Source organism: Ambystoma mexicanum, chromosome 8 (assembly GCF_040938575.1).
Source record: "Ambystoma mexicanum isolate Mex_15411 chromosome 8, UKY_AmexF1_1, whole genome shotgun sequence".
In the NCBI taxonomy this organism is placed as follows: domain Eukaryota; kingdom Metazoa; phylum Chordata; class Amphibia; order Caudata; family Ambystomatidae; genus Ambystoma; species Ambystoma mexicanum.
In genome coordinates, this window is record NC_090929.1 from 136,302,703 (window position 1) to 136,879,418 (window position 576,716).

Consider the following 576,716-nt stretch of genomic DNA (forward strand, 5'->3'; position numbering starts at 1 on the left):
CATTCGCGGACGACCGCGGACAGCGTGATGAAACTTGGATTAAAAATTGTATTTAGTGGAGTGTGTTGGTGTGTAAGAGTGTTTGGGGAGGGTGGGGGGAGTATGAGATAGGTTCAATGTTCTGTTTTTTTTATATGCTAGACACTTTTGTTGTGTTTGATTGGTCTGCGGAACACGGCTGTTCTGAAATGTTCCGTATAAACTAAATTGTGGGGTGTTCTGAGGACGGAGTATGTGTCCGTTTTGTTCGCAAGCAAGCTAAAATTGAGCTAAGAACTCACGGGGTCCTTAAATGTTCGTACATAAACAAAATAGGGGTGTCCTGAGGACGCTGTCCGTATTGTACTCTGGCAAGTTGAATGTGTTCTAAGAACACTCGCAGTGTCCTCAAATGCTCTGATTACTTACCGGTAATCTTCATTACTCCTCGTCCTACTCTTCCTCGTCACAGTACTGACGACCCTCCTCACCCTCCCTGCGGGGAAGGTCCCATGCTCCGGCTTGGTAATCTGAAACTGAGTGATGTGGATGTGGGGGATGAGTTATAGGAATTTAAAGAAATAGAAGAGGATCCTGTGTCAGAGGCAGGGGCCTCATGAAGTAAGTACTGGGACGAGGAAGAGTGGACGTGGAGGTAATGTTTGCAATTAAACAAAATGGGGGTGTTCTGAGAACGCTGTTCGTATTGTTCGTTGTCAGGTTGAAAGTGTTCTAAGAACCCTCCTTATGACCGTTGACATTTCAATTTCCAATGGCCCTTACCCGACTTTTTGTCCACTAAACAAACGATAAATCAGGCTGCTGTGCGTCGACATTATACGATAATCCTATCACTTACCCCATCGACCTGGCTGACCTGCTTTTCCGACACTAAATCATATCTCCCGCCCCTAAGCCTGACATTATCAAAGCATTCATATTCCCCGTCTCTCTCCGTGACGGTAAAGGGTGCGTAGCCAAATGCGCCCAGTCGTCTCCAGTCCTACGCGACTTTACACAGAACCCGGAAAACAACACAGATCATCTCAACACAGCGCGCAACAATTCGGAATATGAAACTATGATTTAAAAGCAAACAGCAAGATTGTACATTTCGTAAAAGTACTTTTATTTGACATCAAATGTTTGTTTAGAGAATATTCCGCGATTTGCATTTGGCTTTGCTGTCGATCCGCAAAAGTTAATCTTGAGTCACGCGCTGTTCCTTTGCAGTACACATGGTGTTGGTTTATGATAAAAGAAGCACTATGGTGGAACTGATAATCGGAAGGCTGTTCCAACAACGAGGCATTAGACCACCATAATGTTTGGTATGTTGCTTCTAGCCGCTAGTACCGCGTAAAGGCATATTGGTCCTTGGCGATTGTCCCATAAAATGGTGAGGGTCATGACGTTGTTTAGAAGTAGCTGCACCTGGCAGTTAAAAAGTCCGTCGCCCGGGGTGTGAAAATCGTGGCATTCACAGTACGGGAGGACATACCCGTTTTAAAAAACATAAATTAGTCTCACCAGCTGATCTTCATTAAAAATATTAATTCTATTTATTAGGGCGTGAAACTATTTGCTAGTGAGGATAGTGCAACGGAGTATGTTAACTTATTCCCATTAACCCACCCTCTGTCCTCTGCCTTTTTCAGAGCCCTCTATGAGACAGGGGACCAATTCGGCAGTGATAGTGCGCGGTAGAAAACACTATGCCACATTGAAGGAACAAGTACAACTTAACCGGGCTTTAACGCCACGCTATTGTTATTATATTCCAGTATAAAATAATCTAAAGGGTTACTTACATTATATTGGCCTTTTCCATTATAAGCGTAGTGCAGTCCCAAAATAAGACTCTGTCTGTGCCAACGATCTTTCTCATAGTGATATATTATATAAAAGTGGTTTCGTTTCAGAAATTTCATCCTTATCCTGTCTTACGTTTTTGCAACACTCCTTCAAAAGAAGTCTTTTAGCACGATCCCGGTCTGTCAAGGTGAAAAAGCAATAGAACCTTATATATAGTGCGAGTCATGGGAAGCAGCTGACCTTCACTGTAAACAACCATAATTTCTTAGTTTGCAACATTCTGTGTACAGCCATCTCTGAGAAATTCCTTTTTACACTCCATCTTTGTATATTGTTTGCATGCTAATAAAAACACTTTGTTAAAGGGACGTTATGGTTCGAAGTAAAACCGAAAAACCCCTTAAATTCGTCAGTTATGGTAAGCTAAGCAACCATAACTCGCGCCACCACCGTGCACTGCTAAGACTAACACCCAGGACATCAAAAATGACATCACAAATGTCATTGATGACATCACTGGTGACATCACATCTGTATGTACTTTTCATGAAATATGTGTACAAGGTATTCTTATTATAATGTTGCGAAAAAAGTGTCAAGGATCATTGCAATAAATATCATACCCTAATTAGTGCTTTGAATGATGCATTGATATAAATAGCATTCTATTATGGGGTTCTATCTAGTATACTAAGCTACTAATGCAGAAACATAACATTGTGTGCAGCGTACAAGATAAAGGTATAATATTCGTAATGTTAATATGTTGAATAATGAAATGATAATTGTTTTAATAGATTTTTGTGTACTGTGAAATATGTAATCAGTAGCTAATAAAACCCATGTATTACATAATTGCATTACTATAGAGAAAACAGAAAGAGACAAGAACACATACCAATATACATAGAGTAAATAGCAGCTTTGAAACAGAGAAATCATCATTTATTTGCTTGAAAATAATGATGTCTTTAAAGCTTGTGTCTTCCCCTATGTATATGTTTCATATGATGTGAATGGACTCTAAGGGAATTAATATAAGAACCTACTTGTAGGATACGTCTACAAATAAAATACAATTTTTAGTTTCTGACTGTTACTGAAGAAAACCATGTGGCCTAGATATGTCAGCAAAAGAAAAAAGAGTGAGCCAGAAGAACACTCGCGGTGTCCAGAAATGTTCGAAAATAAACAAAATGGGGGTGTTCTGAGGACGTTCTCCGTATTGTGTGACTGCTTATCTGTATGCAATGAGGGAATGGCACAGAGAGTGAAGTGGAAATGGTAGAAGGGCTGTCCAAGAGTTACGCAGTCCGCGGACACCAGCAAATCCAGCATGGAAAGAAGACTGTAGGGATCAGCCAATCAGATGTTGAGGTTGTAGATTTGTGTTGAAAGAGACTGTGTGTAGTGAAGATGGCAGAAGTGGAGAAAGTCAGGGTGTTGGTGCTCGGATATATGTTTGTGCATGGTTTACAACAGTATGCTGAATGCAGGCATCTTGCAAAGAATTTTGATGTTAAATGAGTGGAGGTTGTGTGGAGCACTGTGCCCGATTGCAATGTACAGGGAATTGTACAAGTTTGTGAAGATATGGGCAGGATCAACAGTCCCCATGTGGTAGTTTTGCACTATGGTGCTTTCCGTTTGAGCTATGTCAGTGCCCCTACTTTGTTGGCAGATTTGGAACACTTGGTTCTAGCAGTAATGGACATCCTTCCAAATGCCAAAGTAATTTTTTCTGGATTACTACCTAGGGCAATATGGGACAATAGTTCAGTATTTTGTCCTCAGCAAAACAATGCTAGGTGTGTAATCAACCGAGGCATGTGTGCCTTCATGCTTAGAGCTGGTATGTTCTTCTGTAATAATGAGAATATTGATTCCAGTAATGCTGTTTATTTTAAAGAAGATGGCATTTCCTTATCTTTTATGGAAAATGCCATGCTGTTTTGGAATGTAAGGGTTGCTTTGGAGAAGGTTATGTGAAGATTTTAGTAGTAAAGTAAGAAAAAAAGAAGAAAAAAAATACAAAACAGGTGTCTGTCAAGCATCTGCAAAAAAAACAAAAAACGGCTCTTTTCAGAGCCAACCTCAAAGGGGAAATGGGGCACACTATTTAAATTTACATTCACCACGCTCAGATTTTTGATATGTCCGCGGACATCGAAATCACTAGCTAGGGGTTCAGTATGTTCTATGTTACATGTATTTAAAGTCAGGGATATTATGGTTAAGTTGTGCTACTAAAAACCTATGAAATTCAGTGAAAAAAACTTTGTTAAAGGGACGTTATGGTTCAAAGTAAAACCGAAAACCCCCTGAAATTCAGCAGTTATGGTAAGATAAGCAACCATAACTCGCGCCACCATGCACTGCTAACACTAACACCCAGGGCATCAAAGATGACATCACAAATGTCATTGATGACATCACTGATGACATCCCATGTCTGGCTCCCCCTTTTTTCCTTTACCGACATATCTAGGCCACATGGTTTTCTTCATTAATCAGGAATTAAGAATATTCCAGGTACATTTGCGATCTCCTAGCAACCCGAACTCTCCCCACTCTAATTTACAAAGCCACGCCTTTGTTATTGCAGGGATTCCATATGATTGCTTAGCGTCCACCATAACAGGAAAGAGGAATTCCCTGCTCGTCATAATAGGTACAGAGATCAGCCCTTACTGATATATACTACACTGCATCTCTAGACGTTTCCCTCAGCACACGGAAATAAATGCTAACATCCAATCACTCGCTCTCACATATCTTTCCTTCATGCCTTTTTTCCTTTTCTGTACTTAGCAACCTCTCTTTGGCACTCTCGCTTCAAGACTGCTGACAAATCAACTTTAAAACCTTAACCTCATTCCTATGGGTAAAACTCTTTTTTAGCCATATTCTGACAAGTACCTTCCCTTGTCTTAGTCTAATCTAGTCATTCTTGTGATCCACTGCAGTGAGGTGCTAGAGACCTAGTCCATTTCAGGACCACCCTGTCAGGACGATACGTGATTCAAGACCAGTAACCAAAGATCAGTTTCCAGAGAAGACATCCAGGGTCAACCCCCCGCCCCAATAGGGTTTCTCTGGAAATCCTACCCCTATGTCTCATTTACTGGGCCTGGGGAATAGGGTGAACCGGGGAACACTCATCACTTCACACCATTGCATGGAAACAAGGTAAGTGATATCTTAAATGGTAATTACTCCATGTTGTATAGTTAGCCCATGATTGGCGCATGACAACACTTGCAATAAATGGCTGCCTACCCTCCCATTCACCCGCTGACGCACATTGTACAAATACACATGTGAAAATGTGCACACCCACACTTCACTTTCTTCGCCAACAGCTACTACACAATGCCAACCAAACGGCAATTCTGTAGAAAGCAACGCAGAAAGAGAGCCATACAACCTACAGACACACAAAGTACCGATCCACTGCAATCTCAACGTGAACACAAAGGGGAAGGAGAAGTAGTAATTCAGTCATTAATGAAAACAAATGCATCTACCAGTAAAGACAGTGTAGGTGATCTGGCAAAATGTCAGAATGTAAACAAAACCACTGAATACAGTGCAACGCACACTACTCTTAACAGAGTGCATACAAATTGAAATGTAATCACAAGCAGTCTAAAAAAGTTATTTTACAAAAAATGTTCCACCACAGAGTCCTTCAGAACCTTACAAGTAGAGAGTAGAAATCACGGTCCACTCTCAAAACATACCGCAGAAAAGTCATCATAGAAGCTCTTGTAGACAGTGCTATAAGTGTTAAGCGTACATTGTAGTAATTTTGAAGAGAATTAAACCACCATCAATATGAATTGGTAAATTGCAAACACTACTTCGAAGCAAACGCAATGTCACTATGGATATCTTTGGCCACATCTGTACAGGTGAGTGGAGTCACACCAGCAACACAGAGCCATACTTCAATGAAGAATCATATAAACAACAAACTAACCAAATTGTCTTACATCAGAGTGGATGAGGGTATGAGAAGATACACAATACCATAATGGAAGAAGAAACACTGCTTTCAGAAATATCCCCATCAAACTTCGATGTCACTCTCCAATCCACCAAACCAACAAGCCTCACCTACAAATGGCCTTGCACATCAATGTGCAACGTTCGCCAATGCCTAATCAAAAATATGTAGCAATTCCTCAATCAGTATGTCAAAGGCAAAAGAAAAATGAAAAAAATACTACAAACTATGGACTCCTGTCCAGTGCGTAACTACAATGGAATAGGAGGACATTTCGTAGCAGGTGTTTCTGGACCAGCATGCAAAAGCACCTTCCACTGTATTAAAATGTTAGCAACCCACCATTCAACAGTCAGAAATTTAGTGTACAAATTGTACTATGCAAAACCTCCAGCGTTAGCACTCCAACATTGAAATGATATTCTCCTACACGATACAGCCAAACAAGTGCTCGATGAAATGGAGCACATTCAAAGGAAATACTGTGGAAATGAAGAGCACTTACCCACTCAACATTTTCAGACAACAGTACTGTCAACAGTGCAGCTGTCAACTTTTTATATCACACATACAAAAAGAAATACAAAGGTTGAAAAGCACTTCTGCTGAAATGCCAAACCAAGTATGTGTGTGTTGTCAGAGAACTTTCTATAAAAAGAGCACCAAAACTGTAGACCAACTACAGAACATATATGGCAATGAGGAATCCCAATGGTTTCAATTTGCTCTGGTACCTTCTAGCAGCAAACATGTATGACATTACCAACACCTTCATACTGTGCACATACTGCACTGCAAAACTTGACAATAACCAAACGCCTTCACGGGCAATTAGTCATAATTTGGAACTATTTCCACTGCCAAACGCACTACAGCAGCTTCATTTGTACAAGAGCATTATAATACAAACAGGGCACCCATTTCAAACAATAATACGTCTTCAACCAAAAACTGCAAAATTACTTCCCACCGAATTACTGAAAGCCATTTGTGGTAAAGTAGTTATTTACCATTAGAACTCAGAGAAAATGTAGACACTATGAGGGCAAAAACCAATACACAAATCTTTGATTATCCTGCTAAATGGTGTACCAACAAAAGACAAAATTATTTGGCAACACCTAGTAGACTTAACCAAAGTGAGAGAAGCGTACCTCAAAGAAAATAATGAATACTACAAGGAAATAAATGTTCAAGAAAACCTGAGAGAAACAACCGAAATAATTCAGGACTCCTCAACAAGTGGCCAATTTGAACGTCTAGATCCTAGTGCAGCCTCCAGTATACAATTCACGCACTGCACTGCAAAGACAATAGACAATGCACTAGAAACATATCAAATGTGCCAAGCCAAAGGAGCACCAATCAGTATATGGGAAGAAAGTGTGGAAGCACAAGCCTTTCCTCTACTCTCCCCCACTGGAAAAGGTGGAAGATATGATGAAAGAAGCACACAAATAACAGCATCAGAATACCACCATTTACACATGTATTTTGAAGACCCTAGATTTAGACTGAACGTGGAGCACATATTCCACCTGCTCTTTTAAAGTGAACTAGCAACACTGTTATGGAGTTGCCCACACATTAAAAACAGGATCCCATTTTCAAAACATGTCTGCTACACAACTACTTCAAAAGGGGCAAGAGAAGAACAAAGTTTTACAGTCAAGTGTTACAAATCTCTTGGCAAACATGCGTGGTACGAAAGAGTACTGGTTCCGATAGCACGCAGATGTACGGTGTATGCTATGCAACCTTGGCCCTCCCACATGGTTTGTCACTTTAAGTTGTGCTGTGTATGCATGGGAAGACTTGCACACTTTCCTGTGCATAGCAAACAAAAACAAAACAGGTGTAGACATGAAAACACCAGGAGAGCTGTGCTCTCTCGATCCAGTAAATGTTTCATGCTACTTTCATCATCTGTTCCTTGCCATGCTACACTTCATTTGCAATAACACACTTCCTCCCCTCTGAGAAGTGGAACATTTCTTATGAAGAAAAGAATATCAAGCCAGAGGAGCACCACACATCCACATTCTTTTGTGGATTAAACATGCTCCTAAATTTGGTGAGTAAAGTGATGACACTGTTTTGCAGTTCATTCACAAATATGTCACTTGCGAAATCCCTTCAGAAAGTACCCATAGTGACCTACGAGCACACATTTTGCAATTCAAATTACAAGTGTGGCAAGTATTGTCGACACAAATATAAGAACAGAGGCAAATACTACACCAAATGCTGCATTGGTTTCTCTGGACCAGTTTCAACAACAGGCCAAGTAAACCGCTTCATTTCTTCGGTTCGACACAGTGTGAAAGTAAAATCTCCTAAAAACACATACTGCATAAAAAGGAGCAAAGCATCAAAGTACATCAATGATTACAATACAATTATTGCCCTCTTATGGAATGCCAATGTTGATGTACAGTACATTGCAGACAATTCCACTACTGTTGCACGATATGTCACTGCCTACTTAACAAAAGCAGAGAAAACAGAGCTCTGAGATCTCTGGGATGACATAACCTCTGAAAAAACACTGGCACAAAAATTGTACAGCTTTGGCATTAAAATGCTGTCCCATAGAGAATGTGGCAGCTACGAAGTTGTTGACCGCTTAACCGGCAAAGCCTTATTTGAGAAATCTGACAATGTAGCGTGGCTAAGCCTTGGTCCTGCTGCATCCAGAAGAAGAGTACTCAAATCATACGAAGACATACAAACAATAGCCAACAGCGATCCCAACAGCCAGGACATTTTGATGAACAACTTATTGGACACATACTACCCAAACAGAAGTAGTACTTAAGAAGACTTGTGCTTGTACCAGGTAGCCCAACACTTCTCACACAAAAACAACATTACACCAAATGAGGAAAAAGGTAGGTACAGAGTGGAAAGTTGTGAAGGCAGCCTGGTGAGACTTACCAAATGCATCCTAATTAATCATGACGTTGTCCTTAAAAACTCCTCAACACAAAGAACTGTACTGCATGGCTCTATTGCAGCTTTTCAAACCAAGGCGAAAAGAACAAAATTTATTAGCCACCTACACCTCCTATGAAGAAGCTTTCAAAGCCACTGGAAGTACAATTAAAGATGAAAACTTTACATGGTACGAAACCATATTGGACAATGAACGCCAACAAGAAGAAGAACTTCAAGTACAACTTACTGTAGACACGTCTGAGAGCAGTGAACCTTCACAAATAGGAAGCCAAGAACCACTTGGAGAGCCACCCTTAGCAAATGAGGCAGAATTAGCCATGACGGGGTAACCATCACTATGCTTCCGTATGAGCACTCTACAGAAGAGTTGGCAGTACTTAAATCCCAACTAAACGAACAGCATACCATTTTTGTAGAAGTGAAACCATTGAACATGGTATAAAGCATGAAAGTAAAACTTGCACCTGTGACAACTACAAACCTTTACTGCTGTATGTAAGTGGTGAAGCTGGGTCAGGTAAAACATTCATAACAATTAGTAAATACCCCCAACAAGTAACAACAACCTTTCTGCGGTTCTAACCGCCCCTACAGGTTGGCCGCCTACAACATAAGTGGAATCAGTCTACACTGATTGCTACTCCTCCCAGTAGAACAGCAAAACAAATTAGAGTACTATAAACTTTCAGCAGAATCTGCTATGGAGCTACACAGAGTTTTTAAACAAATACAAATGCTCCTAATAAATGAGGAGCATGGTCTCCAAACTAATGTTGGCTTTAGTTCACCTCAGATTGCAAGAAGTACTCAAAGCAGACTATGAAGAACTCCTTGAAGGTAAACATTTAGTTGTTTTCGGAGATCTCCTTCAATTGACGCCAATCAAAGGTGAACCTATCTTCAAATCCTTAGGACACAAGCAGTGCCGTAAAAGTCTTGGAAGCATCAGGAATGTAAATCTTTGCCAACATTTTCAATACACAGAACTAACTCAAAACATGCCTCAGTCTGCAGACCTCACCTATGTCAACATTTAACAAAAACAAATGGATTGGTGTACCATCAAATAAGGTGCAGTCTACCCTCAATAGTAGATGCATCCATGAGCTGTACGGGCGTAACATGTGCTACAGATGTCATGGAACAATTAACTCAGAAAAATGTCAGCTCTATGGCCTTAATGCCAACTCCAGCAAGCTGTGCAAACATTAATGCTACAAAAAGAAAAACGACCACTAGTGCAAGTTCATGCCACAGACAAACTTGACATACACGTTATGGCAATGCCTATGTGTCAACAAGGCATAGCACGACTACAAGCCTTGGAGATCTCCATCTCCAACACAGCTGGTTTGGAGAAAATGTTAACTTTATGTGTGAACTGTAGAGTTATGCTAAAGCGTAACATTGACATAGAGCAAGGTTTAGTTAATGGAGCACTTGGTACAGTTGCTGGCTTCCAGACATACCCACAGGACAAAAGCATTCAGTTTGTAAACATCAATTTTGATAAACTTTCAGAAATAAAAAAATATAGGATGCACAACTGCAAGATTCCTTCTTTTCAAAGACATGTATGTACACAGACAACAGTTTTCTCTGTCGCTAGCTTTTGCAGTAACCATTCATAAATCCCAAGGTCTAACCTTAGATCAAGCATTGATTGATATTGGCAACACAGTCTTCAAAGAAGGCAGGAGTTACGTAGCACTGTCACGGCTGCCTACACTGGAAGGACTGCATCTAGTTAATTTTGATGCTACTGCAGTCAGTGGAATACAATAGACTACGTGCACTGTACACACCCCATCTAAATGTACCCCATTCCTCAAAAACCAAAAGGTTTGAAAAGAAGGCTCATTCCAGCAGAAGTACGAAATGATTGTGGCATACTACCAACAAACAATATTAAAGAAACTCATACTACAGCAAATACCAAAAGCAAATACAAAAGGAGTAAAATAGACCAATCATTCCCAACTCCACCCACAAAATAAAATGCCTCTGCAAAGAAACCACGTACCCTTGCATCAAACAGCTCCGACACAGAAGTACCTGGACCATTCAGATTTAACAATACAACAGGTGATAATGGTTATGCAAATGTAACAATCCATGTTCTATTCCAAATACCATCAGTTATTGAAAACATTTATTTAAACAGCGCAGACCAGTTGTGTTTGCAAATGCTTGTCCTTCACAGAAATGCAGTAAGTAATCCCGACACCATTTACAATGTCTCAGGAAAAAGGCAAGAATTGGACTACAGAGCAGGAATGGTAAAATTCACTTTAAACCGACAAGAAGATCCACAAGAATTTCTAATGTACTTACTACAAATACTGAAAAGAAAAAACACTTATGAATGAAATCCTTCACATTTCTTCATGTGGAAACATACATGCACTCTTTGCAACCATGTCGTTGAGATGCAAGTCCCTAACGAATGTTTCGTATATGTATCAATACCTAAGTGTGACTCCATTCCATTTCATCAACTCGTGCAAAATGCAAACCATAGCATGTGGTGTACGTTGTGCAATTCTGACATTCGTTCAATGCTACATATACACTCACATAGTCAATATGTGATATTAATGCTCTTATGATCCAATGCCAACAGTAACAAAAACAACTGAAAACGTACTGCTTTCACACACGGACAGGTGTCACTTGGCATAAAAACCTTCACAACTGTAGCCATAATCTACCACACAGGGGACTCCACCAATGGAGGCCACTATACTGCATACATTAGAAAGCAATCGTTATGGTGAGAATGCTATGATACTTCCATTAGTCCAAAGCAAAGACTACCTGCAAATCTTGCAAATGCCTACTTAATATTCTTGAAGCCAAAATGTACTCATTGATGTACAAACCTACTATACCTTACTCCCCAGCATCAACCAGTACCTTCATAAGTGGACAAAAAAGGTTTTTCCTTCCAGACTATCGACCTTAACCAACGTACCATACTGGAAGCATTGAGGAAAAGCACTACAGTGTGTGTTGGACAATGTTATCCCCAATAAACCCAAGGAGAACAGTCACACAAACAGTATGTGTACACAAAGCACACTACCAGCATTTCCCACTGGATATGTGGAAGTGCTAAGTGTGAGGGTTCAAAACTATCCCAAGTAACCTCTACAATAACCACTTATGCAAATCACTCACCAGCTCTCCTAAAATAGTCACACAACTCCAACACATATGGATGCATCACCACCTAAATCCGCAAATGGACAGTACCACTTCCAAATGTACAAAGATGTCCAAACAACCACAAGAATGCACAAGCTTCTCTACATACCCTTTATGAAGTGGACACTGTAAACAGTTAGAATACGACACTTGGTATCTAAGTGCAACCTCATTACAACAATGTTATTTGCAGCATCGCAACTACCCAACTCAACCTTCAACTACTGCGGTACAAACATAGCGTCAAACACTTCCAAAGTATGAGCGGTTACAGTACGCCATCAGGTATGTAACTACCATCAGAATTCTGCACTAGCATGGACTCCTCCATCCGAGGGCACTATACTGCTTACATGACAATAGTCATGGAGGGAATGCAATAATACTTCCATCAGTCCAAACCACAGACTACCTACAAATCTTCAAAATGCCTACTTAATATTCTTGAAGTCACAATTTACTCATTCATGTACAAACGTACTATACCTTGGTCCCCAGCACCAACCACTACCTTCGTATATGGACAATGTTTTTCCTTCCACACTATCAACCTAAAGCAACGTACCATACTGGAAGCATTAACGAAATGCACTACAGGGTGTGTTGGACCATTTTATCCGCAATGAACCCAAAGAGTAAAGTCACACAAACAGTATGTGTACACAAGTACACAAAGCGCAGTACCAGTATTATCTACGGGTTACGTGGATGGCAAAGTGCCAAATATGAGGGTTCAAAGCTATCCTCAGTAACCTCTAAACTCACCACTTACGCAAATGAGTCACCAGCTCTTCGAGAGTAGTCATACAACTCCAACACATATGAATATATGACCAGGTAAATACGTAAATGGACAGTAACACTTCAAAATGTACACAGATTTCCAAGTAACCAAAGGAATGCACAAGCTTCTCTACATACCCTTTACAAATGGGACACTGCAAACAGTTAGAATATGCCACCTGGTATCTAACTGCAACCTAAATACGACAATGTTATTTGCAGCATTGCAACTATCCAACTCAAACTTCAACAACCACTGTGCTAAAACATAGCGTCAAACACTTCCAAACTATGAGCAGTTACAGTATGCTAACAGGTACATAACTACGGTCTGAATTCTGCATTAGCACAGAACAATGACATAATACTTGCAAACCACCAGCAGCAACCAAACACATGAACAAACAGTGGTACAAAAAGGAAGCAGGAAAACATTTACAAAATCACCACCTGCGAAACAACGCCACACATCCTACCAACTTGTATAGTCCAGATATCGTACACCCTTACATTTCCTCCTACTTCAAGAGTACACCTTAAAAAGTGATGTAACCACTCCAAACATTGCTATAATTAATTGTTCACCATAGTAGCAACAAAATCTTGAATTTTTTTATCCAACATGGATTGTTTTTCCCCACAGACCCAATTATTATGCAAAGAACCACAGGAACTGCGCTGATTGCACAGTACGCTGGTTCAAAGCATAGTACTTACGAAGTACTAGTTATGAGGGTCCACAAAATAAAGAAATGTATGCTATGTTGTAGACTGCAAAGTAACTTTGTTTCTCTTTTCCCACAGATATCACAGCAACCAGTACCACAACATTTCACCCTCCTTACACAAAACACAGTGCAGGCCTTCCTCAATCCAAACAGTAAGTCTGCAACAATTGCCATTATACTTCTGTACAATGTCCCCAGTGCAGTATGTGCACTTATTTCTGGTATACACATACCAATACCACGAGGTACAATGCACACCTTTATTAGAGTATGCAGCTTTTGGTTACGACCTACACGCTTCACTACACCCTGTACATTTTAGGGCCTCCAGTCCTACAGTAAACATTGTACACCCTGCCCACTATTGGCGCTGCACTGCAGAAGTATACAAACATCTATCCACATACCACTAACCCCACACATAACACATCCACTACCCCTTAGCCACTACAGTTCACATTTTCGGGTATTTCTTTCACAAAATACATAACCATTTTCCTACACACACTGGTCACCTAAGCCTATCATAAGTGCACACACTGAATTAACTACCCTACAGTAACCTACCCTACAATCTGCACAATCACACCATTACAACTTCATGCATGCCTCAATACACGTTACGTTACTTTCCTAACTGCTACACATTTGGCTCCTTCCTTTCCACCGGCACGCCATTCTATGCCATTAGGTCCTTTTCATTATTATGTACACCATTTCCAAGACACACATCCAACCCACATTTCCTTGCAGCGCATACATCATAGCTCCACAGCCATATTGCAATCACTGCCTTACTGCTTAACTTTTTAAACTTCTGTTTCCTTTTTTTTGTGTAAAGGAAACAGCATTTAAAGCCCATAACCGCCTTGCAATGTTACACAAACGTTCACACTAAATGCTTTCCTTTCCTGAACTGTAGCCCCAAACAAGATCATGCAGTACAACACCAAACTGTGTACTATGGACCACCCACCCACATCTTCTGAAACAGCGAACACAGTCTCACATTACCCACCATTGCCTCACATATTTTATGTATTTTGCCATCTGTTCATTCACGGGGCCATTTATACAGCACCACCATACCAACTTGTTACGTTGCACTACCTTCCGCGTAATGACACTACCAACATTCGTAACACATGCTACAATCGAAACACAGTGCTGGCTAATTCTTTCCTTTCCCTCCTGAATCATCTCCGGAAATCAAAACCTAACATACCTCTCCTTCAACAGGACACACGGTCATTATAAAACAGCCTTGCGGGTGAAGCATGTGTAGCTCCAAGGTCAGATATTGTGTAGAAGTCTAGGAAAAAAAAGATACATAACTTACACTGCAATCCCTCTGTCCATGTGCCCCAAAGGTAGTCTGCAACGATCCCATACAGCGTGCACTGCAATTTCACGCCTACCGAGTAGAAGCATGGAATTTGCCGAAATTATCTAAGTACACCTTTACATCACGTGTATTACGATTAACATTTATTAACATGCTCCTCACTATGCATATTTAAAAATGTACTGTACTTCCGGGCGGGGAGTTGGGAGGGTAAGGGGAAGTTGGGAGAGGCTCATGCTCTCAGAGTTGTATTTTGAAAACAATGAAAAAATATGTAAAAAAAAATAAAAAAATAAAAAAAAAATGTACTGTACTGCTCACTTTCTCTCTGTACATTACACCGACCTTTGTGAGGGCATTAAAAAAAACGCTGTTACACTGCCATATATCCACAATTCCCAGTAAATTGCAACTGTGGTACTTTTCTTCCCTTCCCCCTCCAAATGCAGACAACAAGGCAAGACGAACATAGCACGAAAGTCGTACACTAAAGCACCACACCTTCTGCGCACTCATACACCGCTACATTCTCTGTTCTGCCCTTCGTATGCCCTTCTACACAATTACTATGCCTACACACCCTCAGTGTACTGTACGTTATAACGGCCACAGGTGCATGCTGCGGTCAACCGGAACACAAACATGCATAGCTCACGTTGCATTGACTCACTTCTTACCAAAGGCGTTCCTCCATTCTCCAGCAATCCGAGGTGACCCCCATTACATTTCTTCTTGTATTACTTTCTTTGCAGACACACACACACATTGTGCCGTGCGTCCAACTACACTTGCTACCACTGTCACCTTCTCTAAGAATGAAACGCATGAAAACAGCATCTAGTCCCAAAGGTTTTAAGACAGTTTCTTGTGTGCTGCCGTACAATCACAGCATTACCTACAAACCACAAACCAAGGCAGTGGGGTAACATATGACGCTACATACTAACACACAGTTCATGGTCCATCAAGCATACAGCTATTAATTATCCTTTTCGCAAAGTTTTGTCCTGTACGCTGCAACTAATACCTGCTACTTACATCGACTCTTATTCCTCTTTCTACTCCGATATCTTGCACCTTACTGCACGTGCCACACCTTCCACATTCCAAAAGATGGCTGGTGGGTCAACCATTGGAAAATAACCATAAGCAATTTCTTTTCCATCGGCATGATCTATCCGACCGATATGGGCCGGTGTGTCCACTTGTGGTTCCTGCTATATGAACCAACCTGCAAACCTTCATTCTGTAAGCCATCTCAGAGGCACCAGCTGTTACTTTCTCTACCTTTCAAAGATAATTTATTCTTCCACACAAGCCACCAAGCACCACTACGTACTCCTTTCCCCACTTTCCTTGAAGAGAACAGAAGTACATAATTGCACAGACGGCATTGGTCATTGGATTTTGTTTGCAAAATAAAACAGTGATGAATGCACCAACTGTGACGTTGTCGTTTACATTCTGTGGCAAAATAAAGCACTTTCAACCACTCAATGTATTGTTAGTAAAGTATGGAATGTTCTGGAACCGTTCACTCTGTGTGCACATGTCCACTTTTGCTTTCGTTTACGTTGTTCCTTTTCCCAGCAAGGTGCTCACATGATGCGTGCGCTACGCTTGGCACGCACACAAAATAAATACCTGCAGAGCTCGCCATGAGGAACGACTGTCCACAAGTGAAGTCACTGACGCCAGTGATTGCTGCAATGGTGTATGTGGCACGCAAGCATAGCCAACGGAAGCGATGCACACATTAAAATTGTGCACACTAAAAGCTCCACCCGCTTCCGTTAGCCATCTCTACAAGAACGCCAATCAAAAATAACAGTCAGATGGCCTACCATCCTGTATATAGCTGGACTTAACGGCGTTAATTATGTTGTCGGCTGCAAATGTATGTTTGTTGGACTGTACATTATCCATACTTTACATGTGTAATGCTCATTAACGAGTGTCATGTTGCACTGCCTTCCTTCATTCAAAAAGTACATGGTATTATGAGAGGTATACCATACTGTACATTAATTGTGGCATCTCAGTATGTGAATTGAAACAAGGCTAATGATGTTCACCACATTCAAGTGCAGTCACTTCATGTCGCCTCCACTAGTGTGCCAACTGCAAACTTTACTCCACTACCATACTGTGACAGTGAGCACCCACAGGAGACTTATGTAACTCCAGCCTACAGGGTTGGAAATATGCATCAGTACAAGAACTGACCCACAGAAGACAACATTCTGAAACCTACTTCCGAACAATGTCCATATTGTTAAGTCAAACTCCCAAAGTCATCCATACATGGCAGTAGGCGCTTGGCACTCCCAACACAACATGGTACACCAATTACATAAATCCCTACATCTGCAATACGCTCCCCATTCCCAATAGCCTCTGAAGGTTGTCCCCTGCGCACGTACCCCACAACACTTTGTATGTTACTATCTGCGTACATGCATCATGCCGCAAACATTGCGCAGTAAAACAATCCTTTCATATCCCACTTTCTTACTGCACTCCCTGAAGTAAAGCTCTGCTCACGTCCACACCACTCCGAACGCAAATTGTGTCTTATCTCACTAATGCCCCTTTACGAAGTGCACCATGTCCTCCACAGTGATTCCGCATAGGCGGGGACCTTACCACACACATATTTACAAGTGTATTGTATGGCACAAGGTATGCCTATAATAACCGATGCAAATGACCTATGGCAAAGTGAAAGTACTGTTTGTACATAGGTCTGCAATCCACATACCAAGATCACAGTACTCCCATAAATAGCAGCATTGAGTTGCGGGTTTCTTCACAACAGCCTACTCCTTTGCCACACCCACTGCAAAGCAATAGACACATGCATCGAAACATGTCACCACTTACCTTTTCTGTCCACAGGTACATATCAGTTTAGTAATAACCACAATAAAGGCAACTTTCTGTTACCTACTTCCAACCAGTGCCCACCCTGTTATGTCCAAGGGCCCAAGCCATGCACACAACGCAGTATGGGTTTTGCAAGCACAATACAACATAGCACTCCGCCTGCAAATATCCTCATATTGTCTCCAATGCACTCCCCATCCCCAAAAAAAGTCTTCATGCACTCATCATAAAATGATAGTCACCCCTACAACTACCCACCGATAAAGTACATGTGAGTACCTGCATACAAATTCCTTCCATGTGCCAATTTGTGACTGCCCCTAAAACAAGGCTGGGCCCAATGCCTAGGCTCTTGAGTACATAGGTGGAGACCGCCGGTTTCCACCTATGCACCCAATAGTCTACTCCTTAAACACACCCAGTAAAATGCAACATAGGCATCCATGGTACCCTGTGGCCACTTACCTTTCCTGACTTCTGGTACGTATGGGTACACTAACGAACTCGCACAAAGCTACATTATCCAACCTTCCTCCAACCACTGGCCAGCATGCAAACATGTGACCACTTAATCGGTATAGTTATGAATCCAATCAAGGCCACTATCTGTTACCTACTTCCAACCAGTGCCCACCCTGTTATGTCCAAGGGCAGCAGCCATGCACACAAGCCAGTGCAGGCTTTGCAGGCACAATACAACATAGCACTCTGACTGCAAATAGCCTCATATTGTCTCCAATGCACTCCCCAACCCCAATGGAGTCTTGCTGCTGTCACCAAAAAATGATAGTCTCCTCCACAACTGGCCACCAAGAAAGTATGCAAGTACCTGTGTGCAAATTCCTTCCATTTACCAATGTATAATTGCCCTCCCTAAAGCAAGCCTGTGCCCAAGCCCTAGGCTCATTGGTACATAGGCAGAGGTCGTAGACCTCCGCCTATGCACCCAATCACCTACTCCTACTACACACCCACTGGAAGGCAATAGAGGCTACACTAACGGACCCAAACAAGGCAACATTGTCGCACCTACTTCCAATCAGTGGCCACACTGCTATGTCCAAGGGCCGTAGCCATGCACACCGAAAAAAGATACTCACCTCTACAACTGCCCACCGATACAGTATATGTCAGTAGCTCCGTACAAATTCCTTCCATCAGCCAATTTGTGACTGCACTCCCTACAGCAAGGCTGTGCCCAAGGACTAGGCTGTTGGGTACATAGGCAGAGGCCTACGGCCTTCACACATGCACCCAATAGCCCACTCCAACACACCCAGTAAAATGCTACAGAGGCATCCATGGTACCATGTGGGCATGTACCTTTCCTGACTACCGCTATGTATGGGTACACTAACAAACTCACACAAAGCTACATTCTCCAACCTACTTCCATCCACCGGGCAGCATGGAAACATGTTACCACTTACCTTTTCTGCCCACAAGTACATATCGGTACTCTAAAGGAACCTAATCAATGCAACTACACAAACAAACAACCTTTTCACAACTACTTCCAACCAGTATCCACACGTTCACAGCCAAGGGCCGTAGCCATGCACACAAGGCAGAATGGGCTTTGAACACACAACACAACATAGTACACCGACTGCAAATATCCTCATTTTATCTCCAATGCACTCACCATTCCCTATACAATTTGCCTACACTGACCAACACATGTTAGTCCCGTGTGCACCCAACCACCAATGCAGTGTATGTCAGTAGCTGTGGGAATGGTTCATATTGCAACAGTGCACTGCAAAACAATCCTTCCATTTCTCCATGTCGTTATGGCCTCCCTTGCAGCAACATTGTGTCCAGACTCAGCCGCATACCTAGCCACCAAGTGCCTCACTGCTCTACCATTCATGGAGGCATTATATTGCTGGGGTGGTACCTTTCTAGATACCATGCCATGCAGTAAAAAGGCTACGCCTTACTCACAAGCACTACAAGCCAAGTCAGACAAGCATGGGGACATTTCGCCACAAACCCACTGCTGCAAAACACAAACATTAACAACCATCGGCAGCCGTCTTCGCTTCGCCCCCTTTCACCCAGCCGATCCTGCAAACCATGTTTTCCAACTCCTTTCCAACACTTTGACGCAACACTATCCTCCGATACACCATGATGGCGTTTCCCAAAAACGTTCATGCACAGCACGCTTCCCTCCAGCCAACCACCGGCCGCGTCCAATGTTTGCTGACAGCATGGCGTACCACAGGCCAATAACACTTCGGTCCGCGGAGCGAACTGGGAAATGGATCAGCGGAGCTGACCCAGATAGCACTAATTTTTTAGGACGTACATTTCAGTGTTTTGCAAGAAAAATACAGCACACACACAAAAGCACGCTTTCTGACCCAAGCCCCCACTCCTGCCGCATATTTGGTAAAAATCCATCCAGCCGTTCGGCCTTTAGCCGTGCGCAGTTTTCCCCATTCAGCCTATGGAAACAAAAGATTTTTGGGACCACCCTATAACGTTGCCCCCCCTGCACGAAACCTCTCCCAACTTGGCGATAAAATTCAGAGCGGGCCATATACCTTTTTTGCAAAGTTGGTTTGGTGAGGATTCCTCCAGGGGAGCAAAGTTATAAGCCGCCGAAAAAGTGCTCTTCCTATGGGTTTAGCGACGGCCACTACCACGTGTTCAGGAGGTCCCAGGACTGCCCCCCCTCCCGCTGCCCCCCCCCTGTTTTCTCCTCTGCACCTCTGCTGGGCTCTGCAAGGCTCTGCTGGGCTCTCGACACTCAGAAAAATAATCAAACAGCATACCATGAGACGGAGACAGACTTGTTCAAGGACATCAGGTTTATTCACGCCAGACTGACACACCCTGCATTGTTGTCAAGTGCAAGAACTCAGCTCCCGTGCTGAATACGGAGCTGTTTAAATACGAATTCTGAGAGTGAAACCCAGCCCCAACCTTTTTTTTAATACACTTTAAGCAAAACTTTCCATATGACATTAATTTCACACCTGGCGATTAGTCATTCTATGCTTTAACCTTCAATTTGAGATACATTTGGCACTGCCACTGGATTTCCCAGTCAGGCGACCCTTATTTGGTCATGCAGCTGCATCCTTTGCTAAAAAAAAAAAAAAAAACCCGACACAGCATCGTTGGCTGTCTGGTCCCAGGCTGCTTATCTGATACCGCAGGGAAAATTGGCAGGATTCGGGCTCTGTGACCTTGAAACCTTTCGCATAAGAGGTTGACTTATTTCAACACTGTCTGCTCTGATGAGCTTCATTAAATACCTATTTGCCATTAAAGGCAAGGTTTTCAAATTAAAAGGGTGGTTAGTATAAAAAATAATTATTTGTTTTAAGTCTGGCCATATTTACACACTGGGTCATTTTCTACCTGATTTTTTTTAATAGTATATTTCTATATCCTGCCCTTCTCAATACATCAGTCATGATTTAAAGCATTTAACACATTTAGGATTTTATAAACACAACAAAATTTAAAGCACTCACGTGTGTTAATCACTATTTGAAGGCCTAGATCACCCCACATGGATTTCTATGCCTAGTTTAAGTGGAGGGGGGCTGCCCCCACTGCATTCAGGTGTCGGTACCTCCTCGCCATACACGTCTTTTCAGACTTAATTGTCTTGCAGTAGCTCCAGTCTGGTTTGTGAACAACAAAGCTGGTTAGTTACACACAGTCAGCAGTGCAGCGATGAATGAAACGGCCATGAATCTGAACGTCAGAGGACGCAGGGAACACAGTCTCAGTAAGTGGAAAGCCCCCACTTTTGCCATCTGCTAGGGAAAGCTTTCCCCCATATGACTTTGAGTGATTATCCAGCACGTTTTTGAAACATTTCATCCAGGATCAAATTTTGCTCCAGGGGGTTCAGTGTGTCAATGTGTGGTTTTGTGAATATAACGTGGTTCTAGCCCCATATATTAAGTACACATGTTGGTCCAGGGAGATATTGAGGCAAGTCAGAAAGAACAAGCCTCCACTTTGTTTGATGAATCACAAACATTTGTTAAAAATAAAAAACACAACCTCCAACAGTGATAAACACAAAGAAACCAATGTACTTAATTTGCTAAGAGAACTTGAGAAATTCCAAAGAAAGTGAGCAAGTGGTGGAAGGAACACTCCCTGCAAAATGATATAGATGTTGGGCGCATACCCAGAGAGTTGAGTATTCTAGTCTCCCCATCATTTCATGATCAGGATCCCATGATGCTGGAAGAATGGGGAGGAGCCACAAATTGTTGTTCAATTCCATTTTTGACTGTTCTGTGAAGTATGCCAAACAAGATCATGAACAGGTTTAGACAAAATCAGCCCCATTATGGCTAAACTGGAGGGGTTGCCTCAGAGCGATAAAGGTTTCAAGTTACTTAACAACATGGAGACCAACCTCAAGGCTTATGAGGGAGAAATTAAACAATGCAAGCTAATCAAATTCCTGAGAGATAAGGGAGACTATGCTATGGGAAGTATCTATACCTTTGTACATTGCTTTGATCAACTATACAAACTGCCATTAAACAAGTTTGGTGCAAGTGATGAAGGTAATCCACCAGTAAGAGTTGCTATCGACATCTAAATCAGATGCCTCAATAAGTGAAATGGATGAGTCTGGGGCAAAGCTAAATTTTTTAGATGAGATGGAAATGTTGTGCGAGGACAGTCCCACAAAACAAAACTATACGAGGAAAGGGCAAGTCACAAGGAGTTGAAGGGAAAAACAAGGAGAAGCCAGGGAGGGCAGAAATGAAACAAGCAACAGTTAGGAGCGTGCAACAAAAAAGGCAAATGAATGAATAAATAGTAAGGAATGACACGAGAATGAAAATCATTAATTTGTCAGAGCACATCCTCACAATAGATCAAAACAGAGTGCTTCATCTGTGTATGCATTTCCACCCTTCCTCTCATTTTGACTATGTCCAGGCTCACATGGACTTTTCCCCATTTCATGCACAAAATATGTCTAAAGAGCTTCTTAAGATGACCACCCCCATTCAAACAGGTCGAACAAGTGTGGCAATTGAAGATGTTGACACCCTAACTAGCTTGATAAATCTCAAACAGCACTTAGATCCTGGCAAACCCACCTGTACAGTCAGTTGAGACGAATTGGGGATCAGTATCAATTGGTGGTAAAAATCCAAACTAAAATGTAAGTCCAAATGTATCCCGCCGGCACCATCTGGGGGACTCATTGAGGCCTTTCAAACTTTTGTCATTAATGATTTGAAAAAACTCTGAAGAAAAAGATAATCTAACCGCCAAAGCAAGAAAAGCGGTTTAGGAACTGCAGAGTCTGGCCTCGTGCATCATCAAGCCCTCTGATAAAGGGAGGAATGTGGCACTTATGAATAGAATGGACTACATGAACAAGGCCAAAAGACAATTGAAGGATCCTGCATGTTATGGTGTGGTAGTAACTAATCCCATTGCTGAAATGGAAATCACATTAAAAATATTCCTAGATCATTGGAAAATGGAAGGGCTTTGGTGTGATATGTGCAGTTTTCTTTTCAGCAAAAACTTCACAATACCGACCATATACTTTCCCCTCAAGGTTCACAAAAGTCTCAAGAAGCCACCGGGGAGAAGGATTGGGACTTTGGTGGGTTTCCTGTTCGGGAAAGTTTCCAAGCTGGTTGATGAAATACTTTAACCTTTTGTGTCCACTTTACCCTCATTCCTGCAGGATACCAAAGACTTTTGGGGGGAAATTAATGAAATCCCATGGGAACAAGACTATTTACCACCATGGATGTAGTATCCTTATATAAGGATATCCATCATGCGACCGGTTTGAAAGCTCGTCACTGAATACTATATCCCTCAATGTCCTAAAACACACTAAAATGACACCGGGGATGATCAACTGTGTTTAACAAGCAATGTTTTTGTGTTTGTTAGAAAATGTTATAGACAACTGCAGGGTACTGCAATGGGGTACACATTTGCCTCATTGTCTGCCAATTTGACAATGGGGTGGTTTGAGAAGTTTATAGTGTGGACTGATGGTAACATTGAATACATTGATAAGAATTCTATGCTTACGGTTCATTGATGACCTTTTTATAATTTGGAAGGGAACAGAGCAGGAATGGCTTAATTTTGTTAGCATCTTGAACAGTAACCCATTCAATTTCAGGTTCACTGAATCTCATACCCGAAACAGTGTCATCTTTTTGGACGTGGTAGTCATGGAAAATGTAGGCAAGATTCAGACCAACCTTCACAGGAAACCCACAGGGTACAATGCCCTGTTGCATACTTCCAGTAATCATCCGAAGATTCCTATCTGGAGTACTCCATATGGCAAGTTCCTAAGGTTATGTCGTAATTGCTTCACGTTGGATTTCTTTGATCAGAGACACATCACAGCGAGGGGATTCAGAATTCAGGCGTGTCCCCAACATAGTCATTGAGAGGGCATATTGGAAAGTGTGGAATATGCAGAGGGATGCACTACTGTTGTCCACTAAACAGGTTGATGGAATGAACATTAAAGACAATGAGACAAGACTCATCACCTATGACGAATATTCCAAAAGCATCTGAGATATTATGAACAGACATTGGAATGTGCTATGGCTTGACAAACATTTAGCAAAGGTCTTATCTAAACATCAAAGACCCACATACAGAGGATCCACTCCAGTGAAGGACCTTCTTGTATCAAGTTTTATACATAACGATCCAATACTCCCTGGTGCAGGTTGGATACTGACATCTGGTTTAGGATTTCACAAATGTCTGAACTGTAAAGCATGCCAGTATGCTCACAATTGTGCCACTTGCATACATCCGGTGTTAAAACACACAGTTAAAATCAAGGACAAGATGTCATACAACACCCAATTTGTGGTCTACATTTTGATGTGCACATGTGCAAAATGGTATGTAGGGAGCACGGTGTGTAGACTCAAATTGCGGCTGCAACAACACATTTGTGCTATTAAAAACAATGAGACATATCCCACGGCAAAACACTTTCAAGAGGTTCAGAATAGTGATCTAGCAGAGGTTTTTTGGTTTGATGAATATATCGCATCCAGTAAGAGGGGGGGAATAGAGAATTGATGTTAAAACAGCTAGATACTTGGACTATATTAGATTTCAAAACCCAATTTGCCCAGGGACATAACATAGATGAGAAGTTAAGTACTTTCCTATGACTCCAGCCTGGAGAGATAGAGATCCTCAACTGTAGAATACATGTTGATAGTCTTTCCCGAGATGGCTTTGTTTTCTTTTCAATTTTCTCTTTTTGGCTTGGCTTTTTCCTATCTGTCTCTATGTTCTCTCAATTTCAGAAATGTTATTTAAAACAAAACTTTGGTTTTTGATATTGCCCTGTCTTGACAAGATGTTTCACTGATTTACCTTTTGAGGACTCTGGACGTTAATTATATCATACATGGTCATCAATATTAGTTGGAGTTTTTAAACTGTGGTCTCTGTAGGTTAAACTTGGTTGCTCTCTATGTGTATTTTTTAGTAGGCTTACAGCTGATCACCATTGGTGACAAGTACTGTTTCTTTAATGGGAGTGTTTGGATTAGGAGTTATTGCTCCCGTCAGGTGAGAGTTTAGCCTGGCAGTTGAGGAATACATATTGGTGTAGCTTCAGAATACGATGCACTTTAGGGATTTGTGGGATTGTGGCAGTTCCCCTTAAGCACAAGGCACTTTGCAATCTAATGACTGCTCCCTACATCACTAGGCACCTTATTTCGCACCTGTTCACCTAGTTTGGTGTTGGTGCGACATTTGGGCAGCTCTCCAAAGCACTTATCACTGTACAATGTAATGGCAGCCTCTGCTTGCACTGGGCACTTTACAATGCCCCTGTATACCCAGTTAGTGGTGGGGTCAGCATCTTGGTGGTTTTCAAGAGCACCTGACACTTTGCAATGCCTTGGCAGCTTCCATCAGCACTAGTCACTTTAGAACATGTGCGCTAGACACTTTGGCTCCAATGTGGGCTGTGGCATCATAGGGTCTGGACACATCTTTTGCTGTTTACATTCTTAGGGTCACTGTTTACAGATGGGCCTGTCATAGATATATAGTTGTGATGAATGAGACATTTTATATTTAAGCACTGTGCACTTTACATGTTTTAATGGGTAACCTGAATCTTTTATTATCAAAGATTTATTTCAGAAAGATTAATCATGTTCGGGAAACATATTAAGATGTCTCAATGGCACATTTTATTATGTCATAATGAAATGTTATTTTACATTGTCACTCTAGAATGTTGATATAATTGAAATGTAGGGACCAGATGACTATTTTGTGTAGTTTGTCACTGAATCTTTACTGCCCCAACATCAGTGTCCATCCTTCTACATGATGAAAGTGATGACTATAGACCTTATTGTGCAGTGCAATGTGTATTCATACTCTAACTGGGAACTCGTTCTAATTGAGGTCATGTGACTTGTTTGAAAGGTTATGAGCTTTTCTTGATAAAATGCAAGCAGCCATCTTGCATCAATGTGCTAATTCTAGTCCGTAATAGGCAGAAAATTCGAAAGAGCTAATAGCTTTATCTGTTAATACAGAACGTTCCCATTCTAAGCTCCCATATGAGTAGTGTTACTTGTACTAAATAGTACTACATTTTGTTCGCTTTGGCAAATATGCCATAAATTCTAAATTACAATCACTCAGTCTCGCACTGCGTGTACTCAGTGTGTGACCCACTTGAGCCTTAAATGCTAAGCTTAAATGAGATGGCACAGTAATCCCGGAAACAAACCACGATGCATTCACCTTTGTTAATGCACAGCTGAACGCTGCACCATGTTAACATTTAAAGTACATCCGCCAGAGTGGGCAAAACAGTTTAAAGTGACACGTGCTGCATGGTTACATTTCAATGTGCTTTTTCATTTATAGTTCAGCGCTAAACATTAATAGCGATTAACTTGCATCTTGCCCAAGTGGGCAAGAATATTGATTAAAAGGGAACAGTGCTACAGAGCTGAATTCTAAAGTGCATTTCTTGCAGTACTCATTATTACTTACAACTTGAACCTTAAAAACGTTTTACCTCGGCACAAGTTGTGTACTAATTCTATTCATTGCATGGTTACTTATTGTTAAACATTAACCCAACAACTGACGCAGTCAATTAATACAAACTTTTTCATCTAATCATAAACTGATGATCTGTATTGTCCTTTAACGTGATTATGTGAAATAGAGTAATACAATGTTTCTATTCACCATTTCAAACATAGCATCAAAAGATTCTCCCAAATGGGCTGCATGACAAATATGTTTAAAAATACAGTACATTCCATCCAATTGTTACCATAGGCCATCCCTGTCAAAATCAAGACTCTTATAAACCATTATATGAAATGTTTACCAATCATGGACTTTCCAGTCATCAGCCAGATGTATATAGCCAATTCCTCTCCAGTATTGTGAGCCGCTGGCTTTTTAGGGTTGAACATGAGTTTTGATTCAAGTTCGCGCAGCTTGCGTTCTCTATTATCTTTCCTCTAATGGATTGGTATATGCGCTAAAGCAAAGAATCTCATTGATGACACATCATGTCATGCCTTTCTGCATAATGCACAGCTAAGGGATAATTGCCATCCCCATTCAGTATTACTCTATAATGTTGCAGAATATGTATCTTCAATTGGCAGATAGTAGACCCGATATACATTGAGTCGCCAGGCCACAAAATGCCATAGATCACAAATTTAGTCAAACAGGTGATCTTTTGCAATTAAAAACGAAAAAACCAAGTAGTTTGACAGTTATGGTAAGCTAGGCAACCACAACTCGCACCATCACCATGCACTAAGACTAACACCCAGGACATCAAAGATGACATCACAAATAAACCAAGTAAATATTCACTTTCTTTTCATTGTAAACGTTTCCATAGGAACTAAATACATTTTTAATAAGGGTTTAATAACTAAAATGACTCATTACATATTTCTACAGAAATGGCAAACACTTGAATGTTTGAGGAGTAGTTTCCTAAAGTGGACATGACCGGCGAAGAATGTATTAATGGTAAATACACACACGTTAAAATGCATTCAAATAATGCATGTTAATAATCAAGTTATTAAATTACATCTTTTTCAGATATTTTATGTTCCACAAAGTCAAATAAGAAAAATGAAGACAGTAATCATGAGGAAGCAATTCTAAATAGCAATCATGGGCAAATGGAAACTGTTGAAACTAAAATTAATAAATTATGCACTTAGTGGTCTCAATCACAAAATCAAGTTGCAGTATTGTCTAATTATATAAAGAATCATGTGATATGCAATATTTATTTTCATTGGCCCACATGTACCTGTGATTCCCCTTTCCCTCAACAATCACCCCGAATCCTTGCCAGACCAGTCTTATAATACACGTTTTGATGTAATTCCCCATCCCTTTCTTAATATGAATATGTATAAATGGCATATGTATAGATTAGACTTACAAATGTTGTTCTTTGTAAGTATAGGTTTGTGAAAATGTTTTAAACGCCATTTTGATGTCTGCATACTATTATGTCTATGTCTGCATATTTACATACCAGTGACAGAACAGACGTTTCGGTGTCCGCAAATTTACAACTACGCACTTTTAATTTGTCCTTGAACGTCATTGTCTGGGTGCGGATGCCACACTGTGCATGCGATATTTCATAGCTCATGAGGTAGTTAGCGGACATTGTGCGTGCCCACGGATGTCATCATGTGACTGACCATGTGGTTCAATGATGTGTGCGTAATCGAGGTCTGCACTTTGCGGACATCATTAAATTCAATCTTCTGCCACTTGAGGGACATTAAAGTTTAAACTCTGACCTTCCACAGCTCCTAGTAGCAGTCCCACTTCATTCCTAACCTTTTGACAACTTTTCAAGGTCTTATTTGGCTGTCAAAGTTTGTGGACAGTTGGTCTCGGAAAGAAAATCCAGAGGCTACAATTTCCAAAAATACTGTATCAAGAATTTTATTATACTTGATACCTTTTTTTATTTTGTGAATTAAATCACGATTTAATCAGCACTCGGGCAATAATTTTACATAGCAGGAAAACATTTTTTTTAAAATCACAATAATTTCATACAATTCATAATATAACATCTTTCAAACACTCATCCACATACATTCTTCATACAACAGTCCACTCATACCAAACATCAAGTACAAGATAAAAATCCAAGATAAAAAAACGTATTACAAATCTAAATTATTCCGAACAATTCAACCACAATTATTGTTATACAAAAATTGTGTAAGACAATATACATCGCCACAGAAAGTTCTATAAGTGGTCAACAGTTAGGGTGGGCCCCAGAGATCTTCAAAAGTGGCCTCATCCCTAGTTTTCTCTCTAACGGTTTTGACGTCTTAACGTTGTTTTTGTTACGTCTTCATCAGGAGAGAACACAATAACTTTCTAAAAAAGGGGGGGAGGGAGACAACAAATCAATGATAGTCTATTAGGACGGTGTGGATACCTTAAAAAGTATATATAATAGCATCATTTCACAATAATCACAATATTAACCAGAACAAAACCTGCTCTCACCCCAAATCTGTGCAACTGGGATGGACCATGGGTGTCAGATGGGAACTGCCACCATTAATGGATTGGTGTCTCAAGGCAAAATGGCAATGGATCATGGCTCGCAGAATTGACAGAGATGCAAGTCCCAAGTATCATGAATTGGCCGTGTGGCAGGCATAATGGTAAACTGACAATCTTTACCTTGCAAGCTACAATATACCCCAGGGCAATCATAAGTAAGGAAGGCATGTGCAATGTAAAGTATGGAAACTACCCTTAGCACCAACAATAAGAGACATGTTATATCTCATAGTAGACTGGAACCACCGTCACAAACATTGCCAGCATCCAGAAAAGAATTTCCTGCGTGGGGAGTTGCTAAACTTGAAATTTCAATCTGAAATGCAATATCATACTCTTAAAAGACTCTTCCCTGCAAGCATCTAAATTGTCACACACTGGGCTATGAATAATCTTACCCAAGTGATCCAAATGTAGGTGAGGTACGGGGATGGAGTAATCACTCTCCTCTGAAAGAAGCTTGTCGGTCCCAATGAGTCAATCACGATGGCCCCTGGGCATATCACGTCTCTAAGTAAAAGGAAGGATAGTGATAAGCTCTTCTATCACATCACGAAGTGACTGCTAATATTTATGCGACATTGGTAATGTAAATAGATTTGAACCAATATGGTTAATGTAGCAAAAGCTATACTAATCCTACGGTCATGGGGTATATTAAACTCCTACAGTAATTCTATCAAGGAAACACTGGTTTTATCGTTCCGGATAACACTACGAGCAATAATTTACCTGAGGCCAAAGACCGTGAAGAGTCAACCAGTGGTCCGGGCAGGACGAACGCACCGAACTCGCTTAGCGATGCCACATAACGGTCCTGCTTACTCATTCAGCGTGGGCGCACAACAGCGCTGCAACACTGTACGCGCAAGTTTAAAACAGATTTGGGCCTCTCGCGTGATCGTACTCAAGAGTCACGTGAAGTCGCGGGTGGAGCCTCGCCAGTGACGTGTGTTAATCACGGAACTTGCAGTGGTCATTAAGAGCGTGCTGTCATGGTAACCACAGGTACCTAATGTAAGCCGAATGTTTTGGAAAGAACCAATTAAGGTAGCCATTCAGAACGTGGTGAACATAAGAATTACGGAATTGATTAAGCACGTGCTGTCAAGGCCAATATATCTTTCCAAATTATAATTGGCAAATATCAAGAATTTATAGATGGTACATCAGAGTGAGATGTTTAATTGCTCAAATACCACGGCTCTAAGGTATTCAAACACTATATCAGTGTTTGATATGCATAAGAACTGGTAGAAATATACTAGTTGGAGTAAAAGTTAAGCACGTGTTATCAGGACCAATATAACTACAATTTGGCCAGATATCAAGAGTCAGAATGAGATGTTCAAGTGCTCAAATGCCCCGGCTCTAAAGGTATTCAGACCTTGCGTCAGTGTTTTGAAATGAAAAATCCAAAGTTCCTCTTTATAGGCCAGGTTTTTGAGAAGTTGCGTCTGATTAAAACTAGTAACTTTTTCCACACAAAACCACCATTCCATTTGTTCAGGTTTATGCCCCATTTCTACATAGTGAATAACCATGGGGGCATTTAGGCTACAGGTTTTTATTTTGAGCGATGCTCATTAATGCGGATACTCACTTCCCTTGTGTTACCAATATACATCTTCTGGCAGGGACAACGGATGGCATAGATTAGATTTTTACTCTTACAAGTCGTGAAAGTGCGGAGTTCCCAATTTTTATTTTGCGTGAAAAAATAGGTCATTTTCTTTGAGAACCTGCATGCCACACAGGTGGTACACGGGAAATGACCAATGATTGGGTTTTGATGGATATCTTACACTGTGGGAGTTTTTGCATATGATCTACTGGTACAAGTGATTTTTTGTTTCAAATTCTTGCTTTTTTTAATGCAAAAAGTGGTTTAGGTAGCATAGTGCCCGAAGCATTAAGGATACTCCAATTTTTCAGTACAATTCCTTTTTTTGCTTCGCTTTGTCGAGACACACACTAATTCTTCTTTTTTCTCTGTCTTAGATTTAGTTAACAGCAATGTCTCCCGATTTGCATAACAGGCTCTTTTCCTAGAGTGTTTTATGAGCTTTCTAGGATAACCTTGTTCTAAGAGTCTTTGTTCCAAAACTGTGGCATGTTTTGTGAAATTATTAATGTCCGTAGAATTGCGGCGAAGCCGCAGAAACATACCATATGGTAAATTGCGGAGAAGACTAGCCAGATGTTGGCTTTCACATTTTAATGTGGTGTTCCTTTCGGTTGTTTTTCTGTGTGCTCAGTATGTAGGCAACCCTCTTCACAGAAAATCGATAGATCCAAAAAGGCAAGTCTGAAAGTACAATGCTCAAAGGTAAAATGAATGTCTAGATCTACTTTATTCAGCCATTCCACAAATGACAGCAAGGATTCAAGTGTACCTTCCCAAATCATAAATAGGTCGTCGATATATCGGCGATATACCTTGATCTTTTCTCTGAACGGGTTAGTGGTATGCAAGATCTTTTCTTCCTCAAGGAGGGCCATAAAAATGATGGCCAATTGGGTGCAAAAGTGCATCCCATGGCGGTGCCCTTACACTGTAGGAAAATATCTTCCTTGAATTTAAAGAAGCTATTGGTTAGTACCAATTGAGCTGCTTTGCAAAGAAATTCCATGGGGACAGCATGTGGTTGTTGTTGCCTATCTAACATTGTTCGTAGGCTAAGAATTGCTCTGTCTTGAGGGATGTTAGTATATAAAGCCTCAATATCAACGGAAACCAGTATTTGTGTGGTTGGATCAAATATCTTCAATTCCACAAGATTGATTACTTCACGTGAGTCCAAGAGAAAAGTGGGGGTTGCCATTGCTAAAGGTTTTATAACAAAAATCAATATACTTGGAGATGGGCTCAAGTAAGGAACCACAACCTGAAACTATTGGACGGCCAGTAGGGTTCTCTGCATTTTTGTATATTTTGGGCATAATAAAAAAGAGGCATGCGTTCCTGAATGGCTTACTTCTTCCGTGAGTTCCTGAATTTTACTTTTAATCGATTTTGATGGGTCATTGGCAATTTGGGGTAGTGGCCGGGGATGCTCAGAAGTCGAACTACTTCTTGGTCGTATTTAGCAGCATCCCAGACCACTATTCCCCCTCCCTTATCCGCAGCTTTTATCACTATGGAGCAGTCTGCAGCCAATGTCTGAATAGCCTGAAACTCCGATAGCCTCAAATTAGGTCCTGCTTGTTTCCTAAGGTAGTGAATAGTTTGTTCTATTTCTTTCAAGACCAGTTTCTCAAAAATAATAACCTCTGGTGGAAGATCATTCAAATTGGGAGTGAAAGTAGACAGCCTTGATAGGCCTGAAATATTCGTCTCTCTAGGTATCTCATTATTCAGAAAAGAAAAACAATCTCAGTTTTCGTAAGAAGCCTTTGATTTCACTTACTGTAGACATAGCACTAGGGTTCTGGGTCGGAACAAAAGACAAGCCTTGCTTCAGAATGGATGTTTCTACCGGTGTCAAAATCCGAGACGATAGGTTAAAGATAGGTAATATCTGATTAGAGATGTTTTGTGGATCATTTACCACCTGTAGGCCCGATTGTGAGTTTGAAAATCGCATGCATCATACCCTGACCTGGAGTGTTCTGCATGGGCATGTTGTGAATCATCCGCCCTTGGGGGGTGTTTCTGCGGCCTTTCCGGCCGCCCCTTCCTCGAATAGGGTTATTGCCCATGGATTGGTTATTCAAATCGTCATTGCCCGAATTGCTAGACGATGTATCGGAGAATGTCACTCATCTTTTTTTGCTGTTGACATTAGCTGCCCCCGCATTCCAATTACCATTATTTTTCCAGGCCGTTTGGGGATTAAAATCGGCCACCAAATAGGGATATACATGTTCCTTCTTGAAGAGGGAAATGTCTTTTTTCAGTGTAGTAGTCTTTCTTTTCAATTGTTAGGGTCTTAAATTCTTGAAAAGATTTTTCAATTTGCTCCAATTTCTGTTTCGCTTCTGTGGTTATAGTATTCGTCAAGAAAGCCTTTTGTTGTTCAGATAGTGTTTCCAGAATCTTGCAACTCACCCTCTGAGGACAGGACAGTAATTTGTGGACATTTCCTCCAAAGGGACCCACCCATTTCTGTTACCATTTCTCAATTCGGAACACCAGCAAAGAGGACTTATTTTTGTGATAGAAGAGCAGAATTACTTTTCATTGGCAACTGCAGCAGATGACATGCAGGAGAAAGAGAATGAAGAAGATGTAGTGGAGGAAGTGCCTACTACGTCAAGTGGGCAGAAGGAGTCTGTGTGAAGGATTTTCACCATCAATGGAGGAGGACCAAAGGCTCCGGTGCCCCACCTGTGCTGCACTGTGTGCAAAATTGTATTTAGTCATGGCCAAAAGGGGTACTACTGTTTTGGTACTACCTCCAAGCAACACCACACCTGCGCCTTCCACATGGTCACCCTGAGAAAGGAGATTCCCTTCTCAGGAAGTAGGATTACTTTGGCCACTACACCCTCCTTGACCACTCCTGTCACCACTCGGACACCGCTGCGGGACACAGGAGGCTGTTGACCTGTACCATGCGCAGTCAACAGTTCTTTATATCCATTGTGACACAATCATCTGCAGGGTGGAGGGAATCCGAAGCGCCTTTGAGGCGGCTATGAAGGCACATGAAAAGGATCACCCCCTACCTTATTTTATTTTCAGCATTACATCTTCCTTTGTCCAACTGTCCCTCCCTTAGGGTGGTTGGTACCTCTCCCTCCCCCACTCTCTGCTTTGCTCCCTTTCCCTCTGCAAAAAAACAAAATCAACCCCCCAAAAAAGAATAAAAAAAAAACATACTTATAGAATCCATCTACTTTATAGTTCTATTTTAGTAGTTAAGCCTCTATACGAACATCTAACGTTTTCATTAGCATTACATTTTATGCTAATGAAAATTGTAGACAATTTGTATAGCAAAGAAAAGATGACAATAATACATTTCTGTCCTGATCCCTTTTCTCGGTCATACAAAATGTTAACAAAGTGTAATATGCGTAGGAAGTGTTTAGCCATTATTTATGTCTTTCACACTTCCCACTCATATTACACTACCATCAAAAAATAAGTCACCCCCATTTCCACAGTAATAGTCCATTGACAGTGTTACTGTTACTGTCCACAGACTATTTAGAGAATTTAAGGGTCATTTACTTTTTTCTTTCTACAATGATTTTATTTTTATTTATCAAACATTTGTATGTTGCCACAAGGCAATGGGGGAGACAGGAGATAATGACAGTAACGGTCCTACTAGGCCTTGTGGCACTCGGATCGTGCAAATGCAGCATCAGGAAGTGCAGGGAGTGGGGAGGAGGGAGAAGTGCAGCGGGGGCAGCTTGGGGTTGGGCAAGTGTCAAGGGAGGCCTAGAAGGACAAGTGCTCAGGGGAGAAGGTGGTGGGGTCAGCCAGGTTGAAGGAGGGGGTGGGCCAGACTGTGGGCTAGTCAGGGAGGGGTGCCCTGGGTCAAGTGCATTTTTCACATGTTCCCATTTCATTTTCTTCACAAAAACTGACAAGTCATTCTGAAAATTTGAAAGATAAATCTAAATTTCCAACATCTGTTAAATGTACTCAATTTCTATGAAAAAATGTTCACGCTGTGAGAAATCCGAGGGTGCTCTCACATTTAACCCGCTTAAGACCCCCCTCAGGTAATAAAGAGAAGGGCAAGACTGCTAGATTCTGACCAACTGGGTGAGTCTGAGAAGGGGTAATACTGGGATGAAGGGTCCTTGAAGATTGGAAATTAGATGCCCAAGGGTAAGACATGTTATCCCCTTTCCTAATCCTGATCTATTCTATCTCCCCTCTACTGTCATAGGATATTTTCACGCATGTCCTGCCCTACCCTACCCCAAGACCTTCCTTCAAAGCCTCACACTGAGAGGAATGTAAGGGAATGTAAACCACCAGGGCAGTGAACCCCTTTAACTACAACACCGACTTACCCTCACGTCCCTTTAATCTTATAAACTACTGTGAGGCCCAATCATTTCCTTCTCTGTTAACCGCATTTATTGATGATACCAGAGTGAAAGAACTACAACCACCTTCCTGTTATAAGGCACACCATCTTCATTTCCCTAAATACTATTCAAGTACTGTGAGGAAGAAGACGAAGTCAAGAGGAGTACAAAGTTCCTATGAGAAAGACCATTGCTAAGAAGAAGATGCAGATCAAGGCACATCAGCCTAAGATCAAGACGCATCAACATATTCCTTTTCTATGTCCCACTAACGAGGCCAGGCAAGGTCAGGCAATCGACATTAAACATACACACCTGCTGCCCATCAGGTATTCAGGGCAGTAAAGCATCCACGCACTTAATGTTTAGAAGGAGAGCTGTGGAGCAGTGGCTGCCCAGGACCAAATGGGGAAATCCAGGATGCTGAAACGCTGAGGGATTACACGAGAAAGCGCCCTATAACAGTGTGGCCAGAAGCCTGCCCCTCCAGTTATGAGAAAAGGTCTGGATAAGGGAGTCGGGGGCGTGCTATTCCCTTTTTATGTGAATGCCAAGAGCTGACCCTGGGCCGAGTCAAAGACCCAGGAGTGTCTGATGGGCAGGTGGGAAGACCTTGACCTAGACTACAAGGACGCGGTTAGAAAAAGGCAAGGAAACACAACCGGAGAAGTGAGCAATGCTAAAACCTGGTGTGATTGAGCAAGACAATCATATTGCTCGACTGCATATAGTGAAAGACAAGTCAAATGAAACTGACAAAAAGGATTCCACCCAACTCAGTGGCCCAGTGCAGGAGTACACGTTGTCAAAAGACTAGTTCAATAGGAAGCTCTTGTGAATAAAGGGGAGCTGTGCAAAAACCGAAGTGGAAGAAAAGTTCCCAAAAGTAAAGGATAAGATACTTTCCACTAAGCCAAGAATGTTGAGAAGCATTGGGGTGGCCCCTAGGCAGGAGGTTGATCCAGGAGGGCCGCAGAGAACAGGAAAACTCAAAGTAAGGCATCTTGTTGTGCAGCCTTTAGTGGGTGGACTGTACGATGCGACAACTGCGCCACGACCAGGGGAGCCTTAGCCTTGAAAGAGCTGCATGAAGTGCAAAGGTTACAAACCAAAATAATTTGGTTTAGAGTGGGGAAGGGAGTCCTACTAGGAACCAAGGGAAGAGTAACACATTTCTAGTAGGACTTTTTGAATTGAACTTTGGTACTTAACAGGTTGCAACATTTAACCAGTTGGGCATTTGTGAGTTGGAGAATAAAGAGGGTCTGGCTCGGGGCAAGGGAAGCCTGAGAGGCCCATTGCAGAGCTACATCCAGACAAGAAAAAGGTACTGTGAACTTTTGTCAAGCCAATCTGAGTTGGCAACTAAATCCTGAGAACCTGTGGAACTTTCTAAACCAGACTGTCCTGAACTTTGGGAAGGGTGTTACGGAAGAGCTCCATTGTCACATTAACTTTACTTTGAACACTATTGAGTTGACCAAATCCCATACACCCTGTTTTCCTACAGAAATGGGGACAAGCATAGGTTGCAACAGTTTTGTTTTTTTTGGACTGACAGACTTGGACTTCCCTTAGCTTGCTTTCCTTTAGGCAACATTCCAATCTTAGAGTTAGGTCAAGTTAGGCATTATACCACCCTGACCATTGAGAATAAAGGTTTCCGCTTGTCTGTGTCGTCTCCCGATACCATGTCTGTCTCGCAAACGCCATCAAACTTTACACTCTCATTGTGGAAAGATGGCATTTCTACATCCAATATAAAAGCACATACAGCTTTATTCACATTCTGCCTGGCTTTTTCAATTTGTGGAGAAAACAAGTTCCACACTTTCCTTGGAGTTATTCGTGAAAAAATAATATTCAAAGATGGAAACAGTTCCATTAGTCTTTTAGACATGTCCTTCATGGCAAACTGCAAAGATACTCCAGTTACATAGCCCAAACTGTTGCCTCCACAATGCATTATAATGTCACTATGTTTAAACCAAACCGTATTTGAGCACAATGGAAACCATGCCGCCCATTTTAATCTGTATAGTCCATACCAGGGGACTTCCACTTCTAATCCAAGATTAGCAGTGATGCCACAGTGCTTGGTGTAAACCTTTAACCAGTGTAACCATTAATCTCCTAGAATCCAAACACTATGCTTCTTCATGGTTTATAGTGAAAAGACAGAAAAAATAAAAAACGGAAAAAAAAAAAAAAGAAATCGCATTTTTTCTTCAATACGTTTTTTTTTCGAAATGAGTGGGTTCCCCCCAACCCCCCTTTTTTCAATTTTTTTTATTTTACCCCTTTTTTTTTTTACTTACCTGACCCCAAAAATACATATAAATTACAACAAAAAAAAAGAAATTCGAATTTTTTATTTCCATATTTTTTTTTCCAAGATTTTTGTCATTCGATATTTTTTTTCAGCCTTTTGACTGACCCTTCTTCATAGCCATCTTTCCATCAATTCAACAAAAAAAAACAAAAAAAAGAACAAAAAAAAAACACACACTTGCTGTGTTCGTGTACACTTGAACTCATCCTCCACAAACATGAAACATTGGCTAATCCCCCGATGTCCATGGAGTTCACGACTGTCTGCAGTCTCCACAGTCCTCTTTCCGTGCAGGGCATCCTTAAAAGAACCTGCAGGTCCGCGGACACGGTCACACAGGGCAGCCCTTCTACCCTATTTAATTTTACAACACTCCTTCATTGGCTACTTTCAAATCATCACACGTGTTCACCAATCACATCCAAAAACTGTACATGTAACCCTGCCACCTCACTACAACACTTTAGATGTACATTTCAACTCAGAGTACATATCTCCTGTCATTCAGAGCCTCCTGCATAAAATAAACTAACTACTGTGAAACTCACAGATTTCCATTTGCAGATTCAACAATATCTACATCAAACGAGACATACTACAAGTATGCTTCTATTTTTAAAAGTATTTTTTTTCACCACCATTAAAAATATATATACAGGGTTGCTACCACTTATCCTGCAATAAACATCAATAGGCATATGGCGTTTTAACCACTTATCAAATTCCAAATTGCAACATCTGCATCTGCTCACATTAAGTGACAGTTACCTACATATACTGGCAATATATTGGACTTCCCCACATCAGCTAGCACTTAACAGCGTTTAACAAATCTTTTGCAAATGCATGTCCCTTACTCAAGTTACTCAAGTTACTAATGCTCCTAAAAATAAACATTTTTAAAAGAACAGCATTTTTCCTTACATATAAATGTCCTTTTCCAACCTTTGCTATCATATCCCTTATAGTACCACCCTTCTGCACCTGCTCACGTGTGTGTATAGTGTCAATGTATGTTTACACTTTTCCCCCTTTCAATAAATTCCTACTACAAACACGCAAACCTAAATACAACACTTTTCCTTACATAGAAAACACTAGTCTGTTGCAACCACTACTACAAAACACCATATACTAACCTACACTGGTGCAACTGCAATGTTTCACAGTATTACCAATAGGCCACAGCTTGCCCTACTTTTTAAAAACAATGCAACACATTATAAATCCATTGTACCATGATGAGTGCACTTTCCATAATAAACGCACCAGGACAAAAATTGCCCCATTGGAAAAAGATACATTTTTGTATCAAGGCAAACTTTGTAGTACAGCCAATACCATTCTATATTGGACCTAGTTTTGGCAGAAACTGACAATTTTGGGAAATGGCACCCTGACAATTAATATGTGCGATAGGCTGCAGATTGAGGCAAGGGTGTGGGAAACCTGCCAAAGTTTCCAACGGTACATAAATTGTGTCAAGGGGTGTTTAGACACGCAGAGCTCCATCTCCAGTCCATACAGGCGGAGACGATGGTGGGTTTGGGTCTTTCGTGCAAGCCCCTGGACTTCATAATTAGTCTGAGGGGCTGGGCATGTGACCATTTAACTTTACTAATTAATTTGTGATTTCCTTTTCTGCCCTTTCCATCTGCTTCTGTGTAATTTGTTTGTTTATCTGGATTGCAGGCATCTCAACGCATTGAACGCGTTATATATAGGTATGTCTCCTAAGTCATTGCACACATTTTTTCAAGTGCTCAATTTAATTAGTACATGAATTTACTAGCTCGCTATTCGGAGTTGGAATGGTTTGCTCGTCTTTCTCCCATAGTGGAGCTCACGACAATTACTGGTTCTGGAATTGAACTAACATATTGGTAAGCAATGATATTAATTACAACTTTTTCTCTAATACATGGATTTTTCACATGTATTCTTTATCGAACAACACCCTATTTTCCAATTAAATTCTTCTAGTCAGGTTGACTCACCTTACAAGAAATACAAGATAATTTATTCTCCCTAACGGTTGATTTGGGATGTCCACTGAGTTGGAGAGAAAACTATGCTATAGTCTAAAATTCCTTGGCCTTTAATTGATGCCATTGTGGTTATCCTTGGTCTGCCCTCTGAATTTATATAATCCGCTACGATTCTGGCAATGGTGGATGCATCACATAATATCCTTTTAAAAAATGTGTACGTTGATGAGCTCTTTACACTTAATTTTTTCATGCACATGTTTGATTGTTATTTGTTACTTATATGATTTATGACTCTGTGACAATCTATTATGTCGAATTTTGTTGTATTTGAATTTTTGGACGTTTTGTATAATGATGTATTGAATGATGTACTGAATTACCAGCCTCTGATGACAAGCTTCTCAGCTCGAAACACGTGTCAGGCTGTTCAAGACTGTCCAATTTAACAGTGGTTCTAATTGTGTTTTGTGCGCAGATAACAGGCAAAACACCCCTTGACATGATTCTATATTGGTCCTACTGCAAACTTTCCTGTGCTGCAACAATACACTAAATATGCATCCTTTTTACACTATGCCAGTTTTTACCCTGTTTCTCATAATATGCCAAACTACACTTGGCATAGTGCAATCATTCCAACAACATAATTAACATAGTTTAGCACGCCACACAACACATATGTATTCACTCTTTTTTCCAATAACTCCTCCTACCTTAATAAATAACCTTTGCTAAACTCCTTCACCATTACCACCTATATCAACCAACTTTATTTCACAATTACAGGAAAAAGAAGATTGACAAAGATGTAGAGGAACAGCTGTATACCTCTGCAAGAGAACCCACCCTCCTCCCTCCTATATGTTGGAGACATGAGACTGTTCCAGGTTTGATACCTTCTGTTGTGTCAATACCGCAGCATGTGTTAGAAAGAAGATACCGCTGAGACAACCCTACCGAATGTACCCCAAAGTGATGACAACCTAAGGGAGGATCTCCCTGAAGGACTATGAGAAGGCAAAGAAAATAAGCTAGTGACATCACAAAAAGTATGTACAATATCTCGAGATACTGACTGTAGAGAATGTGTAGATCCTAAAGAAAGTAATGATGAGGTAAAGAATCAAGTGAGCTTTAAAATACAAAGATGATCACTCGTGCACAAGGTGCTGCAGAAAAATCAACCGTTCAATAGGTAACACAAGGTAGGCCAAGTCATCATAAAAGCTTGCTATACCTAGTGAATAGACGCAGGCAAAGCCACCATTACATAGAAGTTGAACATTGGTATTGTGAATTTAGTAAGCCAGGACCCATAAAGCAGGAAAGGAAAACTGTCGCAGCAGGAATAAGCAGAATCGCGGAGCTGCAAGACAAGGCTAGCTGGCCTGGAGTCAAGACTGAAATCACCAAGGTCAGCTATCTATTCTGGAAATGAGCAAACGTGGAGGATGAATCATTCCTTGTTAAGGTGGAATGAAAGAACACAAAGAGTGCCAAGTTTATTTCATGTAGAGCATTTAAAACCTGCAAAATGGACCAAATGTTGGTCTCCTGTCATGTGAGCCAAGGATGAAATAGATTCTGAACTTGGAGTCCTAGACAATATAGCGAGTGCCCTCACTCCCAGGCACTCGCAAAGACAAGGATACTTTTGCAAGGCCAAGTTCAAAGACAATCTCCATGGCAGAAGGCATGGGTGATGCTGGGCTAATTGGGTGGGGAGGTAGTGTCATGCCCCATCTCCTTGCACCTGGGTCTGGTGAACCGAATGTTCCAGACATGGCACAAGCATGCCAACCAATTGTAGTAGTCCATATAATGAAGGACCTTATAGTTTGAAGACCAATGAGAGGTAGGCATAAATTGTCCACCTGATATACGATAGCCAATAAGAATCCTAGCTTCTATAGAAAGTATGCTTAGATGTTCCTCTTAGCCAATCACAAGCCTTAATAGGTTTTTCATTATTGCCAGGAGGACGTCACCTCTGACGTATTTTTGATATGAAAGCTATTGTTTGTGTAAAGATTGCGGAGAGAAAAACTGAGCGTACGTCTGTTGATGTTCGTTGTAAACTCCGTTTTAGATAATCATTAATAAAACAGTACTTTGCCATATTCCTGAGTTGGTTTGGTTATTTGAACCCAGAGTTATTCTGTGTGATCCCATCCATTACATGCATGTTCCTAAAGGGCCTTAAACTCAAAGACCGCTACCAAACAAAACAAGAAAAACTCATGCACTACAAAGTATGCATATTAATATAGCATGTATATCTCTCCTTACGGAAATAACATGCTTTCACTATGTATTAGCCTAAACTATACTTTGCTACTCAATATTGTATTTCACTCTTACTCATTCTATTGCAGCATTCTCACTCTAATCGTATGTCAACATTGCTCTTTATTCAATACACCAATTCCTTATTGCCCAACACAACCATCTCTCATGAACTTCTATACCACAATTTCATTTCTTTATTCTTCCATACCCCTATCCACCTCAAGCCCTCAATCCCAACGCAAAAACGTTCACTCATTGCATTCCAAATTCCTAACACACATTACCACTCTTGCGCACTCCTTTCCAATTACACCCACACAACCCACATACATCTACGCTAAATCACACCATTACAGCAACCACTGATTTCCTCAACACAGCATAATATTCCTACCTATTTAAATCACACCACCACAACCTTACTCACTAACACCAGTACTGCTCAACACATTCTACCATCAATAGTTTATTCCCCATTCCATCAAACTAATATACTATTTTCTATACTACCCAATTTCAATGTCATTTATCCAAACCCATCACACCTAGTCTTACTCTTATAACCTTCCTAACCACACCCATCATCCCACTACACAATCCCACAGCACTTTCATCTTTCTACAATCACACCCACACACCCATCTTTGTTATGCAACACATGCATACACATTCCACAACTTTGAAACTCTTTTTCCCCCCAACAGACAACAGAATGCCTACTAAAAAACTCCTCCAAAGAAATCAAACTATACAGCAGATTAAAAATAAGCCATATAGTCCTCCGCTACTATAACAATTTATAGGAAACATTCAAATAGAACAGCTAGAAACCTCACTCAACGAATCTAAACCAGTCAGCACTAAAACATAGTAAGCCCCTCTTTAAAAAAAGTAAAAAGATATAGAAATTAAGCTAGATCTAAAAATGAACCTAACACCATCACTGTGAACGTAGCCACAGTAAAACATTCCAGAAAGTCAATTTTACAAAAATGTTCCACTGTAGAGTTTTTAATTACATTAAACAAATCTAAAACGTCACATTATACGTTTAAAAACTACAGCACAAAACTTATCCTCAAAGCTCTGATTGAAGTCTTATCCTGTGCAGATTTGGCCTTCTTGGGCAGTTCGTCCTTCTTCTCCACCGTTTGCTGCTTCTCCGACTTCTTCCGCAGTTTAGCCGGGTTGAATGATTTCCTTTTCGAGGAGGAGCTCGATTGCCGGCTGGCAATGGAGGTGGAGGGTGAGGTTGATCATGCCCGATTCACCCTACGACCCGCTTCTGCAGTGAACTCTGACATGCGGTTCTTGGCCTGGTCTTGGGCCCCCCATGGATGAGGCGCCCTCAAAAAGACTTAGAAGACCGCTCCTCGGACTTGGTGAGGCATGACCCTACTTGGAGCATGGTGCCGAGGCCTTACTGCTCAGCCACACTGCCAGTCTACTGTGCCCATCCATTGTCGTCTTCTTGGAGAACCAAAGGCATATCTCGCACTCCACTTCCTTGTGGTCCGGATGCAGGCAGTAGAGGCATTACAGGTTCTTGTCCTCCACAAACACATTCCATAGCCCACACTTGGTGCAGGGCTTGAAGAGGGTCTTTCCCTCCTTCTCCTCGTCACTGTTGGTGGGTGCGAAGTAGGCCAAACGGCACGATCTTTGCCCTTGAGGGGCCTTGAAATTCACTGACAATGGATCCACGTTGTCAGCAGATGGAGAAGAGACCACACAGGCTCTTTCGAAACAAAAATAGAACCTATTTCCGTCGAAAACGTAGAAGTAGCTCACAGAGCAAACGCTAGGACTCCCAACACTGAAACGTGTGCTAAAAAAACTGAAGATGGCTGCCAGAGGAGGGGCTAAGGGAAAGGACTGTCATTGGATGGGAGCAGCATGACCCAGAGGACAGTGATTAGCTTAAGGGAGAAATCCAGTTTGTAACTGAAAGTGAAACTCTTTTTTCTTTTACTGATAATTTCCGGTCTGACGATGGGGAATATTCATGAGCATGTGAATCCATGCCAGACCCCATGCTGGAGAAGACATTTCAATTTTAAACACAAACAAATGTTGGACAATGAACGCCAACAAGAGGAAGAAAATGAAACTCTACTAGAGAAAGACACTCATGAAGGCAGTCCACCTTTTCTTACAGGAAGCCAAGAACCGCTTGGAGAACAACTCATTCGAAATGAAGCAGAAATAGCCATGACTGAGGTAGAAAACACCATCTACCAATCTGAAGACTTGTCAGTGCTCAAATCACAGCTAAATGATAAACAAATCATCTTTTACCTAGAAGTCACTGAAGAAAATGAACGTGGACTTAAACATGAAACTGTAGAGCAGCAGACATGCATATCCACAGGAGACACTGCTCCCCTACTTCCCCTGTATTGGAGCCATGAGAGCATGCCCAGTCTAACCTCAGCTACTCTACCAATAATACAGCAAGCATATGAAGATGGTATCCATTTAGACGGCCATATCAAATGTACCCTCAAGTTGATGACAGCCTGCAGGAGGAACTCCCTGAAGGAATATGAGAAAGAACTAAGAAAATGAACTGATGACATAAGCGTGCACGACGTCCTGAGATACTGAGTTAAGACGATCTATGGATTCTAGAGGAGAAATGACGAAGTTAAATAATGAAGTGAAACTAAAAAAATAAGATTACAAAGTAAAAAGTGCTGTAGGAAACCGAAGAATAAATAATTTATATACGATGAAACACAAGATAGATCAAGTCATCGTATAGGCTAGCTACAACTAGGGAATACTACATAAAACTACAGAAACTACAGCCATACTACAGAAATTGGACATTGGTATCATAAAATAATAAGCCAAAGAATCATTAAGAAAGAATGAAAGGCTGTGTTGCAGTAGAATAGCAGGTTAGTGGGGCTGCTTTGGGAGGCTGTCTGGCCTGAAGTCATGGACCGAGAATTCAAATTCAGCCATCTACTTGAAGAAGAATGTGTGTTCAGAGGATGAATCCTCTCACGTTAAGGAGCAAGAAAGAACACAAAGGATGCCAAGTCTTAATTCATTTAAAGCATTTAAAATCTTGCAGAATTAACAGAATCGTGGTCTCTGGTCACCTGAGTCAAGGATGGAAATAGGGTTTGAACTTGTGGTTCCAGACACAATAGCGAGGGCCCTCACTCCCGTTGGATTCCCAGGATGAGAATACAAAGGCCTGCAAGGCCAAGTACAAAGAGAATTTCATGGCAGAAGGCATGGGTGATGAGATGCTGGGATAATTGGGTGGTAGGGCAGCCCCATCTACTTGCAACTTGTTTTTTATTTGTTTACATTTGTAGAGCGCACTACAGCCCGTTACCATCGAGACGCTATAAACTGAGTGTAAGAAGGCTTAGTGAAGGGTTACAGAAAGCCGCCCATCAGAAGTAGTCTTAAGAGATCCAGGGTTACATATACATCCAATTAGCACAGAATACTTACAGGTTACTTGAGTTACAGAAACAAAGCATGCAGGTTTACATGAAAAGCATGGTTTTGATGGCCTTGCGAAAGGTTGCGTGAAATTCAACTAGCCTAAGATGGGGTGGGAAGGCGTTCCAGTGGGTGGCAGCCATGGTGGGGAAGCTGGTACCACCAGCACAAACTTTGTGTATTTTAGGAACAGTTATGTTTGAGTATGCCATTCTGGCTGGCCTGAAGGCAAGGGGTTTAGAGATCCTTTGGACAAGGTTGTGAAAACACTTGTGCGTCAAGGCAAGAGTTTTAAAAATAATTCTTTCCTTGATTGGCAGCAGTGGACCGGTCTCCCGAGACCAGACATATGGTCCCTCCGTGACAGGCCAGTGGCAGCCCTAAGGGCATTATTTTGAACTAGTTGCAGTTTAGCAGGGTTTTTGCCTGAGGTTCCAATGAGTAGGACATTGCAGTAGTGAAGTCTCGAGCCAATTATTGCCCTAGTAATGGTGAGCCAATTGTGTTGGGGGAGGTATGGTCTCACTGCATTAAGAAGATTAGAGTGATAGGCTGAGGAGGATGCTATGGCATGGACCTGCCTACTCATGGTCAGGTTGGGATTCAAGTAGACACCCAGGGTCTTGACTGTTTGGGATACCGTAATGGGGATGTTGGCAATGGTGGAGGAGCTATATTGCTTGTCCAGCTTACCCAGGGTGGATGGGGAGCCAATCAGCAGAAGTTCGGTTTTCTCACAGAATGGATCGTGGAGGAGATGGAGTTGAGGGTGTTCAGGTCAGAAAGGTAATACCCCGAGAGGGGGATGAGCACCTGGGTGTCATCAGCTTATTTTATGTATGAGATGCCCAGGGATCTAGGATTTTGAACAGAGGCCTTGTGAACAGATTGTAGAGGGTGGGGCCAATGCAAGACCCCTGTGGCACCCCGCATTGGATGATGCTTGGGTCGGCAGAGGCGGAATCGGAGCAGACCTTCATTGCTCTCTCCTGCAGGAATGAAGTTATCCATTTACAGGCACTAGGGGAGAAGTTAGCTGTGGTGGCGAGATGGTGGCAGAGGGTCTTATGGTCCACCAAATCAAAGGCAGCACATAGGTCAAGAAGGAGAAGGAGTGCAGGTTTGCCTGCATCTCTATGGTCATCCATCTGGTTTTTGAGGTCAAGGAGGGCAGTTTCGGTACCATGTCGAGGTTCGGAAGCCTGATTGCCAAAGACCAAGAAGGGGATTGTCCTCAAGGAATTTTTGTACTTGCAGGTCGGTCAGTGGTGATGGGCCTGTAATTCCCTGGGACCGATGGGTGTAGGGAGGTTTTTTTTTTAAAGGAGCGGACGAACCCACGCTTCCTTGAGTCCAGGTGGGACATGGCCAGACTGGAACGAGGCGTTAATGAAGGCAGTGATAAAAAGGCATGGGAGGGGGCACAATCCGCGATGACCTGTGCTAGGCAGGCGTCCCCTTTGCAATTGGAGGGTTTAATGGATCTAAGGAGGGAAGAGACTTCAGATTCAGTCATATCCCTAAATTCAAACATGGGGGGTTGGCTTGTGTCAATTGCTGGTGAATGGGAGCTGTGGCTCTTGGCTATGATGTTGGTAAGAGCCTTTTGGTGGGCAAGTATCTTGGTATGCAAGGTGTCCAACTTATCGAGTATGGCCGATTGAATTTTGTTGCACCAAGCCCCATCTTTAATGAGAGTGGGAGGAGGGGAGGCAGGGGTCTCCAGCTCTCTGAAAATGGTGAAGATTTCTCTGGTACCTGATTTGGCGTTGGCTATCCTGATGTTAAAGGAAGAGGCTTTGGCCTTAATGATGGCGGTTTTGGCTTGGTCTTTGTTTACGTGCTGCTAATTGAACCGAATGTTCCAGACATGGCACAAGTGTGCCAAACCAATTGTGTTAGTCCCTATAACGAAGGACCTTATAGCTTAAGAAACCAATGAAACACCAACTGATTTTTCTTAAATTACATGTATGAAGAGGTAGGCATGAGTTGTCCACCTATTATCGGATTGCCAATAACAAACTTAGCTCCTATATTATTGTATATCTAGATGTGCCCCTTCACCAATCCCACCCCTTGATGGGATGTTCACCATTGCCATGCAGTAGGACATCACTGACGTATAAAGAAGTACGTATCATTTTATTTTTTGTGGAAATTGCTGAGAGAGAGCGTATGTCAGTGGATGTTCATTTTAACCTCCCCGTTTCAGATAATTGATAATAAAAACAGCAACTTGCCATCTTCTTGAGTTTGTCCGGTTATTTGGACAGAGTTATTCTGCTGTAATCCCATCCAGCCATAGATGCACGTTCCAAGGGCCATTAGCTCATGTGGTAGCGGTGCAGATGGTTTCAGATCTAAACTAGTTTGACTTCAGAGTTTCGGACGATCGGGCATTAGCTGGAAGATCGTGGAGTTTCTGTGGAGGGCGGCCAATAGAAATAAACTTGCAATAGGCAACACCCTGGTTTCCCGGATCCTCTACGCGGAAGATATGATCTTACTTGATCAGACGCCTATAGGCCTCCAACGGCAGTTAGATAATTTGGCAAAATACATGACAACTAACAATCTTGTGATAAACACCACCAAGACTAAAATCATGATTTTCAGCAAACATAACCAGAAACGTTAAACCAACGCAAACTGGTTTTTAAACAGTCAAAATTGAAGTGGTCCCAAACTTCAAATACCTTGGAGTCATAATCGATGGTTCTTCAAATGAACAAAAAATGCAGCAAAACCTGTGGGAGAAAACTAAAAACCTGGTATCCCAAATGAGAATCATTGACAGGAAATAAGGAAAGTTTTCCCTATTACCAGCAATGAACTTTTAGAAGGGAAAAGTTGTGCCATCCTTTATGTATGGAATGGACGCCACAATCACCATGCCAGCCTTGATTTGGTCGAAACTGGAAGATTACCTGTGGAGGACAGTGCTTGGCCCCCCCCGAACTCTGTCTCGATAGCAGCCCTCAGAAGAGAACTGGGATTACTGTCAGTAGAGGCAACTGTTGAACTCTGTTCAATCCAACTCTACAGGAAAACCTTGCTCCAAGATTGCCTACCCATATACATGCTTATTGACGAGGAAATCAAATTGAACAAATGTGAAACACTGAACAAGTGGGTCGAAGTCCAAAAATCTAAACTGACCGACCTGGCGTGCACCTTAGATGACCTTACGTGTAATCCGCAAAGAGTGATTTTTAAACTGGAACATCAAGACTGGATCAATACAGGAGACAAAGCCGTTGCCAACAAATTGCTAAGACATCTCCCCCCGACTTTTAACAAAATTAAAATTCCCCCTGTCCTACTGTTTTAAATTCCCAGACAAAAAATTGCAAAAAACTTTTCTAAGAGCTCGCCTAAATCTCTTGCACAGTTGGGAAATTTTAGTAATAAGAATGCTGACAAACATTACGACCTGCAGACTGTGCGAAGAGCCTGACAAACAGGAAACTGTGCGACATCTGGTCCTTAACTGCTCAAACCTGAGTCAAGAACGAACTGCGTTTCTTGGTCCATTATGGGCTCACTCAGAGATGGCGGAAGAAAAAAAAACGTGGTAGCGTCTGATTGCGGGGGAAAAGTCTAAATGGTCAGTTGCAACAGCCAAGCTACTTGAAGTAGCTTTCAAAAAGATGAATTCCCTACAACCTCAAGCAACTAGAGACTTGTCCTAATCGGCTCTGAACATACATCTTGGAAAAGCATCAGCTCGTCGTCCGGCCGGCGACCTTCTGACCACCCTCTCGTCTAGTCACTTTCTATTAAGAAGCACGAACTAAGGATTCTTGACTTTCCATCTAGCCTGGCAGCGTGTGCATGTCCTTGTAAAAGTCAATTCTCTTGTTGACTATACACAAGTAATAAAAAAAAAAAAAAAACTTCCAAGAAGAATCGAGACAGTGGGCAGGCCCCTCTTTGAAGAAATCCCTGCTCTGTTTCCATGGGCACTCTGGGTACTGAAGGAAAAGTGGTCGGATTGGAGGAGCCGTCAATACCGAAGGCCTCGAGTTAAACAGATGTAAGTAGACTGAGGGTAATGACAATAGATAGAGGCGGGATTGAGATATTTTTGGGTAATGGGAAATTTTGTCTGGATAAAGAAATGCCCAAGTAATCCTATTTCAAGGGAGATAGAATATGTCTCAAATTCCAATCAGAAAATTAAGAGAACACACACATCAGGACCTTGGAAGCTGGCATTTTAAATTCTGTACGGGGTAATAAAAATAGGGCGTGAAAAAGTATACCTCTTAGTGTAAACATTATAGGATCTGTAATGCTTACCTGGACTCCACGGGAGCGTAATGATCCCAAGGCCTGCTGATCTGCTAAACTGATGCTTTAAGGGTTTTTCCCGGTCATGAAAGAGAAATAAAAATAAAGGAGGTGCTATAATTGAAAAGAATGGTGAAAACTTCTTGGACTCTATGCCTGTCTTTCACCCAGAAATAACTCCCCTTATTCTCTAAGACCCACACTCTCCCCATCTGTGTTTTGTGTTTAGGGAGCTCTCCGTCCTGCTATCACACATGGGTGCGTTGATGTAGAGGTTCTGAAGTCTAAGTTGCTGTTGAACTCTGGAAGCCTCTGAAGGCAAGTGTCTTAAAATGTAAATTAATCTCTTGACAGAACCAAGAAAAAAACTCTGGTGTCTGAGGGTTAAACATTTTCTAAGGTGGAGAGATCTCTCTTACTGACTAATTAATTAATTCTTCCTTTTGCAAATTCTCGGAGGAAAAACCTTTACAGAAGAGTTCGGAGTTTCAAAGAAAAGAATATGAAGACCTTTTCTTGAATGTAGGGGTCTTTGGTAATGTGTCAAGGTATTTTGACTGAGGTACGTATGCTCGCTTAATCAGGAACAAAAAACGATGCACAGCGTAAATTCATTTTGTCAGGAAAAACTACAACCTCCTACTGTGAAGCGCAGTTTTCAACTGTGAGGAATAACTATGGAGCTTCAGGGAAGTATGCACGTAGGAGTGCATCTTCACTCTTAATTCTGTAATGTTCATTCTTTGACTAAGGTACCTTTGTTTTGCATGCCTTCGGAAAACCGAGAAATACCTCGGAACAGTCCTGCGGCTGTGAACAGAGACGGATCACTGAAGAGGAACTGTGACGAAAGAAATTTCTTCTACTGGAAGACTGCGGCAGTGGAAATTCGGTCAGGTCATTCTTGTCTGTGGGCTTGTCAAAATATGAATATTACTTTTCTTTGATTTTGCAGGTTCTGTGAGCAGAAGCGCCGGTTGCGTTACACCGATGTCAGCAGACCTAATGTCCAATGTCTAGATCTCTGCTGAAACGTGTTCATGATCCACAGGACGGCCATTTTAGGGGTATTGGCATGCTATTGAATCCCTATGGAAGTTTATGGTTGGTTAATGCTGTGAATTGTGAGAATGTCATGTGTGCCAAGCCAACATCCACCTTAAGCCTACGGATCTATACAAAGAATCCTGCCTGCTCTGAACGCCTGAAACTAGGCTAGGAACCCTGGATGTGATCATGACAGAAACAGAGAAGGTGATTACAAGGGTTGTTAATGTGTATTGTGTTATTATTTTGAGTGTTATTTGATCTACAACGTTTTTAAGAAGTGATAAATTGTGAAGGTTGGAAGTAAAGTTGGCTTGAGTTAAGTGTAGTAAATGATTTGCACCAGTCAAAAGAAAGATAGGTTGAGACAAAAGAGGATTGAGCGGCGATTGATGGTGCTAGAGGAGAAATGACAAAGTAAAAGAATCAAGTGATCCTTAAAGTGTAAAAAAAAAAAAAGATTACATGGTAAAATGCGCTGTAGAAGTATAAAGAATGTATATATGCTGAAACGCAAGATATATCAAGTCATCATATATGCTAGCTACAAGTAGTGAATTGGATGCAGGTGAAGCCACCATTGTACAGAAGCTGGACATTGGTATCATGAAATAATAATCCAAAAAGTCATTAAGAAAAAATTAAAGGCTGTGTTGCAGTAGAATAGCAGGTTAGTAGAGCTGCGTTGGGAGGCTGTCTGGCCTGAAGTCAAGAACAGAGAGGTCGAAGTCAGCTATCTACTCTGAAGAAAATGTGTGCAGAGGATGTATCCTCTCACGTTAAGGTGCAAGAAAGAACACAAAGAACGCCAAGTCTTCATTCTGCAAGCTTTTAAGTGCTTTAGATGTATTAACAGAATTGCAGTCTCGTGTCACGCGAGTCAAGGATCGAAATAGGGTTTGAATTTAGAGTTACAGACACGATAGCGAGTGTCCTCACTCCCTTTGCATTCCCAGGACGAGAATACTTTGCAAGGCCAAGTACAAAGAATTTCATGCAGAAGGCATGTGTGATGGGAGATGCTGGGCTAATTGGGTGGTAGGGCAGCCTCATGTCCCATCTACTTGCACCTGGGTCTTGGTTGACGTGCGGCTTATTGAACCGAATGTTCCAGACATGTCACAAGCATGCCAAACCAATTTTCTTAGTCCATATAATGAAGGGCCTTATATCTTAAGAAACCAATGAAACCCTGTGCAACTGATTTTTCTTAAAAGACACGTATGAAGAGGTAGGCATACGTTGTCCACCTGATATCAGACGGCCATAACAAACTTAGCTCCGATATGATTGTATATCTAGATGTGTCCCTTAGCCAATCCCAACCCTTGATAGGTTTTTCACTATTGCCACATATTATATCACATCATTGATGCATAAAGAAGTAGATCATTGTATTTTTTGTGGAAATCGCTGAGACACCGAGCGTACGTCTGTGGATGTTCGTTGTAACCTCCCGGTATCAGATAATTGTTGATAAAACAGCAACTTGTTATCTTTTTGAGTTTGTCTGGTTATTTGGACTCCGAATTATTCTGGTGTAATCCAATCCAGCCATAGATGTACGTTCCAAGGACCATGAGTCAAAACTAAAACTTGTAGCTGTAAAAATGATAAACCTCTCCTCTTGTATATAAGTGGAGAAGCTGGTTCTCGCAAAACCTCAATTAAACTAATTGCCAAATTTCTACAAGACTTAAACAACTTTACAGCAGTTGTAACTGCCTCCACAGGTCTAGCTATTTACAACATTGGAAGTGTAACTTCACACCAACTACCTCTGGTACGACGACCTTTCATCGCCAGGCATTTCTATGTCTGCATTTTAAATCTGTAAAAAAATAACAAAAATGTTAATCACTTTTTTTTGGGGGTGGGAAAGGGCAGATAAGGGGTTGGGTATAGTTAAAACTAGGTGGTGGAGGAGGAGTTTGGGAGACATAAATGGTTGCTTGATACAACCATACAATAATTTAGTTAAGAAAATGGGGTGCAGCACCAGTGCTCTCAGAGACGGTCGGATCCAGAATTGCACACACAAGGATCAGTGGTGAATGGAAGTGCATCAAGCAACAGGTTAGCTGGCCCTCTAACCGCTGCCCCAGCCTGGCTGGTAGGACACATTCAGCTGGATACATCGCTGAACAACTCAGTAAGAGATTGAAGGTGTACGCCTGAATTTATGTTTATCCTAACAAGGAAAAGATTGGAAAATTAAGCTTCAAAGCCCTGAGGATGGATTTGTAATCCGAAACGCGTTGACAATTGTTTTTACATTTGACCTTTTTGGTTAATTTGCCTTATGTTCATTTGGCTTTTGTAAATTTAACTTGTGTTGAAGTACAGTTTATATGATTTGTTACATGCTGTCTGACTTTACCAAAACAATACATAATCCTGTTGAGATTGTTTAATATCGAGGTGAATTGTTAGATGTCACTTCTGGATTTGTATAAAATATTTTGTTTTCAAATATGAGCTATTGCTGCAAATTTAAGTTTTCTGATTGATTTTTATTTGGTCATGTTGACTGATGATGTCTAGGTGAGAAACCCACCATTACATTTTGAACTTTAACCCAAGTGAACTTATTCAACTATATTACTGTTGTCTCTGTTGCGTGCATAAATCTAATGGTGTGTATAGTGGAGTTCAAATTGTGGTCACCACTCACCTACGACGACAAACCTCATTGGACTTCGGTCCCTTTAGAGCGCATACAGGGTTACCGGTTGGAAACAACGGGCTTAGTATGATTGTATGAACAGTTTGTAAACATCCAAACTTGCAGGAGTTAAAATAATAGGCAGCACAATCGCACATTTCCTCCTTTTCAAAGGCATGTATGTACAGCAGAGAACAATTCTCTCCATCGCTTGCATGTAGGGTCACAAGTCGCAAGTTCTAACTGTAGACCATGCACTGATCGACATTGGGAGTACAGTCTTCAAAGAAGGTACGAGTTACGTAGCACTATCACATCTCTGTACACTCAAATGTCTATTCCTAGTTAATGTTGATACAACGTCAACGCTGACATACCTTGCATCCTAGAATACAAGAGGCTCTGTGCACTCTACACCCCATCATCTCGATATTTACCATGTGCCTCAACAAAAAAAAAAAACTTTAAAAAAGGGAATAGAAACAGAAGCAATACCACTAACAAAAACAAAGAGCAACTGCTACTCCATTAAATAATACAACAAAACTCTTGTCCAAAAACAAATGCACATCCATTAAAACACACAGAAAAATGTCTCTTGGTGGGGGGAAAAAACTGCAGGCCCATCAAAGGATACAGTGGCACACTGTCTGGTCCATTTGAATTCAGCAACACAACTGGAGTAAATTGCTATGCAAATGTAGCAATCAATCTCTTCCAATTGCCACTAATGTTTCACAACATTTACTTAAATGGCACAGACCAGCTGTGTTTGCAAATGCTTTTCCTTCGTACAAATACTACAAATAATCGTGACAGCACCTACAGTGTCTCAGGTATAAGTAAAAGGTTGGGCTACTCAGCAGGAATGGTAAAATCCACCATAAACACAAAGGGATATCCACAAGAATTCCTAATGTACTTCTTACAAATACCAGAAACCATCTCTAAAAATGAAAATCTTTCAGACTTCATACACATGGAAACATAATACACTCTCTGCAACCATATTTCACAAAAGCACATCTCTAATGAACAATTTGTGTATGTACCCATTCCAAATTCTGAAGACATTCCATTTCGCCAGCTTCTGCAAAATGCAAATCATGATTTGCATATCATGAAATGTAAATCATGGCATATTATGCTCTTCTTGCAATTCAATCGGTCCAGTTTACAAATAACCTTGCATTTCCAATATGACATACTAATGCTTCCAAGTTACAATGCAGATGGTACCAAAAATAACTAAGCTCACTAGCTTTATACATAGCCAATTATCTCTTGGCAAGAAAACCTTCACAACAGTAGGCATAATCTAACAACTGCAGGGCACTATACTGCATCTGTCAAAACAATAAATGGTTGGTGTGAATCTAAAAGCACTTCTGTTACTCCAAAACATAGGCATTTGTTAGATTTGCTGGTAGCCTATCTAATATTCTTGCAACATAAATGTGCTCACTAAAGTATAGTACAATACACAATTAGAAAACACCAACGGGTATCTAACTACTTTAAACCTAGCCTTCATTATAATACACTTCAAACATGCCATCGCAGTTATACTTAAATAATATATCCATAGTACCGCACATGTATTCTGTAACAAGTATATAGTTCAAATCCTGTAGCCAAAATCACCAAGGACAAACTAGTGTAACCATACGTAGTGTCCACATTTGTGATAGGATTATAAATACCATATACACTTCAATAATATCCTTCCACCATATTACAAATACTGTCTACTCCCCCTAGAGTAGCTATTACAATACACATTACTGTAACCGTGGCCAGATTGATAGCCCCCCAGACCATCTAGAATTACTATACACATATCACTATGTCTGTGGCCACAACAATAGAATTGAACCATATCATAAATGTGCACAATACACCTACTAATAACCGGACTCACCCAGGACCCCTCCCAATCCCAATAGCATCCACAGACAAATGTCCGTGTACACGGACAAATGTTCATGTCCGTGGCTCGGAATATAGACGCAGACAGAAAAATGGACTACACCCTTTGAAGGAACTGCACAGCCTTTTTCACCTATGAAAACAGCTTCAGCTTAACTTTTTCCACTCCACCACTCTTCCCAGACACTCTTTCAGCCACAAAATAACCCCAAATGTAGTTTCCAGAGCCTTTTCTCACTGCGATGTCTGCGGACTAAGGCCTTGGTCCGCAGATTCAACATGGCGACAGTTTTAAAAAATATGACAGCTCTTTTTCAACAACCAAACAGCATGCGTGTATGATGTCTGAACACCACACCACCCTCTGATTAATGGTCCAGAGGCGTCTGCGGACACTGAATTGGGAAAATGAGTCTGCACACCCGAAGCAGGATTTTCTTTTAACCTACTTTTTGGCCATCTTTAAAAAACTACTGGACTGATTTACACTAAATTTGAAAAAAGCATGCTGGGTGCAAAATCCGTCCAGCAGTTTAGGCTGAAGGCGTGATGAAAACATTTTTTTTCCAGTATGTCTTAGGTTTTCAAAGGTTTTGGACCCCACCCCTATAACTTTGCCCCTCATTTGATGAAACTGCACCACTTTGCAAAATCATACCGAGGTGGCCATATACTTTTTTTGCATAGTTTGGCGAGGATTCCTCAAACGGCACCAAAGTTATAAACCAGCAAAAACTACCCATCCTATGGGTTGAGCAACATAACCATAACTTCAAGGCTGCTACCGCAGGCCATGTAAAACATATTTCCCCATCTAAGCAATAACCTGCATAACTAAAATAAGGGGCATATGCCAAGAGTACACTTCATGCATAATTCATACATCTTTCATTGCTGTAATGTGCCATTCCTCTGTAAATGGGGTTAATCTGCACAAGGTTTGATTGAGCTCTCAGATCAGAAAGAGCGATATGTCATGCTTGTCCAAATATGGTGCATGTAGCCACCTGCACTGCACTAGCCAGACATTCAGAATCTTACGATCCACTGCTTCACTCTGTTTACTAGGTTTTTTCAATATTCCAGACACCATAAGAAGTGGAACCACAAAACAGATAGGGGCTGTGTAAAGTAAAAATGTAGATCTGACTTTTTATTGTTGATCAGATTATGCCATCCAAAAAGAGGGTCTCGTTTGAGGAGGCAGCTATTAAGTGTAGGTTGACGAGGAGAGCATCCATAGTTTCACAGTGTTCCCAGACCATAAAGTTGGACACAGCTTAATTTTTCTTGAACAAATATTGCGCTAAATAGCTGCCAAAGCTATGGAGATTTAGAATTAATAGAACACTGAAAAAACACACTGAAAAAACACAGAAAATTGACATTAAAATGGAGTGTTGCGTACACTTACCAGAAAGGTATGCTTCCAAACACACAGATGTTTCGGTGTACGTGGATATCTGGATCAAATGGACATATTTTGATACATCGATTTGTGAAACCATTCCCGGGGTTGCTCGAAGCAACCATACAATAATTATTTTAGTTTTAAAAAAATGGGGAGTAGCACCACTGCGACAACAGTGCCATTTTTAAAGCAAAGTGTTAAAGGGATATGTACTGTTGAAGGGGACAACATTACAGTTCCCAAATTGACAAATGATAACAAGTACACCCTAACCGGCGATTAATTTTATTCCCTGCAACAACAACCACAGAAGCATTTCAAGCACCACCCAAAGACCAACATTAAACAAGGACGACTCATTAAGAATTTAGACAAATATAAATAGACCCTGGTAATGACCACAGAACAAATAATACAGACAAAGACCAATGTATACCGTCGATTATCTGCTATCAACAGGAAGCACTAGGATAGATGCACCCAGCAGACTGGCTGCGCACTAATGGCTCCAAATCAAGGTCTGAAACCAAAAGGAAATTTGATCAAACACTGATGCCCTCTTTCAATCAGTCATGACCCAAAAGATGGACTTCTTTTAAAACATGATTTACATTCTTAATTAACATGGATTCATACTTTAACAATATGAAGTCTTCTATGAGCGACTCCTCTGGCAGATTCGGCTGCTTTGGCTCTCTGTAATGGCACAGTTTAGCATCCTCGCTCGGCACCCAATATTGTTCCCCAGAAACCTCCAGTGGGGTATGAACTGAGGTTTTTATCACACTCCTAGGGTTTACAATCATTTTTGTGGGATTGAGCACATCAGGCACGTTGGGCTCACGATGGACATATTGCAACATATCTACACCAGGAACGTAGTTCCAATCGTGGAGGGTCACAGACCGAGACATATATTTTCTGGTGGATGGGAAAACGTGGTTTTGAAAGATGAAGGAGCTAAATATCCAGCTCTCTTTGCCCAAGTACTCCATAAGGTCATGCCAGTTATTGTGATTAACAGGCAGAATTATCTCATCAATATCATTCAGTGCAATATATTTACTTCTGTACATGTTTCGATAGATGCAGTCATTTAAGGTCGCTGTTTGCCCATAGTAGTGCAGTTCTCCGGGATGCTCAGGAAAGTGCCAGCCTGACGAGACGTTGAGATACAAGGTAATCGGCCATGGGACAACATCTAGAAACCCCACCTTTTCATAGTAGTCTAGAACCCTCTCGAGCAGCTTGCTGCAGTGGGTCTTGTAGAGTACAACCTTCTGCGCTCCGAGGATCTTGTACATTTCCATGGCTTGTACGAACTGCAGCACATTATTATAATCTCCGAACATGGTTGAAATACAGACAACAAATTCATATTCAAAAGTGGTGACTGGCAAACCTTGCAGTTGCGCTTCAATATTTTTGACTTTTAGATACTGAGGAAAGGGGGGGACTTCAGATGCCAGAGAAATGGATACATACATCGGGACATGGTCACCTTCTAGATAACACATTAAATCCATTGTGCCATAGGGAAAGTTGAAGTGGTCAGCATGGATCTGGATTTCAGCATGAACCACATACGTGATGTTGACGGAACAAAAGTGGCAATAGAGCCTCGGATACTCCTCACGATTACCAATTCCAAGCACTCTGACGCTTTGAAAGCCTCTAAAGTCCAAATATGCAGCAATAACATAGGTCTTGGTGCCCAGAACTGGAGTGATTGTGCTGTTCACCAAGTTACTTTTGCAAATGCTTCTTTGCTGCTCTGTGAGCTTTGAAGACTTCTCCGAAGAGGTTTTTTTCTTCATATAGGCGTAGGGCATTTCCAACATCAGCGGCTTCCAATATATGGAGCCCATCAGTACCATGGAGAAGAAAATGAAGAACACCACAAAGCACTTGCAGAGGCTTTTGATGGATGTGTAGGGATTCATTGGAAAACCAAGTGCCATTCAACGGATTCCACCTAAATCAAGAACAAACAGATAGACAGTTAGAATTTAGAAATACCTCATGCGCGTTTCATTTCAGATCGGCCAAAGGTCAATTTATTGCAGAATGATTGAGTAACACTAATGGGACAGATCTCACAAACTGAAGGGAATTCACATTTCCCTTTTTCCATAATCACATTGCTTTTAAAGTGCCATTTTGACTTGTGAAAAACGATAGATAGATAAGGATCAGTTCAATTGAAATCCTTCAAACCCCTAGAGAGGATTTACGGCCCAGGCAGGAGATGGGGAGAAATGTGTTTATCAGAAGACAAATACTTTTGCATAGTTGCCGAATCCTTGGCAGCTTTGTCAAATTTTAGTATGCTTGATGTGAAGGAGCAAAAGTTACCAAGACCATCACAATTCCCATAGTCCACTGAACAGCAGCCAAATGGTAACTGCCTTCAGAAAATGTAAGGTTAAAAGGATCTTGAGTGTGCCATTCGGCACGGAGTACGCTACAGCCGATATATCCCATTTCTCGTTAACTATTTATGGTTCTCACAGGAGTGTAATCAACTAGTCAATGATACTGTAGCAAGATTACAGTGGTTTCATGCTTAATTGTAATTCTAGGTACTTGATTTTCATGCTATAAGGCAAGTTGAACTCTTACTACAAATGTATTAAAAATGTACTATGTTTTGGCATTGCCGCATGTAACCTCGTGGTTATTTTACCAGTGTGGTCACTTACACTACCCAACAGCTGGAGAACACACGTCCTCTAACAAATATGAGGATGCTATTTTTACAAATGTATAAACATATTTTATACATAGTGCTAAAATACAATTCCAATTTTAGTTCATCCCAATCTAAAGTGCAATAATTCACGAGGATTCACAACATAAATAAACTGTGAACTCTCCAGCCCCATCAGATAAAAGAAGAATCTGAACTTTCCAGCCCCATCAGATAGCAAAAGAAGATGTTGTATTGAACATCTACCATTTACATAGAATGGGAAGGGTAATCATAACGGATAGCTTTGGCTCCCATAGATAATACTGAGACAGTTGTGTGTGTGTGTGTGCTACTAACTAAAGAGTAGTGTTGGGGACAATTCACCTACGTCAGAAAAGAGGAAAGGATTTGCATCCTATGTCTAATGCCAGAGATCTTGAAAGGGAAAAACATTGAGGCTGTACATCATGAGTGGAAAACCAACATGGATTGCGGTTTTCTCCCATTTTCTATCTATCCGATCATTAAGGCTGCTTCTGTATTGAGGATCTCTCAATCGTCGTTCCAGTCAAAGCACGGCTCCACATCACACAGACCAGCCCTCCCAAAAGGTTAGTGCATCCGTATTTGAAAGCTGTGCATATTGACAAAGATATTGAGTGAGGTCTTTAGGAGATTACATTGTGAGGAGTTGCTTACAAGCTCTACTGAACCAAACTCCAAGCACACATCTGTCAGTGCATGCAAACTGGGGGAGATCTCTTTGAAAAATAGCCTCGTAGGAGTCAGAGATGTTGAGTTAAAAGAAGAAATGCATTGACCGTCCCCCACCCCCAAGACCCCTACATATAAAAGCACTAATTTTAAAATATGTAGTTGCAAAAAACATCTAGGGGCATAAAGCCTCCGAATAGCTGCAGGGAAATGCGCAATGACGATTTTAGGGGCAGACATTCTTGTGATTGCTCGATTAAAAGCTCGTTCTTGTTGCTCAACTCAAAAGTTGAAACTCTTGTATAACACTATCATCGGGGCTAACAGATATTGTGAAAGATGTTGGTTTTGGCATCAAACTATGGCTATGATGCCCAGTCAGCATCCATTGCAATTCGGGGTAGTGGCTGTCCACCAAAGATCCTTTGAGCCTTCCCAACAATTACATTTTCCTGTCTGGGAAAGGGAGCAATCTAATGGGGTCATGGGAGCCTTACATATGGAAGCAAAGGGGATTGCTTTGAACTCTATAGAATCCTCTGTTTTTTTTTTTTTTAAATTGTTATCCATTTTATGTTGTATATACAAAGCTTAATTGCTATAAGTATATTAACTCAAATAAATAAATAGAAGCCTTCCAAATCCCCACTCATCCTCTTACCTACTGTGGTGGGCCAAAATTATGATTCGAAGGATTTAAATTATGGTTGCCCAAATGGTTTGGGACAAACATTTAGGAGAACTTGGGGCTTATCTACAAATGAAAGTGTGGGGGGATGCTTTCATTGCACAGTCTAAACAAAAAGGATTTGGCAAGTTAGGATGCATTCTGGTGTCCTTTCTAATAGCGATACTGACCTCCCACTGAATCTCTGTTCCAAGCACAGTCTCTTAAGTTGGCAAGACATCGTTTGCTGTCCATATGCAACTATGTTTCTCCCACCAAATGCATGTTCTTGCTTTACTCAGAGCGATCAACAGGTCACTTCAATCAAACCCACCCCGAGAGGTATTCACTGGGCACATAAACACGTTTGGATAACCTGCGATTTCCTACCTTGTGTTTAAGCCTTCTTAAAATTACAGGTTTAACGATTGCATTCCTCCGAATCACTCCCTCACATCCTGTGAATACAGAAAATGTATCTTCAAACAGCAATCAATTTAAACCAATATCCACCACGTTAAAATGAGTGTTAAAATGCTTACTATCAATTAAGCAGAACAAGAACTTTGCTAACAGTGATTACTCCTTCAGCTTGTCCTCAACCATCGGGCATGATATGACATTTTATTTCTATCGCGCTCGTACACAAGTATACAAGTGTTTCAGAGCGCGGCAAGGGAGGGGAGAGGAACAGGGGAGAACAAAACAGTGATCTTACTAGGCACTGTGACATTGAGAACGCGTAAGTGCATGGGAGAGGGGGAGGGGAAAAGTGCATGGAAGGGGGAAAAGTGGAAAGTGCAAAGCAGAGGAGAAACAGATAATAAATAAATAATTAAGGCAACAAACAGTTTTAGTGCAGCCAGCAATTTGCAAATGCTAGGTTTAAGGCAGCAGACAGGGTAGATCTGATAAGTGCAGGAAGAAAAAGGGGGGGCTGTATGGGTACAGATACAGACCCCAGTGCAAGTGGTGGCCCGGAGGCAGTGCGGGAGGGTGGCAGGGTGAGCAGGTACCTGGGCCCGGAGGACAGGGGGTGGCCAGGTGCACGGTGCCAAGAGAGAACAGATCAGCAGGGGAGAAGGGAAGTGAAGGCAGAAGAAAAGAGGAAGGTCTTGAGGTGCTTCCGGAACCGGAGATGGTTCTCCTCAAGTTATAGAGTGGCAGGGAGGCTGTTCCAGAGGGAGGCCCCAGCCGAAGACAGATCTACCCCCAGCTCATTTCTTTGAAAAACGACCGACCTTGAGGGAGTTGGAGGTAGAGGAGCAAAGAGCTCGAGAGGGGAGGTATTTGCAGAGGGATAGCTGAAGGTATTTTGGACCCAGGCCCCAGAAAGCCTTGTGGACAATGCAGAGGGTTTTGAATTTAATCATTGCATCCACTGGGAGCCAATGGAGAGATTTCAGGCTGTAGAGATACGATCCCTGGGCTTGAGGCCAAGGACAAGTCTTGCAGTCCTGTTCTGGATTAGTTGGGGCGGAGAGTAGAGGCAGGTAGATTTAGAAAGAGGATGTTACAATAGTCCAAGCTTGAGAGAACCAGAGCTTGGGATACCATGAGCTTCTGGGGGAAGGAGAGGAAAGGCAGAGTACCTCTGAGGACGTGCAGTCGGAAATTGGACTTTAGAGACCTCAGAGATGTGGGGGGAGAAGGAAAGGGTGGAGTCAAAGATGACCCTGAGGTTCTTAGCCTTGCAGGTGGGGGATATGAGGAGGCTCAAGGGAGGCTGGCCAGAGAGTGAGGGGAAAAGGATGGTGAAGGTGTGCCGATGAGGAGTATCTCTGTCTTGCTGGCGTTCAGACAACCTGGAAACAGGCCTGGAAACACTTGTGTACAGGAGCGTTATAAATGACTTGCATCAACCCTACCATGTATGCAGTGGAAACCGATTTTACCTACAATTATCCTACGTACATCATAAGATGAAGTAACAATGATGCTTCAGGGCTGAAGTTGATGAAAAGTAATGAAGCAAGAAAGAGCCCCAAAAATAACAGTGTTAACCAGCTAAGAGCAAAGGCAATAACCCTTTCATGTACAATGTAATTAACCTTTGATCCACAAAAATAATCTTAGTTCATAAAGCATATATGAAGTTTTCTAGAAAATACTTCCTAAAAATACAAAAATCGATGAGGTAGTAAATTTACGCAAGGTTACAAACTCTTTCACACTTAGGAGACGGTCTCAAAAGGAAAGCCACGAAAACTTGGAGAAAAGAGCTTTACTTTTTCCAATGTGTAAAGAATTCCAACTTGATGCCGAACTTAATTTAGATAACGATTCATCCAAACCCAGGCAATAATTACCGGAAATTGCTGGCCTCTTACGTTGACCCATTTGGTCTTGAAAATCACAAACCTGCCTCTTATGACATGACAGGTTATTTATAACACGCTGAATACTGGGTTTCTAAGCGCGGAGACAGGGATCGAACCTGTGTTGCTCCATGTAGTCTTGCTTCCAAAGCAAGTAGGTTGCCCCTGAGCTATCCTCCCATCAAAACACAGATGCCCCGCCCTCCCCCGTGTTCTAGCCATTTGGTGTGCAATAATATGGGGGCTCCTCCTATGGCACTTTAAAATTAAGCTGCTTTTAAAAAAAAAAAAAAAGAAATCTTGTTGGGCCACCAACCAGAAGCCAGTGGAATATTCTCATTGTGATGAAACAAGAGGTGGCACCATAAAAAGCACTGAAATACTTCAAGCTGTTGTAAACCAAGTCTTGCCAAAGCCCATTCTCCTTTGGGGCATTCTTCCACTTTTAAAAGTGTCTGGTCCTGGTGGTCAGAAGCTTCTCAATGCTACTAAATTTGTGTCACGTTGATCGCTTGAACATCTCCGATTACAAGCCATGAAGTCCCAATTAAAAACTGGTGTGTGATCATTTTAAAAAACACACGCAAACAATTCAAACCGTCAAGGAATGCACAAAAACCGAATCACTACAGTGAAATATTTTCCTCAAAAAGGACACGTCAAATGAGGGGCACATCATACTCTAGTCTCGACTCAACAACGAGCCCTCTACAGGGTTGTTTGCTTTCAAAATTTCTACAGGGTCCTTGAGTTTATCCTAAATACAACTGTGCACTCTATAGTTAACATTCCTGTAGCACTTATCGTGGATAACTATGAACAGTAAACGACAAAGACAATGTGGGTCATCCAGAGCTTGCCGGTGTCCTGGCTGTAAATCAGCCAGGATACTGGCAAACGGACCTAGCCATTACCGGTGCCCGATATCCTGGTATTACCAGGATATTTCAAGTGCCGGCAACAAGGGCCCTTCCCCATTCCATGGAATCTCTTAGGACTCCATACAGGGGATTGCTGGTATTACTGGCCGCAGTAATACCCGTGACAGTAATACCGGCTGGCAAACGTATACTCTGCTGTCAGGAAAAGTGCAGGTATGTGGAAATACCAGCATTTTTATTTCCAGGCCAGCTGGGTCGGAATTAGCCCCAATGTCATTGCATTTGTTAGATAGCAACGAAAATGGATGCAAAGTTTTCATCTTTCCTAACACCATCTCTTGAAGTAGGGCTGCAATTGATTTTTGAATCCAGTGAAATGATCATTAATTTAGGAAACAAGACTTTGTTTTGCCTGCTGCAACCTTCCCTGCATGCTCAAATTCTTTACGGAAATGGAAGAAAATAGTAAAAGAAATTGAAATCTCAGCTACTACACTGTACCAAGGTTTCTGATAACAAACGAAACAGATCTCGCAGGAATAAAAAAATGGAAGAGGATTGACAAGGTTACATCACTTCAGTAATACAAGCTACAGCGGCATCTGGCATACCCATGCTGATTAATATCAAGAAATATATGTGCGTGCGTATGTAATTTGATTAATAAACTGAACATAGCTAAAAAGAAAAGGAGTTTAGGCTACAATGTGTTTTGAGCAGTGCCTCGATCACCAAAATTGGTCCCTAGATAGAGCCTGTCTGGAGATAAAAGGATCCACGTACATTTCGAAAATAATCAGAAATAAATGGAAAGGTATAAAACAATTTGAAATAAAAGCACAAAAAAAAAAACTCACTAAAAATACTAATTTAATACGTGCATGTGGTTTTCAGCATCCCTGAGAGCGGTCCATCTTGGGTCGATATAGCTATGCATAAAATAGTGCTTCCATGTAAGACAACATTTTCTGAAGCAAATGAGCATGCTCGATTGCGTGTACGTAAATTGGCTAAGCATTGATCAGTGGCTCTGAACTGCAGGTGAACTTTCTAGAGATGGTTTCCAGGTGGTGCTGTAACATGCATGGCTTATCAGCTGAAATTGTCAATTCTACTATATGAGCCTATAGGTAAATAAGCAAAACCTTTACAAAACACACAATAAGCAGCCCAATATTTTGCTTTACATTTTTAATTGTGTGTGCCACAAACAATTGCTCCTACTGTTATAATATGGCCAAGAATGTCAAAGGATCACCTCTGTTTAACAGCTAGTCTATGCAGGGGAGAGACTCTCTCCTGTTCCAGAACATGTAAAGGGTTGGCAGATGGCACCAGCAGACCACTACACAGGACAAGCCACATCAGCCCTCTGACAAAGCCACGCATTGACAGCCTAAAGCCTTAAGGGAAATCAGTACCAATTTGAGGCAATACAATGTGACCGGGACCTGTTTATTGATAGTACATTCGAGGCCATCACTGAATGGGACTAGATGTTTTACATGCAAAATAGGTGCAAAACTGAATCCCAACATACAGAGCCATAGCACCAATGCAACTATTTGGCGAAATAAGTGGGATGAGACTGTGGCAGTGGGCAGCATTGATGGGTACTAAACGTTCTGAAAACATACTGAAAGGTTGAAACAGATTTTCTGATCACAAAAGCTGGGGATGAAAGGACATGTTCTTGGAACTAAAGCAAGGAAAGGTTTATCGAAGGATTAATTTCATTCAGATGCAAAACCAATTAAAAAGCCCCTAGAGTCTGGAAATATCAGAGTCAAACAAATTTGATATGATAGGTCATTTATAACGTGCTTCATACCCAGAGGTTTCTAAGCACGTTTGGTGGTTTTAAAGGTCCCAAAGCGTCCCAAAACAAAAGAACTCCTAAAAAAAAGAAACTAAAGAAAGTACTACTGTTCTGCAACAGCATAGATTAAGGATCAAGTTGGATTTGAAAAGGAATCAAGATAGAACCAGTAATCATAACAGCTGCTGCTTCTCCTCCTCCTCTGGTCTCCCTAACCACCATACGCCCTAAAGACTTGCAGCTTTCAGATGTGCTTTCACTCCCCACCAAGTCTCTGGACTGTCTAACATCCATAGGAAAGGAGATGTGGGTGCGCGGATGAGCACGCTACCTTCAGCAGGAGGGAACAGATGGCAGGGTAAGCCGTGATAGAGTAAATGATGTGTAAAGATAAATGCAGCAAAGGATAGTGGCATATAATAAACTGATGACTGGAAACTTGCTTAAGGAGTGAGGCATTGCCTGAAAGAGTTGTTCTGTGTTGATGGTGTACTTTGCTTGCCACTATGTTAAGGGTGCCCCATAAGCACAAAATAACGAACACAAACATATGCTCTGTGGTGGATCGCAATTGGAAGTCTGACTCTTTAAGGACATTTCTAAATTACTTTTATTAAATGATAAGAAAATGACTTAGCTTTCCCTTGTCTAATGGGGTTATCCTACCTATCTAATGGAACTAAAAAAAGGTGCTTGTCTGACGGCTGGAAGACCCAAAGAAAAAGTCCTCTGCCCAAACCTAGCTCTATCCTGACCCTACCACTAAGAACCTAACCATAAATGATTTCAGGAGATTGACTTGATCCTCCTGATGCACCAGTCTTTCTGACAGCCTCTTTGAATCAATGTCTTCATCTGTTTAGTAGTTACCCTGTAGGACCTTCATTTATAGTCTCTTGTTAGTGCTTTCATTAGTAATTGTAATTCCTTCACAACACTCGAGTTTAATATTCTCTTTGGTAAAGTATTTATGGCAACCTTCCTCGAGATACTTCCTCAATTATTGATTGGGAGTTAGGATTTACACAGTTTTAAAGGAACTCATGGTGGCAACAGAAAAGACAGACACAAGTGATCACAGTTCAAGGGTGTTTATTAAATTGAAAATGCAGGGTGGAAAAAACGCCTAACCTGAGTCTAAGATGGGAGCAAGCTTCAACCATCAAATGAAAATAAGCCAGTCCTTGTGGCGTCTTTGTCAAAGTAAAAAGGCCTATTCTAAAAACAATGATTGCCAATTCCTTACAACTTATTACAGAAAGAGTGTGGGTTAAGGTTTTCAATAAAGATAGAAGGGTTCACAAATACGTCATGATGCGACTGTCGGGGGTTTCCCTTCTCCATGTTTTGAGCACGGGACAAGGTGGACCTCCTGAACAGAGCACACACACAGGCTTTCCCAGCACAAGGCAACAGCTCCGTTCCAGCTATCAGGTTCTTCGATGGTTGTTAACAAATCTCTTGCCTTAGCAGGCCTGATGTTTCAACAAACAAAAAGTCTGTTACACATCTACTTTTGGTGATGGCTTCACCACTGGGTCACCCTCTTCCGGGCGCAAACCCCTTTCATGTCGAATTCAACAACATCATTTAAACAGTTCTTTGCTCAATTAACTTTTGGGTGATTTCTTTTGATCTCCCTCCTTCGGCTTGGACCGCTTTCAGACGTTAGCCTTACTGCGCTGGGTTCCCTATGGCTTTTCTTACTTTCACAAGTTTTCATGTCTTTTCAAACAATTCACTGTGGACATCCCTCCCCCGGGTTCACTCCTGTCAACAAAATGCTCATGGGACTTCAGACTTCGCCCTTTTCCTTTAGCATCCCTCTGCCGAGTTCATTCTTGCCAACCTTTACAAAACAGTTCACTGTTCATCACATTCATTTCACCAAGCAGGATTCATTTCCCAATCATCTGTCGGTCAAAGACTTTCGACGGTACAGAGGATTTTACAAGACCCCTGTATGACCACTGACCTCCTCGACTTTTCTCAAGGCTTTCTGGGTCCCCCCCCCTTTCATCAATAGTCTCTTTAAACCTTTCAACATTCAAATTAGCCATTTGCTACTTTTCCTTCAACACTGTCCGGCGTATCGGCTCTCCCCTCGACTCACCAGCTGTGATGAACTGCTTGGCTTTCTTCATCTCCGGACTCAAGGTTGGTACCACGGAGAGCAGCGTCTCTCCCCGGCTTGGTTATCATCGATGGAGGGTCTTGTGTACTGTAGACATCTGCTGCAACACGCTGGCTATTGTTTGCGGTCTTACGATTCCTTCTCTTGAGGCTTCATGGGTCTCTGTCAGAAGGGCAAGGTCACTTCTCTCCTTGGTACTCTCTCGACTTGCACCGTCTTTCGCCTCCTCTTGAACTACCATGCTGAGTTAGCTCTCACGTTTTGCGGTCTGCCTTACTCGTTGTGTGCTCTCATGCTCCACCTTTTATCCCTGCATGGAAGGGAAAGGGGCATCCGGTGGGTGAGATTCTGGTCAATTGTCTGACTTTGCCGGACCGTTGTGTTGGGGCAGGTCAGGTAAACGGCTCTGGTGTTAGTCCATTGTCTTTCATGTTGTGCGAAAGTGTTTGTGTCGGAAAAGGTGGGGGCAGTGTTTCAGAATATCCTACGTTGTAGGATAGGGAAAAGGTGTTGAAGGGGGATACCCAGTCTCACCCGTCGGTGTCCCACTCCCCAAGGAGCCCCCAAACCAGGTGATCCTGCCCCACTGGTCCACCCCAGGAACTGTATCAAATAGCGATGGCCGTGTCCTGGCCAACTGGATGACAGATCCCCGGGGATTAGCTAGGGAGACATCTTCAGGTTTCTCACACAGTCCATCAATACAGGCTCTCTGCTTGGCTGGGGTTTCGTTCCCCTTTTTATTTCCCCACTTATGGATCTTCTCTTGCTTTCCACTTTCTGCACTTGTCTTTTCAGCTTCTTGCTCATCTAATATGTTCCCTTTGTTATTAGGTTGCAATTTGGAATCTTCATTTGCTTTTAAGCAAGGGTTACTCAGTTCCCTCTTTCCCAGCTTTACACAGTCCCAATTACATGGGTTTATGTTAAGACAATCTTTGAGTACTGGGATGAGTTCCTTGTCTCTTCTTCCATTACCAAGGCAACCTCCTGCTTCACCCATTTACCTCTCCACTGGTTGGAGAATGTTGCAGGGTTTTGAGTTTGCTTGGGTGATTTTCGCTGGTACGTGGTCTCTCTGTTTTGCATCATCGTGCCCTTGTTCTCAGATATCCCTCTGCTGTACACACTGTGTTGCTGGGATGCTGCTCACATTTCCAAGGCCTCTCTCCATCTGTGTTCACTGGTCTCCCATTCTCTGCTTCCCTTACACTCTTATACAGGCTTCACTGTTTGAAAGCTTCTCAGGCTTCCAGTGGTCTTCCTGGATGGTCCCGGAATGTTCTGTTGGGCGCCCTGCCCACCACGGTTGGGACTTGGTCTCACCACCACCGACAGGACTCTGCTTTCCTGCCTTAAAACAGTTCTCATGTGGTACGACATGCTGAGCTTCCAGCTTCTCACTTTGGCCTTCAGCCGATCTTCAAATGTCACGGGCTCCGCAACGACTTTCTGGTCTGCCTCTTCCAGATGTGCTCACGTCACAGGGCTTCCCCGGCATAGGCTACTCTGTCTCTCCAGCTTCCTCCACTCATCCCAGTTAAGTTTCTATGTTCGCTTAAAAAGATATTCTCATTTCCTTCTTAAGGCATTACCGTTAGCCAAACAGTTATATTGTACATTAGTCTTTGTAGTAATTAGTCCCATGTATGCTATTAGACTGGGTGGCTTAAGGAGTTCCTCACTGTAACGGGAGTCATTGTCCCCTAAAGGGGAGTGTCTCCCAGTGCTGTCCCACTTGACCAGGCCACTAGGGAGGGTCTTGTGGAGCGGGCTAATCCTTGGGGAGAAGGGACGTATACCCACAGTGCCCAACAATTTGCAAAGCTCAATTTCATCTGTAAAGCCAATAGTGTAGATTACATATTTTGTTTCAGCCACTGTGTGAAAATTCAATAGGAGAAGACGAGAACTATGCCTTACTAAAAGATGGGGCCTGAGCTTTTGAAAGCATTTTCTTCTCCAAAGAATTTAGCAGGCTTATAATGGTTGTGGAATAACACAGATAAAGGAAAGTCTGGGATATCATAACCAGTGCAAGGTTCCTGGAAGGTTCCTAGATTCCTCGTACACAAAAAATGTGTCTAATTTAAATGTGATTTATATTCAGGGACCATCTTTAGTATGTGTTTTAGAGTACACATAGATGTAAATTGTAAACCATATGGGATTTCCTAGGGCTAAGTACAGAATCCTTGCATTTGACATTTAAATTGACCTGCATGAGTTTTGTGTTTTGTTGAGGGGGTGGAGGGTGGGGGTGGGGGAGTGAAAACTTCTTAAAGGAGGGAACTAGAAACTCTTTAAATATGCTACTTAAAAGGCTTACCCAGGTCAGGAATTCACAATAACAAGATATTTAAAGTTGCGACTAATCTGGAGATTTCGGGTCATCTTCCCTAGGGGTCGAGGGGCCCTCCCCCTTTGAGGGTAGGGAGGGGAGTCTGCTAAGCAAAACCCTCCCTAGGTGTTTGGGAAAGCGTGACCTTCACCTCCAGGGGACACAGACTCCCCTCCCCATGCTGAACTCCCTAAAGGTCAAATATTGTCTGCCTACATGGGAGTCAATAATACTGATAACGCATCTATTTGTGTGGCTCAAGAGACAGACAAGGCCTCTGTTTGAGTCAAGGCAATGATGAACTTTACACCTGTTTGACAAACTGTGGTAAACATTACACCCTCTCTCATTAGAGGCATTGGATTAAAAGGCCAACAACCCTTGAGTGGAGGGGGAGAACCCACAGACACACACAGGCAATGCTCAGACGTGAGTACACAGGCAAGGGGCAAAGCCACGCTGCACAGCATAGCCGGATGTGCAGCCGATTGAGGCGGATGCCGAAGGGAGAAGCTACGGTCCTGATACAGAAACATACTGCGGCTGATAAGCCCAGGACAACCAAAGCGGAACCTACCTGGAGGCGTGACCACGCTGAGGATGTGGTGGGCCCAGTGCCTGCGAAGAGCAACAAAATCAGAAACTGAGTGAGTGCTGAATTCTCCACTCCCAACAAGAGCAGAAGGGCAAAAGAACGCAACAACGAGCAGGGTCCGAAGATGGCTCATATCCAGTATGGAAGACCGGCAACTGGTGAGGAGCGCTGCCGAAGGCGAGCCCCCCCCCCCTCACTGGAGCAGACCCTGCGAAGCAGAAGGTACAAAGGTTTCCCAGGTCGAAGGTGAACAGAGAGCCAAGGGAAATACAGAGTCACAGAAGCCCCAAGAGAAAGACTGAACAAGACGAAAAGAAGGGTTACGAGAACATAAGAAACTCGAGGGGGATAATCCTCCATGAGGGTCACAAAAACTCAAAAACTGAGAGAACTACAAACAGAGAGGTGTTACCGATACCCAGAGAGTCAAGTGAAGTAGTGAGACTAAGAAAATCAATAGAGCCAGAGAGGCCCATTAAAGAAAGCAAATATCAGACACTGGGGGAGCCCAGAGGCACCCAAACTGAATCTCGTGGAGAATCTCGTGGAGAGAAAGCAACACAAGTGGTGGAGTGGGATCAGGGAAATATCCCTCCAGCCAAGAAACTTTGGACATTTTGTTTTATCTGGAACTAAAGACTTTGATAACCTGACAGGAACTGTGAAACCATCTAAATGTCTTTTATTGCCTGTAAGTGTTAGTGCCAGTTAAGTGGATAGGTTTGGACAGAAGACTATTTTTCTTTTGACCATTGATGAGAACCTTAGTTTGGTTTGATAGGAGGGGAACCCCTTTTAGCAATGGGGTTAGTGAGGAGTTTTCCTTTTAAGTCGAAGAATAAATGGTCATCATTGGTAAAAGAAACCACTATTAATAAAATGCCTGGAGACAAATCTGCATGTGGTGTGTATTATTAACATAGTGAATAATTAACATGGCAGACAACCATATATTTTATCCATCATGCAGGCTTTTGCAACTTATCCCTGATGATCAAACAGGATGGAGTAGGAATCCAATGTGAACGCCCTGCCGTTATGTACTCCCTGTGGCCGCATTGATCTGTGAGCCTGTTCACACACACTTCAATACTTTGAAGGCATTCAAAAATAAATAAACAAATAAATAAATTACAATATGAAATGCAAAGGTCCATGTGTAACTCAGATACACGCGTTATGCACCTTTCCTTAGTAAAAACTGTAGAGCTCGTGCCATGCGGCTGGAAGGCCAGCACTGAACACCAAATTCGTTAATTTGCCAACATCCAGGGCTCACGTTGAGGGTACACCCACTTTGTCTCTTTTTTCAGAGGGTGGACGCCATCCCCCTGGGTATTTTAGAGGCCGTGTGCATGATAAGAAACATTGCCTATTTTTAACTTAAGCCATCTTCGAGACTCGTAAAAAAAAAATAAAAACAGCAAACAAGTAAAGGTGAAATGTCACATTTCGCAACGTTTTCCAGGGAGAACACCGTTAATGATTCTTGATTTTTAAAACATGCACACCTTTTAACGTTTTCAAAATACTATTAAAGAAAATAATCTCTCCTGGTTTTGTGTGCGTGTTGATTTCATGAAAGGCAAATGCCATTTGTCCTGTGCCATTTCTATGGTCGTGCAAAGCCAACTGAATGAAATATGCATATTTCAACTTGATATGATAATTTCTTGTGACACCACACTGCATTGCGTATGTTAATGAGCGCCCCCCACTTTTTTTTTATTTAGGACTTGAACCCTGCCAACATCATAGGAGGTCTGCTTTCCCTTTTCCGATCAATGCCCCCTCAACCTCGCTTTACACACACCCAGAAGTGGCGACATAATGCTGACACTGGTTGGTCTCCACTACACCAAATTATGGAACCTGTTGTGTCGAGGTGGTGCCGGCCCCTGCCCACACAGGTCGTTCATCTCAACTGGTAACATTCACACATCCAGCAATCATGGCCTTTGCACTATCTACTCCTCTGACCATCTCTTGGCGGTCCAATACAGAGCAAAAGCGTAAAGGGCTCAGCAGTCTACTTTCGCATGACTTTTCACTCAGTCCCTGGTTTACCAAAATCAAAGGTGAAGAGAAAGTCACACCTCATATCCTTTGACTCCTCTGAAGACCCCACCGGAAGTGACGTCGCATGGCCATGACAATTTCCCAGATGGCAACCAAGCATTTGACCATGATAAAATGACGAGAAGTGAGTGGCCAAGACAAATTGCTCCATTAAGAGCCAAATTAATAAGGCATTTTCGATAACTTAGAGGAGCAGATACTTGGTTGGCATATCTGCCACAAGGAATGCAGTGCCTCCTAACCACACTAAATAATACCCTTTGAAACTGAGCCACAAAGTGCGGCCACCACTCGCTTCCAGAATGGGAATAAGGGGCATGTGGACCCATGCCTTCAACATTCTCGCTGCACTAGGAACTCAAGCTGCAGCTCACTGATGAGGACCAAGACAACCGAAACATGTCTGCGGGTGCATGCATTTCCAGGCAGCGGTGACGCCAGGGGTGGACTGGGAACCAAAAGAGGCCCTGGAAGTCATTTTCCACGTGGCCCCATATTACACAACCACACAAAAGTGGCCCAGTGAGCAGAGGCCTACCTGGAAATCTCCAGAGTTCCCTTATAGGCAAGTCCACCCCTGGGTGACGACGCCAAGCAGCTCAGGCTGTACTGCCCCCATTTGTGGCAGGATTTAAAGTGATTTTCCGATGGTTGAACCCCATCTGCATGGCACAGAAGGGCATAAAACAGTGCAAAGGAAGCTGCCAGGAACAAATTCCCGTAGTTATGATTAATTTAAGGTTTTCCTCACATCGCTTTGATTAGCAGAGTCCAAAAATGTGCTCTTTTCCTCCATTTACTTTGATGCTAAGAGCTAGGGGGATGGGCCGCATAAAACACAAGGGTGCCAGAGGCAGTGCGTTTGCCTGAAATAGCAGTAGCACTTTATTTTATTTATTGTATGCTTGGTAGGCGCTTATACAGCAAGTAAAATACAGTTTCAAAGCACCGGGCGACAGGAGGTTGGGTGGTGGGGGACAAGGGAATTAAATTACAAAAACACAATATTTAATTAGACCTGTGGAGGGAAAAGGGACGAAGGAACAAACTATGCCTTGTGAGCATTCATAACGTGCAAGTGCAGCAATGAAGAAGGCAGAGGGGTCAAGTGCTGGGGAATCCGAGCTCAAGGGTGAGCCACGGATGAAGTGCTTGGGTTGATGAGTGCTACACACCTGGAGCCTCCTCTAGGGTGGAGGGTGTGCCAAGGGAAATGCTGAGGGTAGATGGGAGCTGGGCAGATTGGGTGTGGGAGGTCAGGGTCCCCGTAGACGCATAAGAGCCCCGGACACTAATAACAGCAACTGTGGGGTTAGCAGAGGAGAGAAGAAGGGAAGGAAGAGCTAAAAAGGAAAGTCTTGAGGAGCTTCCGGAATTTAAGAAGTCCTGCTCAAGGCGCAGAGGCAGGAGGAGGCTGTTCCATAGGAGGGAGCCTGCTGAGGAGAGTGAGCGACCCCCCTGCCCCTCTGTTTAGCAAAACGCTTTACACACTAAGAGTTGGTGCCACTTTCACACCCAGATGAATCCGAAATGATTTCAATTATATAGAATACTGTTACTCTTCAGTGTATCATACAAAAGTAACCTTTCACATTTAAATAAGCACTCACCTACACCAGCACAATTCACGGATTAGATCAATAGCAGGATCTCAATTGTGACATAGGTCGCCTAAAACTCTCCCCACAACCAGGACAGCCAAGAGGAGGTGACCATTAAATGCAAAGGCGCAAGAGGCTAGAAGTTCCGTGTTAACAGTGAGTAAAACAACCGAGACCGATTCCATGCATGACTTGGGGAGAATCACCCCAGCAATACCCCCATATCCCCCGCGGGATGACGCCCACACACCACACAAAATCTGATGACATACATGTAAAGACTGGAGGGGGTGTCTGTACTTCTGCTCTCTATATGGTAGAGGAGAGGCACAGAGGACCCCAGCCAAGATTCTCTATTATTGGTACGTGGTCGAGCAATCAAGGCCTAGCTTCTCAGGAGGGGATGCAGGCTGGTTCTTAAGTACAGTATAGTCCCCAAGCCCCCACAAAGGAATGTCCACACACTATTAGTTAAAACAGTCTTTATATAATTAATATTCAAGGTTATGTACACTATCACAATAACTCACTTTGTGCTCAGAAAGTCAATAATGGTAATATATACAGTTCTACAGTGGTACCACACATATTATCAGATCTCATTAAATTGCATCAACTATACTGTCAAAATGTCACATAGATCAATAAAGAGAACACCAGCAGTAGAGAGAGGAAGGAAAGCAAGATGGTTGAACAATTGGCAGGATACTGGTCGCTACCGTTAAACACAGATCTGTGCGGAGATGCCCCCACCTGGGCAACCTGTAGAATAAAGATACAAGCCCAGTCCATATATTGTTCACAATAGACTTCCCAATAGTTCTGCAACCCCAAAGTACCTGGTGTTGTAGCGTTCCTCGGCAGGGAATCAACGCCCTTTTTGAGTGCCCTCCCTTTAAGGCAGGAGTCATAGGTCGAACGTCCGACGAAGAACAGGGTGAGCTATGACGGTGAAGTGGCAGCTTCGTTCCTAGCGGTGCTAGTTGACGGGGAAGCGTAAACGTCCTGCAAGGAAGAGCCGTGCGGGGCACCTCGGTGTCGATAGTTCTGGACCGCAAAGAGTTTGAAGAACTGTGGCCCAGCAAGGGCGTCAAGTCATCAGCGTCTCTTTGGTCTTTGGGTGGCGGTAAACCCACCGGCGGATGCTCCTCGGCGCGCCGACGGTCAGACCTTCTCCAGCAGGATACAGCGGCGACGATGCAGACGTGAGCGTCCTTGGATTTGAAGGTTCTTAGGCAAACGGGAGCACAGTGACTCCGGTCGGCGACGTCGACAGTGGCAGACAACAGTCCCGCCTCTTCTCCTTGTGATTCTGCGGCGGTGCCCGTCTCGGGTTGGCAGCCTTTCGAAGGTCTGTCTACCAGGGAGCTTTGGCAAAGATCAGCTGGTGCACGATGGTCCCTCGTAGCTCGGGAAGAGGGCGCCTTACCAGGTCCTCTCTGGGTCAGTCCTTGGAGACAAATCAGCTTTCAGATTGTGAAGGAGAGCAACAGCAATTCTTCTCTTCCAGCAGGGCTTCAAGGTCAAGTTTCAGTTACTCCAGTTACTCGTCATAGTGGACTTTAGCTTTTGAACACGAATTCTAGCAGTGAGAGGCCCCCAGACATACTAGTTGATATCCCATTCATTCTGCTGGGTCACACTCGGGCAACCAATCGGTCAGAAGGGCATTCATGCAAGCATGCATCCAATCGGGTGCATAGTGCATTCAGGCCATTCACTCCTCTCCAGACACTCGCAACAAGTTATGTGTATTGGGACAAGTACCCAGCCATTCAACACTCCACACTGCATTTATACCAGTTTCGGGCAGGGCTGTCTCAGTCATTGTTTCAAACACCAGATACTAGACACCCACAACACAGAATGTGTATTCGTCACACACTCCATTCACCCAGGTCCCACCCCCATGGTGTACCCACAACATACAGTCACTGGGAAGGCTCCAGCCAGTCTGGCCTGGACTTCACAACACCACCATATATGGAACTTCCTCCCAACAGCCGGTCAGGGGGAAGGGACAGAGTCAGGGCTTCCCAGGACTTTGGGAAAACAAGGTAGCAGGCAATAGAAAGCAAGAGGTCACGGGGGCCATCTTGTTTCCTATCAGGAATAAACTGATTCCAATTGCAGGGCCTGGGTATCCCAAAATGGAGGATACTCAGAGCACCTGTCAAATTCAGCATGGAGCTGCCACCAGCCCATACCCTGCTCTGTGGGCCACACACAGGTGCCCAAAAACATTCACAAGGGGCACAGGGTTGTACTCCCACCCATGGGTGGCATGGGTCTGTACACCAAACCAAAAGAGAGCTGCACCGCCAGGAGTCTCACATGAACTCCTGCGCGGAAAACACGACGGAACACACAATAAAAAGCAGTAAAGGATACGGAGGCCCTGTCCCTCCGATGCATTTCCAGCATCAGAATACAATGGCACCATTCTACTACTAGGGCAAGCTCCTGCCTAGAAATGAAAGGTGCCTAAAGGCCAGAAAGACAGCTCAGTGAGCAAAGCGCTCACGCACATCTGTGTGCAACCAGCAGTCAAGCGTCCAAGTGTCAGCTGGCAGACTCACCCCAGCATTATTCCAGGGCTGAAGCATTTAGTACAATTACATTTCTATACTATTAACAGTTATTATGGGCACTAGGAAGTACTTTCCTCACAGCTAGCGCCTTCTAAAAATCAACCACCACCACAATGATGACAGCACTTAGAAACATGAGGAATGCGGCAGAAAGTCCAAAATAATGATCTAGTATTAGCACAATTATTTTACTGTGCAAAAGTACTGTCTGGTCTCCTGCCACCGACACATGCTTGGTTAAAAAACATGCATGAAGATAAAGGAACAAAAATGTAAAACAGCCTTTCAACAGTGAAAGTTGGTTGTTTGAGAGCTTCCCGTAGCGCCACTTCTAAACAATGAATTTTCAGGCACTGCTACAGGTCATATTTCACAGTCGGTTTCAAATGAAATCCCACAGTAGCAAACGGATCGCCTGCGAGCTAGCAACACACGCTTTCGTGGTCAAGAGCCTTGAAAAAACAACTTCCCTGTCAGTTATTTATAGCAGTCTGTTTTTAGAAAACGGCTCCTGGTTTCCCAAGAGTTTACAGACGCTGATGTTTTCCAGGCCACCTTCCCTTTCTCCCCTCCCGCGCCCACTGCAGCAACACGATGAACTTTAATAAATATAAAACAACCCCACCCAACCATTACAAGACCTGACACACCAGGACGCGTCCCCCTCCATACAGCGCCTAGAAATGTGCGTGGAAGGAGTCCAAAAGCACATAGTGCTGCATACATGAAAAAGGGAGAACGCGAATAAAGTACCTCTCTGGGTCCAGAACAGCGCAGCTCGCACCACGGCGCATGTGCACTGGCGATTTATCAGTCAATAATGCCTTCCTAATGCTTCCAGCAAATCGAATCTTGAATCGCGTCTAATTTCCTGGCAGATGGGCATTGTGCACTCAAGAAATGACACGGCGGGAGGGAGCCTAATGGCGGCACTCGCAGCGCAAATAGGGCGGGCTGGTGTGCAGCCTGTTGGGGGTCGCCTGCCATGTCCATCCGGCAGGCGCCCCCGGGGTGCTGCTTCCTCACAGCACCAAATAGGCCCAGCGCCTGTGGGAGTTTGGGGCCTGCCATGTCCATCCGGCAGGCCCCGTGGCACTAGGGGACATCAGTGCCATCGGGGTGGGGGCACAGCCTGCCAGGGTCCTGACCATGCGGACCTCGGCCACCGTCCTGGCACGAGGGTCCCATGGCAACAGGGCCTGCAGGCCTGTACCTGTACCTGCGGCCTACATCATCAATGAGACACGGACTCAGACCAACCTTCCACGGAGTCTGCAGCCGTCCTGTCTCACGTGCCTGCAGGGGCTCCTTTTATTAGCTTGGGCCATGACACAGTTATGGCACATCTTAAAGGGGCAATACACGCAGGAGGGTCACCCATCACACTCCTCGTTTTTCATAACAATAAACAAACGTTGCTGAGGCATACATGCATCCCCCTGTTACAGAACGACAAACTACTAACCAATTCTACACACACTCAATGGGTGACAGTCGAGCTCAGTGAGCTGCCGGGAAAATGCCGGCAGTTCTCCCAGTTTACAGAACCCTTTATTAACCTGGGGTTCGGAACAGCAAATGCCGGAACAATACCATGATTGGCGGCTGGCACCACATGCACACCCTGCAACTGCGGGACCACAGCTTCACATCATAGTTCTTTCCTGCGAGCACTTGAAACATGTAGTTACTATGCAGGTTCACAACATCAAAGCACACAAGATTACTGATTCCTCCTTGTGCAATTGCAGGACCACAGACCAGTTCGCCCTTCATCAGCGTCGGTTCAGGAGTCACTTCCAGAGTCCAGGTCCATTGATGGCATAATTCACGGCCGGCAAGACCGCACCTGGCAGGTGGTACCAGGGGCCACATCGGCATAGGTCCTTGATGTTGTGGGCAACTCGTGCATGAGCCACTTCCCCCAGATCCAAGTCCCTTGAGGGTACAGAGCACAGCCGGCAAAGCCGCACCTGGTGGATCCCAGGGGCCACATCAGCCTAGTCCCCTGTTGTTCAGAGCAGGGTAGTGAAACGCCGGTCGCGGGGCGTCCATGCTGCTCCTGAAGTTGTTGATGGGAGGCGTTGCGGGACGGTGCTGTAGGTCAGGACAAGAGGTGACAGGATATAACTTACCCCCCCTTGCCCGCAGAGCTCCCTCAGGCCGGAGTGTCCCCTTCCTCCCGGGGTGCCAGAGGGCGACAAGCACTCCTGATGAGCTGCAACCCATGCCCTCCCCGCTGCACGACTTCATGGTGTGGGTTCGGTCAGACACTAGTTGTTGGCCGAACTCGGGGAGAGGGCCGGAGGCACCGCCCCCAAACCCACGTTGGCCTGGTCTAACAATGGTATGGCAGGGAGGGCGACACCAGTGGCCGGCAGTCCAGGAACCTTGGTGGCTAGATGTCGAGGCCACCTGTGGGATAGGCAGGGTGGCTGTAAATTCCAAAGAGCATGAGGGTGGAAGTCCCACATTGGCCACGGGGTGGCCACAGTTGGTGTTGGGTCCGTGCCACACTCCGTTAGCATAGGGCTGCCTTTTATCTTCTCTGCTCCTCAGGTTGGTCCGGGCTGCAAACGAAACGCTGAGACGTTTCCATTCCAAACAGCGGATGCTGCGGGGTTTGGGCCAGCTCCCTCTTCGCAGCCCCGGCAATGCCGCCAGGGTTTGCAGGCTGGCTACCTCCCTGGCTTTCCCCGCCGGGCCCAGGATTGTGCTGGGGCGGCTGCCGGTGTTCACTTCGCTCCTACCAGAGTACGGCAGTAGCACTTCGAATCGGGTCACCTTCATGACACCGCTGCAGGGCCCGGGATCAGGCTGGGCCTCATTTCACTTCCTGTCTGCTCTGATGACAGGAGCACGCAGTCTTTACCGCCGGTAGCCCAGGATCACATAAGGGGGGCCACGAGCACCCATGGCGAGAGCAAACGCGGGGCCTCTATCCTTTGCCTCAGTCTGGAGCCTGCATCACTCACACCGCCAAGTGGGCCGGGATTTCACACGGCTGCTCTCATTCCATCTCTGTTGCGGTGGGCACCGTGTAGGTGTGCAGGTCCACTCCCTTCCTGGTCGCACCAGCACCCTCATTGCAGAGGGCCGCGGCCAGGTAGGATCGCAGACAGGGCTCCTCTGCCCCCTCTTGTTTCAGGGCACCTCCACTGCTCGCTTGGTTGCGGCATCAGCCGTTTCATTTCTTTGCGGCTTAGGGAGCGGGACCAGCACAGCTTCTCCTTGTTTCGCTTGTGGAATGCCGCCGGGGCACGATGAGGGTTCCTGGAACGCCGCCGGGGCACGATGAGGGTTTCTGTTGGCACAACTTTTGCTACTGGAGCACCTCCCTCCTTTCCAGCAGATAGCCCCAGATTGCGGTATGGGAGGGGCAAGTCTTTCCCTCTGCTCTGGTGGAGGTGCTTGAGCAGGAGGCGCACACCCGAGGTGTAATCCAGGTGTTTTTTCATTCGGCGGGGTTTGCCGCATTAGGCAGGTTGCCTCCTGCCTCCACAACATGGAGAGGCACGCTGGTGCAGGCCGTCTCACGCCCCTTCCCACGGCGAGTCCACCCCCTCTAGTCTTCTTGTTCGCCATGGCCGACCTGCCGGCCTCCTCCATGCATGCAGCGGGTGCTGCAGGGAGCTGCTCGTTGGGCCCCACACGCACTGCGGGGCCTCCAGGCGGATCCCCACTCCGGCCGCACGAGCGCCCTCTTTTCCGAGGACCGCGGCCAGGGATCTTGATGCGGCCGACGTCGCCCTCTTCATTGTAGCGGCCGAAGCTGCGGGCATTTCTCCCTTTCCTTGCGGATTGTGGGTGGGGGAGGGGCAGCGCCCCCACGTCGTGGCTACCGCCGCAGATACTTTCGGGGAGACAGCATTCCCCCCCCCTTCATGGGGGGGCAGACCCTCCTCCGAATGCGGCCGACGCCGCTCGCGGTTCGGGGCCACCTCAGCTGTACGGCGGCCCCCTTCCAGCTGACACCTTCACGGCTCGCGCCGCCTCTTCTTTCCTCGGGACAATGAGGTGGGGCAGCTCATGCGGCCACCGCCGCACATTCCCCTCCACACGGGGTGGAGGCAGCAGCTCCTCCTCCCGGGGCCACGTCTCATTGTTATGGGACTGCCTTGCGTCTCCCTCGGGAGACGGGCCGGTAGCTCACCATCCTTATTTCCCTTTAAGCGGGAGGGGTCGCCAGCTCCTCTGCGGCCGACGCCGCTTCTCCTTGCGTGCGGCTATTACCGCACTGCGAACCGGGGCACCAGGCGTTTTGGCCCTGGGCCACCCCAGCTCCTCCATACCTCAGGCGGCCGACGCCGCTATGGGCTCCAGCCCTCGTCGCCATTGTTGGGGGTCGCCTGACATGTCCATCCGGCAGGCGCCCCCCGGGTGCTGCTTCCTCACAGCACCAAAAAGGCCCAGCGCCTGTGGGAGTTTGGGGCCTGCCATGTCCATCCGGCAGGCCCCGTGGCACTAGGGGACATCAGCGCCATCGGGGTGGGGGCACAGCCTTCCAGGGTCCTGACCATGCGGACCTCGGCCACCGTCCTGGCACGAGGGTCCCATGGCAACAGGGCCTGCAGGCCTGTACCTCCCACATGTAGGCCTGCGGCCTACATCATCAATGAGACATGGACTCAGACCAACCTTCCACAGAGTCTGCAGCCGTCCTGTCTCACGTGCCTGCAGGGGCTCCTTTTATTAGCTTGGGCCACGACACAGTCATGGCCCATCTTAAAGGGGCAATACACGGGGGGGACACATCCCCTTAAAGGGGCAATACACGCAGGAGGGTCACCCATCACACAGCCCACCTGACCCCAGAGCAGGTTCATAACTGGAGATGAAATCCCTCCAGCAGACAGACAGCGAGTGCCATTGCTGCCGTTATGATCGATGCCAAACATCGGTCGGCCCCAGTTCTACTTACAAAGGTTGGTACATGTGCAACGGTCTTAAATGTTAAAACAAATGCTAATAAATAAACGGTTAAGACTACTCTATGCTCCCTCTATTGATGGCTACATAAAGGATGGGTGCAAACCTCTATACCCCGCGTACAAAAATGTCTTAAAGAAAGAGTGAGAATGAAAAAGAAAAAGCGAGAGAAAAAAGACAAAGCAAGAGAAAGGGACAAAAACAGTGAGAAAGAATGAGAGAGTGAAAGAAAGGTTGGAAGGGAAATAGTGAGGGAGTGAAAAAGAGGGGAGAGAGAGAAAATGGATCCATCGAAACAGTGCTGTGATGATCAGGGTGCTCCCGGCACACGTCTTTGAAAAATTGGCACACTTGACTCATAGGCTAGCAATTTGCTAGCAAATAAAATATTTGGTATAACGCCAGTTTCCAAACTCATGTGCAGAACATAGTCCACCATTACAAAAATAATAAAAATGGCTACCAGGTCAGATCCACAATTTTTGTTGCCAGATGACAAATTGAAAAAAAGCAAAACGTGATGGCCAAGATAGCGAGTGAAGTGCTCACCCCAGATATCTGTGTTCCTCCTCGAGGACACTGAGAAAAGCGGTGGTCCCAGAACAGATTTGAAACCAATCTACACCATCGCCCTTACTGCACTCATTCAGTCTTTCAATCTTACATGTCATTTCTAAGCCGATGGTTCAGATCTCTTTCACCTCGCTTTTCATTCCTATTATACATATATATACACACACACACATATATATATATATATATATTATTTTTTTTTAATTGTTTGATTTAATTGTATTACAAAATGAATCCAACCAGAAGCCTAGGTAAAAACAAGTTTTTCCCATTTAGGTTACATTTGTCCTTTGTAAGTTGGAAAGGAGTGTCTCTCGTCAGAAAATCGAGGTTCACAGATTCAGCACCCTCAAAAACAGAGCTGTTCCGATAACACATCGCTTGTTGTTACTGCTGGTCAACAAAGCCCAAACGTTTTTCTGAGTCTAACGTGCGATAGTTCTTCAGTGGCTCGACCAGGAAACGGGGCCTGATCATGACCAGGCCAGTACATTCAAGAACCAAATGTTTAGTGGTTTCTATAGTATCTGGTAGTCCACAGTAGCGGCAATTGTTTGATTGGGATTGATTACGAATTGCCGAAATTTTGTTTGTTTTTTGCTGGTTCAGTCTGAACCATAAAAAGGTAATGCTTAAGCTCTTATCCGGGAATTTAAGAAGATAGCTGCGCACCTCGTCGAGTTTCATCGGGGTGCTTGGAAGGTCGCTGTCAGTGAGTAGTTGCTAGCGACTTCCAGGGTGTTTATCCAGTCCGCTTGAAAGAGTTCCTTTGATACGTAGTTAGGGTTTTGGATCAATGTTTCCATAGTGATGTCAAGTTCTTGCAAGATGGAAAGATTGAGTTGTTCCCATCTGGAAAGTATTGTGTTGTTACCACCCTCGATTTCCCTCCGGATAAGGTCCAGAACTTTGTTTTCCGGCGCATAGATGACTTTACGGTACAACATAAGAGTAGCTCTCATTTTTATAGCCAGAAGAGAAGATAAACACAGTTCTCTTCTTATCAGAGGGATCAGTGTAGAATTTGCCAGGCCCAGGACACCTCGCCAAAAGAAGCTTTCGTATTTTGCCCAGATTGAATTTGGGATCAGAGGCATTGCATCAGTACCGTAAATCAAGGCAGTAACAACCTTGGATTTATATAATCTTATGATTAGGGATAGTGGAGAATCTTCCGTATTTCCTGTCCACTGCTTCAGCTTGAGCCGTGAGATTTTTCAGTTTCGACCAAAGGGACTCTTGCATGACCTTTTCCTCCTTGTCGTTGCTGATCATGATGCCTAAGTAAAGGCACTGACTGTTTCGAGATTCTTCCCTTCACAATGCCAGGAAAATTTGATTCCCTTTAGTCTCATTTCCCAATATTAGGATTTTGGTTTTGTCGTTATTCTATCTCAGATTGTTTGTCAGATAGCGTACTAAGATGTCGAGTTGACGTTGGAGGCCGATGGGGGTCCAAGATGATGTCATCAGCACAAAGTAATCACTCGATCTTAGAGCCTCCTAACGACGATGGAAAACACCTGACCAGTTCCGTTGATTTCCCGTAGTCTGCAATGTAGGTGTTGTACAGGGCAGGCGCAAGGGGACATCCCTGCTTTACTCCTCTTGAAGTCTATTTCCTCAGACAATCGACCTTCTGCACTAAGGCGCACTCGAATCGAGGTACCCTGATGTAAGGCTTTTATGGGTTCTAAGATGAGGCGAGGACAGTCTATGCTTTCCAATCTTCCCCATAGGCGTTGCCTGTTGACCTGGTCGAAGGCTTGGACAAGGTCAATGAAAGCCATATACATAGTTGGGCCGCCCTGCACCACTTTGGCTTTCAAGGAGCTTAGGAGCAGAATGTTGGTGGTTGTTCATGAGTTTTTATCGAAACCGTTCGGAAGGGGTCCGCGTGATGGGCACCGCAGATCCATGTTTGAAAGGCATCCAAGGCCAAAGATGCGAACACCTTGCCCATAACGTCCTAGAGGGTGAGTGGTCTGTAGTGACTGGGATCGTCTGAATATGGGTACGATGATGGCTTTTTTCCAGGAGGAAGGAATGTCCTGGAAATGATTGCAGTTGTCGAATATTTTACTCATTATGGTTGCCCACAGTTCCAGGTGTTTGAGCTCTGTGTTGCAAATCCTGTCAGGCCCAGGGGCCCTCGAGTTGTTCTGTTTTTTTTTCATTTGAGTAAGATCATTTCGTCGTCAGCAGGAATGTTCCAGGGTTCATGATCGTTCGCTGATGTTCTGTTGGCTAGAGCAGTCTGAGGGTTGTTGTCTGCTATCGGGGCGAACAGGACAGAGAAATGGGATATCCATCTGGCCTCTCCTACATTATTCTGAATTTCTCCATTCGTCTTGTTTGAAGTCCCCTTGATCAGGTTCCAAAATTCCTAACGGTTTGTTTCCACAAATGGCTGACAGCATTCATTCGGCGTCGCTCTGATACAGTTTGTGGCGGTAGTGTCTAAGCCAGCTCTTGTAGGTGTGGACAGTCGATACCCATGTGTCAAAGTTTTCTGGAGAGGGTGATTTTTTATAAATTTTCTTTAAGCATCGATGAATCTTTTTTTCGACGAGGTCTCCGTTGTATGAGTGAGACTGACCTGCCACAGGTTTGGAAAACTTTGCGGTTGGCATCAGGAACCTTGTCAGCAATGAAGTGTAGTCCAGGTCCCCTCTGCTTTTCCCAAGGGTCGCTGCATCATGTCGAGGACAGGAGTATTGGAGGTCGATATGACGCAGGCCTTTGTCTGAAATATTTACCCGATTCCCTGTTGTTGACAGCTCCAAAAGGCAGCGGGTTCGAGAGGGATTGTGGTCTCAGCGTTAAGCCTTCTCTGATAAGAAGATTGTGATCGCTGAACATCGTCCGCTCGACCCTGAAGGTGTAAATCGCGCAGGGGAGGTCCTTAGAGACAAATACGTGATTGATCATAGCTTGTTGGTTTCCTCTTTGCCACGATGGGATCGATAGGTTTGGTTCAAAGCCAGTGAAGGTTATGCAAGTCCCTGGTTATCATAAGTTGTTCGAGAAGTTTCCCTCTTCACCTCACCGGCAGGTTTTGGTGTTGGTGTTTCGGTTCAAGGCCGATGCCTTCGCATGCTGCGCTGAAATCGCCATTTATGATAGTGTTGCAACTCTGGGCTTTTCCGTCGGCTTTGTCCAAGAGAGCTAGACGCACAGTTTCAAATTCCTCGGTCGATGTGTCTGGATTCCAGTATATGTTGAGTAAATGGATTTTTCCCTCTTTTGAAGGCGAGAGATCATCCAACATGATCTTACAATTTAAGATCATCGCCTGGATCCAGTTTGGGGAAGTCAGAACTTCGATCACATCAATTCCGGATCCTGATCTGAACATAGTTATAAGCCCGGCAGATGGTCGTCCCATGGCCCCTTTTTTTGCAGCAGAAAAGATAATTTCGTAACCATCCAGTTGAGGTTTGGTGGTTAACCATGTCTCCTGTAGACATAGGATGTCAAAATGGCCCAAGTTCACGTCAGTTACTTTGGTTAAGTGATCAAAGCCTCGCGTGTTCCAACATCCTACTTTTAGCCATTTACTTGGTTAATTTGGGTCCATTTTTTATTTTTCCAAGCTTCTAGTAGTTTGGTTCCCTCTTCAGTTGGTGGTTGCTAATTTTTTCGGTTGGGGATCTTGTCGGTCTTGTGCCATGGTAAACAAAGCAATTAGAGCTATACAGTCCTCTTTTTTAGGGGGCTGTGTGGCAGAGGACCAAATGCAAACATGTATGTAAAGAAAATGCCACAAAAAACAGCTACCCACCTACAGTTTGTTGCAACAAGTGTTATCGTTCCTGTCAATCAATAAGTAAAGACAGAAAGAATAGAGATAAAAGTTTAATTTATAAATGTAAAAACTCAATTCTTTTTTTTAAAAAAAACGCATTTTGTTTACACATAACATCACATAAAAACATTTAGTGGAAATCAATATTTTCAACCAACCAAAGCAAACACAATCATGTTTTAACGATGTCGTGAGGTTAGTAAGGGTGTGAGGTGAACATATTGCTATTTCATATATCCTCGACTCATCATTAACTTGTCCTGGACCGTTGACAGAAAAATGTGTTTCTGGGTACTAGCAGCAGTGAAAACACTCTGTAGCCGAATTAAAATGCTACGAGATGTGCGCTGCACCAGTCTTCAGGACGTTATATATTAACACCAAGAATTGGATGTCGAAAGAAAGTTCATTGGTTGACCCTTCGCTTCTGGCAATCTTTTGAGTACTTCATTGACATGTGTGGCCTCGAATGAGGTAAACGTGTGGACCAAATTCAATTGACCGAATTGTGAGCTCTCACAGTTATTGGAACTTCGGGCGAAGTGGAAGGTGTGCCACAAAGAAGAACACATCTAAAGAGACTGCATTTGTGGCAGACTCTTCAATTGTCGGGCTAGACATGTGGAAACCGCAGCTGTTGAAGCCACCGCAAGCACACCTTCCACTTTGCATACGTGTGTAGGTGGGTAGCCGTTTTTTGCGTGGGACTTAGTATTACATGTTTACACCCTTTACCTTTTCTTTTGCAAAGCACACTGGTTATGACCTCATGCATACAGGAGATGGTTGATGGGGACCCAATATTGTTCATTAAGGTAGGCTTAGCCTACACCAATCACTGTGGCCCATTTGGGTTTAAAAGAGGGCTGAGCCCCTCTTTTGGGCAAATCATCAAGACTTTGCAAGGAGTAGCAAGAAGAACTCTGCAATGGACCCTGGCTGAAGGTAGTCTGCCTCACATCTTCCGCCAATGAAGGAAGGCCAGGACCTCCAAGAGGGATGCAAGATCCCTCCCCTAAACATCTCCCAGGGAACAGAGGGAGATAATGAATCCAGAGGACCCTCCAACAGCTCTAGAACTGGTACCCAGCCAGCACACAGCGTGCCCTGCTAGACTCTGCAGCAAGCTTCCTAGGTGGGAAGTGCCAGAGAGTCTCTGAACCAAACCAAGGACAATGCTGCTGCCTGCAACACTCGTACAAGCTTTGGGCCATCCGCCTTAAAGTATGACATGAGCCCAGTGAAGAAGCAAGAAGCAGTGCATAGACAAGCATCTGCCGACGTACGACTTAAAGGACATTTTCGAGCCATTCGAGTACCTCAATTTGCAACCAATTGTACCACTGACTGTTACACCGCAGTCGCCAACAGCATCTGAGATGCCTCAACCAGCGCTTCAGACCCAACAACCAACACAGACAATGATTCCTGACCCCAAGTCAATGTTTTTCACATTCAGAAGTTCTCGGGTTCACTATTCACCATGGGTCTCTCCTTTAGGTTCTTACCCCCCCTTTAGCACAATATTCTCAATTGGTCTACCTCCTTCGGTCAGACCATGGATCTCCCGCCTTTTGGCTTGGACCCCTTTCCACAATGTTCTCAATTGGTCTCCCTCATTCGGGCTTGGACCGTGTCAAGATCCAAGACTTTCAATTGTGCAATGGGTTTTGCTTCAACCATCGCAAGACCACTTCGATTCACTCAATATCTCACTCATCTTCTACTTTTCCCTTATATCACTTTTAGTGGGACACCTTACAGGGACCTTTGATTGAGCACACTCGCGGTGCCGGACCACTCTGTCACAGGTGTTGTATCTTTCTCCTCTTAGTTCAAACATTAGTCAGCAATTCAGCTTTCCTCACATCTTTCATCACACGTTACAAATCTTCCTTCTTGCACTCTTCATGAAATGTTGCCACTTGTATACTTGATTTCAACACTGATCGGTCTTGCATCGGTTTTCCCACTCGCCAGCTGTGATAATCTTGCTGGCGCTCTTTTTAATCTTGGAGCCAAGGATGGTAGCACAGCGGCTGCTGCTCCTCCCCGACCAGACATGCAGGAGGACCGGGGCTTCTCCAACGCAATCCAGGATTCAGTCTGGTTTCCTGGCCTTAATTTCCAAAGTCCTTCGGATTGAAAGATGCAACAGTTTTCCACCAGAAAGGTCAAATGGTATTTCCCTCCTGATGCACCCTTCTTGGTTGGCTATCTTTCTCCCCTCTTTCAGCTGCCGTCTGTAAACACTGTTCCTTCATGTGCTTTGCCTCCCTCAGAGTGTGCTCTCGTGCTCTGCCTTTTATCTGTGCTTAATGGAAATCAGTTGTGAGTGGTTCCTTACCCGACCATTGTAGTGGAACATGTCCGGTAAAATGCTCCGGTGAAAGTCCGTTTTCTCCCAGAGCGGGCTGTCCGTGTGACAGTGTGTGTCGGAAAAGGGGTGACGGTTAGGGTTCCTAAATATACTACCTGGTCGGATGGAGAAAAGATGTTAAAGGGAAGGGGATACCACATCTCACCATCAGGTATCCAACTCCCACTCCCCAAAAACGCCTCACCCAGGGGATCCTACTGCAGTGGCCCACCCCCAGGAACTTGATCCAAAAGCGATGGCCATATCCTGGCCACCTGAATGACAGATCCCCAGGGACTAGTGGTTGAGACACCTTCTGGTTTTTCACATATTAAAGACAAATAAACTTCTCCTTGGGCAAAACTCTAAAAAAGATGCCAACAGTCTTTCCTCTACAGTTGAATCAGTTCAAAGATACCAAGTTTACATTAATGTGGGGTATCTACTTGGCAATCTGTCTGTGTTCCTCTCTCCCAAGTATTCTCTCCGATTACTCCTGTATATTCACTAGATGATGGGTCTCCCTAACTGTACCAACAGCTCAAGCTTCGCGTTTGGTGGAAGACCGAGCCAATTAGATGTGCAGACGACAGTTTCCACAGGGGAGCTCATGATGGCCTTTCCTCCTTCCTACCTTCATTCCTCAGGGTTCTGATTGCCACGCTTGATACTGCCAGACGGCGCTTATTCTGGTCCTCACCTTCCTCAATGACATGCCATGTGATTGTTCCTCCTCCCACCTTGCGTCCAACTCTTTCTGATAAAGATCAACCCATTCCTCCTGCCACAGGTGATGCCTGCCCTCATTACTTTGTGTTATCTGGCAGCCCACAAGGGCTGGATTCCTCTGCATGCTTCCCAGCCTCAATCTGTTCCTCTGTAGCCGCCAAGCGCTGGATAACCCCCTGCTCCCCACTGCCCAGCCTCATCCTGTTCTCCTGCCGCCAAGCGTTGGATGCCTCCCCCCCACTTCCCAGCCTCATCCTGTCTGCCCCCTTCCATGAAGCATTGCAGGCCTTCCCCCACCATTTCCCACCCTCATCATGTTTCTCTCCTGCCGCCAAGCGCTTGATGCCCCCCTTTCTCAACTTCATCCTGTTTCTCTCCTGCTACTAAGCACCGGATGCCTCCCCCCTTTCCCAGCCTAATCCTGTTCCTCTCCTGCCACGAAGCACTCTACACCCCCCTTCCCAGCCTCATCCCGTTTCTCTCCTGCCACCAAGCACTGGAAGCCTCCCCCACTTTCCCAGCCTCATCATGTCTCTCTCCGGCCACTAAGCACTGGATGCCTCCCCCCACTTTCCCAGCCTCATCAGGTCTCTCTCCTGCCACTAAGCACTGGATGCCCCCCACTTTCCCAGCCTCATCCTGTTCCTCTCTGCCACTAAGCAGTGGACGCCGTCCCACTTTCCCAGCCTCATCCTGTTTCTCTTCTTCCCTGCCACTAAGCACTGGATGCCCCCCACTTTCCCAGCCTCATCCAGTTTCTCTCCTGCCACTAAGCACAGGATGCGATGTGAAGGATATCCTCACTAACTGCTCTAACTACTAGATTGTAAAATATCAATTCTGGAAGTCTACTGTATATCTTAGTTATTTAAACAAACCATGTTTAGCAACCATCATTCCTGATATTCAAAATATATTATAGAAAGAACACTGCAGAGACACCTTTTTAGTTTGTCTGCAAGAGCGTGTATTGCATCTCACCAAAAGCACATGATATTACTAGTCCGTTTCTATAAAGAAAAGAACATCATGCTGCAAAGAAACACAAAGAAACTGCGGAAAAGCTGAAAAACGCCAACACGTGTTTCAACCCTCTTGGGTCGTCCTCAGGGCGTATAAGTAATAGGGTCACTGACAAGTCCGAGAAGGTAGAATAGGAGATTGTGGTATGGTCCCACTCGATAATATAAAGCGTGTGATTGGGGTATAATTCCAGTTTTGACAGTGATTCTATATGCCTGCCATTTAATCGTGCTAATATGGTCCTAAATGCACTGAAAGAAATAGGTGCAGTTGGGGATATATCTGGAATGATATATATTTGATTATCGATGTGCCGATTCAGACAGTCTTCAATTAAACCGCATAGTTGCGAGCAAGCGTAAGTCTCTGCTTCGTTGCAGTTCGTAAAGCACCGGCTTCAGGTCTTGAGATGGATGGGGGTGCTGATTAATACTCCAATACCAAATCAATAATGACGACGGTTTGGCAAAGGGAGTTCGTTTAAATGACAAGTACAAAAAACAGGGAGTCTCAGGAATATCAGCGGATGCGTGATCTCTCTTGCTTCACAACACCAACGAACTTCATAAAAACATCATTTATACTAAAATCTCGTCATCACTAACGTTTAACACTTAAAAGTTGGCATGTAATTCTATTGTTTCAGGAAAGGTAACTTTAATATAGGTACTGTATCTGTATATGGTAACAGAGTAAAGGGATTGGATAAACCCTGTCAGGTGGGACATCTAAGCCCTACCTTCATAATGGCTACTGCAGACGTCACTAAAAGTATAACGTCCCATTGGTTCTACTAACTATAGGACCCTAGATTACTTGGTCCACTGTGATTGGGTTGGCACCAAACCCCACTCCTACTTTTCCATTTTGCCTAGCAGCACGCAGAATGGTCAGCCAGGTGCAGGATGCCCCTTGGCTCCCCGGCCTTCCTCCAATTATTTTTAAAATCAATCATCACTTTAGTGGCCATGTGTCAATTAGTTCACTGTGGTTGCCCTCTAGACTGCATCTTCTGTCTGTCTGTCATCTTCACCTGGCCTGATGCCATGCATAGGTGTGAAAGTCTCGCTTCTCCTCGCTTGGCTGGTCACGCGATTTAGACACTGAATTTGTCTCTTCTTCATATAATTTGTGTATTTGATTTTCGTTTCACCCACCACCTGCCTCCAGTTTCAGACCTTTCTGAAGCAGGATATTCTGTTCTTAGCTTCAATTAATTTTAGCTACTGTGCATCTATTCTACTGGTACGACCTCGGCTTTCCTGGCACGATTTGTCTCTGCCGAGTTTCATTTCTGCTGTCTATTCTCGATTTTGCCAACTATGAGCTCTCCTCTTGTGGCCCTTAGTAACCTTTGCTTAATTCTGCCTCTTATGCAAAATGGAAGTATACTTATATAATGTGCTTCTTTTGAGGTAGATTATGTATAGTGCTGCTTGCCGCACTATCTTTCTACTAAGCATAGCAAGCTGCACGGTTTTCTTAGCTTTCTTGCGGTTCCAAGCATATGTACATGTATAAACTGGTCGTCATCTTCTATATGTGAGTCAGTCCGGGATTTCGTGTCATGACCATTCGTCCTCCATTAAGACATTCTTGGCTTTTTCAGGGACTGTACTTAGACGATCTTCATTCTGTTTCATTTGTTGATATGGTTTTCTCAATGGGTACCTTACTGTCCATGGTACCAGTATTTCAATAGGTGCTGTTCTTCTAATGGGTACTGGACAGAGCCCCACTGCGGCTCTCTGCTGGTTTATTTGCTCATCATACATCACATATTTCCGTGTGAACATTCCTGGTACTTCAAAATGGACAAGACCTCCTCTACACTCCCCCTCTGGGGGATTGAACACTTTCACCTCTATATTTGGATCCGTCTTCTTTGATTCCTCTGTATTCTGTATTCACCTTCACTTCATCGCCCGGGTCCATTCTTTCTTCATCTTGTGGGTCTATACATGATGGTGTGATGAAATGTCTCTTCGGGGTCCATATCTATATGACTCCTTTTAAACTTCCTGCTGTTCTCACGTGTTCGTCCTTGTTCCACGTCATCAGTTGACACTGTCCATTTGGGTTGCAGTAAACCCATCTTCCCACATAATTTATATGCTTCCTGTGATGTAGAAATGTTTTTCCTTCTGGTGCATGAATGCTTGCCTTCACAAAGTCTCTTATTTCTTCATCAGTTAGGTCTTTGGGCTTCCATCCTGGCTCGTCATCAATCATGATCTTCATCCCTATGGCTTTTTTTCATAGTTTTCTGGCATCGAGAGTTCATCATCTTGATAACAAAGAAACCTAGCAATATTTCATCACAAGCAGGGCTCCCAGGAACTTTAATGCATCTGCCATCCATTGTGGAACCCATGAGAATAGTGATCCAAACGAACTGTCAACATCAACTCAGTCAGTTTCATCAATCATTTGATTCTGTAGTTTTGTCAGCATAACAAAAAGTGCAATTTTCTTCATCGTGCGATGGTATAAAATGTGCAACATGATTCTCCAATTTTTGCACAAACACCTCCATCCATAGCTGTGATCATGTCAAGTACATGTCTGTTCTGCAGAGTCATCAGTCGAATTGCCCTCAACTCCTCTTTGATTGCGTTGAATCCTTTTATGGTCGTGTTGATGGTCTGCAGTAACTCCCATCTGGTTATCTGCAACCATTTAGTATTTTCTCCAACTTGAAATCTCAGCATGAATATTGTTGCGAACACTGATGAGGTGAGGCTGAACAGCCTGTGTTCATATGGGATTGCATGAAAAGCTGCTTCTGATTTGGCAGAAAAGTTATTCTCTCTCTTTATTCAATTCAGCAGTTCCACAGATCTCTTCTTCCTCAGGTGAGCCTCTGCTTTCGGGAAACTGTCAATGTTCAGGTCACTGTTCGGGATCACCAACTCTGGAACGTGGACATTCACTATTGTGCATATACCTCCCCAGTTTTTTGGCAGTCTGATGTACACTTTGGAGCCACATGCCCAGGTATGGTCCATAATTACTGCAGTTCCATACATCATTCCTGGAGCATCAAAGATTCCTCCATAGTTCTTATTCTCTCCCATCTTCCTTGTGCCATTATTCCTGAAGCACAATTTTGAGCTCACCAGTGGTACTATCTGCAGGGGTTCTCCTCGGTCTTCGACTCATGTCAGCAGTTTTGCAAGCTTTGGCCACAATGGCTTTTATATCCTTTGTGCGTTTTCAATTGCTTCTTTGCAGGCTCCAATGGCCATCCATGCTCTGTAAATCACTACTCCTTTCTCCCATCCGTCTGTTGAAAGCACTGTTCCCCAAATCAGTATTTGGCCTCTGTTTTTCAAATTTCGAGCTTCTTCTGGAGTTTTCCCTTGGACATTTAGCTTCTGGTTTGCTTCTCTTCTGATTTCTGCTCCTTTAACTCCAGGATTTTTGTATCTGATCACAATGTGTTTTGTCTTTCCATTGCTTCTTGTCTTTATGTCCTGGACATAATCATCTTCATTTGAATCAGTTGCCCATTTCAGTGAGGCATCACTACCCACAAACTGGCCTCTGGTCTTGCACATTGCTACGTGTGAAAGTGTGCTGTCAGGACATCAATTTCTACAGCTACAAAGATCTTGGACTTCCCCATGCTGTATGGCAGGAGTGTGTAAACAAAGCATTCCCCTCTGAACTTCGTCTTCCAACTTCTTTCATGTGTTGGTACCAAAGGTTTCCCAAATGTGCTGTGCTGTCCAAGTAATCGTTTAGTTCACCGTCATCTCTGTGGATGCTTCGCTTGGTTCTTGAAGTATTCATGTAGTTTGCTGCAACTACATCTCTGAATGCATCCGTATGGCTTCTTCTTGCTGGAGGATTCTCAGGTATCCTGGTCCATGGTGAAGGCCGCCTCATCTGTACCATTTGAGTAGACAAAAGTCTGGCAGTTCTGTCCTTGTCTTCTTGCATCTTTTTTCTTCTGGTCAGAAATGCCCATATCATCCACTTTGACATTGGTCCAGTATATGGCTGTATTGTAGAACTTGTACTCGTCCCCTTCATTGGATCATGCGTGCTTGTTAATGTTGTTTCTGTTGGTTTATTCTTCAACTCCTCTGGTCTCTCCAGGAGTTCAATTTTTTCCATTTTTCTTTTCACCTCACTTGTAGTGGAACTTTTCATAGTGGGCAGTCTCTTCTCCCATGTTTCGGATGTGGTTCTGCAGTCATCAACACTAGGCCTGGTGTGTGTGTGCATTCAATGTTTGCATGCGAGTGGTTGTTAATAACCTTTTTACATTCATATTCTGCCGACACCGTCTCTGGCTTTTCAATTTGCTCGTTACCACAAGTGTATGTGTGTCATTGCTAATCACATCCACCTCGAGTTCATTCATTCCACCATCGGATCTTCTAGGGACTGGAATGACTTCGTAAGGTCTGGGTGCCTTTGTGGGCTTCATGCGTGCATCATTAGGTGGGTGCACTGGGATTGGACCGCTTTGTGCACCAATAGAAAATGCAGTTCTAATCGTCAGGGACAGTAAAACAATGATGAATATAATACCCCTGTATGTCATTCTGCATCATTTACTCCCAGAAAAGTATGGACGTCCCTGCTCCTGAGGGAGGACAAGATTGCTGCTCTGCATCCCCATCTCGATCATCTGTTGAAAGATGCTCATTTTTACTACACTTTTAAACAATATTATTTCTGGATTCTGCTGGTTTTGTTGCAGGTACTAAACAATTGTCCCCCTTTGTCTGAACAATGGACGGTCTATTATCTCTGGATACAGTTCTCTTGCTGGGCTATGGGAAGTGTCAAAATCAGGCAATAATTCAGCAAGTCTCTTTACTGTGCATGTTCAAAATATATGAGTTCCCAATCTGTGCCTCTGATTTGCTTCATTCCTGAATACATGTTATCTTTGCCAGTATAACAAAAGTGAAATCTCCTGCACGATTCTCTCGATCTGTCCCTCGGCAGAAGGTTTAAAATCTTCTCAGATAGTTCTGATGATTAGAAAGTTTGACTTGCATCACAATACAATGCAAGAGCAAGCCCATCTGTGCAGCGTTAGCTGGGGGTCTCATGAATGGAGGATGTCAACACTGACAGGTCTTCCCCCAAGTTGTGGGAAATCCTCGATTAGACAAAAAGAAAATGTTGCTTGCCAACCTGCTGTCTTCTGGTGACAGGGCCATCTGTCCTGCCTTGCTGAAGTTTGGGACTGCTTGGCCCTCACTCACTGAACAGTTGGAGCAATTTTGGTATGCATGAAGAGTAACTTGGATAACAATACCGTTTAGGATTATACTTAAACGCTTTGTGTTTGCTAGATCTCGAAGAAATGTCAATACATCTGTAGTTCTTACGACACGATCAGGACAGTCTTCAATTAAGCAAAAGAACAGTACATTAATAAGCCTATTCGCTTCTTCCTCCGCTTGGGACATTTGGTTTTCCTCGCTGTGTTCTGGAAGTAGGAAGAACTACTCAGCAATTACAGTAAGCAGCCTCCTTCTAGTCTGTTTTCAGGGTCCTGAAGAAAATCAGTGATACTGGTGAGCCTCCCCACCAGTGACTGGTACGATCTTAGCCCTAGATCAAAGTAATTCAAAATGTCTTTAGTGAGGTCGCTACTGTGGGACACCATACGTGAGTCTGAACAAAGTCTCTGTGTGGAAAGAATCTGGAAACTGTATTTTCTTCCAAGTTATGTGTCCATGATCAACATTTGGCATATTCTTTTCCAATTCAAGCTTCAGCGTGCCTCAGTCCAAAGTTCAAAGTCAACAGACTGTTGTGGCTTACACGTGTAATTTTTCTTCTTCACCCTGCAACTAAGATGCACAGAGTGTCCATTTTTGTGTCCTTATCCCCTTTTTGCTCTGAGGAATGTCCAAAATGAAGCCACAACTTTTGCACAAAAGTTCTTTGTCTTTTCTTTGCTGCTGGTCATGCGTCCTTCCTAGTCATGGATCTCATCTGCACATGCTGTGGTGCTTCCCCGTCTGTAGTCTCTTCGTGGTGGGGTGCAGGCAGGGGGCTTTCACCCATGTATGGTTTGATGTCACCCAAAAAGATCCAAGCTCTTCATCCGTGCAGCTTCACTGCAGAGGGAGTGCAGTCTTCCACTGTAAAGGGACCATTAAACCGTGGCTTGTCCCACTTTACTTGTGTGGTTCTTTACCAGGACGGTGTCTCCAGGGAAGATGGATGGAGATGTAGGCCTTGAACTTGGTCACCTGTAGTATCTCCTGTGTTCCGTGCTGCCCTGCACCCTTTTTGTCATTGCTGCAGCTGGCCTGAAATTACAGTGAGACAAGATGTCATGCAATTCAAGTAATTTTGCATTTCAGACCCTAGGATGTCTCTTGTTGGCTGGGCATCACATCTAGCTCTGTCTCGAGGTGTCAGGGGAGTGTGCATTCTTCTTCCTGTGGCTATTTCGTGCGGCGTGAGATGGTCAAAACCGGGTTGGGTCCTGAGTGCATACATTGCCAAAGGAAGACAACGGAACCATCTCTTTCTTAGAGTAAGCTTCTTCGTGGCTATCCTGTCCTTCAATAAGCCGTTGCGCTTCTCACAAAGCCCGTTACCTTGCAGGTGATATGCCGACGAGAACTTGTGCTTTATACCAAGTTAATCAGTTCGAAAACTTCATTTACAAAGTGAGTCCCATTATCTGATCTCATGACTTCACATATCCCCCCACCCCCCACCCCCCACCTGGGGGGTGGGGGGTGGGGGGATATGTGACCTCTCTCACTAGAAATGTGGCCGCACAGGTAGAGTCCGAGTGTGTACATGGACCTGCTTCTATCCATCTAGAGAATGGACACCACAGCAATTAAATACCTGTACCCGTTAAATACTTGAATCATGTCGACGTAATCAACATGCAAGTGCTGAAAAGGTCCATTGGGCTTTGGGATGACTCCTTTAATTACTTTTAGTGTGTGCTAAATCGTGAACTGTTGGCAAATTATACAGTTCACCATAAAAAATGCAATGTGCTTGGTTAAGTTCGGTATAAACCAGTCTTCAGTGAGTGTTGCTGCTAGCTTCTCTTTCGTTGTATGTGCTGGATAGTGTAACTGTTCCAGTGCTATTTTTAATAGGGCTATTGCCATTACTAGTTTACCAGTGCTGTCTTCTCACCACAAGCTTTCGAAGAAGTTTAAAGAACACCCTTGCTGCTTCCAAAGGTTTTTCTCCTCCTGTGGTGCCTCCCTTTGGAGTTCCATTAACTGTGTTTGTCCCAGATTATTGTAGCTTTCAGGCTCACTTCATGCGACAATCATTTTCTCCTGTACATTTGTGACTTGCACACCCATGATCGTCTCACTCTTGGATGCCATCTGCTTGGCTTCTGTGTCTGCTGCTCGATTTCCACGTGAGATAAAATCAGTCCCCTTCATGTGGGCGGCGCATTTGATGACGGCTATGCCCACTGGGATCTGTAGTGCCTTATTCAGCCGGTCCAATAAGGCTGCGTGCTGTACTGGCATGTCATCCGCTCGGAGGTAGCCCCTCCTTTTCCAGTGCGCCAAGCCTGCGTGCACTGTGGACGTCACACAGGTGGAGTCACTGTACACTGTTACGTCCTGGTCTGCGTGATTCTCAATCCCAAGTATCAATGCCAATAATTCTGCAGCTTGTGCTGAATAATGAGATGGTAATCATGCACTAAGAAGCACTCGGAATTCTCCATTTGCTGTGTGCTTCATCACAGCAGTGCCTGTATATCTTTGCCCATCATTTTGATTGATCCTCGAAGAATCGTCAACGAAGACGATTTCTCCTTCTGCCAAAGCATTTTCTTTTACTCTCGGAATTGCATCATAAAATTCTTCAGAATTTGCAGTGTCATGTATTGGCTCTCCTTCATTGACTGGTTCTACTATGAACATAGCTGGGTTCACTATCTTACATCTTACTATTTTAAATCGATGGATTCAATATGATCACTTCATAGGCAGAAGCTCTCCGAGATGTCAAGGTGCCTTTCAGTTTCTCTAGCATAGCAAATAGCGAGTGCACGACGTACAATGTCATTGAGCATCCCATTACAAAGGTTGTAGCTTTCTCAAATGCGAACACTGCGGCAGCTAAACTTTGTTCGCAAGGGAAATTACCATTCATCAATGGGTCCAAATTTCCACTATAATATGCCAGGGGCTTGTACCCCAATGTGGTTCTTTGTGTGAGTGGTGCCATCATAACGCTGCCATTCGTGTGTGAAAACAGGTAAAATTACTCTGCATAATTGGGATTCCCTAAAACTGGTGCCGTGCAAATGGCTCTAGAGTTCAGCAAATCCTTCTTCTGTGGTCTCAGACCATTCAATCTTTTCTTTCATCACCTGTGCCTTCTTTAGTGCCTGTAGCAAAGGCTTGGTATATGAGCTGTTGTCGAAGACCCATGCCCTGACATACTTGCAAAGGCCTAAAAAGCTCTGCATCTGTTTTATCGTGTGTGGCTTAGCCATGTTCAGTATGGCTTTAGCCTTTTCTGGGGTAACCCTTTTCCCCTCATATCAGATCAACTGTCCTATGTATAGCACTTCTTGTTGACAATATTGTAACCTCTTTGTCAACCTTATATCCCTTTTCAGCCAATAAAGTTAATAGCTAAACAGAATCATATCTGCATCTTTCCTCTGTAGTGCTGCAAATTAAGATGTCATCCACATATTGTAAGACAACACTTTCTAATGCAATATTGCTTAGGTCCATCTGCAGGACTGTTGAAAATAGGAGACTCACAGTACCCCTGAGGTAGCCTCGTGCTTTTCAGACGCATTTGTCAGAACGTAAATGACGTCAAATCTTGCAAGTCTCAGTGCAATGGGATTGAGAAAGGCATTTTTCAAGTCAATCACCGTGAAATATTTTGCCTCAACAGGTATAGTACATAGGATTGTAGCCGGGTTCGGAACTAAAGGTAACTCGGCCTCAACAATATCGTTTATCAGCCTCAGATCTTGAATTAGCCTCCAAGACCCTCCCTTTGATTTTTTGATAGGGTAAACTACAGGATTGCATGACGACTGACGTCACTAAGATGCCCTGCTCCATCATAGCCAAAATGGTCTTAAACATTCCTTCATCTGCCTCCCTGGACATGGGATATTGTTGTGCTTTTGGAAGAATTGCTCCTGGCTTCAGTTTAATTTTCACTTCTCAGACTCCTTTCAATAAGCCTACGTCATAGGGGCCTGTGGTCCACACTGAGACAGGCACCTGGGCCATGTCGTTCTCGAAATATTCAGGACGGTTCTGCGTCAACATTCTCTGAGGCACTTCTCTTTTGATCATTTCCACCCAAAGTTTGAGGTTTACCTCAACTGCTGTTTCTCCCCCATCTGCTTGCTCGTCAAACAGATCGTCATCAGTGACATCAGTCAATCTGTACCCTTCTTCAATGGCGATTACTGTGCACCATTGTCGGCCTTCATCATCACAACCATCAAAGCCAGTTTCCCCTCGTATTGCTGCTGTGTCCATCACCAAGGGAAATACTTGTGCCTTTTCCTCATGCATAGGTATTCTTGGCCTAAACAGAAATTCATCTGGGGTCCTCTGTGTTCTCAGCAAGGCCTGGTAATCCTGCCATTAACACACGTATTCCATACATGAATATTTTGGGTTGTAATGGTACAGCCCTCATAGCTGTGTCCTGTGTATGCGCTAATAATTATACATACGTTCACATAGTGCATTCCTGGAGTTGAGCATACTATGCCCTCTTCCGTGAATGAGATTGTCATATTTAACTTCATCATTAGATCTCGACCCAATATGTTTACTGGAGTTTGTCACAAATATAACAGCAGTACATTCATACCAGGATACAGCTAAGGGGAGTTATCTAGGTCGGGACTCCCAGTCTACCGCGTACCTTGTTTATGAGGTAATTGTATGTTGGCCCGCAGCCTTACTCCTGGTTTGTCTGGGGACCAACTCCGGGATTCCCAAAGGCTGAATGAATTGATGGGAAGGCAAACCTATGGATAATTTCGGGCACTGGGGGGATTCAATGATCCATGAATATAGCTGATTTGCTAGAGATTTAGGTTCATCATTAGGTCAGAGGAGTCTTAGTTGTCTTAGTCATTTATTGTTTTATTATTGTTGTCAAAAAAACCAATACCAGCACAATTTCAAAACATTAAGTTGGACAGAAATTGCCAGTTTTGTTCAACATATAAGTGCACACAGCCGACGCACGTTTCGACCCAAATCTTTTTCAGGGCCAATGGAGTAGAGATAAGGCTCTGGATAGAGCTGATGGGTGGTCCTCCCGAGTCAGGGTGCCACTGGGGCTGGATAGCCAATTCTGGTGCTGTGTCGGCGTGTCAGCGCCAAGACAATTCGGTTACCCGGCGCCATCAGTACATTCATACCACATTCACCTATAGAAACTGGAAGTGCATCTGTAAAAGGAACACGAATTGTAGCTCCTGTGAAACTGAGTATTTATAGCATCGCCAGACAAGGAAAATTTGCCTTCACGTATACACGAACGTGTTGCACCCGTGTCAACTAAGAAGGAATATTCTTTATCCCATATAACAACATCCACCCTTGGTTCCTGGTGAGGGCCTGGTGTCACTGATGGGATAGAACACATGGAACAAGTTACTTACCTGTAACTGTTGTTCTCCAGAATGGGTCTGGCATGGATTCACATGCTCATGAATATTCCCCGTCGTCAGGCCGGGAATCCTCGGTATAGAAAACAATCAGTATCAGTTTCGTTTCTGATCTGTCTTTCTCAGTAGTAACCAATCACTGGTCTCTGGGTCATACTGCCCCCAGCCAATGACTGCCCTCTCCCTAAACCCCGCCCCTGGCAGCCATCCTCAGATGTGTTAGCACGTGAAGTGGCAGTATGACCAAGTGAAGAGCCGCAGAGGGGTAGGCGGGAGGGTTCGCATGTGAATCCATGCCAGACCCATGCTGGAGAACAACAGTTACAGGTAAGTAACTTGTTCCTTCTCCAGCATGGGGTCTGGCATGGATTCACATGCTCATGAATATAAGAATACATAGCAGTATACACATGCACAACCACGGGAGGTGGCACAAGGCTCAATATCAAGCAATACAACAACTCAACATTAAGCAACTCTTACCTCCTCACCAGGCTCACCTTAGGCGAACAGGTTGCACAGCACTGCCTGGCCGACTCTGGACTCCTCCCTGGAATCCCAGGTCGATGCAGTAGAATCTCGTGAAGGTGTGCGTCGACCTCCACGTAGCAGCCCTGCAGATGTCGAGCAGGGGCACACCAGACAGGAACGCGTAGTAGCAGCGATCGCTCTGGTCGAATGGGCCCTCGGACGGCCTGGCAACGGTCGGTTTGCCTACCGGTGACAGTGCATGATGCAGCCGGAGAGCCATCTGGAAATGGAAGTCTTCGAGAGAGCCTTCCCTAGATTCACAGGTCCAAAGTTCACAAACAGCTGTGATGTCTTCTGAAACCTCTTCGTGCAGTCCACGTAGAACTTCAGCGCTCTGGCTACATCCAGCGAGTGCAGAGTCCTCTCAGCCGGCGACAAAGGCGACGGGAAGAAAACTGACAACACCAAGGGCTCGTGGAGGTGGAAGTCCGACGGCACCTTGGGCATGAAAGAGGGGTGCGTCCTCAGCACCACCCTCATGTCGTGAAAAGTCAATTATGGAGGCTTGCAAGACAGGGCCTGGATCTCTCCCACTCATTGTGCAGAGGTGATGGCCACGAGGAATGCTGTCTTCCATGACAGAAACTTCAACGGCACTGAATGCATAGGCTCGAATGGGGTCCCCATGAGCCTAGTTAGCACCACGTTGAGCTCCCACGCCGGGGCCGGGGCCTTCACCGGCGGGAATGATCGGAACAGTCCTTTCAAAAATTCCTTCACCAGACAATGAGACCACAAGGACGCCAGTCCTGTATAGTTCTGGTGTAACGTGAGACGGCAGCCAGATGTACCTTGATGGAAGCGTGAGATAGGCCAGCCTTGGCCAAAGACAGTAGGTACGGCAATACTTGAGGGGCCGTAATCCGCAGAGAGTTAATCGTCTGTGCACGGCACCAGACAGAGAACCTCTTCCATTTGTGTCCGTAGCACTTGAGAGTTGAGGATGCCCTGGCCTTTGCAAGAACCTCTCTGCAGTCGGCCGGGATGTTGTATCCTCCAAACTCTAGTGCTGCAGGAGCCAGGCCTGCAAGTTCAGCGACTCTGGTTCGTGATGAAGAATGGCGCCTCCTTCTCTGGTGAGAAGATCCGCGTCCGTCGGCAGCTTGACTGGTGTGGACGCTGACAAGTCCAGAACGTCCGGGAACCAGATCGGCCCCGGCCACGCCGGTGCGACGAGGATCATCCTGCACCGGGGCCGCTTGAGCTGGTTGACGAGCCGGAGTAGCAACGGCCACGGCAGGAATGCATAAAGGAACAGGCCGTCCCAGGGGAACGAGAAAGCATCGCCCATGCTCCTCGGTTGGGGAAACCTGCTGGCGGACCTCCGGCACTTGGAGTTCGCCGCCGTCGCGAAGAGATCGATCTGGGGTTCGCCCCATCGTCGGAAGAGTCGGTCCACTTGATCCTGGCGCAGTTCCCACTCGTGGCACGAGCGCAGCTCCCTGCTGAGTGAGTCGGCGATGGTGTTTTTTATCCCTGCCAGTTGAAAGGGTACCAGAAACATCCCTTGGGTGACGGCCTAATGCCACAGATCCTGGGCTTCCTTGGACAGGGCAGGGGATCTGGTTCCGCCCTGCTTCCGAATGTAAAACATCGTGGTGGTGTTGTCGGTGAAGATCCGTCCCTCAAGGGCAAGGTGGTGAGGAAGGAAGGACCTGAGGGCCCAGAACACTGCACGGAGCTCCAAGATGTTGATGTGGAGAGTCTTCTCTTCCGAGCACCAAAGGCCTCTCGCGTGGAGACCCCCGGTGTGCGCTCCCCAACCTTCCAGGGAGGCATCTGTTGTCGTCGTCAGCTGGTGGGCTGGGGCTTTAAAACCTGTTCCCGCTGTCAGATGAGCACGGACACCCCACCATCGTATCGCCTGATGGAACGCTTCGTTGAGCGGGATCCTGTCCTCGAAGCTGCCCGTTGTCTGGATCGAGTGGGCGTCGAGGAATTCTTGCAAGGGCTGCATCCGAAGTCTGCAGTGGGGCACCAGATAAATGCAGGAGGACATCATTCCGAGGAGGGACTTGATAGACCTCACTCTGGCCACGTCCGTGGCCAGTAGACGTTGCACCTTTCCTAGGATGGCCCTTATCCTTTCCTCCGACGGTGAGGCCCGCTGCGCCACTGTGTCGAGCTGTGCTCCCAGAAACAGGGCGACTTGCGACGGGACCAGGTGGGATTTTGGAAAGTTGATGGAGAACCCCAGGTCCGTGAGCAGCTGGACGGACTTCGCAGTGTGTTCCACGGCAAGCTCCCTTGTCCTTGCCCTTATGAGCCAGTCGTCCAAGGTAGGGGTAGACGTGGATCCCCTGCAGGCGCAGCCGCGCCGCCACCGGTGCTAGGCACTTGGTGAACACCCTGGGCGCCGATTTTAATCCGAATGGGAGGGCCTTGAACTGGTAGTGCCGCCCTTCGACCACGAACCTGAGGAACTTTCGGTGCCTCTTTCGAATACGGATGTGGAAGTAAGCATCCTCCAAGTCCAACGACGACAGGAAATCACCCTCCTCCAGCTGTCCTAGCACGTGCTGGAGGGTGACCATCCGGAACTTCTGTGCCTGGATGTATTTTTTAGTCGTCGCAGGTCCAGGCTGGGACGCCATCCTCCTGTCTTCTTCACGAGGAAGTATCTTGAGTAAACTCCAGAGCCCCGAAGCCTCTTCGGGACAAGCTCGATGGCACCTTTCCTGAGCATCGCCCGTACTTCCAACAGCAGTTGAGGGACATGATTTTCCTTCCTGGGCACGGGAGTAATGCGGGGGCACCTCTTCTGGAACTCGAGGGCATGCCCCAGGGCCAGGGCGTCCAGCAGCCAACGGTCGGTGGAGATGGACTCCCACACGCCGACGAACTTCGTCAGTCGGCCTCCCACCGGGGTGCTTCGACAGAGGCCCGACCCGACGGACGGTTCAATCTTGCTTGGAGGCCACTTTGCCTCCTTGACCACCTTGGCGACGACGGCGGGATCCACCCGACTTGCTGCGTCCCCTGTAGGCCTCCTGCGACGAAGACCTTGCCGCTTGACGGTAAGTAGAGGAGCTGCTGCCGGCTCCCTTGGAGGCACCCTGTCTGCCTCCGGAGCTCCGAAAGGACGGCCGTCGCTGTTGGAGCACACCCAGTGCACAGGCCGTTTCCGTGTCCGTCTTGATCGCCTGAAGGGATTCATCAACCGCCTTGCCAAAAAGGTTGTTCCCATTGAAGGGCATGTCCAAATCCTTGGTCTGAACATCCTGGCGGAAATCCGTCGCCTTGAGCCATCCTCGTCGTCTCAGGCAAACGCTGTTGCCCAACTGACGGAAACCGGTGTCAGCGATCTCCGTAGCCACCGTAATGGCGTGGTCGGAGGCAATCTCACCTTCTTGCAAGATTTCCAGGGCCTCAGCCCTCTTGGCATCCGGAAGGAAGTCCAACAGAGGGGCGATCTTGAACCACAACTCCCAGTCGTAGCGGGCTACGATGGCCAGGGCATTGGCCGCGTTGATGGTTGTCGCTGCAGATAAGATGACCCGTCGTCCCATCACATCCAGCTTCCTACCCTCGCCGTCCGGAGGGGAGGTTGAAGTCGAGGCCGATGCCCCCCCGCTTTCTTCTTGGCCGCCGCCGAAACAACCGAGTCCGTGGTAGGTTGCGCCCTAAGGCACAAGGGGGCAGCGTCGGGGACCCGGTACTTCTTCTCGTAACGGTCCCTCTTCGCAGGAGCCGTGGCAGGGTTCTTGAGGAGGGCGAGCCCCTCATCCCAGATGTCATCAAGAAGCGGTACGGCGAGGACCGTCTTCCTTTTAGCCTCGCGCCGCTGGTAAAGGAACCCCTCCTTTTCCTCGGGGCAGAGCTGGCAGAGCTCGGATGCCCTGGAGATCATTGCACGGAAGGATCCAATCTCGTCGGGCGGGGACGCCCGGGCAGGGGGCGACTGAGGACACGTTGCGTCGTCGCCTCCGTCATCATCCGTACCAGTCATAGTCGTGTCCATGCCTGTATCATCCCCGTGGGTAGTGGACCGGGGGAAGGCAGAGAAGGCAGGAGAGGCCTAGGATGCGTCCTCCTCCTCTTAAGTGGCGGGCTCCCCGAAGGTCCTGGCTCCGGTTCCTCTGTCGGGTCTGGCTCACGCACCCTCTTGAGGAGTCTCGTCTGCGTCACCGTCGCCCTTGTCGGGATCCCTCCCGATGGGCTGGGCCTCCTCCACGACTTGGATGAGCTCCTCTTCAGAGGTCGTGTCCGTATCCACGACGGCCACCATCTATTTTACATTTATAAAGCGCTCACACAGCCCGCAGGCATCGAGGCGCTGTTACAGGAATTGTTGTTTTTTTTCTTAGTTGCGTAATTGTGTTTTTGTCTTAGTTACGTATTTATAACCGTCATCCAGAGGTTTAAGCGCGGACCCGGGGATCGAACCTGTTGTTGCTTCGTGTCGTCTTGCTTCCAAGACGCGCACGCTGCCGCTGAGCTATCCTCCATCATCCCCGCCCCCCTTTCCAACGAGGACTTTGTGGGGGTCTTCTCGATGGGCCCGAATGACTCCCCCCTCCGCAGTGACAGGGAGAGACTGGTACCTGAGGGCTCCTCCACTGGCGTAGCCTCCACAGGCTGAGCCAGGGCCCGGCGACATCCTCAATCGAGGTCTTAGCAGGGTGAATTAAGGCCAACGTCACCTTCTGTACGCCTGGGGCCTTCACCTTGGGGGGAAGGTCCGAGCCTCGCTCCCCCTCTGCCGGAATCTTCGAGATCGACCAGGGCCTCTCCAGAAGCTTTGCTGGGTTCTCGGACTTCCTCTTACCCGAGCCAGAGAGCTGTCTCGTGGTCGATGGCGCCGGGGAGGGTGCGCCCTGCCTGGCAGCCAAGGAGCCCGACTGTTCGGCGCTCCCGGTGCCCGCGGACTCACGGTGCTTAGCCTTTTGTTGGGCCCCTGTCACCGGAGCACCCTCACAGGACTTAGACCGCTCGGACTTCTTCTTCTTCTCGCCTGGCAGGCTCTTACCTTCCAGCCAGTTGGCGAGATGGAGGTGGCGATCCTTCATGGTCCGCTCCGACATGTTCCCACAAAACGCGCAGTCCTTTTCCTTGTGCGTCTTGTCCTCATGGAGACACTAGAGGCATAACAAATGCTCGTCCTCCTTGAAAACGTTCTGAAGTTGGCATCCAGGGCAGCTTTCCGGGCGTCGAGCTCCCTTTCTCCTGGGCCATGTCCGGGGTAGGCCTCGGAACTTCTGGAATCCTCCAAAAGCGTAACTCGATGAAATCTTCACCCTTGAGGGGCATAGAAACTCCAAAACGGATCCCCGTTGATCCGAAGTAGAAAAGGTGGAGCTTGAGGCTCTATTTAACCGGGAAAAATGAGAAAATCTCCTGAAAAAGCGCAAAAACGCAGCAAAAGCTCGAGAGTTAAGCACGAGGACTCCCAACACTTGAACGTGCGGTAAAAATCTGAGGATGGCTGCCAGGGGTGGGGCTTACGGAGAGAGCAGTCATTGGCTGGGGGCAGTATGACCCAGAGACCAGTGATTGGTTACTACTGAGAAAGACAGATCAGAAACGAAACTGATACTGATTTTTTCTATACCAAGGATTCCCGGCCTGACGACGGGGAATATTCATGAGCATGTGAATCCATGCCAGACCCCATGCTGGAGAACAGGGTTCACAGTGAGCTGTCATTGTCCATATATAATGTTGCCCCCCCGCCCTTGTGCGAATGGACTCCCCCCCCCCCCCCCCCCCCCCCCATCACCAGTGTTACTCCTCATTCCAAGGTTCGCAGCCTGTCCTGCACTTACTGTCTCTGCCAGTTGCATTGGCGACTGTTGAGACGGTCCTTGTGGAAAATGCATCAAATTCTGAGGTTGGGTCATTTGCTGTGCTTCTGGTGTTTGTGTTTCTTTGCAACTCCATTTCCTCCCTGCTGTAAAGACAGGTGGATTCACCATACCGGTTCTTGTTCCTAGGTCATTTTGCATCATGCCTCGACTTCTGCATGTGCGTGCTAGATGCCCAGACATCGCACAGAACCAACAAATTGGCGGTGGTCTAATCATTTGTCCGTTTGACATATCTTGATTGCCATTTTGCATGTTTTGAAAGCCTCCTGGATTACTCTGAAAACCTCCCCGATTACTCTGCCATCCTCTTCCTTTAAATATTCTTCCCCTGGGGTAAAACCCAATATTGCCCTGATTATTCTGCTGTGGATTATTCACCTGTTGCATGCTCCACCCGTCTGTCTAGTTATCATTGCCCCTTCAAGGGCATATTTTGTCAGTTTCTTCTGCACTAATTTTGCCTCTTCGCCCTTTCGTGCAGCTTCTTTTTTGAGGTTCTTTTCTTGCAGTAGCCTGCAATAGTGTTCTATGGTCAACTGTATCTCAGACCATGGTTTGGCCTCGATTCCTACCAATTTCTTGAGCTGTTTCTGTACCAGATCTGGCAGCCCTTGGCATAATATATGGTAGAACACGGGTATAGATTTCCCCCAAGATTCCCAAGTCTAAAGTACCCATGTGTCTTGGAAATTCTTAATGTAAAGCAAAAGATCCTCTGACTCCTTCATTTTATGTGTCATAGCTCCCATGTTGGAAGTATCCGGAAAGAGCAATCATAATGATTTCCATACCGCGGCTCTGCAATTGTTAAATGGAGCTCCGTCATGCGCAGTATTAACTGTGGTCACACCAGGGTAACCTGCCTGTGTCCACACATCGTCTGCTCTATCACCAAGTGTGGCGATTAAGAGACCTTTGATATCCCCTATAGGTAACGTGTTCCCTCCCGTCATTTTCTGTAGCTCATGTATCCATTTTCCAGCTCCCAATGTCAACATTGGAAGCTTATTTTTCAGGTTTTCCTGATCCATGTGTGGCCATGGAATATACGGTGGTCTCGTTCCACCTTTCTCGAGCAACGGAAATTGGGAAGCATAGCCCTCTCTCTCTTCGCTCATTTTTCTTCTATCTATTGCAGGAGCAATGTTCCCGCATCGCCGCCTACCTGGCAATGTCCTTAGCCAGCTCACATAGGGTGGTGGAGACACCCCCCCCCCTGACAGTGAGATACTTCTTCGCATCGGTCTGACTGTGGGGTTGATTCAGATGCCCTTGGTGCAGACCCACTAGAATCTGACCATCTTATCCCTTTTCCTCCTGAGAATCGCTTTTCGCATCTTTTCTCTTCCTCCTTCTCCTCACGAGCCTGTCTTTCAGAGTCAGATATTGTCTGCACCCAACTTGTGCAACTTTTTGCATCCTCTTTGTACCTACTGATTTCCAGTCTATCTAGAGAGAGTTCTCTATTTCCACTACTTCTGGAGACATCCTCAGTCTCGTAAAGCTGAGTGCTTTCCAGGCGCTTATCTTCCCCCCTCCCCTTGGGGTACTTGTTCGAGCCCCATTTTATCATATATTCTATCGATCGTTTCTCCGATGCTTCTGGTGTTGAAGTCATCCTCAATATTTGCCCTAGGTGGGCCTGGTACTGAATCGTACTCCGGAAAGAATTCTTCTATAACTTCCCAATCTACTACTGGCTCAGAATTTTTTTAACCTCCCTTTCCAGATATTAAAGATTGCATGCTCTTTGCCTTCGCTTTCGTTTTACATAGTCATTGAATTCTCTTCACTTCCTCGCTTCTTCTCTGACCCTATCTTATTCCTCTTTCTTTGCATCTGTACATTCATTTGCCCTTTGAATTCCCTCATCTCTTCATCTCTTTATTCTTTTCTCTTGTAGCCTTTGTTCTTCCACCATCCTTCGCTGCTCCTGTCTGTCCTGATCATTTGTTGCTCTCCGTTTACGATTGTGTTGCCTTTCTTGCTCTTGCGATATAACTGCTTTCATCTCCGTCTATCTTCTTTCCTTCTTTCGTCTCTTAATACTTTTTCTTTTTCCTTCCCTTTCCTCTGTAAGTCATCTAGCTTCTCTTTTCGTCCATCGTCATTTGTGCCTTTACCATTGAGTTTCAATCAAATCTGACCTCCCATCCATTTGTTCTGTGTGAATGCTATCTCATCATTTCTATCCTCACTTCACTTCCATCTTTTAGCCTCTCTCTGTGCGTCGAGATATACTTGCTCGTGCCTGGTCTTTTCTCTCATTCTCATGTCTCTCCTTGGCCCTCGGGACTTTGGAGGTGATCGCTCTATCTTTACCCTTGTCTAGATTTTTGTCACTACTTTGCATAGGTGACTCGTATGCTGGGTTACTATACCGTGTAGCTGCTTTAAGTTCTCAGTGGGTATAACCCTTCATCCTTACGGTCTTCAGTTTTCGTTTCAGATGGGGCGGGTGACGCGGAGGGCGTCTCACCCCCCCCCCTCTGTGCATATATTAAGTATACAATCTACTGGCGGCGCCTCCTCTTTATCCTGTTGGTACAATTTCCACAACTCTAGACTAGCTAGGTGTTTGTCTAATTTTTTTCCCGTGTACATGGCATGCAAATATGTCATGTGCTGTAGGACTATTTTAGATAACGATCCACCCTGGGGCCATGGCATAAACATTTTGTTTGCGGGTCCTTTAATTCATTCTGCACTGTACTTTTTCAGCTTTGGTGCATGTTTCGGCAACTGTTTGAACAGGTGTACTAATGGAGTCATATCTTCCATGCTTAAATCTATTCAATTTCTCCTTATGTACCACTTATGTTTTTCGTTACCTTAAACAATTTCAACAGTATGAGCGAGCACCAATTGTCGCAAGCTTCAATCCCGTTTTTGCTACAAAATTTTATATTTTCTATTTTAATCAATAAACATCAGGTTTATTCTACAATATTTCAAGTATTAAATCGCGTAATTTTTATGCTAGTTCCTCGAAGGAAAATGTTCCTATGACGTCACAACAAATAACACGTAAGACAGACGTTCACAGATGAGACACTCCAGCTGGTTACACAGATCTCTGCCTCTAATATTACCCCGACATGGAGTTTAAACTCATCCCTTTCACAGGCATCTTTAACCGCTGTGGTGACCTATTTGTTTCTCTTTATTCAGGACTCTGGATGCAAGTTTCTTCTAGCCGCTATATTAAAGCGTAGGAACAAGGCGAATACTCTTCTTCTCAGGTGTCTTCCCCGGTCTCTTTTTACTACTTAGTCACCCTTTGAGTCTCTATATCAAAATATAGTCCGAAGTAGATTAGAATGTATATACATATACACACATTCTACTCTAATGCTGACTGTATTTTTTTTCCCGCCTCCCTCCGTTACCTTTCCCTTACTTGTTCTAAGGCATGCGCTTTTTGCCAAAGCGCTTAGTTTTGTATTCACTCACCGTTCGCATGTTTCCTCTCTGGAGGCTCGGGGTCACTGCCTCTCCTGCTGTTTGCCCGGTCAGCTGCCTGTAGGAGTGGGAAGGGGTTACACAGGGAAAAACAGGTCCCTTCAGACCTCTGTCTGCAGATTCTGTTTTATTACTCTAACCACGGTCTACGGGGAGCTTCACGGTCTACTCAGCCGGATGGCAAAGGACTCATTATATGGCCGAGGACCTAGAGTTACTTTATGTGAGGGTCAATGGGCGTCTTATCTAATAGATAGTCGATAAACCATCCTCTGCTACCAAGTGTGCTCCGGGACCCCCAACCACCCATAGAGTCAGGGTTTTCCCAGAAGCACTTTAAGACAAGATAGCAGCACCCTTGAGATGGATGGGGGTGCAGATTAATACTCCAACACCAAATCAATAATGACAACTCGACCGTTTGGCAAAGGGAGTCCATTTAATGACAAGTACAAAAAACAGGGAGTCTCATGAATATTAGCAGATGAGCGATCTTCTCTCTCGCTTCACAACTCCAACGAACTTCATAAAAACAACATCATTTATACTAAAATCTGGTCATCACTGAAATTTAACGCTCAAAAGTTGGCATGCAATTCTATCGGTTCAGGAAAGGTAGCTTTAATATAGGTACTATATCTGTATATGGTAACGGAGTAAAGGGATTGGATAAACACTGTCAGGTGGGACATCTGAGCCCCAACTTCAAAATGGCTACTGTAGACGTTACTAAAAGTATGACGTCCCATTTGTTCTACTAACTATAGGGCCCTAGATTACTTGGTCCACTGTGATTGGGTTGGCACCAAACCACACTCATACTTTTCCATTTTGCCTAGCAGCACACAGAATGGTCGGCCAGGTGCAGGGTGCCCCTTAGCTCCCTGGCATTCCTCCAATTATGGTGCAGGGTGCCCCTTAGCTCCCTGGCCTTCCTCCAATTATTGTTACAATCAATCATCACTTTAGTGGCCATGTGTCAATTAGTTCAATGTGGTTGGCCTCGAGACTGCGTCTTCCGTCTGGAAAGTTCTGATATCTTCACCTGACCTGCTGCCATCTGTAGGTGTGAAAGTCTAGCTTCTCCTCGCTTGGCTGGCCACGTGATTCAGACACCGTGAATTTGTCCCTTCTTCATATAATTAGTGTATTTGATTTTCGTTTCACCCACCACCTGCCTCCAGTTTCTTATCTTGACCTTTCTGAAGCACAATATTCTGTTCTTAGCTTCAATTAATTGTAGCTACTGTACATCTATTCGACTGATAAGACCTTGGCTTTCTTGGCACGATTTGCCTTTGCAGAGTTTTATTTCTGACGTCTATTCTCGATTTTGCCAACTATGAGCTCTACTCGTGTGGCCCTTAGTAACCTTTGGTTAATTCTGCTTCTTATGCAAAATGAAAGTATACTTATATAACGTGCTTCTTTTGAGGTAGATTATGTACAGTGGCGCTTGCCGCACTATCTTTCTACTAAGCATAGCAAGCTGCACGGTTTTCTTCGTTTTCTTGCGGTTCCAATCATAAGTACATGTGTAAACTGGTCAAATATCTTCGTCATGCTTACAGCTTGTGCTTCTCATATGTGACAAAGTCTTCTCGCCTTAGGTTCATGATGCCCCTTGTCCATGGAGTTTTTCGTCTCTTTACTTCATTCTCTGGTCATCATCTTCTATATGTGAGACAGTCCGGGTTTTGGTGTCGTCACCATTCGTCTTCCATTAAGACCTTCTTGGCTTCTTCAACTGTACTTCGAGGATCTTCATTTCGTTTCATTTGTTGATATGGTTTTCTCAATGGGTACCTAACTGTCCATGGTTTCCTTGGTACCGGTATTTCAATATGTGCTGTTCTTCTGATGGGTACTGGACAGAGCCACACTGTGGCTCTCGGCTGGTTTATTTGCTCATCATACATCACATATTTCAGTGTGAACGTTCCTGGTACTTCAAAATGGACAGTTGGAGTGCGGGCTGTATTTGGGACCTCCTCTACATGCCACCAAGCATTGGATGCCCCCCCTTTCCCAGCCTCCTCCTGTTTCTCTCCTGCCACCAAGCACTGTATGCCACCCCTTTCCCAGCCTCATCCTGTGTCTCTCCTGCCCTTGCTCTATTCTCCTTCCTTCTCGTTCCCCTGCATACCCCTGCACCTTATTGCATCTTCCTTTGAAACTTTGCCTTCTCCTTGCACCCTGCGGCCTATAAATGCAAAGAACAGCAGTAAAGGCCAAAACTATTGGCTTTGCCTACGCTTGTTTCATTTCACATAAAACAATAGCTCTGCATCGGTTTTGTGTGCCCTCTTTTTTCAGATAACTTTTCCATTGCACCGGTTCGATATCAAAAGGACTTCAGGCAACTGAACAGCGAAAATGGGGAAAACGGCATCAAACTCAATCGATCCCAAGACCCTTGTATATGTTCTCAAAAGAAAAGCCACCATGTACCCTACAACTGCCTTATTTGGACTAATTGCACCCACAACATTTAAGGTAGGAAAAGAACAGTTAAAAAAAACAAAAAACTACAAGCATGCATGGAAATTCTTTTGCAGTAGGTGCCTTTGTACTAAGCACTGGATGCCTCCGCCCCACCCCCTTTCCCAGCCTAATCCCGTTCCTCTCCTACTACCAAGCACTTGATGCCCCCCCCTTTCCCAGCCTCATCCCGTTTCTCTTCTGCCACCAAGCACTGGATGCCCCCCCCCCTTTCCCAGCCTCATCCTGCTGGTTTCTCTCCTGCCACTAAGCACTGGATGCTCCCCCTTTTTCCAGCCTCATCCCGTTTCTCTCCTACCACGAAGCACTGGATGCTCCCCCTTCCCCAGCCTCGTCCTGTTCCTCTCCTGCCACCTATTGCTGCTTGCTTCTGCAACCTCTTAAAACTGTTTTCGCTCCCTCCAGTCTTCAATCAACCTCTTTATCCGGAATGCAACGACCCCCTTATTCATATGACTCTGGACCGCCCTAAAAATATAAAGCTGGTGACTGTCACAGTACCAACAAAATAGTGATCCCCAAGGAAAAAATAAAATCGAAATTCATGACAGTGCAAGCTATACTGTTGGTGCACATGTGTAGACATTGATGAAACGGTGCATGTTAAGCACTTTGGGCCAGTAAGAATGTTTTAAACTACCATCTGTAGAGCGTTAAGCTAATTGCGACTTGTAACGCAACCGCCATCTCCGTGAATTTAACCTGGCAAGTGCTGAGAACTAGGATGTTCGTCCAATTTGCATAGACATGCAAAATAGAGGAGAAGTATTGAAACGGGCCCCCACTGGCCTGTCTGGCCGGCCCTTTGTGCAGTCAAGGCCTGGGTTTTAGGACGGTTTCTCGGTGCACTGCTCTTCCCACTGTAACACATGGGCAGTGTCTGCTCTGCACTGAAATATGGGTTTCTCGTCAGACTAAACCACGCTCTCAGATCTGCAATCGATAGTAGCACAACGTGTTTTACATGGGCGTAATTATGGGGGGGGACAGGGGGTTTTGTTCCCACCCCGCTCACTCCTCCCCCAACTTCTGTGGCATGCCTTTTTGTCACCCCCCCCCCATCTTTTGGAGGGAAGGCAGGGGGGCCGCATTCATCAATTATGTAATTGGCCAGCGCAAGCCCGGCTGGGGTGCCCAGCAAAGCTTGCGCGGTCTCATTACATAATGCTAAGACGCCTGGAAGCTGCGCTGCAACACATTCAGGGCCGGGATGATGCCGTGCATGGCTCAGTCCCTCAACCTGGCTGGCCTGACTCAAAGTCAACAGCCAGGGTGCTGAACTGGGTGTACTGCCATGCTAGCAGAAGCACCTCCAGGGGCCGCGACGCAGAGAATTGATTTCCGGCTTTGTGTTTGTGCGACACACAGACAGGAACTAGGAAGCTTATTCAACTTGCTGGTTTCTGTCTGGAGGTGCTAGAGTGCGAAGAGGTTAGGTCGGTGTAACATGAGACGTGGCCCGGGTGGCATTTGAAAGCAGAGCGAGGGGAATTTTCGTTTTTTTTTTAATAAAATTTAATTGTGTTTGTGTATTTTTGTTTGGGGGCTGGGCTGCGGGCTGACCCTAGTGAGGACGCGTGTCACATTTGGACAATGTGAGCAGAGCTCACAGTACACATTAAGGCCCCAGGTATGAAGACACACTAACAATAACAAATGGTGCATTCTCTGTGGCAAGCCACAGCTCTGCAACGCCTTTAAAATTAGTCTTGACACTTTTCGCAATGCTACTAAAGCACCACCATCCTAATTTCAGAATGAAGTTGGCGGAAGGTGCGCCCTCCCCAAGTACAGTTGAAAGAGTCAAGCTGAGGAAACCTGTGACCAAAAACTATCGTACTCTGCAAATCCCGTATGCACACTTTTAGGAGCCCTGTACAAGCTTTGCCCCTGCCGCCAAAAATAATCTTCACCAAACTGGCAAAAAGTATTTCGAGTTTTGCAGACACTTTCAGGACGGTTTGGTGCAAATTAGTACATGGGTGTCATGGTTCAGGTTAAGGCCACCAAAAACTGCTTCACTTACCAAACTAAGCAGGGGAGTATCCAGCATTGTAAGAGTGGGGGGGGGGGTGAGCAATGAAATGCAGTGTGTGGAATTCCACGTGGTGTCATTGGTGCCCCCAAACCACCCACGTCTGCCCCAATCTACATTTTTGTTAACATTAGTGGAAGATGGCATTTTAACACAAAAAAAAATAAAACTGCAGGATCATTCCAGATGCAGGAAACTCGGCTATTAGAGCTCTTTCCAAGCCCTCTGAGAAAAAATACATGCAAACTTCCTCATTATTATATGGATTGCACCAACAGAAATGACATCACAGAAAAAGACATTGCAAGGCGCATCAACAGTCCTTGATACTTGGTGGCACCATGGAAGTGACTTTAAAGTTGCCATAAAAAAGTCAAGTGACAAATAACTTTGTGGTGCAAAATACCTAAATTGCACTTTTGTTATATGTGGAGCAGCTCTATAGTCATTAGGCTTTTCTATTATAACACCATGATACATTAACATAAGCTTTGAAGTGAATCAGTCTCACTTGCAGAGCTGTAGATAAGGCACAATAATGCGATTACATGATTTGCTCAGGATCACACACTTGGTTAAATGGTGAAACTGGGATGTGGACAATTTATGCGACCGTGCACATCTTTCCAGGTTTAGTTGATATAGATATTTATTAAGGTTTTGCTTTACATTTCGTGTTCTTAAATAATTATTTATAGCAATGCCTTGGAAGCAAACCACATTACATAATAAACAAGCCTTTCATAGTAAACAAACCATACACTATAAACATTCTCATAGAAATATGCTGAGCAATGCGAGTATGGATTTAGTTTTATTCTCCCCAGTCTGCATGCAAAGTCACAATAGCATCATGTAAATTAATGTGAGCCTAACAAATCACCTTTGGGTTTTAAAGCTATAGGGGGTCATTCCGAGTTTGGAGGCAGCCATGGTGCTATTAACACCATGGCTGCCTCCAAACCCGGGTCCGGTCTGACTGAATGGGGACTTACCGGAGCATTCCAACCTTGGAAGACCCGGTAAGTCCCCATTCAGTAAACCATTCCCCATTCCCATTTGAGCCCCCACAGGGCTCAATGGGAATGGGGAAGGCGCCAATAACTGGCCCGCAAATTGCAGGCCCGTTATTAGCTCCAAGGTCCCTTAACGGGACCCACAGAGAACGGGTGGTCAGACCAGCCGTCCTGCTGGGACCCGCTAAGGGACCTCGGAATAGGGCGGTAAGGGTTTACCGGCACCGTCATCTTTACCGGTGCCAGTAAACCCTGACCGCCCAACTCGGGATGACCCCCGTAGTCATTATTTCATAAAGCATGCAACATTATGCATCCTTCTCACTTCTGATCACTCCCTCCCATTCACATTTCTAAAGGGACAAAAGTCCCTGCTAATAGTCCCCCCTCCCTCCCGTCAGTGCCTAATGGCTCATATTGTAATACTCTGTTGATACAGAGCAACGTGAGGACCCTCGGCTGCCCGGAGCTCCTTGGGACATTGTCCTGGCAACGGGACACCTCTCCCATTTGAAACGGGTAAGGTGTCCTGCTGCCAGGACAATGAGCCTGCTGAGCAGGAATTGCTCAGCACACATTGTCCAGCAGGACACCTTTGCCGTTGGGCGCTTTCTTTGATGTGCCAAACGGGAGAGGTGTCCCAATGACTAATGTCCCGGTCTGGCTCTTAAAGGAGCCACGGGGGGGCAGCCTGCCACCCCTGCCTCTCCCACTTGGTACTCCACTGCTTGGAGCCATTTGAACACAGGAAAACATACCTTAATTTTAGAAAAAAATCTATCAGCACGTACACATAAGGTGCTGTGCAGAACCCAAGTTTGGATATATATGGCATTTCAAAACTGATACCAAGTATACCTGGTCACCCAGTGCACTGCATTAACCGATGGCTTCTGCCTTTGAATGAAAGGAAAAATCAAGGGAATTGCTGACATTCCAGTGAATCTGTTCCTTTCAGCTATGGCTTTCTAGTTCAGCTAGGTCAAGTCAATTTAGCCCAAGATTTCAGGGATCAGGGGTGATAAAGTCTGGTCGGATCAATGGATTTTGCGCCACTGTTTCCATGTGTAATTGTATATGTAAATATAAATGTTGTGTGCACACAGTGTATGTCAATGGAGGTGCTGGGTGCATTTGTGTGTGAGTGAGTGAGTGTATGCAAGCATATGTGTGTTAACTTTTTTGTCTGAATGAAAGATAAATAATGCATTGTTTGTATGTTCTATTGGAATTAAGTTTGTGAATGTTATGTTGTGTTACTGGGTGCATGGCATGCCGGCTGAAGATGTGTGGGGGCCCAATTGAATTTTAAAGATACACCACCAGTCTTGTGGAAGTTATAACAGAGCGTCAGCAATGGACTCTTGTGGTGTAGTAATCTAGTGTTATCCCTCAGGAATTTAGGTTGTTTGACCGAGGTACAAAATCACGGCGGAACTGACCGTAGTCATTTTCGCTGCGAATAAGTTTTTTACCTCGGTACAATAATCTGCCCTCCCTCCACCCAACCCCTGTCCCCCCAACATTTTCAGCAAAGTTACTCCACAGGTGTTTTAACAAAGCCATAAAGCACAAAAACCTCTGTCAACCCCACCCAGTGGTTTAGCAGTACATTTGCTTGGCAGCATGTCAAAACAAAGCCGCAAGCGCTTTTATTTAGTCCAGAATTTTCTATAGCGCGAAACTTTAGGGTTGTAATCAGTGGCGGCTGGTGAGTTTAAAAGCTGGTGGGGCATACATTTCCAAGGGTGAATCTTGTAGTGAGCGCGCGTAGCGCGTGAGCCCACTCCTCCCCCCAAGGAGGGTGCAGGGGGGGTTCTCCCCCTGCAACATTTTTGGAAAAATGGCCTACAAAATGTGCAATTTACTGTCCAAAAAAACACCGAAATATGAAAAAAAAAAAAGCATTAGGCTTTACATACTAATGGTGGTACTTTATTCTTACGAGTACAATGTTGGCAGTTAAATAAAAGAAAATACTGTGTGCAGTTATTTGCCCAGGATCACAGAATGTGGTCAAGTGCGGAAGCTGGGATTTGTGCCCTAGTTTTCTACTTCCACGGTTTACAATTCAGGCAGTAGATAACATCTACTCCTTTCCCTTCTTTTAATAATACTGACACACAAGACACTAATCACACTACCAATAAAACTGACAGCGCCAAATACATCCTCACAGAAACGTGATGGGCAAAATAAGTAGGCTTACAGTCCACAACCACATTTTAGCCCACCACATCATTTGCAGAGAGAACAATTAATTTGCATATGAGAGTGGACCCACTTGCATATCAGTCCGGTCCCACCTACAGGGGCAGTCCAGCAACGAAATGCTATATTTTTACTGAAAATGAAATACAAAATGCATCTCCCAACCCAAATCACCTCCATTCGGTCCTGGATATACTATATGAAAATCAGGTTTGGTGCCACCCCAAAAGAGGAAGTCCAGCCAAAACTGCTCTGTCACATGCTTTCTGTACGAAATCGTCAAAAGAAGCAACCCCAGGCATGTTTCAGCCTCATTGGGCATCATCAGTGAAGTGTAACTTGGGTCACTAGGCACAGCAGGCACACATCTGGGCATGCAAGTTCCCACTCACGGCGAGTACAGCCAATCAAAAGAGGTGATGGCTAAAAGCCATACACAACAATAGTCTTTTTTAGCTGATATAATGGAGGGTGTGATGAAGGCACAGTCGGCTTCGAAAACAAAGCATTTTAGCTGCATTAGTAGCACAAGATGGAGGCTGCCAGAGCTAAGCAGATGTTGGCTGAGGAGTCAAACAGGACTCCTAATGATTTCTCTAGTTTTTGTGTGGTATGGGTTGGGCGTATCTGAGAGAGTAGCCTTTTGAAGGTAGACCTATAATGTTTATAGGGCGGGAGAACCCCTGCTTACCCAGTTTGTTTAACCACTGGGCCAGTTGCTAGGACCCAAGATCCATATGGGGTGTGCGCAAGTTCAACGCAAGGATTCTGCATCCAAACTAGGCTGTCAGGGTCTCTCGTTGTTTCCACAAAGTAATTTACTTGGTGGTAATTTGCTTAGTGGAATTGCCTTCTAATTACTTTGAATATATGTTTAATTTTGTGGGTTAAAGGGTAAAAGTGGAGTGGGGAGGGGTTTAGAGTAGGGGGGGGGGGGAGGGAGGAGAATCTTGGGGGTGCCCCCAATAAATAAAAGAAGTTGAAGTAAAAATGTGAAGTTAATTCCACTAAGTAAATTACCATGAAGTAATTTATTTCTTAGAAATAACATGGAACCGCTGTCGTGACAGAATTGTGTTTTTGCACCAGCATTGCTGAAGACACACCAACTCGACCTCACAATATAACTAAATCGCACACCACACATCCCTTTTAGGTTTCTCTGGAGTGTTTTAAGTGGAAAAACGTACTTAAAAAAAAAATGACACCAATGCATTTAAATAAAATACGTTTTAAAATAAAACAAACTTACACATAAAGAAACTGCACACATTGAACGCTTGCGTTCCGGAAATCGCTGGTGACAAAGCCTTCCTCTTCTTAGAAAGCAGACAGCACACGAATGCCCTGGACCGCATCTGTAGCCCTGCAGGTAGAGAACAAAGTAACAGCTTTGGCACGAGAGTGCTTATGCAGGCGCGGGACACGCTAGGGTCTCCGAGGACTCTACACATGCTGCATTAGAGTACACATTTCCTGCCAACCCCAAAAATGTTATTCATTAGTAGGCTCAAACAAGAGGCTGAGCTCGCTGAACACAAATGCGATGCAGGAGTGGGTTTCACCAGGCCACTCCCTTCCAGGGATTGATGTAGCCAGTTTAACAGGGTGGGCTGTGGGAGCGGTCCCCTACAACCACAATTTTACTGGAGCATTTTCTTTAGCAAGCTCTGGTGGCCCAGACTCACGTTTGAGCTTTTGTAGTTGGTTGCATAATTGTAACGTAAAAGTTAAGTTAAAACAAAATGCGCCCTTACACAAGAACACAAAGCTATGCGAGACCCAAATACATCTTGTGTGCGTTTGAGACACAACAAAAGATTGTTTGATAAGGGCACCTGCTTGTAGTCCTTGATGGACACTGGCCTGCAGCTTGTTGCATGTGATGTGGTGCTACAAAATAAAAAGTGGGTTTACTTTGACGTCTTGGGATGTTGTATTGCTAACTGGAGATGTGTGGTGGCTTTTGGCCCAAATGCCGCCATCTTGAAAGAACGGCTCGTCCAAAGTAACGCTCACTCCAATGGCCCATTGCCCACTCATCAGGTCTCCTCAATGGGAAAAGTCACTGCAAGCCTGGCTCTGGCAGGGGAGTAGATTGGCTGGGGTGAAGGAGGAGCTATGCAACATATTTTTAAATGGGAATCTGGGTCCCACACTTTCTAACAAGGCATCCGCATGGGCTCAAGATCTTTTCTGACAAATCCACAAACTTAAAAAATAAAAAAATTAAAAAAAAAATCATCGCACAAACCACTGTAAACTTCCCTGCGTCACAGTAAATTCCAGTAGTCATTAAAACATTTTAGAAAAAATGTGTTAATACACAACTGAACGGTATTCATTTTGGGGACTGCGTTAAGATGAAAGGAAGGCAGCCCGTCAGAATTCAAGCATATCTACATGCAGGATGCATAGACATGTGAAACCACATTGTTGGCAGATGGAAATGTTTGCTCTTCTGCAGCAGAAGGGAGGGTTCAAAATTGAGGGGCGCTGAGAGCCATTTATCTCCTGCTTGTAGCCTAGAAGAGCTTGGTTTGCCTAATACCAGCAGCTACCGGGAGCTACCTTTGGCTCCCCAGGGCAACATACCTATGTGAATTTAACTCTCTCCATTTAGGACAATCTATAAACAAACATTAGGCCACTTCTATACAACATTAAAAGCATAAAGGGTCCAAAATAATGGACAAAAGGATAAGTTTGCATCATTTGTGGAAGTCAGATTTGTGGAACACTATGTACTAGCTGCTCATTCCCCAATGCTAGGCTCCAGTGCTCAAGTCCAGGCTACACGCAGGTGGACAGCGCCCACCTACTTATTTTCAGAGGTTGGACGGCGCCCCACTGGGTATTTTACAGGCTGTGTGTAAAATAACCATTGAATGTTTTCTTTGAATTTATGCATTTACAGCTGTGCTCTGGGACTGGAACCGCAGTGGCAGGTTCGCAGGCCTGGCACTTCACCACTGCACCCGACAAGCTTATGAAAAAATAGACCACAACTAAAAGCTGAAATATCACGTTTCGAGACTGCATGTTCCAGGGTAAACATGGTTATTGGTGCTCAGAGTTTAAAACATGCACACCTTTTAATGTTTTAACACTATTAGAAGAAAATATCCAGTCTTGGTTTTGTGTGCGTGTTGATTTTATGAAAGGCAAATGCCATTCATCCTGTGCAAATTGTATGATTATGCAAAGCCAATTATTGAATAAAATTAGCATATTTCACCTTGATATGCTAATTTCAAATGCCGTCACATCCCATTATGGAGTCCCGCCACTTATTTTTAGGACTTGATCCCTGGGTAGCTCCTGGTCTCTGGTTAATGCTGGACTCAAAAGCTGATTTTAGCTCCTGCTTATCCACTCTTAATTTCGATCTCTGCGCTGAATAGGAACATTCTGCAGCCTATTGAAACTAGTGATGTAGAAAAACCACTATCCAATTTTTCCACCCATCACCAGTCCATGCATACTCTTTCTTTTGAAAATATTCTGAAAGAAAACTCTCAAAACAAGTTCCAAGTGACAGCTGAAAACTAACACTCTGCATACCCACCATCCAACAGACATTCACAACACCCAAACTACACTCTACAAACTCTCCAGAACACCCAACATGGACATGAAAACACCTGCATACAACCACACACAAAACATCACATAATGCCAATCAACTAAAACCATAACAGCACACAGTGACCAGTTTTTCCGAACTGAGGATACCAACAGCACATCAAAGCCCTCTTGCACTTTTCCCCCTGTAAACCCTACTAACCACCCCAGCTCCTTTACTTTTCAGAACCGCCTGAGCACCTGTCAGGGGTGCGCGGTGCAAGTCGCAATAACCTAACATTTCTCTACACCTAAATGCAGGACTATACATACGAGAATGCGCAATGATACAAGCCGAGACTTTTTTTTTTTACTTTGTTCTTGCCTGGCTGAGCTTGAAATCTCTGCAAAATATCCAATGGGTCACATTCAGGGTTTGAAAATACCCCACAACACTCCATGTGACGGTCATTGATGTATGCCAGTGTCCCAGCACTGTATAATGTGCACAACATTTGAAAATCTAGAAATAAATGGGATGCAAGCCCTTGCCAAAGATTCTCAGCTCGAGCCTCCGGCTTGGGACGGCGCTGGGACTATTCAGTTATTACAGCAGGGAGTTTGTTGTCGCTGCCGGTGCTTTATTTTATACCTTTTGCCACCACACGTGGTTATGATTCATGCTAATGAAATGAGTTTATCATCGACTCCTTGTTCTGCATTCCCTCTTGGTTATAGGAACACTAACAGCTCCGCAGCCTTGCCCTCAGACGAACTATACCGAAGCTGTTCTGAAGTCCCTTTGTCCAATATACCTTCCAATGCCCAGCACAATCTTATCATAAAAAATATGGTTGCCCTAGATGACCAGGTGTCTCGTACTATAGGGCCATAGACGAGCAGAGTTAATGTGCCTTCAAAAAAGACTCACATGGTACATTCTCAAATACTATGTGATCAAAGTTTTGTAAAGGAGCCTGATAGAGACTACCACCAGGATATTAAGTATGAATTACCACCACCGCGCCTCTCATTATTCCTCTGATTCGGCAGATGTCTTTATTAGGCCATCCCAAATTGACCCCTTGGGGGGTCCTAATGACACGGGCGAGAAAGACCTGCGATCTCTGTGTACTTTTCCAGTGATCATTAAAATACTTGATCTACTGAATAAGGGTCATGATTTGACCCACTTAGAACTGAAGGAGGTAAAAGGTACTTTGCATCATCTATGTTCCCAAATGGACAAGATAGAAGGGTTCATTATCGCAGCCGACACTTTACGAGCCATTAACAGTCAGTCTATTCACTCTGCCCCTGTCCAACTTGAAAAAGTACTCAATCCTGTGATGAGGCAGGTTCTCTTACCACCCAGCCGCCAGGAATCCCCATTGCCTCTTTGCCGTGCAAATGCACTTGTGAAATAAAAGAACTCAAAGCTTCAGTAGAGGCAATGAATCTCCCAATTACTTCCAAATTAGCCAAGCTAGTTCTTCCAGCTGATTGTCCGGATAGTCCTTCGACTTTGGTGAAGGTACTCAATGAACAGCAGCTGAAGGAACAGGAATGTTCCAACTCTGAAGAGAATTTCTCTTTCATGTCAGGCTGTACAAAAAAGTTACACTTGGGAGCAATGAAAAGAAATGCTAAGAGGAGAAAGGAATCTATGGCTAAAAAATCCACTAACAACGTGGCCAATAATTCTGTACCATTGAGACCTGATGGCTCTCGGATTCCCGAACAAGAAACGGTGATAGTAATTTCTGAGGAGGAAAGTATTGATTTACAGCAGCTTTCAAAGGAAAGTCAGGAGGCACTTATACCGACCCCAAGAATAAAACTAAAAACGCAATAAAACAACAAAGATCGAATCCACTTCTAAAAAACTAATGGATTCTGTGAAACTGACAAATACTAAGCTTGTCCCTGCTGATACCTCTGCCAAAAGCTCTCTGGTCACTTCCGAATCAAGAGCAAGCGGAATAGAGGTTAAAGTGAATTAAGAGACATCACTTCCAAATCTGAAATAAAATTTGAATAGCTATTTTCCGATTTTGGGAAGAAGCTGTACGACTGGAAAAGAGGTCCTTCTCGAACAATCCATCTCCAATAATGACTTAAAAATCATTAATGACTCCAACACGCTTATGAGAAAATCATACAGTGCTGTGTGCACCGAGTTACCATGCTGCCCAGGCACCTCTTTGGGAAAAAACGAGACTGGTAACAGCCATTCTTCAAACATGGTAAACGGGAAGGGCAAAGTTTCACAATTAGACTTTGAATCTGATCAATGTAATGCTAAATCTTCAAGTACCACACTTGGTAAGGATAAGACTCTTGTTAGACAATGAGTCGAAATTTGGACAGCCTGCCTCACTTAAAAAGAATACCATTGATAATGAGGTGGTAAAAACTACTTTTTCCCCCAACCGTATTTCCATACATGGTCCTGCACTCAGTATATCTGTTACTGAGATCAACACCAAGGACCTCGTGAAGTCCCATCAGGACACTCTCGAAATTTTGAAAAAAGCTCTTGAGGAGGGCTCGTTGAGTGTTGAAACACTAACGAAGGTGCTACCTACCCTGCCACCGAAGATGATCAGCGAGGAAATATTGCCGCCCCCTCGAATGGATCAAAAAAACCCTGTGAACTCTCATCATGAAATACTTGAAATTTTGAGAAAGGCTTTATATGATGGTGCTCTGAATGTTGAACCTCAAAAAAATGCGTTACCAGCTTCCGTATTGCAGACGGTAAAGGTAGAAGCTACTCTTCCCTTACAAATTGAAGAAAAAAATCTCGAGAATCCACCCGAGGCAGACAACAAACTCTACCTTGTTGGCCTTGAAGGTAATAGGACCTCGACTGCTAGGAAGCACATAAATCGATCTTTTATCTTGTCTCTTTTTTCACGCATTCCTCAATTGAGAATGGTTAAATCTGAGGACATCTTGAGAGTTTCCATAGCCCAGACTGCCAACTGTGGAGCTATACGTTATCTGAGCTTCGAAACTATCTTGAAGTTTCTTTGGTTTAACCGTGATGAGCTCAAAAATCAAGGACTAAATCTATCCACTTTTGAATTGGAATCAACAGCCAATGATTTCTTAGCTTACATTGACCCTGCCGTTGCTGTGAAAGCGCAGAGTGGCAAGCTTACTCAAAAAACTAATGGTAGCGTTGATGGAGATTTTGCATGCACCATTAGCCCACGTAGCTATAGCAAAAGGTATTCCATGGCTTGAACCAATGATTACTGCCATCTTGGGATCTAAAATATCACCCATCACCTCATAGCATTCTGAAAACCATCTTCTCAGGGTTCTCTCATGGAATACCTGCGGCTATGCTAATTTCATGGGTTGGCACGCATCACTATTGTTAGAGAACCAACCAACGATTTTAATATTACAGGAGACAATGAAATTGACCTCATTTTCCATACCAGGGTTTTCCACTTATTGTAAGCTTGCAAAGAGGTCCGTCCCTCTTAGGTCGACCAAGTGGTGGCCTTGTAATTGCTATCAATAACTCGGTCAATTTACAGTCAAAGTGGGTATGGAAATCAGCGAGCCTTCTGGGTGTACTAGTGGAGAATTACTTGTCACAATACCCTTCAATCTTAATCATTTCTCTATACTGGAATCCTGCCGGTATCTCGATTGATGCAATGCTGGATGACCTTGATGACTGTAAGAAACATATCCAGTAAATATCAATCTTTAGAAGTCATCATCAGTGGTGACTTCAATTGTGACTGTAGGGAACCGAGTGAGTGTGGATTACTAAAACCTTCCCATCTATCACGTGGAAGGGGTGCGGAATTTAGAGAGTTATTAGGAGATTGGGATATGGATATGTTTGTAACAATATGAAGTCCCAAATTACATGGTCCGAGGATCCAAGTCATCGACGATTGACTTCATATCTGTTACTCGTACCCTTTCCGCTCTGATCTCATCCTTGAAATGCAGTTGCATACTATCTAGTGACCACGCACGGATTTCTTGTAAATTGAAATTGGAATGTAGACTATTAGTCATTGAGCCAGCCTTGGCACTAGTTGAAATCGACAGTCCTCAAATTTCCATTAGATGGAGTCAGGGTTTGTGCCAGCAATTTGTTAAGCATGTATCACACAAAATACGATCAATCGGTCCTCCTCACAATGAAATTGAATGCTCTTTGATTAAATGCTACTCTGAGGTGATTAACAATGCTCTTTTCATTTTTAGCAAAAGGTATATTAGGATTGACCACCATCACCCGTTTGGCTCCACTTGTAAACTTCTAAAAAGAGAGAAAAATAAGGCACTTGGACAACTTAAAACTTTAGGCCTAGGAGCACTGCACTGTCGGACTATGCGGTTGCAAATTCTGAAGGTATTTAATCGGAATCTTAAACATGCTCGTATCCTCAAATATAATAGAGAGAATTGTGACCTTATAAGAGCTATATCATCACATGATACTAGAACAATATGGCGTATGATGAAAAGAGACGGCAAAAGTATTCCACTGGCCACATCTTTCTGTATATCTGACCGAGTATGGTGTTATTATATAACAGCGAAATTCCACATTCCAGCGAGATTTGGGTCTGTGTCAAATGTACAGCTGTGCTATAGCAGGATCGCCCGTTTGGAATTGTCACTGGAAGATCTTAAATGGGCAATTTAAAAAATATTCTATTCTAAATCAGCAGGCCCCGATGGCCTCTCCATGTCTTTATAAAGCTGATCCCGAGTTTTGGGTGGGGAATCTTGAAAATTAAATTTGACTTCATTATTAGTACTGGTCATATTCCCCCTTCATGGACTTCAGCGAACCTTGCTCCAATATTCAAAAAGGGTGATCCTTCTCTCCCACAGAAGGACAGGCCGATCTCTGATACGGACACAAAATTGTTCGCAATTCTTCTTACACGACCTTGAAAAATTTATCGAGGAAAGCAACCTCTACTCGAAACGCCAAACAGGTTTTAGGAAGGGCATGAGCACCTCTCTGAATGCTGCTATCATGTCACATTTGATCGCTGGCACCAAAGGAAAGAATTCTTATTCGTATATATAGCCATGATAGATATGTCATCAGCTTTTCATCACGTGGTACGAAACCTCTTGTGGAATAAAACGAGGACCATGGGAATTCCGACAGTATTACTTTATTGGTTCATTAAACTCCATACTAACACTTCCTATAAAATAAAAATGTCTGCAGACGGAAGAACAACTGACCCTATTAGTACATTCATTGGCCTTAAGCAAGGCTGCAATCTAGCGGCAACTTTCTTTAATTTATATCTTTCTGACCTTGATAAGGAATGGGATCATAGCAATCTGTTCTGTTAAAATTGGCTCATTACGGATGAAATGGATTGCGTTTGCAGATGATAGAGTCTTTGACCCTACGCCGGCCGGGTTGCAAACTAAGCGATTGCTTTTTGAGGAATTTGCAGTTGCACACAATTTGACTCCAAATCCTGCAAAAACAGCTATTTTGAAATTTGGCACTAAGCAAAATAGTAAGGGATACCAATGGGAGATTATGAAAACTCAAATCCCATGCACCTCCAGTGCAATCTACTTGGGTTATAATCTCCCTGCTCAAAACACAATTAAGGAATGGACAGATTTGATTAAAAACAAGTCACGCCCCCCACTATCTCAACTAAAAAGGATTTATTCAAAATACTGTAAATTTGTATTAATCCCCATGATTGATTTTTTGACGTTAAAAATAGAAATTTTCATTTTGTATTCCATGGACATGTGCCTAAGCGATAGGAGTGCAATCCTGGACTCCACACAGGGTTCATTGATAAAATCTGCTATGCATCTCCCAATGTGCATACCAAATGCAGTAATACACCATGAGTTTGGGTTGGTTGCACTATCTGCACGCTGGAAATGGCGCCAACTATCTGGTTATCTACAAATTCACTTTCCACCTAAAAACTCTTTATCTGAAGATCTGAAAAGTATGTTGACTCTTCTACTTTTAGGTGGAATGAACATAGATCATGCATAAGGAACCACAATCTGAACTCAGCGGTGTCAAGACATTGGGATGAGAAGAGACATAACTTGGCTCAAATCCGCTTTGTTATCCTAGAAGTGGTTTCAAAAAGAGACACCCACGAGAATTTCCAAAGGAAAATGGATCAAAGAGAATCCTTTTGGATAGACCGTCTGAGTTCCCTTACTCCAAGGGGGCTCAATGAAGAAATAAACTTTATGTGTTTCTTGTAATATAATGTTTGTAGAAGAGAATCAACTTTATATTTTATTCACAGTAGATCAATATTTTCTATGAAAACAACCGCTGCTACTGTTCCGCTATTTAACTGCATTTTACATTCCTTGCCACGTCTTTCTCTAAGAATACACGAGATCTCGGTTTATGTCTTCATAATAGTGGAAAACTCATTGCTTATATAACATCATAGTAATAGAATATATGTTCCAGAGTTGGATTACTATGGATTATTTCATTTCATACTTCCCACTTCCCAGATTTAGTCACTTTGAACCTTTAGCCTTGCATACATTATTAGGATCCGCTTAATGAATACACACTGCCAGTCCCCTAATTGCTCTGGCTCAGTAGACATGAGATTACAATTACGCGCGTCTACTTTGAATGGGTTGGTCACCATGGAGACATCCCCGCCCCCTGGCTGGCGCCCGAGGGTGGGGCGCGAGGCGTACGTGCTCCTTACTGAACCACGACGCCTCACACCGTCTCCATGGTAACCTTTAAAACGAAAGGAAAATAACGCTAGCGCGTTGCAAGCGGCTCACTCTGCGGTCACGCTTTGTGCACAACAGAAGCTTAGTAAGTACAACAGTAACAATTAGATTATACAGGCTTTACCTACGGAAAGACTTGAGGATGATATAGTGTTTTTGTTAAACTTTTTTATAGATCGTGTTGTACCCTCGCACAACACCACGATTACAGCGTTCGGCATGACCAAGGTATGACACGTACGCATAGTTAAAATAGAGAATGTACACATTTACTCCAGTTAACTAATTGTTATTCCGTTTTGCTTTTCTCATTATCTCTACAAATGGACGTGATTCGCGGATTGGTATGTGATTTTTTAAATAACCTTTAAACAATGGCTGTTGTATGTACATATACTATTAACAATGTAATAAGTCATGCTATATTAATTGTTTGTTGCTAGAATACCGCCCTGAAGAAGGATTAATTCCGAAATGCATTGGCACTAGAGTATTATGGACAATTTGAGATGCAAACTCATTGTGTGATTTACATGAACAAAGTTTGGCGGCAAATACTACAGGAATGTGAATTAAACAATTCCTGCTAAATATTTCATTGAAAAATATTTCTTTAAAATTCATCACCTGTATAACATGAATTGGATATCTAATCTCTAATATATCAAAGATTAGCAACCTATTTGGGGCTAACTGAGAGGCGCCTTTCTTAGCAAAGTGGTTTCACTTTGCTTTTTGGAAGTTATTTGTTTGATTAGGTCCTAGTGCCACAGGACCATTTTTGAATTGGCAGCTCCAGGCGAGAACATTATGATCGACTTACCGTGTAGTGAATTTAGTATTTTTTTAATATAAGCAACTATAATATGTGGTGCCCTCCTCACCCTCTTCTTCTTGGACTCTTCTACTTCAGCCTCCTTTAACAAATATCTTAGTATGCAACATCTCTTGAATTCTTTAGGCATTACTATTGAAGATGTGCATCAGCGTCCGGGTTTTGCAAAAAAGAAGCTCTTTGAGCAAGATTGGCTTTTCACAATAGAAAGAATATCCACTTACAAAATGTACCAAGAGTATGGTGCATTTCGTAAACAATGCATTCCCAGATTCGATCATGTTGTATTATTTCCATGTATCCATAACAGACAAGCGTACATATGGTACAGACTGAATGATCCTACTAGAGAAAGAACTGCTAATTGGATCAATAAAGGGGAACCTAATGTAACGAAATGTTGCTTCCCCTCATGTAAAGAGCCGATTGAGTCCGTGAAACATCTCATTCTTGAATGCCCACACTTTAAATCAATGAGGACCAATCGACTCTTGAAATTCGTAAATATTAATTTTGAAGATTGTCTGCAATCTCTTTGGGTACGTATGATGCAAGGCACGCATAAACCCCTGATATTTGAATTGGTTAGCCTGTGTAAGCACATTGAAAAAGAGCTGCTTAGTTTTAAGAATTAGAGGATATAAAGTGGCAGACGTGATATCCTCCATTTCAAACTGTGTTGTAATAAGATGTAAAGTTTTTCTGCTGTAAATGTAAATATTTTATTGTCTTTTTAAATTTCGTTTTGTAAAGGTTCTACAATTTTGTAATTGAACCAAAAACAAATAAAAAAATAAAAAAAATAGTAAAGCACTTCATACAGGAGCACACACACTGCAGGCTGAACACCAACTTCCTCTATTCAGAAAAGGGAACTTCTACCCAAAAAGATGGGGGCATGTTATGTTGATTCCTGTGCACGGGCTCCATGCCATGTACGCGGGGCACAGAAATCATTTAATCTCTTGAAGGAATCCGGCCTGCAGACAGCCCTCGGTCTGATGTGACTTTGCAGGGGCATCTCCCTCCAATACCGACTGCTGTTCCCTGTGAGATCCTTCAATCCTTCAAAAGATTCTCTCTGCACAGGCTAGCAGTTCATGCTGTGGACTATCATGGCTAACTCTGCACAGGCTAGCAGTTCATGCTGTGGACTATCATGTCTAACTGTTAACAATTTTTTATTGGCAGCCATGTTTGAATGTGAACCAATGGCCGCAAGCAGATGCGTTGCAGAGGTGCATTCCATTTCAGATGAAGCCTGTCCCCTTGCAAGAAGACCAGATGGGACCATACATGTCAGGGCTTCACCCGCTGGCATCTCCTTGATCTTGGCTGTATGACCCTTCCACGAGTGTTGGATGTGTCCTTCCCCTTGTGTATTGTCCTTTTAACCCCAGGTAATAAAAGGGGGATCTGCAGACACGTAGACAGTGTGGCTGAAGTCTACAGAAGAGGAGCGACTGAGTCCTTGTTTTATTTCATGTAGGCTGCAGGTCTACACGTGGAGCACAGGTCTGCATGCCCTGATGTCGTGAGACCCTCGTGCCAGGACAGTGGCAGAGACCTGCACGGTCCGAGGCATGGATAGCTGTGCCCCCACCGCTAATGGTGCTGGCGCACAATAGCACCAGGGGGCCTGCCAGATATCCAGGGCAGGCCCCAAACCCTCACAGGCACTGGGCCGGTTGTGTGCTCATGGTTGCAGCACTTTGAGGGGCCTGCCAGATGTCCAAGGCAGGCCTCCCACAACATTGGCCAATAGGAGTACTTCTAGAGCTGCATTGCTAAAGAACCAACCCTGGCAGGGACGTCATTTGGGGGTCGCCAGAGGTCGCAAGAGCGACTGCTGACGATTGGCCAGCGACCTCTGTCAATCTCTTGCGACCTCTGGCATCCGTCCAATCAGAGGAGGGGGCGTGGCCACAGGGATCTTCATTCCATGCTGTGTGTTGCTTGTCCTCCATTTTGACGTGGTTTCCGTTTTAAAAGATGTGCGCGGCGTGCTCCTGAGCTCCTCCTGAGTCCTGTGCCAAAGGCCCAGTGAGTACAGTCTCAGGTCGGGGTGGGCTGGCTGCGTGTGAGTCGGGGCGGGTGTGTGCGTGGGGATTTGTTGCTGTGGCATGTGTCTGTGCACAGCCCTCGCCTGCGGCCACGGCGCCGCCGCTGCAGGCCCAGGCTGACTGAGGTCGGGTGTGTGGGTCGGGTGTGTGTGCTTCGCACACCATGATACACACACACACCAATGCCACCAACGGTCCGGAATTCGCCTAAGGCCGCCGCAGGCCCAAGCACTTTCCCGATCCCTCATCTCCTCACAAAGTCTGATGCTACTTTGCTGCGGTTTCGTGACCAGTGTTGGTCTGTTGGATGGTGCATTGAGCCAATTCGGTGCTCATGTTCTTCCCTGCCACAGCCCGTGCACTTAACGTTCACTTGGAAGTTAATGGAAATCAGAGAACGAATTCCAGGGCTATGATATGGTGAGTCTCGTTATTTTGCTAATCGTTGTTTCAATATGGGCATTCATGATTGTACTGGGTATTTGAAAATATTACTATGCACCTTACATACTTTTTTTTTTATTGCACTGGCTTTCCCCCCTTTAGTTTTTGTAACTGAGTGCCATCTGTTTTTGGTGTGGCTCTTTGTTTACATTTCAATGGTTCGATGTTAAGGTAAAGTTTGAACCAACAAGACTGTATATATAACACGTTCAAAAGATTTTCATTGCAATTGCTTTGACACGAATCCGGTTTGTTTCTTTACGGGATATAGCATTTGGGACCGGAACGAAGTCGGCCAGCCACATCCATTCTGCCTGTTTACTGGCTAACCAGGACAGTCCCACCATAGCCTGAAGCTTTTTATCCGTGATAATTGTATTATTCCTCAAGTCTTAACAGGCCCTCCTGGCCCACTGGTTCGTTCCAAAACAGTCAGTCAGCCGGCAGCCGCTGCCGCAGGGAATTAATTGCCGTTTACAAGTGGGTCACTTTTTCATTGGCGCCCGAGACAATGTGATGGCCCAGTCCCTGGCGCTGCCATCTATGCAACACTTTCAAACACATTACACTTTTATGGAGCTGATTTATAAACACAAACTTTCATACACTCATTACATGAATCTTCTTCACCTTGGCAATACCGGCTGCTCACACACGGCCCCAGTTGTAATCCTTCCTACAAGTAATGCTGAAGTGAGAAGCTCGTTTATTTTTGCCACCCTAGCAGCGGTAAACCTGAATGTGTCTTGGGCCCAAGAAATGCTACTTTTGCGTGTGGAAATATTGCATACGCCTTGGATAGATATTTCAGCAGAATTACATATCTATGTTGGACGTTGCTTTAATTGTGTGTTGGACTTTGCTTTAATGTTTAATGTAACAATTTCATGTAATTTATCGATTTTGAATCTGACTGTTTTAACTGAGATATATCGATCATGTTATCCGAATTAACTACTGAGTAAAGCATAAGGGTAATTCCAAAATTATACCGCAAATGCCATAATGGTACACGTACATTTTTTACAGCTACAAACTGTTCTTGCACTGAAATTCTTCAGTTTTACCAGCAGAACCGAGACGACCGTGGGGATTTTTGTTCATACACTTCCCATGGCAACATGGACCTTGACACACTGCTACATATGATGATCCATTCGTGTATGAAATGTCACAATATAGTGATATTGTAACCATATTTTTCTTAGTGTACTGAGTGATAATGCTTTACGATGCCACTTGTCACGCGGGGGCATGGTCAAATGACATCACTTCCTGTGATGTCACTCTTGGGGCGTGTCATTGTGATGTCACTTCCACTACCCCAGGCATTTTGGTGAAATGACGTCCCTGAACCCTGGGAAGGAGTAATTGGTCTGCTGTAGTCTGCAACATAAATCGGAGTACTTCAAGTGTTGCATTTTTTAATATTAAAACGACTTTTGATTTTAGCAGAATACGGTTGCGTGCCTTTGTGTTTTTTAGACAGCAGTTTGCAACCCTGCCACAGATGTTCCAGGCTGATGCGATGATTAAAGACACGGACGTACCAATTGCCATTAGTTTGGCTTCAAAGGTAACAGACACGCACGCATCAAATCTAACGGAAATGTCACAATAACCGACACAATTTGGAGCACCGGCTTAATGACCCACTAGGTTTAATGGAGGTTCAGCTCTGGGAATCCGTTCTCTGGTCCATGAGCCTCCTCCCTCACACCAGGGAACCAGGGGCGTTGCTAAGGGGGGGGGGGGGCTAAGGGGGCTATAGCCCCTGATCTTTTGGTTGTAGCCCCGGATAGAATCTCAGGAGCTACAGCCAAAAGACTAGCTAGCCCCCAGTCCCAACAGTTCCGACATCAGCTTAGCCCCGGGTCTTTTCCAGACCTAGCAACTCCCCTGCAGGGAACTCATGGTCTTTCGTTATTGCTTTGAATTAGAGCCGTACAAGAGGCACTGGCTAATCAATACTGCTTTGTTCTAAAGCTGATATGGATGATTTTCAAACTGCCTTTTATTTTTTGCATTTTGGTTTATTACAAACGTTTAGCAATAAGCAACACATTTTTCAAAACGTAAAAAAAAAAGATCAAATTACAGTAATGATACATTCAAATAGGTTCCACGTCTGCTTAACTATAAAACAATACAATTCCTTACAAATAAAATGATTTCGACCAATACAATTTCCTTTAAAAATCTAATAATCTTGAAATGTTATAGTCTAGTCACTAAAACCAAGTGGGGATTGTCCCCGACCCACCATTCCTCCGAAGTTGAAGTGCTTACTTGGGCACCTAAGCTCCCAATGTACTCTGTTCTTAGAGAGGTCAGTTCTGCGCAAAATAGGATGTGTGTGTTTCACGCTAGTTTTCCCCCCCCTTACAATTTCTGCAGAACAGGTCTTTTTCCCCAAGAAACTAGGCGTGTGGCGAGAACTTACTTAGTCAGATATAAAATAAACCTAAACTGGTTTCTGAAATGGCTACTGGGAATTTTGCTCAGGTTACTAGGCACTGAGCCATATGGTTTTGCTTCATGGTTAAGGTGGTAAGGTTTTACCTCTTCCTGCGTGCAGATCCAATCATCTCTTCACATTTTTTTCTTATCCTTATAAGGGTTGGCTATTAGGTCACCCTCCGTAGCATTTAAACTTGGCCAATAGACTTTCCCTGCCTTTATCGAGTGACGTTTTCAATACTTGCAACACTGGGTGGATACTACTTAATGAGCATGTCTGATTCAAAGCTTTGCAACATACCATAGCACGTAGGGAAAGCACACCCAGTTCATACCTCAAAACCTAGATTGCGATGGAGCTTGATAGAGCTAGGAATTTCATCCAGAATATTCCTTCCAGAACTGGCCACAAAATATACGGGTTAAACATTGACAATTGTGCTCCATAGGTCAAGACTGTCAACACCTTTAATCTGTAGAACTGAAGCACCGGGTACACAGAGAAGTGACCGAACGTCTTATGGAGTATCCCTCCCTGGGATGCAACATTTTTAGCTCTCATTCTCTGCACCTTTTCCTTCTGGGCGTTCGCAGTGCTCGAATTAATGCAAATTCCTAGGTATCTATACACTCCATGTGCTCCTTAGCTAACCGCCGTGTGATGTGTCCCCCCTATTCCTGTGATGGGATCTCCGGTTCTTCACCATTGTCGGGTCTGGAGACCCAGGCATCAGCTGTCAGTAGTGTCTTTGGAATGTCCTTTCAGTATGGCGGCTTCGTGTTGCGGCAGTAGCGGTCTAGCCTTCCGCCCATTCATCCCTCTGGACCAAGCCACGCCAACAACTCCGGAAATCGCATTTCCAGGCTGTTCACCAGCATCACTCTGCGTTGCTACTCTCCTCAGAGTGCCGCGACGCTCCGTAAATTCGCCTTACTATAATCATGCTTCTCATCTTTATATATTTTGGGGCGCTATCACCCGATCGGCATTCAGGGCCTTCTGTCACATCGCGTCTACTTTCTTTCTGCTTTCATTCACTGACGGCGCGGTTGCCAGGACACTCCCACCTCCTGGCTCATATCACCAGGAATCTTGTCTATCAGATTAACATTCATCAATCCCTCAGGCAGCTGGAAGGACTACTGAGCAGATTCATAGGAACTACAAGTCCCAGTTGTACTCTATGCTCAGCACACCAAAGCCTCCTGTTCTTTCCTACTCCGGTACGTCTAGAAAGTTGTTTAGCCGCCTCCTCTCTCTCGTCCATTCTGGGTTTTTCCTTTCTATTTCACTCCCTTTTTTTGTTTCCCTTAGCTCACCTACAGTGCTCCATTTCTGCTTGCGTCCTAAGAGACTGCCTTCTTTGAAGGAATCACCCCCAGATAGGTTCCGGGTGAGTTCTTGGGTCATTGGTCAAATTCCTTTGGGGAAGATTGTTAGAGGTCAGGATAGTCTTTCATGCCTATCCGTTTCCATGGGACTTACAAATAGGAGGGAGTCTGCGCTAATCTACAAATCCACTATCCCGCAAGGTGTTCAGTGGTTATCCATCTGCCCTCGCTGAAACCTGGAGTCAGCGAACCCTGGCCGCAGGGGGTCTCTCTTTGTTCAAGCCTTAGAGCAGGGCCATTGAGGGGTCACCAGGGGGATTTCTATTATCTGCAATTGGATCCACAGTGACAGGTAGGTGGCCTTCTGGGTTATGACAGCAATTGCATATTCTGTGTGGGTCTTTCCTGACAAACACTCCGAAAGGAGCTTAACACTTCCTTGGATGGATGGGGATATTGCAGTGTGAGCACTGGAACATTAGTCTCCAGACCATTTCTATGGACCTATTCATATCGCTTGTCCAGCTGGCACTGCAGGCTGATCGACATCTGGTCCAGCAGGCCGAGGTTATCTGCGTACAGAAGCCAGCCTACAGACCTCCCTTGCAGCTTTGCTTCTTGCCTGACCGATTGTATTTCCCAGATCTGAAATAAACAGATTAACTGATGCAGGCGCCAGGGGGCAGGTCTGTTTCAAGCCTCTAAACATAGGCATCTCCCCAAACAGACATCCTGCAGAGTTAAGTCTTACGCTCAAGGATGTGCCTGAATATAGGGCTTCTATTACCTCAAGCAGATCTCTAGGACAGCCCCATTGTACTCGTAAGAGTGGTCTGTCTATGCTGTCAAATGCTTGGGCTAGTTCAACAAAGGCTATATATATTTTTGACCACCTTTCAATTGCCTGGCTCTTTAGTATGTTGATAAAGAGGGTGTTTACACTGGTCCCTAATGCTTTAATGAACCCAGTCTAGAACCAGCTGCCTCAACAACAAGGACTGAAAGATTCTTCCTGCTATATCCAGAAGGGCAATGGGTCAATAACTTTTAGGGTCGGCCCTAGTGCCCTTCTTGAATATCGGGACAATGATGGCCACACCTCCAACAGCATGGAATCTCCCCATTGTTAACCATCTGTTCGAAGAGAAGCCACAGAAAGTCGGTCCACAGCTCTGCATCCTTTTTTAGGATCACATGTGTGTGCCCATCATGGCCCGGTACTCGGGAATTACCACCTTTTTAATTTATCTCAACATCTCTTTCTCATGAGATATGTTCCATTCTTTTCTAGACTAGCTATCTTCTCCTAGTGCTAACACTTTCGGGCCAGCGAAAAGCCTTGTGAAGTGGCAAATCCAGGTCTTCTCATCTACCGCATTCGTCTGGAGGGCTGCCTGTGGAGTGTCATTCTTGTTGGTCAACTCCCTTATCTCGCCTGTTCGCTTTTTACACATCACCTTTAACATAGTTTCAGCGTCTAATTTAATCATTGCTGCCTTGGGTAGTTTAGCAACTTTTTGTACTGCTGCTTTCCCTTAATCAAGGCTGGCCCCACTTCTCGTGCAGCTACATGTTTTATTCACCTCAGATCTTATCCGAGTTGCATCCTGTGGACGACCACCTCTATGGTAAAGACGTGGCAATGGCGGACAAACCTCCCCCCACTCGCACTGTGTTTTCACAGGGGTGTAGACCAGAACCTCCTGGGTATTTCCCCCTTCCCAGGTCATTACTTGATTACTATATTGCAAGGTAAAGAAGTTTTTCAATTTTTTCCTTCGTCATTCTTAGGCGGTTTCTTCCCTGCATCACTTTAATTTGTGCGGTATGCGTACCAGCCCCCCATGGTTTTCCCACCCACCCAGCGCATTCTCAAAAATTTGTGGTCACTACTTTGCGAAGGGACTACCGGTAACTCAGTGAGGACATGTTTCTGAATACAAATATGTAATCTAATGTCGCCTCGTCTGTACCCCTTACCCAAGGCGGTTTGCTAGTGATGTCGCCCCATACATGCCCATTTAGTATGTGTAGATCCCTGGACTCCATTGCCTTTAACCAACACAGGCCTCTTTTCTTTCGATTTCAAAGGAGAAATTAATTTGGTTAGTAGCACATCCTTTGTGTCCCTACAGGCTAGATTGAGGTCTCCGCACAGGATAATCGTACAGTTTTCCACTCTGATATAGTCATCTATTAGATCTATTACTCCTTCGATGAAGGAGTAATCTGAGATTGACACTATTTGCGTTAATTATTGTTATACCTGTATGGCCTGGATGTACTATAGGGTCCCAGTTCAACTCCACCATCTACATATACGAGTTAGGGTTTCTTGTTACGCCTGCTGGAATGCCTATACCATTTTTTATGGCTACCAGCAGCCCCTTCCTTGCCGGGTTCAGGAGCGTTGTGAACCAGTCCATAAATGGGTTAAAGCACAGCCAGGTTCCCTGGAAACACAGTATGTCATGTTCTTCAAATACTGAATTGCCCCCTTTAAATAAACGCGAGTGACCGCTCATGTTGCAGGAAACCATGCCTGTATATCTTGGTGTGCATTGGACATTTAGCCAAATAATTTCTGTTTATCGCCAAGGCTTTGGCCATCCAGGACCATGGCGGCACAAACTGGGCCCCTCGCCTGTGGGGGGTGTGAAGGCGGTTGCACCCATTTGTCTGATCTACTGTTCCCTCAATTGTCACTTTTAGTGGACACTCCTTACTGGCCACAATTGTAACACTCATTTTCTTGTCGTTCCCCACAAGTCACGTTTCCTATGTTTATCGCTGGTGTCACCTAGGTCTTTCACCTAGCTTGTCTGCCAGTTATCAGTTGTATCCTGGTTCCCACGGGTCTGCGATAGAAATTAGTTATTAGGTATAATTAAATCAAAACTGTGGGGCTGCAAATACGGGGCGGCATCGACCAGCATCTTCTTCGCCTGGCTAGATTCTAAATGCAGGATAACTCGGTCAAGTTGATCCTCATTCAACCAAACTGATGTCCCTTGAACAAATTGTCCTCAGCTTGGGTATGCAATGTAGCAGCTCCATAACATTTCTTCTGTTCATGATGAAAATGTCTTGTGTATCCTGTAGTCCCGGCAGAAGCATGCATTTGTCTGGATCATACCCGTTCTGTTCACTCAAGATGGCTTCCCTTGGGGCTGCCTGGGGATAGTTTACATTAATTATCTTCTCCCAGATAACTTTAGTATCAACTTTTTTGTCCTTTCTGGGCCAAAGTCAGGAATTTCGTGGCAAAAGATCTCGAATCTCCCAGCTCTCGAGCATTGGCGTAACATTTGAGGGGCCTCCTGGGAGCCATGATGAGGGCACCCTCTCACCCCCAACTCGGCAACAAATCACAGTTCACGCCACACTTCGGGTCGGCCTAGATTACCACATTTGCGCAATACCACAAACGTGCTGCTGCAGGGGTATGCCGTACACTGCCCTAGGAGAAAGATAAATAAGTATTTTGTGGTGCCGGCTCCTAAGTGGGGAAAAGACCACTTGGGTGATCGCGGTGGTAGGCTTTTTTCGAGAGATCGACCTGCTTACCTGACCGCAGATATGGATGGGCAGGATAGCCAGCTGGGTGTCATTACCTTGCCACTTCTGTGGGGGACGTGGACCCTGTTCTTGATCCCGGTGCTCAATCAGATATGGAACTACGTGTGGATTGCAGCATAGGACAAAGAAAGACTCTGTGCCGCTCTGTTTGTGGGGAACTTGAACAGTTAATGGGGGGACTGTACCTTTATTTTGTAAAAATTGTATTATACAATTAAATCAAATAAAATATAAAAAAAAATATGTATTTTAATGCATTACACAGCACACTGAGAAAAATTGGCTAAAAGGCCAGAGCGTTTGCAATTGTTTTGTAGAGTAACTGTCATGCCTCCGTTAGTTTCCCCGCTAGCACAACACATGTTAGCTGCCAAACCAACCCCGTCCCACTTACCTGTTCCTTCCCGACGGCGGCGAGTGTGCGACACCTCATGGCACTCCACTGATACCCTGCGCCCAGTGCGGTCTCCCTTCCTTGCTTGGCGAATGCCGTGGCGCATTGCCACACCGCGCCTGCGGTACCGGCGCAGTTTGGGGGCTCGGCACGCGAGTCATCACGTGACCAAGAAACGGCCTGACTGGAGCTGCAGGACGCGGAACACGAGTCACGTGTCCACGAAGCGTTCCGACTCCAGTAAGTGTTTACCATAGCATCAACACGGAACGCTGTCACATGACCGTATCATGTGATTGCACCTGCGCGTTCATAAGGAGTGAACAGACATTCAACCAGCGCTTCACTGCTGCTTTCATCAGTAGTGTTTGGCGTTTCACGGATATTGTTTTCAGGATTACTTCAACCTCGGACTGCTTCACGGACTCCTTCACGTCTTTTTCTTGGTACCTTTGCAATCTCGGATTACTCGGAACATTAACCTCGGCTTTTCCTTTTGGATACGTGTTTGGATCTTCCCTTACAACTGACTTTGTCTTCATGGTTTTTGACTCCGGATTGTTTGATGGACTGATTTAAGGCTCCTCCTGTCATCGTTTCTGGCTCATGCTCCTTGCTACTTCAGGTACCATTGACATCCAACTAGAGTGCCATCCTGTGTCACCATTCTGACCCCTGCCTACTTGCCACATCCTGGGCACCCTGCCACCTGTATTCGGGTAAGCCTTTTTCTGTTCCCTTGTACTGCCTGTATTGGAATCGGGTTCCTTGTCTAACTTCATTGCTTGCCTTGCAGTGGTCAGGGGGGTCCTTCCGGCGTTCCTGGTTCCAGGTGGACGGTACTCTACACCTGTGGCCTCAAAGATTTCTCGGCAGTAATACTATTTTGCCCGTGTGGTACTTGGGGACAGAGGTTTCATCATCTACACGACCAGCAAGTCATAACAGTAACACCAATCCAAAAATCCAATACATGCAAGTCACCAACAGTGCACAGGAACATTAATGCTTTAATTAATAAGATGCTTTGCCATTATAAATGCCATGCCACAATGAAAACATCCAACTGGCTGCACAATGTAGACCCGTCTAGATCCGTAATAGCATATTACAGTAAAGCATTGCAGGTCACATTTAGACATACCTAGACTGGTTGCACCAAAATGCCAATCGAAGCAATAACAATTATCATGGTTCTTTTATCACAGATGGCCAGAAAAATATACAATTCCTCAGTAAGAAATAGCTAGACTGGCAGCACCCAAACGCCAGTCTAACGAGGTAATTCCACTTAGGACTGCTTTATCAGAGACGCCCAGTTAAAAGAAAGTCAAGCCAAACTAGACTGGCTGCACCAAAATACCTCTATAGCCACGAATACCACATATCATGCCTGCTTAGCCTGGACATGGATGACCATTATGATTTAATCGCACAATATCTGTCACATCCCACCCTCCCTCCCACACACATCCCATCTCCCTCCCACCCTCTGCCCCCAATGCCCGAAATGAGCTTCGCAGTCCAGAATTACTTCAACGTCCCTTTAACTTGTCTCAGTGCTTAAGTAGGAGGCTCCTTGTCTCACAGGTAAGAACTGGGATGAGGAAGAGTCAGGCAGGAGTAATGAATATTACAGGTAACTAAGTCAGGCATTACCTCCATGTCCCTCGACCTCAGCCTCATACTTGTGTACGAGTGCCTCAATCACAAGTACCAGGACGAGGAAGAATAGGGCTATTAGTAATGAAGATTACCAATAAGTAACTAAAGGATTAAACACAAGTAGTGGCACAACACCATTGAGTTGACGCCCTGCCCCGCCTACCTAAAAATGTGGGCTATGTTGACTAGACCTAACTGACCGACAGAGCGGTTGCCGGAAGAACAGGACACAGATGTTTAACGGGACCTGGGTTTTGCTGTTGACAAAGGCCTGGTAATTAATAACGTAAAGCATTTCATTGTTAGTACCTGCATATTCAAATGCATAATTGTTTAGTCAATTAAGATCTGTGTGGTTAGTGCTTGCATGCCAGGGAAGTGAGTTGAAGGGTAGAGAGGAGACAGGAGACTGCTTATTCCCAAAGAGGTCCATAAGTGGATACTTTCAGAGTTACAGGAGAGAGTCAACTGCTGGTAACATTGAAGCTATACTAAAATAGTCTCATTAGAATGCATACCAAAGTTAGATGCCCCCACACAAATAAGTTTTCCCCTCCCCCACCGTCCGTGAAGTTGTCACCTCTCCCAACATTTGAAGGGTTAGCAACACCCCAAGAAATGTAGGTTTTGTTGCGCCCTTGAACAGAAGCGCACATGCACCATTCACCACACACGCACACTCAGCCACCCATACATTTAAGTGTGTACCCCTTCACCATCCAGGCACACCCAGGCAGCCACCGATACATTTAAGTGTGCACCCCTTCACCATACACTCTCACAAACACACACACATCATGGGGGAGGGGAGCCAGATCACTTCAAGCTTCTTTTTGAAGTCAGAGTGGTACCCTTCCCTCTTCCAAGTGCTGACATCCATCATCGGGCGTATGACGGCAGCCTGTTGGGCATCATTTGCTTCCACTGTATAGACTGACATGTTCATTAGTGTGTCCTGGACGATATCTTCATCTATCCCCCAGTGGTCTTTCCCCCAGGCTGTGTCTCTCCAAGTTTAAGGCGCCGTTTATCAGCATCCTTGCGACCGGATTGCTGTTCGTCCTCAGCATCGTTTGGTGGTCAGCTGGTTGTGGGGGGGTGGAAATAGACTGATTTTGCAAAAATGTCAGTGAACAGTGAATCATTAGATTTCACCTTCGGCTGAAGCTTTTGTTTTTTTGCTTTCTTGAATGTAGCTTTCTTTCCTTGCTTTTCCTTGCCTCTTTTGTTGGAAGATAGAATAGTTCCGAACAGGGGAAACGGGGTCAATGTCCCCTTCATCTTTAGGCTCCTCTGCAGCCAGATCTCTTGCCTCAGGAATCAACAGAATTAATTGATCACTCTCTGTCGAGGGAGGTCTTCTCAGTGACTTGACATTATAGGCATTTTGGGAGGCCTCCTGTACAGGGTCCATATTTGGGTTTATCCCGGTTGGCACCTGTGACTGGCTACCTTGAGTTTTGGGAAGGTTTGTTACTTCGATGATCCTCTCATCGTCATTCCTTCTGTCACAAGTCTATTCTCAGAAATGCAAGAAGGATGGAGAGCAGGGTCGCACTCCAGTAGGTCTTGACGTCGGCCCCCCTCTATCCCTCTATGCAGGCAACAGCACTCTCAGCCTCAGTTCTTGTAGTGGTAATATAGCCTTCCATGAATAACATTTGGGAATGTAGCATCGGCAACAAAGTGGCTTGATCTTTCATGTTGTTACTGATGGACACACACGTACAGCTTCAAGAAGGGGGCCAAAGTGATTGTCAATGCAGATATTATATTGAAGTTCTCCGGGTTAAAGGCATTTAGGCTTCGTTCAATCCTTCCTTAATGATGGAGGCTGGGCAGATGTCTCCTTGACAATGGGAAGGTTTCAGACTTGTAACAATGTCTTCCACTTCCTTAGGTGTCACATGAGAGAATGCAAAAAGGTGGGCAAAGTGGGGGTCTTTTCTCTGGCGCCGATGATGGCTTGAGAGGCTATTCTTTTTAGCTTCAACCTTATTTTGTAATAAGGTGATTTTATCAGCTAAGGCTTGCTGGATTTTGGTGTACCAGGCTGCATCCTTAGTGCAGTCCTCAATAGGCGGGCAGAAGATTCTAGTTCCTTTAGGATGCTAAAGAGCTCCTTGGTACTTAATTTAGCGTTGTAGATTCTGGAGTTGTATGTTCTTTTTTAGTGGATAAGATGGTCGCTTTATAGGTTGCAGCTGCTGTAGTAAACATGGTTTTGTTATGACTGGTTTATGCCATGTGGTTTCCACCGTCCTTTTGGTATTCCTCAGGATTTTTAACTCGGGCGTGAACCACTTGTTGAGGTGGGCAGTTGGTTTGGCTTTTTTTTTTTTTTGAGAGGTGCAGCGATGTTTAAAGCAGATTCAAGTGTAGTATTATATACATCAACTAACTTATTTGAGTCTAAGTTTTTGTACTTGGATGCGTCCAAGATGTTGCTGATAAGTGGCCGGAGACTGGAAACTGATGTTTCGGCAGTTTCTGGATAAGGTTAGGGGAGTGATGGAGATGCTAGGGGAGGTAGTTCCTTGGATAGAGAACGAGATGAAGTGGTTGTCTGACCAGACAACTGGTTCATTCTGGAGAATTATAATGGAATAGTTAAGGTCAGACACCCAGTCAAGTATTCGGCCTTTAGTGTGTGTCGGTTCTGTGATTCTATCTTTGAAGCCAAGTTGGGCCATGAAGGTTTCCAAAGCTAGCGCGTGTGTCTCAGTAGGGTCCTGTAAGCCTAGGTTGCGGTCTCCCAGGAGGATGGCATGGGAGACAAGTTTGGTGTTGGTGGAGAGGAGGTTGGTAATGTCTTCATCAAAGGAGGGGATTGGGCCTGGCGGGCAGTAGATGAGATGCATAACAATAGTTTGGGTGGGTGAAAGGGTGATTTTAACTGATAAGAGTTCTGCAAAGGGAAAGCGGTTCTGGGAAGGGGCACTGAGGCCAAGGTGGGTTTTTGTAATGAAGGCCACCCCCCCCTCCTTTGGCTGAATTTCTGTCAGCCCTAATAATAGTGTATCCCTTTGGCAGGGCTAATGAGATTGCTGTGCCTGCTGCCTGATGGAGCCAGGTTTCAGTAATGGCCAAGAAGTCAAGGCGGTTAACTGGGATAAGGTCAGTAATATCGAGGGCCACTAGTGAGCGAGCATTGACGAGTGCTCCTTTGATGGAGGGTGGCAGAGGAGTGGCTGTAGGTCCTCTTATGCTTGGGTTAGTCGAAGATGAGGGGGCAGTAGTTGGTGGAAGAGTTGTGATAGTAGGAGTGGGGGCAGGTGATTTTGGAAGCTCAGGCGCTGCTGCTGAGGTTGTGGTTAGGAGGTGCTTTTTAGGAATGGGCAGGGTGTGTTCAGTGATCATCCTTATAGTAACTTTGTGGTTATGGAGGCGAGAGCCTAGTCTCATATTTCTAATGTCAACGGGACTTGGGATAAGTGCTGTGGGAGGTGCTGCAAAGCGCTGAGAGGGCTGAGCGAAGGACTGGCTACAATCCTGGTGAGGCCGTCCTCTGTAGAGGTGGTTTTTATAGCTGGGTTGGAGGAAGTTAGTTGAGGTGATGGTGTGGAATAGTGGGAGGAAGGAGGCCATGGCCAGGGTATCTGTGGAAGGTGGCCATGTTACTACGAACAGGTAGGCTAATGGAGAACGGCACAAAGACTAGAACTTTGGAGGCAATTAATATAAAGTGCTAACAATTTAGGCAGCGAGCAAGCTTACTGGTAAGGAATGTCCCAGTGAGCAGAGGCAATGGTCAGATTAGAAGAGACAGTATAGGCAATTGATATGACGTGCAAATTAATTTAGACAGCGAGTTGTCCGACTAATGGAGTCTGTTACAGTGAACAGGTGCTTCACCATCAATAAATGCAGTAATGCTAATGGGAGGTGGCACAAAAACGAATACTTTTAAGGCAAGTAGTATGGTGTACAAGATAGTTAAACGTGTGCCGGCTAATACGGACAGGTACAGTCAGCATATGATTCTATGACAGTGAATGCAATGGTCAGAGGAGGCACAGCGAATGGTATTACAGAAACAATTAATGCAATGTACAGAGCAATTCGTGCAGTGTGCAAGACCGCCAAAAGCAATAGACGTAGTGACTAAATACCTTAGGGCAGGCAGTGCTACAGGTGGATCAGAAGAGTATTCATCTCAATATAGCAGAGAAAAGACAGAATAGGGCTGGCAATGATGCGGCGAGTGGGCGGGGTGGCAAAGGATTAGAACCGAGTGGGAGATCCAGCACGTGGAGCGGTAGTACAAGTTACCGGAATAGGAAATCGGAATGGTGTGTGACATCACTTTACCTGCAGTAACATTGGGGGTGCAGACTATAGTTACAGGTTGGGCCATGTATAAAAAAAAATATGACAATGCATTACTTACCGTAAAAGCATTTCTGATGGTTGTATCTGCTTAGATTCACATGCTGTGCATAGGTCCGACATCCAGTGGTCACTGCGGAGTATTGCATTTTGTTTTTCGTAGTCGAAAAGGGGACGTCGACAAGGCGTGTCTGTAACACTATCCCTATAGTGACGTGCGTTGTACCCACAATCCCTCACGCGTCGAGGTCCCTCTGTTTGTATTTTTCTGCCCTGAGGGAGCCTTATAGACGTGAGTGAGTACAGAAAAGAGAGATATAAAGGAAGTCTATGTTCCTTCCATCCGAGCGGGGAGGAAGGGTGGGCGCATGTGAATCTAAGCAGATACAACCATCAGAAATGCTTTTACGGTAAGTAATGCATTGTCTTCTGATGTTTGTTAATCTGCTTAGAATCACATGCTGTGCATAGACTAGCGAGCAGTACCCGGAGTTGGCGGTGGGTTATGAGAAGGAACAGTAGAGAAAAGATGTCTTAATACTGCCTGTCCCACCTGGGAGTCAGATCTAGAGTGTGCATCTAGACAGTAGTGTTTTGTAAAGGTGTGCACAGAACTCCAGGTAGCCGCTTTGCAGATGGACTCAAGGGGAACATTTGCAATGAATGCTATGGAAGCCCCAGTGCCTCGAGTGGAATGTGCTCTTGGCTTGAAGGGTAGTTCTCTCTTAGCAAGAGTGTAACAGAGAGTGATGCATTGAACAATCCATCTAGATATAGTGGATTTTGAGACCGCATCTCCTTCTCTTCCTGCTGCCACCGAGACAAAGAACTGATTAGTCTTTCTCAGTGGTCTGGTTCTTTCCATGTAGAACATGACAGCTCTGCGTACATCTAGTGTATGCAGACTTTTTTCTCCCGAGCTGGAAGGGTTTTGAAAGAACGTTGGTAGTTCTATAGTTTGGTTTACATGAAATTTCGAGATGAATTTAGGTGCAAACCTTGGGTGTGTGCGTAGAACCACTTTATTTTTGTGAACTGTTACAAAGGGGTCTAGTACAGAAAGAGCCTGTAGTTCACTTACTCTCCTAATGGAGGTGATAGCTATTAGGAAAGCAGTCTTAAGGGTGATATCTTTAAGAGTTGCCTTGTGCATGGGTTCGAAGGGAGGGCCCATGAGTCTGGAAAGTACCACATTTAAGTCCCATCCGGGAGCTGGGTTAGCTATCGGAGGGTGTATCCTTTTTACCCCCTCCATGAAGGCTTTGATAACTGGTATCTTCCACCACGACACTTTAAGTTGGGAAGTGGTGTATGCAGAAAGTGCCGCTAGGTGGACTTTAATGGAATTGAATACTAAACCTGAATCCAGTAAATGGGTCAAGTATAGAATAATGTCAGTAGGAGAGCAGTCAACTGGGTTGATGCTAGTACCTCTACACCAGATAACGAATCTTTTCCATTTGCTAGAATAGCAGTGTCGAGTATTAGGTTTTCTGGCTTCCCTGAGGATGTCCATACATCTCTGTGGGAGTTGTAAATGTCCAAATTCTATGATCTCAGGAGCCAGGCTGCTAAGTTCATGGTCTGAGGGCATGGATGCAGTGTCCTGCCCTTGTCTTGTGACAGCATGTTGTACGGGCAGGGAAGTTTCACTGGAGGAGATAGGGACATCTCCATCAAGTGAGCGAACCAAGGTTGCCGTGCCCACATTGGGGCCACTAGTATCATGGTAACCTGCTCCTGGTGCATCTTGTGCACCACTTTGTTGAGAAGGGGAGTCGGGGGAAAGGCGTAAACAAATTTCCCTGACCATTGAATCAACAGACCGTTCCCCTTGGACTGGTTCTGGGGGTACCTGGAGGCGTAACTTTGGCATTGTGAGTTCTCCAGGGTTGCGAACAGGTCTATTTCCGGGAATCCCCATTGCGTGAAGATGTCTAAGACGATGTCTTCGTGCAATTGCCATTCGTACTCTTCGGGCAGGGGGAAGTCTCTGCTGAGTTTGTCTGCTAGCAGATTGAGTTCCCCTGGTACATGTTGTGCTAGTAGGAACATGTTGTGTTTGAGAGCCCACTTCCATATATTCTGGGACAGCTTGGACAGTCCTGGAGAGTGAGTGCCCCCTTGCTTGTTGAGGTAGTACATGGCTGTGGTGCTGTCTGTGAGGACCATCACTGTCTTTCCTTGTAAGTGTTCCTGAAAGGCTTTCAGTGCTTTGAACACCGCTAGTAGTTCCAGCAGGTTTATATGCTTGGATGCTAAACTCGGAGTCCACACTCCGTGTGCCGTTTGATGGGATAGGTGAGCCCCCCATCCTGTAAGGGATGCGTCTGTGGTTAGAGTGGCTTCCACTGCGGGTGTGGCAAAAGTTTTCCCTAATAACAGGTTTTCTTTTGTCCACCACCGTAGCGAGAGAACCAAGGCCTGCGAGACCACCACTAGATCGTCCCATTGTCCGCTGGCCTGACACCACTGGCTGTAGAGCCACTCTTGCATTGGGCGCATGCGCAGGCGCGCGTGAGGTACCAAATAAATACATGACGCCATCATCCCTAGCAAGCGCATTGCTTTGCGTACCGTCACCTCTCGGCCTGCTACATAATGGGGAATTTGAAACAGCATGTTTTGGACCCTCTCGTTGGAGGGGAATACGAGGCCGTCCCTTGTTCGAATTAGAGCCCCTAGGAATTGTTTGGTTTGGCTGGGGTCTAAGCTGGACTTCTTTTCGTTGATGGAGAAGCCCAGTTGGGACAAAAGGTCTACGGTCTTTTGGGTATTGGAGAAGCATGTTTCGTAAGAATCCCCTGTTATGAGCCAGTCGTCGAGGTAAGGGTATACCGGGATGGATAATCTGCGCAGGTGGGCCGCTGCCACTGCCAGTACTTTCGTGAATACCCTTGGTGCAGATGCTATCCCGAAGGGTAGTACTCTGAACTGGTAGTGTTTGTCCTCTATTTTGAACCTGAGGTATTTTCTGTGCGATGGCAACATTAAAATATGAAAGTATGCATCTTTCATGTCCAGTGTTGTCATGTAATCCCCTTGTGATAACAGTGGGATTACCTCCTGTAAGGTCACCATACGAAACTTTTGGGGTTTGACAAATATGTTCGCTGGGCGCAGATCTAATACAGGGCGCATGGTTAAGTCCTTTTTGGGTACAAGGAAGTACACTGAATAAATACCTTCTGTTACCTGTGATAGGGGGACGGGCTCTATAGCTTCTTTCTTTAGTAGTTCTTCCACTTCTTGAAGAAGAATGGAGAGGTGTTGCGGTGTCATGCGCCGGTTCCGTGGGGGTTTGTACTTCGGGGAACCGTTGAACTCGATGCAGTATCCGTGGGCTATGGTGGATAATACCCAACGGTCTGACGTGATTCCCTCCCATGCTGAAAGGAACGATGTTAGCCGGCCCCCGACCGGTGATGCATGGGAGGGGACCCGAATTTTCGGGTCATTTGCTGGTATTGGGCGTGGAACCTCTGGGGCTGGAGCCACGACCTCTTCCTTTGCCACGGCGTTGGCCTCTTTGACTAAACTGGGTGTTACCCTGGTTGGTGGGCCAGTTGGAGCCAGAGTAATATTGTTGCTGTTGGTTCTGCTGCTGTCTTTGGCCACGAAAGGAGCGTTTATTACCATAGCCTCGCCTGTTAGGGGGCCTAGAAATTTGATCAAGAGTTTTGATGGTATCAAACTCTTTTTTAGCATGTTCTAGGGCCTCATCTACTGCTTTCCCAAACAGATGCGTCTGTTCAATGGGTTTATTTATGAGGGAGGCTTGGGTTTCGGGCTTAAAACCTGAATTGCGTAGCCAAACGTGGCGCTTGAGAAGTATTCCCTGAACTAGGGAGCGGCCAGCCGTCTCAGCTGCATCTAGGGAGTTTTTAACGATGCCCTGGTTTACCAGTGTGCCCTCTGATATTATAGCTAGCAGGCGAGAACGCAGAGGTTCAGGTGCTTCCTCTGCTTCGCTGCGCAGCTTGTTCCACTGTGCATCTGCGTAGCTAGCTAAAAGAGAGTTGTTATTAGCAATTCTAGTGGAGAAGGCGGCGGAGGTCGTGATTCTCTTCCCCAGTGCGTAGAGTTTTTTGCCTTCTTTGTCTGGAGGTGCTTCACTAGTGGATAGTGGCACCCCTGCTCTTTTTCTTGTGTTGGTAACCACAAGGGAGTCTGGAATAGAGTGTCCTCTGATGTATAAAGGGTCAGAGGATGAAGGGCTGAAGAGCTTTTCTATTCTAGGGTTGACCCCTCTTACTAGAGCTGGGTTAGTAAGGGAAGGAGAAATTCTTCTTTTAATAGAAGCCAGGAGAGGAATAGATTGGCTAACAGGGGCTTTTTCTTTGATGACTTTTTCTACAAAGTCGATGTCTGGAAGAGTTTCCCCTGTATCAATCTCAAAATGCGCTGCTGCCTTGCGCAATAGTGCATTGAGGGAAGGTTGGTCATCTATGGGAGAGGAGTTACCGTGTGAATCCTTGAGAGGAGAAGGGAGAAAGGCATCAGGGTCTGAATGTACTGATGGGGATTGCCAAGGCTGCACTGACGGTGAATGCCAGGGCTGCGAGGTAGCTGTATCCTCTTCAAACCCTGTAGGAGTGGTGTAAGGATCTTCTTCGAAGCCCTCTTCCTCAAGTTCTACCTCTTCTTCTCCACCCAAACACTCCTCATCTTCTTGGAGGTATTGCTCCTCCTCAGTGAGGTCAACCAGCCTAGGAATCTTGACTCTAGGGTCATCCTGTGGCCATTCTCTTTGTCTTTTGTGAGTGGGTGGGTCTTGGTTTCCTAGAAACCTTTCCATTTTCTCCATGCAAGAATGGAGTCTTTCAAGGGTCTCATGGGGTACCCCTGAATAATCTAGAGGGGGAAAATTAGTGTTTTCGCCTTCGAGTTGTTTCGAACGCTCCCACAGCGTCGACGAGAGGGTCCCGTCTCCTTCTGAAAAGCCTTCAGGTAGTTCGGAAGCGTCCTTTGGAGAAGGGGGCAGTTCCTGGCTACTTTTGTGTCTTTTCGACGCGGTATTCGACGTTTGTTTCGTCGTCCGCGTACGTTCGTCTTCGGCGACAATTCTCGCTAGGCTCTCGGCCACGATTTTGTCCGTCGAGGGCTTTGGTGTCGACGTTGTGTGCGTTGCGCGTTGTACCTCGACGGTCGCTCTATGGAGCGTTGCGTCGGATGTTTTTGGGGTAGCGCCCGTGTTAGATGGAAGCCCAATCGCTGGTCGCTGCTGCGTTTGCGGGTGGGGCTTGTGACCTTTACGGTCTGCGGTAGACGCCGGAGTGCCCTGCGTCCCCTTCGGCGCTGATGGATCCTTCGTTCTCGACGAAGAAGAGCCGTGGGTAGTGTGTTTAGCCTTATGGGGTTTGTGTGCGTCCTTGTCGCCGGGGTGTTCATCCCCATAAGCAGGGCGTGAGCCGAGCCCGTCGGGGCCGGGGACGGACGACGAGGAGCGTGAGCGCTCCTTCTGGGGGTTCATGACTTCCGTAACGGACGTCGAGTTATCGCACTCCTCGTCACTTTCAGTAACAGCGGCAGCGGGTGAGGAAACTGACTTCGACATCGCGTAGTCTGCCCACCTCTTAACCCTACGTTCTTTAAGAGTCCTGGGTTTTAAGAGCTTGCAGGCTGCGCAGCTGTTCTCTATGTGATCAAGGGGTAAGCAACGATTACAGAGCTTGTGCTTATCTTTCCAAGTATATTTGCCCCTGCAGCGTGGGCAAAACTTAAATGGTGTCCTCTCCATAGCTGAGGCAATAATAGCTGGCGATAACAACCCCAAGGGAAAGAAAAGGGAGAAAGAAAGACATTCTCAAAGAGAAGAGACAAAGTTCTAACCCCCACTCTCCCTACTGTAAGTTGGCCGTCGAGGCCAGGCCACGTGTTCGGCAGCGCCGAAGGATCTCCTCCGCTCTTCCTCTCCGTCGAAAATAGTTCGGCGGAGAAACAGCTTCACAGCTAACGTCGAGGGGGAGGGATCGTTACCAGTATATTAAGTTATGACAAAAGGACCGAGGTCCGTGGTAAGTATAGCAATGTCTCTCTAGGAGCTCCGCGAAAGGCGACCAGAAACTGGGCGGAAAAAAACAATCTGAGGGACCTCGACGCGTGAGGGATTGTGGGTACAACGCACGTCACTATAGGGATAGTGTTACAGACACGCCTTGTCGACGTCCCCTTTTCGACTACGAAAAACAAAATGCAATACTCCGCAGTGACCACTGGATGTCGGACCTATGCACAGCATGTGATTCTAAGCAGATTAACAAACATCAGAAATATATATATATATATATAATAAAAAAATAAAATGCGGACCCGTCCTCTTCCACAACTCCATCCACCACCCCCTCCAGTATTCTCTGCGTCAACGACCTCACCCAAGCCACTCATCCACTTCTCGTTGCCCAGTGGAAGAGCTTCAGTGAAACGTGCTGTAACGCTCCCAGCCTATGATTTGCAGTAGCAATCAGGTGTATTACACCCCCGCCCCCCGTATTTAATATCAGGAGAGGAAGCAGGGGGCAGGCTCGCTTGACATGGCGGTGGTGGCAATGGCGCAGACTCCAGGTGTTCAAGATTGTTGATGTTACCCCCAGCAACCAGACTTGCAGCGTCAACAACAAAGCCAAATCCCATGCTGGGCCACGAGCCTATAGTCGGGCATGGTTCACTCACTTCCCGGTGGCGTTGCCATAGAGTGGCCAGATTTTCACAATAATAAACCGGGACGGCCACAAACATAAACGAAGGACTACCGTGGCAGAACCTCCTTCCCCCCCTTCTTCCCGTATGAGCACGCAACATTTCCAGGACTGGACTGCTATCCTGCAAATAAACTGTGCCGCTTTGTTTTTCAAATGTAAGCAGGTCATTAACAAAGGAGCATTTGGTCCGATAATTATCACATGCTTTTCAATCGATTTGGTTTCCCAGCCAGTATGTGTGGCTCAAACTGGTAATGAGTATGATGGGTACGAGAAGTTGGGGGTTCAAGCCCAGCCTGGGATGTCAAAGGGAAGCAATGTAAAATGTTAATTATTCTGATGTTGGCTTGGTTTAGAATTGTTGCCCACCACCAATATTCAATCCTTTTATATTGGTAACCTTCCCTTTAACCAAAAACCGTGGTCTCTTTCTCAGAGCCTCGGGACGGGAGAGGGGCAGAGGGCCTAATATTCCAGAACTGTCTCATCAAACACCGGGGCAACTGGTCACCCTACATGGCCACCTGTTTAGGAAAATTTAGCGCAATTATAGAAGTTCTATCAGTAGCAGCTTTAACAGCGAGTGCTTTTGGGATTATGTCTATTATTTTATCACATACTTCATTGTGGGCCAAAGTCGTCGGATTGCTCAACTCAATATGGGGATTGTTACTCTCATTACTATTCGTAGTAACACTCAAAGTGCCACTCGCTGTTTCCAGAGCATCTTTTGACAAAAAAACATCCAACGCCGCTTCCATAACATTTATGGCGTTCACGGCACCACTCACCGCTCTCGTTGGGGTTGTCGGACTTGTGTCTAGGTGGTTAGCGGGGACGAGAGCAGACTCCTCTATCATCCCCTCGTGTGCTGCGCTCTTCCGAGTGAGAGTAAGCTGTAGCTGTCTGTCATCACCCCCAGAGTCTTCCTGCAGGCTGACTGCAGTCCGCCTCAAACTGCGTTTTGAAACATTCACAGGGCACAAATGAAATGCCAAAAATGTCTTAGTAGAATAAAAATGTAATCCTGATATGAAATTCTAAAACGGTTATAGGGCAAGATCGTGTCTGCCAACATTGTAACATGGGGTTAAATGCGTTCCACATATTTTTTCACTGCCACCAACGTGAGTACACAAGGAACATATACTATGAATAAATCTGCAAGATCATGGCTACACAAGGATCAAGGATGAGGAAATAAATCCAAACCGTGAAAGGAGCAAACCAAGAGACTGCTGAAAAAGCGACGTGATACCTGGAGCCCACGATACAATCAGAGGCTCGAGATCAGATATGTTGCACCAGTCTGCAAGCTTTAACAATACATGTATCCTAATCCACAGTAAGCATGACAATGAAGCGGGAGGGCGACCGGTGTCAAGAGCATCACATTCAGCAAGACATGAAGTGGGTACCAATCCTTTCCCTCAAGGTGTTCAGCGGGCAATCGCACGAGAAACCGATCCTGTCCGTAAAGACACTAAGCGGGCAATCACACCAGAAACCAATTCTGTCCCTCAAGATGTGAAGCGGGCAATCGCACCAAAAACCAATCCTGTCCCGTCGCGATGTGAAGGGGGCAGAAACACCAGAAACCAATTCTTTCCCTCAAGACACTAAGCAGACGAAGGACACCACGAACCAATTGTTTTCCTCAAGACATGGAGAGACACCAGAAATCAATCCTTTCCCTCAAGACATGAAGCAGGCAATCACACAAAAAAACTGTCCTTTCCCTCAAGACTAGAAGTGGGCAGAAACAATCCTTTCCCAGAGGACATGAAGCAGGCAAAATAAATAAACCAGAAATGATTTATGCACACTCTAAGATAAGCCAGACTGGAGAAGGGGAAAGGATGGAATCCCATAAATTAAAACTGGATTTATTCATCGCCCTGAAAACGAAAGGCACCCAAGATACTAACAAAAACGTACGTTTCCACTTGAATTCTGAAAGCCATCTTGTCCTCAACTCCCAAGTAGGTCAGAGGAAGCCACTCACCAATGTTTGCACTTTAGAAGCGATCACTCACTTTCACTACTCTTCTGAACTCGGGCCAATGACTGAAACGTTCCTATCCCGAGACTCCGAGACTACCGTCTGCAGCATTGAGGATTTGCCTATTCATTTAGGATTGCAGGACTGCCAAGCTCATAAAAAGGGTGCGATTGAATAGGTATTAAAACTAACTGGTAATGTATTTAAAATGAACAATGTGGACGTGTGCGTTTCCCTCATTTGTGCCATCTTCAATACCGATCCGTATCGCGAATTGGTCCAACTGGCCTCCATCGTTAACATGAGAGGGGGTTTACAATGCACGAAAGACACAGACACAGACCCCCTCCAACAGTTTTGTCTTTTGTGTAAACATGTGATAGGCATTTCCCCAGGCACTGCCACAATGATACTACCGGACAACAGCTGGCAATTGGTGTCAGTACATGGACTTTTAGCTGCCAGACACTACTAATGCCCAATACCTATACACTAGTCAAAACTGTTGGCTATGCCAATGCTCGTTTTGAGCAGGACTTCAGTGAAAGGTACAGATGTGATAACACACATTTGGCTTGTGAATGAAGTGGCTGATGGCACACTTTGAGACATTACACCCAAATCTCATTTAGCCATTACCTCTCGGAGCACTGCATAGAAAGGACACCGGCAAGCCTTTTACAGCACAAGCTTTGAGGTTAGTGTGGGATAGTGCAAGCTCAAAGAGCCTACAGAATGGTGTGTTTTGGGTGGGGAGGGACACCTGGGGATGGGACCGGCCATAGGATTTGCACGGCCATGGCTGCCAATGGGTAAGTCAAACTCCCAACACCCACACACCATGCGTCTACTCCTCACATCCATCTATCGCCTTTCTGTACTGCAATGCAATGAAAACTGGCTATTAGGTGGTGTGAGAAACCTGAAGTTGTCTCATCGGCTAGTCCCCCCGGATCTCTGGGGGTGGACCAGGGCTCTTCGGGGAGAGGGAAGCTGGATGCCGAGACATGGTTTCCCTCCATTGCAACACCTTTACCCTATCCTACCAGGTAGGATATGTGGGAACCTTACACCCAACCCTTTCTTTTCTTCAGCACTTTCACACGGACAGCCTGCTCTGGGAGTAAACAGACTAGTGTCTCTTCGCTGTTTGATACCATGCCTTCCTTACAGTGGCTAAAGTTTGAACAGGCCAAAAAGAAAAACAAAAATGAGCACATTTGAAATGTCCCACCATTCCTTGTGAAACCTGCCCTGGCCAGTTGTGTAATGATCATGGCTTACTTGGTAACTCATGTGGCCCAAAGATATTTTTGGACTGTAAAACCCTTGATCCTTCACCACACTTGCTGGTGATCTTGGGAATTGAAGTCCAAAAGATGTGCAGTGCAACATAATGTGTAACCAATTTCTGAGAAATCAAAAATTATTGTAGGCCAGCATCAGATTGACATTCAAAACGTCGATATAGGATTAAGAATGAACAGCTGGATTTGTTGAAAACGCACGATTAATATACACATGTACCAAACCGAAAATATTGTGACCCGCAGGGTTTATTATTCACAGTAAAATGGTCAACACCTCAATAAAAAAAGATCCTAAAGCACTCTATGGCACAGAACTCTGGGACTTGCACTCAAGAGGATCCCAGGATTTCAAAGAATGCACATTCTTTAAGAATGTGGTAGTTGGCAAAGCTACACCAAATGTGCTGCTCAACATACATCCGGCTAGTCGGTTCACCCAAGACAGACGTTTACAGAGGGCAGCTTTATTCCATTGGAAGCCAGGGCAAATCAAGGCATATGCCTCATACCGCTAACATAATACTAAAAAGGGGACACCACTTTGGTTTATGCCCCCCGTCTTGTGCGAGTGGGCCTCAACGAAGCTTGGCTTTGTAGTCCAGGAACTATTCTGACATCAACAAGGAGTCATATCAACCAAACTGTGGTCATTGATAAACTAATGGAGGCTTGGCATGCAGTGCTAATAAATGCCCTGGGCATGAATGCTGGTGGCCAGCCATTGACCACCGATTTCATTCCCCTTCCATAACCTAGGTTCCCAATAGCCAAACCGTGCATGGATCATTACTGCTGGCTGGAAGGAAATGAAAAACCAAATGGACCCTGGGTTCTTGTGTACACATGGAAGTCAACAAAGGGGGATCTTCTACTCTTTAAAATGTGATGGCCGGTCCCCCCTCCTAGTTACAGGCAACTGCTGGGACTGTACAGAGGCAGTGAAGCATTTGTTGAACATGGACGATTTAAAGTAGTTGTGCAAGCTAGCCATGGATCTGAAAAATGCCCTCGAAGAGAAGTCGTAGGATAACCCTCTGTGACAGTGTATTCATCAATTGGATTACGCTACCAAGAATCGAGTATTTTATGGGATCTGATCCCTAATGAGTTACAGGTGGGAAAGCGTTGTAATGAAAGTGTTCCAAATTTAACTATGTGGCAGGTCAGACCATTGGTTCTTAAGCCTTGTCATTATTTAGACTGAATGTGTTGTACTGTAGCCTTTTACCCGAATATATAGCTTGTTTTACCATTTTTGTGACTTGATACTCAACGAACTTGTTTTGTTGTTAAATATATTGTGAGTAATTTCTTCGCTGTAATTATGTGCTTTTTAATCATTTGGTATGAGACTTATGACAGTGTATTTTGTATGAAATTAATATGTATTTGGTCTATCATGCATTTTTCATCTGTGTTTAAGGTTTAGAATAAACCAAAACACTATTTTTTTAACGTGATGTTCAAAAAACAGGATGAGAGGTCATTATACAAATTGTGGTAATGGGCCAAAATAACTTTTGAGGGTGGGTGGGAGGAATAATACTCACCTCCATCTTTTTAAAGGAAACTAACACTCCTCTCAGGCAGGGATTAAAGTGAGTGGGAACAGTCGGGATCAGTGTTCCGCTACTTTTATTTTGTTACGTTTACCATTCCTCTACTTTTTAGGACCGTATTCACCAGTCTTTAGAGAGGATTTGCCCGTCCCTGTGCAAGTGTAAAGTTGTAATAGGAGCCTTAGTTACTAGTCAGACTATTGCAATGCCCAGGCCGCAACAACTTGTCACATGATGCACTATGCTTTTGCGTACTATAGTTACACTACTTTTTTGGTACACTTCTCCCACTGCTCTCAGTGTGGGAGATTAGGCACTACACGGCAACACCGGTTTCCTGCAGTGCAAGTTTAACGCACATTATATTATTTTCAACATGTTTCATTAGTATATGATAAGTTCAGAAAGTGAACTCGAGACCAATTTGCTGTTATCACAATAGCCTCCACACTTCGGGCAAGGAAAAATGCTTTAGAAGTCAAAGGAGCACAGGGAGAACGTGCCCATGGTAACGTAAACCCCGGCTTCCGTCATAATCCAGCTCAAGAAACGCGCGAGAGCAGAAAAACAGGAAAATGGGGCCTCCCACAGGAAGCCAGAAGCGGAAAGACCCACGAACATTTGATAACACCATCTTGCTGCTCACAGAAGTGCACATTCATGATAAACGGATAAAGAATCCTTTATAAAAAAAACATTCCCATACAAAGTAGCTTACTTCAGAAACCTATTTTTAAGAAATGGAAGTAACAGCCGATTTTGAGGACCACGCTTTCAAGTCTAAATAATATTCTTGTTAGGGAGGGAACAACAGGAAAACAATTATAAACAGACTACTAGACAATTGTCTGCAATGCCCTTCTTACCAAGAAATGCAAAGCTCCTTCTTTGCCCTGCGCGCGTAGGCAATGTGAAATAGGGGGTGCATGAGGTGAGGAACACGGATAGGAGCGACACTGGGTGCATCAACAGGGAAGAGCAGAGAGACTAGGATCAGCGAGAGGCCAGGTGAGGAAGATCTGGCACGATGAAGGCCAGACATTAAGACATTGGGGAGGTCGTGTGGCGGAGAGTGGGGAGGGCGAGTTCTGGGGTTCATGGTGCAGGTCCGCAGGCGAGGAGGAGGAAGGGAGACCCAGGATCTCCTCTAAATGGCAAGAGAACACACAGCGATGTGGCAATAGTATGAGAATGTGAAAAGAACCGAGGCAGCGTGTTCTGTGAAAGGGGTTTTGCAAATATGCCTGTGTCAACTAAATCCTGTACAAAAAGCACATGCGAGCAATTTTTCTGCAAACCTTCCTTTAACAATTAAACCAACTATTACCCACTTTGGAACGCAGGAACTTCTAATGACTAGCTACAAGGACTCTAAAAGGCATTGAATAGTTGGGAGACATGGAATCTTCCATGTCATCAGATTACCGACCTAGAACATGATTCTGGCTAGCATCCTGCAGGGTACGCACATACTGAAGTGTTGGAAGGAGCCCAGAAAAGGGCAACAGCAGCTCTAGACGAGCCGGCTACGACATCCGAGGGGATGAAAACTGTGCCGTCAAACCACTGTTTCCAACTATCTCAATGATCTGTACTAACATCCTAGCCATCAGGGAAAACGGAGGCCAGATCAAACCCTTCATGTTTTAACATCTCTATGGTGAACATCTATGGGTCACAGACACCTACAACCAGAAGATTGCACAGACAAATCAGTGTCCAACTGAAAAGGGCAACCCGACAAAGACCTCACCCATCCTAAGCAACAGCAAACGAGGCACTGCCGGGCACCGGATTGCTTCGGTCTAGCAGATCTCTAGAATTCCAGTCCACCACCACGCGTCAATACTTTGGGCAATACCCTGCTTTAAATCGAATATTTCTGTCCAGCCCAAGAAATTCAGTAATTGCTGGCTAACGCTGCCAAATCCTTTGGACTCCTCCCGCTTGGATGACTTCTGTAACTCACTGTTGAGACACTGCCAATCAAACAGCACACAAAAACGTAGCTGGTCCTTCGATAGTGCCTCAATGCGAAGAAACCTGTCAAATGTTTTAAAACCAAACACATTACGTTTCTGTACATCCCTGGACAACCTCCCATCTGAGGAGGTGTCTGCCTTCTTGTTCCCAAGCCCAGGCAGCATGCTATCAGAATCCCTGTAGTGGACTGTCCGTTGCATGCTTGTGTGTGTGTTTATGAACCACCTACGGATCGCCTCCATTATTCATCCGATAGTTGAAACAACTGGGGGCACAATATATTTTGCCGATCTCCAGATTTTGATTTCTGGAGAGTCCCAGATGACAATGAAGTCCCGGAAATATGGCCATGGGTTATGTTGCAAGCATTGACAATATTCTCGCTAAACCTCGGACGGAAAACCGGTTCTCTCTCAGTACATTCCCCAATTGTGTTCCTGCAAGGATACACAGTCAGGAATTGATAAAGGCCACATATTGAATGGATTTTATAGAAATTCTAAATAAAAATAAAAACAGATGTAGGATAGGTCATGTCACTTAAGGGGGGATGGGAGGCAACTGATTTTGTAAACGATTACTCCGTTGGATTGCAAGAACAGCACTGTCAGGAGAAACTCCACAGAGGCTATAGACAGACTAAATGGAAGAGAATACATTGTTTTTTTCATTGGAATCATAGTATTTCCTGGTGCATGAGCACATTCTGGAATTCTTAGGCGTCCATCCACCAAATTGATTTTCACCACCTAGTGCACGAGACATTTCGTTCATATTATGATGGCTTCAGGTCTATAAAAACGGAGGCATGGACCATCAGTGGAACCTCACCAACACGAATTCCCCCCCCATCTCCTGGTCTTTGAGGTGTGGTTTCTCTTGAGCAAAGAGGATAGTAAAACTAAGTTTGAGAGAGAGTGTGTGAGAGTGTGAGAGAGGAAGAGAGATATGTGTACCCAAATCTTGCAGCGAAGGAACACTAAATGGAAGCAGTGTCACCTGCAGGAGCTTGCCAATGTTTCCCTCTCCATCGACCTCCACATTGGAAAGGGCTTGTGCTCTAACCTGCTAGAGAAGAAGCACTACTGTGCTCCGAGGACAGATTAGTCAGGACAAAGCGAAGGCTGCCTAAATCATCTGTAAGACCAGGCCCAGCCTCGGGCAACTCTGGTACAAACCTTAGGCACAAACACTTGTCAATGTTCTTCTTTGGGTCTGGGTCTTGCTTTCACTAGGCTTGTACATCTCAGGTTTTTCCACGACCTCATAGAACATTTTAACTTCCCACACACTGCTTTCCCTGGGTAATGTCTGCCCTAAAATTTGAGAAACGGGTTTGGAAGACAACCACTTCATTTTTCCTTTGATGGGGGAGGATGTATATGAAACATGAGAAAAAGGCATACTCCTTAGATATGCACATGAGATTAAAGTCAGGAGCCACCATTACCTTGGTCTTTGGTAGCAGAGGCTGAGCCACTCCCCTTTTCTTTTGGTGGCCTTGTATGCTCACACAGCATCAGTTATTTAGGCTGTGCATATTCATAACAAAAAAGGTAAATTAGCACTTCTCCCCTAAGCACTTTCAAATGCTTGAACTTTCCGAAATGCCACCAGTGTCCGGGAAAAGGGGAGCAAAATGCCTCTTGCAAAGAGCCCTTTTTATTTTGTGTCCTGCCATCGCAGATGTTGCCGTCTGATGGCCAGGTAGCACGAATGCATGCCTGACCTCAGGAAGGAGCGGGTGATGGCCAAATCACTAGACTTCATGAAGACATCCAGAAATGCCATCCTCCTCCTACGACGACTAGTTTTCGCTTACACAAAAGTGGCAACTATGAGCCAAATCTGATAAAATGAAGCAGGATGGATACCCAGGTTCTGTCCCAATAAGCCCGAAACAGGTCCTAGGTTGCTGGTAATCTTTTGCATAAGAGGCGTGACAAAATTGCCAGTGGAGTAACTTTCCTGAAAATGTTGAAGGGGTGGGGCGCATGGCATCTAAATGAAAGGGGCCCTGCCAAATGAGTGGGACAAAATGGGGTGCCAAAAAAGTTGGGAGGAGGGTGGGGCAAACAAATACTTGCCCCCATAAAAGTACACCCATGGCAATAGCTCGGGCTAGACTACCCTTTTTTGGGGTGGTACCAAGCCTGGTCTGTGTAGGAGCTCTGTTCTCTGAAGGAATGGCATTCTGAAGAATGGTGGGTTATAGGGTTCCCCAAATCATGGCCTTTTTTTCGAAACGATTTTTAACTCCCGCTTCAGTTTCGCTTAGGTTTTGAAGGAACAGATGACCATGAGAACTCAAAATGACCTCTGTCACGGCTTGGTTTAGGGCACACCACTGTCCTCGATTTAGGGGACATTTTCACTGGCAGGAAACAATAAAATGCTTATGTTTCAAGCGAGTCCATCTTTGGTGCTATGACAAAGCCTGCCGCCAGGCTCTTGTGGAAAATAGTGAAGTGGCAGTTATATCCGCCTTACATCCCGCTACACGGTGAATTAAGGCATCAGCAATAAAAATCCCCACCCCCGCTCAGCAAGGGCAGTGCCGGGCAAGACAGCAACACACCAGGTGTCCGTGTCTTCATTGCTCCCGCCGGAGCTGCGCACCGAGGCCCAGTAGCCTGAGCCTGCCATCCTACTTCCCGCCGACGCATCGGCCTGGGAACAGGATCTAACAGTGGCCATGCTACTTGGCCCCCAGGGCAGTGCAGGCAGGACCCTGCAGTCTATCCCCACCGTGCCCCAGTCTGCGGACAGGTGACTGTCACCTGGGGCAAGACTCGTTTCTTGTCCCTTTTATTGGAGCTCCAAGCATGGACAGTAAAGCTAGAGTTTAGACACCCCTATAGTGCAAACATTCTGAACGGCTGCTGCGAAGAAGCTTTGCATCCTGGTAACAGGAAAACACGAAGCAGCCGGAGGTCAAGGGCGTCTCAAGGCCTGCACGCACAGATGAGCCTGCATATGCAGATTCCCACGTGGGGTCAGTGTGTGTGGACGGGAGAAGGAGGTTTTGTTGCTGCAGATTTAGTCGAAGTCGATTTCATCGAATTTATTTTAACAAATGTTGCAAGAAATGTATGTGGGAGGTGGGTTTAGGAGAATAAATAATGTAGTGGGCTTACGGGGGAGGGGGGAGGGGTCTCCCCCTGCATATATATGCAGCAAAATCACATAGTACCCGGTCAAAGAATGCATTATGCTCCAGACCCTAGCCATAACACACAAACGCCTCACTCTCAGCACCCACGTATCTTTCAGAAGAGATAGTCCGAGCCACCTCCTCCAGACCCAAACGTTCCCACCACTCTATCAGCTTAACGTCCCTACCTTCAAAAGAGCCAAAGCCATGGGGGGGTTCAACTTCCTATTCTTCGCTCTGAAACATTGGAATGCCCTCCCTACGACCATTAGGAATGAGACCTCTTACTTTTCTTTCCGCAAAGCACTCAAAACTAAGCTCTTCAACTAGCTCACACTATATCACCAGGCCCACACCGACAGTGACTCTAGGAACCATGGTGATCACTGTGTTCACCAGTCACCACTGTTCAGTGGACCTTTGTGTTCATTTTCGTTTTTCTTTGCTTATCTGGCTCACTGGAAATGATAATCGCATACTGTTATACTGCTGTTCTCCTGTAACTAAGTAAGCTTTCTGTAACAGCGCCACGATGCCTGCAGGCCGCTTCGTGCACTTTATAAATGTACAAAATAAATAGAACCATGCGGACCACTGTGCTCCAAGTGATATTTGTTGTACGGATTCACTGAGAGGCTGGTCTTGTCCCTAGCTTGACCTCACACAGAAGCTAGGTGGCAGGCCATGGTTATGCGATATAAGCGGAGCTCTTTAGGGTCAAGATCCAAAGCCAAAATGCCCAGTTTATACAACCTGAACACTCCCTGCTCCTTGCCAAATCAGATTTTGATCTCAAGAAAGCAGAGAAGACAGGGGGCGCAGATGTCATGAATCCACTTTCCACTGTGTACCAAGATCCTTCTACAAATAACAGAAACGGCAGTGGGGAACAGCAAGGAAGGGTGAGGGTGGTGTAAAGGGGCGAGTGCACGAATCCACAACCTTGCTTTTTATCCCAGCATCCTTTCGAATGCATCAAAGCCAGGCCTTTCCCAATCAATGGGGGCATTTTCTCAGCCTACCCTAGCGAAGTGCCACCAGCACCGCAAGGGACATGGCAGACTGGTCAGCCTGTTATTGGCAGTGATCAGCTGACTTGGGCGCTCTACACAATAAGAAGGCAGAGCAAAGATGGAAGGTGACAGAAGGATGAGAACTGGAACAGCAGTGTCCCGGTTGCATCAGGTTCGGCTGACTGCTTTAGAGCTAAAACCCAATTTCATCTATTAAGAGGGGTTCTCAGAGAATGTTCCGAAGTCTTATTCCTCAATCTATTTTACACATTAGGCCGAATGTGCATATGGAACAGATATTTTTCAAAACCAATTGGTTAGATATGGGGTGGATTACCGTTAACCTGTAGGTCAGCGTGTTACTGGCTAAACCCTGAAAACTGCATAGAATCTCCTGCCAGCCTTAGGAATTCGTGGGTCCACTTAACAGAAACACCTGTTCGGATCCCAAAAAAAAACTGATTATTGCAGCCTATGGTAAAATATTGCACACAAAGTGAAAAAAGACCACAAAATGGTCAAATGGATTCCATCAGGTTATCACCAGTGCAAACGAGGCCATACGTGGCAAATCCAGCAATAATTACATTACTGCCGCCAATCCCAATTATTTACTGGCAACTATCGGCTTTTATTCCTGGTGGTATCTTTTTTGACTTGCTGTAGTTGATGCCAGATGGCGATTTTTTTTTCATCACCAGCGGTAATTATCCCGTATGGGGGGGGGGGGGAGGGGGGGGCATATCTCATTAGGATAAAGTGGCGATTCATTTGCAGCTGCGCAGTATCCTCCACATGGTGATATCTTACCTGCGGCAGCATTTCCTCTGCGATTAGGCACAATATTAAGTGGTCACTAATCTCTCCAATTAGTGGGTAACCACCATAGGCACTAAATATCAAACAGGTGGCACAGTGGCATCGTCCCCTCAGTTGACCGCAGGACCCAGTCTTGAGGAAATTGACTAGCTCCTGGGTATCCTCTTGGCAAATTAGCAGCAAACTTTATAACACGGCAGTATAAGAGGGCCCAAGCAGCCACCTTGGCACAAACAGCAGAGTTCAGTCATGGGCCGCCCAGTCAAATGTGGGCATCAGATGCGGTTCATGAATTGTGACAGGGTAATGTTTTGTATTTTGTATTTGGCACAATAAGACTGATGAGCTTTAGATCAGTGCTCTTGGCACAACATTTAAATGGCCTAGATTCCATTCCATGATTTATGATCTGCATTTTGATAGGCGGGCACTAGGTATCAGATAGGTGGGAGTTCGCCTGTGGCAAAAACATTTTCTGTTGGGCATACAGTTTTTCTACCCGGCAAAACATGTGCTGTTGCATGCACATAACCCGTGTCTCTGAACAATACTACTACTCCTGGGCAGTAACCACTCCTGGGCGGTAACCACTCCTGGGCGGTAACCACTCCTGGGCGGTAACCACTCCTGGGCGGTAACCACTCCTGGGCGGTAACCACTCCTGGGCAGTAACTACTCATGGGCTGTAACTACTCATGGGCAATATGGAAAACCTTGAAGGATTGCAATATGTACAACTTGTCCGCCTTTAGCTCCCCGGTCTGGTAATGTGGAACGCTATTATGGCCGATTTGTGGCGAAAGCAGGGGGTGCAAAGTAACAGACAAAAGACTGAGGGCTCTTACAAGGGATAATGAAGACATCAATAAGATATTTTATTCGGACTATGAAAGCTTCTATACGGTTAAATTTGCTAGAACTGATTGAGACGCGTCTACTCCAGCATTAAATTCCTCTGGGATGGTTAGAGCGCGAAACATGGTTGCTGTTCAATAAACCATGGACATAAAGACAAAATTAAACATACTATCAAATTGCCTCCTAATGGGAAGGTTCTGGGGATGGACGGACAATCCTGTTAAGAATATGCCAGAGTAATTGACCTGCATTTACTAAACTCGTATGTGGTGTCTTTACAGGCAGGCAAACGCCCTGTATCCAGAAGGACCGCACTCCTAATGATACTATTTAAGCGCAATAACCACCACATAATGTGTACCTACTACAGACCACTCTCCCGGATCAATACGGGCAATAAAAATGTAGCCAAAACCATTGCGCAAGCTATTCTCCCACTAAAAACTACTCGCCAAAGCGGGTTTGTTCCGGACCGTTCTACAGAGAATTTGCGCACAATTTTCCCCAGAGTACATAACATTAATATAGAATAGAACATTGAAGACACTACGCTCAATGCAGAGGGGTTTACTCTTTGGAATGGCCTTTCCTATTGGAAGAACTGCACATGTCAGCAATGGGAACATAATATTGCATAGATTCGGCTACTATATTCAGATCTAAGCAGGGGGTCATTTTAACTAATAGCCTTTGGGGGCCACTTCCCCATAAAAAAAGGCAAAAAGGCGGCGTGCCCCCTTTTGCCCCTATATTCGCACTCCCCTTAGAGCAGATTGCTCGTTACCGGGGGAATTCCACCTGCATTCAAAGAGGTCTATCTCCTACATCGATATCCGCAGATAATAGGTTATTGGCCCTCATTACAATACCGGCGCTAAACCATGGCACTATTAGCACCATGGTTGGTGCCGGTGTTGCAACGGGTCCGCATTAGTTCAATGGGGAATTACCACCCCATTCCAAGGTTGGCGGGGCGGTAATTCCCCATTGAACCATGGCCCTTCCCCATTCCCATTTTCGCCCCATAGGGCTCTATGGGAATGGGGAAGGTGCTAAGTACGGTACCGCAAATTAGGTCCCTTTGCGGGTCCCTACTTTAATGGCTGGTGTAGACCAGCCGTTAAGGTCGGGTCCCGCAAACGGACCTCGTAATCAGGCGCTAATGGGTTAACGGCGCCGCAGCCTTTTACGGCGCTGTTAACCCATTAGCGCCAGGGTCGTAATGAGGCCCATTGTATGTTAAACGCCCTCAACAGATAGTACCCCTCAACAGTGCTAGATATTTTAAAAATGTGTTGATTGGCTTATGCAAAAATTGGTAGAAGTCTGAACTGTTGCACCCGACAACTAACTCTTACTACAAGAGTAGAACAAGCATTAGGGTTCAAACAGTGTGAGGCTTCGATTAAATATCATTAAATATCTTGACATGGTTATCTCCACCACAGTTTGTTATACCAGTTATTGTCAGTGGAGTCTTGGATGCACTGGAGAAAAAGGTGGAGCAGTAGATACAGATGGCTCTCCTTTATATTGCGACTTTCCCTGGAAGAAATTATCATAGTTCTGTGACGAATCCCGAGATGTTGTCACTCCCCACCCCCTTTGCAGGGGAGCCCCTTTCCATGAGGCCATCGTGATGAGGCAGCTACCAGATAATCCCCCTGAGGGTGGTCCTCACAGGAGGATCTCATTGACTGCCCCTCAGGTGACATGGGAGAACCTCTTGGGAGAAGGCAGTAGATACCCACCCTCCACCCATGCCAAATCCCAGGAAGAACTGGAGAGCTACCCGATACCAAGGTAAGGTACGGTGACATTCAGCAGGCCTGGTAGGAACACAGGGCAGGTGGCAAAGTGGCCCTGCATCAGAGGAACACTTCCTCGACCCAGTGGCCGAATTAAAAGCACTGTCCACCAGAGAGGGGTCAGGGACCCACATCAAGGAATGAGGCATCATCCTTGTATCAGTACTTGGCGAGCCAAGTGAAGGCCCCCAAAGAGTGAGAGAAACAGGGGTCTGTGACCCAAACCAGGAAGCAAGGCATTTTCCTCAGGGTCATACTTGGCAGGCAAGTGAAGCAAGTGGGCCCAAACAAACAGAGAAGCCAGGGTCTGTGACCCGAAATCAGCAATTAGCACAAGTCATCTTCCTTGTCACAGTACTTGGTAAAGAGAGATACTAAGTGAGTCCAATCAAAGAATAGAAGCAGCCAGGGTCAGGGGACCCTTCTAACATTTGAGAACTGTGTATTTGAAGCTACATGAGACATGTGCCAGGCTAAGGGAGTCATACCCCTGGTGATCTGCAACTGTCCTAACCAGTGAAGAGAAACCAGGAGAAGGGAATCATTCTCCTGGTAACTGAGACCAGGATAAGAGTCATTCTCCCAGATTGTGTTGAACTGTTAAGAAAATATGTAGGGTGTCTGCCAAGGAGAAATGGTTTGAACGTTGCTTGTTGTGTGTTGCCCTGGGGAAGGGAGCCATTCCCCCAGGAAGAAGCCTATACCTGGGAAGAAACTTCTACCCCCAGTCCAGAAGAATGCACTCATTCTTCTGGACTTAGAAGACCCACTTTATCTTTAGTATTAAGTGTATGGGACAAAAATCAGAGTTTTGACACAGGACGGTGCACTGTTCATTTATAGGACATTCCGACAGAACCATTAGTCTTTAAGTTGAGGTAAGGAAACCCCTGTTAGAGTTGGGGAAAGTTAGGGATTTACCTTATTTCCTTAAACAAAGGTTTATAGCAACCAGTATGCCACCTGTGTGTCAATCGCCTCCTTCTGCACCCTTACAGTTGCCAGAATGCTGCATATTTTCATAAATCCACCAATCATTTCTTCTGAAACATAATGTGATTGCACAAGGAAGTTTATGATCACCTTGATAATGTGGCCACAAAGCTGCCTTGCATATCAAAATCACATTGCTATGCGAGTGGGATGGTTTGATGTTTCCAGACCAAGCCATCTATTCCCTGGTCGAGCAAGTTCATTATGTTATTTGGGGGTTCACAACATTTTCAATACTGAAATGGAGGAATCGAGAGGCCAATTACCCATCCAGCTTAGCTTACCTCTCGTCTGCCTGCTAGTTAACTGGTTTCCCTCATCTCTAACATGCCTCTGTCCCTTGCTTCCTCTGCCTCCACTCCAGCCCTTCACCCATCATGGTCACATCCCGAGCACAGCTGGCCGTACCGCCTTCCTGCACTTAAACATTTCCAATGTTGGTTGTCCTTAATCTGTGTATCGTATGTCCACTTAAGTATTGTCCCTGGTGACTGTCCATTTACTACCCTCCACAAACGGGTCATAATGTCCCTCAAATTAACCCCATTCTAAGAAGCTCACTGCTTCCTACGAAATCTGATTTCTTATCCATTGTACGTTATTTTGTGATCAAAAGAGCATTGTTCCTCCTGTATATGTAAATAAACACATGTTCCTGACAGATTAGTGTGGGAAAGAAATGGGTATTCTCCTTGCAGTTCACTCCTCAAGCTTCGCTGTGTGTGGAAATTACCTTTGCTAAAGAAAATCTCTATTGCCACTTTGAGACTAGACAACATTTTGGGGATCAGTAAAAGAATGGATTAGTTAGATCATTGGAGCAATGGAACACAACATTGGACGTTAATGCATCGATTATCTTTCTATAATATGGACTACATATACAAGTGTCAGGAATCAAGGGAGGCCGATTCCATCTACATATTGTCAGAGACAGTATGGACGTTCCAAAGAAGAAAATACACACACGCACTCACAGGTGCCAATATATAAACCCCCTCTTAGAAAGGCAGAATCACCTTGCAGATCACGGCTAATACGAAAATATACCTCTGTCTCTTGCCGGTGGAGGTTGCCATGGAAACAGTGCGAGACGCCGATGCACCCGACGTCAGACGCACATTACGATCATGTGACCGTAACATCATAAAGCTCCTCCTCTCCCGACACTCATTGCTTCCGATTAGTTGCGAACTAGGTTTTGTTCTTGCTGTCAAGTTGCCTACTTTATGGTTATTGCCGGTGAGAGTCTAATAAGAGACTTAATCCTTCTGTACTCCCGTACTCACCATTTTCCCCTTTCCTCCTCTTGTGCCTTGTTCTTGCTACTGTGTGTCTCTTCCTGCTTCAGACCTACGTCCTCATCTCCCTCAAACCCCTGTTGCCAACCCGGACTGCCTAAGCAGATTGCCTTCGCCTCCCGATTTTGTGATTGTTCTTTATCGTGCACTGTGACCCGGAGGTCCTCAGACTACTGAAACCACCACGGACTCATTTAACCACAAGTGCTCTCCTGCATAAGACTGTGGGTACCTCTTCCTCACCTTTCCTCGGTACGGACTAGAGACTGCCACTGTACCCTGGGAAGAAAGGGAGGAGCATCCTCGTTTCGTCGGGTGTGCTTGTTGGACTTCCTCTCCCTAGGCGTTTGCGTGCTGTCGGGAATAGTCCTAGATCTGTTGTACCCTACAGTCTTATTTGGAACGCTTGTCCTGCCTCTGGTGGTCTCCTGAATATCCCATGGTAAGAAGTGTCTGTCCCATTTTGCTTTTCCTTCACGATTTGATCACTTATGAGTATTTAGAATTCTTTTCCGTTTAGTTTTTTCTTGTACTTAGAAAACAGAACCTCCAGGGCTTCCATTCTGTGATACGGTTTTCAAGCTCATTTTCCTTGGGGTCATTTGAGTATCTACATTAAGGTATTATACGCATCTAGTTGTTACACTTTGCCAAGGAAAGCATTAAGATTGTTGTTAACCAATCTTTTCCTTTCCGGTTTAGGGAGTCTCCCGACACGCGTTTTGGGCCCATTCTTCCAAACAATCGATCCCTGGTGTTGGTTTTATTGTATACACACACAGGGTTATATTGTAGGGTAGAATTCATCGGCTACACTACGAGGGCAATCACGAACAGGCGATCCTGACAACAAGACACTGCCCATCAACCTACAAAGCACAATATTGTAATAGGTAATTGATCTTGATCCCCGAGATACACCCACAAAAAACAACTCAGTATACAAAATGGTTGCTCTACAGAGAAGAGCTGGGGATGGGGCTTTGACACCTTTTGCTTTGACTGGACTACGAGAGGTAATAATGACACAACTAGGGAATATATTTTCAATAATTTCAACATCATTTTACAAGAAACCTGGCTGACTATGTATAGATGGATTCTCAGTGCTGCAACAACTTACGGCCCAGATTAGAGTGGGTCACTCCTCAGGAGGGTTGACAACAATTAAGTTCCATCATAAATAAAACATGGAATTAATACCCGTTGATATTCCAGTATTGATGGCACTGAAAGTGTATTTAAATAGCTTTATGGAAGAAAATCCAATCTTATTGTTGTACATTTATATTGAAGCACTTCGTCCTCTGAATTAGAGGAATTTTTAACAGATGCTTTGAATGCTATTGGTAACTTGGGGCTCGCGGCTCTAGGATGACTGCTCGTTTTAAATATGGGGATAAGCAAATGTAGCTGTTGAATGTGTGGGGTTGGTTAATAGCCAATGGCAATTTAGAAGGAGATTTATCTGGGGAAGCTGCGATAAAACAACCATTGACTATTAGATAAAGTGGGATAACCCTACCTGTAATGCGCTTGGGCTATTGATTAATTTCTAATGGTCGATGACCAATGGCAGGACAGTAAGCCCCCGGTCTGATCATTCACCTGCTCCACGTTATCAGGCGGGTGAGCGGAGAGACTCTTGTGCCACGGATTGGATGCCACAACCCCCAAGCAAATCGTACTTACGCTCTGGAACTTGGCCTTTTTTTATAATGTTACAAGAAAACACTGATCTTGCCAAGAGCAAGATCCGTGCCATCAATCAGGCATAAGGTTCCAACACACGCACCTTTGCAGTGACCCATCCTATGCAGCTCAAGAAAGCAGCCCTTTATAAGAGGACTACGCTCCGATATCGATATCAAACATTCTATAGGAAATTAATGGTTGATGCTACTCGAAATAAATTGTAAATGAATGGATCACTACACTAACAAAACACAATAGAACTTGCGTTACGCGTTCTGTTATGATAGCTTAAGAAATGTTTTATTTTGATGACATTGAGAGCACCGAGGATGAGCATCAACTCTCGAAACACTGCGTAGGCTCAGTGAGATCACTAGGATTTACGGCTAATGTAGCTTAACTTGATTTCATACAAAATTGGTTTAAAATATTAATTGAATTCTGGCCACTTAATTATTTATATTATTCCATTTAGGAATTGCAACATTATCACGATATAAGCAGAGACCTGAATACTCTTGATTGCAACAACCATTGACTATTTGTCTCTCTCTGCTAGCATGTTCAAAAAGTGTTTAATCATTTAAGATTGAACAGACCGGTAAAATCACTTGATTGCTAGTTTTTACTTTGCAATACAGGTAACTCGTTCTAGTGAACATTGATCTGTTGGTTTCCGGGAAGGGAAATAGAATTTTTAAAGTATCTTTTTTCCATCTTGGTGCCCGGGTGAGTCGTGCCTTCTTAGGCACCTTGGTTTTTGCCTTAAATTGTGTGTTTTGCTACCACCGTAGCACGTATTTTGCTACCACCGTAGCACATGTTTCACCTCTGCTGACCCCACTTCCTTGTTGCGGTCCATGCCCTCCTGCCCACCGCACTTCCATTTACCCGCAGACCCACTGGGTCTGCCATGCACAGGACCCACACCAGACCAAACACCATTTTCATCTTGGTGCCTGGGTGAGTCGTGCCTGCTTAGGCACCTTTGTTTTTGTCTTAAATTGTGTTTTTTGCTAGTGCTGTAGTACGCGTCTGCCCTCCTACTCCTGCTTCTCCTCCCCTGCCCTTGATTCCTTGTTGCTGTCCATGCCCTCCTGCCCACTGCGCTCACCCAGCCGAGGTAGCTGCCTGCAGCAAAGGACCCTGAGGCTAAGTGCAGCTGCAGAGAAGAAGCTCCAGATGGCGTCTGCAGGTGTCCGCCGGGGAAGCAAGGAGCCGGTAGCAGTCACCCTGCAGCAACCATCAGGTTGGGAGTCAGGGGGTGCAGTACTCACTGCGCCCCTTCCAACTGTCCCACCCAACCGTTCCACTCCTGTCTTCAAAACCTCAAACTAGCATCTTAGTAACCCGTTTGTCCAGCGAGAAAGATCTGGAGGGCTAATCAGTTACCATCCTTTGCATTGTTGCAGTGTTTTACCTTTAGTCCCCTTTTAGAAAAGGGGATTCTGGGCTGTGCTGCCCAACTACTCTCCCACTCGCTAGGCCCCACCCCGCGTGGGGCTCTGTGTACCTTTGTGCGTCACCTAGCTATTCCTCCTGTGTGTTCATTCCCTAGTGTCCAACCTGTGCCTTCCCCCTCTGCGCATCCTGCATTGTGCAGCACTGGGCTGGGCATTATCTCCTCTCTGCCCCCTTCCTCCTCCTACCTTCCTCTTAGCACCCCCTATGGTGCTTTCCACTCCACCGCCATTTTCTCAAACTGCTACTCTATCTCCTATCCTATCCTATTGTGGGATGTATTGACCCACTCCGCTATGCTACGCGGCATCATCCTGCCAGTTATGGGGAACGAAAAAGCAACAATGGCGGCAAAACCCTTGTGTGCACCAAAAACCTACAGAATCCTACCAAAACTGTGTGCTTCAGCACACAAAAAGAGGGATGCGCAACCTGCCACCCATGGTGCATGTGCGGGGGGAATAGAGTACACCCTGCCGAAAAAGGTGCCAGTGGGCTCCATAACCAGCAAACCAAGTGCAGACAGAGAAGCAGCACTTTGCAAATGAAACCCCAAAATGTGCCTACAAATGTCATTTGCTTTGTTGCTAAAAAACTCCAAAATGCCTATAACACAACACTTTTACATTTAAAATATTGCGTGGTGCTACAATTCATGTATCTAATGAAGCATTGCAAATATAAAAAGTCCTAATATGAAGAGCAAAACATTCATCAGAAAACTGGATGGTCTGTAAACTGACAGCATCTATGCCAAAATCTGGGTGCAGTAGCCTGGGCCGCCTGAATGACAGCAGTCAGAGAAGTTGCTGATGAAACTTTAAAAGTGAGCTAAAACTCAAAAGCCTGCTGGATTAGCAAACAGAAAAAAGGATTGTTACCAAAAAGGAATACAGATCTTAGTTGTGGTTTTATCCCACAGTTTTTAAGGCTAAGAAAATAATGTACTTATGTTTGAGGCAACAAAGTTGGTTTTGCTGTATTTAAAAGTTAATTAGCCTGGCTGGGGCTGCCAGAACTGGAAAAGCAGGTCTCTCTCCTGGAAGGAGGGCCTTCCTCTCAGCAGAAACTCACAGGGAGGTATTAATTGCAGAGTGGAACAGAATCTCGTCTACAGAAAGCTAAGAAACAATGGACATCCTCCAACCCAGGATATTGAAGGTGTGAAAGCCCGTAAAACTGCTGCAGCCCAGGAAACTCCTGGCTAACAGAAGCAAATTCCAAAAGAGGGGGCCACCACATGCTTCAAGGAGTGACAAATACTGACCATTTGGTGTTACCAGGATATGTAATGGACATTTTTGGAAGGGGTATAAATTATCCAAAGGGGTGCAAAATCTGAAAATGGCAGATTAATGAACTTAATTTTTAGCACTACCTTTGAAAACTTAGTACAGCCGTGTAGCTTATTTTGAACAGATATGGCAATAAATGTGGGTTTATGGGGTCTGTATTTCTGCTAGAATTGTGAAACTTTATACACTCCTTCTCATGTTAAACACACATTTGTGGAAAGTTGCATCAAAATTGGAGATTATGTTCATAGCGAAAAGGACAACATTCTGTACAAAGTTGATACAAGATCCTACAGCTGCGAGATTTGGATGAAAAGATGCTACATGAAATATGGCATCTTTGTGTGTAATTTGTATAAAAGTGACTAATGTAGAAATGTGTGTTTAGCGTAAAATCCGATTTTGAGACCAGTGGCTAAAGGGAGGTCTCGGAGGACTGTAAAGCAAATCATAAAATGTACATCACCCGGCCTTGATCCAATCACCCCAAATGCAAGGTAGAGATGAAGTATTGACCCTATCCCAGCTCAAAGGGGCAAGCTTAGCTAAGCCGGCCCACACACCCCCTTTATGATGTCATTTTATAGCATAAATAGATACAGTTGACAACACATAGGAACACAGATCCACTCACTCTCCTGAACGCTGGCGGAGCGCCCTGCTACTGAAATCTACATCTTCCTTGTTCCAGACTCCAGAAACTTGGCAAAGCAAAGGCCTATTGCATAGCTGAATCATTCTCAGCTAGGCCTCAATTTCTAGAACAGAACCCCAAAAGCCTAGGGGAAGCATCATAATACAGCCGGGCATGCTGTTAATTCTTGCCTGCTGAATTGAAATATCCTCAGAACCAAGGAGGGCAGATCCCGTGCAGTGCTGTGACCAGAGCGACTTGCTGACCCTGTCCAGTCCGATGTGCCCAGTTGTCCGTCCCCAATAGATACAATTCAATGGTCCAGAATCCTGACGGTCCAAAATCTTAAATCCACTGTTTTGTGAGTATTAACAGGAAGCTAGAAACAGTTGATTCCTGTGCATTATCTTGTCCCCCCCCAACCTCTGAACTATCCTTACTTCCATAATCAGTAATATTGTTTGAATCCATAGTGAATGCTTAGTCTATCAGTAAAAACGTCATTTTCCTAGTCATTTTGTCAACTTTGATCTATTAATTTCATTCGAGTGACCAGCCTAGCGCTCCAAGCTGGACAGCGAGGAACCAGGACTGAGTCGCAAATCACTTCTGACTCTTATGTTGTGCCGTCCTGGTGGCTTAGCTTGGATGCTAGTCCATAGTCAATATTTTTCTGATTTTAAAACTAAAGCCTCTGTGCAAATCCGCGCCTATATTTTTGAAAAGCGACTCTTACTAAAACCTCTATAACTACCTCAGTTTTTGTGATAGAAACTAAATTTCCACTCCTACTTGTTTAAGCATTTTTCCACACATTTAGAGTTCTTGCTCAGCCACTTTAAAAAGTCATGCTGACAGTTGAAAAGCCCACTTTGTTTTTCTCTCGTTTTTCTCTTTGTGTAATGGGGGGAGGGGGGAGGGGAAGTGAGCCACTGTTGGATCTGTACTATTCCTGAATACCTGCTCTCTCCTTCCATCTCTTTACATTGCCTATTGGGGGTTGAGGGGTGTTGCAGGGGGAACCTCTACCATAGTTCTATCTGATCTGAACCAACACAAAAGTATTATTTTGGTGCTGCATTTGTTTTGCTCATTACTTCTGTCTAGTGTATTAATGATATTATTCTGTGTTCTGTCACCCCATTGGTGATTGTTGTTTACCTATTAAAATATATATTGTGATTTTGATCTTAAATAAATACCTTTTACAAACCAGCCTGATTTCTGGTCCGGGGTGACCCGGGGTATTTTTAAGTAAGGGGTGTGATAAGAGTGGTACATCTTTTAAATAATTGAATCCATATATCAAATAAGTTTTTCCATTGTGCTGTACACTAGGCCGAGAGCAGAGTGCATCGCCTGATTGAAATCCTTAACACTATCCCTCTCACTAAGTTCAGAAGGAACAAGTTCAAAAGGAACATCCTGATCTCCAACCCAGCCCTCCCCATCGCTGATGCCTATACCAGTGTTTCTTCCAGACAGACCATAACCGACATCCTCTGTCGTTGCCTTACCAGACATTTGGACCCTCCATATGGTCTCGGCTCGCTCTCCTATTTCCTCCTCTCCCATTAATGGTGGCACATGGTGGGGATTCCGCTTGGCCTCCTTCCACTCCTCCATGCCCATCAATTTCTATCTGAATGGCACGCCTTAGTCCAGGGGCTTCAGCCTAATCTCCTCCTTTTTGATAGGCATCTCCCGCATCTTATCAACTTCCTTATTTTTTCTGCGAGCACCTCCCGGTCACCTGCCTGCTCCTCACTTGTTCCTATGCCACCTCCTGCTACAACTTCTACCCACTCTTGGGCCCCTTTACCCCCTCCACTGGCTGTTCCTCAAACCTGTACTGCTCCCCAGAAGTCCTTCAAATGTAGCAACCTGTATGTAGCCACTCAATACTTGCTCTGCTGTTAAACATTCTACTGACATCTGCCACCACCTCGAAGAATTGACCTGGACGCCCTCACTCTCACCAAGACATGGTTCATGGCCAGCTCTGTCACAGGTTTTGACACATTCCCCCCTGATGGTTACAAGATCCTCTCTGAACCCAGAACCAACCAAGCTGTAGGTGGAGGAGCACTGATTTCCAGAGTGGGTCACTGCTTCAGTCATTCCTACACAAGCCTACTCCTTTGAATGCCTGGTCTGCAGGGCCTCCATCTCGCCCGGCCTCAGACTGGTCACCATCTACAGGCCACCTGGCCAGGTCACCCTCTTCCTCTCAGGAGTGGGCAGACTTCTTTCCTTCTCTCCTTGCTTCTACCTCTCAACCTCTCCTACTCGGAGACCTAAACATCCATCTGGATGCTTGCAATCCCTCCTTGGGATGTTCTCATCTATTCTGACACCCCCTCTCTCTTCTGACATCCCAGTCTCTAACTCTCTCAGCACGCCTCTCTTGGACTGACCACTTTCTGCTCTCCTCCCACCTGAAGCTCTCCGGCCTGCCCAGGAGAAGCCGACCCCTGTACTGCCACCTACCTTCTCCGTCATGCGGCCCATAAAGCACGCGTCAGTGGAGGCCTTTGCCTCGACTTTCTCTCCTCCTCCGACTCCTGCAGCTGACTCACACGAGCACATCCCTCTCTAGCCTGCACCTTTCCATCACTAACACTCTGGATATCTTTGCCCCGTCATGAGAATCCGCCTGACGCCTATCTCCAAGTGCAACTTTTGATATGACTGTCTTCACCACTCTAAAACACAAGTTCAGGGTGGCTGAGAGGAAGTGGAGGGCATTGGCAAATCCTGACAAACTGGCCTGCTGCATGCTCCAAAGGGAATACAAACTCCTGTCCAAGAAGAGAGCCCACATCCAAGCCTGCAGACTGGTTCTTGGCCTCAAGCCCAGTGATCATCTCTCTCCAGTGTTGAAATCTCTCCACTGACCCCTTATGGCTGCAAGGATTAAGTTCAAGAGCTTTTGCATTATCCACAAGGCTTTCTGGAGTTGGGGCCTGCACTACATCCAACTACCTCTTCCTAATCACCTTCCTTCAAGCCCTCACTCAGTCCTCCAACTCTGAGGTAGAGACGCTTCTCCAGGCAGAGAGTGGGGGTGGATCCCTTTCCTCTGCAGGTGCCAAGTGGCCTCCCTGCCCCTCTCAAACTCGAGCAGGACCACCTCAGGTTCCGGAGGCAGCTCAAGACCTTACTTTTTTGCTTCTACTTTCTCTCCCTCTGTCCCTTGCTGACCTACCCGTCTGCTGCACTGACTGGTTGCCTGGCTACCCTCTGAACTCACAGGCACCATGCTCCTCCACGAGCAGTAGCACCTGCACTGCCTCCGGGCCCCCCGTGCACTTAGGGGATGCATCTGTAACCCTACAGTCCCCTGCCTCCTTGCACTTCCACAGAGCCAACCTAGCTGCACTTATGCAAAGCATAGCCTGCCCCGATTGCACTTCCCCTTGCACTTCCCCTTTCCCTCCCCCTGGCTCTCCTCTCCTCTCCGACAATCAGTGACGCAAGGCCTAGTAAGATCATTTGTCTCCCTACCTTGTCTCGTTGCGCCAAGAAATACTTGTGTACACGTGAGTCATAAATTACTCCTATCAATTTTGCAGATGCGGCAAAGTTAAATGAGCAATTGATGCACTTTCTAGGTGTTACGATGTTTGAGGAGAAGTAGACAGTTTAACACCCTGAACTTATTCCCTTTTTTATGGAGTCATGAAAAACCGGTTGTAAGGAGGGTAGCACATCAGGGACACAACCCAACCCCCCACACCCGTCTCCTCCCAATCGGCACTGCTTTGATATACTGGTGCTCGATAAGAAAGAGCATTGAGAAAGTCCTTAAGGTGTTTGCCAAAGATTAGTAACAATGGTGTTGATTACTCCAAGGATAAAAAGAGGCTTGGGTTTCGTAACAAAAATTGGATTAGGGCCCATTGTTGCTTCATGGCACATCAGGATGGTGAGACAATGCTTAAAACTTTTGTCTCAGCGAATACGCAACATTTATGGTCCAACTGGGCTCATTACAGAAATTGTTGCAAAACAACTGTCTCAAAGGAACTCTGGAATTTTCATTTTTGTTAACTGTATAAACCACCTTTGCAACTATATCCATCCCGCGGTGGAAGTTTCCTTTGGGAACTTTACTTTGATACCTGTGATAGTGAGTATCATAAAGTCTTCCAACTCCAGAGCTGCCGGCCCTAATGGTCTGAGTAATTGGGCCCTAAAAAATTATCCAGGGTTTCGTGCCAAGGTTCTACATATTCTGTTCTGAGAGTCTCACTTCACACAGTATACCTTTGACCTGGAAACATTTGATCATTATTCCGATCTACAAGAAGGGTGATTGGGCTAATCCATCTAATTATCGGCCGATAGCCCTTATTAGATCTTAGGAAGATCTTTACTGCAATAATTTTAAAAGAGCTTGAGTTATGGGCAATGGCAGCTGGTCGGCTTTGGAAATACCAAACTGTTTTTTGAAAGAATATGAGCACCATGCTTAATGGTCTTGTTCTCAATTATCTAAGGGGTAATGCCTGGGGATCGGAGGGAACCCCAGTTTATGTTGCCCTAGTCGATTTCTCTCAGGCATTTGACACCATCAATCGGCGGTGCCTATGTGCCAATTTAAGAAACTGTGGGGTTCCTGTCATGATCTCTGCTTCCAAAAGGTCAGGGTTTTCCCAACTCCCTTGGAAGCAGATCCATAACCCAGGTTCCGAGTGCCAACCAGTCCCAATTGGGACCTTTTGGACCCAGTCCTGGCGCCAGTGGCACCAGGCTCATAAATATGCCCAGTCCCAGCGCTGGAAGCGCCGGGCTCATAATGCTTGGGTGGACTTACCTGCAGCAGACCATGCTGCTTACTTGCCTGCCAGTTGAGCCTCTGATCCTCTTCTGTTTGGAACTACTTTTCCTGTTGGGTGGGGCTGGAGCCACTCCCTAGATTCAGAACACTGGAACTCTTCTGGAAGGCAGGAACTCTTTTTTTACCAGGAACTCTTTTCTTACTTAGGCGTGGCTGTGGAAGGAGACACCTAAGCACTACAGGAGGCTATTTAAACCACACCCGGTGGATGAATCTTGCTTTGCGTTATTCTGCACCCTCTGCAGCAGAACGCTCATCGTGTCTTCTGCATCCGGTCCTGGGCCTAAGGAAAAAGGCTTACCATCCTGAATCCAGTCTTCAGCAACACCTATAAAGACAAGAAAGAACAGGTTAGCATTCCGGCATCTGAAAGGCAAAGGCTTACCTACTCTTCGTGCGCTCCGGAGGTCTTCACACTGCATTCCGGCATCTGAAAGGCAAAGGCTTACCTACTCTTCGCGCGCTCCGGAGGCCGTCGGCGCTGCATCTCGCATCTGAAAGACAAAACAAGGTGCGTTTAAAGACATTGGGGAACTTTAATACTCACGTGCCATTACTCCTTTCCACATCTAACCCAGTGGGTATCCCGGCACCCTGCAGCCGCTCCGAACTTGTACCTGCAAAATAAAAAGACAGTTAGAGCGCTTTGTGAAGCTGGCAACAAGCGCTTACTTACGTGCTTCCAGGCGCTTCTATTCATCACACGGGCTCCATCTTCAACTCACTTCAGCCCGTCATCCGCCATCGCCGGAACCCTGCAAAACAAGAGACATCATTATTAAAGACTTTAAAGACATTTGAGTTACTCGAAACTTACCGTTCGTGCAGTAAACGACGGACAGCAGTCCTCTGAAGTCAAGAGGCCTGCGCTACCTATCCAGTGAAGAAACTGGCTACAGCACCCTGCCCCGAGGCAGATGGAGAGCTCGGCATTCACTTACCTAAGGTGAGAGCGTTAACCTGTGGGGGTCTACAGGAGAGGAGAAGAGGAAAGAGATAGGGACACCCCAATAAGCCCAGTTCATTAACCCCATATTTTCTATCTGCAGACATCTTACTCTGCACGTCAGGCATACAGGGCACAGAGGTCCAGCCCAAAGAGCCAATCGGGTGCTGCACATCACCTTTGAAGATACGGTAGTCGCCCAGTCAAGACCGGCGCCTCTGCGAGAATCAGGTGAGCGTTACAGAACGCAAAGCCTACCGCAAAACTCTCGCCCAGGCGCTATGGAAACCTCGGATACCGACCACCTAGCCCGGTTACTTGGGGAACTAAGGGCAGAAGTGCATGCAGCTCATCAGGAAACTAACGCTCTAAGAAGGGAACTAATTATTTCCAAGGAGAGAACAGATGATCTTGCTAGACAATTGCTACAGTCACAAGCCGGACAGACCCCGCTACCCGCATCAGGGGCAAATCTTCCTTCAACATCCTCTATGAATCCAGTGCAGATCAACCTACCTGGGAATGTACCTCTGGCTCCGCCCGAACGATTTTCTGGTGACCCAAAGAGGTTTGCGGTATTTATCAATCAGTGCCGGTTGCACTTCTTATGCCGGCCAGCAGCCTTTCCAACTGATCAAGCTAAAGTAGCTTTCGTGCTTTCGTACCTTAGTGGCAATGCGGCAGACTGGTCGATCCCTCTAGTTAATCAAGATGATCCGGTTCTCCATGATTTTCAAGCTTTTCAGCTTAGTATGGAAAAACTGTTCGCAAGACATGCACAGGGGCAGGCCTTGGACAATGAGCTTCTTTCGTTGCGACAGGGTAATCAAGACCTTTTGGCTTATATTGCATCTTTCAATAGACTAATAGTGGAAACTCAATGGCCTGAGGACAAAAGGATTACGCTGTTTTATAGAGGTCTATGTGGAGAGCTCAAAGACGTTTTAGCCCAAGTAGTGAATCCCCCACAAGACTGTTCGGATTATATAGACTTGGTCGTTCAAATAGATCACAGACTGCAGAACAGGAAGGCCGATCGTTCCAAGTTTGATGCTCGAGTATTTTCCAAACCGCCAACTCCTTCCAAAGGAGTAGACTCCGGGGAACCCATGCAAATAGGGGGTCTGAAAGGTCCTCTAACACAAAGGGAGCGGAAAAGGAGAAAACAGTTGCAATTATGCCTATATTGCGGAAACTCAGGGCACTTTCTTCGAGACTGTCCGGTGAAACCTGCCAAGAAGGCAGTAGGAGCTGCAGTTACCACAGTTACAAACTCTGAGCAGGGAAACGACCTCGCCCGACAAGAATAGAGGTCCTCTTGCCGAGCGTGAAAACCAGTTCCGTGACCTCGCATTTCGTGATACCTATGGTCCTCATTAGCCCTGATAATCCGGGTCGATTACATGCAATTGAAGCTTACGTCGACAGCGGTGCCATCGGCAATTATGTGGATCATGAAATGGTTTTGAGGATGAATCTAACTCTTTGTCCCAAGGCTGTAAAGGACGTCATTACTACGGTGGATGGTACGGAGATAGCCTCCGGGCCAGTAACGCACACCACTCAAGAGGTGACGCTAGTAAGTCAAGATGGACACCATGAGAAGATCGTGTTCGATGTGATCAAGGCCCCTCAGTTCCAGATTATTCTAGGAATACCTTGGTTAGAGAAACACAATCCTCTGATCGATTGGCGAGCAAGAACGGTCCAGTTTCCAGAATGTGTCTCTACGTGTCACCCTCCACCTGGTGTTGCACTGGCAGCGATTTCTTCAGAGACTCCCCAGTTACCTCCCGAATACCAAGATGTTTTCCGGAAGGAGCAGGCTAACTCTCTACCTCCTCATAGGTCTTATGACTGCCAGATAGACCTGATATCTGGATCTACTCCTCCTTGTAGTAGAATTTATGCCCTCACCGAGCCTGAGAACCTTCATCTTCGACAATACCTGGATCAATACCTGGCAAATGGGTTTATTCGTCCCTCCAAGTCCCCTGCCTCTTCAGCTTTGTTCTTCGTTCCAAAAAAGGAAGGAGACCTTAGAACTTGTATCGATTATCGCTCCCTGAACCAGATCACCGTCAAGAATAGATATCCGTTACCTTTGATCCCTGAACTCCTGGACCAAGTCAGAAAAGCATGCATATATACAAAGCTGGATCTTAGAGGAGCTTACCACTTGGTACGAGTAAAAGAGGGCGATGAATGGAAGACGGCCTTCCGCACCAAGTATGGGCTATTTGAATATCAGGTCATGCCCTTCGGACTTTGCAATGCCCCGGCCGCCTTTCAATATTTTATGAACGATGTCCTCAGAGAGCTCATAGATGTGTGTGTTGTTGTTTACATCGACGACATTCTCGTTTATTCTTCATCGGAATCTGAACATCGGAAACACGTGAAAATGGTCCTCGAAAGATTGCGTCAACACAAACTTTTCGCTAAGTTGGAAAAATGTGTTTTCAACGTGACTGAAGTTGAATTCTTGGGATTCATATTGTCACCTGGCGGAGTGCGTATGGATTCAAAGAAGGTCGATGCAGTTCTCAAATGGCCATCACCATCCTCCGTAAAAGGTGTGCAAAGCATGTTAGGCTTCGCTAACTTTTACCGCAGGTTTATCCCCGAGTTCTCTCGAATAGTCCAGCCCATCACTGCCTTGTTAAAGAAAAACAAACGTTTTGAATGGTCTACCGAGGCGGAACAAGCTTTCCAGGATTTGAAGACTAAATTTATCTCTGCACCAATCTTAAAACACCCTCGCCCCGAACTCCCCTATATCGTGGAAACTGATGCTTCAAGCCTTGCCATGGGGGCAGTTCTATCACAAAAGGACCCGGTAACCAATCAGTTGCATCCCGTGGAATTTTGGTCCCGCAAATTCTCGCCTCCTGAAGTCAATTACACGATTACTGACAAGGAACTTCTGGCTATCAAGTCTGCCTTTAAGGCTTGGCGGCATTATCTGCTGGGGGCCCGACACACCGTTACTGTGATTACGGATCACCGAAACCTGCAATATTTGAAAACCGCAAAAGCCCAATCCTCTAGACAACTCCGTTGGGCATTATTCTTTGCCGAGTTTGACTTCATAATTACCTATCGACCTGGTACCAAGAACGGTAAAGCCGATGCCCTTTCTCGGATGGGAGTGGAAGAACACTTGATCAACCCTAAACCTGTACCAATCATTCCCGAACAAAGAATTCTGGGTGTAATCACCACAGAATCCATAGAGGAAGTTAAGGATAAAGCCAGGCAACTTGTAACTCCAGCAGACATACAGAATTGGCATCTGCAGGGAAAGGACTTTGCAGTAAAGGACAACTTATAGTATTTCCAAGAACGATTATACCTACCCAGCACAGATTTACAGAAAAAAGTAATCTCTTGTTATCACGACTCTTTAATGGAAGGTCATCCCGGTATAGCCAAGACCTCAGAAAAGATCAAGCGCTACTTCTGGTGGCCGTCTTGGAAAAAAGATAGAGACTTTATAATGTCCTGTGGAGTATGCGCCCAAAACAAGAGTCAAAAGGAAAGACCAGCAGGCCTCTTAGGCCCTATTGACATCCCACCTCGCCCTTGGCATACGCTTTCTATGGACTTCATCACCGATCTACCTCCATGCTCCGGATACAATACGATTCTAGTAATCGTGGACTTATTCTCCAAGATGGCGCATTTCATTCCGCTCAAAAGCTTGCCAACAGCAGAAACTCTGGCCCGAGAATTTCTCGAAAACATCGTCCGACTGCACGGTTTTCCTTTGGTTCTAATTTCGGATCGAGGTAGTCAATTTATTTCTCATTTTTGGCGAAGTTGCTGTCGGTCGGCTCAAATTGATGTGAGACTATCGACCAGTCACCACCCTCAGACCGACGGACAAACCGAGAGGACCAATCAAACTCTGGAACAGTATTTACGCTGCATGCTGCAACAAACTGAAAAAACTTGGAAAGATATCCTTTGGATAGCCGAGTATGCCTACAATAACTCTGTCCATTCGGGAACTGGGAAAACCCCGTTTTTTCTTTTGTACGGCAGTCACCCTCGAACCTCGGAGTTGGATCCCCTCCAAGATCTTGAAACACCAGCAGTAGACTACCTGCATTCTACAATCACCCAAGCCTTTAAGGAAGCTGTTTCTCACCTTCAAAGGGCTAAAGAACAATACAAGAAAGGAGCAGATCAACATCGGAAGGAAGCCCCTCACTATCAAGTAGGAGATCAAGTCTGGTTATCCACCAGATATCTATCTCTAAAAGGGCCATGCACATTCAACCCAAGATACCTTGGTCCCTATTCCATCACTACCATAGTAAACCCAGTAGCGGTCAAGTTGGACTTGCCCCCGCACATGAAGATACATCCGGTCTTCCACGTCTCTCTATTAAAACCTGTGCAACCTCAAACCCGACTAACCAAATCTCCAAAACCTATCCTAGTTGATGGAGAACTCGAGTTTGAAGTCAAAAGCATTCTGGACTCCAAGATCTCCAAATCTAAACTATTCTACCTAATTGACTGGAAAGGCTACGGCCCCCAAGAGAGATCCTGGGAACCTGCTGAATATGTCCACGCCCCTCGCCTAATCAAAAGATTTCACCGAACATTTCCTGACAAGCCAAAACCCCCGGAGAAGCCCGGTTTGGGAGGGGCCTTGAGGGGGGGGTACTGTCATGATCTCTGCTTCCAAAAGGTCAGGGTTTTCCCAACTCCCTTGGAAGCAGATCCATAACCCAGGTTCCGAGTGCCAACCAGTCCCAATTGGGACCTTTTGGACCCAGTCCTGGCGCCAGTGGCACCAGGCTCATAAATATGCCCAGTCCCAGCGCTGGAAGCGCCGGGCTCATAATGCTTGGGTGGACTTACCTGCAGCAGACCATGCTGCTTACTTGCCTGCCAGTTGAGCCTCTGATCCTCTTCTGTTTGGAACTAGTTTTCCTGTTGGGTGGGGCTGGAGCCACTCCCTAGATTCAGAACACTGGAACTCTTCTGGAAGGCAGGAACTCTTTTTTTACCAGGAACTCTTTTCTTACTTAGGCGTGGCTGTGGAAGGAGACACCTAAGCACTACAGGAGGCTATTTAAACCACACCCGGTGGATGAATCTTGCTTTGCGTTATTCTGCACCCTCTGCAGCAGAACGCTCATCGTGTCTTCTGCATCCGGTCCTGGGCCTAAGGAAAAAGGCTTACCATCCTGAATCCAGTCTTCAGCAACACCTATAAAGACAAGAAAGAACAGGTTAGCATTCCGGCATCTGAAAGGCAAAGGCTTACCTACTCTTCGCACGCTCCGGAGGCCGTCGGCGCTGCATCTCGCATCTGAAAGACAAAACAAGGTGCGTTTAAAGACATTGGGGAACTTTAATACTCACGTGCCATTACTCCTTTCCACATCTAACCCAGTGGGTATCCCGGCACCCTGCAGCCGCTCCGAACTTGTACCTGCAAAATAAAAAGACAGTTAGAGCGCTTTGTGAAGCTGGCAACAAGCGCTTACTTACGTGCTTCCAGGCGCTTCTATTCATCACACGGGCTCCATCTTCAACTCACTTCTGCCCGTCATCCACCATCGCCGGAACCCTGCAAAACAAGAGACATCATTATTAAAGACTTTAAAGACATTTGAGTTACTCGAAACTTACCGTTCGTGCAGTAAACGACGGACAGCAGTCCTCTGAAGTCAAGAGGCCTGCGTTACCTATCCAGTGAAGAAACTGGCTACAGCACCCTGCCCCGAGGCAGATGGAGAGCTCGGCATTCACTTACCTAAGGTGAGAGCGTTAACCTGTGGGGGTCTACAGGAGAGGAGAAGAGGAAAGAGATAGGGACACCCCAATAAGCCCAGTTCATTAACCCCGTATTTTCTATCTGCAGACATCTTACTCTGCACGTCAGGCATACAGGGCACAGAGGTCCAGCCCAAAGAGCCAATCGGGTGCTGCACATCACCCTTGAAGATACGGTAGTCGCCCAGTCAAGACCGGCGCCTCTGCGAGAATCAGGTGAGCGTTACAGTTCCCTCATCCCTGTTGGACATTATTATCTCTTTACATGAGGAAACTGCTATTCAAATATGATTGGACAGACAAGGCAGCCCAACAAGGCCATTCAACACCTTTAAAGGCTCGGCCAGGGCCGTTTATTAGCTTTGGGTCTGAACAATCTTTAAATCTCAGCTATCTCAGAGCACTTGGTCAGGGTATCCTTTGTGGGTAAAGAAATTGGATCTATGAGAGTATCCTGCATTGCGCATGCACAGGATGTAGCCCTGGTGGAGCACACATCACTGGGGCCTCAGCGTCTGGTGAACTACACCTCAGATAATGAACTCAATAATCCTTTATAGTCAAATATCCAATTTAATAAGAACTTGAATAAACCTTATGTTTTTACATGGAGGATAGCGGCTGTGGAGCTGGTGCCAAAGAGAAAAGGTAATGTATATTGACTTGTATGCCTTCCCCACCAAATGGAAATTGTTTTGAGACAAGACTTCCCGAAAAAGCGGACCAATTCTCATTTCAAAAATTCACCAGAAATATTTGAGGTTTTCCATCAAACATTTGATGTGTTGATAGTGTTTTATAGTGTTATGGCGGCCCCCTCAATCCTTTATGGCCTAGAAATGGATTACCAGGCTTATGAAGTGAATTGGATGCTTATTTAGGGCCGCATCTGGAAGCAATTTAATGTTCCCAGTAGTATTCCAATGGCCGCTGAGATTTGAATTAGGCTTGGTCATCCTTAAGGGTGGTTCTGCTGGAATATGCTTGCATTATATGGTAAACCGATTGTGGACCTAAATCCATCGGTGGCACAAACATGGAGTCCATCAATGGCCGTTGAAAAACCTACTTCATTAGCAAAGCTTAAAAATGTAGCCAACCATATTAGTGACTGATCAGTCAACCGTTCCCTAACCTCAAAGCCAAACGTTGTTTAAAAAAACAAAAGCTTTATTTGCCTCTGGATAAGAACGATTGAGAGAATGCAGAGTTATAAGATACATACTCCCTTTTCTAGGGTGGACAAACCGGTCTTTGTTACCTTCCCATTTGTACATGTTTCCAAAAGGCTACTGGCGCAATCCATTTATAAGATTTAATCTAAACCTGCCGAATACCAGAGAGGTTTTGTCAACTCGTCAAAATAGTAAACAGTTGTCAAGGCATTGTGACAGGTGTTCCAATCAAGAAGATATGCAAACCCTAAAACATTTTATGGTTACCTGTAAGGCACTGCAGGAAATTAGGGTGCAGCTGTTTGGCCGCTTTGTTGACCTCAGCAAATAGTTAAACCCAGATGCATTCTGGAATAGATTAAGCTCGGGAGAAGAGACGTTTTAAACATTTTAAGCAAAATAAAAGGGCAATGGAAATGATAATTGACTAATTCTGAGGAAGTGCATTTTCTGCTATGTATTCCGAGACAGGATGAATAGATGAAAGTTAATGTTAATCGAGTTGTGATTATTTTTCCATTCTGTTTGCTATGGGGATTTAATCAACAGAAGTTTGCTCACTAGACTGGATTAAGATGAATACTTTCTTCCATTTTGTATTTGTATCTTTTTGCTTCGGTTTTATGGGACAATTTGATTATGGTAATCAAACATTAAAATACAAAATGTAAATTAAAAAGTGCACAGCTGGTGTGGATAAAGCCTGCATTCAATGGGAGAAGGCACTGTGTGCTGTAAGGAACTCATGGTGGAAACAGTAAAGACACAAGTGATCACAGTTTAAGGGTGTTTATTAAACTGCATATGCAGGTTGTAAAAAGGCCCAATCTAAACCTAAGATGGGAGCAAGCTATGACCAAATAAGAAATAAGACAGTCCTAGTGGCGTCTTGTCAAACAAAAAAAACCTATACTAAAAAACCTATTGCCAATCCCTAAAAATAAATACAAAAAGGATTGTGGGGTAGGGTTCACAAGAAAGAAATAAGTGTTCACAAATAATAAGTCAGGATGCGGTAGCCAAGGTCTCCCTTCCCCACATTTTGGGCATGGGACAAGGCGGGACTCCTGAGCACAGCACACTCTCGAGCTTTCCCAGCATGAGACAACAGTTCTGTTTTCAGCTATTAGGACCTTCTGTGGTTAAATCCATTTTCTACAAAATGTCTCTTGCCTCAGAGGACCAGATGTATTCAAAATAACAAACAAAAAGTTTCTTTCCAATGTATGTTGGGTGATGACTTCACCCCTGGATCCACCTCTTCCGGGCTCAGTTCCCTCTAATATCAGCCTCTCTCCAGTATGGTTCACTGCAGCCTTTTCTCAAAACAATTTCACCTGTGGCATTCACAAGTCTTGATGTCTTTTTAAACAGTTCACTGTGGACATTCCTCGTTCGAGTTCACTCTTGCCAACCTTTACCACTCTTTTCTCACTATGCAGGATTCATCTGCCTTAGCTTTTCAATTACGAGCAGGTCAAATACGTTCAACTGTACAGGAGGTTTTGCTAGGCCCCTCTAGCACCAATTTGGCCTTTTGCCTCCAGCTGTCCTTGGGCCTTCTGGTATCGGTAGTTAAAAAAAATTGTGATTAAACAGTCTCTCGAATGAGCACCCACGTCGTGCCGCACCCCTCTGCAGCGGGTTTTCCCTTAAAACAGCTCTTTGAACTTTCCTTAATTTGCCATTTGTGACTTTCATTCAACACAGTTTGGTTTCTTATCGGCTCTTCCGATGACTCACCGGTTGAACCGCTTGGCTCTTCTGGTCTCCGGAGTCAAGGCCGTCACCACTGTAGCATGCGTCTCTCCCGGTTCAGATTATCAGTTTAGGCATGCTCTGTGTACTGTTGACATCGGCTGCAACACATGCTGGCTATTGTTTGCGGTCTTAGTATTCCTTCCACGGAGGCTTCACAGATCGGTTTCGGAAAGGGCAAGGTTGCTTCTCTCTTCGTCACCCCTTCGGGTCTCGCCACCTTTCTCCTCCTCTTGAACTGCCATGCTTGGATAGCTGTTTCGTTGTGCGTTCTGCCTTGCTTGTAGTATGCTCTCATGCTCCACCTTTTATCCCTGGGGGGGGGGGGGGGAAGGGCTGTCCGGTAGGTGGGATTCTGGTCAATTGCCTGACACTGCTTGATCCTTATGTTGTTCTGGTGTTAGTCCGTTGTCTTTTGTGTTGTGCGAAAGTGTTGGCGTCAGAAAAGGGGGTAAGGGAGGGGTAAAGTGTCTGTATCCTATGTGGTAGGATGGGGAAACGGGGTTATAAGAAGAGGGATACCACGTCTCACCCGTCAGTGGCCCGCTTCCCCTCACAGAGGAACTGGCTCCAGCAGCGATATCCATGTCCTGGCCACCTAGATGACAGATCCCTGGGGACTAGTCACGGAGACACCAGGTTTCTCACAGTGCGCAACTCATAGAAGACGACCGAGTATGGCCTGTAAAAAACAGATACTTATTCCTAAATTAGAAACAAAAATGAACTAATTTCAAATCTGCTCACAATGTAATATGCCTCAAGCAGACTTTATATTGCAAGCGTTGTATTGCCCTGGGGTTTAATATTTTTTGGGATCCGTTCATAAATACTGTCAATAATATTACTGGGGTAAAGATACCATCTGCTCAGCATATAGAGCTTGTAGGTCTGTTTTTCTTTAAACTGATATTATAACAAGACATTTTTAATGTGTCTTCTGCTTTGACTTCAGGTTTTCTACATTTGGCTTTCCTTTTGGCTAGTGCAACCCTTTTCGGCATCAGTCTTTACTTTGCCACAAGTCACACTGTTGCTGCTATACAATTTGACATTCACTATGTGGCATTAGCTTCCAAATGTTTGTTTGGTATTTAATCTCCCTTGTTCTTAATCAAATAGTTTCCATTCAGTTTGGCAGTCAATATAGTTCACATTCACTTCTGCTTATGGACCGTTACTGGTCTGCAGTTCCATGGGAGCGCTCTGTTCTGCCCGTGTCCTCCGACACTCACCGGCTCTTCTTCGCCGCTCACACACCCCTCTTCCGAAGTCAGGAAGCAGACCGCATATGGGCAAGTCCTCACACACGCTGGTTTCCAGTTCATCGCAAAGAACACAGACCCAGTGGCGGCTGCTATGATAGGGCGGCCGGGCGCTGCCCCCCCAAAAAAAGAGAGAAGCTAAAAGAGATTCAGTCAGAGAACTTCTCTGATTGAATCTCTTTTAGCTTTAGTACTGCTGCATTTCCTTTGCCAACAGCGCGGGGGCGCTGTGGCAAGGAAACAATAGTGTGTTAGGTTGGCCCAGCGCCGGGGCGCGTCCCAATTTAGTATATATTTTTTCTATAGTAGGGTGCGTGGAGCTCGTAGCTCCACGCACCCTACGTAGCCCCTTTCATTAGCAGCCTGGCGGGGCGCTTCAGGGGTGGCCCCGCCAGTCTGAAATTTGCGCAAACAGCGCACTTATTCCCTCCCCTGCCATGGATACAGTAATATCATTGGCTGGCAAACAGCCAATGATATTACTGTATCTATGAGTCAGACTACTGGCAGCGCAGGGTGTGTGCGTGCGCCTGCGCCGCCTTCACACCCTGTTGACTGTTTCTCTTTCCAGCCGCGGTACAACGAGTCAACATCAACAAGTTGTGGTGCTGCCCAGTGAAGTGACCAGGTGCCGCGGTAAGTACCCCCATTTCTTCTCTGGGCCCGGGGACTGGGAGTGTTACTTACACTCCCCTCCCCGAGCCCAAACTATGTGGTCCACCACACAGCCCAGGCCCAGGGCCGAGTCAATACTGAACGACGTGTAGGTCAGGGCCACCCGCTACCACCAAGGCTCGCCCCAAGTTGACGGCAGTCAGCTCGGAGGGGGCCGCCTGGGCCTAGCCTTGTTTTGTTTACCCCCGGTCCGTGCGTGGCCCAAGGGCCTTGCCTTGGGCCACGCCGGACCGGTACGCAAGGCCGCAGGCAGGCGTGCGCTGCTGCTGCGGCTGCCCATACTGCAGCCGCGGGCAGCTGCGACCACTCCCGCATCTGCGAATAGTGCCGTTTTATATTTTCGGCATTTTTCCACAAACAATGCCGAAAATATAAAACGGCCGGGAAATGGCACAAGTCACCAGGGAGAGCCCTGGCAGGGAGAGGGCCTCTCCCTGCCAGCCAGGCTCTCCCTGGTGACTTGTGCCATTTTATATTTTCGGCATTTCTTGTCGAAAAATGCCGAAAATATAAAATGGCACAATTAGCAGATGCGCCGGGAGTGGTCGCGGGCCGCGGCTGCATACAACCACAAACGCGTCTGTGATGTATTGAAAACACAATACATTGAAGTGCATGTATTTTAGACACAGTAAAATACTATTTAACTTATGCCAGCCATAAGCAACGGAATGCAAACTATTTTCTTTGTGAAACGTTTAACTACTAGAAGCATGAAGATGTTAGTTGTTACAACGTAAGTATCGCATATAAAATAAAATAACAAGCAGTGTTCATTTTCCCGGGCTGTTGACGTGTTATTGGCGCGTGGTACCATCCTCAGCCAGAGCTTTACGTTATCTAAAATTAGTATGGCAAACGAAAGACTGGGGATTTGATCTCTCCATGCTGGCAGCTGCGCGATGGGACGACACTGTCACCTCGTCTCTTCCTCCAGGGAACATCTGGCTGTGTTGGAAACAAGTCGCTAGTTCTCCCCAGTAAATGCAGATGACAGAAGATCTTCCGTGAGGTATGCTGCTGCGTGCCATGTCAGGCAGCTGGGTATCTAGAAGCCCTCGCAAAAGCTGGATGCCACGGGCCTGTAATCACGTGGTGCCATACATGTCCTCTTTTTACATCTGAACAAGACATTCTGCTCTATCTCTTTCAATAGCGGGACTCTCCATCTGAACCAAAGCACCCCATTTCCAAGTGTGTACTGCTGCCCAGCCTGCCTGGCACCGCTGAAGCAGCATGGGTGGGTGGGAGAAACACTGGCCCACCGCCACCTCTATGGCCCCACTAACGGAAACGGTGTGGGCTGAGGGCTCTGCAGGCTCCGAGGGCCAATGTATACAGTGTGCCTCACATTACCAGGCGATGGACAGCCAGATGCCTGATGCAGTGCAAGCCACTGTGCTTTTACTGTCAGCTCCCATGAAAGGGAGATTTAAGGGGAGCGATTTAGTAGTGGAGTGGTGATGCCTGTCCATTGCCAATTACCTCTCCCCTAATGGGCACACAATGGCACCTGCCATCCAACCTTAAGCTAGATAATGATTTGTTATTTATATAGCGCCTTAAGCCAAAGGGCTTTACAGAGAACATATGTACATACATTTATCATCCCATCCGAAGTTGGTGCTCATTTATCGACCTCGGAAGGATGAAAGGCTGAGTTGGCCTTGCCGGGATTCGTACCTGCGACCTGCCGATCACACATAGATCGCAGCAGCGAGCGCTCAACCTGTTGAGCTATCTTACCGACAAATGGTCAACCCTCATAACAACTTCGAGAAAGTGCCATGTTGTGCACAACTGGTGTCAACTGATTTTGGTAGAAATAAACCACAACTTGAGTACAAGTTCACCTTTTCAAAACGGTGTTGAGCGATTGGAAGCAAAATAATGTAAGCAAGAGAACAAGCAGGATAACGGGGGGGGCATACCGCCAGAGACTCTGCTGGCATGTGTTTCATTCGGGTTTATCACCAATAATGACTCGAGGTGTGGTCAGATACCCCTCTGCATAGCTGAGTTGGCTCTGCAGCCTTAATTCTACAAGCAAAATCCCATTATCATCCAGGAGAGCGGCAGTGCACATCTGCTCCCCCTTTCCTCATGATAAAATTACTCCCTCTGGCACTGCGGGAAGGGTATCGCTGACTGATGCTCATTCCGTCCAAATCAAAGCTGTTTAAAGTGCTCACATACATAGTGCCACATGCCACCTCTTCTCACATCTCATTCCCGTTGGGCATCATTTCACCTGCCGCCGCAATCGTCCATCCTTGGGGTCCAGCTGGACAGCGAGATGTGCCTCTCCACAATCATGACTAATGCCAACAATGCAGCCACCTCCCGCTACTCATCGTGTGCAATGTCTGTCCCGTCTCACCTTCCACTGATCCAAACCTCAATGTTGAGCAACTACCCAAAGGAGTTAAATCGGACAAATTCATGATTTAGGGCCTACAAAAAAAGTCACCATATATCCCCTCATTCCCTTCGAATGCCTGACCTCCTTTGTACCAGATTCAGTCCTGTGTGTCTGTCTGTGTGTGTGCTGTGTGTGGACACGCCCCTCCCTTGTAGTGTGTTTGCAGCACTGCAGCAGTGACATTGGGATCCTAGGGTGAGGCTCGAAATGTGGCCTTAGTAGATAAAAGGGCAAACGGTTTTGTTAAGTTTAACTCTGGGTAGAACTTAGACTACAAGGGAAAACCTTCGTTTTATTGTAGAGACTGAAAGCCCCCAGGTGGGTGCACTCTCCATAACGGTCAGCAATACACTCTTGACACTGTTTCCCGAACTCCCAGGAGTTCAAGAACGGCATCAGGATCATTACAGGATTACATCACAACTGGTAATTTAAATGATTCATATAGTTCTATTTCTGCTTCAACGCGTCTTTTAATTTCTTTCTGCAGGAATGGCAAAGAGTTTACTGAGTCCAAATCTATAGCACTTGTCACCATGCTGTCTCAGCAAGTCTCCAATGGTTGCTTTCTTTCTTAAGGAGAAACTAATGGCGCCTCCTGGCTTGCCATGGTGTGGCGCTAGATGCAGGCCGCCCTGCTGCCCCTGTGCGAGTGAATGGTGGTGTACGCTTGTGTGCTAACGTTCCGCAATGCGCTTCATGGGCATGGCGTTGGAAGTGAAGTGGTTTGGGCAAAGGCCTTTAAAGTAATTTGAATCCAACCTCAGCAAACGCCTTTTTCAATAGCCTTTATTTCACTGTGTAGCTTTCTTAAAAATAATAATATATGCTGTCAAAGCGTATGTACAATTGGGGCAGAAATACCCTTTGCTGGAAGTTAGCCCAGGACAAGTCTACTGCCATGAATGTTAGAGGTACTCTGTTAACCCTTTAGGGCTAAGGACAAGTCCACTTGCATAGAGCTCAGCATTTTCTACAAAAAAACGATTTGTTGTTTTGGTGTGATTCCTTATTTTTTTTAAACAAAGCAAATGCTAATAATTAGGCGAACTAAGACCCATGAGGGGGCCAACCCTACCCCCGCCAGCTTATGCTGTGTGTGATAGCTCTCTATTTCGGGCTGATAACCTCTGGTCCTGCCTGTCGTTTTGACTTTGGCAAAGGTGTGGATGTATACCTTTATAACTGCAGCCATGATACCATTGCCCGTTAACCCAAGTGGGAACAGTACCACTTGGCCCTTTACAGTAGCAATACTGTGCTACAACTTTTTTATGTATTTCATTTGTATAGCGCGCAAACAGCCCGGAGGCATCGAGGCGCTGTTGCAAGTACATGTGATTTGTGATGCTTTCATACAAACATTATTGCATTAGGTTACATGTATAGTATATGTGGGTACGAAAGAGCCCCGACGATGCAGTTAAAGATTAGCATTAGCAGAAAATCTAATCAACTGCACATCAAACACAAATGGCCTTGTCACATACATTTTTTCAAGACTCACTAATTCAATGCTAACACACAAATCAAACATGCTATGTGTCCCGTGACCAGATATGTGCAATATTGTTACTCGGGTATATAATATAGAGCCGTAAAGATGATATTGTTTCTAATTTTCTATTTCACAATGCTTTTTGAAGTCTGGGTTCATGCCCTCGAAGCCATTCTGCAAAAACACTGTCTTTGGGCTGCCAATACTGTCCAATACAGCATTTATAGTTTCCTTAGATGTCTGTGCATTCGTGACCAAGCATGTGCACAGCCACTCACGCTCTTGGCCTCATAATTAATAAAATGTTCTGTTCAGCATGCATCAGTTCTTCTCATGATCTACGTGAGCAACAGAAATAAATAATACCCAATTTGAAACGATACTGAAGTTGCAAATGGCAGAGGACTTCTGTGCCCATATTAGGGGGGCAGGCACGCAGCTCGTTATGAATGAGGAGATGGGATCTGCAATCCCAAACAAGTCAATGACAAATAAGCTGGCATCACGGGAATGACAGACAGCGCTGGACACTTCACATGTGTGTGTGTTTAGTACCAACTATTATCAATACAAGCTGCTGTAAAATACATCATCACACTTGCACACGTAAGAATAGTGTACCGCCATTAATATGTAAAACCGAATGCTTTTTTCATATTTCGGTGGGGTTTTTGGACGGTAAATTGCACATTTTGTAGGCCATTTTTCCAAAAATTTCGTGGGGGGAGAACCCCCCCGCTCCCCCTTTGGGGGGGCGGGGAAGAACCCCCCCGATCCCCCTTTGGGGGGGTGGGCTCACGCGCTCCCCCTTTGGGGGGGTGGGCTGCGCTGCGCGCGCGCTCGCTACTAAATTCGCCCTGGGAAATTTACGCCCCACCAGCTTTCAAACTCACCAGCCGCCACTGCACAGACCATGTTCCTTCTACCTTCTGCTTCTCTCTGCAGCTCAGCGGTTCGACAGCTCTGCATGCCCACCTTCCACATTGAAGGCTCCCGGTCCTGCATACACCAGATTACCTGTTCTCCCCAGGTCCTGGAGGTCCCCCAGGATTGCCCGTCTTCAGACTTCCTAGTCTCGCTCCAACCAAGCAGTTCTCTCACATGGTTGCCTTTATGCATCTGAGCCCTATTAAGGGGTCCCAGGTGCGTGTTGCTGATTTGACTTGCTTGGCTATAATGAGCCCAGTTAATGGGATATGCCTGACCTTCAGTACTGCATGTTCTCACACCGCTCTTCATCTCAGTATTAGAGTGGTGTAACGAATAGGAAGTGTGTATTGTTCCTAGTTGCCTCTTCCTTGTCTCAATACTTGGTGGGCAATTAACGGGAAAGATAGGGCCTGAGCGGACATAGCCCATGAAGGCAGTGGGAAGGAAGGGCGAGATGCCATGTCTCGCCCTTAGGCGCTCTCCTCTTCTTAGAATTTTGTCGGAGTCGAGGGAAACTGACGTTTGGGATTTATCGTAGGAAGTGCATCTCCCTCATGATTGTTCTCCTTTCTTCCCACTCCGAGAATGGTTTCTGTGATCGGCATAGATACTAATCCCCACCGTTTTATTCTGACCCTAGCATTGGTACATAGTTCATTATAAGAAGGTGATATTACTCCATTTTGCCTGCTCCTAACTTTTGCACTTCGTAAGAGTATAATTGGTTAGATGGCACCGGGTTGGCAATAACCCATAAACTTAGAGGGAAGGTGGGGTAGATCGGTCATCCTGATGTAGCGAATACCGCATGTCATCCATGGACTAGTCCACCCACAAGGTTTGGGATCCAAAAGAGATGGTTCTACTAGACAGGGGTAAGCCAGTCTTTGTGCAACACTGGCCATGGCAAATACCATGACTAGTGGGCCCCAAAGAAACTATATTATAACAAAGTTGCTGATATTCTGCGATTCCATCATTGTGGACATGCCACTATGCATTTGCAGGTTTAACCATCCCTGGGGTTATCTGTCCGAGCATAATCCCCAGCCATTAACATGGGCACCTAATTTAAAGCATTTGATACATTCAGGCAAAGAGTTGGATTCACAATTAAATGCAGAGAATAAAGTTGGGTTTGTATTTCCGGGCTCTCCAGCAGACCTTTGTTATGTTTCTTGCAGGTATATCCCATAAACCAAGTCATTGACTGTATTCCAGACTATCTGAGAAGGTTTACAAGTGCCTCGGTAAAAGTAAATAAAATTAAAATAGCAATAATTAAAAGAACTAGCTGTACGCAGGCCAGTCGGGATTTGGAAGACGAAGACAGGAGGCAGATGGAAGTCGGGCAGGACTGTCCAAAGGGAGAAGCACTGGGACCATTATCCTCTATGGAGTAGGGAGGGGTCAAAGTCCCTCCTTTTTATTTACTTGATTTTAAAAGTCACTAAAATTGGATTTTTGGCTTTTTGGCTTTTTTGGAGGCATCTGGGTCCCCAAAGGACTCTGGCTATTTGCTTTTGAGCAGAATTATTATTTTTCACTGAGCTGTATGGGAATGTTATTACATTTCGACCCAAGGCAAATCCCCACATATGAAAAGATCTTAATTGAACAATGCTGGCATCAAGGTGGATCCCCACTGACGGACTCTTTGAAGCAAAAAAATAAAACTGGTGCTTTGACAGGTAGTTGATATTTTTGGGCATTTTTCTAGGATTGCAGTCCACTCCGGGCATCCAGTCACCTCCAGCCCTCATCTCCCTACCTTCTACAAATAGTGAGTGTTAGAGGGTTTTACCCATCATTGATATCACATTGAGAAAGGTATTGCAGGTGCTTCTATGAAGATTACCTAGCAAGACCTGGTGAGGCAGGTAGTTGTTTTTAAGGGGTCTATGATATCTTGGAGAAGGTTGATCAGAGTTAGTCTTGAGTAGACGTTGAGGCAACGACGATGATAGCTGCTTAGTCATTAACAACATTTTGCATTTTGTGTGTTTGTAGTGATCATAATGGTAGCAATGTTTCTTTATTACTTATTTATCATAATGAAAAGATTTAAATTATACAGGAGTGTAAGAAGCATTCACCGAGTACGCATTACTGAGAATTTTGTCATAAGCCTTTTAAACATGAACTTGAAGAGTGGGCATCTATTTGAAGTACTGTTCATGGATATTTTATAAATGGTACATGTCTTTAATACATATACACAGGGTAAGTGGAAGGTTTGGGATATCAAAAATATATTAGACATTAGTGAGCCACTCCTGTGCAGACAAATGAGAAGCAGTCAACGACAGCAGGGGGTTGATGGCCTGCTCGCTTTACTGATGCAGTGACGGGTATGTGCTTTTCTCCATCTCTAGTCCTTCCACAGCCCATGCTGGGTGGGGGTGCGGGGGGCGGGGGGGAGGTCTAGGACACTCCCCTGGTGGTGGAGGAAAGCCTCTTCAGATAAAGGTGATAAGAATCACCTCTATACACTGCGCAAGAGGGGGGGCAAAGTTGAGGTGGACTTGCTTCAAATGCAAGTGCTGAATTTCAAGGGTTGTGTTGAATCTGATCACCTTAACTCTGTCCTAACAAATATTTTTTTCACTGAAATTACTATTGTGCGGCACTTGCCACACTATAGTGTAGAATCGACATACACAGGAATCCCGAATCATGAATAGCTAATAACTTTGACTCGAATGACTGATTTGGCTGAAATGTGGCAACCAAAATGTATGTCACAGGCCCCTCCCAAATTTTGGGAAAAGATCTGTTAAAAAATAAAAAAAATTGATTAAAAAAAGTAAAAAATGCTGTTTTGGCCTAGTCCCTATTTATTTCCCATAGACAAAAAGTCCACATTTTGCTGTAGCGCACAGCCAAAACCGCTGAACTGGATTGGAACAGGTACAAAACAACTTGGGCATGAAGCGTTGCCTCAAATTCCAGGTGGGTTTGGGGAGGGCTGGGGTTAAAATTATGGCTATATCTCCCATGGTCCGCTAAACTGACCCTCACTCCTCCTCCACCTCGGCCAATCACCTAAGCATGGGCGGGCTTGCTGTACAGCACGGTCCTCCGCCCCCAGATCCTCCTCGTGGTCTTCCAATCTGCACATTGAATGCTCCCCACCCGTGGTCCTCCAGCCCTCCCCAACCTCTGGCCCCTTGCCCAAATGCTACTGCATCCCACTTCTTCTCCAGTCATTGGAATATTTCCCCCGGCTGACCATGAAAACCTAACTCTTTAAGGCTGCCCTAAAAAAGCATCACCTGTTACTCAAGGAAGCTCCCACAGGTGTTCAGTGACATCACCCTGCTCCCCACATCACCTTCCAATTCCCCACCTACACATATATGCAAAACAAAGAGGATTAAACCGTGGCTGTCTTTAAAGGAATGTTGTCAATAAGCATATTATTAGTATGTCTTGTCCACAGGTTTCAGTTCCATCTGCATTCTACTGTCCCACCACTGAAAAGCGCATGGAAAAAGAATTTCCAGGATTACTTTGTGCAGTGTTTCTCTTCAAAGCACTATGCATAGCTGCCAAAGTTTCCCAGTTCTTTGCAGAATCTTGGAGCCAGAGTCCTTTTTGTTCCCCCCACACTGCATGCTGGTCCTTGTAGGCGCACCCTTGCAATGGGAAAAACAAAACTACAAGTTCCAGCAAGCATTTGGAAGCAAAAAGGACTGGCTTGAGGTGTCACGCATGGAACTAGCAAATGCTACTTAACACAAAATTTCAATGGTGACCGACCGTCCCCAGCCCAGCACCAGAGTGACCACGAAGGGGAGGCCAACTGCTCCAGTGGTCCCCCCCCCTACCCCACCCCCGCCCCCCATGTTCAACAATTGGTCCTATTGGTAACCACTGGTTACCGAGATGCTCAAAGGGCATCATGGAACTGAAGAGTGGTCAAGGCAGAGCACGCATGACTGAGGACTCTGACCGTTACCAGCCTGATGACTGGAGTTCTTGCGATGAAGCCACATTAGAGAGCCTCTATCCATCTCCAAAGGGGCCACGCCTCCTATCAATAAGGGGAAAGGGGGGGGGGCATCACCCAAACCCGACAAATACGAGCGGGAGCGCGATGAGGAGTGTCTCCCCCTTTACATCACTCGCATACCAAATCCCAAATAGGGCTATCTTTTTTGACTGCACCCCCCCCTCCTCCCCAAGTGATGGAGCCAGGTGGGAAGGCGGTCTGGAATTCCGCCACAGCACAGAGCTCGCCAATGAATGGTGGCGTAAACGAGACAGAATAGGCAACCTACCGGGGCATCGCAATAACAGAGAAGGACGGAGCCAAAGTTAGACAGGATACTTTGTATCCGCTACAAATATCCGTTCCCGGAGGCTATATTTACCTCCACCAGAAGCAGACGCATCATTAAATCACCGTCCGCGCACATTCCACGGACAACAAGCCTGTCATTAGCAGGCTATGCCCGTCTGACGGGGAGCGCAGAAATGGGTCACCTGAAGCGCGAACCAAGGCCCAAAGCCAGATCACCCACACGAAAGGAGGACCGGACTACAAACCAGCACTGGCAAAGCCAAGATATGTCGTCATCAAGAAGTGCAGCCTAAAAGTCCCCCAATAATTCGCTATATAAAACTGCCAAATAGATCAGTACATGTTCAAACATGCAGGGAATTCTAGGGGAAAAGGCCAGTGATTGAAGTGTAGCAAAAAAGCAGTGCAACTGTGACTCCAGTAGGAAGGAAAGGAGCAACGGGCAACATTTTCATCAAGGGTTTCAGCCACCCTGAATGATAGCCAATTGAGTTGAAATAGATTTCAGTTTAGCTATAACTGATATCTGGTGGAGCCGCACTAAGCCAGAAGTAGCACAAAAAAAAAGCATTGACACAGCCAACCGTTCTGACATGTGCGTAGCCATTCCCCAGGCTCTGCCCGAATGGTTTTACTTGGCCACAACCTCCAGCTGGCAAATGGATTACTGCAGTGTGTGGCAAATACATTTACAAGACCCAAAACATTGTATTCGAATGCTCATATTTCACAGGAATTCAGTGCAAGAAATAGATGCAAGGACACATTGCTTATAAATGAAGCGGCTAAAAGGTGCACTTGGTTAAGACAAACCTATTCAAGTAGTAGTAGTTTGTCATTTATGTGGTGCCTTTATCCCAATAATATGGCCTCAACGCGCTTGAACATCCTCGGGGGGAGCAGAGTCCAATGTATGGGAAATTGTTCGAATAATAGAATGCCTGTGCTCATTGGGCCCAGATAGGGAGATGGTGGGCTGGCTGTGCTCCAGTAAGCTACCCACGATGGTCAGGCATGTGGGGGGGGTGCTGGGATGTGCTTAGGAGAATTGCGAGTGTGCAAGAGACTCGTTATGTGTCCAGCTGAGGCGAATTGGTCATAGGTTGAAGCTGCATTCTGATGGCAGAGACATTGTTCTTTGTGCATTAGTCTGGTGTACGGAGGCGAATGCGTGCGAGTGGGAGGCCATGCCGCCTGCTGGTATCCACTGAAGTGGCGCTGGACTACGTACCTTGAGGTTCAGCAGGAGCTTTGCCTTTGGTGTGATTGAATATAAACTGGTTTGTAGGTGCAATTACGCCAGCACCTCTCGGAAGGCTGAAAAAGAATCCCCTTAAAAGCGAGAGCCAACTCGAAGACAAGGAGGGAAAAAGGAGGTGGGGTGGGCTAGGTAGTGGGAGGCAATGCCATATGGACTAGCATGACCATAGGCAGTCAATGGGTGAGTAAAAGCCACAGGCTGCCCGGCCCTACTCTCATCCCATCTCTTACGCCACACCGCAGGGACCAAACGCAGAAACATAACTTGTTCCAAGGCGAGTGGTCATCCCTTGGAGGGATCCTGCTGATGGAGACAAAATAGATATGCCAGAGTTTACCAGAACGTCGACATACAATACACGTAGGATCATGGAGAACCAGGTATGCTCAGGATAGGATGTTGACTAACAGAACTTGGTGGTCTGATGTGTCCCTCTGCCATTTACCATCCATTATTATCAATGGCAAGATCACAGTCAACCCTTAGCTGTCCATTGTGACATGGCCCAGTCCTTTACCTTCTCAACAGGCGTAGTGAACTCCTCATCATGGGCAGTGGAAGGTATGCAGAGAGCCAGAGCCTCCCATCGAGAAGCGGGAGAACGCCACCAATGAGGCACAAAGGCCTGTTCCCTGCCCAGGTCCCCACGTATAGTGGACAGTGTTTTCTTTCCATTGTAGATGCAGACACTGAAGCTACAGGTGCAGAGAAGCTGGGAGACCAAGAAAGAGTCAACTGTGCAAACAGAGCCCCCACGCCGCACAGACAAGGAGAGCGAGAGAGAAAGCGAGAAGGAGAAAGAGAGACTCCACTGCAGCCACTTGGCAAAACAGAGAAGCCGAAAAACGATTGGGACCGTCAAACACCGCCTGTAATCCCCCAACTAAGGATAATCTACTAGACCGCTATGGAATTGAACGTGGATGGTTCCCCGAACGTACCCAAAAGGTTCCCACCAATTGTTTCCAAACAACTTCAATACTGTTTTTTCAATGCCGCCAGATTTCCTGGGTGGCAAACTCACGTGGAGGAAGAGGGCGGGACTAAGACGCATTTATAAGCATTTTGCCACACATGCACGCACGGAGAGGGAAAGGAAGAAATCAGACTGGATAGCGACAACTTACCAACCCTCAGGAAGGGCGGGAGGGATATATACACAAGGAACAGGATACAGGAAAAGTGGATGTATCAGGTGAAGTAAGAAGGCCAGAAGGGGCGGAGCGACAGCTTGTGGAGATGTTCATATGAGGCGAGCCGTTGGTCTGCAGTGTCAGTGTGCATGTTTACGAGACGTGAGGGTAGTGTAAGGTGTGGATGTGAGAAGACCGGACGGGGTGCAAGGGGGGGAGGCTACGAAATAGTCTGGGGGGAGGAGCAGGAAAGTGTGCAGAGTAGTAGTAGAGTGGGAAAAGCGTTCACAACAAAAGGGTGGAGGCAGGAGAGAGGGGGGTGCAACATTAGAAGTACCAAAGGGTGGTGAGGAGGGGTGAGGGGGGACAAAGTAGGTAGAGTAGAAAGGTAAGGTAAAGGTGGTCAGGAGTGAAAGCAAGTACATTTTAGAGAGCAATGGCAAGGCAAAAGCCCATTAGAGCACTAGCCTGTGGTGAGAGTAGAGAAACGTAGGAGCTCCCTGTGGACGCCAGTGATTCTGCTTTTAGGCAGATCATCATCAGTACAGGTTGTCGGGTCTTCAACAGTAGGGATCAACAACAAACAATAGACCTAACCGGGGCCATGAACACCTGGGTTATGAGGTGGTTTATGGGAAGGCGAGATAGTGTGACAGACATAGGCCCCACAAATAATTCAATAAAAACCCTTGAAATATCCTGGAGACTCAAGTGTTTTCTGTGTCATCTGCGACACCATGTGCTTTGTCCGTTTTCCACGTTAAAACCATGAACTTATAAATGGGAAGAGCACTACAGAAGATTTAGTTTTATAAGCTGCAATAGAAAGTAGGGATAGCCCCCATTAAGATTGTATTCAAAATGCCCAGACTCCAAATTTGGAAAGATGAGTGTTCAGGTATCATTTCTCTGTGAGCCTTTTTTTCAGGGTTGTTGCCTTCAATAATGGCAAGGCACAACGAAAGCATTCAAACTTGTAGCATAGGCCTAACATGGTGAAGCGACTTGGCTGTCTCCCCCAACACCCCTACCACTGGCCTCTGCAGACAGATGCCATTTCACTTCCTCATCTTGCCACCGTCAATCCCCTCTCCCACTCTTAGTGACGCTCTCTCCCTTTTTTGTGTCATACATTGTGTACTGTGTACAACAGTGATTTGGAAATTGACAACTGAGGGTGAAGGAGCAGTCTGACAACTCCACTCATGACTAGAAGCAGATGGGCCATCTCCATAGATCTGCCGTCCAGCGAGTGAAAGCTTTAGGGAACCAGCTACCAATAGTACCCCACAGAGAGATAAAGGGTGGTGCACTTTAAAAATGGAGCTCTTTTTTTAACATCTGTCGCCAAATTTAAACTTTACTACAAGTCAGTAATTCTCCTCTCTAAAATGTTTCTGTAGGTCTTCTGATGTGATGCACCACCTGCTACATTGTATGCCCCTGATAAAAATCCCACACCGAAAAGGACATTGAAACATGTAGGGCGTTGCCTTAAATCAACTTGCATTTGTGTCAAATCGTTTTGGACATCTTCGATCCTAGTAGGGTGCAAGAAACGGGAGACATTGTTTTTTCACCTCTTGTTTTTAATACGAATGGACTATACTTTTTTTTTTTTTATAATGTGCAGCGTGTCCTTTTGTATACCCAACAAATGTTCATGTTGCTGTCTTTGTATTTTTTCATTTACCAGCGTGCAATTGGATTTGTATGTCTAGGTGGTTTATTCCATTCCAATTGTGCAAGGATTGGATAAGTAATAAAGATATTATGAGATGGAGTTTATTTAAAAAGATTTTCTGAAAGTTCCAAAACACATTTTGTTGAACTTGTTGTGGCATAGACATTGAAGGGTTTCTTGTATTATGATATACAATATAGATTGGCAGTCTTCCGTTTGTTGAAACAATTTGTTGCAGGAGGTTTTTTAACCGATGGAGAAGTTTTGGCAAATGATCCTTAAATTCTTACAATTGCATGACAGAATGTATTCCAGCCGTAGTCCCAGCATGCTGAAAAAGTGCAAAAATAGATTGAACGTACTGTGGAGGATCAGAAGAAGAAGATGGAAGCTGTAAAGACATTTTGACCCGCTTGTTTATTTAAAGTAAAATAAGGCCAGTCTTTCCCTATATCTACGGGTATTCCCTACCTAATGTACCAACTAAGGTGCTTGTCAGTCAGTGTGAATGTGGAAAACAAATCTGTCTGCTGTCCAAATCTAACCTATCCGACCCTACCACTAATAGAACCAAGACCAGTAGAAGGACTCCCTTCTTCTGGTTGCTGCATGTTCTCACAGGGTTTTCTTGATGTTATTCTTCCACTCGGACCATTTGTAAATGACCTCTGGTTATCCCATGCACTAAGCGCTGTAAATCATTTATGGGATTGGTATTTCCCCCCTCCCTTTTTCTTAGAGATCGTCTTAGTTCTCTTCAGGTTCCTTGACTCTTTCTAGTAGGGCTCCAGACAGCCTGGTATGTTCTCCTCCCGAATATTTTCTATTGCTCAACTTCCAATCAAAATCCACCTCTTCCCAGGGTGTTTCATGTAGGAGGCTCATCTTCGAGCTCATGGGTCTTTCTATAGTATGCTCCCTTTCTTAGCCTCACGATATGGGTTGACTTTTCAGACTCCATGGGTCGATATTCCCCAATTGTCTCTATTGTATTGTCCTGGGTTGACCTTTCCTTTTCCCAAGGTATCAAGCTTCCAATTTTATCTCTTGCGCTCTGTCGTTTTCGGGTTTCTCCTCATCTCATTAACACAGTTCTGTTGTATTAAAAATTGTATTTCGGTTTCTCTCTGACTCGTTTACGTTCTTCTCTTTAGCCCGATTTCAGTGTCGTTGGCATAGTTTGTCGCAGGTCATAATTCTGGATCCAGCACCAGGACTCGAACTTCTTTTTTACACATTGGGGTTGTGATATCAGTTTGGCTAGGTTTAAGTCGGCATTAGCTAAAGATGCTTCTAACAACTGTCGCCATTCGTCCAGGAAATCTGATCTCCCACATGCTGGGGTGTATGCAAAAATTTGATATGGCACAGTCAAAGGATTCAGCTTCGTCTTACATATCACCATCAAGGATTTCCACATAACGCAGTTATGCAAGGAGTTTAATGATAGTTCGTAACAAAGGGAGGTCATCAAGATGTAAGGAGGCAGCCTCAGTACCCAACGCCAGAATAAACCTTCTAGCGTCTGCCAAAACTGAGCGTCGATGTTCCAACCAGATTCGGACCCAAAAGGTAATTGCCGGAAGAACCTTTTGGACGTAAAAGATTAGAACCGGGGCAAGCGTAAATTTTCCATAGATCTTATTTTTTTTTAGCCCTTGGATACTAAATTGGGTCATTCGATTTACAAGGTCAAGCTTCCAGTGATGTTCGTTTAGAGATGTATTAAACTTTATGCCGAGATAACTGATGGAATTAACCAGACTTAGGGGTTTACCATTGATTTTCCACTGAAAGGCGTTTTGCTTTTTGGTTCCACCTGCCCCAATGGTCATGATCTTGGTCTTTTCAGTGTTTAATTTGAGGTCATTCATGTTCAGATACTCATGTAGTTTGGTTAAGTGCCATTGAAGGCCAATCTGTGTGAAGTCTATTAAGACGAGATCAGCATAGGCTATACAACGAATTTCCATGTTAATTTTTGGCGGGAAGCAACGGACAGTTTGTAGTTGTATTGGAAGGTCGGAGATGAACAGCTTGAAAAGTTCAGCAGCCAATAGGCATCCCTGTTTCACACCTTTTTTTCGTTGGTATCTTCTCTGATTGTTTAGGCGTATCCGTATTGCGGTGTTGGAGTGTAAGGCTTTTATTGGTTGCAGCAAGTTTTGAGGGCAATTCCAGTTTGACATTTTCTGCCATAGCTTACCCCGATTAACGCTGTCGAAGGCACCCTGTAAACCAATGAATGCCAGATGTAATTTTCTTTTTGCCTTTAAGGTTTCAAGTTTCAGTATGTTCAGTATCAATAAATTGACTTCTACTCCGACTCCCTTGGTGAATCCAGTTTGGCTGACATCGTAGATCTGTTCTCGCCTGGACCACAGAAACAATTTTTGGCGTAGTAAGGAAGCAAACATTTTTCCAATAGTTTCCAGCAGGGCAATCGGGCGATAGTTGTTGGGATCAGCCCGATTGCCCTTCTTATATATAGGCACGATGATCGCTTCTCACCAAGACTCGGGAACCAACATTGAAGAAGACAATAGAGAGAACAATGCTTCAATGAAGACTGAGCATTGAACATAGTTTTGTTTTAACATCATATTTGATATCATGTCAGGGCCAGCAGCGTGCAAGCTTTTCAGGGCTCATATGGCAGTTTTGATGTCATCCAGGGAGATTTGCAAATCCCATGTGGTAAGATCATTTTGTGGTTCTGTCGTTGGTTCACTCAGGGGAGTACTGAAGATGTTCACAAAATGAGACTCCCATTTGGCTGCTTCGATTTCGTTTGACAGAAGCAGAATGTCGCGAGTTTCCTGTATTCAAGATTGCCCAAATTTCACAAGAGTTCTTTAAGATCAGTTGTTTCATTATGGATTCAGCTTTGTCCTGTTCAATTATCGTTTGAGATTTCAACCAGTTCCTGTACAATTGCCGTCGCAATCGAATTGCAGTTTTAAGATCCATACCACAGATCTTTGTGGTAGTTCACTTTTTCATTGCTCTTATGTCACGACGCATCAGTCTCTTTGCAGTTGTTATCAATGTAGTAGACAGATGTTTGTGGGAGATGCCCATCACCCTATCAGACACTTTGACGGTGATGAAATTTGAGAGAAGCGGTGCATAGTCAACCGACAGGGCTGCGTTCTGATTGAATAATGGTTGGCTCATAGTATGAATTTGAGAACCATTGATCCGAAGTCGGTTGCCACCTGCATTGACAAGTAAAGGAGTTACATAATTCTTTGTACAATGTGTCCATTCGAGCATGAGGGGGAAATGAAGGAGATCATGGTCACTGTTTGGCATCTCACATATTACCAACTTCAATTCTTGGGCCAAAAGATTTTGAGATACCCAAAAATAGCCGATAATTGACCGTGATTGACCAAGTTGTGCGGGGTGGTTGGTCCCCTTTCACATTGCCGTTAACCATTTAACAATTACGATTTTGCAATGCAAAACTCCACAGCTGACCTCTTGCATTTACCTCTTCACTTGGTAGAGTAAAGAACTGGGTTGTGTGGTCGATTTTGAACCATGTGCAGTTTGGATCCCCACAACAAATAATGGAAATATTCATGTAAGTAGTTAAAGCCTTGTCAATGTACCGTGTGATTGAATTTAGAAATGCCTTTGTGCTAATTCTTTCGGGATTCCAGTACCCACTTAAGACTAGCAAATGTTTCCTTGTGGATGGGTTTTTGTCTTCGGTCCGCAGCAAGACACCTTGAACAAAGGGGTTGGGACAGAAAAAATTCACAATTGACCACCAGAGATTGATTTTTATTAATGTCAGGAGACCCGAACATGGTCTACCTTTTGAGTTTTTGATGGCTGGGTTCAATTCAATAGGGTGACATAACCATCCCTTGATGGTGCCTCACTTAGCCAAGTTTCCTGAAGACAGATTACGAAGACTTTCTAACGAAACATCAAAGTTATTAAATAGGTGAGTAAATCCTCTGGTGTTCCAAGATAGAAATTCACACAATTGGTCGCTTGCAGCCTGTCGTGGCTAATTATGATTCGCTGGTTTGTTCAGATTGTCATAGGCGTGAGTAGGTCTCCTTTGAGAGTTGGTATCACGGTGACGTGGGTTGACAGACGTGCTGAGATACATAAAGCTATGAAAATTCCCCATTAGCTTGATGTTCCTGAAACTCAGACCTCGAACTCGAGTTTTCCTCACCAGAACGAGTGGAAGATGGTTCAAGAGTTATATTGAAGCCGAATACAAGCAGTTCCTCCGAAGCCTTCAGAATAGTATTCCGAACCGAGGCAGAAACGATGTGAAGAAGAACCTGGTCACAACATTTCTCAGTCACATACGCGACTATTTTGATGTCATCAGACATAATAGTACGAAGTGAGGGGATGCAATTGAAAAGTTGCATCACATTGCGACGATTCAGATTTAGTTCGCCGTCATCCGAGTGGAGATTTTGTAATCTCAGTTTGCAGGTTGATGTTGCTGAGCTGGAACTTTCAGCCAGGTGAACGCGGGAGGAATAATGAATTTCATTATTTTTCTGGATGGTATTTTGTTTTGGGTTCAGTTTTGAATTCACTGTGGATTTTCGAACAGGTGAACCTTTCTTTCCTTCCACATGCTTACTCTGCTCTACCAATTTTGTAGACCTTAATTGCTTTTCTCTTGCAACACAGTTGTCCACCTGTGCACGGTCCGTTGATTGCTCAGGAAGGTCGTCGGATTAGGTTGACAAGTCACATAGGTCGGTAACCGACCCGGGTGACCCGATCACAGACTCTTCCATTTCGGATTCAGCTCTGCGTCGTTTGCTTGGAGGTGCAACTGAACGGAGTTGGGAGACAGTCTAGTTATCCTCGATTTCGTTGCCTGTTGGAATCCAGGAATTAGACATCTAATTTCTGCTGAACAGCCCAGAATTTGTTAAAGGAGTCATATTTCTGATGTATTTTCTTTGTTTCGTGGCCCCTTGAGCTCTTTTGGGGCCTTGAGTTCCTTTTATTGATGACGACTCCTGTTGATTTCGTTTTTTTTGCATTCATTTTGGGGTAGAACTTCATGTTTGAAGCGGTTAATTTCGCAGCTCCCTCGAAAATACCAAATGAGACCAGAGGATTAGCCAAGGTAATACTCAGATTTTTGCAGGAGTTCTGATGAGTTGCCTGGATGGCGTGATCAGGTCATTCCCAATGAGAGGATCATTTTCAGAGTTGCATTGCAAAGTTTCAGGGATTAGTTGATTCTCCTTCAAGTGTAAGACTTCTTGTGGAGCCATTCCGCCAGCAGCTTCATATAGATCAATAGGTTGCATGTCATTATTACACTCGGCTTTGTTCTTCACGTAAGTCGTACTAGAACGAGGGGCGTGCCGTTGTAACTGAATTGACGGCATGCCTATGAGATCAACAGGTTTTGGGTCGTGGACCAATGAAGTTGCCGCTTGCTGGACCGTTGTGACAGTTGAGTGTCGCATCCATTTGACAGCTTCAAGCAGACCTTCGGATAGGGTGTCATTCTGACAGTGATGTTGAGCAGCTAAGTCACTCAACATTTCTTACCAAAGTGTTTGATCCGCTTCACGTAGTAATTTATTCTGAAGAAACGTGGTCACAGATTCAAAGTTTTCAATTTTTTCTTTTAGAATTGATATAAGCGAAGACTGATCTTTAAAAGCTTCAAGTAGGGATTCATACATCTTTAGTAAGGGCAGCAACGCAGTTGATGAAGCTGCACGAACGCTGTTGTAGATCTGCATGGCTGCTGCAGAAGAGAGACTGGGTTTAGAACTCGAACCACATTTCTCATCCGTACTTGAATGCAGACTATTTACAGTGTGAGAGTCACTTGTAAAGGATGTGTTCACAACTGGAACGGCAAGTGAGTCTCTCAATAGATGAATTGAGGTTGGTCGTGTACCTGCGTTTCGCGGGGTACTTGAGGATGCCTTTCTATTTTGCTGTACATGTGAATGAAGGTGCACAGCCTGCTGTAAGGCGTCGTCAGTCATGCGTTTTCTGGCTACTTCAGTATTTGGCGTTCCCAACAGGGGCCCATATACTGCAGGTGTATTCTTGTTTCCTTTGGGTCATATTCCGGTGCCCTGGAGGCCAAGGTGCATACTGCATTTCAGGAATGACTCAGGGAGGCATAACTTGTTAATCGACTGCACCTTCAAGCTGTCAGACAGGAGAGGAAATGAAGCTGCCACCGTCGCTTCTGTTGCCGTTTGTTGATTTGCATTTGAATCATTCTTTTTGAGCGAAATATTATCGCAACTTGCTAGTAGATTATGGTCATTAGGGTCCACCTTCCGCTTGGGCCTGAGCTCGTTATCGGTAGCACAGTCGACCTTAGAAAGGCGCTCTGACAACGTTGCAGCGGTCACGTGCATAACAGAAGCATTAAGCTTGTGCATACGCACATAGACTCACCTCGAGATGCTTCCATTAATTCGGATTCGGTGCAGTCAAAAGTTGAAAAAAATACATCAGCAGTTTCAGGGGTGGGTGTAATCATCCCCCTCTGCCCTACCGAAGTTGGAGGTGAAAATCTGTGTGGAACAAGAGGAAAGTCTTTTAGCATAAGAAGCTTGGCATTCTCAGCGTTCTGATAGGCCTCAGCTGAATTGTCACCCAAGACATTCACCTCACCAGGTGCCGTGATTAAGCCAGCCTCGAGTGCTTCAACATTGACCAAGTGGGCGCTCGAATTACTCAGCTGTCGGGAGGACCCGACAGCAGACACAGTGTCCGCTCCAGGTGTCACCGCAGAGGTGTCAATGGGATCAACAGAGACAATCGAATACTAAGGATTCCAGTGTAGGCAGTGTTGGTGGTAAAACGCTTATCTTCGAAGTTTTGACGACAGTGTCTGCTTTCAGCGCAGTCCATGGTTTCTGCATACGGCATTTTTGTAAAGTTTTACGCCTTGTAGCGGGACCCTCATGGCCCGTAATCGTGGTCATTTTCGCAGCAGTCCCACGGCGGCCCGTCATGGAGTGGGGCAGACTGGGACTCTGCACCTGGACTCCGCGCTGCGCTCCACGCGAGAAGAAAGTTTTTAAACAAAGTTTGGTGGAAAAAGAACCAGGACTGACACGTAGTGCAGCTCCTCTTGATTCAAGGAGACTGGGGCAGACTGGGACTCTGCACCTGTGCCTCTTTTTGGCATCCCGTTCTTGCCTTCTGCATAGCGCTGGTGGCAGGATTTGGATCGGTAATTTCGGCCTCCCACTGGTGGTGTGAGGGTTGTTGTATGGGCAGTCTGCCCACCACATTTGCTTTGTGGTCACACCACCACCGAACGCCCTCTTCCTTAGTGTTCGCATTTACCCCCGCTTTCACACACCGGTTTTCCAGCATTTCTCGCTCATCAGAGCTGCTTTAGTTTATGCAGGCCCTGTGTTCTGCGACAGCACGTCCCACTTCTGTTCTGCTATATACAGGGGGCTTCCGCTGGTTCCCTCGGCCTCTCACGCTCTCTTTCAGCTCTCTGCCCTTTCTCTCTGGTTCGTTGGCATATCATCCCTTTTCAGTATCCTTGGCACAGTCTATTAGAGACTTTGGGCCTCATTACGACCCAGGCGGTAGCAGTGCCCTCATTAAGGGCACGGCTGCCGCCGGTAATGATTTTTTACTGGGTCCCAGAAAAGGGCAATAACCGGGTCATGCCGACCTTGGCGGACCCGGTAATTGCCCTTTTCTGGGACCCAGTAAAAATGAATCCCCATTGAGCCCCGTAGGGCACAATGGGAATGGGGAGGATGCTAAAAATGGGCCCGTTAATGACGGGCCCGTTAGCATCCTGGTCTGCTAGCGGGTCCCGCTAAAGATGCCTGGTCTGACCAGGCGTTCCTTAGCGTGACCCACTGCAGACCTGGTAACAGGGCGGCCCTGAATGAACTGTGCCAGTCCCTTACCGGCACCGTTCATTCTGTGGCCGCCTGGGTCATAATGAGGCCCATCGATTTAAAGGGATGGCCTCAGTTTCTTGTTTATAATGTAGGTTCACTTTATATGCATGAAATTGATAACATTCGGATGTATTACACAAATCTATATAAGCCATCACTTGAGGGCAACAGGGAATTCCTCATGGAAACGGGAATCCTTGTCTCCAAACGGGGACTCTCTCCTGGTTATGTCCTATTTGCTGGAGCAGGCTCACATCCCTAGCCTCAATGGGGTAGTGGGGGCTTCCCCTTTGGGGAGAATGGACGAATTGTCTCAATTTGCCACAGTACATACCAGTATCAGGTCACATGCTATAGGCTAGGGTTGCTAGTCCAGTAGGCACTATGGGTTATCCCCCAGATCCCCTTTATGCATGTCTGTAATCGTAAAGACCTCCACCATGATCCAAAGGTTGCATATCTATTAACACCCAGAGAACCCTATGGTACCCAACAGGGCATACATAGGGTCTAACATGGGAATCTGGAAGAGTGAGGAGCAAGCCACTCGTGGACTTACAACTGCAGGGATCCTCGAGGCGCACATTTGCCAAAATAAAACTGATATGTCAGAGCAAATGTTGGCAAGCATCGTTTGCAGATATAACCATTTTAAATTTCATTTATTTCGGGCACAGCCTATAAACTATGATATAAAACATTACAGGCATCACATTTTTCAATAAACTAATAAATCATAGAAAACAAAAACCTCATAGATACATCTCTACAGTTAAATAAAACATTTCTGGCCAGTTATGCCACTACCAATAAGTTCAGAGAATTACACACCTAATATTTACTAATAATATTTAAATTACACATGCATTGCAAGCTTAACGTAGCATATTTTAGAAGTGAAGCGCCCTTATAGCTGTACATCCATCGATACCACACTTTTTCAAGGTAGCCACAGCAAAGACTACACCAGTGTCATCAGTCATCTTACAAAATTCTTCTGCTGTTGCAAGATGCTTAATTCCAGACTTCAAACAAATCTTCAAGCCCCGATTACGGGCAGCTCTGTAATGGGGACAGGTTTTTCTCCAGCTACCAACACTGAACCCGGGTGACCTCAGCAACAACAGTCCCATCACCCAACTTCACTTCTTAGGTAAAATCCTACACAATTCCTCAAACGCATCAAAACCATCAACCTTCTTCAGTCTAACCAATCTGGCTGAAGACCCAGATGCAGCACAGAAACAGCTGCCATCAAGGTGATTAACAATGCCTTTAAAATATTTGATGATGGCCATCTTTGCCTCCCGATTCTCCTTAACCTCTCAGCAGTCTAGACCACCAGACACCAGCCATCCACATTGCTGCATGGGGAGCAACAAGATTGCCCTCAAATGGTTCAAATCATACCTTGCTAATTGACACTAGTTTGTACAAATGGATGGCTCCAGACCAACTATACCCCTTGCCTATGGAGTCCTGCAAGGATCCATCCTCTCGCCTAAGATTTAAAATATGTACATGGAATCCTCCTCGCTCCCCAAAATATCCAGATCCACCAATGCACAGATTAAACAGAGCTCTACCTCAAGATATTCTTCATCGAAGACATTTAAAGGCTACAGGCCTGCCTCTCATTGATCCAGTCAAGGATGTCCAGTGCTTACCTGAAGCTCAACGCCTCCAAGGCTGAATTCCTACAGCTGACCAACCTCACTGAACACCCAGACATCCAAACCTGGCTCTAGGGTATGCACCTCAAGTGTTTCACTGCCCAGCTGGCAGCCTGCACCAAGTCCTTTGGGTTCGACATTGACACCTCTCCTTCACACAGCACATAGCAAGGAAGAGACAAATGGCTTGGTACCAACTTTATGTCCTTCAGAAATCAAGCCCTTCATGCCAGAAAACAACTTCAATTCTTCTGTCCAAGCCTTGGTCCTCTCCCACCTGGATGGTGAAAATGCCCTTTTGTTAAGCCTTCCATTTACTAACTTGGCTTCCCTGAGATATGTCATGAATGTTGCAGCACGGTACAAAGGACTCTGCAAATTCGACCACATCTCAACCCTCATTGAACTGCATTGGCTGCTGCTGCAAGCCTGTATCATCTTCATAGTCTGCTGCCTCATCTACAAGGCTGTCATACAGAAATCCCCAAGCTACCTCACTGAGAAACAAAGCATCTCCGGAAGCGTATAGTCCACCAGCAATAAGGCCATGTGAAGACTTGAACTCCGCCTGTGCAGGAAGGAAAATAACAGAAGACAGGCCTTCTCTGTCAATGGCCCAAGACAATGGAACCTCCTCGCCCTTAAAATCTGACTCAACCCCTTGCTTCTACAGTTCAGGAAGCGGCCCAAGACCCTTCTTTTCAAACAATGGCTCCTCAACACTTAGGTTCATACAACGTTCTCTCACCACTCTACCTGAGAAGGAAGTGAAGCCAAAAGAGAACAGTGGAAGGAAGCCATACCCCCTGGTGTTGTTTACAATGAAGCCAAGCAGAAGAAAGCCTGGGTAAGTGAGTCATTCCCCTGGCAAGGTGAAATTACGGAGAACAAGATACCTGCATAAGGGAGCCATTCACCAGGAACCCAGTAGTGACGAAAACTATGGGCAATATGGAATGAGGTTTGAAACTTGACGTTTTGAGTAGAAAGTTAGAACTTTACAGCACCCTAAACTGGAACTTCATTTGTATCCTGAAAAGGAACAGAGACTTGGGGAAGGGAGTAATTCTCTCAGGTGAAGTTCCCACCAGCTATTGGAACTCTAATCCATTGTCCAGAAGAAGGGAGCCATTCTTGTGGACCAAGACAACGCACTACCTCTTTAGTATTATTTACAAGTGTGAGGGACAGAAGTAAGCATGGTTACACCCACCGGTGGACTTCATTTACTTGGACAGTCTAACGGAATCCTTAGTTCCTTAGTTATGGCAGGGAAACCGTTCAGAGTTAAGTATAGATATGTGCCCTTTATTTTGACTAAATAAAAGTTTATGCCAACAATCATGCCTCTTGTGTGTCAGTCTCTTCCTTCTGCACCCTTACCCCAGGTAACTACACTTATCAGGATTGTTTTACGAGAGATGCCCAGTACAAAAGGTCAAGCCACGGTAAGAAATTGCTAGACTAGCTGCACCAACTTGCTAGTCTAGCAATGTAAAACCACTTAGCAACGTAAAACCACTTATAATGCTTACTTCAATATATATGCCCAGAAACTATGCCATGACACAGTGAGAACAACAAGTTACTCTCTTACCTGGTAACGTTCTTTCGATGGGATGGTCCGACGACGTATTCCATATCTATGACCGTAATCACCACAGCTGTGCTGCTTCGGAAAATCTTCTGCGTCTGCATCGATGACGTCGCCCTCGAGGACCTCCTCCGACGGCCGATATCACTGGATGTTATAAGTAGGACGCACGACGCCCGTAGCCTCACTTGTAGTTTTTCCCGCGAACGTGTGCCACCAGTCTTCTGCCAATCTGACACAAAGCCTTGCGGAAACGTAAGCTGCAATCGCATAAGAAATTCTGTAGCGGGGAAGCTAGGGAGGGAGCGATATGGAATACATCATCGGACCATCTCATTGAAAGAACGTTACCAGGTAAGAGAGTAACTTGTTCTTCGAGGGGATTGTGTCCTCCAACGTATTCCATATCTATGACAGACTCCCAAAGCACTACCAATGCAAGGAGGTGGGAAAAAGAGTTTAGAAAACAGAAATTTAGCATGACCAATCAAATTGCGGAGTAAAGGACCGCCTTGCCAAAGGCCAGATCCTGCCCCCGGATGCAATCGAGGGAATAGTGACGTACAAAAGTATGGACCAAAGCCCAGGTGGCTGCATCACAGATGTTGCAAATAGGAACACCCCTCTGCAGGGCAGTAGAGGCAGCCATACCCCTGGTAGAATGGGTCTGTAAGCCGACCAGTGGGTCCTTACCCGCCAAGCGGTAACACTCAGATAGCCAAAATAATCCAGCGAGACAAAGTCGGTTTGTCCCAGCCTGTCCCAAACGCTTTCCAGCGTAACCAATAAAGAGCTGATCGTCCACTCTGTCCCGGGAAAAGCGCGAAATATAAAAGCTTAACGCTCTCCTAGGATCAAGCCTATGGAGCCTCTCCTCTTCCTTACCAGGATGTGGAGGAGGATAAAATTCCGGAAGAATAACCTTCTGGCCTAAATGAAATTCCGACACCATCTTCGGAAGAAAAGGACGACGAACTCTAAGGACAACTCTGTCCTTATGAAACACAGTGAAGGGTGGCTTAACTGAAAGTGCCTGTAACTCACTCACTCTGCGAGCGGAAGTGACCGCAACTAAAAATACAGTTTTCAGAGTTAACAGTCTCAAAGGGCATGAATGCAAAGGCTCAAATGGAGCACCCATCAGAAACTTGAGAACAAGGTTCAAATCCCAATCGGGCACCTGGAAAGGTGACAGAGGGAACACATTAGTGAGCCCTTTCAGAAACTGAGAAATTAAAAGGAATTTTAAAATAGGAACACTTCAGATGAGCGCTTAAATATGGACAGCGCCGCCACGTAACCTTTAAATGGTACCCACTTGAAGGCCCCTGTGGGTCAAAGAAAGCAAAAAAGACAGAACCATGGGAATTTCACATGCAAAAGGATCCACATTCTTAACCCTGCACCAGTCGCAGAACTTTCTCCAACGGCAATGGTACAGGGACTTTGTTGCGGGCCTTCTGGCTGAAAGCAACACCTCCATCACGACTTCAGGGAGGTCCCAATCCTTATACCTCAACCTTTCAGAAACCAAGCGTGAAGGTTGAGGGACCTGACCTCTGGATGGAAAACCTGACCCCCCCCCTCCCGCGAGAGCAGATCGGCTCGCTAGGGAAGACGACGTGGAGGGCAGATGGACAAGTCGAGAAGGTCCGGGTACCACGTCCACCAGGCCCACTCCGGAGCAATAGGGATCATCCGGGAACCGAACCTCAGGGCAGCCAAAATGGAGCCCCCACCTCATCAGATTGCCTTCGTCGGCCCACCACAGAAGGTCCTGGGCGACCGAAGACGGCACCTGAACAGGGTCCAACATCCTGCCGGAGGACTGAGACCAATGGAGCTTGAGTGCCCATTGCAAAGATCTCATCCGCAACCTGGTCTCTGGCACCAGAAGAATGCAGGATGCCATGAGGCCGAGCAGTCTCAAGAACTCGAACGCTGGGAGAGTCTGGGCAAGGTGAAACTTGTGCACCATCTGCTGAATGTGATGAGCCCTCACCTGGGTAGGAAAACACTGCCCCAGGGACGTGTCGATCACTGTTCCGATGTACTGGAGCCTCCGAGTTGGTGTCAAATGGGACTTCTTTACGTTGAGGGAGAAGCCCAGCTTGTGGAGGGAGTGGCAGGTGACTGACAGATGATCCAGGCCTTCTCGGAAGAGCGCGCCCTAATCAACCAATAGTCCAGGTAGGGGTAGACGTGAATCCCCCTTTCCTGAGGTGCGCTGCCACCACTACCATGAGCTTGGTGAAGACCCTCGGGGCGGAGGTCAATCCGAAAGGCAGGACCCGAAACTGAAAGTGTGAGCCGCCAACCGCAAACCTCAGGTACTTCGGATGGATCGGCACATGAAAATAAGCGTCCTTGAGGTCGAGAGACACCAACCAGTCCTGAAGTTGAAGGGCCTGAGAAAGAGTAACCATCTTGAACTTGTCCTTCCTGAGGAGTTTGTTCAAACCACGCAAGTCCATGATGGGCCTCAATCCCCAGTCTTTCTTGGAAATCAAAAATTAAAGGGGAATACCATCCCTTGTTCCTCTCCGCTACAGGCACCAGTTCTATGGCACCTTTCTCCAGCAGGGATTGAATTTCCTGCGCAAGGAGCGGATCCAGACTCTTCAAAGAGATTCCCCGTTGGATTGTCTTGAGGCCTCTGCCGGAAAGGAAGACATTAGCCGTGGGTTATGATCTCCAGAACCCACACATCTGAAGTAATGGCGCGCCACTCTGTAAGATGCTGCGCCAGCCTTCCCCCAACTGGTGAACCATGGGACATTGCCTCATGACTGAGCTGAAGCGGCTGCGGCGTTGCCCGAGGGCAAAGAGGCAACAGCCCGAGCGGCCTTGGCACCTCGAGTACCTTTTTTTCCACCTCTGGCAGTCCTACGGTGGCCCCTTTGACTGGCAGCTCCTCTCGCTTTACCAAAGGACGAGTAATACCGAATGGAACCTCCCCTCCATTGCTGTCACCTAGGACGAAAAGACAGAGGTTGCCAAACTGCAGCGCCCAACGACTTTGCTGCAGCTTTTGAGGTCTGCAACCTCTCAAGGCTCTCGTCAGCCTTGCTGCCAAAAAGATGTTCCCCATCAAAGGGCATGTTGAGGAGCCGGGCCTGCACATCAGGAGCAAACCCCGACTTCCGCAACCACGCGAAACCTGAGTTTCACGGTGCTCGCCACCATGGACCGGCTGACGCAATCTGCCATGTCCAAACCCGACTGAACGGCCTCACACAGCATCCTTGCCATCCTGAGCCATGGCAAGGAAACCATCCAGTTCATCCCCTTTGGGATGATGTACAGCCACCAAGGAAACAGTTCCACAGAGTGTGCGTGAAACGAGACAAGGCACAAATGGAGTTGTCTGCCTGAAGCGCCATACCCCCTGCAGAAAACACTTTCTTCGCCCAGCCGTCAAAACGCTTGTCGTCCCTATCAGGATGGATGGTAGGGTACGGCGCCTGCTTTGCCGGGACCGTAGCCGCCTGCACCACTAAACTCTCCGTAGTAGGGTGCTTGGACAAGTAGTAGGGGGTCACTACTGGCTGGGTGGTATTTTCGCGGCAAAGACTTGCTCACTGCCGGGAGACTCTCCAGAGCAGTCCAAGCCGCCGCCACCCTCCTCTGTAGAGCCATATGAAATGGCAGTACCGGGTCAGTTGGTGGACCAATGTCGAGGATATCCGTAAGGTCATCCTGGACAAACTCCCCTGGGGGAGCAGACCATCCTAAGTACTCGGTGACCCGTGACATAAGGCGCCGGTACGAAGAATCGGCATGAGTGCCAGGCTCAGGCCTACAAAACTCCACCTCCGGAGAGGTGTCCAGCCCACTAGAATCCTGCAGGGACTGCCTCTGGTCCTCAAACTGGCTATGGGCCGAGAGAATCTCGTCAGGCACCGTGTCAGGCACCATGCCATCATCAGAGCCCTCATCCACCTCTGAAATGAACTCCAGATGGCGGTAAGGCGGCACAGAACTGGAACCAAAGCCATGCTTTACCTTGGCCAGAGCCTTTCTAGGTGGTTCCCCCGAGACACGGGGTGCCCCCGTCGACGCAGCCCCGAAAGGCGTCGAGTGAATCGGCGTCGACGACAGACACGGCACTGACGGCATCGACACAGGCCTCGAAGGCGGAGCCCCAAGCGTGTCCCTCGATATCCTGGGCGCCGAAGGCGTCCACGACTCCCTCGGAGGCAGAGCATCGAGAGAGTCAGTCGACGACCTCGGCGCCACAGGCGTCGATGTCTTCCTCGAAGACTTCACAGGCTCACGCGGTCTCGAGCGCGTCGAGGTCCGGGACCTTGACTGGGCATGCCGAGAACGATTGCCCTTGTCCAAGCGGGAACTTTCCCGCAAATCGTGACGACCACCCGAGCCCGAAGGCGTGCGAACGGCATCTCTCGGCTGATCACGACCGACCCCACTCGGAGGCAAGGATGGACCAGTGCCCTGCGATTCGAGAATCGACAACATTTTCTTCTCAAAGGAAGCCCATTCCTCCGGTGTCGCATGCTTGGTGTGGCAAGCGACTCGCCGACAGGCAGAGTCCTCGGATGAGGACAGGGAAGGCGACAGATAACTGAAGAGGCAGATGAGTGGCGAGACCGACTCCAGGACCGAGGCCCACTGGACTTCCGACGACGATGCAGAGAGTTGCCCCTCGAGTCATCCGTCGAAAGCCCCGCAGACCTTGACTTCCCGGGGCTTGGACACCTTACCTACCGATAACTTCTTCTTGCGCTCCCGCAAGGCTTTCGACGTGAGCGAGTGGCAGTCGACACAGTCATCCGTGTCATGGGCCTCCCCGAGGCACCAGAGGCAGGCGCTGTGCGAGGCCGTGACCGACATCTTGGACCCACAGTCCCCGCACTTCTTAACAGGTTCGAAGAACCGAGAAAGCAACAGAAACTCCAAAGAGTCGTGGCGCGCCGAGATTCCCGAAGCGAACACGTTCGCGGAAAAAACGGAACTGAGGCTACGGGTGTCGTGCATCCTACTTATAACATCCAGTGACGTTGGCCGTCGGAGGAGGTCCTCGAGGGCGGCGTATCGGCATCATCGGCACAGGACACAGACGCCGAAGATTTTCCGAAGCAGCACAGCTGTGGTGATTACTGTCATAGATATGGAATACGTCGCAGGACCCAATCCCCTCGAAAAGGCCATACTGGCTGCACCCTAATGCTAGACTAAAAAGGTAACACTTCTTATGCTTACTTTATTATAGATGCCAAGTAAAATTTCATGCCACAGTAAGACCGAACTAGACAGGCTGCATCAAAATGCCTGTCTAGCCACTAATCCATATCATGCCTGCTTGATTATTGATGACGTTTATGCATTAGTGCACCCCTCTTCTGCCCCACCCTTCCCACTCTCCTCCTCCAAACCCCATAAACTCCTCGGCCCAGTATTACCTCAATGTCCCTTTTCCTCATCCCAGTACTTATGTATGAGGCAAGGTGCTTCAGTACTGGGACAAGGAAGAGTGGGACTAGGAGGAATAAGATTACCAGTAAGCAATCCAGGCATTTAACAAGCACACACATTCACATACCACTTGCTCATTTACTCACGCACTCCTTCACCATTCACTCACACAAGCGCACCCAGCCACCCAAACAGCATTCACTCATTTACACACATTACACAATATCTACCCACATGTACATTACATAATCTATACACACACATACTACTTATATTTAAAAAATTAAAATGTCCTTACCTTCCAGAATCCGTTATTCCTCTGCATGCAGGACTCTGGCTCCCATGCTCCAGCACGCAAGCAAGGAGAGCGCAGGAGCCAGATCCATCCATGTCCTGGGGGAAGGGGTTCGGATTTCAAAAATAAATCTTTTTGAAGTCACAGAAACATCAAAAAGAAATGATTTCTCTTACAGAAAACCGAAACCAAGTCAGAGTGACTTCAGAAAGAAATTTTCTTTTTGACATCTGAGCCCTCACCCACGAGTCACACAGGGATTGCTAAACCTAGCAACTCCCAAATGACGTCTTCGGAAAGCGACCATTAGAAAAAACGAGAAAGGAGAGGCCAAAGAACGAGGAGGATGGTCAGGAGGGAGGTGAAACATCAAAGAAGAAGAATGGACAACTGGGGTAGGAAATTGACCAATTGGTAGAGGAAGGTGAGTCAGCAATAGAAGACCACCCAGCGAGAAGCAAGAAAGGAGGAGAGTCCCTGAGGTAGAACATAAAGCAAAGCACCTGAGAAGAACAGGGGAAGGATTGGGCGGGGTGAGGGAGAGATTGTTAACAGGAGCAGCATTTTACACACATTTGCCCCAAACAGAAAATCACCCACTTTGCTTTCTGAATTTGGTGGGAGAATGGCAAATAGCAACATTTAGCAAGTATTAAGCAAACTTTGTTAATACAGTCTAAAATATTGGTGGAGAACTCACCCAGGTCAAATAATTCCGACGTCTATGCTGTCATCTGGCATCGACGCAGACCCGCCAACATATCATTCGGTAATTAAATCATTTCCAAAGGTCCTGTGCACCCTCTGGCACTTACAAGCATTCACCTCCGACACAAAAAACTGGAAAAAGGCAGCAGAAAAGCGAAGGTAATTTCATTTCAACACCCAGTTAAGGGGAATGAGAATTGCAATCGTTTCATGATATGTATCTACCACAAAAATGACGAAGCAACGAGTTTAGGCTGAGATAGCAGTTTCTGTAGGGTGGCGGAACCTCCTGTGAAAGCACAGATAACCCCCCCAGAACACTACAGAACTGCTGCGTCGTCTTTGGCCGGGTTCCACGTGGCCCACGTCCATTATTGTTTTTGTTCAGTATTGAAATGAACTCAGACGCATTTTGGAACACTGTCCACAAATGTTATTCACCCACTTTACCAAAGTAATCCATGGACGCCGCGGGAACATGCGGTCGTCTCTTGGATGCAGTGCGAAGAGGCATGGAACATCCTTCCCTGGCTTTTATAAGGCCCAGCAGGGCACAACAACCCTGGAGTGACTCCGGTATTAACCAGAGCTGCCCAGTCACCTCAAAATACAATAAAAGTCTAGACAGCAAATGGAAAGGGCTTGGGGAGCAATTGTGGCCTCTGTGCTGCTGCGCAAATCTTGCATTGTTATTAGATGGGCGTTTATTGAGCTGGGACATAGCTTCAGGAAGCAACAGCAAGCTTTACAATCATAGGGGCGGGGCGACATGCTGATGGGAGCAGTGAAACAAGGGAGTGGGGAGCCAACAACAGGGGAGAGGGAAGGTCGGCAATTTGTCAGCAAAGGCTCTACAATCAGTTTTATGAGTATAGCAAAATGTGTGTGGGGTCATTGTGGAAGGAGAAACATGTAAAATGACCAATATCTGTAAACATGGGTTTCTTTGTTTGGGACGTTATTTTAGTTACTTTTTGTAAAACATGTGCATGAATTTACAGCCAGCCCCGAGGACATCAGAAGCCTGGTATATGCCGTGGTAGAAAGGGAGGTTAGTCTTTTATAAGCAAAGATTTGTAAGTCAGGGAGAGCAGCTGGATCTTTGAAAGAGCGGGTGCCCGATGCCCTTTGCCCATCCCTAGGTTTGAGCAGAGGCACTCTGCTGGATTGTGGCTGGCCCCTGACTTTACTGCACCTGGAAGGTTTCTTACGTTACTTTGTTCTTTTGGTTTATTGTGTTGGTTTGCAGTTTTGCTCTTCACAGACACGCAATAAGAGTGCCACCTGCCGTGTGTCCCTAATCTGTCTGTTGTGAAGTGAAGTCTTTCTCCGGGTTCCTGAGCATGCAGCAGTGTGCAGGCGTCTACTCATAGCTGTTGTGGTCTGGCTTTTTAAAATTTTGTTTTTAATCATTTGTTTTTTCTGACAGGGAGGAAAAATTTGACATTGCACAACCTTTCATCACAAGTGGCTGTGATGATGTATGATGACAAATGACAGGTTCACTCAGAGCCTATACAACAATGTCTTCTGTGATCCACAAAGTTGAACATGCATGTGCAGAAATGGAGACCTGGAACACGACGATTTTCGATCGGTCCACAGGTATGTGTACAATTTAGCTCAGACACTTGCAAAATACTGCTGACCACAATGACTATGCCCCTCTTAGACATATTCGTCTGCAGGGACGGACTGGGACAAGAAAGGGGCCTGGTCACCCACAAAAAAAAAAAAATAATAAAGTGACCCACCCCTCGCCTCACGACCCTTGACCTCAGATGACATCACTAGAAGTGATGTCATTTGACCCCACCCCAAAGTGACATCCCTGGAAGCGATGTAACACGACCTTTCACCCCTTGACAAAACAGCATTGTTCCTAAGTACACTAAATTACTGTAAATCAAGCAGACGTCCAAGGCCAAATGATAATATGTTATTGTATAGCACTTGCGCCTAAGCTCTTTTTTAAAAAAAAAACAAAGAAAAATACAATATCACCCAACCTGTTTTGGTACTCATTTATCGACCTAAGAAAAATCCAAACTGGCGCAGGCATGGCCAGAAACCGGCCCCCAACCCCCAGGGACGATTTCTGCCCAGCCACGGGCCGAAAGGCCAATCCGACCCTGTTCTTCTGTACAACTATGAAACAGCTATGGAAAACATCATGGGAAAAAAGGTGGGGTTGAAGCCTACGAGACAGTGACCTTAGTGGAATGATGGTCCGAGAAGGCTTTTGCTCTGCCTTTGTACTGTGTTTCATTTAATTTAACTCATTTAACATGGAATGGAGTTCTGTGCATACAATTGCGTTGAAGGGAGTCGTTTCTTACCTGTAACTCAATTTCTCCAGCTTTGGTATCTTTCATGGATTCACATGCTGTGAATATTTCCCGTCAGGCTGGGAAACTTCAGTAACTTTAAGATAGCCGTTTTCCTATGGAAAACTCAGACACTGAGTGTCCCATCAACATCTTAATTGGTGCCTTTGGCTGCACCAATAGGACGTCCCGTATATATAGCCCCACCCCTCCGGCTTCCCTTCAGATTTTAACCTCACCAAAATGGAGGAAAACCCTCAACATATTTGCCTGAAGGGGGAGGCCGGAGGGCGCATGTGAATACATGCAAGATACCAACGCTGGAGAAATGGAGTTCCAAGTAAGAAACGATTCCCTTAGCATTGGATCTTTCATGGATTTGCATGCTGTGAATAGACTACATAGCAGTACGAACTTGGTGGTGCAGAATAGGCAAATTATACCCATGCTATAGGCAATCACAACCCACAATATACAACCAAGCCTCTGCCTAGAGCAAGGCCAAAAGCATCAGAAAACTCAACCCCGGAAGCTGCGTGGCTTAACTTATTAGAACAAGCACTGGAGGACTGCACACCCCACCTGCACGTCCTCTGCATGCTGTTGACCCAGACAGTAGTGTCGGTGAAGGTCTGCAGCACCGCCCATGTTGATGCCTGGCAAATGTCATTGAGCGAAATGCCAACCCACAGCGTCGCAGTGGAACTCATGGCATGGGCCCTGGGCATCGACTGCAACGGCCTGCCGGCCTTCTTGTGACAGAAGGAAATCGTGGAAGACACCCAACTGGAAGGCCCCGCTTCGAAATCGCCTTCTTGATGTCCTGAAGGACCACGTCCTGTCCAAGTAGAACTTCAAAACTCTTGACATCTAAGGAATGTAGCGCCTTCTCTGCTGGAGTGGAAGCTTTTGGAAAAAAGGTGGCCAAAGTTAATGTAGCATTTTTATGAAATTCTGACGAAATCTTCGGGATAAGTGAGGATTAGTAGACAGGTGAACCTTGTCCGTAATGAACCGCAGATACGGTGGGTCGATCACCGCAGCCTGAAGTTTGGAGACACGCCGGTGCCGATGTAATGGCAACCAAAAACGCAACCTTCCACGTGAGAAACTTCACTGCTGTCGTGGACATATGTTCAAACAGCGGTTTCATGATGGCCGAAAAGTACCAAGTTGAGACTCCAGACTGGAGAAAACTAGCTTGGGGGAAACTTCCTGAAAAGGCCCTTATGAAAATGCTTAATCAATCTGTCGCTGAACAGAGGGGGGTAGAGCTGCACTGCCTCATCATGAACCTGGAGATGGCTGCTAAGTGGACCCTGATCGAATCATCTGCGGAATACCCTCACTACCTGGTCTTCCAGTAGCTGCCATTCGTGCATCTGAATCACGTCTCTGCTGAGAGCATCCGCCTGCTCGTTTTGCATCCCTGGAAAATAGTAAGCTACCACCTGAATCTTGTGTGCTGTGTCCCAGTGCCAAACCGCGCGAGCCTCCCTGGACAGAGGCTGGGAATGTGTGTGCCCCCCCTGTTTGCAGCGATAAAACAGTTGTAGTGTTGTCCATCAGAACCTGAACCACTGAGCCCAGAATGAGGGGCTGAAAAGACTTCAGTGCCCAGTACACAGACCTCAACTCCAAAATGTTGATGTACAACGACGCCTCCTCCAGAGTCCATGGGCCTTTAGCCTCAAACTTGTCAAGGTGAGCCCCCCCCCCCCAACCCACCTGGGAAGCATGTCACTATCGTATACTGATACTCCAGCTTCACCAGGGGCATACCTCGCACCAGGATGTCTGAGCGAGTCCACCACTGATGATCTTGTTGGACCAGGAACCCAGGACCTGAAACCATCTGAAAGCAAGCAACTCATGCACTGGCCTCATGAAAAGCCGACAATTTGGGATGAGTGGGATGCAGGACCCCATGATGCCCAGAAGGGACATGTAAACCCTGACTGTGACCAACGGGCCCGGCATAAAGGATCCCGCTATGGATACCAGCTTTCCTATCCTTTCCACCAAAGGCTGTACCATGTTGAACTCTGTATGAAAAGGAGCCCCTAGAAAAACCAAGTCCCTGGAGGGCGTCAGACAAGATTTAGCAAAGTTGACTGCAAATCCCAGATGCTGTAACAGAAGCAATGCCGCATGGACAGACTCTTGACACCTGCTTATGCGTTGCCCCCTTCGCCAACCAGTCGTCCAGATACGGGTAAACATGGTGTCCTTGCCTCCAGAGGGCAGTCGCCACCAGAGACAGGCACTTTGTGAACATCCTTGAGTAGACTTCAGGCGAAAAAGGGGAGAACCCACAACTGGTAATGCTCGTCACCTACTACAAACCGCAGGAACCTGCGATGTTTGGGGTGCATCAGGATATGGAAATAAGCATCTTCTAGATCAATGTCAGAAACTCCCCTGGCTGCACTGCCCGAATAACGTCCTGCAACGTTAGCATCCTGAATGTTTGGCGCTTCACAGACTTGTTCCCCGGCCGTAAATCCAGGATGGGGCGCCATTTTCCCTTCGGTTTTTTCATGATGAAAAAACAGGAGTAGGTCCATTGACCCTTTTCCAACTCGGGAACTTTTTCTATAGCCACATTCTGCAGCATCAGGCGGACCTCCTGCCGCAGGATTGGGAGATGCGGCTGCGACACTGTCACTGGCGGAATAGGGAGTGGTGGACACCAGAACTCCGAGTGGCCGTACTGGACTGCATCCAGCACCCATCGGCTGTCGTTATCAAACGCCACTTGTCGAAATATTAAACCACTTGCCCTCCCAGCCGACTGCCCTTGTGGCAGTCATTGTTGAAGCTTAGACTACCGGCCTCTCGCAGTAGAAGATGACAAACCCCTCTTCCGCTGGCCTGGATAGGCTTTGGAGCGCTGAGCCGACTGGTATGATCGGCAAAATCCTTGGAGCGACCGTAGCCTTTGTCGTGAGATCCTGCAAATCTGGCGTTCCGAGGCCCCACGAAAGGGACGAAACAAACGCCTCCCCTGCAGCATCGCCAGAGACCTCGCTGTATCCGAATCTTACTTCATATTCTTGAGGGCCTCATCAATCTTTTCCCCAAACAGCTGCTCCCCCTCGCAAAGCATGTCCACCACCTTATGCTGTACCTCAGGTCGGAAATCGGTACACCTCAACCATGCCTGCCGGCGACGAACAACTCATTATTTGTCTGCTTAAAGCCAGATTCAGCCAGGTCCACTGCAATATTAATGGAATGATTGGAGGCCTCCTCGCCTTCACAAACTAGCAGCATTGCCTCCTTTCACTGCTGCTCCGGGAGATGGTCCAGCAGCGACACCAATCTGTGCCACATTTCCCTGTCGTAGCGCTATGATGGCCAATGCATTGGACGCCTTCACCGTCGTCGCCCCCACCATCAGAACCTTCTTGCCGAAAGCATCCAGCTTGTGGCCCTCATTTTTCAGGGCAGTCACGCACTTATGCTGGCTACGCACCTTCCGACTGGCAACCGCCAACACCACCGATTCCGGAGTTGGCTGGGATGTAAGGCACCGTTGTGGACTCAAACATTTTCTCTAGGCGCCCCTTGACCGCAGGTTCTGTGAAAGGATGATGCATCGTGCCCAGACGTGGTCCAAGATGGGAATAGAGAAGACCGCCTTCCGCCTCTTCCCCATATGATCAACAAAAGAAAATATGTTTTTGTTCCTCTTCCAGGGCGAGGCCAAACTTCTGGCAAGGCTTGGCCGTCATGGCATGAAAAGCACCCACATCTTCCGGCTGCGGGGGGGGGGGGGGGGTTTAATGCCTCTAGGTCTGTATCCCAGGTATTCCCCCCCCCCCGGCCTGGGCAATGAGGAAACGAGCGTGTCTTGTGGAACGCTATCGGGTTCAGACTCCACCAGCTCCCCTTCTGGGTCCCTCCGAGGCGGGGTGCATCCCCTAGGTGATAGAACAGGCAGTCAAACCGGGGTTTACTTTCATGGCCTGTGAACCACCGGTAGATCCTGCCCTAAGGGCCCCACCCGGGCTTGAGGCACCGGGAGCCAGGCATCCAACTGTCCAGTAGCTACTGCAGCAAATTCGGCACCTGCATGCAGAGTAGGGAGTGAGGGTTGACCAAAACGGATACTGAGGCGGAACAGCCCCCAGGGCCCCCAACGTGGATGCCACCACAAGCCATAGGCCCAACACATGGGGCTCCGGATTCGAGGCAAAGTTGTAGGGTGAGGGATCTTGCTGAAGAATCTCCGACGGGAGCAACGGGGCAAAGCCAGGCCTTGGCTGCCACGGCACCCCTCCACCCACAAAAGCAGCAGGCCTCCATTGGCCCCCAGCAGGCCCGCAGAACTCAGGGGCGCCATGACCACTGAAACAGCAGTCAACGAGGCAGTCATGGACGCAGTAGATGTCACCAAGGCCCCAGCCAGAGTCGACGTGGACAGGGTGGATGAAGGAATAGTCGCCAGAAAGATGGTCGTCGACAGGGGGCACCATCGTTGACGAGCTCAACGTCGTCAGGACGAAGGGCCCCTCTGGCGGCCTGGGTTTCGTCGGTGAAGATGGCCTCTTGGACGCCGGACTGCTGGAATGGCGTCTGGTCGATTCCTTGCTCGATGGCGAGGGACTCTGGTCATAGGAAAACTGCTATAATAAAGTTACCAAGGTTTCCCAGCCTGACGACAGGAAATATTCACAGCATCTGAATCCATGAAAGATCCAATGCTGGAGAAGTGGTGCATACGGAAGGTATAACACTTTCTAAATGAAAAGTAAAGATACTGTGTAAATAAATAAAAATGAACATGAATTTTCACAGGACAGGCCCTCAAATTTGACTGGGGCATGCCCCAAGCCGGTAGGATCAATACAAAGTGGGCAAAGAAGTGAGGGTTAAAAGAACAGAGGTTTTTTTTATCAGCAAATGTTACATTGCAGTGGGGGTCAAAAAACAAAGTCCTTGTGCTCACCCAATCCTCAATCCTGGGATCACTTCCTAGGATATATTCCAAGTCACACAGTTAGTGCGGGAGGATCTGTGTTCCCACACTTCTCGATTTCCTTTTCATTCTCTAAATTCAGGTCCTCTTTGGCATCCTCAGCACGTACGATAGCCATCTGTTTGGGCCTCGGCACCTGTACTTTAAGCTAGGACCCGGAGGAAAGTAAGGGCTGGGCGAGGCTGGCATGAGCCCCAAAGCTTCCACCAAGAGATTGAATACTGGAACTTCAATACATGCTGGGTCGGTTGTCTTCACCTCCCTGTATTGCGGTTCTAGCTCTAGTGCCCAACACCCAGTCTTAGTTTACCCCCGACTGATTGCAATGGTTCTGTAATTGTAACGTATGGGGGAGGAAGGTTGGGCCTGACTAATAGATAGCACTAATGGCTATTTGTTTTGTGGTTTTATTGCAGTGTCTGGAAGTATGTGTTTTTCCCCAAAGCAAAGGGGTATTAAATAGAGTATTTGTTTACAAAAAACCATATGCACCTTATTAGGTCTATAGGAATTTTCTGTATTTTATTATGTCTTTCTGATTAAGAATTGAGCTCCTGAGGAATGTTCAGCATGTGATACATAGGAACAGAAACATGTCGAGCCAAGGGTCAGAGTTTTCTATGGACCATGATTTTAATATGGACTGATCACCTTTCAATAGAGGAAGGTGCATGTGATTTATTGATGTATCTTAGTCATTGTTTGGTCAACTTTGGAATTTGTGAGCAACTAATTCCGGTTTAGTCATTTATTGTAGGAGGATAAGGTTTATGAATTTTGCACTTTTCCTCATGAATATATGTATATTATAACTGGTTGTGATTTAATCATGTTTTAAGAAGTCTGTGATATTACATGACATTGTTTAATAAAAGTGGTTTTTAATGCCGATTAGTTAACTACATTACTTGATGTTTTTTTTTAAACAGGTAACTATTAGGACACTGCCATAACCAACTAACATCTGACACCCTTTGTATTTTTGAGGCCGGGTTTGGGTCACATGTACACACTAATAGCTTATTAGTATTTCCCTAAGGGTCCCTCTTTTGTATTTAGGCCCATAGGTAAGGGGACACCTCCTAGTCTATTCCTCCCTCCCACTAGCCTTCCCTCCCCATGCTTCCATCTCCCCCAAGGCTTCACCACATGCATGCCTTTCCATCCACCCCCCCCCCCTCCTGCAAAACAATCAGTGTTACGGTGTGTCTGTTCCTTCCTTACATCCCTTCTGACTTCACCATCAGTCTCCTCTTCATATCTCCAGCAACCTCTTCTATAATACACTACTCTTCTCCGCCTTTGTGGTCCCCAAACTGCTGACTCTTCGTCACCACATCCTAAATTAGTCTAATGTTACTCTTCATCACCCCACTTTTCACCACCTCTTCTCCCCCTTTGACATTCCAACTTAACCTCCTTGCACTTCTATACCTCCTCATTTGTGATGTTTTCCAATAACCCCACCTTATCCCACCAGTCCCTCCACCTCATTCTGATCCCATTTCTCTACCTTCCCTCCTCCACATCATTATTAGCCTGCTCATGCCTCAAGCTCTAGCGCCTCATCTCCCACGAAACTCTTGCAATGATGTCAATAATCCTGTGGTTTATTTTACACACTGGCCCTGCCTTCCAAGACTAACTGCACTTAAACATGCTCAGGTGTTGATCTGTTTGGGGCTTGAACTAGATGGTTAGGATTTAATTGGTTGGGACTAGTCTTTCAGTTCTGTGGCCCGCCGCTCCCAAAATGGCCCCTCTGGGTGAGCTTGATTTGCAACTAAGGGTAGCAGATCTCCCTTCTGGACCAAAAGGGCCTCCTCGTCTTCGTCACCTAGAGACATACCCACACGCAAAGCCCGGGTCCTTCCAATCTGCCTGGACCAACACAACATTTATTTATTTTATTGGTTTTTTATAACGTGCCTAATACCATACCAGAGTTCGGTTTGTAAGCGCGGATCTGGGATTCGAATCTCTGTTGCTCTGCACGGTCTTGGTTCCAAGACCAGTGCGTTGCCCCCGTGCTATCCTCCTCCTTAACATTAACAGCTACCTTGCATTTGTCCTCCCTCCCTCCTAACTTAACCACCCCAAACCCTTTGAGGTCCTTCATATCCGCTAGAGCATTTTGAATGGGGAGCGAATAGAGATATATCAAGGATTGTGGAAATGTGCTCAAATATTCGAGTGCCAGAAATGAAGTGGGCAGCACAGTGTAGTAAACTCTTCAAAGGAGCCAGGGAGGAAGCTTGAAACCCCATGCAAGAGCGATCATCACTGTCCAGGTGAGATGGAACAAGGGCCTGGACAGCAGTCAAAATCTCAGGGACAAACAAAAAATGCTTTGCATTTCCTAAGAAGTCAACTGAAAAAAGAAAGTACTGGGATTAACAAATAGAATCTTGACTCAAAAGTAAAACCAAGAGATTTCATAGGGCACTATGGAAGGAGACATTTCAAAAGAGGAGAGGGGAGTAAGTCACTCTTGCAAAAGTGCAGTATATCAAGAGGGAAAATAAACTAAGATACTCAGTCTTTATAGAGAGGGACATCCTATACAGTTGGCACCAAGACAGTCCTACTGGCACAGGATAAGGAGATGGCACGCCAAGATAGATATGGGTGTCATTGGCATATGAAGCACCTCAAAGACGGATGGACTTGCAAACCTGACCTCCCAGGGCTTTCATGTACATGCTGAACATCACGATGGATGAGAAAGACAGCGGAGGGATTACAGCATGCCAGGGGGAGGGAACGCAACCAGACTTACCCCACCTGGACAACTGCAAACAATTTCACAGAAAGAAAGCAAAACTGGCCAGGCGTGGCCCAGCCAAACACCGCCAGCAGGATAAATTGTTAAACAAAGTCTTATGGTCAACCGTGTCCGACACAGCGGAGAGATCCCGATGTAGGTCGGTCCATTGAAAGGAAAAAGTGTCCGAATATGAGAATCTAACCAGAAGGCGTCTAGAACTTAAGAAAAAAAAATGCAGGATGCAGCAGAAAAGGTGTAGCTTTGGAAAGTGGGGAAAGTGGCAGCTGTTCTTGTGATTAAACCTGAAAATCCAGCCAATTAACAATTTTGAAGATGACAAATAAAGAGAAGCAGTTTGAAGAGAAGAGAATTGTTACATTGTTGACAGTTGATGAAAACTGCAAAAATAAACGAAATTGTAATAAATACCAAGAAAGTTGGGGGTGGAGCGAATATTAGAGGAAAGAACATTTCTTCGAAGAGTTTCTTCATATTATGAGAAAATCTACCTTCTGGAGAGCAAGAAAACCCCAGAAGCTTAACACTTCGCTTTTGTCAGTCATTGCACTGCTACATCTTCTGAGTAATTATCAACAATCAATTGCAGTCCCGATTGGAAGAGGCGGAAGCCCCCACCCTGTGTAGGCTCCACCTCTCGATAACAGGAGACATCTTGGCAGGAGGCTGGACACTCATGAGAGTAACACCCGATTGTCAGTGGTTAAACAACTTCCCATAGAGGAGAAGGTGAAGATGCTTGCATGCCCACGTAATGTCAAGTCTCTCCTCTTCCGCGTGCAAGTAAGCCAGCTGTGAGTCCGAGACTCCTGTTTGCATAGGAAAGGTTCTTCCTCAGAAGGTCAATGGCAAGTTAATGTTCAGGAAGGATGTTGTGTAGGCCCACCAGTCTGGTGTCAATGGCCAACTACATTCAAAAAAACAACAAGAGGTGATGGCTGGAAGGTTTAGAATGAATCTTAATCTCTGGCACTTGCTTTGGGCAACCCTCTATATCCTCGTGCCTCAGTCCAACACGCCATTCCAGAAAGGGGAAGGACCTTATGCAAATCAGGCTTGGTCCCACCCAAAAAGGCAGTTCTGCCCAAATGGCTTGGTCACATCGCTTCTGCAGGAGACCACAAGCGTCCACAGACACGTTTTGGCCTCATTGGAAGAACTCCATGCAAAGGTCAGCATTCAAGAAAGTCAAGCAATCAGCGACCTGCGGATATAGCCACAAGCTTTCTGACATTCAGGAGGCCATAAAAAAAAAAAAAAAAGAAACTTGCCCAGAGCATGCTAGTCCTCCAAGAGGTAAATTGATGGAATCAGAATCCTGAAGTCATCTGGTGAAGTAGCTCACCATCCCCAGGAGGGACTATAGAGAGGTAATGGTGGAAGGAGCTATAGCAGAAGGGATGGCATTCACTCAAGGGATCAGGCTGCTTGCCCTCCTTTGAAACTGTGTATAGTTTGTCAGGTTGTAATACATCCATACTGCCAAGCATGACAGGAGCACTTTCCAGTCCATACACACACACACACGTAGTGCTGTCATGTTGTTTTTTAAAGTGCCAAATATCAAGATTTCGTAATTGCTATAGCAAACATGCTGCCTAACACAGTGAACTTCTTCCAGGAAGGCTACAGAGGCTGACGACATGCCACAAGTCAACCATTTCTATAAGTTTTTTATGTAAGAGTCCTAATTTGCATGTAGGCTCCCATTTTTTTGATAGCCTTTTAACAAGGTTGACGTTTGAGAAGTGTGGCAAGTTCTAAAAACTCCCGATCCTTTTGTGAGTGGGGGCTGACCCACAGTGCTTTGGGTTGGTCCGACCTACCCAATGTGCTTCCCAGAGGGTGAATGGCTTTGGATTCCCTGGGCTCGCCTTGTCCTCAGACGCAATATTGCCTTAATTTAGAAGAATTCATCTTTATCTGAAAAACATCATCCAGGACTACAGGTTCCAGCATGCCCCTGTAGAGTAGGATTCCAACAATAGGAATCCTGCCAATTGTAAATGCTTTCCAAAGTGTAATCCTATGCCAAGATTGAAAGCTCCTAATGCAAGGCGTGGTTTGTCGGGAGGTTAAACAGGACCATAGCATTTTAAAATCAGACTTAAACAAAAGATGGGAGAACCAGAGGAGTTTGCAGATGGAAAGAGTTCTGAGAGAGACCCAGTCAGGCATTGTATCTGCAGAGCAAGGACCAGGACTCTCGTGGTCCGCAGAAATAGCAATCTCTGCTCACTAGGAGCTCTATGCACACCATGGCGGGACCTCCTTGCACATCCAAAATGGTATGGGGACACAGTGAAGGTTTAAAGGTTCAGACCGACGGTTAAACAATTCATACACTTCACTTGTAGCAGCCCGAGGATGCCGTCTAGCAAGCGTTCTGTTTGACTGGGAGAGAAGAGTCATCCAATAGAGTGTTGGTCATGCAAAGATGTTTAGAATGTTGCTTGAGATAATGTAGCTGTGTCAAGTTGCTTCATGTTGCATCTTGGACTTGCGCTCCTCCTACCTTAATGTCCGCTACGTGCTATATAAAATATTATAACATAACAATTAACAGCAATGATCTTCACTCCAACAATCGCAGCGGACCCTTTTTGCAGCCCTTCCTTCTTGCAACATTAGAGACACAGACCGAAAAGGATTCTCCATGGCACGTGTGCCCTTGTGAAGAGCACATGCTGTTGTGGGACAGATCTTGGCCTAAGAGCTGGTTGCATTAGACTTACTGCAGGGAAGCAAGGTGAAATTGATGGTGGCGAAAATGAGACATCACTGCAGTATATGCAGAGCCGGCAGAGGTATGTTAAGGGACTCGACCATCGCTTGCCAACAAGGGAGCTGGGCCATCGCTTGCCAACAAGGGAGCTGGGCCATCGCTTGACAGCAAGGGAGCTGGGCCATCGCTTGACAGCAAGGGAGCCGTTTTATCACTTCAGCATATGGTGCGAGGCTGCAAGAGCAGCTTCCATGAGGGCAGGAAGCAAAGTAGAATTGGAGAATCCAAATACATTTTGTGCACTTGGCAGTGGTTGGTGGGGGTCATTTTCCTTCATCCCCAGTGTCCTGTAGGGAGGTACATTGAAAAGCAAATTTGACAATGATTCTTTGCTTTTATTTCAGAAGAACAGAAGAGCCGGGTTCACCTGTGACCACCGCAAAGAGAATCACATGGAGAGTCCTGCAGTGGCACACACAAAGTTCACAGTCATCTTTCGCTCCACCAATCACATGGGACCACAGTGCATCATAGAACAGGCCTAGCTGTCAGGTGCCCTGTCTGGGGAGGAGACGGAAGACATGATTTTGAGATAGAAAAGTAGGACTAATAAAATGTAATACGAAAAGTGTGAGGGGCAATTAAACGTCAAGTGAAGGCAAGAATAGGCGACAGAAGATATTAGCCATGTGGTGGGTGAGATTATGGGGTGTAATGGCTATGGAAAAGGTGACCGCAATTGCCCCAAATATTTGAACACTTGGCTACCACTACATGAATTTACGGATGATAAAGAGCAGATGTTCTTCAAACCTAGACTACTCCGTGCAATATATGTTGTCTGACAGCTATGAACTTTTAACCAGAAGAGGGATCCAACCAGCTGAACTTTTAAAAACAAAGCAGAACTCTGTCACTCATAAGTCGGGAAACTTTGGGGGGGGGGGGGGGGGGGGGGAGTTTGGGGGAGAGGGAGGAGGGTTAGTTTAACAGTTACTATATACGGACTTTTTTTTCTGTAACATGAGCAACGGACTTGAACTGCTCTGAAACCCCAGGTTAGGGGCCGATTGAACTGGCAAGAAAATAATGTATGTTTAATAATTCTTGACTGTTAATACATACTTACCTATAATGCTCTAAAAACTTAAAGTTGATAAAAAAAAAAAAACAATGATATGAGAACGGAAATTGACATGGTAAGATGTAGGAAGGAGGGAAACTGAGATGAGATGAGAAAGAAAATAGGCAGTGGAAAGAAAATAAGATGGGGATGGCAAAAAGGGAGATGGGCAGAATGGATGAAGGGAGATGGGCAGAATGGATGTGGAAAGTGGAAGTAAATGGAATTGGACATGGAATTAAGAAAAAAATGAAGAAAATAAAAATAGAAGTATTGTGTTCGAAAATCTCGCCAACAAGCCCTGCACTCCCTTTACAAATAAAGCCAACCATAAAGCACGGCCTTGCATTCCAGAATATTTACTGCAAAATATTCATTGCAATGGAATTCTCAGACCATTTAAAAATGAAATTTATTCCAGGTGGTAGGAGTTGAATAGATTTATTTTGTATTCGCTCCTCTACCTCCAACTCCCTCAGGGTCAGTCGTTTTTTCAAACAAACGAGCTGGGGGTAGATCTCGGTCTGCGGCAGGGCCCTCCCTCTGGAACAGCCTCCCTGCCACTCTAAAACTTGAGGAGAACCATCTCTGGTTCCGGAAGCACCTCAAGACCTTCCTCATTGCTTCTACATTCGTTCCCCTCTCCCTTGCTGATCTTTTTCTTGGCACTGTGCACCTGGTCACCCTCTGTCCCCTGGGCCCAGGTGCCTGCCACCCTCCTGGCCACCCCTCGCACAGGGGACTGCATCTGCACCCATATAGTCCCCCAACCCCTCCCATATTTTCTTCTCTTTTTGCACTTATGAGACTTACCCAGTCTACTGCCGTAAACACAGCAGTTGCCACTTACTGACTGTGCTACCACTGTTAATTGCCTCCATTATCTATTTATTTATATTTATCATTATTCATTTGTTCTCTTCTGCTCTTTACACTGTGCCGCTTCCTTGCACTTTTCCCCCTTTCCCTTTCCCCAAGCACTTGCGCATTCTCAATGTCACTGGGCATAGTAAGATCGTTGGCATGTTCTCCACTGTTCCCCTCCCTTGCCTTGTTGCGCTCAGAAACATTTGTGTACGAGTGCGATACAAATAAAAATATATCATACCATAAATATGATAAAGAAAATGAAAACAGCGAGTGGGAGAAAGAAGCAATGACATGAGAACGGAAATTGACATGGTAAGATGAAGGAAGGAAAGAAACTGAGAAGAAAAAATAGGCAGTGGAACAGAAGAAAATAAGATGGGGTGGCAAAAAGGGAGATGGGCAGAATGGATGTGAAAGTGGAAGGAAATGGAATTGGACATGGAAGAAAAAAAAAAAAAGAAGTGTTGTGTTCGCAATTCTCGCCATGCAGCCCAGCACTCCCTTTACAAATAAGAACAAACCATAAAGCACAGCCAAGCAGGGGATTATCTAGTCATTTCATTCCAAAACTGCAAAATATTAATTAGAATGGAATTCACCGACCATTTAAAAAACACAACAAAAAGCACAGATGGTCGGTTTTGGGAAGGAGATCGAGTTTATAGAGGTGGGGTCAGATTGTGGGTAAATAGGGGATGTCCCCCAAATTATTCCTGGTGGTATGAGTTGAATATATTTTTTTTGTGGTAGAACACATGAAACCTAATCAGGGCCGCTCATCTAAAACCGGCTTATTAGGGTTGTGAACAGCAACCTTATGCGTCCTGTGAAGGCAACATGAAACAAGACACAGACAACAGACTTGCATTTCAAAATAAAATGCTTTATTAAATCAAACATCAGGATGGTTGAAGGCCTAACTTGCCCTATACTAAGGTGGGAATTCCCCTACCTCAACGAAACTAAGGTGGGTCAAAAAGTTCAAGTTAAATGTCAAAACCTATCCTTGCACTCACAACTAAAGCTAAACAATGTGTAGGGATGTCACTAAAAGAAATGATCGACACAAAATTCCAAGCTTCTTCCTGCTCCCAGATTCCTCTTCAGCTCCCCTTCAAGTTCAAAAAAGTTCCACAAATCCTTGAGGTTCCCTCCCCCAAGTTCAAAGTAATATAGTTCCACATAATCCTCAGGGTTCCCTTCACCAAGTTCAAGCTAACACCGTTCAAAAGAAAAGGGTCTTGAGGCTACGCCCTCAAGACAGCATTTCAGTTCACCAAGTCCTGGGGACCCCTTCCCAAAGACTTCAATGGAATAACTTCTACATGTTTTAGTCTTCCAATGTTCAACATAATGCCATTTAGACGTGTCAGACCTGGAGTTAACAGTTAACTCACAGTGCTCCTTCTTGGTTTGTTTCACAATGTCTCTGGTTTTCACAATGAAGGGTTCCCTGCTCTAGGCGCAGTTGTCAGACCAAACGCTCCACCCATCACAGGTCGCGCAACCAGGAACCTTTAGGCTCTTCAGCCCACACAGGTTCTTTCTACATTTTCCCTTTATACAACTTCACATTCACTTTGTTTCTCCTTATCGGCCTCTTGGCTTTATGTGCAATTTCACACTCTCCTGGCTTCTCCCAACTAGCCTGTTGGCTTTGCTACAAAGTGTCACACATCCCATGCCAGTTTTAGGCCTTGCCGCATTGCATTTATTCACAAAGTTCACTTTGCAGTGGTCTTGCTTGTTCCCCATCTTTCTCTCATGCTCTTTCACACTTGCCTCTCATTTCATATGTTGCTTTCAAATGGGCCCATTCCCATTTAACTTTAATTGACTCATAGCATTGCATTCCATGTTTTCATTCATTTCGGTATTCAATATCACAACGTTTTCAGTCCATTTGATATTTAATATTCATGCTTTTTCCATTAGCTCACAGCTTTGCTCACAAAATTTAATTAAATATTGAATTTGGTGCCTAAGGCACTTCTACGTAGCCACAGAGTTCCTTCCTTCCTTCCTTCTGCTCTCTCTCGACCACATAAGCTCCCATACCTGTGGGAACCCAGCGGCGCAACTTGCCCTGGGATCCACAAGCCTCCTAGGCCATCTGCTGGCTTCCTGGTTTCCTTTCAAGACACACCATGGCAGCTTCCTCACAAGCAGGGTCCCCTATGGGTCTCTCCCACACAGGTATCCCTGTTGGTAGTCTTCTGCTGCTCTTTTGGTCTCCTCTTATACACCTGCAGCCTCAGGTGTGGGCCATCAATTGGACTTGCCTGACTGTAGTAGAGGGACATGCGTGGTCTTTACAGTACTCTCCAGACATCTTCCTCATCCCAGTACTAGAGTGGTGAAAGGAGTTACTAGTGCACAACTCCTAGTTGCCTCTTCTTCATCCCAGCACGGTCATAGGAAAAATGTGGGAAATTGAGGGGAGATGTTTGTCAATAACCCATAAAGGCCAGGGGAGGGTTAGGTTGGTCTTCAATAAAGGTTCTTTCTTACCTGGTAACGTTCTTTCAGACGACGTATTCCATATCTATGACAATCACCACAGCTGTGCTGCTTCGGAAAATCTTTCAGCGTCTGCGTCAATGACGTCGATACGCCGACCTCGAGGACCTCTTGAGACAGCCGACATCACCAGATGTTATAAGTAGGACGCACGACGCCCATAACCTCAGTTGTAGTTTTTTCCCCAGAACATGTGGCACCGATCTTCTGCCAGTATGACCACAGAAAGCCTTGCGGAAACGTAAACTGCAATCGCATAAGAAATTCTGTAGCAGGGTAGGCAGCGATATGGAATACGGCGTCGGACCATTCCATCGAAAGAACGTTACCAGGTAAGAAAATAACTTGTTCTTCGAGGGGATTGGGTCCTCCAATGTATTCCATATCTACGACAGACTCCCAAAGCAGTACCAACGTAAGGAGGTGGGAAAAGGATTTAGAATATACAAATTTAGAATGCCCAATCAAATTGCAGAGTAAAGGACCGCCTTGCCAAAGGCCAGATCCTGCCCACGGATAGAATCGAGGGAGTAGTGACGTACAAAAGTATGGACCGAAGCCCAGGTGGCTGCATCACAGATGTTACGAATAGGAACACCCCTCTGCAAGGCAGTAGAGGCAGCCATACCCCTGGTAAAATGGGCCCGTAAGCCTACCAGAGGGTCCTTACCCGCCAAGTGGGAACATTCGGAAATTGCCAAAACGATCCATCGAGACAAAGTCTGCTTAGTAACAGCTTGTTCCAAATGCCTTCCAGCATAACCAATAAAGAGTTGGTCGTCCACTCTGACCCGGGACATGCGTGAAATGTAGAAGGTAACTCCCTCACTCTGCGAGCGGAAGTGACCGCAACTAAAAACACAGTTTTAAGAGTGAACAGTCTCAAAGGACAAGAATGCAAAGGCTCAAAGGGAGCACCCATTAGAAACTTGAGAACAAGGTTCAGATCCCAACCAGGCACCTGGAAAGGTGACGGAGGGAACACATTAGTGAGCCCTTTTAGAAACTGAGAAATCAAAAGGATTTTAAAATAAGAACAGTCCTCAGACGAGCGCTTAAATATAGACACCGCCGCCAGGTAATCTTTAATGGTACCCACTTGCAGGCCCTTGTGGGCCAAAGAAAGCAAAAAAGACAGAACGACAGGAATGTCACATGAAAAAAGGATCCACATACTGAACCCTGCACTAGTCGCAGAACTTTCTCCAACGGCAACGGCACAGGGACTTTGTTGCCGGCCGTCTGGCCGAAAGCAACACCTCCATCACGTCTTCAGGGAGGTCCCAATCCTTATACCTCAACCTTTCAGAAGCCAAGCGTGAAGGTTGAGGGATCTGACCTCTGAATGGAGAACCTGACCACCCCCCTCCCGTGAGAGCAAATCGTCTCAGCAGGGAAGACGACGTGGTGGGCAAATGGACAAGTGGAGAAGGTCCGGGTACCACGTCTCCTGGCCCATGTCGGAGCAATGAGGATCATCCGGGAACCGAACTTCTGTAACCTCTGCAGCACTTGTGGGATGACGGGGACTGGAGGAAACGCGTACAGCAGGAAATTCGAGGGATCCCCCAAAAGGGTGAAGATCTCCAGGAGAATCTCCTGAGCCAGCTACCACTCATGAGAGATCGTGCTCTGCCTGCTCAGAGCGTCCGTCGTCTCGTTTTCATCTCCGGCCAGATGAACTGCCTAGATCGAAATTTCCTGCTGGATGGCCCAGAACCAGAGCTGCATCACCTCCCTGCACAGAGGAAGTGACCTCCCCCACCCCCCTTTTTGTTGAGGTAGTGCATGGCCACTGTGTTGTCCGTCAGAATCAGGACATACTTTCCTCGCAGTCGTCAGAAAAGCCCTCAGGGCAAGCCTGACGGCCCTCAGCTCAAACAGATTGATATGGAGCCTGGACTCCGACGGAGACCAACGACCACTGACTGTCAACTCGTTGGCATGCGCTCCCCATCCCGTGAGGTATGCGTCCGTCACAATAGTCACCTCCGGCCAGGGTAGCCAAAATGGAGCCCCCCTCATCAGATTGCCTTTGTCTGCCCACCACAGAAGATCCTGGGAGATCGAGGGCGGCACCTGAACGGAGTCCGACATCCTGCCGGAGGACTGAGACCACTGGAGCTTGAGAGCCCATTGCAGAGATCTCATCTGCAACCTGGCCTCTGGCACCAGAACAATGCAGGATGCCATGAGGCCAAAGAACTCGAACGCTGGGAGAGACTGGGCATTTTGAAACTTGTGCACCATCTGCTGAATGTGGTGAGCCTTCACCTGGGGAGGAAAACACTGCCCCAAGGATGTGTCGAGCACTGCTCCGATGTACTGGAGCTGCTGAGTTGGCGTCAAGTGGGACTTCAAGTTGAGGGAGAAGCCAGCTTGTGAAGAGAGTGGCAAGTGACGGACAGATGATCCAGGACTTGTTCGCGAGAACGCGCCCTGATCGTCCAGGTAGGGCAGACGTGAATCCCCCCCTTTCCTGAGACACACTGCCACCACCACCATGAGCTTGGGGAAAACCCTCGGGGCGGAGGTCAATCCGAACGGCAGGACCCGAAACTGAAAGTGAGAGTCGGCAACCGCGAACCTCAGGTACTTCTTGTGCTTTGGATGAATCGGCACATGAAAATAAGCGTCCTTGAGGTCGAGCGACACCAACCAGTCCTGAAGTTGAAGGGCCTGGAGGACTTGAGAGAGAGTAACCATCTTGAACTTGTCCTTCCTGAGGAGCTTGTTCAAACCGCGCAAGTCCATGATGGGTGTCAATCCCCAGTCTTTCTTCGAAATCAAAAAATAAAGGGAATACCATCCCTTGTTCCTCTCCGCTACAGGCACCAGTTCTATGGCACCTTTCTCCAGCAGGGATTGAATTTCCTGCGCAAGGAGCAGATCCGGAATCTTCAAAGAGAGATTCCCAGGTGGATTGTTGTGAGACCTCTGCCGGAAAGGAAGACATTAGCTGTGGGCTATGATCTCCAGAACCCACACATCTGAAGTAATGGCACGCCATTCTACAAAATGCTGCACCAGCCTTCCCCCAACCGGCGAAGCATGGGCCTCATGACTGAGCAGAAGCGGCTGCGGCGTTGCCTGAGGGCAAAGAGGAAACTGCTCGCGCGGCCTTGGCACCTCGAGTACCTTGTTTTCCACCTCTGGCATGCCTGCAGTTGCCCCTTTGACTTGCAGCTCCACTCGCTTTACTAAAGAATGAGTAATAATGGAAAGGAACCTACCCTCCATTGCTGTCCCCTAGGACGAAAAGGCGGAGGTTGGCTGACTGCAGCTTTCGCTGCAGCTTTGGAGGTCTGCAACCTCTCAGGCTCTTGTCAGCCTTGCTGCCAAAAAGATGTTCACCATCAAAAGGGCATGTTGAGGAGCCTGGCTTGCACATCAGGAGCAAACCCTGACTTCCTCAATCACGCAAACCTGCGTATTACAGTGCTAGCCGCCATGTACCGGCTGACACAGTTTTCCTTGTTCAAACCCGACTGAACGGACTCACACATGGCATCCTCGCCATCCTGAATAATAGCAAGAAAACCATCCCGTTCGTCCCCTTCGGGAACATGTTCAGCCGCTAAGGAAATACAGTTCCACAGAGTGTGTGTGAAACGTGACAAGGCACATACGGAGTTGGCCGCCTGAAGAGCCATACCCCCTGAAGAAAACACTTTCTTCGCCCAGCCATCAAAACGCTTGTCGTCCCTATCAGGAGGGATGGTAGGATACGACGCCTGCTTTGCTGGAGCAGTAGCCGCCTGCACCACCAAACTCTCCGGAGTGGGGTGCATGGTCAAGTAGCAGGGGTCACTACTGGCTGGTGGTATTTTCGCAGCAAAGACTTGCCCACTGCCGGGAGACTCTCCGGAGCAGTCCAAGCCGCTGCCACCCTTCTTTGCAGAGCCATATGGAATGGCAGTACCGGGTCAGTGGGTGGACCTTGGTCGAGGATATCCGTCAGGTGATCCTGCACAAAACCAACTGGGGGCACAGACCACCCTAAGTAGTCTGTGACCGTCGACATAAGGTGCCGGTACGATGACTCGCCATAGGTGCCAGCCTCAGGCCTACAGAACTCCGGAGAGGTGTCCGGACCACTGGCATCATGCAGTGAATGACGCAGGTCCTCAATCTGGCTATGACCAGAAAGAATCTCATCTGGTACCGTGTCCGGAACCAACCCATCTTCAGAACCCTCTTCCACCTCGGAAATATACTCCATAGGCTGGAAAGTGGGCATTGAATAAAAGGGAGAAAGACATGTTTTGTGTGGCCAGAGCTGTTCTAGGGGGTTCCCCCGTCCCACGGGGTACCTCCGACACCACAGCCTCAAAAGGCGTCGACTGAAACGGCATTGATGTCGAGCGCGGCGCCGACAGCATCGATGGCTTCGACACAGGCCTGGAGGACGGAGCCCCGAGCGTGTCCTTCAACAGCCTGGGTGCCGATGGAGTTGATGACTTCCTCGGAGGCGGAGCCTCAAGAGAGTCCGTCGACAACCTCGGCACCACTGGCGTCGACGTCTTCTTCGAAGATTTCACAGGTGCACACAGGCTCGAGCGTCGAGGACCAGGACCTGGAACGGGCATGACTAGAACGATTCCCCTTGTCCAAGTAGGACCTCTCCCGCTAATAATGCCGACCACCCGAGCCCGAAGGCGTATGAGCGGTTTCTAGTACGGTCACGACTGCCCCTCTGAGGCGCAGACGGACCGGAGCCCTGCGATTCAAGAATCGCCAACATTTTCTTCCCGAAGGAAGCCCATTCCTCTGGAGAGGAACGCTTGGTGGGATAAGAAACCCACCGACGAGCGGAGTCCTTGGATGAGGACGGGGAAGGCGACCGATGACGGCGCTTCCGGGAGTGCCTCAAAGAGGCAGAGGAGTGGCGGGACCCACTCCGGGAATGAGACCCCCTAGACTTACGACTACAATGTGGAGAGTCGCCCCTCGAATCGTCCGTTGAAAGCCCAGTGGACCTCGCCTTCCGGGGCTTGGAGACACCTTACCGACCGACAGCTTCTTCTTACGTTCCCGCAAGGCCTTGGAAGTAAGCGACTGGCAATCGACACAATCATCCGTGTCGTGGGCCTCCCCGAGGCACAAGAGTGAGGCGTCATGTGAGTCCGTCACCGACATCTTGGACCTGCAGTCCCCACACTTCTTGAAGCCCAGACACGGGGTGGAAGAAGAGGAAGACAACCCGATAATACTCCACAAACCAACAGGTTCGAAGAACCAAAAGAACAAACTCCAAAGAGTCGAGGCACGCCAAGATCTCCGAATCGAACACGTTCACGGAAAAAACGGAAGTGAGGCTACGGGCGCCGTGCGTCCTACTTATGACATCTGGTGACGTCGGCCGTTGGAGGAGGTCCTCGAGGACCGCGTATCGACGCAGGACGCAGAAAGATTTTCGGAAGCAGCACAGCTGTGGTGATTACTGTCATAGATATGGAATACATCGGAGGACCCAATCCCCTCGAAAGGGGAGATTTCATGTCTCAACTGTGGGTACCCCACTCCCAATCCCCAAGGACTCCCCACCCAGGTGATCCTTCCTCGCTTCTCCACCCCCAGGGTCAGGATCCAAAAGCGATGGGCTTTCCATGGCCACCTGAGAAGAGGATCCAGGCGGAGTAGGATTGAGGTCAACCTCAGGTTTCTCATAGTCCGTAATAGGTAAGGGGGCAACTGTGGAAAATGGTCCTCCACCCCTAATTTAGGGACGACCTCCATCCTTTAGGCCAGGGTACATTCCCAGAGATATTCTTGGCTTACCACACTACTCAAGATAAGTGAAAGCAGGGCCATCATTTGGGGGTTAGCAGCGGTTGTAGCTGCTACCCCTGGATCCCCCTCTGCAGTCCCTAGACCTGTCTTGCTGCACCTGGGCCACTGGACAAAGAGGCAGTGCCAAGAGCAGATATCTTTGTTGCACCTGATAAAGGCGGTTGTAAATGCAGCTAAACGTGCCATTGCTTTGTTCACCTGGAATCTAGATCTTGTTAGCTGAAATAACAGTGATGGGCGGCTTCATAGTTTGTCCTGCATTCTTAACAGGTTGGCAGTCAATTAGTGAAGAATTCCTGAATGGTTGGGTTCAGAGGCGGGGCTGTCTGTGCAGCTAATAGCCAGTACTCTAGCAACAGGAAGGGTATGGGGCCTAGGCCTAGCTAGCTGGGAATGGGTAAGAGCAGCCTTCAGTACTCAGTGACAGCACAGCATGAACGCAAACATCAGTGTTTCTCCTCTGCTTTGTACATCCAGTGAGGCACTGGGACTGTGGCGAGGGCTGTGCCCCAGTGACTTCTGCAAACAATCCTGCCTGGGCACTTGCTTAGCCCGTTTTATTACTGTTTACAGCGTTGCATGCATAATGCAATGTCATCGCATCACACCACGCATGGACATAAAACGACGGCCATTTTGCTGCAATTTTTTGCCACGAGATGACTGTTTGCATCCGTCTTCTCACAGTGTTGAAGTTAAGGGAACCTTTTGGAAGTGTTGATTTTAGTTAATTGCCATGTGGATTTGTACTTACTGGGCACCTCCCCTATATGTAGGTACACTTTATGAACTTTGGGGCTTATATTTGATGACTTCCACAAAGTTCTTTTTGGGTAACTAGTTTTTTGGCGTTACCAATTTTTCTTTGAGATTGTGAGCCTTTTCCATACAGGTGTTTAACTCCATCCTTGGAGGGTTACCCCTAGTACTACATTGGTAGAGTTATCTTCAGTATTCACATTACCATTATTACCTTTTTGACTTTTTAGTTGATGTTTATATTAGTTTAGCGTCCCATTACTCATTGGACGACTGGAGGAAGATTATTGATGGACTATTAAAATGGTAACTGGTTACTCCATCCTCTTCCTTTCAGGCTTGGCTATTTTTACATTCTAGGCACACTTGATCACAGACTGGAATATTAACGGGAGAATGAAAATGAACCCTCCAGGCTGATCTTACAGAATAGAGATTGGCAAGACTTATGTAACTGGTTGAGATAGGCATAGTCTCAATATTTGAGCACAGATTAACATTGCCCACCTGTTTCCCCACAGACCTCTCCCCTGTGTTTTGTTTAGCTCCGATCTAGTGGCATAGTACTGTCACAGGGAAGATTGCCCCAGCTTTGACATTTGGATCAAATCTTTAAAAGACAAGAGGTGATTGATCAAGCCTACTTTACGTTTTTGAATTTTTCGTTAGCATCTTTGAACATTTGACTACTGTAAAGATATCTTGTCTGTAATTGTCTTTTTATGATTTTCAGGATCTGCATATATTCGACACCCCTGATGAAGAGAATTGTTTCTCAAAATGCTTTGGGTTCAGCTGCTTTGGCTTGAAAATTAAGTATATGTTGTTTAACAAAGAACTGGACATGTAACGATTTTCTCATCATAACTATTTGCTGACCATTTATCAAGATATTATCATCATTTATGTACTTAGCTATACCACCATTGAATCTTTACAGTATTATTTGGCTTTATTAGCCACATATAGTGTGCAGGGGATGGGAGTTCCCAATGTTGGGAACTTTTTCTCTTTTGTATGTTGTATGTTCTTAGAAGGTCCATGTGCCAGGACCTTGTTTTCTCCTCTGCACCTGGACTTAGTCTCTTTACCTGGATCTAGGATCAAATGTATTACTTATAACCACACAGGTCTACTTGCATGTATTCCATAGAGAGAGGAGTGCCCTTGGTCTATGTTTTTCCTATGTCAGTTTGTGACCGTACCCAGATTTGCCAGTCCTGCATCACAGGCACACTGTGGACGCAATGTCAGAATTAATTTACATGAAGTTGCCCTCCACCTTTCAAATAAACCATCTGTTGCTTTTCAAGCAATATATATATATATATAATGCCCTAGAACAGAGCAAATCCAGCGGGTTACACTCCCGAGAGCAGCTGGGAAATGGACAACCAGTCTCAGCAAGGAAAAGGCATGACAGCAGGTCCAGGCAGCACAAAAATTTCTTAATTGTAAAGGTGCAACAGAAGGGAAAACCTGGATGGCAAACAAGGCGTTTTGCGGTATCCTGACCGCTTGTTCACGTAGATAGGGAGTGACAAAGAAAAAGGACTGCTTAAAAATGCTTAACATACTCTATGGTACAAAAACATAGAATGTCCCCATCCACATGAAGGTAGTGTTTAGTGGATTTCTGGTAGCCATGTTACAACGGTATAAAACAATACTATTTGATGCCACTGTTTTGTGAAGGGGTGAAAGGTTGTGTGCCATCACTTTCCGTGAGGTCCCTTGGTGGCTGGGTCAAAGGACATCACAAGTCCTGTGATTTCATCAGAGGTCAAGGGTCGTGTGAAGTCACTTCCGCTACCCCTTACCCTTACATTTTGGTGGACTGACGTCCCTGAGTGAAAGGCTTTTGTGGTGCTGACAGCAGTTCTTAGGAACCCGAGCTGTGGACAAGGTCTCTTCTGGTGAACAGACTGCCTTTGACTACATATAACATTTTAAGCTGAGCTACGAGTGATGTCTCTTCTGATAAACCTCCGACTGCATAGGATTTGAAGTGAAGGTGTAGGTAATGTGTATTTTAGTTAAAAGTATGCTGTATCCTGCCGAATGCATACTATTGGTTGAACTGTGAGGGATGCCTCTTCATCAAAAGAATGCCACCTCTTGCTTGCAGGCACATCATTCATAAATTGCATGCCTGAATCCAACAATGACTAAGAGGAGGTGACCATCACATGTTTAACCCAGTTGGAAGGTTAAGGAATCTCAAATTATCCCGCCCATCAGGTGTGTGACGAAACACTGGGTTTTATATTTTTTACTGTTTATTTTCATTTCATTCAGAATTAAAAACAACAAGTGAAAATAATCCAATTAAATACAAATGTAGAAGAACAAAGTCATATAATGGTAGGCATCAAATACTATATAAATTCACATAACAATATAAACATTCCCCCCGCCAAACACCCCCTGCACCCTCCTCCCAGGTAGTCAACACAACAAACTGACATTAATACAAATCCGTGATTTCTCCCCACACATTTCCAAAATGAGAGAATTTTTCTCTCCAATAGATCACCCTCTCATTTCTGCATTTCATCAATCCAATCATCAATAAATCGGGGAGACCCTGGATTCCTCCCATGCAGGATCATCTTTTCCCCCCCAATCTCAGCACCTCTAAATAGCCATTTCTTCTGTGAGGTGGACAAATCATCCAGCAACTCATCACCACCCAAGATCAAAGTTTTAAAATCATAATCAATCTTCTCACAGAGTATCTCCTCACATATTCCACATATATTCAGCCAAAAATCATGCACCTTCACACAGACCCACATCATGTGCTCTAGCGTTCCAGTCTGGTGTATACAGTCCCAACAATCATTGGAGTCAGAGAGGCCTCTCTTGCATAAACACTCTGGAGTCCAATAGACCCTGTTCAAAATTTTCATTTGCCTGGACCCTTCACCCAGACTAATAGAGCAAAGGTTGACATTTTTTGCACAGTCTCAACCAAAGATCTGAGGTGATGTCACAGCCAAATCTCCTATTCCACTCTTCCCGCAAACAATCACTCTATATATTCAGCAACAATTAGTTTATAAATCCTGCTAGCCAAACCTCCCGCATCCTTTTTTGGGTTTGATAGTAAAAAGATCTAGGTTTAGCTCATTTGTCCAATCCACCTCCCAATGATTTTATTTCAGCCGCCGGTAGTCCAAGATCAAAATGCCTGTAATATCCAATTTTTCTGTAACATCCTTAGATGTAAGCCATTTTCCTTACTTTTGAAGGTCTCCAATCCACCTGACTCCCCCCCCCTCAAACACCAATCTGGCTATAAAAGACTTCTCTCATTATCTTCAATCCCTGGAGTAGACCAAATTGAATCCTTCGGGGCCATTAATGCACCAACACCCAGGAGACCAAGCAGTTGTTTCCATGATTTTCACTAAGATTCAGTGGTGGGATTCTTCTAACAGCCAGGTTTAGATGTTGTAGTTAAAATTGCCCTAGGTGCCAATGGCCCTGCAAGGCTTGCCTCCGCAATTGCCCAATCATCTGGATTGCTGTCGATGAACAGGGCAAAGAATTGAGTCATGAACGCCAAAAGAGACGCTTGATAATTAGGCACTCCAAGGTCACCCTTTTCCAGAGGCAGTTGCAGCTTCCAAAGCTTTAGTCTAGGAGGTGTGCGATCCCAGATGAAATCCTGCACAAGCACATAGTTGACCTTCGGGGTAGAGGTCATTTTTAGGGCATTTACTTTCCTCCACAAGGAAAGGTTTAGTATTGCCCACCGCTCCAGGTCTAATCTGAAGTCTCTGCAAAGCTCTTTCAGATTTTCATCTACTATAGCCTCAATCTTAGGTGTTAACCAAATATTGTAACCTTTCAGCACACCACCTAAAACCCAAGGAAGTAAGCAACGGTTTATTACATGTCATTGTCAAAGTCATCACTTCCGATTTCGTCCAGTTTATTTTATATCCAGACGATGTATTGAAATTAGACAAAAGTTACATCAAAATGGACAAAGTTCTCCAAATCCTTCAGGACCAAAAGTAGGTTGTCTGCATAGAACCAAATCTTCTGTACCGCAAACAAACAACTCACCCTGCACACTCTTTGTTCGTACCCAAGGGCGATGGCTAGCGGTTCAACTACAATGATGAACAAAGGCGGGGAAAATGGGCAGCCCTGCCTAGTGCCCCTCTCTAGTTTGAAAATATCCGATCTAAATCCATTAGTATTTATGTCCGCAGTCGGTTCAGCATACAGCAAAGTAATCCAAGATATAGAAATCTCGCCAAGCCCCATTTTGCACAATACAGAATAAAGATAGTTCCACTTCACGCGGTCAAAAGCCTTTTTGGCATCGAAGGACAATACAGCGATATCGTCACACGAGTCCTCGGCTTGCGACATTATTTGGATAAGTCTGCGTATGTTACTCGAAGTTAGTCTGTTCTGTATGAAGCCGGATTGGTTATCATGGATTAACTTTGGAAGCAAATTTTCCAGCCTCATAGCCAACACCTTGGACAGAACTCTATTACCCGTGTTTATTAAACTAATTGGGAGGTAACTTGAAGGCAAGTTCTCGTCCTTCCCTTTCTTCAGAAACACAGATCTCGTAGCGCGATTAGTCGTACGAGGCAAAAGGCAATTTCTTCGTGACGACTCAAACATATCCATTAAATTAAAAACCAAATTTGGTAATAGCTTATAGAATTCTACTGTAAGGCAGTCAGGCATAGGTGACTTCCCCATATTCAACTTACATATTGCTTTTCTCAAGTCTTCGACCGTCAATTCCTTCTCAAGAGCTTCTTGCTGAAGATTCCCAAAGAAATGTTCTCCCACTCCAGAGATCTTCATTGTGATATAAATTCATGTAGTCATTCTTTTTTTTTATAGCACATTTTATGGAGTTTTAATACTACAATACAGGGACATACATTAAACATAAAAACTTTGCATACAGATGGTGGAGCAGTGTGATCAGACGCCGTATATATTTTGGGCACATCCCCGCTTGTTCCATTTGCATTAGGACGGGTCATGATTCGGATCCTTGAGGTAATGACAAGGGTATGCAACAGGGTCTATTGGTTCAGCTTATATATTCTTTACATAGTTTGTTCCCATTTTCCCCATAATTTGTCAGCCTTACTCGGGCAACCTCTTGCCTGATAGACCCGGTGCTCCATTGGGATACTTGCATCTACATCCGATATCTATTGCCCATAATGGGGGGTGATCTCTGAGCCCCACAGTTGCGCAATGTTCCTTTTGGCGATCCCTGTGGACATTGAGAGTAGAAGTTTTTCAAAGCGAGTCAATTCTCCTTCCTCTTTCATTCCTAGGAGAAGGAGTTTGGGTTAGTTTGGGATTGGGCGGCCCATGACTCTCGATAGCCTTTCACTACATTTTAGCCAGTGTTGTATTTGTGTGCATTGCCATAGGATGAGGTGGTAGAAGGTTCCTTTTTCCCGCTTGCAACGGTAGGCATTTGGGATCGGTTGTTCTACCCCAGTTGTAGAGTGCTACTCGAGGATAATATATTCTATGGAGTATTTTCAGCTGCACAAGGCGGATTCTAGCAGATATCGCTGTTTCTCTGGGATACATCAAAGTTAAGATCCATTCCTCAGGTAGCATCGGGCCTACAGCCCTTTCCCATTTCACCTTCAGGCTAGACAGTTCTTTTGTGGCAAAAAGAGGAGATTGCGTTGTACATGGTGGATGTAACCTTGCTTTTCACGCTATCTGTGACTATGTTCCTCTCTATGGGTGTGCATTCCGGCATGTCCACCAATTTGGCCATTTGTTTGGTGAGTGCGTGATGTAGTTGGCTATAGTGGTATCTTTCGCTGGTAGGAAGACCGTACGTAGCCGAGATCTCAGCAAACGGTATAATTTGGTTATCTGCAAACATTTGCTGAATGGACAGTATCCCGGATGTTTCCCAGTTTGGTCATTTAGGGAGTCTACCGAGTTCCATGGAGGTGGCCATTATTCCAGAGGGGCTGCACTGGGGTGATTTTATCTTCCCACCCGATGTGCCTGTGCGTTTCCCTCTAGATTTGGGCTGTGTGCTCCATTATCGTGTGTTCGGGGGGTAGGGGGGTGTCCCTTCATGTTGTAGAGACTTTCAATCTGAGACATGCCGTGTCTTGTGGCTATTTCTGCCCGTATATGTGGAAGTTCGGGCTTGCCATGTAGTATGTCATTTACCGTCACCATCTGGGTCGCCCAGTAGTATGTTTGGATATTCCGGAGTCCAATTGCCACCTCCCACACTGAGCGTTGAAGGGTCTTGAGAGCAATCCTTGGGTGTTCCTCCCCCCCCATAGTAATTTACGTATTATTCTGTCCGTTTTGTGAAACTCCGATGTGGGGACGTGAAGGGGGGCATTTTGTAAATTGTACAAGAAACGAGGGAGGGCAAGAATTTTGAAGAGCGCCGCTCTGCCTAGTAATGTTAGTGGCAGTGCTTCCCAGTGCGCCACATCTTGGAAATGTTTTCACTACTGGTTTGTAGGTTTTGGGTCACATAACTGTCCAGCCTGTTTGCAATCAGGATACCTAGGTACTGAAATTGATTGAGTTCGATTTCGTATGGGGAGCCTTGTAGTGGTATGCAGTCTATACCTTTGACTGGAAAGAGCACTGATTTAGACCAGTTCACCCTGAGGCCACTGAAGGTCCGTAGTTTATCAGTATTTGAGTAACTATAGGGCAGGATATTGCTGGGTCGCCTAGATATACCAGAAGATCATCTGTGTAGAGGGAAACTTTATCTTCCCACGTTGAATTCCAACGGAAATCAGACCATGTCGTTGTGTTCCGCAGGATAACGGCTAGTTATCAATGATCAATGCGAACAGCATCGCCGATAGCGGGCACCCTTGCCTGGTACCTTTCCCTAGTTGGATGCTACGAGAGGACCATCCGTTCACCCTCACCTCTGCTATCGGGGTGTTGTATAGCAGTTGGACCCATTTTATGAATTGTTCTCCGAAATTAATTTTCCTCATAATTGCCCACAGAGCCTCCCAATGGACCGAATCAAAAGCTTTTTCGAAGTCTATGGCCAGTAACGCTAATGATTGTTGTATGGTGGGTGCTCTTTCCAGCGCTAAATGCAACCTGCGGATATTCATCCTCGTGGATCTCTGAGGCATAAAGCCGCATTGGTCTGGATAAATCAGTGCTGTAATAACCGTTTAATTAGCCAGTACTTTGGCTAGTATTTTGTCTTTGCTGTTAATTAGGGATATGGGCCTGTAGGAGCTACATTCATCTGGGGGTTTGCCCTTTTTTGGGATTACTATTATTGTGGCCTTACGTAGGTCCAGTGGGAGTATACCCACTTCTAGGGAGTGTTCGAACATGTTAAGCAGGTGGGTAGAAATATCTAGATGTTTTATTTTTTTCCAGATGTCAAGTGGGAAGCCGTTGGGGCCTGGGGTCTTCCCTGTTTGAAGTTGGGAAATAGCGGTTGATATTTCATCTTCTGTTATTTTATTATCTAATATAGTGGCTTGTTCTGTGTTGAGTGTTGGGAGATCAGTTCCATCTAGTATGGTTCTGCCCACTGTGATACTAGGGGGTTTGTATAGCTCTTCGTAGAAGTTAGCAAAACATTCCGCTATCTCTCCATCAGAGGAGACTATTTCTGCGCTCAGATTTTTAATGCTTTTCACTTGCTGGTGACCTTCTTCTCGCTTTTCCAGCCATGCAAGCAGTTTGCCAGCTTTTTCCCCTGCTGTTTCATATAGGCGTGCCTTCATGGCACTATGTGCTTTTTTGGCGTAGTCTAAGGACAAATTATGCAGCTTCTTCTGTGTTATTATTAGAGCTCCGTTTGTCTCGGGAGTGTCGTTAGTAATATGTTCTGATTCTTTAATCATAACTTCTCTTTTAGCTTCTACAATCTGCTCTCGCTGCGCCTTTTTTTTTAGCGGTTGTCCACGATAGAGAATTTCGCCCCTCAAGACTGCCTTGTAAACCTTCCATAGTGTTTCCGGGTCATCGAGCGAGCCTGTATTGAGTTCAAAATAGTTGGAGATAGCCGTTTCTATCCTTTCTTGTAGGTCCGGGAACCCCAGGTAATAGGAGTTAAACCACCAAGTGGAGGGAGGGCATGGTCTCTCCGTTTCAAGCTCAAGTAGCAATGGGAAGTGATCAGATATTCCTCGCGGAAGGAGGGATGCGCTACGTGCTTTATGAATATTCTGGCTTGGCAGGAAGAAGTAGTCTATTCTAGACATCGAGGCGTGCACGCCTGAATGGAAGGAATATTTGCGCGTATCACTGTGTAGATCTCGCCATGCATCTCGCAACCCCAGTGCAGATGCAAAGGTGGCCAATTTGGTGTTGGTATAGGAGTTTCTCCCTCTCAGGTGTGTGCGGTCTAGGGTATTATCCATTACCTCATTGAAGTCTCGGCCTATAACCCAGGTGTTGGCCGTATTTGAGGCGAGGATGGGGGTGATATCGGCTAGCAGTTTTTAGGAGAGCCGGTGGTGAGTATATTGCCATAATCGCCAGGGTTTGGTTCCATAATGTTGCATGTATTTGTACATATCGTCCACCTCCATCCTGCGCTACATGTGAGATCTCCAGTGGAAGTCTTTTGTGAATTAACAGAAGTATCCCTCTTGCACCCATGGAGAAGCCCGCATGCATCGCTGTGCGGCAATTGGATCTCTTGAAAAGGTTACATCTCGTTCCTGCAAGATGTGTTTCAGTTAGGAGAACTATATCCGGTGAGTGCCGGTTTATATATTGCAGCACCAGTCTTCTTTTGATGCTAGACCCTAGCCCATTGACATTCCATGTCATAAGCGTTAAATGTCTATTGGTTGAACCAGCGTCAGGTGCCATCGGGTGTCTGGATGTTTAATTTGTGGATGTGTCTCATAGGACGTGAATATCTCATGTTAGCAAGGTGTGATATACTTCGAATTTCGTCTTGTTCGTTGTATTTGCAGTGCCACTGTATGCTAAACGTTGAATGAAAAATTTGCCCCCAACTCCCCCCTCCAACCCCAACTGAAGCATCTGTCGTCCCATCATAAACTCGTGAACAATTAAACTTCAAATCGCATATGCCCATCCGTGCTGGTCAGGCTACACAGTTTGCGCATAGATACTGGAGCTAGGCAGTTTAGCACCCTTGCTTGATGCTATGTGTTCGTTTCTTCGTCGGGGGGCGGCTTCTAGGTTGGCCGCCAGGCGTTACATGCTTTGTGATTCATGTTTCGGTTTGGAGCAAGGGCTCCTTTGTATTTATGCGTGTGGCAATTACATTAGTCTGAGTGGTGCGGTTCCTTATTCTTCATTTCCTTGTTGCAGCATTCCTTCTTGTTGTTGGGGCCCTATGTCTGGTGGTCGCTCTGGATGTGGCCTATTACATTCCCTTCCCACTTTTTTCTTGGTGCTCCAATTTGCCTCTATAGGTCTTTCAGCCCAATTCCACACTTCTTTAGGGTCTGTGAAATGCACCGTCGTGGAATATTTTGAGTTGGGCAGGGAAGATTAGGCCATATTTAGCTCCCATTGATTGCAAGCTTTTTTTGAGTAGATCAAAGTATTGGCGCGCTTTTTGCACTTCCCTGGTGAAGTCGGGGGGAAAAAGGCGATTTTAGATCCATTGTATGCGACGACCCCCTTCGATCTTGCCATCTGTAGCACAGCGTCTCTATCCCTGTAGTTTAGGAATCTTGCGATGACTGGGCTCGGTGGACTTTCTCGGTTGGAATGCGATGCGCCCGCTCGCTGGAAAAGAATCTGGAGAAGGATTCTGCATCATATGTGCTTGTGAGCCACTTTTCAAGTAATAGTTCCATGCTTGCCCCTTCTGTCTTTTCGGGGAGGCCAAGTATGCGGATGTTGTTGCGTCTGGATCTGCCCTCACTCTCATCCACTCTTGTTTCTAGGATTTTAATTCATTCTAGCATGCCAGACATGTGACGATTGACCCCCCGTAAGTTGTCTTCAGTCTCCGAAATACATGCTTCAGCCTCCCCAGTGCGTGAGGTTAGTTTTTGTAGGTCGTGTCTCAATAGCGACACATCAGCACCAATACTGTCCATCTTCTTCTCCATTGATGTTCTGGAGCTGGCAACGGCACTCATCACGTCCCTGAGGGAGATATCGTCCTCCATGCACTCTGGTTCTGTTGATGCCGGCCACTCCGGGGAGCAAGACAGCGGGGTGGTCGTCTATTGCTCTATCCTGCTTTGTGTGGAGGTTTTTCTGGGTTTGTCTATCCCCATTTTGTCTGTTCGTCAAATTGGCGTTTGAGATCATTTAGTTTTGGGGGGTGGGGGGTTAACAAAGCTGATTAGCAAGTGTTTTCCTGAGGTTTGGGAGTGGTATTCACTTGATCGTGGTGCCCAGTGGATGGTAGTCCTACAGAGCTGCATGAGGTGAGCCCCTATTTTACTGCTTCCGCCTATCGACAGGAGTGACCACAGGCTGCAGGGCTCCGTGTGCAGTTGTATTCCTTGTGATCATGCACCTTGTGTGCTTAGTCTGTTGTTATCGCCTTAGTTGTTCACAGGTTTGAAGTGGGAGAATGGAAGAACAGGCTCCCGCCCTTCCCCTCTCGCGCTTGGCCTAGAGGATCACGGCCTAGACACCCGCCACGAGAGGAGTTTGCCTATCTACCAGACGACCAAATACCCTGGTACAGGAACATACGGATGTGCCCATCTACCTGCCCAGCAGCCCGCCCTGTCCATGCCGACACCTGCGGCACGGATCAACTCGACTAAACCTACACGTCGTTAGAGATGCCATGACGACCTAGCCAACGGTCAGCACACCTGTGCAAACATGCACACCGGACACTCCCACACCAATCCACATGAAGAATATACTCAGTGCTATGACGTAGGCGACAGACATACTCACGGACGTGCATCTTTATTATTTTCCACATAGGCTCTCAAAATGCAGAAACGCAAGACGCATCATGAACTTATCTAAAAAGGCTTGCTCACGCTTCTTCTAAGAACCATGTACCATAATGAAGAATATAACGGAGACACGATACTGAGGATAGAGCAATATGATACCGTAACCTAAAGCGCTCTGCATCAAACGGTTCCACCTATGCACCAGGCCCAAGTAGGCCGCAAGCAAAAGCTTCCATGAACATTGAATGAGCAAGAACTGGGTTGCTGACCCTGCAAAATGAGCCCGGCGAAAGCACACCGCCAAGGGCACGATGTTGCAATCTCGCACGCTGCAAGCCAAGGTCGCACCTGCAAGATAAACCAGGCACACAGTAGGAAAAACAATATTAATTGTGTTGAATTTTGCCTCAAACACGATCCCACCTCACGTGACAAAGCCAAACCTGACAAGATGCCAAGCCCAGGAGGAAGGAGACGCCTGAATCCCACGTTTCAAGACACAGGCAGATACAATTAAAAGACTCATTGGACATCTGCAGCAGTGGGAGTAGTCGACCTCCCAACATATGAATAAATCCTCACATTGTTTACACCTACCCGTAGTAAAACATAGTTGCAAATTACAGGTGCACCGCGAGCTGGGAACAGCGATAGTCCCAGACTGGGAGGCTCGCGAGCGGACCAATCAGAACATGGGGCTCCTATCACTGACGCCATTAACATTGACCAATCCTCAGAGGTCTTCATGTAACAACTTTCATGTATCAAATTGAAGGGACAGCCCAGGTATACCACCTGACTAACCCTCAACCACTAACACCGTTCTCTATATGTGTGCTATACTAACCCTACCACTCGAGTAACCAATCCAGAGTGGAGATAGGTTTTTTGCTAAACTTTCCAAGTGACGCAAGTAGCGCGTCATACTAAGGTAAAAAGGGCCTGCGAGCCCCACGATTGTGTGTGTGTCAGGACGGACGCGTACGCTCCTTGACCCATCCCTGCCGTTTTGTCTAATAAACAGCAGAGTCACCTTGCTTCTTGCGTGTGTCTCATACTCTATCTCTTTTGGGATATACGGGAGGAGTTGGGGCCTCCCTGCCCGGAGGTCTGCGGACGGCCCGGCCAACCCCGGCAGAATTTCCCCCCCCCCCCACGACAGGTTAGATACACCTTTTTGCTGCGGAGCAAGTATGCTAGTCGGTTGCTTGCAGCAACAGGTTATAGTGGGTCACCTGTCTCACGTGTGAAGCAGTGGTAGTGTGTCTTTCATGTACGTGGGATTCTATTGCATACACCTCTCCAGGGGGGATGGCAGCTTCTTTTGCTGTTATTTGTGGTTGTTACTGTGGGTTATGTCAGTTCATTTAGGGCATCAACGAGTGCCTGTGTATATTGTCTCTCTGTCTGGCGCACTTTGCTTTCTTTGGGTTGCTAGTGGGTCTTGTGTGGCACTTCTATAGGCTTCATTGTTTGGCCATTTTGGCTCGTATGCACATGATATTGGAGTTTGTTGTGGTGGGCTGTTGGAAATGCTACAGGTGATCTCTCCCTTCTGTTAGTGCCCAGTGGCACCGGTTAGAGGTCTGGGGGGGGGGGGGTGAGAAGCTCCCTGCTTCCTTCTGCTACTGGCGTGCACTCCTTGCTTGCGTCCTGTATTAGTGTCACAGTGCTCGCTTTTGAATGTTGGTGCTGTAGGGTCTTGGGCACTCACAGGGCCTTTATATTTGTACTGGTGCAGTAGGAGAGCAGGTAGGATCTCACGTCTTTCGCTGCCACCTACAGTCTCCCTCTTTCCCCTCTCCTTACCGTTTCCCTTCTACTTGCCGCGCAATGTCAGGTGCACGTGTTGTCGCTGGATTGGGGAGGGTTCAGCAGGCGCTCTACGCAAAGCGGAACGCCCACAATCTTGTTGTGGGTCCTGGTAGGATTATCCAGACCCTTCTCAACGCTGCATTTTCCCATGGAGGGGGATCATGGCGATTCTCCTCCCTCTTGAGGAGCAACAGAGGCGGCGCTCTTGGTAGATTTATTATGCACCTGGGGTCACTGAGCCCTGTCTGCACGTCGATGGCGGTCTGGGTTCTTCCGCTCTCCGTTGCTGCTTGGGGGTGGAGTGAGAGTTTCCACCCTCGGCTGTCCGCATTAGTATAGTTGCCGCTGCAGCGTCACTCGGTCAGGCTGGTCCGAGGAGGGAGAGCGGGTGCGGGACGGCCCCGATCGACCATGCGCTCTCTCCGCTGCCACCGGGTTGGAGGCAGCGCGCGGTCCACCCTGCACTCTCGCCGTTGGTGCAGCTTTTCCTCTCAGGCTGGCTCCCGCACAGGTGCGCCACTCTCTCCCCCTATTTCTTGTTCTTGGCGGCCATTTTGGGTGCCTCTCGCAGTTTGCCGTCTCTGGCTTCCGACCGTCTTATCCTCAGAACCCCGCACTGATTTCGGTCCTCTTTGGCACAAATTGGTGCAGTAGTGTTTCACACGCCGCTGGAGCGTTTTGGATCTTCTCACAGTTCTCTTTTAGGTAGGATGCGTGCAGGATTTGGCTGGCGGCACGGGAGCGATTAAGGATCACGTCTTCATTTAACGCCCGCTGGCCGAGCCCCTCCCATGTAGTCATTCTTGAAGGTGTCATTAATCTCTTTGGTATTAAAAGTTGTTAAGACACTAGGCTTGCAATTGAGATTCTAACCCTTTCAGAGTTCATTTTCCTGAATCGGTACGCCAACCACACATTTTCCTCCTTTTTCATAATAGGAACATCTCAGGGGATAGCTCAGCTCTTTCTGTTAGCAGAGTACACATTTTAAACTTCAATTTCTGCAACTCTAAACTTTTTCTAACTGAATCTGTGCTTCCATCAATTCTTGTGAAAGTCCTTGAATCTTTAAATCCAAAATTTCCTTCTCAGGTCTTTTCTTCTTGCTACTTGATAGACTGAGTAAATTCTCCCTCATAGTACACTTAGAAGCTTCCCAAACTGTCTTTGCATTTTTTTCACCAGTGTGATTTTTTTGCACAAAGTGATCCGCACCCAAGACAATCTTCTCCAGAGTCTTCGCATCATTTAAAATCGATTTATTCATCTTCCCAGTAAACTTTTTGCAAAGCAAAGTCCAACTTCAAATACATAGCCACTGGTGGGTGATCTGTTAAATGTATATTTCCAATAAAACCTGAACGATAATTTTCTGCCCTTTTACCAGTTATTAGCAACATGTCTAGTCTAGAGATGGTATCATGCGCTCCCAAATAGAAGCTATATTCCCTCACAAAAGGATGCTCTTGTCTCCAATTATCCGTCAATTTATGTTCTTTAATCAGATACTGAAGCACCAAGTAATGATTATCACATTTCCTATGCAACCTACACTTGCTTTTATCAATAGCGGGGGTCAATCACTATATTAAAATCACCACACAAAAAAACGTTCAGTGTGTTTAGATCTTGGATCATCTGAGTCACCTGCCTGAATAATGACCCATCATCTACTGAGGGTGCATAAATGTTACAAAGGATCATAACTTCCCCTTGAATCTTCACCAGTAAAGCAATCCTGCCCTCCTTATCAGAGCGTTCTTTTAGTACCTGGAAAGGTGCATTTGTATGTATTAAAATTGCTACGCCTCTAGATCTAGAATTGAATGAAGAACCAAAAACCTTTCCAACCCATTCCTTTTCCAGACTGTCAAGCTCGTCCTACATCAAATGTGTTTCCTGTAAAAAACATATATTGGTTTTCATATCGTCTAAATAGTTCCAAATCTTTTTTTTTTAACCTGATTGTTAATGCCGTTCACAATCCAGGTAGCAATACATATTTCATCTCCAGACTTTCCCCATCATTCCCTCAGTCATCCTTTCACATTCAAGGAAAAGCACTAATCTCAATGTTAAATAAAAGTAAAAAGCCCCAACACCCACCCTCTTCAAAAAATGCTAAACCCTCAAGTTCCACTTATAATTACGAACCGAACATTCCAAAAGGTCCTAGACTCCAGGCACCTCTCCTAACTACTATTGAACTCTTATTAAAACCACCTTAAAACTTCCTCCCTATGAACTCCTGGCTGGTGTTAAAGATTAACTAGTCTCAATTATCAAAGTGACTAACATGTCACACACTCGACCATACTTTCCATAGACAATCCCACTCAAACCCGGTTCTTGAAAAGATGATAATCATTCATTCCATACAGCAATCAATAAAATTCAAATCATGTGCAGATCAAGAATAAGCATAATACAGCAATTAAAAACTTTCAGATGAAGTAATCGGATGTTTCTAGGCAAGTAGATACCCGAAATGTTCAACCGATATTGATGGCCAAGCGCCCATAAAAAGCAGAAAATATGGAAGCACATCAACATTGCACTAACGTGATCTCACCACTTCTTTCAAAACCAAATATTCAACCCAAAAGGGAAGCAATGCCCACCCTCCACAATGATAAAACAAACTCTGGGGACTTAGGAGGTAACCTATTACACCTATTTCCATTGGTTCAGCCAGCCCAGCCTATTAAACATGTGCAGACAAACATCAACAAATAGTTGACCCATTAATAACAGAAACATAAATCTGAGATACAGCAAATACTTAGGAGCAGAGGACTAATTCAATGTGGATGGAGATTAAGGTCAATGACTAGATAATAGTTCCCAGTGATGTTAAGACCCAATAGCCAGCTTACCAGTTACGCCCGAATATACACTGCTAAAAGAAAACAAACTAAAATTGCTCCTGGGTTGCTTATGGACATAAAGGTACCGATCCCAGATACATAAGACCCCATGCAATCGGACCACAACTCACATATTGAAAATTCCATGCTGCAGGGGTGCCACATATGACCTAATTAGTGAACTAAAATTAACTGAGTACAGGAATGGGATCTTTAAAACACATGTGTAAGGCTGAAAGTGATGATAATAATTACAATTTCTACATAAAGATTAATTATTTAAAACATAAAACCTCTCAAGCAATACAAACTATATGGAAAATTAGGTTACTGATCCTAAATTGAATTCCATGTAGGGGGTTGTGCTCCGAGACCCCCAACTGGCCCATAGAGTCGGGGTTTGCGCAAAAGCACTTTAAGACAAGATAGCAGCACCCGTGAGATGGATGGGGGTGCAGATATACACTTCAACACCAAATCAATAAGGACAACTCAACGGTTTGGCAAATGGAGTCCGTTTAATGACAAGTACAAAAAACGTGAAGTTATGAATATCAGCAATGGTGCGATCTTCCTTCTCGCTTCAACTCCAACCATCTTCACCAAAATCATAGCATTTATACTGAAAACTCATCGTTGACGTGTAACACTCAAATGTTGACATGCAAGTCTATTGGTTCGGGAAAGGTAACTTTAATATAGGTAATATATCTGTATATGGTAACGGACTGAGGGGATTGGGTAAACACTGTCAGGTGGGCATCTAAGCCCTTCTTTCAAAATGACTACTGCAGATGTCACTAAAAGTACGATGTCCTATTGGTTCTACTATAGGACCCTAGATTATTTGTCCATTGTGATTGGGTTGGCACCAACCCCATGCATACTTTTCCACTTGGCTTAGCAGCATGCAGAATGGTCGGCCAGGTGCAGGGTGCCCCCAAGTTACCCAGCCTTCCTCCAATTATTGTTACAATCAATCACTTTAGTAGCCATGTGTCAATTATTTCACTGTGGCTGGTCCCGAGACTCCATCTGTCTGGAAAAGTTCTGATATCTTCACCTGGCCTGGTGCCCTGTGTAGGTGTGAGTCCTCGCTTCCTCTTGCTTGGCTGGTCACGTGATTCAGACACCATGAATTTGCCTCTTTTCCATCAATTAGTGTATTTGATTCTCGTTTCACCCACCAGCTGCCTTTGTCTCTTTATCTCAACCTTTCAGAGGCAGGATATTCTGTTCTTAGTTTCAATTAAATGTAGCTACTGTTTTTGTCTCTCCTATTGGTACGACCTTGGCTTTCCTGGCACGAGTTGCCTCTGCCGAGTTTGGTTTCAGCCGTCGCTTCTTGATTTTGCTAAATTTGAAGCTTTTTCCTCGTGTGGCCTTTAGTAACCTGGGTTGATTCTGCTTCTCGTTCAAAGTGGAAATACACTTATATAATGTGCTTCGTTTGAGGTAGATTATGTATAGTGGCACTTGCCGCACTATCTTTCTATTAAGCATAGCAAACCTCACGATTTTCTTAGCTTTGTTGCGGTTCCAAGCATATGTACAGGTATAAACTGGTCAAATATCTTTGCCATGCTTACAGCTTAAGCTTCTTACATTTGACATCGCCCGTACACTTTAAGTTCATGATATCCTTGTTCATGGCATTTCGTCTATTTGCGTAATTCTCTGGTCGTCATTTCTTCTATATGCGAGTCAGTCCAGGTTCTAGTGACGTCACCATTCGTCTTGCATCAAGACCTTTTTGGTCTCTTCAGGGACTGTACTTAGACGATCTTCATTTCGTTTCATTTGTTGATGGGGTTTCCTCAATGGATACTATACTGTCCATGGTTTCCTTGGTACTTCAATAGGTGCGGTTCTTCTGATAGGTACTGGACAAAGCCCCACTGCCGCTGTCTGCTGGTTTATTTGCTCATCATACGTCACATATTTCTGTGTGATTGTTCCTGGTACTTTGAAATGGGCGGTTGGAGTGCAGGCTTTATTTGGGACCTCCTCGACAGGGTCAAATACGCTCCCACTACTACGGTTATGTAGATTTCAAGCAATGATAGAATTAGCTAAATAAAGGACCAGTGAAGCAAATTAATACATCTTAGCCACCACGTTCAAATACCATAAACATTGAGATCAATAGGTAAACTATCAGATCCTGAAAGAGGAAGTTTAGCAACAGAAAACATGTTTAGATACAAAGCATTTCATGATATATAGGCTCTGGTGCAGCAGAGTGTGAGATAAAGTCCATGAGTGAGATATATGGGCACAACCTCGAGTGCTTCCAGCAAAGCAAACCACATATCCTTACACAGCTAACACAATATTTATTCAAGGTATTCAGTGCCAAAGAAACATAAATGCTTGGCCCAGCATGTGTCAGACGTTAGCGACAGCATGCATGCGCCAGCTATTTCCCACCAATATAATGGTAAAGAGTCAGGAAGTAAGCAACAGTTACCGGACCTTGTCAGCGGGCACATAGTTGCTGTTGGAGACAATCTGCCACTCGATAGATGAAGTTTCTATGAGAGCCAAGTGATCGCAACGGGTTTAATGCTTCGCCGCAGGGGTAAAGATAAGCAGTCCACCTCCCAAGTATACCAGGCCGAAATCAGACTTAGTCATACTGAAGAAAAATCAGAACTATAGCCCCAGAGCATGGGAGGGTCACAGCAGCTCTCGCGAGTCTTCCGAAGCAGGGGCCACATCTCCCCCCCCCCCCCCCATTTCATTGAGACTGACCTTTTTCGTCGAAGATTTCCGGGTCCTGCGTTCAAATCGTCAGTAAAACCCACAGAGACGTATGCCACTAATCCACAAAACTACCATCGAGCTAATGAGCGTATGTGCTCGAAAAGTCCCTGTTCGGCGGAATGCTCCGTGAACACAAATCAGCTGATTTTACAGCACACCGGCAGCGTGCCCAAGGCTCTTTATTCTAATCTTCACTCCGCACGAGAAATCCCACGAGTATGGATGTCCTGAGGGCTGGGAGTCTTACCCATCTCCGAGGTAAGTTTTGCGCTTCTTGGGGATAGGATTTTCCACCAGTTCAATTTTCTTCTTTGAGTTCATAATCAATTGTATATCTAGAAGGAGAGGGCCCAGGAGCTGCAGGATTAAGCTGCTGCTTCGGTGACCAGCATTGCGGAATCTCCCGAAACACTGGATTCTTGGTACGTGTAATACTGGCTTTATAATCTGAAAACTACAAATACTGTACAAGAATTCTGACTGAAGTGTGCTAAAAGCCAAGACTTGAACATCTCGGCCCTTGCAGGGGAAAACTTGTTTTCCAATTATTATTCCAATAAGGAGTAGCAGATTAATCATTTGTCCTAAACGAAAACTGTTGGAAGGTTAGCAGGAATACAAAAGGCACTGGGGGCCGAGAAAGTCTTCTGGCATATAGTGATCTGGTCTGCCTAGTTGACCCCTTCCTACTGACACTTATGTATAAATAAGCTACGACAATCAGTGTGTAATATTGTGTGTGCACATAAAATGTGAGCTAAAACCGTTAGGCAAAGTCATGGAGAGGGTGCAACCAACAAAAGAGGATGTTCATTGGTGTGTAAGTAGGACTGATACAAGTAAGCTACTTCTCCCAACAGAAAATAATAGTATCCAGTTATAATGTCACTGGGGAAATGGCCACAAGGTAGCGACATTTCCCTAAAAATGCACCGTCCAAACAATCACTTTCACCAAATATTCTAGGATTGGCGGCAATATATAAAAGGCACATGCCCCTCCTACAATATTCGGGGGAATAATTTTAGGGGTCAGAGAAAAAAAAAAAAGTCACCTATCTGGTGACTTTCACAGCGACATCACCACATGGAACCAAAATAATGATGTTTAGTACAGCATATGGGCAAGCTTCACACATATGGAACAGGTAGGTTTCACCTATGCCTTTCCCCACTCTCTTCCCTTCCCCCATATGCCCACTTACCACAATTTCCCCTCTTTTGCAATTTCGTTGTTGGGCAACGTTTTTTCCCTGCAGCTAAACCACCTACACCCAAGACTTGGGCTTGCAGACTTCATGCTTGATGTCAGTGATTTTTCCTTTCATGGTGGATCTCGAACTCGGAGGCAGTTTGTAGCATCCTTACATATTTGAGGGCCTGCGAGTCGGTTAACCACCATAACTGACAGATGACCCTGCCTCCTATCAAGTGTATGGATTGCAGAGCAGATGTTATGTGCTCAGATTTTTACAAACCCAGGATAGGTCTGACTGCAGGATTCCGGACCGCGTGCTCAGCTATCTGTGTGCAACTTGCATTCACACATTTGAATTCTGGCAGGGCAGATGCAGCCCTTCAGACACCCCCGCCCCCAATCAACCAAGCCACGGAACTCAATGCCTAGGCAACTCCACAGAGTAAGATCAGCTAGCCTTCAAAAGATCTCACAAACCCTAGCTGTGCACTAGGTCACAATAGACATTTGCATAGCATCCTCTACAGACCAGTTATGGGAATACCCGATAACTGATGAATCCTATAGATCAGTCTCGGGACGATAGCTTAGCGGCAACATGTTCGCTTTGGAAGCAAGACGACACGGAGCAACACGGGTTCGATCAACGGGTCCGCGCTTAGAAACATCTGGGTATTAAGCACGTTATAAAGAACCTATCCTATCATATCCCTTACTGAAACCCTACCTAAAGTCTCCTTCTCGGTGGCCTTACTGATCCAGACCTTGGGGGTGGTGTACTGCAGGAGGATCACCTGGGAGGAGACAAGGCCTGGGGTGGTGAGGAGATCCCGCGGGATGAGACATGGCTTTTGTCCTTTGACAAGGAAAACATTTCCAGATACCCAAAACAGGCAGTGGCTTATTGTCATTAGAAAGTCCCCGACCCACATATAACATCTGGGGTTCTGGACACAAGTATCACAAAATCTGAGAACCCCTTACCAATGGACAGATCCTCTAAAGTATTTCAGGATAAACATCCTCCTTACTCCCAAAGGTATAATGTTAGGAATCTAGAAATGTTGCCTTGAATAAATGGTCTTCCCCTGAAACACCGAATTCTAAAGTTTAATTTTAAGTCAAGCAAACCCCTAAAAGAATTAACTTTGTTGTTGGGGACTACATGTCCCATAATCCCATGAATACTGGGGTGGGAAAGCGGGCTGAAGAGGCATATTGCAGTGGTAGTAATGCAATTAAGGGTATTCAGTGATGTTAGCGAAAACCTTACTCAAGGCATTTCTTTTTACAGAAAAAGCATTACAGAAAAAATTACTCATTTCTTTTTAAAATATACACACAAAGGGAGGGGGAGTAAGGGGATAAAACAGGAAGGGATGGGGGAAATGAGGGGTTTGGGGTGGCGAGCCCCCAAATAAAAAAAAAAAAAAAGATTGTTTTTCAGTAAGAAAATGCCTCGAGTAAAATGTTTTCGGTAAATCACATAGAACCCAATTAAACCTGAAAAAACCTGGGAGACAAAAGGCCCCCCTCCGATGCAGGCAATAGGAAGGAGCTGGAACTTTGACTGGAGTGTGTGCAGTAGTAGAAGCAGAAGTGGGAGAACCAGAGGGATGCCGGAACGTGGATGCAACAGATTTCACCTGCTTGTTCTGAGAGGGTCCCGTTACCCCAAAATCTGAAGTGCAGTGGAAGACATGCAGAGAGGCTGCCTTTCCCCATGCAAGCCCGATTGCCCTGGTTGCTGTTTAAGAGACGTGTCGGAGACCGAGGCGAGGAGTAGTGGGCGAGTTGTGGGTCTCAGGAGACAGAGAGGGGCTCCTTGATCAAGTGGTCTGACCGGAGACACCCGAGCAGAGGAAGGGTGTGTGTGTCCCTGCGAAGCAAGTAGCAGTGAAGTTGTGACCATAATCGTGGAAGTCAAGCAACCCGCTGAAAAAGTATTACAGAAGCCGGTGAGTCAAACTTGGCGTCCCGATTCCTACAGCGAGCACTGCTGGCAACAGTATCCAGTCCATTCTTCACTCACGTAGAAGCAGAAGTGAGCTGAAGTTGTTTGATGTATTTTCTTAACAAGTTAAGAATGGAAAGTAGCACTCGCATGTGAATGTAAAGGATTCTTTTACTCGCATAGAAGCTGAATGCTACCGAAACACCATTGTTAGACCCTCAAAGTCTTAAAAACTTCATGAAGGAGTGGTTGCGCATACCTAATTTTGGTTCCCAAACAGAGTGAACATTACTGGTCTCGTGTCTCTCATCAAGCAGAAAAATCATTGTGAGACACTAACACTTAAAGCCTTTAAACTTCATGAAGAAGTGCTTGTGTGTGCCTAATTTTGCTTTCAAAGTGAAGAGTGAACTTTACTGCTTTATTGAAACAATCACTGTTCCTAAAAGAAGTCAATTGCTTAAATCTATATCTGCAAATGAGGGAGTGCAAGCATTGCCCAAGCCAAGAGTATTCCCCTTTTGAGAGTGAAGCAGCCTTTTTCAAAGCCAGAAACGGTTATAATTATTGTAAGCCCAATAGATGATCAAACTTGTAAGCATTACCAGAAGTCAAGAGTGGCACCAAGGTTTCTGTGTAATTGCGTGGCTGGCATTGGCAAAGGGGTGAAGGCAAAGTTGGGGAAGGGAAAACGTGATGCTTATACACACTACTGAAGTTGTGGCTATATAACCGACGAGAGGCAAAGAGGCTGCCCATTTTGAAGAGATATTCAGAGGAAGAGTGTCCTGCCTATTTTAAGGTTTTCCAATGCATTAAAGTGAATCTTGTCCAAACAGTCATTATAATACAAAGTACAGAGGTTGTGGTGGTATATTTGGGTTGCCAGTGGATGCAAGACTTTAGTAGTTCAAGTGAAGTGGAATGCTATGGGGCCAAGGAGAATGTCCTCATAGTAAACAGTAGTAGAGGTACATTGTTGCAGCAGAAACTACAGAACTAGGCAGTCATCGTGACAAATGTACCTACTGTGCTTTCTAACTTGAATAGACGAATAATCATTGTTAAACAAGACTTTGTTCCATTAACATTCTAGAGGTTTTACATTTCTTTTTGAACTGTGTCAAGTCTTCTTGGATAAATGGAAGTGGCTGAGAAAAGCACTGATGCTATCCTGAGGAAGTGGAAGGTTTTTATTCTATCAGAAGAAGATCTTTTGTTATTGTTGGAACTGTGGTTAACAAACCTTTACCTTGATACCGACTTTCCAAGAACTGATTTGAGACTTCACTACCTATGTGGATTTTCCTTATGCTCGTTTGTTGTTGAAGGGGAATAGACCTTAAGTCCTGGGACATAAGTTTACACAGGTTGCTAAAAGGTTACCAATATATTGTGAATGTCATTGTTGATGCCAATTGAATTGCCATAGATTCTTTTGTATTTGATGTGTAGTGTGAAGGGCAGAACACCTGTGTTACAGCGTTTCCCGTTAGTTTTGTTAGGTAGGGAAACCCACAGTAGAGAAGGGCAAGTGAGGCATTTTGATATTAATTCTGTCATAAAATGGCATATTTTGAACAAATATCAAACAGCTGTCCGCCTCACATTGCTGAACCCGGACATGGCCCATGAAAATGAATTCATCTTTTATAAACACGCTTAACACCGGAGGCCAGTGTCCAAGCGCGGGACTGGGAATCGAAACCGGTGTTGCTCTGTGTTCCCTTGCTTCCACGGCACACATGTTGCCCCCCCGAGATATCCGTCCTGGCATACCCAGAGAAGGTACTTAAGAGCACTGGACTGTCATCTTGGAGGTATACCGTGCTCAGTTGCAATTACAGGTACTGTGGTTGGAGTTTGAAGGTACCTGATGAAATGGAAGTGAGGGGGTGACTGCAGAGTGTGTATTCCTTTTGATATATTTTTCTTTTACTCTTGTATTGATATTAGGAATACGCCCCACTATTGCATTGGAGTACAGCTAGGAGCAAAATGGCATGCGAGGAGAGACACAACTTGTGGGTGTGATTTGGTGATTTACCCATCCATTGACTGTGCATAGCCATCCTTATCCCCGCCACCCCTCCCAAGGCCATTCCTCGCCCACTACCTCTGCCGCTCTGCCCAAATCCCATCTTCCTGGGATCTCTTTGGCAAGGCTCTATCAAGCAGTGACCTCCAGCTTTGGCCTGCCAGTGCAATTTCTGATCCATCTGCTTGGAGTGAATGGCTGTAACCACTACTGGTGTAATAACAATGTCTGGCCAAGCAGGCCTTCAGCAAGGGTGGACTGGCAACCAAAAGAGGCCTTGGAAATGATTTTTTAAAGTGGCCCCCGTTACACATTTTCAGCAAGCCCAACCCTATCCCATAAGAAAATGTGGAAATAAAAAGCGGCCCATAATGCAGAGGCACACTGGGAAGTCTCCATAGTTCCCTGTAGGCCAGTCCAGCCCTGGCACTGGCCTTCAGCCACTTAATGATTGATAGCTCTTTCCTTGCACTGAAGTTCTTTTAAAATCAAGCATAGACCAAGCCAACAGTGTTGGCTTTTGTGTAGGCATTTGCCAGGTGATCTCACCATTTTCCAGCTGTTGCCACATTCTAGACGGGTAGTAGTATTGTTATGACAATACCTGGCAAATGCCTATCCCATGCCAACACAAAAGTCAAAACTGTTGGATTTGCCAGTGCTCGTCACTAGCTACAGCAGCAAAAATGTATGTTCAATACACATAAAAAATAAAACAAACAATATTGTCGTTAACAATATTGTGCAGGAGGATGTCTCAGGGGCAAAGAGTTTTTCTTGGAAGCAAGACAATGCAGAGCTTCAGGGGTTCGAAGCCCAGTCCCGCACTTAGTGGTCTCTGGCATGAAGCATGAAATAAAAGCTCAACTTATTCATTTTAAAAAATATATAAGGTCAACTGCTTTTGGACCTTTTTTTAGGGCCTTTTTGCAAACAATGAACATAAGGTACCTCGCAACGTTGTATGTTAACTTGAGGTAGAGGTTTTACTGTCTCGGTACGACGTCCCGATTTTCAAGGGCCAAAAGCAAGTGAGATGACATGGTATTGCCCCTTGAAGACTATTACAAGAAGCAGTGGTCGAACTGAGCGGGAGCTGTGCTCCTCTACTTTTTAAATGACCTTTTACAGCTCCTATACTTTTATTTAAAAAAAATAAACCTTTCCGGAAAGGTTTTGTTTTAAAATAAAAGTGTAGGAAGAAGTTGAAATTTGCACTTGCACTGAACGTTCCCTTAAACAGCAGGTGCAAGTGTTTGGGGTGTATTGTGTGTGGGAGGGTTACGTGGTGATGGTGTTTGTGGAGAGTGGGTGCAGGCCAACAGGCAAGATAGTTACACTACTTCTTTTCGTACACTTTGCCCACTGATGGTAAGGCAAGCACAAAGAAAGGTTTCAAAAGGCCATCAATTTCAATGAAAGATCAAAATATCCCACATTGCATACCACTGCACTTAAATTGCTCAAAACATATTGATGCAACCCATGCGGTCAAAGGTCGTGCATATAACAGCTTTACAAAAAAAAAATGCATCACTGCTCATAACTCTTGCATTTGTCCATTTGTACCAATAAGCCAATAAACCTTACCCTTGCTCATTCATTCGTTCGTTCGTTCCCTTCATTTCCCCTTAGTAACGTGTAGAATGAGACAGTTCTTCAAAAAGGCAAACTTGGCCGCAGATTTCTTTTCACAACAAAAAGAATCACTGCACAGAGTGAAGTCTGAAAGTGTGGCGCCTGCCCCGTGTCCAACAACCTGCTTCCCCCTTCTCCTTTGCGGCAAGTCCACAGTAGGCCCAACTCTCCCAACCCTTTGTGCCTGAGCCCCGCCTGCCCTTGCAGGCGTTTGTGGGCGGGGAGAGCGCCGTTTCTTCATGGAAGCTGAGCCCTTCTTGTTACCACCAGACGCCCCTGCCGTTTAGGCTCCCAAGAGGCACTGGTCCGAGAAGAGTGAAGACCCTTCCGGCTTCCTCAGGGCTCATTCGGAGTCTGTCTCTTGTGCTTGGTCGTCCAAACACTGCCACGCCACGGGTGGGTTACCGCCCACCGTGGCTCCCTCCTTTCGCTCATCTACAATTCCAAGAGTTTAGTACACCCATTCCAGTAAAAGAGTTCCATCCCCATTGCCGATAAATGAACTCCATCCTTTAGGTAATATTCCGGGGATTTCAAGTTAATCAAGCCATGTCTGATTTGTTGAAAGCCTCTGCCCCTTGCAGAATTTAGACATAGCGCAATTCAATTTCCTCCTTGATCTTTCCACCGCCGCGTGGTTCTCTGCTCCCCTCCAACCTGGGCATTATCTCTGACCACATGATCTCCTTCAACAAAGCTCCTCCTCCTCCTCCTCCTCCTCCTCCTCCTCCTCCTCCTCCTCCTCCTCCTCCTCCTCCTCCTCCTCCTCCTCCTCCTCCTCCTCCTCCTCCTCCTCCTCCTCCTCCTCCTCCTCCTCCTCCGTTTTCGACCTTCATAAGTAAATGATCACCTGAGCGTTTGTTACCTGGACATCACCTAATCGTAGGAAACTGGCACCCTTGCCCTACTTGTTCTCAAGGACTAGCTTGCTCACCCTGAAGGCCCCAGAGAAAGCTACTGTGAAAGCTGTTGTGAACAAAACCCTCCGAGTCATTTCTGCAGACTACTTGCAGGCATTTAATCAAACCATGTAGTTTCACCACGTCGATGGGCCGCCTTTCATCAGGTTACTTCACTGCCTGTTTGGCCCAGCCTCTCATGGCCATTGTAATGTTCTTTAGTGGGGTCACTTTCACCCTGTAGCTTTGCATAATGTGCTATCACTGTCAAGTGGTATGCCATCCATGCTCTGGTTCTCCCATTATGCCAACACCAACCCACAAAGGCCCGTACTGGTAACTCCTTCTGCCCCTCTGCAGTATGTCCCTTTGGAATACCATAAATCATTCCCAGAAGGCCCTGTACCTGCTTGCCGTGCCTGGTGCTAGGGATGTGTTTATCAGGGAACTCTGATCACCCCAATCATCCCCCACCAGTGCTCCTTGAACAGGGACATCACCTTCCTGGCTTCTGGACCGTTCACTCTGAACTTCTCCCAGAGAGAGAGAGAGAGCGAGAGAGACAGAGACAGAGAGAATCAGCGGCAACGTTTTTAACCCCAGGAATATGCCGTGCCCGGACCTCGATGTTTAATGTCAGTAAGCTCTTGGTGAATTCCCTAAGCAGTCTCAACACCCTTAAATTGTTGGATGACACCAGATTGATGATCTGCACCACAGCCAGGTTATGGGACCACAACAATACCTTTTTGTTTTTCAGCTGAACCCCCCCCCCATAGTTTATACTCTACCACAATGGGAAACCGCTCAAGCAACACGATGTCCCTGGTGATTCCCTTAAAATATCACTCAGCTGGCCTTGCCTTACCGCACCACTTGTCCCCCAAAATTGCCCCAAAAACGCTGGAACCCTGAGGAATCTGTGAATAGGTTGAGCCATTGAACTCATCCAAAAATGTTTCCCACATCCTGAGGTCCTCCTTCACCTCAGAGCCTAACCGGATATGTTGGGAGGCATGTGTCACGACCCATATTAAAAAAAAAAAAAACCCTGGCCACCCCATGGGCCAGGAGGGGCCATGGATCAGGTCTCAAACAAACTCAGGCATCCTTTTCTGTAGCCCTCTTGGGGCCAGTCCTGGCGCCGCTGGCGCCAGGCTCATACTTCGTGAGGACTTGTGTTTTGGGACTACTTTATTTCCAGTGCCAGCCAACATGGAGGCATCCACATAGATTGGTTACCTTGGAACCAAGCTATGCAGTATGGTGTTTTGGGTGTGGTAGCCTAGGAACTACTTTACCTGGACTACTTTTCTGAAGCCATTTAAACCACACCCGACGAAGGACACGCTTCGCATTACTTTGCAATCCTGCAACGTGACGCTCATCGTGTTCAGCTGCACCTGCGAACCTCGGAAGAACAGCATCTGAAAAACAAAATAACATCGTTAATAGCAGCAGCTTACCTGTGATTCCACCGCTAGCTGCCCTCCGCTCCTGCAAACAGCATCCAAGGAACAGCGAGTGTCCCGGACCGATGGATCTGCAAAAAGGAGAGAAACAGGACATTAGACAATTGTCAATTGTGCCGGCAGCTTACCTCACGAGTCGCCCATCGACCAGCATCACCTTGGGACTTCTTGCTTCGGGTGAACACCGCAGCCTACGGGAACAAAAGACAACAGGTTAGCAAAGGCAAGGCATCATAGCGCTGCGCATAGCGCCTACTTACCGCATCAAGGCGCTCTCGAAGCACCATCACCTACCGGTGAGTCCAAACTCAGCCAAAGTTCCACAGCGAACTTCCGCGCACCTAAGGAGAGAGAAAAGACATTACTTAAACCCAAGAAAGGCATACAAGTATAACAGTAATAAAACCTACCTGAAAGACTCTGAAGGACCTGCATCAGTGAAGTAACTAGATCGCACTCGCCCACAACAACACGCCCCTGCCAAGAAGGCAGGACGGAGAGCACACCAAAACCCATAACAAGGTGAGGAAAGGTCCGGGGAGGGGCTGCGGGCATACAGGGTGTTGGGAGGCTCTTACCACAGTTGCCCAGTCTTGAACATTGCCCACCTGCATTCCAGACCGAACTTCTCCGCTGATCGTACCTGGAAGCGGCTGAGAAGGATACCAGAGTCCCCACAGCTGGGTGGTGTCCCCGTGGATACCAGGTGAGCGTAACAGCATGTTGTAGTCCCACAGTTTTCAGCTCTATACCTCTGGCAAACACTCTCCCAGCGGGTATGACTCTCCCAGCGGAGTTGAGGTTACCCGCCAGTGACTCCAACTCCCTCCAGGTTGCTTTGTTCTTACCCTTCAACACCTTGATCGTTTCTTTCAATCTCTGCACTTTGTCCTGAGGTAGCCTGCATTCACCTTTCACTGAATCAATTTCGATCCCCAGGAATGTCAATGTTGTGGCTGGACCTACTGTCTTGCCCTCAGCTAGGGGGACCCCCATAATCCCCATCAAGTCCTGAAATGCAGTCATGAGTGCCTCGCACTTCCCGGCCCCCTCCTTGCCAATAACAAGAAACCATCAAAGTAGTGCAAGACCCTGCCCTTTTGCACCTTCTCCCTTAACACACACTCCAGAAAGGTACTGAATGCTTCAAAGTAAGAACATGAAATGGCACAACCCATTGGTAGGTCACGTGCACCAATGGTTGCGTTTTTGGGGGCCCCGAAGACACACCCAACAAACGTACATTCATTAAAATTAACTTCATGCCTAGGCAATTTTACAATGCTAGTTACTCGATCCAGCTCGAGCGTCCCTGTTGCTGTGACAATCTGAGGCGGTTGCTTGGAAGCACCGTCGCCTAGTTTTAACAGGTGACTTGCGTACGTATCACGTGGACCAACAATCACGTGTTTCCTAGGCTGATTGTCATCCTATCAACGCGGCATAGCATAACCACGTGATAGGATGTCAAGTGCTTTCAACACGCCGAAAACGACGACACAGGTTAGATGTGCGTTTTTTGCTCTCCAGAATCGGCCGGAGATTTCCCGAGCGTTTAGCTGAGCCCACGGACTTCCATCCCCGTTCTTGCAACGGCTACCAACTTCAACGGTTGCCACCCTCAGGTAAGCAGTTTTGCTTCCAGCAATTGAATACCGTAATGGTATCTTGCACCCATTGTTATGTGAGACGTATGGGACATTTTAATGAGGTATTCAATTTGGGACTAGACATCTCAGACATTGGCAAATTTATCTTATTAATTTCATTAGTTGTTAGATATTTGGGCCCATGCAAATAATGAGGGGCAACATCCCAATTCATAGTCAATCTACTTATGTTCCAGTTATCCGTGGAGCATAATTTTTGATCAACTTCTCTTGTTGCCTTGTAGACGGTTAGATCTTTTCCTGACACATGGACATTGAAACAGACATCTGTTGTGGCGTGCGAGTTTTCCAACCTGCACCACTTCAGTACCCAGACTTTTTCGGGTAAGATAACAGTAGATGTGACCTCTAGGGTCGTTCTCAAAATCTCTGATCTTTCAGCCTGATGGGCCACTAAGTCACTGGTCATCTCTCTTTTTTTGCCGGGGCCACTGATACAATTCTTTATAAAATCCCTACAGATTGGAGCCCAAATTCCGCCTTCTGCCACGCAGGATCCTTAACTGGAACATTGCCAATTTGTACGACAGTGTCTCCAGTTCCATACACACAAACAATGGATTGATTCCTGTTGCGGTTGCTAAGGTTGGTTTGTAAGTTTTTCTTTAATAAAAATTCTTTTTTTAGAACCAACACCAACATGTGGGTCTTTCTCTTTTGGATTCCTTGTTGTGTATCTATCTTTTCATCACCCTTTGGTTTATTTCCATGATCTACACCGGCTGGTCCAAGAACACTGATCTTTTATGGTAGCACTCCTTGCATGACACCCTTAGTATATATATTTGGGGTTGTAGCAGGACAACAGCAGAACATTCTAGGTCTGCAACTGAGCTTTGCTAAGTCATGTACTTGCACTTTCTTTCCGCGTTTCTTCTTCTTTCACTTGACCTTTGATGTATTTAGGGAACTGATGGTTGCATGTTTGCTTTCTTTGTAGACAACTATTTGTAATCTCCTGATGAAGACGTAACAAAACCAACATTAACACGTCGAAACCGGTAGAGAAATCTAGGATAAGACCACCTGTGAAGATTCTTTTTGGCCTATCCCAATTGCTGACCACTTATAAAATCTACTGTGGCCTTGCACCATGTGTTTTGCACAAAAACTTTTTGTACAATAATTAAATTGTGGATGTATTGTTATATTTGGTATATGTTTTTATCTTGTACTTATTGATGTTTTGTATGAGTAGTTTGATGGATGTTGTATGGATGCGGATGAATGTATGGATGATTTAATAGGATGATTATCAAATTATGATGGTTTTTAAATATTCCTGCAATGTTAAATAAATAACTGCTTGAGTGCAGATTAATTCATGATTAAACTCACAGAGTAAAATGTATTAGGTACAATAAAATCCTTAATACGCCTTTGTAAATTGTATCCTCTGGATTTTCTTCTGAGATATACCATTACGTTAATACCCCGATCTAGAGAGTGGGGTCTCCTGTGCCTTTCAGAGAAAGAACAACCCATTGGTAAACATTTATCAGAAATATTTGTCCTCCACCTTGAACCCCAGCAAGTGATGACTCTCCTTGTGGATAGGTAGCAGCCTGAAGGCTAACTCTATGTCTGACTTTCCCATTAAGGCACCCCTCCCTGCTGCTCTCACCATCTGTACAGCATCATCTAAAGAAGAGTAATGTGCCCTACATAACTCCTCCGGTATCCAGGGGTGGACTGGCCTATAGGGAACTCTGGACATTTCCCGGTGGGCCTCTGCACCCTGGGCCTCTTTTCTATGGTATTTTCAAATTTTCTCATAAGAAAACCATTGGGCTTGCTGAAAATGTGTCATATGGGGCCACTTTGAACTTTATTTCCAGGGCCTCTTTGGTCCCCAGTAATTATTTCCAGGGCCTTTTTAAGTTCCCAGTCCAGTCCTGCCGGTATCCAATCATTCACAGATTCTCCCTCCGCGAAGGAGAGGTGATCAGGCGATACTGCCCCTCCTCCTTGGGCCCTAGCCCCAATGGTGACACTACAAAATTTTCCATCAGAGGGGACAAAAAAGAGCCCGCAACTCTACCCAGTTTGATTTCTTTCCCCACATTTTGTGCCACTACCTCTGGCATCCCTAGTGCCAACCGTAAGTTGCTTGCTTCCCTGCCACCCACTTCTCCTGAAAAGGGGATCCCGAAACCCCACCTGAAACCTTCTCATAGCAATTTGGCATCAGCCCTGTTGTGATGCATATTCAGTGAAGGAATCATAGCATGTCGATTAACTGGCGTGGGTAAACATGTTTTAATTACACTCTGGCCTCTAATTGGCATGTCAAACTTAATCATGTGTTACAGACCCTCACTTCTGCATTGACTTTTCTTTGGGCTTGGGGCTGCCCTTATGGCTGCGAGCCCCAGTGCTTACACCCCTTGCAAGCCTGAATTGACTTGTTTTGCCAAAGGGCAGTCCCCTTCTGCAAACCTCCAGCAATCTGATTGCTCCCCCTGGTAGCTGGACCGGTTGCTCCAGGAGGAGGGCCCGCGAAAGGACCCCCTACCTCTCCAAACTTGGGTCTTCTCCCCTTGTGGCTTATCCCCGGATTCTCTGGCGGGCGCCATTTTAACAATGTATCGTCCCACCCGACATCCACCTCATCACAGGACATGGCGGGCCAGACTTGCATTTTTAGCCTAAAACCCCGATCATATTCCAGCCACATACTGCTCATATGCCGCCAATGCATCCTGCGAAAAGAATTCTAGCATAACGGACATACACAATGCTTTGAGCCAATTGTGAATAGAGGGATCCACCTTGGCCCTCTCCCTTTCCCCCCCCTTCTCCTTACAATCCTCATTAAGTCAAATATGTCAAATTCTTTTCTCTAAAGTGGGCCATGGGATGTGCCACAACAGTGAATTCACTGCCACTTGCACTGGTGCAAAACCTGGCCTTGGTCTCCCATACGGGGTCACATTCCCCAAAACTCCACCAAGCCCCATCTTGGGTGGGACCGCTGTAAATGGCCAAATCCCCTGGCTCTCCCCACAGACATTGTGGACCCCGGGCCCTTGCCCCGACCATGCTTGCCACCATTGTGTTCCAGCTGGGGGGGGGGGGCTGTTTGAGACAGCTGGCTAACCCCCCTAATGGGCTAGCACTGGGTAAAGCCACTGACTGAAATCCACCTCGGATACCTGGCTAGCCCCCGCCACCCCCATGGGAGAAAAAGCATGATAAATTCCCCTTCCAGGCCCCCCTGGACCCTGGAACAATATTGTCATTAACACACAATACCTGACCATGTCCACTTTTTCCCCCATGCCTGCATGCACTGCATGAACATACCTTCCACCATCTCAAGGGATGTGGGTCCATCCGCAGCTACTTCCACCGGTCTGGTTACAGGAGTGCTGGGCGTGACCTCGCGGTTCCCTGGAGCCTCAGCAGGTGCCGGTGCGGCTACATCCTCCTGCGCCCTCCCTTTTTCTCTGGGTTTCTTGCTGGTCTTGGCTCGTTTGCTTGCCTTGGTCTTCTCAGTCATGGTCCTTTTTCTTTTTGCTGTCTGCACCTCCTCTTCCTTGCCGTGCTCCTCTGCTCCTTCTCCTTCCTCTCGTAGTTCAACCTCTGCCCGCACCTCATCGCTGGCACTGTCCTGAAACATTAGCAGGGAGCCCCTTGCTTGACTGGGCCCCGGTGTTTCCTGGCCAGGTTGGCGCACCATTGTGTCCATCCAATTTGCTAACGAAATTCTTTCTTCCTCCGAGATGGGCATCCTACTGCAGGGGCTGGATGCTTCCTGCCGTAGGACGCCCGCCGTTATGAAGGGGTTACCACGGCCCTTTCTTTTGTTAGTCCTTCACAGGCTTTTGGCAACTTTTGCCACTTGTTTTGGCCTGCGCCCTTCCCTTACCCAGGGCTGAGGGGAGGCGGCAGAGGATCCTTCCCGGGTTATCGGGATGCCTCCTCAATTATTTGGTGTTTTCCGTCGTCATTTGCAGTGCTGGTTCCCCCCCCCCCCCAGTTTGGGGTGGACCGCTAGACGCCAGCTGCTCCAGCAGCCTGGACCAGAAGCCTCAGCACGCGGATTATGCCAGGTCCGACGACACGGAGCCTGGCGGAATGGAGGAGGCACCCCTGATAACCCGGGCGGCGTACTTCTCGGTCCCCAGCCCCTCCCTCCCTCTCTGCGAGGGGGAGGGGGTGGCTGGGGCAGGGCGGCAAAATGGCAATAAAGCCGCGAAAAGTATTGCGCGGCAAGAGCCGCAAAAGCCTGCGAAAGGCAAAGCGCGGCAAAGGCGAGGAAAAGCCCGCGAAGGGCAACAAAAGGAAAGGGGAGGGGTTTCCCCTTCATAGGGAGCGGGGTTCCCGCTTTGGGCACACAAACAACTGCAGCCGAGGGACACCCGTGCGCTTTTCACGGGACTGCAGTGGAGGGTTCTTCGTTTTGGAGTTTGTCGCGAGGAGTTCGTCCCCAAGCAACAGACGGAGGATCGCCGCTCTTGGAAGCAGAGGACCGCCCAGCAGTTGGATTCAGAGGACCGCCCAGCATTTGGAGCCCAGCTGATCGGGTACCGGCGAGTTGCAGCTGAAAGGCGGGGCTGGAGCCCACGATCGAGCGTCTCAGCGGAGCCCAGCTGCTCAATACCATCGCTGCTTGGCAGAGAGGCCGGGGTGCAGGGAGCCAGGATCTGCAGCCGGAAGACGAACGGAAGGCAGCTGCTGTCCAGGGCGACACGGGCGGAACAGCACGACTACGGTCAGCGAGCGGCGGCAGGCGAGCCGGAAAGAAGCCCGCTGGGGAACGGCAAAAACTAAAAGCTAGGTGAGCAGGCTCCGGCTCGACCAGAACTCTAAGGCAAGGGAGGGGGGCAGCGAGGGATTACGCAGGGTCTCGGAAACCCTCACGAACACTCGGCGCAGTGTCGCATAGGCTTCCCACGCCAGGGAGCCGGCCCGCTCGCGGAAACAGAGCACCATCAGCCGGAGGCTGGGGGTCGGCGTTCTCGTTCCCATGTGGACCAGGTGGCAGCAGGACTGGCAAGCGCTCACTAAAGTGGGGGAAAGTGTGGAAGGAGCATACGCAAGCTAAAAAGCCCACAGGGAGCGGAACAAGCAAACCAGTATGGACATGGAGGCATTCATGGCTATGGCCAAATTGGTTATAGCTAAGCACGGCACCGACTGGATGGAGGCTCTGAACAGCCAAGCAGGAGGAAGCCACACGGGTGTCACGGAGAGAGAGGGTTCGCCGCTTATGTTTCAGGAGGATGAAGAAACCTTCATTCAGGAGGAGGAGGAAGTAGTGGGAGAAGAAATGGAGCCAACTGGGAAAAGAAAAAGGGTGATGACGCAAAAGGCCAAAGCTAGCAGAGAACAGGCAGCGAACAGCAAGAAAGGGAAAACAAGCCTCAACAAGGTTAAAAGACGTGCGCAACAGGTTGAAGCCGTACGGCACCTGCACCTACCCCGGCACCCAGGAACCAGGGAGCAACTAGCACGCCTGAGGCCAGACTGGCGGCAGTGAGGGAGATTGGACCACCTTCCATGGAGGTGGTGAAAGGTATAGTTCTGCAGTGTATGCAAGCATTTGGAAATGGGGGCAACGGGCCACTCTTGAGTGGAAATGTTAATGCATTTAATCATTTGGGGCACGGGGCGAATGTCCTGCAACAGAGGGAAGTACCGCCCGTTCAAACGGGAGGAGCCATGGGTCAAGTAAATGGTGGAGCTTTAATTAACGGGGGGGGGGGGCTATCACAGGGGTGCATTGGCCAAATGACTTCTCTGGAAATTATGGGACCAATGTTGGGAACCCCGCACCATTACAGGGCTCTGTGGGTCAGCAAGCCATGGCAGGGAACACGGGAAGCCCGGCAGGGAGAACTGGCTCGCCAGGTAGTGGGCTCTGGGTTGATACAGCAGTAAGTGGGGTGCAGCAGGCCAGCCCGTGGTGGGGTTAAGGGGTTGCTAGTATGGGAGCACCACAGGTCAACACAACGGGACAAGGGGGTACAGGGGGTGCTATGACCCCATATGGGAGGACCATGCCTGGGTTTGCTCCAACAAGGGTGACAGTGAATTCTTTATCTTGGCACATACCCGTCTCAATTAAGGAAAGGGTGTGGAAGAAGGAATTTATTGAGATTTTGGAATTTATAGATATGGAGCCAATGGGCAACTGGTTAAAAGAGTTATCAGAGAAGGAGAAGGAGAAAAAAGAGAAGGAGACCTCTAAGACTGAGGCGACCATCCACAACTGGATTAAAGCCTTTCTAATCTATACCTCTATAATGATAGAGAGGCACCCACAAGATGCCTCATCTATGTTAGCTTACTGCCACTACATCCAGGATATTTATTTAAAAAGGGGGGGGGGCTGGCTTAGGTATGACAGGGCATTTCGTTTAAAGATGCAAGTTTGGCCAGCGTTAGCTTGGGATGAGATGGATGTAGGGGGAGTGGTGGACAAGCTGGTACTTACAAAAGAAGGGGGTGAACAGGCCACCGGGGAGAAGACCCAAGTTGTATGGAGGGGCAGAGGCGGTTTTTCAAGGAGGGGAAGGGCGTCCTTTCGCGGGCACTCCTCCTGGAATAAAAGAACCAGCTATCAAGGGGAGCAAGCGGAATGCTGGAGGGTCAACACTGAAGAAGGTTGCCCTTTTGGCAAATCTTGCAGATTCAAACACCCAAGGGGAGGGAGCAATAGGGAACATAGCTCCTCAGGCAGTGAAAACATGCGCAGATCCAGTCCCAAGGGCAAAAGCAAGAGCAAAAAGGAATGAAATGCATGTCATAATGCCTGGAATTACACCACATAAATTTTGTAAGGCATCTATTAAAAGTGGGTTACCAACCCCGGTTAACATTCAGGCTATGACTCCATGGTTAAATGTGTACCACAACATTGAGCATGCTAAATTGTTGTGGGAGGGGTTTAGGTGGGGATTCAAGATCCCATGTGCAGAAAGGAAAAAGGGCGCAGAAGTGCACAACTTGCGGTCTGCCTTAGAGATGCCAGAAGTGGTGGACCAGAAGGTGGCGAAAGAAGTGGAGCTGGGCAGGGTAGCGGGCCCCTTTACGCAACCCCCATTCCCGAATATGGTAATATCGCCACTGGGGCTGGTTCCCAAAAAGGAGTTGGGGCAATACCGCTTGATCCATCACTTGTCATTTCCAGAAGGGGAGTCAGTGAATGATGGGATCAATGAGGACAAATGCAGGGTGCATTATGCCTCCTTTGATGATGCGGTCGACATGGTGAGGGCGGCAGGAAAAGGGGCCTTCCTGGGGAAGGCGGACATTGAACCAGCATTCAGGCTGCTGCCCATTCATCAAGATAGTCAGCATCTGTTGGGTTTTAAAGTCCAGGAACGGTATTATTTTGATAAATGCTTACCAATGGGTTGTGCCATTTCTTGTTCTTATTTTGAGGCCTTTAGCTCATTTCTAGAGTTTGCAGTCAAACATGAATGCCAGAAGGGGATGGTGTTACATTATCTGGATGACTTTCTGTTCATTGGGAGAGAGGGAACAGACGATTGTCAAGGAATCATGCGGGTCTTTCAGGATTTGATGGGGGTGATGGGGGTACCACTGGCCGAAAACAAAACAGTGGGCCCAGTGACTTGCCTCACGTTTTTAGGAATCGAGATTGATTCAGTAGAGGGGCTTTGCAGGCTCCCCCAGGACAAAGTAGCCAAGTTGAAGGCAGCCATTACGGACTTAAGGTCCAAAAGAAGGCAACCTTGAGGGAGCTCCAGGTCATGGCAGGAAATCTGAATTTTGCAGGCAAAGTCATCCCGATGGGGAAGGCGTTTGCCAGGAGCATTGAGCTGAAAATGACTGGGTTGACTCATGCTGGTCAACACGTCAGGTTAGGGGCTGATATCCGGGAAGATTTGGCTATGTGGGATGAATTTCTGGACAGTTTTAACGGCGTCTGCATGTGGAGAAACTTATGCAACAGCAAGGAAAGGCGCAAATTGTTCACAGACGCATCAGGGGCCTTAGGGTTTGGTGCTATTCTTGGTGACCAATGGTGTGGAGCGGCATGGCCGGCGGAGTGGCATGACCGGGGGGTCACCAAGGACATCACGCTGTTGGAACTGTTTCCCATTGTGGTAGCGTTCAAGTTATGGGGGGAGCAGCTGGGAAGCAGCAAAGTGATGTTATGTCAGACAATCTAGGGGTGGTGCAGATAATTAACCACGGTTGTGCCAGGGGCTCGAAAGTGTTACGATTATTGAGAGAGCTCAACAGGTGTATGCTGAAGTGGAATATTGAAGTGCGCGCTAGACACATCCTAGGGGTACATAACACAGCCGCTGATGCTCTCTCTCGTTTACAGTGGGAGAAATTTCGAGAGTGTTGCCCGGGAGCAGAAAAAGGGATGACGCCGTTCGATGCAAAGTGGTGGGACATGATTTGGGGGATCAAAGTGCCCTGATTCAGACGGCGTTAGCTCCAGGCACGACCGCAAAGTATCAGGCATGCTGGAAGCGGTACCTAAGGTTCAAACAGGAGGAGCGGAGAAATACCATGCTGGAAATGCCCGTGAGGGCTTTTGTGGGTTGGGGGTGGCAAACAGGTAAATCCAGGTCATGGCTGGCACATCACCTGGCGGTCATCGCCCATTTCTCGAAGCTAGAAGGGAGGCCAGACCCCACCAAAGAGCATTATATTTGTATGGCCATGAAAGGGTGGGCCAGGCAAGCAAAACCTAAAGGAGATGAAAGACGCCCCATAGATGTCAAATTACAGAGGGTGGTGGCCATCCTAGGGTTAATCTGCCACGGGAAATTTGAGGTAACATTATTCAAGGCAGCCTTCTCGTTAGCCTTCTTTGGTGCATTTAGGGTTAGCGAATTGATCCCAGAGAACAGGAGCGCAAAAGGTTCAAATTATTTGCAGTTGCAGGATGTACAGGCCTCTGAGGGCGGATTAGCCTTATGGCTGAAAAAATCTAAAACAGATCAAGAAGGGAAGGGGTGTACGGTGGCGCTACAACCTATTGAAGGGAGCACGGTGTGCCCAGTCGGGGCCGTGTTCGAATTTCTCAAAATAAGGCCCCCATCTGAGAAAGGAGCTCCCTTCCTAATACACGAGGATGGCTCCTCTCTAAGTCGTTTCCAATTTTAGAGAGTGATGGAAATGGCATTGGAAAAAATTGGGGAGAAGGAGGGTGTGTTTGGCACACATTCATTCAGGATAGGGGCAGCGACATCAGCAGCGGCAATGGGAATGAGTGAACCTACAATCAAACAGATAGGCAGATGGAAATCCGGTTGCTTTCGGAGGTACATTAGGCCGGAAAAAATGTAAGGGTGACACGCCTTCTTCTTTCTCCCTCTCTATAGCACCTGCCCGGAAGAAGAAGATAGACGTATGGGTGGTGGGACACTCTTTTGTGTCCAGAGCAGGGGCCAGCTGGTCAGAAGAACAGGAGGCACTGACAGCGGGCGAGTTCAGGATTGGGTGGCACGGGGTGCCTGGCATGAAATGGGCACAGTTACAGGGCAAAGTGCGCAAACTCTTAGACAATAGAGGGAAGCCCGACATCTTGATCATTCACTTGGGTGGGAACGACTTAACAAGTTTAGGGAGAGGGGCTCTCATGCGGGAAATGATGTACTCTTTGCAGGAACTGGCAGGTCAGCTAGGGGAAACAGAAATACTCTGGTCGGAAATCATTCCAAGAAAAGTTTGGAGGGGTGCTGACAACCAGGCCGCAGTAGAAAAATCCAGGCGGAAACTAAATTGTGCGATGGCCAAATTTTGCAAGGGCAGGGGTTTTGGGCAGATTAGACACGGGCTCATTAACCTAAAATCTCCAGAGTTTTTTGCAAATGACGGGGTTCACCTATCACCACTGGGGATGGACGTATTTTTCTGGAACATCTGTACAAAGATCTTGGAAATGTAAGGGAGGAGCTAAGGGGGGAGCCACGGTGGGCGGAAACCCACACGTGGCGTGGCGGTGTTTGGCCGGACAAACACAGGAGACAGACTCCGGAAGAGCCAGGAGAATGCGGGAAGGGTCGTCGCTCTTCCCAGACCCAACGCCCCTTGGGAGCCTAAGCAGCAGGGGCGGCGGGGAAGGACAATTACGGCTCAGCTTCCCCCAAGGAAACGGCACTCTCCCCGCTCAGGAGCACCTGCAGGGGCAGGCAGGCTCGGATACTACCAAAGCAGGGAGAGTTGGGCCTACTAATGGACTCTTGGGAAAAGAAAAGGGGGAAGCAGGTTCTTGGACACGGAGTAGTCGCCGCATCTGGCAGACAAAGTTTTTCCACAGATATGTACAGTTTGGTTTTGTTATATTGTGGAATAAAACTCTGCTGCCTTCTTATGCCAACAAACAAACAAGTCTCATTCTGCACTTTCTGGGGGGAAAGGGCATTGCGAATGGTTATATGTGGGTCACAGGTGGACGGATGCCGGGGTTATGCAAGCCGCGTACAGCTGCTGGCTGGGACGAACGCTGCACCCACACTTACTGGGGACGAGCAGACGGAGCCCGGCCTGGGGAGGAATGCAGAGTGCAGGCCAAGGGACGCCGCCAGGTCAGGGCCCTTCCTTGCCTCGCCCAGGACTCCAAGCAGGAGAGGGTTTAAGTCGTTTCTTTTTCTTAGTTATCAGATCCATTTTGCGAGGCAAACCATGCGGAATTGGAAGGTTATCTAGCACTGGCTTCTCTTACAAATTGAAGTTTGTGCATTGCATTTTTAACTTCCCTTGAAGACGAGGGAATATCGCAGACGAAATAAATGTATGGCTTGCCAAGGTAATGACACTGCTAGCGCGCGCCTAAACACTGACAAGGCACAGGGTGGAGACACGAAAACTGCACTTTAAGTCCAAAGACAACCGTGCAGTGGAACAAACATGCGTGCCATGTTCCAGCGGTGGGCAGGAGGGCCCGGGGTGCGGCCTGCTGCGTGCACTCATACAAGAAATCCTGAGGGAGGTCTCCAGCATCAGCACTCACGATCCAGGATAATTTTTTTTTTTCTCCAATCTTTTGAGCGTTTCACTTCTCAGTCAATATCCTCAACTTTCGCACAATAAGCATATATGCCGGTCAAGTGGCACAGCGAGTAGAGCGCTCGCTTTGACATCCGTGCAGAGCCTGTTAACGCAGGTTCGAATCCCGGCGGGGCCAAACTCAGCCTTTCGTCCTTCCGAGGTCGATAAATGAGCACCACACCCCGTGGGTAATAATAAGCAGCGCTCAGATACCTGAGGGTTCGTTGCCTAATTATTTATTATTATTTATCTGTTTGCACAAAAGGATGTAAACCAAAATCAAATGCGTTTTTTAGGCCCGGGCTTGATCTATCTAGAGTAATGTACAAGGGCTGGCCTGATCGCGACCAGTGTAGGCGACTGTTGCGGGCCAGTTTCATATTCAGATGGTACTGTTGACCAATATTACTGGGACAGTGTGATTTAAAAAGCACCATTTGCCAAACCTTCTGGGAGGGGACGGCAGGAGAGCCGTTTGTGAAAAATCAAACTGTAATTTGTCGAAGTGGGCCACTTTTTGGTGCCCACGACCTTTGTTGCAGTCGAATGTGCCTTAAGCCTGCTTAGTGAAGATTCATGCTTCGCACATGCGCACAGCTGGACCGCAGTATGTAATGGAACTATAAAACAAGCATTGGCAATGCCAGCAGTTTGAGCTTTTGTGTAGTGGGCATGGGATAGGCACTTGCCAGGCACTGTTGAGGAATTAAATGGCTATTGATGGAAGCAGGTGCAAAATGGTGAAAATACCTCACCATCTAATAGCAAGCAGTGCCTGGCAAATGCTGAATACACAAGCCAAAACTGTTGACTTTGCCAATTCTTGTTTTTAACAGGACTTCAGTGAAGGACATACATAGTGCTTATAAATCGAGTGGCTGAAGGCAGACCTAGTTTAGAAATGTTTACACCAGTAGCGCATTTACAGCTCCAATTAAATAATTAACTCTCAGAAGACTGCTTTGAAAAAACAATGGCAGGCACTTTGGAAAGTTTGATGGCAGGGCTTGATAAAGTTAATTGAGATCCCAGTGGAACGGGTTTTGGGCAGGCAGGAACAGGAAATGAGTGGGAATGGCGATAGGGTTTATCATGGCCAGTCAAAGGGTGGGCAAACAACACTGTCAAGCTTTGTGTCCCTCCTCATATGCCATTTCACACCCATATGAACTCTTAAGCAATAGTTTCAGGATTAGGTGATGCTTTAGCAAAGTGCTCAGTAAATATTGCAGCCCTGCTGAAAAGTTCTGGTGAAAAACAACAGTTCTCAGAAGTGCTAGTAAAGTATTGTGTTAATGTGCAGCCCTGCTGAGAAGCGTTAAGTATTGCAAGCATGCATGCCGAGAAGAGCTGCTAACTTATTGCAATCTTGCTGAAAAGAACTGTTAGAGCAGCTAGGAAGAACCACAGAAAGAGGTGGTAAAATAATACAGCCCTGTCGAGAAGAGGAAACGAAGGATCCATTTCTTTGAGCAGAAGATTTGGAGTAATAGCCAACGGAGAGCAGAGAACGTGCTGGGGTGGGTGGTTCGGGTGTCCAGGTAGCTGCGCATTGCATGATGGGGTTCGGGGGATAACTTTCAAAGCGTGCCTGTCCTTCAGGAGTCAAGTATCCCTCGCTGTGGAGCGACCCTCGGATGCCCCATTCCGTTACTCGTCCGATGATGCCCATTATTTCTGCCATCTAGAGTGTGAACTCAATCACCATTATGCCAACTTTCCTTCTCCGTTTTACACTTTCCCGTTTCATCTATTGTAACCATCGTTCTTAAGCAAAAAGCGCCTAGATGCCTCTGGGTTAGGCGCACTATACAAAATGTTTAAATAAACAAACGAAAGATTCACTCCTCCCGCCTGCTGTTTTCTCTAGTCTTTAGATAAATGCAACTATATTGGCCTTCAAAAACGCAGCACACTTTTCTGAAGAAGCATTGTATGAATTCTTGAAATAATAATCATAATTTAGCATTTATATAGTGCTACTAACCCTCAGGTATCTGAGCGCTGCTCGTTACCCACGGTGTGTGGTGCTCGTTTATCGACCTCGGATGGTTGAAAGGCTGACTTTTGCCCCGTCAGGATTCGAACCTGCTTCAGCAGGCTCTGCACAGATGTCAAAGCGATTTGGGAGAGGGGGTGGGAGAGATGGAGGGGGAACTCCCCTGAAACGTTGGGGGAATGGGCTGGCCCTTAACGAAGACAAGACCGAACTCATGATCGCAGGCACTGCGGCCAGACTACATACACTACTTTAAAAACATCAATCTCTCATTTGCTGGCTGGAAAATTACTACGCAAACTAAGGTGTAAACACTGGGGGGTCTACTTCTACTTGGATCAAACTATTAGCATGCGGCCCCAGGTTAATAGTCAGCATCTCACATCGTCTGCTCACTAGAACACATAGGCGCCAACCCAGAGTATGTGGCAGAAACTCTGGCCAAAAGGCACACAGTATTAAGATCGAATGATACCAACTTGCTCAATGTTCCTAGGACAAAATTGTCCACAGTCGTTAGAAGTGCATTCTACACTAATGCTCTACCTCCTGACCTTAGGAGGTAGCACATTTTCAACCACAGCCTAAATGCATGCCCTGTTTTCACATAGCTGACAGCTCAGGTGGCTTGTTAATTGCCCCACCCCTCTCTACCTGCGGTGTACTGCTTGGTTTGTGATTGTGTCTCTTTGCCCTCTGGTTGGGTCGAGCGCCTTTATGGCTTCAGGCCTTTCTCTGCGCTTTATAAATAAATTCAACTATATCTCGGTGCAACCACGCCACACAGGACTGACTGATTCACTTGGAGTGTTTGCCACTGGTGGGAGGGATACAAGTATCCACCACAATGGCTCAGATGCTAGAACGCAACCAGAAGAGAAGGAGGTGCACATAGCAGACGGTTACTCCTGGGCAGGGATCAGGCCTGGGAGTGCCCTCGTGGACGTCATTTAGGGGTCGGTCGCAACTGCGACCCCCGAGGTCTCCCTTGCTACCCCAAAAGCCAGTAAAATAGCTCAGTGGGTTGAGTAATGGCTGCTGCAATGTGTTGCAGGTTCGACTCCCGCAAGGTCAACTCAGCCTTTCATCCTGCGGAGGTTGATAAATGACTACCAACACAGGTGCTGTAATATTGTACGTATATTTGTTCTATATGAAGTGCTTAAGCATAAGTGCTATATAATAACACATCATTATCGTTTGGCCTTGAACGTCTGCTTGCATTCACAGTGATTTTGTAATATGGGCCTATACACACTGATCTTAACGATACATATGGTGATCCATTCTTGTATGAAATGTATATCACTTTACAGTGATATCGTAACCATATTTTTTCGTAGTGTACTCAGAAACAATGCTATTTGATGCCACTTCCTGTTTTGTCGTGGGATGAAAGGTTGTGTTCCATCGCTTCCTGTGATGTCAATTCGGGGTGGGGTCAAATGACATCACTTCCTATGATGTCAGAGGTCAAGGGTCATGTAATGTCACTTCCATTACCCCTGGCATTTTGGTGAAATGACGTCCCCGAGTGCCCTCCGCCTGCACTTATCCTTGTCTTGCATGGTAGGATTGCTACAAGGACAATAACCATCATTTTTTTTCCTATGTCCCACCCCTCATTTGTTATCTTGTGGCACCTAGAAACACTTGTGTATAGACGCCATACAAATGGCCAATGAATAAAAAATAAAACCATTGGACATTTTCAAGCAAAGGCAGATCCCAGAAAGAGTACTCTCCACTCACTGCAACCCTAGCCCAGCGTTGGCACAGACAACAAACGGGGCACCTGTGGCGAGGTCCTCCGCTGCAGAGTGCAAAGTTCAAGGGTGTATTCAACTAGTCATGGAGAAATCTGGGGGTTCACATTTCCATCCACCAACTGTAGACGTTTCAGATTGATGAAGACAGACATTCAGTGGGCACCAGCAAAAAGAACACCAGGAGAAAAGGGGCGTCAGCTCATTTTCCAGACCAGCCTCAGCCTCTCAACTGGGGTGATCTGGATAGGCTCTGGTATTGCATACTGGGTTCCCTGTAAAGCTCGGGCCTCTTATAGGAGCGTGAGTCACCATCACCACCTTGCAGGAAATCGACACCACTTCCCAAGGGCGATGAGTCTAAAGATTGAAAAGAACAGTGATGCAACGTTGGGCAGCAGACCGACCCTAGCACTGCAGTCTGGAAGGTTGAGATCAGGGTCGGACTGGGCAGGATATTGTCTCGGGCACCAATGAAAAAGTGGCCCACAGTTCTAAATGACAATTCATTCCTTTTGTGACACTTTTTGAATAGTACACAAGGGTGAGGGTTTTTTTTTATTAAATGTGATGCAAATTGTGCATTTTAAAGAATATTTATTCAGCAACACTGGTTAAAACTATTAGCTGCATAGTGCAGTAGCTCTTCAAACTGGCCAACATTTGCCAAAAGACTTGAAAACTTTGACCAGAAAAACTGGCCCACGCCAGCATTTTGCATTTTTTTGGTTCGGCCATGGGAGATCATGTATGCAGCTACCTGCATTCTGATCTAGTGGCAATAACTGCAAAAACCGCTGCAAGTGGATGACATTGCTGCCAACGCCCATCATGAACAGTTCGGGTAGGCCCACTCTCCACTGACTAGGTACAGACAAAGCCGATTTGTTTGCAGGCAAGACAACTCAAATACCATACACGACAACCTCTGCTTCAGAAAACTACTTGGAAAAGTACTCCAGTTTGCCACACGAATCTCCTCTACTCTACTCTCCCTTTTTAAACATTTGCTTCTTGCTTTCAAACCCCTGCATGAGCTTGCTCAGCCCTACTTGGCTAACACTCTTTTCCACGACTCTCATCCCCACACTCTCCATTCTAGTAAACTCCCTAATCTTAGTTCCCGGACCACCCTGCACTCAACTCGGTATCTGTTCCTTCTCCCTTACTGCACCACTGAAACTCTGATTCTGCTCAGGTTAAACACGTAACAGCTATCCGCACCCCGCCAAATCTGTACTAAAGCTCACCCCCTCCGCTTATTTCCAAATTGCTCTCCTGCCCCCCCCCCCCAACGTTTTAACCCCCACTTATGGACTACCGTGCAGCTGTGGGATATTTTCAATCCCTGGATATAAGTAAACTGCATCAGGCTAAGATGCTGGCCAAAAGGCAGAAAGATGGAAAAAACTCACCAGGCCTTGTGTTTGAGTGACAAGGCCAAACGACCGTAGCCTTGTCTGCTAGCTGCGACAGATGCACTCAAGTGCAGCTTTGCCAAAACAGAGCGCTGCCATGGAGAAGTGTATGCATTCTGTAGTTTGGATTGAACAATGAAAATATTAAAAATTATACCCCACTGCCGGAGTCATTCGAAGGCACATATAATGCAAGAGATTGAAGCAGGCCTCATGTAAAGAAAGTAGACACTGCATCGGGTAATGGAGCAAGCCACTAGGATTTATGAGGTGTAGAAATCTACTGACAAAAGGTAATCTCAAAACCAACTACCACGTCCATCGCTGCCAAAAGTGGCGGAAGTGAAAACGACCCCTCCTTTGGACCTGGAGACAGGGGGTGGGGGCTAAAAATAGTCCTCCAGCTGACAAGCAGAGTGAAAGGCAGAGGATACCTTCTGCCCAGGCCCAATCGAACGGTAGTCAATTGGGGTATCAAAGCAATGACCCTGCTGACCACACCACCTACATAAGTCCTAAGTAGAAAAGGTACAAGGACCAGTTCAGGTTTTATTTACACTCCCTCAGCACAAAAGGGGGTTTAAACCAGGTATGTACTTCCCCAGGGAATTTCCCTCTGAATTTCTACCACGCCACCTCCAAACAGACTTTTTTTTCCCCCAGGCAACCATCCCTTAATTTTCAAAACAACCCTCCTCCTCCTCCTCCCCCCGGTTCCAGGACAATAGATGCCTGAACCAAGGAGAAGTGAGAAACAGGACTGAAAATTATGGGGGAAATGTTCAACAATACCCAAGTTACTTAACTAGAAGGGATAGCTACCCTTTTAGGAAGCAACAGAGGTATGAGCAAAGACCTCCCTACAACCCTGAAGGATAGAAAAAGTAAGCCTATGGGAGCAACCGGTCCAAAAATTGACCGAAGACATAGGGTCAGTCAAACCCTCAGACTACGTTCCTCAGAATGCCCCAACACCTGGGTCCGATGCCCGGGCAGGTGTGGGGGTGGGGGGGGGGGGGGGGGGAGAACGACTGGCGGCAAGTCCAGACAATCAACAGGCCCTTGGGGATGGGGCCCTGATTTAAGGGAGATGCCTAGCCCTTGAGGAAGCTTCCTTTCTTACCTCCCAACCCGATAGAGACTCCTTCACTCCCTGGAACCCAAAGAACAGAGGGAAGGTAGAAAGAACCCAAAGAACAGAGGGAAGGTAGAAAAGGCCCAAAAAAAGAAACAAAAACAAGATAATCCCCTTTGAGAAAGAAGAATCCTCTGAGGATTTAGGTAAGGCAATCTTCTGGTCAGGAATGGGAGGATCCCTCCCAAAGAAAAATGGGTCTAAAGAGACCCAGAGTGACAGTCTACACTGAGACAGACACAGGTGGAGAAACCCCTAGGCCTCAACCACACAAGCCAGATAATCCCACAAACAGATTCCAAGGATGGTCTTCAGATACAAAGGGACAGCAAAGAATCTGGGGAGAAAGGGAATCGCCCCCCCTCCAATAACAATACCATTTCTAAAGGAAGGTTTATTCCCAAAGATTCTAGATCTCAGACACTGGAACTCTACCTTAAACAAGGTGGGGTTTCCACAGAAACCACCCAAGATCACACAGTGACGAAGTTAACCATTAAGATGATTGCTGAGGTGGAAACTAACTCTTTCTCTGTAGACTTGAGGCCAAAGTGGGCAGATTTTAGGCCCCTGTCAAGCTACAGGGTAAGTGTGAATTATCGGCTCTGGTGGATACTAGATCTAAAGCTACTCATGTCCAAAGAAGCTTTTGACCAACTGAATCTAGGAAGGGGGAAGAGTCAACAGATTCCCTTCACACCTCTTCTCGGACATCTCCAAAACTTTGATGTGAAAGATATTTCCACCGAAGGGAAAGCGGATCTAGAATTAAAAATTGGGCGACACAGTTCATAACACCCAGTGATAGTCGTGACTCCAGAGGGGACTCCCCGTTTACTGGGGAACAAATGATTTCCTTCAGTTTTTAATCAAGATGATTGCATGAACCAGGTCCTCTGGACCCAGACTAACCAGCCTATCAAACTCGAGAGGAATGCCAATTATGTTGGCCTGAATGGCACTTACCATTTGATTGAATGTTTTACTGATCAATTGGAATTTTACTTCCAGAACAAAGAAGACCCGGAAATCACCATCTGTGTAGGAGAACAAACTCGCGATGGAAATTCTTCCCAACTATTGAAGGTCAACCTTCCTCCCAGCTACAAGTGGTAACCCACACTGGAAGGGAACACTAAGATTTTATACTAACCAAAATTTAGAAGAAACACCAAGTCCTTTGAAAGAGAATGATGAAAAACCATCTTAAAGCCTAACCGACATTCAGAAAAAGGGCAAGCACCTGTTCTTCCCATAGTTAAATGAGGGGGAGGAGCCAGTGCTTGCCACAGTACCTGAATAATGGAAAAACCTTCCTCAGCAATGGAACATTCCGGCAACTCCAAAAATATCAAACCATTCCCACATTTAGATTGATTAATAAATGGGAAGTGGGTTCTGGAAACACCAGATTCTAAGCATTTCCTGCCTAGCAGGTGTATGCTATAAAGTCCATTGGCCACAAAACAATGAACATGAAATAGTTGTGTTATTAGAGTTGTACCATCTGATTTATTCACGTAGTGACATTCTCCATCGATACGCAATTAGTCTAGATTTGATTAATAACAATGCATGGTCACTGCCAGGGGGTGAGCCCCTGGGCTTTGATAAAACACACACACACACACACACCACCCCCCCTTTCTGGGCAGCCCAAGTGCTGTCTTATGCAGTTGAAGTCCAAGTGGGAGAAGAGGTTACCATCCCAGTACAAGTATGACATTTCACAATTCCGATCAAAATTAAAGTGAAGACAAAACCTCGAAAATAATTATGCTTACATCAATTTGAACTCCCACCTCCAACAACAAGGTTTGTGTTTATATCCAACACCTCTAGTGGACTTAGAACAGGACACCCTTCGAATATTGGTGGTTAACAGCGATCCTCAAAGTAGAACCTTGGGCATGGGCACCTCTATTGAAATGTTGGTGGATGCCCACCACTATTCTATTGATATAGGAAATTAAATTATAGGACCAATTTCTAACCATTGTTTACACCATCAACAGTATCCCTCCAGAAAAGATTTTTACTGGTCACGGGAGGAATATCTTTGGAGTACTTTTCGCACGCTTATGGGGTGGAAGATGCAATCTGACATCATGGAGGATGAAGTGCCATTTAGAGTCAACAACTGCTACCTCAAATCCAGGGAAACCCCAGATCTATCCACACAACTGGAGAAAACTGCTGAGATTTCCAAGCCCCAGGTTTTTCCAGGTTTCAAGAAGATAGTCGCGAAACGATCAACCTAGCTGATGCCCGTGAGACTGAGGAACAAAGACAACAACTGAAACAGGTATTCCTGGATTGGCACAATATCTTTTCAGTAGATTCTTAGGATTGTGGGCATACATTGATTCATTCAATACAATACCCACCGACCCAGAGTTGGCTCCAGTATTTGTCAAACAATACCGGTTACCACTAGCATCCAGGGAGTCACTCACTGAGATTATCAAGAACTTGGAATCCTGTGGGATAATTGGTCTGATCCACAGAACCTCTAACAACCCGGTTCTGGGGATACTGAAACCTAATGGACAATGCAGACTATGTGCAGACCTGAGGGAGTTAAACAAACTTGGCCACATGTCAAGATGGCCTCTTCCCTCCACCGGTCAAGGGCCGATGCAGATCCAGGGGTCAAAAGTTTTCTCAGCCCTTGACTTAACCAATGGTTACTGGACAGTACCCTACCAGCACAAACGTGCCTTTACCTTTGGGGGGCAACATTATACGTGATTCAAACAACTGTTGGATATATAAACTCAGGAAACGAGTTAACTATATTACTTCATAATACTATGGGAGAAAGGGGAAACATGCCCTATGTAGGTGATGTATTGATCAAGAGGCCGACTGTGGAAGAGCACATTGCAGAAATTTGCTAAATCCTGGACCAGTTGCAGAAAGCTGGAGCAACACTGTCCTTTCAGAAGGCACAATGGCGTAAGACCAGGGTGAATTCCAGGGAACAAAATCACCCCAGAGGGTCTGAACCCCCAGGCGAAGAAAGTAGAAGCATTATTTAAATTGAACACAACCACGCTGCAAGAACTGAGAAGCCTTCTAGGACTCACCAATTACAGATCTAGGTTGTCTGCGTGTGGACTATCCGCAGTGTAACTGCTCGCCCCCCACCCCCCGTTTCACCGACCGTTCATTAAAAATGGGGGCCCAAGCAATTTTTTGTCCACCACTGCAAATGTTAAGGATGCGGGGACACCCCTGCACCCACAAAATACTGAAGGGGAGCGGGGACACCCCCAAATCTCCCCCTCCATATGGTCAGTATTTTTGGCTATGACCAAAACGGTAGCACCCAAATCGAACAAAACATCCATACAGACCGTTTTTTTATTCCTCGATTAAATTGGGTGTTACCCTAACTGCAGTCAAAGGTTTGAGGACTACGCTAATTTCCCTTGACCACTGGCCCATTAATTAAAGGCTCCAGGCTCCAGTCAAGTGGGACTGGGGTCCGGAACAATCTGAGGCAGTTAAGCAACTGAAAAGGAGCCTCTCAAACTCCTTGTTTGACTTACCCTATTATTAAGAATAAGGAGATTTTCTGAGAGACAGGGTTTTCAGAAATGTTCCTGACGGCGCTATTGTATAAAAAGCACAACAAGGTCAACAAAGTTCTTACGTGAGCAAAACTATGTCCTCTGTGGAGGAGAAATTAAACGACTGTGAAAAGTCACTCCTGGCATTGGTATGGGCATTTAAAAACCACTGCCTGTTTATCGAGATGGAGCTCATCATTGTCGAAACTCGCACCAACCCTTGCAGTATTTACAAAGTGACAGAATACAGGCTGAGAATGTATCCAATTCCAGAATGGTAGAAAATATAGGGCGCCTGGCGGAGTCCTGATTTACCCAGGTGGGTATATGTACAAAAAAAGGAATAATCAGGATGAAGAAGATCCTACAAGTAAGCAGGTTGTGCCGTGCATGTATGTTTATTTTACATTGACACAGTCCTTTTTTAGTTCATTCAACAATTTATTTTACAGGTCTTTCGATAAGCACGAAAGTTTTTTGGCATCAAACGGACAAAAGTGATTGTGAACGGTGGTAACATGGATTAAGTGTCAACCTCTGATGTATTGAGGTTAAAACTCCACACTGAAGTACATTCCCTGTATAGATGTGATAGAGAAAGAACTATCAAGCAGGGAAAGTATACCTGAGGCTTGAAAATGGCCCCAGGGTTAGTTCACACAAGGTGTACACAACAGATATTTACACAACATACACAAGGGGGAAGATACAGTTGTGTCACGGGGATCGACACAGGTGTGTTTCGCCCAAAACATGGCTTGATTGAAGCCGGTCTATATGCTGGCCTTCGTCAGGAAAGGCACTATTGGTGGTGCTGTCCGTTGATTTTGTGGGTTTAAGAGAGGCAGTGAGGATCTTCAAAAAGGGGTGATTTAATTAATTTAGGATAGTATTAAATACTGGCCAAATTTGGCTATGGTGTTACATCTCATGGTGCAACTGAGAAACGGCTTACCTGCTGCTCCGGTGGCAGTGGCAAGCTGGGAAATATCCTCACGTGGTTGAAGGATAGTGTGTGCGTGATTGCACTTAGGAATATGCCTGAGAGTGCTTCAGGCCGACATCTCTCGGGTTCCCGCTGACTGTGAAGGGCCACAGTGGGTCCCAGATCTGAGAGAAAAAGAATACAGGATCAGAATGCATGATCCTGGATAAGGATTCAGAGGAGTGGATTCGATGATGGTGAGAGAATCCTACTCGGGGTAGACTGCCCTCGAAGAGCATGGTGGTGGGCGAATACGTGCCTATGAGGTGTAGACGTCTGACCAGTGGTTCAGGTGGTCTGTGATGAGTACATCTCGGTGAGCAGGGTGGCTCCCACGGGGGTAGAGTCGTTCCGGTGCAGCGGTGGTCCATGGGGGTGGAACTAGCCGCATGTCGAAATCCTGTATGGCTATCGGGAGTGCAAGAGCGCGCATCGAGTAGCGCTGAGGTTTAGGCAGGAAAATGACCGGTGAAAAAACTGAAATCGATGCAGTGAGACCGAGTTGGGAAAAAAAGGCACGAGGGGTGTGGAGGACTTAAAGTGCCTGAAGGTGCGCGCATGAAGTGGCGCTGAGGTGTAGTAGGGAGCACTATATTCAATGCAGTGAGATCGTGTTGGGATCTGGGGAGTGAGAAAAGGCACGTGGAAGGTGCGAAAATTCGGGTAATTAGGTGCCTGTATGTGGCGGTGTGAACACCTGAAATGCCTACTTTTAGTTATGAGTGGAGCCCGGCAGCAGGGTATAGTAAGTGCAGACTGGCAAGCCAAGTCAAAAAGGGGCGCACAATGGTCAACAATAAAAAGCTAAGGTGCTGTTCCCTGGCTATCTTACCGCAGTATGTCTGGTGTACCTCTGTATACGGGGTCCTCAGCTCGAAATGACACTGAGGAGAATGCTAGCTGCTGTGTAAATATACATTTTACAAGCTAGGCGGCAGCCAATCGAAAACGCGCATTGGAAGTACCCAATGGGTACAGGAAGGAGTTTGAACCAATCGCGTGTTGTCAAGAAGGTGGAGCATAATTGAACTACTCGAATGGTGGAGCATCATGGGAGGTGTGGTCCCAGAAACGGTGCTTGCAGGCTGAAGCAATGCTGAATGGGATGCACTGAATGCAAAATGTGGAAAAGGGTGTGTAGAAAAGGCAAACCGGTTGGCTCTGAGTCTGGTTGCATTTCATATTAGCTCCATAGAGACACCTATTGTTTATTAATTATTACCAGCGGGAAGTGCGTTGTAAATATACATTTTAAAAGCTAGGCGGCAGCCAATCAAAAACGCGCATTGGAAGTACCCAATGGGTACAGGAAGGAGTTTGAACCAATCGCGTGTTGTCAAGAAGGTGGAGCATAATTGAACTACTCGAAAGGTGGAGCATCATGGGAGGTGTGGTCCCAGAAACGGTGCTTGCAGGCTAAAGCAATGCTGAATGGGATGCACTGAATGCAAAGTGTGGAAAAGGGTGTGTGGAAACGGGCAAACCGGTTGGCTCTGAGTCTGGTAGCATTTCATAATGGCTCCATAGAGACACCTATTGTTTATTAATTATTACCAGCGGGAAGTGCGTTGTATATACCGGTGCATGATCTGTCCAAACTGCCTATTGTGAGTGCTGGCATAATACAGGTAGAGAGGTCCACTATACATGCTGTTGAGTGCATACGCATCCATTCATTGTACGGGTCCATAAAATAAAAGGTTAATTAGCATTGGACATATATGCATGTCATATCACATGTCACCCGTGGTGGTAATTAATACATGTGTACACTTGGTGTTAACGGGAGATGCATAAGTACTGATTGCCAGATGTCAAAACAATTGGTGAAAAAACCACAGTCCATGTGAATACATGTGTACACTTGGTGTTACATAGGTTCTGATAGCCAGAGATTAAAACAATTGGTGACAGTAATACAGTTGTTAATGTATGCAAGCTGAGATATCTATATAGGTTGCCCCTGGTGTCCCGAAATGATAAGAGGGTGAGGGGGTTTTTGTTTTTAGAAATGTTTCCATTCAACGGTTATATTTAAACCGTGACGTACAGTGTCCAATTTGTGAACCCATTTCTGTTCCAGTTTTGTCAGAGTCAAATTGATATCCCCCCCACGACGTTGTGGTTGGAGCTGTTGCAGCACGGTCCATGAAAATTGTTCATGAGTATGGCCCTTTTTGGTGTAGTGTTCAACGAGTGGTTTGTCTTGGACTGAGTTCTTTATGCAGGACCTGTGTTCATTAATCCTTTGTTTTACGGGCCTTATTGTTTTGCCAATGTAGACCATGTCGCAGGGACATTTGATGGCGTAGATAACACATCTGCTCTCGCAGTTGGTGTGGTTGTTCATCTTCCATGTGAAGTCCTTGTGTGTGAAGGTCTTACTGTTGGTGGTGTATTTACAGGCGACACAGTGTCCACAACTGAAGTGACCAGTAACTGGAGGGATACTCCATAGGGTTGCAGTCGTTTTCGTGGGTTCCAAAAATGTGTACACAAGGGTATCCCTCAGGTTCCTGTTTTTCTTGAAAGCGAACAGTGGTTCTTGAAAGCGAATTACCTCCTGGATTCGGTCCATGCAAGTCTTTCCTTTAGGAGGTCAGGTATGGCTAAAACAAGAAGAGCCCTTTAGCACAAGGGCTGTCGGACTTGCATTGTGCTCAAGAAAACTGTCTTGAGGATGAAAGTTCAGTAACAAAAGACAATCTGGAGGCATACCTAGCATTCCCACCCAAGGTCTATGAAGACACTTGCCAGGGGATACCCACAGTCTATGTGAAAAGGTGGTCCCATTGTTGACAACATGGCAGGGAAAAAGAACTAGTGGCTGACATTGGGAATGTCTGGGTTAATGATACCCCTGAACTGTTTGCTGGTTACAAAAAAGGACCTCTGAGTAGTCAGGTGGCGAAGTTGATGGCATGAACTCAAAGTATTATTGATACTCACTGATTGACTATGTCAGGCATGGGTTTATGGAACACCTGCTCAATTGAAAGAAGAGATACATGCTTTGTGCCAAAACCATTAAAACACAGAAGACTGATCCAGTCCATTGTTGACCTCTAATGGGATGGACCCCTATCAGGAAAAGATTAGAGGTCATTCCAAGATCGAGGGACCGGATAAGACTGGGAATGACCTGACTGACCAGCTAGCTAAAATACATAAATTACATAAACTAAAAATCATAGAAATGAAGGCATGCTTACGCCAGAAAGAAAATACAACCCGCTAGGGAAAAAAGGCCAAAAGATTCATGCAAGGATAACAAGTTTTATTCACACAGAGAAATAAATATGCCAGCAAAGAACTCTGCTGCTCAAGAACGTTCTGCCGAACAATGGTACGAACAGAATGTTATAAGGAAAATCATCAATGACGCACACATACAAAAATAACCTGCATGGCTGGTTGCAGAGAACCTATACATGGGCAGCCTGCTCCATAGGGAATACCAGGCTGCTATTAATCCCAGGCCCATCCGTCCATCTTCCAGCACGTGGGATCTGCTCGGCTCATCTGCAGGGAACCAAGGTCGAGTTTGCAATTAGTTACTATGAAAGACAATGCTACTCTATTATGGTATGCACCTGGGAGGCTCGGGGACTAGCACATGGGGAGGCTTAAGATAGAGCTGACCCACACACAGGATTACACTATCTGCACCCAAGGCCTCCACCCTCGCTTTGGACTATAATGTATTCTTCCCTGTACCTCGTATTACAAAGTTTGCCATTATGAACTAGGGTGGGACGGCTGTGGAAAGGGCGATTGTTAGGCAGAATTGCAGGCAGTACCCTCTGGGAACACCACACACAATTAAGACTACAGGTGTAAGCAAAAACCAACCTTCGGTATAAGTCTGTACCACACACTTTTGGTAGCGAGCTGAACAGCCAGGCTCATCTCAAGAGGGAATGTGAGCAGTCGAAGAAGTTACACATAAGTATCACAATCACAGTGGTTCAAGTAGACACTTACTCTCAATACTTAAACATTTATTTACACAGTCATTTGGAAAACATTAACTAGTAGAAATCAACTCAATATTAAACACCAATATACTACAGCACAAAACTCTTAAGTTGTAGGGACAGTTTGAGCTCCCCTGAAAAAGGAGCCAAATGGCACTTCAGTACTTTTAAATAGGAATAAAAGGGCAGAGATTTGTACAAGGGGTTAGAAAACACTTCGTTCAGATAATGCAAAGGTTCAATGTACCAGGAGGGTCAGTTCACTACAATAGGCCAGGCCAAAGTCAATAGTTTAGTGTTCTTGGATAGGACAGCACAGTTCTGGTACAGATGGAGTCTTTGTTAAAGTTTTTAGAAGTAGTTTAGATGAAAGCGAATGATATGCTGGGTCACAAGCCGATAAGGCCTGCAAGTTGAGAAAGTTTCACAACTTTCACCGCAAGAGTTTGGATCTCTCAACCGGATGGCACAGTACCTTAAAGTGAAGCAAAAAGATGTAGCTGCAGACGTTGGTTCCTAGCAGTTCCTGCAGATCTCTGTTCCTGAGCCTCAGTCGTGACAGAAGGGAGGACATCGGGTGACTCCTGCACTGCACGGAATCGTCGTCGGAGCAAAGAAAATGGCGTCACTTTAGCTCAAGTAGTTGTGGCTTCCAAACACAAACTGGTGTCCTTCTCTCTGGTTAACCTTATCCAGCTCTGAGAATGGTATCCATTTTGCTGAGTTGATTGGTTCACCAACTCAAAAGGGAGAAGCCTGTCCTCGAAGAAGCTTCTCTGTCGAATGGAGATCTGGCGATTCAGAGGTGCAGCAGGGCTTCACCGGGCAAACCAATGGTCCAGTGGTTGCGGCAGCCGTCCTCTTCCAGCTAGTCTTCGGTTATTTCGTTCCAGTTGTCGACTCTGCCTTCCAGTCCCGGAGACTCGCCTTTTAACAGTTTTCTCCCATTCATTCCAGCCTAGCTGTCACTCACCCAGTAGGGTGGCTGTCCTTGCCGGACAGTCAGCCAGCCAATCACGGCAGAGTGCATTTGGGTCTCCTAAGAGACCAAGCACAGGGCGTTTCGGGGCCCTCCCTCGCTTCCTGCCCACCCCAGACGCTGTGGGCAGTTCAGGCCTGAAGCCTGCCAAAGGCTCACAAACAAAGGGACAAAACCTGGTTTGGTGCGTAGAGTTAAACACCAGAAGGACCTTGCCACAAAGAAACATCCCAAAAAGATTTTTTTTTTTTTTTTTTTTTTAAACAGAAGGGTCATGTGCCCCAATTTTTAGCTACTGGTGTTTGCGGTCGGGAACAATCATTGTAGTTCGTTATAAAACCACTGCCACCAGCCATTGGAATAGGAAAGGGTAGCTTTTAACAGCTGCAAGAGTGTTTAGACATAGGGGATACTAAGTAACCTCTCCAGCACTCTAGGAAGCTAGTGTGTGCTGGGTCTATGAATTTAAAAAAAGTCTAGTAAAGTCAATTTAACTTTACATTCTCTGGGGAACAGTAGTTCATCCCAGAGAAGGTATTTAAACCTTGGGAAGTCCAAAAGGACACCCCTGTGCCACTGCACTAAAGGTGCTGTGTGACAACAATAAAAAGATGATGTTTATGGAGTCATCTAAAACTCCTTAACCAAAGAACACAAGAATAAAAAACACATCAAAATACATGAGAGAGTGGGAAAAAAGGCTCACACTCTCGCCAGGGGAAAAAGTCCTCAAAATCCAGCAAAGCTGCTGGGGGTCTCTAAGGTGGAGGGAATTAGCACATTTCGGAGAATTCTCCCTAACAGCGATGGTGAAGGGTGCTGAAGAAAAAAAGAATAGCTTCCTGGGCTTTGAATGTCATTTGAGAAGAGGACAACGATTAAGTTGTAAATGTCAAAGTTTTTTTTTTTTTTTAATTTAGCAAGATCATGCAACATTCATTTGTACATGACTTGTTTTTTAAACCAATAAAACATCTTAATAAAAAAGAAAATATTGGAACACTTAAATTGAAGGCCCAATGGGCTCAAATGGGCCAGGCCCTCAATGCATATCAGGGGCATCTCATGTCTGCTCAATTCCAACCAGTTGATTTAATTGGGCCAGCGATTCACTCCAGTAAAGGAAATAAGTGCATGTTGACAGTGACATGCTTAGTTACAAAATAGGTAGAGTGTCTTCCAGCCCCAAATTGTAAGGCGGAGACAGCTGCTGCTCTAATGATGAACCACATGTTCTCTCATTTCAGCCTTCCACAAAGGAGTCCGGTAGAGGGAGTCATTTTACTAGTGAGGCGATGACCAAGACGTAGAAGATTATACGAGTAAAAAGAAAACTCCTTATAGCTTACTGTCTGGCATCGAGCAGAGGGTTTCAGAGATAGAATAAGACCTAGAATAAGAGATAGAGTAAGCATACTAAAGAAATTTGTAGCCAACTCTACACCCAGCTCGAAAATTAGATCACCACTTGTCCTGAAGCTCGGCTCGTTGGTCTACACCACCTTCTGCAACCAAAATGTCTCCATTTGAACGGATGACCAGATGAAAAATGGTGTTACCTCAGCACCTGCTCTATAGAATTCAGGAGCAGACTGATAAATGCGGAAGTACCTCCAGCATACGTTTGCTTATGCCCAGTGCAACTTAGAGAAGTCGGCTGACGGGATCAAGTCATCCTATGACTTGAAGGCCCCAAAAAAGGTAGGTGAAAAAGGTCCAACTTTCAGAGGAACCAAACCAAGGAACGGAAATTACTTCAGTCTTGGCGCAGCAGTTTTGAGATAGTGGATAAAATATTGCCTGTTGCAAGATCAGCATCCCAAAAGGAGAACAGATGGGAAGAGATAGAAGCGAAGTGGGTCCATATCAATCAGTTAAAAAGCAGAGACTAGCTTTAAGAGTGATCGAGGAGCCCACAGAAGTTAGGGCCAGGTAACCATCTGAGGAATGAAAAGTAAGAAAGTTCAAGATGGAACAAAATATTTAACTGGTGAATAAGTAAATTAAAAAGTTAATTTGAAGTGTTTAGTAAGGAAAATGAATAGGTTCTTGTATTGAAAATATTAAGAGAAAATGTGTCTAATTATTTTAATGTTTATCCGGGGAGATTATGTTTAAAACATACATTCTTGCCAACTATTTTTACTTCCATTTGTTTTCTAAAGAGAGAAATTCCCTCCAGCCTGCAGATCAGATGAGGGGGAGTCCAAAGAGGGCCCTGGAAAGAAGCAATGGAAATCCAGAAGGAAGCCCCTTCCCCTTCCATACCCCGGGAACCCAGAGGATGGTAGCCAGATCACCCGCTCCTGAATGATTAATAGTGAACGGGTCATTCTTGATTTAGAGGATTGAAGAAAAGCCTGGACTGGATTGAAACCTCCATCTACACCATACCCCGGAAAAAAACACTCTCCCCTGCCTTTTGACAGTAGCTCCAATATGAGAAAAACAGGGGGGGGGGACTTGTGAGGTATTTTCAGCCGCAGTATACAAGTGAACTTCATAAGGCTAAGATGCTGGGCAAAAGCAAGATGGAAAGCTCACTGGACCCCGTGTTTGAGTGACAAGGCTGAAAGGCTACAGGCCCACTTCCCACTACATGTGACAGATGCACTGAAGTGCAGCTTTGCCAAAACAGGAGAGCTGCCATGGAGAATCCTATGCATTCTGTAGCTTGGATTGAGCAATGAACATATAAAGATGATACCCCATTGCCGTAGTCATTCAAAGGTACCATCTAATGCAAGAGATTGAAGAAGGCCTCATGTATAAAAAGAAAAATGCAGAATGTAAAAGCACTATGTCCGGTTCATGAGAACTGAAGTAGACCAATGTTTAAGCAAAGGGAAATCTTCCCCCGCCAATTCACAAAAAACTCAAGCACTCCTCCATTGCTCCATTTGGTCAAACTTCTGTGAAGCTTAGCAGAGCAAGGAAGGGCACAGAGCTTGGGCCTGGGACAGAGGTTTATTGGAGTGGAATGATGGCCACTGAGTAAACAAATCTGGAGCCCATGGATCCCGAACTTTTAAAATACTCAAAATTGAATTCAGTTTGTGGCGAGTCCTGGGCTCGTTGACAATTTGACATTTAGCCGGAAATAACAGGATCTGAAGGGGGCAGAGTTATACCCCTCTGCACAGTGAGAAAGAAACACATGTTCAGGTCGTTAGTCTTTGAAGAATGTTGAGCGGTTTTATTCAGGCTATCTCAACAGGAGAGATAACCAGGCCTCGTTACAGGGTTTGGGAAATGAAATATGCTATTTAATAAAGCTAGAGGTATGCATATAATTAAGAGGATGTAATAAGAGCAGCTCAAATCTTTCCTCTACTTCTCTGCTTTCTCTCCCCTGCTGACCTACCCGTCTGCTGTTCCGACCGGTTGCTTGGCCACCCTCAAAGTCTCACTGGGTACCAGTCTCATTCTTGATCAGTCACCCTTCCAATGCCTCTGGGCCTACAACACACTTAGGGGCTGTAACTGTAACCCTACAGTCCCCATCTCCTTGCACTACCCAGAGCCGTGCTGACCTGGCTGCACTTATTCAGAGCATTGCGGTGCTGTTTTCCCCTCCCCTCTGCACCCACTCCCTTTCCCCTTGCGCTTCGCTTCTCGCACTTGCATGATCTGAATGTCACAAGGCCTAGTAAGATAGAGGTCTTGTCCTGCCTCCTTGGTCTTGTCGCGCCTAGAAACACTGGTGAACAGGTGCGTTATAAATGACATATCAAAAATCATATTTTATTAATAAAGTGGATTACTGTAATAGACACAAGGATGGTTCATACGTCTCGGAAGACACATGAAGAGCACCATCTGTTGATAGTACTCCCCTCAAAATTCGACGTAGAGAACCAAAGTTATAAGCTAAGCTATAATTGCCACTCCTCAGAAGAAGTTACAGATCAGAGAGCCAGGTATCTTGTAGCGTATGGAATCAAATAACAGTCTGTAAAATATCAGGTTCCTAACTAATTCTTTCTATGGAAATCACAAAAATCTGTCATTCACGCAGGCATGATCATGTGAAACACCTTAAGATTGTGTTGCAGGCTCTTCTCAAGGCCCACTTGACCAGAAAGGCCAGTAAGTGCCAGATTGGACAAGGTGCAGTGGTCTTGGGCATGAAGTAGGTGGGAGGAGGAAAAAGCCTCTACACAGTAAAGTACAAGCAGTACAAGACTTTTTAGGACTCACTACTACAGAAATGTCATGGCAGACTATGCTCTCAACTCTTTCAGTCACCCTCCCGCTGCCGCTCCCGAGACCTAGTCTTGACCGCCGCCAATGCTACCTTGATTGGCCTGGCTTGTCCAGAAGGTTACCCTGTTCCAAGAAACTAGGCTGGCCTTCTGAACCTCTGCCCACCAGGTCAGAGTTCAGAAATCCATCTTAACAGGTGTGTCTGATGTCCACGGACATCATGCCGGCCCCCGATTGGTCCAAAGTTGTGTCCATGGACCGAATCAGGAAATGAGTGTGCGGACCGGACCCAGATATCACACAATTTATAACTGGCTGTTTATTTTTTTTATCTATTTTTTTACCTACTGGACTACACCAAATTTACAAAAAAGGCACATTTTCGGGACAAAACCGCCGTTCCTGGCGCAAATCCATCCAGCGGTTTGGGCTGTAGGCGTGAACCAAAGGTTATTCCATTGCGTCTAGATTTCCACACATTTTGGGACCCTGCCACCATAACTATGCCCTTCCTCGACAAAACCCCACCAAACATTGCAGAATCATTCGAAGGAGGCAAACACTTTTTTTGCAATGTTTGGTGAGGATTCTTCCAGGGCTGGGCAAAGGTATAAGCCACCCAAAACGTGCTCCTCCACATCCGCTGAATTTCAAAGATTTTGTTGCGTTAAAACCGCACAATTTAAGTGCACCTTAACTAAGATTTTTTTCAGTGAATATTAGTGGGGCACATGCCAGCTACAATGTACTTATAAACTCACTTTCACGCAGTACCGAAAGTGACATTTCTCTGCGACCCACAACAGTTTATCAATAGCCACCTAGAAAGCGCCGTTTCTTCACGGCTGGCTGTGCCCCAAAGTTATCAAGCAATTCATGTCCCAGGACATAACGGGAAGTCCATTTTTTCAGGCCAGGAATTTCCAAGGAGGCATCAGAGGCAGTGCCCCGTTCAAGTCTTCATATATCTATTCAATGAAATCCCAGGCCAAGAAAAACCGGTGTAGTGGCGACATGGAGTCATTTAGTCACACTTGTTGGGCCCCGCCCATCTCCAGAAAAAGTCCAAAAACCATTGCCTGCCAGCAGGAAAGTACGATAACTGCCCTTGTTTTTTCATGTATCCTGTTTATTATGCCAGATGTGCCTCGCGGGCTACTTTTAATCTCACGACACAAGGAAAAAATTGCAAAACATTATCTATGCAACAAATTTATTAGAAATTGCCAATTTTCGTTTCAAATTGACATATAAACATACAATAAAATGGAACGGATTACAGCCAGGGGTGGACTGGGACGCTTAAGAGGCCCTGGAAATAATTTTCCAAGTGGCCCCATGTTACACATTTTCAGCAAGCCCAACCCTTTTCCTATGGGAACATTTGAGAAGAGGTACAGGGTGCAGAGGCCCACCAGGAACTCTCCAGAGTTGCCTATGGGCCAGTCCACACCTGATTGCAGCCGGTCTCCTAGCCACTGCCTCAACACGACATGTGCATTGTAAACTGCTGCTGCCCAAGATTAGACAGCAAATTCATTGTACCCATAGCACCACGCCCACCCCCCCCCCGACCCACCGCCCCTGTACATGTTTTGGCGCACCCTGTGTTATGTCCCTGCTGTAGAACGATGGATATCAAAGATGCATGCAGCGTCTCCAGACTCAGCTGCTGGCCACAGAACCTGTAGACGGTGGTTCGAATCCCAGCTTCAGTGCTCGACCAAAATAATCCTGCGATTCTGATCCCTGGTGCACAGTCCAATACTGTCCCAATGATATCCTCCCTCCCAGATCACCAGATCCCAGTTTCTGCAATCCAGTCTCGAGCAGAATCCCTCTGCCATACGTTTCCACTGCAGCAGCTCGTGTCAATGCGCAAGGAAGGCAGGTCTGTGTAACAGATGCTTGTCTTGCAGCTGTGGAGATCAGATACACCTGGGTTCATCACACATTAGTATCAGAAATTACAGGATACTCATGCCACTTAACCAGGATTAAAGCGGTCTATGGGTTACAAAAAAGTAGTTCATGCCACGCACTGCTCCAGATAAGATTTGGAAGGGAGAGTATTTTACTGCCCATTTTTTTTTTATGTTGGAAGTAAAATTATTTTTAGGGAGTAAAATGTACATTCAGTTCCCAAAGGGAGTATTTTGCAAGCGAGTAAAAAATGTTTCAACTGGACAACAAATATTTTTGGAATTATTTTTTGCACCTAGTTAGTGTCATCAGGCAGTCCTAATCGTTTCTTCCTGTGGTACTATGTTTTCTACTGGTCCAAACATATCCATGGAGCATTGGGGGAGGAGGGGGGGGTTGAAAGCAGAGGCACAAGGTTCTCGTGTCTGCATCTTACTTTTTATTTTTTACTCCCCATTTTTATTTTTTGGGAGCATTTGCCTATTTTTAGAGAAGAAAAGTGGCCAATACACCCCTTATCTGATGCCATGGATCAACCCTGGTGAATAGTGAAATTTAAAAGAGGAAAATAATGTTACTATTTTTAGTAACTGGGGAGCCAGTAAGGAAAGCTAGCCTTAAGACCTGAGGTCACAAACTGATATTAGATCAAACCAGCTCACATGAGAACCAAAGAGTTCTGCTTAGGTGGATAATAAAACCAACTAGACATCACCCGTCCAAGTTCACATCAATATCAAAACATTAATCTAAACGTAATCCTCATCAAATCACCATGTTCATTCATAACTTTAAAATGCTTGGTATCAGATTTTATGGCCTTTGGACGCTCCCCCCATGTGCCTGCTCCCACTTCCTGAAAGGGGGGGGGGGGAATTTTGGTGATCATCGAGCGACACCATCCCAAAACCTGCGACATAAGTTAATGCGATACCATCCCGTCCGTGAGGTCACTTTCGCTACCCCTGGTATTTCGGTGAATCGACGTCCCTGAAATTAGGATCCAAAAAACGAACAAAGTAGCTCGGAGAGTGACTGATAACAGAGGCCCTCGCTGTCATGCTTATGTTTAAGCTTGTGCGACACAAACTTGTTTTAGTTATGTAAATCTTTTGTTTTTACAGCAGGTTTGTTTTAAAGGATTCCTGAAATTGTTAATAACAGGTGGTCATTTTATCATAAAATCCGTTTGTATTTATATATAAAGAACAAGGATCAGTAATGCACGCTTTCAGTTCCAGGTTCACCAGTATGTTCGACTCTTACGCCCTCCATCCTTTGTTCCTTCTCCCTTCGGCTTTCACTTCTCTACTGTAGCTCCCTATTCTTGGCCGGCCTTTGCATTCATGCGTTTGACGAGATACAACCAAAAAGATGTACGAAGATCACACACATTTGTGAAGAGGTCATTGCTGACCGTCTCCCGATCAAAGATTTAAGAAAATAATTTTTTAAAAAATTAAAAAAAATAAAATCCTACTTGAGTCTGCAGCTACTAATGCAAAATTCTCCAAACGTGATGTCAAATTGAAAGACGATAAAAATGATATTGCTGCACACCTGTTTTGCATGAAGGGTGCTGTTCAGACTCCGATCGTTCATATGGCAGAGCAACCTAAGCACCTTCAACCAGAGCCGTTGCTGGGAGGGGGGGGCTATAGCCCCAGGTCTTTTGGTTGTAGCCCCAGATAGACGCTATGGGGTTACAACCAAAAAGCCAACTAGCCCCGAGTCCTAACAGTCCCGACATTAGCGTAGCCCCGGATCTTTTCCAGACCTAGCAACACCCCCTGCCTTCAACCTTACAAACTGCGATAGCTTCCCTCCCCCGCACCGGTTTCCAGAGAGTCTCGCCTGTACATTCGAAATGGACATCACATGCTCTTCTCTCTGGCAATGCACTGCTTGAAAGAGTTTTACTACAAGGAATGAACGCAGGACAGCCTAGACTACTTTCCTCTGTTAAACATTACTTCCAAGTCCTCTGGTGTTTAGCGTTTGTCTAGCAAGTTATATAGAATTAGTTACTGGAGTGTCAAGGATTGCGTTTTACAGTACTATATTATTCCCAAAATGATTCCACTCTCACCATTTCACATGTTTGCACAGATTGATTTACTGTCTCCTTATCCACGACTTGGAGACTAAATCCAGGCCAAACGCAGACTCTTCCTCTTTCCAGAGCAACCACTCGTTTTACACATGGCACTCGAGTGCCTTTAAAAGGCGAACACACTTTCAATGCATGCAAATGTCACAGGAAATACTTCGGTTACTACTGTTTGCACCCCACAAAATTCAAATGCCCCCACATTCTCAGCACGTCTCGGACTACAAGCGGTTAATTGTTACATTTCTGATTCTGCCCCTTCTTTTGGTTTCTTTGAGATTCATCGGATACAAACAGACTCGCCTAACAATTGAACAGCCATGGAAGCAATGTCGCTGGGCACAGCTGATCTGTGGAAGGCTTTGAGGGCTCAGAGACTGGCATGAAGAGCCCCTCCTGAGAAGTACACAGTTATGACACTGCTAGAGGCTGCCTCGCAGCCTGTTACAAAATGTACTTTCTTTCTCTCTGTTCGGTGAAATGACTTGTTCGTTATGATACGTGGTGTTAACGGGTAGAGAATAAGATGTAGCTGCTCCATTTTACATAAGGATGAGCCAGACCTGGGAGGGGCAGAACCGAATTCAGCCCTCCCAAGCATTGGTGTGTGTTAGCATTACAGTGCTTTTCACCCCACTTCTGGTCTCGTGTATTATTTGTGTCCGAGTGCCTGAGAGGCGTGGGGGTGCTGGATGAGCAGTGGTATTGTGGGGCGCAGGAAGAGCCTGTAACACGAGTACATTTGCCTTTAATGTTTATTTTTTATTAATGTGTTCGGGTTACAGAAGCTAACCTTTCACATTCAACACATGTTAAAAATACTTCAATTAAGACATGTCATTAGTAAAAACACAATTTGTAAAAAAAGGAACAGCCAATCTATTTACTGTGCAAATCAATCTATGCCTACCCCCCCTTACGAGGACAAAATAGATCCTTAAACCTAATCATCGTGTTAAACATATGTTTTTTTTTAAAATGTGTCAATACAGCAAGTCTGAGATCTCCTGCCCACTCAATAAACCGTCCCAAAATTGGTCAGTGGAAAACTATTGAATGTCGGAAGGAAAACTTCCCAATGTCAAAATTCTCATGTTCCCTAATGCGGGCCAAGAAATTACTAAATGTCTTAGACTTTGGATCTCACTTTTGGAGATACATAGACTACACATGCTAGAAAATTATTTGGCCTTTGAATGCACCATCAATACTTGACTGGTGGGAAGTAGATTTAACCGTAACCCTAATCTTTTCAGCCTGCAATATGGGTTGAGAAATACATGTATGGTGCAAGCACATCCCAGATCTCAGCATTCCTTGAGCACCTCTTAGCATTAAGTGCTCCTGGACTCCAATCATCTTGCAGGTTTCAAGTCACCAAAGCACTGCTGCAAAACTCTTTCTGAATACATGTCAGCTGCCCCCAGTAACTGGGCTGGTGCTATTTATATGCAGTGGTAGAAGTGTACCAAAAACAGTAATTGAACTGTGCCCCGGCCGCTGGACAGAGTAGGCAGGAAGGGAGCAATGTGCATTTTTCACAGATTGCAGCCATGCTGGTTGACAGCCACGTAAGGTGAAAAAGATTTCAGTTTAGCTGCAAAGGCTATCTGATGGTAAAGTGAAGCAGTGTGCTTTAACTTCACAAAGAAAAGTACCGCAATGGTGAAAATGGTTGCAAAAAGTAGTGGAACTGTTAACAGTAAAAAAATAAAAGTAGTGGAATGCCGCTCCCAACCATTCCCACTCACTTCGACTGTTAATATGTGTCTTGTAACAATACATTAAGAGACCCAACTCAACATAGGGAGTTCCTTCTTCTCCCCAATTAAGAGAGCCCACAATTGATCGCCAATTTCTTTGAATCCGATAAGCACCATCTATGACTCAGAGCCACATAGATCCCTCACCATGTGCCAACAATGAGCCAAGAACCAGGTAGGGGTACAAAGAGAACAAATATTTATAGTATAGGTTCAATTCATAATTTCCTTTACTGGTTACAAATGCCAGCTTCTCTGTGGCACCAAACAAAACTTCAATGATAAACAGGTCAATAGTACTTGATCAAATTTAGATCAAAAACAAAAAAGTTTGGATTTTAAAACAGGTCACACATTACATGTACAATGCTTATTACATGGACTTTCTCTGCACACTTGCAAATTGCTTGGAGTTTTGAATGACAGACTGAAGATATTTTGTATTGATAATATTTCTCTTTTTCTTTCCCAGAGCATTGCAACACATTTTCTATCAGGGTCCCTTACTCTTAGGAAAGAGTGCATCTTGTTCAATGGGAATTCCACTACTTTTCACTTTGCAAAGTTCCTCTCCCCAAGCACCAAAAACCCAGGTCAGTGATATGCAGCACCCCTTGTTTTTAAGGCTAGGTCTCGGGAGTGAGGACAGTTAGGAATTTTGTTTAAATATAAAGCTTAAGGAGTGGCATCAGTGTGGATTTTTATTTTTGCCACCAGCACCATTCTGTTTTAAAAGGCAAGGTTTGGGAACGGTATCAGTTGGGAATTTAATTTATTGTGGCTAGGACTCAGTGAAGACAGCCAGGCTCCTCTGGTGAAACATTAGAGGTCTGGTCACAGGCGGCTGACAAAGATCATGCCAGCATCCATCCCTCAGTTGCTCTCCTTAAGACTCAGGGCACTATGAGCTGTTGGCTTCCCCAGTTTCTCCATCCCATGCAAAGTTCCAGGCCTCACAATTGTAGATCTCTCCACCAATATCAGGTCATGCAGCTGTCTCAGGATACCCCAGGGTGGATTAAGGGCAGTTCTCATTCAAGAGGTTTCCTCGTCTGTCCCCTTTCTGCATAGCGGAAGAGCTTTTAAAGGTTCATGCCACAGATCCAATCATTACAATTAGAAGTTGTAAGTTTATTGGTGCTAACGTTTTCATTGGAGTATTATACTCCTACTCCTCCCAAAAGCCACACCCTCCCTGCGGATAGGCTAGGGGAGTTCTACGATTGAAGTGAAGAGGTACGCCTGCACTCCTTTAGAATTTGTTTTTAGATGACAGCTTTTTACTCAAAAAGTCCCTAGATGGCAAATTTAATTAACTTAGTGGTAAATGCATTATATATATATATATATTAAGGTCCCCTACTCATGATGAATCAGTGGAGGTTACTTTCATTTTGGTGGGTTATTGCACGAGAGAGCTATGTTTTTTTTTACCCACTTTATTCAAAAGTGAAAATGGTAGGGAATATGAAACTTCATAATCGCATAACTAACTTAAATGCCATCAGCTCCCCACCTTTCTGATTCCCAACATTTTTGGGGACGCCAACCACACCTTTAGTGTTGTAACTAAAGTTCCCAAATCGCACCCGAACGAAAATTCACATTACAGCATTACATGGAAATTGAGATCTCAGTACTTACAGGTGTTGCTGATCTAAAGTCATTGAATAAAAGTAAATTTTTCAATGCAAGTTAATGACCATATATGTATACAGATAAGTAAGTTTCATTGTTGGTTCTGTGTCTCATTTCCCACAAAACACGTGGTTCAGAGTTCTCCCATCTCTGGCCTGAATGACGATTTAAGGCTGGGGTAAAAGAATTAGCCTTTTGTTCTTTGAGAGCTAATGGGCTGCAGAGATTCTTATCCTGCAGCAGATGACCCACCTCTGCCATCATGAAACCCTGCTGGCCTCTGCCATGTTTACTTATCTTAATTTGACCACATTTTCATCTACTAGTTTGTCTTTTTTTAAACCCCCCCCCCCACCCGGCCTTGTTCGGATCTGGCCCACCGTAAATACCTAGCATGCAGGAGCTACAAAAAAAATATTATTATTATTATTATTATTATTATTATTAATTACCTTCCAGATAAGGAGCCGAACAGACCTGCCAGGGGGTGCGGGGAGGGAGGAGAGGGGGCGGGAGGGGCAATTTGGATCTCTGTTGAAATCAGCCCCACTGACCAGAATTGTGTACTTCTCTTGTCACAATATATCTTTTAGACAAGAGGCCTTCCCATTTTTAACATGTTTGTACATCGCTGTTCATCTAACCATCCCAAGAGATTCTTTCTTGGCAAAATGTTTCCCTTCTGGGAAACACACATGCCTCTGGACATTGCAATTTCAGTGTTAGAGAACCCCGTTTCATGTAACAAAACCTTTATTTTGTCCTTGGCTTTCCAAATACATTCAAGGCCCTTTTGAATCAGTGTGTTTAGTTTTGCACAGCAGTAGTTTATTAATGGGGCAACAGAAATGAAACCCTACTGTTCATTTGTTCCTTTACCATGTGCATTTTAAAATAATGTCAGTTTATGTATTGCTTAATTTTCAGGGTGCACAGCATTTCAATGACAAATGCCAGTTTCTGTCTCTCAACCAACAATTTTCACATGCTGCTTTGTGTCATTTTCAGCAGGACACAATTCCACTCACCAGGCCCATTCGCAGTCTTAAGGTTTTTAGGCCCGTCATTCTTTTTGCGTGTGCCTTACGAACAATGTATTTCAAATTAGAAGCATCACCTGGCCTTTTCTTTTGTTTACTGGAGCGATCATTAAACCCAACAGTCTGATGCCTCTTGCTAGTTTTTCACCGTCATTGGGAAGGATTATACCCCTTTCTTCCTTGCCAGCGTTGGTTAAGTTGAAATTAGTATGGCATCTTGCATAGATCCCTGGAAGTTCCATTAGCAGGTGGTGCCATTTTATTACCCCTTCTGACACTACCTGTGACTTTAGCCTTCCCCTGGTGCCATTTCTGTGGTGCCAGCAACCAGTCTCCGTTGCCACAGAAGAACAAGTTACTCTCTTACCTGGTAACCTTCTTTCGATGGGATGGTCCGATGACGTATTCCATATCTATGACAGTAATCACCACAGCTGTGCTGCTTCAGAAAATCTTTTGGCATCTGCATCGATGACGTCGATACGCCGTCCTCGAGGGCCTCCATCAGAGGATGTTATAAGTAGGATGCCCATAGCCTCAGTTGCAGTTTTTTTCCCCAGAACGCGTGGCACCAAACCACTGCCAGTATGACCACAGAAAGCCTTGCGGAAACGTAAGCTGCAATCGCATAAGAAATTCTGTAGCGGGGCAGGTAGGGAGGGAGCGATATGGAATACATTGTTGGACCATCCCAATGAAAGAACGTTACCAGGTAAGAGTAATTTGTTCTTCGAGGGGATTGGGTCCTCCGACATATTCCATATCTATGACAGACTCCCAAAGCAGTACCAACGTATGGAGGAGGGAAAAAATTTAGAATATAGAAATTTAGAATGGCTAATCAAATTGAAGAGTAAAGGACCGCCTTGTCAAAGGCCAGATCCTGCCCATGGATAGACTCTAGGGAGTAGTGTTGTACAAAAGTATGGTCCGAAGCCCATGTGGCTGCTTCACAGATGTTACGAATAGGAACACCCCTCTGCAGGGCAGTAGAGGCAGCCATACCCCTAGTAGAATGGGTCAGTAAGCCTACCGGAGGGTCCTTACCCGCCAGGCGGTAACATTCAGAAATTGCCAAGATAATCCATCTAGACAAAATCTGCTTAGTCGCAGCTTGTCCCAAACGCCTTCCAGCGTAACCAATAAAGAGCCGATCGTCCACTCTGGCCCGGGACATGTGTGAAATGTAGAAACTTGAAGCTCTTCTAAGATCCAACCTATGGAGCCTCTCCTCTTCCTTACCAGGATGTGGAGGAGGATAAAATGCCGGAAGAACAACCTTCTGGCTTAAATGAAATTCCAACACCACCTTCGGAAGAAAGGAAGGACGAAATCTAAGGACAACCCTGTCCTTATGAAATACAGTGAAGGGTGGTTTACCTGAAAGTTCCTGCAACTCACTCACTCTGCGAGCAGAAGTGACCGCAACTAAAAACACAGTTTTAAGAGTTAAAGGACAAGAATGTAAAGGCTCAAACGGAGCACCCATAAGGAATTTCAGAACAAGGTTCAAATCCCAACCAGGCACCTGGAAAGGTGATGGCGGAACCACATTAGTGAGTCCTTTGATACACTGAGAAATTAAAAGGAATTTTGAAATAGGAACACTCCTCAGACGAGCGCTTAAATATAGACGGCACTGCCAGGTAAACTTTAACAGTACCCACTTGCAGGCCCTTGTGGGCCAACAAGAGCAAAAAAAGACAGAACCACAGGAATTTCACATGCAAAAGGATCCACATTCTGAACCCTGCACCAGTCGCAGAACTTTCTCCAATGGCAACGGTACAGGGAATTAGCCGCCGGCCGTCTGGCCGAAAGCAACACCTCCATCACGTCTTCAGGGAGGTCCCAATCCTTGTACCTCAACCTTTCAGAAGCCAAGCGTGAAGTTTGAGGGACCCACCCCCCCCCCTCCTGTGAGAGCAGATCATCTTGGTAGGGAAGACGACGTGGAGGGCAGATGGACAAGTCGAGAAGGTCCGGGTACCACGTCCTCCGGGCCCATGCCGGAGCAATAAGGATCATCCGGGAATCGAACCTCCATAGCCTCCGCAGCACTTGCGGGATGACGGGGACTGGAGGAAACACATACAGCAGTGGGAAGGACTAGAACGCGTCTCCTAAGGCTCCTTTTGGAGGAAATTCCCACGAGCAGAACCTTTCGCACTTCCGTTTGACACTGGAGGCGAAGAGATCCACTTGAGGGGTCCCCAAAAGGGCGAAGATCTCCAGGAGAATCTCCTGAGACAGCTCCCACTCGTGAGAAATCGCGCTCTGCCTGCTCAGAGTGTCCGCCGTCTCGTTTTCGTCTCCGTCCAGATGAACTGCCGAGATCGAAACTTCCTGCTGGATGGCCCAGAACCCACGCTGCATCGCCTCCCTGCACAGAGGAAGTGATCCTGCCCCCCACACTTTTTGTTGAGGTAGTGCATGGCCACTGTGTTGTCCGTCAGAATCAGGACATTCTTCCCTCGAGGAGTCGGCAGAAAAGCCTTCAGGGCAAGCCTGACGGCCCGCATCTCCAACAGATTGATATGGAGTCTGGACTGACTCAACTCGTTGGCATGAGCTCCCCATCCCGTGAGGGATACGATTGTCACCTCCGGCCAGGGCAGCCAAAATGGAACCCCCCCTCATCAGATTGCCTTTGACGGCCCACCACAGAAGGTCCTGGGCGACCGAGGGTGGCACCTGAACGAGGTTCGACATCCTGCGGGAGGACTGTGACCACTGGAGCTTGAGGGCCCATTGCAGAGATATCATCCGCAACCTGGCCTCTGGCACCAGAAGAATGTAGGATGCCATGAGGCCGAGCAACCTCAAGAACTCGAACGCCGGGAGCGTCTGCGCAAGTTGAAACTTGTGCACCATCTGTTGAATGTGAAGAGCCCTCACCTGGGGAGGGAACACTGCCCCAGGGATGTGTCGAGCACTGCTCCGATGTACTGGAGCCGCTGTGTTGGCTTCAAGTGAGACTTCTTTAAGTTGAGGGAGAAGCCCAGCTTCTGAAGGGAGTGGCAGCTGACAGACAGATGACCCATGACCTGCTTGGGTGAGCGCGCTCTGATCAACCAATCGTCCAGGTAGGGGTATACGTGAATCCCCCCTTTCCCGAGATACGATGCCACCACCACCATGAGCTTGGTGAAGACCCTCAGGGCGGAGGTCAATCCAAATGGCAGGACCCGAAACTGAAAGTGAGAGTCGCCAACTGCGAACCTCAGGTACTTCTTGTGCTTTGGATGGATCGGCACATGAAAATAAGCGTCCTTGAGGTCGAGAGACACCAACCAGTCCTGAAGTTGAAGGGCCTGGAGGACTTGAGAAAGAGTAACCATCTTGAACTTGTCCTTCCTGAGGAGTTTGTTCAAACCGCGCAAGTCCATGATGGGTCTCAATCCCCCGTCTTCGGAATCAAAATATAAGGGGAATACCAAACATGAACTCAGGACTTGGGACCTGGAGAAGGAGATGGTGCTCAGATACAGCGGTTAGGATTAGGCGGACTAAAGAGGAGCATGTATCGAGGCCTATTCACACCTATAAAGGGCTAAGAAATGGCTGCGTCCTTGCACCCATTCTTTTTAATCTCTTTATCTCTGAGATGGAGAAACTGTGGTCTGCCGGCTCATTCTATCCAATTAAGCTTGGTAAGACCAAGCTTCATTGGTTTTTGATAGTTATATTGCATCTTGATTTATTAATGTATTAAGGTTTACGATAAACCAAATATAACATTTCAAGGAGAAAAGGAGGAGAGAAAAAAAAGTAGAGAAAAGCAAAATAAAAAGGAGAGAAAAAGAGAAAGAGGCAAAGAGCAGAGGGAAAGCGAGGTGAGGGAAATATAGGAGAGAGAGAAAAGGGAGTAAAAGAGGAAAACAGAAGGAGAGAAAGACATGGAGGAATAGAGGAGGGGAAGAAAGGAAGAGGGGAACACACAAAGAAGAAGAGAAACTGAAAGATAAAGACTGACAGGAAACATCCGCACATGGTCCTTCACTCCCAACCCCCGCCATCCAACGCAATGCTTCACTATTCCTCATTGCATTAGGACATGCAACGTTGCAATTGTATGCAATGTTGTTAGGATGATTGAGGCATCCTGCCAGGTGATGTTTCGGACTTTATTAACATCCTTCTACACTAACCGACACCCATGTGGTCTTAACATTTGTTTGGGAGTTTGCTATGGAGCAAACTTTGGTGTTCAAGCATTTTCACATTGGTTTACAATCAGGATGGCTTTGAGCGTGGAGCAGAGTTGGCAGCGGTGACAATGAAGATACGTAATGGAGGTTAGTGAAGTAATGAGATTTGGCAGAGTCTAGGGGCACAGCAAAAGAAGTTGGCATTCTTGTAGTTTAGGAGAAGGATAGGTGGTCCTTGTTCCTCTTGTGCAGGTGGTATTGTATGCCAGTCTTGAGGCTGCGGATCTCAGGGGTGACCTATGGCTCGGAGTGAACGGCTGAAGATTCGAGAGGGGTAGCGGGGCAAATTGTGGGGCAGAGACCTAGGTTAAATTCTGAAAATGTCCGTTTGATGGAGGCGGCCAGGGAAGGTGCAAGGTAAAACAAGCATTGGCAACGCCAACAGTTTTGGCTTGTGTAGATGTGGGAAAGGAATTTGCAAGGCATTTCCATAATGGTACCAACTGGCCATTAACAGTAGCAGCGTGAAAATGGTGCACCACTTGGGCATATGAAAGCAGTGCCTGGCAAATGCCTATTTAATACATGAACACGGTTTGAAACTGTTGACTTTGCGAATGCTTGTTTTTAACAGTACTTCAGTGACGGACATGCATACAGCATATAGAATCAGGAAGCTAAAGGCATACTTGGTGAAGACATTTTTATTACACAAGTGGCACATTTACAGCAACAATTAAAACCATCAGCTCTCAGAAGACTGCATTGTAACAACCCCTACAGGCACTTTGAGTGCAACGTTTGATTTTATGGCTGGATAAAGTTAGCTCAAAGAGATCCCAGGAGGGTGTGTTTTTGGGCGGGCAGGGGCAGGATGGGGATGGCCATGGGCAGACAATGGGTGGGTAAATAACCAAGCAACAGCTACAAGCATCACATCCCTCATATGCCATTTCTCCCCAGCTGTACTCCAATGCATTACTTGCGGCTTATCGATGGTGCTAAAGAACCACCTTCTAGCCAAAACTAAAAAAAGGGATGACCTGACCCAGAAAGACGGCCAGTGCAACATCTTTGAATTTACGTTTTGAGAGCAATCATATGCGAGGGGAGCCGGGGGTGGGGGGCGGTTGGGGTGAGCATGGCTCAGTAAGACTGAAGTGTAGGATAAGGTGATCAGAAGGGAGTAGTCAATAGTGAGATTCAATCAATACAGCAATGAGAGGAAGACCAGTTCAAGAGTTTGCTTTGGCGTGAATGGAAATGTTGTGAAGGGAGGGTAAGGAGTGGTCTGTGAGGAGAGGAGTCAAGTTCAAGTTGGTGTGTGGGGAGATTCCAGGGAAGTTGAAGTCGCCCAGGAGCCCTGCAGGAATGAAGTCGAGGAAGAGGTCCAGATCAGAAGATGGGGTTGAGAGGCCCTGGACTATCAGCAGGATAATGGGAGAAGTGGGTCACCATGAACTCAAAGGAGAGTGGTAGAGAGGCAGATGGAGGAAGGGGGCCAGAGGGTTAAGCCTGGTTAATAAATAGGCGAACCCTGCCAACTCTTATGGATGAGGGGGGAAAAGGTAGCAGACCGTGTGGAGGGTAGTCGGGCTATTGTATTGTTTTGCGAGAGCATATGCCCTTTCATAATCCTAATCAAGCAATTGCTCTCCTTACTACTTTAGATATTGGATTGCAGATGCCCCACACCCTGCATCATTCCTGCCACAGATGGATCCTATGGATTTCTCTCTCATGCTCCTGGACTCCCTTCCATTTCCTACCCATTCAATTTAAACCTTCAGTTCCCGTGGGGTTCTCTCAAATTTTCAAACACCAAGCATAAGAACCTTAAACCCCATGAACTTAAACTACTAAAAGACCTGTATGGTGACAAATCAATAACTATCAGAGCTGCGGATAAGGGAGGAGCAATAGTTATACAAAATACAACAGACTACAACGAAGAATGTTTGAGACAATTGGCAGATACGGATACTTACAAAAAATTGGAGAATGATCCTGCATAATCCTTATGGTGGGATCTCGAGAAGGTCTTGGAGGATGCCGAAGAAAATTCTTGGATCAGTCACCATACACATATTTTTACAGAATACCAACCCACGTGTACCTAACTTCTGCACTCTGCCTAAGATCCACAAAGATCCCCTAAAACCTTCCGGCAGACCTATTGTAGCAGGTGTCAACAGCGTATTGCAACAGATTGGGAAGTATATCGACTTTTTCCTCCAGCCACTCATCCAGAACACTCCCACCTACATCAAGGACACCACTCACTTTTTGAAACAACTTAAAGCTATAGCCTATGTCCCAACAAATTTTTTGTTTACCTTGGATGTTAAGAATTTATACACATCAATCCCACATGATTTAGGAATACAAGCAGTTGATTGGCTACTGTTAAACACTGGCAAATTAGAAGCAAATAAAGAATTCTTGATCATCCTGTGGAGTTAATTTCCAAAAATTCATATTTTAAATACCAGAAACAACATTATCAACAGATTGCCGGAACATCGATGGGTGCCATCATGGCACCCACATATGCAAATACCTTCATGTATAAATTTGAGACAGATCACATTTTGAACCATCCTATATGGAAATTACACCTAGCTATCTGGACTAGGTATATTGATGATATTTTTGGAATTTGGACTCAGAGTGAAGAAAGCTTGCTAACATTCTTCAGAGATCTTAACACCATCGATGCCAGAATACAGTTAACACACGAGTATTCGAAAGAAAGCATCCATTTTTTGGATGTTGAAATCAAGACTACAGGAGAAGAATACAAGACGAACATATACACCAAACCCACCAATCGCAACAATTTGCTCCATAGATTGAGCTTTCATCAGCCAAGCCTCATACGCAATCTCCCATACAGCCAGATGTTACGTGTTAAACGTATTATCAGTGACCCTACTGATTACACCATCGAACTACACAAAATGGGCGAGAAATTTATCAAGAGATGCTACAAAGAATGTGAAATTACCAATGCAAAAACCAAACCATGAACAGGGATGATTTATTCACACCATCTAGAAGAATTAAATCTGAACCACCTTTGGTTTTTGTGACAAAATATTCCAAAAAAAGTAATCGAATCAAATCTATCATTAAGAAGCATTGGCAAATTTTATCATGTGACCAGAAAACTGAACATTTGTTCAAGGATTTACCTACTTTTGCATATCAACGCAGTAGAAATTTTAGAGACCATCTGCTAAAGACACGTCCGCCTCAGAAAAGATTTGAGACAAAACGTAAAGGAACATTTCCATGTCTGCAGTGCAGCAACTGTGGATACATATTGAAAGGACAAATCATAAACCATCCACACACCGGTGAGAAATTGCCCATTAAGGACTTTGCGACATGTGAAAGCTAATATCATTTACGCCATCAAATGCCCATGTGGGTTGTACTATGTGGGACAATCGAAGAGAAAGGCGAAATTGCGGTGGAATGAACACCGGTCATGTATCCGCAACCGGAATATGACTTCATCAGTGGCCAAACATTGGACAGAGAAAGGTCACAACTTGGCACAGATACGGTTCCAAATACTGGAGGTCATACATCGACATGAACCCCATGAGAATCTCCAACATAGACTGGACAGGAGAGAGTGTTTCTGGATAGATAGACTTGGGACACTTGCCCCCAGAGGGCTCAATGAGGAGATTAATTGGTCTTGTTACCTTTAGGGTACAGATAGTACATGATCATCCACATACCCATGTACATTGTGGACATGTTATTTACTTTCACTTATTTGTGTTCTGTTATTCAGTTCTGTCATTCTATTCCCAGTCTATTTCTTAATGTATATTATTTATGCATAACTATGTTTTATTTATTCATACATGGTGTATTTATTTAACTACGATTATACCATATGTTTTATTCAGATGGTTTACCACTGTTCAACTTTTGAAACACTAGTTTTTTTCCATTCTCAGTTTGGGACTCAGCGAATGGATCCCAATGCTAGCTTACATTAGCCCATAAGAGCCACATGTGCAATGTACTCCAAGCCTGTAACACAGAAATTACTACCTCCCATTATCTAGTGAGCAGGTATGAATACTCCACATTTGTTTAATTGCCATACCAGTCATTGACATCCCTGACTTGAATGCAGAGATACGATCCAACATGCTGAATCATCACCACGGTGGTTCCGGCTTGTATAACTATGCGCTTTTACCTTTTACATTGATCCACACGAGCAAGTGTTTCTAATACTACAATTATTTAATGTTCATCCGAATGGTTATTCCTCATTCCCGTACTCCGAACCCCTTGGAGATACGGGACGCGAGGCACTTCCACGTCAACACGCTAATTGACGCTGCGCAGTGCCGAGCTGAGGAAACCATGGCAACCAATAAAACAAGGAAGTGAACGCCGTTCACCTCCTTAGACACACATACTTCTCGTGCTCCGACATACATTTGAGTGATCAGGTAACCATTATAGGACGCGTGGCTATATGTAGCGTTATTCTAGTATATTTACTTCAGTAATGACATACTTGTATTAAGTTACGCGCATATTCCATTCTTATTTACTTTTCTGCGCAGCATTCAAGGGAGACACTTTTACTCCACACACTCGATCTGGATAAGAAACACACGGTATATTCAAGTTGAACTTCAGGTACACTTACTTTATTAATCCTGTTTGGGCACCATTGTTAGTTTACTTAAGAAGTTTTACACACAAATTCTTTACACTCATTTGCATTTTCTCTATTTTTATTTTCATGTTTTACACTCCTGTTTCACTACGTCCTGTGTGCCCACGGGATGCGGTATGTATCTGCTATGTACACTACCTTTGATTCTACCCTATGTGATATATTGTGAACATTCCACGTGTATGACATTATGGACTTAATTTGTTTAACTAATTAATTTTTTTTGTGGTTCATTAGAAAAAGCATATTACGTTATGAATTCAGCCCTGAGGAAGGAGCTAGACTCCGAAATGCATAGGCACTGTTAACCATATGTTTTTGGCAATCAACTTGGATGGTGTTGAGTTTACTATGCACATTGATCAACGCAACAATCAAATACATTTTGAATATTAATTAAATTGTGAAGAAACAATTTACAAATGGAACTCTGATTGACTCTGTTTAGAAAATAATTATATCATTCAGTTCTCGGAACAGAAGCGTGAGCACCAGTCTTGGCTGGATGGTTCATCCAGCCTCTTCATTTTTGTTTAGTCTCACATGGTCCTGGTGTCGTTAGGACCTACCCAGACTGGTTGCCCTGCACAGAATTTAGTTATTTGTACCAAAAGAAAAGATATGTTGACAAATGGTGGTGCCCGCCTTTCATCTGGCGTTCTCTCAAACCTACCCTAATATTTAGCGACAATCGAACATTGCTCTTTGGCATCACATTCCTTCCCTCGTTTAATCAACCCCCCCCCCCCCCAGCTTCTTTATTGGGCTTCAAAACCCTCCTCCTTTGCCCACTCTTCCTTTTCAGCTCGCATAGCCTGGTTAGCATATTGGTATAGCTACCCCTGTGATTTTTATGATATGGGACTGCTGGTGCAGTCACTGGAATAGCAACAAGGTACCTAGACTCCCCCCCCCCCCATGCTTACCTGAACACAGTCACCATAGAGACCCTCGCACGTCTCTTGCTGGTGTCCCTTTTCTCACACCATGGCACCAGAAGGTCCTGCCCATAACAGTTTGTTTACATACCCTAACTTCCGGTTAGGCTCGATCAACCTCCCATATGATCACACTTGGGATTTTCTCTTTGTTCCCTCGCCCCCCATCCTCGTTTTCAGGACTTCTTCAGTTTGCCGAAACATTGTGCACCTGTTGACATGGAATTCCCCCTTTCTTTCTTTATGAAAGAAAAGCTTTGATAATTCACTTGTGGGTAAATTCAAAGCCGGATTCGCAGTTCCAGACCAGCTGCGAGCCTCTCAGTTAGAAACCCAACGTTACGCTATTGGTGTACATTGGGATCCACATGCTGGAGTACCAAGCGACGTCGTCTAGTGCACCTGTGTGAATAATTAGACCATCCCTATGGTGGGTGTGCATTCACCTGGGCTTTTTTTAAATTTTTAATTAAAATGGAATGATGGTATACCAACCTCAGGAAAATGCGTGAGGCTAATCCACACACATTTCCCTATGCTTCCACCACAACAAACAAACAGACCTGCATAATCTGGGTGGACACAGCCTACAGGCACAGTCTGCCCTGTCAAATTTAGTTGAACTGTCAGGCAGGAGTATACTATGTCCTCTCCTGGAAGGGGGAAGCCCAAGCTCCCCCTGCCATGGCCAGGCTGATTAACAAAAGACCATGGATCCTCCCTTCTCTTTGGTTCAGCCCTGCAGCTGGTGGCAGCAATTAACATACTAGTAGAGTGTACTTCAAACATACCCACATGGGGCTTCGCTGCAGAGGTTAACAAAAGGAGACAGGAAACCCAACAACTTTTCATATGCACCTGTCAACCTGAAGCCAGCTCCCACTCTCAGTAGCATTGACCGTGAGCGGTCATGTCTGGGACTGCAGGTTTACAGTAGACTACGCCGGTAGGGGTTCCCATTCATAAGCTACAAGAATATGGTTTGCAGAAGCCATATAGTCTGGTCTAGCCACAGCTTCAAGGGAGACCTGCCGCTTTTATCAGGACCCACAGAGATCCATTAACTAGAGAGACTCTGATCAACAACAGAAGGGAAGATGGGTAGGACTTGGTATTGCATGGTTTGCCCCTTTAACTTTTCTGTTGCAACACACTCTGGTTAGGATCTCACACATACAAGAGATTATTGATAGGGACCCCAGGATTGGGTCATTATGGTAAGATTAGCGTACACCAATCACTGTGGCCTACTTGGCTTTTAAAGAGGGTCGAGTGCCCCCACCCTCCACCCCCAGTTTGGAAGATCTGAAGACTTCACTTGCAGTAACAGAGGAACTCAACCTTGGACCCTGGCTGAAGGTACAGTCTGCCTTGCATCTTCTGTCAGTGAAGAAAGGCTGGGATTTCGCAGGGATTTCCAAGAGGAAAGCAAGATCCCTCCCCTAAACATCTCCCAGGGAACAAAGGGAGATAAAGAACTCAGAGGACCCTCCAGCAGCTCCAGAAATGCTACCCAGCTAGCACAGAGGGTGCCCTGCTAGGCTCTGCAGCAAGCTTCCTGGATAGGGAGTGCCAGAAGGTCTCTGAACCTACAACCAACGACAAAGTAGCTGCCTGCAAAACACTCCTCAGCTTTGAGACGTCCACCTTTAAAGGATGACACAAGCCCATTGAAGAAGCTGGGAGAAGGCGTCTCAACGATCATCTACCAACGTCGGCCTTAAAAGGAAATCGTCAAGCCAGTCAAGTTCCTCGATCCACAACAGACCGCAAAGCTGACTATTGTCAAGCCGCAGTCACTTAAAGACATCCGAAACGTCTCGACAAGTGCTTCAGAAAAGTTGACCCACACTGAGACAATGATCCCTGTCCCCTAGCTGCTGTGTAGGCCAGCCTGCAGCAGTTAGTCCGGCTCCGCTCGCTGATCTGTCTTGCTGCCAGATACCCGCATCTCACTCCAGTCTTGAACTGTTGCAGAAGCCTGCAAAGCGCACTGAAGCCAACTCGACCCGGTCACATCTCCAGCATGAGGTACATTGTGGTTCGGTTCCCCCGGTCCTTCCCTGAAGGCCCCTAGAGACATTTTAAGACCCATTGCTTCCTTTGTGGTATAGCCAAGAAACTTTTAACTGTTGTGGTTATTAACCGCACCGACTACCCTCTGTCAGTATCCAGAGTGCATCCCCTTTCCTTCTATGAAATGGTCAGTCCTCTGCTTTCATTTACAGGGTGGGTTGTATTTCGTAGAGTTTCCAGAACCATCTGTTGTGATATAAATAAAGTACATCTTGTTTATACAACCTTGACTGGACAGCCCCTTTTATCATTGGGTAATAATTGTATTTTCAATGTGTTGCAACTAACCAACGATCCACAACCTTTCCGAGACAAGCCTGCCGTTCCATCCACGTTACCAAAATTGAAGGAGGGAGTTTATAATTTTCTTGTTATTCCAGTCTGCTTAATCCCTTCTGATGTATTAGAGGTGTGGGGCCGATTGATGGTTTAGAAACAGATATTCACCCCAGGACAACTGGTACCCCGGATGTCGATTTGCCACATCATCCTTTTGGGATTCTCCAACCGAAGTTTCAAATCTGTTGGGGTGATCAGGAAAGGTCTCAGCGATTACAAGGGGTGCATGTTGAGCGCACTGTATTGCTAACTCAGGATGGCAGTGAGCTGGGCGCCATGTTGCAATTTCATACGTATCAAAGTGTAGTTAATTATGGATAGGATAGGTTACTTTAGTATTCCTGTTGGTCTAGAAATTGATACATATTAGCTTACATGCGCACAGAAAGATGAAATGTTTAACACACCAAATGTAAAAACATACATTAACAATACAAATTCTTGAATTAAGAATCGCACAAATGAAATTAGAAACATGGTAGTTTGAACCCTTTTAGTAAAATGTACGTGACTTTTAAACTGACTTTGCCAGGTTTTCAGAAGGCGGAAGGCAGGGGAATGACTAACTTCAACCTTTGCGGTCAGTTAAGCTGGAGAAAATATCAATGAGTTTTTGTGGTCCGATAAGGATTGTAGATAGTTGATGTAATCTACTGATGCCTGAGAGCGTGACAGAAGGAGTTTGGTTATTTATTTTGGTCAGTAGTAAAATGTGGGGTAAACCAGTGGCCAAGGCTATTCAGGAGTTTCAATTATGCGATGAAGTGGAATTTTTGTAGACTGGAAAGTTTCAATGGAACGGTGACCTGGGGAATGAGATAGAATCACAAACACAAAGAGAAATCATTCACCCAGACTTCCTCACATCGCAGGAAATATTCATGCGAGCCATGTGCTGAGTTAGGGTTTAAATGGCTTAGGCCAGTTATTGCTAGTAGTTATTATGTTTCAATTCCAAGGTTTAAGCATGTGCAGACATGACCTACTATGGACAAATCTTAAGAAGAGGTGTGTTATCAATATGATCTGAAAATTACTATTAAGATAAAACTGGCCAATGAAAACATAGGAATTGGGAAAAGATGCGATTTCTTTGAGGAGGGTTTTGTCCAATCATGTTTCGGGGTGGATTGCAATAAAGTATTTAGGAGTGTTTTTACTGTTGCAAAACTGTATAAAAAAAGATATGAACTGATGTGGTTTGTCAAGACTTGGGTTGGTTTAGTCCCGCAACACCAGTGAACTGATCCCTGAAGAATTGCATAATAAACTTTGCTTTATGTACAACTGTGTACTCACTTCTTGGTGGTGGGCCTGTTTGGGTTAAATACCCATCCGGCGAGCCATGTAGGAGCCCAGGCTTTCCGAGACATTGGGAGTCTTTGGTCTACACCTTACCTGCGGCACCTCATAGTGAAAGAGGTCTGCAGACGCCATATTGGTTGATGGTCCATCTGCTCCCCAGAGATATGGTGCTGTGGCCCTGCTGTGCAGGAAGACATGATGGAGCACCACATTAGAGTGCCTCATGTTCATGCAAGTGCACATATTGGGTGTGAAACAAGGAGGAAATAGGGTAAAGAAAGGGGGGCTTCTTTGATGCAAGGGGTTTTGTTGAGGGTAGATTTGGGGTGTGGGTGTGAAATTAGTGGAGTTTGCAGGGATTGGAAAAGTTGATATTTTTGATAGAGTGTTTAACTGTTCTGTTTTGCAAGTCCACTGTATATGGGATACATTACTCACCGTAATCGTATTTCTGATGGTTGTATCTGCTTAGATTCACATGCTGTGCATAGGCCGACATCTAGTGGAAGCTGCAGAGTATTACAGTTTGTTTTTCGAAACTCAAAAATGGGCGTCGACATAAGGCGTGCCTGTAATACTATCCCTAGTGTGACGTCCACTGTACCCATGATCCCTCATGCGTGTAAGACCCTCAGATTGTATTTTTTCCTGGCATGAGGTAGCACGAGGAGTAGCGCGAGTACAAATTATCCAAGCAGCAAGATAGGAAGATAAGACTACAAGCATCCATGCGCCTTCTCTCAGAGGGGAGGAAGGGTGGGTCACATGTGAATCTAAGCAGATACAAGCATCAGAAAAGACGATTACGGTGAGTAATGTATCCCTTCTGAGGCTTGTGGAATCTGCTTAGATCACATGCTGTGCATAGATTAGCGAGCAGTGTTAGAAGAAGGAGGTGGGATGTGAGAAAGGTCCTGAGCAAACAGATGTCTTAGAACCGTTTGTCCCACTTGGGTATCTGTCTTGGAATGAGTGTCAATGCAGTAGTGCCGAGTACAAGTGTGAATAGAGCTCCCAGTAGCTGCTTTGCAAATGGTGTCAAGAGGTACATTTGCAATGAAAGCCAGAGTGGCCCCAATGCCTCTTGTAGAGTGGGCTCTTGGCGTAAAATGTAGAGTTCTTTCAGAAAGGGAGTAACATAGTTGGATACAATGGATTATCCATTTGGAGATGGCACCTTTAGAGATGCAATCTCCACCTCTGCCTGTAGCTACAGAGACAAACAGTTGGTCTGTTTTCCTTAGCGGTCTGGTCTTGTCTACATAGTAGAGGACCGCTCTTCGCACATCTAGAGTTGTGTAGTTTCACCTCAGCAGAGATTTTGGGTTCTTGGAAGAAAGGCGGGAGCTTTATGGACTGGTTAACGTGGAATTTAGAAATAAATTTAGGTGAGAACCTAGGGTCTGTTCGTAGAACCAGTTTATCCTTATGAACAGAAAATAAAGGATCCTGCACTGACAGAGCCTGAATTTCACTGACCCTTCTTATGGATGTAATGGCTACTAAGAAGGCAGTTTTGTAGGTCAGGTGTTCGAGACTGGCTTTATGCATGGGTTCAAGTGGTGGGCCCATGAGCTTAGCAAGCACCACATTAAGGTCCCAACCAGGTGGTGGGTTTGAAATTGAAGGGTGGAGTCTCTTCACCCCTTCCATGAAGGCTTTAACCACTGGTACTTTCCACCACAAAACCTTGTTGTCGGAAGTGGTGTAGGCTGACAGTGCTGCCAGATGTACCTTTAGCGAGTTAAATACCAGGCCTGCATCCAGCAGGTGGAGCATGTAAGTGACAATATTGGAAGGAGTGCAATCAACTGGGTTGATTTGCTTATTCTGGCACCAGATAACTAATCTTTTCCATTCATCAAAGTAACAGTGCCTCGTGTTAGGTTTCCTAGATTCCTTTAGGATATCCATACATCTCTGTGGTAAGTTGAGATGTCCACACTCTATGACTTCAGGAGCCATGCTGCCAGGTTCATTGAGCTGGGTTGAGCATGCACCGTTTGCCCTTGGTGCTGGGACAGTAGGTTGTACCAGCACAGGAGTTTGATTGGTTCGCACACTGCTAGTCTGCGTAGGTGTGGGAACCACGGTTGCCTCGCCCACATGGGAGCAACTAGGATTAGCGTCATCGATTCCCTGTGCATCTTGTTGACCACCTTCCTCATGAGAGGGGTTGGTGGAAAAGTGTAGGCAAACATCCCTGCGTTCCCCTTGGAGTCTGGCTGGGGGAACCTGGATGCGAATCCTGGGCACTGCCCGTTTGCTTGTGGCGAATAGGTCTGTAGTGGGGAAACCCCACTGTGAGAAGGTCTTCTACGACTTCTCCGAGTAGACACCATTCGTGTTCCTTTGGGAGGGGATCTCTGCTCAGAGCATCCGCTAGCGAATTGAGATCCCCTGGAACATGTTGAGAGGACAGGTAAATGTTCTGTCTGAGTGCCCATTTCCAAATATTCTGGGCAAGCTTGGACAGATTTGGCGAACGAGTCCCTCTCTGCTTGTTTAGGTAAAACATTGCTGTTGTGCTGTCCGTCAGGATCTGCACTGACAGGTTCAACAGGTGAGGCTCGAACGCCTGAAGCGCTCTGAATACTGCCAGAATCTCTAGCAGATTGATATGATTCTTGGCTACTGTGTGAGACCAGAGACCCTGAGCTGTGTGGTGGAGGAGGTGTGCTCCCCACCTTGACAGGGATGCGTCTGTAGTGACTACAGCCCGTACTTCTGGATTGTAAAAGGGTTTCCCCATTAACAGGTTCTCTCTTGTCCACCAGTGAAGGCTTTGTACAAATGTTGGAGAAACGACCACTAGATCGTCCCACTGACCACTTGCCTGAGACCACTGTTTCGCCAACCATTCTTGCATGGGTCGCATGCGCAGGCGCGCGTGTGGGACCAGGTAAATACATGACGCCATCATGCCTAGCAAACGCATAGCTTTGCGCACCCTTATCTGGCGACTGGGTTTATAGAGGAATTTGCAGTAGTAGATTCCAAATTCTTTCCTCTGAAGGAAAGGCCAACCCCTCTTGAGTGTCTAGGACAGCGCCTAGGAACTGTTTGGAGGTGCTGGGCATCAGGCTTGATTTTTTCTCGTTTATGGAGAAACCCAATTCGAAGAGGTCGATCGTTCTCTGAATGTTTGATCTGCAAATTACTGGGGTTTCCCCCGTGATGAGCCAGTTGTCCAGGTAACGGTACACTGGGATTGCCTCCCTGCATAGGTGTGCCGCCGCCAACGCCAGTACCTTGGTGAATACCCTTGGAGCCGAGGCTATACCGAAGTGCAGCACCTTGAACTGGTAGTGCCGACTGTCCACCTTGAAACGCAAGAATCTTCTGTCTGCTGGGAACATGAAAACATGAAACTAGGCATCTTTCATGTCCAATGTTGCCATGTAATCCCCCATTTTTAGGAGGGGGGGATTATCTCTCGAAGAGTAGTCATGCAAAACTTTTGGGGCTTGACATACTGGTTTGCAGGGCGTAAGTCTAATACTGGGCCCATTGTTAGATTTTTTTTTTGGCACAAGGAAGTAAGTTGAATAAATACCCTTGTTTACCTGGTTGCCCGGGACGAGTTCTATCACGTCCTTTTCTAGAAGATTGACGATCTCCTCGAGGAGGATCTTCTGGTGGTCTGATGAATATATTTTCTGACGTGGAGGGTGGTTTCGGGGACGCTCGAGTAGTTCTATGCAGTATCCTGCGGACAGCACCCACTTGTCTGATGTGATCCCTTCCCAAGCCTGGGTGAAGTTGGTAATGCGTCCCCCCCCCCTATTGGGGATGCGCGAGAAGGGACCCTGAACGCGGTGTCACTGTTTTGCGGGAGGCGTGCCGCCTCTGCTGGGGCTGCCTCTACCCTTTCTACAGCCCCTCTTGTTTCCTCTGCTGAAACCCTGGGTGGACTGCTGGTTGTTACCCCATGAAGTACCCTGTCCCTGTGAGTAGCTGGAGCCTCTTTGTGAATATTGGCCGCGTGGGCGACTAAAACTACTATTGCCTCTTTGATTGGGGGGCTTGTTGGTCAACTGTCCCAGGGATTTAAGAGTCTCATATTCTTCCTTGGAATTTTTTAATGCGTCCTTGACTGCTTTGTCAAACAGTAGATTAGGCTCCACCGGCATGTCGATTAGGGATGCTTGGGTCTGGGGTTTAAACCCTGACTCTCTTAACCAAGAATGCCCCTTAATGACCATGCTCTCTGCTGTAAGCCTGCCGGCATTATCCGCAGCATCAAATGTTGCCTTAAGGATGCAACCGGACACGGCTCTCCCCTCCGACGCAACCTGGGACAACTGGCTTTTTAAGGGTTCCAGTGCGGAGTCGATGAGGGCAGCTACTTGCTCCCACTGGTGGAAGATGTAACTAGTCAGCAGAGTGGTGGAGTTGGCAATCCTTGCTTGGTAAGCAGAAGTGGAGGCTACCTTCCTTCCCAACCCGTAGATTTTCTTGCTCGCCTTGTCGGGAGGAGCCTCAGAGGATGATAGAGGCGTCCCCGCTCTCTTACGGGTATTGGTAACTACCAGGGAGTCCGGCTTTAGTTGCCCCCTTATATAGAGCAGGTCTGATTGGGCTGCCCTGAACAATCTCAACTCTGGGGTTTACTGCCTGGGTGAGGTTGGGATTGAGATGGAAAGGGTCAATTCTCTGTTGAATTGACTTGAGAATGAGAATGGCCTGAGCAATGGCCTTCTTTTCTCCTACTAGTTCCTCCACAAAGTCCCTCTCTTCCTGTGCCCCTTGAGTGTCTATGCCGAAGTGTTCTGCCGCTCTAGTCAATACCTCATTTAGGAGGGGCTGGTGGGGAGTTGGTAACTTGAGGTTCTTTGCCTACCGGGGAGTCTATTCTATAGACCTCTGGGTTCTCTTCCTCTTGGTCCTCGTCATCCACAAAGTAGTCCACCCCAGTTTGTTCGTCCAACGTTACCAAATCTGTATCCTCATCCTGTAGTGGATCCCCACCATACTTGGTGTAAGATTGGATGTAATAAGGGTCAGAAACGCGACCCTGCGTTGGGGTCTCAAACCGAGGTTTTTTACCAGGGGGCTGCGGGTCCCTAGACCCCGAGGGAGTAGCCCCATCAGGGGTATAGGAGAGGAAGTGTTCTGGGTTTAGGGAGGACATTCTAGACATAACCCTGTCTATATCCTCACTGGTCCATTCTTTGGAGCTGGGAATATCCCCGACTTGAGAGGGTTGCCCTTCCATGACCTGACTGGACTGGACTGGACCTAGGGGCTTGTGCAGGGGTCTTGGCCTGTTTATCAGAAGAACTAGCACTGTCTCTATGGGATTGAGGAGCAGAAGAAGGATGAGATGGTTTCTTCTGCTGTTTCCCCCCTTCCCCATGAGTGGAGGAGTGTTTTCCCGGTGTTTTTACCTTCTCCGAGCTTTTCGACACCTGCCGTCGAGGTTCGGGGGTAGTGTCCCTTTCCTTAAAGCGGGGGCGTCGGGATTCGGGAGCAGCCGCCGGACGGTCTGCTGACGCCAACTCTTGGTGAGCGGCTTGGGGCTGGCAGTCGGCTTCGTCCTCCGATGAGCGTACCTCCATGACTTTTGTGAGTGAGGCACTCTTGGCAACTGTGGATGGTTGCCTGGTGTCATGAGGCGATCTTGACCGTGAACGCCCAGGCGACACCGATTCGGTGGACCGCTCTTTGTGTGCCTCTTTCCGAGAACTGACACGTGCGTCGAGTCTCGGTTGGACTTCGAGTGCTTAGGTGTGGAAGTGGTGTGGGTAGCGCTCATGTCGCAGGGTGTGTTCCCCATAACCGCCCTGCCGGACAGCCTTCCGAGGTCGGGGACTTGCGCTTGGCTGTCTTTCGACGCCTGGTTGCCCTCGCCGTCCGAAAGTACGGCGTTGCTGCCATCACTGAAGGTGCCCTCCGATCGCATGGCGTCGCGTTGCCTGGCGTAGTGGGCCCAACGTTTGATCGAGCGGTCCTTAAGTGTCTTAGCCTTGAACCGGCTACACGCTCTACAGTTCGCCTCGGGGTGGTCCCTCAGCAAGCAGATGTTACAGGTGGTGCGTTTGTCAACCCAAGGATACTTGCGGTTGCACTTGGGGCAGAATTTGAAAGGGGTACCCTCCATACGCTCCCTTTGGCAGCGGGCTATTGTGTGTAGGAAACTATATATGTATATATGTACCACCCCCCAATCTCCCTACTTGCAGGGCCGAGGCCAGAGGCCTTCCGAGACCCACAGTCCGTCGGCAGCTCTCGACAGTTGTTTCTTCTCTTGGCCGGCGTCGAACTTTGATGACTCGACGTGGGGGTGGAAGAAACCGGAAAATATTAAGATTATTTGAAAAATGTGGCTAAAAGCCAGGGAACACCGCGGAATGCTTCCGTCAAGTATGGCGGGAAAAAAAAAATCTGAGGGTCCGCCACGCGTGAGGGATCATGGGTACAGTGGACGTCACACTAGGGCTAGTATTACTGGCACGCCCTTTTTCGAGTTTCGAAAAACAAACTAATACTCTGTAGCTTCCACTAGATGTCGGCCTATGCACAGCATGTGATCTAAGCAGATTCCACAAGCCTCAGAATTTTTGCTACCCAGTTTGTTATTTTAGAGGTATGAGGGGGTATCTTAACCCACACGCCCATTGTGAGGCTTCTATCGATACCCTTTGGTTTGCTTGTCTGGAGCTTTCACCAAAAGGTGGGGTGGTATCTTAGGGTAAATCCAACTGTAGATGCTTTTATGAAGTAGGCTTTGACATTCTTTTGTATTTGCTGTGCAGGCAGAGCCCCTCAACTCGATTTTCTTGATTAGTCAAATTAATGAAGGGGAAACTTGTAGTCGGGAAGAGACGATCTTACAGTAGAGATGGTTGTACTAGTAAAAGAAGCGAGGGCGGCAGGGCTGGAGCGGAAAGCATTGCGCCCCTCCTATGCTCGAGTGGTGGGGATATCTCGGAAATATTGGCCGGTGAGTGTTTTTTGATAAGATGCAGTCTTTTGTGTAAAAGTGAGAAGTAGAATTGGAGGAAGTATCCGAGTGATGTAATTGTGGTATAGTCGATTATGGTGAATGAGTGTGAAGTACAACCTAGGAATTGGGTAAAGGTAAAACAAGTTTTTGGGGAACTATTTTTTGATAACTTGGGTAGGAGTATGCAGACTCTGTTGAATCATTTGTGCCAGTTGTTGCCCGCTATAGGGCACACATTTTAAAGTATCAGAGAATGGTTGCGGGAGAGCAAGGGGAAAGAATTATACATCCTTGGCCTATTGAGAGACTATGGTACAGGGATATTAAAGAACCTGCATACTGTTTTAACTATAAAACACAAGGGCTTGAAGTTAGAGAAGCGGGTAAACATCTAGGAATTATGGAGGTTGTATGAAAAAGGCAGAAGGGACATAATGTTGAAATGTGGGGGCAGGAATTCTTTCTACACCGCCCCCATAAGGGTGCTATCCTTTATTACCCACAATGGGGTACACAGACACCGAGTTAGTACCAACATTGTCCCCAGCAGCTACTACAGTGGTCGAGATGGACACAGGTAATACCGCCATCAGTTACGATTACTAAGAGCTAGGATTTGGGGAAGGTGGAAGGAGAACTCCATTAATGGTTAAGGCAAGAGGTTGAAAACAGAGCGGGGAGGGGACAATCCCACAACTGCTAGGTTAGCAGATAGATTAAGGGTGGAGGAGCAAGAAAGTGAGGCCAGCAGTCAGAATAGTGGTTGAAGGTTTGAAACAGAGAAAGAAGAGCTTTGGTCTCTTACCACTATGATAGAGGATAGATAGGCTGCAAAGAGTAGTAGATACACAAGAACAGGAAAAAATGAAGGAAGCGATAAGGCTAGTGGAGGAAGAGTTAGTGCTTCTACGGCGGCAAAGAGATGAAGAGTGTGAGGCATTGAGAAGACAGGTAAAGGATGTAGAAGGAAGATGAAGACATGGCAGGTTCTTGTAAGATTGGACAACTCTGTTCTCAGAATGGTCGAGGTGGATATGGAGAACAGGGATGCAGTCATGGGAACAGGGGCTGAGCCGAGGGGACAGGAGACGGCACCCTATGATAGTGCAGATTATGCTTCCGTGCCTGTAGAAGGGTCAGGGAATGTAGTAGCTAGAGTAGACCACGGCGAGGAATGAGATGTCGAGTAGGGAGAGCAGGGCATAGTCATCCTACCTCCCGCTCCAGTAGCAGTGATAGAAAGTACTCCATGAAGCCATACGGCACACCAGGGTACTAGCATGGCTGTAGCAAGTAGTAGGAGAGAGATGGAGGGAAGCCCCAGAAAAAAGCAGGGGCAACTCCATTTCCGTTGCTCCAGAAGGGTCTTGGAAGGGCATATTCTGTCCCGTGGTGAACTGATGAAGACACTCCCTTCGCTTCCCTGCAGGGGCAGGGAAGTGGATTTATGCATTGGAGAAAAACATTGCTTGTGTCATGTTGGCCATAGGGGACATGAAGAGCTTATTCAAGGCCCTAAACGGGGGAGCGGTCAGAGAAACTTTGGAAGAGATGGTGGGGTTGGGGGTACCCAGGTGTTCAGTTGGACACAAACAACCATGATGGAGCAGCTTTCAATAATCTTAGGGCCTAGGTACGGGGATGGGGATGGGGGGGGGGCCGTTACGCTCACCTGGTATCCACAGGGACGCCACCCAGCTGGGTTACTCTCTGGTATACTTCTCAGTGGTGCCCAGACGTGGTCTGCGGGGAAGGTTCTGCCTGAAAATACAGGAGGACTGTGTTCAAGACTGGCCAACTGTATCCTCCCTCCACCCCATATGATTTCAGCCCCTCTGGGGCCCTCTCCTCACCTTGTGGTAGAGATAAGCGTGCTCTCTGTCCTGCCTTCTTTGCAGGGGTGCGTTGTCTTTCGTGGGTAGTGTGCAGTCCAGTTACTTCACTGACGCCGGCCCATTTGATAAAGTTCAGGTAGGTCTTATTGCTGTTCTTTAGTATTGTTGCTATCCTGCATGCCTTTCTTTGTTTAATGATGTCTCTTTTTCTCCCTTAGCTATGCAGAGCTTCAGCGCGGCAAACTGGCTTGGTTGAGCCTCGCTGGTAAATGATGGCGCATTAAGAGCGCTATGATGCGGTAAGTAAGCGCCATGCGCAGCGCTGCAATGTCTTGCTAACCTGTTTTTTTCCTCCTTTCCTTGTAGGTCGCGGTGTTCCTCAGCGCATGTGGAATTTCCGTAGTGGTGCCAGCCGAGAAGCGACCAGCCAGGTAAGCCTTTAGAGCAGTTCGTAATTTGCAATGTCTCTTATGCTTTCTTTAATGTTGCCTCCATCTTCCTCTTTCAGGTTGTTCAGTCCGGGAGGCGTGCAGATTCAAGGAAGCTGTTCTCAGAAGCTGCAAGTAGCTAAAGATGAAGACTGCAGGTAAGATGCTGCTGCTAATGATGTTCCTTTTGTCTCCTTGCAGGTTCTGCTTCTCCGAGGTTCGTGGGTATAGCTGGACACGGCGAGCGTCACGTTGCAAACTGCAAAGTAACGCAAAGCGTGTTGTCTTGCTTGGGTGTGGTTTAAATAGCCCCAACAAAATCGTCCAGGAAAAGTAGTCCCTAGACTACCACACCCAAAACACTGGACCGCATAGCTTGGTTCCTAGAAACCAAGCTATGTGGAGGCCTCCATGTTGGCTGACAACACAATAAAGTAGTTCCCAAGCACATGTTTTTCATGGTGTATGAGCCTGGCGTCATAGGCACCAGGAGGGCTTTTGACGAGGATGCCAGGCTCTAGAGGCCCGAGTCCTGACTCCACTTGGCCAATGGGTTTGCCAGAGGGGGTTTTGGGCGAGGGTCACGACAGGGGCCTTGCAGATTATGTATCCCAATATGCCGGATATGAAATATATTTAAGCTAATACATTTAAAATTGGATGCTCCTGCGGAACACATCCAGTTAATTAAGGAGATGTGGAGGGCAGAAGCGTGAGAAGCATGCAACAAGGATGTGGCAATTTTTTACCACATGATGAAGGGACTTCTCAAAGAAGTCTAGCACAATTCAGATACAGTGGTGGGGATGGAGGCCAAGGGTTGGCCGCAGACTCAAGCAAATATTGTGCATTTAGACACGAAAAAGTGAAGGAGAGTGTATATCAGGCACACAAAAAAGCAGAACCTAAGCTTATTCAAAAGACATTGGCAAAGATTTGTTCAGAAGAGACATTAATCACGATTTCTATGTAGGGACAGCAGGGGCAACAGGGACACAGTGAATTGGGTATGGCACATAGGTGGATGAATGGGTATGTTCCAGGTCCAAAGCTGATGAGGGTTTCTGAGATACAGGGGAGGATTTCCACAGGGAAATAGATCATTTGGCAAGTTCAGAGCAACAGGACCCGGGTTTAATGGGCCAATGGGGAGATTTGGTCATGTGGGAGGTTGGGACACGTGTCGCGAGAATTTCATGGTGGACCACAAGATTTCTACATGGGATCTCAATAGATGTAGGCCACAGCCCTGCCATATACACCCCGGGTTCTGTGCAGGCACATGTTGAACAGAACCCAGCGACTGGGGCAGCACAGACCTTCGGGATCCCACCAACCATGCCAGCACAAGCATCGGTGCAGACATGGGACAAGAATCCTTTACTCCAAGGAACATTTGTGCACTACACTGGAGCAAGTCATTTTCGGGGAAAATCCACTCTCACCCATGTGCTAATATGTGCCAGGAGTAGGACAGCCCACAAGGGTCTCTGATGTGTCCAGTCCTGTCCATTACCACAGATCCAAAAGAGGAACCCCCAGATAGGTGTGCAGGTAGGTGACCAACATTCTCATTTATGGTTGACACAGGAACTACAACATTTTGCATCAAGGAAAGGGAGTTCCCTTTGTCAGGCAAAACGACAGACCCACAGGGATTCTCTGGGGCTATCCTGTCTGTTTCTTATCCACCTGGATACGAAGATCTTCAGTATAATCAAAATGTAGCCCCTTTGTTGTATTGTATGGACACCCCAGCGAATCATTTGGGAAAGTCGATCCTAAGCAAGTGGCAGATGTCTCTTGCTTTCACAGAGGAGGGTATAGTATGCTCAACCCAGTAAGGGAAGCAGTGCGCTTTCAGACCAACTGTAGCAACAGCATGATTGGGAGGGTTCCTGTGCATACAGCATTGTTTCTTTATGGGTTGGTGGTTTTGTTGAGTTGGGTTCCGGGGGTTGAAATCAGAAATCAGGCCTGGCGGGTACCATTTGAGTTTTGTTATTTTGGCCTGATGTGCAGCAGGAAGTAATGCTAGGCTTCATTGTTAGGATTCTGTTAGAGGCCGTAGTGATCAAGAAGAATAGGGTGGTTCTCTCAGGCACAGATGAGGAAGGCGGAGAATGGCACACAGTTCTGTGCATCGATTCAACCTTGTTGTTCAGGGCCATGTCCAATGAGCAATTGTTCGAAGACACTGAAAACACAGGAGAGATGGTCTTTGAAATTGGATGCCTTTCCATATTGCGATAGAGCAAAGGGAAGTGCCACAGAACATGCTCAACATTAAAAATTACATCGCCATTTAGGAAGGCGGACTTGAGAAAAGTGCCTGCCCATTTGTGGACCAGCAATTCTCAGGATGCAGGGCTGCTAAAGAATGTTGGGGCTTGAGGTTAACATTGAAACCCAGTGCGATATTACCACAGTTTAAGCAGCACCCCATGTCGAAGGAAATTGACAAAGGGATTTATGAGACCATTATGTCGTTGTTAAAGTAAGGCATAATACAACCTTCTCTGTCTCCATGCCATATGGCTCTCTGCCCTGTGAAGAAAGCAAACCGGTCCAGTTGAAGGATGGTCCAGGATTTGCACCCCCTCAATGTTGAGGCAGAATTTCTGGTGGTATTGAATCCTGCCACCATTCTCTAACAACCCTACTGGGTTGCCCCACTTCATGGTAATCGATTTTTAAAAAATTCATTTTTATTCTCTTCCCTTACACCCCGATTCTCAGTACCTTCACAGCGTTTACGTATCGGGGTCAGAGATTCAAGTACACAAGGGTACTGCAAATCTCTGTTTTTAACAGGGTAGTTGATGATTTGGGAAATGTACCTGTGTCCAGTACTGTAATTCAGTATGTGGACAATCTATTAGTCCGCAGCACTTCACAGCAGTGTTGTGGACACCCAATAAATGCTCCTCACCCTGCTCACGGAGAAGGCGTACAGAGTGGACAAAGAAACATTTCAGTATTGTCAGACAAAGGTGGGGCAAGTCATTTCACCTGCAGGAAGAAAGGTAATGCTGGAGAGAGCGACCGCGGTTCAGAATGAAGTGGGAGAATGGGAGAAAAAGCTCCCCCCAATCTCCTCGTGACCATGGCCTAGAGGATCGCGGCCCAGACACCCGCCACAAGATGAATTTGTCTATCTACCAGACGACCAAATACCCTGGTTCAAGAACATAAGGATATGCCCACCAGTCTGCCCTACTCAAGCCGACACCTGTGGCATGGATGAACTCGACTAAGACCTCAACGACAAGCACCCACATCGTTAGAGATGCCATAACGACCTAGCTAACTGCCAAGAACACACGTGCCACCATGCACACTGGTCACTCGCACATCAACCCACACGAAGAATATGTTCAGTGCTATGACGTAGGTGACGGATACACCCACTGACGCGCATCTTTATTATTTTTCACATAGGTTTTTCCGTAATGCATAAACGCAAGACGCATAAAACACTCGCGCATATACGCTTGCTGATGCTTCTCCCACCCCTCGCATCGTGATGAGAATATAACGAAGACACAATACTGCCTATAGAGCCATGTCAAACCGCAACACAGGTGCCGTGCATTACACAACCCCACCCATGAACCAGGCCCACGAAGGCCGCAAGCAAGAGCCGCCATGAACACTGAATGAGCAAGAATACCAGTGCTGATCACGCAGAACGAGCCCAGCGAGAGCTCACAGACAAGGGGGCGATGTTGCAACTCGTATGCTACCAGCCGGCGCCAAGGTCACACCTGTAAGCAAAGCCAAGCACACACAAGCAAAATACAACTTTAAATGTGCAGAATTCTGCCCCAGCCACGGTCTCTCCACACGTGACCAAGCCAACCTGACAGGGTGCCAGACCCACGAGGGAGAAGTCGCCCGGGGCCCACGTCTGGGACAGGTTGCAACAATGAAATGACCAGATGGACACCTACAGCGATGGGAATGGCCTGCTCTCAAGCCTGTGAGCAAATCCGCACATTGTCTGCATGAACACATAGTTACACATTGTTGCTAGTGACAGGTACACCGCGAGCTGGGAACAACGATGGTCCCAGACTAGGGGGCACGCGGGAGGACCACTCAGAACATGGGGGCACTAATCACTGACGCCACTAACATTAGCCAATCATCAGGGGTCTTTGTGTAACAATTTTCATGTATCTAATAGAAAGGACAACCCAAGTATACCACCTGACTTACCCTCAACCACTAATATCGCTCTCTATATGTATGCTATACTAACCCTACCACTCGAGGAACCAATCCGGAGTGGCAATAGGTTTTTTCGCTAACTTTCCCAGGTGATGCAAGTAGCGCATCATACTGTGGCAAAAAGGGCCTGCGAGCCCCACAAATTTTGAGTCTCTGGACGGACGCGTACAATCCTAAAACCATCCCTGCCGTTGTTTTAATAAACAGCAGAACCGCCTTGCTTCTTGTGTGTGTTTCATACTCATTTTTGGGGAACACGGGAGGAGTTGGGGCCTCCCAGCCCGGAGGTCCGCGGACGGCTCAGCCAACCCCGGGATAATCACAGCGACAAGTTGGAGGCACTGCTGAGATCTGTTTACGATCTACCTTTTTATTTTTCCAAGGCCTCTCATTGCGAGGAGGCCCGGCGGCGCGGCCCCCTCTGCCGCTGCCCCCTTTTGAGGACTACAGGACCGTCGCGGAACTGCGAGAAGACCGGACGGCGCAATCCGGATATTGGCCCTCGGGAGCCGGTTGAGAAGTATCCCGCCCGCGGTTGGTGAGTGTCCAGACATGGTCCAGACGAGGGGAGGTGGCGAGCCGCTTGGAGGGGTGCACACAGTCGAGCGGCCCCGCATCAAGAGAACTTGGCGAGTATGCCACACCCAACAAGCAATGTGAGATTGTGAGGGAGGGGGGGGGGAGGAGTGATATAAGGGGGTGGGAGGTGTTACTAAGGTGTGCAGCGAAGATTTGATCAATTAGTGTTGACAGTGAAGTGAATGGTAGCAGGACAGGCGCGAGAGCCATCCGCTACCACGTCACGGAGAAGGGTGGGTGGAGCAAGAAAGCATCACGTGCGGTTGCTCGTAGACACCGATTGGCCTAGGTCGTGGCCACCTGTAAGGGGGGTGTGTGTGTGTGGCTTCCTACGAATTGGCGGTTATTGATCAATGAGTAGATGAGGATCCCTATTGATCGAGCAGTGAAACTCGATAGATAGATGATGTTTTCCTGTAGGTGGTAGCTAACTTGTTGCCTAGTACGGAAGATAATTGGCTGGTTAAGCCCTCCCATTGAGGGGCATATCACACGCGAGGCGACGCAGCGTGCGCAGTCCGATTATGTTGTTGGTTACCTTGTTCCAGGCGTAACAAGAGGACAGCTGTGGGGTTAACAGGGACAAACAGTAAAAACTTATTGCGAACTTTCTGAAGTGTAAAAGATCTTACCGGTAGTTTGTGGAAGAGGTCGGTGACATCACCCGTAGGGCTTTCATAGGATACCTTGACCACACAGCATTGTTGAAGGGTGGTGGGGAAGTGCATAGAGGGCAGGTGGTGCGCACAGAGGTTGTCAGCCACCCCAAATATGGGACAGGTGGAGAGGGGGAAGTGACCGTGCACGGAGAACGCCGGCCAGGCCGAGTGAGGTAGGAGGAGGAGGGGAGGAGAAAAGTGGGACGGCTGTATAAGCACGTCACAGAGGGCACGCAGCCGCAGGGGGCCGTAATGGTATTAAGGAAGAAAAACAAATACATGAAAAGACAGCATATTTGCAATTGTTATATTTGACCGTTTTTCTTTTAGCGGACGGTCGCAAGTCCCCAAACTACAGGGCCAAGTAACGACAACTATACTGAAGGGAGCTAACAACACACTGTAACCATGTCATACGGGTTAGGATCGGGAGGGTGGGGGACTACCCTCACTACCCCACTCCAGCATATGTGTAAAACACTATCGCCCCATAGGGAAAAATTGATCAAATACAGCATAGAATGGACACAAGGGACAGACAACAAAATGACGACACCCAGGCCGCCTAACGGCAGTTTCAACCCGTACGTCCAACACTCACTTCTGACACATATACATAACACATACAAGGGGAATAAGTTGGCACATCACGTGGAGGTGTTTAACTTATGGAGGATGTTCCAGGGGTCCCGACCAGGACCAACCGGAATGTTCACTGTGGAGGAAAGAAAGGAGGGGAAGAAGATTAAGGAGGAAGAGGGAAATGGGGAAAAAGAGGTTGACAGCGCACAGTGCGCGGGAAGAGACCGAGGGGAGGACGAAAAGCTTAGCATCGCAAATGAAATAGAGATAAAAAAGGAAAGGACCGACGACATGCCCTTAGCGAAAGTAGTGAAGAAGGAAAAAGGGGGGTTATATCCTGTGACGGTATTACGAGAAGCGGTAAGGCAACAACTAACGGCGGCTGAGGGATATTCGAACCCCGCGTACAGCCCACCACCATATACAGCTACAGGTAGCTACACAAGGGGGGGAGGAGGTGACAAGTACGGTAGGCCCAACTTATACGAAGATGCACGCAAAGGAAGGGAAGAATAGTGAAAACCCAATCCCAACCATAGGACACGACGAGTGGGTAGCCGCGCAGGTGCTGTTAAAATTGCGAGGGACACTAACGGGAGAAGAAAAGGAGGTAGTAAGGAGAATGAACCAGGACAATGAGGGCAGCAGTGAAATAAGAGGGGAGGAAGATAAAAGGAGAGAAGGGGAGCTGTTACGAGCAGAGGAGGAGATGTTGGAGGAACGATTGGCCGAATTAAGGAATGAGCAAAACGCCCTGATCAACCAGCTTGAGAAGGAGGAACGAGAGAGAAGGAGGGAAAGGAAGGAAAGTAAGGATGAGTTAGAAAAAATGAGGGAACGAACTGAAGAACGGAAGCGGGAAGCTGAAAGGATGAAGGCGATAGCAGAAAGGGTATCTCGAGCAGCACAGCATGACAGGAAAAGAGAGGACGAAGAGAAAGAAGGAAATGGAAATATGGAAGAAGAAAATACTATCAGAAAGCACCAAGAAATACGAGGAAGGTAAAGTAATAGAAAGCGTATTAGAAAGGGAAAGAGAGATGGGAATGGAGGAGAGAAGAAGAAAGGATATTCGAGAAGGTGAGTAGTGAGGTGATGGAGGAATTGAAAAAGAAAAGAGGAAATAGGTAGTGAAATAGTGGAGAAGAGAGAAGGGGAAAGAAGATAGAGGAAAGGGGAGAGAGGGATAAGGACATATGTACGCCAGGATGCAGAAGTAGTTACAACATCAGCACAAAGGGGAGCAATTGGTAAAGAAGGAGCGGAAGGAACGGATTTAATAGACTTAAAAACAGTGACGATTAGGGGGAAAAAGACAGATTGGGGGTTGTCGCTCCTGGATGAATTTTGCAGCGAAGAAGAAGAAGGAATGGGGGGAGACGGAAGAAGCGGCAATAAGGAAAGCTTAGACAAATTGTACATCACCCGCACCAACCGGGAATCACCATGGGCATGTAGAAGGAAGGAAGAAGTGGGGGGAAGTGAGGAGAAAGAACGAGGAGTGGCGGGAAGGCAGACACGTGCAGCTACACCCGCATCATCCCGTCCAACATGTCCGCCCACACCCGCTCCTGAACACACCCCCTACGCCGGCAGGCTTAGAGATCTACCCGGATTTAGGCAGGAAGAACGGACACACCCACATTAAATAAAGAAAATAATAAGAGAAGGGGAAGAGATGTAGGGGAAGCTACAATGATGGGCGGTAATATGGACATGACAGATGATCTAGACGACACAGAAGACGACGAGGCGTATGAGGACTCCACACCGCGACAACTGGGACACAATCTAATGCCGCTATTGGAGAGGGGGGGGTTAGACCGCAATACGTCCCTTGGAAGCATGCCGATAAGGAAAATATAAAGTGCAGGCTCTCATCACTAAGTGGAGGAGCGGGAAAATGGATATACGAGATGGAAAAGCACACTGCAGGACAGAAACTAGCAGTGGAAGACGCGAAGGGCCTATTAATATCAATATTAGGGGATGCGGCAGATGACATCTAGAAGAGAGCGGGTTTCCCCGGGGTCACAATAACGAACATATCACATGACGGGGCGCCATTTGCGAATTGCAGGCGTGCATTATGGCAAGCTCTGAGGGTACAATACCCAGACACCTCAGACATAGGAGCAATTACGTCACGCAAGATGCGTGAGAACGAAGATCCTGTTGATTATATCCAGGAGATTCAGGAGAAGTGTCGTATGGAAACTAGAGAGCAATGGGACAAGACACCGGCAATATTTTACCACATACTAATACAAGGGCTTCCTGAAACAGTACAAAAACAATTGAAGAAGGTAGTGGGGATGGAAGCCAAGGCTTGGCCGGAAATACAATTGACAATAGTACACCATTGTAGGATGTGGCAAGAAAAGATGAAACAAAGGAAGAAGATAGAAAAGCGGAAGAAGCTAAATTAGTGCAGAAAAAACTGACTAAATACACCATGGAAGGAGCACTAATAACTACACCAACAACAATGACACCAAACCCCACGCAAGTAGTGGCCGCACAGGATCCCTCACAACTACAAACAGCACCACTACCACAATCACAATCACCACGACTCATAACACAACAGCTGCCACCACCCCCACCGTGCACGGCTAACATTGGAGGAGGGTACATGGTACCAGGAAATGGATATTATAATAACATCAGGGGAAGGGGAGGAATGATGAGGGGGAGGGGATATGGCCAACCTACACAACAGCAAGGGGGAGGATTCCGGAGCTTCTACCCCACTGGGCAACCAGTGTACCAAGATAATGCAGGAAGTTTCCCCATGGCAGACCAGGGAACCACCTGTATGTTGGGTTTGTGGGATGTTAGGACACATGTCACGTACGTGTAGAATGAGACCCTCCCCCACCAGCATGGGGGGGGAACAAGGACAACAAGGGCCTATGAGGGAGCAGCAGGGTTGCCAACAACCATAGGGGCTACCACAGAGCATCACACAGCAGCAATTAGCAATACAACAACAGCCGCAGACATATTCACTACCGCAACAACAGGTAGCAATAACACAACAACACAAGTACAGCCAGTGCAGCAGCCCACTCAAATACAGGACCATAAGGTAACCTCCACCGATACACAGCTACAACAAACGCAATTGGGAAGGGTGACTATCCTGGGACACAACCCTTACACAGGAAGTGGTCAGTCATTATACCCACAATAGGACAGCCCACAGACGTCCTTGGTGTGTCCCATCCTATCGATAACACCTAATAGTGCGGAGGAACCACGCATTGATGTAACGATAGGTGTTAAAAAATGATCATTCCTTGTTGACACTGGGGCAACCAGGTCTTGCATAAGGGAGGGTAGATTTCAAATGTCAGGTGAGGCCATGAACACCCAAGGATTCTCCGGGGCTAGGGGGTTGGTTCCCTTTACTGATAACATCTCCTTATCTATTGGAGATTATGACATGTCTGTCCCGCTCCTGTATTCAAGGGAGGCGCCAGTGAACATACTTGGGCGGGACATCATGAGCAGGCTAAATATGACAATCTCCTTCACGGAGGATGGCATAATTTGCTCCACACCAGGAATAAACATGCTTACTGCACGACAAATACTGCAAACGTATCCAGTACGGAACAGACATGGCAATCGCCTGGATGCCGGGAATAGAAGGAAAGATCTGGAGGAGGCCAGCAGCATATTTGTTCAGGCCTGAGACACCAGCCAATGAACCAGAAGGGAAGGCGATTTTGGTGAGCATCGAGAGTATTATAGCAACTGCTGATTATATCGCAGTACATGCCAAAGACCGGGAAGGGAGAGCATGGAGGGCAGTGATAGCCCTGGCTGAGGGATGCAGGCTCACCCAGGTGTCCGATGAAGAGCTCTTTTCAGAAGAAAGGGAAGAAGGGGAGATGGTATTTATGATGAGTGTAGATATATGGCTAAGAGTGACCTATAAGCAAGTGGCACAGAAAATGGCCATGGCACTTGAGGCACCCGCATCTACCCCAGTTCCATTCTACAAGGAAGATATGGCTAAAGTTCCAGCATCACTGTGGACCACCAGTCCCTATGACGTGGGCTGCATAAAGAGTATCGGGGGAGTGAGAATAAAGTTGAAGAAGGGTGCAATACTACCTAGAGTGAAACAATAGCCACTATCAAAAGAGGCAGATGAGGGCATATACGAAACCATAACGGCCCTGATAAATTATGGCATATTGGTACTATCAGAATCACCATGTAACACTGCCGTGTACCCAGTACGCAAAGCTAAAGGAGGGTCTTGGCATTTTATCCAGGACCTCAGACCCTTGAATAACATTGTAGAAGCAGAATACCCCATAGCAGCAAACCCAGCCACAATATTATGTGGAATTCCGGCAAAGGCCTCACGGTTCACCGTGATTGACCTCAAAAACGCCTTTTTCTCAATACCCCTGCACCCAGATTCACAAGACTTGACAAGCTTCACATAAAGGAACACAAAATGGAAACACACCAGGTTACTACAAGGGTACTGCGAGTCACCCTCAATTTTCAACAGAGTAATACAGATGGACTTGGGAAACATTGAATTGGAAAGTACGGGGCTGCAATATGTTGACGATATAATAATTTGCAGCACAAGCGAGAAAAGGTGCAAGGAGGACTCATTGAAAATGCTGACAGTGTTGGCTGAAAAGGGTTACAAGGTAGACAAAGAAAAGTTACAGTACTGTCAGGAACAGGTACTATACATTGGTCAACTAATATCCCAAAATGGAAGAAAGATTACACCACAAAGAGCACAAGCTATATCCAACACGCCACTACCACAAACGGTGAGGGAGCTGCAGCAGTTCCTGGGATTATGCAACTACTGTAGAGCATGGGTTTTTGACTACAGCTCATACATAGGGCCCCTACTTGAGGCATTGAGAGAAGCACACAAAGGGGACAAAACATTGGGGTGGATAAGGGAAATGAAGGAGGCATTTGACGAGTTGAAGCACGCCATATCCACTGCTCCGGTACTAGCCACCCCAGATTATGAACAACAGTACTTTATATTTTTACATTGTGACTCAGCAGTGATGAAAGCAGTATTGACTGAGAAAAGCAGCATGGGACACAAGCCAATAGCGTTCTACAGCGGTCACTTGGACCCTGTCATGCTAGGACATTTCCCTTGCGAACAGAGCCTTGCCGCAGCTGCATTTGCGGTAGAGAAATCATCATCGATTACGATGGGGTGCCCAACCACACTATTTGTGGAGCATGCGCTATTTGCAATAATGAATAAGCCTTAGTCCACACTAACCACACAGAGGGCGTCAGGTTATGAGATCATCTTGTCTAGACCCGAACTGTCAATTGTCAGATGTAGTACAGTTAACCCAGCCAGATTTATAGCGGAAATTATTGAGGAAAGTGATTATGCTCACGATTGTGCACAGACTCATGACCTAGAAAAGTTGAAGAGGACGTACTTAAGGGTGGGGAGATTTTGTACATTGATGGGTCATCGACAATAGACCAAAGTGATGGGATAAGAAGAACTGGGGCAGCAGTTGTAAAAATGACAGCAGATTTGATGTATGTCCCGGTGAAACGCATACAGTTACCACAACATTATTCGGCTCAAGCAGCGGAATTGGTTGCACTGATCTTGGCGTTGAAGGAAAGCGTTGACAGAAGAGTTACTATGTATTCTGATAGCGCATAGGTCACGTCAACCGTCTACTCAGGGCTGATAAAATGGCAGAGAAGAGGGTTTAGGAGAGCTGATGGCACCCCAGTGCAATATGCTCTCTTGTTAGCAGAATTAATTGAAGTAATTAATGATCCCCAAGAGATAGCTTTGGTTAAATGCCCGGCACACACTGATGGAGACGACCATATCTCGAAAGGGAATGAAACAGCAGACGCACATGCCAAGCATGCAGCATACTTTGGCGAAATATGGAACCCCCCAGAGTCAGAGAGAGGGAGGGGGATGGCAAAACAGATGATGAAAGAAGGGTACACCCATCTCCCCATAACACAGATAATGGAATTACAGGCAGCCGCACCAATGACAGAAAAGGAACTATGGGTAAAAAGAGGATGTACGATGTCCCCAAATGACGCACTGTGGCGACAAAATAACACTGGAAAGGTGGTCATGCCGCTGGAACTGTTGAACACCGCCCTGACCCAGCTCCATCACCCAGCACATACAGGGAAGGAGGTAATTGCAGCACGAATTAGGGAAGATTGGTTCTGCCCCGAGTTAAATTCTCATGTAACAAATTTTATCAGCAATTGCCTCACATGCCAACAGTTTACGGCCGGTCACACACTGCAAGTGATAAAAGGTACTATACCCCGGCCAGAGGGACCCTTCCTACACATTCATATCGACTACGTTGATATGGTCAATGTATGTCAAGGATATAGGTATATGATTGTAGTGGTATGCCCATTCTCCAGGTGGATCGAGGCCGGACCCTGCTCGCACGCGGATGCGTTCAGAGCAGCTACATTTTTAGTGAGAGGTTTTCCGCAGGTGGGGTGTGTGCAAAGTGCTGCGGTCAGATAACGGCCCACACTTTGCTAATGAAATGTTTCAGCACATCACGTCCTTGCTGGGTATTGGGCATAAATTTGCATGTGCATATCACCCGCAGGCCAAGGGTATATGTGAACGCCTGGCCTATTGAAAGAAGAAATAGCAAAAATCCAGCAAACAACCAAGAAGAGCTGGTTGTACTGTCTTCCGCTAGCTCTACTTGAGCTAAGGAATAGGCCAGGGTCTGATCACCACCTCACTCCCCACGAGGTGGTGACAGGACGTCAAATGCGCCTTCCTCTAACGCCTACATCAAGCCTACACAGACCATGAAAACACTGCAACTGTTCTTGGTGACGAAATGTATCAATATGTGTCTTCTTTGATTACTAGTGTAGCGTTTGTATCTCAACAGCTCGAGCGGACGCGGGGCGGGTCGAAGAGTTCTCAACAAGAAGACACCGACAAGGAACTGGGAAAGGAAGGACTATGCACTATTGCTAAAGGTGACCATGTGCTACTCCGCAACTTTAATAGGAAGTGGAACGGCCCACGCTTTACTGGTCCTCATTTGGTAGAGGAGGTAGCTACCAGAGCGGTGAAATTGCAGGATAAGCGTGCCTGGAATCACCTACACGACGTAAAGATCTACAAACTCCAGACCCGCCCTAGCGTTAACGACAGGGCCATTGGAAGAGAAACGACAGCAACAGCATCGGCTACAGAGGAGACGTCGACCACAGCTGATGACAGTAGTGTCACTATATCTGATCACCCCCCAGAGGCAACTACTGAGATAGACATTGGACGCTTGCCCACAGCCCATCCCATGGTCACGAGATCACAAAGTAAACAAACTTCCGCCAATTGAGCTCAAGCCTCCTCCCCTCTAAGGTCACCCCCGATTGAAGGACATTGTATAAAACACTTGGGTATGTATATATATAACTCTCACACACACACACACACACACACACACACACACACACACACACACACACACACACACACACACACACACACACACACACACACACACACACACACACACACACTATGTTTTCTCTTACAACACCCATGAAGCCCTATCACACCAATTTGCAGAAGGCCAAAGTACCTAAAAAGAAGGAGGGTACGCGTATATTACACCGCATTTGTTTTGGCCATAGAACAATAATTTCCCCATCTTCACGAGCACTTACCGGCTCTAAGAGACAGATCACTAAGATTACCGTGGGAACAGCTCTTCGCCTGGGCAGTGAACAATTACTTGATAGGGAGAGCTTAATAACAACCACTAACAATAATAACAAGCGTATTGAGGATTTTCAGGCGGGCACCTTTAACGTCGCAAGAATAAGCTGCCGGACTGCAGCAAGGTAAGAGCAAAATGCCGGTGAGACTAGCTCTTGTAATAAAAATGATAGGAGTATTGGTCATCACTGGTCTGTTGGCTGCCTCTGTATGGCAGAAAAGTTATGCTATCAATATTATGGCTGCACCCAAAACTAACATGCCCCCTCCCACGGCTGCAACAGGTATGACGTCAGGTGGTACTAGCAACCCTACGCATAAGGGAAGTAGAGTTAAAACGCAGCACATATACAGATAACAAGGGTATTGATAATTACATAACAGATTCAGCACACGTCTCAAACAACATGTGGTACCAGCACATGACCCAAATTGGTAAGCAGACAACAGAAGATAGCTGTTATGTGTGCTCATTGATCCCATACGCCATGAGCGCTTCACGAACATTCATTGCCACAGAAATACATGAAGACGGCGCGATGTATAATATATCTAGCACTATTTCAAACGAGAGGACGATTTCAAGGAACGGTGGTGAGAATGCAGTGGGAAACAAGGGACACATACCCATACGAAAACAATTTCCTCAAGTCATATTTGAGTTACCATAAGAGCAGTTTACACGCTGAAGCGTACAGATACATGACGAGTGGCCCTGAAAAGGGAGAAACGAAGAAAATAACACTACAATACCTAGCATGTGATTGGTACGCCACTGAAGTTCCTGATATACAAGGATGTTGGGAAAGGCCACTGATAACAATAACAAGGAAGGTATACATGAACAATGAATGGGAAATAGGAGTGATCGGTAGCAACATGATAAAAAGAGAAAATTTTACCACCATACAGGAACACAACGACAGGTGTTGGACGACATGGGGCAAATACGTACCCATGCTGACATGGATGGAGAGGGATGAAGACCCAATAAGCATATTACCGCTGACCGCGTACAAGTTATGCTACCAACACAGAGGAGATGTGGAGGTGGGATACAACACCAACTGTGGAAGTGTGTTAGAACTACCAGAGGGGGGGGGTGCTGGAACGGCAGTGATAATGGATCACTATTGGGCCTGCGGAAATAAGGCATATCACACCCTGCCCCCCTTGTGGAATAGTATATGCACAATGGTACACATCAACGTACCATCACTTGTGGTGCCCCAAAAACATGTCAACATGGCCAATTTCCCCAAAATGGATGAAGGGAACAGGCGGAAGAAGAGATCCGTACAATCACAGGAGGGAGACAACAACAACAATAATGTCCTAACAAGGATAAAGAGACAAGGAGAGCCCCTGACAGGAAACTACCTGTGGGGAAGATCGGAAACAGCACTCACTTCTATCCCACCAGAACATAGATTATTCAGCAGGGCTGCCATGTTCTTCTCGTCAATAATACACCCTGGACTGCAAGCTTATGCAAACGCTAAATGGCTCCAGATCACCCGATGGGAACTAATGATGACTATTAATTCAACAGTAAAAGGATTCAATGCAATAAAAGAGGAACTACGAGCGGTAAGGATGGTAGCACTACAGAACAGATATGTACTGGATCTTCTCACAGCAATGGAAGGAGGGGTTTGTGCAAAGATAGGACAATCATGCTGCACAATTATCCCTGCTAACGATGCGGATAATGGTACACTTACCGAAGCAGTATCACAACTGGCCCAGATGCACTCCAAGATGATGGAAGAAAGTAAAGGAGTAAAGAAGGATGATAGCTGGTTTTCATTGTTATGGTCATGGATGCCATCATGGCTGTCAGACGGGCTGAAGATAATAGTTGGATGCATAATACTGGCTGCAGCTGTATTGATTGTAATAAGGTTTTGGAAGGCCAGGAAGGCACGCACTACAGACGAAATGATCGAAATGGTTGGCATGCACCCCTTGATGCCAACTGACGATGACCAGCACACCGACGTGATAATAAAGGAAAGAGAGAAACTGCGCAAACAGATCATCACCAATCACTTAGACCCACCATCCGTAAAGCTTGAGAACCCAAGAAACCCGATGAGCTATATCGGAAGATGGGTATACTGCAAACCGGGAGGGAGCGGTGTATATATTTACTCGTCGTTCGAAGACCATGTGAACCACTATGGAACGTGGGAGGAGTGACCAAAATATGGATAGTAAGAGGAGATAAAGAAAAAGATATGTTTGTGGTCGACAAGTCGACCAGAGGGGGGACTGAAGTGGGAGAATGGGAGAAAAAGCTCCCCCCAATCTCCTCGCGACCATGGCCTAGAGGATCGCAGCCCAGACACCCGCCACGAGATGAATTAGTCTATCTACCAGACGACCAAATACCCTGGTTCAAGAACATAAGGATATGCCCACCAGTCTGCCCTACTCAAGCCGACACCTGCGGCATGGATGAACTCGACTAAGACCTCAACGACAAGCACCCACATCGTTAGAGATGCCATAACGACCTAGCTAACTGCCAAGAACACACGTGCCACCATGCACACTGGTCACTCACATCAACCCACAGGAAGAATATGTTCAGTGCTATGACGTAGGTGACGGATACACCCACTGACGCGCATCTTTATTATTTTTGACATAGGTTTTTCCATAATGCATAAACGCAAGACGCATAAAGCACTCGCGTATACGCTTGCTGACGCTTCTCCCACCCCTCGCATCGTGATGAGAATATAACGAAGACGCAATACTGCCTATAGAGCCATGTCAAACCGTAACACAGGTGCCGTGCATTACACAACCCCACCCATGAACCAGGCCCAAGTAGGCCGCAAGCAAGAGCCGCCGTGAACACTGAATGAGCAAGAATACAAGTGCTGATCACGCAGAACGAGCCCAGCGAGAGCTTGCAGACAAGGGGGCGATGTTGCAACTCGTATGCTACCAGCCGGCGCCAAGGTCACACCTGTAAGCAAAGCCAAGCACACACAAGCAAAATACAACTTTAAATGTGCAGAATTCTGCCCCAGCCACGGTCTCTCCACACGTGACCAAGCCAACCTGACAGGGTGCCAGACCCACGAGGGAGAAGTCGCCTGGGTCCCACGTCTGGGACACAGGTTGCAACAATGAAATGACCAGATGGACACCCACAGCGATGGGAATGGCCTGCTCTCAAGCATATGAGCAAATCCGCACATTGTCTGCACGAACACATAGTTACACATTGTTGCTAGTGACAGGTACACCGCGAGCTGGGAACAACGATGGTCCCAGACTGGGGGGCACGCGGGAGGACCAATCAGAACATGGGGGCACTCATCACTGACGCCACTAACATTAGCCAATCATCAGGGGTCTTTGTGTAACAATTTTCATGTATCTAATAGAAAGGACAACCCAAGTATACCACCTGACTTATCCTCAACCACTAATATCGCTCTCTATATGTATGCTATACTAACCCTACCACTCGAGGAACCAATCCGGAGTGGCAATAGGTTTTTTTGCTAACTTTCCCAGGTGACGCAAGTAGCGCGTCATACTGTGGCAAAAAGGGCCTGCGAGCCACACGAATTTTGAGAGTCTGGACGGACGCGTACGATCCTAGACCCATCCCTGCCATTGTTTTAATAAACAGCAGAACCGCCTAGCTTCTTGTCTGTGTTTCATACTCATTTTTGGGGAACACGGGAGGAGTTGGGGCCTCCCAGCCCGGAGGTCCGCGGACGGCTCAGCCGACCCCGGGATAATCACCCCGACAAGTATATGCCTCAGCCAGACAGTGAAACAAATGCAGCAGTTTTTGGTACTCTTAACTATTGTAGATCGTGGACCTGCTATTACTCTAGTTATGTGAGGCCCTTACTGCAGGGTCTAAAGGAAGCACAGTAGGTGAAAGGTCTGTGGTCTAAGGAAATGGGGACTTGCTTTTGGGAACTCAAGGCTGCGATCAGCAATGATCCAGTCTTGGCAACCCCAAATGACAATAAACCATTCTCCGTTTTACCATTTAAATGGGCAGGTGATCACAGCGGTCCTAAATCAGCAAGCATTGCTAGGCTGCAAACCTTTAGCTTATTATGGTGAACTCCTAGCCCCAGTCTCTTGTCCAGCATGATGCACTGCTATCCCGGCCAATTGAAGCATTAACCATGCCAGCAGAGATGGGTCTAGTAAAATGCACTGTCCTTACTAACCGCACTAATTCAATAGCTCTCGGAAATTATGCCGCAGACAAGGCAGATAAGGAAGCAGTGTATTTTCCTTCCACGGATTCCAAGAAAATGGAAACCATGTCCGAACCGGTACAGTTACCAGCCCTGTACGCTTTAGTCCTGGTGCTCCAGATAATAGAAATGCAAGGGAAAGCCCCTAGAGAAGAACAGGTGCTCTGGAAAAAGAGGATGTATTCGCTCACCCACAGATTTGCTTTTGAGACAGGTGGTGATGGGAAAGTTAGCAATGCCTGTAGAGCTGCTTCTTCTGCTTCTAGAGCAACTACATTACCCGTCACATACTTTGATGACAAATTGCAGCAGAGCTCCAGAAGGACTGGTTTATCCCCAACTTACAAGAACACAAAAGTAGATTTGTAGGGAATTGTGTAGTGTGCAAGAAGTTCCATCCCATAAATACCATGCGGGGGGGGGGAACCAGACCCTCTGGTCCTTTAAAGGAGTTCCACATCCATTTGTTGGATATGATATTGAGGTGCAGTAACTTCAGATACCCAATTGTCGTGACTTGTCCTTTCTCCTGGTGGCTTCAAGTTCGTCCCTGGGTACATCCCAATTCTAAATCGGCACCGAGATTTCTGGTAAGATCTAGGTATTTTCAAGGTGGGGAATTTGCGAGGTCCTAAAATCTGACAACAGAACCACTTTCTTAATGCCTTGTTCGCAGAAATCTATCACTTTGCTGCTAGGAATAAAGCATAGGTTGTGCCTTGTGTACCAACTGCAGACCAATGGGCCAGTGGAGAGGCTCAATGGGGTCCTTAAGGCCCGTTTAGCTAAACAAAAACAGTCTGGGAGGGACCACCACTTGAGCCCTCACAACATTGTGACTGGGCATCGGCTAAATACAGCTCTCTCACATACACATGACATCAGACACACATACAGGTCCTAGGAGAGGAGTTTAGGGAATACCTTAAGGCGTTAATGAAAAAAGATGATATCTTCACAGGTTGTGTCTTCTCACCAACAAACAGCGTGACTAACGATGATCAGCACTAGACAAGAGTTTCTCCCCGGGGACCTCATCCATATATAAACCTTCATGAATCACTGGAATGAGCCGCGTTTCCATTGGCTGCATGGAGTAATCTACGCAACTCCGACTGCCTTGAAGATGGAGGGCAAAAAGAGTTGGATCCACCCAAGGGGTACTTAAGAGTAACTGGCAGCCCTACACAGGAGCAGGCATAGAAGTTTAGTACACCCTAAGGATTCACAGTTCGTTTCAGCGTAAAAGGGGTGTGAATAGAGATCTGGAATTTAAATAATTTTTGTTTAGGGAAAAGAAGTTTTCCTGGTCCTCGGGTCATGTCTGACCAAGACAACTAGTATAAAAAAGGAGACATTTAAAATGGTCTAGTTTTATGAAGTCAGAGGAGAAAATGTCAAGAGTGAAAAGAAATATCAATCTTTTTGATAATGACGATGAATTAGATCCTACAATGAATGCACATGATTTTGCAGTGGATAAAATATGGTATGCCATAGGAGAAAAGTGGGGAAGAGAGATCCGTAGCATATTGCTACATCTGCTCTGCCATCTCCATGCTTCTGGGATTCCTAGGGTGTTTATCCTGAGTGAGGTAGAGGATGTGCCATGTCTAGTGCTCCTAGCCATGGGCAGGGTTCGAAGGCAGTCAATTACTGCATAAATCATATCACGTGACGATTATTGTTCAATTGCAGAGCGTGCAGAACACACAAATATCAGGTGGGCTGAAAAACCAATTGACCTTGGAAGGAGCCATTTTTTCTAAAAATCTATAGGAGCAAGGAGTGAAGAGTTGCAGAGCTGTAGGAATGGGGGGATTCTCAGAAGAAGGGGTGGCACAAATAAACAGAGTGGGACAGTATGGAGAAAGCAGTTGCAGGATCTGACATGGCTCAATGAACCAGAAAAACCTGTTAAGATAGACACTTACCCATTTTTCCTTGCGTTAGCGAATAGCACAGTGCCAGTTGGCACAAATGTGAACTTTAGTCTCAAACTTCGCACCACAGATATTGCTGGAGGTACGGCTGCTCTTGATAATTATTGCACCTGTGGACAGAATGTATACAGGCAGGTGCCCCCAGCTTGGCAAGGTGGGTGCAGTTTCTCTACCCATGTGCCTGTCCTCATGATCCCTGAAGAGCACCTGATTTTGGACCATTGAATGCCCCCTTTGTCCCCTATGCCCCTTGCGTCCCTTTCACCACCTTAGATGGACAAATGAAAGACTATGTTCAAAGGCGAAAATCACGAACAACTGCAACGCAGGAGATGATCCAACTAACTTTCAGCAGTATCATCACAGGCTTTAGCAGACATTCCCGATCAATATTGGCTGTTTAGCCACACCAAGGTTTTCTTTGTGGCACTCTTGACACCTGCTGTTAAAGCAACAGCCAATGCCAAATGGCTCCAGGTGACCAGGTATGAACTACTATTTATAAATACGTCCGTCAAAGTTCAGTGCCATTAGGGAAGAATTGAGGGCACTCGGGCTTACGACTCTGCAAAACTTGTATATACTCGACCCCCTAACAATGGAAGGTGGGGTGTGCCAGAATATATGGAGTACCTGTTGCACATTTGTGCCTCCCAATGATACTGAAAACAGGACGCTTACCAAAACGATTGCTGCCCTGCATAAACTCAAAGTGATCATAAAACAGATCATAGAACAGAGGCTGGGATCACAAACCACTCATGGATTGACTCTTTTCTTGTTGGTGCCTTCTTGGTTGAGCCTCGCTGCAAAGATCAGGTTAGATATTATTATATGTTTTTTCCCTCCATTCTTTTTTGTTCTGGTCAATTGCTCCAACGTTGTTGCTCTACCCAGGTACCAGCAGTTGCAGCCATGAAGATCGTAACTCTGTTCAAGGGTAGGGCCACCACTACTTCATCCCATACAGGTACTCAAACTGAAGGGGTCTTGTGTACTCCACCATATTGGCATGCTTGTGTGGAGCAGCAGGAATGGTGAGGGATGAGTTGGGTTTGATCGGCAGAGTCGTAAGCCCATATTAAGAGCATGCAAGAGATGGCCGTGGGGTTGTTACCCAAGAAGACAATTATGTGTTAAATTATTAACTAAAAAGGGGGCATGTTGGGGTGGTCAGGAATAAAATGTTAAACCCACCAAATGCAAAAACATACATATACAACAATACAAATACATGGGGAATTCATGAATCTCACAAATGAATAAGAAACACAGTAGTTGGGACCCTTTTTGCAAAATGTACTTTGACATTTAAAATGACTTTACCAGGTTTTCAGAAGGCAGGTGAATGCGCAACTTCAACCTTCGCGGTCAGTAAAGCTGTAGAAAAGAACCATGAGTTTTTATGGTCTGCAGTGGTGTAACAAAATGTGGGGGGGGGGCCCCCCTGCAAGCCATGCTGAGGGCCCCCCTCCCCAACAAATCACGGGTCGTGCCACACTCTGGGCCGGCAAAGATTATCAAGCTTGCGCAATATGCACAAACGGGCTGCTGAAGGGGTATGCCACACACTGCACTGGGAGAAAGATATAAATATTTGTTTTAAATGCAATCTACAGCACAAAATTGGGTATAAAGCCACAGTGTTTGCAATTGTTTTGTAGGGTAACACCAATCCAATACATGCAAGTCACCAACAGTGCACAGGAACATTAATGCTTTGCTATTAAAAATGCCATGGCACAATGAAAACATGTCCAACTGGCTACACAATGTAGACCAGTGTAGACACGTAATAACATTACAGTAAAGCATGCCAGGCCACATTTAGACATACCTCGACTGGTTGCACCAAAATGCCAGTCGAAGCAATAACACATTAAAACCTTCATCTCCGCGGCCTCTCACAACACGGCCGAACTCTTTAAAATCTGCAAGGAACTGGTCAATCCTGTTGCGGTCTCTACCTCTCCTGTTCCTGCCCAGGCCCTCAGTACAGCTTTGGCCTCTCACGTCTCCACAAAATCTCAGGACATACTCTCCTCTGCATAATTTTCCTCTCCCACTTCCTCTCTCTACACCCTTTGGCCATCTGTACCTCTCCTCCTTTTTCCTCTTTCTCTGACAACACCTGATGAGGTTTCTAAACAAGTCTGATCTATAAAAGTGTCATTCAAAAAGGTCTCCCCTGCTCCTCCAGAACCATATTGACACCCTCGCTCCAGCCTTGGCCGATTTCTGTAATCGCCAATGGAACGTTCCCCTCTCCCCTTAAGCATTCCCTTGTGCGCCCATTCCTCAAGAAGCCATCTGCCGATCCTACCTGCCTGGAAAACCATCTCCCAATCTCCATCACCCCTTTCCTGGGCAATCTCTTGGAAACACTTGCCATCTCCCAGCTTAATCTCCACACTGAATCTGTTAGTTGGTTGTCTCCATGACCAGTCTGGTTTCAGAGCTTCCAGAGGCGAGGCGATGAAACTGCTCTTCTGAGCACCTCTGAAGATATGCTCCCCAACCTTGATTCCAGCATTATTTTTATTATTCCTCCTCCTCCACCTCTACCCCCCCCCACCCCCCTCCTCATCCTCCTCCACCCCCCCGCCCCGCCTCCACCCCCCTCAGCCCCCCATCTCCTCCTCCACCCTCCCCTCCCAGCCCCCCCCTCTTACCCCCCACCATCCTAATCAACGACTCTGCAAGAACCTGGGCATCATAGATCAGGCCCTGGAGTGACTGACCTTCCTCTTAGACCGCCCCTCCCCTCCCCTCCAAAGTCCAACTTGGTCCCTTTCTCTCCACCACCTCTCTCTGCCTGTGGCGTTCCACAGTGCTCCATCATCTCACCCTGGTTTTTCAACCAATACTTGGTACCTTTGGCCCACCTGATCTCTAACTGTGTTATGCGGATGACTCAGCGGTCCTTCAGGCTCCCCTCAGCCTCCTCTTCTCTCTTCTCTTCTCTCCACTCTCATTCATTCATTCATTCATTCATTCCAGTCTATCCGCGATTCAGGATTGGTGCCTCCATCGATCTCTGCCTTAATGCCAGTAAGACGAAGATCCTTCTTATTGGGTCCCCTGCCCCTGCTTTCCCCCTCGCTCTGGCTGCCTGCCTTGGGCCCTCTTCCTTTGCCTTCCTGCGAGGCAAAAAACCTTGATGTCATCTTCAACGCCACTCTCTTTCTCTCCTCAGATCTCGGACATTGCAAAGAAGTCCCACTACCAGCTGCCCCTCCTCAAAGGGACTCTTCCCTTTCTCACTTTCCTCCAGAAGCTCTACTGTCCAGAGCCCTGGTTCTCTCTAGGCTGGACTACTGCAACAGCCTCTGTCTCAATCTGCCTTCCTCTACTCTCCGTCATCTGCAACTAATCCAGAACAGAACTGCAAGACTTATCTTTGGCCTCAAGCACAAGGATCGTATCTCTCCAGCCCTGAAATCTCTCCATTGGCTCCCAGTGGCTTCAAGGATCAAGTTCAAGACCCTTTGCATTGTCCACAAGGCTTTCTGGGGCTGGAGCCTGCACTACATCCAACGCTCTCTTCCAAAATACCCCCTTCTTGAGCCCTTCGATCAGCTACCTCAAACTCTCTAAGGGTTAGACACCTCTCCAGGCAGAGAGTGGGGGTAGATCCCTCTCCTCTGCTGGTGCCTCCCTCTGGAATGGCCTCCCTGCCCCTCTCAAACTTGAACCAGACCACCTGAAGCAAAAAACTTTGCTCTTGTCCTCTGTTTTCTCTCTCTCCCTCCCTCACTCCCTCACTCACTCCCTCACTCACTCCCTCCCTCCCTTGCTGACCTACCAGTCTGCTTAGGGGCTGTAACTGTAACCCTGCAGTCCCTTGTTCTCTTTGCACTACCCATAACCGCACTGCCCTGGCTGCACTCACTCAGCATTGTTGCCCTGTTTTCCCCTCCCCTCTCCCTTAGACTCTCCCCACTTTCCCCTTGCACTTCTTGTTCTCTCACTTGTCCTCCCCTCTATCTTGCCTCCCTTGAAACACTTGTGTACAGGCACGTTATAAATGACATATCATTTTATCACAGATGCCCAAAAAATATACAATGCCGCAGTAATGGCTAGACTGGCAGCACCCAATTACCAATATAGCGAAGTAATTACACTTAGCAGGACTGCTTTATCAGAAATGCCCAGTTAAAGAAAGTAATACCAAACTGAGGAATGACCAGACTGGCTGCACCAAAATGCCGCTCTACCCACTAATACCACACATCATGCCTGCTTAGCCTGGACATGAACAACCATTATGATTTATGGCACAATCCTGCCCCTGTGACCCCCACACACCACTCTCCCTCCCTACCCCAACCTCCAAAATCATCTTCTTGGCCCAGAATTACCTCCACGGCCCTTTTCCTTGTCCCGGAGCTTACATAGGAGGGTCCTTGCCTCATAGGTAAGTACTGGGACAAGGAAGAGTGGAACGAGGAGTAATGAAGATTACAGGTAGCCAAGTCAGCCATTACCTCCATGTACCTCTACCTCATCCCAGTACTTATGTATGAGGCACTCGTCATGTGGGTTTAGTACTTGCATGCCAGGGGAGTGATCGGAAAGGTAGAGAGGGAACAGGAGACCGCTCATTCTGACAGCAGTCCATAAGTGGGTGCTTTCAGACTTAAAGGAGAGAGTTAACTGCTTTTAACATTGAAGCTGCACTAGAATAGTCTCATTAAAATGTGTAAAGAAGTTAGATGCCCCCCCACACAAAGCAGTTTGCCTCTCCCCACCGCCCGTAAAATTAGCGCCTCTCCCAACATTTGAAGGGTTATCCCCCCAAAATGTAGGTTTTGTTGTGCCCCTGAACACAAGCACACACACCATTCACCACACACACACACACACACACACACACACACACACACACACACACAAAAAAGTGTGCGCTCTTTCACTATACAGGTCAAAGTGTGCACCCTTTCACCATACACTCAGACACGCACACGCCATGGGGTTGCGGGGAGCCCTATTACTTCAAAAAGAAATAGGTGCTTATTGTGGGTCTGGCAGTAACCGTGCCAGTGCTACCGGCAGGTTGCTGCTAGACCCGTAAAGAATTACCACTGCATGACTTCCCGGTGCCACCGGGGTATTCCAAGTCCAGCGGCCTGGAAGTCAAGCGCCGCTAATTTTGTTAGTCCCCATTCCCGTGGAATCCCATAGGACTCCACAGGAATCAGGACACGGAAGCACCAGCACCGTTGTTAACAGTCCTGGTGCTTCCATGATGGGTCGGCCCGCTGTGCCCGGCAGGGACAGACCTGTTGGGCACGGCGGCCCCAGCAGGCAGACCTGTAATATGCCGGTCCGGAGATAACAGTGCCAGTAAGCTTACAGGCACCATTTCCAGACCGGCATGGTCAAAATGAGCCCCATTGTTTCCTTTTGCAGTCACTCTGACTTCATTAAGAAATCATTTCTGTTAAGGACCGAACCATAACAAACTATTTATTTTTGAAGTCATAGGGCTCCTCTCCACCCCATGACATGGAGTCCACCAGCCTAGGGTCTTCCATGTCATGGGGGGGGAGCCCTCAGACTTCAAAAAGAAAGTTTCTTCTTGTAGTCACTCTGCCTTCATAAAGAAATTATTTATGTTACAGAAATAATTTCTTCATAAACTTTAAAATTGCGTTTTTTTTTCTCCAAGTGGGGACCCCAGCCAGGACATGTGCTGGCGGCGACCCCCCGCACCCTGGGGTCTGTGGGGGGCCCTGTTACGCCAGTGATGGTCGGATAAGTATCGTAGATAGTGGATGTAATCTCCTAATGCCTGAAGGCATGACAGAAGGAGCTTAGTTATTTATTTTGGTCAGTAGTAAAACATGGGATAAGTCAGTGCCTAAGGCTCTTCAGAGGTTTTAATTGTGCGATGAAGTGGGAGTTTTGTAGATTGGAAAGTTTTAATGGAACGGTAACCTGGCAATGAGATGGCATCACTAACCCAGAGAAATCATTCACCCAGCCTACCTCCTATCGCAGGGAATATTCACACGAGTCATGTGCAATCAACAGTTAGGGCTTGAACAGCTTAGGATGTTTAACCATTTGCTGATGTCACAACCTACTAGGGACGAATCCTAAAAGAAAGTGCGTTACGAATATGATCTAAAGAGAACTAAGATAACGGGACAATGTTAACATAGGAATTGGGAACCGGTGCGATTTCTTTGAAGAGGGTTTTGTCCAATGATGTTTGGGGGTGGATTGCAATAAAGTATTTGGGATAGTTTTAACTGTTCCATATCTGTACAAAAGATGTGAACTGATGTGGTTTGTTGAGACTTAGGTTAGTCTGGTCCTGAAACGCCATCTTAACAGTTCCCAGGAGAATTGTACAATAAACCTGCTTTATGTACAACCGTGTTCTTACTTAAGTGGTGGGCATGTTTGGGTTAAGTTGATTAAAGGCCAATCGACACAAATCTCTCAACATACATCTGGAAGGGATGCAGGAGAGATGTTCACTATTACATTATATGTCAATCTTGATCTAGCATTTTGATTTTGTTTTGGAAGAATTTAGAGGGGCGCAGTTTGCTTGAAAGGAGGAAAGGATTATCGAGTTAGATCTGTACGTGTCATTTATGAAATAATTCATTCCCGTTTTATCCCCAAGCATCAACACTTGTCAGAAGGGTCCCTTCAGGTGTGCTTTGTAGCTGGGACTCGAGACCAGTCTGCAATTGAGGCTTGATGTCGTATCTTTTCAGGTCTAGTTTGTAGGTCCGTTTTTGGTGGACTTGCAACAATATTGAACAGCGATGACTTAGAAGGGCAAGGATCACTGTTGCCCCACTCAATCTGCGTATCCTAGTTAAAAAAAGATGGGCAAAGGAATAGAAGTAGTTTTGTTTTCACCATTTTTAAAAACAATGACATGACTTGGAGGCTACCAGGACAAAGATCATTATTGTAGCTGGTTTCCTGCAATCTTCATAATCCGGGATCACTGCTACCAGAGTGCTGTGTGATCCGAGCCCAAAACAGGTATTGGGTGTTCTAGCAACAACTGTGGTTGCGTGTGCTACGGTCACCCGATGTGGTTTCATTTTGGCGCAGGCATGTTGTTTTTGCTGTTTGACCAAGAGGGTGGTGTGGTATGGCTGAAAGAGATCCTAAAGAGCACTGTGGTGTGTCAAGTTGGGCAGAAAAGGTAGGATTCTAGCTTTGTTCTCACCATTGTATATAGTGAACTGCCGTTTCCAGAGTAAACATTTCTGTGAGCCAAGAGCACATCCTTTCCCTTCAAAATTTGGAAACATACACCGGACAAGGCTTTATGATGTGGTCACTCGGAGGAGACTGCCTACTTTCAGAAGGGCTTTCAGGAACAGTAGCACACACCCTTTCCACCCTAAGCTTTCACAATACGAGGTGTTTAGGATCCTTTTAGTTGAGTGTTCCAAGGAGAGGAGGGATACAGTGCTAGTTTGAAATTCGGAAATGTAACTATTTTCCCCCACGTCTGGGGTCCTAGCTCTGCTTTAATGATTGGCACTCAATTTTCTGGAGGTGCCTTGGAAGGGGAAAAGGTCTTTTGTAACTTGTGATCCAGAAAAGAAACAAGCCGTTTTAATAGGTAGGACTAAGTGACAAGAGGGCAAAGGAGTAGGAATTGAGGTTGGTTTCTCAACTATTCCATGGCGTGGCATATACAAGGGTGCCCAGTAATGTGAGCACAAACATTATTTTGGGTTTCATTGACTAATTTGAAAGACTGCGAGATACTTAGGGATTCTTTGCAATTTGATCACATGCCTTTGGTCGTATTTTCTTGAAGGCATGGGGGAAGAGGGTGTGCGTTAAGACGGCGGAAAATGAAGGGACAATTTCTTACAATTGTTTTGATCGGCTCAGTTGGTCCTGCGGGACGGCCCAGATTAGAATTTTAGTTTTCTTAGTGAGTAACACAACCTGTATCCTCGATTCGTATCAGTATACCCGTATCTATTCATATTGCATATTAGGGCTGTACTTTGCAATCCTTTTGCAGCACTTTCCCTGATGCTTCTCTGAACTTTGCATTCGCCTCACTGCACATCGTGTCCCAACAACACAGAACTCCACTTGTATCATCCCTTCACATCTGTAGATTATTATTATTAGTGCTGTACAGTGTGGTCCTTTCATGCACCACTCTCGCGGATGCCTTCTGTACTTGATCTTCACTGTACACCGTGTCCCAATACCCCGCTATTCTGCTAAGGCTCCCACGAACCAGTTCACTTGGCTTCTGGAAAGTCCACATTTCTCATTCCATTATCCCCACCCAAACACCTTTCCTTTGACTCAGCCCTTTATAGGAAGGTCTGCGCAAAGGTGGACACAGAACACCTTTGGTGTAAGGGGGGGGGGGGGGGGGCTTTCATGCGCTGCATTCACAAAATGTGCCTGGAATCCTACAGTATTCTTTAGATGGTGAATAATACCTGGAGTATGGATAATGGATGCACAGACCTCACAGTACTGCGCTACTGTTAAAATATGGCAGCCCAAATGCCAGCTACCCACACTGTACAGTGCTCCGCTGCGCTCGAGCAGAGTCCACGCTTTAAACAATAAAAATAGAGTCCACACTCCCATTGTTTGACCCGTTCCTGTGATTGGTAAGCACAGCAGAATTTATAAGGCACTCCTGGATCAGTCCTAAATATTCATTTTGACACCTCAATTAGGTACAGAAATACTCATCACCTTGAGCTTACCTCTGTAAATAATATAAAAAAGGAGCTACTGTAGTTTTCTCCAGGTCTCTTTGCGAATGGCGAATGGCTCATGGGAAATAAACGCAAGATATTGCACAGTTAATGATGCCTAGGCTTTTGGACACAGGACGGATGAGGAGTTCAGGGTCCGATCGTCCCCGTTTAGTTATCACGATGGTCCGATAATCTACTCGAAGATTTGCATCCTTCAATCCCTTACCCCACCAAACAGCTACAGGGTTTACCCTTTGCCAGGTTTCCCTTTTTGTGTTCCACCATCTCCACCGGTAGATGTCTAAGACTCAGTTTTGACATTTATGTCAGCCAGCTTGGCATTTCTACACTCCCTACAACCCACCCTCTCCCTGATAATCTGGAGAAGGGTTAAAAAACGATCTGGTTACTAAGCCTCCACTCCTCCAGGGCACGGTTGAGCACATCTCAGGTCCATCACTCAACCACGTACCGACTAATTCTGGTGCCACACAATGATGCTCTAGAAACTGCCTTCAATGAAAATTCTTGAAGTTATGAACAGATTTTAGTCCCTTTGCTCCTGACCAGCATCCGGTTTGATCCATTAACAAGGATTACACAAACACCCTACATCCCAAAATCATAGAACCCCCCTCAACCCCTATGTACTGGCCAACTGTCCGTTTTCCATCCTACCTCCACTTCCCCTATCCACTCAGCTTTTGCCCTCTTCCATTCTCCACAGACCAGGGCCTGGTTACCCAAGGAGGGGGCACAATATTCAGCTTGCCCGACAGGTCTCAGTGCCCAAGGCCACCATATTGGTGGCTGGCGCAGTACACATGTTAATAAAATGGAACATTAAAATAAATAAAACAATTTAAAAACCACCTTTCCAGGTGGCTATGGATACAGCTTTGCTGGTGTCCAGTGAGGACATTTTTCTCTACAAGGAGAGAACAGGTGGGCCTTTGAGCATCAGGGGGGGCTGTTATGAAGGGTATTTTAACATCCTGGTGGTCGACCAATATATGCAGCCTAACGCTCCAGAGTTCTGGATCTCATTTGAGAGTCAGTCTGGTTGTAGATACCAGAGTTCTGTGCTGATATCATTAGGGAGTTTTTTCTCATGATGATGCAAAGCTGGGCTGGAATTAGAAACCCTTGTGGCAGTTTCAATCGTTTCTGCTGCATAAAGGCGGAATTGGAGACCTGTGCTATGGCCTGTCCTGATCTGGGACGGGGGTCAGGGGTTGGGGGGGTTGTCACTTCTCCCCAAGGGCCCTTCTCATGAGGCTAGGGAGGTGAGGCTGCTACCCAAGGGTCCCCCTGGCCACCTTCTGGGTGGGTTAATGCAGGAGGACCTCATGGGGAGGAACTCCCTCCTTGTGGACAAGAACAACCATCTCGGGGTAAGCCCGGCGTATAACATCTCCACATTCTCTAGCCCTTCCTTACATTCCCAACTTTCACGTTGGGAGTAGAAGCATATACAATTGTGATGCAAAAGAAACTGACGGCCTCGAAAACACCAAGGCTAGGAAAAGACAAAGAAAACAAAGACTGCTCCCACTACTGGCACTAAAAGGAGGTGGCCCAGAGGAGGCAGAGTTCAACCTGTTGATGCAGGGACATAGGCAGGAGTCACGCAGGCAATCCTTAGCTGGCTTCATATGAGGAATACTGTGGGCAGACTCCGAAGGGTAGAGTGTGTATGCAAACTCCTCCTCATTCCAGTGAGGAAGAGAAGCCCACTGTCCACCAGGGAAGGGTCTGAGACCCCACCCACCATAGAGACCACCACTGGCCATACAAGAAGGGTCTGGAACCCAAACAGGAGTAAACCAAAGCAAAGAGGAAGACTTCGATCATTCTAGTGGCAGAGATCTGCTAGTTAAAAGAGAATGGTCTGGGGCCCCAGAATGAAGGGGCTAAACTCTCAAGGGACTCTTCCTCACCTCAGTGGTCAAGTGGAGGCCACTAGAACCAAACGAAGGGTCTGTGATCCAAACAATAGTTGGGTCAGAGTGGCAAAGTGTGTGTCAAGCTGGAAGCAGTGAGAAAGAACTATATCGAGCAATACCAGGAGAAGGGAGTCATTCTCCTGGTACCCAGCAAGACCTTTTGATAGAAATGCCAGGAGAAGGGAGTCATTCCCCCTAAACCTGTGTTGAACTGTACCAAAGCATACCAGGAGAAGGGAGGCATTCTCTTGGTCCTGAATTGAGGGTCGAAGTGAGGAAACCGGGGAGGGGAATCATTACCCCTGGCCTTGCTGTGGATTGTCCCAGGGAAAGAGTCATTCCCCCCATGGTTCTATTTGATATTGTACAGCGCCACACCATGGGAAGGGAGCCATTCTCCTGAAGGGAACTGACTGAAACCAACCAGCCAGGGGGAAGTAATTCCCCCCTGGTATATTTGTTTTGAGAGAACATTTTGTCAAACCCATCCAAGAAGCAGGAGCCATTTTCCTTAAAGAAGGAACTTTCTGTTGGTTGTCTTTTTGGTTGTAGTGTGAGGGACAGAAGTAGGTTTTGACACAGGATGATGGAATTTACTTGGACGGCTGTTCCGACAGACCCTTTCAGTATTAGTTTTGAGGCAGGAAAACCCCTCTTAGACGTTAGGGGCAGCAAAGATCTTTTTTTACCCAAATAAAAGTCTAGAACCAAAACCATGCCACCTTTGTGTCAGCCTCCTTCCTTGACACCCTTACAATCCATTACACTTCACCTGAAACACATCATAGCCAACTACATCTAGTAAAATGCTTGGATTCTATATATTGCCATCAAACTAAAACTACTCTAAACCGAGCTGTACTCTCCCACTTACCATTACATTTGAGAAACACCCATCCCTACTTCGACAACTAGATTGCCACCCACTCATCCCAATTGACTTTCTTCTCCCATTTTGGTCAAACTATTCTCTAGTTTCTCTTTGCCATCACCTCCTCCCGAAACCTCCCCCTTCCTTTCCACAGACTAAAAGACCAGGTGCCCCAAGACCGCTAGGGTAATGATGGGCGCAATATAAACATAGGGTAACATAATAATATATTTGCAGTCCAGACGCCCCTTTGTGCTCCCCTCCATAAAGAATCAGTTCAGGGGGAGCAGTGTTGTCCATCCCCCCCCAATTCTCCATGTTCTACAACAAAAAAAAAACAAAAAAAAAAAAAACACACACTGAAGTCAAGGTATTTACCACTTTAGTACAACAGCAGACACATATTTACTTATGCAGTGGATGCACCGATGCAATAAATCCTTCTTTAGTGGGTAGGTTCTTCAAGTTCTATCCAACAATCGAATTGCCCAACATGAAGGGTGGAATCGCAGAGAAAAGAAAATTAACAATACATTCGGTTTTGCTTTCTAAAGCCTGTGAACATAGGCATAGAAAAGGGTGTGGGTCACCTTTGGGGGTCGTGTGGCAGGTTAAAACGGGAATACACTTTTCCTTCTGCCTTATAGCAGAAGACATCTGCTGCAGACCAAGAGACTAAACAATGCAATTTTGATGATCAGATTTTGTTTCAAAAGTAGTATAGCTGCAGATCCATCAAACAAATTTGGAGCAGGTCCACCAACGGCCTTGGTTAGATTTTATATACATATATGCATCTCTTGCCAAGTGTACCATCACTAGTCGTATCAAATTGTATCCGTATTATCCTAAGCCATTACTGTACCCCCCCATCCCATATGCGCAGTCATTGACCACTATGATGGTAGAGTCCTGGGGCACTGGCACAGGGACAGAACTTGCACAATGGCTGCATTCAGAACCTTGAATGCCGGGTCACACTTGGTCCAGCAAAATCTTTTTCAAAAAAGAAAAAAAAGTTAGTTAAAAGCTTCAGTTTTAGACAAGGATCCATCCATGAACATAGTATTCTGTAATGGCCATTAATTATCAGAATTGGTAATTGAGAGAATGGCACAAATGTCTTCTCGACGGCATCTAGCAACACTGCCTCCACTGCAAAATGTTGGTAGCCAAGGTATTCTACTCTCTGCTAAAGATCTAGTAGTTTACCTCACGTAGTGACATGCATCCTATACAGTACTTGGCCATGTGTTGAATTGCCTGTGCCTTTGGTCACAGCATACACCAGCTGGTCATCTTGGAAGAAAATAAATCTAATATCCCTGCATGGAGATGTGTGAAGAGTGGCTGGAAGACAGAGGTCACCAACAGTAAATGACGTCCTGGAGTACTGAAGCACTACTTCGGGAGCGACAAAGCCTCGAGGACTCTGGATGCAGCCGCATCAGGTGATATGCATTTCATAGATCTAGTTTTGTGGATCACCAACTTCTTGGAACATCGATAGGCGTGGTCATGTTTGCCGATGGGAAACATCAGCTCATGCTGCGGTTTAAGCTCCTGAGATACACGCAGGCGTGAGGTTATTTTCGAGTCTCCATTTCCAATGAGCACCAGTGGTCTCAGCCATACCGTGCCTTCCACCAGTTAAGTAATGTGGACATGTACCAGTCTTTGAAGTAGGTCAGAGTTCCTGGTGCACCTTTAATTATGGCTGAGCCCCTGGGCTGAGAGGATAGCTCAGGGGCAATGCGTTTGTCTTGGAAGCAATACAATGCAGAGAGTCACATGTTATAACTCTAGGCCTGCGCTTAGAGGCTGGTTTCTGGCATAAAGCGCAATATAAATATTAACAAATCATTTTTAAAAAACACTGCACTGAACCACCACCATAGTGGTTTCAAATAACCAATTCTTGCCTGGGATTGGCTACATTGCTCCTAACTGGGCTATTTGATGAATCAGAGGATTCCCCCGTAAACCCTGGACTGGGACCCTTCTCATGTCCCCAGTGAAAGGTAGACGCTTCCTGATCCGGACCCTGGTTTTCAGTGGGAGGATCACATGAGGGTGCGGGGGGTGGGGCAGTGTGGGAGGGTAACCAGGTCAGGAAAACTGGGATGCTTCCCTTAATAATTTCCATAGAAAACCATACAATCTTAATGGCTTATTGTAAAATTGAATTGTGTGAAGAAAGAAAGACAATCAGAACATTGGGGACTTCAAGTCCCACAATGCCAGAGGTACTGGAAGAGGGACTCGGATGCACTAAACTACAAGATGTAGTCTAGTGGTTCTAATGACCCACACCTGAGTGGGACTTTTTAAATATAAAATGCCCCCTCAGGTGCAAGCCATTAGAACAAGAGGGTGGAGTTGCAGAAGTGGAAGAAGGGAAACGCTGGAGCCCGTCGCGATTGTAAAAGCAGGTTTCAGTCTCCAAGAGAGTTTCCCAGGTTTATAATCTGAATTGCAGAGGTTGCGTAGCAGAAAGCAGCATTGCAACAAGGTTTCCCCATGGAGAGAAAGGCACCCCTGCTGGCGTGCAGTGTCGCGGTGGTTGGCGAGCACCAGTGTTCGCTAGGAGCGAGGGAAGCACCTTTCCTGTGTGGCGTGAGCCGTAGGATGCGAGAAGCAGCCTGCCATGCAGACGGAAGCAGAAGAAGCAGAGCGAGCAGTGGCAGCGGTTTGCATGGAAGCATGTACAGAAGCCAGCGAGTTTACTAGAAAAAAGGGTAATCCCCAGCAAACTCTGTATGCGACGGCTGACAATCATTTGAAAATCAAACTAATATAAAGAAAGCATTTTGGGCGAAATATTAACTTTGTAAAGAGGCAAGAAGAGAAAGTACACTATTACCAAAAGCCATCTAATTGCAAACAATAATGCCAAGGCAAAGAAGTGGCAATGCAGAAAGAAGCTAATCATATCCAGCATTGCCAAAGAAAAGAGGGGCCATCGTTTACAGAGCTTAGAAATTATGCTGGCTGAATGACAAGTGAACTTTGTTGCAGGAAGATTATAATGGTTGCTTCCAAAATAAAGAAGAGGCAATAATTAAGCTAGATAACAAACATTGCCTAAGCCAAACAGAAGAATAAGAAAGATACATGATCGGCAGTTTGTCGATGTTAAAGTTGGAAAACATAAGTGGCAGGAGAAATGCCCTCCTGGTGTAAAGTGTTCAGGAGAAAGGCAGCATAACCTGCATTGTCTCTGGCAAAATCAGGTGTGGAACAAACGCCAATGTTTACAATGTTTTCCTAAAAGAAATTGTGAATGTTGATGTGGTTGAAAGTTAGACTTTCCTATAGATTTGAAGTAGACCTTACCACAAAGTACTTGTAGTAGTGTTAGGAGCGTTTGTCCTGGCAGGCAAGTATACCAGGATAGCGACCTTTTAGTGGTAGTCCTGGCAGGTTAGTCAACCAGGAAGAAATAATTGAAGTACTGCACTGTGGTTGAAGGACGTGAGAAGAAGTGGTAAAAGGTACCCAAGTGTTTTTGAACTATTTGAGTTGTGGAATTTTCCTGATAAAACCTTTGCTATTTGAGGAGAAGAAGTGGCAAAAAGTGTTTCATGAATTGTTGTGGAATCATACTGACAAACTTTGTTGTTGATGCAGAAGAATTGTAGAAGTGTTTAGTTGCTCAAGAAGTAGTGTTGAGCGTTTGGCTATAAGCAGAAAGACAAAGACTGGTCTTCTAAATGAACTATAGGCTGAAGTCGAGTGGCAGACTTTGACCAAGAGGAACATTATGATCCAAACTGGGTTACAAAAAGGAACTTGCTTATTTGAACATGAGTGAAAATCCTGCTTTGAATCTGGGGAAGGGGAAGGGGAACTGAGCCAGGTTACAAGGATATACAGTTTTTAGGTATATGTTGAACTTAATTGTTATTTGTTACATTTGAATTGCCATACATTTCCTTTAGGAGTTTGAGGCATAAGGGCGAGGGACATATTCCTTTTGTTACGTTAGTGTTTTTTCCTTTAGTTTATTTTGATAGGCAGGGAAATCCTCGTTCGTCTAGGGATAGCGAGTGGTTTATCCAATTTTTTTGAGTTAATAAAATGGCTTCTTGTGAAAAATCTTTGCCAAGTTGTCCACCTCACATTTCTGACCCTTCACAGCTATCTAGCCTGTAGTCTGTACAGGAAATTGGTGAAGCAAAGGTGGTGATGGATTGTCATGATCTCTGCTTCCAAAAGGTCAGGGTTTTCCCAACTCCCTTGGAAGCAGATCCATAACCCAGGTTCTGAGTGCCAACCAGTCCCAATTGGGACCTTTTGGACCCAGTCCTGGCGCCAGTGGCACCAGGCTCATAAATATGCCCAGTCCCAGCGCTGGAAGCGCCGGGCTCATAATGCTTGGGTGGACTTACCTTCAGCAGACCATGCTGCTTACTTGCCTGCCAGTTGAGCCTCTGATCCTCTTCTGTTTGGAACTACTTTTCCTGTTGGGTGGGGCTGGAGCCACTCCCTATATTCAGAACACTGGAACTCTTCTGGAAGGCAGGAACTCTTTTCTTACCAGGAACTCTTTTCTTACTTAGGCGTGGCTGTGGAAGGAGACACCTAAGCACTACAGGAGGCTATTTAAACCACACCCGGTGGATGAATCTTGCTTTGCGTTATTCTGCAACCTCTGCAGCAGAACGCTCATCGTGTCTTCTGCATCCGGTCCTGGGCCTAAGGAAAAAGGCTTACCATCCTGAATCCAGTCTTCAGCAACACCTATAAAGACAAGAAAGAACAGGTTAGCATTCCGGCATCTGAAAGGCAAAGGCTTACCTACTCTTCGTACGCTCCGGAGGCCTTCGGCGCTGCATCCCGCATCTGAAAGACAAAACAAGGTGCGTTTAAAGACATTGGGGAACTTTAATACTCACGTGCCATTACTCCTTTCCACATCTAATCCAGTGGGTATTCCGGCACCCTGCAGCCGCTCCGAACTCGTACCTGCAAAATAAAAAGACAGTTAGAGCGCATAGTGAAGCAGGCAACAAGCGCTTACTTACGTGCTTCCAGGCGCTTCTATTCATCACACGGGCTCCATCTTCAACTCACTTCAGCCCGTCATCCGCCATCGCCGGAACCCTGCAAAACAAGAGACATCATTACTAAAGACTTTAAAGACATTTGAATGACTCGAAACTTACCGTTCGTGCAGTAAACGACGGACAGCAGTCCTCTGAAGTCAAGAGGCCTGCGCTACCTATCCAGTGAAGAAACTGGTTACAGCACCCTGCCCCGAGGCAGATGGAGAGCTCGGCATTCACTTACCTAAGGTGAGAGCGTTAACCTTTGGGGGTCTACAGGAGAGGAGAAGAGGAAAGAGATAGGGACACCCCAATAACCCCAGTTCATTAACCCCATATTTTCTATCTGCAGACATCTTACTCTACACGTCAGGCATACAGTGCACAGAGGTCCAGCCCAAAGAGCCAACCGGGTGCTACACATCACCTTTGAAGATACGGTAGTCGCCCAGTCAAGACCGGCGCCTCTGCGAGAATCAGGTGAGCGTTACATGGATTGAGGTTAATGATAAAACAAACGGATGTGGAGTAGGTTGAAAGGAACAAGGATGTAGATCCAGCCAAATAAGATCACAGATCAAGACAGCAGAAATTAGGAGGGTAGATTTCAGAGGGTTCTGAAGAAGTAAGGAATATTTACATGAGGGCAGTTCCAGAGGGATACACCAGCATTACTACTAGTAGTGTCTGGCCGTGGGATGGGTTTAAGCACATTGGCTTTTATTGCCTGGAGTTACATTTCATTTCTCCCATCAAATAAACTCCAGAACATTAACTCGGCATCTTCCAAGGCTAGGGGCCAAGAACAGCCAAGTCAAGAATTGTGTGAAAGTTGAATGAGATGGAGACAGACAAGGTAAGTAGAGAGGATGAGCCATAGGTCTGTCCTATATGCTAAAACAGCCTGCCACCAGAGAGGAACGATGGGTACTCTTAAATGGGGGCTGGGCAGTTGTTTTGAATTGGGGTTCCTCTGGGAGCAATTATCTAGACCAAGTAGCCTGGAGGTTGTTGGCCTGCTAGATGTATAGAGTTGGTTATAGTGTTAGATGCTCAGTTCTTCTTGGCGGCAGCTGACTCGTTCTCAGCCTAATCAGCAGTTAACTTACCTTGTCCTGTTAAGAGAGGTCATCAGGTGATTCTTGTGCTCAGCTAGGGGTTTAGAGCTTCGTTGAGCCATTCGAATTTGGGAGTTTTTCTCTCCGTCAAGAGCGGTGTGTCACTTAGGTTCATTATGTATTTGGCCGTTTTGTGGAGTGCTGCATATCCACTTCTGGCAGTTTCAAAGCACTTTTATTCCTTCGCCAAAGCACTGATATTTATGTAAACCGACAAAGTCATGGCCGCAGACCAGTGGCACAGCTTAGTGCCAGTGGGTGGCTCAATATTGCCCAGAGCAAGGTCTAGGGTCAAGCCTCAGGCCAGTATGTTCACTTGGGGTGGCCGCAGGCCCAGGACCAAAGGGTAGCATCACGCACAACTGGATGCCAGGCTCGCCAACACAAATGACATAAAAAATTGCCAAAATTATATTTTTTGCATCTTATGTGGAAGTTAGATTTGCGGAACACTATGTATTTGCTCCTCTTCCCACAGTAGTAGTAGTAGTACCTGGTCTCGCGGTAATGCTGGATACCGAGGAGCTGCTTTTAGCTCCTCCGTATCCAATTTTAATTTCGATCCCTGGAGTAGTGCGTTAACAGCTCCGAGTAAGCCATTAACTCTCAGAAGACGGCTTTGAAAAAAAGACTGTCAGGCTCTTGAGTGCAAAGTTTGATGGTAAGACTTGATTAAATCAAGCTCAAAGAGTTCGCATGGGAAGGTGTTTTGAGCAGGTAGGGGTAGGAACTGGATGGGAATGGCCAGAGGGATTTACGTGGCCGTAGGCAAGTAACCAAACACTGACAAGCTTGGTGTCCCTCCTCATGTCATTTCTCCCTATCTGTACTCTGTGTAATGCAACAGTTTATTTATATGCGGAAATATAGCCCAAACTAAAAATGGCTAAATAATAGTGGCATGGGGGTGAAAGAGTTACAGGTACTTTGTGAAGCGGAACCAGTGAATTTATAAGGTTTTATTGCTTGTGCTGCATCTGTAATAGAGGCATCACGCCACCCAGAATCAGAAGCCCGCGACCAGACACACACAGAGACACACACACACACAATGCCCCCAGCACCCCGAATTTGCAGAGAGATGCAAGAGTGCCCCCAAGCACATTCAAGCCTGCCATACACCAGCCCGAATCCCCAAATGACCATGCAAAGCTGGCGGAAGTTGAACACCGCCAACCTTGCATGACCCATTGGACGTGTGTAATAACCACGACTCAATATTTTCACTTGCTTGGAGTGGCATGAAGACGCCCCATTGTAACCACCATCCGGAGGTTACAAATATTACAAAACAACGCCTTGAGAGCAGCACTCGGCATAAATAAAAGAACCCATATATCCTCTATCAGACGCCAATATAAATGGCTATCTACCGATAGCAAAATACAGCTCAAAATGCTCTCTCTGACCCACAAAGCTCTAAACAACGCTGCCCCTAGTTACCTTACAGACAAACTCCACAGGAAAATCTCTCCCAGACCATCCAGAGCTGGCAATGCTAACTGCCTGGCAATACCTAGATACAGGCGTACCACGATCGGTGGAAATAGCTTCCCAGTGAAGGCAGCCAAAATCTGGAACCTATTGCCACAAGACCTGAGAGTGGATCAACCCTACCTACACTTCAGAAGAAGTGTAACCAAACATCATCTCCACTGACCACCACTGACCACCACTCGCTCACCACCCGACGCTCCCCACCCCCACTTGCCCTTAGTGTTATTGCTTAGATGACAATGTGTTACCTACTTTAGGGTAATACTAACATACTGTATTATATAGAGTATTATCTGGTAAATTGTACTCTTGTATATTGTATCTATGTGAGATTTATATATGTATATTGTATAACTGTTTTATTCTGTAACTTGTAAGCTTTGCATTTTCTTATCGATGCGCCCCGTTACCCACGGGTCTGGTGCGCATAAAAAGTGAATAAACACACTACGGATGAGACGCCCCTGCTAGCAGCTTGCCCAACTGTTCCCGATAGTACGCTTACCTGTGTGCTCCGCCAGCATCTTCACAAGTGCTCTGGGGTCACAATTGTACAGCTAAATTGCTGTTAAGTGCGATACATGTGCTCAGCCGTGGATTTCTGCCAGGGGCCTTTTACAGAAATTGGCCTTTGGTTCTGCAGCACCGTTATAACACCTTTCCTAGGGTGTCACTCCAGTACCAACCGAGGGAGGCGTGTACCAATTAGGCACTCTGCTAGTGCTAACAGGGGAGCGTGGGTGTGCCCCAGAGACTGCTACATAGAGTTTTGCCAAGCAGGTCTATAAATGAATCCATGTAGGCACACTGTCTAGGCATGTCATTTCCCCCATATATGGTTGCCGCTTAGTAAGTCCCATGGCCCGCAGTCACCTGGTCAGGCATGAAGAAACAACAGTCAGTCTTTGTTCATTTCCCTTTACCTTCATAAGCCTTACCCACTGGTGAATTGGGGGTTCGTTAATTGGCTTTAATTCACATGGTGGCAGAGTTTCTCCTAAGCAGGTTGGTCTTTAAAATCATTCACTCCAGGTGACATTTAGGTGGAGCTGCTACAAACCCCCCACTGGAAAAATACTAATTATCCAATACTGGACAACAACATCACAGAAAACCATTAAGTGAGGGTGGGAGGGGTTCGTTTCAAGTACACCCAACAAAATCATTTATGAAGATCTCTAATTGTGGCATGTTAATGTTAAAGGTGACGTGTTGAACCTGCGCGGATTCTGCGCAAGTCTCGGGTAAACCACGCGCAATGTGTTCCATGAATCAAGAAACGGGCACAATTTTATTCCATGTATCGGGCCCGTAATCTCCAAATTAAAAGATGCAAAACATTTTATCACCACCGGAGTGGGTTGCAAGAAAAAAATAGGAGGCAGTCGGGTAGAGCTTCTTTCCGCGCGTCACACCTATTGGGCAAGTGAAACGGTCAGTCTTTGAGCCCAAGTTGCCAAGTTTTAGCCTACAACATTTTCTTGTCACAGTATGAATGTTGAAGGTTTTCAAAATCTTTCCTTTTCAGCATAGATGAAAAATGCTTTAAGGTTCTCGGACCGGTCTGTACCAAACATCCCTATTGTCTAGAGAAGAGTGCAAAACATCCCTATAGTTCAGGGAAAAGTGTGCAAGTGTGGGGGTAGCATGATAAGTCATTTATAACGCGCCTGTACACAAGTTTCTAGGCGCAACAAGACAAGGTAGGGTAGACAGAGGGAGGATAAAACAGAAAATATCTTACTAGGCCTTGTGTCATTCAGATCGTGCAAGTACGGGGTGGGGGGCATAGTGGGAGAAGCGGAGAAATGCCAGTGGGATGGAGGAGAAGAGTGCAATGGCAAAAACACAGTAAGTGCAGGGATGCAGGGGATTGTAGGGTTACAGATACAGTCCCCAAGTGGGTGAGAGGCCCAAAGGCAGTGCAAGGGATGGGTTGTGCAGGAGCCTGCTGCCTGTGAGGTTCAGTGGGTGGCCAGGTAACCAGTTAGCGCAGCAGACAGGAGCATCAGCAGCAGAGAGAAAGCGGAAGCGAAAAGGAAGGTCTTGGGTTGCTTCCAGAACCTGCTCAAGTTTGAGAGAGGCAGGGAGGCTGTTCCAGAGGGAGATCCGAGCCAAGGAGAGATCTACCATCCGCTCTCTGCCTGGAGAAGCGTCTGACCCTCAGAGTTGGAAGTGGATGAGCAGGGGGCTTGAGAAGGAAGATGCTTAGAAGAGGGAATTGGATTTAGAGTGGTCCCGGCCCCAGAAAACCTTGTGGATGACGCAGAGGGTCTGTAACTTGATCCTTGCAGCCACCGGGAGCCAGTGGAGGTTTTTCAGGGCTGGAGAGATACGATCCCTGGGCTTGAGGCCAAGGACAAGTCTTCCAGTCCTGTTCTGGATTAGTTGCAAAGGGCTGAAGAGTAGAGGCAGGCAGATTTAGAATGCGTCCACTTGCTCATCTATAGGTCCCTGGGCTTGAGGCCAAGGATAAGTCTCACAGTCCTGTTCAGGATAAATTGTAGATGGCGGAAAGTAGAGGAACGCAGATTGAGAAAGAGGCTGTTGCCGTAGTCCAACCTAGAGAGAACCAGAGCTCTGGATACTGTGAGCTTCTGGGGGAAGTGGGAAAAGGAGGAATACCTCTAAAGAGGTGCAGCTGGTAGTGGAACTTCTTAAGAGAAGTCAGATGAGAGGAGTGAAGTAAAAGGTGGAGTCGAAGATGATACCAAGGTTCTTTACCTCATAGGAAGGTGAGGTTGGACGGTGGGCAGAGAGCAAGGGGGAAGGCAGGAGCAGGGATCCCAATGAGAACACGCTCAGTCGTACTGGCATTAAGGCAGAGATTGTTGGAGGCACACCATTCCTGAATGGCGGCTTGACGGTCAGGAATGAGTGAGATCAGAGGAGGCTGAGGGGAGCTTGAAGAAGAGCAGAGTTTCATCCACATAACACTAAAAGTCAGAACAGAAGGTGGACATGCAGTGGGCCAGAGAAGCCAGGTAATGGTTGAAGAGCCAGGGAGAGAGGTTAGAACTCTGGGGATCACCACATGTAGAAAGAAAGGTGGAAGAGAGACAGGATCCAAGTAGGACCTGGGAGGGTCGATCAGATAGAAAGGAGATCAACCATGCTAGCTCCTGACCTGTGATGCCGAAGGGGGGCAGGGGGCAATGGGGGTAGAGGCCTTACTAGTGGAAAAACCTTTTATACTTTATTTTCAGAAACACACAAACTCCTGTCAGTTGGGAATGTTCAGAAAACCAACATTTTATTTCAGGTTATTTATGTACAGTGTTTGAAGGTTTATCTCCCGACCACTGTAAAGGGCAGAACGCCAAGAAGCAGAATGCAAAGTGATGGGCGCCTACAAGCCAAGACTAGTCATGTATCACACAGCTGAGAATTTCAGAAGTATGTAATCGCTCCTCTGGGTTATATGTGTGTGTTTGATAAATACTTGCACATAGCTATTTCTTGATACAGGAGGTCAACTTTGCAATCCCACAAATAAAACCTAAAAAAAACTTCAATTGGATAGATTCCAGTTGAGAAAATGGTTGTAGGTTTTAATTCAGCCCGTTTTAGTAATTTGGAAGTAGTCACATTGGGAAAACAGATAACAGCAGGCAGAAATTTCTCGCCGAGTAGTGGCTGTGCTCACTATAGTATGAATGGCCCAAAAATGTATTGGTGTGCCTGCTGTGGCTTAAATAAAAGGGCTCCCCAAAGAAGAGGATGAACATTGGAACCCCTCTATATACCCAGCAATTGACAATCACCTTTGACATTTCTAGTAATTGGTGAATAGGAGATTGGAAGAGCAACAGCAGATACAGGCCCCCAGAGTGAATGCTTATTCCACACTGATAATGCCTACAGGCCCCCACAGAGTGGATGCTTATTTTACATTGATAATGCCTACAGGCCCCCACAGAGTGAACGCTTATTCCACATTGATAATGCCTACATTGTAGCCCACTATCAAAATAGTTTCGAGTCAAAATTCTGGAGATTGGAAGTGTGTGCACTGGGTCATTCTGTTCTGGTCAAATTGAGCCAAAGCGAGAGATCCAATCGCATGATGGTTAAAAGGGGGACATCGATTTCCACTTATTGCAGGCATTGAATGGATCTGGCATTTCCACCCTCGAGGAATTACACAAGTATGACAGTTCTGTTCATTTGAGACCAGGGATATATGATACAATATGTCATTTATAACGCGCCTGTACACAAGCGTTTCTGGGCGCAACAAGACAAGGGACAGAAGACACAGGAAGGACAAAACAATTACTAGGCATTGTGTCATTCAGTTTGTGCAAGTGCGATAGCACAAAGGCGGGGGGGTGGGGAAGAGAAGGGGGAAGTGCAAGGGAGAGGGAAGGGGGGGGGGGGGGAGTACAATCAGGGCAGCATTGCTCAATAAGTGCAAGGAGGCAGGGAACTGTAGGGTAACAGTTACAGCCCCTAAGTGCGCGGTCAGCCCGGAAGCAGGGCAGGGGCTACTGGTTGTGGAGGAGCCTTCTACCCAGTGAGACTGAAGGTTACCAGGTCACAGGGGAGAGAGTGAAAGCAGAGGCAAAAAGTAAGTTCTTGAGCTGCTTCCGGAACATAAGATGGTCCAGCTCACGTTTGAGGGGCATGGATGCCATTCCAGAGGGAGGCACCTGCAGAAGGAGGGGGCTTGGGGGGCAAGAGAAAAAAAGAGGGAGGGAGAAAGAAAGAGCGAGATACCGCCCACTCTGCCTGGAGAAGCGTCTGACCCTCAAAGAGTTAGAGGTGGCTGAACGAATGGCTCCAGAAGGAAGGCGTTTTGGAAGAGAGTTGGATGTAATGCGGGCCCTGGCACCACAAAGCCTTGCGGACGATGCAGAGGGTCTTGAACTTGATCCTTGCAGCCACTGGCAATCAGTGGAGGGATTTCAGGGCTGGAGAGATGCAGTCTGTGCTCTAGCACCTTGAAGAGTCTGTGTGCTAGATGGAATTCCCAATAAAGAATCTCAGACCAAATAACTGGACAGACTCAAAGGAGATGATAAAATACTGCTTTAATCTCAAAGCAATAAGCAGGGTGAATAATCACTCAAAATCGACACAATGGCCCTCATTACGACCCTGGCGGAAATCGAAAAACGATGGCGGAAATGCAATACCGCCATCGAATAGCGCTCGGTGCGATTATGACCCGTCACCGTAAAGTACGATGCCATTAGCGACACTGTAGTGAACGCCAACGCTAACTGCACCAAATACGCGCACGCGCGCCATGCGAAACCGTAATTACCACCATGGCGCAACGGTACGCGAATTCTGACCCTAGCGGACATTTACCTAACGCCATCAAGCATGGCGGAAAGTACCATTCCGCCATGGTGAGAAGTACGGCATCGCGAACCAACCGTAAATGGCCCTACTGAGTGCCTGTACACCACTCCCTGGCCACATTGCACAACTCCTCGTAGGTGCAATGAAGTCACACAATGCAACCAGTGAAATGTACAAGTCACCCATGCATGCCAACGAACAAATGAATGTAGGGGCTCCAAGTGCCTTGTGAGTGGCCATCCATATTTGCCATGGCACCATTGCCGTACTGATGCAGCACAGGCATGTGAAGGTTCAAGTACAGCAACATGAACTGAAATATGAGACAAACAAAAACAGGCCCCCCATCGCTTGACACCAGTGTAAGGCAACATTCAAAGCAATATCCTGAGTGAGACTGCACCAGCCCTGTACTCCTGCCAGTAAACAAACCAACCATCAGCATAAGCATGTACCACACAAGTTGGCAGAGTGACTGAGCAGCCAGGCTCATCTCAAGAGGGGCCAATGGGAGCTGCAGGGCACAGATGGCACGAATACAGAAGCTATTCCAATGGACATGACCTCAGTCTCCCTCCAAGAAACACAGGCACCTGTGACCAGCCATATTCTGATAATCACATCATTCCACCAATCCACCTGGCTGACCGGCATCTGTTACACAAAAGCTAATCCCCCGCCCCTGAGCATGACAACATCAAAACAGTCATAATGGCAGCCCCTATCCCTGACCTCACTGGGCTTCGTAGGCAAACGCGGCCAGTACAGTACCACGCAACCATACTCAGAAGCCGGAACCCAATGCAGATCTTCTCACAATACATCGCTCCACAAATAGGAATATGCTACATTACTTGCAAAGAATAACGCTACACGGTCAATATCAGAATAGAAATTTAATGCACAACAAAATCACCAAGTCCATACAGCTATTAGGTCATGAACTCCAAAATATATTTCATTATTGTGGGCTGCATCCGCAATAAATGACCAGCTTCTTCTTGTGTGACGCCCTGTTCCTTCATGGTACACAGGGGCTACATTCACGTTCAAAAAGGCAACATGGAAGCGCCTACAACCGCAGGGCCGTCCCATTAGGTAGGCACTAGTCCAGCTGAAAGGTCGATATGTTGCTCCTAGCCACTAGTACTGCGTAAGGGCATGTGGCCCATTGGCGATCGTCCCATAAGATCGTAATGGTGCTCCACTGATTAACACGAAGCAGCAGGTGTCGGGAGTAAAAGCCATCTGCAGGAGTGGCATACAGATGGCAGCGGCAAAAGGGGAGGAGATACCCGTCACCCAAATGAAATGAAAAAGAATAGTATGGGCATCAGAACTTCATTTGAATTACTCACTTCAATGATCACACTAAATCCACAGCCATATGCATGCTAGCCCACTCAAAAGGATTATTCCCACCCAAAAATCACTTGCGAATCATAACTATATAAATCGAGGTGAAAACACTATTACAAACGAGTGTTTGTGTGCATGCGTCTGTTAAAACAGAATCCATTAGATGGGATTAGTAACGTGCATAGACACAAGTGTTTGAAGGCGCGTCGAGACAGGGAGGGTTCAACAAGGGCAGATAGACGATGGTCCCACTATGGCAGCCCTGCATCACATAGCGCAGGGGAAGTGGATAGATTCCAAAAAGCCCTGTACATGGCAAACTCTCTATTAAATCATCTGTCCATGCATCCATACATCATTCCCTCATCCCGGTATGAAAACGCCTGATTATTTACTCACATAACATGTGAAATTTCCATTGAGTCTGTGCGTAATGCAGTCTGCAAAATCCACTGTGCTCCAGCCCGGAATTCCAGTGTTGTGAAGTAACATGTATTTGGGAACGTCCTGCCTTATCGTCCACTACGCTATTGCGCATCCCATACTATTCATATCAATCATTGCATTCTCGCCATGGCCCCTGTCCGAAGGACATTAAACAATAGAACTTTATATCTGCAGTCAGACCTGTGGGCGTCTCCTCGCCGCTAGCTGAAAACCGAAAGCGCTGTCCTTTGAATTCCTCATTTGCAACATCACGTCGAAAAGGCATCTGTGACCGCTTGAAATCAAAAATCCATCCATGTAGTGCGGCAGTGTGTGAAAATGGCAACTGGCTTCACTCACAAATGGGACGCCCCGCCCGTCGGTGAACCTCGGTACAGTGCTGCATGAGGGTCCACCGTTAATAGAGTACTACATTCCACTGACCCTTCACAAGTTTGTTCGCGACTGCAAAGATAGTATGTGAAACAATGGGACCATAGCAGAATGAACATATAAACCAATATTTCACTGCCATCGGGATTAAATACATGATTGTAATAGCAAGATGCCATGCGTCAAATTGCAGCGTTGTGTGCGGGACGTGCTCGCCCAAAGGGGATTGCAGCTGGCACAGGTGGAATGAATCACCACAGGTGGAGGCTATACAGCCTGAAAACACATAAATTGCACACCCAAACCCCTCCCACAACCACACCCACTCCAAAATGCTACCGGCAGGACTAGCGATGTTGGCCCTGGGGGACCTGATAGCACTGCAAGTACTCCAACTTCAAGAAGAAGACGAACACCAACTACTACAACAACCGGCCGCACAGAGGAGACGCAGGAGGAGGAGGAGGAGGGCAAGGCAGGGCCAGCAAGGCCCGCCAGCACAGCCACTACCACCACACAGGCAGCCCGCAATCCCACGCCTCCGAGCTCATCCGTTCAACCTCACTGATGAGCAGATCCACACCCTCTACCGTTTGGACCGGGACACCATAACCGCCATTGTGGACATGACACACGCTGACCTTGTCAGCATGATAGATAGCCCAACCGCCATCCCACCCCTACTGAAGGTGGTGTCTGTATTCCACTTCCTGGCCACAGGCACCTACCAGCACACAGTCGGACAGTTGCATGGCATTTCACAGCCACTGTTGTCACGGACACCATTGCAAGTGCTCGATGCCCTCCTGAAGCACGCAGACGACTACATCTCTCTACCACGCTCGGAGCAGGAAATTACGAACACAAAAGTGGGATTCCATGCACTTGCCGGCATACCGGGTTGCATTGGTGCCATCGACTGCACCCATGTGGAATTGGTTGTCCCACATGCCATGGAGGCCCAGTACCGCAACCGAAAACAATATCATTCTCTTAATGTACAAATGGTGTGTGACTCCAACAGGATCATTACACATTGTTGTGCCCGATTTCCTGGATCAACCCATGATTCTATGGTCTTGAGGAACTCTACAATACCACGCTACATGGAGCGACACGCAGGGAACAGATCCTGGCTACTCGGTGAGTCTCATTTCATGCATGATAATGTGGGGTATGTGATGCGGCAATGACCTGGCAGGAAGGGGGGGGGATGCGTACGTAGCAATGTCATTCCACAAACATCCTTTATTGTCCACATACAGGTGATGCCGGGTATCCACTGAAGAGATGGCTCCTTACACCACTCCGGAACCCACAGAACCAGCATGAGGAGGACTACAACCATGCCCACTCACGTACCCGTGTAGTCATAGAACAGGCATTCGGCCTACTGAAGGGTCGTTTCCGCTGCCTCAGCAGGTCTGGCGGGGCACTCCTGTACCGCCATGAGAAGGTTGCAAAGATGGTCATGGCATGTGTCATGCTACACAACATGTGCGTACGTAGAAATGTGCCCATGCCCTCTGACGCAGAACTGCAAGCACCTGAAGATGGTCATGATGAGGGTGGGGATGTGGCAGCACCTCAAGGAGTCCGCGAGGCACAGGAGGGCCGTGAAATTCGTCAGATTCTCATAGATTCATGCTTCTAGCACTCACGCCTGGTGGCTGATACATGGACACGGGACTTGTGGCACTGTGTGTGTCTGGAACATGCACAATATGGACTGTACGCCTATAAAGGCCTCGTACACAAAGATCAATGTCCACACATCTCATTGGATGATTGTGAAATGTTTATAGAATATGTGAAATTATGTTACACACCCCATCGACCCGCCACCCAAGTAAGCCCAACACACCCCCTCCACCCTCCTACCTCCCCCCCGAACACCAGTGTCCAAAGATGCTCATTGTCAGTGGGCAGACACTATTGCAAGCCCCCTCTCCGGGTATCAGGGGCACCCCTGCCTGTGGAGCGCAGGTTCCTCCCAGATCTACGTTGGGGGCTGCCCTGGACGGAACTTGCAACGGATGATGTCTCTGCCTGCTCACGTCCATGCATGTCCCTAAGGGTTTGTGAGAGCTCAGTGAGCACACGGCGCACAGCGGCAAGTTCAGCACATACGTCTTTGGACGTCGCATGCAGTTCCCCCCTCAGGCTCTCTGTGCTTCTCTCCATTTGTACTCTCAGGCTCTCGGTGCTTCTCTCCATTTGTGCCCTTAGTGTCTCTGTACTTCTCTCCATTTCTGCCCTAAGTGTCTCAGTAGATGTTTCTATGGCTGCCTTAGTACCCCCACATTCATCAGCATGGTCCTTGAGGAGCGTGGCCAGTTGCTGCTGTTGCACGATCACCTGGTCGAGGGACTGTTGCCTCTGCTGTGCCATGGCCATTTGCGGTGGTGTCACAGAAGGGCTGATCACCTCATGTTGCCTTGCCACAGGGCTTGTGGGGGATGGCCAGTCGTCGTCTTGTGGGTGCCCCTGCGTGGTATCCTCATAGTGTACGGGATGAAACAAACAGGGGGATTGAGACAGGTCATGGATGGATCCTACATCGACATCACGGTTTTCTGTGTCGGAGCATGCTGCCATTAATGCAGTGTCACCTATGGTGCTGCTGCCACCAGAAGCAGTGCCTTCTGTGGCATCCATTGGGGGGACCTGTGGTGGTGCTGTTGTGGGCATGCTGGCTGCTGGGGTGCCTGTTGAAGTCCCCTCCTGTGTGCTGCCACTTGATTTGTGCTGCTGCCGTGTCTTGATCCGTGCAGCTGAGGTGGAGGGTCTTTGGCCGTTGGTCTTGGCCCTCTTTGCAGGTGTGCTGGTAGGGGTGTCCTGGAGCTCGTCGTTTGAATCGGACCCTGTGGTGGAGTAAAGGAGGGCGAGCGTTATTGATGGGTCTGTGGAAATTGGAATGGCAATGTATCACATGCATTGGGGTGGTACCTGAGGGTGATTTGGGTCAGGGCCTTGGAGGTGGTTTCATTTTTGTGTGGATTGAGGATGCAGTTGTTTTGCAGCCTGCAGTTAGGGTGTGCCTGCTGCACGTGTAGAGGGTGTTTTTAGGATTTTTAATTATTTATGTATTTAATGTGACTTTTAAAGTGCGCTATCAGGCCAATGTATGTGGACGTTCTCCTGGACATGTGTTTCTGTTGCACTATGTGGACACATGGTACTTCACATGATTGGACATTGTGGATTTAGCATTGTTTTATTTGGCCCACCTACCTGATTCTTCGGATGTCTGCACTCCTTTCTCCATCCCTCCGACTCCCTCTATACTCTCCATTCCAATGGTGGAGGCACAGATTTCTTCCCAGGGGGTCAACTTGATGGGTGATTCCGATCCTCCCCTGGTAGCTGTGGCAATGTTACGGTTGGCGGATAGTATGCTCCGTACGCGTATCCGCAAGTCGTCCCATCGCTTTCTGCATTGCTGTGGGTTGCGGGGTGCGGTCCCCACCGCACTTACCCGCTGTGCCACCAGGGCCCATATGGCCTTCTTGTTCGCAAGTGCCGTCCTGGTCATTTGCGTCGAGAAGACGACGGCAGCATTCTCCTGGAGGGTCTCTGTGAGCACGGTGAGTTCCTCACGGGAGAAGTGGACCTGCCGCTTGCGGTCGCACGCTTTTTTCGCTACTTTTCCCATTTTTATTGTTTTCACTAGGGTGGATGACGGGTTGGGATGTGTCTCAGGGTAGTATTTTTAATGGTTGTGTGGGAATTCTGATTTTATAGGTGTACGGCGTGCTGTTTCCCGTTCCGGGACCATGTTTTTACTTCCGTTTCCATATATTTACGGTCACCGTATTTTCCGATTGCCGCTCATTACGGTGACCGCTATGATGGGTGGCGGAATTGCACCTAGGGCGCCGTACGACGGCGGTGAGGGGCGTTTTGGGGTCATTTCCGCCATCGCGGACTTTGCACTTCCGCCATGGCGTAGTGCTCGTGCCCGATGGGTCGGAATTAGCCGCACTTTACTCCGTCGTGCAATGGCGGAAACGCTATTTACGCTATGGCGGTCAGGTCAGTTACTTTCCGCCAGGGTCGTAATGAGGGCCAATGTCTTTTCGATCGTACTTAGTTTATAGAATGCTAGATGAGTCATCTATAACGCCATCCTACATGGCAAACTGCAAAAACCTATTGAGGGGTGGGATTGGCTTAGGTGATCATGTCTACCTATAGAATATAAGTGTGTTAATCCCTCATTGGTGGCCTCTTATCTGTAAGACACACCCTGAGCTACTTCTATAAATGGGGTATAAGACACTCATCATAGCAAAGAATGTGGCAGCAGAATAATACTTTTCAACAATGTATGTAAAAGTGCACGGCAGGCTTTCCAATTGGTTGGCAACCCAAATCGAACCGTGGACATTGGCTTGCTAGCAGCACGTACATAGAAACTAAACCAAGATGCTTGGAGATACGTCAGCTTTCCTCTGGTCTCCCCAATTAGTCTACCCTCTCTCATCGGTAGGCCTCATGTGTTTGACGGTTGACCTTACCAGTCTGCACTGTCTCGGGACGTTTGAGGGAGTGTAGGCATATCACTATCTTAGCTTTGGGCTTAATGAATAGCACTTGTTTGCGAGCTCTTCGTCACGTGTTACAAGCCCATGAAATTGTCCATGTCGACAGTGCTTTTAACACCATTTGATTCAATTATGCTAGGTGCAGTTGCTCCTTTTGGCCTTTAGAGACTTGTTCACTATTCATGCCCTTTTAATTGTCCAATATTTGGTGTCAATAAATGTTGTTCTTCCTCCTAATGTTTGGGAAATACGTTCTTGCGCATGGTCTGCCGGTAGACTCCCTTTGTGCTTTTCCTCCATCTCTCGAGATGGAATCCTTTATTTTTTAAGGGAAAACAGCTTCATCTTTCCACATTAAGATCCTAAGCTCATGTTTTGAGGTGAATGGGTTGATTGAAAAAAAAAAGCAGTCTCTCTTCTTCTAATGGTCGTCCTAAACGTTGAATATATCTCTCATAAGCAAGCTTCTACATATTCTTTCTACCTTGGGTTTCAGCTTATTTACAGTTATTGACTAGTGGGTCACTTCATTCTTCTTTGTGTTAACACGTACTGCATTATAGAGCACATATTGTTCTTAGTACTCCAGTTACATCGTTACCCTTAAGCATTTTCATATCGTTTCAGCATAGACTCAAATCTTTTTTGGGACATTCTTTTGCTGTCATTAGTCTTTGTTCATACATCCATATCATGCACCATTGTATTCATGCTAGCTTTCCTTCATTTTTTCAACATGAGGGTATCTTCTGAATGGCTGCCTGAGTGCATACAGTCTTTCATTTAATCGACGTGGGAAGGACATGTTGCATAAACTTGTGCATGGTTCTCCCCCCCCCCCCACATCGTGGCTCCTCATCTGTCATTCCAATATGACAGGGATGAGGGGGCGGGGACTAGGGAGAATGCATCCACTTGCTCATCTATAGGTCCCTGGGCTTGAGACCAAGGATAAGTCTCGCAGTCCTGTTCAGGATAAATTGCAGATGGCGGAAAGTAGAGGAACGCAGATTGAGAAAGAGGCTGTTGCCGTAGTCCAGCCTAGAGTGAACCAGGGCTCTGGAGACAGTGAGATTCTGGCCAGGGGGGGGGGAGAATATCTCTGAGGAGGTGCCGCTGGCAGTGGGCCTTCATGGCAAAGTCTGTGATGTGAGGAGATAAGTAGGAGTGGAGTGCAAGATGACGCCAAGGTTTTTTGCCTCACAGCGAGGCAAAAGGGAAAGGGCCCAAGGAGGGCGGCCCAAGCAGGGAAGGATCTGAATCTTGGGTAAGATAAGATGGGCCAAAGGGGCCAAGTAGACATTGAAAAGCCAGAGTGAGCGGTCAGAGCCCTGGGGAGCCCCACATGTGGAAATAGGTGGTGGAGAGAAAGGACCCAAGTTGGACCTAGAACGGTTGGTCCATGAGCAAGGACGACTACCACTCCAGGGCCCGATATGCGATGCCTAGGTTCCAATGGGGTTGATCAGGATGTTGTGATGGACCATGTCAAAAGCAGAGGAACGGTCAAGGAGGACAAAAGGAAGGCTTTAATGGAGATTAGTCAGCAGATCTTCACAGGTATTCAAGCAGTTTCCTACCTCTGGCTGCTCCGACGCCAGACCAATGGTCATGCCAGATGGATGGTACCTGAGCAGCACCCACTACACCTGCAGTACGAAGTCAGAGGACAGCTGTCCTAGTAAGTCCAAAAAAGGCACAGGTGGCAAATAGTCAAGGCTGACGCTTGCCTCTTCAAGTGCTTAGTAACCAAAGCTACTACTGTTCTTATTGTTCACAATGTTGTACTGAATATATCAACCTCTGAGCTGAGCCGAGCAGACCGTGGTATTGAACCTATGACTCATGGTATTGTTCTGTTCTCAAGGCGAGAGCACCCCGCTTGAGCAATCCTCCTTGATCAATCACTGCATGGCAATGGTTCAACTCAATGTGGAGGTCTACAAGAAGTGGTGGAGCAACTCAATAGGTTAGGTGGAAGAACCAGTGTCCAGGAACTACAAAGAAAATCTAATTGTCCTCACCCCTTTCCTGATCGCGCCTCCTTGGGTGTCAGGCGAGATTCCTTTATGGAAATTTGGAGGTGTGGACAGCTTCTATGACTAAAGCACAGAACTCACTCCTGACCTGCAGGTAAGCAGAAATGCTTGATGTTCAGTTAATGTGTGAGAAAAAGCAAAGCAATAGCATGTTCCTGGGTAGGATAAGCCCAACGTCGCATTCCAGCAGGATGCCATTATGGTTGTCTTGGCTTCACACAACATGAAGGAACGCATCAGGTCAATGTTACCCTCGAAAGCAAACAAAAAGAATGATGACAGGAAGGTTTAGAATTAATGTGAACCTCTGGGATCGCTCTGGGCAACCATCCAGACCACCATCCTTCCACCTGCCAATACATTACAGGAAGAAGAAGCACGATATGCAAATCAGACCAAACTCCACAAATTCAATCACAAGTTCTGCACAACCGTTTTCCTGTGTCAACATTTTCTGGAAAAAAAATGTTTTTTGCAGTTACACACGAAGCTGACTCTAGCTAATGTTCAACTGTAATCAGTGACCGTTGTGCACTACACAGGCACCTGCCCTTCACTCACACGCAGGACAATGCTGCAGAAAGCCTCTGTCTAGCAAGTGTCTACATACTCACCCCCTTAAGTGCCAAGGACGAGTATGCTCATCCTTTTTGCATATACTGCATAATAGCCTGGCACTTTTGGCCAACTGCACTACATTTCAACAGATTGACTGACCTAGGTTCCACCTTTCCCTTCCAATACGGTATGATCCAAGATGCACATCAAATTTAGAACAAACATTGGCAAACCAACAGCTCTGGATTTTGTGTGGGCATAAGACTGGCATTTGCAAGGCACTGCAATAATGGTAATAGCCAGCTATAAGTGTGGACCGCTTCAAAATGGTGCTAATGCTTTGGCATATGAAAGCAGTGCCTGACAAAAGGACATCTCATACCTGTAGGTTTTGCCAATGCTTGTTTTTAGCAGGACTTTAGTGCAAGGGCAAGCCTTGGTTAATAGAATTGGAGCACAGCAGTAGTGCGTTTATAGCTGCAACACTCTGACGATAGCAAACAGTTTGATCTTACTGCCCGATAAAAATATGGCTGAATGTTTTCCCAGGAGGGCGTTTTGAGTGGCATGGGGCAGGTGGAAATGGTCGAAAGATGGCACAGCTATGGATAACCAATGGGTGGGTAAATAACCAAACTCCTACAAGCTGCGTGTCCTTCCTCTCATCTCCCTCCTAGCTGTACTCCAATGCAATAGTTTTGGCTTATAGATGGTGCTTTAGTGCCTCCTAACAGCTAAAACTAAAAATGGTTCCATACAGAACCCAGATGACGTTGCATTAGGAAAACAGTTTGTGACAGCGTGGACATTGCATACCAGGCAGCATTTGTTTAATTATCAAATACCAAAAGATCTGCAACAAATGAAGGACAGGATACAGGGGGAAATATTAATATTGCCATTTGCAATAGTCTACGAACAACACTCGCCTTTTGAAATATGCCTTCAATAACAAAATCATCCATAGGCCCATTGTGGACAACAGAAGTCGACACTGTGTGGAAGTATGAAATGCACAACCTGAATGGTTGCAAACCAGAGTGCAGTCGAATGTCAGACAGCCACCCAAGAGTAGGACATGGCACGGCACAGCACAGCGCAGCAAGAATGCAAGCAATGCTCACCTGCAACATACACAGGCGTGCAAATGGACGAACCACGACCGTTTGACAGTAAAGCAACTATTTCTGCAACGGGTAGGCTTTGATGCTGCCAACGTATCTTGCAAAAGAGGCATCCGAAAAAAGGCAGTTTGTATTGAAGATGAAAAGGTCAAAATGGGTGGCAAAGTCGCAGGGAAGGACACAGGGAGATGCTGAATGCCAAGGAATCTACAATCATGGACAGAATTGTAGCAATGGGCATCATTTTCAAAGAGGAGGCGCACGTGGAGATTAAGCGGAGGGCATCATTTGTGAAGCTGGTCTTCATAGATGTCAATGACCACCATGAGGACAGAGTTTAGGCAGCACTGGGGAAATGGCATGCACGAGGAGAAATCGATTACTGAACATGCATTGGCAAAGTCATCAGTTTGGGGATTTTGTGGGGGCATTTGTCACACACTGCCATGAGGATGTTACCTGGTCATAAAATGGCAACTGTTGGAAGATGGTGTGATTACATGGGCATAGGCTACCAGTGCTTGCCAAATGCCTACTGAATACCGAACAGAAGCCAAAATCATTGGCTTCGTCAATGCTGGTTTTTGATAGAGTGCAAGAAGCAGATATAAATTGAGAATGGCTGAAGATTCCGATTAGACTAGGAGCTCATTTAGAGCTGAAGCCGTGTACTCTCAGGCTGCTTAGAAAGAAGGCAAGCAGGCCAAAGAATAAAGATACTGCTTGCTAGACCTAGCTCAAAGCGATCCCAGGTGGAGGAGTTTTTGTGCTTACAGGGACAGGTAGTGGGTGGGAAATAACCAAACGCCCATAAGCTTGGTGCCCCCCCCAGAGGTCATATCCCCCACCCCTATTCATACGCCAATGCAATAGTTTTGGCTCGACACACCACCAAAAGCCAAAACAGAAAACTGGGTAGCGATTTGCAGTGCAGAGTACAAAGTGCTGCGCTTGGATGCAGAATGAAGGCCTTGGGAATTTACGCCATATTTGTAGGGTGTAGGAAGTAGATCTGGGTTCTGTGGGGCTCCGCCGTATACCAGACTGAAAATTAACTCGAGAAACCCGTCTCCCTGGTGTCATCACGAGCATGGATTTACAAGTAACAGGCAGGCACTAGCACACACAATCTCTCTCCAAGTCTCTGCCTCTCTCACACGCACATGGACACGCATTCAATTCAATTTCTTTAAAAACGTACCTCTATGAGTTGATCTCAACTTCTGTGCTTTCTCTGGTCCGAGGCATCCAAAAGGAAGTGCAGGTGTGGAACATAGGTAGAGATGGAGCCTCTAGGGCATGGACCAGGGTTGCCAAGCAACCACATTGTGGGCTACCTTCCCCACGACGGGTGCCTAGGATTTCTGGTTTGGGCGCATTTTGGTGACACAGCCACCAACACCATTGCTACAGAGAAGAGGGAGAGTAAAAGGGGTGCCAGAAAGCCGACTTTGTGGTTGGCACGACAACTAGAAAAGCTGTGGCATAATCAGCCGATACACTAAATGTTATTTCTTGTTCCATTATGCCGATGTAAGCCAATAGTGGCTTTTTCTCCCAATAAGGAGTACTATATCATCTCACATGTCGCACTTTCAGAGCAGACGCCACGTAGTGATCCATCTTTTTCAAAGCCAGAGGGAGTTGGGCTATATTTGGGGTACTTCCCTGGCCCCTTTGGGCTACGTGTAGGTTTCCCTTTCTGGAAAATAAAATTTAAAAAAAAATGAAAAATCAGTCGTTTGTCACTATTCCTGCTCAATATACATTAATGGCCATGAACATCCAAATGTTCAACTACTTACTCCTCCAGGCAGTTGACCGCATGGATAGTTCTTTAACAACTGCCCCTTTATTCTTCTGGTTGCAGAGTTTAATGGGGCTGCGAACACCCCTCTGCTCTGGTGCATGCTGTCAGTAGTAGGAGTGGAAAGGGAGGGAGGGATGGAGCGCACAGAAAGCGGATAGACACCTCGCAGAGTTTGTGCCAATCACAAATGTGTTCCTTTTTGGCTCGGCACACCCTGAGCCGGTCTACGGTGCACTGAGCAACTTGCAGTAGACCAATTTAAAAACAAAAAGGTGGTCAGGTAATCTTGAGCCTCGATTTGCTGACTCCTTTGTGTGAGATGTTTGCCAATGAAACTCGGACTTCAATGTCTGATCAAAGGTCGCTTTATTCAAGGTCCCCACACAATCATTAACCTCATCTTTAACTTCCTTTTACAGAAATCTCCTTCAAGGTTATCTGTTTCTCTTCCCCACTTCCTTGTTTACGTCTCCCCTTTCCTTGTACTTTTTTGTTCCCTTCATGTACCCCAGCCAATGCCGTTTTCATTTATTTTCCACCCCCTTCTGTTCTCCGATTGTAACCTTTAAGAGAACTTCCGTTGTAACTTTTTCCTCTTGTTTTTCTGATCTCTATACTGTGTTAAGGAAACCTTGCCTTAGCGACACCTACCTAACGCCCAATACTTAAAAAAAAGAAACAAAAACATACAACTGCCAATGTTATATACACCAGAAATCTGTCACATGAAACATTCATCACGTAACAAAAATACCAGCCCCTAACTTGCACCAAGCCACCCCTAGTCAAATTCTCAGGGTGGATAGGAGGGCCATTGCGTCCTTCTCCCCTTGCTTATTTCTTTAAAGAGGGGGGGGTGTGGGGGGGGAATCTTCCGATCTTTGTGTGGCACCGGCCCACAGACCAATCTGTGAGGGCTGGCGCTGCGCGTCATCCTATTTCGCCCGCCCGTACGTCTTCAATTTTCCCGTGGGCGGAATCATCCCTTCCTGGCCGCGGGTCCCCATTTATATCAGATTGTTGCCGACTTCAATTTCTTCGATGAAAGGCTGCTTTATGCAATGCAGATCCACTTACAAAGAAGTTGAGATGATATTAATTATTGTATCTCCCCTTTCCTTGTACTTCCTGGTTTCCTTCTTATACCCCAGATGTAACCCTCCTTGCTCCCCTTTCCTTCTCTTGTTCATGCCGGCCTGCTCTAGGACCAAATATGTTTGTTATTTTTTCACCACCTTCTGTTCTCTTATCGTAACCTCTAAAAGCAACTGGTTACCCTTTTCCTTTACTCTGTTCCGGCACTCAGTGGGACCCTCCCCAGATGGTGACACACTGTACCCCCCCCCAATCATTTTTTAGAAACCCAACCACATCCATCAAATATTGTTCTGCTCCCAAGAATGGCAAGGGCACACCGTCCCGTCTAACCTACACTGGCTTTCCGTACTGTCATGTTGTACCACTCCTATTCCTGTCGTTGTACTAAACCTGGACACTTCTCTGTTAATGCCGTTCCTCGTCCCGTCATTTGCCAGGGATCCTGGAGCACCTCTCCACACTGTTCGTGGCAGCAATTTTGTCCATACCAAGTCCGTTCCATTCCATAACCTCTGAATGAGCCCATGTCTTTTTCCATCATTTTTATTAATTCTAGCAGGGTCCATTGAATCAAATAGTTCTACCCCAAATAGACAGTCAACAAGTCCACCGCCCGTCTCTTGTCCTCCAGTTCAACCAACATGGGTATCAACCGACCCCAACCTCATGCCCCTCAACCCGGACTGTAAGTTCATCCCAGCTGCCTCAACCCCCAAAATGCCTGGTCTCTGCCTGCTTTCCGGCCCATTTAACAGTGGAGCAGCCACAAATCTCACTTCTTTCGGTATCACTGGCACTACATGGATGAAAAAAGGACACTGCCACAACCCTCTATTTCATCGTACCCATAATCATACTCCTTTCTCTGCCCATGCCACTTCATCAACCCTCAAACCCTCCCACCCTCCCCCGCCACCCACTGACTCAGACAATGTTCCCTCTAAGCTGTGCGCACGTGCGCTTGCCCAGCATCCTTCTAGGTGTCGTTCAGAAGAGTTTTAGCAGTGCACACAGACAATTCTATGTCAAGACCGGAGGCTCCCATTATGCTTCTCTTTCTTTTATTAAATATATAAACAGAAAGCTCAGCAGCAAGTGTTAATGCACCTTATTGAAAGCGCAGGAGTGCGTGGCAGACAAAAGGTGCATGAAAAAACACAAAGAACTTAGTAAATATTAACGAAACAGTGTAAGTCCAAGAAAAAACTCCATTTCCCAAGATGCTTCAGGAAAAGGTCCAGCAAAGGGTCACCAACATGTGACTTAGTCCACCAATGAATAACTGGCTGTCCATATAAACAGTCATACAAATTATGTCACTTCCTCTTTCTTGCTGCTCACAGCAAAGATAAGTACCCATTTTTTATCTCCTTGTTCATAAAAAAAAAAACATTTAGAATTTTAAATTTAAATATATTTTAATAAGGTGAATGATATATTTGCATATTTTATTTAGCGTTCGTATTTATAATCAGTATACGCGCGCGTAACGCGCTTCATTGTCTGTCTGTTGCACTCGATCCTCCACGTGAGCAGCTTCGCTGCCGCGGGAGGATCTCTGCAGCTGACAGGAGCCCTCGCGTTTGCGAGCGGCCCTGTTAATTTATTCACCCCTCCGTGTGCGGCCTCCGGCTCGCTCTTCACCCCCACAGAACCCGGGAAAGCCGCACACGGAGAGCATTTCGCTGCGATGGCCTTCCGTGGCCACTAGAGGGAGCCTCTGCTCCCTGAGTCCTTTCCTCGAACAGCTGGCGCTCGCTTGTCATTTCCGTTGCTTTTACACCGGATTTTGAAAGCGAGCGCCAACTGCAATTACGAGCCCCCCTTTCCTTTCTTCTGTTTCAACGTTATAAAAAGAAAAAGAAAGAAAACGAAATTGAAGGAAGTATCACAGATAACTTCCACAGAAACAGATTGATTTTTTCTGAAATTGAGTGGGCTGAGAGAAGGCTGTCTGTTGCCCACTAAGAGCATTTATATTTAAAAAAAATATTTAAAAAAAAAAAAGAAAGAGGTGCATTTAAAATTCATTATGGCAGCTCAGTACTTTCCCCAGGCAGATCAGGATTGGTCTGATCATGAGGAGGAAGAGTATCACATAGATGAGGTGGCAATGGCAGACAGCCTCAAAAAGGTGCTGGGATCCTCAGTGGAGACCACCATCAAGAAGGCAGTATCTGAGATGCTCCTGCCTATCCAGCAGCGCCTAGACAGTATGGAGGAGCATCTTCAGGAGACCTCCCCAACAGGGAGAAAGAAAACCCGCAAAAGAAAGCACCTTATAGATGGGGGATGTACTCCGGCTCGTAGGAGCAAAGACTCCATGACCCCCCCGAGCCAGCCTACTCCTGCCACCGCTGCCGTCTCAGACGCCTTCTCCAGGCTTAAAAAAGCCTTCATGGACAGGAAGGACACCCCTTCCCTCGAAAGACCCTCTTACCCCGAGGAAGACAACAGGGGTATTAGACCCTCAAGCCCGGAGGGAGAACAACAGGGCACTGATGACGAAGATAAAGGGGTCTATGATAACTACCATCCCCTTTCATCCTCTGATGAGGATTCTCAAACTATAGGGTCGCAACCCTCTACCTCTGGGATTCTGGCAGTCCCCTTCCCCAAGAAGGTAACGGAGGAACCCCCCACTTCCAGCGGGATGTTTGCTCCAGAAGATCTTGTGCACCCCAGATCGTCCGACTGGGAACCTTCGTCCAGAACAACCAACTACATCATGAACAGACTCCGCAAGCCTCTAGATAAAGAAGTAAGGGCCAGATTAAAGGCAGAATGCCCCCGTCCCAATATTCCTGGAAAAGTAGCCCTCACCCCGGAGCTAGACTCCAAGATGATCACATTTCTAGGAAAGAATGTGAAAGACCCGAGAAAGGGTATCGACCGCGCTTGGAAGTCCTGTCAGGACAGAGTCCTGGACATTACTGGTCCTCTAGCCAAGATTATGGACCTGGCCGAGGCGGCCATTGATTCCAGTGATCCCATCGATCCAACAATCCTTTCAGGTTGGGCGCAAAGAGCCCTCCGTCTACTGGGTAATGCCAGTTGCGCCATCTCGGCTGAACGCCGTAAAGGTATTTTATACAAAATTGACGGCAAACTAACCGAGCTAGCAGATACAGAATCAGGAGCAACAGCCCAAGGTCTGCTTTTCGGAGACCCATTCATGAAAGAAATGTCGAAATTCGTCGGCACCTTTACAGCCTTGGATAAGGCTCAAGCCTCCATCAGAAGGGTTTTTGCTACTAAGGTTTTCTCCAGGGCCGGACGAGGCAGAGGTCGCTCCTCCGGCCGCTTCGCCTTTGATTGAAGACCTCAGCAATCCCGGGACCAATACAATTCTTGGCAGGACCGCTCAGACACTTTCTTCCCCCTCAAGAGGGCGGGGAAGAGGTCGTGGATGGAGAAGAAGTGCAAGATATCCAGCCCAACAGCAAACTACAGGTCAGTGTACCCATAGCAGCGCCTGCGCCACAGACACCCGTAGGGGGGAGGTTAGCTCTTTTTGCACAGGAGATGCATGGATCAGGGACACAGCGTGCGGCCTGCGCTTAGAGTTTTTCGCTCAACCTCATCAAACCACTTGTCCTGCACCATTAGTTATGTCCATAGCAGACGAGGAAGCGTTCGATGGCGAAATACGCAGTCTACATCTAAAACAAGCGATTCGCCCCTGCTCAAGCCAAGGCGGGTTCTTCAGTCCCATATTCTTGGTTCGCAGGAAGCAAAAAGTACGCCCAGTTATAAATTTGAGAGCTCTCAACGACTTCATTGTCTACCATCACTTCAAGATGGAAGGGATACACATGCTCAGGGACATCCTGAGGCCAAACGATTGGCTTGTGCGCCTGGACTTGAAAGACGCCTACCTAGCAGTTCCTATTCACCAAGCCCACATAAGCTATCTCAGATTTTCCTGGAAAAACCAAGACTGGGAGTGCACGAGTTTACCCTTCGGGCTCTCCTCAGCGCCTTGGGCCTTTACCAAACTTCTGCGACCCGTAGTAGCTCGCTTGAGAGAACTGGGAGTAAGATTAATAGTTTATCTAGACGACATTATCTTCATGGCTCATTCTCAAGCCCTAGTAGTGCATCAGGCCAGAATAGCCATCGACCTACTGCACAGTCTTGGTTTCCTCATAAACTGGGAGAATTCTGTACTCCGTCCATCCCAGAATCTAGAATTTCTCGGATTCTTGGTGGACACCTTGAACTCGCAACTTCATCTTCCCGTGGCCAAGATACATGCGACACGGAGGGAGATCCGCAGACTCCTACAGAGAGACCTCATATCTCTTCGAGAGTTGGCAAGAGTAATCGGTCTCCTGTTGTCTTCCATTCAAGCAATTTTTCCCGGTCCTCTTCATTACAGAGAATTGCAAAGGCTCAAGGGTCAGCATCTGAGACGGAGCCTCTCCTACTCTCAACGTCTGACACTGTCGACCTCTGCGCGCACAGAGCTCAATTGGTGGCTCACTCATATGGAAGCTTGGAACGGCCATTTTCGGATCCACCCCCGATATTATCATAGAATCAGACGCCAGTCGCTCCGGTTGGGGAGCGAGATGCGGCTCTGTAGCCACAGGAGGGTTCTGGTCACCTCAGGAGCTGAAAATGCATATAAACTGTCTGGAGCTTCTCGCCGGCTCTTTCGCTGTGCGCTCCTTTGCCAGAGGCAAAGCAAGTTGTTGTATCTTACTAAAGATGGACAACATCTCCGCAGTACGCTACATCAATCACCTGGGAGGGACCAAGTCAAGACCTCTAGCGAAATTAGCCAAGGATTTTTGGCATTTCTGTCTGGAACACCAGATCTCGGTGACAGCGGAATATCTCCCAGGGCTCACAAACGTAGTGGCGGACTGGCACTCCCGTCACTCCACAGATTTCAGCGACTGGAGGCTCGACAGAGAAGTCTTTCTCCGCCTCCAGCGAACATGGGGCCCCATGTCCGTAGATCTCTTTGCATCCCGTCTCAACTCCCAGCTACCCATCTTTTACAGTTGGAGACCGGACCCAGCAGCAGCTGCGACCGATGCATTCCTACAGCAGTGGACCCAGGGGATTCACTATGCCTTTCCTCCATTTACAATGATAGCGAGGACCCTGGCGAAGGCCCGTCAGGAGCATACGGACCTGGTCCTCATAGCCCCGGTCTGGACCTCTCAGACCAGGTATCCAGTTCTTCTGGAACTTTCTTCGGATTTTCCAATCCTTCTACCCCAATTTCCAGATCTCCTTCTGGATCCGTCAGGACAGCGTCACCCTCTTCTCCTCAACGGATCACTGAACCTAGCAGCCTGGAGGATTTCAGGTCAAGGTGGAGGATTCCCGGCATATCAGCCATGGCAATCAACCTCATTGAGGAAAGCTGGGCCCCTGCTACCCTCAAGAGATATTCTAACTCCTGGAACGCCTGGAGTAACTGGTGCCGTAGGAACGGTTCACATCCAGTTTCAGCACCTATAGAGGAAATCCTAAATTTCCTGGCTTCATTAGTTGAAAGAGGCCTCGCCTATAGGACGGTTAACGCCTACCGCTCAGCTATTTCCGCCGGTCATGATCTCATTCAGGGGCTTCCAGCTGGAGAGCATCAGCTCGTCTGCAGACTCCTTAAAGGAATAAGACTTACAATTCCGCCCCTGTCTCGCTATGATAAGCTTTGGGACGTCAACAAGGTTCTGAATCTTTTTCTGTCATGGCCGCATAACAAGGACCGGTCTCGGACTGCCTTGTCAGGCAAACTTACTACACTGCTCTGCTTAGTATCCTGCAGGAGGGTCTCTGACGTTAGAGCTCTCGATCTGGCGGGCAGGACCTTTTCTCCTGATGGGGTGGTATTCCATTTGCACAGGAGAACGAAATGTAACTCGAGGGTTATTTCGTACCCCGCTTTCAAAGATCAACCTAAGCTTTGCCTAGTTAAATGTTTAAAAGTTTACGAGGATCAGACTGCCCCGCTTAGGACTTCCCCTAACGGGCAATTGCTAATAGGCCTGCGTAAACCGCACAAGGCAGTTTCGTTTCCAACCCTAGCACGCTGGGTGCGCTGGACTCTGACTCAAGCAGGAATAGATACCCTGCATTTCGGGGCCCACTCCGTTAGAGGAGCCATGGCTTCCAAAGCATTTCAGGTCGGAGTACGCCTAGAAGATTTCATGAGAATGGCGGATTGGTCAGGTGAATCAATATTCAAGGAATTCTACCTGAAACCGCTAGAACAACCAGCATCTATCGTAGTAAGTAAGCTTTAAACAAGCATAATGGGAACCTCCGGTCTTGACATAGAATAAAGATTTTCCATAATAACTTACTAGAAATTCTTGATTCTATTAAAGACACGGAGGCGAGCATTATCCCGCCCAGCAAGAGAAATAACAGCGCTACCTCCTTTGGGTAATAATTGTGCGACTTGTTTGGGAATGTTACTGCTTATTGGACTGACTTATGTATGTCAAGTTAACACACTATTTCTCTCCCACCCCCGTAAGGGGAACTAGGGTTCTCTGATGCATGAACTAATTCTAGTTACTTTCTCTTCTCTGACAGCGGCTTCAGACAAGCCCTCCTGATCGCCTAATCAGCTCTGCTTCGGCTTCAGTCTCGAGATGACTTCAGCTACAGTTCTTCTTTTCACCGTTTTTTCAAGTTCGCAGCTTTCGAAAGAGGAAGTGACATAATTTGTATGACTGTTTATATGGACAGCCAGTTATTCATTGGTGGAGTCACATGTTAGTGACCCTTTGCTGGACCTTTTCCTGAAGCATCTTGGGAAATGGAGTTTTTTCTTGGACTTACACTGTTTCGTTAATATTTACTAAGTTCTTTGTGTTTTTTCATGCACCTTTTGTCTGCCACGCACTCCTGCGCTTTCAATAAGGTGCATTAACACTTGCTGCTGAGCTTTCTATTTATATATTTAATAAAAGAAAGAGAAGCATAATGCTCGCCTCCGTGTCTTTAATAGAATCAAGAATTTCTAGTAAGTTATTATGGAAAATCTTTTTTACAACCTTCTCAAGAATGAATAAGGCACAAGCCACAGCAGTTCCACGACATTTACTTTCTCTCTTAATAGGTTAAATTATACTAGCTAGTTCTTATATCTGATGTAGCCTGTGACCTTAAAAATCTAAAAACAGAATACATCCTCAAGACCTTAAAAACGAATATGAAAAAGTGGCCCCATGAACAGAAGATCCAACTAAGATATGCCTGCACACATTAACCAAATAACGTTGCCTGCCACTCATGACTCCACCACACATATACCTTATGACTAACTTCTGCCCGAGGCCACATCTACACATCACAGGACAACCTAGACTGCCTGCCTTGGCTCTGCGAAAGGTTACCAGACCTGCACCTACATCCACTTCTTTTAGGTTTGTTGTAATATGAATAATGTTCAAGCACAAGAATTTCTGCGACCCATGGTGCTTTAGCAAAAGCATCACCCACACTATGTAATGCTACTGTCAGCTGAAATATCAGACACAGACTAAGTAAGCAGGCTAATTTGATGTGTAATCTCATCCCATGCTTCCAAGTCTTTGTACATATGTCACACAAGCACTTTGAAGCATACCCTTGAAAGATAAGACATTATAAATATTAATTTGCCCTCTAAGGATGAGTAGGCAAAGGTCATGCTCAGTGTCTCCTACTTTAGCATTACTTCCATTAGTCTCAAATTGTGAAAGCAACATTTTCAGAGATCCAGTGGGCACAGACATTTCATTATACAGTATCGCTCTACTATACCAAAACAGTTGCACTGAGCACTTGTACAATTCTACATAACATTAGGATGAGGTATGCGGCAAACAATCTTCTACGTATTGCAAAATAAATGTGTCCGTGCAGATCTTAAATTGCCCATGTTATGATGATGAGGCTTAAAATATAAGTTTTGCTTGCAAAGTATTGTGGGTATGCAAATATCCCAGTGTGTGTTTAATAGATAGAATCCCTCACTTTTACAGAGCCTTGTCAATTGGATGCTAACACAGGAGCCATGGAAGGGTACTGGACAAGGGCGTGGGTGAACACTCCTTGGGGTTAAAGGCCAAAACCAGACACTTCAGCAGTACAGTAAAAATATTTTACTGCTTACCTGGATTCAAGTGATTTTTCCAGGGAGTAAAAAAAGTAATTAGCTATGCCAATAAGGATACTTTATGCTTATTCAAAAGGTGTTCTTTCCCACTAAAATCGAGTAGTAATATTATTTGAGGTCCTTCCTATGTGGCTGCTCTGCTGGTCATGGATTCGAAAATATTAGAGGAACATTGTGCGTAGGAGCAGAGGTTAGGCTACCACTTTGGTTTGCCATTTTTGTTGTGCACATTTTCCTGTTTTTAGGGAGTAAAAATGCTGTTTGTGTGCATACCTCCTAGCTGTAAGGCTGGTTTTATGCAAGTGTTGTCACAACCGTGCTCATTGGACAGTGTAATGTGGATAGCAAGCAGAGGCACATGTATTCTGATCATCATTGTTTGATTCAGTTATGCTGATGGAATTGGAATCTTTACACAAATCGAGATGCACGTTCTCCTGGCCCTTGAATTACTTCATGTGTGAACTCCCATTGATAGGCATTATATTGCTTTTATTTGCCATTGTTCCAGCTGCACATTTCGTATCATGTCTGAATTTTTTGGCAGCCACATTAGTTATGAGAAGTGAGAAAAAATATTTCCTTGATACCCGCTCATTGAATTTTCACAGTCACAGTTCCATGATCCTTGAAATGCCCTCTTTCTGCCTAAATAACAATGTTTTCTTGTTCGAGGGTTCCTTTTTCCGTCAGGTAAGGTAAGGTCAGGTAAGGGGCACTGCCATGGGTAGTACTTTTGCCCCATCATATGCAAACTTGACCATGGGATGGTGGGAGGCCACTTTTCTTAGCGATCTACTTGCATCTAGCTTTGCCACACATATTGTCGCCTGGTGGCGATATATTGACGATGTATTTGTTATATGGAAGGGGATCGAAGCTGAATGGCAATCATTTGTGAAACAGATTAATACCAACATGTCTAATCTGCGCTTCACAGAGTGCAACAGCATGACTGAAATTGTCTATCTAGATATAGTTGTGACCCTTGAAAGATCTGGCCTTCATACAGCACTATACAAAAAACCCTCAAATACCGGTCTGCCCTTACATGCAACAAGCTGTCATCCTACGTCATGTAAACATAGTATTCCATATGGTGAATTTATTAGATATCGCAGGAATTGTACAGATTTAGCATCCTTTGACCATCATTGTGCCTTGGCGGCTCCAGACTTTGTCAAGCAAGGCTATGAGCGCAGAATCATAGAATTGGCCTATACCAAAGCACGCAGACTATGCAGGGACCGCCTATTGTACGGCATTAAGCCTGCTAGAACTGCCGTCAACGATGAACCCCGTCTAATTGTCACATTCGACAATGCTTCCAATCATGTTCGCAAAATCATAGAGCGACATTGGCGGGTTCTCATCGTTGACAAAGACTTATTCCCTTTACTTTCCAAACGTCCAACCATCACGTACAGGGATAAACTGGTCTTTAGTTTCTTGTCACCTATTAACACCAATCCTTCCCATGAAATCATTGATGGAATCCCCCATAGGCTTTACTAAATGTTTTAAATGTAAGGCCTGTGCTCATGCCACTGCATGTAAATCCTTTTTACATCCGGTCACCCAATGTAACCAGTTAGTCAAGTATTCAATGAACTGTGATACCGCTTTTGTGGTTTATGTTCTCTCATGTCCCTGCATGAGATGGTATGTCGGGAGTACCACATGTAAGCTTAAGCTCAGAATATTGCAGCACCTTAGGGCAATTAAAAATTCAGATCCCGCATACCCTATGGCCAAGCACTTTAAACAAGAACATAACAATGACCTTTCTCTCTTCAAATTCTTTGCGGTGGCACACATCCCGATCCATCCTAGAGGTGGGGATCGCGTGTTAAAATTAAGACAGCTAGAGACCAGATTCATTTTGGATTTCGACACCAAGTTCCTTAATGGTCACAATCTCGATGAGGAGCTTTATACGTTTCTAGGTACATAAGAGTATTTTCCCCTAACTGTTTGTTTTGGATTGGTTTTCCTTCCGTTATTAATCCGTTTTGATTATATCTAGTTGATGGGATTGTGCTTTTTCATTATCGAGTGTTTTTCCTTTTTCTCTTGGGATAAAAATGCTGTTCTCATTTCACTTATTAGTCTTGTGACCTGTGCTCAAGTTTCACCCTTTCTCATTACCACTATGGTGGTTATATTACCATTAAGATTTATAATTGGGATTGGCTTTATCTTTAAGCTGCTGTATCCACGACCTAGCAGGACACTTGGCACATTTTATTTACTTTTCTGTTGTAGTCTTTGGTGTTCAATAACATGCTTTATGTCACCCTCTCCATCTTGGTTGTTTCAGTTGTTTTTCCTGATTACAATACATTTTTTCGTGCGTCTTATATAAGATCATTTCAAATTTGCTTTCTTTAGTTTAGGTATTCATTTAGGCTTACAAAAGTTTACATCTATGGAAGTTACGATACCATCTGCCAATGTATCTGCCATACTGCTGCTAATTGTGGTTGCTTACGTGATTTTGCCTATTTGCACATTTTCATGCCGTTTTTGATTGGCTTGCACTTTATGTCAATACTGACTACAGTATGAAATGTCCTTTGATTTATTTGTAAAAATCATTGTTGCTCTGTATTTTATTATCAGAATTGTATTTCTGATCATTCTGTACATATTTTCGTATTCCCATCATTCTACAAGATTGATGGTTCGTCCATGATTAATTGACAGGCACCGAGCCATTGGAACCATCAATGATGGGAATGCGATGCAATGTTTGCTATCCTGCACATTTTTATGCTGCTATTTTGCTCGTTTGCACAAAGCCAAATTGTACATACTTATGCTGCTATTTTGCGTATTTGCACAAAGTCATATTGTACATGGTATGTTGCCTTTTATGCAAGCGCACTATGCACTCATTTCATCATCAAATATGTATTGTAATGTCTTGTTTTTAAACCAGTAACACATGTTGGAAATTGGGGTGCAAGGGATTTGGCTCATATGGCTATTCGTTTGGAATTTCTCTTTTGCCTATTGGGGGTACCTTTGCTCTTTACATTATAAGTGGGTATAAGTGTCACACTGTTGGCTAAGTTCTGACTCTCCATTCCAACATGGCCGCCATTGAATCAGTCCCTGGAAGCACCTCTATTCCAACTGACATAGATGATGGACTACATGCCCTTTTTTTTTTTTAACTGTGTCTTTGTCCTTTGTTGTGCTATGTGATCAAGTGCTCGGTTGAGCGTGAAACGCGTTGTAGGCGGGCCGTGCCCTAGGCGTCCTGCCCCTGTTTGTTTTGCTGGTTCCCCAGCCTTTTGTTCTGCACATTGTGCAGTTTCATATTATTAAAATAACTGCCTATTTTTACCGTGTGACCTCTATATTTTGGTTCTCTTCCCTTTTGGGATTGTAGGATCTCACTGGGTCCACGGAGAGTGCGGTCCGTCCCCTCTCCTCTGGTTTCTTCAAAATATATATAGTTTTTTTTATAATAAACATGTTCTTTTCCCCAATGGCATAAAACACTTTCTCATTGTCTCTGAGCAGTGCCAACAAACGAATAGCCAAAAATAAACCTGTTTATAAATGGGCATACAATGCTTTCTTGGTGCATACACAGAAAACATTTGGTATGTACTGTGGCAAATTCTGATTTCTTTGATTGATGAGCTTCCTTTATAAATCGCATATATTAAACATCCATCTTTGTAAAAAGTGCTGTGAGATGCACCTTTTACAGCGATATGTAAAGAATTGCAGTTGTTGGAAAGGAGCAATTCCATTCCAAACTCTTGTCAAAGAGGATAGCTCACCAACTATGCATGCGTTCGGTCTTAGGCCATGTCCATAACGTTGTTAGTCAGTTGCGCACATGGAAAATGATGTGCGCACAAAAGCCAACCATTTCTGCACTTACAGAAAAATAGTTAGAGGGAACATTGCTCTGAACACCCCAAAATAAATAGTGCCGTAAACATGGCCTTGAACAAACAAACTTCCCAAAAAGAAGAACACACCACCTCCAAGACTGCCAACAAACCCCCTCAGCAATCCCACCGAAATAGGCTTGCCTTGATCCTTCCACTCCCCTCTTCCTGGCAGACCCTTCTAACATCTGCCTTCACAATTATCCAGCTGAGGGCCCATAACCCCAAAAACACTTCCTGTAAACAGCCCCACCTGCCAACTTGGCGCAGATATTCGCTGGTGACAGCCCTTCCCCAATGAGCATCATTATGAAAGACAGCATCATCCCTCCAGTCCATGTACACCATACACCCCTAGTCTCTCTCCATGGCACCATTTCCCTAAACTCTTCCCAAGCCAGCCTGTATGATGCTGTAATTGACGCAGCCAAAGACCCTTCTACCAGGTCCATCTCTTCTTGATCCTTAAGCGCCAAAGTTCAGGGGGGGCACTTTGCCAATCGTCTGCCGCTGGTGCCAGCCCACAGAATCTCGACCACTGTGAATGGCGATAGTGCATCAGCAACGTCGTCATTAACCACCCACGCAATATGCTTTGCCATGAAAATAACATTGTTTCCGGCAAATCAGCACAACCATCTCAGGAACCCGAAAACCCACAAGGCTTTGCTCGTTGATCACAGCCACAATACTTCCGTAATCCACCCTGAAAACCACTCTTTTGCTGTTCGAAAATCACCCCCACAATTCCAATGCCACTATAACTGGATGAAAAAAAATAAAACTAAAAATAAACACAAAACAAAAACTAAAATCCAAAAATGAAATGCTACGTTTCTCTGCTAACCATTCAGACGCCCATACAGCAGCACACTGCTTCCTTCCCAATGAACTCCAAAATCATTTGCCCCACCAGAATCCATTCCCATTCAACCGTCGGCATCTGCGGAACCTGAAAACAGTTGCCAGGGCTGCATGGCTGAAAGCCAAGCTGACCCAGAGAGAAGTCATGTATTGTCCCAATAAGAGCACAGTTGAACGGCTGCGATGTGCTGAAACGTAGACAATTATTTTTGAGAATTGCTGATACTGTCCCATGAAAAACAATGTGGTCTACAGAAAGTACTGCATTAACAACAATATAAACAGTTCTGCTCTGAAGAGCTAATACCCTACTATTGCCCTAGTGAGAAGTGCTAGTATTGTTGCAGAAAATATTACAGAAATATAAACTGTACAGAATAAACCGTCACGGCACATCAAACAACATCCTATTGTGGGAGGTTCCCTTCCACACTGGTCCCAATTGCTCAAGAAGACGGGGGTAGATACATCGTTGCCACCGTGGCTCAGCCAAAGAGCTATACTGGAATTATTGGAGGCCTGGACGCATGGGCCTATTTGAGGTGGCCACACCAATACCATACCCTTTATAGACGCTAGAGGTGTTCTGCGTCTAGCACCGTCTGGTTGACTGGAGCATCACTCGGTGAGGTCACTGATCGGGTGTCAGACTACGAAAGGGACCTTTTTACACAAGCCATCGACTTGCGAACAAGAACTCGCATCTGAATCTTCGGTTTTCCCTAAACTTTTCTTCTCAATATTCCATACTTGGGGAGGAGTACTGTACGGGTGGGGCTGTGGTCCGCAGACATCTACACATACTTCTCGTTCATCTACAACGTCTCGTACAACATGGGAAATTTGAAATTATACTCCGGCCAGGGTGATTGCGATGAAGCTAGCTGCGTGCCAAAACTGTTGGAGGGTGTGGACAACGAGGGATGGTTGGACACCCGTTTTGGACCTTCTCTGCAGTTCAAAGGTTCTGGGGAGCCAGGATGTAAAGACTACTGAATAAAGTCTCAGGGACATCCCTAATTTTGGATCCTGCTTCTATGTTGTTCCGAGTGCATGTGGAGGATTGGCACTAGGGGGTTAATGCGGTTATATTATGGCACGTCATGTTATTCACTGCTCGTAAAGCCATCCTCCTCAAATAGAAATCCCCTGTGGGACCGGATATGAGCATGTGGGAAAAAACTGGTCTCCAGACTGTGGGCACATGAAAGACAAGCATATTTGCCATGGGTCCGACAGAGTAGCCCCTCTAGGGGGATTGTTTGAACAATATGTTTTTCCTCGTTCAAGTGGGAGCGGATAAGCCAGAGCTTGTGGATACCTGGTCCGCCCTACTATATGACACAATAGGGACGACTATGTTTGCATTTTACTGGCTAGATAGAATTGGGTGAATGAGCCCTGTCCGGTCTCATCATACATGTGGATTGGGTTCATCGACAGCAGCTTGTATAGACGGTTAGATGCACAGCTCGAAGCATTGACGAGTTGATGCCCACCTGCTAATTGCCTTTATCTATTTTGCTTTTCCCTTTTCGTTTCTTGTTGCGTGTTTGGGGGAAGAGGGATGTCTTGGGTCTTATCAGAGAGGCAGGGATGTTCCCTTGGTTTAATAATGACGGGCATGCACGCTCCTAAATTGATTATCTGGTTTTCAGAAATGGGCTCTGACCCATGTGTGGGTTGAATATCATTTACAGTATTGTTGTCTTCTCCAACACGGTTTGCTTTTCCGTAACAAAAAGATTTGAATAAATATTTTAATTTTTAAACGTCTTACTGCATTAGAGGCCAGCAGCTCTGCCGAGAGCTGCCTGTACTGTCAGTTCTGCAGCCCCATTAGAATGTGAAAAGCTTGCTCTGCTGAAACGTGACGTTGCGAATTACAGACACCCTTGCGCCAAGCACATTAACCCACTGAGCTAGTTCATCAGGATTGGGATGCTAGAGGCTGCATGTTCAGTACAGATCGCTAAAGCAGGTAAATTACATAACCGAGAGCTATGTTCTTGCGGAATCATCCAAAAAGTCAGATTATTAGACCGAATAGGTCATTTTGCCGAATTTCAGCCGTTCGAAAATTCCGACCAAATCCCCCATTCGGGTCTAAGGGCTGCGAGGGTGTCCCGCACCCTTGCTCACTATATTGTAAGCAGAGGTTACAGGGGGTGTCCCCCGCAGCCGATCCCAAAAAGTAAAAACAAAAATTTTTAAAAAAACAAAAAGGACCCTGCGGCGCCGGTACCCGATCACAGAAGTGAAAGGGAACAAGCGTCGCAGGGACACAGCGAGTCGGCCGCTGCCGCAAGGTTAAGTAGGGAGTGGGGGTGGGGGCCAAGTCGGAAATGTTCAGGGGAGAAAAAAAGACAAGGTTATTTTGGAAAAATATTCTTCGTGCTTTTCTCCCTCGAACATTTCCGTCACAGTCTTTCAACAGTAATCCGTTCTTCAACCTCGTCCGCCTTGAGCAGGGTCAGTCACATGGAAGGAACACCTCACTTTTGGCCGTCTCTGTCCAGCCCCCACTGAGGTCTGAAAGTATTATACAATATAGAAATCAGGAGAGTCATTAACAGCCATGTCTGCCAGCCTAAACTAAAAAAAGGGAAATCTATAAGCAGATAAAATGTCCGACCGTCAGATAGGGCTGGGGTAGTGTCACTTGTCAGGCACTGGAGACGGATGGAAAGCACTTTGGCTGTAGTCTCCCACTGCAATGCAAGCTTCCCACACTTCCAGACAGTGTGTTAGTTCTTGGACTCCTTCCTTAACATACTATGTCTATTCACTCCTTTAGCGCTCTGATGTAAGTAGCAATACGTGCTTCCCATGAGCTCTGGAAAAGATAGCTTCAAGGGGAATCGTACCAGTACTGCGGTCACATAAGGTCACCTGGTACTAAAACGGCGCCTTTGCACATAGAAGAAAAAAAAATGTTGCTCCAAGATATCCTCAAATAGAAGTATATGGTACTGCTGTTGAGAAGTATGGTACTGTTCCACTAACAGCATAGCAATCCATTTAAAAAGCGCTCGTGACTTATGAAGTGTCTCATTTAGAGTTTAGTGCTGCAATAAAAAAAAGTGGCAGTAAAGGGATTACCGCCACATTCGTGGCACTAGCAAATTCAGAATTGCAAAAGGAAATTCAAAAATAAAAAAAAATAAAGTACATATATAATAACACTTTATGGGGTGTAGGAAATGCCTGACACACAAATATTACTGCATGCATCAATTACCACTGTGGTAATATGCAGTCCCCCTGGAGTGAAATGGGAACTCCAAAATGGGTAATAACTCAAGGATCTGCAGGACTCTTCATGTGGACCCTTCCCCATGATTGCATGTTTACCGCTGGTGGTAACAGTATTTTAAGGAATAACACCAAACCCTAATTGAGGAAATAAACGTTTAGAAGATCTGCTGAAACGTGATGGTAGCATGTTAGATGGCAGAAGGACTCGGCTGCCAGAAGAGTAGAAGTCTTGAGATGTACCAAGTGTATTCCATTCCATTGGATAAAAGCTCCTCACACGGATTCTGGAGCTGCGCCATTGAAGTTCCAGGCGCTTTTCTGGGATGCTTTAGCAATGTATTCCTTAAAGTGTGGCGGCCGTGCGGAGAAGCGCTGCTGCTGCTGCCCCATTAAAAGAAGTAAAAACAGCAATGAACCCGAGAGTGACGGGCATGTCCTGACACAATGTCCTGAAACGTGTACCTGGCATATAAATGTTTTGGGCGATTTTGTGAGCCAATATGATGCCATCCAATCAGATGCTTTTTGGGCCACCTGTTAAACACACAGATATGGAGAGAGGGTAAATTGCATTGTACAGACTGGACCCAGGTTAAATCACGGCTGGGGTAGCCGCATCTAAACTTCTAATGGAGGATGAAATCTTAAAAATGGGACAATATGCATGTTTGGACATGTAAAGTAGTGCAAAACAAGCCCTTTTAAATGTAATATATATGCATGTTTATTTGATGTGCTAAGTAATGTAAAGTAGATGAACTGTAATATTGCTTGGTTTGTTGGTTTGAATAGTAATATTTTTGTAAAAGTTCATTATTTGAACTAAAAACAAATAACATTATTATTAAAAGAAGAATGGCAGCTCTAGAATGATCGCTCTTTCCATTTTTTTTTTCCGTTTGTTCATTTTACACAACAATAAGCAGTCCATAAAAGCAAATGAACAAATAACCAAAACAATGTAACATGCAGAACACATACATATTTACAGATCAATAACTAGTACAAATTCAGAAAGTCATCCCAAATCTTTGCATGTAATGACAATTTCCCTTGTCTCTTGTAAATCATTCTTTCCATATTTGCAAGACAAGTCATCCCTTCAATCCAATCCGCAACAGTAGGCACAATCCGAGATTTCCAGCCCCTTAATACCATCTTCTTGCCCACACCTGCCCTTCGTGGCAAGATTTTTTTTCTGAGCGACAGAAAGGTCCTCAAGCAACTCACGCCTCCTAGGATCATGGTTTTGAAATCCAAATGCAACATCCAAATTCAGAATACATAAACAGATTCAACATACGTCCTGCCAAAATCCCCGTACTCGCACACAGTCCCATAATAAATGTTGTAAGCTACCCAATCCATCCCACAACACCAGCATTCATCCGTATCCACCATACCTCTTTTGAACAATCGTTCTGGACTCCAAAACACTGTTGAGAATCTTTGTCTCGCGCGTTCCTCCAAATTTATAGAAAAAAAGCTTAACATTAGCCAACATCTCAGGCGTAATCTCACACCCCAATCTCCTGCCCCAATCCACCCTCGGCTCAGAATTCTCTTTATACGCAGACACAATTCGATTGTATATCCTGCTAGCAATTGAACTACAACCTGGCTCCCTCTCCTTAAGATTCATTATTGCACCCTCTTGCTCTGCCACATCACTGATCCATCTTTTCAATTTTCTGAAATCACCAATTAAGAAATTTACGACGTAAAATATCGCACATAACTCTTTCTCCAATCCACTTACCATCCTCAATGACATCACCAATCCAGTATATGCCACTCAGAAACCACTCTGGCCAGAATAAAGTCTTATCCCCAACAGTAATCGCCGGATTCAGCCAAATGGAAGCACGAGTGGTTTTCAAACCAATTGAGCCCAACAATTCATGTATTTGGTTCCAAGTCTCTCTCAAAAAAGCTGTCTCAGGCATTTTCCTACACGACTTGTTAGTGGCCGTGATAATCGCCCTAGGAGGCAGCTGGCCCAACAAACTCACCTCCGCAATAGCCCACTTATCTGGTGATTCCTTCAAAAAGGGTACAATAAAATGACGGAAATAGCCAAATGATAAGCTTTGAAATTCGGGACGCCCAATCCCCCTTTTTCCACAGGTAACTGAAGTTTCCACAACTTTAGACGTGGCAGTTTATCATCCCAAATAAAGGATTGTAACAAACCATCGATTTTCTTCCAATAAAATTGACTTATCTTCACCGGAAGCATACCTAGAATTTTGGGAGCTGCATTCATTTTTAGAGCGTTCACCTTTCCCCAGAGAGATAAACAAAGCAAATACCACCTCTGAATGTTCATTTTTAAACCTCTACACACTGTTCATATTTACTTCTGCCATTTCACCAACCAACAGGGACAGCCAAACACCCAGATATTTCAGTTTTCTGTCACCACTGAAAACCCAGTCCAGTTGCCAAATTATCACAGTATCCGGTTATTGGTAACACCTCAGATTTAGACCAATTAACCTGGTATCCTGCTACCCCATGAAACCTGTCTAATACACATAACAAGGCAGGTAATGACACAGCCAAATCCTGCAACACCAGTAGCAGATCGTCCGCATACAACCATAACTTTTGTTCAACTCCATGAAAGTTCAGGCCTTGAGCTCCCGCATCAAACCTCAAGGCGATCGCTAATGGTTCAATGGCCAAGACAAAAAATAGAGGAGACAGGACCCCCCCTGCCTAGTACCCCTCTGTAGTTCAAAAGAGTCGGACAGCTGGCCATTAGTTTTGACATTGGCCGTTGGACAAGCATATAACAGGGCAATCCAGGAAATAAAGTCCTCTCCCAAGTTCATACTTCCAATCAACCCAATCGAACACTTTTTCAGCGTCTAAAGAGAACACAGCAACATCATCTCCCAAGCATTGGGCATGTGTCATCACCATCAACAAGTTCCTAACATTACTAGATGTTCTACTACCTTGAACAAAACCTGACTGATCAGTGTTCACCAGTTTCACTAGTAAATGTTCCAAACGTATGGCCAACAACTTCGCCAATATTTTGTCGTCTGTATTTATCAAGCTGATCAGACGATAGTTAGATGTCAAGCTGCTGTCTTTACCTTTCTTAAGAAAAACAGATATAGTGGCATGGTTGGTAGAAGCTGGAAGAAAACCCACCTCCATAGTTTCCGTATCATATCCCGTAAAAGCTCCACCGCCGAATCTGGTAAGATTTTATAAAATTCAGCAGGTAAACCATCCGGCCCTGGAGATTTGCCTGAGTTTAGCTTCCCAATTGCAAACCTCAACTCAATAGTCAGTCCTACATTGAAAATTGATTTTTCCAAATCATCAACTTTTGGAATCTCTAAACCATCCAGAAAAGTCTCACCAAGACCACCGATAACCAATTCATTTTGATACAGCCTCATAACATTCCTTGAAAGCCACATTAATTTCCTTAGGATCAAATGTCACCAGATCATTTGTTCCCCTGATAGAGGTTATGGCCCCTTCTGACTGCTGTTGTCGCAATCTATATGCAAGCCAACGGTCGCATTTCTCCCCATATTCAATATAAGAGCATTTTAGCCTGTACAAGTCATTTTCAGATCTCACCTTCAAAATGTCATTCAATTCTCTTTGCAACTTTCCAAGTTCAAGCGCCGTCCTCTTTTCTGAATTAGTAGGGTCGCCTATCAAATAATTCAAAATCATTTTAATATGTTTATCCAAATCTAGACTTGTCCTCTCCAAGTTTTTCCTCTTGCTACTAGACAATCCCAATATAAGACCCCGCATTGTACATTTAAAGGCCTCCCAGACATTCTTAACAGTAAGGCAATCTGTTCTATTTTCTGCAACAAAGTGTTCAGCCTCAGATCTAATTTTATCCACAATTGTCTCATCCTGTAGAATCGAGGTGTTCATTTTCCAATAAAACAACCTGCGATTATCAAACTCCAGATTCACACTCAAAAACACTGGTGCATGGTCCGTAACTGCAATACTACCAATCTCACTACCTGCGAGGTTCGAAGTCATCGACCTAGCCATGAGAAACAATATCAATACGAGAATGTGTATCACGAGAGCCAGAATAAAATGTGCATTCACTCAAATCTGAATTACATAGTCGCCAATAATCTTTCAAATCAAATTCAGAAACAAGCGACCGAAAGGAACAAAACGTAGGGTCTCATCTATGGTATGATCAATAGCTAGATTAAAATCTCCCCCCAGAATAATATTCGGGGAACCAAAATCCTGCAACATCTGAGCCACTCTTCCAAAAAATGATCCATCATCTAATGCGGGAGCATAGACATTACAAAGAACTGTTCTAACTCCTTGAATATCTACCAGAAGTACAATGATCCTGCCCTCATCATCCGAGCGCGATTGTATCACATCAGTGCATTTTTTCGTACCAAAACTGCCACCCCTCTGCTCTTAGAGGTATAGCATGAGGCATAAAAATCCCCCACCCACCGTTTACGCAATTTATTAACTTCATCCTTCAACAAATGCGTCTCTTTAAGGAAATAAACATCATTATGCATATCATTCAAACAATTGAAAATTGTCTGTCATTTGACCGGGTTGTTAAGACCATTCACGTTCCATGAGGAGACAGACAAAAGGTTCCCCTTTCCAGAAGGCATAGCAAAGACTTGGGTAAGATAATAAAAGAAATACCAGTTAAACAATTCTGCATGTTCTAGAATAAAAAACCCTCCCACTACCCCGACAACAGAAGTACGAATCCAACGTCAACAAGAACTAAAAAAATAAAATAAAACACCCTGTACCCCTCTCAATCACATATCAGAAAACATAAAACATTCCCAACCACTAAGTTAAATACCAAAACAAGACTTCCAACAAGCCCCAGAGCACTGAGGATATCCCATACAAATGCGTAGGTCATGAACAGCACTGTTAGTCCGCCCCATAAGGTAGTAGACCCCCCAATGCAAAATGTGTGAAATCACAAGATAATAGGGAATCCAGTAAAATAATATAAAAGTATTAGAATGCCACAGGACAAAGGACACCATGACATGCCTTGGCTTAGTGCCTGGCAGTTTGCCTATTCTGTATCCACAAAACACAGTGCCCACCATCCCTCACCCAGCAACAAAGAAACACAAACCCCAAAACACCCAGACCGGGCCACAACCCACCCAATCCCAACAATAGACCGCCGATATAGCTCAGAAATCACAGCAACAGTCCAATGTCGGGACTGGACGATCCGAATGCCCCGGAATCCATGAACCATCCCTCCATCGCCCGGCAGAAGACAATAGGCAACACGTCCCATGGCATGATAAAAGTCAGTAATATAGTCATGCTAAAAGATCCCCCTCCCATTGAGGGAACCACATATTCCATCACATGTTTTACCATTCATTGACAGTATGTGGTCAAACAGACACCTAGTCAGCCAATCATAGATAAATAGGTGATAGGGCTCCACATGAAAATTGCACCTCGTTATATAGGCATATAGAGAAAAGTACCCGTGTCAAACTGGCCGACTGTGAGTCCTAAGCAAAGTGTGTATATTTGGAAGACACATCATTATAAAAAAAGCATCAAGCAAACAAGTATCCCAAACACGAAAGAGCAAGCTGCACAACCAATGAGGGTTATAATGTAGCACTTGTAAAGACATGTAGACCAATTTCCCAAAAATCTGCACTTACAGATTTGTCCTAGCAGTGTTATATGAAAATATAACTGATACTAAAGTTCGATAAAAATTCTCAGTAAAGAAGATAAATGTGTCAAAGAATACACATATACAAGTACAGCATGTGAACATATTGAGATCCCGCCTTGTAGGAGAGAAAATGACAGACAAAAATTAAAATTAAGAAATGTGCACATGTAAATAAACCATTTAGAAATCATGAGGAATGAGCATTTGATGCTGTTTGTTGTTCAATACCCTTTGAAAACATCACTTTTCTTCCCCAAAATTGTGAGCAGTCACTAGATTAAAAGAGCTTATTCTAACACCGTACAAACAGTAAGGTGACAAAAATCCTATCATTAGCATGTTGGCCGGATATAGAGTATCAACCTCAAGATGCAATCTTCTTCCATCAGATTCCACCCCAAAGCAGTATAGTAGTAGATCTCTCATTGGGCGTCTGCACATTCTCCGCTCATGTCACTGTGTGTAATCATTATCCTATCCTGTAATGGGTGCGCATACGTCAAAAATACTTGTTCACAGCGAAGGAGGACGTGCACCATTCTTTCATTAACCTTCAAGTTCAACCGTCATGAAAGAAGAAGACTGCAGGTGAATAAAAACTTGCGTCACAGGAGCAGACAGTGAGCCCGAACCTCAGCTATTCAATCCTTGTACAGGCTTGTAAGGACTGACATGGAGCACTCCGACCCCCACCCTTGTGGGGGTGGAGTTAGCCGGATGCCTGCGCCGCATCTCATTTGTTCAGCAACGCAGCCGAGGCATTCCGATCACCTGTATGAGGGAAACAAAACCAAGCCTTTCCTTCGTATACAGTGCAAATGTAGACCGGGGACTGTCGCGTACAATGCTGAACATCCGCCACGGAGACAAACGCGCGACACAAAATGGTTGCTTAGCGTAGAAATCAGCTGATCATATCAGGCAGGGGTCCTTTACTCCAAGATGTTTCATGACTGTGTATCCTCGAGCCAGTGCCACATTCCAGCAAAGGTAAACGTTTAGAATCATAACAAAAACGTTTAACTGAGTCACGCTTTCAGCACCATCTTAATGCAAATAACCAACAATTTCTAAAAAATAAAAAAATCTTATACATGTATATATGAACACATGTAGAAATTAATCCGCAATTGTAGCACGCAACTCCTTGAGAGCCTCCAGCCATAAAGAAGCCTCCTTAGGATCTGAGGTGACTTTTTCGCACCCCCATCTGGCAACATCACAGTCAAGGAATTGTATTGGTTTAGAAAGGTCTTTACCTGCAGGGTTTTGGCAAGGTATTTCACACCCTTGAAGTTTCTCTTTGCTGCCACAATCTCCTTAGGATAATCCGGGTAAACATATAAAGATTTCCCTTTGTAGAAGACCAATCCTTTATTCCTTGCCGCATATAATAAGCTCTCCTTCTTTCTTGCAAGGACAAAGGACACCATGACATGCCTTGGCTTAGAGCCTGGCAGTTTGCCTATTCAGTAAACATGGTCAATATCATCCTCTTTGAAGGAAGCCATACCATAGCAGTCTTTAAATATACCTAATATCAGGTTTTCATTTCTGGGATCAGGGCTCTCTTCAACTCCAATCAATCTGACATTTCTTTCCCACTGTTTCAGGTCCATCTCTATACGCCAGTCCTTCTCACATTGGAGGTCCTTTCTCAAAATGTTGTAAGACCTATAGCTTCCTGCCATCTCAGAGCCCATAGAAATGGACTTATTTTCCAATTCCTCCACTCTACCATCCAGGTGGCAAATTCAGTTCAGTCAAGGTGGTTTTAACTTCAACCATGTCCAATGCCACTTGTCTCAGAAGTATAATGTCTTGGCTACTGGGGTTGTCTTCATCCATCTTCAATAGTTGTTTGTTTTTTTAGAGGTTGGGTTTTCTGGTTCTTGAATCTTTTTCTTTGAATTCATAATCAGTAATAAAATAGCTTCAGGGAGGAGACCAGGAGCTGCAGGTTCAAACTGCTGTCACCTTGGCCAACATTCCGGAATCCCATGATTGCTCTTTCCCAAAGGGCAGGTACTGTGGTATTTCAAGGATAGCAGCCCTCTGATAATTGGCCTCGCTGTCCTATTAAAAATACAACAGTATTGGGATGCGCCGATAAACCCACACTGTCCACAACTCTCGCCCTCATCTACTTAGCAGGGTAAACCAGCATTGGCTTTTGTATAGGCATGGGAAAGGCATTTGCCAGGAACTGCCATAGCGATATTAACTGAACCGGCCATCGATGCTAGTAGCTGCAAAATGATGCGAGTACCTGGGCGTTTAATAGCAGTGCCTGGCAAACACCCAAAACAGAGACAAGCCATAACTGTTAGCTTTGCCAGTGTCCGTTTTTAACAGCACTACATTGAAGGACGCATAGTGCTTATAAATATAGTGGTTGAAGCCAGATCTGGTTAACACATTTTTATTTGTATTTGTATCGAGTATCAATACAACCGTAGCATTTTTACAGCTCCAATTATGTCATTAACTCTCAGTAGACTGCTTTGAAACCAAACAGTGGCAGGCACTTCGAGCACGCAGTTTGATGGTAAGGCTTGAAAAGGCTAGCACAAAGAGATCCCAGGAAGATGGGTTTTGTGCGGGGAGGGCCAGGAAACGGCCATAGGAAGTAGCATGGCCATGGGTAAATAAACATCCTGCAAGCTGTATATCCCTCCTCGTATGCCATTTCGTTCTAGCTGTATTTGAATGCAACAGATCTGGGGAAAAATAAATAAAGAGTTACGAAAGGATGCCCAGGCAATCCTTTCTCGCTCTGGTAAAAGGTAAAGTGATTGAATGTTGTCTTTCATTGACACCATGGAAGCCTATAGATGCAACACATTAATACTCAACACACGAACGATGTTCAAATGGTGTCCGATTTGTCATCGATTGTAAGATCGAGTTTTTCTAAGTTTCCTCTGGCCCTCCTCAAGTCCTCTGCAAAGCGTCACCCAAATGTTCCAATTTTAGCGACAGAAAAGACAAAACACATACCTGAAAGATAACATCTGCAAGCCCACACCCTGAAATTTGACAGCTTTTGAGACATTTCACAAGTTAAAGAAAACGCAATTCAAAGTCTGCAGCAGTCCATTATCATGTGCAGAGCTATCCTAAGGGCCAGGGTGTGTTGCAGGGCCCCTAGTCCCCACACTAGTCGTTGTGCCGCAAATGGGGCACAAATGCTGGTGAGCCAGACAGCTAATGTGCCGGGCCAGCGCCAGAAAAAAATGAAACGCTTCTAAGATTCTGAGAAAACCTCTAATAAAAATGCACAACAGAAATAGCACTAATTAGGCACACGAGGACTCTGGCAGGCAGACAGGAGAACATGCGATTTATATACACACACCGGAGAAACAATGGTCTTTTGCTCACAAAAGAACGTACAATAGATAAGAAATCAGATTTGACAGAAAGCGGCGAGTTTCTTACAATGGGGCGAGATTGAGCGACATTCTGACCAGGTTGTTAAGGAGAGTGAATGGAACAGTGACCAGGGATAGGGGCACCGACTTCTGGCTTTCATGGGGGTTGCTGGCATCCCCCAAAAAATAAAATACATACATTTTTAAAAGTTCCATTGAAAGAATAAAGGACTCCTGCACAGATGGCCTTTACGGGCCCCACAGCACCCACACACTTGGCACCCCTGACAAAAAGAGGACATAAATAGATTAGGACAGTGAACATTTGGCATTTTTAAGTGCAGGTGGAGAGTAGGGCCAGCAGTGCTCGGGATGTGACCATGGTGGGTAAAGTGGAGGCAGTGGAAGTGAGGGACAGAGGCAGGTTAGAGGCAAGAGAAAAATGTAAACTAGCAGGCAGATGAAGAGGCCAACTCGGAGAAGGTATGCTTTTAGTGTGGTTTAGAACACAACTGTGTTCGACCGTTTCTCGGATATCTGGAGGGTGGGGGAGAGAGAATTACATGCAGGTGGAGCAAGAAGAGAGAAGGAGGGAAGCAAGAGGAAACACAGGGAGGGCGAGGAGCCACAAGCGTAGTCCAGGAGACAGAGCAGAGATTATGAGAAGGCTTGTAGAGTTGGATAGAGGAAGATCGATACAGCAGTGCCTTAACGTGCTTAGATTTGTAAACAGAAAATTTAATCTGGCCCCGTTTTGCATAATCATCCATCCAGCCTACTGACGCTACAAGAAGTAGGTGTGATGTGAGGGAGATCAAAGAGACCCGGTAGCAAAGTTAATGATCTTGTCGAGAGGACAGAAAGTAGAGTTGGGAATACCAAAGAGGATGCTGGCAAAGTAGTTCAGTTTAGAGAAGACAAGAGCAGTTAAGAGATGCTTGGTGGTGTTGAAAGGAAGGGGGTGCTCGATTAACCTAATATTTAGGAGGTTGAGGCGAGCTGCTGCTACAGTTTTGTAGATGAACCCAAAGGAGGAGAATAGTGCCCTAAGAGCAGAGGGGTAGAGTGTAAAGAGGAGTGAACCCAAGACAGAGCCTTGTGGCACAGCAACAGTTAAGAGGAGTGAGTTGAGAGGTGTTGTTGCTGCAGGAGGCAGAATTGGCACAGTGGGATTCTAGCCAGGAAAGGGCTTGATCGCAAATCCCAAGAACAATGAGTATTAAGGAGATCAGAGTCATTTGACAGTGTCATCGGCATGAGACAGGTCAAGGAGAATTAGGATAGGAGGATAGATTGGAGTGCTTAGCAGAGGCAATGAAGTTGGACACATTCATGAGAGCAGTTTTCGTGTAGGGACAGGAGCAGAAATCTGCTTGTAGGGGTCTCGAAGGTTGTGGATGTCTAGGAAATTGGTAAGACAACCCTTTCAGGCACTGTAGAGTAATATGGAAGGAGACACATGGGGCAAAATGTTGCCAGTAGGTTCAGGTCAGCCCTTGCTTTGTTAGGAACGGGATGAATGTGGCGGTTTTAAAAACAGAGGGAAAGCAAGTGGATAGGTTGAAGAGTTCAGCAAGGCGAGAAGCCAATATAGGGGAAATAGGCTTGACTTGCTGAGGAGCAAAAGGGTTTTGATGAACCACAAGAGAGTTAGAGGAGGCACACGAGGGGTTAGCCTTCATCAGTAGAAATAGCACTGTCCGAATTAGTGTGACCAAGTGTGAGATAGTGGCAGAGTAACTATAGTGTAAAGTGTAGGAGAAGAAAGTACGAGGAAGGTCAGGAGAGAGACTCATTTTGGAAGTGTTTGCAGCAATGTTTTCAGCTAGGTCATAAGCTGCGAGAGTGGAACTAAAGTCAGACTTGGAGGAGTGAGGAGTGTGTTTATGGTCCAGGAGAGGATGGTTGGAGTGACAGTTAATGAGGGTTAGGTAGAGTTCTCTTTTTACTATATTGGGAGTGGACTCAAGAGAGTTCAGGGCAGAGAGGTAGAGTTGCAGGTCCTCATGCGATTGGGTAAGCCTCCATTTGCACAGCAGCCAATGCATGTCTTTGCGGAGACGGTGTATGAACGGGTTGCCGCATGGTTAAGGATGCTGAGACTTGGGGGTGAAAGTAAGCAGTGGGAAGTGAGGAGAATGAGTCATAGTAGGGATTGGAAACTGGAGAAGGCAGTGTTGATGGAAGAGGTATCAGGTGTGAAGGAGGAGAGTTGGAACACTAGGTCAGAGAGAAAATGGGAGACAAGCAGAAGGTTTCAATTTCCGTTTAGTAATTTGTGAAGCAAGTGGTGAGGAAAAGCCAGAGGATGGAATGGAGATGGTGGTGAAAACAATTGAGTGGTCGGATATGGATGGTGCGTCAGTAGTATTAGTGGCTGAGAGGGGAGGTTGAATAAGACATCCAAAGAGTTACCCCATGTGTGGGAAGGGAGGTGAAGTATTGAGTGGAGAGTGTGGTCGCCAAAAAAAGACTGAAGTTCAGATTTCTGAGAAGTGGCTGGAGAGGATAATGAGGTGAGGTTTAGTGGGAAAAGAATCACGGAGTTGCCAAAGTCATTAAAGAATAATCCAGTGGGACCAGGAAGGCAATAGATGGAGATGATGTGAACCGAGGCGAAGCAAAAGTAGAGATGTTGAATTGAATTCAAAAGAGGTACGAGGACGTGGCACTGGAGATTTGGAGGTATTGAGGCCTGGCTGGGAGGGGGAAGCATTAGATCCTTCCAATTAGGGAGCGATTAAAAATGTACAAGTAAACACTTTTCTTTTTTTTTTTTTTTTTAAGTGTTCTTAGGCTAGGGAGTGACTGTCTCCAAGTGTGGTCACTGTAAGGGACTCAGGAATGACACGGAAGAGGGAAAAAGCGCAACAAGAACAGTGAATACAACACAAGTGCAGGAAGCACTCACGCTTGAAACCGGCTACTGAGAACTCTACGCTACCTTTTGGAGCACTTTGGGATTCCTCGTCAACTACAAGAAATCTTAGTCTGAGCCAGTTCAGGATTTTGTTTTCATTGGGGCCATTTATAGGTAAATGACGATGCTGCTCAGGAAAGAAGTGGATGGTCTTTGCCACCTGAAGGCCACGGCCAGGCAGTGCTCGAGCGTACAGGGCTCAATAATTCAAAATTGGATGGCTCTAAACAGCCTCTGCCTCAACGATGAGAAGACAGAGGTTCTCATTGTGGGCTCTCAAAAAAAGAATAAGCACCCTAAATTCTAACTACTCCCATATCAACATAGGCGGCACACTGATCCCAGTACTCAAACAAGTCAAAACTCTTGGTGTTTATATAGATGCTAACCTCTATGCATAAACAAATAGCAACCCTCTCTTCGTCCACAGCCTACACAGCAAAGCTCATTGCACTCAGTCGCCAATTTCTCACCCCTACTAATTGCATGACCTTGGCTAGAGCCCTGATCCTAACGAAACTGGATTACTGTAACATCCTCTTTCTAGGAACCTCTAAAACTAATTTAAACAAAATTCAGTTACTACAGAACAAAGCCCTTAGAGCGGCACTAGGTATTAAAAAATCCGAACATATATCTAGCATCAGAAGAGAAAATCATTGGCTGCCAATTGAAGCAAGAATCATTTTCAAAACTCTTAGTAGCGTCCATAAATGCATCACCAAAGCAGCACCTAGCTACCTCAACAACACAATCAAGAAAAAAAAATCTCCTGCAGAACACTCAGATCTAGTAAACTGGCCCTTTTAGACGTTCCTCAATACAAATACAGTAGAGCAGTTGGTTGCAGTTTCAAAGTCCTAGCCCCATCGCACTGGAACGCACTACCGGTCAGCATCAAAAATGAGGACTCCCTACTAAAATTGAAAAAAGCGCTGAAAACTTGGCTATTCAACAAATATTAACTCTAACTAGTCCTACTCTACCCCAGTGCTAGAATGCTTTAGGTTTATCTCCCTTCGTAGAATTTAACATTTATTCCAGCACCTATGGTCCACATGCATCCCGAGGGGGCAATTTCAGACCCGCAACTTGTGCTTTAAACGAATTGTGACCTGTCACTTTGACCTATTGAAACTTGATTCAATACTTTATGTGTAATTCAGTATAAATGTTGATTTATTTGCCTGTAACTGCAACACTGTATAAAAATGTGATAACTCATATGCAATTTCGCTGCAATACCCTCGGGTCTGGGCGAGTAATAAATAATAAATGAACAGGGTCTGATGGCAGCGACATTTTTCGTCACTCCATGGGCAAGACTTCACCTCTGGCCCCTGCTGTGGCATCTACGGTGGTTCTGGATACGTAAAAACTGGGGAAACTGATTGTTCTGCTGCAGACATGGTTCGTTTCTGCAGGGGTGAGGAGTGGAGGGAGTTCAGCTGATGTCAGTCTACCCTCTGAGAACTTTGTGGGCTGCCAGTAGGATGGTGCGGGCTCCCTGGGGGAATGGGGGGTAAAATCCTCAGGCTCTGATCTCATCAATAGGCGTTTCTGGAGTTTCCCATGGAGATACCTGGGGTTGGTGCCCTTAGCCCTCTGTGGGATCTTCTGTTAGTACTGAAGGCCCTTCAGGGGGCTCCCTTTGAACTGCTAGGGGAAGCAGATGTGCGGGAATTGGGAACATTGCAGTGTCCCCGCTACCCCTCCAATATCCCTCAGTCTCTCCTGAGGAAGTGATCTTGAGATGTGATCCTTCCGTGCTCCCTAAGGTGGTCTCCACTTTTCATCTATCCCAGGACCTTGTTGTTCCAGCTCTTCTAGCAGATCTGGGTCTGGAGATCCACGCGCAACTGATGGGTTTAGAAGTGAAGGCATAGTTTTACTGTCTGGAGAAGACGGCCTCGTTTAAGTCTTCCAACAGCCCGTTTGCAACCACCGTTGAGGGGGCAAATGGAGGGAACAAGGCTTCTTCTTTGACCATCAGTAGATGGTGTCTGGGGTTCCTCCCCCAGGGAAGGTGGTGGGTGAGTCGGTCCACCAGGGGCATGGCCAACTCTAGGGCTACAGCAAGATGGGCCCTTTTTAGAGGATATCTGCACGGCCGGGATTTGGGCTTCATTCAATACCTTTGCTCACCATTACTACAGACTAGCCTGGGGCAGGCGGATCAGGGGGTTTGCCTCAGTGTTGCAGGCTGCCCTTCCTTGAACTTGAATTGTTATTTCAAAATCTGCATTAAAAAGGTCAGTCAAACGTCGCTCCTGGTGGCTGTTGGAGTCAAGCCTACCAGGCTCTTCCCCCCCCCCCCTGACTATAAAGTAGAAGCTAAATAGCTCCCAGAAATTTCGAACCCTGAACTTTGCCCAGTCTAAAAATAAATAAAAAGACTCCTTCCTGGATACGTCTACAATGGCCCAACCTCTCAATAGTGGTGAAAAGTTTGTCAATTTTCTTTTGCGTTAGAAAATATGCATGTGGCTTTTTCTCTATGGAGATTATATATATATATATATATATATACACATACACACACACATCTGTGAAGCTTTGTTTGTTTGTTTTATTCACTTTTTATGCGCACCAGGGCGCAGCAATAAGAAAATGCTAAGCTTACATGGTTACAATAATGGCCAGAAATCACAAATAATTACATAATATACAATGTACAAGGCATGGTCAAATTGGAATTGCATCAAATATACAGTGGAGATCGATGCAAATGATTACAGTGGGATGTAGATGACGGTTCAGCTGAGGTCAGTAGAGGTTAGGAGCTGAATAGCTGAATAACATTTTTTCTGAAACGGATGTAGGGCAAATCCACTCTTAAATCTTGTGGCAGTGAATTCCAGGTTTTTGCAGCCTTTAGAGGGAAACTATTCCCTCCGATCGTGGAGAGTCTGAAGTTAGGTATTGTCAAGCAGTTGGCGTTGACAGCTCTGGTCGGTCGGATAGATGTTCGCCTATGGAATTTGTCAATCAAGTATCTAGGGGAGGAGTTGTTAAGGGCTTTGTGGGTCAGAGATAGCATCTTGAGTTGTATTTTATTGTCAGTGGTCAGCCATTTGTGTTGGCGTCTAGCGGAGGAGATATGGGTTCTTTTGTTTATGCCTAGTGCTGCTCTCAGGACATTATTTTGTAATATTTGTAATCTTTGAATTATTGTTTTATTAGCTCCTGAATATAGTGCATTGCAGTAATCAATTCTGGAGAGTATTAAGGCTCTGGCCAAGATTAAGCAGCTATTATTGGAAAGGAATGTTTTACCAGCTCTTATCAATTTGCAGGTGTAAGCCATGGAGGAGGCCAAGGATTTTAACTCTTTATCAAGTGATAAGGTGGAATCAAGATATAATCCAAGGGTTTTTACATCATTGGATACTTGGATGATATTCCCGTCTATATTGAAGGAGGAGAATTCCTGGCCTAGTTTTTTGATATTGGCTTGGGAGCCCAGGATTATCAACTCAGTCTTATCATCGTTCAAACAGAGGCCATGAGTAGCCATCCATGCCTGGATGATAAGATATACTTTGTTCACCGTGTCCTTTTCGTGATCCCCAGAAAGCGGGAGGAGGATCCGTGTATCATCTGCATAGTTAGTATAGATGATACCGAGATGGTCCAGATCATCAAACAGGGGCTTGGTGAAGATGTTGTATAGAGTTGGGGAGACACAAGAGCCCTGGGGGACACCACATGAGATGGGGGTGGGATCTGCCGCTGCTAAGGGAGAGAAGACTCTCATGGTTCTTTCACTCAAGAATGACTCAATCCATTTAATGGCTTCTGGGGAAAAGTGGGCGGCAGAATCCAGATGACTACAAAGGACTTTATGATCCACTAAATAGAAGGCAGCTGAGAGGCCCAGGAGTAGCAGGAGTACTGTCCTACCTTTGTCCCTCAGCTCATCGATTTGGGATTTCAAATCGATTAGGGCAGTTTCTGTTCCATATAACGGACGGAAGCCCGATTGTCTCACTCCTAAAAGGTTATGTAGTTCAAGATGTTTTTGAATGTGGTTATATGCGGCTTTGTCAAGTATCTTGAGAAGAAACGGTACTGTAGTGATGGGGCGGTAATTAGTAGGGATGAAGGGGTCTAAGGTCTGCTTTTTAAGGAGGGGGGGGAGCACCCAGGACTGTTTAAGGTTGGCCGGGATGGTGCCTGAGGCAAAGGAGGAGTTAATCAATTTGGTGATAAAGGGAGATAGTTCTCTGGCAGCGTCCTTTATTAGTTGCGCGTGGGCAGATGTCACCTTTACAATTGGAGGGTTTAAGTGAAAGGATAATTTTTTCTACTTCCAAGGTAGTCATTTTGGAGAAGTGGAAGGAATTGCCATGCACCAATAAATTATTGGTGTGAGGCATTTTAGGCGAATCCTGAATTGTAAGCGTTTCTTTTTTTGCTGAATTTTATTTTGGAGTGTGATAATTTTATTTGCTAGGGCTAGTTGGATATCTGTGCACCAGGATTTATCCTTGGTGCAGGTATCCTGTGTGGCGATAGGGGACTCGAGTTCCTTTAGGATGGAAAAGAGCTCTCTCATGCTAGAATTAGATTTGGCTATACGATCATCATATGAGTTGCGTTTTGCCTGGCAAACTTCTTTTTTGTATAACGAGGAGAGAGAGGTTAATTTGGCTTTGTTGTCAACTGAAGGGCAGAGCCTCCAAGTGGTTTCACTTTTTCTTTTCAGGATACGTAGGTCACTTAGCTGTGGTGTAAACCATTTGTTTAGATGAGCTTTGGGTTTGCTTGATCGAAGTTTAAGAGGTGCCAGTTTATCTAGAGTAAAGAGCATAATATTATTGAATTCTTGCACTAAGGTTCTAGATTTTCTGATAGTACGTTGAGGGTGGGTAATATAGCTGGAATGACTTTCTCTGCAGTAATGCATTTTTTATTTCTGGTTAAGCAAGGAGGCGCTAGTAGAGGGGCCATGGTGTTGGGTCTGGCGGTGGCTAAGTTAAAGGACACCAATGAGTGGTCTGTCCAGGGTAAGGGCATTATGGAAGAAATAGTGACTGAGCAGTTGCAGTCTGCTATCCAGTCTAAAGTTCTCCCCTTCAGGTGTGTGGGCTTGTCAACTTTTTGAGTTAGGCCTAGTGCGTGAATCATGTTGGCTGTCACTAAGGCATTGGTATCCATGCTGTCATGGAAACCTAAGTTAAAGTCCCCAAGAAGGATTAGTTGAGAGCAAGGTTTGAGATTGTTGGTAAGTAGGTTATGGAGATCCTCTTCAAAATGTGCCGAACGGCCTGGAGGTCTGTATAGTAGGTGATTGATTATTATTTATCTGGAATTTGGCAGATAAGGTTTCACAAGATTGAAGCGATTGGGTGGGGACTACTCTGAGGGCGAGGCTCGTTTTAGCGATTATGGCGATACCACCACCTCTTGCACCTTCTCGGTCTTGTCTGACTATCGTGTAACATCAGGGATGGCTAACATAAGCGAGGGTCCTGCCGCATTATGTAGCCAGGTCTCAGTAATCGCGAGAAAATCAAGATTACCTTCAGTGATTAGGTCGGCTATGTCAAGGGCATGGGCGACGAGTGATCTCACATTAAGGAGTGCTCCTGCGATGGGAGGGGTCTTAGTGATGTCTGTAGCTTGGCTAGATTGAGTGGTAGATGTGTTGGATGGCTTGGGTTTGTTATGAATTGGGCAGGCCTTGGAATTAGGTGTGGGAGGTTGCAAAGGTAGCCTAGTATGGCTCGGTTTGCTAGTCTGCTGATAGTTCGTTTTGATGTTGGTAGGGGGGAGAGACCTACGGAGAGGGTGCAGTTTAGTTAGTCTGGCACGAAGTCTGAGGTTTCTGCTGAGTGTAGCACATGGTAGTGATGCCAAGGAGATTGTCTCGGGGGATCCGTAACTGGGATTTAAATATAGGCCAAGGGTATTGCAGTTAAGGCGTGTAGGCGACATCAAAGGAGACAGAGTGTGAGGTAGGTTAATGTCTGGCATGATGAGCAAGTGTAGGATAGTCCTCAGTAGGACTGTGTAAATAGCTGGCAGATACATAGTTATATTAGAGTGGGCTAGCTAGAAAACCATACTGGGCAGTAGGCGGGAACCGTTGGTGACAAGGGTAATCTAAGTTCAAGGAGTGCAGTGTGAACTAAAGGCACGATATGGATAGGTGGAGTAATTTAGCAATAGGATTCACCTAAATACAGAACACAATGTATACTAGAAGCACCTAAGTATGAAACACAATGTATAATAAAGTCACCTAAGTGCAGGCACAGTGTATACTAGAGATATCAGCAAGCAGGAGCATTTTAGCAGCAAAAAAAAAATCATTTAAATGCAGAACACGATATATGCTAGAGACTGGTTACAAAGCATAATGTATGCTAGAAGTGGATAGGTATAGTCAACCTAGATGCATCTTTGCTTGAGCGAACCTAAATGCGAGTTTGCTAAGGCAATAGTAGGTGGGCCTAGGTAAGCTGGTGGCTAGTGGGCAGATGCAAGCAACCTAAAATGCAGCTTTGCTATAGCAAGTGACCCAAGTACAATTTGCTAAGGCAGGCAAAAATAGGTAGGCATAGGTTGGTAGTTCATGGACATTTGTGTTCAGCTTAAATGCATATTTGTTGAGGCATGCGGGTAGAAGCTAAACATTGGTAGGCATCTGTTAAGTAAGTTCACTAATGGAAGAAGAAGTCGATACTGCGGCTACGCATGTTAGCAGAGTACCACTTAGCTTTAATTGTGCAACCTCACCAGAGGGGCACAGTGATGAATGTCAAAGATCACAGAGTCCTGACCTGACCTTATTCATAGCCAATAATGTGCATGCCTGAACTTGTAGTCACGTGGATGTACTCGCAGGGGGAGTGGACTACAAATCCCAGCCTGCAAAGGGATGTTAGCTGAAAAGCCAGAACCTGTTGAAAGTGCCCTACGTGACACAGGGGTAACTTGGAAGACGTGCACCTCTCTCAACCTAAATCTATTCAAGACAAATTATATTTCATCAAGAGTGTCAAACAATTGTCGCTTAGCACTTTACTTTAAACACATCCCACTGGAGGCAGTTGGTCTTTGCTCGTTAGACTGCCTGCTCTACGTTCATCAGCATGATTACAGTACCAGCTGCAGGCTGACGAGAACACAGGCACACACGTTTCCGACACAGCCTCACGCAATTAACGTGCACATTAAGGGATTACTGTAAAAAAAAAAAAACACATTGAAGTGCATTCTGTAAAATAGACTAGTGGGCTAAGGTTCGCGTTGCATAGATATGGAACTCTAAAGTTGAGGCTCGTTTAGAGAGGCACAGATTTTCGTTCTTTGGAGGCAGAGTTACCAGAAGACTCCATGTCCATGGTGGAGAATGCTCCAGTCCTGGGCTTTCAGAGAGCAGTTAAATGCATTCTGGGGAAAGTAACGGATTAATTTTGCAATTGACCAGATTCGAGAGGTTTGCTGTATAAATATCCAGCACTGGAGAACAGCCTCACTGCTGGCGGACTTTTCTGGTATGGTTGGGAGGTCGATTTAATTCAAAAATCACAACAATAAAAAATGATGCTACGAGTGAGTAAGAGCAGTGCTATGGTAGTGCAAAGTGGAATGTTGTCCTGGGCTAGTCTTGAATGGCTCACCCGGTCACGATCCTTGGATGCATTCTAGGGCGTGGGGAAAAAAACTACAAGCCCCACAATACACCGGATACAATTGGGGAGGGACCTGGGCTGGGACCACTTGGAAGGGTTGCGGCGGTTCTGTTGTAAACAATGTATAGCGGTCTGTGCGTGTTATCGCCATCCAGAAGCTGGTACTGTAGATCAAGCCTTCAGGATTCTAAACGACACATGTGTAGAGACATGTCCCGTGCGATGGAATAATCATCGGTGATCTTGTCTTCCTGCAAAGTAAATCGGCTTCTTTTTATTTTTATGTGTGGGTTAATTGACATGAGAAAACAGTGTGCCAAGATCAGCGCCCGACTACACAGCAGATAAAACACGTTGCCACAATAAAAAAGGGTCTTCAAATGAGCGTTGGTACTCACCTCGACCGCCCTGGGGGTCTGAAGCAGAGCCCCTGTGTGCTGGAGCGCTTGCACACAATGGGGCTTTGAATACTTCGGTTAACGGGGCTCGGCAGCGAATAACTTTCCTGGAAAACGGCCGCCGGATACCAACACAATACGAAATTGCAATGAAGTCCTTGGCTATTTTGGAAAGGAGGCAGCACTCCGAGTGAGCGTCTATTTTACAGATACAGGAGGAACTTTAGTGGCCGCCTCTAAAAGAGACTCCACACAGGCTAGGACTCCGACACACCGCTTAAATGGGTGGGAGGGGTTTCCCTCCAAACGGTGCAGCCTGTGGCCGTGGGTGTTTCCGTTAGCGCTGCCTGGCAGTGCTATGCGGGAAGCAGCAGCCACTGCCGAGCTCTTACCTGGGGAGGAGGGGAAGCCAAGGGGCACGGGCTGGAGGTGTGAGGCTGAGTCAAGCCCCTGCTCCCATCATCTTCTTCACTAGATATGCCTGCCTCCCGGCACGCCCACATCCTTACACCCTCTGTCCGGCAGAAAAGGGCCCGGTCTGACAGCTCCATGCTCTGTCACCCTTGGGGGAGGGGAAGAAGGTAGAAACCGCGCGGACCAGATCCTTGCTTGAGGCAGGAGGCTGTTCAGGGTTTCTGAATTTGAAAGCCTCATAATATTCAACACAAACTGAGGAACACGAAGTGATGCTAAAATTCATATTTGCTTCAATGGTAAATTGAAATAAGCCATCAGGCATTGCTGGTCTTGGCAGCCCTCTGGTCCTTTTGTGGCTACCCACACCCCATACAGCGCTCCACTGCTCATGAGCTAGGCCCATGCTTTAAACAAAAAAATAAAAATGCGCTCTTTTTATATTGATTTGGTTTAATTATAAAACCTTAAACATTCAATACTTTTTTTTTTTAATTTATTAAAGTGTTTATTGGTTAATTAAAACCTTATACACTACAAAAAATATGATATCAACCAAACACAAATACATATATTATACATACAAAAAGCATACATCATATTACTCGTTTCCAAATATAAAAGGCTGCCCCAATATAGACCTCAATCTCTCCATCATAAATAGCTGACCAGAATTGGTCGGTTTCAATCCTTTGCATGTCATCTACAAATTGTGCATACCCTTTAAAATAACATTCCCTTAGTTTGGTACATGAAGTTAAAATATGTCTTACTGTCTCCACCTCTATATTACAATGCCTGCACAATCTTTCTGCACGGGGAATATTTGTTCTTGCCCCGATAATATCATTACACGGGAGAGTGTTCAGACGTAGCTGCAAGATAAATCTTCTCAGAGCTCTGCTTCCCGTGAAAATGCGCTCTTTTTATATTGATTTGGTTTAATTATAAAACCTTAAACATTCAATACAAAAAACAGTTAATAAAGTAAAATTCAAAATAGAGTAAAATTACGATCCAATATTAACAATTGCCATCTAATAAAAAGAGAAACACATCCTAAAAAATACAAGATATACAAACGGGAAAACTAGCTCAGGAACAAAACTAGTAACCCTGTATGAATGTTTTACCTAGCATGCTGTCTAACACCTTAACGAGGTGTACAAGTGCAATGATAATAGACTTGTGCATACCAGCTAAAAGGCGACACAACAATATTTAATTTTGACTAATTATAATGCCAGATGTGCAGTTGTGCAGCCATCAATTTCGTCCAAAAATGATCACAGGACAATCGAGAAGAAGGCGTTTCCAATTTTCATTTTCTTGCTTACAGAGCCAACAGGTACTACCACAAGGTGCAATACCTCTACGTGGGCTGTGAGGAGCCAGGAATGAGACACACACACAGTGGACTCATAGTTTTGGCTATAAAGGTTTATGCAATATCAAAAGGGTTGGGGAAAGGCCTTAGTATCCCCATCCTAGGAGGTACTTACCTGCCTCAACCAAACACTAAGGGGTCCATCCATTGTCAAGATGTCCAAAGTAAAAACACGTCACGTGTTCCGAAATCCCATTCTGGCCCTCATAATTACCTCTAAGGTGAAAAGGATATTCTTTTTGGACCTCAAGGTACACAAATGTTCCAATTCAATGAAAAAGATACAACTCCAACCAAAAAGTTCCAGTGAACAATGTTCACAGTTCCAGGGAACGGCTCAATTCTCCAGGTTCCTGTTACCAATATGTACGATTATTGTAGCCCAAGAGGCTGGCTTCTCCCTCTTGGCGCTGTGATGAATCCCACAGAGTCTTCCCAAAGACCCTACCTAAAGTTTCCTCCCGGGTGGCCAGGGAAAGGCAGACTCTGTCTGATCCTTACCTTGGGAGCAGTGTTCTGCCTGAGGATCACCTGGGAGAAGAAAGGCCTCAGGGGAATAAGAGGACTCTGTTGGGTGAGACTCAGTTTGTCTTCCTCTAGAGAAGACATCTCCTCAATACCAAAGTATGTAATGGCTTGTTTTCATAACAATCTCTTTGTTCCCCATGTTAAACATCTTAATAGGGGTACAAACAATCATAAACCCATTGGCATTGAGAGAAATGAAAACCCTTTGAAAACCATGGAAACCTGTAGAGCTAGAAGTTCCCCTCACTCCCAAAGGTACAGTAAAAAGGATTCTGTGAATAAAAACAATTCAACGTCGTTATTCCTCTATTCAATCCAGTCCAGTGATTGATCTTTATGATATTCCTTTAAAGAATATTATTGGGGAACAGAAATAAGTTCAAGATCAAAAATCTAGTTAAAAAAACTAAAACGCGCATTAGGGACTGAAAGTCCCATAATCCTGAAGTACTGGGACGAAGAAGAGGGCTAAAGAGGAACAAAACTGCAAAGTGCAGCTTGTTAATTAGAATGACCCACACCAGAAGGGGACTGGGAGGCTTAAAAGGTCCCCAGGTGCTGGCCATTAATGACCAAGGTGAGCAGTGGGAGCAGCAGAAGCAGAGACTAGAGAAGAAAGCAGATGCCAGGACCACTGTTGAGCAGAGATCTGTAGCCGAGCCTGAGGGTCTTTGCCTCCAAACTCTTTAAATGCAGAGGTCGCGCAGCGAGAAGCGTGAGAGAGGGATGCTTGACCTCTGAAGACCTGTTTTGCAGAGGCTGCAAAGCAGGAAGCGAAAGCGTGGAAAGCTTTCTTTCCCACAAGGCTGTCTACTGTGGCAGGTGAGCACCTGAGAGCCTCCGGTGAAAAGGAAGCTCTGTGTGTAATGTCACAGGCGGCATCAGACTGAAACTAGCAGATTGCTGGATCGATATAAGCCGCTGAAGCGAAGTACCTGTGAGCAGCAAGAGAATCGGAAGCGCACGTCATACCCAGTGAGTTCACCAGCTGATAGTGACACCAGAGCACTATCAGAAACCAGAGAAAACACGATTCTATGACAAGACTGGAGGTGAGAATTATGCTTCAACTTTATTTATTACTACTCTCCAGCAGTTTCAACAAACTATACCAAAAACAACCACAAAGAAATGTCCCACGTGACTTTTCGCTTTTAAAACTACAAATCCCATAGTCTCTGTAGTCCTTCACACTCCAGCTCAGTTTATGAACACTTCCTGTCCCTGAGCTCCCCCTCTTCTTTTACTGCTCTTCAAGCAGATAAGTGACATTTCTTTTCCTCCCAGCTAATGGGAATTTTCTTTAGCATTGTAGTCAGTTAATGGGAAGTTTTATATAGCATTGCTGTAGAGGGGGATTATGTATAGTGGGCATAGAGCCTTATATCTTTTATCTGTGAGTTAGGCAGTGATTGACACAGTTTGTATAAGCACAGCGCATCCTCAGGCAACGCTTTAGGATTGAGTGCGTGGGTTGTACAGCGCGTAATCCGTACCAGGAATATTGCGGACTTCAGGGTGAAGCCGCCGAGGTTAACCGCGGTCGTCACCAGTAACCGAGAGCTCCGTCGGCGGATTTTGGGGCCCTGTGCCGCATTTCCGGCACTCCAGTGGTTCCCGCGGGGCCTTGGAGCTCTCACTGTAATACGCAGTAACTCCCTTTCGAGCAGAGCAAGCTCGCATCGGCGCAAGCCCCCACCCTTGCAGGGGAGGAGCCAAGCGCCCAACATGCTGAGCCCAGGAAAGGAGCTGACTGGCAGTACTCCGACCCCCTCCCTCGTGGGGGCGGAGCTGGCCGGGTGCCCGCGCCGCGTCACACTCAGGCGACACGGCTCGCAGCACCCGGAGGCTCTGGCAGTACGAGTGAACGAGTGTAAATTAATAAGATTTATAGAGCCCTAGCTCTTCCGCCGTATGCTGCGGAGACAGCGCAGAGTGAATCACGCGCTCGTGAGACAGAAGCTGGAGAAGGGAGGAAGCAGCTTGCTCACGAAAGATAGTGCAAGCAGGCACACGCACGAGGCGCAGCCTCTCAACAGTGGACAGTGATCATAAGCCATCACAGGCACTCAAAACGGAGAAAGTCTGGTGCAGCCACAGATAAAAAAAAATAAAAGGGGAATATAAGTGAGAGAATACAGTCTATACCCCAAAGGCATCTACTAGGAAGTGGGCAGCGAAGACACCTTCCTACAGGTACTAAGGTACACAGCACCCCTTAACATGTCGGAGTTCGAATGGAGGGAGGAGGAGCAGCCTCTAGATTTAGCCACCAGTTTTAAGGAGGTGCTGGGGAATTCCCTAGTAGATGCAGTGGCTCAAGGGGTGAAACCCCTGCAAGAAAGGCTGGAGACACTGGAAGCGATGCTCCACCAGCCTAAAGAAAGCACCAAAAGGACACACAGCTTGCCCATTGAACCCTCTGGATCAGGGTCTAAGGGGAGTATCCAGGCCCGCAAGAGAAAAACCTTTGCAGACCCCCAGGGCCCTATGGAAGGGGCGGATAACAGGGCCCCGGAGGTCGCCGATGCCTTCGCAAAGCTTAAGAAAGCATATTTGCAGCGTCAGGCAGCGCCAGACCTCACTACCCCCTCTCCTGGGAAGAGAATGAAGGAGATGAAGACCCAGGCTCAGAAGAGGAGCCAGATGAAGGGGGCCTATCTCTTCAAGAGCCGGAGGAGCCAGTCGAGGAGGAATGGGCAAAGCCCAGCGGGGAAAAAGGGCCCGCAAGGAGAAGCACCTCGAAGAGGAGCAGGACGATATGTTCGATCTGGAGAGTATTAGGAATCTGAGATCTTGCAACTGGCAGCCATCTCCAAGAGTGGCTCAATATATGACAGCAAGACTGAGAAAAGCATTAGATAAGGAGGTGAGACAGCGCCTTCGGGCGGAATGCCCCCGCCCAGACTTGCCAGGGAAAGTGGCAGAGGCTCCTGAATTGGACCCCAACATGCTTACCTTTGTCTCAAAGACCAGTATGGACCCCCGTAAAGGGATTGATAGATCATGGAAAAGTTGCCAGGAAAAAATACTGGACTTGGCCGGCCCTCTCGCTAAGATTATGGACTTAGCTGAAAGAGCGAGGGACACAGGCGAGGAAGTGGATCCAGAAGCCCTAGCAGGGTGGGCGCAAAGAGTAGTTTGCCTTTTGGGGAACGTGAATTGCGCTATAGCTTCGGAGAGAAGAAGAGGGCTATTATTGAAGATAGACTCAAAGCTCAGTGACCTGGCATCCTATGAGGCTGGAGAGGCAGCCCAAGGACTCTTGTTTGGCGAAACATTCGGGAAGGAGATGGGCCGCTTTGCAGGCACATACACATCACTGGAGAAGGCGCAAGCTTCCATTCGTAAGATCTTCCTGTAGAGAGTTTTTGCCGGGACCGGCCGTTACAGGGGTCGCTCGGCCGGTTGCCAACAAGGAGGGAGAAGACCCCCTAATCACAGAGCCCCGTACTGGGAGAACAGGCAACAGGACACGTTCTTTCCAGCCAGAGGTCGCAATACCAGAGGGCGCAGAGGCAGAGGCTTCGGAAGGGGACAAGGATTTACACCAGGTAAGGGTGATAACCTACCCTCCAGTAGGAGGGAGAACCAGTATGTTCTCGGAAAACTGGTGCACGCTTTCCAGCGATGCCTGGATTTTGCAAACCATCAAAGGTCTGCAGTTAGAGTTTATAAAAGCTCCAGTGCAGACCCGAGTACCCAAGCGCCCGCGCCTAGCGAAAGCAGAACAAGAAGCCCTAAATGCCGAATTAGAGATATTAGAGAAGAAAAGAGCCATATAAAGATGCCCCAGTGCCCCAAGCTTCATAAGCAACATGTTTCTCGTGCACAGGAAGGAGAAAGTGCGCCCAGTAATAAATCTAAAAGAGTTGAACGGATGGATAGTTTACCATCATTTCAAGATGGAGGGGATCCATCAGCTCAGAGGCTCTCTGAGAGAGGGAGACTGGTTGACCAGATTAGACATAAAGGATGCCTCCCTAACGATTCCAGTTCAGAAGCGTTTCAGGAGGTTCCTAGCTTTTCCCTGGAAGTGACAGCTGTGGCAATTCAGGACAATGCCATTCGGGCTTGCATCAGCGCCTTGGGCTTTTACAAAAATGATGAAACCAGTAGCTGCGTATATTCGAGAGAAGGGAATAAGGATAATAATATATCTAGACGATCTTCTACTTCTGGCAGAAGATCGAGGAGCGCTGGAGTATCAGACGATACTAGACCTGTTGCAGTCGCTGGGGTTCCTAGTAAACATAGAGAAATCAGATACCAGACCAGCGCAGAGGTTGGATTTCCTCAGTTTCATTCTAGACACGAGGAAAGCCACCTTGGAACTTCCAGCAAGGAAGATACAAGATATCAAGAGGGAGATCAGAGCATGCTTGAGGAAGAGAGTGATCTCATTGAGAGTTTTAGCGAGAATAGTGGGCCTCCTAGCAGCCTCTATACAAGACATTTTTCCAGGTCCCTTACATTATCGAGCGTTACAAAGGTTGAAGATAAAACACCTCCAACAGGGGTTGAGGTACCATCAATCAATACCATTGGATCAGGAGTCTATCACAGAGCTGGAATGGTGGTTGCAGAATATGGATGCCTGGAATGGGTGTGCCATATTCGGAGACCGGCCGGATCTTATAATAGAGTCGGATTCCAGCCGCCTAGGCTGGGGAGCGCGGTGCAGAGAGTTGCAGAGAGGAGGCAAATGGAGCGAAGAGGAGCTGAATTTGCACATAAACTGCCTAGAACGTCTGGCAGGATCCTTCGTGATAAGCACCTTCACGAGAGACAAAGTGAAGTTGTGTGTTCTGCTAAAAATGGACAACATTTCGGCAGTACGTTACATAAACCACTTAGGGGGAATGAATTCCAGGATGCTAGCGGAGCTAGGGAAAGATTTTTGGCATTACTGCCTGCAGACAGGGACATCAGTGACAGCGGAGTATTTGCCTGGGACACTGAACGTAGTAGCGGATTGGAACTCCCGATACCTCACGGACTCCAGCGATTGGAAGCTGGATCCAGCAGTATTTCAGATACTGGATCAGAGGTGAGGTCCGTTACACACGGATCTGTTTGCGTCTCACCTGAACGCGCAGACACCCAGCTATCTCAGCTGGAGGCTAGCTCCAGATGCAAAAGGTGCGGGCGCATTCCTGCAGGATTGGGCAGGCGGCCCTCATTACGCATTTCCTCCTTTCATGATCCTGAGCAGAGTGTTAGCGAAGCGTCGGAGGGAGAGTTCAGAACTAGTAGCGTCTTTGTAGAAAGCTCAAGTATGGTTCCTGACGCTGATGGAACGCTTGATAGACCTGCCGAGAGTCCTCCCAGAAGGAGAGCGACTGCTCACTGACCCAGCTGGGCAATGTCATCCTCTGAGAGTGAGAGGGACACTCCCGCTCATCGCGTGCAGGATAACAGAAGACGATGGGAACTGCCAAGCATTTCGATGCAGGCTGCAGAACTCATAGCGGAATCCTGGGCTCCATCGATTAGGAGGAGCTACGACGCGGCTTGGGCCAAGTGGACTAGTTGGTGTAGAGGGAGAGGTATTCATCCCATTTCAGCACCTGTAGTAGCGATTCTGAACTTTCTAGCACAGCTTCTGCAAGATGGGAAAGCATTCCGCACTATAGGAGTACATAGATCAGCGATCTCTGCGGGGAACGTTCCAATCGAAGGAGTGCCAGCAGAAGAACACCCGGCAATTTGTAGGCTCATCAGAGGAGCTAAGATTAAAGTTCCACCAGAACCTAAATACACAGTCTTATGGGACGTGATAGTAGAACTGCGATTATTGGAAAGCTCGCCAGTTGACAGATATCTATCGCTCAAGCAGTTGTCGGGCAAGCTAGCGATGCTGCTATGTCTCATATCTTGTAAGAGAGTGTCGGATATTAAGGCATTAGAGGTTAATAGGAGGACATTTGGGCCGGAAGGAGTGACTTTTGTAGTGGTACAAAGAACTAAATCAAGCACCTCAACAGTGCACTATCGGTATGTCCCAAGTAATAGTAAATGGTGCGTAGCAAGCTGCATTAGAGAGTATGAAGCTAGGACGGCAGAGAATAGAGCAATAAGCACGACGCAATTGTTAATAGAGCGTAGGAAGCTTTTCAACGCGATAAAGACAGCTACCATTGGGAGATGGGTCAGAGAAATAATGCAAGCAGCAGGGATTGACTTACAGAAGTATGGGGCTCATTCCGTAAGAGGGGCCATGGCGTCCAGAGCATATAGGACAGGAGTTCCATTGCAAGATATTATGTCAGCAGAAGACTGGGCGAATGATCATACCTTCAGAGAGTTTTATTTTAAGCCAGCTGAGAGTATAGCGAGTACGGTGTTGGGACAGCTTTGAACAAGCATAATGCTCGCCTCCAGTCTTGTCATAGAATAAAGATTACCCCTGCTAACTGCGCAGGGAGTATTAATTCTCTTAAAGACTATGAGGCGAGCATTAGTTCCCACCCACTGCTAATTGTTAATCATATTGTATGTGGATTTTGTGATGATATGATAACGAACTAGAAGCCACCCTGATATTCTATTTTATGTTTCCCTAGGGGAAGAGCAGAATAACAGTTGAGTGAGTCGACTAGTAAGAAGAAGGCGAGAGTGCAGCCATAGGAATTGTTAATTAGTTGAAGTTCAGGAAGTCTTCGCTCAGTTGGCGGGACAGGAAAAGTTTATGGTTAAAGGACATTCAGAGCACGTAAAAGAGAGGAGGAGCTCAGGGACAGGAAGTGGCCATAAACTGAGCTGGAGTATGAAGGACTACAGAGACTATGGGATTTGTAGTTTTAAAAGCGAAAAGTCACGTGAGACATTTCTTTGTGGTTGTTTTTGGTATTGTTTGTTGAAACTGCTGGAGAGTAGTAATAAATGAAGTTGAAGCATAATGCTCGCCTCCTAGTCTTTAATAGAATTAATACTCCCTGCGCAGTTAGCAGGGGTAATCTTTATTATGCAAAATCAAATGAGTGTGTCTTTACGCACGTGAGTTTATTGAGGATCCAACAACAGGATGAGAAACACTTTTAGAACCTAATGCAAACAACCATTACCAAAGCCAAAAGAAAGTAAAATCAAGGACTCATCAAACCAACAGATATTGCCAAAGTCAGGAGGGGACTAATGAAAGTTCCAAAGGTTGTAAAGCTTATTGCCCATATTTGAAGAAGCACATAACAAAAGCTAATATAAACCCAGATTGCCAAAACCAAGGAAGAAGTAGAATAAAACCACATCCTTGTCAGTATTTGGTTAATAACACAGTAGGGAAACAAGAGTGGCAAGAAGGCTGCCCTTTTGGAAAACGTTATTCAGAAGGAGAGGAGCATACCTTGCAGAGGTTTTGCAAAGTTCAAAAGAGTACTAAAGAGCATCAATGTGAAACTTGACTTCCCTGAAGAATTGCTTAAAGCCTAATGTCGTAAAGTAATGAACACTACAAAGCTGTTGGAAACTGAGTTTAACTACAGAGGCACTTGTTGTTTGTAAATTACTGTTCAGGCAGGGGAGTATACCCGAACAGTGTAGTAGGGCTGACATGGAAATAAACCAGGTAAAAGATGAAGAAGTGGTGTTAAAAAATTATCTTTTTTTTTTGTTTTTTGTTTTTGTTTATTAACCCAATTTTGTTTTTTACAAAAGAAATCCTTGTCGAACTATTTTTCTGTCTTGTGAAGACTCCTCAGGACACCACTCTGGATCAACGAGAGGTATCCTTTTTCGAAAGTTTACTAGAAGTCAGATAGTCGGGAAGGCTATTTACCAGGTGCCGTATGAGAAGAGACGCCTGGAGCGGTGGCTTTTTTAAGGGCCAGTTCCAAAAATTATCCTGACAAACATTAATTTCTGAAGCAATAATTTTATAAAAACTGCTGTAGAAGTATCATATGTATTCAGAAATAATAGGTTGTTACAAAATCATCCTGGCAAAGACAATTTATGTGAATACTGCTGAACTAAGGAAATATTATTTGTTTATGGAAAGAAGATTGCTTTGAGTCTTACTGTTACAAGAAGAAGAGAAGGAAGCTTTTTTTGAACCAATGGAGGGGTGGAACTTTTCATTGTCATGTTTGAGTCACAAAGAACCATGTTAGACCTTTGTTGCAAACAAGGATTTCCTGATTTCTTTTTGAAACTGTGGAAATCGGCCAGATTAGAAGGAGAGACTGTTGTCATATTGTGGACTTAACTGTTATATGTTGTTGCATTTGAACTGCCATGACTACCTTATTGAGTTACCATATGTATATACGTGTGAGGGACAGAGAACCTTTTTTAGAGTGTTTCCTTTAGTTTACTTTAGCCACGGAAATCCTCACCACGGTCGGGATAGTGAGGTGTTTATCCAACCTTTTAAGTGAATAAAATGTTATCTCTTGATAAAAACCTTTGCAAGGTTGTCTGCCTCACATTTCTGACCACTCACAAAGCACTTCCTAAGGAATCTCTGGTAACTTAACACACAGTTGATTTGGCCTGATATACGTCCCTGTCAGGCCTTTCTTACAGTCTTTTACACCATTTAACTTCACCTGGTATTTTCTCCGCCCAGGACTTCCATATAACAATTCTCTTCACCTAGTGTACTCTCCTGCCAGGACTTTCATATCATATCTTTACTACAGTTCTCCTTTACCCATGAAACAATGCCAGCCTAATGTTGGCGTATCATTTCATGAATGGGTCTCTCTTTCACAGATTTGGCTTTTGCCCTGCTCTCAAGTTTGCTCACTGTTATTAATTTCTCTCCCTCTTTATTTATTGTATTTATTATGTATTTATAATGCGCCTATAAACAAAGTGTTTTTGTCTCTTTAAGGTGCAGGTTCAACGGCTCATTCATGGAATAGCTCATGGGTCTTTTAGCTTCTTCACATACTTCACTTTGCTCAATCGTGGTATAGATTTTAGGTTCATTAGCTTCTTCACATACATTACTTTGCTTACGGATAACTACTCAGAAGCAGCGCACACTTTCAGGCAACCTTGTAACCCTTTCCGCTTCCATGGGTTTATTATTATTTATTTATTTATAATGCACCGGTGCCCACAGGCATTAGAGCGCCAGGCATCAGGGGTTATTCGGTGCTCCAACTGTCTCTTGAGCGTCTCTGCTTCTGTTCTCTTTGCGTTGTGGGCCCGGCCGGCGACTTGTCCTCCGTTGTGCCTCTGCCGTTTCGGCCTTCAGTTTCTGCTGTCTTTCTCTCTCAGGCAATGCATCCTCTGCCCTCCGATTCCTTCTCCTGCTGGGCAGATTAGCTTTGACAGCGTTTCCTGTGGTGTCTTCTCCCCCAACATTCCAGCAGGTGCTTAGGCAGCAAACCGTGCAGCTCAGCGTCTGCAGCTTTCTTTAATTTCTGTCGGCTGCTCGGATTTTAAACGTCCCGGTCTGATTAAAGATTTTCCAAAGACTAGACCGCAGCATAGGTTTTCCGGCCTAAGTGATCTTCCCCGTCTCAGTAGTTGATGGATGATTCTTTATGTGTTGTTGAGGAAACTGGTATGGGATTCTCTCAGGAGTAATCATTACTGCTCCCTGCCTCTTCCCCGTCACAGTAATTAATGTATTATTCTGGTTGTCATGTTGGGGAATATTAATACTGGATTTAGTACATGGATGAGGATGAGTTGTGCAATAAGCCATTAAGGCCTGGGAAATCAGGGACACATCCCTAAAGGGGAATCAGGATTACATGTCCTTCCCCAAAGATATCCTGTCTCTCCCCCTAACGTCACCTCTACCCAGGTGGCCTTCCCTTATATAGCCACCCCCAGGCTCAGGATCAGGTAACGGCTGCCGTCCCCTGACTACATAGGGAGAGGCTACCTCAGGGAAAGAAGTGATAATATCATCAGATTCATCACAGGGCCCAGAACATCCAATGTGCATAGGATGTTTAGCCAACATTTAAGCTATGCCATCAGTATCCTACGAGCAGGAAGGATGAACAAGTGGTAGCGTGTGTATTCTTCTAATTATGTTTTCATAGTGTTTATATACCTTGCCCCATAGAGTTACTTTATATTTCATCTTGTTTCGGCTGGAAATTAACTCTTCATCGCTGGAAGCAATATTTTCTAGTGTTGTCAGACAGACCCTATGCATTTTAGATAGAATGGGTGCTTTACAAGCCAAACAACGGCTTTCAATCTTCATACAATGATTTTTTGATGGGGATTCAAATCTTATGAAATAGCATCAGCCTCATATATAGGATAAAGGAATCAAGAGATTGGAGGCCAAACATAATTGAATTAAAGCCATTGATAGACGAAGAGGAAGGCGTTAAGATCTCTTCCATAAATAGCCCTCCATTTGTCTAGCTAGGTCTCACGAAGAATGTTGAAGACCTCAAGAAGTCTATGCAACAGGATTGGAACGATTTTCCCTTGTAGTATTTTACAAGGGCGTAGTATTTTAACAAGGGCTTTAGCACGAAAGCACAACATTTAACATACATTTTTCACATTTGGGCAGAGAGATGTACTCATTTGGCTTTCAATCTTTCCAGGGTGCATTTAGGTCTTCTATTTGAATGTAACATGACACCTAAATAAACAATGGGATCTACCATTTCCATAGAGCTGTTATTCAGATACCATTTGAACTTGGTAGGTTTCTTGTCATTCCTACAAACCATCACAGATGACTTTTTGGCATATATCTTCAAACCATTTCCTATTGTGTAATTCTCCAATGTTGTCACAGAGCGTTTTAAATTGAGAGTCAAAGATCATTATCGTTCTTACAATTAAATGACCAACTCTCAGAGGGAATGACCTGGTGGCATCTAGACAGCCGAACATAGCTGCCAAATATAAGTTAAAGAACCAGGGCACCAGTTGTGAAGGCACCATGAAGTATGACACAGACAACAGACTTCAAGTTCAAACAAAAGAATATTTATTAACTTAAATATCAGGATGGTTGAAGGCCTAAGTTGCCCTATGATAAGGTGGGATTTCCCTACCGGAGCAAAACGAAGGAAAGTCTGAGTCTGTCATGTACAGTCTACAATCAGGTAACCAGAATATTAGTAAAGGATACAAGGTTCAATAAGACCTTAGAAAAGGATACAAGTTGAATCTGCTACACCCGATTCCTGTTCAAAATAGACTGCTAGATGTTTAATAATAGACCTTCCAATTGATAAAGCAATCTGTCTACTGAATGAACAGACAGAGTGGGCGATCAATGGAAAGGGCCAAGGAGAACACAAACCAACCTGTAAAAGAAAGTACTATAAGTATTTTATCATAAGGGGGAATAATATTATATATCAAAATATATATTTCAGACTAACCTGTGGTAAAGGAACTGCCTGTCTGTAAAGCAAGATGAAACAAGGATCCTGAAACAGCGTCTAGGAAAAAGGGTAAGGTTAGTAGGGAATCTTATCCCGAACGACACGAGGGTCACGCTAGAGCCGGGTTGGTGCACACCAGCATAGCGTCCCAAAGTCCGTGCACATTTAAGGTAATCACTGTTCAATGCAACAGAAAATGTCCATTCTTTGGAGGCAGTTCCAATAAGGCCCTTGAGGTACAGTAACTAATATTCAAGATAAAGTAAATATGTAAATGATGATAGTTAGCAAGTTCTTACTTGTAATCTTATGGTGTAAATATGGCACACTCTCACAGGATCTCATCAGCGGGGTAGAGTGTTGGTAACGCTTGCTTTTCTCCCTGCTGAATTGCCGCGGAAGCCCGTGAGTGGAAGACTGGGATTTTAGGCGTCTGTGTTTTGTCCGTGGCCAATGCCCTGTTGGACAATGGATAGCAGTGGCGTTCCGCGTGTGTGGAATGGAACGTGGCACACTCTGCTTGGTCCTGGACAGGAATGTGGTGGAAAGTTTTGCTTTGGAAGCGTTCTGTGTGAGCAATAGAGCAGGACACGCTCTGCTCGGTCCGGGAAGGAAACGCAGCAGAATGCTGCTTTGAAGGCATTCCGTGTGAGCAATAGAGCGGGACACGCTCTGCTCGGCCCGGAAGGGAACGTAGTGGAAAGCTGCTTTGAAGGCGTTCCGTGTGAGCAATAGAGCAGGACACGCTCTGCTCGGTCCAGGAAGACAGTGCAGTGGAAAGCTGCTTTGAAGGCGTTCCGTGTGAGCAGCAGAGCGGGACGCGCTCTGCCCGGTCCCGGAAGGGAATGCAGTGGAAAGCTGCTGCTTGAGGAAAATGATGCAGGGATTGCAACTTGCTGAAGAATTATAATACCGCAGCTTCGGTCAGGAACAACAACAAACAATCAGAAGCGCTGGTCCCCGTCCTTGATTGTATATATACGCAGCACGACGTACGTAACAAATCACGTGACTAACGCGGAATCCCTCGTTTCAGCTGTCTTGCCCGAAATGAACGGGATAACTTCCAATGTGAGAAGAAGGGTCTAGCTGTTCTATGGGCGTAATGCATATACGTCTGAACTTGGCGCCCTCTGTAGGCAGCAGGCATGACACAGTCAAAGAGTTCAACTTAAAAGTCTATGGGGGTCATTACGACCTGGGCGGTAAGGAACACCGGCATCCATTAAGGAGACCGGTGCCGGTAATCCCTTACCGCCCTATTCCATGGTCCCTTGGCGGGGCCCGTAAGGAACGTGTGGTCAGACCACACGTCCCTTAGGGGTCCCGCTAAGGGACCAGGGCGCTAATAACGGGCTTGCAAGTCACGAGCCAGTAATTAGCACCCTCCCCATTCCCATTGAGCCCTATGGGGGCTCAAATGGGAATGGGGAATGGCTTGTTCAATGTGAACTTACCAGTCCCGCCAGGGTCGGACTACACCGGTAAGCCCCCATTGAACAACACCGGTGCCGGACCCGTTATTGGTGGCAGTCATGGCGCAAATAGTGCCATGACTACCACCAACCTCGGAATGACCCCCTATGTCCAAAACCTTTCCTTGCCCTCACGGCTACAAAAAAACAATGTGTGTGGATGTCAAGGTCAAAAGAACAGTGTTTAACTCAAAGTTCTGAGCTGCTTTTAGCTCACAGCTTCCATTCAGCTCCCCCTCTACAAGCAAAAGAAAGTTCCATGAAAAAGGCTCAAGGTGTACCTTTCTCCTGCTCAAAGTGATGTAGTTCATCACCAATCTTTGGGGTTCCCTTCCCCAAGTTTCACATATCACAATCCAAAACAAAGGGGTTTTGAGACTCCAGTCCCAAGACAACAAGTGTAGTTCTGTAGGTCTCAGTGTACCCTTCCCCAAGACTTTCAATCTCTCTGAGGACACTTGTCTTAGTATTTTAAAAAGTCTTTAACAAAAACACCAGGTCAACTTGACCCTTTTTCTGGCTTGCCTTGCCTGTACCTTTGCAGTATTTTCAGTGGACTTGTCTCACAGTGTTCTTAACTTCCACCACACAGGGCTCTCTGGTCCAGGCACAGTTGTCAGACCACACGGCCCACCCATCACAGGTTGCGCAACCAGAACCCCTGGACTCCTCAGCACACACCCACATGTGTTGATTCCAGAGCACCAAGTCACTGTCACCTGTTCACATTTATTAGGCTTGTGGCCTAGGGGTATTCCTGTGCTCCTCTGGCCTCTTCTTGGTCACCTTGTGGCTCTGCCACCATGTCTCACACACCCCTTGACAACCTGTAGCCTTGCTACACTGCATTCAATCTTTAATGTTCACTGTTTGGCTTTCTTCAGCTTTCGCTGTGTTATTTAAAGTCCACTTTTAACTCAGAGTTCAATGCTCTCATAGGTGGTTTACTTAAATTCAGTATTCAATGCATGTCTGTTTGCTTAAGCGTTAAATAGCGCTTTAATTCGATCTTCAATGTGCGCTGGTTTTACATCAATGTAGAGTGCGCTATTCAGTTCAGTGTTTAATATGGATTGGCTTTTAAATGTTAACTTTGCATTTAGTTGCGTTTTCAATATGAATTGGATTCTCCCAAAGTAATCTTTTCATTTAGTTTGGTATTCAATATGCGCTTTTTCATTCATTCACATGGACTATGAAACACTTGTGGTCTTTCAGAGCTCCCCGGTGCTGACACGCCTCTCTGATACTCACCCACCTTCTCAACTTTCACCCAGTGGTTCCCGAGACTTCCTTTCACCTCCTGATGTCGGGACTGAACACCGTAGTGAGCTCCACTCGCTCGCTGTGTGCTCCCTGTTTCACACCTGCACTTCTGCTGCTAGATTTCAGATGCAGACAGCTTCCTCTGCATTCCAGGCTCCATGACAGCTCCTGCTGCACACGCTACTGTTTGGAGGCTCCCAGGCTTGTGGGGAATACGAGACCGACTTCCATCGGGTCCCACAAGTCCTCTGGGACTTCTGCCGGCATCCTGATCCCTTCTCCTGGACCACCACAGCTGCCTCCTCTCACAGGTCTCCTGCTGCTCCACTAGTTGCTTCACCAGTCGCTCTACCCATCACTCTCTACCCTGCTGGGATGGTCTACCTTTATACACCTGCAGCACCTTGACAGGTTGCAGGTGTGGAACTCTAATTAGTTCTGCCTGACCACAATTACAAGGACATGCCTGACCTTCACAGTTCCTTGCAGGCATCTTCTTTGTCCTAATACCAAACTTAATTCCTCTTAGTTGTATCCTCTTCGTTGCAGTACTGTCAACTGTTGTATAGGAAGAGTTGATGGGGACTGGCTCATAAAGGTTGGAGAAGAGTTAGGGTGGTTGTTAGTAGGAAAAGGGGAATACCATGTCTCGGCCAAGGGCACCCCACTCCCAGTCTCCAAGGACCCTCGACCCAAGTGATCCTCCCTCGCTTGTCCACCCCCAGGGCCAGGATCCAAAAGTGATAGTCCTTCCCTGGACACCTGCACACAGGAGCCATGGGGAATAGAAGTGAGAACACCCTCAGGTTTCTCACACAGAACCCAGCCCTGTCTCAACCACAGTGATGTGTGTATTTTCTTGGTAATATTTCCAAACGCACCTGAAAAGTGGTATCCATGTGAAATAAAATCAAGATGTTTAGTAACCCTCCTGGACTGCCCTGATTGTACAATTTGTTCCAGAGGAGGGTCCTATCGACACAGCCAAAAGCAGATGTAAGGTCGGCAGAAGCCATATATAACGGGCTCCCTTCCTTGGAGAGAGCGTTTTGTTGTAATAGACGGACAATAAAACCATAAAGGGGGCTTTTGGTACCTGCCCTAAACCCTGTTGGATATTTAGAAAGTATGTTGGCTTTAAGAGCCCATTGTTCAAGGTCTTTCAGTACAAGTGAGGCAATGATTTTGCTACTAGAATCCAAGAGCGCTATCCGGTGATAGTACTCTGGTTTTTCCCTCAAGCCTTTCTTGTATATTGGGACAATGTAACTTTGACTCCAGGTGTCCGGAAGTTTTTTGTTTGTTTGTTTGTGCATTTATATAGAGCTACACACCCTCAGGTATCGGAGCGCTGCTTATTTCCCACGTGTGTGGTGCTCATTTATCGACCTTGGAAGGATGAAATGCTGAGTTTGGGGATTCGAAACTGTGTCAGCAGGCTCTGCACGGATGTCAAAGCGAGCGCTCTACTCGCTGTGCTATCTGTGCTATCTGACCAGAAGTGAGCACCTGGTATTAATGTCAGTAAAGAGGGCACACAAAATGATGGACTATAGCGATGCATTGGCTTTTAGAGAGAGATTACCTAAGCCACCTGGTCCCATAGCTCTGGATTTTGTTGCCTTGACAATGTCATCAACCTCTTTAGGCAAGAATGGTTTCTGTCAGCAAGATCATTTCTTTGTCAAATATCGTATTTATTCCTCGATAGCTGCTGAAATGCTGCTGCATTTTGCAAAACAGAAAAGGTGCACCAAGCTGATTCTGAAATTGAATTTGAATTTGACTGGGTCATGTCTGAGAGTGGTCTTTATGGTTGATTAATGACCAGAATCTTTTAGAGTTATTAGTGATTAGAGCATTAATCATAGTCGCACTGTCGCTGGATTGCAGTTCTGTCCTATATAACTTTATCCAGTTCTTATATTGCATTGATTGTTAGTATGCGTTTGTCTTAGCCAAATTTCACATGGGTTTTACCTCAGGTTTTTTCCAAGATGCATATCTCGTGTCTTAATTCGTTGTCCTATCTTGGACTGTCTGATCAAAGTCATGGCTCTTGGCTTGTTTTTGGATACTAGTTTTAATCAGTCGTTTGCCTTTACCAATGTCCTGCATGATTACCCCAATTACCTCATTACAATGTACCAACGTGTAACAATATAGACAATTTTGGGTTAAATTTCACGTATAGTTTCGAAGACCAGTGTTGTATACGAGTTCCCGAATTTGTGGCCTCAAGATATGCATAATCGCTGATCTTGTAAGTTATTTATTTACTTACTTTTCTTTGTTTTTGTTCCCCTTGTGAAATGTTTCCCTATCAATACCTTCATTCACAGGGCTTTCCTGATCTTGAGTAAACGTGGGAACAGCGAGTATAGGGCAGTGCGCCTTCCCTTAATTAGGTAGTAGTGATTCTTTATCGAGGGTGTAGCCTGGCAGCAGACTTCTAGCAGTGACTGATACTCACTAGTCAGCCGAAGTATAACTTTTTGCGAAGTGGAGTTGTGCTAAGTTTGAATCATGCACCTGGGCTCTTATGGGTTAGAGAACATAGTTTGTTTGAGTCTTGAGCTTATAAATTGAGGTGTTCGTTTAATAGTAAGTTAGTTTTAGATTGTACATGGTGCCCACATTCTCCTATTTGGAGGCACGTGCAATTGTTTCGCCCTTACCTGGGCTTTCTCAAGGCATACAAGTTACTTTTTTACTTGAAAAAAAAAACTTTTTCCCCAATTGTGGGTATGGTGTATACAGTACATATATGTTCATCAGGTTCTGTGATGTGCATTAATTTAGCATCACACTTTTCCAGTTCACATTCACAATAATGATTCTCTTCATATTGTATTAGTGTGGTTTACAATCAGTACTGACGTGTCTCAGTACAGTTATACTGCTTTCTCATACATACAACTTTATACATTCACATTTGTTAGTGTATCACTAATGTTGAGCTCTAGTATGCCAAGTCGTTTACAATCAGTCCTCGTTCTACTTATATCTCCTCATATTTGTTATACAGTGCGAAGTTCCAATGTAGTACCTGTTTTTTTCAATATGGGTGCATTCCAATGTTGTGAGAATCTTCACATTGGGCCTCATTACAACGGTGCCGGTCCGGTAACAATGGTGCCGGTAAGCCTACCAGCACAGTTGTTACTGCACCGCCACAGTACGACTCTGCGGGCGGGTGCCGTCCCGCCCAGCAGGGACAGACCTGGAAGGCGGAACAGCACCCGCAGCATTTCACGGAAGAACCGGCACAGTTGTTAACGGTGCCGGTTCTTCCGTGGTCCCCATACCCATTGAGTCCTACGGGACTCAAATAGGAATGGGGATTTACCACTTACCAGCGCCTGACTTCCCGGAATGCCGAGGTTGTAATCCCTCGGTGTTAGCGGCAAGCCAGGCACCCGTAAATATTGCAAGTCCAGAGGCAATACGCCGGTTGCACTGGCAGGGTTACCGCCAGACTAGTAAAGAGACCCATTGAGTCGTTGCAATCGGTGGTATCGTATTTTTCTTTTTTTCATTTTTGTGCAGTCCCAGTTTGAGGACCATTTCTTTTAATGAGCTATTCTGTACCAATTAGAAGACCAGTTTATGAGGAAAAACTCAATTGGAGAGAGACAACTGAGCCCGCAAGTAACCGCAGAACTGTGGCTCTTTCGTGATGAAAGGTAAGAGTTGGGAGTCCACCGCTTTCTGTTCCTGCTTGTGCTGTAAAGTTACCTTGTATTTCTCTTTTTCTGTGTCAAAAATATCACCCTCCTGGTGTTTAGGCTGGCGCAGCTTCTTCTCTTTGAAGTATGAGTGAGTCAGATGTTTAGGAATTTTTACAGTAGAGATGTCGAGCTTAGTAGATGTGGCAATGACGAACTTCTGGTGAGCCCTACGCAGTGGGATACGATTTATAACCAAAGGACCCGTTACAAGGAGCAAACCAGACCCAAGTTGCTTCAGGAACACCACACCCCTTCCTCTATGACGCCCATTCAAAAGGGTCAACACTGTCCCAGGAGGAATGGAAGAATGCAGCTTGCGCCTCTGCTGGGAAAAGGGCTTTTTACCATGACTCAGCAGCTTGCGGGGAACATCCTAAGTTGGATAGTATCGTGGCATTTTACGTAGCTTAACCATACGGGTGCCTCCATTTTTGTCTCCACCAACTGGCTTGCATACAGTACGAGGTGCTCCTGCCTTCTTTTCAATCTTTGTTTCTGGTGCAGTGTATTTGCGCTTGTACAATGCCTTTCTGGCATACATCGCAGTCCAGGAATATTTCCCGATACCACGAGCCAACACCGGATGCGTTCTGCGTTGCTGCCCCTTTCCTGATCTTGCCATGCCTTATTGCCTGCTCACAGCCCGCTTACCTACTGGTCCCTTGTGCGCTTTTACCAGTAGAGCCCTAGATAATTGTCCACGTGGGTCATTTCCGTCCTTTGTTTACACACACCGGAAGGAAATCAATATAATTTTACTGAAGTAATTTCAATCCCAGAACTAAATTAATGAACCTTTTCTTGTAAGACAATATTAATTAAGCATACTATACATATCATGGAACTCTGTACTAAGAGCTAGTACATAGTAAAAACGGACATCCCCATTCATTGGAAGTGTCCATTTTACTACTGGTCCCTTCGTGAACATTTACCTGCACCAATGGACATTTGTTAGCTGCGTTCTAGGTCAAAAGACCATTTTTTAAAAATCGAGAAATAAAAACGGTTTAGAAAGACCGCTCTGTGAACGCTCAGAGCAGTCTTTCTAAATCAAACTGTCAGCCCCTGCGACGCACACAGGACCCGGAAGCGGCCACGAGGGAGAACGGGAAAATTCATGTGTGCGTGTGTGTTTGTGTGTGTGTGTGTGTGTGTGTTAGGTGTACGTGTTTGTGTGTATGTGTAATGGTGGGGTGGGTCTTGGTGAGGGAGGAAGCGGGGGCTGAGGGAGGGCCATTTGGGGCATTGAACCCCCCACCACCCGATTTTAAGCAAATGGAGCAAGAGCGATTGTGGGTGGAGGGCAAAAAAATTTCCTTTTCGTTAGGGGACCTACAAAAATAGGGAATAAAATGAGATAGAAGCGCCAGCTGACGTTGCCTCAGTACATTGCTCGCGTTCGGAGACCAGCGTCTATGAGCACAATCTACCTGCGGCTGAAAGGTAATCAAGAGTAACACACCATTTTTCCACCCCATCCTTCAACAGACGCTAGTTGTAGGTCAACCTCAACCCCAACCTGGGTGTCATGTATTGCGGCAGCATTGTGTTGCGGAAATACCTGCGTTGACTGCTCCACACACAACATGCCTCCTACCTTTTACTCTTGCACCTTGTTTCTCTCTTTTACCTTAATTATGGTGACATTCACCTAACTGGAACAAAAATCTCTGGGCAAAGGCGTTCTTGATGCGTCCCTTGCCGTTTAGGTGCTTCCCACTTTGCTCCAAGAAGGCAATGGCGAATGCCCCTTGTCTGTCCGTGCCTGAGATGTTATCTTGCAGGAGCGTAGAGCTTTACACTGTGCATACTCTGGGTAGGTGTTTCTGCTCTGCCACAACAACCTCCATAATCCAATCATAGGCCACTATACCTTTGCCTTTGCCACCGTGAGGGACAGCTCCCTCTTTGCAGATAGGAAATGGTGTGTATGAGGAGAGCTGACATATATATCAGGAGGCCAGTCCCATTAATTCCATACTCGTGTCCTGCAACTTGAACTCCTTGCATTGTTCTGACCATGAAGAACGTCCTTCTTACCTTTCTTGGGGATCCCATAATGACACACATGCAATTTGTGCTCTGTGATGAACCCTTAGACGGTATAATACTACCCCTGGGGTGGTACATCGTGGGAGGGTCACATGGGGAGATAAACTCCTTATCTCCTTCTCTTCTCACATCTCTGACTTCTCTATGAAGTCTCACTACCAGCTGCACCTCCTCAGAGGTATTTTTCCTTTCCTCTCTTTCCCCCAGAAGCTCACTGTCTCCAGAGCTCTGGTTCTCTCTAGGCTGGACTACTGCAACAGCCTTTTTCTAAATCTGCCAGCTTCTACTCTCCTCCCTCTGCAATTCATCCAGAACAGGACTGCGAGACATGTCCTTGGCCTCAAGCCCAGGGATCGCATCTCTCCAGGACTCTCTACACTGGCTCCCAGTGGCTGCGAGGAGTAAGTTAAAAACCCTCTGCATTGTCCACAAGGCCTTCTGGGGCCTCTATACCTCCAACTCTCTCTTCCTAAATATCTTCCATCTCAAGCTCTTTGCTCATCCGCCTCCAACTCCCTTAGGGTCAGATGCTTCTCCAAGCAACAAGTTGGTGGTAGATCTCTTTCTTCGGCTGGGGCCTTCTTCTGGAACACCCTTCCTGCCTCCTTGAAACTTGAGGAGAACCATCTCCAGAAACACCTCAAGACCTTCCTCTTTGCTTCTGCTCTCTCTCCTCCTCTCCCCTGCTGAACTCTTGACTGAAACTGCACTGGTCACCTGGCTACCCTCTGATCTCTGGCCCAGGACTCCTCCCCCGCCAGCTGCACACCTGCACTGCCTCCCGGGCAACCCTGCAGTTGGGGGCTGTTTCTGTATCCCGACAGTCCCCCAGCTCTTCACACTTGTTGTCTGCACTTAACCCTGCACTTGCCACTAGCTGGCCGCACTTTTATCTACCGTTTTTATTTATTTTATTTATTCTTTACTGTTGATCCTGTGTTTTGCACTGCCCCTTCCCCCTTCCCTGCAGCACTTTCCCTTCCCCCCTCCCCTGCACTTGCACAATCTCAATGTCACCTGGTCTAGTAAGATCATTGTCTTTGTCTTCCCTCTGTTCCCCCTCTCTTTCCTCGTCAGGCCTTGAAACACTTGTGTATAGGTGCGTTATGAATGCCATATCATATCATCAATGTATGTATGTAGGGGTACTTATAGAGCATGAACTGAGACCCAATGGCATTTAGGTGCTAGATACAAGCAGTTATCTGGGAGATGGGAAATGCTGTATAAGGTGTTGGATGTTCACTGACTGGTGGGGTGGTTACAATGTACTCAGCAGGCAATTCATTTGGCAGATACACCACCATTTTGGCTGCCACATCAGCGGCTGCATTCCCCATCGATATTTCATCTGTCCCATTAGTGTGGACGGTGCACATGAGGACCGCCACAACAGCTGGCCGGTGTTGTACGTGAATAAAGGGACACAGCTCCTTTAAGGGAAGGGACACACACCAGGGTGGGAGGAGGACAGAAGGGGAGGGACAAGGGAAGGGAAGGCAGTTGAATGTTAGTCACGAATAAAGAAGGTTCATAGTAGCAGTGGCTCCGCGTATCATTGCTGTGAATGCGGAGGAACGATTTGGGGAGGTGCCCCAACAACTGGCGACGAAGCCGATGAGAGCCCATGCTCTGCGGCAAGAAGGGCCGGTACACCCAGCAGTGTCGGTGGGCCCGAGTGCCCTGCAGTAACAGAGAGCCTGCATGCCCCGCAGGCAAGGAGAATCGGTGGGTCTGTGTGCCCTACAGCGTCGGAATCTAAGAGGAGGGCCTGTGTGCCCCACAACGTCAATGGAGGTGCCTAGGAGGAGGGGCCCATGTGCCCAAAGAAGAACAGGAGACCAGGAAGAGGACCGGTGAGCCCCGTGGAAGAGGAGCTCAAGGAGAAGGCCTGTGTGCCCCGAAGAAGAGAAGTCCAGGAAGCGGACCCGCGAGCCCAGAGGAAGAGGAGCCCAAGGGGAGGGCCCGTGTGCCCGAAGCAAAGGAACCCAGGAGAAAGACTCTGCGAACCCAGCAACAGAGGAGCCTGACTCCCACCGAACACTACGGAAGGCAGCCGGAGCTGCGTACGACCAGCCTTGCCCCACCCACAGCACAGTGGACAAGAACGGGTAAGCAGCCCCCACGTACCCAACCCCATATGAACTAAGGCCAGGGCGGAGGCACCAATCAACGGCCGTAGTCCCATCACAGCGCCCCTGACCCCAGCCAGTGCATAAACCCCGGAAAAACAACAAAATCTGGGCGGGAAGCCCACAGACATAATGAATGGCCTGTAGGCCAACAGTAACACCCTTAGCCACCCCAACCAGTACCTGAAGAAGCAACCCTGACCCCAAGCGGGGGGTACCTACACAAAAAGGGACGATAAGTAAAGGGAATAACCACCAATTACATCAATACCTCCCATGACAAGAACCCACCAGCAAAAAGGTTAGTGGGAAGCACAACAAGTTAGTGGCACCCACGCCCCCCGTCAGTGCAACTACCTGCACACATCCACGAGGCAACCCAACACCAACGTTCCAGGACCTACCTCCCACCTCCAGACTGCAAAGGAAAGCGAGCACACAGCCACGCCCGCCACGTAACCCCAGGGAGAAACCACCAATTTGGGGAAACGATAAGTGCTCAACCCATTTGAGCATGCACACAACCACCTGAACGCCATCAGAGTAACAGTGCCCCACCCGCCCCAGCAACCATGACTGATCCAGCACAGGCTGATGCTGATGCAGGGACAGCACCCATGGCTAATGCCAACCTTACCTCACACGCCAGCCTCATGAGGAGACCTAGTCTGTTTACACTCAACCCACACCACGGCCAGGGCCAGCGGTGGGAAGAATGGGTTAAGGAATTTGAAGACTTCGTAGGTGCCATCGGCACGCAAGAATCCCCCAACAAAATCAGCATCATTACCAACGTCGCAGGGAGAGAAATCAAAAACATAATACGCACGATCCCTCCACAAGACTGCATCACCTACCCGAAACTTTTAGAAGCCATCAACGAGAAGCTTGTCATAACACCCAATCCGGACTATGAGCGATACACTTTCAATCAATGTGCTCAACTCCCTCATGAATCGATAGGGGAATTTGTCATCCGCCTCCAAAGAAAAATCATAAAGTGCGACTTCGCCAACTTTAATGACGATGAAGCAATCAGACTGCGCATAATAGAAGGATGCATATCCTCAATGTTCAGGAAACACCTTCTAAAAAAGACTCTCCCTCAGAGAAGTACTGGACCTAGCCAGGGTATACGAAAGAATAGACGTCCAAGCCGGGGCCATAGAAAACCCCAAAAAGGGTGACATCATAGCAGCGGTAAGCCCATACAACCGATACCCAAACTCGCAGAAGAGAGGCTTGGATGGCCACCCACGGCCTGTGCCTGAACGATGAGAAGACAGAGCTTCTTCAAGTCGGCTCCCCCAACAACCTGTCAAAACTCAGTCCTTGCTACAATAACATTATCATAGATGGTAATACGAACCCCATTGTTAAGAGTGTGAAAACCCTAGGCTTCCACCTAGACGCCAATACCAACCTCTCTAAACAAATCAACGCAACCGCCTCAGCCACTGCCTACACGGGTAAGCTTATCAGGGCTAGCAGAACCTTCCTATCCCCCAACAGTTGCCTCACTCTTGCCAGAGCCCTCATTCAGTCCAAACTGGACTACTGCAATAGCCTGTACCTAGGAGCCAACCAATCCATAATCAACAAACTCCAGGTTCTCCAAAACAATGCCCTACACGCAGCCCTTAACATCCCTAAGCGAGAGCACATCTCCACAACCAGGAAAGTGTGTAAATGGCTGTCCATACAGCAAATAATTGACCTCAAAACTATCTGTCTCACTTGCAAGTCCCTTAACCACTTAGCCCCACCGTACCTCACCAATAAATTTACCTTAAAAACCGCAGCCAGAACCACCAGATCTTCCAACTCCCTGTGCCTGTCAGTGCCTAGATTTGCCCTAAAAAGAGCAGGTGGCGCTAGTTTCACAGTGCTTGCCTCCCAACTTTGGAACACCATTCCATTCAACATTAAAACTATTGAGTCCTTTCCAATATTTAGGAAACAGGTTATTGGCTGGTTACTGAACAAAGAATAGCATTTACCCTCACCTCGAAGACCTTCACCTCCCTAAGGCCGCCACCTTGCCTAAATTTTATGTAACTGCTGCCTATACCTTGTAATCTATGTAAATTGCTGTACCATGTAAATGTTTATCTCATGCCTGTAACTGCTTCCTTAAGCGCCCTTCTACCTACGGGTCTGGAGCGCTATACAAATTAATAAAACAAACAAACAAACATCTACCAACGCCCAAACACTGTGAGAGCGCTGGAAGGACTACAAATCGAACCCGATAGGAAAGACCATGAGCTCTACGTCATCCGCCAATGTGACCCAGTACAAATGCCCGCGCAAGAGAGAATATATATGAGGGACCTCCCGCCACCTCACGAACAAGACAACCCTGTCCTGCCTTTCCCTCTGGACATAGACCCATACGCCAACTCCCTGCCAAGATATGAGCAGGAGGACATGCAACAACTTCAATACGTACAGGATGGATCCGACAGAGAATATGTCTGACTCCCCAGCGTCGACATCGAGGACACGCCAGCCCCCAGAGTAACAATACAGATGGGAGACTCCAGGAACCAATTTGTCGTGGACACCGGAGCGACGGTAAATGTCATGAATGAAGAACTATACCATGACATTGCTACCCTCTATCCTCCGCAGAAGTCCAAAACGCACATCTTCCAGTGGGGAGCGGCCCTGCCCATGACATCCAAAGGACAATTTTAATGTGACTTAACACATCGCAACCTCACAGTGACCTCAACAATTCATGTCATAAAGAGCCCCTCTATAGGTCGATGCCTCCTCCTCAGTTACCGAACAGCCAGAGCCCTAGCACTCATTGGCCTACATTACGACCAATCTGAAGTAATAAGGGGACACCCGTCGGAATGCAACGCTATCATGTCAATAACGTGCCAACCCCTCACAAAAGAGGATCTCAAAGCTCAATTCCCCAAACTGTTTGTAGGAGTGGGTAGGCTCAAAGTCTCTGTTATCAAACTGCACATTAACCCTGAGATCACGCCAGTACCACAACACCCCCGAAAGGTGGGCTTCCACCACCAAGCACAAGTGTCAAAGGAGATCCAACTCCTCCTCCTTAACGACATCATTGAAAAAGCTGAAGGACCAACACCATGGGTATCCCCCATCGTAATAGTGCCCAAGGACAACGGACGCCTACGCATATGCGTCGATATGCGCATTCCCAACACCTCCATCCAAAGGAAGAGGCACCCAGGTCCAAGCCTAGAGGATATTCTTATTAGGCTGAACCAAGCAACGCACTTTTCAAAACTAGATCTCAATCAGGGCTACCATCAGCTCGTCATAGACCCGACTTCAAGAGCAATCCCATCTTCGTCGCCAGTTGTTGGGGCACCTCCCCAAATCGTTCCTCCGCATTCACACCAATGATACGCGGAGCCACTGCTACTATGAACCTTCTTTATTCGTGACTAACATTCAACTGCCTTCCCTTCCCTTGTCCCTCCCCTTCCGCCCTCCTCCCGCCCTGGTGTGTGTCCCTTCCCTTAAAGGGGCTGTGTCCCCCAACAGCTGGGATAATGCTTCTATCAGTTTTTCTAGCAGTGCCTCATGCTGCACTGGGGATCCATCCGCCCTCTGAAACCCCCTTCTCTTCCAGCGGGATAGACCAGCGTGCACAGTTGTTGTGACATATGCTGAGTCTGAATATATTGTGACATGGCACCCTACGGATGCTCTCATTGCTTCAATAAGCGCTATGAGTTCTGCCGCCTGTGCAGAATAATGCATGGGCAATCTTTTCATAACCATCGTCTCATACTCCCCTTCCTCAAGTCGTACCACTGCTGCCCATTTATAGCTTTGTCCATCTTCCTGGTCAATTGTGGATGACCCATCAATGAAGAGTACCTCACCTTCCGTCAATGCGCAATCTTTTGCTTTGGCCGTATTGTCCTCCTCCCCCTACTATGTGGCACAGTCATGCATTGTCAGATCTTTGGCAGTGGGCATAACTGTTAGAAAGGTGGCCGGATTCATGTTTTGCATCTAACTATATGAATGTGGGACTTTGAAATAAATATCTTGTATGCCAAAGATCTCTGTGTAGTCAGGGTGCACTTTGACCTTTCTATGATGGCAAATAGTGAATGTTCCACATACAACGTAACTGAGCACCCCATTACAATATTATAACTCTTTTCTATTGCAAATGTAGCAGCTGCTAAATCCTATTCGCATGCAAACTACCACTGCTTCACTGAATCCAGTGTGCCACTGTTATAGACAAACGGCTTATGACCCATAGTACATTTCTGTGTTAACACTGCGGTCATAAGATGGCCATCTGAATGTGAGAACAAGTAAAATTCCTGTGTGTAGTCTGTGGTGGCCAGTACGGGTGCTGAACTAATAACTTCTTTTAGATCATTTAACTGTTTGATCATATATGCAGTTCACTGTAACCTATGATCCTTTGTATTCTGTGCTTCCCTAAGGGCCTGCAGATGCAGTCTCGCATATGTTGCGTAATATAAGATCCACACCCTACAGTACTTACATAGCCCCAAATCCCTCTGTGTTTCTTTAACTGAGGTCAGTCTGGGGTTTGCGTGTACTGACGCTGCCCTATCTGGTTTTACCATTTGCTGATGTGAAGTGTCTCAGATAGAGCACCTCCTTATCAAACTTGTACCTCTTATACACCAGGAATTGTAGGAGTGTAATGGAATTACTTTGGCAGTGCTGCTCACTGTCATCGCACACTAACAGGTCATCCATGACCTGAATAATCATGCTGGCCACCTGAATATTCCCCAAATCGGCATGCTGTATTCTGTTTAAGTAAATTTTGTGGGGTACCTCGACTCAGGATGGAGTGGAATCAAGAAGAATGCATTTTTCAAGTCCACTATAGTGAAGTATGTGATCTCCTTGGAGATACTGAATACAATTGTCACAGGATTCTGGATGACTGGAAATTCTTTTTGTACCACGTCAATTAGGCGGCGCAAGTCCTCAATCATTCTCCAATTGCCCCTTGTTGTTTTTCTGACAGGGTAGATCGCTGTGTTACACAGAGCCATTGATGGCACAATGATCCCCTGGTTCAGTAGGGCCTGTATTCTCTTTCTAATACCCTCCACTACCTCCCTTGATAATGGATATTGTTTTACCCTGGGTAGCACCGCACCTGGCTTCAGTGTTATACGCACAGGGGTCACATCCTTCAGTAGCTCTACATCATGTGGATTAGTTGTCAACAACTGTGAAGACACGTATCGTAATTCTTCATCAATTAATAGAAGTGGATCTAGTACTGCCATCACGGAGCACTGCACCCTTCGGTACTTTACCAATATGTCACAGGGGATACAAATCTCTAATATTATCTCCCCATTTTTGTCATTGTTCTCAAACAGCTCATCATCCGTCACTTCCTTTAACTGTACTGTTGGATCGATACAGCGCACTGTGTGCCACTCACACCTGTCCTCGTCTATTCCTAGCATGACAACCCTCTTGTCAGAGACCAACAATCCCTGTAAATTCAGCAACAATATTGTTCCCACCACCACCTCAGGTGACACAACTTGACGAAAGATGAAATCTGTGGGCACTCGCCAACACCGCTTAGCTATCTGAGGCACTGCCTCCATAAGCACAGTAATACCATAAATTAACATGTCCTGGTCCACCGGAGTCCCACAGACCACACCTCCCTTGTCTTTGTGTCTATTATCAATTTTGTCCTTTTTGTGCACATCCCAGGCATGGAGCAGACCATACCACAATCTGTAAATTATATTGTCATGTTTAATTAGCTGAGCAGGTCCTTCCCCAGCAAATTGACTGCAGAACTTTCAGAATATAGTAGGGGAGCCCGCACAACCTTCCCATCCACATCTTCATGTTGAGCTCCTCAATGTATGGAAACATGGAAATGGCCCCACAGATATTTGCCTGATAATGGGAAATTCCCTTCCATGATGCATGATTTTGTTGCACCTGAGTCCACCATAAATATTAACTGTTTGTCTACTATCTCTGCCGCCACCAATGGTTCGTCTTAAGGGTGGATGGTCGTTGAAAAGCCCAGCCACACAAGTGCTCTCTGTGGGTTGTCCAAATCGGGATATGTGTTTGTTCTGGGGAACGAGAAGGAGTTACCCCCATTACTGTTGCTCTTCCAAACGGGGCGGTGGTTCTGCTTGGTGCCCTAATGACTAGGGTCACACTGCCATACTATTGCTGTGGCGGGTGCTGTATGTATATTTTAGATACCTGATGCTGCTGGTTGTATGTCTGAGGTTGCCCCTGTAGAGTTTGATACCTTTGACCCTGTTGTGGATACTCTAGTCCTTGGGGACCTTGGGGCCCATGGCCCTGCTGTGGTGACCCATAATTATACTCCATTGCAAACCTGCTCCTGCATTCCCTTTCAAAATGCCTGCACCTAAAACAATTCCAACATTGTGATGGTCCAAACCCAGGTCCTCTGCTTCCAAATTCCCCCTCCTCTTGCTTCTAGGAGCCCCCTCTTCCTCACTGTGGTCCTCCTTGCTGCCACTGTTGGCTGGGATACTGTTGCCCCTCACACCACTGTCCTTGTCCTCCTTCATTTCAGAGCACAGCAATAGTGGTGCTCACGACCTGCTGGGTGCCCTCTGCCCCTACACCTGTACTGGCATCGACGCAAGTGGCTGAAGAACAACTTTTTCTAATTTCTTTTCTACCAACTTAGCTTCCTCCATTTTCGCACCTTTGGGCTGTTTTCCTTTCCTGCTCCTTGATTCTTCTGCAATGGTGCACTATTATACTCTGTATCTCCAGCCACCCATTTGCTTCGATACCCACAATCTTATCTAATGCCTTCTTCACCTTCTTTGGCAAGCCCCTCTTTACAATAAAATAGAAAAATGGTATTGAAAAATCCCACAGTCCTCCAGTTTCAGCTGTCCACATCTCTTGTAATTTAAGAATACATTTAGCTGGGTCCTCATCATCACCCATTGTACATTGCATCAGGGACTGTAGATCAGGGGTGTGTGGAAAAGCCCTTCATAACGCATCCCACACCTGTGCTCTAATTCTGTTGAAAGAGGCTCCATCATGTGTACCATCCCAAAGGGCTATTCCTGGATACCCATCCTTTACCCACACATCCCCGGCCCCCAATTATAGCAACCATCAAATTCTTGATGTGCCCTATTGCCATGAGCACCGGTGCTGTTTGCTTTTCAAACGCATATATCCACTTGCTCGCCCCTGCTGTGAGCTGTGGGAGGGCCTTAATCAAATTGTTTTCATCCATCTGTGTCCACGGCACATACTGTGTCCTCCCTGCCCCCTTATGTATGAAAGGCATCTGCATCTTTGCCCCACTTACCACACCCCTTTTCACAACTCCCCTTCTCTTTACCAACACCACTCAGCTGGACCTATTCCTCAACCTACCCCCCACCCACAAACCTCCTCCTTGGGGGGTACTCTCAGCTGCCTCTTCACCCCTTTCTTCTTCTTCACCCTGTCCATCATCAAACGTGCCATTGTCATCCTTCCTCTCATTGTTTCCCAACACTGTATTATCCTGTCCAAGCACTGTCCACTCACCCTTGCTTCCCTCCTTCTGAACACACACACTTCTTATCCCTTCAGTATCCATCCTGAGCAGCACCTCCCCAATCAGCTTTCTCCCGATCCTTTGCCCGACACCCCTAATTCCCTCACTTTTCTTGAGGATGCCTGTATCCTGTACAGTTCTGTTTGCAACTCTGCCAACCTATCTTCGAACTCCCTTGACCTGACACCTGCAGATTCCAATATTTAGGGCGGGTGTGCATATGGGCTGGGGGAGCGGTGGCCTGTGGTGTTACTGGTGCTGAAGGTGTCCCTACCACAGTGGGTACATAAGTTGGATTTGTGTACCCGTCTGCAGGTGCAGGACATGCTGCCAAGGGATACAATCCCCCGTGTTCTGCTGACGCACCAAATTCTCCTTTACCCCTCCAGCACCTTCCATATTTCTACATATGTGCTCCCGCTCCGTCCCCTTGGTCCTCTGTGTCTGTCATGAGCACTGCTCCCGAGAAGCCAAGTCAACCCCAGCATCCCCGGAAGCAGGCTCACGACCCTCGTCCCCGGCTCCAGCAAACCCCTATTTGGGGCCCTTTGGGGCCTCCTGGCGCCAGGCTCATAAGGAACCTCAGTCCCGGCGCCAGGGGCACCGGGCTCATAATTCTTGCAAAGGTGCTTGGGTGGACCTACCTGTAGCAGACCATGCTGCATACTCACCTTTGCAAATGCTGGCAGGATGAAGTCCCCAGCCTTCTGCTGGGAGGAACTATTCCCTGAACTGGGACTACTTTCTTACCTGAGTGGGGCTGGTGCCACTCCTTAGCTCTGGAACACAGGAACTCTTTTACCTGGGCGAGGCTGAGGAAGAAGACACCCAATCACTCCAACACTATTTAAACCACACCCGATTGGGAAAACGTGCTTCGCGTTATTCTGCATCTGCAGCAGGACGCTCACCGAGTCAGCTCCAGCATTCCAGTGACATCTCCAGCTTCAGCTCAGCAACCTGTGGAAGAAAGACACGAGAACTATACTTACCATCCAGGAATCCAGACACTGGCAGAACCTGCAAGCAAAAGAAACATAAGGTTAGCAAGTTGCAACACGTTCGCAGCCGCGCTCGCTTACCTGATCCATCTGTGCTTTCACAGATTCTTCGCGGCCTTCTCTTCAGCAGCCTAACGGCACCTGTAAAGACAAAGAACATTGTTAAGTAGGAATCGGGTGAAGGCGGCCGCATTTACTTTCTTACCTGCTTTTGTGCGCGTATTACGATCTCTTCAACCGCAGCAGCCCGGCACCTGAAAACAAGAAAAGACATTATTTAAGTGCCATTAAAGACTTCAAGAAAGCCTAACACTTACGTGTTTCCCCACGTGCATCCGCGACTGGGAAAACACCCGCAAGGTCCCGACACCTGCAAATAAGAAAAGAACATTGTTAGAGGTGCTATAATAAGGTCACAGATCATTATACTCACGTACTTCGCACATGCAACGGCAACGGACGAACAACGCCCGCAACATCTCAAGACCTGAAAACAGAAAACAAGGGACATTATTGAGGTGTCAGAAATTCCCATACCTACGTACAACCGCACGTGTCGCGCTCTCAGTGACCACGCCCTCAGCATCCAGGCACCTGAAAAAGACAATGCAAAGACTTCATTAAAGGTGCCCATCTCTTCAAGACTATAAACTCTTTATACCTACTGGCATCCGCTCGTGCAGTAACGGCGGCATCACCTTTTGGCATCTCAGCACCTGTGCCACTTCTAAGGCCACAAAAGACTTTGAGGACCTCCAGTGACGTAACTGGAACCCACGCACCCCTGCATAAGTCGCAGGATGGAGAGCCCAGCATTTATACGCCTAAGGTGAGAACTCACCAGAACATTGGACTTTCGGAGAGTTGGCGATTAATGAGGAGGAAGTCCAGCCAAACGGTCATAAACCCTTTTTTTCTTCCGCCTGCAGAAACCTTACCCTGCAAGTCAGACGGTCAATAAGAGGAAGCCCAGTCCAGAGAGTCATCCGAGCTCTACGCTTCTCAATTGAAGAGACTATAACAGTTCAGCCGGGACCAGCGCCTCCGTGGGAATCAGGTGAGCGTTACAGAACGCATACTCTTCAAAGCCATGACCATCACACATAGATGCCTATCCCTGGATGCCCCACCCTATCTCGCAGAAAGAATCACACCGAAAGCCTCCATCAGACCCACCAGAGCTCACCGCACCAACATGATTGATGTCCCCACGTTTCAAAGATCCAGGGCGGGAGGAACCAGCTTCCAACACCTCGCACCTAAAAACTGGAACTCCTTACCTACCTCACTAAGGAACGAAAAATCATACCATACCTTCCGTAAAAACCTCAAAACCCTCCTATTCCGCTAAAGTCTACCACATGCACTCTCATGCTTGCATTGTAACCACAGCATAGCATAACCTTTAAGCTCAATGTTTATTACCAATGTGAAATGTACTCTGTAACTCGGTTTACATCTGTAAACACATTCCTATGCTTGTGTTCATGACTAAGTCTGCTGTAACAGCGCCACGATGCCCCAGGGCAGTTTTGTGCGCTTTATAAATGCAAATAAATAAATAAATAAACGCAAAGCCCTCCAATAACCTCCTACCCAGGCGCTATGGAAACTTCCAACACTGATGAATTGGCCCAGTTACATGGGGAATTAAGAGCTGAAGTACATGCTGCCCGCCAGGAAACGAATGCCCTGAGGAGGGAATTGATTATGTCCAAAGAACGAACTGATGACCTCGCCAGACAGTTATTACAAACACAAGCGGGGCAAACCCCTCTACCTAATTCAGGAGGGACCTATACCCCGGCGGCTTCAGCCAATCCTGTTCAAATCAATCTGCCCGGAAATGTGCCTTTGGCTCCGCCCAAACGCTTCTCTGGTGACCCTAAGAGGTTTGCGGTGTTCATAAATCAGTGCCGATTGCACTTTCTTTGTAGACCAGCTGCTTTTCCGACTGATCAGACTAAAGTAGCCTTTGTGCTTTCGTATTTTAGCGGCAGTGCCGCTGATTGGTCGATCCCTCTGGTTACACAGGATGACCCGATTCTTCGCAATTTCCAGGCCTTCCAGGCCAATATGGAAAGACTTTTCGCAAGACATTCCCAGGGGCAGGCCCTGGACAACAAACTCCTTTCCCCACGGCAGGGCAATCAGGATCTTCTGGCTTATATTGCGTCATTTAACAGACTAATCGTAGAAACCAGATGGCCCGAGGATAAGAGGATCACGCTTTCCCACAGGGGTTTGCGTGGCGAACTCAAAGACGTCCTAGCCCAGGTCGTGAATCCCCCTCAAGATTGTTCAGAGTACATTGATTTAGTGGTCCAATTGGATCACAGACTGCAAAACAGAAAGGCAGACCGCTCCAGGTTCGAAACTCGAGTATTCTCTAAGCCACTAACTCACACCAAAGGAGTTGAAGCCGTAGAACCTATGCAAATAGGGGTCGTAAAGGGTCCCCTAACCCAGAAAGAACGCGACAGGAGACCACAATTGCAGCTATGTCTCTATTGTGGAAATTCAGGACATTTCCTCCGAGATTGTCCGATGAAACCTCCGAAGAAGACAGTGGGAGCTTCTGAGAAGAATTCCGAAAAGCCCGAGCCGGGAAACGACCTCGCCCGACAAGTGTAGAGGTCCGCTTGCCGAGCATAAAAAACAGTTCTTTGACCTCGCACTTCATAATGTCAATGGTCCTCATAAATCCAGAACGACCGGATCGTTTGCATGCCATTAAAGCATACATTGATAGCGGAGCGATTGGAAATTATGTAGACCGCGAGATGGCTTCCAGGATGAACCTACCCCTTTGTCCTAAGGTAATTAAAGACGTCATTACCACAGTGGATGGTACGGAAATAGCCTCCGGACCGGTAACCCATACCACCACAGAAGTGACATTCTTAGGCCAAGATGGACATCGGGAGGTAATCGTGTTCGATGTGATCAAGGCCCCTCAGTTCCAAATAATTCTGGGGATCCCTTGGTTGGAGAAACACAATCCTCAAATTGATTGGCGAGCAAAGACGATACAGTTCCCAGAGTGTGCACCTACTTGTTATCCTCGACCCAGTATTGGCCTAGCGGTAGCAACATCCGAAGGACCGCAATTGCCTCCAGAGTATCAAGAATTCCAAGATGTCTTTCAGAAGGAACAGGCTAATACCCTGCCTCCCCACAGATCTTACGACTGTCAAATAGACCTAATACCCGGAGCCACTCCCCCTTGTAGTAGAATTTACGCCCTTACCGAGCCTGAAAATCTTCATTTGCGACAGTATCTGGACCAGTACCTGGCCAATGGATTTATCCGCCCATCAAAGTCTCCTGCATCCTCAGCTCTGTTCTTCGTACCTAAAAAAGAAGGTGACCTTAGAACCTGTATTGATTATCGTGCCCTGAACCAGATAATTGTAAAGAACAGATACCCCCTACCTCTGATTCCGGAACTCCTTGACCAAGTTAAGAACGCCTGCATTTATACAAAGCTAGATCTCCGGGGAGCCTACCACTTGGTACGGATTAAAGAAGGCGACGAATGGAAGATGGCATTTCGCACCAAGTATGGACTATTTGAATACCAAGTGATGCCCTTCGGACTATGCAATGCACCAGCCGCTTTTCAGTATTTTATGAATGATGTCCTCAGAGAACTCATAGATGTTTGCGTAGTCGTCTACATAGATGACATCCTTGTGTACTCATCTTCAGAAGCAGATCATCGGAAACATGTTAGAGCCGTCCTTGAAAAACTCCGCCAACATAAGCTTTTTGCTAAGCTCGGAAAATGTGTTTTTCACGTCACGGAGGTCGAATTTCTAGGCTTTATTCTGACACCCAAAGGAGTCCACATGGACTCGAGAAAGGTGGACGCTATCATCAAGTGGCCATCACCTACTTCCGTGAAAGGTGTCCAAAGCATGTTAGGTTTCGCCAACTTTTACCGCAGGTTTATTCCAGAGTTTTCATGAGTGGTGCAGCCCATCACCGCCCTCTTAAGAAAAAACAAACGTTTCGAGTGGTCAACAGAAGCAGAACAGGCCTTTCAAGAGTTAAAAGCCAAGTTCACCTCAGCACCCATACTGAAACACCCACGCCCAGACCTCCCTTACATCGTTGAGACCGACGCCTCCAGCTTAGCAATGGGGGCGGTTCTATCACAGAGAGATCCGGAAACTAACCAATTGCACCCCGTGGCCTTCTGGTCTCGCAAGTTCTCGGCACCTGAAATTAACTACACCATCACAGATAAAGAGCTTTTAGCAATTAAGTCCGCTTTCAAGGCCTGGCGGCACTATCTCCTTGGAGCCAAACACACTGTCACGGTAATCACCGATCATCGAAACCTACAATACCTGAAAACCGCCAAAGCTCAGTCCTCCAGACAGCTTTGCTGGGCACTTTTCTTTGCCGAATTTGACCTTGTAATTACTTATCGCCCCGGCAACAAAAATGGCAAAGCGGATGCCCTTTCCCGGATCGGAATGGGAGATAATATTGTCAATCCTGAACCTGTGCCAATAATTCCAGAACAGAGAATCCTGGGCCTGATTTCTTCACAATCCATCGAAGATATCGAAGCAAAAGTTAAACAACTTGTGACCCCTTCGGACTTACAAAACTGGCAACTGAAGGGAAAGGACTTCATCATAAAAAAAGACCTGCCTTATTTTCAGGGACGACTATTCCTACCACATGCCGATTTACAAAAACAGGTAATCTCTTGCTACCATGATTCCTTGATGGAGGGCCACCCAGGCATTGCCAAAACCTCGAAAAAAGTCAAGAGACACTTCTGGTGGCCGTCATGGAGAAAAGACATAAAGGAGTTTGTGATGTCCTGTGGTGTGTGAGCCCAAAACAAAGGTCAGAAGAAAAGGCCAGCGGGTCTCCTGCATCCGCTAGACATCCCGCCACATCCCTGGCATACCCTCTCCATGGACTTCATCACCGATTTACCCACCTGTTCCGGATACAACACTATTCTAGTAATTGTAGATTTGTTTTCTAAAATGGCCCACTTCGTTCCACTAAAGGGCTTACCTTCAGCTTCAGTTCTAGCACGGGAATTCCTTGAAAATATTGTAAGATTGCACGGCTTCCCTTTGGTTTTGATCTCAGATAGGGGGAGCCAGTTTATCTCTCACTTTTGGCGAAGTTGCTGTCGTTTAGCTCAAATCGATGTGAGACTTTCAACCAGCCATCATCCCCAGACCGGCGGACAAACTGAGAGGACAAACCAAACGCTGGAACAATATTTACATTGTATGCTACAGCAGTCGGAAAGTAATTGGAAAGATATCCTTTGGATAGCCGAATATGCTTACAACAACTCGATCCATTCAGGAACCGGAAAAAGTCCCTTTTACATTTTATATGGGATTCATCCACGAACCTCCAATCTCGACACGCCCCAAGATCTTGGAACGCCTGCTGTGGATCAACTTCACAATGCTATCACTCAAGCTTTCAAAGAAGCGACAATCCACCTACAACAGGCTAAAGAACGGTACAAAAGGGGAGCAGACCAACACCGAAGAGACGCCCCTCAATACCAGGTTGGAGATCAAGTTTGGTTATCCACCTAACATTTATCACTTAAAGGACCTCACACCTTCAACCCAAAATATCTGGGACCATATCCAATTACAGCCATAATAAACCCAGTGGCTGTCAAATTGGGTTTGCCATCCCACATGAAAATACATCTGGTGTTTCACGTATCTCTAGCTATCTGAGGCACTGCCTCCATAAGCACAGTAATACCATAAATTAACATGTCCTGGTCCACCGGAGTCCCACAGACCACCACCTCCCTTGTCTTTGTGTCTATTATCAATTTTGTCCTTTTTGCGCACATCCCAGGCATGGAGCAGACCATACCACAATCTGTAAATTATATTGTCATGTTTAATTAGCTGAGCAGGTCCTTCCCCAGCAAATTGACTGCAGAACTTTCAGAATATAGTAGGGGAGCCCGCACAACCTTCCCATCCACACCTTCATGTTGAGCTCCTCAATGTATGGAAACATGGAAATGGCCCCACAGATATTTGCCTGATAATGGGAAATTCCCTTCCATGATGCATGATTTTGTTGCACCTGAGTCCACCATAAATATTAACTGTTTGTCTACTATCTCTGCCCCCACCAATGGTTCGTCTTAAGGGTGGATGGTCGTTGAAAAGCCCAGCCACACAAGTGCTCTCTGTGGGTTGTCCAAATCGGGATATGTGTTTGTTCTGGGGAACGAGAAGGAGTTACCCCCATTACTGTTGCTCTTCCAAAGGGGGCGGTGGTTCTGCTTGGTACCCTAATGACTAGGGTCACACTGCAATACTATTGCTGTGGCGGGTGCTGTATGTATATTTTAGATACCTGAGGCTGCTGGTTGTATGTCTGAGGTTGCCCCTGTAGAGTTTGATGCATTTGACCCTGTTGTGGATACTCTAGTCCTTGTGGACCTTGGGGCCCATGGCCCTGCTGTGGTGACCCATAATTATACTCCATTGCAAACCTGCTCCTGCATTCCCTTGCAAAATGCCTGCACCTAAAACAATTCCAACATTGTGATGGTCCAAACCAAGGTCCTCTGCTTCCAAATTCCCCCTCCTCTTGCTCCTAGAAGCCCCCTCTTCCTCACTGTGATCCTCCTTGCTGCCACTGTTGGCTGGGATACTGTTGCCCCTCACCCCACTGTCCTTGTCCTCCTTCATTTCAGAGCACAGCAATAGTGGTGCTCACGACCTGCTGGGTGCCCTCTGCCCCTACACCTGTACTGGCATCGACGCAAGTGGCTGAAGAACAACTTTTGCTAATTTCTTTTCTACCAATTTAGCTTCCTCCATTATCGCACCTTTGGGCTGTTTTCCTTTCCTGCTCCTTGATTCTTCTGCAATGGTGCACTATTATACTCTGTATCTCCAGCCACCCCTTTGCTTCGATACCCACAATCTTATCTAATGCCTTCTTCACCTTCTTTGGCAAGCCCCTCTTTACAATAAAATAGAAAAATGGTATTGAAAAATCCCACAGTCCTCCAGTTTCAGCTGTCCACATCTCTTGTAATTTAAGAATACATTTAGCTGGGTCCTCATCATCACCCATTGTACATTGCATCAGGGACTGTAGATCAGGGGTGTCTGGAAAAGCCCTTCATAGCGCATCCCACACCTGTGCTCTAATTCTGTTGAAAGATGCTCCATCATGTGTACCATCCCAAAGGGTTATTCCTGGATACCCATCCTTTACCCACACATCCCCGGCCCCCAATTATAGCAACCATCAAATTCTTGATGTGCCCTATTGCCATGAGCACCGGTGCTGTTTGCTTTTCAAACGCATACATCCACTTGCTCGCCCCTGCTGTGAGCTGTGGGAGGGTCTTAATCAAATTGTTTTCATCCATCTGTGTCCACGGCACATACTGTGTCCTCCCTGCCCCCTTTTGTATGAAAGGCATCTGCATCTTTGCCCCACTTACCACACCCCTTTTCACAACTCCCCTTCTCTTTACCAACACCACTCAGCTGGACCTATTCCTCAACCTACCCCCCACCCACAAACCTCCTCCTTGGGGGGTACTCTCAGCTGCCTCTTCACCCCTTTCTTCTTCTTCACCCTGTCCATCATCAAACATGCCATTGTCATCCTCCCTCTCATTGTTTCCCAACACTGTATTATCCTGTCCAAGCACTGTCCACTCACCCTTGCTTCCCTCCTTCTGAACACACACACTTCTTATCCCTTCAGTATCCATTCTGAGCAGCACCTCCCCAATCAGCTTTCTCCCGATCCTTTGCCCGACACCCCTAATTCCCTCACTTTTCTTGAGGATGCCTGTATCCTGTACAGTTCTGTTTGCAACTCTGCCAACCTATCTTCGAACTCCCTTGACCTGACACCTGCAGATTCCAATATTTAGGACGGGTGTGCATATGGGGCTGGGGGAGCGGTGGCCTGTGGTGTTACTGGTGCTGAAGGTGTCCCTACTACAGTGGGTACATAAGTTGGATTTGTGTACCCGTCTGCAGGTGCAGGACATGCTGCCAAGGGATACAATCCCCCGTGTTCTGCTGACGCCCCAAACTCTCCTTTTCCCCTCAAGCACCTTCCATATTTCTATATATGTGCTCCCGCTCCGTCCCCTTGGTCCTCTGTGTCTGTCATGAGTACTGCTCCTGAGAAGCCAAGTCAACCCCAGCATCCCCGGAAGCAGGCTCACGACCCTCGTCCCCGGCTCCAGCAAACCCCTATTGGGGCCCTTTGGACCATGTCCTGGCGCCTCTGGCGCCAGGCTCATAAGGAACCTCAGTCCCGGCGCCAGGGGCGCCGGGCTCATAATTCTTGCAAAGGTGCTTGGGTGGACCTACCTGTAGCAGACCATGCTGCATACTCACCTTTGCAAATGCTGGCAGGATGAAGTCCCCAGCCTTCTGCTGGGAGGAACTATTCCCTGAACTGGGACTACTTTCTTACCTGGGTGGGGCTGGTGCCACTCCTTAGCTCTGGAACACAGGAACTCTTTTACCTGGGTGAGGCTGAGGAAGAAGACACCCAATCACTCCAACACTATTTAAACCACACCCGATTGGGAAAACGTGCTTCGCGTTATTCTGCATCTGCAGCAGGACGCTCACCGAGTCAGCTCCAGCATTCCAGTGACATCTCCAGCTTCAGCTCAGCAACCTGTGGAAGAAAGACACGATAACTCTACTTACCATCCAGGAATCCAGACACCGGCAGAACCTGCAAGCAAAAGAAACATAAGGTTAGCAAGTTGCAACACGTTCGCAGCCGCGCTCGCTTACCTGATCCATCTGTGCTTTCACGGATTCTTCGCGGCCTTCTCTTCAGCAGCCTAACGGCACCTGTAAAGACAAAGAACATTGTTAAGTAGGAATCGGGTGAAGGCGGCCGCATTTACTTTCTTACCTGCTTTTGTGCGCGTATTACGATCTCTTCAACCGCAGCAGCCCGGCACCTGAAAACAAGAAAAGACATTATTTAAGTGCCATTAAAGACTGCAAGAAAGCCTAACACTTACGTGTTTCCCCACGTGCATCCGCGACTGGGAAAACACCCGCAAGGTCCCGACACCTGCAAATAAGAAAGGAACATTGTTAGAGGTGCTATAATAAGGTCACAGATCATTATACTCACATACTTCGCACGTGCAACATCTCAAGACCTGAAAACAGAAAACAAGGGATATTATTGAGGTGTCAGAAATTCCCATACCTACGTACAACCGCACGTGTCGCGCTCTCAGTGACCACGCCCTCAGCATCCAGGCACCTGAAAAAGACAATGCAAAGACTTCATTAAAGGTGCCCATCTCTTCAAGACTATAAACTCTTTATACCTACTGGCATCTGCTCGTGCAGTAACGGCGGCATCACCTTTTGGCATCTCAGCACCTGTGCCACTTCTAAGGCCACAAAAGACTTTGAGGACCTCCAGTGACGTAACTGGAACCCACGCACCCCTGCATAAGTCGCAGGATGGAGAGCCCAGCATTTATACGCCTAAGGTGAGAGCTCACCAGAACATTGGACTTTCGGAGAGTTGGCGATTAGTGAGGAGGAAGTCCAGCCAAACGGTCATTAACCCTTTTTTTCTTCCGCCTGCAGAAACCTTACCCTGCAAGCCAGACGGTCAATAAGAGGAAGCCCAGTCCAGAGAGTCATCCGAGCTCTACGCTTCTCAATTGAAGAGACTATAACAGTTCAGCCGGGACCAGCGCCTCCATGGGAATCAGGTGAGCGTTACAGTGTCCTCAAACATTCTCCAGAGGTCCAGAATTTATTTTCTCTTCTGTAGCTGTTTTCCCTTATACCTAGCTACTAAAAATGTGGACACGAGTTCCAAGACAATCTTATTGTGGGAGTCCTGCTCTGGCCATGGGCAGGGCATCCCCCTCTTCCCGTCTCCACAACATAGTGGCAGGGCCTTATAAATATACTCTACTGGTGTTCCACCCCCATACTAGTGCTTTCTGCGTCTTACTAATCCGGCAAAGCCCTGCTGACGCGTCGCACATGCTGCCACTGCCTATGACAATCGACAACAAAAAAAGAAAAATCCCCCACACCCTTTTCTGACCCTTTCCCTGTGCACACACACCACTCGAATGCCCAATGCCACACCACACCGTGACACACACCATTTTTGCCCCACCCCCCCCAAGGGCCTGTTCTTTATCCAATAAAATGTGAATACAGTAAACTAAAATAACAACCACTACTTGTTCCAGGCCTACTACTTATATGAGACCGCTACTATTATTTCCATATTCCTCCTTTAAATAATATATTTTATTGTGGTACCACCTTCCCTCGACTTCCGAGGAGGGGCTCCCTGCCTTACCTTTGCCTTACCTTATAATCTTTTCACAATAGAAATGCCAATAAGAACTAACACAAACAACACCCACGTTACATCAACAACCTTGCTCACCATGTGCTTACACCTCTCACACTTCCGCACGCATGTCCCCTACATGTTATCGCTTACAAAAGTCTACTCACGTGTGCGTGCTCACCCGAACTCGGGCTTCCATCACCCGCCTGCACTCTCCTTGGAGCCACATCCCGCTTCAAAGAGCATAGAGGACTTCTCTTAAAATGGCTCCTGCTAAACTACTCAGAACACATGTTTTTTTCAGCACTGGTCACTGTAGGTGGACGCAGCTCCTTCTGGAGAAGCGGCCTGGAAACCTGCACAAATACGGGGGGCACTGGGATCACGTCAGGGTCACCAATTGAAGGCGAGTCCCTGAACCCTCACACCATATAGAATACAACCCGCTAACCCGCTAGGGAAGAAAGGCCCAAGTCGATCTTGTAAGGATAACACATTTTAATCTCACACACAGATAAGAGCAACAGCAAAGAACTCTGCTGCTAAGAATGTTCTGCCAAAAAATGATACAAGCACAATATTATAAAGAAACACATCTTCATCAGGAAGCACATCAGGAAAGACAACAGACATACACCAGAGCCATTTACCTGACATGTCCCAACACGAGGGTCAGGCAAAGTCAGGCTATTGACCAGAAACAGACACAACTGATGGCCCTTTCCCTTCCCCACAGGCATAAAAGGTGGAGCACGAGAGCACATGAGCAAGGTAGACCGCACGATGAGACAGCTATCCAAGCACATCAGTTCAAGAGGAAGAGAAAGCGGCGAGAACAGAAAGGGTGACAAGGAGAGAAGCGACCTTGTTGAGAGCCATGAAGCCTCAGTGAAAGGAATCCTAAGACCACGAACAATAGCCAGCGTGTGTTGTACCAGATGTCAACGATACATGGCGCCCTCTTACGCTGATGATCAGGGCAGGAAGAGAAACTTGCTACTGTGGTACCAGCCTTGACTCCAGAGACAAGAAAAGCCAAGCGGTTTATCAAAGCCGGTGAGTCGAGGGGAGAGCCAATAAGAAACCAAACTGTGTTGAATGAAAGTCACAAAGAGCAAATTAAAGAAAGTTCAAAGAACTGTTAACATTAAAGGAAAACGAGCTGCAGAGGGGTCCTCGGGGAGTGAAAGTGGGACACCGGCTAGTTAATGTGGTATTCCCCTTCTTCTAACACCTTTTCAATTTCACACATCACGAAAGACAACGGACACACACCAGAGCCATTTACCTGACATGTCCCAACACAAGGGTCAGGCAAAGTAAGGCAATTGACCAGAATCAGACACAACTGACTGCCCTTTCCCTTCTCCACAGGGATAAAATGTGGAGCACGAGATCACACGAGCAAGGTAGACCGCACAGTGAGACAGCTATCCAAGCACAGCAGTTCAAGAGAAAGAGAAAGCAGCGAGAACCGAAAGGGTGACCAGGAGAGAAGCAGCCTTGTCGAGAGCCGTGAAGCCTCAGTGAAAGGAATCCTAAGACCACGAACAATAGCCAGCGTGTGTTGTAGCAGATGTCAACGGTATATGGAGCCCTCCTACGCTGATAATCAGGGCAGGAAGAGAAGCTTGCTACCGTGGTACCGGTCTTGACCCCAGAGACAAGAAAGCCAAGCGGTTCATCACAGCCGGTGAGTCGAGGAGAGAGCTAATAAGAAACCGAACTGTGTTCAATGGAAGTCACAAAGGGCAAATTAAGAAAAGTTCAAAGAACTGTTAACATTTAAGGGAAAACAAGCTGCAGAGGGGTCCGGCCCCATGTGGTTGTTCATCCGAGAGACTGGTTGATCCCACGTTTGTTGAAACTACTGATAACAGAAGGCCCTAAGGGAGCTGGAAGGAGAAGGTCAAAGTTGTCATACAGGGGTCTAGCAAAACTCCCTGTACAGTCAAAAGTCTTTGAACTACACGTAATTGAAAAGCTAATGGAGGTGAATCCTGTATATTGAGAAAAGAGAATGAACTGTGTGATTGGCAAGAGTGCACTAGACAGAGTGATGCCCATAAATAGGGGCAAAGTCTGAAGTCGCAAGGAACAGTGTGTTGACAAAAGTCAACCAGACAGAGGCATGTCCACAGTGAACTATTTTAAAAGACATTAAGGCTTGCGATTGCCACATGTGAAATTGTTGTGAGAAAAAGCCATAGTGAACCCGATGGAGGGAGGCTGATATTCGAGAGGGGTCTGAGTCCGGAAGATGGTGACCCAGGGGTGAAAAGTCATCACCCAGCGTACATTTGGAAAGGAACCTTTTGTTTGTTATTTTAAATACATCAGGTCGTCGGAGGCAAGAGACTTTTTGTAGAAATTAGACTAAACCACCGAAGATCCTGGTAGCTGAAAATGGAACTGTTGTCTCGTGTTGGGAAAGCTCAAGAGTGTGCTTTGCTCAGGAGTCCCGCCTTGTCCCGTGCTCAAAACGTGAATAAGGCGCTCAATTATATTGGCTTTCAACATTTTGTTTACTTCCTCAATCACAATCTATTTATGGACTTCTGGGGTTTAAATTAACCACTTTACCTTGAGGTGTTCTAATATAGTGGTATGTGCCTTTTTACTCTTACTGTTTTTTTTAGAATACATTGGGAAATGAGTCCACTACATCTTTTAGATCTTCTTGTTGTTGGATAGATAGCTCAGGAGGAATTAAGTCAAAGTTATCTATCTCTTCAGGGACCAGACAGGCTAGTACTTTGGCATGGGTGGCTGACGGGTTCTCCTTCCACTCTTTCAAGAGATTTACGTGATACAAATGGACCTTCCATTTTCTATCCGGTTGGGCTACTTTATAAGTACAGGTTCCCATTCATTTTACTATCTCATAAGCTCCGTGTCACTTGTAGACAAGTTTGTTTTCTGAGGTGGGTAAGAGGACCAGTACCTTTTGACCATTTTCTTGTCATAAGTGGTTTTTTTTGTTGGATTCGGGCCTTTTCCATATGAGTACAAACTAAGTCTCGAACCAATTTCATATGTTCTTGCATTCTGGTGGCGTTCTGCGATATGGGAATGAGGGCCTCCTCTCGTTCTTCCTGTGTTTCCTGGAGCATGTCCAGGACATCTCTGGGCTCTCTATCATACAGTAGTTCAAAAGGTGAGAAACCTGTGGAAGCCAGAGGGGTTTTCCTTATTGCAAATAGTGCCCACAGGATCATTCGGTCCTTGTTTTTCCCACCTTTTTATATCAATTTCTGTAAAATTAACTTCAGGGTTTTATTGAATCTTTCTACCAAGCCATCGGTTTGGGGATGGTACACAGAAGTTCACAAGGTGGTAATGTGGAGTAGCTCTTTGACTTTGGCCATAAGCTTACTCATAAAATTCTAATCCTGCTCTGTTAGTATTTCCTTGGGAAAACCGACCCTGGAGAAATACGGTAAACGATGTTTAAGGATCTGCTGTGTGGTATTGTTTCGCATTGGGAATGCCTTGGGATATCGGGTTGCATAATCTACAATTACAAGCGCATAATTATTGGCTAGTCTGTATGTTTCTAGAGGTCCAATTATGTCCATACCAATTCATGAAAAGGGGATTTCTATGATCGGCAATGGGTTCAGAGGGGCATGTACTGGGATGTGCGTGCTGGTCTTTTGACATATTTCGCACGTCTGGATGTAGGACTGGAGTGGATACCGGGCCACTAAAATTTCCATCTAATATGCGCCTGGGTTTTAGATTGTCCTAAATGCCCCCCAGTAAGATTGGAATGTACGATCTCCAGCACAACCTTTCAGTGGTTCTTGGGTGTTACCAATTGTGTTTTTACTAAACCTTCCGTAGATGTTTCTCTTCTATAAAGCAAACCTTGTTTTAAGAAGAAAAAGGGGCTTTCCTTCTCTAAGCCTTTTATTTCCGGAATTGCTTGTAGAAAAGCTTCAGCGAGAGCTGGATCATTTCGCTGGGCGAAGGCTAGGTCGGGATGGATGGTAGGCTCTTCTCCCTTCCTTTCTTTATGTTAGGAGATTTCTCAGTTTCCCCAAAGCCTAAATGACCTCTTTCTGTTTTATTTGGTTCACTTTCTTTAAACTGAGGAAATAGGGCTCTTTCCAAAATTCCCTGGGCAATTTGATCTCCACGACATACCTCAAAGGGGATCTCTCCATGATTCTGTAAGAGAACCTACACAACTCCCCGGAATTCAGGATCAACAATGCCTGCTAAGACGTCTATCCCGAACTTCCACACTAGGCCAGATTTCGGGGCCAATATTATGTAGCACCCCGGAGGGGGTATGTGAGAAACCTGAAGATGTTTCCCTAACTGGTTCCCAGGGATCTGTCATCCAGGTGGCTAGAACACGCCATCGCTATTGGATCCAGTTCCTAAATGCGGGGGTCCTCTGGGAGTGAAAGTGGGACACCGATGGGTGAGACGCTGTATCCCTCTTCTTATAACACCTTTTCCCCATCCTTCCATGTAGGATACTGAAACACTCTACTCCCCCCCCTTTCCGACACAAACACTTTCACACAACACGGAAGACAGTGGACTAACACCAGAGCCGTTTACCTGACATGTCCCAACACAAGGGTCAGGCAAAGTCAGGCAATTGGCCAGAATCACACACACCTGACTGCCCATTGCCTTCCACACAGGGATAAAAGGTGGAGCATGAGAGCACACGACGAGCAAGGTAGACCGCACAATGACACAGCTATCCAAGCATGGCAATTCAAGAGGAGGAGAAAGGCAGCGAGAACCGAAAGGGTGACAAAGAGAGAAGCGACCTTGCCCTTTCTGACCCAGACCCGCAATGCCTCCTTCAAAAGGAATCATAAGATCACAAACAACAGCCAGCGTGTGTTGCAGCAGATGGCAACAGTACACAGAGCCCTCCTACACTGATGATCAGAGCAGGGAGAGACGCTTGCTACCATGGTACTGGCCTTGACTCTAGAGACAAGAAAAGCCAAGCGGTTCATCACAGCACGAGAGACGAGAGGAGAGCCAATAAGAAACCGAACTGTGTTGAAAAAAAGTCGCAAAGGGTACATTAAGGAAAGTTCAAAGAACTGTTAACATTAAGGGAAAACTAGCTGCAGAGGTGTCCGGCACCACGTGGGTGCTAATCTGAGAGAATCTGGTTGATCCCACGTTTGTTGAAACTACCGATACCAGACGGCCCTAGGAGAGCTGGAAGGAGAAGGTCAAAGTGGTCATACAGGGGTGTAGCAAAAACCCCTGTACAGTCGAAAATCTTTTACCTAAACATAATTGAAAAGCTAAAGGAGGTGAATACCATATAGGGAGAAAAGAGAAAGAACTGGGTGATTGGCAAGAGTGAACTCGACGGAGGGATGCCGATAAAAAGGGGTCAAGTCTGAAGTCCCAAGGAACAGTGTGTTGACAGGAGTGAACTCGACAGAAGGAGGTCCATAGTGAACTGTTTAAAAAGACATTAAGGCTTATGAATGCCACAGGTGAAATTGTTGTGAAAAAAGCCGTAGTGAACATGACGGAGGTAGGCTGATATTGGTCTGAGCCCGGAGGAGGGGGAATCAGGGTGGAAAAATCATCACCCAACGTACATTTGGAAAGGAACTTTTTGTTTGTTATTTTTAATGCATCAGGTCCTTGGAGGCAAGAGATTTTTTGTCGAAAAGAGACTTAACCACTGAAGATCCTGATAACTGAAAACTGAATTGTCGTCTCGTGCTGTGAAAGCTCAAGAGTGTGCTGTGCTCAGGAGTCCCACCTCGTCTGTGCTCAAAATGTGGGTAAGGGAGACCCCAGGCTACCACATCCTGACTTATGAGTTGTGAACACTTCTTTCTTTCTTGTGAATTGTATCCCACACTCTTTTTTATTTAGTTGTAAGGATTGGCAATAGATTTTTTTTAGTATAGGCCCTTTTATTTGACAAGACGCCACTAGGACTGTCTTATTATTATTTGTTGGTTGTAGCTTGTTCCCATCTTAGATTTAGGTTTAGAGTAGGTGTTTTTCCAAGCAGCAGATACAGTTTAATAAACACCCTTGAACTGTGATCACTTGTGTCTGTCTTTACTGTTGCCACCAGGAGTTCCTTACACAGCTCAGGCCTTGTATTCACACTATGGTTAATGCACTAACATCTATACAAAATGGCAGTCTTGCTGGTGCCTTGGGCTTTACCTTGTGGGTTGATTATATTGGGGTGGGGTCAAACCCCTGTCCCTCCTCCCACCTGGCCCATCATAGTGTTTCGACTGCCGCTCACCTCACTTTAAAGCACTTAGTGGGTTGGGACGGGGTCACCCCCTTCCCAACAAAACCCTGTGCCAGAACCCGATCCTAAAGGTGGTATATTTTTCTAAAAAGAGTTTGTGTTACAAAGGGATGCCTCTCTTACAGGCTTAGGAGCATTTTTGCCACAAGTTTGTGATGGATTAGAACACCCTATCCTGTTCACTAGTTGAAAACTCTTCCCACGTGAAAACATTTCTCTGTGTTAGAATTAAAGGACTGATGCCTAGAAATGGGGCTTCACCCATCTAAGATACTATCTCCTAGGAAGGAGGTTCACACTCGTCACAGATCATTCTCCACTAGTGTGGATAAGCCAACGAAAGGACTCTAACCCTCGAATCATGCGATGGTGATGGTTCCTAGATCTGCAACCCTACTGTGGAGCATCGAAAAGGTAAAGACCAGGGTAGCGTCGATTTGCTTTCTCGGTTTCCCTGGGAACAGATATATTGCAGATGTATCGCATACGGGAAGGGCATGTGAGAAACCAGAAGGTGTCTCACCCACTAGCCCCCTGGGATCCATCATCTAGGTAGCCAGGACACGGCCATCGCTTTTGGATCCAGATCCTGGGGGTGGACCAGTGTGGGAGGATCACCTGGGTGACGGGTTTTCAGGGAGTGTGAGTGCGACTCCAGATGGTGAGATGCAGTATCCCCTTCCCTATAACATCTTTACCCCATCCTACCAGGTAGGATATTTAGGAACGCTACCCCACAATACAAACACAAACACTTTTACAACACAAACACTTTCACATGGGCAGCCCACTATCAGAGAAAATGGGCTAACACCCGAGCAGTATACCTGACGTGTCCCAATACAATGGTCAGGCGAGGTCAGGCAATTGCTGGCCATCACAAGCACCTGACTTCCATTAAGCTTCCCCACATGGATAAAAGGTGGTGCACAAGAGCACACTATGAGCAAGGAAACAGCAGTTTCGAGACGGCAGCTGAATGAGAGAAAAAAATGGCAAAACAGAAGGGGATCACAAGGAGGGAAGTTCCCTTGACCTTTTCGACCAGAGAATAAAAAGTGTAAGAGCAGGAAACCAGTCTGAAGCATTGTGTGTCGGGGGCCCTCCCACATCAATAATGAAGGCGGGGAGAAGCACCAGCCACCACGGTACTGTCCTTGTCTCCAAGAACAAAGCAGCGTCACTAAAAGCAACACAACCAGTGAGTTGGAGAGACCAATACAAGACCGCTCTGTGTTGAAGCCAAGGTTGCAGGCAGCAGCATTGTGTGGCGAGCGCTGGAACGGACATTGTTAAAATGCGTGTGGTAAGAGACGTAAGTAAAGTTGAACTGCTGATGAGTTATTGGACTTTAAAGCAAGATACAATACCTTTGACATAATGGTTCAGCACCGTGTGGGTGCTCAATCAAAGGTCTCTGTAAGGTATCCAGCTGAGACGTGGCGAAAGTGAGAAAAAGGTCATATCAAGAAGAGAATGAGTAATTGGGTATCGAAGTGGTCCTGGGACGGGACAAGCAAAATCCTGTGCACAGTCGAAAGTCTTCAATTTTGATGAAGTAGAAGTTTGGAAAAGTAGATACATTTGGTCCGAGCCCGGCAGAGAGAGACCAATTGAAGGTTTTGTGTTAAAGTAGGTCCTAGCCTGGTGTAGGGGGACCCCATGTGAACAGTGAATCACCTGAGAAGTTGTATATGTGAAATCCTAAGAAGAAAGGAACTTTAATGTTTGTCGTGTTGCATCAGGCCCTCTGAAATAAGAGGCTTTGAATGGGAAAGAGACTTTGGCATAGAAAGCCCTGATGTTGAGGTTTTGAAAAGCATCTTTGTGCTAGAGAAGGCAGAAAGTGTGCTAAGCTCGAGTATGCCGCCTGGGCCCATGTTGAAAACGTGGAGAAGGGAAGCCAATGCCTTGAATATCCTAACATATCATTTTTGAACACTTTTCATTTTCATAACATTGTTTCCCACACTATTTGTATTTAGAATTAAGGATTGGCAATAGGTTCATTAGTATAGGCCCTTTTATTTTGACAGACTCAGACTGCGTTACTATTATTTGATGGTCATAGCTTGCTCCCATCTTTAGATTTAGGATTAGATGGGCGTTTTTCAAACCCAATTGAACTGTGAACACTTGTGTCTGTCTTGCGGTTTGATACCATGCCTTCCTTACACAGGATAGTAAACCAGGTCTATCCTACAAATAGCAGGGGGAGAAAAGAAACCGTAGAAATTAATGGCAGGATAGCAAGAAGTAAGAGAAGCTCCATCCCTCTTCTTCATCGCAGCACCTGGTGAAGAAGAGAACCAGGTATGCCAACTGGGGTCTGGGACCCCCACTTAAAGAACCTTGAGAAGGAACTAGGGCGTGGGAGTCATCCCCTCTGATGATATTGAACACTGGGAAGAAAGTCGGGGGGAAAGGGAGTAATTTCCTCCTGGCATTAAGAAGCAGAGGAACCAGGGAAGGGAGTCATCTCCTCTGCTGTTGTCGGGCTCCAAGAAGAAAGCCAGGAGAAAGGGAGGCATTTCCTCCTCGCATTACGAAGTAGAGAAACCAGGGGAAGGGAGTCCTTCCTGCTGGGACTGTGGGACACTGAAACAAGACAAGGAAGATAGTCCTCTTGATATTGGAAACCATGAGAGAAACCAGGGGAAGGGAGACGTCCCATGTACATTTGAGGAAGCTTTTGAATCCTTTGTCCAGAAGAAGGGAGTCATTCTTTTGGACGGACACTGTAAAGACTTTTTCCTAAGTGTAAGGGGTGTAAGGGAAGGAAATAGAATTTTTCATGCCAGTGGACACTTATGATTTTGGGCATTCCGAGAATCTCCTTAGATTATTATTTAAGGCAGGGAAACCCCCCTTCGAATTAGGGATAGCTAGCGTTTTTCATTTTCTTTTTAACCAACTAAGGATTTATAGCAACCACTATGCCACCTTTCGGTCTGTTTTGTACTTCTGCACCCTGACATTTCCCTGTATACTTTTAGGACAGACAAGCACACTACTCTACGAAATATTGGCACCTACCCCTTTCTTTCAGCTTTGCTCCTTACCATGGCACATAAGCAAGAGGGCATAGGCGGGAACCTTTCCTTGCTCCCAAGCCAAAAAAAGAGTTTTTGCTGGTGGCGGCAGGCCATTTTGAAACCTAGCATGCCGGAGGGAGTGTTTAGAGCAAGGCTCGGGCTGACCCAGGCCAACACTGGGGCTCCAGCCCAACCCTTGCTTAGGGCAGGTAGCCTGCCCAAGAAACTCAGGGGTCAAAGTGTACAAAAAAAAGTAGTGGAACTATGTTCATCTCTGACCCGCCCCCTGGATTCCACTGATCCATACTCACCCCCAACCCTCCAATGCAAACGCCCATAACTGGGTCCTGCCTTTCCTCCACCTCATACCCCAACACTGGCCCTGATTCACAGAACGTTTTCCTAAGGGATTGCACCATTATAAAACACTTCTGTGGATCAGGCCCACTGAGTTTTACAACTGTACTAGCAACACTGAAAGAAAATGACCACCATCACTTCCGAGTATGGCAGTAAGGGATAGTGGCCACCGGTAACGAGACCGGTGGCGGTATTCCCTTACCGCCATACTCCGAGTTCCCTCTGCGCCCTCGCCCTTAACGCCTGCTTTGAGCAGGTGTTAAAGTCGAGGGCGCAAAGGGGCCTCCAAGCCAATAACGGTGACCGTAATGAACGGTCACCGTTATTTGCATCTTCCCCATTCCCATTGAGCCCTATGGGGGCTCATTTGGGAATGGGGAAGAGTCTTGGTGAATGGGGAATTACCGCCCCGCCGACCTTGGAATGGGGCGGTAATTCCGCCATCCACCAAGGCACTGCCGGTCCGGGTACGGCGTCAACCAAGGCGTTAATAGCGCCATTGGTTAGCGCCGTACTCGGAATGAGGCCCATTGTCCCCCACAGCAGGCAGCGTTATATACCGCCCCCTTTCCATTCACCCACAATTCACACCATCATTTGCAAACCTCACCCTGATGGCACACACAGCCTTGCCTGCAGCAATTGCAGGTTAATCATGCTCAGTTGCAGAAAACAAATGGTAATTGTGCTCCGGGTGGCAAAAAGTAAGGGAACGGTGGAGGATTTTCCCAAAAAGTAAAGGACCGTTGTACCCTTAAGTTTCTGCCAACTTCGACCTCTCGTGGCATTGGTCGACCCACACGCCCCACTGTGGCTGCCCACTGGTCTGGCGCCTTGTCTGCTGCGCCCACCAAATCACATAATACAGTTTCCCCAAAAAGTAAATGAAAGCAGACTTCAGCACATATCCACGTGGCTTCCTGCCCCAACCCGCCACCACTCGGACAGTTCAGGATTGGCTGGGGCAGTACAGGCAGTCTACGGATCAGCCATAGAGAAGTTTATGCGAGAGGCCTTTGCCCTTTTCCCATCTGTTCTCATTAAAACGGATCATTTCCTGTTTGAGGCATGTCGCGGGGCTGATAGTTGTGGAGTGGCGTGGTGAAGGGGTGCAGCCGTGGTGACTTGCGACCAGTTTTCTAGGTAAGAGATACACCCCCGTTCCCTGCCCCATCCAGCTTCACTGTCTGGACAGGTCTGCGTGCTGGTTCTCGCTGCACCACCATCTAAACTCCATTCTCCACACCATCTGATACCTCCACAAGCCCACTGTTGCATGTCACCCCTTCTGTGGGACATGGTACCTTCTAGTGTTGGTGTCATGGTCACATGGAGTAACCATGTGACCATGGGCCTCATTACGACCCAGGCGGTAAGTTACCGCCTGGGCCGTGACTTTACCACCATGGCGTAAACTACGTTTACGCCATGGTGGTTGGCGGACTTACCGCCCCATTCCGACCTAGGCGGGGCGGTAAGTCCCCAATCCCCATTTACCCTTCCCCATTCCTATTTTTGCCCCATAGGGCATAATGGGAGTGGGGAAGGCGTTAATTACGCCACCGTAAATTACGGTGGCGTAATTTACTCCATGGTCCCTTAGCGCCATGGATTTTAACACCTGCTAAAAGCAGGTGTTAAAAGCACCATGGCGCTAGGGGACCTCGTAATCAGGCGGTAAGGGGCGGCGCTGTTAACGCTGGCGTAAACCCCTTACCGCCAGGGTCGTAATGAGGCCCATGTGATCCTGACTCCGGTGTCTTCTTTGGGTGCACCCTGCTGGTGCAGCACTGTGTGGAGGAGGCCCAGGGACGGGGCCCTCCACGAGGTCGGCGCCCCTGCTGCGCCCCTGCTGGGCAACGCTGCCCTCTCTGTTTGCCTAGCCATGTGATCATGGCTGAATGGTGCAACCCCGGCCTGGGTGCCCCCAGAGCCTGGGCTGCCATGTGTTGGGTTGCTCCGGTGCTCCTGTCTGCTGCGTGAGCGCAGCACGGATGGTCCGTGTCGGGTGCTCCCGGCACTCACAGGGGCCCACCCAGTGATCCGGACAGGGCCCCACAACACCCACTGCCCGCGCCATGCTCCACCTCTTTATGCCCAGCCCTGGTCCCCACACATTCCATCCCACCTTCACTAGTGGATAAGCGTGTTTCTTGCCCCACCATGTCACTATCCAAACCCATCTGGCACTCCCATGACATTCTGCCACTGTCACAATCGGTAGCCAGCAACCTATAATGGTGTGGTGTGCCCCCACCACTTTTCTTACAAATGACCCCGCATGAGGGTGAATTACTCACTGACTGAATGATTCATTTAATAATATACTGAATGAGAAGGGATTTGTTTAGATATTTTATTTAGCAAACCGAGCCAGAGAGATTGACTTACAAAATCAATATGCAGACACACTAGATATAAACAAGACAGCCTGAGACCATGCTGATTGCGTGACCCAAAATACATCTTTGCAGGGTCAAATGGTAGGTGGGAGAGGCAGGAGCCTTTGCTTGCAGCTTTTCATGAAATCAAATGGGCGTTTTAGGAATATAATAATAACTGTATATGTTTTAGCTTTGCCAAATACGGCTGTGATCGGGATTCAAGTATGCAATGCCCGTCATGCAAACTAGAACCCGGGGCGGGGGCTTATCAGCGTGGGTTTTGTATGTGCCCGGAGCCCAGCCACTGATTAACTGTGGTTAGATTGTGCTGTCTTGGATAGCCCCCTGGAATGCAGTGCTGATAAACATTGGGGGCGTCAGCAGTGTTTACTGATACACAGTGAGCTCTGCAACAATCAGGGTTAGCTTCGTCATGGGTGCACATTTGCGTTTCAGTGGAACTCCACATTTTGGAACAGGTGCAAAGTTGCCACGCTCAGAACGCTGGAAATGGTCTGTCCCAAAGTGCACAATAAACCACTGGTAGCGTCCCCCCCCCCATTAAATGTATTCCATAATACATACATATCTTACTACTGTTGGTGCAAATCAGTTTATAGTTGTATTCCAGTCGGCGGCTTTCCTAGGTTTCACTTCTTGTCTGTTCGTCCCACCACCATCAGGGACATTATATGGGGGTCGCAAGGAGTTGCAGCTGCAACCCCTTCTGTTTCCCTTGGTATCCCTGCTGTCTCCCTTGCTACCCCCTGGCCAAAAAAAAAGTTATTTCTTTTCAGTTTTTTTAATTAAAAAAACTGGCTGCGGGCTGTTCTGCTCTTATATCACTATCTGGAAGATAAGCTATACTAGTAAACGGTCAGTATGTGTGCTGTGAAGAATCGTACGGCTCCCTCACTGAAACTCTGCCTAAAGTCTCCTCCCAGGGGGCCAGGGGAAGGCAGACGCTTCCTGATGCCAACCCTGGGGTTGGTGTACTGCGGGAGGATCACCTGGGAGGAGACAAGGCCTGGGGTGGTGAGGAGATCCCGCGGGATGAGACATGGTATTTTTCCTCTAACACAGAGACTCTTACCACTGCGCCAAAGGAGGTCATGGCTTATTTTCATTGTAATGTTTCACAACCTGACCTGAGATCTAAGGTTGTGAAATCTAAACATATAAATTCAGAGTGCATTATATCAAAAAACAGGACCCTTATTGGGGTCCCAAAGTAAATACCCTCCTCAAACCCAGAGATTCAAGGTAAAGTTTGGTGGAAATGTTGTCTTCTCTACACCATCTTCCTCTGGTGAAGTTAAATCTCACAGACCCTCTGATAAAAATATTAAGGGAATAACATCTACCTTTGAAAAGACTGTAGCAGTTGAAAACACAACTTTTGTAGGAAAAACTACAAGTCCCAGAATCCTAGAGGGACTGAGACAAAGAAGAAGGCTGCAGAGGCATGCAGGCATAGTAGTCTAGCAATCAAGCCTAGCAGCCATTGTAGGAGTCAGGCAATTGAACCTAATGGCTCACACCAGAAGCCTGTTAAGCAAGCTCAGAGGTATAAAAGGCCTCAGCCAGAAAGGAGTAGTAGAAGGAGCTGGAATGAGGACTGGAAGGCTGGCTGGAGTAGCATTAGTAAAGAAGAAGCACAAGGCTGGTAAATCATGCTCTGAGAGAGTCCTTTTCTGTCAAACTCTCAATTGCAGAGGCTGCGCAGCAGAAGACTTGCAGAGGTCTGAGTTTTCCCCATAGGAACCATGTTGCAGTGATTGAAGAGCCTTGGAAGAGCTGCAGGAAACTAAGGCCAGAAGCAGAAGACAAGCCGAGGGTCTCAGGAGAAAAGGAAACTCCCATAGCAAGTGGCTGGACCGAAGACACCCATGCGAAGAGGGGTGTGGAGCCGCAGCAGGCCAGAAGTGGAGGAAGTCGGGGACTAGTGTCACTGAAGCCAGTGAGTGAAGCACAGTGGTCAGGTGTACTGCATGAGCCTTGCTTGTAACTGTAACCAGCTCCTAATTGGCTCACGTTAGAGCTAATGTGGGAAAACCTTGTTTGTTGTATTGAAAGTCTTTACATCAATGAAGTTGTAGCCCTCGCATATAACGCTGCAGATTCTTGTTTGCATGAGAAGCTAAAACACTTTAAACCCATTGTTGCTTTATCCAAGACTGTTTGCTGTACAACTAACCGGTTGCGTGTCTCTAGTTAAGCGAGGGAACGCTTTGTAAACATTACCGAATACCAATCTTGTTCATACATGAGTTACAAGTAGCAGAGTGAAAACTGTAACAAAGGGAAATCATGTGTGCTTAATTACAATTCTCGAAGGAAGCCTAAACTTCATTCTGTGCTATAATATTGGAACCCAAGGTTTTGTGTCAACTTTAAACCTTGGAAACTGCCTGAAAGAAAGGTTGCGTGTGCCTTATTATGTTTTCACAGTGAAGACCGAACTCTGTATTGTATTCAGAATTGACATTCAAACTATTCTAAGAAGTAAAGAGGTTAAAAGCTATATGTAGAAGAACAAACATTACCCAAGCCAGTAGACCTCTGCTTGTCGGAGGAAAACTTGTTTTTCCAAGCATTAAAGAACCAATTAACTGTTTTGTAAGGTTGTTAACAATTAAGTGGCACAAGACACAAGTACCCCACTTGAATCTGAAGCTTAGAAAGCGGCACTGAAGCTTTTGGGTAACTATTTGGGCTGGCGCCTGGTGGAAAGGTGTATACAAAGCTGGGGAAGGGGAGACTAATGCTTGTAAAAACTACCCCGAAGCAGTAGTAACGACCTGTGGTGCAAAGGACTGCTGAAGGTAGAAGGAAAAGAGTCATGTGAGCAGAAGGAAGCAGGTTATTGTGGTGGTAGTTAGACCGACTGAAGAGGCAAAGAGGCGGCCCCTTTTAAGAGAGCTATTAAAAGGAAGAGTGCTTTGCCTACCTGAAGAGGTTAAATGTCTGGTTAAGATCTACCTAATAAGTCATGAATATTGGAGCAGCAGTAGACACACTGGAACTGTGGTGTATACAACTGTCAGGAGATGTCACATTGAAGTGGTTGAAGCAGTGTTGTGCTATGGGACAAAGGTGACTTTTCTCATAGTACCAACAGTTACAGTGTACTTGTTGGAAGGAGAAGCAGCAGAACATCCTGACAAATATACCAAATCTAAAGTTGTAACAGAAAAAAATGTCAAAAAGTGTATATTACGAACATATGAAGAATATCACACTTTCTTTGAATTTTCTTTTGAATATCAATTTTTTCAGCAACAGCCATACAAGATTTAAATGTGCTGGCACAGGACCCGAGCCCTACCATTTTCTATTTTCTTTGAACCATGGCAATTTACCTAGAAATAAAGACTAGTATCATCATAACCAGGGCTAACATTGGTGCTATTTTATTTTTTTGAATTTGGAAGGGGATCTTTTCATCCAAGGATAAAGAGTGGATGCTAGTGGATTTTTGTTTGATGAACTTTGTTTTGACTTTTAACTTTCAAAACTGGTTTGAAACCTTTCCTTTCTTTTGTTGAACATTTTAAAGTGACTTTGAAGCCTGGGGAGGGAATTTACCCAGGACCGGAGAAGGCCATAAAGATATTGGGCCTCATTACAAGTTTGGGGTTAGGTGGTCAAATTGGCAGTAAATCCTTTACCACCAACTTTACCACTAAGACAAATGATTAAGTTAGGCATGAAGTGGAGGATTTACCAAAATGAAAAAGTGATTGGTGGAAGGTTTTGAATTAATCTGAACCACTGGCATTGCTCTGGTCAACCTTCCACAACACTTTTTTTTAGCCTGTTCACACCATTGCATAAGGGGTCCAGCCATATGCAAATTAATCAGGTACTGCCACCAATTGGAGCAGCCCTGCCCAAACTGCTAGGCCATGTCCCATCTGCCAATCTGCGCAGAAACACAAGCAACGCCAGACATGTTTCGGTCTTGATGGGCCTCCTCAGTGAGGTGCAGCTTGGTTCTCCATGGTGCAGCAAGCAAGGGACCCACGTCTGGGTACACCCTCTCTCACGGGGAGACACACTAAAACCAAAAAAGTGATAGGTGGAAGGTTTCAAATTAATCTAAACCAGTGGCATTGCTCTGGGCAACCTTCCACACCACCGTTTTTAGCCCCTCTGCACCACTGCAAAAGGGGTCCAGCATATGCAAATTAATCAGGTACTGCCACCAATGCGAGGAGGCCTACCCAAACTGCTAGGCATGTCCCCTCTGCACAGAAACACAAGCAACCCCAGACATGTGTTGCCCATGTTGGACCTACTCAGTGAGGTGCAGCTTAGGTTCCTATGGCGCAGCAAGCAAGGGGCCCACGTCTTGGCATACCTTCTCTCTCATTGGGAGATAAACTAAAAGCAAAAAATTGATGGGTGGAAGGTTTTGAATTAATCTGACCCACTGGCATTGCTCTGGGCAACCTTCCACACCACCGTTTTTTAGCCTGTCATTCGCCATTGCAAAAGGGGTCCAGCCATATGCAAATTAGTCAGGTTCTGCCACCAATGGGAGCAGCCCTACCGGAACTGCTAGGCCATGTCCCCTCTGCACAGAAAACAAGCTACTCCAGACATGTTTTGGCCCTGGTGGGCCTCCTCAGTGAGGTGCAGCTTGGTTCCCTATGGTTGTAGCAAGCAAGGGACCCACATCTGGGTATGCCCTCTCTCACATAGGGAGACAAACTAAAACCAAGCCTAGAGACCCAAGCTACTCCTCAATGATGACGCTCAACAAGGCCTAAACATGTCTGGGGATGCTTGTGGTCTCGTGCAGAAGGGATGTGACCTAGCAGTTCGGGCTGGACTGCCCCTTTTGGGGTGGGACCAAGCCTGATTTGTAAATGGTCTTTTGCCTTCTGCAATGGCTTGGCAGGTGAAGAACAGTGGTCTGGAGGGTTGCCCAGAGCAGTGCCAGAGTTTAAGATCATTATAAACCTTTCAGCCATCACCTCTTTGTTTTTGCATGGAGGATTTACCTCTAACAAAATGCTGCAGGTAAACCCTCCCAGTCACCGCCTAAAAATCTTCAGAATCAGTGCAATTACCGTGGCGAAAACTCTCTGCGGTAATTCCGCCAAAAAAATCCCATTGAGTCCAATGGGCAAAAAAGAAAATGCGGACTTACACCACCACTGCCACTTGAAATCTGGCAGTAACCAAGTGGCGGTAACGTTAATTCAGTTGGGCGGTATTCTGGCAGATTTACCACCGGGATACCGCCCTACTCGTAATGAGGCCCATTGTGTTTATTATATTGTGGTGTTATATAATTTTCTTTCTATATTGGCTGTTTAGAGTGAGGGCCAGTTTACCCATGCTAGCGAATGTCGAATGTTCCCTTAGTCTTTAGACTAGGTAGGGAATGCTTCTGTAGAGTTGGCCAAGCAAGGTAATATTTCATTATATTTTCTTTGATAAAAATTGCCTATTTTGAGCAATCTACAAGCAGTTGTCCTCCTTGCTTTACTGACAAGTACAGCGCAGCACCAGCTGTCAAAGCACACATGTCAGTTAACTTAGATTGACAGCTTCTTATAGTCAAGGGGGCATACTAATGCCATTAACCCCCAAAGCCTACAGGAACCCCTTGGCCCGCCATCTACAAGCATTCTGCATTCCACGCTCAGTCGCAGGTTGTAAAGGTGCTGGTCACATATCCATCTTGCCATGCAGCCAGGAAGAGGCATATCTCATGTCATGAGCAGACTGGGCCATGCGTGTGCACACACACAACACACACGGGCACACACCCCGCAGACTAAACAGCCCCTCTGCTGCCTTTAATATTACATTGTTAGGGTCCAGTATAAGCATAATTGTGTTGCTCAATGTTCGCGTATTGGTACAAAAATAATACCTACATTTCCACTAAGAAGATGACGGTTGGCTAGAATAAAATAAACTGCGCTCACAGATGCTAATAGGATTTGTTGTGGTAAATAGCATTTCTGTTGTGTTTTGGTGGAACATTGCAAATGGGAATTTTGCACAAGGCTGTGGTAAATTGTGCCAAATGACGTGTCACGCTGGTCATTTGTGTTTTCTAAAGTAATATATGTAGCAGATGGGGGTACATATTTAGCAGAAATGTATATAAAATAAAAAAGCACACATGGCACGTGGAATATTTCTTGTGGCATAATGTATCGAAATGATGTGCAATGCTGTCCTGTGCAATTTCGCACGGCTGGCGCATAAAGCACAGGAAGAGAATTCCACAGAGCAATCTTAGTGCCACACAGTGCAGACATTTTAGTACATGTATGCTCTTGGATAATGTTATTTTAAATCATTGACACGTGCAGTTTATTTTATTTTTTAAATATAGTCAAATCACTCCTCCCACTTAATTCCACTTTCACTGCAGACCTGAACTACATTACACCCAATGAATATGATATTTTCCCATACATGTCTGCCATTGCATTTCTACCTCTGGAACATCTTTTCTTGTGGGAGGTTCTATGTGCCCTGAGAATTCCTATTCAAGTCCCAGGCTTTGCTTTTAATTTAGTTTTTCTTTAGTGTACTTTATAGAATTGACCTGACCCTCAACTACAACTCCCAGAACGCAATGAAGGGAGAAATGAAAGCCTGCATTGGGACATGCTGTCCATGGTGATATGCAGTCATCTGGTAGCTTTTGAATTCGCGATTTGAGTTCAGTTATATTTTCAGAACATTTAGGTGGTAAGTCTCAGAGGCATCCAATGGCAAGGACTTGGAGCCATCTTATTAAAATGCTGTCCAAGCATCCCCAACTCCATGAAGTCTTGATTGCTGGATGTGGTTAGTGTACACACGAAGTGAGAAAGACAGTACCAGCACTTTTAGGCCGAAACATAATAAAAAGTCTAACATACAGTTTACGCTGCATAAACAATGATCCTGGACATGTTTGGATTAAAATATAGTCTGTGCTGTGGTTCGAAATGTTTCTGTACATACCTGGTGTCTGACTCTTGCCTTACATTTCAAATATTCTTTCATTCTGTCATTATGGTGGGCGTGCATGCACCATCTTGATTCTTAATGGGTTAGAAGACATTTCTGAATGACAACAAGCCGAACTGCACCTCAATATAAGCTTGATGCAGAACAGTGCAAAGATCCCTTTTGTCTCGCTCCCTTTCTTCCCTACCCCTCCCTACGCGCCACTGCTCATTTTGTAAGTCTAGTTGATTGGAAAATGCGTCAGAAAAAGTGCCTGTACACTTTTACCACCACCTTTTCCCATCCGCAGGGTTTTAATAAATGTGTCAGACGGAGTTGAAGGGAGGAGCCGACCTAAGAAGACTGCCTCCTTTTTTCATGTTAGTGGTAATGTATTGGATTCCTATGGAATCTTCCTGACTTGCACCTGAAAAGCTGTCTGATTCTGTAGGAATTCATTGTAAATACCTCCTGCAATCCTTATCTGCTGGAGGAGTTTACACTCTTTCAATCACGTTAGTAGGAGTGTACTAAATAACATATTTAGTATTCGGGTCAATGTGGAATAGTTTATCACGTATTCGGCTGACGCCAAATAATAAGCCAAAGAGTTGTTTTATTTAATAAATTATGCTGTAATCTTGGAAAATGTACTGTTTAAAACATGAAAGCACCCTCATGAATATGTTCCATTTATTTCTCTTTATTTTACTCAAGATCTCATCCTTTTTCAATACACACAAACCAGAAATGAAGAGATTAACAAAAAACATGGCCCATGTGAAGGGAAAAATGTTGCATATGCAAAACCAGTGGTAATCAAAGTGGCAGGCTTCACGAGTTTGAGAAATGACAGTATGCAAAATGAAATTGATGAAATTCAGTTTAGTTAGCGGGGCATTTTTTCCCCATTTTACCACTTTTTTACCTGATGTTTCGCTTTTTTGGGACCCAAACATTTTGCAGTTCTCAAAAATTGAATTTTGGGGGAAAAAAAGAAATTTCAAAAAGGAAATCTAAATTTTAATTTTTTCCATGAATTTGTTTTACTTTTTTTGTACCTGAAACATTTCATAGCACTTTATACAAATGGAATTTCTGAAAGCTGAAATTTCAATCTGGAAAAGGGCCAAAACAGTCAATTTTACACCTTGGGTGAAGTTGGCAGAGCAGGCCGAATTTGGCCCAGCATAATCCAATGTTTCCTGCAAACGAAATGTATCCGTTTCCTCGAACCCTGTTCACAAATGCAAAGTGCTAGGTTGCAATGAACAAAATTGATACTGCATTTTGCAACTGCCAGTGCAAATCACACACATTGCACTTTCTTGAAAACTGCAAGGTGGATTAGGTGGAAAGTGAATTTCGAACATTCTATCGAGCTCACACAGAAATGTATAAAATGTTTCTGTCAACTCATGCAGGACACAAGTCAGGGGCAGTTTAGAGTTAAGTGTACTCTGTTGCCCTACAATTTTTAAAGAGGCACGCAATCCCCAATATGCCAAAAAAGGGAGACCACTCTCCCAGAGTGGTTTATAGGGTTGCAGCAGGGGTGATCACAGGTAGGATAGTCTGTCATGATGGTGCAATCTGCCCAAGCCCCACATGGTCTTACAATGCTCTTGCCTGTTGGGTAGTCTCTAAATTACACCAAATCGCAATCCACATCCACTAACCCTGTCTCCTCCCCACCAAAGTAAAGGATGAAAGACTATCGATTTTTCAATATTTCTCTCTCTTCAACTCTCCACCCGACAACACCACCAGATACAGTCCTCCCTATCGCTCTCTATCAAATCTCACACCTTTCCTGTTGGGGTACTGTGTATTTAATGTACTTTGATAGATTTCTCAATAACCAAGATCTCCCAACATGTCAATATGGATTGGGAGATGTCAGCTGCATCTTGTGCTGCATGGCATGTTATTGATTCTTCCCCAGCTTTGTTGACATAGAAGAGGCAACCCGCCTGTTGGGAAGTCTTCCTATTTCCAAACATCCTCTTCCTACTAATTTCACCAACAGGGAATAGCTCTTTGCCTACGTCTCATACAACAGAGTCCTCACCTCTGTCTTTCTATACTTTCTAGCATACTGGTCCACATGGGAACTGGAGATGTAGACCACTTAGACAGGGGAATGTGTGAATGAATGACATCTGGCGAGGGTGGGATAGCCTGAATATTTTAGCAGTGCAATGATACAGGTAATTCCATTCATAAAGCTCTAGGCCAAAATCATATTGCATTCATGTGCCTGTGCTGGAAGTGTCTGCTGTCATCCTTAGCAACTGCCCTGCAGTGGTAGCCGGGCAGTTCCAAAGGCACATGAGCCTTCCTGACAGCTACTGGAACGCAAAGTTCCAAGAAGCAGAGGTGACTTTTTAATCATCTACATTCCTGATTCAAAACATAAGTGTCTACCGTAGTCTGCCTGGTGGCACATTCAATTGTGAATGTAAGCCATGTCTGGTTATGACAGGGTATCTACTGGGGTCACACAATTATACAGATACAGCATTTGGATGTCATATTATTGTCAGCCTGGAAAGCAGTGCTTCATTCATGACACAGCTTGTGTGTATTAGTCGTGTGATCTGGTTTTCTCCACAACAACCCTGCTTAAGGGTCTCCATGTGGAACCCTGCTTATGGAAGCTGCTCTTTTGATTCCCCCCTGGGGAAGCCGACACATTCCTTCATGGCACAGGAACTCTCCCTGGAAGGTCCCATGGAACAAGTGCTTCAAAGACAATCCTGACATAACAAAGCCACTCTCACACAAGGGTGCTGATCACTGGAGTCATTTTGAAATAGGCAAACATGGGAAGGGGTTAAAGTTAGGGCAGCTAGAGGAGAGGGTAGTGTCTGACTATCTTGGATTCTGCTATGGCTCCCTAAACGTCCTGTCATTCTCCACTTCCTGCAGACAAGGCACTCTGTATATGAAACTAGAAGGCATTTTACAGAAGCCTGGCTTGGGCCCCTGACAACAGACATTCTTTGGACCAGTCTAATGTAACAGTTTGGGCTGACCAGCTGGCTGGACTAGGCCTACTGCAACAGAGACACTGGTAATAAGGACCCTGTTCACGCGAGGTGGCAGAACTTGGCACGTGGGCTCTGCAACCCTCCTGGATGGGAGGTGAAGAAAGAAAGGACTCATCTAGCCCTTCTGGGTTGGATCGCCCTGCACCAAGAATTCAAGGGGCACGTTAAGATCCTGTTTTCCTGCTTTGACCCATTTGTGAGCCAGCTTGAGCGCTTTCAGATGCCTTTCAAGCTTCTATGAGCAACAGGAGCTTCTTTTGACACTCAACCATTTCTGATCTGCTGTGGAGACACTGAGCCGCTCGCTTGAACCATCGCCTGCCTCTAGTCCATCGCCTTCGAGCTGATCTCTACCAAAGCACTGCTACTCATTGGAAACATTGCTGCAAACAAGACATCCTATCATTCAAGAACTTCCCAGTGGATGTTCTCACAGAAGACCTCACCAAACTACACTACACATGGGCTGATTTACCTCTGACTAACCAGGACTGCAGCTCGCTCCTCTAAGAACTCAACACCACCCTCACAACCAATATCAACCGCCAAGCCCCAGTGAAACAACACACCTTCAAGAGTAAACCTTGTGCTCCCTGGTACACTGAAGAACTCATTCCACTTCAACAAACGAACCATCAGGAAACAAGAGAAAACTTGGCAAGAATCCTGCAGCGGATCCAACCTTTCCTTGCTCAATGATCTCCACGCTACACAGAGATAACTGATTACCCCTGCCAAGGCCAACTATTACCAAAACACCATAGCAAAGGCCAACAATGAAAGCAGAGCCCTGTTAAAAGCCACCAAGCACTGCATTGACCCTCTGCCCAACCCACCCATACCACACTCCATCAAGAAAAGCCACCACCATCAACTCCTTCTTCATATTAAGAGCAGCATGGTCTTCAAACACATTGACACCAATGCTAAAACTGACAGCACACTACACATCCCATTTTGCAAAACCACAACCACCTGGACAATTTTCACTATGGAAGACCGTACTGCCATTCTTTCATCCCTCAAGGCCACATCATATGCAGATGACATACTGCCTTCCTCTGTACTCAAGTCACTTCTGAATGAAGCACTCCTCCATTACCTGATAATCATCAACAGCTCTCTAAATCAAGGCACCTTCCCCACTACCCTCATATCTGGACAAATCCTCTACTCAAGAAACCAACACTGAAGCCTGATGACCTCAGTAGCTACTGCCTCATCACTCATCTTCCCTTCCTAGGTAAGATCCTTGAGAAAGCAGAAGCCATGCAACTCCTCCAGCACTTCAAAGACCACCACCTTTGGCTTTAGATCCAGATGCGGCACAGAAACGGCTACCACCAAGGTGATCGACGATGCCCTTAAAATTCTTGATGATGGCCATCCTAGCCTCCTAGTTCTTTTTGACCTCTCAGCAGCATTTGACACAGTAGACCACCAGACACTTACTGACAATCTACATCACTGCATAGGGATCACCACCAGTCTGCACAAATGTATTCCTCCAGATCACTAAATCTCCCTATCTCCTGCGGAGTCCCACAAGGATCCAGCCTCTCCCTTGTGATCTTCAATTTGTACATGGAATGGCTTGGTACACTCCTTGCTCCATACAACATCCACATCCACCAATACGCAGATGACACACAGCTATACTCAAGATATCTTCCATAGAAGACATCCACAGGCTCAAGACCTGCCTCTGTGGTCCAGTCATGGATGTCCAGTGTTTACCTGAAGCTCATCCCTTCCAAGGCTGAATTCCTACTGCTGACCAACAACACCGAACTCCCGGATCTCCAGACCTGGCCCTCTGCTATGCACCTCCAGGGCTTCACACTCCAGCTGGCCACCTGTGCAAAGTCCCTTGGGTTTAACATCGACAGACACCTCTCCTTCAAACAGCACATAGCAATTTAGACACAGGCTTGGTACCAACTTTCTCTCCTGTGGAAAAAGAAACCCTTCATCTCAGAAAACAACATCAGATCTGCTGTCCAGGCCTTGGTTCTCTACCACCTGGATGGTGACCATGCCTTTTCGGAAAGCATTCCAGGAACTACAATGGCTCCCCTGAAGTGTGTCCTGCATGCTGCAGCACGATTCATCAAAGGGCTCTGCAAATCCGACCACATCACCCTGACACTCACCGATCAGCACTGGCTCCCGCTGCAAGCCTGCATCCTCTTTAAATCCTGCTGCATCATCTACAAGGCTGTCATCCTGTAGTCCCCAACTAGCTCACTGAGAACTCAGCATCTCCAGAGGCCTACGATCCACCAGAAGTAAGGACATGTGCAGACTTGAACTGTGCCGGTGCAGGCAGGAAAAAAACAGAAGACAGGCCTTTTCTGTCTATGCCACAAGACTCTGGTACCTCCTCTCCATCAACATCCTACTTGCCCCCTTGCTTCAACAGTTCAGGAAGGTACTCAAGACCCTCCTCTTCAAGGAATGGCTCCTCCCTAACAGCTAGGTCCATACAGCGTCCACTCCCCCACCTTACCTGAGACTGAGTGATCTGCTCCCCACTGTTTCCTCCCCATTTTACTTGTAGATCCATTGTTGTCAATTGCCTTCCATCCCTTGTTGTTAGATCCCCACTTTCTTGTTTCTCTGCTCCCCAACCTTGATATTCCCCCTGTGATTGTAGAGCATGCCATTGCTTCCCGAAGCTAGCTCTGTGCTCAATAAATACCCTTATAACAATAAAGTTGGACCTGCCTTTGTTTCACCCCATTGAGCCGATCACCGCTGCAGAGACTAGTTGACACCAGTGGACCACTTCAAGCCGACTTAGCTTGTCTTGATGACCGCAATCTACTTGGAGCACTGATTCAGGACACCTCCATGCTAACTCGACTCCTGGCTCTATGCCTCAAAGACAGGAGAGAAAGGAATTGAGTGGCTCTGTCCTCCTGGCTCGCATTAAAGTGCCCTAGTGACTGATACATTACCCCTCCTTTTTATTTTATTTATTTATTGTGCATTTGTAAGGTGCTTATACAGCAAGTAAATTGTGTTTCAAAGCGCCTACGAGGCAAACTGGAGGGAACATGGGATGAAAGGCAAATTTAACAATGAAACAGAGAGGCAGTCCTACTAGGCTTTGTGCGCATTCTTGCTTTTTAAGACATGTCCAAGTACCTTTGACATTAGCAGCTTGAAGCAATTGTCTGCACCCCTTTCTTTGCCCAGAGAACCACCTTTGGTTGCAAAGTCTGCATTCTCCGTGTTCCCTTTTATAGTGGTGAGCCTTTAGTGTATTAATTAGTTGTATGCATTGCTCATTTTTTATTGAAGTTCCTTTTTTATAGAACTTTGGTTATTTCGGTGCCACTTGTGACAAATTCGAGTTCACCCCGCCTCCCCAAGGAGACTAAGGAGGGCCTGCTACACCTAACACCATCTAGGGACAGGGCAAGAGGGATCTCACTCTGGGTGACCCACCCCATAGGGGACAGGAACCACGGAGGTCATTTGGGGGTCACAACTGCGACCCCTGTGGTCTCCCTTGCTACACCTGTGGTCTCCCTTGCTACCCCTTAATTATTATTATTTTTTAAACTGAAGCTCCTAGGCTGTTGCCAGTACAATGTGGCTCTTTTTTTCTGAAGTGCTTGGCATTCTTGTTCAGTCCTCTTTAAAAAAATCAGGAGGTTCCACAAGTGTAACGCTTCGAGCAGTGACCATAAATAAGAAAGAATAGGAATAACAAATAATTTCTTTGTGGAATTATATACAATAATTGCTAGATTCATGAAGGTTTATTTCGGGCACACTTAATGGGGTGAGTCACTGATTTAGTCTGTTCTTAAACACCTCAAATTCACAATGCAGACAAAAACTTCCAAAAATCATTTAGACTAGAATAAGCATCAATTTCGGACTATGGGCCTCATCACAGCCAAAGCGGTATCCTGCCAGTAATTGCGCTGGGGTACCACCAGCGCAAATAGCGTTACCGCAACCCGGTCCGACGCTATTAGCACCGAATCCCGAGTAGTGGTAAGGCTGTAATTCCCCATTTTGTTTAGAGTCCACAGGACTCTATGGGATTTATCAGTGCTATTAATGCCGGCAGTAATAGGGCCAGTGGTAATAGTGCCAAAAATGGCCGCAAAGCTGGAAGTAAATCTTCAGCTTTCTACCCAAACTCGGGATTGGGTGGGAGTGGTAATGCAGAGATAATAGCATTACCGCTCCATTTTTACCGCTCCGCCCAAACTCTGATGTTGCCTTATGTATTTTGCTTTTCACAAGTTGCAGTTATTACATGTTTTTTCAGGATTTTTTCTGCTGTTGTCTCTGTTACGATCATCACAAGACATTCCATCTTGGTGTCCTCGGTCACTTGACAACATCCTTGTGCATAAAAGCTTGTCTACACTGAAGAAATGTTTCACCATAGCACGTAAAGTGGCCCTTGATTTCATTGTGCCACAATTAATGCTTTGTTGCAATGTGTCTATCTTTCCTATCTGCCTTGCATGCTCTTCAAGATGTTGGTTTTCAAGTAGAAGGTAAAGAGTGCCCAGAGTACGGCAAGACGTGTGAGTGCGCTGCTTTCCCTGCACTACTCTAAATTCTTTAATACACAGTTATGAACCCTTGTAATGGTATGTATTTTGCCAACCTCTGAAGCCTGAAAAGTAGATCCACGCAGGGTTGACATGTGGCCAACTTTGCACCAGACCTGCAGATGAACTGGCCTGCTGTTAAATGTCAGTTACCAGTTTAATGGCATCCACTACAGAGTGTAATTTGCTTTCTCACTTTCAGAACATTCAGACATGTAATTGCTCATTTTACTGCTGCGATGTATGTGTGATCTGCAGGTTGCAGGTTCGAGTCCCGGGGAGACCAAATCAGCCTTTCATCCTTCTGAAGTCGATTAATGAGTACCAACACAGGTTGAGCAATATTGTAAGTATATTTGTTCTAGATAAAGCACTTAAGCATAAGTGCTATATAATAGCACATCATTATCATTTGGACTTGGACGTCTGCTTGCATTCACAGTAATTTGGGAATGTGGGCCTTTACACGCTGATATTAACGATACATTTGGTGATTCATTCTTGTATGAAACGATATCGTAACCATATTTTTTTGTAGTGTACTTAGGAACAATGCTATGTGATGGCACTTCCTGTTTTATCTAGGGGTGAAAGGTGGTGTTCCATCGCTTCCAATGATGTCACTTCAGGCTGGGGTCAAACACCATCACTTCCTGTGATGTCATCAGAGGTCAAGGGTCATGTGATTTCACTTCCACTACCCGTGGCATTTTGGTGAAATAACGTCCCTGAGAGGAACCTGCCAGAAATAGAAAGGAATGTAAGTTACCCTTCCTTTTCCCCAAACCTTAATTCCTTTGTTGGCTTAATGGGGACTAAAATGTATGACAATCTAAAACTTCATGTGATAACAGATGGTGTGATTTCTGACCCCAAACATCCACAGTCCTCACCTGAAATAGCAGAATATTGGATAGGTCCCTGGAGAAGCATCAGATAAAGAGCCAACCCGAAGTGGCAAGAGATAGAGAAGATCGCACAGAGCACAAAAGAGCCAGGACCAGCTATGTGGAAAGTATGGCAAGGCAGAGCAAGCCGTACGCCAATTGTGGCACTCTCACTGGAGCACAGATTGCAGCGCCTGCCAAGCAAGAAGATGGAATGGTGTGGCCCAGAGGAGTGGCCTAAAGTTAGAACTTACCGTGAGCTGAGAGACCGGCCAGCACGGGAGCCACCACCAGAGTCCTGCCGAAAGCCAGCAGGAAACAAGAACCAGCTATGTCCAATGCGGGAACCCAGTTGCCAAGTTGTGTAAGCATCTCCACGTAAGACGGGCTCACCCACCCTCCCGGAGAGCACCTGTCATGTCCTATCATCCTTGGTCGCTATGGACCTCCTGGAGGTTCGCACCATGAATCGTGGGTGCCATATTTCCTCTCAACATTGCTCCTTGCCGTTCTGTACTGCAACAATGTGAGTGATCCACTCTTTCCCTGATTGGCAGCGGCAGCACAAGTCGCATCCATTAATGCCTTCCAGAGACGCCTTCCTTTGTGTCTCTACGCTCAGTAATTTGTTTACCTTGCTCAGTGCTTCGTTTCCTTCTGACATTCTCTTTTAGCCTTCCTCCGTCGCCTTCTTGCCGCCACCTTGGCCCCTTCTTCTTGTTCTTCCGTTCTCCTTCTACTGGACTCCTTCTTTGTGCTTACCTACTGCCTACTTACCTCGACTTCCTGCTGTCCTGGGATTATTGCTGCATGCTCCTGGTTCAAACTACTGCAACATACAACCGAGGTTTTTTCCTTCCGCTGGAAGATTTTTCCTGGACTTCATTGGCAGTTCCTCACAGGTCACCTGGCCTGGAATCCCTTACAGGCAGGGTGGCGTCTGGAGAGGCTCGTCCTTTTATTAACAACACTCGGTCCAAATGCGAAGGAAAACCTCCAAAGAAGTCTGCCAGTAAAAAACCACAGCTGAGCCAGCCCAGTGAATTCAAGGACCCTGACAGCACGGCCCAGAAGACCAAGGTATGCAGTGGCTCCAGAGAAATGGGAGGAGGGAGGCAAAGCACAGAACCAAGAAGTCCGAAGGTGGGGTGAGCCCAAAGAGATCCTAAGGTGAGGTGAGAACCGAGAGGCCCCAAGGCGGGGAGAATACAGAGAAACCCCAAAAGCAGGTGAGAACAAAAAGAGCCCAAGGTAGAGAAGACAAGGAAAACCCTCAGTGTGGGGGCGAGAGCGAGACAAGCCCCAGAGTGGGGCTATGATGAAGAGGCCCTTGAGTAGGAAGAGAGGAAAAGAATAACCCCAGAGTGGGGGACATGAGACTGAAAAGACACTCAGTGCATGTTTGGGACTGTGCATCTAGGCAAGGAGCCTATAGTAAAGAGACACCATGGGTGGGGGTCAGAAACCAGCCCCCGTCACCTAATTCAGACAAGGGCCCAAAACATGCCTTGTTTGAATGTTCTGTTTTTCTTTGTAGTGATAGAGAGAGAACTCAGATAAGAATAGGTTTCTGGAACGAAGACTTCATTTATGAAAGACAATCTGATGAGCACCCCTTTTACGTTTCTTCTTTGTAGAATAGGGACAAGAATCTTAGGCTTAGATTCTTGGCCCTACTCCTTAATGAAGCATATAAAAGGATGCTTGTCAGAATGTCCATTACAACTAAAGAAGTCCTCTGTCCCAAATCCTAAGCTTAACTGATGTCTGCTCCTACCACTATAAAAGAAATACAAACATTCAACAAATGTACAGTTGGCCTTGGTCCTGGGAAAATGCTCGCGGGTGAGTTCTGGCATCCACTTTTCTGCGTCTTTCTTAACAGGTGGTCCCCAGGTCTAAGCCTGTAGACTGAATATTTCTCTGAGCTTCTCGTCTGTACTGCCAGATTCAGTCCAATAAATGTCTTTAGTCTCTGATCTCATGGGTGAACGTCTGGCCTGTGTTCCCCCACTCCGAATCTTCTCCTGGTCGTCTTTCGCACCAGAAAGATCTCAGTGTTCTCTCCCACTAAGTACTACGCTCTGGCTAGAAAAAGATTGGACCAAGAAGATTACCTTGATAGAATTGTTCCCCATATGGATTGCCATATATGTATGGACTGAGAGTTTAAAAAATACAGAGTGGACTACCTGGTCGGATAATATGGCAGTGGTCCATGTGTTAAACAGGGGGTCTACTTCAATTGATACTGGCTGTGTTAAGGGGAATAACGAGATATGCCTTAAAACACGACGTGGTGCTGAAGGCCAGGCATATCAATGCAAAAATAATGACGCTGCTGATGCTTTGTCTCGCTTTCAGCTAACTACCTTCAGGGCGCTAAGGCCACAAGCAGATGTAGTGATGACCGTGGTGCCAGAAGGAGTGTGGAGAATACTAGAGGAATAAAAGTGAGGATGGGCACACTGGTTGGTGGAAATGGTGTAATGTGGTCCAATCAGGCTAATAAACGCCCCCAGGGGAGTTGCTAGGTCTGGAAAAGACCCAGGGCTAAGCTGATGTCGGAACTGTCGGGACTGGGGGCTAGCTAGTCTTTTGGCTGTAGCTCCTGAGATTCTATCCAGGGCTACAACCAAAAGATCAGGGGCTATAGCCCCCTTAGCCCCCCCCTAGCAACGCCTCTGAACGCCCCCGATGCATGGGTGCTGCAAAGAAAGAAGGCGAGCCTACAGCAGCAAGTGAGCCCACAGGCATTTTAATAAATCTGGCAAAAAACGCTTTGTCTAAAAAGACAGCCAAGTTGTACAGTGTGTGCCTGTTAAATTCTGGGGAAGTAATCAAAGTAAATAACATCAAGAATATCAAAGAGGAGCAAGTGAACAAGTTTCTGGAATGGTCATTCAAACCTAACAAGAACACATCTTGGGCTGCATCCCACTTGGCAGCGAGGGCGCACTATACCAAGCTGGCAGGGGGAATTAACCTCACCCACGGCACACTGACCAGGTACGCACTAAAAGGTTGGGCTAAATTGGAAGGGACTAAGGAGGATACAAGGCGTCCTTTGAATTATGAAAAGTTATTGGATATTTTGCACATGCTCTGCAATGAGAAATAGGAAACTGCATTATTTAGGGTTCCATTCAGATTAAACTACTTTGAGGCTTTTAGGATTAGCGAGATTGTGGCAAAAACACGCTATAAAATGAAGGGCTAGAGCTGAGGCGATCCAAAACAGATCAGGCTGATTAATCTTTATTGCATTGATGACGACAGATACTGTCTGGTATGTGCCACCAGGGGTTTCTTCACCCTCCGCCTCTGCCCTACCACCAAGGGTCAACTGCTCATGCATAGGGATCGAAAAGCGCTAAGGAGGTTCCAACTGCAAACAGTGCTAAGGAAAACATAAAGGGCACTAGGGTGGGACCCCTCTGGTTTTGGGTCCCATTCCTTTCACATTGGGGCAGCAACTTCAGCTTGGATGGGGGGCCTGGATGAGAGAGCCATTAAGGGGAATGGGAGTTGGAAGTCAGGAATTTACAAAAGATACATCAGAAGCCAGTTTATCTAACCCAGGCGTTCCTCCCAACGGGCGACCCTTCCATCAAGTCAGCGTGGATTGTGGGCCACTCATTTGTGGCGAGGGCAGGGAGGTGGTTAGAAGACACCCACAATGGAATACAGTTTCACAAAACAACCCCTACCTGGTGGGGCACACCGGTTATGAAGTGGGGAGATCTCCATGACAAGCTACCTGAGTTAACAGGCCATAGGGACCCCTTTCCTGACTTTCTGGTACTACATTTAGGTGGGAATGATCTGACACAATTGAGTCGGAAGGAACTCTTATCAGAAATGTGCAGCTCAATTAGGGGGATTGTGGGGTACTGGAGGCAGACGGATGTCATTGTGTCCGGGATACTCCCAGAGGTACTGGCATGGGGCAGTTTCTAATAAAGTGGTGGAAATATCAAGGAGAAATTTAAATAAGGCGCTAGGTAATTTTTGTAAATACACAGGGTGCACTTTTATCAAGCATGAGGGAATAGCCCTAATCAACCAGGATTTGTTCCATCAGGATGGGGTCCACCTAGAAGGCATGGACGTATTCACAAGAAACATTTATTGGACACTGGCAGAAAAGGGATGCATATAATGTCCTTTTGAGGGGGTCGTGAGTGGCCCTATACCCCCTGAGGTGTGGCGGCATGGATTTGCCTTGAGTTGGCCCATCTATGGAGTTATCAGCATCTGGCTGCTGCTCACCTGATCCCTGATGCCCCAAAAGCACATCAGGACTGATTTCTCTATTGTTCTTTGCTATGGTCTTTTACTTCTGCTATAATTAAAGCCTATGGACAGTTTTTCCCCACTAATCCTTCGTCCTGGTATTCTTTGGCCATAAGGCGCTGGGTGCAGTGGGAGGGGTAATGTCTATATATGTGTACTGATGTTGTGCACCCCTGCATGATGAAAATTCCAGGCTTATGACATCCACCCTTGTGCGTCTTTCTTCGTAGGTGTTCCCCAGGTCCATACACAGTCTAAGCCTGTAGACTGAATAGTTCTCTAAGATTCTCTTCTCTGTACTGCCTGATTCAGTCCAATAAAGGTCTTCTGTCTCCGATCTCATGGGTGAATATCTGGCCTGTGTTTCCCCCACTCTGACTCTTCTCCTGGTAGTCTTTCTCACAAGAAAGATCTCGGTTTTCTCTCTCACTAAGTAGTTCTTTGTCTTTGTTCCAACCTTCGTCTCGGTTCCATTCACTCCACCTTGGAGCATGGTTTCTGTCACCCTGCTGTGCCGTGTCTCCCAGAATCCGTTGTCAATATTGATGACGTCACAGTCATGAACATTGAAAACAGACTGTGAACCACAGACACGGGGCCCGGCAACGCAGAAAAGGTATTTTTTTCGTTTTTTTTAAAGACACCTTTAGCATCTGTGTAGGGAACTTCATGGGTGCTAAGAGCTAGCGATATGCCCCTCTGCCGCGGACCAACGCTGTTGGTAATGGCACCGCTGCCCTCGTTAAGGGACACTTGCTTCACTCGGGCCATTAACTTGGGCAGCAGCCCGTGACCGACAGGGTCAGCTCAGGGCATAACCCCTGCAGCCGTCCATTTGCCTTTACTGCCAATTATTCTTTGTGCATGCACCCCAATGCATTACTCCTTATCCCCAAAAATTGGCCTGACACAGAATTTCAAATGGCAAACTTGGCCGCAGTTTTATTTCCATGACAACAGAATTATTTGCACACATTTGTGAACTTCATTCTGTCCGTGTGGCGCTTGCTTGCCGGATTTCCTTTGCTTCCCCCTATACTTGGTATAGTAGGCCCCCAACTCCCCCGACCCATTGTACCTGTTCCAATCCTGCCCGTGCAGGTGTCCGTGTGTGGGGAGAGCGCCGTTTGTTTTTGGGGGAAGCTGAGCCTTATTTGTCCCTACCAGACGCCCCCGCCGTTTAGGCCCCCAAGAGGCGCTGGTCCGGAAGAGCGAAGACCCATTCCGTTTCCTTCTGGCTCGGCCGGAGTCTATCATTTGTGCTTGGTTGCCCAAACACCGCCAACTTGTCATATCCTGGCCTGGGTGTCCTGCGACAGCAACGCCCCAGGTCTCCTGCTCCTTGCTTGTATTTCGTGGGTGGGTGGGTGGGTGGAAAACTAAATTTCTTCCACCTGCGAGGCGGCGACTGGGTCCCAGTGCAGGAGCGAGATGCTTGGCACCCCGGTCCCGCCTGCTTAAATCCTGATGGCCCCGCCCCTTTTCCTTTGTTCAGCCCTTCGCGGGCTTTTGGGCCATTAGGCCTTTGGCGCCGTTCCGCCCCTTGCCTTTTGACCCCCAGGGGAGGGTCCCAGGTCCTGGTGGCATGACCCCGCAGGGGTTACCCTGCTGCCTCCTCCATTTTGAGCTGATTTTCCGTCGTCAGCTCCATAACCCCTGCAGCCGTCCATTTGCCTTTACTGCCAATTATTCTTTGTGCATGCACCCCAATACATTACTCCTTATCCCCAAAAATTGGCCTGACACAGAATTTCAAATGGCAAACTTGGCCGCAGTTTTATTTCCATGACAACAGAATTATTTGCACACATTTGTGAACTTCATTCTGTCCGTGTGGCGCTTGCTTGCCGGATTTCCTTTGCTTCCCCCTATACTTGGTATAGTAGGCCCCCAACTCCCCCGACCCATTGTACCTGTTCCAATCCTGCCCGTGCAGGTGTCCGTGGGTGGGGAGAGCGCCGTTTGTTTTTGGGGGAAGCTGAGCCTTATTTGTCCCTACCAGACGCCCCCGCCATTTAGGCTCCCAAGAGGCGCTGGTCCGGAAGAGCGAAGACCCATTCCGTTTCCTTCTGGCTCGTCCGGAGTCTATCATTTGTGCTTGGTTGCCCAAACACCGCCACGCCACTGAGTGGGTTCTCGCCCACTGTGGCTCCCCTTCTTCCTGTCTCCTTCTCCCATTCCAGTAATTTGGTAGAGATGTCCCAGAAAAAGAGCTCTGTTTCCTTCGTGGACAAGTTTTCCTCCGTCCGTTAGGAAGTACTCGGGTGTTTTCCCATCAATCAAGCCATGCCTGGTCTGATGGAAACCCCTGCCCCTGCAGAATTTTGCAACGGCCCCGTTCAGCTTCCTCCTTGACTTCTTAACTGCTGCATGGCTCTCTGCCCCCCACCATTGCGCCCGGGGAATACCTTCCGACCATCCAATTTCAGTTTCGCCCAACTGTGCTGATATTTCCAGAAATGAGCTCGAATGTCCCTCAGCCGGACACCCCTCCCCAGGCTGGTCAGGTCGTTCCCTCCCAAGTGTATTACCAACATCTCTGGCTTCTGCCGCCTACTCAGCAATTTCCATAGTTGCCCCTCTAGCTGAGCCCACTTCATCCCTGGCACCCCGTGCCCCTCACTCTTGAACTCGCCGGCCGTCAGCGCCTCCTGCTGCTGAGTCCAGCTCGCATTAGCCATTGCGATGCCTGAGTGCCCCACTACCTACACGGTACGTTTCTTCCTTCCTTGTGCCGCTGGGAAATGACAAAAAGGAGGGAACGGCATGGTTAACTTATATTTTTGCGGGCCTGATATATCTTTTGTAACATCCTGAAGACCATCTCCCCAATTTTTTGATGTCTTCCGGCCATGCCTGCTCTGGGCCACTTCTGCCCCTACCACCTTTCCCTCTTGCTCCACCTTAACCAGGGTGGGCCAGCTCTGGGACACTTCTGCCCCTGCCACCTTTCCACCTTGCTCCGCCTTGTCCAGGGTGGGCCTGCTCTGGGACACTTCTGCCCCTACCACCTTTCCACCTTGCTCCACCTTAACCAGGGTGGGCCAGCTCTGGGACACTTCTGCCCCTGCCACCTTTCCACCTTGCTCCGCCTTGACCAGGGTGGGCCTGCTCTGGGACACTTCTGCCCCTACCACCTTTCCATCTTGCTCCACCTTACCAGGGTGGGCCAGCTCTGGGACACTTCTGCCCCTGCCACCTTTCCACCTTGCTCCGCCTTAACCAGGGCGGGCCTGCTCTGGGACACTTCTGCCCCTATCACCTTTCCATCTTGCTCCCTTTTAACCAGGGCGTGCATGCTGTGTAACCACTTTTGTCCCTGCAACCTTTCATTCTCGCTTTGGAATGATCTTGCTTTGGAACCACCTTAGTAAACCACTCTTCGAGTCTCACCACTCCCCCAACCCTTCAAATCTGCAGGTGTTCCTGGGCCGAGGGCCAGGGCTCCCCACCCAATTTATCCTCGCTCTGCCTGCCCCTGCAGGATTACCATGTTGGGAGAGCGCCGTTCCTGCCGAGTGAAGTTGAACTGTACCCTTTGTTACCCTTTAGCTGTCCATCACCCCCATGAAATCCTCTGCGGATTGCTTGCCCTTGCAGAAATTCGCTGAGCTCTCATCATGACCGAAAGGGGCTGAGCCATTCTCCTTTTTTCTAGGCCACCTTCCCCTCTTCTGTCCCTCTAGCACGACAGAGCTCCCCTGCCGTGGACCCAAAAGTTAGCAGACCCGTTACCTCTCTCCAGCATCAGTCCCCCTGTTACTTGATCCCCGCCCCGGAAGGATGAAGGGTGGCTTGGCCTTGCTGAGCTGTTCAAAAACCCCGATACCACTGCCAACCCTGTCCCCGGCGCCTTGCTTAACCCTTGTTTTAGCGAGTGGGACCTCTCCTGTTTCTCCCTGTAGCTTGTAACGCCTGCTAAATGACCCCAATCATACCTTCCAAAATCTTGCTGCCCCCAGCGCCAGGCCAAAAACCCTTGTTTTACTTTAGCAGCGGGTTGATATTATTAACGCTATACAACCCCCACAGCCTGCTGACCTGATCTCAACCCCTGTTCCCTTGCACCCGGCTTAACCCCTTTTATTAATCGTATCCAACCTACTGTCCTATCCCCATGGCATTATATTGCTCCAAATAGCGAGCCACTGTGTGCAAAGCATGGCCCGTTAAGTAATTTTCGCTGCTACTATCAATCGAAACTCCTCCTCCTCCAACCTTTTGTCCTCAACCCTTGGCGCTATGTTGTTCTATTTCAAGCGGCACCTGCGCCCGATCAATCGTCATCCAATGTACTTGCACACCAAATCAACTTTGGCCCTCGTGGGAGTCTGCGTGCTTCCCCTGTTGCACAATACTGTATTAGTAGTGAGAATATGTGTATTATACCCGCTGAACACCTCGCGCCTTCCTTGTCCACTGAGGCCTTTATTCCATAATATCCTCAATGTTTTAGCGATAACATTTTTTGACCCAAGAACACTCCCACTCCGTGTTTCCATTGAGCATTTTTAATTCAACCCCCAGGCCCCTAGCCTCAAGCGACCTGGCTGTCGTACCATGTAATCCCACAGCCGCTCCTGTCTGTTCTGGGGACTATGTATCCGACATAAGACATGCATGTACCCCCGGTCCTACGCCCAGGCCCTACCCCACATAAGTCTGCTAAGATCACACATGCAAAAGCTATCCATGCTTGCACCTTGCCAATGGGCCCTCCTTTGAAATTTCTGGCTCAGACGTAAGACAATTAAGCACACCTGGTGCCTTCCTAATAACTGTAGCACGTGTCCCCTAATCTGTTGTAAAGGCCATACCCGATCGGGTTATGTTAATCGGCGCACTTCTACATCTTAAGTACAAAACCACTGTGCACACCTTAACATAGCGACCCTGGAGCCCACATGCAGTCCCTGGCGTGGACCCGCCTGTCTGTTAAATATTATATAACATGCTTAATGGCCAGAAGTTTCTCCGGGCGGACCCAGTGCTCGAACCTGATCTGCTTCGAGTCGTCCTGCTCTCCAAACGAGATGACCCTAATTCTGCCTTTACATAGTGCTATGAACCCTCCGGTATCTGTGCGCTGCTTATTATTATTGAAACGTTGGGTTTGGACCTGCCGGGCTTCGAACCTGTGTCCCCAGGTTCTGCCCAGATGCAAAGTGAGTACTCGCTCCTGTCATGCAGCTCTACTTAGGTGCTGGCCTCCTGCGAAAGAACGTGACCCCGTATCGCATTTGCTTATCACCCCGAGCCTCGCCAGCCCAGCCATCATTCATCAGCCAATGCCGAGCAACTTTACCCATAATTACTGATTGCAGAGTCCCCTATTTCCCCCCATATTTCTGCGCAACCGCCCTGCTCAAGCGGGACTCCCTTGAAACGGCCTTGATTAACCCCATCGCAAGAACCCTTAACCGCCACGTGCAACATACTGAACCTTCGGTTTTTACGGTCCTAACTCCCCCATGGCCACACTAACCCCCTCGTAGGAACATGCTATGCGCATCCACCCCAAACGTGGCGAAAGACATTGCCTGGCCCACCACGCAGGTTACAGCACCATAACTGCCCCGCCAGGTGAAGCCTGACATTTTGAATAAACGTGGCATCCCAACAACCGTCCGCTTCCCCAAGCTGGATTTAACACACCTGTGTCCCTATGTAAGTGTAACCGCTCGGGCCATCCAAACTTAAACCCACCACAAACTTGTTTATGTCAGAACGGGCACTGGAGGTCCCACATCACGAACGTTAGTACGCCCCCACGGGAAGAAAACGGTGCTGCCTAGGTTTAGCTGAAGAAAGAATGTCGTGGTTAGGGAGGTATTTTGAATCCCGATTTATCCCTTGCCTGAAGACATAGGTAGGGGCACTATTATACGTTCAGGGAGACTTGAAATTGATACATTTTTAAGTAAATCTCCCAGCAAAACCCTCCCACAATCACCTACAAACTGGGTGAGAGTGGAAATGCAAATACCCACTGCCGTGTTTCAAGATTTTAAGGCAGCCTGAAAATTGTATTCCTGCTTCGTGTTATCAAGGCCAGTGAAGGCTGGGCTTCGTGTCTGGCAGCCAGACTGGCAGGCCAGTGATCTGCCTGCTGCCTCGTGTGCGGCTAGCATTATTAGGTGCAGCACAGAGCGTGCCATGGGATCCTCTTAGAACCCTTTGTCCTGCCAGACACAAATATCGGCAGCAACATTCCCTTACCACTTGTATAGTACTGCACCCGCAGCGCCACGACCGTAAACACCTAAGGCTCTAATTAACATTAACATCATAAGCCCTCACTGTAGTGTGCATCATAATGGCGTGTGGTGCCACGCCATGGCTAAACACGTTCCTACCTACGCTGCCGAGACATCGAAATACAGCAACGAAAATCAAAACCTTTTTATTGCCTTCACCCAAGCCTCCCCTCAAAGCCACGCTGTGTACTCAGGTGCCCAGAAACCCCAAATCTGATGCAGCTCCCCCGCAACAGACAAGGGCACAATCCGACTTCGACAAAGGTCAGCGAAACCACCTGTTTCGACCCCTGCCCGCGTTCTTTGTTCGCAACTCCACCCTCCCTTGACTCACACGGCGAGTGCCCGCAGACAGGCAACCAGCGTCCCCTGCTATCCCCATTCACTCCGTGGACCCTCTGCTGACCCGCCCATGCACCAACCGCGAGCGAGCAGGGGAGAGCGGAGGTCGTAACCTCCATTTGGCGAAAGCACTGAGCTCGAGGCCGAGCTACAAGGAGGAGAGTGAAAAATGGGATCCCGTAGCACGATCCAAAAAACGCCCCACACAACTAGCAGACATTTACCCTTCAATGAATGCATGCACTGTACCCCAAAACCATGAGCACCAGCTCCGCCGTTCAACATGGGCAAAAACACCAAGGCTTCCTTTGCCTACTAGGAGCCTCCACTCAGCAGCCCGGGGGGTCCTTATTGGTGCAGCCTGGCGGGGAAACAAACCACAGGCTGCGAGGCGCGGGCGCTCTCCCTCACGCTCTGAAAACATAGTGCCTTAAGGCCGACTCATCCAAGTCTTCTGAAAGCGCAGCAGTCTAGTGCTCATCGGCTTCACAACCCATTTTTTAACAAGCATTCAGTAAGAAGAAAAAGGCTGTACTCTGTCAGTGCCGTATTACACCGAATCAACACACGGTGAGCCGTTTAACCATTGCACTATGACTTAATCCAAACCAGTCACATTTAACGACAGAGCATTCATTATAATGATACAATAAGACAGAATTAATTTGTGCCGCGCTCTACTCGCTGTGCAACCAGACCGGCTCTATTATTACCCACGATGTGCCCTAGGCGAAATAAGTGGAGGGAGGGATGGGTGCTAACAGACAGGGCCTATGGGCCCGCCCCGCCCAGGAACAAGCTTATTCCTTGCCCCTCCCCCACACTTACCTCCACCGCACATTTATTCCTGCCCTTGATGCTCCTTCCTCACTGGAACAACGACCCGTCCTTCACTGGAACACCTCTTTAACTGGAACCCATCACGAACATCACTGCAGCACACGAACCAGAAAATGAAATCCTTCTGCCCCAACGAAATTTCTTCCACCTGCGAGGCGGCGACTGGGTCCCAGTGCAGGAGCGAGATGCTTGGCACCCCGGTCCCGCCTGCTTAAATCCTGATGGCCCCGCCCCTTTTCCTTTGTTCAGCCCTTCGCGGGCTTTTGGGCCATTAGGCCTTTGGCGCCGTTCCGCCCCTTGCCTTTTGACCCCCAGGGGAGGGTCCCAGGTCCTGGCGGCATGACCCCGCAGGGGTTACCCTGCTGTCTCCTCCATTTTGAGCTGATTTTCCGTAGTCAGCTCCATATCGCCCCATTAACATGACATGGATATAACCTTGTCATTTGCCATAGGAAGAAACCATGTACACCTCTCACGAATCCTCACCGCTCTCTCTCCGATGCACAAACATTTGCACCTTAGTCTTATAATTATTCAGGAACGCTGTCAAACAATGTTTAATTCCATTCCCTTTTGCAAGTTCCACTCCATAACTGGCCTCTCTGAGTTGTTACATTGCATCAAAATAAGACGAAGAATTCCCCTCCAACCGAATACCAAGAAATTATTTGTCATCAGCCAAATCGCTATTTTCAGCCCGAATTCAGCTGACTACTTGCTGGAAGCCTAAATTCAGTACACCCCTATCACGCAGAAAAAAAGTACAGCGTGAAGGCGATTTTGCATTTGTTTTACACTCTACCACACTACCTGATGGGAAGGAGGACAGGAAACCGAAGTGATCCCCTCCAAGTTTCAAGAGAAAATGGCCGCCTTTATATGTTACATTTTCTCGTCTAACATGGGAAAGCGGCCTCTGTGTACTAATTTCCCCTCCAATCTCCCTTATGCTGGGCCCGTGGAGCGGCATGTTATAGATGTGGCGCCTTATAAGTTAAAATAAAATAAACCTTGTTTACGAAGTTCTTCCCATTCTATTGCGTAATGGTGATGATGGCAGATACTGAGCTGAGAAGCAGAATGAAGGCAACATCTGCAGCAAGTGGGTGCAATGCTTAGAATTGGGGGGTGGTGATGGTGTGAGCATGAGACACGTGGTGTTTGGGAAGCGTCAGGAAAGCTGGCCTTGTTGTGCCTATCCCGGGCACGCCTCGACGTGTAATTGCAAACAGACAACCTCTCGGAATGCGGCCTCGGCTGAAAGCAACAAGGTTGTAAAGGGCATGTTTGTGAATCGTTGGTTTGTTAATGACGGAGCCCCTACAGGAAATGGGGAGTGGGAGGAGTGAGGGAGGGGTGAAGGAGCATGAAATCAGCAGCCCAGGGCTGATCAAATGTATTGATAGCAAGGGGAAAATCCCAAAAATGTTTTTACATTATTATTTTCTTTTTAAAGTGACAGCGGCCAGTGTTGTTTCCTGGAAATCCGGAGAGAAAGGTACCTAACTTTAGGTACTTGTGTAGCCCTGTCAGGGGTTCAAGTCCAGCTGAGGGAAGAACGGACACCATAGTATTTTAGAAATGTTTTCAGAAAAATGGTAAAAGAGTATGATTCTTCCCCAAATAATGTTTGAACCTCTTAAGATTTTCTATTTGATAAATCGCTGCTCTTGTTATTCCCCTGTTTTGAAGAGGCAGGTTTCAATTATGTCAAAAACGCATATTTATAAGATTTCCACAGGACTGGTGCAAGTAATGAGGCACCTCTGCCCCCCTGCACTTTCACTTTTCATGTACACATATGTCCATGAATGTGGAGGTGCAGGGGCCTTTCTTGGTTGTATGATGGTGGCTTTTCTTCTGGTACACAGATAAAATAATGCAGCAAAAATACTGACAGTAAAAATAAACCATTGAAAAGAAAGCATGCTTTATTATGAGTTTGGTGGTAATTCAGAGGTAAATCCGCCGTAATACCGCTACACTCTATTACCGTCACTGCACTTGGTCCTGCGGATATACCGTGGGATTGCACATGTTGGTAGCGGCACTGCCCACTGCTAATTTAGTTGTTGCAATAAATGTCAATGTTCCCTAGTCAATTTGTAAGGAAACGTTGAGAAACTGACAGCCTTCTGTGGAGTGATGTTCATCCCTTATCTTTTTCCAGCCCAAGAAAGGAAACTAGTGGAAACCTGCACATATTTTATCACACAAAATTCAACACAGAAAATGTGTCTATGGCAGTGACCACCCTTCTGGAGAAACCAGGAGTCTGTAACCTGTGGCTCTCCAGATGTCTTAGTCTAAGACTCCCATGATCCCTCGCCCTTGACTATGCTGGAGAAGGCTGATAGGAGTTGTAGTCCAAAACCTCTGAAGAGCCAAAGATTGCAGGCCCCTGGCATAAACACATGTTTGCCTCTCAGGTGGGGTATCAAGTTCAGCATTATCCTTTTCCTCTTCAGTGAGGCCATTGGGTCTGATTTCAATTTCCCAGGGCCATACATGCTCCCACCCTTTCACTGCTGGCCTCAGAAAGCTAAGCAAGTCGCGCGGCTGCATGCTTTGTGAAAGTAGACAGCAGTCTGATTTCTGATTAACAGAAAACATGAAGCAGGGAATCCAGAAATGTACATCCACAATTACTTTGGTGGTGAGATTAAGAAAACCAGTCTGAGCATAACATTTCTAAACCTACCCTATTGCTCTTTATACAGGTCGAAAAGGTCCGCTGCTTCCATAATATGCAACAGGTAGTCTACCAAAACAGTAAATAAACAGTGATAAGGTTGTCATAAGGTTGTCAGGGAAATTGCCGCCAGGGGGCAGCATTTCCCCAAATATGCACTCCAAAGAAAATGAAGCACTTTACCCAAATATTCTACGACTGGAGTATGATATGATATGATAGTTTATTTATATAGCGCCTATACACAATGTGTTTCAAAGCGCTTCAAGGCAAGGGAGGGAACAAGGGAAAATACAATGACATTCATACAGGCCATGAACAGTAAGGATGTGAAATTAACTATTGTACTCGGCCTGACGACATTTGAGATAGTGCAAGAGCTAAGACATAGATAAGGAAGGGAGGGGGAGAGTGGGAAGGAAATGGAAATAGACAGGCAACTACCGTACTAGGCCTGATGACATGTCTGGTAGAGCCGGAGAAAAATAAAAGGTGAGGGAGAGTGGTGCAGAAAGGGAGGGGAGGAACAAAATAAGCGACTATCGTACTAGGCCTGACGACATTTCAGATAGTGCTGGAGGGGCTGTGGGGGAGGAAAAAAACAAGTAAGGGAGGGGGGAGGGGACAGACGCAGTTGCTATCATACTAGGCCCAGGGACAATTCTGACAGAGTAAGTGCATAGAAGAAAGTAAGGGGAGGAGGGGAGGAGATAGGGAAGGGAGAAAGGGAGAGGAGGAGAGAACAGAGAGTAAGCAGTCAAAAGAGTGGAGAAGCAAGAGGGGAGAACGAATACAACTGCAGAAGTCATTAGTAACACATAATGTTGCAAGCCTGGATACAAGATGAAGATGGGAACAGCATGATTCAGGGGCACCATGAGAAAGGGTGACGCACCGTGAATCAATGAAGTCCATAAAAGTCAAATCCAGCATTGGCCACAAGACGGTGATGGTGAAACAAGGTGCCAACCTTGAAGCTGTATTTCTGTGAGGTTCCAATACATCTGAACTTCAAAACTCCAATGTTCAGCCAGTGGGTATGCATCACTGTTCTCATCTGAGATTGTTCCTGGTATAATGGAAAGTTATACCCGTCCTAGAATATATGGGGGGGAAAGCTTTTAGGTGTGCAGGGAAAAAGGTCACCTACTGGAAACTTTTTCCAGGCGACATTATCACATGGAACCATCAAAACTATTATAGCCCTCACAACATTCATTAAGTGTTGTCATTGGGCAGTCTGCAGGCTATACGACCCGGTATAGCCTGAGGATTGTTCAGCAGGCTCCATTCCAAGCCTACCAACAGAGTACAGTGTACCGGAAGCTGATTCTCCATAACTGCCAAGGCAGATGTTTGTACTGTCAGCAAGCACGTGCATACATACTTGCATACTTGCAGACAAATCCCCACAGCAGACCTAGCAGATTCACTATATGTTATTATAGAAGTCTAATCGAGGATTTTGACTTCTTGGAGAAAGCATTCTTTTAGCTTTGAAGTCAATCGCGTATGTGACCCTTGCCAGTTTCTGCTGGATTGCCATGAAAGAGAGTACCTCATAGTGTTCTGAATAACCTCTGTATTTCTGATATCGTTTGATATTACAAAGGTTGAATTGCCACAAATGTATGATTTGTGGGCTGCAATGACTAGGCTTCCCGGGCATCAATGTGTGCCAATTCAATATTCATAAAAAAACTTCCCAGTGCCCAGGAAATGCTGTGTCATATTTGTATGACATTGTTTGAAAGATATTGGGTGATAGAGTAAGAGTTCTCTCCCATGAAGGACTGCACGTGCTGCTTCAAGTTGTTCCACCCCTCCTTCACCATGTCGATGGTAGAGATTGCGTGGCAATGTCTTCAATCTTGTCCTGGGTGGCTTGCCGGAGCCTAGTGCACCACCAGGCAGTGGGGAAATGGCGATTACCAATCAGTCGGGGTACCTACTTGGCAATCTTCTCTGCCAGGACCCACAGCTCCGGTGGACGGCTGCTGGAATGGGGCGATCCTTAATGGAATGCAGTCATATTAAGGGAGGAATCAGCAACAAAAGAACCCCTAATATATGCACAAAGAAATAGGTGGAACTATTGTGGATGAGTATTTTCCATTTATAAATGTGTGGCCTTTCTGTTTTATTTCTGCAGAATTGCCATTACCTCAATATTATCGATAAAAGCATACTCTGGTGGAGAACCACAGAAGTCTGCATGCAGTAAAAAAAAATATTACATGCATTTGTTTTCCTCAAATCAGTCAAATGGAGGATATCAGGCTATGTAATGCTTCTTTGGCCTGTGATGAATCTGGAGGTTTTGTCCCTTCTTCCTTGGGGGAGCCACGCCCTTTGAGGCTAGCGAGGTGAGCACACTAAGCAAAACCCATCCCGGGGGTTTGAGAAAGCGGGAGCTAACTGGGAGTGACTCCCCACCAGGGAACAGGGACTCCCATTCCAGCAAGGAACTCCCTATAAGTGTGACAATGTTTGCATATATGGGTATACTAGAAGTGGAACTGACTGTCAGCTGTGGAACTCAAAACAATGTAGAAAATGCGTTTGAACAGTTGGCTCGAAGCAATGCTGGCCTCTCAATGGGCTTGACAGTTAATCACACCCCTTTGATATCTGGTAGCAAGAAATAAAAGACGTTCTTCCTTGAGTGGAGGAGGAGAAGCGATACAGAGAGGCACATTTCCAACGTACCTATGTCATTGGGAGGCAGAGCCACGCTGTCGACCAGAGATAGCTGTGGCACGGAGAAGGGAACAGAAGGAGGTCCAGAAAGATACTTGGAGAGGAACCGCGGGAGAAGCCTGAGAGACTGAGAACCATGGCCAATGAGACACAGGGCTGTGCGTAGCTGGCAAGGCCAAGTGGAGCTGCTCCCAAGGAAAGGAGTGACCACACAGAGAACATGATGGGCCTGGAGCCCAGAAAACAACACCAAATCCGACGAGCGAGAGTAGAGTGAGTCCCCCGCTCGCACTATATGAAACCAGAGAGAGAGCAGCATAGCAGTGAGTGAAGAAGCGTTCCTATTTGAGTTCAGGATAGTACGCCCAGGAGCTGGGGAAAACGGCAGCGTCACCAGGTCGAAGCCATCTCGCTGGAGCAGGATCTGCCAAAGAGAAGGTACACAGGATGCTTACAGTAGAGGGGTGCACAGAGAACAGACCGCGTGAACTGGGGCAACAACTAAGAGAATAGATCCCTATGACGGACAGCCAGGTCCAGAGAGGGAGACAGAGATAAATAATAAAAGTTGTTACGAGAGCCCTCAAAACCCAAGCCTTGGAATCAGCCAAATAGCTCAAAGTTGAACACCAAAACCAAGAGAAAGAGACAATAAAGTAATCTAAAGATTTGTATAGAGCCTTTTCCCATTGGTTTTGTCTCAAATCGCTATAGGTGAACGCCCTCGAGGGACCGAAGTCCAAGGCATGGGAAAAGTTATCGGAGGAGATTAGAACGTGAGTGTCATTTTAGCCAATGCGAAGGTCGGTAGGAGTGGCCAAGTCCCTACTAGCTACCCATATGAAGCTGGCATGTGGATGGGTGTTTTGCGGTCATCTGGAGAGTATGCAAGAGCAGGAGACTCATTATGTGTACAGCTAGACCAAATTTGTCATGGAGGATAGCTGCATTCTAATGGAAGAGATGTTGTGCGATGCGTCTTTAGGATGGTGTATAATTGCAGATGGGTGCGGGTGAGTGGCCTTGAATTTGGCTGTCTTCCCATGAGCATGGAGTGTGATACGTACCCGTGTGTTCCGGCTGGAGGACACGATTTATTATTTTGACTAATATTGACGAGCACCTTTAGTTATAGTTTGTTAGGTAGAGAACTTCTCTATTAGCAATAGGTCCAGTAAGGTGTTTTCTTTAAGTTAAATAAAAGTCATGTAGTCAAAGGATGTCTTGTGGTCCGAGTCTTTGCTCTGGTATGCCACAGGCCTTTCAGCATTTAATTTTTCAAGCCCTTCTCATGTGTGTTAATTGGTAGTTTGATTGGATGATACTTTAACTTAGCTACATGATTTTAGGGAAAATCACCTGTTTGCTAATTTAGAAAAGTGCCAGCATCATACTCAGGAAATTGAGTTTCTAGGATACAGGATCATGTCACACAGACCATACCAAATGGATCTGAAAAAGATTAAAGCAGTCCTGGAACAGCCAGTAACAACAGAAATCAGAGAAGTACAATGATTTCTTAGTTTTGATAACTTTTGTCAATGTTTGAAAATTGAATTCTCCAAGGTGATTCAATCCTCTGATTCTCCCATTGGCCTGAACACTCAGAAAGCCTTTACTCCGCTAACATATGAGTACTGACCTTCTTCTCTAGCAATCGGAGACCAACATATGGCAATCATGAACACCCACTTGAAGATGGAACACTTTGTGGCTCTGAATCCTTTCCCATGGACAGAAATTCTAACTTAGCTGCAGAAGACATCATTCAACTGCATGGATCACCAGAGAGCAAAAACTCTGACCACCAACCTCTCTTCCTGGCCAAGTTCTGGCATGCTTTGGTGATCCCATCACTTTTCCAGATCCAACATTCAAATTCCAAACAGGCAGCTAAGCAGCACGACTGAGCCAGATTATTGAACTGTACCTGCAAAGCTAGATCCCTCAAGACAACGCATCTGAGCTACTGGTATTGACCAAATGTGATTATAATAATGAACATTATGCCTCCATTGGCATGTTGCCAGGCACACACCCACAAATATTTTCAGAGCACCTATCCAACATCATTCCAATGCTCCGAGCTCATGATCTGGGAGAAAACATAACAGATGTCTGTTAATTGGTGTAGCATATCGCAAGAAGAAGATCCGCTCTGGAGTAATGTTGCACATATGTGGCGTGGTTGCTTTCGGAGTACGTTCAGCTCCTACTCTGTCATCATAGACTGAAAACTAGATTTGTGGAACTGAAGAGGGAAAATCTGAGAGTCCCTTCCCTCTCGATGGGCCTCCCAACCGGAAAAAGCACCCTGCCAAAATAATCATCGACCATACGAGATTCTCCCCGGTCCCACTGCTCCCAGCATAAGCACACATCATGAATGGTACCCATACAATCCTGCTGTGGTACGAACTCTCTCCAGCCCAAGCAACGATAACCAAGACCGAGCTGGAGATGATTATATGGATCAAATCGATTAACGCTCCCACAAAGCCATGCTGCGGGTCGTTAGAGACTCCATGATGACATAGCTGCATTAGACTGGAAGAGCACATGCAACCTGCACAGTCGGGATACTCAGATACAAATCCACACGAAGAACATACGCGTACAGTTCTATGAGCTAGAGGACAGTGACATGTACATACTGTCTGCACGTTTGTTATTTTGCCATGTAGGTTCGCTACCGCACTGTAGAAACGCAAGAAGCCAGAAGAGCTTGTGTATATGCTTGCAGATGCTACATGCCACTAACCGTATGGCTGTACAGGAGCACTCAAGAGACCGCACCAACCATGACAAGCCCTAACCTATGGACAAACATGTCAAATGAATAACCGGAGCTGAAGTAGGCCTCAGACAAATCCAGCACACAAGAATCATCTTGCAGGGATTCCGAAGCTGCAAGCTGCTGAGCAAGCAAAATAGCCCTGGCTGGGACTGCAACCACCAAGGCCACGATGTTGCAAGTGACATTCCTCACTCAATGTGCCACGATGAGCCCAGCTACAGGAGTGAGTGCTCCAAGCTAAAATCAAATCAAAGTAATTCGGCCTCACCAGCGGTCTCCTCAGATGTGATCCGGCCGACCTGTCATGATGCCAAGGCCTAGAAGCTGGGAAGCTGCAGCCGTCTCACGCAGGGGACTGAGCTTGCAACAAAATTGCAACAACCCACCTACAATATGCTCAGGGACTGGACCGCTCTCATGGCATTAGTAAAACCCCCATTGTTACACACTGTCACATAGTCACACCTTGTTGATACACATTGTATGGAAGCAGGTGTCTCGCGGGCTGGAAAAACGGTAGTCCCAGGCTTGGGGGCCCGCAGCCTGACCAATGAGGACACTGGGCGATAGGGGCTGGCAGCTGGATCTCCAGCCAATCATCAGGGTTTCTAATGTAGCAATTATTAGGGACAATCCAAGTACACCACCTGACACAGCGGCCACCAATGATCTCACGCTCTATATGTCCCTATACTGGACCTACCACTCTGGGAGCCAATCTGGAGTGGTGTTAGGTTCGGGGACGGATTTTTAGTAAGTGACGCAGAGTGTGACATCACAAGTGCACAAAAGTGGCCTGCGAGCCCAAAATCGATGAGATGTGCCTGGACTGGATTTTTCCCTGCTCATTTGTTATAATAAAACACGTGTTATCCCTGCTCATTTGTTATAATAAAACAGCAGTAACCCTTTGCTCTTTGTGTGGACCTTGACTTCTTTGGGACATTGTAAGGAGTTAGGGCCTTCTGAGAGCTGGAGGTCTGCGGACCCCAGGTACGGCTCTGCTGACCCCAGAAATTACCCTAACAAGTTGGAGGCACTGCTGAGATGCGCTCCTGAGACCCCAGCGAGAACGTTTGTGATGTCAGCTCGGCAAGGTGCGGCCCCCTCTGCCGTCGGAGGACTGCAGGACCCTCGCAAAATTGCGACACCACCGGACAGCGCAACCAGAGATTGGCCGTCAGGGGCCGACTTAAAAAATCATCCCGCCTGCGGTTGGCGAGTGTCCACACGCGGTCCAGGAGAGGCGAGACGAGCCAAGTGGGAGGGGGCCAGCAGCCGAGCAGCGCCTGCAGACATGCACCTAAACTAAGTGTGGTCCACACAACTAGCAATAACCTATTGTACGGGTCATGGGAGGATGCATAACTATGGTGGAGGGTGGTATAAAATTGTCACAACGTTTGGTACCGAGGCAGTGGTTGGCACCTGTATGAATATAGGGAACGGAGGTAGTTCCTTCTTGTGCTGGTGAGCATTTTGGGGGCGGGACAACAGGCTCTCGTGCGATGGAAGGATTGTTGCGCTGATAGCTCTGGACAGTGAACACATGTGTAGGGGCGTGGTTTTCCTATGAATCAACGTAGTTCGGCGAATAGATGTGGATTTCCTATTAATTGCGCGTTTTAGCTCGGTAAATAGATGCCGGATTCCCGTACAAGCTAGCTGTGGCTATCTTAAGATTGCGGAAGGTAGTTGACTCGTTAAGTTTCCGGGGTAGGAAGCATATCACAGGTCAGGCAACGCGACAGGTACAGTTCAATTACAAAAAGAGTTGGTTGATGTCGTATACTCTACTCCGGGGGAGGTGGGAAGACAGCTGTGGGGATCGTGGATTTTTATATGTGGAATTAAACGGCAGGGGGGTCTGTGTATAATCCGTGGATGAATTGTGAAGGGTTAGATTGGCGACGTCACCCATAGGTTATTGCATAGGACACTGTGTGATCGGCAAGCGGGGGGCTCCCAACTCAGCGCTGAAACTACAGAGCAGGTGAATTAGCAGCACCGGCACGTGATGAAACGGCATGCCGAGCAGCGACAGCCCAGTAATGGCGGGGCGGTACCAGAGTATGCCGAACTGGTGTACACTCACAGGGGGACGGACACATTGAAGAGGTGTGCCGGGAGGCGGCAACACCAGTGGAGGCAGGATACGCTGCATAAGGTATAAGGCCGCAGGGGGCGCTAGACATTGGGGCAGCGTGCCGTATCACAGCAGCTCCTTAAAGGCGATGCGGTACGAGAGTACGCCTCACAGGAAGTGTGGTTGTTAAGGGCCTGCATGTATTGCTAATTGAACTTTGAACTGCCTAACAAATAAATGTTCTACCCTAGTCCTGACAGCGGAAAGTCAAAATCCACAATTTGAGGTCAGGTAAAACTACTAGTAAAGGCAATGATGTATCACGGGGCGGGGGAGGAGCACCATACGGTGCCCATGGGACTGCACTGACCCCAATCCAGCACTTTTGTAAGACACTTTCCATTTATAAAGACAGAATAGTGAAATACAGTGCAGAATGGACTAAGGGCACGGATGGGAAAATAACAGTACCATTGCTGCCTAATGGTAGTTTCTCAAAGGATGTACTACAATCACTACTTACTTACCTATACAACACATACAAGGGGAAGAAGTTACCAAACCGCATGGAAATATTTTAGCTGTGTCGAATGTTTCAGGGGTATTACCCCGGGATGTTGAGCATACAGGAGGTGAAGGAAAAAGTAGGGGACCCCTGTGCTCCGCCCCCTGCACCTCCCAGCGTTGTCTCAGATGATGTGGCCGAGGAGGAGGAGCAAGGATTATACCCGATTAGAGAACTAAAGGAAACTATGGAGCCCCGTGAATTAACCGCAGCAGAAGGCTTTTCAAATCCCATGTACAAGCCACCACTGTACTCCGCGAACACACACGCCCCATGGGCAGAAGCAGGTAGCCAGGCACTGATGAGGGAGTGCTGAGGCAGGCGAAGAATGAATTTACAGGGATAGGCCCAGACGAATGGATAGCAGCACAAGTACTCTTGGAGTTACAAGGGATCACCACGGGAGAAACAGAAGGCAACAAAAGCAATAGAGGAATTGGAATTGGGGAAAGGGTGCAGAGGCAAGCCCATGAATGACGCGATAGAGGAGCAGTTACGAGAAGAGGAGGAGGCAAAGCTAAAGGCAAGAATAGCAGAGCTAAAGGAGAAAAGGGATGCGTTAGTGAAACAACTAGTACAGAAGGTACGGGAATGGCAGCGCAGTTAGAAATAGAAAAGTAGGAGAAGGCAGAGCGAGAAAACAGGGAACGTGAGGAATTAATAGAGAGAGAGCGGAGAGAAATTATGGAGAGAGCAACAACGGTAGGAAGGAGCAAGGTGAGTACGGAAGCAAACGGATGTAGAGTACAAGACAAGTAAAGGGTTGAGGCCGATCGAGAAATGGCATTATGGAGACGGAAGATATTGTTGGAAAGCACAGGTAAGTACGAGGAAAGCAGGCTAAAGGAGTTAAGGTTAGCCATGGCAGGGGGAGCGCGGAATCAGAGAGATGAAGACAAAGAAGCGCTACAAAAGGTAAACGAAGAAATAATGGAAGCACTAGATCGGGCAGGGGCGGATGAGGTAGAAAGGGAAGAGCAACATCTCTGGCGGTTACTGAACGAACACACAGGAAGTAGCATGGGAACGGCCAGGGTGCACCAGACAGAGTCCGTACCACAGAGTGCAACAGGAAGAGGGGAACTGGACGTGGCTAATTTTACAAATGTTGATCTCGAAAGTGTAACGGTGCGTTACCCACTCCCATGTAAATTGACATTCTCAGACAGATCTGTAGTGAGGAAGACGAAGGTAGCAATGATGTAGGAAAGGAAGGGCTAAGAAAACTTTACATTACACGAACAGGCCTGGGAATGTCGTGGGAATGTTGGACTCAAGATGAAAAGAGTGGGGGACAGCACACTAGCAAAACGACTGAGGACACGGCAGCAACAGTAACACCGCACACACCCTATGCAAATAGACTCAGAGACATCCCCAGGCACAGAAGAGATGGGGCACCGGTAACACACAACAGGGGACACACATGTCAACAGGGTGGGCCCACAGGATGCCCCACGCGGATCACACAAAATAGACATCACGGACATCGGAGCAGACATGGAGGATGAGAGAGGACCTATCCAGATACGGCAGTATAGACGGTCACCGGAAGAAAGGGCTGAATACTCACAGATGCCATTATTAAAAAGGAGGGGGGAACCAGGCCACAATACATACCCTGGAAGCGCGCAGACAGGGAAAACATTAAGAACAGGTTGCCATCCCTCAGTGGAGGAGCTGATAAGTGGATATATGAAATGGAAAAACAGACAGCGGGGCACAGGCTGGCAGTGGGGGATGTGAAAGGGCTGCTATTATCAATACTGAGTGACGCAGCAGATGACATCTGGAAGAGGGCGGGGTTCCCAGGGGTAACAACACGAAACACAACACATGATGGGTCCCCATTTGAGAATTGTAGGCATGCAGTATGGCAAGAACTAAGGACACAGTACCCCGACACCTCAGACATAGGGGCAATTATGTCACGCACGATGCGTGACGATGAAGATCCTGTTAACTACATTCAAGAGATTCAAGAGCTTTGGCGCCTCGAAACTTGAGAGCTGTGGGACAAAACAATAGCTATCTTCTACCACATCTTAATACAAGGGTTGCCAGAATCTGTGCAGAGACAACTGAAGAAATTAGTAGGAATGGAGGCAAAAGCATGGTAAGAAATACAACTAACAATAGTACACCGTTGTAGATTATGGCAGGAAAAGATGAAACAGAAGGCGGAGGATAGAAAAGCGGACAAAGCTAAACTAGTGCAGAAGAAGTTGTCAAAATAAGCCTTAGAGGGAGCAGTAATAACCAGTTCTGCACCAACAACTCAGATAGTGGTGTCACAACCCCAACCACAACTCCAACAACAGCTGCCACAGCAGCTGCCACAATACAACACAGCACAGCAGTACCAACCAATGGGGGAGGGGGGAGATGCATGGGTATGGGCGGGTACCAGCAACATTTTAGAGGAAGGGGAGGGTATACGGGGGGCGGGGCTTTGCCCACAAGCACAACATCCCAGAGGGGGATTCTGGGCCTATCCACAACAGGGGTTGCAAGGCCAAGGGGTGGGAGGCGGAGGATTTCCTTGGCAGGCGCGAGAACCGCCTTAATGTTGGACGTGCGGACTAGTGGGTCACATTTCCTGCCCTTGCAGATACAGAGCAGCACAACAAGGCTGGGGTGAGCAAGGACAACAAACCCACAGTGCAACAGCAAGGAAGGCATACCCCGGCCACCGGCGCAACACCAAACAATATCAGGGACATTACAACCACAACAACAGCAAGCACAACAGCAGCAACTACAACAGAGCGCACAGGCTGCACAACAACTAACAGAATTGCAAGATGACTTAGAACAGCCAATGCACACGGCAGCGGTAGTGCAGGTAACAAGAATGGGAGGGGTGACAATAATGGGACACAACCCTTACACTGGCAACAGACAATCCCTGTACCTGCAATAGGACAGCCCACAGACTACCTTATTGTGTCCCATCCTATCGGTAACACCTAACCCTGCAGAGGAACCTCGCATAAAGGTGGCGATAGGTGACAAGACTTTTTCCTTTCTGGCTGTTACAGGGGTCACCAGGTCATGCATACGGAAGGGGAAATACACTTTGTCAGGTGATGCCATGGACACCCAAGGATTTTCTAGGGCTCCAGAAGTGATTGCATTCACTGATAACATCTCCTTATCTATTGGGGATCATGACCTATCACTACCCCTACTATACTCTAAACATGCTCCTGTAAATATCTTGGGGCGTGACATAATGAGTAAATTGAGCATGACCATCTCCTTCACAGACAAAGGTATAGTGTGCTCCACACCAGGCATACACATGCTCACGGCAAGGCAAATACTTTGGGTATGTTGTGGCAAAAGCATGCAGCGGGGGGAGCCTGTAGACCCTGAAGTATTTCAGTACGGGACAGGAATGCATTGGCATGGCTACCTGGGATAGCAGGGAAAGTGTGGAGAAGGCCAGGTGAGTATCTGTTTAGGCCAGAAACACGCACAGATGAGAAGGAAGGAACGTTTGTGTCAGTAGACATAGAAGGAATAGTGGCACGAGAAGATTGGATTGCAGTATACGCCCTAGACGATGAAGAAAAGGCATAGAGGGCAGTAATAGCACTAGCAGAAGGGTATAGATTGATGCAAGTATCTGATGTGGAACTCTTCTCACAAGAAAAGGAAACAAGTGAGATGATGTTGGAAATGAGTGTGTACCTTTGGCTATGTTTAACATACAGAGAGGTGGCCCAGAAAATGGCTATGGCATTAGAAGCACCCCTCCCATTACCACCCCCTTCTACGAGAAAGACTTAGCAAAGGTACCAACTTCACTATGTACAACAAGCCCCTATGATGTAGGGTGCATTAAAATCATTGGGGGGTGCAAATTGAACTAAAGAAAGGAGCAATCCTGCCCAGCGTTAGACAATACCCACTGTCGAGGGAAGCAGATGAGGGCATTTATGAGACAATAAGCGCCCTCATTGAAAGAGGCATCCTGGTCCCATCAGAATCCCCTTGCAATACAGCTGTGTACCCCGTCCGCAAGGCAAACTGGGATTCATGGCGTTTTATACAAGATTTGAGACCCCTCAACCACATTGTGGAAGCAGAATACCCAGTAGCGGCTAACCCGGCCACAATACTCTGCGGCATTCCAGACGAGGCTACACGGTTCACCGTGATTGACCACAAAAACACCTTTTTCTCGATACCACTGCACCCACATTCCCAAGACTTACCAAGCTTCATGTATCGCAATACAAAATGGAAACACACAAGACTGCCCCAAGGGTACTGCGAGTCACCATCCATTTTCAACAGGGTGATGCAGATGAATCTAGGGAACATCGAGACAGAGAGTACGATCCTACAATATGTGGATGACATCCTCACCTGCAGCACTACAGAAGCTGAGTGCAGGAAGGACTCAGTTAAAATTCTCTCTGTATTATCAGAGAAAAGATATATTGTAGACAAGACAAAATTGCAATACTGCCAGGAGGATGTTCTGTACATAAGCCTACTAATATCTCAAAGGGTCGCACATGTAGCGCCACAGAGGGCACAGACAATATTAAACACAGCACAACCACAGACAGTACGAGAATTACAACAGTTCCTCTGCCTTTGTAACTATTGTAGAGCATGGGTGTTTGACTACAGCACATACACAGGACCGCTTCTCACAGCCCTCCGGTAAGCCCAAAGGGGAGAGAAAAAGCTGGGGTGGACACGGAAAATGATGGATGCATTCAATGAATTAAAAGACTCAATATCAACAGCGCCAATACTGGGTACACCTGATTATAAGGAGTTTTTTATATTCTCACACTCTGATGGGGGTGGTCATGAAAGCAGTACTCGCACTAAAAACAATTATGGGCCACAAACCATTTGAATACTACAGAGGGCAATTAGACCCAGTAATGACAGAGCATTTTCCTTGTGAACAACACTTGGCTGCTGCAGCTTTCGCTGTAGAAAAAGCATCATCAATAACTATGGGATGTTCCGCAACGCTTTATGTGGAGCACGCCCTCTTCGCGATTCTGCACAAGCCAAAAAGCACACTGACAACACAGAGAGCAACAGGGTACGAAATTATCCTCTCACAACCAGAACTAAAAATAGTGAGGTGCAAGAATGTCAATCCAGCACACTTCTTGGCAGAAGAGGTCGAAGAAGGAGAATATGTCCATGATTGTACAAAAGTTATCGAATACTACTCAGAAACACGCAAAGTAGAGGAAGATGCACTTAAGGGGGGAGAAGTACTGTACATTGATGGGTTATCAAGAGTTGACCAAGGTGATGGGGTGAGAAGAACAGGGTTGGCAGTGGTAAGACTAAGAGAAGACTGGACAAGCGAAGCAGTAAAATACGTTAAACTACCTCCCCAATATTCGGCCCAAGCAGCAGAACTAGTGGCCCTGATATTAGCCCTTAAAGAGAGTGAAGGGAACGGGTCACTATCTATTCAGATAGTGCCTACATGACCTCAACAGTACATTCAGTTCTAGCAAGATGGTTGAGAAGAGGGTTTAGACGTGCAGATGGTACAGCACGCTATCCTCCAAGGGGAACTAATAGAGGTTGTAACATACCCAACAGAGCTTGCATTAGTGAAGTGCCAAGCACATACTAATGGGGAAGACCCGATATCAAAAGGAAATGAAGCAGCAGACTTCTATGCAAAGCATGCCTCATATTTTGGGGAAATATGGGACCTCCAAGAAAAACAAAAAGAGAGGGGAGGAGCAAGACAGATGCTAATGAAAGACGGTTACAGCCACCTACCACAGACACAGGTAATGGAGCTGCAGGCAGCCGCCCCAATGACCGAAAAAGAACTTTGGGTCAAAAGAGGGTGCTCAATGTCACCTACAGATGCCCATGTGGAGACAAAACAATACAGGGAAAGTAGTTATGCCTCTTGCATTATTAATAATATCATTAACACAGCTACACCATACTGCACACACAGGAAAAGAGGTAATTGTGGCACGCATTAGGGAATCACGGTTCTGCCCTGAATTAAATGCCGTGTTTCATATTATATCAGTAATTTCCTCACCTGCCAACAGTTTACTGCCGGCCACACATTTAAGGTGGTCAAAGGAGTAATAGCCTGTCCCGAAGGCCCCTTCCTACACCTCCACATTGTCTATGTCGATATGATAACCGTATGCCAAGGCTACAGCTACATGATTGTGGTGGTATGCCCCTTTTCACAGTGGATAGCAGCAGGGCCGTGTTCGCACGCAGGCGCCCTAAGGGCAGCCAAATTCCTTGTTAGAGAGGTGTTCCCAAGATGGGGCATCTGCAGAGTCCTTCGGTCTGACAACGGTCCCCATTTTGCAAATGAACTCTTCCAACATATTACCACACTGCTAGGGATTAAGCATAAATTCTCATGTGCATATCACCTGCAGACCAACGTGTCTGCGAACGCCTAAATGTACTACTGAAGGAGTGCATAGCCAAAACACAGCAAAGTACCAAGAAAAACTGGCTTTACTGCCTACCCCTGGCTCTGCTTGAGCTGCAGAATAAACCTGGGTCAGATCACCACCTCACACCCCATGAGATGGTGACTGGGCGCCAAATGCAGCTCCCATTAGCCCCGCCCACAAAGGCCATCCAGGATTGCAATAGGACCACTGAAGTTTTCGGCAATGAAATGTATGAATATGTTAATTCACTTGTTTTGTTTATAGCGCCTCTGGTATGTCTCAACAGATCCAACAGATACAAGGAAGGTCGGAGAATGATAAATAAGAAACAGACAGCCCTCAAGAACCCGCAACAGAACGACTCATTAAAAAAGGAGATGAAGTGCTCCTCAAGAATTACCAGCACAAGTGGAATTCACCAAGGTTTACAGGGCCACAGGTAGTTGAGGCAGTAGTGGAAAAACCATCAAGCTCGAAGGCAAGACAGTCTGGAGTCATCTCCACGATATAAAGCCCTATCAGGCATCGACCTCACCCCAACGCACCAGCGACAGGGCCAACACTACCGCAACAACAGAGACACAGAATAGCAACAGTGCCCCACTAGCAATAACATCAAACACAGATATCCCCATGAACCCAAATGAACAAGAGCATACTCAGCACCCAATGACCAGACGCTCACAAGTACTTGATCCCTTTAATTGAATTAATAAACTGAACATCATGTATTAAACGATACAGAACTGCACAAGAACTACCCACAGGAAAATGTATGATGCCCTGATATGTCAATACAGCACGCACAAACTCGTAAGGAATACACTGTATTAACACTGTCTTAGCATATTCTCTTTTCCTCGTCTCTCACATGCAGGGCTCTGCGTCTAAGTAAATGTGTATGAATAAATGTTAGAAGTAGGTTGAAAAATGTATTTAGATGTTACTCCCCCATTGAACAACCTGAAGCACTGTCTCATCAATATATTCATGCAATATGAAGGCCTGCACACTCCAGACCCAGGCCACCACGTGTGTACTATATTGCCTTTCTAGAATATGCAGCACAAATATACCCACAACTCTGCGACGCCCTACCCATACTTAGAAATAGATCAATACGGAAAATCTGGGAGGAACTATTTGCATGGGCATTGAATGATTATTTAGTAAATCGGCTTGAAGTACTTACAAATACTAACCAAAATAACGCTTTTTATCGCAATTTTCAGGCGGCCATGTTTATCAACTAATCAAACGATTGGACAAGGTGGTAAGAACTGTATATACTTACTCATGGCTATGTTAATAAAACTTGTTCTCACAACCGTGTGGCTCATGTTATCCACCGGATTGCTAGCCGCTGTCATTTGGCAGCTGTATTCAGGCTTGCTTGTCTCTGCAACCCCCAATACTAACGTTCCCCCTACCCGAGCTGCCAAGAGCACTGTGTCAGGTGGTATGACCAGCACGTATGGAAAGGTAAGGAGAGGTAAGCATAGTGTTGGCACTGATGTTAATGGGGTTGACACATATCTCACTGGTACAGAGCACATCACAAACAACATGTGGTACAAACATGTCAAAAATTGGTAAGGACACAACACGGAACAGCTGCTATGTCTGCTTGTTGATCCCATATGCCATGAGCGCTTCCAGAACCTTCGTAGCTACAGAAGTACCAGCAACAACGGTGCAATGCCTGATATATCTCGCACTGTTCCAGATGCGAGGGACGTTCCAACGGAAGACAGCAACACTAAAGTGGAGATCAAAGGCAACATACCCGTACGAGGATTGCTTCATTAAGACATTGCCTATGTTCGACAACTATTGGCAACACACTCAAGCTCTATGGTATATAACTGACGGACCAGAGAAAGGGGCAACAAAGGAAGTGACGCTGAACTACCTGCTGTGTAAATGGAACACCAAGGAAACGGGCGGAGTACCTGGCTGCTGGGAACGTCCCCAGATGTTGGTGTTTGGAAAGGTATATACTAAAGAAGGATGGGTAGATGGATTGGTGGGAAGTAAGCCGTTGACATTGACAAAAGTTGCAGTAAACAAGGTACTGGAAGAAAATGACAAATGTCTCAAGGAGTGGGCCAGGAGTGCAAGCTTGCTGACGTGGCTAGATAAACAAGACGGACCACTAACAATCATCCCCCTAACAACACCAACTCTATGTTACCAATATGACAGGTATATTGAAGTGGGGAAAAACAAAGGATGCAGGCGGATAGAGAAGATAGGAGTCATGGGATCAGGTACAGCGGTACTGATGGACCATTATTGGGCATGTGGATCAAAAGCATACGACAAACTACCACCTAACTGGGGAGGGATTTGCTCACTGGCGCATGCCAACATACCCTCGCTAATAGTGCCCCAGAAACATGTCAAACGAGACGACTTCCCGAAAATGGATCAAGGCAACAAACGAAGAAAAATATCAGTATCACCTACTACACTGCCACCGGGTCCTGAAATCACCAAAGCTACCACATTACGGAGAGTAAAACGACAAGGGAATTACATATGGGGCAAATCAGAAACTGTGCTCGACGAAGTACCCCCATCACATCGGTTGTTCACTAGGACTGCCATGTTCTTCTCAGCAATAATACACCTTGGGTTCCAGACATGCGCAAATGCAAAATGGCTCCAGGTAACACGATGGAGATAATGATGACAATAAACTCAACAGTGGACGAGTTCAACGCAATAAAAGAAGAGCTCTGAGCTATATGATTAGTGGCCTTACAGAACAGGTAAGTCCTAGACCTGCTCAAAGCAATGCAAGGAGGAGTATGCGCAAAGATAGGAAGTTCCTCCTGCGCGTTCATACCAGAGAACGACGAAGATAACGGGACATTATCAGAAGTGGGTCACAATTGGCAAAGATGCACGCTAAGGTGGAAGAAGAATCCAAAGGCACAAAGAAAGACGGAAGCTGGTTCTCATACCTCTGGTCCTGGATGCCATCCTGGCTTGCGGTTGGTTTGAAAATAGTGGCGGGAGGCCTGATCCTGGGGTTGGCCTCACTACTTGGGATAAAAGCATCCATGGCAAAATCTAAAACAACTGCGGAAGAAATGATCGTGATGAAGCTACTTCTGCCTGCAGAGGATGACCAACACACAGACATAATACGTATGGAACGAGAGAGACTTAGACAACAGCTGATGTAATCAGGCATGTATCCACCATCAATGAAATTAGAGAATCCAAGGAATCCCAAGATATATGTTGGAAAATGGGTTTATTCCAAGCCTGGAGGGGAATGCGTGTATATGTACTGGTCATTCGAGGATCACGTAAACCACAACGGACACCTGGCTGGGATCACAAATGGTATGGCGCCTCAGAGATGCTAAGAGGAGCAATAATTTTGTGGTCGATAAATCGACCAGAGGGGGGACTTAAGAGGGAAAATCTGAGAGTCCCTTCCCTCTCGATGGGACCCCCCAACTGGAAGCAGCACCCCCGGCAAAATAATCATTGACCATACGTGATTGTCCCCGGTCCCACCGCTGCCAGCATAAGCACACATCACGAATGGAACCCATCCACCCGACCATACAGCCCTGCTGTGGTACGACCTCTATCCAGCCCAAGCAACAACAACCAAGACCGAGCTGGAAATGATTATATGGATCAAATCGATTAACGCTCCCACAAAGCCATGCTGCAGGTCATTAAGAGACTCCATGACGACATAGCTGCATTAGACAGGAAGAACACATGAAACCTACACAGTCGGGACACACACACAAATCCACACGAAGAACATACGCATACAGCTCTATGAGCTAGAGGACAGTGACATGTACATACTGTCTGCACGTTTGTTATTTTGCCACGTAGGTTCGCTACCGCACTGCAGAAACGCAAGAAGCCAGAAGAGCTTATGTATATGCTTGCAGATGCTACATGCCACTAACCCTATGGCTAGACAGGAGCACTCAAGAGACCTGACCAACCATGACAAGCCCTATCCTATGGACAAACATGTCAAATGAATAACGAAAGCTGAAGTAGGCCTCAGACAAATCCAGCACACAAGAATCATCTCGCAGAGATCCCAAAGCTGCAAGCTACTGAGCAAGCAAAATAACCCTGTCAGGGACTGCCACCGCCAAGGCCACGATGTTGCAAGTGACATTCCTCACTCACTATGCCACGATGAGCCTAGCTACAGGAGAGAGTACTCCAAGCTAAAATACAAATCAAATCAAAGTAATTCGGCCTCACCAGCGGTCTCCTCACACGTGATCTGGCTGACCTGTCATGATGCCAAGGCCTAGAAACTGGAAAGCTGCGGCCGTCTCACGCCAGGGACTGAGCTTGCAACAAAATTGCAACAACCCACCTGCAATATGCACTGGGACTGGACCGCTCTCATGGCATTAGTAAAAACTCCCATTGTTAAACACTGTCACATAGTCACACCTTGTTGATACACATTGTATGGAAGCAGGTGTCTCGCGGGCTGGGAACAACAGTAGTCCAAGGCTTGGGGGCGACGGCCTGACCAATGAGGATACTGGGGGATAGGGGCTGGCGGCCGGAATCTCCAGCCAATCATCAGGGTTTCTAATGTAACATTTCTTAATATTTTAGGGACGACCCAAGTACACCACCAGACATAGTGGTCACCAATAATCTTACGCTCTATATGCCCCTATACTGGACCTACCACTCTGTGAGCCAACCCAGAGTGGCGTTAGGTTTGGGGATGGATTTTGGTAAGTGACGCAGAGTGTGACGTCACAAGTGCACAAAAGTGGCCTGCTAGCCCAAAATCGATGAGATGTGCCTGGACTGGATTTTGCTCCATGGGTGTTATCCCTGCTTGTTTGTTATAATAAAACAGCAGTAACCCTTTGCTCTTTGTGTGGACCTCAACTTCTTTGGGACATTGGAAGGAGTTAGGGCCTTCCGAGAGCTGGAGGTCTGCGGACCCCAGGTACGGCTCTGCTGACCCCAGAAATTACCCTAACAGGACATTTTCAAATTCTCAAGATAAATTCTCTTCTGAAAGTTGAACTCGAAATAACTGTATGCCTTATTCAATGGCAGGTTGCCCAAAACACATATCAGTATTTTATGTCCACCAGCAGAATTAAATAAACACAAGGTAGTAAGCAGCCAATGAGTGTGATTCTCATTTGAAGGTTGCAGTTGCCAAAACACTTGCAAATGCACCAAGTCTTTCATGTGTCTCTTCTCAAACCCTCTGTTCCTGGCCACTGTCTCTCTGCATCCGTTCCTGTGCCAGTGACCATCTCCCCGGGCCCAGCTCCTGTAGATAGCATGTGCTTGTGGTATGACATAAAAGAGGCAGAGTAGAGTGTCAGACTTAAGAGAGGCCCACACAAGTGGCCGTGGGAGACAAGTGCCAAGATTGAGCTCCGTTCGGTAAATTGGACAGTTTCACATCAAGAAACATTAAACCAGATCCTTCCGGGGGTGCGGTGTACTGTGAGCTGTTGCGCTGGAGGGCTCATGTGGCTCCAGCTCAGAAGCTATAGTCACTAGGTTGCAGGTAATGTAAGCTAACAGCAGGAGTAACTGGACAGGGTTTCAAGGGCCTATATAAGGGACGTCAATTCACCAAAATGCCAGGAGTAGCGCATGTGACATCACACAACCTTTGACCTCCGATGACATCACAGGAAGTGATATCTTTTGACACTCACCCCAAAGTGACATCACAGGAAGCGATGGAATGCAACCTTTCACCCCTTGACAAAACAGGAAGTGGCATCAAATATCATTGTTCCTAAGTACACTACTAAAAATATGGTTAAAATATCACTATAATATGATATACATTTCATACAAGAATGGATCACCATATGTATCGTTAATATCAGTGTGTATAGGACACAGGTATTCAAACTGTGGGGCACACCCCTCTGGTGGGCCACAGCCTCATGCCCAAGGGGGTCGCATCCACAGCCTGAAAAGCTCAGCTAAATAGCTTGGGAGGTGGGCGCAGTAAGGAGCCCAAACAGAAAGCTCCCGGACAACAGATTAATCAGCCTGCTGTGCCGGTGAGCGCTGCTCTGCAATGTGCGGCTGGCTGATCTCTGTTGACTTGTAGATGACTGCAATGAATTCGGAATATGCAAATAAAGGAATGCATATCCCAAACGCAGCATGTAAGATGCTCTGGAGTCACACAACCTGTGCCCCTCATTCTTTGTGTTGACAGCCTTTCAAGTGGGGCAATTTATAACTGATGGCTCATTTAACAAGCCATTGTTTTATACAGTATATGCTTAACATGGGTCATTTTTATTCACCAGGCCAACACAAGTATCAGTTAGCTGATCAAATCTATGCAAAAGAGAATTAGCGTGCCACACCGAAAAGTTTAAAACTATTTTCTTTATTTTCGTGTCTCTTTATTTGATACACCAAAACCTTCTCCTTTAAATATTACTTTTTAGTTAGATATGGCGCATCCCTGGAAACGTTAACTCTAGTTTTCTTGCTTACGTATTCTACTGGCTGCTTTGTGACATGGACTAAATTCATCTGCTCAGCATCAAAGGTCTTTTAATTGTCTAAACAAGCCAGGCACTGCGTAGCGAGCACACCAGATGGACACTCAATGTCACTTGGCACCTTGATTAGGAAAGTGGAGTTCATTGTATGTCACCATAGTCCAAGGCAAATCAATGCAGTGATATGTGTGCAGCAATGATATGTGCACAGCTGAAGTCACCACTCTGTTGGTTAATGGTGTCTATGTGGTGCTCACTTATCTAATAGCACATATACCTGTTATTGTCTGATGTGCCCAATGTCCATACAAGAGCACACTGAACTGTTTTATGTGACTCTGACGAGCAAGCCATACTATGCCCACACTTAAATACATACAGCTATCAAAGAAGTTGCCTCAAAGTGTAAAACCACGAGGCCAAACACCCTTTGTACACTGCCACATCATGATTTTCACTAGCTGCAGGCCAGCACTAATAAGAGATGCTATTGCCATCTCTGTTAGATAAAGCATGGGCCTATTCTTTTTTGCCGAAATAACCTCTGAAGCCTGCGCCATGGTGAGGAGGTAGTGGCCCTATACCACGCATCAGAAGCCGGTTTTGTTTAAAATGCTTCATCAGATTATTGCTGGTCATGCTAAAGTTTGAAAGAGTTACAGTCCTTTCTGTGTAGCCTTTCTGTGCAATGTTTATTGGGTCTCTCTTGTATGGTGTCCTGCCCTGTCCGTAGATATATAAAATTCTTCAGAAACAAGAAGCAAAAGAGCCCTTGTACCCCATTTGAGTGGCTGATGTTGCAGCCATTTTATACTCACATCCAAAAACGTAAGCTGTCCAAATGAGCATGTATGTAATGATAGGGTGAGTATTTTGAACCGTGATATGAGCACCAAGCCATGCATCAGTTAAGCATTTAGAGATTCACACATACAATTTTTTTATCACAGACTTGATTATGAAATGTAGAGATCTTTGATGGTTTATAGTAATAATGTCGACAACAAAAATGTCAACAGTCAAAAAGTCGAAAAAAAAAATGTCGAAAAAAAAAATGTGGACTTTTTTTTTCAATGCATTTCTTTTTCGAAATGGAGGGGTTCCCCCCAGCCCTCCTTTTTTTAATTTTTTTTTTTAATTTTTCCCTTTTTTTTAGTCCCGAACCCCTAAAATAAATATATAATTAAAAAAAACGAAAGTCGACATTTTTTTTTTCGACATTTTTTTGTCGACATTTTTGTCTGTCGACATTTTTTTTTCGAAATTATGACTGTCCACCATCTTTGATTACTGTTATAGTCCTGAAATGCTCTGTGATTTAATGCAAAGTATACAGGAATCCTCATTGGTGCTATTTTTCCCAGCAATTCTTTTTGGATGTGGACACTGGCAAAGCAAACCATCTGTGTGATTCCTGCTGGCTTGTGCTCTTGGCATACCTTGCTGATATTTCCGATAAGTTAAATACCCTCAATATGTTTTTGCAAGGAGCCAATGGCAATTCTTTTACAATGAATAAAAACGTATTTGCCTTCAAGAGGAAGCTAGACCTCTGGAAAAGAACAATTGGAGGTGGGGTAGCAGTTCAGTTCCCAATGCTTGCAGAAGCAATTGAGGAAACAGAGTAGAACTTGCTGCATGTCCTAGAACAGAGACAGGCCTTCCTTTCCCATTAGTACTTGCTCTGTAAAATCAAATTTCCTTCTGCTGAATATTCTAACAGGAATGTATTTTGAGAAAATAAAAGCCCTACTGGATAACTATTTGTTTACTTGCACGGTTTCTATGTTTGGATTGGAAGTGATTGTCCTACTGTCTTGGAATGCCTCCCCAGCAACATATCCCTTCAAAAGGATGGCATCACGAATTCTGCAGACCATTCTCTATAATACAATAAAACACCAACACAGAAGGGTTGGGGGAGGATAGAGGAGGGGGTCCCGAAGAATTTATTTTTTGCTCAGGGGGGCCTTGTCATATAATGTTTGAAGAACACTGGTATAGGGCCATATTACCAAATTACTGACGTCCAAGGCCAAATGATAATGATGTGTTATTATATAGCGCATACGCTTAAGCGCTTTATATAGAACAAATATACATACAATATCACCCAACCTGTGTTGGTACTCATTTATCGACCTCAGAAGGATGAAAGGCTGAGTTGAGGTGTTTAAGAACAGACTAATGAGTCTAGCAATTATTGTATAGAATTCCAGAAAGACAAAATATTTGTTATTGCTATTATTGCTATTCTCACACAACATAACTGCCCCATCCTCCTCAAAGACATATCCCCCATCCCATGGTCTGACCACCACTGCATCAACTTTCACGTCGACACCTCACCTGAACCTGCAAGGCCCTCCATCCTTCTGCCGGCAGAGCTCTCAAGGAGCTCTAAAAAACTAACAAAGGATTCGCTCCTTCCACATCTGCTCACACCAGCTCTTCAATCCCCCTTCCCGAACGATCCCACCATCCTAGCCAGCACATTCAGCCAAGCGATAACCACAGCGGTAGATGCCATTGCACCTCTCACCGCTAAAAAAGCTAAAAAAACTAAACATTCCAACGTTTGGTTCACACAAGAACTTGCGGATCTCCGTACAAAGAAGAGAGCGCTACTGACCACCTGGAAAAAGCACCCCTCTGAGACAAACAAAACTGCCTTCAAGTCTACTTCCAGAGACTACAAAATAGCCACTACACAGGCTAAGGCAGACTCCTATAACACCTGGATTAGCAACGCCAATTCTGATACTAAGGAAATCTTCGCTATATTCAGGGAATTGGAATCCCCATCCGTACCACCCTCTACTATCACCAAAGATGAAACCTGGTGCAACCAAATTCAAGCAGCCATGATACACAAGCTAGACACCCTACACTCCAAAATCCTAGCGCACCAAAAAGCACTATCCGCTCTACTTGATCGCACTAAAGCTCCTCCAGCCCAATCGCCAGACGTTCCCAGTCAAATACCTAAATTTGAATTCTCGAACATGACTGAACCTGAGGTCATTGCACTCATTAAATCTATTAAGCCCTCTACCTGCAAGGGAGATATCTGCCCCTCCCACATTATCAAAGACTGCGCTCCAGCCCTGGCTCCTATCATCACTGCTTTCATCAACGCCTCTTTCCAATCATCCCATGTACCGACTTCTCTAAAAGAAGCTTGGGTCAAACCTCTCCTAAAAAAAACCTCTCTCGACCCCTCCATCCCAGGGAACTACCGTCCCATCACAACTGTCCCTTTTCTGTTAAAGATCTTGGACAAAGCAGCCTACCTGCAGGTTCAAAAGTTTATTGAAGACAACCACCTCCTCGGCCTACGCCAGTCGGGCTTCCGCCCTCGACAATGTACCGAGACGGCACTAATTGACCTAAAAAATCAAATAGACGACCTAAGAGATGCGGGCAAACCAGCTCTCCTCCTGCTCCTTGACCTCTCTGCGGCCTTCGATCTGGTCGAACACAAAACGCTATGCCACCATCTCACAAACTCAGCCCACTTCTCGGCCAAAGCATGCAACTGGATCTCCTCGTTCCTTCAAGAGAGGGTAATGAAGGTCTTCTCTGACTCCGCCAACGCTACGCCCAGCTCCATCAAATGCGGAGTCCCACAGGGCTCCTGCATAGCCCCCACACTCTACAATCTCTTCACAAGGCCTCTCTTCAAGATTCTGGACTCCTTGGGCATCTCATATACAAACTATGCAGATGACACACAGGTCCTCATCCCCCTGTCAGGTGACTACACCTCAGACTGGACACACTCAATAGGATCTATGCCACCATCCAATCATGGATGGCGGAGAACTGGCTCTGTCTAAACAGTGATAAGACCGAACTACTGCTTGTTGGCTCCCCATCTACACTGGGCAAACTTGACGGCAAATATCAATCCTTCACCGTAGATAATATTCCCATCAGGATCTCCCAAACCATCAAAACACTGGGTGTATATCTAGAACCCAGCCTCACCATTGACAGACAGGTCAATGCCATCGCCTCTTCCGCAGCATATCATTCCAAACTCATCAATGCCATCAGGCCCTTCCTATCTCAGCAAAACTGCATCTCAATTGCCAGAGCCATCATCGGCTCCAGACTTGACTACTGCAATGCGCTGTTCATTGGAACTTCCCAAAAAAACCTCACCAAACTCCAGATTGCACAAAATAATGCCTTAAGAGCTGCTACCGGCACCTTTCGCAAGGAACACATCTCAGGGATCAGGAGGCAGGTACACTGGCTCCCCATCAAGGAAAGGGTGGTCTTCAAAACCTTGGCCCTTACACATAAATGTCTGCACGATCAGGCCCCTCCTTATCTGACACAGAGGATTACCAGACAAACAATCAACAGACCGTCTAGAGTAGCCTATGCTAATCGCATCACTGTCCCGCACACGCGCAGAGTGCGGGCAGGAGGCACTAGCTTCCCCTCTATGGCGGCGACCCTATGGAACAACCTCCCAGCTCAGATTAGATCAATTGAGTCTCACACAGCCTTCCGCAAGGCCTTAAAAACCCAGCTCTTTGAATAAAAGAGCCCCTCAGTCTAGGTCTACACCTCCACTATATCACCTAGCACACGCTCTGTTATGCCTTGTGCTACCTAGGAAAGTATATGAGTAACCAACTGTAACCTTCACTGTATACCCGCTGCAACTATGTAATAGGACTGTATATCGTCTGTAACCCTGTAACTGAATCTACCTAAGTATACCATATGGGGCCGCTTATTGTAACCCTCAAGCAAGCCTTCTTTAAATCTCCTTATAGCGCCTCGTTGCCTCCGGGCTGTAGTGCGCTCTACAAATACTAAAATAAAATAAAAAAAAAAAGAATTCTTTCTTATTTAGGGTCACTGCTCAAACTGTTACACTTGTGGAACCCTCTGTTTTTTTTAAGAGACCTGAACAAGAAAGCCAGCCACTCCAAAAATAAAGAGCCACATGGTGCTGGACATAGCCCATGAGCTTACATTTAAAAAGAAAATAAAACGTTTTAAAATGTAATTTTTTTTGGGGTAGCAAGGGAGACCACAGAGGCTGCAACTACGACTGATGGCATCCCCCCCAAATGAAGTCCCAGGCATGAACTCAGGTCGATGGCGCCTTCACAACATGCTGACTTGTTTTTCAGCCTCACACTGTACCCAAGGATGGACCTAGGTGCACACAGTCTAACTCCGGCCCTCACCTGTCCTCCATCAACCTCCATTCTGTGCATTGCTCGCCTCTGGTTTTCTATAATTTGTGGGCTGTGCTACTCCTCGCACCTGGTTTTGCCAATTCTGCCTTCCTCTTTATCCATAATTCCACCTATTTCTCTGTGTGTATTTACAGGGTTATACTGTTGTAAATTCCTCCCTCGGTTCCTTTTCCGTGCCTGCGGTTCTGTGGCATCCCGCTGATGATCGTCTGCAGTCGCCTGCTTCGTGGCGCCTGTACTCCTGATCCCAAAAGGGCCCATTGAGTGGAGTTCTACCTACCGTGCCACCGTATTTCACATTCACTATTTCGCATTCTAGGACTTGTTGATTTTTATTCAGGATGTGGACAATAAAAGGCACAATGATATTCTTTTGGCTTTTTAGCTGGTTATTTGAGTTAGCCACTGCTTTTTAATTTAGCTGTGACTTAGAATATAGCTTTTGTTTTGAATTTAGCTGGATATTTGAATTAGCCGCTGCTTTCAAATTCAGCGAGACAAACCCTGCCCCTACTGAGCTAGTCAACCACCTCAGGTAGGGTAGAGCAGCAAAAAATATCTTCCAAGAAATCACTGAATGATGATAAGAAGAGTCTAACAATCTCGAGCAGTACACAGGAGAGAGTCCATGCTACACATACGAAACCAAGGAGCCAGCCAGAGAACATGGCTACGTATCACACTCCATGCTTATGGAATATAGCCAAAGGCAAAGTCACCCACCTGCACGCATCTGCAACCATACACCACTCCCAGTGACGCATCGCACAACACCTCTGCCATTAAAAGAAAGCTTCCCCCACGACAAACATTCGGTCTAGCTGGACACATAATGAGTTCTACTACTCTTGCATACTCTCTTGTCAACTTCAAAGCACCCATCCACCTGCCAGCTCAATATGAGTAGCCAGTAGGGACCTGGCCACCCCTACTCAACTTTGCTTTGGGCAAAATTCACACACAGATCCTAAACTTCGCTGATCAATTTTCCCACACCTTTGACTACGGCCCCCCGAAGGCATTCACACACAGCGCTTTGAGGCCATACCAATGGGATAAAGGTGCTATACAAATGACACATTACATTGATATTGATGGTGTTTGAAGGAGGTTGGTAGAGGGAGATCAAAACACCTATGGTGCTGGTGAGTTAACAGGGGACTGGTGAATCAAATGTAATCCTGCCTGCGCCTGTAAAAGTAAATTGGAAAGTCACAGCCACTGGCAGCATGAAGAACACAACAGGAGATGTACTACAGCGCTCAAAGAGCTTCCTGGGTTCTTATTCTGTGATCCTGGACAGAAGATCTGGGTGCAGCACCTAATGAGAAAACAAAACAAACAGTATGGCGTACGTACATTATAAGGTAAGTCTGCAAGTTAACATTCAGGGGGAAAAAAATGACATTACATTGCATTTCATTTGATCAAAAAAAATACGCATAAGATTTCATTTGCATTCCCCTGAGAGGGAATTTCTTATATTTGCTTTCCAAAGCTGGATATGCTCGGAGTGTTCCAAGTTTATTCCTCTGTTCTGCTATAATATTTCACAAGGTGACATCAAAAAATTCCAAAGCACCAGGAAATAAGAAAAAAAGAGCACACTCGCCCGACCAGATAGCACAGTGAAAAGCGGTCCTTGCCCTTGCTTGACCAACATCCCTGCTTCTTTCATGCACAACACACCCATAGAAGGTGAGAAGTACAAACAATGGTCATATACACACCATTTCTGGCCATTCACTAGCTCCTGAGCCAATGTAAACATGGATTGGCAATGCCAACAGTTTGGGCCTTTGTGTAGGCATGGGAAAGGCACTTGCCAGCCTGCTGTAGTGATATTAACTGGTCATTGATGGTAGTAGGTGCAAACAGGGTGCGAGTACCTGGCCATATATTAGCAGTGCCTGGTAAATGCCTAATACGTATACAGAAGCCAAAATTGTTGGCTGAGCCATTTTTTTTTTTTTACAGGACTTCAGTGGACACACGTAGGGCTTATAAATAGAGTGGTTGAAGGCAGACCTGGTTAAGCCATTTATTTTACACCAGTACCACGTTTACAGCTCCAATTAAGTCATCAACTCTCAGAAGACAGCTATGAAAAAACACGGACAGGCACTTTGAATGCAAAATGTGGTGGTAAGGCTTGAGTTAAATCGAGCTCAAAGAGTTCCCACGAGGCTGTGTTTTGGGCAGGGAGGGGCAGGAACCAGGTGGGAAATAGCATGGTCATGGGCAGTCAATGGGTGGGATAATATCCAAGAATACCTACAAGCTATGTGTCCGTCCTCAAATGCTATTTCTCCCTAGCTGTACTCTAATGCAATAGTTTTGGCTGATAGGTGAAGCTAAAGTGCCACCTAATAGCAAAACTAAAAATGTATCCCTGACTAAACACAATGCCACAGGCGGCTTCATTGCCATGTGGCTATTTTTTTTGTTTTTGTTTTTAAATGTGTATTGGTTTCACAAGATTAAAACCTTTTACATTGACATCAGATCTTCCTCTATTTACCTTTTAACATCTAAATCAGTTCATCTAGCAACTTTAACCATCCATATTGCATTTATATGTAGGTTTTCATCCCATTATGCAATACAATGTATTACAGAGTGCCTTTTAGGTTTGAGACTTCGCATTACCTCGCTCTATTATTCTTTGCCTTTCAAAACATATTCCACTAGTTTCATCACTGTTACTACCAGGCTCGTTTTTTCCCCCAATAGGACCCATTCCCACAATTTTTCAGCCGACAGTGTTGAGATTTGCCTAGTGTGGCCCTCCAGGTATCTTGATCGTACTTCTACAAGGGATTTACATGAGATTATTAAATGAAAAGGTGTTTTCACACTCCCCACAACCCCACAGGATCTACAGTGTGAGTTTACCAGTTAAATTGTATTCCTCGGCAGTTGGACTTCCCTAGTGGCCAGAATGTTCAGTCTGCATCTGAACAAAAGGTGTCTGTAGCGTGATGATGGACATTTTTGGAGGTAGGTTGGCAGTTGTTTAAGACCCTTCCGCTCGATACTCAGAATTGGTCTAAATTTGTCAATTCCTCTGCCCTCTACGATTTCTATCCAATCCAAACCTTTTAGCTTTTTTTTTCTCACTTTTATAGGATTTGAAATTAGTTCCTCTAAGTCAGTGTTCATACTCGTCAAGAGGGCCTCCATCTTGAGACTCCGCCAAATCAAACCTTTTTCTTGTACACACTCTTGCATTTTGAGAATTGAGAAGGGGGCCGCAATATCCGCCAACATGCATTTCCTATATAGTGCTATGGTTTTCCACAACACTACAGAGGCTAGTGACTGTAGCCTCAACTCATATCATATGGTGGCCATCGGAAGAGAATTAGGTAGTTTCAAGATCCTCTGCCAAATAAAACCCTCATATAGTCCCCAGACATTCCATGATAGATGTAACATCACTTCTGCGCCATAAGTCAAAATCTGGATAACTTTCTGACGGTAGAATGTGATGAGGGGTAACAGGGAATCGGTGCCATATCTTCTGTGTAATGCAGCACCCTGTATTGTCAACTTTTTCACTTTCACCCTCAGTGACATATGATGGCCCTTGTCATCTATGTTCTTATTTATTACAATGCCTAGATAGATCATCGCATCAACAACCTCCAGCTCTTGGTCCTCCACTCTCCATACAAACCTAGCCTTTTGTTTTCTGTGCACCAACGACATACCTAAGACCTTTGATTTTCCCACATTGATCCTCATATCATAACCTTTCAGGTATTTATTAAAAGCATCCATCCTCCTCTGTAGACCAATGGGGGTTTGGTCTATAAAAGCCAGGATCTTCGGTGTACAATATCCAGGGTACTTCGGTCAAATTTATCCTGGGTGGAAAGGCTTGGACCACTTTTTGAGGTTGGCCATGGTCTGACATATATAGACTAAAAAGCAGGGGTGCTAGGGTGCATCCATGCTTTAGTCCACAGTATGTGTCAATTTTTCTTGAAAGTTGGCCCTTATCGGATAATCTTACTTGATCGATATGATAGGTTATTTATAACACGCTTAATACCCAAAGGTTTCTGAGCGCAGACCTGGAGATCGAACCTGTGCTGCTCTGTGTCGTCTTGCTTCCAAGGCAAGCACGTTGCCCCTGAGCTATCCTCCCAAGACAATTTGTGGAGGTATTTGTATATAGGGCCTTCATGGCCTCTACCAGATCTACTGGGCAATTCCATTTTGTCAGCTTTGACCATAGGCGTTCTCTATTTACCCCATTGAAGGCCTGTTCAAGGTCTATGAAGGCCATATACACACACAAGTATTTGACTCCAATACCCTTTGCTTCAAGATATTAATAATGAATAGATTCAGCGAGGTCCCTACTCCCTTGACAAACCCAGTTTGTCTTGGGTCTAATCTACCAGTTTGTATTGTCCATGCATTTAGATCTCACAACAAGACCAATGCAAACAATTTGCCCAGGGAATCCAGAAGGGCTATCGGGTGATACTTTTTTGGATCGCCCTTCTTGAAAATGGGGACTACAATGGCTTCCCGCCACATTTTTGGAACTTACTTGGTCCGCATGATCTGTCTAAACGTGGATATTACCAATCCTCCCCATACCTCTTTGTTCTCCTTTAAGACCTGATTAGAGAGTCCATCAGGGCCCACTGCTCTCGAAGAGCTGAGTCTGCTTATCATAAGTCTTGCCTCTTCCTCCTCAAATGCAAAGTGCCAGCTCTTTACACCCCTTCCATCTCCAATTTGATTGCTAGCAAACAATGTAGAGTAGTGGGAGACCCATCTTTCTTTGGTTACTTGACCCATAATGTGGGCCGATCTAAAATGACCTCCATTATTTAGGAGTTCGCACAGATTTCTTGTGTTTTTTGAGCAGATGATTTTCAACATTTGTTCTGCGTCCTTTTGCATTCTTAGTGCCCTGGACGCCCATAGCCAGTTACAATATTTTTGTTTTCGGGCTTGTATCTTCTGCCTCATTCCCGGGCCCCTTTCCCTCCCTAGTCTTCTAACGTCAGCTCTCAAATCTCTTCTAGCCCTCACTCCTGTATAATCATAGGCATGCTTTATGTTATGCTCACCTGGTATCCACGGGGACGCCACCCAGCCAGTTGGTCGTTGGTGCCCTTCTCTATGACTCCATGGTGTGGTTCTCGGTGTCGATGGGATTCCGCCTGGAAATGAAGACTATATTAGGACTGGACGATCAAGGTAAGTTTTTCCCCACCTCCCTTGTGTTTTCAGCTCCTCCGGGTTCTCTTCTCACCTGGCTGTCAGAATTGGTGAGCTCTACGTGCTGCTCTCTGGGCAGGGGTGCGTTGTCTTTTGTGGGCGCAGGCGGTCCAGTTACTTCACTGACTGCGGCCCTCGTAGTGTCTTTCAGGTAGGTCTTATTGCGATTGATGGCGTTGTTATTCTTGCATGCCTTTTCTCTGTTCCAAAATGTCTCTTTTTATCTCCCTTCGGTGCACGGAGTATCCGCTTGGAGAACTGGGTAGGCTGATTCTCACCGGTAGATGATGGCGCACAATAGCGCTATGATGCGGTAAGGAGGCGCTTTGCGCAGCGCAGCGATGTCTTGTCCTCACTGACCTGTGCTTTTCTCTTTTTCGTAGGTCGCGGTGTGCTCCCAGCGCAGATGGAGTTCCGGAGCTATGCCGGTCGAAAATCAGCCAGCCAGGTAAGTCTCTAAGCCCTTCGTGGTTGTAATGTCTCTTTTACCTCCTTTAATAATGTCTTTCTCCCTTTTTTCAGGTCCTTCGATCCCGGCGGCAAACTCTTCAAACGGAGCTGCCCAGGAGCTGCGAGCAGTGAAGGATGGAGATTGCAGGTAAGATTCTGGCCGTCCCACGGAAGTATGCAGTATTCATAAATCAGTGTCGCCTTAATTTCCTTTGTCGCCCTGGGCATTTCCAAATGACCAAGCTCGGGTAGCTTTCATCCTATCATACTTGAGTGGAAGTGCAGCGGATTGGTCGGTGCCGTTGGTGAACCATAATGATCCATTGTAACAGCACTAAGGGGGGTTCCATATGGAAAAACTATTTGCTCGCCATACCCAGGAACAAGCAGTGGATAACAAACTCTTATCCCTCCGGCCGGGGAACCAAGACTTGTTAACATACATTGCGACTTTCAAAAGACTGGTTGCTGAAGCCAGGTGGCCAGAAAACAAAAGAACCACGTTATTCCATCGAGGCTTACGAGGCGAACCAAAGCACGTCTTGGCCCAGGTAGTTGATCCCCCCAGAGACTGTACCGAATTCATAAATCTGGTCGTGCAGCTAGACCATCGGTTACAGGACCGAAAAGCAGACCGGTCCAAAGCAGACTCTCGAGTAGTTTATGTTCGGCCTAGAGACAACGCACCACGGGTGCCAGACAACGCTGTAGAACCCATGCACATCGGAGGGATACGACCTCCATTAACAAAACAAGAACGGGATAAAAGAAGACAACAGAAACATTGTTTGTATTGTGGAAAACCAGGACATTTTCTGAAAGACTTCCCAGTAAAACCCCCAAGGAGGACAGTCAGGGCCACAGAAAAGGATGAAGTTAAGGAATCAGAAAACTACCAAGCTCGGCAACCGTAGAGGTCAGTTTGTCGAGTGATGAGAAAGAGCCACTGACCTTACACTTTGCGATACCCGTGATCTTAATAAACCAGCAACAATCGTCAAAGATGCATGCCGTAGAAGCGTACAGCGGAGCAGTTGGGAACTATATAGATCAAGAGTTGGCAGCAGAGATGGGGCGCCCTTTGTGTTCTAAGTCTACCAGGGACAAGGTGACTACCGTGGATTGGACAGAAATCGCCTCCGGACCAGTAACCCAGTGCACAGCTGCAGTAACCTTGCTGTGCCAGGATGGACATCGGGAGTGTATTTCGTTCGATCTTATTAAGGCACCTCAGTTCCGGTTGATACTAGGGATGCCATGGTTGGTTGCTCACAACCCTTTGATAGACTGGCGGGCATGGAAATTAACCTTCTCCGGCAACTGCTCACCGGCTTGCTACTCTCCTGAACCGGAACCCGCCTCCCATACTATAACTTCTACCCTAGGGGTAACTAATACTCTGCCAGATGAATATCGTGACTTTCAGGACGTATTCCAAAAAGACCAGGCTAACACATTGCCACTGCATAGGCCTTATGATTGGCAAATTTACTTTATTCCTGGGGCACAAATCCCATGCGGCAGGATCTACGCTCTCACGGAACCAGAAAATCTTCACCTGAAATCCTATTTGGACCAGTACCTTGCAAACGGATTTCTACGCCCATCAAAGTCCCCAGCAGCCAGTCCTTTGTTCTTCGTACCGAAAAAGGAAGGGGACTTGAGGACCTGTATTGATTACCGCGCAATAAACCAGATAACCGTGAAGAACCGCTACCCCTTGCCTCTTATCCCGGAAATGCTAGACCAAGTCAAAGATGCCCAGATCTATACCAAATTAGACCTTCGGGGAGCATACCTGTCAGGAATCTGAGGAAAGCTTCAAGTCGGCGCTTCTTGCTTTGCAAGAGGCGATAAACTACATTTCCCATGAGGCATTGGGAAAGGTGTAGTTCTCCTATCGCGCGCTACAACAGCTGTTCATTAGCAGCAACTGTTAAAACTCGCCGCCGCCCGTGCCTCGGTGCAGGTAATTAATGATTTACAGCACGGGCGGCGGCAGCTTAGGAGCAGGCATGCAGAAATTCTCAGACGCCGAAGGACTCTTGGAGCTTCCCCGGGCCGCGACGGTGACGAACAGCTGAATAACCACGGGCCGCGGCGGTGAAGCGGGCTCCCATAAGCTTCGGGCATCGCTCTTCAGGGTCCGGATGTCCTTGTGAGGCATCCGGACCATCAGTTAAGTGTTTTTGACCCCAGTGTTCATATTCTGGAGTTGCTATATGCTTACTTGTTTATTAATTGACTACTTCAACGCGATAGTGGGCGTGTGAGGTAACACGCCCTAAGATACATGCCATGCATTAGACACGCCAAGTGGAGAAAACATGCTATAAAGCTCTGAATGGATAAAACTGGGCACTGGGAATGATATAGAGACTATTTAAAGAACACATATGGGTCCACACAGTACAAGGGCATGTTTGTGTGTGTCTTTTTTCCTAAATCATTGTTTGTGGCTTCATTGTGCCCGACGGGCCATGTGTCTCGTGTCTTCATAAAAAGGGACACCCTTTTGTTTGTGCCATTTAGCTTGTAAGCCAATCTATGTATGTTCAAGGAATGACTGTCCAAGTCCTACGTTATGTTCAAGCCCTATGTTATGTTCAAAGTCCATGTTCTAGGTTATCCGCTTATGTTCTGTGAGGTGCAAAGTGGAGTTTAAAGAGCTCCTATGATTCGTATGTGACAAGGTCATTACAGGTATCGGAGGTCAGGTTAGGTGTTCAGGAAATAGAGCTACAGGTTCAGGAATATCGCTGTATTGTATGTATTTGCTTGTGTATGTTCCCCTCCTTTCCTTTGTCACTCCATCCCCTTTTCCCTAACTCCATCTTCCCCCCATTGGCTGCCACGTGGCCTCCTGTGATATCAGTCTTCAGGCGCCCGTGCCAACCACGGTGGGAGGGGTCAATCTATTTGGCTTCTGTGGTTCGGAAGAGGGGATTGAGACCCCTATTCCCTCATAAGTTTGACAATACCACCTGGTCCGAGTCAGAAGCGGAGATGAGTGGAAAACCACTTTCCGTACCAAATATGGCTTGTTTGAATATCAAGTCATGCCTTTTGGCTTATACAATGCTCCCACAGCGTTTCAATATTTCATGAATGATGTATTGAGAGAACTTATTGACGTTTGCGGCTAAGTGTACATAGATGACGTCTTGGTCTACTCAGCCTCAAAACAAGATCACATCAGGCACGTTCGTTCAGTCCTCACCAAGCTCCACCAACATCGTTTATATGCAAAACTGGAGAAATGCTTTTTTCACGTCACCGAAGTAGAATTTCTTGGTTTCATCCTTTCTCCCAAAGGCATCAGAATGGACGTACATAAGGTTGACGCTATTCTAAAATGGCCATCACCAACATCTCTGAAGGGGATACAGAGCATTCTAGGTTTTGCAAACTTTTACCTCCGATTTATCCCAGACTTCTCTCAGGTTGTGCATCCGATCACAGAACTGCTACGAAAAATGCAATAAAAAGTTTGCTTGGACTGAGGAAGCAGAAAGAGCCTTTCAGGAACTGAAACGAAGGTTCACCTCTGCTCCAATCCTGCGGCACCCTCATCCAGACCTCCCTTTTATCATAGAAACTGATGCTTCCAATATGGCAATGGCAGCGGTCCTTTCACAGAGGGATCCAGAAACTGGCCAGCTGCATCCTGTGGCCTTCTGGTCAAAAAAGTACTCACCTCTGGAAATTAATTACGCTATCCCGGACAAAGAATTCCTAGCCATCAAGTCCGCTTTCAAGGCGTGGCGACACTATCTTCTGGGAGCTAGACCCACCATTACAGTAATCACAGACCACCGGAACCTACAATATCTTAAAACACCCAAAGCTCAGTCTTCACACCAGTTACGGTGGGCCCTCTTCTTCACCGAATATATCTAAGTGATCACCTTTCGACCTGGGGTCAAGAATGGGAAAGCTGATGCCTTATCTCGGATGGGCATCGATGAAATGGTGTATACAATGCCAGACCCGGTACCCATCATACCAGAAGACAAACTTTTGGGTCTCACAACAACCCTATCACAAGCCGAATTACAAAACGAAATTCGACAGTCAATGAGCCCGGATGCTTTCCTCGCATGGCAAACTCAAAGAGAACAATATTGCATCAAGGATCAGTTACCTTTTTTTAAGGACCGGCTATATGTACCCAAGAAGGAGTTACAACAGCATATCATTTCAGGCTATCATGACTCTCTGATCGAAGGACACCCTGGAATCGCTAAAGCCTTAGTCAAGGTGAAAAAGAACTTTTGGTGGCCTACCTGGTGTAAGGACATTGTCCAGTATGTTCAGTCCTGCGGCGTCTGTGCACAAAATAAATCCCAGAAACAGAAACCATCGGGTCTCCTACAACCACTGGACATCCCTCCCGCTCGATGGCACACTCTTTCCCTTGACTTTATCACTGATCTGCCACCGAGTCAAGGTTTTAACACCATTCTTGTAGTCGTGGATTTGTTCTCTACAATGGCACATTTTATTCCTCTCAAGGGCCTCCAGGACGCATCCACCCTGGCAGAAGTATTTCTGGAAAACATTGTCAAGCTACATGGTTTTCCATCAGTTCTGGTCTCCGATCGAGGCAGCCAGTTCGTATCCAATTTTTGGAGAAAATGTTGCGCAATGGCACAGATTGACGTCCGGCTATCTACCAGTCACCACCCCCAAACGGACGGCCAAACCGAGAGGACCAACCAGACCCTCGAGCAGTATTTACGGTGCATGCTGCACCATGAATTGAGAGATTGGAAGGACTTACTTTGGGTAGCTGAGTACGCATATAACAACTCCGTACATTCTAGCACGGGACAAACACCTTTTTACACCCTGTATGGCAGACATCCATGTGCCTCAGAACTCGACCTTCCTGCCAACTTGGAAATGCCGCCAGTAAAGACTCCTCACACAACCATCACTCAGGCGTTCAGAAAGGCGAAGGAACATCTCATTCATGCCAAAGAAAAACAAAAGCACTTCGCCGACCAGCATCGGAAAAAGGCCCCAGACTATCAGGTGGGAGACCAGGTTTGGTTAGCCACCAAATATGTACCCATCAAAGGGACCCGGACCTTCCATCCTCGATATTTGGGACCCTATACCATCAAGGCAATTATTAACCCGGCAGCCGTCAAATTGGACTTACCACCTAATCTACAAATCCATCCGGTATTCCATGTATCCCTCTTAAAACCAATGCAACCCAGTAAACGAGTCAAGACACCACCTCAACCCATACTAATTGACGGAGAACCAGAATTCGAAGTCAAAGGCATCCTGGACTCAAAATACTTCCTGACTAAACCTGGACCAGGCAGGAGACACACCATGGGAGGGGCCTTGCGGGAGAGTGCTGTCACGACCCTCACCCTGATCCGTACTGGCAAGCCCATTGGCCAGGTGGAATCAGGACTTGGATCGCTTGTAAGGCCTGGCATCCACTTCTCAGGCCCTCTTGGGGCCAGTCCTGACGCCTTTGGCACCAGGTTCATAAACAAAGATAGACAAAGATAGACATCTGCTTGAGGAACTACTTTTTAGGGCTTTCAGCCAACATGGAGGCATCCACATAGCTTGATTCCTAGAACCAAGGAATCTCAGGCTCGTGAGAAAGCTGGACACAGTGAGCGTCACGTTGCTAGTAGCAAAGTAACGCGAAGCGTGTTGTCTTGTTCGGGTGTGGTTTAAATAGCCACTGCAAAGTAGCCCAGGTAAAGTAGTCCGTAGGCCACCACACCCAAAACACTAGACCGCATAGCTTGGTTCTAGGAATCAAGCTATGTGGATGCCTCCATGTTGGCTGAAAGCCCTAAAAAGGAGTTCCACAAGCAGATGTCTATCTTTGTTTATGAGCCTGGCGCCAAAGGCGCCAGGACTGGCCCCAGGAGGGACTGAGAAGTGGATGCCAGGCCTTATAAGTGATCCCAGTCCTGATTCCACCTGGCCAATGGGCTTGCCAGTGGGGATCAGGGCTGAGGGTCGTGACACTTTAGGAGTATATCTGTTTTTCCTCCTTCGTTGCTCACTTCTCTGTAATCTTTGACAATCCGTCTATATTCCATGTTACTCTGGTTCTTTTCTATGGAGCACTCATATTGCCTAGCAATGTTCTTAACCTCATGTTGTTTTATCCTAAGCCTATTTTTTCCCCAGACTACCTCGACCGGGCTCATTTTCATCAGAGGCTGAACAGGCTTGATATCAAGCAAGGAAATGGCTAAGAGGTTGTGATCACTATTTCAAATCTTTCTACCCTTTCAATCATATTTCTTGAAACAAAGCAATAATCTAAGCATCATCTCTGAAGACCTCTTCCCCGTGTACATGAACCTGGTCTATCACCTTCCGTTTGTGCATTTAGCATGAAGAATTCTCTAGCAGTTGTTTCTGACACCCAGCTTTGAGCTCTTTCATCCATTTGCAAATGTTTTAAGGGCCATCCTTCACTATTCAACAATCGAATGTTCAGGTCCTCACATATAATAATACAGGGGTCTTCCCATTCAATCTGTTCTCCAAACATTCCCTCTGTCCTCATACTACTTGATTTCTCCTCTGCCTTCAACACGGTCAACCATATCACCCTGCTCAACCGTCTCCGTGATGACATGGGTATCACTGATCAGGCTCTGGCATGGCTGACCACGTTCCTCTCAGATTGACCCTCCCAGGTCCAACATTCCTATCATCTATCTCCCTTTCTACCTGTGGTGTTCCCCAGGGGTCTAACCTCTCGCCCTGACTTGTCAACCAATACCTGGCAACTCTCGCCCACTGCATCGCCATGTTCTGCTCAAATTTCCAGTGCTACACTGATGACACTGAACTCATTTTCAGGCTGCCCTCGGCCACCTCCTCTCCTTCTCACATCTCTGATTGCCTAACTGCCATTCAAGATTGGTGTGCCGCCAACGATCTTTGTCTAAATGCCAACAAGACTGAAATCCTCCTCATTGGCACACCTTCACCATCCTTTCCTCTCACTCTTTGGCTGTCATGATCACCTCGAGAATCAAGGGTTCATTGTGCAGACATGCAGGGACCAGATGGTTAGTAGCATGGCGTGTCAGACATTCCTCTCATTCATCAGTGTTAGAATCCACAGTGAGCCCCCATAGAGCTTAATGATAGAGGGTTTTCCCCAAGATGGACGCCTAGTGGGTTACAGACAAAATAGCTTGAAGGAACTAGTAGCTGGTATTGGAGGACTGCATAAGCCCCGCCCGTGCCGGGGCTCGCGCTTCGCGTTGGTTCCACTGACAGCGGTGCAACGCTTACCGGCGCTCTGTTCACAGACCTGTCAAAACAAAAGAAAAAGCATGTTATAAACTTATCGTAGAACCAGGAAGTTCCAAAGACACTACATACCTGACAGAAGTTTTCACCACAGCAGTTCTCCAAGTAAGAGGAGCTTTTTTCCGAACTCCGTGTCACAGACAACTATGATACTTCTTGGACCTCTGACATTCCGTAACCTGCAATAAAAGGTATTTTGGTTAAAAGAGACATAAATTACAGAACGTGTGCTGATACAAATTACGTGCTCACTTACCGCATTCCTGTAGAAAGCAGCTTCCGAGTTCTCCGATACTCGGCCACACAGCAGGCCGAGACGCTCATTATTACTGTGCGCCTTCGCTCACTACGCGCGCCACCTTACCTCAGCACTACTAGATTTCATGGTGTTCATTCTAAAAGCCTGTGAATCCTCACTTAGGAATTATTTCTCTCCTCAAAACCTGCAAATAAAAGAGGGATGGAAAAAGATTAAACTTTGTAAAGAGAAAACACCCCTCTGAGCACTGTTGTCCCCAGGTCTACCACACAAAGCAAGATTACAGCAAAAACAGAATTGTCAAGATACTCACCACTTCAGAAGCTCCTTAGCAATCTTCATTCTGAAAAAGTCTTGCCTCTTTACCAACGCACCCCTGCATGATAACAGGACGGAGAGCGCCCCAAAATCAAATCACAGGTGAGAAGGGAAGCGGGCACCCAAAACAAATTGTAAGAGCTAACAGCAGGGGTAATGGGAGCCCACCTTAGAGTGTAATGTCCACATTAGAATCATTCATATTTCTTTTATCTCTCATTTAAAACAGGAGGAACCTTTTGACTAGCAACAGCAGCCCAAAGAGTTTTCATGCCACTTACGCTCCTGCAGAGACAAGGTAAGCATTACACTGGCCGGCTTCCCTTGGCCCTCCTCCTACCCCTACCTGCGAGGCTAAGAACCTCGGGGTCATCTTTCACTCCACACTTTCCTTCTCCGCCCACATCTCTGATATCTCTAAAAAGCCAAATTTCCTACTGCACCTCCTCAGAGACACTCTTCCTTCCCTCTGCTTCCCCCTGAAGCTCACTGTCTTCTAAGGTCTGGTTCTCTCTAGGTTGGACTATTGTAACAGCCTCCTTCTAAATCTACCTGCCTCTACTCTCCGCCCTTTACAACCAATTCAGAATAGGACTGCAAGACGTGTCCTTGGCCTCAAGCCCTGGGATCCTATCTCTCCAGCTCTGAAATCCCTTCACTGGCTCCCAGTGGATGAAAGGATTCAATTCAAAACCCTCTGCATTGTCCACAAGGCTTTCTGGGGCCTTGCTCCAAAATAGCTTTAATTATCCCTCTGCAAATACTTCTACTCACAAGCTCTTCACTCCTCCACCTCTAACTCCCTCCTCTTTGCTTCTGCCTTCGCCCCCCCTACCTCCTGCTGATCTGTTTCTCTCTCTGCACTTTGCAGGTGGTCACCCTCTGTCCACTGAGCCCAGGTACCTGCTCACCCTGCCACCCCCTCGCACTGGGGTCTCTATCTCTACCCATACAGTCCTCCCACCCCACTTTCTTTTCTTTCTGCACTTATCAGACATACCTTGTCTGCTACCATAAACCCAGCACTTGTCGATTTCCGGCTGCACTACCACTGTTTATTGCCTTTGTTATTATTTTTATTTATTTATTTATTTATTTATTATTATTTACTTGTTTCTCTTCTCCTCTGCACTTTCCACTTCCCCCTTCAGTGCAATTTTCCCCTTTTCCCTTTCCCATGCACTTGCGCGTTCTCAATGTCACTGGGCCTAGTAAGATCGCTGTTTTGTTCTCCCCTGTTCCCCTCTCATGCCTTGTCGTGCTCTGAACCACTTGTGTACGAGTGTGATATAAATAAAATATCAATTCAATTCAATTTGTCTGAATGGCACATTATTAATTTAATGAATGTCTCCTTTCGACACATATTCACCCTCCAATACACATTTACTAGCATGTACTTAGTTACCACTGGATGGATTCCCCTACTTAGTTTTAAGATTTGCACATATGGATTCAGACTTATTGCTAGACCTGCATCCACCTTTATCAGCGTTAAGAGCCCTGAGAAGGGTCTCCCCAAGATGCCTTTACAGGCTGGATTTAGATGTAATTCGTAGCCTTCTCATGAGGGAGTAGACCTGAGCCAAGTCTCTTAGAAGCAAAAAATGTCATATCGACCCAACATGCATGAGTTTTTAGCAAACAGTGATTTCATTCCTCTTGTGTTCCAAGATCCGATGAGAAACCTATGCTCCTCTTGGATTCGGCCAGTCTATTTTTGTTTACGATTACCCAAATCCCTGGCTAGCCAGTCCCAATTTGTTAACTTAGCTCCTTGGTGGTTTTCGGTTTGATACTCAAGTCCAATCCTCTGTTTTTGGCTTTGATTCTCGATGGTGAATTTAAGATGCAGGAGATCTTTTTGGTAAAGGAGCAATTGCTTTCTCTTTACATTTTCCCCCTCATCAGTTTTTCCTTTTCTGCTCACTGGGATATTCTTAGAGCGAGGTTCAATCGGTCATTTTTAAGTTACCTCCTTCCAGCTTGCTTTGATCCTCTCCTGATGATCGCTCAATTCATAGCCTAGGGGTAAAAGTGTATCACTCTGGGCTAACAGGACCTCCTTGATTAATTGTGAATCCAGATGGAGTATAATCCAATCCAATTTTTTTACTCTACCACAAATTTCACCACCCTGATGTCCTCCGTAGTTATATGTGTGAGCGCTGGGATGTATTGTAGAAGCTTCATGACATTTCTACGATTCAAAATTGGAGCATTAGGGCCCAATATAATTCTTTCCAGATAAACCTTTAGATCTTTCTTTGGAGCTTCCTGTTCTGGTTTCTTTTGTTCCCTGTTTCTCTGTTGAGATTTCTGTGGCACTATCATGCAGGTCTTTTCCCTCCTTTTTTCTGCACTTCTTTGACAAAGCTCGTCCACTTGCAACTCCCCCAGCGCTAGTCTTTTTTCTTCCATTGTTTTGAATGGTTGTTAATTTTTTGCTGATGGAATCTGCTTATCTTTGTCCATGGATTTCATATTTGGTCGCCTTTGAAGTTTTGGAGTAATTTGATTAACTTGTCTTTCGATTTCCACCCAGTCAGATCGACTTAAATTGTTCCACTCCTCATCTTCTTAATCCCTATCCATTATTTCAATCAAGTCACCTATTTCTCTCCAATTGTTCTTGAGCCAGGGGGTGCTGGTTCAGGATCCTTGGTCAGTAAGTCCTCTTGAGGCAGAGCCAGTTCTCTTCTCGAGCGTTTCAGGGCTTGCCTCAAATCAAGGGGCAGCTGTGTTCTTAAATTCATTAAAAAGGCTCTTGAGCCATTAGATTTTCTCTTCTGTGCCGTTGTTTAATTTTTGGGTTTTTTTCTCACATTTTTTTCTCTCTATCCAGTAGTCCCCTCAGATACTTCTAGGCTATTACCTGGCTTGAATATCGAAAACATGTTTACTTCCTTCGCTAATCCTTGCGTTTCAGGTTCTTTAGTAACCAGTACCTCCACTACTTCTAAGTCGTCGCTAGAGCTAGATGGGATATTTAGAGTCGATTTGGGATCTTCAATCTAAGTTTTTCAGTGTTCTTTGCTTGCTCCTGTTTCCACTGCATCCTCATCCATTTGCAGTCTTCCAAGATTGCATCCTTTAGGAGTGCCTTGTCAGTGGATTTTCACCTTGCCATGTCACATAGGCAGTTCTGCCATTGGAGAGAGGCTTTTGCTTCTTTATCCAATCTTTCTTCGACCTTTGCAATAAAGCCTTCCAGGCCAGTCATTTTTGTCTGCATCATCATAATTAGGGTGGCCTGGTCTTGTAGAGAGTTATGAATTGATTCATATCATTTGGCAAAGGGAGTTAGCAAGATGGCGAGGGCCACCACCAGCATCTGTTGGATATGACTCAGCTCTTCACTTGATGGATTCCATTCCCTCTTCCGATCTTCCCGGTTGAGGCAGGATAAATTGTGTGAGCTCATCAACGAAGAAGAGGAAGTACTGCTATCTGGGAGACTCTTTTCAAATAGCAAGTCATCCATTTCTGATAGTGATGGAACGGCATCTCTGCTCTTACTTAATTTATGATCTTCCCTCGAAACTCTTGATTCTCTTTTCGCTCCTATGTTCTGTAGTTACAAACGTAGATAGAGCACCAATTTTTTTTACAAACTACTTTTGGTCTGGTGGTGGTCTTGGACCTTGCATCCACACTAGGATCTGTTGGGTTAATGCTGTGCTCCCAACGCTCATATCTGCAGTTGTCATGTCCTGATCCAGAGCGATCAGCCGATCCTTGATGGTAGCTAGACTTTTTCTTTTTAGACAAGTTATTTTTGCAGTCAAATCAGTCAGTTCTCTTGCCAGCTGCGCCACTAGTTCAAAGTTTTTTTTAAGTCTTTTCTTTGGGTCAGAGCCAACTGAATAGGCAGTTGTTTGTGGGACTCCAGCTCCCCCTGTTATCAGGGGGGTTGCTTCACTTCGTCTGCTTGCTGTTCGGAAGTCTGCAGGTCTTTAGGCCCTCCTTTCCCATCCTCCTCCGTGGCGATTATAGTTTCTTGGTCTTTATTTTGGCTCACTGATGTTACAGTCAGTCCCAGTATTGGGGACATTTCCTGAAGACTTTTGCAACAACCAGCCCTTATTAACCACTCCACACCCCGCGCCCACTGTCATTTCATGCATTGGTGGTCTGCTCCCTCTGCCTTACCTCCGCCTCTTAACTTTCCTCGATTCACTGGCCTCGAACAATGCACAAACTGGATGCCTCCATCCTTTCTTGCTCTGTGGTGTTGGGGATTGAGGCTGCATCCCCTTTTTCCCTTTTTCCCTATCCCTTTAAGCTGTGCAAAAGGGGATGTCCAGGCTCACACCCCCCCTTACCCACCTCTTCCTAACACCTTGTCTCCCCCACCCCCAAACTGAAGTTTGGCACCCTCGGGTCGGGGAGGAGGCCCCACCCCACTCTCTCTGACTGACCTGCCACTGTAGGGGGGATGGAATCCCTTTGTACTCCCCGGAATGGCTGGTGGGGGGTTTTCGGCTATGGCCGTGTTCTGGCTTTAGCCCTCACTTTGTTCGGCGCATCCCCGGGCTATTCCTCAAATATAAACATTGTGTCCCCCGCAGGCTCGCTCAGGCTACTATGACCCACCCCCTTTTTAGTTTTCTTTGCCGTAGCCATCAGGGTTTGAAGATTTTGTTCTGCAAGGCAGTTCGAGGGACAGTCAGAGGTCGTGCCGTCTTACCTGTAGACGAGTTCACACTCCTGTCAGGCTTTTCGGATGCAGCGCCATTCTCCACTGGGGCTCTTTCTTTACTACGCGGCTAGGCAACTGCAAATTTCACTAGGGTGAAGGCTCCTCCAGCAAACACCACTTGCCTCCGCTTCGCGGAAGGGGGCTGGTTATAATGCCTCACACGTACTGGTCACGGCAGGCACAGCGTGGCTCTTTGAGGAATTAAAGGGCCATAGTCTTCCACAGGACACCAGCAAACAACTCTTGCCTCTGCTTTGCAGAGGGTGCTTGTTATAACGCCTCACACTTCCTGGTCACAGCGCAGCCTGGCTCTTTGAGGAATTAAAGGGCCATAGTCTTCCACAGGACACCAGCAAACAACTCTTGCCTCCACTGTGGTTATTTACAAACACTGTGGCAAAGTCCCCTGCCTTATTTCCATCCAAGGGGACTGGTTAGGATTTGGTCCCTGGCTGTGGGCATGGGCCCATTAAATTTATAACCAAAATAATTATAGCACTTGCCGGTGTGTTAATTTCTTTGTTCATGGCTCCCCAATGGACTCCACCCACATCCCGTGAAGCAAAATCTGCAAGCAAAGGTAGACAGGCTTTGCAACAGCATCATTCCAGCAGATACTTACCCCTCCATCACGTACCAAGCACAGCGAAGATGACACAGCTCCTCTTGTAGAATAGAACACATGCACTGTCACATTCCAATGAATGCAGGTTTCAAAGATGTGGTCCACTTGCCGGTACAAAAACACTAACTCATTTTATGAGGAGCAAATCCAAATCCTGCCACAATCAGGCTGCACAGGTTCAGACCCTCAATTCAAGCCCAGCTCAGGGGGAGGGACCTCAGGCTATTTAAACCCTGATCCAGTAGAGATTGGGCAATCATGTGCAGTGTTTGGAGTGAGGTGGTGATTCAGGAGAGAAGTGGGAAGGAAGGCTGGAGGGAGAGAGGAAGGAAAAAAGGAGTCTGGAGACAAGAGGGGTAGAAGGCTCATCAGGAGGTGGCAGGAAGAAAGACACATGAGCACAAGGTGATCTGATGGTAACAAGATGGAGGACGCTGGTGGTGGTAGGAAAGGAAAAGCAAGAGGAAGCTGGGAAGCAGGAGGATTCCAGCACTAGAGAGCTACTAGATGAAGAGCAGGAAGGAAGAAATGGCTAGCTAGCATCACCAGCCAACCAGAATGGGTCAAACCCAATGTGGTAGGGGGAACCCGCAAGTGGGCTCGTGCAGAAGAGGCCCAGGACCAGAACAGTTATAGAGAGGAGGCATTGTGGGAGAGATCACCAAACTAGGGGAGGGAGGTGGTAAGGCCCTTGTTAGCTCCTTTGTGGAAATGGTGGTAGAAAAGCCTGGTTTTTCTATGACTAGTAGCAGAGACACACCAATGTCTAAGGAGCTGGGAGCCAGAGATGAGACAAGATGGAGGGCCTGTGAGAGAAATAACAGCAACAATGGTGAGTCGTGGGGAGATACCCCAAACTATTGGAGAGTTAAGGAGGAGAACTTTGAACTGATGCAACTGTTGAGGAAGGGCGGTCCTGCCATTTTTCTTTGGTGGAGTTGTGCCTGAGGAGGAGTTCTTCGTGTTTGATCAAGATCAATTTTCCCAAGCTCTTTAGTGCTTTTCACTTGACTATATGACAGCACATAGGGTCTGGGGCAGTAGGAAGTGTAGCTGATCACCCATAGGCCGTGGGGTGTGAAGAATGCACGACACCTTTTGACCTTTCCTTTTCTTGCTTCCATATAGTGACAGAGACTTACTTCATTTTTTCCTTCAATACATGCAGGTAACGGGTGGTAGAGTTTGCTTCTCTAAACGGGGAGATGTTCAGGGGGCAGCAAGGGCATAGCTTGTTTTTTCTCTCCTTCCAACCACACCACGGCAGACGGACAGATCCTCACTTCACACAGCTTCAAAACAGGGATCTAGAACAGTACAACTCTTTATTATTAGCTTTTTATCTTCTTCTTAATTCCATGCATTGAGCAACGCAAACAGGCTGAAGCTCGGCTGCCACAGGGGTGTAAGTGTTCTGTCTATCTCATGCACCCAGCCCAGCCAAGCCACGCGGACATGTGCGTAGTCTGCAGGCAGCATTTTCTCCCCAATTGTCATTACCTGCATGCAGGAACCAGGCTGGGGACTGGTCAGAACACCATTGAGTGGAAACCAGCCAGGACAGACAGGAACATGAAAGCCCTTTCCATTATAGTGTTAGGCATCCTACATTCAAGCATAGAGCAGGGATTGAATACCACCCTGACAGAGGCAGCTATCCCTTACCAGTGACTGTCGCCTTAGCCTCTGCCTGCCTTGGTGGCCAAATTTGAATTTATATCAAGCTCTGGGGCAGTCCATCTTCTGTCACTAATAGGGTGGCAGTCCTCCTTGGTGATCGGTGACCACAGTCCAGACCCCACCCACGAATGCATGGGCCACTATTTTCTGATTTGGCCCATGGAGGGGCATTTTTCTCTTTCAATTTTTTATCTGGAAATTAGTTTTAAGCATCATAAATAATATAAATTTCACAATATGTAGCCTTATCTTGTCCAGCAAGAGCTCCACACATCTCACCCATACCAGCCTGCAACATATCAAGATGGACTGAGTACAGGAATGTAGACAATTACAGCAGACGACCTGACCAACATGTGTGCCGCTCTCAAATTCACCACTGATAAAGGAGGCATCTGACCCTCTGCCATTGTGAAAATCATCACACCATTTCTCACCTTCATCAATGTATCCCTCACACCATGGACCTTCCCAGACACACTGAAAATGGGGCAGGTCCTACCCTGCTAAATAAAATCTCAGCCCGAATGACCTGGCCAATGATCAGCCTATCATCCATCTACCCTTCCTTTGAATAGAGATTGAAAAGACAGTCACAACCCAGTTGCATGAAAGGTTCACTCATCATGAACTCCTACAGGACTACCAATACCAATCAAGATGCCGACCACAATCCAGCATAGAATCCGCCACCATTCAAGTGATCAATGATGCTCTTCAGGTTCTGTACAAAGGGGACCCTTGCTTATTTATCCTACTTGACCTCTCTGTCACCTTTAAGATCTTTGAACATGAAGCCCTTCTTAACATCCCGGTAACATGCATGGGCTTTGATGGACAGTCATACCGAAGGTCATATTGCACCTGTCCAATAGAGAACAAATCATCTACATGGGTCCTGTGGCCGGTCGGAAGAAGGAGTCAGACACATTTTGGGCATGTTAACTTTCTCTTAATGAAATGATAAAGAAACTACCTATATATCTATCCCTATTGCTATGGGGGTTTCCCTGCCTGACTAAAGCAACTCACGATGCTTGTTTGTCATCAGGAAGTCACCAATAAATGTCCTCAATTCAAACCTACCTCTATCTGACACTACCACTTATATGAATAACTAAATTAAGCCAAAATAATGTCTCTCATCTCCTTGTCATTTCCCCTTATGCCTTCTTTCTTTCTCTCGTGGCTTTCTCTCAGTGTTTCCTTTTATGCCCAAGATCCAAATGTGTCTGGTCTCCTTGTATGGTCAAATATGCAACTGTCTCTGGATTTCTGTGGTTTCTTGTATGAACAAATGTACAACTGTCTCTGTTTAGAAATATATTCCTCTGGAGGATCTTCTCTCAGATTCTTTTGGAATATCCTTCAGGAGCTCTTGTAGCTCCTCCGAACTGTTCAGGGGACTTGTATTCTCTTTACTGGTTTGTTGAAAAATATTTCTGCTTGTAGTTCGCTCACACTCTTGCCTGTACGTTTATGAGTCTCACTTTCCTAAGATTCAACCCCTCTTAAGTTTGGTATCCTTGTACATATATTCATAGGTCACTTACTGCGTTCTTCTTTTTGGGTTACATCTCTCTTTATTATATTCACTTGACAGTGTTAATTCACAACATGTGGGAGACTGTATCAAGGAGTGTTCTCGACACTTTAACCTCGAATTCTGGCGGTCTTCTCCCTCTTTCCGAAATGTCTCTTTTCCACCTTCCCCGTTTCCCAACCAGCCTTTTTCTGACGTTCTTCATGTTTTTTCATATCTCCAGTTAAGCTGGTTTACTAGGGCAGGGTCACCATCCTGGCTTGCACACATTCTACTTATATCTGGTTGCCCTGGCGACCTCCCGTGTTTCCTGTTCACCCCAGTACCTGTGTTTCTCTGGGGTGACGTTGAGGAGCTTGGCCCTCACCGGGGTAGTCGGTTTGGCTTTCTGACTTCTCCGTCCCTGCTCGTGTATTGTTCTCCGCGTCTCAGCAAGAGGTTACGTTCCATGGATGCTGGCGGCTGGGAGCTGACAGCGCTCCCTGCAGTAATGGTTTCAGCGTTGTTCACCCTGCGCCTGGCCCACCACAGTAGGACTGTGGTCACGCCACCACATTGGACAGGCTCCCTGCCTCTACAACGTTTTCCCTGTTGTCGCCTGTGAGAAACCTGAGGTTATTCTCCCAAGTAGACCTTGAGAGTCCCTTATTCAGGTGGCCAGGGAAAGGCTAGCGCTCTCAGATCCCAAATCTGAGGGCAGATGAGTGAGCCAGGATCACCTCGATGGGGGAACCCGAGGGTTGAGATACAGTACTATACCAGGCACAAAGTCCCAGAGGCCTTCGTAGATTGTTCCATGTGTGCCTCTCTTCCATCCAAAGAATTTTCGTTACTCAAATCTAACAAACCCTCCATGTCTGGTAAATCCCCTAGCGGCCCAAACCCTGTTACGCTTAGAACACATATCTCCAAAGATCCCTTTTTTCCTTTATCCTATCCGAAAACTCCTAGTTATTTTTCTTCCCGTCCCTCTCCTTCTTATTTTCCAACTTCCCAATCTTATTTGACAAAAAACTACCATTCCCATAATCCTCCCTGTTCATTTCACGATAATAATCCTGGTCATTCCCATTGGTTTCACAAACCCTGTAACACCTTTTCCCCATCCTATCCTGTAGGATATTTAGAAGCTCTACCCCCCGCCCACTTTATTCCACACAAACACTTTCTTACACAGTAACAGACAATGGACTAATACCAGAGCCATTTACCTGACATGTCCCAATACTTAGATCATGCAGAGTCAGGCAATTATCAATAACCATGCACACCTGACGGCCCTTTACCTTCCCCACAGTGATAAAAGGCAGAGCATGAAAGTACACTTCGAGCAAGGTCGGACGCATGAGGAGACAGCAACACCAAATCAGCAGTACAAAGGGAGGAGAAAAGCAGTGAGACCTGGAAGAGCAACAAAGTGGGAATTGCCCTTGTCCTTTTCAACTCAGACCAGCGAAGCCTCGGAAAGGGAAATCAAAAGACCAGGAGTTACAGCTGGCGTGTGGAGCAGCAGATGTCAATGGTACACGGGGGCCTCCCGCATTGATAATGTAGGCAGAGATGTAAGCTGGCTACTGTAGTGCTATCCTTGACTCCAGAGAGCAAAGAAACCAACGGGTTCCGCACAGCCGGTGAGTCGGAGGAAACTGATAGAAGGCAGAACTGTGTTGGGCCCAAGATTGCAAGTAGCAACATTTTTTAATTCAAGGAATTTACAGGAAGAACTTGTGTGTATGTTTGAACTTTAAAGAAAGCCCAGTTGAGGTACAGGAGCAGAGGGGTCCGGCGCCACATCGGTGATCCTTCAACAGGCTCTAACTAGGAACTGTTTTTGAAACTACAAGAACCAGAAGGCCCTATGAAAGGGTGGCGTGAGGCATCAGAGTCTAACACGGGTCACGTCAAAACACTTGTACAATCGAAACTCTCTGACTCGTTGCCAGGGGAAAGCTAGGGGAAGGGAAACCCGCTTTCCACTATGATTGTGAACTGTGATAATTGGCAAATGAACCCCGCTTTCTGATGAAACTTTGCAATACATGAACTTTATTAGGAATACATGAACTGTGTTGAAGAAAGGCCGTAGTGAATCCGACAGAGGGAGGCCCAAGTTGCAAGAAGGATCCGAGCCCGGCAGAGGGAGATCGCAGGGGCAAAGAGCAATCGGCCAAAGAACGTTTGTTTGTTTATTTGTTTGCCGTTTTACAAAAAGGGGCGAAGAATAATACACCCGAGAACAGTGTGTCAACAAGAGTGCGTTGCTTGTCTAGCTTCTAAAGATTATGAGCGGTATATGAGAGGCCATAGTGATCCCAACGGAGGGAGGCCCATTTTTGCAAGGAGGACCTGAGCCTGGCAGAGGGAGAACCTACGGGCAAAAAGCAATTGCCCCAGGTGCAAGATCACTGAGAGAACCTTTTTCTTTGTTACTTTGAATCAGCAAACCTTCTAAGGCAAGAGACTTTTGCAGGAAAGAGTCTTAGCCTCTGAAGGGGTTTTGATATCGTGGAACTGAACTGTGAATCTCGTGCTGTCGAGGCCCAGAAGTGTGCTCTGTTCGAGAGTCCTGCCTTGTCCCGTGTTTAAAACAGGCGGAAGGGAGACCCATCCATACCATCCTGACTTATCATTTTGGGAACACTTCTTTCTTTTCTGGTGAACACTATCCCACACTCTTTTTTGTAATTGATTAGTAAGGAGTGGCAATATTTCTTTTTTTTAATAGTATTGGCCCTTTTTTATTTGACAAGATGCCATTAGGACTGCCTTATTATTATTTGATGGTCGTAGCTTGCTCCCATCTTAGATTTTGGTTTAGAAAAGGCGTTTATATCACCCATTATAAAGTTCAATAAACACCCTTGACGTGTGATCACCTGTGTCTGTCTTAATTGTTGCCACAATGAGTTTCTTACATTTTTTTGCCGGTTCTCCGGCATCTTGGACTGACTTTCTGCAGCTTTCCAATTGCCACAGGCTCCACAGCTATCTCTTCTTCCGGCTCTGGAAAGTATGCTTACGTCAGGGGACTTTCCCTGTGCACTGTACTCTCTCCCCTATCATGATCCACTTATCTAAGTTAAATGCAAGTCTTTTTTTAAAGAGATACTCTCTCTGTCTTATACAACATTGACTGAAGCAACATAGAAGGATGACACATTATTCGTCAAAGGAAACAGTGCCATAAATGCAAATATGTTACGTGGCCTAGGGAAGTTCTTTTGGAGAATGGGAGTTCTTGTCCCCTAAGGCGAAGTCACTCTCAGTGAGGTCCCCCTTGCCCAGACCTCTTGGGAGGGTCTTGCAGAGCAGTCTCACCTCCCTAGTCTCAAAGAAGGGGCTTGTCATGATGCATACCCCCAGGCATCCAGACCACGTCCATCAGCCCCGGGAGCAGGCATCATGTTGCCTTGTGAAAACCCAGCAACCCCTGCTAGGGACTGTCTGGGTTCAGTCCTGGCGCCTATGGCACCAGGCTCATATGGGACATCAGTCCTGGCGCCATAGGCGCCAGGCTCATAGGTGCACACTTACCTGATGCAGACCATGCTGCAAGAAGATCCAAGCCCATGTGAGGCCTGGAAGGGACTACTTTACCTTAGGGACTATTTTGTTACTCGGGTGTGGTCGGGGAGGAATACCTACCTGGGACTACTTTGGAGGCTATTTAAACCACGCTCAAAGAGCAGCACAGGCTTCGCGTTATTCTGCATCCAGCAGCGTAACGTTCACCGTGTCAGCAGCAGCATCCAGCCTTCTGCCACGCCCGCCGCGAACCAGGAGCACCTAGAAAGAAGGAAAGAAGCAAAGGTTAGAACAAGAGTATTACCTGATTTCTTACCTGATTCCGGATTCATCACAACTTCAAACCAGAGGAAATACTTTGTTTTAACCGCATCGCATCACCAGCAGCAGTGCCGCGCCATACTCACCGTTCCACGCAGCATCTCTTCGATCCAGCGCTGTCTCCATCTTTACATCACCGAATCCCAGCACCTAAGGGGGACAAGGAACAACAAGGTGAGCAGAGGGAACAGACAGAGACAATCTCTTTAGCCGCCATATGCTTACCTGATTTTACCGCCAGAGGTATAATTCATCAGCAAGCCACATCTTCTTATGCCGCACCTGTAAGATAAGGACAAAGCAGTAAGTTTAACCCTTGGCATTATTTACCGGACAGTGTTGGGTAACACAGACTTTTACCAGAGCGCTTTCAGCTGTCAATCTTCTTATTGGGTCAAAGCTGCAAGATAAAAGAGGAATTGGACAGGAGTGAATTCCAGACATTTTGAACTCTTACGTACTAAATACTTACGGCTCTTCGCCAGGACCTTTTGGAGTCAGCATTCGTCTACAACTCTTCCAATATCTTCAGGCCAGTGAAGTAACTGGTCATCAACGCGCCCCTGCGTGCTTCGCAGGATGGAGGGCTCATCCTTCAAGAATATAAGGTGAGATTGCTGAGAGGCCGCTTCAGAGGTGATTAGTGGGGAGGACAGTGGGGTTCTATCACTTGAATCCACAAGTGGCTAAATCCATCGCTCCACTTGTAGGAGAATATTTCTACGGGTCAAGCAGACAAGATTAGGAGGGCAGATCCAGTCAGTCATTGCTGCACTGCGCATCACATGGTTGGAGGCTGCAGCAGTCCGGGTCCGACTGACGCCCCTGTGGGAGCCAGGTGAGCGTAACAGGGCTCCCCCTGGGAAACTCCTAATTCGTCACAGTCCAAAACAGATCCCAGCAAGGCAGAGTAACTCAGTAGAGTCCAAAAGGCATCTACCCTGTCCTTTAGACACCAATACACAGATGAAATGCACCTTTCCTAAAGGTCCAATGCATCACCAACATTTGTCTACTCAAGTGTCAACTGGATGTCATGAGCCTACCTGAAGCTCAACCCGACAAAGGCCAAATTCTTTCTCCTAGGATATCCCACTAAGCATGCCCAACTCCAGAATGGGCGAATTACACGCAGTTCAGAAAATTCACATCTGAACTCTAACTAATGAAAAAAGTCTTGGCATTTCCAAAGACTGTGACCTCACATTCAAAACACACATCACAAAGAAGAATTAAACAGCATGGAACCAGTAACCTCAAGCTTTTCATCTATCTCCCGAGTTTTGGACCAGCTGTCCAGGGACTTGTCACCTCCGATCGAGACATTGGAAACACTGCACTTGCAGGAGTGCCAGATGCCATGTTGGCCCCCTGAAAGCTGTCCAGCAATCTGCAGCACTCCTTTAAACACACATCACGTTCAAGACAGCACACATCACCTACAAAGCAGTCACAACCAAAACACCACTCTTCCTAGCCGAAAAACTCCATCTCAAAAAAGGCCAGTGCACCACTAGACGCTGCACCACTAGACTAGGAACAAAGAACTGTAAGAGGGGAAAATGAAGACACAAGCTACACACCTAGTCTCTGGAACATGCTACCAACCCAGATAAGATTGGCCCCCTCCATGGTAACCTTCATAAAGGCCCTGCACACCCTACTCTTCTAAAAACATCTTGCCAAGCACTGTTCACCACACTCAACCCTATTTCTCCCTCCCTGGAACCCCTCCTCCCCTGCAACTCCAATCCACCATGGCTTCTTTCTTACCCCTGCCCCCACTTGTTGTAACCCCCTGGGTGTGCCCCTAAGTAGAGCACTCCGTTGCTCCCCAGCACTTTTTATAAATTCCACACATACATTAGCACAATCAATATTGTCGAATTGGAATTGTATTTTAAATGACCCCCACAAAGATGTAGGCATTCATTGGTATGAACAAAGTGCCCATGGTGGGTATCTGATTCTTGTCTGTAGATGCCAGAATCTTGTTTGTGTATGGATATATTTTGTGAAGGCATCATCAAGTAAGACACAGATAACAGATTAAAAGTTAAAAAAATACTTTATTAACTTAAATGTCAGGATGGAAAAAGTCCCAACTTGCCCTATGCTAAGGTGGAATTTCCCTACCTGAACAAAACTAAGAAAAGTCTGAGTTAAATTTAAAAATCTGGGTAACACAGCTCCAACACAAAAGAGCCTTAAGGCTCCGTCATCCTGTCAATAAATGTCTCAAATCTCAGGGTTCTCTTCCCCAAGACTTTGTTTCATCATCACAAAAATATCCTTATTTTCTTTGAATTATTTGCCACACTTGCACCCTCTCTTTATGTTTTGTTTTCATGTAGATATCTTGACTGTATTGGATTTAACTTCAGGATTTCAGTTAATTCTGCTTTCAATGTTTATTTCTGCTGTTTGTAGCTTTCACACAATTTGATATTCAATGTGCCTCTCTTTGGTTCAATTATATCATTCCATTTAGATCAAGCTGCAGCATACCTTTGTTTTAGCTTATTCCTAAAAGTGTGATTCACTTCAGAATTCAGCATACAGTGCTTTTACTTGAATTCAAAGTTCTGTTCATTTCTGAATTCCAAATGTAATAGTTCTGTTAATTTTTAATGTTTTTTATTCAGGTCGGTATGCAATAGACAGGGGTTTTTCTCATGACTCACTTGCAATTCAACCCGCTGTTTAGTTTTCATTCAGTTTGCTTTAAATTAAATGCCCGGCACTCGCAGACTTTTGAAAACGTGTTTCCTTAAACACGCGACCCCTCCGCTACAAAGAAATCCTGGCAGTTCAACAATCAACAATGATCTAAAATGGAGACTTTCGAAAAACATGCTCTTGTGAGACACGTGACCACTCTGATACAAAGTATTCCGCAATAATAGAAATGTTCAAACGTTCTCACACCAGGTTTCTCATTTGTCAGAAACTCACCAGTCGTGCTGACAGCTTTCCCAGGAGCACGGAATGACAACGCCTTCTGTTTTTGAAGTCAGGGGTTCAACTTCTGCCCCTTAGATACTCCTGTGCCGACCTCTTAACAAAGGGGAAACAAGCACCTCAAACACCAGGGAAAGGGAGAGCTATACCACAAGGCTCCCTTCTCAACGTTCAGTCCGCTCCACAGAGCCCCAGCCCTCACACCATGCTTCAATAGACCACCTCTCTCTGCAGTCCGCAGCATCTCGGTGTGCTGCACATGATGGACACACTCATAGCAATCTTCCCCAGCTGCTTGCCTCTCCTCAGATAAGGTTCCCTGCTGATTGCACCAGCCTCCCTGCTGCTGCTCTCTGGGTTTATTCTCCCTATACACCTGCAACCATCTAACAGGTTGCAGGTGTGCTTTCCCAGTTTGGCTTGCCTGACCATGATTAAGGGAACATGCCTGACCTTCATAACATGCAGTAGGCATCTTCTTTGTATCAGCAACAAAATGGTCAAACAGAATAGTGTTCACTGCTCTCAGTTGCCTCTTCCTCGTCTCAGTACTGTCAAGTGTCATATGAGGGGAAATAAGAGGAGCCGACTTGCAATAACCCATAAAGGTCGAGGAAATGTTAGGTTGATAATCAATAGGAAAAGGGGGGTGCCCTGGTTGTACCCCATTTCCAATCCCCAAGAACTCTCCACTAAGGTGATCCTCCTTTCTGCTCCAAACCACGGGTCGGGATCCTAGAGCGATGGCCTTTCCCTTGCCACCTTAGAAGAGAATCCAGGGGCACAGGAGTGAGGATATTCTCAGGTTTCTCAAAATATTCCCTGAAAAAACTTTAGTTAAAGTTTAGTTAAGTTGCCCACATTTATCGCATCATAACCCTTGAAATTAAGTGCATTGGGAAAATCATGACCGACTTAACGCATTTCTGTTGATCTCCCCCATAATGGCATTTTGAATTTGATTGTGAATCCCTCCTCTTATAATATATATGGTCTCTTGGGATTTGCAAAGGAAACTCCCTGAGTTAAGCCGGTCATGATTTTCACAATGTGCTGGATTTCAAGGGTTTTGTTGCGATAAATGTGGGTAACTTAATTAAACTTTAACTATTATTATTATTGTTAAGTTATTTCAATATTTTCCATGAATTTCAAAGATTTTATTATACCATTGTTTTTTCCATGCCCACTGTATATATTAAAACATTTCCAGTCCATTGGTCATGGCCTTCAGCCATGTCCAGTGACCACGGCCTTTGGCTGTGACCACTGTATATTTTAGAACACTAACGGGCCACTAGCCTTCAGCCATGACCACTATACATGTCTTTTGAGCCCACTAGCCAGGGCCTTCGCCCGTGCCCACTATTTATTTTACATCAATAACGGGCCACTAGGCATGACCTTCGGCCAAGCCCACTGTATATTTCGCCCATGCCCACTGTATCTATATATATATATATATATATAAAGCAAAGTTGCGTTTGCTTTTGGTTGTGTATATGGCGTTCATCTTGGCGACGTAACTCCTCATGAACGGTGAGGTCTGGTGTCATGAATTTTGCATGGAATATTCTTTATTTCTTTGCTGAATGAATCCAACTATTTCTAGCTCGATAGGTCATTCCGTTCCCAAGATAATTAACTTTTTTTGTTTTTTCGGCATTACGTTTTGTGGTGTTGCGCGTGCCATCTACAGGTCATTTGTAGAAATTGCTCATCATCGCGATGTCTGTGCTAAACTTTTCTGGCGTTTTTTTTGTTTTCCTATTTTTGCTAGATGAGAGTGGGTGTGTCTTTTTTTTCATTGATTTGTTTTGCAATACACTCGATACATGTTAGTTTTACTAATTAATTGAACACCACATTTTTATTTACCTCCGATTTAAATTCTTACATGAATATCACATTTATATGCTTACTCTGATTATTTGCAGTGTGTGTTTAGCAGCGAAAATTGACCACCACTGCTAACAACACTGCAAATAATAAGAGTAAGCATATAAATATGATATTCATGTGAGAATTGAAATCGGATATAAATAAAAATGTGGTGTTCAATTAATTAGTGAAATTAACATGTATTGCGTTTTTCCTTTGTGGCAAACACCAATATTTCTTCATCTTTTTCAGTGAGATATAAAAACAAATCTGACAATGGACATCCCGGGCAAAGCCAGGTACCAAAGCTAGTATTTTATAACACTAACGGGCTACTAGTCACGGCCTTCGGTCGTGCCCACTGTATATTTTATAACACTAGCAGGCCTTCAACCATGACTACTATACATGTCTTTTCAGCCAATGGTCCCCTAGCCATGGCCTTTGGACATGGCCCGTGGGAATTTTGAGCCCACTAGCCAGGGCCTTCGGCCATAGCCAGAGCCAGTGCCCATGGCCTTCGGCCGTGCCCACTACATTTGAAAACAATAACAGACCACTAGCCATGGCTTTCAACTGTGACCACTGTATATTTAATAACACTAATGTGCTTCTAGCCATGGCCTTCGGCTGTGACCACTATACATGTCTTTTGAGCCCATTGGCCAGGGCCTACAGCCCTGGCAAGTGAGCACAGTCTTTGGCCGCGCACACCTCATGTTTTAATTCACTAACAGGCCAATAGCCATGGCCTTTGGCAATGGCTAGTGCCCACTGTATCATAATAACTTTTTTCTATATTTCCCTTTTTTTCCCTTTTCTCCCATAACTGCAGGTATAATAATACTGTATTACAGATAGCTGCGGTTATCTGTAGTCTTCCGATAACTGTGGTTATCAGGAATAAAAAGGAAAATCAAATGTTTCCCTGTTCCCTGACACCCCACTCACTCCCCAGGTGTCCTCTCCACACCCACTTCTAGCCTGATTCCATTTCCTGTTCCAAATGGTCTTTTTCTGATTTTTGTTTTCGGGTATTCGTGGGTATAACTGCGGTTTATCTCTCGCATCAGGAAAAAAAAGATGGCAGCTTTTTCATTTCTGAAAAGCCTTTATCCTGCAAAGCACCATGGGAGATGAATCTATAATTTTGGGAGAACGGGGCACCTCCTTCTCCGTCAATTATTTTAAAAAGTACTGGATTCAATAACCCCTGCCTCCCCTCCCCTCACCCGGATCTCGAGTCAATGCTTCGTGCCAAAGTTGATTCGTACCTGGTTCAATTGCATTCATTGGTTTGGGCTGTGTGCTCGAGCTAAATTTTGGGGTTTTCATCTATGGGAAAATTAATGGTGACTAGGCCGAAACTGTGTTTTTTGTTTTCTTAATATACTTTTTTATTTTTTAACAGATCTTTCCCAAAATGTCCAGTCCCGGTTAGGGCGCTGCGTACTATTTTGTCTGTTATTGTAGCCGTCCTTGAATGGAGCGCAGAACCAAATGATCACCCCTTCTGATCACAAAAAAGGCACATAAAGGTCACGGAAGTCTGACACCAGGAGGAAAAGCAAGCCAGATGCCTGCATAGGAGCGTAGCAGAGGGAACGTCTCCCTTCCAGCAGGAACCAGGAGACAACGCCACATAGATGTGATGATCGGAGGTGGAACAAAGCAGCCTGCATAATGCTGCATCCTCCAGCAAAGTGTTGAGAGGTTGAGGATCTCAGAGCTGGCAAGGAAAAAGGAGACGAGACTGGCCCAGAAGCAGCCAACCAGAATCGTCCATATCTGATGGCCAAGTCCTGTCAAACACCGTCTGGAAGAGCCGACGCCAGAGACCCGACATGTTCGACTGAAGAGAAGTCAGAGTTGCGGTTCCCCAGCAGCCAGAAAGACCACCTCCCCAATTAGCAATGCTGACGAGAACCGGTATAAACCGAGGAGTGGGAGGGCAGCCAGGCCACAACATATCCTATGAAGGGGTGAGAAATCTGATGACCCGAGACAGGCTGAGAAGACAAACAGTCCAAGCCAGGCTGCAATTCAAGATACCCCATGAAGGGGTCAGAAAACAAACCCAAACAGGGCAGAGAAAGGAAAGTGCACAAAAAGCAGCAAGACACCAAATACCCCAGGCTGGGGTGAAAGACATTACCATCAAAGAAAAGAAAGGCAAATCTAAACAAACAGAGCCTATTATTCCTGACGGGAGAACAAATACAGAGAGATTGGAGAGATCTGAGGTTGGAACTGCTTAGCTAAGCAGGCTGCTTGGAGAGAAGGATAAGAACATTTGGGTGGAGGCCCAGACCAAGTACCCCCAGGAAAGGAGAACGACTAAAGGAGACTTGGAACTGTATAACCAGGCCCGTGGACTCCAAGAGAATCAAGAGACATCAAAAAAGTAGTTGAAAACCTCAGAATATTAATGGTCAACAACTTAACACTTGAACCACAAGTCAACACAGTAGTAAAGAAGTGCTTCTTTCACCTACCCACAATCACGTGGATATTACCTTTCCTCACCTTCCCACACAGAAACCTCACCGCTATCTCCTTTATCATGTCAAGAACAGACTACCACAGCAGTATCTATCTTGGAATGCTGAACTAGCTCACCAGAAAACTACAATGAATTCAAAATGCAGCAGACCACTCGTCATATTCACAAAGAAAGAACACATAACACCAGCACTGAGAACCCTAGGCTGGCTAGCAGTTAAAAAAAAGAATTTTCTTCAAAACGCTCTGCAGAACCCACA

The 576,716-nt window shown here is 46.1% G+C and overlaps 1 protein-coding gene and 1 pseudogene across 6 annotated transcripts; both read right to left on the reverse strand.

Annotated features, from left to right (window-relative positions):
* Positions 1-57,035: 57,035 nt before the first annotated feature.
* On the reverse strand, positions 57,036-432,079 carry LOC138471710 (uncharacterized). 6 transcript variants are annotated; one of them, XM_069609480.1, is made up of 5 exons: positions 431,964-432,063; positions 222,133-222,272; positions 120,075-120,188; positions 61,230-61,297; positions 57,036-58,741 (listed from the first exon to the last, which is right to left on the reverse strand). In XM_069609480.1, exon 5 carries the CDS (start codon positions 58,725-58,727, stop codon positions 57,333-57,335), a length of 1,395 nt encoding a protein of 464 aa, XP_069465581.1. In that variant the 5' UTR covers positions 58,728-58,741; positions 61,230-61,297; positions 120,075-120,188; positions 222,133-222,272; positions 431,964-432,063; the 3' UTR covers positions 57,036-57,332. The 6 variants fall into 6 exon arrangements, with proteins under 6 accessions (XP_069465581.1, XP_069465580.1, XP_069465583.1 ...); XM_069609479.1 differs by having other exon boundaries at positions 431,572-432,022; XM_069609482.1 differs by lacking the exon at positions 222,133-222,272 and having other exon boundaries at positions 431,964-432,079.
* A 19,480-nt stretch (positions 432,080-451,559) lies between these two features.
* Positions 451,560-452,278, reverse strand: LOC138473545 (large ribosomal subunit protein eL6 pseudogene; annotated as a pseudogene).
* Between the last annotated feature and the right edge of the window lie 124,438 nt (positions 452,279-576,716).

Bases quoted from the DNA above. Each gene is read 5' to 3' on its own strand.
- LOC138471710 (XM_069609482.1), bottom strand. From the start codon at position 58,727: ATGGCACTTGGTTTTCCAATGAATCCCTACACATCCATCAAAAGCCTC.